General features: G+C 37.7%; 1 protein-coding gene, 3 long non-coding RNA genes and 2 pseudogenes across 8 annotated transcripts; 4 read left to right on the forward strand and 2 right to left on the reverse strand.

Moving 5' to 3' along the window:
- Positions 1-53,237: 53,237 nt before the first annotated feature.
- LOC143674739 (uncharacterized) lies at positions 53,238-91,353 on the reverse strand. Its single transcript, XR_013171193.1, has 3 exons — positions 91,154-91,353; positions 57,335-57,483; positions 53,238-53,430 (listed from the first exon to the last, which is right to left on the reverse strand). It is a non-coding gene; the product is annotated as an uncharacterized LOC143674739 (long non-coding RNA).
- On the forward strand, positions 90,969-306,696 carry ACTR3B (actin related protein 3B). Of its 5 annotated transcripts, none has more exons than XM_077150804.1 (12): positions 90,969-91,185; positions 130,160-130,215; positions 178,454-178,578; positions 203,930-204,040; positions 210,593-210,688; positions 212,786-212,905; positions 216,728-216,871; positions 220,802-220,975; positions 222,574-222,666; positions 302,139-302,264; positions 303,269-303,352; positions 303,958-306,693. In XM_077150804.1, the coding sequence occupies exons 1-12, from the start codon at positions 91,142-91,144 to the stop codon at positions 304,051-304,053; spliced, it is 1,269 nt and encodes a 422-aa protein (XP_077006919.1). In that variant the 5' UTR covers positions 90,969-91,141; the 3' UTR covers positions 304,054-306,693. The 5 variants fall into 5 exon arrangements, with proteins under 5 accessions (XP_077006919.1, XP_077006928.1, XP_077006938.1 ...); XM_077150813.1 differs by having other exon boundaries at positions 212,798-212,905; positions 303,958-306,692; XM_077150843.1 differs by lacking the exon at positions 90,969-91,185 and adding an exon at positions 91,608-91,630.
- Positions 109,588-119,859, forward strand: LOC143679798 (E3 ubiquitin-protein ligase RNF113A-like; annotated as a pseudogene).
- LOC143674742 (uncharacterized) lies at positions 300,402-351,435 on the reverse strand. Its single transcript, XR_013171194.1, has 4 exons — positions 351,350-351,435; positions 348,931-349,007; positions 348,805-348,837; positions 300,402-301,026 (listed from the first exon to the last, which is right to left on the reverse strand). It is a non-coding gene; the product is annotated as an uncharacterized LOC143674742 (long non-coding RNA).
- On the forward strand, positions 317,985-344,728 carry LOC143679804 (macrophage metalloelastase pseudogene; annotated as a pseudogene).
- Positions 351,436-351,464: 29 nt separating the features above from the next.
- Positions 351,465-352,422, forward strand: LOC143687789 (uncharacterized). The gene is made up of 2 exons (XR_013177686.1): positions 351,465-351,589; positions 351,903-352,422. It is a non-coding gene; the product is annotated as an uncharacterized LOC143687789 (long non-coding RNA).
- The last annotated feature ends 125,891 nt before the right edge of the window (positions 352,423-478,313 follow it).

The following is a 478,313-nucleotide window of genomic DNA, read 5'->3' on the forward strand; positions in this document are numbered from 1 at the left end:
TAAAAAAAAACCTCACACCCATTACTCCCCCAAACCCCTGGCAACCAACCCCAAATCCACTTTCCGACTCTATGGATTTATCTATTCAAGACATTTCATATAAATGGAACCCCACAGTATATGATCTTTTGTGACTGGCTTCTTTCACTTAATGTGTTTTCAAGACTCGTCTGTGTTTCACATGAATCAGAACTTCATTCCTTTTCATGGCTGAATAATATCCCATTGCATGGGTGAGCACATTTTGTTTCTTCATTCATAGGCTGATGGACGTTTGGGTTACTTCTACTTTTTGGCTATTATGAATAATGGTCCTGGGAACATTAGTTTTCTGGTTTTTGTGTGGCTATGTGTGTTTTCATTTCTCTTTGGTCAACTCCAGCAGGGAGTGGAATTGGTGGGTCATATGGTAACTCCACATTTAACATTTTAAGGAACGTTTGAAATGTTTTCCAGAGTGAATGCTCCATTTTACATTCCCATCAGCAGTGTGTGAGGGTTTGATGTGCTGTATCCTTGTCAACACTTGTTATTATCTGGCCTTTTAATTTTAGCCATCTAGGTGGGTGTGGGGTGATTCTGATTTGCATTTCCCTGATCATGATAATGTTGAGCTTCTTCTCATGTGCATCTTGGTCATCTGTGCATCTTCCTTGAAGAAACAATTATTCCATTCCTTTGCCCATTTTTTAAAAATTTGGCTACTTATCTTTATATTGTTGAATTGTAAGAGCTCTTTATATATTCTGGCAACAAGTTCATTCTCAACCATGCAAGTACACATACCTCATTCCAATTCTAATGGACTAATCTAATGGTAATAATGATGTTGATGATTTGGGCTAACTGTGATGGGCTGAATTATGTACCCCAGAAAAACATGTTCTTGATCTTAATCCTTTCCTGTGGGCAATAGAAAGCCCTTTTGCAGATGCTATTTTTAGTTAAAGTGTGGCCACTGAATCAGTATAGGTCTTAATCCTATCATTGGAGGCCTTATAGAGAAGGACACAGGGGAGAAGCCACAGAAAAGCAAGAAGCTGGAAGTCAATGGAACCCAGAAGAGAAAGGATGTTAACTGTGGTGATTTAGAACTGTAAATATCCCAGAAAATCATGTTCTTAAAGCTAATCCATTCCTGTGTGTGTAAATCTATTGTAAATAGGACCCTTTGATTAGATTACTTCAGTTAAGGCGTGACCCAGAGTGGGTCTTAATCCTCTTACTGTAGTCCCTTATAAAGGGATGAATACAGAGAGAGAGAGAGAGGGAGAGAGAAAGAGAGAAAGAAAGAAAGCCATGGAAGTAAGAAACTGAAAGCAATGAAGCCCAGAAGAGAAGGGAGAGACTAGCAGATGCCACCATGTGCCTTGCCACATGACAGAAGAGTCCAGGATCGATGGCAGCTGGTTTTCAGGAGGAAGCATTGCTCGATGATGCCTTGATTTGAACATTTTCAGAGCTTCAAATCTGTAAGCTATAAGGTAATAAATTCCCTTAGTTAAAGCCTATGTATTTCATGGTATCTGCTTTGAGCAACTTAGCAAACTAAAACGGTTGTCGTGTGCACTGCCATGTGACAGAAAAGCCAAGGACCCAAGGAATACCAGCAGCCAGCCACAGAACACCAGTCTTCCAGGAGAGAGCATCGCCTTGTTGACACCTCAATTTTGGACTCCTCCTAGCCTCAAAACCATGAACCAATAAATTCCTGTTGTTTAAGTCAACCTATTGTGCAGTATTTGTTTTAGCAGCTGAGAAACAAAGATGGTTATAACCCTTTTTGAACTGGGGTTCTGGATTTCCTATCTTGTAGAAAGGAAAGCAAAATTAGTTTTTTTTTTAATTATAAAAGCAATACTTATTTATATTAAAGATTTAAGCAATGTACAGACTTATAAAGTAGTGTCACCTAATTCTCAATATCTTCTAACTCCCTAGGAGTTTTACTGTCCAGGAGTAACCATTCTTAAAAGATTTGTTGTGTAGCCTGACAGACTTTTATAATGTCTATTTGTGTGTGTGTGTGTGTACACTGACACAGACACACTGGCACATGCAAAAAATTGAGGGTACAATTTATAGGCACATTTTAAACACTGATACATAATTGTTAAATCTTCTTTTGTTGATATTCCTACCAGCAGTGTATTAGTCAAGTGCCCATTTTAATAACTTTCTATTATTCTTCCTTCTTCCCTCCATCCTTCCTTCCTTTCAACATATATTATTCCCTGTTACTTATTAGGTAAACTCAAAATTTCTTAACCTAACAATCAAAGGTCTCTACATTATTGATCAAACTTAGCTTTCAGTATCACCACTTGGTAAATTCTCTCATCCAGCCATAGGTTTTCCTCTATATGGGAATATACTCTTTACCCTTGGAAAGTTCATTCATGTCACCCCCATACAAATGATTCCTTTGAGTCCTTAGTCAAAATGGCATCTCCTTCATAAAGCTTTCCTTGATAATTCTGTTGAAAATAGTCTTTCTCATCTTAACATCCTTCAGAATTTTAGCTAAACCTTAACATGCTGCCTGTTATTAGGAAGACAAAATCATGCGTATATTGGAGATTGAATCATGGCCCCCACAAAAAGCACGTTCCAGTCCCTACCCATGGTCCTGTTGGTATGCACCCATTTATAAGCAAGACCTTTAAAGTTATTAGTTAATGTGTGCCCAAACTGAATGAGGATGGACCTTAATCCAATAAGGCTCAAGTCCTTATAAGCAAAGAAAATTGGACACAGAAGGAGAAGCCATGGGGAGCAATGAAGCTTTAAATGAACAGAACACAGAAGAGAAAGGAGAAGACAACACCATGTACGTGGCCACAGGACAGAAAAGCCAGGGAACCCCAAAGAATGCTGGCCAGCCAGTAGATACCAATCCTGGTGGAAGCAAGCCTTCTAGCCTCTGAAACCATGAGCCAATAAAGTCCTGTAGTTTCAGCCAACCTATTGATGCTGTCTGTTCTGGCAGCCAGGAAACTAAGACAACATATAAAGGTAGCAGTGGCCTTGGACTCAAGTTCAATACTCATTTCTCCATATACAAAATTACAAATAATTATTTCTGTCCTATTTTATAAGGTTCTTGTAAAGATAAAAATGAGAAACCTAGAAAGAGATCAATTTTAAAGGTACACTTTAGATTTTCATGCAAATATAAAATGAACACGTCAAAGATTTTGTTTAATACATCTATGAGGAATGAAGGAACTGATAAAATGTTAAAGTCATTCAAGGAAGAAGTCAAGGACACATTATTTATAGGCAATTAGGAATGCTGAAATGAATTTACAGATAGATGTAAAACTGTTCAACATCCATAAGCATCAATGTATTCCAAAAGATAAAATTTGATTGCATTTCTATACACAAGAATAATTTGCATTGCAATCAGTATTGTACAAATTATAAAAGTAAAATAGCTCACAGACAGTGAAAGGCAGAGATAACTCAGAAGAATGTTCTAGACAGTCATCCAGTAATCTTTTTCGTACATTTCAATGTCTTTCACAACTTTTCCTAACATAACATACAAGAAATCATTTTATAAGCTATAATGCCATAGTAATTTAAGACTATTACAGTTACTTATATTTCTTATATCTTCTAAAGAACTTTCATTTTCTTGAGGGCTGGATTCATGTCTTAGTAATCACTCCACATTCCCCAACCATAAACATAGTAAAATGTATTGTTCTTAAAAATAAATATCTGTAGAATTAATAAAGGGATTGAGTAATATAAGGCCAAATTTGGCATGGGGATACAAAATTAGAAAGTAAATAATTGCTCTAAGTATTGATTACAACCAAAATTGTTCATTTAGTCTAAATGAGTATATAATTTTCTTCCTATCTTTGCCTTATGTTACACAAGTATTAGTAAACTTCAAAGATGCCTGTAAAGTTTAATTAGCACTTGAACAGGTGTCTAGAATCCTTGAGTGATACATATAGTTGCAACAATTGCTTCCTTTTAGGAGGAAATAAAATCTAATTCCAATCTCTTTCTCGGTCTCAAAAGATTTAAAATTATCTCGTAAAATGCCTAGAAAGATAAACTCATCACCAATTTTTCAAGTTACTTTCATGCATTTTTGTCTTTGTTTATAATCAGTTTTCTACTGTTTTTATTTGTGAGTTTTTGCAACAAACATAAAACAACTATATAACAAATGAAAGTTTACTTATAAGAGGCACCTTGGGAAGGAATTAATTTGTTGCAATGATGATGCCTGTTTTACTTTGCAAAAGCTGACGAAATCCAATGTACTAGAAATGGGTTGGCTTTTACAATGGAGATTTCTTAATTTACAAGTTTACAGTTCTCAGGCCATGAAAATGTTTGCTTCTGTGGGATCTCTCTGTTTTGTGTGTCTGTGTGTGTGTCCTTCTTTATCAGCTTCTCTAGCTTTTCTCTCTCAGCTATTTTTTTTTTGTAAAGGAATCCAGTAGAAGGATTAAGACCCACACTGAATGAGGTGGGTCAGATCCTATTTACAATGGGTCCACACCTACAGGAATGGCTTAACTTTAAGATCATGATTTTTTCTGGGGTACATACAGCTTCACACACAATGCTTTTGCACAAAAACTTTAGAATCTTGTTTTTGGGACTTTCTCCAAGAAACTTTCTTTTTACTGCTGTGTAACAAATTATTCCAAATCTGGCAAACATTTAGTATCTCACGGTTTCCATGGGGGCAGTTTCCATTATTATTATAGATAATAAAACATTTATTATCCAGGCTCAACTTAGCCTGTGGTTCTGACTCAGAGTCTCTTACAAGGCTGCACTCAAGGTATCAGGCAGAGCTATGCTCACCTCAAGACTTTACTGGGGGAGGATCCTTTATCCAAAAACTTTTAAATTTCTCCAAAACAATCAGGTCTTTGCTCCACAGCCATACCATATTCTTACTTGTAATTGTATCATACGTTTAAATCCACCACCCAACTCACCAGACTTGACTAATAAAAATTTGACTTTTATAGATGATGTGCCCCTTGTTTGGAGCATACAAATAACCAAGATTGGAGTTCATGGACAACAACAACAAAAAATAAGAGTGGTTAGTGGGAGAAGTGGGCATGGACGTGAGATTGAGGAAACACATATATAAAACCACACACCTAGATCACCCCACCTTCCATTCCACTCAACTTCTGTACAAAGGAAACCTTTCCTCATGTACAAGTAAGTCAATAGTTGAGAAAGAAATGTTCAAAGTTGAATAGTTGCTCTAGCCTAAATGAGTTTCTTAGTCCTCCATCCAGTTTCTAATGAAGATTACATGTCAGCTGAACTAGTTTAGTCCATTAAAGGTAAACCTGTTTGTGTGAGCCATCTTGTGCAGCATGGTTTTGATATTAGTGCAGTTCTAATGCTCTAGAAATACGATTTCTCTTTTAAAAGAATATTTGAGGCACACTCATAAATTCCTGGTAGAAATGCAAACGTACAATGCTTTGGGAGGGGAATTTGGCAATATTTAACAAAAATACAAATTTATTAACTTTTTGACACAGCAATTACATTTTTAGGAATGTACCTTGAAGCCATAGCTCAACAGGATTAAAACATACATGTAAAACCCCCTGCGTATTACAGTACTGTTCGTACATTGAAAACGACCTAAGGAGAGTATCTAAATACAATATGCTACCTCCACAAAATGGAGTACTATGCAGCTATAACATGAGGAAGAACTCTATGAACTTAGAAATTTCATAATATTCTATTATGTAAAAAAAAAGTGAAATGGAAAAAATATAGTTTGTTAGCTTTCACGTAAGAAGGAAGGGGAAATAAGGAAATATAAATATATCTCCTTATTTGGGCAAAAAGAAACACAGGAAAAATAAACCAGAAATTAATAAGACTGGTTACCCACAAGGGATGAGTAGGGAAAAGGTAGATAAGATGGGGAATGAACATAGGTAAAAGGGATGGAGTGACATTTCCTTTTTTTTTTTTAATTCTTACTCTTAAAACCATGTTAATGTTTCACACACTAAAAAAAAAAGGAAAGGTGTGAGAGGCACACAGAGAAAAACAAGTAAGTGTGACAAACTGGAAAGGTGGGTGAGGAGACTAAGCTAAGCAACTTGGGGCACCGTATCTTGTAACATTCTGTAAGGCTAAAGACAAAAACGAGCTATAGACAAACATTATACCTTGGTGGATAGATTTGCTTATCACCATGGTATATGTTAATAATTCTGTAACTACTTTATTTGTATTCTAAAATTAAGCAAAAAATTAAACATGTTATAGATAATGAGAACCAGGTTTCTTACTACCAGAGAAAGAAGTTAAAAATAAATAAGGGGGAAAGGCTAGAATGAACCCATGGTTTTAGATGAGAATTGGAAGGATCAGTACAACTCCTAAAACTCAAAATGATACTTTAGTACTTTTATAAAAATAGTTTTGATCTTGTGGATCCCCTGAAACAATATCTGAAGTTTCCTCCATTTTTGCTTTCCCAAATGCTCCCAACCCCTTCATATACTATTATGTGTATTTCTAAAATCAATATATACATTTCTGACAGAAAGTATGGTTCACCCTTCTTTTAATATTTGTGTTGCTTTGGAACAAATTGTACCCCCTTATTTCCTTATTCATACAAGAGTTCCCTAATGCAAATTTTCAGTGACTTCTATAAGATAAAAGGCTAGAATGGGGTTCCTCAGGGTTATGTAGATCATACTTTGAGACCCACAGGTTTAGTACTAAGTAAAATTACATTGTTCCTGTTAACAAGTCCCTTTGATAATGATTTTATAAGAATCATTACTTAATAATTATATTTCAAAATATTCAAGATGGCTATGATTGTATAAAAAGTTAATAAAGGCTACTAAACATTTGCTTTTGCTCTGTGAAAATATGGTAACCATTTTCATAACAGAGGAAGAATCACTAGCAAAAAAACAAAATCCCTCACAATGATTTGATGGTCTTACCATTGATGACTTCAAATGTAAAGAACATTGCACTTCCACTGAAATCCAAGTACATATTTTTTTTGGTCGGCAAAATTACTGAGAAGCCTAAAAGAAAAACAGAATTTGTTTGTTTGTTTTTTTTTAATGATTTTGAAACATTGGGTGGAAGACTTTCCAATAGTGGGAAAGAGTTTCAGTCCAAGCCATTCAAATACTAACAATATAGGAGCAAAAACAGTGGCAATGTTGGTTCCCAGCAATTCCTGAGACACTACAACCAGGTCTTAAATAATCTACAATATTCTAAATTACAGACACAAGTGATGTGGCAAGTACAGGGCATGGGTACTAAACAAAATGAACTTGGAATACATGGATATGGAAAACTATCTTATAGAAGTCACTGAAAATTTGCAATAGGGAACTCTTGTATGAATAAGGAAATAAGGGGGTACAATTTGTTCCAAAGCAACACAAATATTAAAAGAAGGGTGAACCATACTTTCTGTCAGAAATGTATATATTGATTTTAGAAATACACATAATAGTATATGAAGGGGTGGGGAGCATTTGGGAAAGCAAAAATGGAGGAAACTTCAGATATTGTTGCAAGAATAGACTACAGACTGCCTGAACACATGGAGAAAATGAGAAACGTTCCCTAAAATAAGATGTAAAACCAGCAGAGGAAACAAATAGGGGATTTAACTGTCTGTTCATTTGATAAAAGTCTTACGCTATTTAAAGCAGAGCTTCAGGTAAATAATTTACTTGTTTTGTTGGATATTAAATTATTCAAGGACTTCCGGAGAAGATGGCGGCTTAGTAAGACACGTGGGTCTTAGTTCCTCCTCCAGAAAAGCAACTAAAGAAACAGAAACAATACGAAACAGCTCCCGGAGCCACGACAGAGACCAAAAAGACAGCGTACACCATTCTGGAACAGCTGAACGGGCAGGGAGAATCTGCTGCGGTGAGATACCCGAGGGGCGCGCATTTTCCCGGCCGGGGTGGCTGGCGACTGGGGTCCCCTCCACGCACGTGGCTCCCCAGTCTGACTGGGAAAGTTGGATAGCGGGGCCCTCCCGCCACGCTTGGCATCTCGGGACAGCTGGGCAATTTGGACCGGCACTCCCCCAAGCTGTGGTGGCCGGCGACCCCCCCTCCACGCGCGGTTTCCCGGGCCGACTGCGAGATTCGGATTGGCAAGTTAAAGGAGCCACAGCATCTTTTACTGGTGGGCCCCGCAGACAGACGAGCGCCACGAGCACCACCTACTGGGCAGGAAAAGAAAAACAGAGCCCAGAGATTTCACAGAAAAACCTTTCAACCAGCCGGGTCCCACACCCAGGGAAATCTGATCGAATGCCCAGACACCAGCAGAAAATAATGGATGACGCTCGGAAAATTGAAGATACGGCTCAGTCAAAGGAACAAACCAATAGTTCAAATGAGATACAGGAGCTGAGACAACTAATGCTGAATATACGAACAGAAATGGAAAAACTCTTCAAAAACCAAATCAATAAATTGAGGGAGGACATGAAGAAGACATGGGCTGAACAAAAAGAAGAAATAGAAAATCTGACAAAACAAATCACAGAACTTATGGGAGTGAAGGACAAAGAAGAAAAAATGGAAAAAACAATGGATACCTACAATGGTAGATCTAAAGAGACAGAAGCTACAATTAGTGAACTGGAGGATGGAACATCTGAATTCCAAAAACAAACAGAAACTATACGGAAAAGAATGGAAAAACTTGAGCAGGGGATCAGGGAACTGAATGACAATATGAAGCGCACAAATATACGTGTTGTGGGTGTCCCAGAAGGAGAAGAGAAGGGAAAAGGAGGAGAAAAACTAATGGAAGAAATTATCACTGAAAATTTCCCAACTCTTATGAAAGACCTAAATTTACAGATCCAAGAAGTGCAGTGCACCCCAAAGAGAATAGACCCAAATAGGCATTCTCCAAGACACTTACTAGTTAGAATGTCAGAGGTCAAAGAGAAAGAGAGGATCTTGAAAGCAGCAAGAGAAAAACAATCTGTCACATACAAGGGAAACCCAATAAGACTATGTGTAGATTTCTCAGCAGAAACCATGGAAGCTAGAAGACAGTGGGATGATATATTTAAATTACTAAAAGAGAAAAACTGCCAACCAAGCCTTCTATATCCAGCAAAATTGTCCTTCAAAAATGAAGGAGAAATTAAAACATTTATAGATAAAAAGTCACTGAGAGAATTTGTGACCAAGAGACCAGCTCTGCAAGAAATACTAAAGGGAGCACTAGAGTCAGATATGAAAAGACAGAAGAGAGAGGTATGGAGTAAAGTGTAGAAAGAAGGAAAATCAGATATGATATTCATAATACAAAAGCCAAAATGGTAGAGGAAAATATTATCCAAACAGTAATAACACTAAAAGTTAATGGACTCTCCTCCAGAAAAGCAACTAAAGAAACAGAAACAATACGAAACAGCTCCCGGAGTCACGACAGAGACCAAAAAGACAGCGTACCCCATTCTGGAACAGCTGAACGGGCAGGGAGAATCTGCTGCGGTGAGATACCCGAGGGGCGCGCGTTTTCCCGGCCGGGGCGGCTGGCGACTGGGGTCCGCTCCACGCACGTGGCTCCCCGGTCTGACTGGGAACATTGGATAGCGGGGCCCTCCCGTCACGCTTGGCGTTTCGGGCCAGCTGGGCAATTAGGACCGGCACTCTTCCAAGCCGCGGCGGCCAGCGACCCCCGCCTCCACGCGCGGTTTCCCGGGCCGACTGCCGTGCAGACAGACGAGCACCACCTACTGGGCAGGAAAAGAAAAACAGAGCCCAGAGATTTCACAGAAAAAGCTTTCAACCAGCCGGGTCCCACACCCAGGGAAATCTGATCAAATGCCCAGACACCAGCAGAAAATAATGGATGACGCTCGGAAAATTGAAGATATGGCCCAGTCAAAGGAACAAACCAATAGTTCAAATGAGATATAGGAGCTGAGACAACTAATGCTGAATATACGAACAGAAATGGAAAAACTCTTCAAAAACCAAATCAATAAATTGAGGGAGGACATGAAGAAGACATGGGCTGAACAAAAAGAAGAAATAGAAAATCTGACAAAACAAATCACAGAACTTATGGGAGTGAAGGACAAAGAAGAAAAAATGGAAAAAACAATGGATACCTACAATGGTAGATCTAAAGAGACAGAAGCTGCAATTAGTGAACTGGAGGATGGAACATCTGAATTCCAAAAAGAAACAGAAACTATAGGGAAAAGAATGGAAAAACTTGAGCAGGGGATCAGGGACCTGAATGACAATATGAAGCGCACAAATATACGTGTTGTGGGTGTCCCAGAAGGAGAAGAGAAGGGAAAAGGAGGAGAAAAACTAATGGAAGAAATTATCACTGAAAATTTCCCAACTCTTATGAAAGACCTAAATTTGCAGATCCAAGAAGTGCAGCGCACCCCAAAGAGAATAGACCCAAATAGGCGTTCTCCAAGACACTTACTAGTTAGAATGTCAGAGGTCAAAGAGAAAGAGAGGATCTTGAAAGCAGCAAGAGAAAAACAATCTGTCACATACAAGGGAAACCCAATAAGACTATGTGTAGATTTCTCAGCAGAAACCATGGAAGCTAGAAGACAGTGGGATGATATATTTAAATTACTAAAAGAGAAAAACTGCCAACCAAGACTCCTATATCCAGCAAAATTGTCCTTCAAAAATGAAGGAGAAATTAAAACATTTATAGACAAAAAGTCACTGAGAGAATTTGTGACCAAGAGACCAGCTCTGCAAGAAATACTAAAGGGAGCACTAGAGTCAGATACGAAAAGACAGAAGAGAGAGGTATGGAGTAAAGTGTAGAAAGAAGGAAAATCAGATATGATATTCATAATACAAAAGCCAAAATGGTAGAGGAAAATATTATCCAAACAGTAATAACACCAGAAGTTAATGGACTGAATTTCCCAATCAAAAGACATAGAATGGCAGAATGGATTACGACCCAGCAATACCACTGCTGGGTATCTACTCAAGGGACTTAAGGGCAAAGACACAGACGGACATTTGCACACCAGTGTTTATAGCAGCATTATCTACAATTGCAAAGATATGGAAACAGCCAAAATGTTCATCAACAGACGAGTGGCTAAACAAACTGTGGCGTATACCTACGATGGAATATTATGCAGCTTTAAGACAGACTAAACTTATGAAGCATGTAATAACATGGATGGACCTAGAGAACATTATGCTGAGTGAGTCTAGCCCAAAACTAAAGGACAAATACTGTATGGTCCCACTGATGTGAACCGACATTCAAGAATCAGCTTGGAATATATCATTGGTAACAGAGACCAGCAGGAGTTAGAAACAGGGTAAGATAATGGGTAATTGGAGCTGAAGGGATACAGACTGTGCAACAGAACTAGATACAAAAACTCAAAAATGGACAGCACAATAATACCTAAGTGTAATGTAACTATGTTGGAACACTGAATGAAGCTGCACCTGAAATATGGTTTTTTGTTTGTTTGTTTGTGTGTTTGTATCTTTTGTTTTTGTTTTTTTTCTTTTTCCTTTTTATATATATATATTATTAGTATTATTATTTTAATTCTCTTCTCTATATTAACATTCTATATCTTTTTCTGCTGTTTTGCTAGTTCTTTTCCTAAATCGATGCAAATGTACTAAGAAATGATGATCATACATCTATGTGATGATACTAAGAATTACTGAGTGCATTTGTAGAATGGAATGATTTCTAAATGTTGTGTTAATTTCTTTTCTTTTTTTTGATTAATAAAAAAATTTAAAAGAAAAAAAAAAAAGTTAATGGACTGAATTTCCCAATCAAAAGACATAGACTGGCAGAATGGATTACGACCCAGCAATACCACTGCTTGGTATCTACTCAAAGGACTTAAGGGCAAAGACACAGACAGACATTTGCACACCAGTGTTTATAGCAGCATTATCTACAATTGCAAAGAGATGGAAACAGCCAAAATGTCCATCAACAGAAGAGTGGCTAAACAAACTGTGGCATATACCTACGATGGAATATTATGCAGCTTTAAGACAGACTAAACTTATGAAGCATGTAATAACATGGATGGACCTAGAGAACATTATGCTGAGTGAGTCTAGCCAAAAACTAAAGGACAAATACTGTATGGTCCCACTGATGTGAACCAACATTCGAGAATCAGCATGGAATATATCATTGGTAACAGAGACCAGCAGGAGTTAGAAACAGGGTAAGATAATGGGTAATTGGAGCTGAAGGGATACAGACTGTGCAACAGGACTAGATACAAAAACTCAAAAATGGGCAGCACAATAATACCTAAGTGTAATGTAACTATGTTGGAACACTGAATGAAGCTGCACCTGAAATATAGTTTTTTGTCTGTTTGTTTGTTTATTTGTATCTTTTGTTTTTGTTTTTTTCTTTTTCCTTTTTTTATATATATATATATATTTTTACTAGTATTATTATTTTAATTCTCTTCTCTATATTAACATTCTATACCTTTTTCTGCTGTTTTGCTAGTTCTTTTCCTAAATTGATGCAAATGTACTAAGAAATGATGATCATACATCTATGTGATGATACTAAGAATTACTGAGTGCATGTGTAGAATGGAATGATTTCTAAATGTTGTGTTAATTTCTTTTCTTTTTTTTGATTAATAAAAAAAATCACACACAAAAAAGGAATAGTGGGTACTAAAAACAGAACATAAAAATTTTGAAAATCAACAAGGTTTTTAATAAACCATTACAAAATCAAAAAAAAAATTATTCAAAAGGATGTTAAATTGAGGAACTACTACATAGAATTTAATTCTGACCAAGTGGAAAGTTAGAAATGGAAAATGACCATGTTATCTTAGAGGAAACTTGGGGTGTAGTCAGATATGTACCCAAGGCCTAAGAATAGTATTTCAGAGACGAAAAAAATAGGTATAAACCTGTGGGTTAAATAATTTAAAAATAATAGGACCAAAGGAAGATAAGTCTTTAATAATGAATAAGTCCCCTATATCATGGAATTGTCATCTACATGAAATATTTTTATTAAACCAAGCATTTAACAGAGTCTATGAATAAGATGAAGAAGTAAGAAAGTAAGAGCTGACTGATAAAACAGATTCACTACCATCAAATCTTTATTTCTGGATGATTTGAAAGAGTAGAATCAATATTCTTAGACTCATCAATTCTTCTTTAAGAATCCATCCTTGGGAAATACACATAAAGAAATACATACAGGATGTTTACTGGAGACTCGTTTATAACAGAAAAAAAGTAAAAAATACAAATGTCTGTAATTAGGTGATTTGTTTAATAAATTTTAGTGGTTCCATGTAAAGCACTCAGAAGTAGAAGATAGATCTATATATGGATATGAAAAAGATGTCAACACAACACTGTTCAGTAAAAAAGCAAGAGACAGCAGGATATGCAGTATTATGTATATGTTATATATGTATGTGTACATATACCCATATAAATGTGTGTGTATATGAACTTAAGCTATAATCTTAACATGTTTTATATATATACACATGTAATCTTTTTTTTGGGGGGGGGATTGCTAAGTTTGGGCTGTTCTTTTTTTTTTGCATGGGCAGGCACTGGGAATCGAACCCAGGTCTCCAGCATGGCAGGTGAGAACTCTGCCTGCTGAGCCACTGTGGCCCGCCCTCTTTTTTTTAATTGACAAGCCAAAACAACATACAAACACAAACATTCTTTTTTATCATATAGTAGTATATTCATCATCATGATCATTTTTAAGAATATTTGCATCACTCCAGAAAAAAGAAATAAAAAGAAAAAAGAAAAAACTCATACATACCATACCTCTTTCCCCTCCCTCTCATTGATCACTAGTATTTCCATTATTAGAGAAGTTGTGGGTTTACAGAGCAATCACATATAAAATACAGGATTTCCATATACCACCTCATAACCAACACCTTGCATTTGTGTAGAACATTTGTTACCAATTGCTGATAGCACATTTTTACAATTGTACTACTAATTAAATCTCATGATTTAATTTAGACTTCACTGTTTGTATAGTATAAATGGATTTTTAAAAATTTTCATTATTATATATATACAATCTAATACTTCCCATTTGAATCATATTCAGATTCAGTGCTGTACCTCAGTGCTGTAATTGTGTTCAAAATGTGTGCTACCATCACCACCATCCATTACCAAAATGTTTTCATCATTCCAAATAGGAATCCTGTATATTTTTATTTTTCAGGAATCCTACACAGTTTAAGCTTTAACTTCCCATTCTCTATCCTCACCCTGTCATCTGGTAACCTATATTCTAGATTTTGACTCTGAATTTGCTTATTATAATGTTTCATATTCAGTGAGATCATACAATATTTGTCCTTTCATGTCTGGCTTATTTCACTCAACATAATGCATTCAAGTTTCACACATGTTGTCATATGTATCAGGACTTATTCCTTTTTATAGCATTGTATATACATATATATGTATATATATATATATATATAATATTTTATTTATTCATGGGTTGTTGGACACTTGGGTTGTTTCCTTGCTTTGGCAATTGTGAATGATGTCTTTCATAACGTCAATGTACAAATATCTGTTTGTCTCTGCTTTAAAATTTTTTGGGGTATATACCTAGTAGTGGGATGACCAGGTGATATGGTAGTTCTATACTTAGCTTTCTAAGGAACTACCAAACTGTTTTCCACATGAATCTTGTCTTGAGCATACACATTTGGTCATAGGAATTTGTTTGTTTTATGGATACATATGTCCTCTCTTCCATAGGAAATAGTTTCCTCACAGTCCCAAGCACTGTACTATGTGTCCTGTAGAGAGCAGTCCCTTGACTCAGGCAGCCAGTTGATATTTTCTGATAGCATTCTGTAGGAAAGTTCTCTGAACTGCCTTCTATAAGCAGAGAAAATTCTGGGATAGGGAGTCCCTCAGGACAAGCTTAAGTGTTAATGTGCTCCCTCTGGAAGTGGAACCAAAAATCTGCACTAGGAAAGTGGGCCTATTTCCCATCAAGCTGGTGAGGGTTGAAGGAGGGACCAGCCAGGGCAAAAGATCTTACTGGTATAAAGTGAACTTTTTCTTGAATCAGCACCTGCCCTGTTACTGAATTCTTTAATCATTTTCTGGATCTTTGAAAAATATGTTTCTGTCAATTCTTGCTGGTTGTTTAAAGCTTCTGTGGGGACGCATAGCTTGGAGCATTTCCCATTGGTATTTTGATTGGGTTGGGGCCTCTCAATAACTTTAAATGTGAATGCTATAAATATACCACTTAAAATATTATCAAGGTGGATAAAAATCAAGATGTAACTATATGCTGTTTACAAAAAACTCACTTTAAATATTTAAGAGTATGAAAAACTACAAACACTTCAATAAATTATGGCACCAATAGCAAATACTACAGTAACTCAGCTCAATTCTGACTCTACCTGGAGTTAGGACAACTCCACAGGTTAAGGACAAACCTCTGCAATATTCCCCTTCAAGTACCACTAGCAAGTTTAGGGACTTCTGGACTTCTGACCAATTGGCTACAAATTCAGGTGTTCCCACCTCCCCCCCCCCCCATCAGGTTTGACAGTTTGCTAGAATAACTCAAAGACAAACCTCTGCAATATTCCCCTTCAAGTACCACTAGCAAGTTTAGGGACTTCTGGACTTCTGACCAATTGGCTACAAATTCAGGTGTTCCCACCCCCCCCATCAGGTTTGACAATTTGCTAGAATAACTCACTGAAAGCACTATACTTATGATTATAGCTTTATTATAGTAAAAGTATATAAATAAGAAGGATATAAATGCACCATCCAGCTACAGAGATGTATTTTATCAATCATGGAAACTCACCAGAGCTTCAAGTGTCCTGAGTTTATGTGGCACAACTCAGTCTCCGAGAGATCAGGGAGGTGGGCTGGTGTGGGCTGATAAGGGTTGTTATGGGCTGATATAATGTGGCCTGAGCTCAAATTTCCTAATCATGTGGTTGGTCTTTCTGTCTTTGGCCCACAAATGTAGATCAAAAAATAGTGATCCTATTACCAGAAATTTCAAAGATTCAATGGCTGCCTCCCGAGTAACTGGGGACAAAGGCCAGTCAAATTTTTCATTATACTACAAATTCAAATCCAAATATAGGTTAAAAGTAAAGAGATGGAGAAAGATATGCCATACCAACACTACTCAAAGGAAAGCTGGAGTAGCTATATTGGTTTTAGACAAAGAAGACTTAAGAAAAAAGAAAATTATAGGGGAGAAAGAAGACATTACATAATGCTAAAGAGGTCAATTTTCAAAGAACGTGTAACAATTCTTAACATGTATTTAACTAGAACAGAATCTCAAAATAGGTGAGTCAAAAACCTGATAGAATTGCAAGGAGAAATAGACAAATCAGTAATTGATAGATTAAGCATGAAGAAAATCAGTAACGATATAGTTGACCTGATCAGCACCATCAATCAACTTGATCTAATTGGTATTTATAGAATACTCTATCCCCAAGCAGCAGAATACACACTCCTCTCAGGTTCACATGGAATACTCACCAAGATAGAACAAATTCAGGGCTATAAAACACATATTAACAGATTTAAAAGCATAGAAACCATACAAACTATATTCTCAGATTATAATGAAATTACCCTAGAAATCAATAACAGAGACAACTGGAAAATTCCAAATTATTTGGATAGTAGATGTATTAGTATGCTAAAGCTGCCAGAATGCAATATACCAGAAATGTAGCAGCTTTTAAAAGGGGGCCTTTTTTTTTTTTTAATGTTATGAGGTTTACTATAGGAAGTGTCTCACATAGATTATGGAGATTGGCAAATCCAAATTCTGTAGGGCAGGTCACAAACTGGGGACTCCAATGAAGATTTTGATGAATTTCCCTGGAGAAGATGGCCAACTGAGTAGAGATAGAAGTTCTTTTATCAGCAATTCAGATAGATTGCTGAAATAATCAGTTCTCCCTTTAATGCCTTCACTGTTTGGGTGAGACTTCTCTCATTGCTGAAGGTAATCTCCTGTTTTGATTTTCCATGTAATCAGCAATAAATAAAATGTACTGACTAATGATTTAAGTCCATGAAATATTCTCACAGTGACTATCAGGCCCATGCTTGCTAAAAGGGGATTTATTAAGTTGCAAATTTACAGTTCTAAGTCTATAAAACGTTCAAATTAAGGCATCCAGGAAAAGATACCTTGGCTCAAGAAAGGCCAATGGGTCCGAACACCTCTGTCAGTTGGGAAAGCACATGGTGATGTCTGCTAGCTTACTCTCTAGGCCTCTTATTTCATAAGGCTTCCCCAGGGGCATTTTCCTTCTACATCTCCAAAGGTCTCTGGCAATGTTGGCTCTATCTTTTTCTGAAATAGTTCCCTCTTAAATGGCTCCAGGAAGCAAACCCACCTTGAATGGGTGGAAACCCATCTCCACGGAAATTGCCTAATCAGCAGGTCCCACTCACATTGAGGTGGGTCACATCTCCATGGAAACTTAATCAAAAGGATCCCACCCAGCAATATTGAATAAGGATTAAAAAATATGGCTTTTCTGGGGTACACAACAATTTCAAACCAGATTAGTAGTCATCACAGTCCTAAATAATTTCAAGAAAAATTGAAATAATTGTGAACTAAATGAAAAGAAAATACAGCATATAAAATATGTGGAAGACAGCTAAATCAGTGCTGAAAGGGAATATTTTAGTAATAAAGGCTTATATTACAAAAGAGGAAAGATCTGAGATCAATAATCTGTTTCTACCTTAGGAAACTAGACAAATAGAGCAAGTTAGTCCTAAACCAAACAGAATAAAAAAATAATGCAAATTAAAACAGATATCAATGAAGTTAAAAATACAGAAGCAATAGAAAAAACAATGAAATCAAAGTTGATTCTTTGAAAAGATTGATAAAATTGATAAACTTGTAGTCAGGCTATTTTCTCTACACATAGAAAAGACACAAATTACTAATATCAGAAAGGAAACAAAGGTTACCACTACTGATCCAATGGACATTAAAAGAATAATATAGAAATATTATGAATAACTCTATGCCCCCATATTTGATAACCTAGATTAATGGACTAATTCCTTGAAAGACACAAACTACCAAAACTCACACAAGAGAAATAGACAATCTGAATAGGTCTACATCATTTAAAGAGCTTGAATCAAAAATTAATAACCTTCCAAATAAGAAAGCATGAAGACAAGACTGTTTCACTGGTGAATTCTACCAAATGCTTAAGGAATAAATCATACCAATTCTCTACAAGCTCTTTCAGAAAATGGAAAGAGAGGAAATACTTCCTACCTCATTCTAGGAAACTAGCAATACTCTAATAGCAAAAAAATAAGGTAAACACATTATAAGAAAGGAAAATTATAGACCAATATATTTCATGAACATTGATATGAAAACACTCAATATGATATGAGCAATTTGAATCCAACAATGTTTAAAAGAATTACATGCCACAACCAAGTAGGATTTATTGCAGGTATGCAAGACTGGTTTCATATTTGGAAATCAGTTAATCAGTTAACCATATGAACAGGCTAAAGAAGAAAATTCGTAGTGTTTAAGTTTGCTAAAGCTACCAAAATGCAATATACCAGAAATGGGTTGGTTTTTACAATGGGAAATTATTAGTTTACAAATTTGCAGTTCTCAGGTCATGAAAATGTCCCAGTTAGGGAATCAACAGGAGGATACCTTCTCTGTTGGCTGCTGGCATCCAGGATACCTCTGTTATATGGGAAGGCACATGGCCAGTGTCTGCTGGTCCTTCACTTGGGTTTTATTGCCTTCAGCTCTGGTTCCAGTAGCTTCCTCTGTGGATCATCTCTTAGCTCCCTGTACACTTCTCTGCATGTTTCTTTCTGTGCTCTCAGGGTTTTTTCTGTCTTTTATCCTCTCACAATGGTCTCCAGTAAGAAGAATGAGACCCACCTTGAACAGGCTGGGTCACAACTCAATTGAAATAACCTAACCCAAATATCCTACCCCACAACAGGTCTCAGTCACAGGAATGAATGAAAAGAATGTAGCCTTTCTGTAGGATCAACAATGCCATCCTGACCAAAGGGGAAAAAGGAGTGTAACAAATAAGGTGTCAGTGGTTTAGAGAATTCAAATAGAGTCGAGAGGCTACTCTGGAGGTCACTGTTATGCAAACTCCAGACAGACATGGCTGGCTACAATAACTTGCCAAACCCCAACCAAAACCATTCCAGCCAATCCTAAAGAACACCTAGGGTGTTAAATAAGATTTTACAAAGTTTCCATGCACTAGGGTAACTTTCCAGAAACATACAATCTCCAGACAGGTCACTGGACCAGATAATTCCTGAAATGCAGAGGGTCCAACTTCTTCAGAACATCAACTAGCTCCATCTCCCTATCCCATATTTTTGACAGCCCCTTCCACCATGAAAAAGTTAGAATGGGCATAGCCCAAAAACCCCTAAAGAGTGGGATAGAAAAATCAAAGGTGATGGTGGAATTATATATATAGCTATATACAGAAAATAGAGTTTAACAAATGAGTATGATTACTGAATCATTGTATTAATATTTCCTTTAGTCTAAAGTTATCTTAGAGCAGCTAGAAGTAAAAAACTTAAAATTGTGGATTTATAACTCATACCAAACTCTGAAATCTGTTCTACAACAATTGTTGCTAAATGCTTTAATTTATTGATTTTTGTGTATATATATTATTTTTCACAAAAAAGAAAAAAAAAGTCGATTGTGATGATAAAAAAAAATTTCTTCTAACCTCCAGTGTTCTAGAACAGCTAGAAGGAAAAATCTGAGATAATGATATGGTAGCCTATGACAAACTCTGGAATCTGTCCTACTTTGAAAACTATTGCTTTTTTCTTTCTTTGCTTTGTATACGTGTTATATTGTATATTATTTCTTTATATTATTTTTATACAACATAATATATATATTTTATATTATATATAATATAGATAAATATACAATATATATTATATTATTTCTTTTTTCTTTCTTTGCTTTGTATATATGTTATATTATACAATAAAAAAAGAACATATTAAAAAAAAAGCCTTTTCTGGGGTACATAACAGCTTCAAACCAGCACCCATAGGATCATATAAATTCATACAGAAAAAGTATTTGAAAACCCTAACACTCATTCATGATAAAAATGTTTGGCCAATTAGGAATAGAGGGGATCTTCCTCAACTAGATAAAGAACATCAGCAAAAACCTTATAGCTAACATCATACTTGGTGGTGAGAAACTAGATGCTTTCCACTTACAACTAGAAACAAGATAAAGAAGATATTCTTTCTCACCACTTCTGTTAAACATCAGACTGCAAGTCCTAGCTATTGTGATAAAACAAGGAGAGAAATAATAAGTAAAGAGATTGAGACAAAAGAAATAAAATTTTCTCTGTTTGCAGATGATGTGATTGTCTATGTAGGAACCCCCAAAGAATCAGTAATACAAACATTCCTTGAACTAATAAACAATGATACCAAGATTATACAAGATATGAGATTAATATAAATATGTCCACTTGCTTTCATATCTATGAGCAATATACAATTATATTTTGAAATTAAAAAGACAATACCATTTATAGCAGCACCCCCCCAAAAAAATCCCAGAAATATGTAAGTTTAAATCTAAATCTCAGAATCTGTATGCAGAAAACAACAAAACTCTGATGAAAGAAATCAAAGCATATCTAACTTGCAGGGGTATTCCATGTTCATGGATTGGAAGACAATGTTGTAAAAATGTCAATTCTCCCCAATTTGATCTCCAGATATCACAAATCCTAATTAAAATTTCAGTAAGCTATTTTGTAGATATCAACAAATAAAATACAAAGTTTATAATGAATATCAAAAGACCCAGAAGAGCCAACAGAATACTAAAGAAGGACAAATTAAGAGGACTGACACCACACAACTTCAAGACTTTCTATAAAACTACACTCACCAAGACAGTGAAATATTGGTGAAAGAAAAATAGATCAATGGAACAGAATAGGGAGCCCAGAAATAAAGCCACACAAATATAGACAACTGCTTTTTTGACAAACAACAAATGTGCTTCAATGGGTAAAAGATATGCTTTTCAACAAATTGTGCTGGGGCCATTTGGGTGTCGTGCTGGTTTGAAACTGTTATGTACCCCAGAAAAGCCCTGTTCTTTTAACCCTAATCCAATCTTGTGGGGGTAGACTATTGTTTGGATGGGTTTTTTTTCTGCTTTATTTTTTAACTGATATATAAAATCTTCACATACCATGTAATCATCCAAAATGTACAATCAATGGTTCACAATGTCATCATATAGCTGTGTATTTATCATCACAATTGACTTTTTTTCTGTTTTGTGAAAAATAACATACATACAAAAAAGCAATAAATTTCAAAGCACATTACAATAATTAGTTGTAGAACAGATTTCAGAGTTTCATATGTGTTACAATTCCACAATTTTAGGTTTTTACTTCTAGCTGCTCTAAGATACTGGAGGCAGAAAGAAATCAATTTAATGACTCAGAATCATACTCACTTGTTAAGCCATACCATCTCTGTATAATTCCACCATCACTTTTGGTCTTTCTTCCATACTTTAGGGGTATTTGGACTGTGCTCATTCTAACTTTTCCATGTTGGAGGGGCTATCAATTATATGGGTTAGGGGTATGGAACTAATTGATGTTCTGAGAAGGCTGGCCCCTCTGCATTTCAGGACTTATCTGGTGCAGGGACCCACCTGGAGGTTGTATGTTTCTGGAAAGTTACCCTAGTGCATGGAACCTTTGTAGAATCTTATATAATGTCCTACACATTCTTTAGGATTGGCAGGAATGGTTTTGCTTGGTGTTTGACAAACCATGATAGATAGCAATACCTAATTGAAGTTTGCATAACAGTGACCTCCAGAGTAGCCTCTTGACTTTGTTTCAACTCTCTCAGCCACTGAAACCTTATTTGTTACACTTCATTTCACCTTTTTGGTCAGGATGGCATTGCTGATCCCATGGTGCTTATTATAGGCTTATCGCTGGGATTCATCTCCCACACTGCCTGGATGTCATGTTGGGTGGAGTCTTTTTGATTAAGTTGTTTCCATGGAGATGTGACCCACCCAGTTGTGGGTGGGACCCTTTGATTAGGTGATTTCCATGGAGATGGGATTCCACCCATTCAAGGTGGGTTTTAAGCTGTAGTCCGTTAAGAGGAAATCATTTTGAAAAAAGCTCAAAGCCAACAGGGACAGAGATGTTAGGAGTTGCAGAAAGAAAATACCCCTGGGAAAGCTGTTTGAAACTAGAAGCCGGTAGACATCACCATGTGCTATCCCACTTGACAGAGGAACTCCAAATATCATCAGCCTTTTCTTCAGAGTCAAAGTGTCTTTCCTTGGATGCCTTAGCTTTGACATTTTTATGGCTTTAAAACTGAGAATTGTAACCTTGTAACTTAGCAAATCCCCTTTATAAAAGCTAACTCATTTCTGGTATATTGCATTCTGGCAGTATTAGCAAACTTAAACAGATACCCATATGCAAAAACATGAATCTAGACATCTTACATCTTTCACAAAGACTAACTTAAAATAGATGATAAACCTCAATGTAAAATGCAATAATATAAAATTTCTAGAAGAAAAGACAGGGGAAAATTTATGTGAACAAAAATCTATGTTTGGCAACGGATTTTTCGATACAATATGTAAAACACAACGTATGAAAGAAACCATTATTATTGACTAAAATTTAAAACATTTGCTCTGCAAAAGACACTTAAGAGAATGAAAATACGAGACATACAGGGAGAAAATATTTACAAAACACGTATTTCATAAAAAACTTGTATATAAAATATACAAAGAACTCTTAAAACTTAACAATAAGAAAACAGTTGACACTATTTTAAAAAATGGGCAAAAGATCTGAACAGATGGGTCACTAAAAAAGATACATGGATAGCAAACAAGCAGATGAAAAGATGATCAACGTCTTTTGCAATTCACTAGGGGATTGCAAATTGAAATAACAATGTGATACTACATATATTAGAAATGGCTACAATCTAAAATATGACAATACCAAATGCTAATAAGGTTATAGAACCAAAAAATCTCTCATACATTGCTTGGGGAATAAAAATAAATGGTACAGTCACCTTAGAAGCATTTTGGAAGTTTCTTAAAAAGCGAAACACAATTTGATCATATGATTAACAATTATGTTCCTAGGTATTTACCCAATTGATTTGAAAATCTGTGTCCTTACAAAAATATGCATGCAAATATTTATAGTAGTTTTATTTATAATCACCCCAAATTAGAAGCAACCAATATGTCCTTCAATAATTGATTGGATCAACAAGCAAAGGTACATCCATATAATGGAATACTATTCCACAATGAAAAGAAAAGAGCTAACAAGCTACCAAAAGATTCGGAGGAAACTTAAATGCATACTAAGTTAAAAAGTCAGTCTGAAAACTCTACATACTCTATAATTCCAATTATATATCATTCTGTAAAAGGCTATATTAAGGAGACAATAGAAAGATCATTGCTTACCCAGTATTCAGGGATGGGTGGATGGAAGGTATGAATAGGAGCTGCATATGGAATTTTTAGGGCATTAAAATAATTCTATATGATATTATAATGGTGGATATATGACACTGTGCATTGGCCAGATCCCATAGAACTTCATATCATGAAGAGTTAACTTTAATATATGTAAATTATAAAAAATCATTTGGGTGGCTGGGGGAATCCCAGGAATGAATGCAGACTGTGAAAAGAGAATCTAACTGAATTGTAAATATGAAACAACCTCACTGAAAGGAGTAAAAGGGCAATGAGAGGAGTCTGTGAGACTGTAATAGTCCATAAAATTGTTCCCTGTGAGGGTAGAGGTAAATAATTCTGATACTACTATACTTGCATACTGGAATTGAACAATTAAGTAGATTGAAAAATGGGAGATGATTTTCTTATTGTAGAAGTGAGAATTTACAGATAAGTAAGGGGAGCAGGCTACATTGTTCAATGTAGGAATGGATTAAATTTGGAAAAATAAATAAAAACTCATTATTAGCTAATATTGTTATACATAATTACATATTGAAATATTTATAGTTGTGTGATGCACAGTTAATATGTGCACATATATTTCTTTGCTCTCTCAGCTGAAAGGGTCTAAAGAAGACAGCAATCAGTAGCAATGAGCACACATAGCATCCAGACCTTGTCATTGTTTTTTATTGTGAAAAATAACATATATACAAAAAAGCCATAAATTTCAAAGTACATTGCAACAAGTAGTTGTAGAACAAATTACAAAGTTTGGTATGAGTTACAATTCCACAATTTTAGGTTTTTACTTCTAGATGCACTAAGGTACTGGAGACAAAAAGAAATATCAATATAATGATTCAGTAATCATATTCATTTGTTAAACTTCACCTTTTCTGTATAACTCCACCATCACCTTTGATCTTTGTTCCACCTTTTAGGGATATTTGGGTTATGTCCATTCTGACTTTTTCATGTTGGAAGAGGCTGTTCCCCTATGGAATAAGGGAGTGGAACTAGTTGATGTTCTGAAGATGCTGGCCCCTCTGCATTTCAGGGATTATCTGGTTCAGGGACCCATCTGGAGGTTGTAGGTTTTGGAGGTTTACTCTAGTGCATAGAACCTTTGTAGAATCTTATATAATGCCTTAGGTGTTCTTTCAGATGGCAAAGAATGATTTTGGCTGGAGTTTGGCAAGTTATGATAGGTAGCAATGTCTAACTAAAGCATGCATAAGAGTGACCTCCAGTATAGCCTCTCGACTCTACTTGAGCTCTCTCAGCCACTAATACCTTATTTGTCACACTTCTTTCCCCCCATTTGGTCAAGATAGCATTGTTGATCCCATGGTTCCAGGACCTGACTCATCCTTGGGAGTCATCTCCTGCAGCACCCACCCTGGATGTCATGCCCTATGTAGTGGGAAGGGCAAGGGTTCCACTTGCAGAGTTGGGCTGAGAGAGAGAGAGAGAGAGAGGCCACATCTGAGAAGCAAAAGTGGTCTACCCGAAGTAACTCTTAAGCATACCTACAGGTAGGCTAAGTTTCTCCACTACATACATAACCTTCATAGGAGTAAGCATCAAGATTAAGGACTTAACCTACTGATTTGGGTGTCCCTAATATTTGACATGGTATCTGTGGTTTCCCCACTGGTAAAGTTTAATAGTTCTATATTTTTTCTCCCATCCTTCAAGGGACTTTGCCAATACTTTTTGATTATCTGTTTAATATTCTCTGTGATGTATCCAGGTATAATATTAAGCTATACAAGATCAAAGCTCTCATTCTTATTCTGGGCTCCAGAATAAGCCCAGATTTGGATTATTTAATGTTTGGATGTTTAAATGATCTATCCAGACAGGTTGAGTTAGATTATGTGCTGCAGAAAATTTAGGTTCTGGACAAAATAAACTTTCTTCCTTTGGTTTCAAAGATTAGGTGAAATTCTGAAGTATAGACTATGTATTCCTTACCCCTGCATTCTGAAGTACCTTATTTCCAACTTAGTCAGCTTCATTCTTATCTCTAAATACCAAGTTATACATTTGTAAAATAGCCTCTCAACATTTTTTCCTCCTTTTATTATTTTTGTTATCTCCTGACATTCAGGGAAAGCTCTCATAACACTAACTGGATAGAAGCTTAAGGAACAGATGCTTCAGAGTCTAAATTCCAGCAATAACACATTAAAATATCAAAATGTCCAAGTTTCAACAAAAGATTACAAGACATACAAAGAAACAGAAAGTGATGGCACAGGCAAAAGAGAAAAATAAAGCATTAGCAGCCATTAATGAGGAGGATTTTACCTGGGATCTTCCAGTCAAAGGAATTTTTTAAATGGTCTGAAATAAGGTCAAATAGCTAAAGGAAAGCATGGACAAAGAACTCAAGAAAATCAGGAAAATAAGGTGAACACAAAGAGAATAGCAGTAGAGGGATATGAACTATGAAAAGGAACCAAACAGGGCTGAATATCACAGTGACAAATTAAAAATTCCCTAGAGACATTCAAAAGTAGACTGCAGCTGGCAGAAGAAAGAATCTATGAAATTGAAAATAAGATAATTGGAACCATCTAGTTCAAGAAGCAGAAGGAAGAAAGAATGAGGAATAGTGAACAGAGCTTGAGGAACCTGTGGGGCACCTCAAGCATAACAATGTATACATTGTGGGAATCCCAGAAGGAGAAGAAAGAGAGAAAGGGGCAGAGAGAATTATCAAGGAAATGACTGAAAATTTCCAAAATGTAATGAATGACACGAATGTCACATCGAAGATGCTCAACAAACTCCAAACAGGATAAAACCAAATAGACGCATACCATGTCATGTTATAATCAAACTTGTGGGATGTCAAAGATAAAAGAGGTGATTCTTCAAGTCACAAAAGAAGCAAGGTGTCACTACAAGGGGAACTCAATATGATTAGGTCTCAATTTCTCATCAATACCATGGAAGCAAGAAAGCGGTGTAAAAAGCATATTTACATGCAAAAAATTCTAACCAAGAATTCTATATACAGTAGAATGGCCTTTTAATAATGAAGGAGGAATTAAGGTATTCCCAGACAAACAAAAGCTGAGAGACTTTGTCACCATTAGGTTGGCACTACAAGAAATGCTATAGGAAATTCTACAGGTTGTAGAGAAAGGAAACCAGACAATGACTGAAGCTATATAAAGAAATAAAGATATCTGGTAAAGATAATGACATGTCCTGCATCATAACATCTGAGAGAAGCCTCCCAAGCAAATCTTGTTCTTCACCCATGCTATCTTCTATATTTTTCAATCCCTCTTGAAGAACATTCAGATTTGGAACACCGACATTCACAGCTGTGCTGGTTTGAATCTGTTATGTACCCCAGAAAAGCTTGTGTTATTTTAATCCAATCTTGGGGGGCAGAGCTATTGTTAGGTGGGTCCTTTTGATTAGATTGTTTCCATGGAGATATGACCCCACCCATTCAAGCCCAAACTTTAGCAAATTTCTTAAGATCTGCACTGCCATGAGACAATGTGAAAATGTACTTCCAGAGAGAACAAGTCCTGGAATGCAAGGCCACTCTGGCAAAAACTGGACATAAAATAATGTAAATACATAAGTAAAATTACATTAAACAATTAAGTCATATTGGATTATAACAAAGTATAAATTAAATCCTGACGTAACTGAATGTTTGAATAAATTAATAAATGGAGGAGAAGAGACAAATATCCTATGTGGAAGAACTCCAAATAATATTTGTAGATCCTCTGCCTGCAAGGAAGGGAAGGATAAGTCCCCATTGTTTAAATGAGGACTCCTTCAAATGAGTACAATATGGAACAGTGGTTAAAGCATAACTTTACAGTGGAAAAACCTGACAAATACTACCTCAGCCAGGTAATGAAGGTCAACATCAACAGTCATAAGTCATGTGATGGCTTGATATGATGTAATGAAAATGGTACTTTACCTCTGTGATCTTTTAGTAACCCATAACCCCAAGCCTAATCTTGAGAAAAACATCAGACAAATTCAAGTATAAGAAGCATCCTGTAAAATATGTGATCAGTATCCTTCAAACTGTCAAGATCAATAAAAACAAGGGAAGTTTGAGAAATTGTTACAGATAAGAGAAGCCTAAGGGAACATGACAACTAAATGTAATGTAGTATAATGTAGTATCCTGGATGGGCTCTTGGAACAGAAAAAAGACATTAGGTAGAAACCAGGAAAATCTAAAAACCATAGGACTATCCATTACAAAGGATGAACTCTAATGTAAACTATATACTGGTTAATAGTCAATAGTAAAGTTATAATAATATTATTTCACCAATTGTAACCACTAATGCAATGTGTTAATAGAGGTAGAGGTAAGGGTGGTGTGCAGTCTGAATCTGTTGTGCACCCCAGAAAAGCCATGTCCTTTAATCCTTATTCAGTATTGCTGGGTAGTATCTTTTTTACTGTTTCCACGGAGATGTGACCCACCCAATTGTGGGTGATAACTTTTGATTAGGTGGTTTCCATGGAGATGTGTCTCCACCCATTCAAGGTGGAGTTGCTTACTGGAGCCCTTTGAGAGGGAACTATTTTGGAAAAAGCTTCAGAGCCATGAAAGCCACCAGAACCAATAGAGCCAACAGAATGTATGGAAAAGAGAAAGCTAGCAGATTTTACCACGTGCTTTTCCAGCTGAGAGAGAGAAACGCTGAATGTCATCGGCGTTCTTGAACCAAAGTATCTTTCCTTGGATGCGTATTATTGGAAATTTTATAGCCTTGCTTTAATTTGGACATCTTCAAGGCCTTAGAACTGTAAACTGGCAATTTAATACATTCCCCTTTTTAAAAGCCATTCCATTTCTAGTATATCACATTCCAGCAGCTTGCAGACTAGAATAGGTGGTATATGGGAACTCCATTTTCTGCATGATTTTTCTGTTGACCTATAATTTCTCTAATTAAAAGATATGTAAGTTTTAAAAACAAGGAAATTTGAATAAATTATGGACTTCGGGTAACAAAAATTTATTAATCTTGGTTTATTAAATGTGACAAATGCACAATAGTAATATATGATCTTAATTGGGGAAACTGGATTTGGGGTATGTGGTAGCTCTTTGTGTTTTCTTCTCAATTTTTCTGTAAGTGTAAAACTATTCTAAAAAATAAATTCAACTAAAAAAATGCATGTATACAAGGATGAGAAGTTTATGAATAAAAAGATATTTAAAGTGTTAATCTAGTGTGTATACAGAAATATAAATACATATATTTACACACATATGGTGTATGTGTTTGTATATATACACATATATATATTTTAGAAAGAGAATGTGATATATATATATATATATATATATATATATGTTAGAGAGGTTAGAGATTAGGTTAGAGAGTCCCAATGACTCTCATTTCAAAGATTTAACATTCCATATAAATGATAAATTATTCACAATTTATAAATTTATTTTTAGCTAATGATGGTAAAGGAATATTTTTACCTTGTTTTAGATAAACTATAACTGAATTAGAAAGCCCATTTTTACCCATTTTACTCATTTTAGATTCAAATGTTTTTTGTCTCTGCTAGTCTCTCAAGACTTCCTGTCAGTTGAAATATATATATAACTTTTTTTCAGTTTTGATTTTAGCATTTGTAAGGAATAAATAATTGATTAGCATAGGAATTCTGGGAATATTTCCAGCTTATGCTTAGTACTAAACTATTTTTAAATGTCCTTAGGCATCTACCCAAAATATACATCAAAAGGAAGTCAATTGGAAATTGGGAAGTGAAGTGACAATATGGATTAGAACTATGAAATGTGAAATGCAACAAGAGGGATAGCAGTTGTCAGACTCATGCTAGTGAAACAGTCTACTTTTCTATGCTAAAGCAAGTTATTTAAATATCTCTAATAAGATTATAACATTTTTTAGAGCAGAATCTTCCCCTTTAATTTCAACAAAATCTGATTGAGAGTAGGTACTCCAAAATGAATGGAAGGAAAGGTATAATTTTTTAAAGTTGAATTTCTGTACATTTATGAAAGAGTAATCTCTTTCTGGAAAATTTTCATTTGGAAAATTATTATTTATGTATTCACTGCCCAAGGTCCTATGGCTATAACTAAATTAACACTAGGGCATGTTACTGAAGTAACACTATGATTATCTTAATTAGAATGCACCTTAGCTCCCATATGCTCAAGCAATAACTCAGTCTCTTTTAACAATGCCCATCACCCTCACCCCCAACCCAGGCATATATAAAATCCTTAGAAATGCATCCAATCAGGTTATTCTGCCCCACTTCCTTGTTGAGAGATCTTGCCCTGGACTTCATTACAAGTGTACTCCAATACACAATTTGGCTGGGCCCAGGTCTCTGTAGAGGCCATACTGTGCTTTTAGAGGACCCAAAACCCATACTCTGGAGGGTGGGCCTATCACCAGTTCTGTGTTGAAGTCTGTCATCTGGCCCTCAGAGCAACATAACTCTCAGCCAGAGTTTCACAAAGTCTTTTGGGAACACATCTCCTCTGCTTTGGGGCCTAACTTCTCAGTCAATACAGGCTGGGGAATACTATGACTGATCATTCTCCTTCATTTTCCTCATTTCACCCATTTCTTCCTGGGCATTCATGCACACCTTTCATATACCCCTAACAGCTCCACAAAGCCTTTGTTCATACCAATTCATGCAAATAGGACACCTGGAGGAATCCCCATATGACATTCCCCCATACTCTGAATTCCAATTAGAGCCTAGCTAGAACCTATTATGTATTAAAAAGGAGCAAAGGTTTCAAGAAACTTAACCAAATATTAGACTCCTTTACCTATTTTCCTAATAGCTTTTGGAAAAAGAGAATGTGTTATATCTAAAGCAAAATCTTACCTTCTAGTTCTATTGGAAGAAGGGAGACTATTATAACTCATATCATTGACTTGCACTCATCAACTAATAAGTATATACTTTGCCTACCATCTGCAGGACTTTACTCAAGGCGAGGAGAAGAATATGAAAAGGACTATGTTATTCCTATCCTCTAGAATATACAGTGTGACATAAGTGTAAAGAATAATTGTAGTGTATCAACATATCAAGTGCTATAGAAAAGGCCAAGTTTTGTGAATGTATTCTGATTTGGGAAGTTCGGATGAACGCCCTCCTAGATCATCCTTAGTCTCCTAAATGCGTATCTATCATAACAATTTTCTTATTTATAGTGATTCCCTGCTCTATAGAAGAAAACCATATTCCTTTCTCTGGAAACTGCTTCACCTTGCCATAATTCCTAGGGTTGATCTCCTAGCAATCATGTTTGTATTACATGACCTCACCTTTTGCCCCAAACAAATTAAGCTAGGAGTGAATGTCTGACCCCAGCAGGAATTTTAGAACTGGCACCCGAAAAACTGCCAGTCCTTATGTATGGCTGGACAATAAGCCATACATTTGATAGCTAATAGTGTTCACAGTTGGCTTTGTAACTGTGAAAGGGAAAGCCAGTCTTCAGAAGAATGGATCAGGAATGTAGAGAGAAAAGGGGAAAAGGCAGTTACTTCATGGGTTCCTAATGATTTTCTCAATTCTGTTTTGATCTCTTTCTGTGGCTTACAATAGACGCATTTTTGTACTTGAATTCCTTAATATATGCCTGTGTCATTATAAAAATCCCATGGTTTGGGGAGGTTAATATAAGTAAAGCTGGTTTCTGGTACTTGCAATCAGATAGTTAACATTCATTAAGCAGTTGTTTAATATGTATAGTACTATGCTAAATTTTTTCTGCATATTTGTTTAATTTTCCCCAGCATTGAGGCACAGAGAGTCTAAATAACTTGTCTCAGGATTTTCAGAGATCATACTGTTTACTACTCTGCCTCCCAAATAATATTAAATAACAATCAATGTGCTGTAATTAGTGATTTCTCTTGGCTCTCTCCTGTTGACTCTAAGCTTCTTGAGATCAAGAACCATGACTAATTCATCTTTATACTTATAGCATAATGTTAAATGAATGGGTGAATTAATTTATTATGGCATTTACTATGTTACAGTGCATTTGCTTGCATCTTCTTTCTCAATAGATCATTAATTCTTAAGGGGCATGTCCTTGGTGGTGTTGGTAGAGCAAGTATCAAATCATTTGGGGAATCTTTTTCAAATTATACATGCCTTCAAATTCTAATTTGTGCCTTCTACCCCCACCTGCATTGAAGAGCTCCCTAAGGAAACCACTATTAATGATGGGGATTTCATATAACTCAGGTATATTAAGGCTGTCAAATCAAATGGTTGAGTACCATTATTAAATTTCTTGTTATAAGTACTGTGCCGTTTCATTGCTATCTGCCCATTAGTTAACAGAGTACCTGATACATAACAAATGCACAATAAATACTGGTTGAGTGAATGAATAAAGAATGCTTATTAATGAGTAATTTCTAATTAATTTATTCTAGCATTTCTAAGATATTTCATATCTTCTGAATTCCATTTTTTCTGTTCTATCATTTTTCTCTGACTCTACTTAATATTTTCCTCTTTGTCTCTGGTTTTTGGAAATTTTACTCTGATATATATAAATGGATTTTTCTTTGTATTGATTCTGCCTGAGATGGGTTCATAGAGCTGCTTGTAGCTATAGCTATAGGTCTTTCATCAGTTCTGGAAAGTCCTCATCCATTATCTTTTCAAATACTTTATCATCTCCATTCTTTCTTTCCTCTCCTTTTGGTTACCAGATTATATGTATTTTAATCCTTTACCTCTGTCTCTTATCTTCTCCTCTGTAGTGTACATTATTTTTTGTCTCTCTTTGCTTCATAGTATATTTTTTTCTTGACCTATCTTCTGACATTAATTCTCTCTTCAGTTGTGTCTAGTAAGAGGCTAAACCCATATATTTGAGTTTTAAATTTTGGTTATTATATTTTTTAGTCATATACTTTTCATTTAGTTCTATTTTATAATTTCTCTGCTGAGCTCTTAAGCTTGTCTTAATTTCTAGGAATATATTCAGCAGTTATTTTAAAACCTTTGAAAGAGAAGTCCATTATTTTGATCCCTCAGGTCTATTTCTACTGTCTGCTGTTTCTCTGGGTTTCATCTGACTTGACTCCTCATGAGCCTATTTATTTCTTATTGTATGCAAGACATCATATACGAAGTATTGAAGAAATAATTTGAATCTAGTATAATGCTATATTATATTTGAGAAGATTTACATTTGCTTTTGGAAGGTGGCTAGGGATTCTAATCATTCCAGATCATGTTAAATCCAATACAGGCCTTTACATGATTGGAAAATGAGCTTCATGTCCCCATTATTCTTAGAGTCTAGCCCTTGAGTTTCTCAACCCAAAGCATAGCACATTTTTTTCCAGGATTACTCTTCCTTGGTGGGTCCCCTCAGGAGATTGTCGAAATACCTGCTCAAGAAGAGAAAACTGCGGTGTATACATATGGAATATGGTGTGGCTTCAAAAAGGAATGAAGTCATGAGGGAGGCAGTGAGGGGAATGAACCATGAGGACATTGTGTTGAGCAAAATAAGCCAGAAATAAAAGAATAAATATTGCATGGTCTCTTTTAGAAAATACTATAAGAAAATTGGGGCCTAGATTTTAAGCTCTTACAGAAGTCACATTTATTCTGAACATTAAATGTTATTTCTAAATTCTGAGATGCTGGGCTATATGTATAATTTGGTACTTCCTAGGACTCTGGGTGCCTATGTGAATCCTAAGACTCAGAATTGGAGTTCTGCAGCTCTGAACTCCAGCATGGCTACATACAGCAACTGTTAAGCCAAAAAGGGATAAGACTTTGTGCTGGTTTGAAAGGATTATGTACCTTAGGAAAGTCATGTTCTAATCCTGATCCAATCTTGTGGGAACAGCCATTCTTTTAATCCCTATTCAGCACTACAGGCCTGGAACCTGATTAGATTATCTCCACAGAGATGTGACTCACCCAATTATAGATATTGATCTTGGATTAGAGGGAGATGTGACTTCACCCATTCCAGATGGGTCCTGATTAGTTTACTGGAATCCATTAAAAGAGGAAGCATTTTGGAGAAATCTTGAGATGCAGCAGAGCCCTGAGAATCACAGAGCTCATGCAGCCAGAGACCTTTGGAGATGAAGCAGGAATATGTCCCCAGGGGAGCTTCATGAAACAAGAAGCCTGAAGAGAAAGCTAGCAGATGTTATCATGCTTGCCACATGTCTTTTAGAAACCCTGAACTTCATTGGCCTTTCTTGAATGAAGGTAACCCCTTGTTGGTGCCTTAACTTGGACATTTTTAAAGACTTGATTTAATTGAACATTTTCATGACCTTAGAACTGTAAACTAGCAATTTTATCTGTTTCCAGATATTTCTAGTTGCCAATATCTCATTCTGGCAGCTAGCAAACTAGAACAGGCTTCAATTAGAGATAAGAATGAAGCTGATCTGGTTGGGACTGAGGTAAATCAGAATACAGGGCAAAGGATGATATTGTTATATTTTAGAACTTTATCTAACGTATGAGACCAAAGGAAGAGAGGCTTATTTGGTCCAAAACATAAATTTTCTGTAGAACACAATCTAACTTAACCTGTCTGGCCAATTCAGTTAAATGACTTAAACACATGGAGTCTAGAATTAGGAACAAGGTATTGCAATTCTGTATAGCTTAATGTAATACCCAGATACATTTCAGAGTATGTTGGGTAGATAATTAAACAGTATTGGCGGGTGGGCCACAATGGCTCACTGGTAGAGTTCTTGCCTGCCATTCCAGAAACGTGGGTTCGCTCCCCAGTGCCTGACCATGTTAAAAACAAACCAAAAAAAAAAAAAAAAAAAAAAGGATTGGCAAAGTCTCCGGAGGGATGGGAGAAAAAGTATGGAACTATTTAACTTTCCCACCTGGGAAATTCCTGATATTCTTTCTAACATTAGGGACTCCCAAGTTAATAGGCCATGGCCTCGATCTTGAGGCTAGCTCTTATGAAGCTTATTTCTGTAAGAGAAAAGCTAAGCCTACCTATAATTATGCCTAAAAGTTACTTTTGTTGCTCAGATGTGGCCTTTTTCTCTTTAAGTACAACTCTGCAAGTAAAATAATTACCCTCTCCAGTACATGAGACATGATGTCCAGGAGTATTTGTGTCTCCCTGGCAATGTGGGACATGATTCCTAAGGATGAGTCTGGCCCTGCCACCATGGGATTGACAATGCCTACCTAACCAAAAGGGGGTTAAGAAATGTAACAAAATAAGATATCAGTGGCTAAAAGGATTCAAACAGAATCAAGAGGCTATTCTGGGGACTACTTTATGCAAACTTCAACTAGATATTGCTAATTGCCACAGTTTGCCAACCCCCAACAAAAACCATTCCTGTTAACCCTGAAGAACACCTAGGACTCTATCAGAGATTCTACAAAAGTTTCATGTACTAAGATTACCTTCTAGAAACTTTCAACTTCCAGATGAATCCTGAAACTCAGAGGGGCCAGCCTCTCTAAGAATATCAAATAGTTTCATTCCCCTATCCCATATTGTCAACACTCTTTCCCGACATGAAAAAGTTAGAATGGGCAAAGCCCAAATATCCCAAAGATTGGGAGAAGGATAAAGGAGAAGGAGAAGTATAACATAGAAGATAGGATTTAACAAATGAGTATGACTTCAGAATCATTATACTGATATTCATTTTAGTCTCCAGTGTCTTGGAGCAGCTAGAAGTAAATACCTGAAATTATGGAGCTGTAACCCATACTTTGAAATTTGTTCTATAACTGCATGTTAAAATGTACTTTGAAATAAATTGCTTATTTGTAAATGTTATATTTCACAATAAAAAATGTTAAAAAAAAAATAGTACCTGCTCAATTTCTCAACTTCTCAGTAACTTCATTCGGAATTGGAAGATGTTCTGGAAGAATAGCAACCAAAAGTGGCTCACCATTTTGAGTTTTCTTCTTCTTTGGCTCTCAGTCCTCTAATTCTTTACTGTACTGTTAGTTCCTCAATGCCTTCAAAGAAATTATTCTTATATTTTATGCAGCTTTTCTAATTATCCTCAGTGGAAATGTTGTTTCCCATTATCCAGTCTGCCATTTTCAGAAGATGTTTAATTCAATTCCTATTAAAACAGCATTCTTAATAGATATGCCAGTAATAAATAAAATACACTGTTGTTTTTTAAATCTCCTTTTCTGTTTCTTTACTCATTGGTGAAGATGCTATTAAAGCACTTTCTAAATAACTGAGAAGCAAGGCAGATGGCCAAAAAAGGTAAATGAAAAGATTTGGTTAATCCACAAATTATACTGTTAACTGAACAATGGAGATAAAGAAAACATTCCCTAAATTAGGTTGAGTGGACATTCTTCTTTTTAAAGGGCAATCCCATTTTCAGCATTACATTTTACTTGCTCCATGAAGCAAATTTCTTTTTATGAAAAAGTATAAAATAATCAGGGATTATATCAAGCAGGGCTTGTATTTTATTTCCTGTATAATCTTAGTTGTATAGATCATATGTCAGACCAGCAGTGTAAGCAGCACCAGGTTGAAAGTGCAAGCAAAGCAGGTAACTTATAAGGATTATAGCCAAATCAGAAATCAATATTAAACACACCAGTCTAAGTTAGGGCCAGAGTAAGTCAGTCAAAGTGGACTTAAACTAAGGAAGCAAGAGGCGTTGAAAGTTAAGTTGGTAGCATTAGCCAGGAGGAGGTCATCAGTCCTGGACTAGCTAGGGCAATGACAGCTGGAAGAATTAGGTGAGAAACTGTAACCAGGGCAGTGTGCTTTCATTTCCTTCTTGTCCCAAGCCAGCCTCACTCTGAATGGAACCAGCTCAGAAGAATGCAAGGGAAGGGAATTTCACACTGGTTTCCACGGGCACAAAGGAAAAGGGAATTTTATACCTCTCCTGACAGAGGTAATTGCAGCCTCCAGAAGCAAATATGAGCTATAGTTCCCCCGAGTTGATCCTATTTCTCTCCCCAGGTAGATGACTACTTCAGGACAGGAATAATATTGGTTGATAATATCTACCATTGTGCTGACTTGAAACTAAAAAAAGGATAAAATGTACAAGCAGGAAGCATATGGAAAATTTCAGAGACAGAGTTTCAAGCTTCTCTGCTTATGCCTGGTTACCACTACTAATTCTGCATTATTTATCTGAAAGAATGATGCCCCATTCTCTCCTGGAACCTCTAAGGAAAGAGGGCAGAACAAAACCTCCCCAGTTTTTCTAGCTTTCCTGCCTCATCTATCTCTGACTAACCTATTCATAGCATCTCTAAATTCAAAGGAAACTTAGTGAGCCCTTCATGATCCACTCCTTTTCCAAAGTAAGGTATCCTTTTAGAGCATTCTTATCAACAGGCTGTCAAGACTGTTTAAGTATCAGCACTGTCAAAATTGTTAGAGCATTCCTTTTATGTTCATTTTATTATATGTTAAAATACATAGGTATTTTAAAGAACAAAAGAGTGTGCCAAGCAGAGTAATTCCCTATCCTACTTCAGCCTTTCCTTCCAGTGGCAAACCATTAAGTTTCTATCTATCTTTACAGGAGTGTTAGTATATACATACATTATATATGGCCCCCTTCCTCCAACCAGCACCAAACACATACTTTTTAAAAAAAATACAAATGATGGCATAATTATATATTAAATTACATTTTTGAACAAACTTATTTAGAGAAAGTTTTACTTAAAATTGAACTGTAGGATTTCCAATGGTTAGTCCTTGTTTTAGTTTCTAGACTGTAATAGAATTAATTGAACTCTTCTTATGTAATTATGGTCCTGCAAGAATTTAAAGACAGATATCACTTATCTTCTCTAATCCTCTACCTCTCCCACCACCCCATCCATTTACTAAAGAATTCTTCTCTGGCCAAAATATCTTAACCTTCTTTTATTCTTCTTCCTGTAACATTGTAGAATTAAAATAATTATACTTATTTCTTGCCAAACAAAACCATTTAGAGTTGTAAGCTTGCTTTCAGTTAAATAAAGTGAATTAATCACTTTTGGTCAGGATTTGGTTTCTTTTTGTTTTAGTTTTGTTTTGATGTTGTAGCATAAGAAGTATTTGATTGTGGGTCAGAGACTGTTACATGACTGTATGTATTTTGTATTGCAGATACTTTACATATATCAGATACCTTATGTATCTGAATTTCATGTCTATAAATAATCAGTTACCGTTGTGAATTTTTTCACAGCCAGAAAAATAAACTTTTTAAAAATGTGCAGAATATATCTCCTAGAATGGGGGGAAAAGTTTAAATACATTTTACCCTGTTGAATATTTACAGAATTTTATTAAATTTATTTATTGAAAAGGAAATAAGTGGAATAAATTGAAAAAATTAATCCTCAGCTTTATAAAATTCCTTTTAACTAGAATCAATTAGCAGAATAATGAAGTAATTAGGCATTCCCTCTAAGAGCAATGCAAAAGGACCTACTACAGGATCTTTACTTATGAAAAAAATGTGATTTGACATAAAGATCAAAACACTGAATTGCAGTAGATGTGTTAAGATGAGGATTATAAAGCTGAGGATTAATTTTTTCAATTTATTCCACTTATTTCCTTTTCAATAAATAAATTTAATAAAATTCTGTAAATATTCAACAGAGTAAAATGTATTTAAACTTTTCCCCCCATTCTAGGAGATAGATTCCGCACATTTTTTAAAAGTTTATTTTTCTGGCTGTGAAAAAATTCACAACGGTAACTGATTATTTATAGACATGAAATTCAGATACATAAGGTATCTGATATATGTAAAGTATCTGCAATACAAAATACATACAGTCATGTAACAGTCTCTGACCCACAATCAAACTCCAGAATTCTTAAATATATGTGTAAGAATGAAAAATACGGGATTTGAGTCTAGGAGACTTAGGTTGGTGTCCCAGATTTGCCTCTTGTTAGTTTTGATGTGTTTGAGCCTCAGTTTTGTCACAATGCCATCATCATCATTAATAATAACAATGAAGCATTTATTCTATGCCAGGCACTGTATTAAGTGCCTTACACAGATACTCTGTGTAATCCACAAACAATCCTACAAGGTTTATGATCTCCTTATTCACATTTTACAGAGGAGGAAGAGGGTGAGAAGGGTTAACTAAATTGGGTGACACCATACAAAGTGAGGGTGTTGAAATTCACATGCAAACAGCCTGATCTCCAACCTCAGGCTTCTACCTCTAAGCTTTATTTTAGGATAAAATTCTTAAAGGGCTTTCTTACTTTCACTTTCTTCAATCCATTCTTCCTAACATAGCTTTTCCTACAAAGTACCTCTCAGCGAATTTTTTTCTAAAAATCTTAACTGGAATATGTTAAACTCACATTTTCTAACCTGGCATCCAAGGCCTTTTACAATGTACTCCATCTCATCCTTCTACACATATCTAATGGATGTCTACCCACTGCCCCTTGAACCCAAGTTGTTTTCCTACTGCTGTTCTCTGTTGGTCTGGCTGAAAGGCCTCTCTAAGACACCATCTCTTTTGTGAAGCCAGATTACTACTGTGTGAAGGGATCTCTCTCTACCCTACCTGGAAATACTGTGGCACAGACTGTAAAATTCATACTATTTCCTTAAAAATACTATCACATATAGTTATTTGTATACATGAATTATCACCTTTTTTTGCCTGTATTGAGATAGAGGGCATTAGATATAATATTTATATATAATTGTTACCGGGCAAAGGCTGTGAATTCTTTTGGCCAAAGTGCTAAATAACCAAGTCCTGAGACACCGGGGTTTCAAAGAGAGAAAGGATTTATTGCTAGGAATGCAGTAGGAAAGCAGATGGCCTATCAGCCCAAAATTTGTGTCCCTGCACTGCAGTAATTCTGATAGCTTCATTAGAGAAAAAGATGAGCAGAGTTTAGGATAATGAGCACAATGGCCCCAGCTGATGTAATTAGAGGTGATCTAATTATTGTATATGCACAGGTTGATTTCATGCTTAGTCATAGAACATAAGTAAGAAAATGGCAGAATGAGGTATAGGTGATTTGTAGGTTAAAGTCTAAGCTATTGAGTATGGCAGGTAGGCCCATTTTGCTTAGATCCAGTATCAAGATAATTTGGGATGGGTTCCTTCTGGGCTGACCCAAGACCCTTAATTGATAAACATTATAGGGGCTGTCTTTAGTGATTACAGGACCTTAAAGTTGAAAAACTGGATAACTGGGTACAAATGAAGGTTAGTCGCAAGATTTTTACAATCACAGGGCAGAAGATAAAGACTATACAATCATTATTAGAGATCAAGACAGGTGGATCACAATTTAGAGATTTCGGGTATTTCCCTTGTTCTACTCCAATATACCAGAAAGCAAAAAGAAATAGCTATATAATCATCCCTTAAATCCTAATTTTTCAATTACCCATTTTAGGAACTCAGTGAGTACTTCTGGAAAACAAATGGATTGCTGGCTTTTTCAGGAAGTGGGGCCAGGCAGGAAATGCAGCCTTGTGGGTGTAGAATTGTCACAAAGCTTGTTTTAAACTCCCAAGAATTCCCTTGGATGCTAGACTGTTACTAGCTTCTTTCACAAATCACTTCCCCTTTGTTTTCCCCACAAAGGAAAGCTGTTAAGCCTCAGGCCATATGAATCAAGTAGAAACCTCCCAGACACCTAGTCAAAGCCAATGCCTCAGGCTTCATTGCACTGCAAGTTTACCTGGGGGTGAGGGTGGGGGTGGGGTGGGCTGAGGGAGAGCTCTTAATCAGTTCTAGGTCAGTAATTTACTAGAATCTCTTTCAGCCTGTCTTGAAACCAGAATTTGACCCTGTGGTTTTAGGTTGAATCATTTATCAGTAATGGCTGTCGGCAATCAAAAGTACTTTTTTGCTTTTCTTTAGCAGTACTCCTCATAAAGCTAATACATTTATATTACTCTAGGATAGTCAGTGAAGAATGTTCCTTCCCTTTTTTACTATGAAGGTTTAGTCCTTCCTCAAGTTTCTAGAACTGAGGAAAGAAAATCCCTTGATTTGTGGGCTTAAAAACAGACTAGACAACACTGCCTCCTAGCGTCCATTATAGACACATTTTAACATGAACGTGAAGACTGAATGTGAAGCTTGGTTGAAGAGTGAGGTTTTGGAGTATGTGTGAGCGTGTATTACTGACCAGCATAAATTTATGAATTTAAATTTTAATCACAAAATGGATCCCAAATAAGGGACTTTTGACTTTTCATAACCACAATTTAGATCAAGTCTACAAACCCATTGATCCTCATGAGCCTGGCAGGTAGGATTGGGCATGCCCCTTAGAGAGGCATTCACTTCCATCAAATTTTAAAATATGTGTGAGCTCAAAAACACTTTGGAGGCTCTACGTCATCAGTTTGCATTTACAGGATTAAAATTAGAGAAAAGAGTTTTTCTTTCTTTTGAAGTTTCTTTTTTTATTCTAAGAGGTTGCCAAGGCAAGTAAACTGTGCTTCAGAGTTTGAAAATGCAGGCTACTCATTTTTCCCAATGTGTACTCACAGCACAGTAGGTGATACCGGGGTCTTATAACCAGGATGGGCTTTTGCACATGTGACCTGTACAAATAGGGACCCAAGCTTAGAATGAATGTTGTCACACTTAGTTCACTGATGCTCACTTGAAATACTTAATAATTTTTGAACAAGGGGCTTTACATTTTCATTTTGCACTAGATTCTACAAACTGTAGCTGATCCTGTTTGTAACAGAATTTGCTACCTTTGCCTCTTTCCTCTTCTCCCTATTTCCTGCCCCCACTCCATGCCTTTTAGTGCCATGCTACTGCCCTAAATCTTGCCCAGATAAAAAGAGAAGAGTCTTGGAAATGGTAGTCTGGACCCATCTTTTGCCTTCCAACCCTAGCATCCAAGACTAAGTCATGTGTATTCTTTTTTGAAGTGCCCCTGCTGTGGTCATCAAGTAGTGAAGATGCAATGCCCATGCATTGTTATGGTTTGTTTTATCATCACTTACTGGATCCAGTACAGTTACCATGTTTATTCTTGCTCCTCAGCCATATCTTGAAACAGTCACCTTGCTGTCAAACACAGAAGCAGCTGGGGCTGGCTGTTCTTTGGCTTACGGAACTAATTTGACCCATGTTCATTGACCACAAATTTCTTTGCATGGCTCATCATATCGCTGATAGCCTCTCTTCCTATCCATTTCTAGCAGGTTTTTGCTTTCCTCTATGACTTTCTAACTACCATACCAACCTACCTACCATCTTACCTACCATCCTATTTACTCACTACCAACCTACCTCCCTATACCTCAGCCTATAAAATCTCATGTTAAACACCAACTATGTGTGAGACACTATTAATAGATTCATATGTACCATTTAATCTTCACTAAAAACTATAAGGCCAGTGTTATTTCTTCATTTTCTACTTGGAAGAACTGATGCTCAGAGAAAGCTCAGGTACCTTGGTTGAGCTAGAATTTGACTTCAAATACTTCTGAATTCAAAGCTCATACTTCTGCCTCTGCTTTAGTAGTTCTCAAGATGGTGTCTCCAGACCGGTACCTGGAAACTTGTTAGAAACACTGAATCTGAAATCCAAACAAATCCTCTAAGTGATGCAAGCTAAAGTTTGAAAACAACTGCTCCATACCATGTTGCATCCCATTCCTGTCTTGCCTCCCATCTCTCTACATCCCAGAATTGGCAACCAAGATTTTGGACCCTTTGTTAGTCCCTTGAATGAATCATTCCCTCTTCCATCATGGTCCATCGATGTATGCTCATTGCAAGAGCAATACTGGATACTGTGTCTGGGTTCTTGATTTTTTTTTTTTTTTGTCTTTATTTTCTTACTTATCTACTCATACACTGGGTAAGGGAAGTGTCAGACAAGGTTTTTACAATCACACAATCACAGCATAAAAGATATATAATTATACAGTCCTGTTCAAGAATTAAGGCTAGTGTATTACAGTTCAACAGTTTCTGGTCTTCCTTCTAGCTATCCTAATTTATATTGGAAACTAAAAAGGAATACCTATATAATGCATAAGAAAAATCTCCAGAATGATCTCTCAAATCTATTTGAAATCTCTTAGCCAGTGAAACTTAATTTTGTTTCATTTCTTTTCCCCCTTTTTGTCAAGAATCTTTCTCAATCCCATGATGCCAGGGCTAGGCTTGTCCCTGAGAGTCATGTCCCACATTACCAGGGATACTTAAACCCTTAAACCCCTAGGAGTCATGTATGATGTAGGGGGGAAGGGAGTGAGTTTATTTGCACAGTTGGTTTAGAGAAAGAGGACACATCTGAACAACAAAATAGGTTCTCAAGGGGTGACTCTTAGGCATAATTATAAGTAGGCTTAGTTTCTCCCTTTCAGGAATAAGTTTCGTAAGGGCAAGTCCCAAAATTGAAGGCTTGGATTATTAAATTGGTAGTCCCTAATGATTGTGAGAATATCAGGAATTCACCAGGGGGTAAGGTTTAATATTTCCACATTTTTCCCCAGTCCCTCGAGGAGACTTTGCAAATATTCCATTTCTTAATTTTAGTCTTATTTGACATCTGAAGAGGGAAAAAATTTCTTTCTTGTTTTATACTCCTTCCATCTATTTATCATTCTCCCCTTGTATTTAATGTATAATAAACAAGACAAAACCAGGCATCATTTTCAGAAGTTTATGTGGAAATCTTGTTAGCTATATCACCTAGTTGAATAGGCATATTTTTTCATGCTATGTCATTCCAGGAAACAGTTTTGCCAAAAACATTGCCACTCCCTAACAATACTTGCCTTTCTTAAGAAGGTATTACTCACTTTTCTGCACATTCTCAGTGGTAGCCTCATCAAAAAACATGTGACTTTCCTATTACTTACTCAAAGATACTTTACACTTTCACTCAAAACCTACTCAAAGCCCACTAACTGATTTCAAAGACATTCTCATATTCTTAGCTTTTAATGTTATTATTGTTATTATGGCATCACTCCACTTCTAGATACCAGAAAAACATTACTAGATATAAATCGCCACCTAAAGTATTTTCCTACAACAAAGAAGTTTCAAATGACAAAATTGCATTATCTCATGATTTCTGAGAACCATGAATACAGGAGCAGAACTGATTAATTCCTGTGAATCAATATTTTTCATGCAGTTGCAGTGAAGTTGTCAGCAGAGGCAACAATCTCACTTGAAGTCACAAAAGGGGTAGAGTATGGGATCTGCCTCTGTACTCATTCACATGATTTTTGTCATGTCATAAGACCTTGCAGTGTGGACCTGTGAAAACTGACAAAGTAGCTGTGGATTTTTCTTCATTTGCTGTTTGAATGGAATGAACTCAATGTTCAGAGAATCAAGGAACATTCTTTGGAATGTCTCTCTCAGACCCATCCTGGATGCTTATTATTTATTGCACCAAATCTGTCCCTGGTCATGTGACAGAAAAGTTGAGGATCATTGGTAGCCAGTTTTTATGGAGAAGTTTCCTGAGACCTCCTCTCAGCACTGGATAGTTTAAAGAGTATGCAAGTTCAATTGGAGTGAGTGGCCAACTTGGGGCAGAAGATCAACCAGGACATTTTGCCTGAGGATTAGGACCATGTGAACCAACTGTGAGAAAGTGTGCCCTCTTATTGCCTGCACTGGGACAGATGGCTTCCTCAGCCCCCTTGTGACCCATGAGCCACACAGCTGTTTGGGACACCTTTGGGACATGTCCTGCACTGGTAGCCTTAAGACAGGTGCCTGCTTTGCCTTACACTAGCCATGGGGTCTTGGTTAAAACTTCACCACCAAAAGAGAGTTCCATGAAGATAGTGGAATAGGATAGGTCAAGTTAACCCTTCCTGTAAGGAGCAAGTAGAGAAGGGATGGGAAGATGACTGGGACAGCTATTCCAGGGTGTAAGTGACCTGGGAGGGTCTTCTACACCACATAGGGAAATCCTGGTTGCAAAAGCTGAAGAACTGAGACACAGAGAACTGGAGATGGTCCAGCTAATACAAACAGCCTCATGTACCCCTTTCAAAATGGAAGCTCGGAGCTTTCAGGAGTGCATGGACGGGGAGATAGGGACCCAAGGAAGTAAGCCAAGCCCTCATGCACACTGCCCTGCCCTGCGACCCTTGACTCTCTGCACACCTCAAGCACCTGAACCTGGTCCCCACACCACACTTCAAGTATTCCCCCCCTTCGCCCAAAACCCACCCCCAGATGTCCCTACCCCACTCCCCGCCCCATGTGCATGCCGTGCTTTTTTTTCTCTCTGGTTATTTTACATGCCTCTTCAATACAGTATATCTCAAACCAAAATCATCCTTTTCTCATCACAAACATGCCTCTCCTCCTGCCTCCTTTTTTGGTTGTTTCACTTCTCTCTCTATCCTCAAGCTGAAAAGCAGCTATAACTCTTATTGCTGTTGTTTCTACCTCATGTACGTTATCTCAAAAATATCTCCTTCATTCATCCCTACTCTTCTAGCCATAAAACCACACTTTTCTTCAGATCCTCATTACTTCTAGCTTTCTGTTAGGGGCTGAGTTGTATCCTCTAAAAATATATGTTTAAGTCCTAATCCCCAGTCCCATGAATGTGACCTTATTTAAAAATAGGGTCTTTGAAGATGTGATTAGTTAGGATGAGGCCAAATTGGTGACCTTATAAGAAGAGAAAAGATGGACAAGAAGAGAAGATAGTCATGTAAAGACAGAGGCAGAGATTGGAGTTACACTGCTACAAGCCAAGGAACTCCAAGGATTGCTGGTCACCACCAGAAGCCAGGAAACAAGCATGAACAGATTTTCCCCTAGAAATTATAGAGAGAGCATGGCCCTGCCAATACCTTTTTGTGGTACTTTTGTTATGGCAGCCCTAGAAAACAACCATACCTTCTAACAGATCTACTTCCCTTCTATTTCAGTTTATCTTTCAAATGGCTGTAAGAATCGTCTTTCCAAAGAGCAGTTCCTGAGCTCACCATTCAGATATAGAAAATTTCAGTCCATTGGTCTTTCCCTCCCCCTGCAACCTTTTACACTTTATTGAAATAACATCTTCCTTGTATTATAATAATTTATGTGTGCTTGTCTGACATGATATCACAGTAAGAAAATGAGACTGGTTTCCAGAAGCCATTTGATATAATCAGTTTCATGTTTTTTTAATATGGTTACATCAATTAACTGATTAGACATCTGCCAGTGGAATAGAATTTGAAGAGCATTCCAACATTTTTGCAGACCAATAATGAACATTCCCAATGACCCAGAACAAACTCCCAGTAACCCAGCAGTGACTGAAATAAGAAAAGCCCTACACTTGAAAGCAGAAAGCCTTTTTAATGACCATCGAATCATCTTTGGAAAAGTTGCCTTAGGGCCAACATAAGAAGTAGACAGATTCTCAGAATTAGGGCCTTAATGACACAATTACCACCACTCTCCTTATTTAGTCTGATTCATTAAGCCCTTGGTTTCCATTGACTAAGTCCAGTCCTTTTGTTACTTGTTGAGGTAATAGTGAATGGCACCTTTCTCCAGCACCCATTTGATTAGCTTAAAATGACCTCATACTAATTTTACATATAGCATGACTCAGACTGATGTCATCAAATCCTGTTGAATGATTGTTGATTACCCATGGCAATCAGCACCTTCCCAAAGCTTCAACAGTGAATATTCTTAAAGCCTTTTGTTCTAACTTCTTTTCTTTTCTTTTTTTTTTTTGCATGTTGAACGATAGGCTTCAGCCTTGAGTTAATTAAGTCTCTGTTGACAATTTAAGTCTCCAACTTCAAGTGTCTTGCATGCAAACAACTTGTTGAGAATGATACAGCCGTTCACTTCCAGATTTCGGTAAAGCTTTTCTAATATGAAATTAGAATTAAAAAATTACAGTCAGAAACCAAATTACTCTGGTTAAAGAATATTAGTCAGTGTTTCAATTCATGAATTATTAATAATAACACCTGGCATTTGTATTGTGCTTCTTATTTCATCAAGCACTTTCAAATTTATTTTCTCATTTGAACTTCTAATAATCCTTTGAGACAGGGAAGGTGTTCCAACCCAGCTTTTGGAGGGCTTGGGTTAGAGCAGCTGAAGACCAAAGGACACATCAGGTGTAGAGTTAGACATGGGTTTATTAGGACTTACAGACAGGAGAAGATCTTCCATGGTGGTGACTGGCCATGAAAATGAAGGTTAGTGCTTGCAAAGGGGGCAGGGGAGTCCAAGGGCTTATAAGCATTTAGGACAAGGGTGTGTAAACAGAGTTTTAGCAGTCTTGTGACACAGAGATTTAGAGGTTTATTATCAACAGTGACTAGGAGAGGGGAGTTTCAATGCCTTGTTTACCATACCATCTGTACATTCTTTCCCCCCTGAGGAGGTCTGATGACCTATAATATCTGTCCCCATCCATCATGTCAATGGCTATGTGCAATGACCTGCTCTCAATATGGAGGGGAATCTTGGGTCTTGGAACCCCACAGAAGGCATTATTATCTCCTATTGTTGACATCAGGTAATCAAGTTGATCAAGGTCAATTAGCTAGTTTATTTGCAGAAGTAGAATTCTAGTCTTAGAGTCTACTTAAACTAGGGGTTGATACGAAGAAGTGTTTCTAATTATCAATAAGTAATATCTAAAATTTTAAGAAGTTGACTGGGCATCCTAGGAAACAGGAAATAAGAGAGAGGATGAGGAGGAATAAGGGATGAAGGGAAAAAGAGGAAGAAAAGTTTCTTTAAGCAGACTTCAAATTTCAATTCTCAAAACTCAAAGAGAAATATCATAGCTAGCTTTACAAAATTAATAAGCATATTATTAAGAAATATAAGTAGTTTTAAATTTGCACATTTCTCTTCATAGGAGTTCCTATTTTTACAGGAAAACTTCTAGACTTTTTTATACTACCACACAGAGCAGCTAGAATTTAAATAGTGGTGATACTTAAAAGTTACCTGCTATTAAATAAAAGAGGCAAAAGCACACATGTGGGAGAAGAAAATCTGTGTTCAACAGCTGAGGTCAAACTAACTGAAGAGACAAAATTCTTCCATTCTTTAAGATCCCCTCCATGGGCTTTACAATAGCCCTACCACTTGTCTTTCCTTCTCTATTGGTATTAACCTGCTACCAGATAGTGTGAATTGCTTTCCACCCACTCTTCAGTTGCTGGCTTATTTCTCTCTGATTTAAACATGCTTATCTTGGCCATTACCCAGTAGAATAGATTGCTCTTGTGTTTGACTCTTGTTTAAGAGTATAGACAATGAAAGTATTTAAAAATAAACTGTACTGAATATGTTTCCTTATAGGATTTCCTGAAGTAGTCTGGCTTATTGGCTCACTGGCCAGTAATAATTACTGAAGGATATATTGAGCAGTATTTTGTGTTCTACACTAGAATAGGCATCAATAATTTAAAAAGTTTATATTTTACAAGTGAAATCACTGGTTTCTATGATTTCATAATCATTTTCATAAAGATTGTTGTGTTCATAATCATTGTCACACTTAACTTCACAAAAATCTCTTGAAATAGGTTCATAGCATGCATATTATATGAATACGGGCATATGAAGAAAGAGAGGCACGCAAGTGAAAAGGGATTTGTCTGAAGTCTCCATTTGCTATTAATGACCACTTTTCTTGAATTCTGCTGCCTGGGTACTTTATGAGGAAAATATTTTTTTAAAAATTTGATTACCCCATGGATTCTTTACACCTAAGAGGATGGGACGGGTGTCAGGTAGTACTGTAAACTCTTGATCAAAAGCTTCAATCAATGTGAAAGGTATGACAAATTGTAACAGAACTTTAACTCCATTTGTAGATGAATTTACAGGGTAAATATGAGATGATATTAAAGAAATGCATAAGGATATATTAGCATAGTAACCAAGGATTGGAGGTTATAGGCATTTATACTTAATTTGTATTTTTTATTTATATATTTTTGTTGGAATATAGTATACAAACTCACTTCTCAATAAGTCTTTATATATGTATACATCATAGTAATATCATTCAGATCAAGATATAGACTATTTCCAGCACCCAAGAGTGTTTTCTTATGTCTTTTCCCAGTCATTACCCACCCTCCTCCACCCTGAGCTAAGATCTACTCAGAATTCTACAATCATCTGTTAGTTTTGCCTATTCTCTATTGTCATATAATTGGAACCAGATGGTCCATAGTTTTTGTTGTTTGCTTCTTTTGACATAAACCTTTTAGTCTTTGAAGGCTTCCTTGCTTTCTGATATGTCAAGATATTCCATGTTCATCTTGTACATTTCATCCCTAGACCTGGAATCATCCATTCCTCTAAGATACTTGATTTATTTTAATGGGAAATGGTTTTTCAAGACTATGATCTGAGAATTAGGCATGCTCATTGCTATCAGGCTGTTTCTGAACCTTTACATTGCACAGAACTAAGAAACATGTACCTAAGATAACATAGCTCATGAATTCATATTGAAACTTCCAACTAAAATTTAGGACCATGGGTTTTTTCCTTAACTTTTATATTATATCTGTATCTTCTTTCTTCCACAGCAAGGATTTTGGTTCTCAAGGGAATGGTGGGATTAGTATATCCCATACATACTCATGAAATTAAAGTATCCCATGACTATTCAGCACTATCAAAATAACAAGAAATCTACTACTATCAGTTATGATTGATAAAGAGTAAAAATGATATTTTTTGCATTGTCCCAATTTTCCCCCATACTGTCTCCCTTTTACTTTTATGTTTAGTCTTAGTCCTACAAGGAATTAGGCATTTGATATTTACTATTCACTCCTATATCTTTCAACTCATTTGGTATTTGTAGCATGGTCTCTAGTAGATTTCTCATGAAAGGCTACTGAGAATAATATGATTGATAACAGTTTGTGCCATTTGTACTTGAGGGTCAGTTTTGGTGGGTAGAAAATCCTTGGCTCACAAGAATCTTAAATCTTTCACCCCATTTTCTTCTGTTATGAAGTGTTACTGTTGCAAGTTTGATCATAATCTAATTTTCTTTCTTTTTTGTGTCATATAATTGTTTTACCATGAAGGTCAATGGATTATTTTTTCCTTTAAAGTCCAGTAAATTTCGTAAAATATTTTTTGGTGTTGCTTGTTTTGTGGCAACATCCTTAGGTGTATAGGGTTTTCTCTCAATACGTAGTTTTGTAGTCTTTGTTTAAAGAAAACTTCCTTATTTGTATTTTTAGTATTTGCTTCGATTTTATTCTTCAGGGACTCTTATTATTCATGGTTGGATGGTCTTTGCCTGTCTTAAGTATTATCACTTTCTCTCAATCCTTTTTATCTCTTTCATTCAAAATATTTTCCTCTTCTACTCTTTTAAAGCATTATTTACTTTTGTGGTCCCTTTAGTCTTCATTTCTAAAATGAGTTTTCTTTATCTCTAATTCCTTCTTGAATTCTGTCACCTGATTTCTGGGTTTTTCTAATCCTGATTTTTTTTTTCTTTGTCCTTCCATGTCTTGAATCATTTACTTAATGTCTTTTAGCTGGTTTGAAATAGTATGTCAATTTTTGTTTGTTATACGAGCATGCCTTTCTGGTGTGCTTTCTTTCTGTTCTTTAGTTTGTTATTGCTATAAATCTTTCCAAGGATTTTGGTTTAACTATCTTATTGCTCTGTTGGTTTTAATATGGAGATTTTGAAACATGCAAAAACTGTTGTGACAACTGCCATCAGCTTCCCAGAAAACTCCATCTTTGGAATTTAAGTTCATTTAGCCCTATTTCCACAGCTCTCCAACGCCTTTGAAAGTTTATTTTGTAATTTATCATTTTTTCTAGGTCTCACAGTAGGAGCATTGGCCTGCCCCTATCAAGTGTATTCTGTGTAGAAATGGAAAGCTTGTCCTTTTTATCCCACCTATTTAATATGTTTTCTAGCTGTTTACATAGTAATAGTTTTAGGTTTTGCTTTCTGATGCCATTCTTGAGGGTACATTTGAAGCATATTCTAGCCTCAAAATGTAGGCTAGAGATTAACTTACAGACAGAAGAGGGCAAAGGCTCTGGATTCAGAAATGGTATCCTCCTAAGAGCTAAAAATCTGAAAATATGCATTAATTGCAAAATTTTGCAAAATATTCCCATGGAACTTTAACCAAACTTATTTCCAGAAAATCCTAGGAATTGGTTTGCAGGGTTTATAAATCATTACTTTGTACCAGATTCTTATGAATTGCCGCCACCAAGTTTTTAGCCTTCTCTACTCTTCATTCATTCACTCATTCATTCAACTGTGCTAAACTTTGTAATACAAAGATTGTGGGAAGCTGAAAAATGACCTTCCAATTGATACTCACATCTTAATCTCTGTAACGTGTGTATTTTACCTTATACAGAAAAAAGAAAGAAAGAAAGAAAAGGAGGTGGGGTGGCAGGGTGGGATCTTTTCAGATGTGATTAAGATAAGGATCTTGAGATGGGGAGATAATCCTTGATTATTTGAGCATGCCCTTTTATGATCTCATTTATCCTTACGTGATCCCATGCATCCTTACAAGAGGGAGGCAGAGGGTTCTTTTAAATACAGACACTCAGAGGAGAAGGTAATATGAGAACGGAATAGAGCTTTGAAGATGCTGGCCTTGAAGAAAGGAGTGACGTGGCCATAAGCCAAAGAATATTGTAAGCAACCACCAGCTACTTTCTACAAGCTTCCATTCTTACTGGAAGAGGCAAGAAACAGATTCTTCCCTAGAGTCTATAAAGGGAATGTGGTCCTGCCTACACCTTAATGTCAGCCCAATAATATTGATTTCATACTTCGAGCTTCTAAAATCGTGAAAGAATAAATATCTGTCCTTTTTAATCCACCAGGTTTGTAGTAATTTGTTACAGCAGTCACAGGAAACCAATACAAAGATCAATAAACATGATTCAATAGATTAAATTGCTTGAAAGTGATCTAAGAACTTCATTCTGAACAATAAGCCAACCATCTAGATGTTAAGGACCACACCTTCTTCCAGTGAGAGTCACTGTACCTGAATATGGTTTCCCATAGGGTCAATAGCTGCCTTGTTCTGATAGGACAAAGACCCTTACAGTCCCCAGTGTCTCCAGGTCGCATTCCAAGATAACTCATTTAAGTAGCTGACACCTTGAATTCAGAGTGCCTGATGCCAAGCATCCTGTTTATTCCTCCATTGATCTTCTCTGGCAAATACCAGAATCTGCATTTACTTTCCTAAGCGGTCTTTCCAAAGCCACAGAAGATCTTTCTGCCCAAAGACTTGGAAATCCAAAAATTTGGAAGAATTAACACCATCACCTCCCAGCAGTCTTCCACAAATAACTGACATGACTTGATATTATAAAAACCCAGCTACATTATCCCTAGAGTGGGATAATTTATGAATATCCCTATAAGAACAAACACAATTGTATGCAGGAGTAGCTGGCTTGATAATGCATCTTTTATGTACAACTTCCCTATCCTGGAGTCTTTCTGCCCATTTCCTTATAGGTGTTTCCTGCACTTCCAAAACAGTTAGCCCTTGAATCCTTATTTCTGGATCTGCATCCCCGGGGCGGGAGGAGGGGCAGAGGTGTGCAAAACTAAAACATAAATGGAGATAGAAGGATAAACAACTAAGTGTAGGGAAAAAACTTCCAGGTGTTGTAAAAAATGAATAAAGATATATGAAGGGAATACAATTCCATGTGGGGTAGGGAGATGATTCTCTCTCTCTCTCTCTCTGGCTGTTCTACTCATGGTTATTACAGTAAAAGTATACAGGTTAAAATTAACCAGGGGAAGAGGCACATGAGGCAGCTTGTACGAGAGTTCCAGCAGTAAAGTTCCCAGTTGTCCTTTCCCAGCGGAGTTGTTAATAGTGCTAACTTCTGCCAGCAATAATGCGTGAGAGTATGTATGGAGTACTGCCAACAAGAAAACTCATCCTTCCAAGCCTTTGGTGTCCAGAGTTTTTACTGGGGCTCGGTTATTTATGCCTGGTTGGCCATCTGTGTGGCTGACCTTAGTTTCCACCCCCTCTAGAGATCGAGCTGATACTGTGTGGTCGTAGCTCCCATCATAAATCATATTTTTCACCTAGAGTATCCGGTGTGGCCCAAGGGCCCCCGTATTCTTATCAGCCAGGACATTCCAAGGATTTAGAGATTAGAGATTACCTTGTAGGATTTGAGAACAAAGGCCAAACCTCTCTTTGCATGAAGTTAATCCTTATTTTTTTCTCGTTAAATACAGCAAATAGATAAGCAGTCCTTTCTTCTCAAAATGTTAGTCAATTCTTCCCTTTTTTTATAGTCATTCAACAAGTAGCCCATAGTGTGCGTACTTTATTTCAGGCCCTCTGAGGTACATTGCATAGATGTGGGTCAGCAAAGTAAACATGAGCCTTACCCTCTTGAAACATACATTTCTTGAATAAAAGAATATATAAAGAAGGGAACTGAAATTATTTAATATTTTTATTTTAATGGAATATTAAAATTTTGTGCTTTATATAACACAGCAGCAATTAATTTTAAAAATTAGATGTCTTCTGGGTGTATATTATTGTTCTAGATCTTATAGCATCATAAAGTAATGTGAGTAATTGGTCCCTTGATAGTTATATATCTTGATTTTGAAGATTTTTCAGACTTCTCATTTCTCTTCCTCTTAATAGCCAGTGGGGTGACATTGAAGGTGAGCTGAGAAAATACAATAAAAATAATTGAAGATTAACTTTGTTCATTTTGCTGTATTTTTATATTTCTGAGAATAAATCATTATAAGAAATGGTCAGTTAAAATAAATGCCATCCCAGTGCCTCCCTCCATCCCCCATTCCATGTTGATAATTAAAAGTGAGCTATAAGGTATACACAGGTGTGCTGGTTTGAAAGGATGTATGGACCCTGGAAAAGCCATGTTTTAATCAAAATCCCATTTCATAAAGGCAGAATAATCCCTATTCAATACTGTATGTTTGAAAATGTAATCAGATCATCTCCCTGGAGATGTAATTTAATCAAGAGTGGTTGTTAAACTGGATTAGGTGACAACATGTCTCCATCCATTTGGGTGGGTCTTGATAATTTTCTCGAGTCCTATAAAAGAGGAAACATTTTGGAGAAAAAGAGAGATTCAGAGAGGACAGAGCAGAACAATATAGCCATGAGAAGCAGAGTCCACCAGCCAGTGACTTTTGGAGATGAAAAAGGAACATGTCTCCCGGGGAGCTTCATGAAACAGGAAGCCAGGAGAAGAAGCTAGCAGATGACGCCATGCTCGCCATGTGCCCTTCCAGATGAGAGAGATGAGAGAGGAACCCTGACCGTGTTCACCATGTGCCTTTCCAGATGAGAGAGAAGACTGTGTTCACCATGTGCTCTTCCATTTGAGAGAGGAAACCATGAACTTCATTGGCCTTCTTAAACTAAGGTATCTTTTCCTGAATGCCTTTGATTGGACATTGCTACAGACTTGGTCTAACTGGGACATTTTCTGAGCCTTAGAACTATAAACTAGCAACTTATTAAATTCCCCTTTTTAAGAGCCATTCCGTTTCTGGTATGTTGCATTCCAGCAGCTAGCAAACTAGAACAACAGGTAAACATATTCCTCGTGGAAGGGAACATTTGACCAAAGATGTACAATCCTTTGTTTGCTATTTAAAAGCACTAATGAAATGAGCTTCATTCTTTTTTCATTCTCCCAAAAGAAAACATTGGGAAGTTTTCTTTAAGGAGAAGGGGATAAGATATTTCTGGACAATCTTGTCTAAATTTTCTCCAAGGTTTTTTTTTTTTTTTTTTTTTTTTTTTTTTTTTTTTTTAGCCACAGTAAGATACCCCAATTTCCTGATGATATAATGAATTTTTGGTGGCAGTTCTGCATTAACTACCATGTCAGGAACTTGTAGAATTTAAAAGGTTGAGGGATACAAATTATTAGGAATCCAAAGGGGACGGAGTTGGTACAAACAGATGAATGAATGCATTATCTATTTATAGGAGATTGAATTGTATACCTAATTTAGACATGTTCTTAATTGTAATCCTCATTCCTGTGAACTCTTTGTAAATAGGACTTCTTGAAAATGATATATATATATATATATTTTTTTTTTGAAAATGATATTTTTAGTTAAGGTGTAGCCCAACTGTATGAGAGTGTCTTAATTCATAATACTTGAGGCTTTATAAAGAGAAAAAACTGGAAGCTGGAAGTTGGAGCAGGCCATAGGGGGTCAGTGGAAGCCAAAAGGGCAGATTCAAAGAGAGAGATCTCATGTGATGGAGATGGAGATGCAAGTCAGGGAACCCCAAGGATGGCACGCTGCAAGCCATCACCAGAGAGCCCCAACCTCTGAAGAAAGCAGTCTTGACAATTTCTTGATTTCAGAGTTCCTCCAGCCTCAGAACCATGAACCAATACACTCCAGTTGTTAAGCCCAAACTAGCTTGTGGTATTTGTGATAGCAGCTCTGGCAAACCAAGACTTCTGTCTTTAGAAAATGAAGACAAGGGTATAACTAGAGGTTACAGTCCAGTCCATTTAATTTCAATTCTGACACTATTCAGAAAGCCAATTCCAAAAATCTCAAATGTTGGTTTTGTGTAGAACATTCTTCATCAGACCAACCTAAATTTCTTCTATAATAGAGTGGTGAATTACTAGATAGGCTTGGAACAAGTATAAGACATTTCAATTTTAGTGAATTTTTGCCTTGAAATTCTGAATAACATGGCTATTTAGAAGTTAGAATCAATATTAGGTTGATATATACAGTTAAAAATTATTAACTAGGGGACATACCATGGGTCTATAATTCTTATAGCAATTCTGAAGTCGAATAAAGCTCTGAAAACAGAAAGTTTTGAAACTATGTGGCAAGCTTTTTGGCTGCAAAACTTGACCTGAACCTATGTGAGACTATTTTTAGTCATTATCCTACTTAGTGGGGAAAATCATATGTTTTACTGGGGAAATATTAATCTGATTGATTACAGTGTTGCTCCAGACCTTCCACCTGCTGATGCTACATAATAAGCTTTATATGCATTATTTTTTCTTTTCTAAAATTTGAGCAGTCCTGAATTCTAAAGCATAGCTAGAACCTAAAACTATGGATAAAGGATTGCAGAAAAGTATCAAATATTTCTCTCTCTCTCTCTCTTTTTATAAAGGATTTAAAAGGTGCAAATACAATTTATGAGTGGCACAAAATTTCCAGAGGTAGGTAGCATTAGCCACCTTTTTATTTCCTAGGATTAAGGACTTTTTTTTAGTGGGATCACCTAGTCCAACCCCTTCATTTTACAAATGAAGCACCTAGAATTTAGGGAGGTTATGTGATTTCCTTAAGGTCCCATATTTTGAAACTGATAAAGAATCAGAACCTTCAAAAAGACCGTACTCAGTGACTTTTTATTGCAAGTCTCTGCTTATAAACAGCCCTGTCCAATCCCAGAATTGAATATCTGTAGCCTTTACATTTGTTCCTACCTAATCCCTGAGTTAATGAGAAAGACAAATAAGAAAAGCCAGCACAAAAACCTCTTAGAATTTCTTTATCACCAGTGGGTGTGGTGAGGAATTAGTTTTGTTACATTCAAATCTGAGACCTAGTTTACCTGGGCATGGGCTCCAGGTTTTGGCAAGCCCATTAGCAGCACCTTGATAGGGGAACACTTATACCATATATTTTGCTTGTTTAAATGCCTGATTCTTGGTGTGGAAGGGTCCTTTACAACCTATCTGGTGCTTTTCAGCACTAGACACTCATCTCCAAAGTGGACTATATGTAAGACAATTTACTGAGGTTGCAGGAAAAATATAAAGAAATCCAATTGTATCTGTTTTTTCTATAAACAGAAAGGAAACTTTGCTAATATCTAATATCTTCATGGACCCTGGCGCCCTCCCTTGGTCAGAATGTTAGCTGGCCATGTGTCACTGATAGAAAGTGAAGAGGCATGTGCCCTGAGAGTGGTAAACTCACACCCTCCTAGTTCCCTTGCTTTTAGCATATCACCACTTTAGGCAGTTTACATGTGCTGGGTTAAGTGGTTTTATGTATTGTATTATCTTAATTTGTACAACTTTTACAAAGGGTGGTAGTGAGATGGGAAATGACTCTGAAAATCCTTTTGTACTATACATGGGTTCACTGGTCATTTCACTGCAAAGAACTTCAAAGAATTTTCAAGTTTTAAGATGTCATTTCTTTATCTTTTACTGTGAAGTATCTTTTTCAGCAAAGCTAGCAATTTTCAGCAATGAAAACAAGTATAGGAGTAAAGTGAACTTAATATCTGACTTATAATTGCATCAGAAGTGTAAATAAAAATCTTATGAAATAATGAAGCATAACCAATCACAAAAGTAAAATGTTTTGGTTTCATTAATATATGAAAAAATTGAAAATACTTAAAAATATTATTTATTCCAGTCTTTTATATTTTTATTTTTTGTGTATGATTTAGAATAATCTTAGTACAGTAGCATACATCTACTTAGTAGTAACTATCTATACTATATATGATGTGTGTATATAGAGTAAAAGTTCTAAATAATTTTTATAACGATGTATGATCAAACATTTGGAGACCTAGGACTGATTGGCTGCTGGTACCCTTGGCTGGTTTCCTCAGCTGTTTTCCATGGTTCTGATTCCTTCTTGCCTTGAAATGATGAAACCTGACTTGAAGTTCCCACAGTTAAATTGAAGATTTTGTGTATCAATGCCAAAATACCAATCTGGAAAAAAAAAATGCAAAAATGTTCCTTAAGAAAGATAGCAGTTGTGAGGCATGCAACTAGGTGAATGAAACTTGAGGACAGTATGTTGAATGAAATGTCAGAAACAAAAAGACAAATATTGTCATACTTCACTCATACAGTCTATAACTATAATATACAAACTTGGAGTATTGAACTCAAGAGCATGGATTATCAGGTTGAGGCCTATTGCAAAGCATCCTGGATTATAAGTTCTTAGAGCAGTCAAATATATTCAGGAGTTGTAACTGTTATTTCTAAATTCTGAGATACTGAGCTATTTGCGTATAACCTGGTGATTCCCTGAAACTTTGGGCATTTATGTAACACTTGAGATTCAAGAGTCAGAGCACTGAAGCCATGAAAGTCAGCATTATCCCAATCCAGCAAATGTTTAAAAAGTTGAAAAAGTGATCAGTTTTCAATTAGCGATATGAATGAAGCTGATCTGAATAGGGCTAAGGTAAATCAGAATACTGGGTAAAGGATGATATGGCCCATATTTTCAAACTTCAACCTTTGTGAGAGACCAAAGGGAGTGATATTTATTTGATCCAAAATTTATATTTTGGCTAGCGCATTATCTAATTTAACTTGTATGGTCAGTTTATTTGAAAACCATAATTACATGGAATCTTGAACAGGGTGTAAAATCTTGATGATTTGTACAGGTTAGTGTGATGCCCCAATATATCCCAGAGTAATTTGGGCAGAGAATAAAAAAGCATTTGCAAAGTCCCCTTGGGGGACTTGGGAGACAGGAGGAAATATTAAACTTCTCTACCTGGGGAATTCCTGATATTCTCACAAACAGTGGGTACAACTAATTCAATAGGCCAAGCTCTCAATTTGGGGGTTGCCACCATGAACTTTATTCCTGTAAAGGATAGTCTAAGTCTACTTATAATTATGCCTGAGAGTCACCCCCCAGAGCACCTCTTTTGTTGCTCAGATGTGGCCTCTCTCTCTCTCTAAGACAACTCAGCAGGTGAACTCATTGCCCTTCCCCCTATGCAGGACATGACTCCAAGGGGTATAAATCTCCCTGGCAACGTGGGACAGGACTCCAGGATGGGCCAGGGCCTGGCATCATGGGATTGAGAAAATTTTCTTGGCCAAAAAAAAGGGGAAGAGAGAAATGAGAGGAAAAAAAGTTTCAGCAGCTGAGAGATTTCAAACAGAGGTGAGAGGTTATCCTGGAGGTTATTCTTATGCATTATATAGATATCCCTTCTACATTTATGGTGTATTGGAGCACCTGGAGGGAAGTACTTGAAACTGTTGAGCTGTGTTCCTGTAGCCCTGATTCTTGAAGATGATTGTATAACTAAATAGCTTTTACAATGTGACCGTGTGACTGTGAAAACCTTGTGTCTGATGCTCCTTTTTATCCAAGGTATGGACAGATGAGGAAAAAAATAAGGAAAAAAAAATAATAGAGGGGGATAAGAGGTAAAAAAAATGGGTAGATTGAAATACTAGTGGTCAGTGAGAGGGAGTGGTAAGGGGTATGGGATGTATGATTTTTTTCTGCTTTCTTTTCATTTTTTTTCTGGAGTGATGCAAATGTTCTAAAAATGATCATGGTGATAAATATACAACTATGCAGTGATATTATGAGTTATTTATTATATGCTATGGATGGACTGTATGTGTGTGAAGATTTCTCAATAAAAATATTAAAAAAAGAAAGATAACAGTTTAACCAATTTATATTTGCTAAATGCATTTGCATTAAGAAGTGTGGAATCAAGGGACCTATTCAGATTTCTAATTCTGTTGCTTACCAGCCTTGTGAGCTTGGGAAATTTCTTAACCTCTCTGGGACTTAGTTCCCTCATCTATAAAATGATGACGATAATGTTAATTTCAGAAGGTTTTTAAAGTTCTAGATTCCAACAATGAAGAATTTATCAGGTAAAACTTAAGTGTCTATTGCAAGTTTAATACTCTCATTCTTCTCTACCAATTCCACACCCAAGAAATAGTCATTGTCCTTCCAGATCTTTTTTATGTGTATGCAGTATTCTCTTATATACCTGGAGAAGCAATACATTTGAGAAGAATGACTATTTTCATTGGCTATTGCTTCAATGGAGCACAGCACAGGCTATGTAGGAAAACAGAGAAGGGAGCTATTAGATCTGTCTAGTGATCACTGAACTTTTCCAGTTTTCCTATGTTACAGATGGGAGACTGAAGATAGAGGTTAAGTAACTTGTCCAAGATAGAGCTTGTCAGTGGTAAAATAGGAAACAGATATTTAAGACTTGTATAGGTACTATAGAAATCTTTGGAAAAGATTCTATAGATTCCTCCTAAGAGTTAAAATCAGTTTCTAGAATATTTTGTAGTCCTTTGTGTTTTTCTTATAGTCCATACCTTATATCCTACAAATAGTAAACCAAAGAGAGAGGTTTTTTTGGCTTTTTCCTGAATGCTTGATCTTACCTAATTACCAGTTTAGCTTGAGCACTTGCATAATTGTTCTCCTTTGTCAAATATAAATAATCACAGTGAAGACTGTAAATATAGCTGAATTCCTATGAGGTTTTTTACTGCCATAGGCTGTGTAAAACACTTACGATGATCTGCCTGCTTGTAATACAGCTTGGGGGGAAATTCCATTTAACATCTCATGATAAAATTCCTAAATTCTGAGAGAAGAAATAGAATGTGGTATCTGATTCTACTGTTTGGTGATATCCTTAGCGATATCTTGTTAGATTTTCATATTTCCCAGTCCTCAAACCAGTACTTACATTTTTCCCACCAAAGCAGGAATGAAAAATAAGAGTCACTACCATTTATTGAATGCTGAACAAGTGTCAGGTACACTTTATGTTCACATCTAATCTTCATAACATTTCCATAAGGTAGGCATTAGTTTTCTCTATTTTCCAGATGAATGTAGTAAGTGTTAGAGAGAATGAGACACTTGTCCAAGGTAAGTCAATTTATAAGTGGCAGAATCATAACCTTAACCCATTGACTTAAGGTCCCTACTCTTAATGATACTGCCTCCCAATTGCCTCGCCAACTGACAATCTTTTCTTCTTTTCAAATGAAAATAAGTGACTGTTACTGGAAACAAGTGCTCCTGTGCGGTGGGTTGAACAGTGTACCCCTGTTTGGGTAGGTTCTTGGTGGGTATGGACCTATGGTAAATATGATCTCTTCAGGATTTTGCTTCAGTTATAAGGGGTGGCCCCACTAAATCAGGTTGGACTTTAATCTGGGTTATTGGAAACCTTTATAAGCAGAGTGAAAGTCTGACAAAGAGAGAAGCTGGGAAAGATTGTCATGTGCTTTACCATATGACTGAAAAGCCAGGGACCAGTGATCACCGGCAGCCAGTCCCAGAAAACCAGTCTTTGGGGAGAAAGTATTGCCTTATAGGTGCCTCAATTTTGGACTTCTAGGCTCATAATTGTGAGCCAATAAATCCCATTGTCTAAGCCAATCCATTGTATGATATTTGTTTTAGCAGCTAGGAAATTAAAAGTGTATTACGGACACTAGGAACATGTTGTTTTGGATCCTGATTCCTGCATTTGAATCCTAGATTCACTATTTAGTTTCTAAACCTCAATTTCCCTATCTGTAAAATGAGCATAATAGTAGTACCTCACAGAGCTATTTGAGGATGAAATTAAATGACATATAAAGCATTTAGTTCAGTATTTTAAAAATGTTAGCTATTCTTGTTATTAGACAGTCCCCAATTTAAACATGGATTGTGTTTCAAAGTTCATTATACATTGGGTTGTTTGGAACTCTGAACTTATTTACCCATATAAACAATATTGTATATTATATTTAATTTCTCATAGATATTATTAAAATGTAACTAACAGATTTTTGACATGGATTTGCATCCTAGAAACTGGGGTTACGCAGAATGGGATAGAGAATGAGGCACAATCCCTTATATCCCAGAACTTTTCTCCTTTGGACACTGTAGTCAAAACACTCTCAAGCTGCCTTAAGCTGCCTGTTCCACAAGAGGTTTTCTATTTCAATATTATCCTCTCCCTGCAGTAATAATTAAATATTAAATATCCTCTGGAAGTTTTCCAATCTTAAAAAAAGACAAACTCTCTCTCTCTCTCTGCCCCCTACCCTCACCCTCTGCACCCTGCTTAAAAACTCTCATTTCCTCAGAAAAGTGACTGTTGGAGATTGATTCACATCCTTTATAAAAATAAAGTTTTAACCTGGGTTCCTGTGAATGTGAACAATTTGTAAATAAGATCTCTGAAGAGCTTATTAGTTAAGATGAAGATTCATTTGTGAATAAGACCTTCAAAGATATTATTTAGATAAGATCAAATTGAATCAGGGTGGGCCATAATCCATATGGCTGGAATCCTTATAAGACAGAGGAAGTTCGAAAGCAGTCAGTCAGAGAAAGCGACGAGAGGAGACCAAGGTAAAGAGTTCCTGGTGATAGAGGCAGAAATGTAAGCCAAGGAATCCAAAAGGTTGTGGGAAACCAACCCCAGAATATTACAGACTTTGGGAAGAAGCATAGTCTATTGGGAACTAGATTTTGGACTATACAGAGAACTCCAATATACCCCACTCTCCAGATATCTCAGCTACCCCAATTTTTTTTTATTAGTTTAAAAATTCTTTAAAAAAATATAACAAACGCAAACATTCTTAACTTTTGATCATTCCGTTCTACATACATAATCAGTAATTCACAATATCATCACATAGTTGCATATTCATCATCATGATCATTTCTTAGAACATTTGCATCAATTCAGAAAAAGAAATAAAAAGAAAACAGAAAAAATATTCATAATACCATACTTCATACCCCTCCCTTTCACTGATCACCAGCATTTCAATCTACTAAATGTATTTTAACATTTGTTTCCCCTATTATTTATTTATTTTTAATCCGTATGATTTACTCATTTGTCCATAAGGTAGATAAAAGAAGCATCAGACGTAAGGTTTTCACAATCACAGTCACATTGTGAAAGCTATATCATTATACAATCATCTTCAAGAAACATGGCTACTGGAACACATCTCTACAGTTTCAGGCAGTTCCCTCCAGCCTCTCCATTACATCTTGACTAACAAGGTGAAGATACCCTGATTTTTAACATTTTACCACCAATGCTATATCATTTTATCCATTATCTGTCTCTCTCCATCAATCTATCAGCCTATTTTCTGAACATTTGAGAGTAGGTTGCATATATCATACTCCTTGAATACATAATATTGCCATGAACACATCCTATAAACAAGGATAACTACTTATGTAATCACATTAAGTGCATTTATCAAGTTCAAGAAATTAAACGTTGATATAAAGATTACATTCCATTTTTTCTTGTCTCATTAATGCCCTCTTGAGCCTTTTCTCCCTCATTTTTAGATACCATCCAGTATCATGTATTGCATTTGTCATTAACTCTTTATTTTCTCTTTGTTATTTTAAATTTTTTAATTGTGGAAACATATGTACAACATATATCCATCCCAGTCCCTACCATACCATTCAATGGGATTAGTATCATTCACACTGTTGCAGTACCCTCACTACTATCAATTACTAGAACTTTCTCTTCATCCCAAGTAGAAACCCTATACTCATTTTGCATTAACTCCCCATTGCTCTTGCCTCTCTACCCCCAGTAGCCTCTAAGCTACTTTCTGTCTCAATGAGTTTGTTTATATTCTTTGTGAATACCACAGGGCTTATATTTAACATCCTAATTCAGTAACAATCTTGTTTGCTATGATACCAACTTAACTTCAATAGTATACATAAACAATTTTTCTGTAGTCCTTTGCCTGCCCAACTTTATGTATTTCTTGTCGCAACTTATATATTTATACATTATGAGCCCCAAGCCATTTATTTATCATTACATTTAATGCATTCTGTAGGAAGTAAAAAGAGGCAATACAAACCAAAAATTAAATAGTAAAGGCATTTATATCTACTCATGTCATTATCTTTACTGGAGGTCTTTATTTCTTCATGTGGCTTCAGTAAATTGTCTTGTTTTCTTTCCCTTCAATATGTGAAACATCATTAGCATATCTTGTAGCTCCAGTCTAGTGGTGATTAAGTCCCTCAGTTTTTGTTTATCTGGAATGTCTTCATCCCTCCTTCATTTTTGAAAGAGTGTTTTCTGGATATAGAATTCTTGGTTGGCAATTTTTTTGACTCTCCACACTACCATATGTCTTCCTACTACTTTCTTGCCTTCATGGTTTCCAGTGAGAAATCAACTTAATCTTAGTGAGGCTCCCTTGTACATGACATGTTGCTTCTTTCATGGCTTTCAAAATTCTGTCTCTCATTGGCATTCAGCAGCTTGGTTATAACAAAATATGGTTGGGATATATTTGGGTTTATATTGTTTGAAATTTGTTGAATATATTGGATGTATTTGTTCATATCTTTTGTTAAATTTGGAACATTTTCAGCCATTATTTCTTTGAATGTTGTCTCCATTCATTCCCTTCTTTCTTTTTCCTTCTGGGATTCCCACAGTATGTATATTTGTCCTCTTGATGGTATCCTACAGGTTCTCAGTCTCTGTTTTCTTCATTCTTTTTCCTTTCTGCTCCTCAGACTGGATGATTTCAATAGTCTTATCTTCAAGTTCACTGATTCTTTCTTCTGCCAGCTCCAATCTATTGTTGAAACCCTTTAGGGAATTTTAAATTTCTATTACTGTGGTCTTCAGCTCTGTTTGCTTAATTTTCATAATTTCCACCTTTCAACTGATATTCTTTCTATGTTCATCTATTGTTTTCCTGATTTCCCTTAGCTCTTTCTCCATATTTTTCTATAGCTCTTTGAGCATATTTAAGACCATTGAAAAAATCTTGTGTGATATACCTCAGGTTTGCTCCTCCTTATTGATTATCTCTAATGCTTTAATTTTCTCCTTTGCCTGGGCTATTGTTTTCTGTTTCTTTGGATGTTTTGTAGTGTTTTTTTGAAACCTGAACATTTTGATATTTTAATGATATTACTGGTATTTAGACTCTGATACCTCTCTTAAGCTTGTATCCAGCTAGTGTTATGACAGAGTTTTCCTTGAATGCTAGGAGATAACCAAAAAAAAGGAAGGAAAGAAAGGAAAACACTTTTCAAAACGTTTGCAGATTTACTGGTGCCAGTGATCTTCTCTGGAGTTTATCCACATAAAGAGTTTAAAGAAGAGCTACAGACCAAAGCAAGGGGGCTTTCTTGGTCCTTTCTGTTCATGCATCTTTTCTTGGGAATGCCAGTGTGGCCCTAGAAATTTTTTTGGTTACATAGATACCAATGTACTCTCTTTCATCAGAAATATTTTTTTCATGGTCCCAGGCATTGCACTGTACATCCCATAGACAACAATCCTTTGCCCCAGACAGCACACCAATCTTCCACAGTGTTCTGTTCAGCTGCATTCTATATTTAGGGCAAGGTTTGGTACAGTGAGTCCTCCAGACCACCACCAGACAGATTTGGTCAGACACGCATGGACCCAGTAGGTGCGCAAGCCCTACTCTGCTCCTTCTGAAACTGGGAGCAGGTATCTGTACTGTCAGTGAGGTGAAGAGGGTCCAGGCTGGGCATTAGGGAATCCTACCACTTTTAAGTGGTCTTTTTCTTGATTCAGCACTTGCCCTGTTACTGAAATCATTTAACTGATTTCTGGAGCTTTGAGGAAGAACTTTTTGATAGTTCTTGCTGGTTGTTCAGTGCTTCTGTGGGGGTGATGGAGCCATGAAGCATCTTACTCTGCCATCTTGACTGGATCCAAGTAAAAAATACCTGTTGTTTAAGCCTCCCCATTGTGTGGTATTTGTCACAGCAGCTTGAGCAAACTAAGATCCTAGCTCAGAAAATAAACCATTAATTTATGATGATATACGAATGATGTGCATTCCTTAACTCTCCCATTAAAAGAATAGAATCTAGAATTTTCAGGCAGTGACACACAGAGCAATTTCAAAATTGCAATTCCAGCACTGAGATGTTAATAATTCCCTTCTTACCACATTGCTTTGAGAATGAAGTGCTCAGTATTAACTGCTCTGTTATCTGTTTTCTTACATCACACCTTTACTGCGGAAGATACTTTGAGTTAGACCACTAATCTGGAAATTTGACTGGGGATCATCTTTCTTGAGCTGATCTCTTATTCTTCATCACCTCTTCCCTTCTTTCATTTTTTTTGGATCCAGTCCTCCCCCATAGAAGGCGAGCATTCTACCACTGAACCACCCGAGCACCCTCCTTTCACTTTTTAAAACCAGTTTTTCTAAGAGTCACTGGATTTTTTTGAAATACAATTATAAGGTAGAAGCATTCTGATAAAAACCAGGGGTAAATGGGGACTTTGATGATGAATGTGCTTGTTCAATGACTACACCAGGGATTGAATATATATATTTGTGGTACATTAAAGCTGTGTTTAAACCAGTGACAGAATTAATGGTTTGTAGGAAACTGATGACTAAGGTGCTCATATTTTCCAGGCCAAAAATTGGGACACACAGTCTGACAGGGCAAATAATTTATGGGGACAATGGGACTGAATAATTGAAATTGGGATGCATGCCAAACATGGCAGCTGAAAGAGCAGGGAAGAAAACTTTTAAGAGGATACTTGTGGTGCAGAAGGAAGAGTTTGACATTTCTATATTCCTGTGTCATACAGCAAGACAAACATTAGTAGCCCCACAGCTCACTATGCCCCTTTCAAACATAAGAAGGAATTAGCTAGATCTTTTTTACGTTATTGTAAAAATGAATAATGCATGCCATCTCTGCTTAACTCCAGATCAAAATTTCTGACTGCTTTTTGAGCATCTCTGCAAATCCAATAGAAATGTCTGATCCCACCTTTAATCTCAGTTAATGGCTTCATCATCCATATAGCCTCCTGTTTCAGTTTGCTAATGCTGACAGAATACAACATACCAGAAATGGATTGGTTTTTTATGAAGGGGATTTATTACGTTACAAATTTATAGTTCTAAGGCTATGAAAATGTCCAAATTAAGAGGATACCTTCACTCAAGAAAACCACACCTCTGTCACATGGGAAGGCACATGGTGACGTCTGCTGGTACTTTTCTCCTGCATTGGTTTCCAAAATGGCTGTCTCAGTTCCTGTGGTTCCTTCAGGCTTCTACTTGGTCATTTTCCCTCTCTGAGCATCTGTGGGTCCTCTCTTAGCTTCTCTGGGGCAAACTCTGGATTTCATTTTTCAGTTTAGCATCTCCCAGGGCATTTTCTGTCTCCAAGTGTCTGTGCTTTCTTCCCTCTGTTCTGTGTCAGTTCTAGTTTTCTCTATGTTTTCTGTCTTTTATTCTCTTCATACAGAGCTCCAGTAAAAGGATTAAGACCCATCTTGAATTGGGTGGGTCACATCTCAATGGAAACAATTTAATCAAAGGTCCCACCCAAACTTGTTCTGCCGCTACAAGTTTGAATTAGAAGAACATGGCTTTTCTGGCGTACATAACTGTTTCAGGTCAGTACACCACCCAAGCTAGAAAAATCAATGACCTTTTCTTCCTCTTATTCATTTGCTTTTAATCCAATTGATCACTTAGACTTTTTTTATTAGCACAATTTTATGCATACACTGAACAGTTCATCCAAGTGCACAATCAGTGCCTCCCAGTATAATTACAGAGCTGTGCTCACATCACCATGATCAATTTTAGAACATTTTCATAGCTCCAAAAAGAAAAATCCCATGTCCCTTAGACCCATCCTATTATTTACACTAAGCTTTGGTGTAGTACCTTTGTTACAATTGATAGAACATCAGGATATTATGATTAACTATGGTTCATAGTTTGCATTAGGTGCATTTTTCCCCACATACCACCCTATTATTAACACCTTGTAGTTCTGAAATACATTTATTCTAATTGGTGGAATTAGAATTAAGATTCTTGTATTTGTACTATTAACCAACTTCCTCATCCACAACAGGATTCAATATGCTATATAGTCCCTTGTTTCATCCTTTAGCTTTTCTTCTAGTGATAAACATGACCTTAAAGATTCCATTTTAACCACAATCACAAACATGATTCAGTGCTGTTATTTATATACATGATTGTGTACATCACCTCATTCATTTCTAGACACTTACAATTAATCTTATTAAAAATTATGCACAAAAGTCCCCTTTGGGGAATGGTGAGAAAGGGGGAAAATTCAACTTCCCCAAGTGGAAAATTCTTGATATTATCACAAGCAGTGGGGCCAACCAAAGCAATAGGCTGAGCCCCCAATCTTGGGGTTTCTTCATATGAAACTTAACCCCTCAAAGGATAGGCTAAGCCTACTTAAAATTAGGCCTAAGAGTCACCCCCAAGAGAATTTCTTTTGTTGCTCAGATGTGGCCTCTCTCTCCAGCCAACACAACAAGCAAACTCACCGCCCTCCCCCTGTCTATGTGGGACATGACTCCCAGGGGTGTGGACCTTCCTGGCAACATGGGACAGAAATTCTAGAATAAACTGAGACTCAGCATCAAGGGATTGAGAAAACCTTCTCGACCAAAAGGTGGAAGAGTGAAAAGAGATAAAATAAAGTGTTTTTTTGGATCTCTCTGGCTGAGAGATCCCAAACAGAGTCAGGAGGTTATCCTGGAGGTTATTCTTACGCACTAAACAGATGTCACCTTATTAGTCAAGATGTAATGGAGAGGCTGGAGGGAACTGCCTGAAAATGTAGAGATGTGTTCCAGTAGCCACATTTCTTGAAGATGATTGTATAATGATACAGCTTTCACAAGGTGATGTGTGATTGTGAAAACTTTGTGTCTGATGCTCCTTTTATCTACCTTATCAACAGATGAGTAAAACATATGGGATAAAAATAAATAATAAAGAGAAAAAATGTTAAAATAAATTTAGATTGAAATGCTAGTGATCAATGAAAGGGAGGGGTAAGGGGTATGGTATGTAGGAATCTTTTTATTTCTTTTTTTGAATTGATGCAAATGTTCTAAGAAATGATCATGATGATGAATATGCAACTATGTGATGATATTATGAATTATTGATTATATATGTAGAATGGAATGATCATAAGTTAAGATGTTTGTGTTTGTTGTTATATTTAAAAAAAAATGTGCACAAATTAAACATCAGTTCCCTATAATCTATCCTCATTCTACCTTCTGGTAACCTATATAGTCTATAGGTTATTCTATAGAATCTATATTCTAACTCCATCAATTTCCTCATTATATTTAGTTCATATTGGTGAAATCATACCATATTTTTTCTTTTCTGTCTGGCTTATTTCACTCAACATAATGTCCTCTAGGTTCATCCAAGCTGTTGCATGCATCAGGACTTCAATCCTTCTTACTGCTGAATAATATTCCAATGTACGTATATACCACACTTCATTTATTCATTTTTCAGTTGATGGACAGTTGGGTTGCTTCCATCTTTTGACAATTGCGAATAATGCTACTATGAACATCAGTGTGCAAATGTTTGTTCACATCTCTGCTTTCAGATCTTCTGGGTACATATCTAGTAGTGGGATTGCCAGATCATACAGCACTTCTATACTTAGCTTCCTAAGGAATTGCCAAACTTACTTTCACAGTGGCTGTACCATTGTATATTCCCACAGTAGTGAATAAGTGATTCTGTTTCTATACATCTTCTCCAACACTTAAAGTTTTCTTTTTGTTTAATAGTGGCCATTCTAGTAGCTGTGAAATGATATCTCATTGTGACTTTGATTTGCATTTCCCTATTACTTAGCGGAGTTGAGGACATTTTCATGTGCTTTTTAAGCCATTTGTACATCCTCTTTGGAAAAAGGTCTATTCATGTATTTTGCCCATTTTTAAATTGGGTTTGTCTTTTTGTTGTTGAGTTGTAGGATTTCTTTATATACTCTGGAAAATAAACCCTTATCAGCGATGCGGTTTACAAATGTTTTCCCTGATTGAGTAGGCTGCTTTTTACTTTCTTGTAAAGTCCTTTGAAGTACAGGAGTATTCAATTTTGAGGAGGTCCAATTTATCTATTTTTCCTTTCATTGGGTGTAAGGTCTAGGAAACCACCGACTACCACAAAATCTTCAAGATGTTGCCCTATATTTTCTTCTAGGAATTGTATGGTTCTGGCTTATATATTTAGGTCTTTGATCCATTTTGAGTTAATTTTTGTATAAAGTATGAGATAGGGGTCCTCTTCATTCTTTTGGATATGGATATCCAGTTCTTCCAGCACCATTTGTTGAAGAAAAAGATATGGCAGCTTTGCCAAAAATCAGTTGACCATGGATATGGGGATTTATTTCTGAACTCTCAATTTGATTCCACTGACCAATATGCTGCATTTTTGCCATTACCATGATGTTCTGACCACTGTAGTTCTGTAATAAGCTTTAACATGAGGAAGTAAGAGTCTTTCAATTTCATTGTTCTTTTTAAAAGAAGTTTTTAGCTATTTGGGGCCCCATATCCTTCCCAACAAATTTGATAATTGACTTTTCCATTTATACAAGGTGGGATACTGTAATTTTGATTGGGAGTGTACTGCATTGAATCTGTAAATCAGTTTGGGTAGAATTGACATCTTGACGATATTTACCCTTCCTATCCATGAGCATGTAATGTTTTTCCATTTGTTAAGCTCTTCTTTGATTTCTTTTAGCAATGCTTTGTAGTTTTCTGAATACAGGTCCTTTACATCCTCAGTTAAGTTTATGCCTAGATGTATGATTCTTTTAGTTGCTATTATAAATGGAATTTTTCTTGACTTCTCCTCAGATAATTCATTACTAGTGTATGGAAATGTTACTGAGTTTTGCATGTTGATTTTGTAACCACTTTTTATGAACTCATTTATTAGCTCTAGTAGCTTTGTTGAAGAATTTTCAAGATATTCTAGGTGTAGAATCACATCATCTGCAAATATTGAAAGTTTTACGTCTTCCTTTACAATTTGGATGCCTTTATTTTAAACATTTTTAATTGTTAAACGTAACATATATACAAGGAAAAGAAAGAAAAGGCAATGAGTTTCCAAGTACACTTTAACAAATAGTTACAAAACAGATTTCAGAGTTTGTTTTCAGTTACCATTCCACTATTTCAGATTTTTCCTTCTAACTGCTCCAAAACATAAGGCTAGAAGAAATATTGCTTTTTCTTTTTTTTTTTGTGAAAAATAACATATATACAAAAAAGCCATAAATTTCAAAGCACATCACAACAGTTAGTTGTAGAACAGATTTCAGAGTTTGGTATGGGTTATAAATCCACAATATTGGGTTTTTACTTCTAGCTGCTCTAAGATACTTTAGACTAAAAGAAATATTAATATGATTCAGGAATCATACTCATTTGTTAAACCCTACTGCCTCTGTATAACTCCACTATCACCTTTGATCTTTCTATCCCACTCTTTAGGGTATTCGGGCTGTGACCATGCTAACTTTTTCATGGTGGAAGGGGATGGGAGATGGAACTAGCTGAGGCTCTGGAGAGGTTGGCCCCTCTGCATCTCAGGACTTATCTGGCCCAAGGACCCATCTGGAGGTTGTAGGCTTCTGGAAAGTTACCCTAGTACATGGAAACTTTGTAGAATCCTATCTAACACCTAGGTGTTCTTTAGGATTGGCCAGAATGGTTTTGGTTGAGGTTTGGCAAGTTGTTGTAGCTAACCATGTCTAACTGAAGTTTGTGTAACAGTGATCTCCAGAGTATCCTCTCAACTCTGAACTCTCTAAACCACTGGTACCTTATTTATTACACTTCTTTTCCCTCTTTAGGTCAGGATAACATTGTTGCTTTCATGGTGCCAGGGCCAGACTCATCCCTAGGGTGAGGCCACCCAGGTCACCAGGGAGACTTTCACCCCTGGATGTAAAGTCCCATGTAGTGGGGAGGACAGTGATTTCACTTGCAGAGTTGGGCTTAGAGAGAGAGTAAGGCCACATCTGAGCAACAAAAGAGGTCCTCTGGAAGAAACTCTTAGGCATATCTATAGATAGGCTAAGCTTCTCTGCTATATACACAAGCTTCACAAGAGCAAGTCTCAAGATCAAGGGCTTGGCCTATTGATTTGGGTGTCCCTAATATTTGCACAGTATCAGGGGTGTCCCTGGTAATAGATTTGGTTCCATATTTTTTCTCCCATCCCTCAAGGGACTTTGCCAATGTTTTTGATTATCTGTTTAATATACTCTGGATGTATCCAGGCCTTACATTAAGCTATAGAGGATTAAAGGCCCTCATTCTTATTCTGGGCTCCCTGTGCTTAAATTGTTTAAATGATCTATCCAGATAGGTTGAGTTAGATTGTGTTCTATAGAAAATTTAGGTTTTGGACAAAATAAACCTTTCTTTCTTTGGTCTCAAAGAGTAGATGAGGTTATAAAATACAGAGAATGTCTTCCTTACTCTTGTATTCTGAATTGTTTTAATCGTGACCTGATCACCTTCATTCTTATCTCGAAATACCAGGTTATACATATATAAAACAGCCTATCAAAATCTAGAAAAAACAGTTACCACTCCAGATTAAATGTGACTGCTATAAGAACATGCAACCTAGGCCCCAGTTTTCTTGTAAGTATTTTCTAAGTGAGATCATACAATATTAGCTCTTTTGTTTCTGGCTTAATTTGCCTCACCAAATGTCCTGCATGTTTATTCTCATCATTGCATGCCTCACGACTTTGTTCCTTTTTGTAGCAGCACAACCTTCTTTCATATGTATACACCATCGTTCACCAATCCACTTTTCAGTTAATGCATCCTTCAGCCACCTGCCTTCATCAGGCGTCATGTAGAGGGCCCAAAGTCCATAGTCCATCAACATTCTCAATTTTAGATAATTTCATTGTTCCCAAGAGGAAGAAAACCAATAAAGTCACCCTCGCCAAATAGGAAATCTAAACCTCCTCTTAATACTTGTCCCTCCCCCCATTATTTACCTCTGCTGTTGCTGTGGTAGTGCTGATGTTTTCCTTTTGAGCATAGCCCATAGCATGCAATAGCCGTTTTCCCCTGTACCCTGGACTTAAACACTCTTGGCATATTACATCAATTGGTTTTCTTGTTTTGAACCACCCTTGCATATATGGAATAAAACTCACTTGGTCATGGTGTGTACTTCTTTTAATGTGCTATTGCATTCAATATGAAAGTATTTTATTGAGGATTTTTTTTATCCATATTCATTCAAGAAATTGGTCTACAAATTTCCTTTCTTATAGTATATTTGCCTGGTTTTGGTATTAGGGTGATGTGGCTTCATAGGACAAATTAGGTATTTTGGGAAGAGTTTAAGCAGGATTGGAAATAATTGCTCTTGGGTTGATGGGTGGAATTCACCTGTGAGTCAGTCTGTCCTGGGATTGTTTTTGTTGGGAGGTTTTTGATGACTAATTCAATAACTTTACCTGTGATTGGTTTGTTGAGGTCATCTATTTCTCCTTGAGACAATGTAGGTTGTTGGTGTATTTTTAGGAAATTGTCCATTTTATCTAAGTTGTCTAATTTGTTGGCATATAGTTGTTCATAGTATCCTCTTATGATCCTTTTTATTTCTGTGGGGTCAGTAGTACTACCCCTCCATTATTTATTTTTTTATTTGTTTGTATTTTCTTCTTTTTTTCTTTGTCAGTCTAGCTAAAGTTTTGTCAATTTTATTGATCTTTTCCAATAACCAACTTTTAGTTTTATTGTTTCTCTCTATTGATTTTATTTTGGTCTCAATTTCATTTATCTCTGCTTAAATATTTATTTCTTTCTTTCTGCTCACTTTGAGATTAGTATGCTATTCTTTCTCTAATCCTCCAGGTGTCATTTAGGTCTTTGATTTTAGCTATTTCTTCCTTTTTCATTTCAGCATGTAGAGCTATAAATTTCTCTCTCAGAACTGCCTTTGATGGATCCCATCACTTTTGATTTATTGTGACCTCATTTTCTTTTGTCTTGAGATACTTGCTGATTTCTCTTGTAATTTCTTCTTAAATTTATTAAGACCTGTTTTGGACCCAGGCTCTGGTCTGTTTTGGACAATGATCCATGAGCACTTGAGAAGAATGTATATCCTGCAGTTTTGGGGGCAATATTCTACATAGTTGTTAGCTCTAGTTCATTTTTCATATTATTCAGGTTTATTTCTTTATTGATCCTAGATGTTTAATCTATTGATGAGCATGGTGTATTGAAGTCTCCAACTATTATGGCAGAGACATCTATTACTCTTTTAAATTTTGTCAGTGTTTGCCCCATGTACTTTGGGGGCAGTTTGTTTAGGTACACAGATATTTATGATTGTTATTTCTTCTTGGTGAATTGCGCTTTTACTTATTTTTAAAGAAAAAACATTTTTTATTGTGAAATATAACATATATACAAAAAAAGCAATAAATTTCAAAGTATTATGTAACAAGTAGTTATAGTACAGATTTCAAAGTTTGGTATGGGTTACAATTCCACAATTTTAGGTATTTCCTTCTAGCTGCTTCAAGACACTGGAGACTAAAATGAATATCAATAAAATGATTCAGCAGTCACACTCATTTATTAAATCCTATCTTCTCTATTAAAACTTCTCCTTTTCCTTTGATCCTTCTCCTAATCTTTAGGGGTATTTGGGCTATGTCCATTCTAACTTTTTCATGTTGGAAAGAGGTATCAATAATGTAAGAGAGAACAATAATGTGATTAGTTGTTCCAAATTCTGTATCTTCTCTGACTTTTTTACTTGTCCCTTTGGGTTGGCCATATCTTCCTGTTTCTTAGTATGACTTGTAAATTTTTGCTGACATCTAGATGTAGTTGATGTTCTTGGCGAGGCTGGCACCTCGGCTTCTGTTTATTTGGCTTAGGAACCATCTGGAAGTTGTAGGTTTCTGGAGAGTAAACTTAGTGCTTGAAAGATTTTTATAATCTCAAGATAGAGCCATGGGTGTCTTTAGGGTTGACAGGAATGGTTTTGGTCGGGGTTTGGCAAACCATGGTGATTAGAAATATCTAGCTGAAGCTTGTATAAGAGTAGCCTTTAGATAGCCTCTTAACTCTATTTGAATTATCTTAGCCACTGATACCTTATTTTGTTGCATTTCTTTTTCCCCTTTTGGTTAGGAAGGCATTGTTAATCCTATGGTGCCAGGGCCAGGCTCTATTATTATTATATAATGTTACTCATTGTCTCATAACATTTTTGCATTTAAAGTCTATTTTGTCTGATACTAGGATAGCTACCTCAGCTCTTTCAGTTACTGCTTGCATGGAATATCTTTTTTACAGCTTTTTTTTTGCTCTAAAACGAGTCTCTCGTAACCAGCATGTAGATTGATCATATTTTTTTAATCCATTCTGCAATCCGTGTATTTTATTGGGGAGTTTAATCCATTAACATTCAATGATATTACTTTAAAAGCAGTGCTTCCTTCCACCACTTTATACTTTGGCTTTTATTTGTCATATCTAATTTTTTTCTCTCTTTTTATCCTCTATGTTTGATTGTGTTGTTTGTTTTGGGTTCGTGGCCTGGGAATCGAACCTGGGTCTCCTGCATGGAAGGTGAGCATCTACCACTGAACCCCCTGTGCACCCTCTCTTTTCATCATTTTAGTTACCCTTACTGATAGTCTTGATTTCTACACTCTCCTCCAAGCCTCTTTCTCCTGTCTTTTCTTTTCAGCCTGCAGAACTCACTTTAGTATTTCTTATAGGGCAGATCTCTTGCTAATGAACTCCCTCTGCTTCTGTTTATCTGCAAATATTTAAAACTCTACCTTAGTTTTATTTTTTTTTAGTTTGAAATATTGTTTTATTGAGGTATAATTGGCTTACAACAACCTGCACATATTCAAGGAATATAATTCAGTAAGTTTGACATATGCATGCTCTATACACCTGTGAAATCATCACCACAATCAAGGGAGTGAATATATTCATGACTCTGGAAAATTTACTCATGCCCCTTGGTAATCCATCCCTATGTCTCCCTTCTACCTTAGCCTGCCCAAGCAACTAACTACTCATCTTTGTCTTAGTTTCTGAGTGTTGGAGCTGAGATTAGTTTGCATTTTATGGAACTTTTAAAAAAAAATGGAGTCATAATATTTTCTTTCCTTTCTGCCTGGTTTCTCTCCCTCAACATAATTATTTTCATAGGCATCATGTTGTTGTGTATTTAATAGCTCATTTCTTTGTTGAGAAGTAGTATACTAAAAGAAGATATCATAATTTGTTTATTTATTACCCTGTTACTTGACACTTAGGTTATTTCCAGTTCTTGGCTAAAAAGGATGCTATGAACATTTGTGTACAAGTGTTTGAAGGCGTATACCCTCCATCTAGATTTAATGACTGTTAAGAGTTTGCCACATTTGCTGTAAGAGATGATGCAATATTTAAAGTGGAGCTTTTACTGTTAATCCTTTTAATTAAAACTTAACAATAAATGTCTTAACTACTTCCCAGTATGTTCAGAGAATCAAATGAAGTCACCAATATAAAAGTACTTGATAAATTGTAAATCGGGTTTTATATGAACGAGCTGAAAGAGTAGTAATATCAGGAGATTCGAAAGTTTTATATCTTTCATAGAGGTCTGGCCCACAAGAATGCCATTTCCTTCCTAATAAAGTTTACTTTACAATATTCTGAGTATTTTTTATTAATATAACGTATTTAAAAAAATTTTATTTTTATTTTTAAATACCAAAAAACACAAAACAAAAGCAAACATTCTTAACTTTTGATCATTCTGTTCTACATATATAATCAGTAATTCACAATATCATCACATAGCTGCACACTCATCATCATGATCATTTTCTGGAACACTCACATCTATTCAGAAAAAGAAATAAAAAGAAAACAGAAAAGAATTCATACAGACCATACCCTTACCCCTACCCCCCACCAATCACCAGCATCTCAACCTAAATTTATTTTAACATTTGTTCCACCCATTATCCATTTTTATTCCATATGTTTTACTCATCTGTTGATAAGTCTACCTTAGTTTTGAATGACAGTTTTGCCAGTAAATTATTGGCTGGCAATTTTCTCTTTCAATAGCTCATGTATATCATACCACTGCCTTCTGATGAGAAATCAGAACTTAGTCTTATTTTGCATCCTCTGTATGTGGTCAATCATTTATCTCTTGCTACATTCATAATTCTCCTTTTTTCTTTGGCATTTTACAGTCTGAATAGTATGTGTAATGGAATGACTCTATTAGGATTTATTTCGTTTGGAGTTTGTTTCACTTCTTAAAAATGCACATTTATGTATTCAGCCATTATTTCCTCAAATATTCTTTCTGCCCCTTTTCCCTTCTCTTCTCCTTCTGAGATACCTGCAGTGCATATTTTTGCGTGCTTCATGTTTCCAGTTATATCTTTTAGACCTGTTTAATTTTTTCTATTCTTTTCTTTATCTGTGCTTTTGTCAGTTCGAATTTGGATTGGATGCTTTGTCTTCTAGCTCACTGATCCTTTCTTCTGTCAATTCAAATCAGCTGTTGTATGCCTCTAGTATATTTAAATTTCTTCTATTGTGTCTTTCATTCCCATAAGGTCTGTGATTTTTCTTTACATGCTTTCAAATTCTTTATGCTTACCCAGTGCCTTCTTAATATACTTTATCTCTTTAGCCATCTTCTTGAGTTTATTGTTGGATTTAATTGAACATCATTGATTAGTTGTTCCAAATTCTGTATCTTCTCTGATTTTTTAACTTGTCCCTTTATGTTGGCCATATCTTCCTGTTTCTTAGTATGACTTGTAACTTTTTGCTGATATCTAGGCATCTGCTTATCCTGATGGGATTATTCTGAAGGTGAATTTCCTTCTTGTGCTGGTTTGAAATGATGTATGGACCCTAGAAAAGCCATGTTTTAATCTTAATCCCATTTGGTAAAGGCAGCCATTTCTTCTAATCTCTATTCAGTATTGTATCTTTGAAACTGTAATCAGATCATCTCCCTGGAGGTGTGATTTAATCAAGAGTGGTTGTTAAGCTGGATTAGGTAGAGGCATGTCTCCACTCATTTGGGTGGGTCTTGATTAGTTTCTGAAGTCCTATAAAAGAGGAAACATTTTGGGAGATTCAGAGAGAGATTTGAAGAGAGCAGAGAAGAATGACATAGCCATGAGAAACAGAGAGTCCACTAACCAGCGACCTTTGGAGATAAAGAAGGAAAATGTCTCCCGGGGAGCTTCATGAAACAAGAAGCCAGGAGAGAAAGCTACCAGATGATGCCATGTTCACCATGTGTCCTTCCAGCTAAGAGAGAGAGAAGACCTGACTGTGTTCGCCATGTGCCTTCTCACTTGAAAGAGAAACCCTGAACTTCATCAGCCTTCTTGAACCAAGGTATCTTTCCATGGATGCCTTTGACTGGACATTTCTATAGACTTGCTTTAATTGGGATATTATCTCAGCCTTAGAATTGTAAACTAGCAACTTTTTAAATTCCCTTTTTGAAAAAGTCATTCCATTTCTGGTATATTGCATTCCACCAGCTAGCAAACTAGAACACCTCTCTTCTCAAGGATTTTGTGGTTGATTGTATTTATTTCAAGGCTCTTCTTTGACAGTTGTTTCATCAGTATTTCCAAGCCAATACAGGGCCAGATATCCATGCAGTGGGGTGCAGACTAGATCCAAAGGACTTTGGGGTGAGGGTCAGGAAAGACTCCCAAAAGTCCTTTTTTCCTTCCACTTCCCAAGGCTGCACTTTCCTGGCCTGCCCAGCTGATAGTATTTTTTGGCAACCTATTTCCCTCATCCCTCCAAAAGCAGGCTATTTTTGATCTTTTACCAGTCCACCTCTGACATGGTTAAAACAATAGCTCAGTGGTTCCTGACTGGGATGTGCTAGAATGGCAGAATTCAGCAGGCTAAATTCACCAGCCAATAGCTGGACCAGTACTGGGCCATGTTCCCCTCTATATTTAGGGCAGAGTTTTCTATGATGGTCCCAATCTGCACAGCCCACCAAGCAGGGATTGGACTGCCAATGCTGCTTGCATTGAGGATGGGGGTTGCATGCTAGGAGGCAAAGATGGAATTACTAACAGTCTTTGACCACAGTTTCTCTGCATCTTTGTCCTGCACTTCCTGGATGCGGCACAGAACTCTCCCGGTCTCTGAAGCCCCAAACCATTGATTGAGACTATTTCTGCCTGTCTACTCACTGTTTTTTGGAGAAGAGTGGGCCCTGCAGCTCCCTTCTTATTTCTCCTTTTACCTGGAAGTCTCCAAGTTTCCAAGACCTTTTTTTTGGTGGTGGTGGGGGCAGGGTGCACGGTCTGGGAACCAAACCTGGATCTCCTGCATGGAAGGGAAGTATTCTACCCTTCTGAACCACCCATGCACACCTCCAAGACCTTTTATTTCTGTTTCTGAAATGTCTTTCCTACTCCTATTGCCCTGATGATGTTCTATGTGAAATATCTGAACAGTTCCTTATTTAAGTTCCTTGCATCCAGTCTTGCCCTTTCCATTTCCTCCACCCAGGAAACTAGACAAACACACATGATTTTTCCTTCCTGAAAAATCTGTGGATATTTATTTTTATTTATTATAAAGTACAAATGTTGTAACATAACACCATAGGTTTTCCTCATTGATCTCATATCTTCTTTCTAATCTCATCTCAACCAATGTCCTCTACATCATATCATAGTGGATTAGTAGTCATTTTCTGAAATAAGCTTTTTTACCTTTGCAAATGCTATTCAGTTTTTTCCACTTTTTATTGTTCTGTTTGTCAATGTTTCTTCTTCTGTGAAGGTTTTCCCAATTCTCCTAATCAGAATTAATTGTTCCCTCTTCAGTGCTCCCTAAAATGTCCCTATTCTATGTCAGTATATTTAAGACAGACTTGTCTTATGGTATGTGTGGATATATGTATACTTTCTTGGAGTTCTTTACCTTTAGACCGCTATCACTTAGCCCACTGCCTACCACCTAAAAAGGTCCTTAATAAATATTTATAAAATGTATTCAAAATCTTTTATTTTAGCAGAGGGCAACTGCATCTTGAGGATGTCATCTGTCACACCTCCAACCAGGGAGAGTAATGTCTTCTGACCCTTCCTCTCCATCTATAACTGCCTCAGGATTTAGAACTCCCTTTTGGTCACATGTCCCTCTCCAGTGTCCTCAGGAGCAGTATCTCAACTGCTGCAAGCTCCTTTGGAGTAGAACCTACTCTTTCCACTTCCTCTCATTCTGCTTCTCACTTTTGTGCTACATCTATTTGTTTTAAAAGGTGATTTAATTCATGCTAAATCCTACTAAATTGTTATAGTGGGTAAGAGATTAATGTGTCATCTATCCAAGTTAATTGCGTTTTTTAAATACAGTTTTATTGAGATACACTCACATACCATACAGACCATCTGAAGTATACAATCACTGGCTTGCAGTATCATCATGTACTTGTGCATACATACCCACGATCAATTTTGGAACATTTTCATTACTCCAGAAAGGAAATAAAAGTAAAAAATAAAATCCAAATCCTCCCATACCCCTTATACCTCCCCCTCCACCTACGCTTGACTGATAGTATTGGTATGGTACATTTGTTAACTGTTAATGAAAGAATATTAAAATAGTCCACAGTTTGCAATAGGTAAATTTTCCCCATGTATCCATCTATTATTATTTTTTTAACATTCGTTCCCCATATTACTTATTTATTTTTAATCCATGTGTTTTACTCATTTGTCCATACCCTAGATAAAAGGAGCATCAGACACAAGTTTTTCACAATCACATAGTCACATTGTGAATACTATATCATCATATAATCATCTTCAAGAAACATGGCTACTGGAACACAGCTTTACAGTTTCAGGCACTTCCCTCTAGGCTCTCTAATATACCTTAGACTAAAAAGGGGAAATCTATAGAATGCGTAACAATAACCTCTAGGATAATCTCTTAACTCTGTTTGGAATCTCTCAGCTACTGACACTTTATTTTGTCTCTAGTCTCTCTTTCCCCTTTTGGTTGAGAAGGTTTTCTTTTTTTTTTTAATTTAAAAATTAAAAAAAAAAATACCAAAAACCACCAAACAAATGCAAACATTCTTAACTTTTGATCATTCTGTTCTACATATATAATCAGTAATTCACAATATCATCACATAGTTGCATATTCATCATGATCATTTCTTGGAATATTTGCATCTATTCAGAAAAAGAAATAAAAAGAAAACAGAAAAAAAAATCATACATACCATACCCCCCACCCCTCCCCCTCACTGATCACCAGCATTTCACTCTAAATTTATTTTAACATTTTCCCCCCATTATTCATCTTTATTCCATATGTTTTACTTGTCTGTTGATAAGGTAGATAAAAGGAGCATCAGACACAAGGTTTACACAATAACACAGTCACACTGTGAAATCTATATCATTATACAATCATCTTCAAGAAACATGGCTACTGGAATACAGCTCCACATTTTCAGGCAGTTCCCTCCAGCCTCTCCACTACATCTGGACTAACAAGATGATGTCTATTTAATGTGTAAGAATTACACATTTCAACTCTGTTTGGAATCTCTCAGCCATGGACACTTCATTTTGTCTCATTTCACTCTTCCCCCTTTTGGTCGAGAAGGTTTTCTCAATCCCTTGATACTGAGTCTCAGCTCATTCTAGGGTTTTTCTCAATCCCCTGATACTGAGTCTCAGCTCATTCTAGGGGTTTTGAGAAGGTTTTCTTAATCCCTTGATGCTGAGTCCCAGCTCATTGTAGGGTTTCTGTCCCTCGTTGCCAGGGAGGTTTACACCCCTGGGAGTCATGTTTCATGTAGAGAAGGGAGGGCTGTGAGTTTGCTTGTCGTGTTGGCTGAGAGAGAGATAGGCCACATCTGAGCAACAAAAGAGGTCCTCTGGGGGTGACTCTTAGGCCTAATTTTAAGTAGGCTTAGCCTATCCTTTGTGAGGATAAGTTTCATATGAACAAACTCCAAGATTGAGGGCTCAGCCTATTGATTTGATTGTCTCCACTCAAGCTAAATGCATTTTAATAGCAAGTTCTGAGAAAAAGGGGTTCTTAAACTCAAAGATTGTGGTTGTGATTAACACTATGGCCAGGCTACAGAGCAAGACATTTGGATGTGGGGGAGGAGACAGCAGGGCTGGAGTTGGGATAAGAGAGAGAAATAACAAACAATTATGATCCTCCAGGAGGTTACAGGCAAGTAAATCAGCAATTGCTTAAAAGGGTAAATAGTGCTATATCAGAGTAAGTACAGGAGGCTGTGGAAAGCAGCGGAATTGAAGTTAGGGAGCGGTGAGTGGGGTATGGGTGAGAAGAATAAAATTCAGGAAAGCTTCTGGGAGAGCACCACACTGGAAGCGAGCCTTGAAGGAGGTAATGGGGGAAGGACATTTGAAGTAGAGGACACAATGTGCATGACACAGTGTGAAAGAATGTGTTCTGCCCAGCAGGATATGGTCAGTCAGTATGTTTGATTGTGTGACTGCCTTCAGACCACTAGCTATGATGCTTCACACACTGGCTATTTAAGATAATTTATTAAGGGAGAATCACTCTATACCAAAGAGGAAGTGACTTGAGTTCAAATATATTCTGTGAGATTAGTTTGAATCATTGGTCCCTAGGAGAAGACACATTTTCCTTCTTCATTTTATACAACCAAGTGGACTGAGTAGAAAAGGCCTTTTGCGGGGGGGATGGGGTGATAGATATTCAGCTGAAATTGTACTACAAACATTTATTATCCCTCCTTCTATTCTATTCCATTTCATTCTACTAACTTATTATTATTTTTTTTTAATTACAACCACCTGCCAATCTCTGTGCTGGGTGCTGGGGACTGGTTCACAGATGAATAGGGCAGGATCCCTGTCTTTGTGCCACTGATTAGCCTTCATTTCTCACATGTTGGCCAGGAAAATAATCAAGGTGATGATCCTTGACTTTTACTGCTGGAAGACCAGGCAATAGGGGTAGCAACATAATTTATGGCATATAGTGCAAAATGGAAATGTGGGGCTCCCTGTTAAAATTTTTTTTAAAGAATTTCAAAATGGCTACAACAGATTGTTTTAAACAGAACTTGGAGTCCATCTAAGTGCAGATGCCTTTGCTTCTACACAGTTTACATGCCCATGAAGCTGGCCCTGCCATACACCATAGTCCTGCCCAGTGACTTGGGATTGAAGCGGAATAGGTAAGGCAGGAAAGAGGTCATAGTAAAAGAAGAGGAAGAAGAAGATAACTTCTAGTATAACTATCTGAGGCTCATATTTATATTAATCACCTGTAAGAGGTGCATTGTTTTCATTCGAAAGAATCTGTTTTTAGTCTGATTTCAGACAGTAAGCATTCTGATCCCTTGATTATTTTCAGAATAACTTCTCAGGGCCTTCTGTAGTTCTAGTTATTTATCATTATGTATAGGGGAGGATAATATTTTTTGGTTTCTATAATGCAAAACTGAGTCAGGAGAATAGCTGGAGAGGTGTAAGGAGGAAAAAAAAAAAGAAGTTTTGCTTTGGTGATGTTTGACTAATGATTACACTTTCCAAGACTGGCAAGCGAAAATTTGATTGGCATCAATTCTACTAGTTAACTGAGTTCTGAACAGTTGTATATTGGGCTGTGATAATGGATGTCTTTGCATCAGCAAGAGGGTTCACGTTTATTAAACCTCAGGGTATTGACACCTGTGGTGGGTCCATGGTAACCAGAATCCATCTCTATGAAACTGAAGGCTTAACAATTTAAAAGTATCAAACTGTATCGATGGTAACACCTGAGTGGTAAAGTAACTGTATCATAACAGCATATATTTTATATTTATATATGAATTATGAGATAAAAAATATTTGCAATCTCTTATTTGCCCACTAAAGAGAATTCTGAGAAGCATTTCAACTGAAACAAGTTTGAGTTATAACTGTAAAACTCCATTTCCTTCTTGGGAACAAAACCTACAGATTAGAGGACAGGAGTGGGCAGAAACGAAGAAACTTAAGAGCAGGAAGGATATGGTTTGAAAGGGCAGAGAAATAATTCTCTTACTGATAAGAGAAAAAGACTAGACACTGAAAGTGGAAAGGCATGTATGTGGGATGAATTTGAGTTTTGGGTGGGCAGGCTGAGAACGAGAGATGGTGAAAGGGTTTTTTTTTTGAGGTTTGCTGGATTGCTTACCCCATTCACCCCTCTTTGGTGTTTTCTTGAAATATTGCAGTGATGATATAGAGTACTTTAACTTATTTTAAATGTCTGTCCATTGCTTCTTTGAATGAAACTGGTTTCAACATAAGCACAAATGAGCCCACAGCCTTTTGCTTGTTGCAAGTGCAAAACAATGAACAGCTTACATGGGTACTAATTATTTCTAAATTGAGCTTATTTGTTTTTAAGACAGTAATGAGGTAATCAGCTTGGAATGACTGGAAAATTTTTCAGTGGTATTTTTTCTATATTTCAATGGGTTAAAAATTGAGAACTAATGAGGCCACCCTGGAATATTTGATTCTCATATATTAATAATTATAAAATAATAATGATAACAGAAACAAGAATAATAGCTATTATTTATTGAATATTTGCCATGTGTCAGGCACATAAATGATCTCTTCTTTTTTTTTTACACTAGCCCTATGAAGTAGGCACTATTATTCCTTGTATTCTTCCAAGAAGGAATCTGAGGCACAGAGAGTTTAAGTCACTTGTCCAAGGTCATACACATACCTAAAGATCAGAGCTGAAATTCAAATCTAGGTAGTTTGGCTTGAGAGCCTACATTTTAAAATTTTATCAATTTTGAATATTTAACTGTGAATGATAAAAGCTGTTATTCTGTCACCTTAGCACGATGACAAGTATGTCTCCTTGGTCACAAGGAAGACCTGGTTAGAGTACATGAATGGTTCAATCCAACTCTTCTCCACTAATGGAAAATGTCTTATATCTTACGTAATACTGAGGGCAGGTCTATTTTAACCCTGTTTTATACCTTAGTTATTATCACAGTAGCCAGAATAAAGCTGTGTGATTTTAGCCCACATTTTAGTACACATCTAAAATGAAGAGAATTATTTAGGAAAGCAGCAGCTACACAAACAGGGCAGTAATGATGTTAAACTTCCCATTTTAGAGAGTCTAGTATTTTTATAGACTAATATGAAAACTCAAAAAAAAAACCCTTCTTTACAGACAAAGACACTAAACTCTTTCCTACAGACAAGGAAACTAAAGCTCAGAGATGTTAAATAACTCATCAGAAACATATCTAAGTTTCTGATTGGGGATTTGGATACAAGTCTGAAAGACTCTAAGACATGTGATCTTTGCAAGCCTCCATAAAAAAGTAAAATTAATTTTACTCATTTTTTTCCATATAAATTAACATAGTTAAAAATGTTTGGGGTGGGCCAGGATGACTCAGCAGGCAAAGTTCTCGCCTGCCATGCCGGAGACCCGGGTTCGATTCCCAGTGCCTGGACAGGCCAAAAAAATAAAAAATTGCTTCAAGAAAACAGTACGATTTTCTCTTCAACTGATAGCTTTTTGTTTTTCACTCTTGGAACACAGTGGCTATATGCTTTTCTGCATACTACTTTTGCTTAGAATTCATCTTGCACCTTGATAAGTTAAAGCAAGCATAAGAAATAGTAAAAAAAGACATGGAAACATATCGTAATTTCCCCCCTGATTTTCAAGTACATATTGTTGAAATTGAGTTTCAATTGGATGAAAAGAGAAATTTAGCAGACATGGCCCCATGTATTGCCTTCCTACCTGTTACTGCACACGTATCCATTCTGCTTATTACCACCTCTTTTTCCAAACACATTTGGCTCAAAAAAAAAAAAAAAACCAAATAAATATCTGGTGTAGATAGTCTGCATGTCACAATTTTGCTTCATTCATTCCATTATAACTACACCAGATGCCTGCTGTGCTGCTTCTAAAAATGTTCTAGAATGAAAATTAATAAGGAGAGGAGAGGCCCCTGGGAAGCCAAATCCTTCAAAACCTGTTGCTTGTGTGATTGCACAATGGCAAGAAACATTTGGATTTAGCTTTTGGCAGTATGCTCTGTCCAGATTGCTTGGAGTTCAATTACACTACTCAGCAGTTTCATTTTCTATTGGCAAAAGAATTTGATTTTTTATTGGATACTACTCAGTTGGTAGAATATATAGTGATTGCCTGATGTTAGTTCATGGTTATTTGTTACTGGATTTAGAAAACATTCAAGGTAAAGCGCTGAAAAGTAGAAAAGTATGTTTGAAATTGTGAAAGTCTGAAGGACTGATTACTGAGATCCTTTCTGGCTCTACCATATATTATACCTGTGCTGGTTTGGTATCACTTTAGCATTTTCCTATTTTCTCAAGATCAAATGAATTACAATTAAATTTTAATCTATTCTAATTTGATCTTCAGTTTCTTATTTGATTAGCAGAAGTATGATAATATCTACCTCATGAGATTGTTGTGAAGATTAAATGTGATGATGTACTGAAAATGCTCTGAAAACTAAGTTATACTGTAATTCAAATTCTCCATTTGAACTGGATAGGAATACTGTTTGCTAGAACAGGGGAATTTACTAAAATGCACTCAGTCTATTTTGTTGAATGAATAAATGAAGTGAATTTGAATTGAAATTGGAAGGATGAATGAGTCTTGGAGGATAAAGATGAGGTAGCTGAAGGAGAATGTCGAAGACTGAGAGGACTGCATGATGACCTGACGATGCAGAAGGTTTGAAGAACAGTGTCTGTGGTCTGCTGTGCCCTGATGTGTCAAGGGGCATAATGTGAGATGAAATTAGAAAGGTTAACTTAGGAGCAGATCATAGGGAACCTTAAGACCCACCATAAGAGTTTGGGCCAAATTCCATAAATAATAGGGAGTCATTGAAGGTTTGGGGGAAAGAAGAATGACATGATATATAAACTTTCTATATTTTGTAATGATACCTTTTACAGCAGTGTAATTTGTCCAAAAGGTGTATTGAGTAGGCAAAAGCCTGGAGACAGGGTGGCTGGAGCAGGGGTGTGGGGAGGTTTTGAATAGTTCAGCAAGAACGACAGTAGGCATGAGAAGCAGGGTATGGACACAAGGGAGGTGGTGAGGTTGAATGAACAGGACTTGGAAGCTGACTGGTGTAGGAGAAGAGTGAGAAGGAGGAATTGAGGATGAACTTTCTAGTCTGAGTAATTTTTATTAATGGAGACAGAAACACAGCAGAGTTGATCTGAATATGTTTAGTGTTGACGGGATTTCCTTAACTGTTTTGTGTTTTTTTGGTCTGTTGTCAATTCTTTGATACACTCCAGCCCATCAACTTTAGTTTGGATCATTTTTTTCTCACAGTTGCCAACACATCAGGGAGGTCCATTGAGCTCAGTGACAGGCCCTTCCTCTTAAAGGAGAATGCCAACTACTTGAAAGGAATGGAGTACTAATTTTTTGGTACTCTTTTCTCTTTGAATTTTCATGGCAACAGAGAACACACAGAGTGCTCCTTCTTACAGCTCTGAGATTTAAGACTCACGGAGTTGCTGGGTGGGCACTTTTTAAAGAAAGCCTTTAGTTTTGTGTTCTTTTTTTACTTCTTGGCCCAGCACAACCAGTTAAATGCAGGAAATGAAGATCTCATTGCCTGAGTTTTCATTGACTAAATTCCTTTGGATAGCCAATGTCTAAGCCCTGCTTATTTTGTTTTTAAAATTGTCTTCATATGCATAACCAGCATCAAAAAGTGTTCATTGAAGTTCATTTGAGAATGGTACTGGGATGTTATAGCACCCAGGATTGTAGTCATGAAATAGTTATACCATCTGCCATGGAGGGGATGCTAAATTCTATCCAGGAAGTGTTATGGTATCCATGTTTCTGCCTGTTGGGATGGGGCTGAGTAGGTCACTTTTGGGTAGAAACACAATCAAGAGATTGACTCTCCTGTGAAATAGAGCTGATTAAACCTTCCCTTCTATTACAAGCAGAGCACAGGGAGATAGGCTGAGCCACACAGAGTAAAGAAAAATATTCTGGACTAACAGGCATTTGGTAGCAGGCATTTTGCAGTGTATATTAGAGTGAGCAAACCTCATTTGCAATATAACTAATAAAAATTGTACTTGAAGTATCTCTTGCAGGATGTAAGGTTTATCTCTGTGGGTATTGTACACTAGGCACTATAAAAAGTGATGCAATAGCCTCTGATCTATAGGAGTTCACAATCATTCATTGACTGGTTACAAGGTCCCAGATGATGTCCTGTGAACTAGAAATATAAAAATATATAAAACATAATCCTACTCTAAGGGAGCTCCCTGTCTACTGGGGATTATAGTCCTGCAACAAATTACAATGCCATCAAATAAACACTAAAGTGAAAGTATGTATGATGCTTTCTGTGAGCACAGAGGAGAGGGATTAGATTTATGAAGTAAAGGTGTGCTTCATAGAGATGGTAAAGCTAGAGCTGGGTCAGCAAGGATGAGCAGGTTAAGTAACAATTTCAAGCAAAGGCAAGATTATGTAAAAAAGGCATAGGGAAGTGAGAATATATGGCTTAATTAAGAAAATTATGGGTGATGCAGAAACTATTTCGTTGTCTGCACAATGAACATTTGCCTCTTGCTGACCAAATTCAGCATCAGTCAGGCACCAGCTGCCATATGCTTCAAAGGACAGGACATCCCTCTCCAGCCTAAGGGGTTTGTTTTCAAAAGTTTGCCATTCACAGTACAACAGTATCCCTTGCCAATAACTGTTTTTTTTTTTTGCATAGGCTGGTTGATGAAACAAGCAGGGAAGCTGCCGGGGACTCCTGGAAAAGTCTTTCTTCCCTCTTTGAAAGATAATCAAGATGGGGAATTTCTTTTTCCTTTCTTTGTCTGTTTTAGTGCATGCAGCTGCTGTAGCCATCTTGCAATTGCAAGGGATGGGCCTGAGGACAAAGGCCAACACACAAGAGGTTGGTAGAACAGAATGTATAGGTCCACAATGATGTCATTGAATTGGTGGAGTTCTCTTAGAGTTACTGGATTTCCTATTACATGAGATAATAAAATTTCCTCATTGCTTATGCCACTTTTAACGAGGTTTTCTCTTACTGTGTATGAAAACATCTTAACTGATACCTTGAGGGTTAGTGGTATCTAGAGGAAATCATTGAAGTTAGAGTCTCTGATTTATTTCCTGTCAGCTGCTGACCATGGCCACCATTCCCAATAAATTCTATGCAAAATCCCTGTAAAGGAAAACTTTTTATTACCAGCCAGTTCCAAATTCCCTCAAAGGCGTATTTCCTGGTGAATGGACAATTGTTTGGGTTACCCAGGCTGCTCAAAGCAGATATCATGAAATGGGTTGGCTTTAAACAATGGGAATTTATTGGCTTACAGTTTGAGGCTGTGAGAATGTCTAAATAAAGGTGATGCTTTCTGCCTGAAGACCAATTGCTGGTGATTCTTGACTCCTCTTCCATGTGGCAAGGCACATGGTGGTATCTTCTGGTCTCTCCCTTCCCTTATAGGTTCTTTGCTTCCAGCTTCTTGTTTCCAAGGCTTTTCTCCTCTCTCTCTCTCTCTCTTTCTCTCTCTCTCTCTCTGTATTCATTTCAATTATAACGGACTCCAGTAATAGGATTAAGACCCATCCTGAATTAGGTGATTCACATCTTAACTGAAGAAGCCTCATCAAATGGTCTTATTTATAATGGGTTTACATCCACGGGAATGGATTACATATAAGAACATGTTTTTCTGGGGTACATGTAGCTTCAAACCACCACAAACATACATGAGCCTTGAGGTCCTTCTTGTTTTGTGCAGATTGTTTCCCATCCTAAAACACTCTCTCATTCTCCTCTGTCTAGTTACCCTCTATTCATCCTCTGGGTTTCAGCTTAGATACTATTGCTCTGAGAAGTCCTCACTAGCTGACAAGTCAGAGTTGGGTGCCCCTCTAGTGGCTTTCCAAGCCTTTTGGACTTGCCCTATCTTAGCACTTAATGAACTGTATTGCAATTGCCTCTTAACTGCCATTATCTCCCATAGAAACCGATGTCTTGGGAGCACAGACTGTGAGAATCCTGCTTACTGTTGCAAGCCCAGTGTTTAATATAGTTTCTGCCTTACAGTAAACACTTAATATATATTAAGTGACTGAAAGAAAATAAAAGACATCATGGTGCCAAGCCAACAGTCTGCAGTCCTAGAGTATATCTATGGCATTTTGGCTAGTGCCATGAAAAGTGGGAGCTGGGTAGGCATTGGCAAAACTCAAAGTAAGCAAGTTAGTGTTTTGCCCATATGGATTATACTTGGGATCCTATATTGGTATTCTTCTACACTGCTGCCCTTTCACTTTCCTCACATTTTCTATTTCTCTCTCCAGTTCCCCTGAAAATTTTCTAGGTCTGGGGCTTATTTGACCCTTTTAAGTAATATGGGAACAATAATGATTTATCCAAGAGTGATCAACTAATCTATTACTTCTCTTAGGAAAAAAACACAGTGCTTTAAATACCAGTTAAAACCACATAAAAATTACATGTCTCCAAAAGTTCATAAAAAATTTTCAAGAATTTATGATAGGGTAGAGAGCAGGAAGCAAGTTGGACTTCCAGTATCCTCATAACATAGTAGGCAGGTGTTTGCTTACTCTGATCCATGATTTCAGTAAGAATTTTTGGATGATAATTTTATCTTTGATACCTGAAAATATGGCATAATATTAACTAACCCTAAGATAATCTCTTAAGGCTGGCTATGCATATGCCTTGCAGATTTTTCTTTTCTAGAGGAAATTAGTGTTCTGCTAGGTATAATAACTAACAGTCGTCTCACCTGCCATGCTGGAGACCCGGGTTAGATTCCCGGTGACTGCCCATGCAAAAAAAAAAAGGAAAACTAATAGTAAATTTCTTCAGGGTGAAAATTATTCATTCATTCAACATTTGGGTGCTTCCTATATATGTGCCAGATACCATGCTAAGCACAGGGTAACCTGTGGTGAATAAGACAGACATGAGCCCTGTCCTAGTAGAGCTAACAGATCAGTGGGAGACAGACTACTAATAAGTAGAAAAAGTTTGCTCTAAGTGCATGAATGAAAGCAATTCATTGCTGAGACAGAATCAGGTGTGGGGTGGAAACCTAATTAGGTTCCCTGAGAAGGTGACATTTGAAGTGGAACTTAAAGGATGAGAAGAAGCCAGGTCTCGGAAATGGGGTCACCTTCACCATAAATCAGTCAAATATAAATACCAATCTCTTCGGCCACAAGGGTACCATCCACAACGTATAAGCACAGAAACCTCATACCAGCACTAAAGATGGCGAGAGAGGGGAGGGGGGCATCCTTGCGCCGTGATTGGCTAGGACAGAGGGAGGAGCGTCACGTGGCTCTGCCGCGGAGCATCCGGGCTCCCGAGAGCGGTGCTGCCTCTGGCTACCCGAGCCGCGGGAGAGGCGGCCCCGTGGGCGGGGGCGAGGCAGTGGGACCCACGCGTATAAGGCCGGCCGCCGCGATCGTAGCGGGGGTGTTCCTGGGCCGCTCGTCTAGGCCGAGCGGTGCACGCCGCGCCCGGCCTTCCGAGCATGGCGAGTTACCTGCCTCCTTGCGTGGTGGACTGTGGCACCGGGTAAGAGCCTTGCCATCTCCATCCCCTCAGTCCGCTGGACACCCTCATCCCTGTTCCTCCCGCTTGCTCTGGTCTTCCAGTTCCACAGGCGTTGAGCAGTTCCTTGTGGCCTCCCTCGCGGACCCTGCAGCCTGAGGTATCCCGCCTTCTCCCCTGGAGGTAGAGGTAGCTGAGCCCTGGACTCCCGGCCTCAAGCCGTCTACCCACCTGTGCGGATAAAGGCGGCGGCATCTCCACCCTGCACATCTCCTACCCCTTTCCTTAAATATTTCGCCTTTAGATTTTAAAATTCTCTTTTAACTACCAGTAAAGGTGTATCTTCCGGGGCGCGCAAAAAGGTCACTCACCTTGAGGAAAGGGAAAGAATGGAGAGGGAGTGACGGGCCCCATATAAATCTGTTTTGATTCTCTTCGTGTCCTACATCCTCTTAAGTGCTGGGCCGAGGTGGGTACCCCGAACTTCCAGCCGCAGTATCGCTGAGTAGGACCCTCTTAGCATCTCACCCTTGCCTTGAAAGCCAGTTTATTTAGGTGCTTTCAACCTTCTGTTCCTGCCATCCAGTATTCTTAAGTGGCGCTTATTCAGTGCCCACATCAATTGTGTTTTATTTCTCTTTGCTGATGATTTACCACCTAGTTACGGAGATGTTTATATAGTCCTATCGACTTGATACCCTTTTTACTGCCTTCTTTTCTTTTCCAGTATTAAATGGCTCACTCAGGAGATTAATTCTTGTTAAGTGCTTGCTTTAGTTTGAATAGACATGCCCTTTAGCTTAAAAATGATGTGGGTTAAAAGACTCCATTTTGAAAAACGGAAAGGTTAAATTTGGGGAAGCTTGTTTGTGAATTAGGTTTTTATTTTTTTTTTTTTACCTTTTTTGTGATTGCTTCTTTTACTGTTATTAAGATATACAAAGAAGACCTTAGGTAATTTCTTGTACTTTGAATGGCCCAAGCTTCCCTGATTTTAGAGAGGTGATTGCTGAATCCACAATGCTGGTAGTTTGGAAATTCAAGCTTGCCTGCTTACATTATGGATAAAGTTCTTAATAAAATTGCCTGGAATTAAATTTACTTGCTTGAAGATTTGTCAAGAAGAGATTTTAATAATCGTTGCCACAAAGTATTCCATGGCCTGTTCACCTTAACCTTGATTCTTTTTAGTAGAAAAATACGCTTGATTTTGGTTTCCTTGACAACCTAGTGTGGGTGTCATCTTCAATTTGTTACAGTCCCTCTCCTTGTGATTTTTCTTTCTTTCTTTTTCTTTTGCCATTGAAACTACTGCTAGTGATTATAAGCTGGAGAAACTGCCTCTTTGCTAACGCTAATTCTTCTTTTTGAAATATACATTGTGCCAGACTTTTGGTGGCTCATTATTTCAGAAGTTATTTTACTGCTCAAAACATGAGCTAAAATCAGTATTGATGTTAACCCCAGGGAGAAATTCTTGGCTCCCTTATCCATCTTCTCCTCTCCACCCCAGACTCTCTCCAGTTTCAGCGTTCACCTCACACCCCTACTTTATTTAGGTCTAGTTGTATCAAGACTGAAAGCAACAGGTAAAAATATTTTTTCATTTCCACATTTTCATGTGAGAACTTTTGCTTTCATATGTTTGGGTCTTGTAAAACTAATAGAAATATCAAGCATTTCTTAATGGTAGCAAGTAAAATGATATCCACAGAGTTTGTCATACCTTTACTATGAGTGAGCTGGAGATCTTACTTGTCATTCTTGCTATAAATATGTAAAATGTTGTGTGAATTTTTGACCTTTTGAGGTAAATGCTGAATGTAGCTTTGTGGATTCTGAGATACAACTTTAGTTATCATTGTTTTATGGTCCAAAGTCATGCTGTTGTCTTCAGGCTCCTCAACTTAGAAGTGCTGGCAGGGCTTCCTCTCAAAGGGTTTCACATGGACATATTCTGTCATGGAAACTTCTGTAATTCATCATGAGCTCCCATTGTCCAGAGTATGGCTAGAAGAGTCTAAATTTATCCTCTTAAGCATGTTGGTAATCCTTATATTTTCTAAAGAGCTGAAATTGTTTCACAATTGAGTTTTACCTCAAAATAGGATAAAAATGATAAAACATAGCCAAAAATAACCAGGTTCAAGGAAAAGAATGGGCTTGGGGAGTCATCTTAAACTTAGGCTAGTGCTTCCTGTAATTGGGCCTCTGATTTGGCCTTAGTCTTCATGACAAAGTTATGAGAGTTATGTGAGTTCGTAATTCCTGTTATCAGGAAGGAAGAGAAACACCTGTTTCTCAGGTGAAAACAGTTCTTTCTAGTATGAAATTCTAAAAGAAAAAAATTCACCTTGAACTATACTTAGTGGACACTGATGATTTATGATCCTAACCAGGACCATAGCAAATAGATTGCATTCTGGTGGCCTCACATCCGTTAATAAATCAGGGACCAACTAAGTGAGGAAAAGTGGGCTGTGGACCAAGACGGTAGTATGGACCAGGGGAGATCTGCTTGATCCAAAGTTAAAGCTTCGTCTGTTTAAAGGAATAGAGAAAATATTTCACAAATACCAGTCTCAGTCTCTTAGCTGATTTTTGAAAATGATTTTTTAATTGAGATGTATATTCACATACCATATAATTATCTAAAGTATATAATCAGTGGTTCATAGTATTATCATATAGCTGTGCATTCGTCATCACAATTGATTTTTGAACATTTTCATTACTCCAAAAAAGAAAAAAAGAATAAAAATAAAAGTAAAATGAACACCCAAAACATCTGATCCTTTGATCTAACATTCTCTGTTAGAAGAATGATGGGTTTTGTGTACTTCCTCAGGATGATGAATACTATTATTTCTTTAGCCTTTTGACAAAGGAAGCCTTCCTGAGGAAGAAGGAGTCCTAGGAGGATAAGTGGCCCTATCCAGTGTCTCCCTCTTCCTTTATTTTGACCACCATGCCTCCTCTTTATCCTTTATTTTGACCACCATGCCTCCTCTTTATCCTTTATTTTGACCCCCATGCCTCCTCTTTACCTGTGTCCCTTCAAACTTCTAATGTGAAGCTCCTCTGTTACAGCATAGACGGGATGAGCTATTATAAATGTACATAGGAGAAATAATCCAAAAAAAGAAATGGGAAAAAAATTTGACTAAGTACATCATAAGAGGAAATAGTATAAATGTTAGCCAATTTTTTAATCAAGATTTTTGTACTTTTTAACTTCTTATTTTGAAATAACTTCAAATCTACTTAGAAGTTGTAAGAGTGCTGCCCCCGCCCCCCCAAAATGTGATAACAGGTTTGCTACCTGTTAATAGTTTGCCACATTTGCTTTTTATTCTCTGTGTGTATCTACACATGTTGTTATATTTTTCCAGACCTGTTTGAGAGTAAATTGCAGATGTCATGCCCTTTTACATGGAAATATTTCAGTGTACTCTTTGTGAGAGCAAGGCTATTCTTTTATATAACCACAGAATAAGTATCAAAATCAGAAGATTTGATGTTTATATAGCAGCAACCCCCCCACCCCCCAGCCCCCCAAGCAAGGCCATTTGTGGTGAAATGGCATTTGATTGTCATTGTGTGTTTTAAGTCTCATTTAACCTGGAACATTTCTTAGCCTTGTTGATTTTCAAGACTGACATTTTTGACAGCCAGTTATGGTGAATGTCCCTCAATTTAGTCTTGTCTGATGCTTCTGTATATTTAGATTCAGTTTATGGGTTTCTGTCAGGAAAACCACAGAAATGATGTTTAGTGCATCCCATCAGGAGGTCTGAGATACCCCTTAACTCACTGTTGATGAAGTTGACTTGTATTTTTTGGATAAGGTGATATCCATTAGGTTTCTCTATTGTATAGTTAATGTTTTTCCCTTTATAGTTAACCCATTTGTGGGTGGATATTTTGAAGTTATATAAATTCCCCATCCATCAAACTTTGACCTGTTAGTTTTACTGTCCACTGGTGATTCTTGCTTGAATTGATTGTTACAATGATGACTGCAAACTAGAGATTTTCTAACTCTAGTGTTCTGTGTTTGCATTTATTAGGTAGCATTTTACTATAAGGAAGAGTTTTCTATCTCCTATATTTATTTATTTATTGTTTTTATAGATTGTTATTTTACTCAAAGACTTGTAACCCATTGTGTCATTTTTATTATATGCAATGGATTATTATCTATTATTGCCAGTACTTGTTTTTTTATGCATTTTTGAGATACATTCACATACCATATAATCATCCAGAATGTACATTCAGTAGCGCTCAGTATCATCATATAGTTGTGCATTCATCATCATAGTCGATTTTTGAACATTTTCATTACTCCAAAAGCAATAAAAATAAGAATAAAAATAAAAATAAAAAAGAGCACCCAAAACATCCCATCTCTCCCTATTATTTACTTATTTATTGTCTTTATTTTCATACTCATCTGTCCATACACTGGATAAATGGAGTTTCAGTCACAAGGTTTTCACAATCACATAATCACACAGTAAAAGCTATATAGATACAGTCATCTTCAAGAATCAAGGCTGCTGGAACACAGTTCAACAGTTTCAGGTATTTTCTTCTAGCTGTTCTAATACACCAAAAACTGAAAAGGAACATTTACATAAAGCATAAGAATAACCTCAGAATGACTTCTCTACTCCATTTGAAATCTCTCAGCAACTGAAACTTTATTTTGTTTCATTTTTCTTTCCCCTTTTGGTCAAAAAGTCTTTCTCAATCCCATAATGCCAGGTCCTGGCTCATCCCTGGAGTCATGTCCCATGTTGTCAGGGAGATTTACACCCCTGGGAGTCATGTCCCATGTGGGGAAGGGCAGTGAGCTCACCTGCAGAGTTGGCTAAGAGAGAAGCCACATGTGAGCAACAAAAGAGGTTCTCTGGGGATGAGTCCTAGGTATAATTATAAATAGGCTTAGCTTCTTTGCAGGAATAAGTTTCATAAGGGCAAGCCCCAAGATTGAGGACTTGGCCTATTAAATTGGTGGTCCCCAATGCTTGTAAGAATATCAGGAATTCCCCAGTGGGAAAGTTTAATATTTTCACATTTCTCAAGGGGACTTTGCAAGTACTTTTTTATCTTCTGCCCAGATTACTCTGGGCTGTATCGGTTATCACGCTGACCTGTGCAAACCAACAAAATCTCACTCCCTATTCAAGGTTCCAAGTACTTATGGTGTTTGAATAAATTGACTGTACAAGTTATATTAGATAGTGTGCTAAAGAAAATATAAATTCTGCACCAGGTAAACATCTCTTCTTTTGGTCTTGTAAAGAAGTTGAAGTTTGAAAATACAGTCATTATCATTCTGTATGATGTATTTTGATTTACCTTAGTCGTATCCAGTTTGGCTTCATTCATCTCTCTAATTGAAGTCTCATCTTTTTTCAGCTTTTTAAATAGTTGCTGAATAGGGTAAAGCTGACTTTCCTAGCTGCAGAATGCTAGCTCTGAGACTCAGGTTTCACATACATACTCAAAGTTCCAGGGGATGACTGGTTTATACACAAAAAAACTCAGCATCTCAGAATTTAAAAATAAGTTACAACTCTGGAATAGATATGACTGTGTAAGAGTTTACAGTCTAGGAATCTTTATAATAAGCCTTCCCCTGATAACCTATGCTCTCAAATTCAATTCTCAGGGTCTGCGCATATAGTTTAGTCCTTATTAGTGAGGCATTATAATGTTTGTCTTTTCATTTCTGGCTTATTTCACTCAACATTCTGTTGTCAAGGTTCATTCACCCATTTGCTTGCCTCACAACTTCCTTTCTTCTTGCAGCTGCTCAATATTCCATTGTATGTATACACTATAGTTCACTCTTCCATTCATCATTTGATGTACTCTTACTTAGGCCACCTCCATCCATTGCAAATTGTGAATACTGCCACCATAAGCGCCAATGTGCAGATAATCCATTCGTTTCCCTGCTTTCAGTTCTTCGAAGTATATACCTAATAAAAGGGTTGCAGAATTATATGGCAACCTTATACTTAGCCTCCTATGGAACCACCACATTGCCCTCCAGAGGGGCTGTACCATTCTACTTACCTACCATTAGTGAATAGGTACATCTCCTCCACATTTTCTGTAGCACTTGCATCTTTCTTTTTTTTTTTTTTTCAAACAGTTTTATTCACACACCATGCAGTCCATCCTAAGCAAACAATTAGTGGTTGCTGGTATAATCACATAGTTATACGTTTGCTATATGAGAACATTTCCATTTTTTCTGCAAAGAAAAAGAGGGAAAAAAAAGGATTATGAAAAAAAAAAATGAAAGGAGAAACACCACCACCACCAAGAATCCCATAGCCCTCCCTTAAATCCCCCTTATTGACATTTAGCTTTGGTGTATTGCTTTTGTTATATTTAAGGGGAGCTTATTACGATGTTACTTTTAGCTGTAGGCCCTAGTTTGCACTGATTGTATTTTTTCTGTATACCATCCATTTTCAACACCTTGCACTGTTGTTTGCTCTCTCTTATGTAAAATCATCATTATATTTGTACATTTAATCACCATCATTGTTCACTCTAGGCTTCTCTAAGTTATATGGTCCCAGTCTTTCCTTCTGGTGTCATACATGCCCCTAGTCTTCCTCTTTCAAGCATACTCAAACTCAGCTTTGTTCAGTGTATTTACAGTATTGTGCTAGCATCAGATAGTATTGAACTATCCATTTTTGGATCTTTACAATCAATCCAGTTAAACATTCTATACTCCTCCAACATTAAATGCCCAATCTCTACCTACCTTCTATTTCCTGATAAACTGCATTCTCAATTTTAACTCTCAAAGTTCACTCATTAATGTTATTTCTTGTTAGTGAGACCAAATTGTATTTGTCCTTTTGTTTCTGGCTAATTCACTCAACATAATGTGCTCAGGTTTCACCCACGTTGTTGGATGTGTCAGGAGTTTATTCTGATACATCATATCTTATTTTTTTAGTTCTTTTTACACTTATTGATAGTCTTCATTTCTAAACTCTTTTGAAGACCTCTCTCTCCTTCCTTTTCCTATCAGCCTGTAGTGCTTCCTTTAGTATTTCTTGTACAACAGGTCTCTTGTTCACAAATTCTCTCAATGTCTGTTTGTCTGAAAATATTTTAAACTCTCCCTAATTTTTTTTTTTTTTTGGTGGCAGATATTTGTATTTAAAATTGTTAGTTATGGTTTTCCTACACAAAATCCCCCCTCAACAAGGTGCTACAGCTCCATGACTTGCCGGTTAGAGGTAGTGACTATGTTGTCTTTGTCCCAGTAGCTTTGCTTCTACTGCACATTTTACAAGAGGGTAAGAATTATGGTGTTGAATTTTAATTCACTTGTGTAAGGAAACAATGTAAAACTCTCATATTACGTCTTAAATATTTTTACTTGCTGTTTTTCCTCAGTAACATATATCTCTTCCTTCCCTGCTTTATAAAACATCTATTTAAGAGTTAAAATGATCACATTTAGTTTGGAGGCAAAACTTGACCCAGGAATGAATGCTTCTTTTAATTAGATTTTTTTTTTTTTATAGCTCAGATGCAGCTTCATTCAGTGTTTTTTTTTTTTTTTTTTTAGAAAGAGGGAGGAAAGGAAGGAAAGACAGAGAAGGAAGGAAGGGAGGAAGAAAGGGAAACATTTTTAAACATTTTCTTGTTTTATTATATTTTGTTTGTTTGTTTGTTTGTTACATGGGCTGGGGCCGGGAATCGAACCGGGGTCCTCCGGCACGGCAGGCAAGCACTCTTGCCCGCTGAGCCACCGCGGCCCGCCCTTCATTCAGTGTTTTAACATGATTACTTTACAATTAGGTATTATTGTGTTGTCCATTTTTGAGTTTTTGTATCTAGTCCTGTTGCACAGTCTGTATCCCTTCAGCTCCAATTACCCATTATCTTACCCTGTTTCTAACGCCTGCTGGACTCTGTTACCAATGACATATTCCAAGCTGATTCTCGAATGTCGGTTCACATTAGTGGGACCATACAGTATTTGTCCTTTAGTTTTTGGCTAGACTCACTCAGCATAATGTTCTCTAGGTCCATCCATGTTATTACATGCTTCATAAGTTTATCCTGTCTTAAAGATGCATAATATTCCATCGTATGTATATACCACAGTTTGTTTAGCCACTCGTCTGTTGATGGACATTTTGGCTGTTTCCATCTCTTTGCAATTGCAAATAACGCTGCTATAAACACTGGTGTGCAAATGTCCGTTTGTGTCTTTGCCCTTAAGTCCTTTGAAGAGATTCCCAGCAATGGTATTCCTGGGTCGTATGGCAATTCTATATTCAGCTTTTTGAGGAACCGCCAAACTGCCTTCCACAGTGGGTGCACCATTTGACGTTCCCATCAACAGTGGATAAGTGTGCCTCTTTCTCCGCATCCTCTCCAGCACTTGTCATTTCCTGTTTTGTTGATAATGGCCATTCTGGTGGATGTGAGATGATATCTCATTGTGGTTTTGATTTGCATTTCTCTAATGGCCAGGGACATTGAGCATCTTTTCATGTGCCTTTTGGCCATTTGTATTTCCTCTTCTGATAGGTGTCTGTTCAAGTCTTTTTCCCATTTTGTAATTGGGTTGGCTGTCTTTTTGTTGTTGAGTTGAACGATCTCTTTATAAATTCTGGATACTAGACCTTTATCTGATATGTCATTTCCAAGTATTATCTCCCATTGTGTAGGCTGTCTTTCTACTTTCTTGATGAAGTTCTTTGATGCACAAAAGTGTTTAATTTTGAGGAGTTCCCATTTATTTATTTCCTTCTTCAGTGCTCTTGCTTTAGGTTTAAGGTCCATAGAACCACCTCCAATTGTAAGTTTCATAAGATATCTCCCAATATTTTCCTCTAACTGTTTTATGGTCTTAGACCTGATGTTTAGATCTTTGATCCATTTTGAGTTAACTTTTGTGTAGGGTGTGAGATACGGGTCCTCTTTCATTCTTTTGCATATGGATATCCAGTTCTCTAGGCACCATTTATTGAAGAGACTGTTCTGTCCTAGGTGAGTTGGCTTGACTGCCTTATCAAAGATCAAATGTCCATAGATGAGAGGGTCTATTTCTGAGCACTCTATTCGATTCCATTGGTCGATATATCTATCTTTATGCCAATACCATGCTGTTTTGATCACTGTGGCTTCATAATATGCCTTAAAGTCAGGCAGTGCGAGACCTCCAGCTTCGTTTTTTTTCCTCAAGATGTTTTTAGCAATTTGGGGCACCCTGCCCTTCCAGATAAATTTGCTTATTGGTTTTTCTATTTCTGAAAAATAAGTTGTTGGGATTTTGATTGGTATTGCATTGAATCTGTAAATCAATTTAGGTAGGATTGACATCTTAACTATATTTAGTCTTCCAATCCATGAACACGGTATGCCCTTCCATCTATTTAGGTCTTCTGTGATTTCTTTTAGCAGTTTTTTGTAGTTTTCTTTATATAGGTTTTTTGTCTCTTTAGTTAAATTTATTCCTAGGTATTTTATTCTTTTAGTTGCGATTGTAAATGGGATTCGTTACTTGATTTCCCCCTCAGCTTGTTCATTACTAGTGTATAGAAATGCTACAAATTTTTGAATGTTGATCTTGTAACCTGCTACTTTGCTGTACTCATTTATTAGCTCTAGTAGTTTTGTTGTGGATTTTTCCGGGTTTTCGACGTATAGTATCATATCGTCTGCAAACAGTGATAGTTTTACTTCTTCCTTTCCAATTTTGATGCCTTATATTTCTTTTTCTTGTCTAATTGCTTTGGCTAGAACCTCCAACACAATGTTGAATAATAGTGGTGATAGTGGACATCCTTGTATTGTTCCTGATCTAGGGGGAAAGTTTTCAATTTTTCCCCATTGAGGATGATATTAGCTGTGGGTTTTTCATATATTCCCTCTATCATTTTAAGGAAGTTCCCTTGTATTCCTATCTTTTGAAGTGTTTTCAACAGGAAAGGATGTTGAATCTTGTCAAATGCCTTCTCTGTATCAATTGAGATGATCATGTGATTTTTCTGCTTTTATTTGTTGATATGGTGTATTACATTAATTGATTTTCTTATGTGGAACCATCCTTGCATACCTGGGATGAATCCTACTTGGTCATGATGTATAATTCTTTTAATGTGTTGTTGGATATGATTTGCTAGAATTTTATTGAGGATTTTTGCATCTATATTCATTAGAGAGATTGGTCTGTAGTTTTCTTTTTTTGTAATATCTTTGCCTGGTTTTAGTATGAGGGTGATGTTGGCTTCATAGAATGAATTAGGTAGTTTTCCCTCTACTTCGATTATTTTGAAGAGTTTGAGGAGAGTTGGTACTAATTCTTTCTGGAATGTTTGATAGAATTCACATGTGACACCGTCTGGTCCTGGACTTTTCTTTTTAGGGAGCTTTTGAATGACTAATTCAATTTCTTTACTTGTGATTGGTTTGTTGAGGTCATCTATGTCTTCTTGAGTCAAAGTTGGTTGTTCATGTCTTTCCAGGAACCCGTCCATTTCCTCTAAATTGTTGTATTTATTAGCGTAAAGTTGTTCATAGTATCCTGTTATTACCTCCTTTATTTCTGTGAGGTCAGTAGTTATGTCTCCTCTTCCATTTCTGATATTATTTATTTGCATCCTCTCTCTTCTTCTTTTTGTCAATCTTGCTAAGGGCCCATCAATCTTATTGATTTTCTCATAGAACCAACTTCTGGTCTTATTGATTTTCTCTATTGTTTTCATGTTTTCAATTTCATTTATTTGTGCTCTAATCTTTGTTATTTCTTTCCTTTTGCTTGCTTTGGGGTTAGCTTGCTGTTCTTTCTCCAGTTCTTCCAAATGGATAGTTAATTCCTGAATTTTTGCCTTTTCTTCTTTTCTGATATAGGCATTTAGAGCAATAAATTTCCCTCTTAGCACTGCCTTTGCTGCGTCCCATAAGTTTTGATATGTTGTGTTTTCATTTTCATTCGCCTCGAGGTATTTGCTAATTTCTCTTGCAATTTCTTCTTTGACCCAGTCGTTGTTTAGGAGTGTGTTGTTGAGCCTCCACGTATTTGTGAATTTTCTGACACTCTGCCTATTATTGATTTCCAACATCATTCCTTTATGGTCCGAGAAAGTGTTGTGTAAGATTTCAATCTTTTTAAATTTGTTAAGACTTGCTTTGTGACCCAGCATATGGTCTATCTTTGAGAATGATCCATGAGCACTTGAGAAAAAGGTGTATCCTGCTGTTGTGGGATGTAATGTCCTATAAATGTCTATTAAGTCTAGTTCATTTATAGTAATATTCAGATTCTCTATTTCTTTATTGATCCTCTGTCTAGATGTTCTGTCCCTTGATGAGAGTGGTGAGTTGAAGTCTCCAACTATTATGGTATATGAGTCTATTTCCCTTTTCAGTGTTTGCAGTATATTCCTCACGTATTTTGGGGCATTCTGATTCGGTGCGTAAATATTTATGATTGTTATGTCTTCTTGTTTAATTGTTCCTTTTATTAGTATATAGTGTCCTTCTTTGTCTCTTTTAACTGTTTTACATTTGAAGTCTAATTTGTTGGATATTAGTATAGCCACTCCTGCTCTTTTCTGGTTGTTATTTGCATGAAATATCTTTTCCCAACCTTTCACTTTCAACCTATGTTTATCTTTGGGTCTAAGATGTGTTTCCTGTAGACAGCATATAGAAGGATCCTGTTTTTTAATCCATTCTGCCAATCTATGTCTTTTGATTGGGGAATTCAGTCCATTGACATTTAGTGTTATTACTGTTTGGATAATATTTTCCTCTAACATTTTGCCTTTTGTCTTATATATATCATATCTGATTTTCCTTCTTTCTACACTCTTTTCCATATCTCTCTCTTCTGTCTTTTTGTATCTGACTCTAGTGCTTCCTTTAGTATTTCTTGCAGAGCTGGTCTCTTGGTCACAAATTCTTTCAGTGACTTTTTGTCTGAGAATGTTTTAATTTCTCCCTCATTTTTGAAGGATAATTTTGCTGGATATAGGAGTCTTGGTTGGCAGTTTTTCTCTTTTAGTATTTTAAATATATCATCCCACTGTCTTCTAGCTTCCATGGTTTCTGCTGAGAAATCTACACAAAGTCTTATTGGGTTTCCCTTGTATGTAATGGATTGTTTTTCTCTTGCTGCTTTCAAGATCTTCTCTTTCTCTTTGACCTCTGACATTCTAACTAGTAAGTGTCTTGGAGAACGCCTATTTGGGTCTAATCTCTTTGGGGTGCGCTGCACTTCTTGGATCTGTAATTTTAGGTCTTTAATAAGAGTTGGGAAATTTTCAGTGATAATTTCTTCCATTAGTTTTTCTCCTCCTTTTCCCTTCTCTTCTCCTTCTGGGACACCCACAACACGTATATTTGTGCGGTTCATATTGTCCTTGAGTTCCCTGATACCCTGTTCAAATTTTTCCATTCTTTTCCCTATAGTTTCTGTTTCTTTTTGGAATTCAGATGTTCCATCCTCCAAATCACTAATTCTATTTTCTGTCTCTTTAAATCTATCATTGTAGCTATCCATTATTTTTTCTATGTTTGCTGCTTTATCCTTCACTTCCATAAGTTCTGCGATTTGTTTTTTCAGTTTTTCTATTTCTTCTTTATGTTCAGCCCATGTCCTCTTCATGTCCTCCCTCAATTTATCGATTTCATTTTTGAAGAGGTTTTCCATTTCTGTTCGTATATTCAGCATTAGTTGTCTCAGCTCTTGTGTCTCATTTGAGCTATTGGTTTGTTCCTTTGACTGAGCCATATTCTCAATCTTTTGAGCATGAACAGTTATCTTCTGCTGCTGGCGTCTGGGCATTTATTCAGATTTCTCTTGGTGTTGGACCCAGCAAGGTTGTAATATTTTTCTGTGAAATCTCTGGGTTCTGTTTTTCTTATCCTGCCCAGTAGGTGGCGCTCGTGGCACACGTTTGTCTGCGGGTCCCACCAGTAAAAGGTGCTGTGGGACCTTAAAGTTTGGAAAACTCCCGCCGTCCTGGGGGTTCGCTAGCCGAAGCCGCTTGAGCCGGCCGGGGTCCGAACGCAGGGAGGGTTGCTGGTCGCCGCAGCCAGGGAAAGAGCCCGTCCGAATTTCCTAGTCGGCCCTGGGCAACAAGCGTGGCGGGAGGACGCCAGCGGCAGCAGCCCGCCCGGGAGAGTGCACGTTCCCCGGGAGTCACGGGTTTGGAAGGGGCCTCCCCCACCCGTCACCGTTCTCCGCGGCCTGGGGGTTTCCGATCCAATTCTCTCAGTTGGTCCGGGGGCTGCGCGTGGTGTGGGCGCCAGCCGCCTTGGTTTCAGGGGACCACCTCTCCAATTCTCCCAGCCGGCCCGGGAAGGGGGAAGGGAGTAACTCCGGCCGCTTGCCACCCCGCCCGGTAAGGCCCGCGCGCCTCGGCGATCTCACCCGAGCTGCTTCTCTCAGCCAGCCAGCCGTTCCAGGATGGGGTACGCTGTCTTTTTTATCTCTGTTGTGGCTTTGGGCGCTTTCTGTATCGTTTCTACTCCCCTAGTAGGTGTCCTGGAGAAGAAACTAAGATCGCGCGTCTTACTAAGCCGCCATCTTCCAGGAAGTCCTCTCAGTGATTTTTTGTCTGAAAATGTTTTAATTTCTCCTTCAATTTTGAAGGACAATTTTGCTGGATATAGAATTCCTGGTTTGCAGTTTTTCTCTTTTTGTAATTTAAATATATCATTCCACTGTCTTCTCGCCTCCATGGCTTCTGCTGAGAGATGTATACATAGTCTTATTGGGCTTCCTTTGTATGTGATGGCTTACTTTTCTTGCTGCTTTCAAGATTCTCTCTTTCTTTGACCGCTAACATTCTGATTAGTAAATGTTTTGGAGTACATCTATTTGGATCTGTTCTCTTTGGGGTACGCTGTACTTCTTGGATCTGTAATTTTAAGTCTTTCATAAGAGTTTGGAAACTTGCAGTGATAATTTCCTCCATTAGTTATTCTCCTCCTTTTCCCTTTCTTCTCTTTTTGGGACACCCACAACACGTTTATTCGTGCGCTTCACATTGTCATCAATTCCCTGAGTCCTTGCTCAAATTTTTCCATTTTTTTCCTCCTGTATTTTCTTTTTCTTGTTGGATTTCAGATATTGTGTACTCCAGTTCACTAATCCTATCTTCTGCCTCTTCAAATCTACCCTTGTCGGTTTCCATTGTTTTTTTCATGTCTTCTACTGTGCCTTTCGTTCCCATAAGTTCTGTAATTTGTGTTTTCAGATTGTCAATTTCTTCTTTTTGTTCATTCCTTGCCTTCTTTATATCTTTCCTCCCTCAATTCATTTGGTCTTTGATGAAGTTTTCCATGTCTGTTTGTTTATTCTGAATTAATTTTTTCAGCTCCTTTATCTCATTTGAATTGTGGTTCGTTCCTTTGACTGGGCCATATCTTCAATTTTCCTAGTGTGATCTGTTATTTTTTACTGATGTCTCCACATTTAATTACCTTAATTAGTTTATTCTGGATATTGCTTTCACTTCTTTTACCTAGGATTTTCTTGCTGAATGTATTTGTTGTCTGTCTGTTCTTTGACATTCAGTCCAGCTTTTTCTGGACCTCTAGCTTAGGTTTTGTCTAACAGAGGAGAATTTTTCAGTTCTTGTTTTTTTGTTTCTTGCCCTGCTGATATGATATCTTTCCCCCCACCCTTAGTAGGGTCTACGTAGGTATTATAGACCCCAGCCGGATTTTTCCAGGCCAAACTGGCCTCCTATCAGGAGGAAGGAGTCACCTGTGTCGGTTTTCCCTGAGGGTGAGACCCAGCAGGTTGAAAGACTTTCCTGTGAAGTCTCTGGACTCTGTTTTTCTTATCCTGCCCAGTATGTGGTGCTTGTGTGCCTGCAGGTCCCACCAGCATAAGATGATGTGGTACCTTTAACGTTGGCAGACTCTCCCTGCTGGGGGCATGGTGAAGACTGAGGAGAGGTTGTAGGCTGGTTTTAATGGCTTCAAATTACCAAGCCCTGGTGTCTGAATTCCTTGAGGGAGGGATTCCACCTGAGTTGGGCTTCACCCCTCCCCTGGGGAAGGCACAGGTTCCAGACAAGCCCTCAAAGAAGCTTGTTTCTGCCTATGCCTGGGGCAGTTACAGCCTAATAAGCCCTGCCACTGTATCCAAAGGCATTCAAGGCTTTGTATAAACAGAGCCACAAAAACCTCTGTTTCTTTTCTTTTTTTCTTTTTCCATTAGCCCTGCCCCCTTGATGCCAGGGCAAAAATGAGCGACCTCCACTTTGACCAGGTACACCTGAGCTGGGGGCCTAATTTCAGTAGTCAGAATCTGTTAATTAATTCCACAATTGGCATTTGGTTGGGCTCAGCCCCTGCTGCTGGTAAAGTCTCTTTCATTTCCCCTCTGGGAAGCAGCTTGTGGGGAAGGGGCACCGGTTACCGCAGCTTGGGAAACTCTCAGTTCTGGGGCGGCCTCGCAGCCGGTCCAGCTGGTCCAGACTGGGATATGCTGTGTGTCCCCAGGAGATGTTCTGTCCTGTTTCTGGTTATTTAGTAGTTGTTCTGGAGGATGAACTGAAACGTGCACATTGCTTAGCTGCCAGTTTCGGCGAGTCCGAAACTTTATTTTTGGTCCCATGAATTTTTATGCAGGGTAGTCTGTTAGGATTTTTTTGTTATCTCCTCTTGATGGTTAACCCTCATCACTCAGATTTGTCTGTTTTTGTTTTCTTCCTTTTTTCTTGTTGATTTAGCCAGTGGCCTGTTTATTTTGTGAATTTTTTTTTTTTTCAAGAATGGCTAGCTTTGGAATGTATTTATTCGTTCTATTATTTTTTTTTACTTTTATTTTTGTTCTTTTCCTTATTGATTTCTTCCTACCTTTTTTCTTTTGGGTTGTATGTTAAATTAAAAAAAAATGTTTTTTTTATATTGAAAATGTACTTAAAACCATAAAATTTTGGCTGAAAATATGTTTAAGTGTATGAATCCCTTAGATTTGGACATATTTTTTCATTATTATTTTTGAGAAATTCATGTATTTTTTTTTGTACTATTGTTTTGAATGTCACCCTTGACTCAGTATTCCCCCAGTTGCAGTTAAAATATTTTAAGGTGGAAGGGCCTTTGTGTTTTGAGTTTGCTTTTAATTTCAGATTTTATTCCATTATGGTTAAAGAGTGCTATTTGTATTATTTCTTTTCTTTGGACTTCATTGAAGTTTTATTTGTCATCTTAATTTTGTGAATGGTTTGTGTGCTTGTAATAGTTAGGTTCAGGTGTCAGCTTGACCAGGTGATGGTGCGCAGTTGTCCTGCTGCTTTGGACTTAGATCATCAGCATGTTAATTTCATCTATGGCAGGTTAAATCTTTGGCTGACTAAGGGGATTGCCTTCTACAATGAGTGATGTTTAGTTTAGAAGCTTAAAAGGAGAAGTCGAAAGAGAGAGAAGTAGCTCAGCACAGCTCAGCTTAGTGCTTAGAGCTGACATAGACCCAAACATTTGGAGAGAGAGAGAGAGGAAACACTCTGAGGAAAGTCACTTGAAACCAGAAGCTGGAAGAGAAGGCCAGCAGATGTTGCCATGTGCCATCCCATATAACAGAGGAACTGAATGATGAAAGCAAGCTGCCTTTTCTCCAAAGAACAGTAAATTTATAACTAAATAAATTTCTTTATAAAAGGCAGTCCATTTCTGTTATATTGCATTCTGGCGGCTTTAGCAAACTAAAACAGTGTACTTGAAAAAAAGGTATATTCTCTATTAGTGAATTTAGAGTTCAGTATATATCTGTATGAACTAGATTGTTAATTACGTTATATAGGGCTTCTATACTCTTTCCAATTTTTTGGTCCACTTTATCTATCTTAGACTTGGAATAACATGCATTCATGTCTTTTTACATGTTTTTTTAAAAATTTCTCCTGCATCTCCAGTAGTTTCTTCTGCTTTATGAAAGTTATTGCTACATTATTGGGTACTTACATATTGATAACTTATAATTTCCTGAAAGTTGTTTTAGTGTTGTAAACCATTTTTCTTTTAGTACTTTTAAGTGTGAATCCTATCCTGTCAGATATCAAGTTCTGTGATCCTTGCTTGCTTCTTGTTGTGTTTATCTGGTATATATTTGTCCATCCTTTTGTAATTCTTTGTGAATTGTTTATTTTAGCTGTATCTCTTGTATCCAGCATAGTGTTGGATTTTGATTTGTTAGCCACATAAAAAAAGTTTTCTTTTAATGGGTGAGTTAGGCTCTTTTACATATGTTGATATAATACATATATTTGGTCTCACTAGTGCTACATTGATTACCTTTATACTTACATATATTTAAGTATAGTCTTTTAACATGTAATCCATTTTATTTGGTTAATCTCTTTTTTGGGTGATTTTGAGAAGGATTATATTTTTGTTTTAATGGTTACTTTTAGACCATTTATTTTTGGCTGGTTTTGATGGGCTCTTACTATGAGCAATAATTAAATTAGTTGTAATCTCTTCTTCTACTCCCTTTTCTCTCCTCTAACATCTGATTTGAAGAAAAAAATTCCTCTGCTTTTAATTAATCAGGTAATCAGCAAGCTTATTTTACTTGTTAATATATGCTGCCTATTTTCCTCCATCCCCATTTAAAAAATATTTTTATTGTACACAATAAACAAACATACAAACATTCTTGACATACAGTCATTGTGTACATGGTGTACCATCAGTGGCTCACAATATCATCAAATAGTTGTGTATTTATTGCCATGATTATTTTTTTGGGAACGTTTGCATCTCTCCAGCAAAAGAAAGAAAAAAGAAAAAACTCATACATACCATACTCCTTACCCCTTGCTCTCATTGACCACTAGTATTTCAGTCTACTCAATTTATTTTAACCTCTGTTCATTTTATTATTTGTTTATTTTTATCCATATTTTTTACTCATCTATGCATACTGTAGATAAGAGGAGCATCATACACGAGGTGTTCACAATCACACAGTCACATTACTAAAGCTATATCATTATACAGTAATCTTCAGAAAACATGGCTATTGGAACACAGCTCTGCGTTTTCAGGTACTTTCCTCTAGCCACTCTAATACACCATAAACTAAAGAGGGTTATCTATATAATGCATAAGAATAACCTCCAGGTTAACCTCTCAACTCTGTTTGAAATCTCTCAGCCACTGACACTTTATTTTGTCTCATTTTTTTCTTCCCCCTTTTGGTAGAGAAGGTTTTCTCAATACCTTGGTGCCAAGTCCTAGCTCATCCCAGGTTTCTGTTCCATGTTGCCAGGGAGGTTTACACCTGGGAGTCATGTCCCATGTAGAGAGGGGAGGGCAGTGAGTTCGTTTGCCGTGACGGCTTAGAGAGAGAGAGGCCACATCTGAGCAATAAAAGAGGTTATCTGGGGGTGATTCTTACGCATGATTTTAAGGTGGCTTAGACTGTCCTTTGCAAGGTAAGTTTCATAGAGGTAAACCCCAAGAGTGAGGGCTTGGCCTATTGATTTGGTTGTCTCCTGATTGCAAGAATATGAGGAATTCTGCAGATGAGGAAGTTGAATTTTCCTCCCTTTCTCCCCATTCCTGCAAGGGAACTTTGCAAATACTTCTTTATTCACTGTTCGTATCACTCTGGGATTTATTGGGGCATTGCACTAACCTCCATCCCCATTTTTTGATTGTCATATTGTGTATTTTGTTAGAATATGGAGGCATTAATTACTAGATTTTCTCCCTTATATACACCATAAACACTTCATTTATGAGAAATCCTCCAAAGTGTTTATAGCATTGATCCTTCTGTGTATCCTATATCATTTTCATCTTAAAAGGTTCCTTAATACTTCATTGGACATGTGGTATAAATGTATATTGACTTAACACCCCTTTCTGGAGCCTTCCAAATGTAGCAAAACTAACCCAAAATAGAGAAGATAACAGCTATAGTTCATCCCACATTTATAACAAAGAGTGAACCTACATGCAGCTATATACTGCGATCTGATATTTCTACAAATCTCTGGCTTGTTGCAGGTGTCTAAGAATATGTGAGAAGTTCCTGAAAGGCACTCATATTCTTTGCTGGAGAACTGGGAACTAAGGGACAAATATGTCATTGACAAAAAAGGCATATTCTGGTAGCAGCTCATTTCTAGGCTGCAAAACAGCAGGGCAGAAAGAGAAATCATTTAGTAATAGTATCTTTATTTTCTTTGACCTGGCTTCCTAAAAGTGAGGATGACCAGCTTAGGCCTGAGGGGGAATTGCTGATACCTTTTTTTTTTTTAATTTTGAATATTTCCTTTTTAATTATAGACTAAGTCATGAATCATTTAAAGTTTCAGTGTCACAAATGGGAAATAGCAAATATAACAAAACATGGATTCTTTAAATTCAGAACAAAAAAAAATTTTTTTTTGCAACACCATTCCTGTGTGATATTTTGACTCATAGTTAACTATCTCTTTCTCTGACTTTATAGGCAGCCTAAATTTAGGGATTCTGGTACTAAAAGCCTGAATATCCATCTCTGGTCTGTGGAAATTTATGAAGATATGATTAAAACACAGAAATATTTGTTAAATGAACTTATGAAGGAGTAAATAAATTGTTCTGGATAGATTCCAAATTTACCTATTCTGGGCTCTGAACTCATAATATAAAAAATTTAGGTGAAATGATCTCTGACAATATTTCTCCATATTAACCACTAGAATGACATTTCCTTTCTCTTTATTCTATAAGTTTTATTGTGTAAAATCACATATATACAAAGAAAGCAGTAAATTTCAAAGCACAACACAACAGTTAGTTACAGAACAGATTTGGTATGGGTTACAGTTCTATAATTTTAGGTTTCTTCTTCCAGCTGCTCCAAAACAGTGGAGACTAAAAGAAATATCAATATAATGATTCATCAGTTATACTCATTTGTTAAATCCTGTTGTCTCTGTTAGAACTCCACCTTCTCTTTTGATCTTTCTCCCAGTCTATAGGGACATTTGGGCTGTGCGTGTTCTAACTTTTTTCAAGTTGAAAAGGGCTGTGGATAATACAGGATAGGGAGATGGAATTAGTTGATGTTTTGAAGAGGCTGGCTCTCTGGGTTTTAGGACTTACCTGGCCTAGGAACCCATCTGGAGGTTATTTTCCTGGAAAGTAATCATAGTACACGGAACCTTTGTAGAATGTCAGATAAAACCCTGAAGAGTGTTCTTTAGGGTTGACAAGAATGGTTTTGGTTGGGGTTTAGCAAATCATGATAAACAACAATATCTACCTGAAGCTTGTGTAAGACTAGCCTCCAGAGTAGCCTCTCAGCTCTATTTGAACTCTGTCAGTCACTGATACCTTATTTGTGAAGAAATTACTAATATGTAAGATGCGTCTTCTTCCCTTCAACTCCCTAGCCCCCACACAAGTTTTGGAATTGGATGTGTTCCCAAGACAAAGGATTATTAGAATTAGTGGGAAATTGAGGCCTCTGGCTACCACTGTTCCAGCTAATTATTTTTTCTTTTTCTAATGGCTAGAGGACTGCACAGAAATTGCAAGCCATTGATATTCTATACCTATGTAAGCAGGAAGAAGAGTTTATTTTTGAGCAAATAGCAGGTCCAGAAAGAATTCCCCCATTCATAGTTGAGTGATAAGCAGAAAGGGCCCAACATGGGCCATATGCATAGACAATAAGGAAAGAAATGTGACAAGCAGAAGTAGATTAAAGATATACTTTGGAAGAAGAAATTGCTTCAGGAATCAGACTAGAATTTTAAACAAAAATTTATTTCTCTCAAAAAATTTAAAGGGTAGTCTGGAGAAGATGGCGGCTTAGTAAGACGCGCAGGTCTTAGTTCCTCCTCCAGAACAGCTACTAGGGAAGTAGAAACGGTACAGAACAGCTCCCGGAGCCACGACAGAGACCAAGAAGACAGCGTACCCCATTCTGGAATGGCTGACTGGCTGGGAGAACCCGCTGCGGTGAGATCACTGAGCGGCACGAGCTTCCCCGGGCCGGGGCGGCAGGGGGCCGGAGTCCTTCCCTCCCTCCTTCCCGGGCCGGCTGGGAGAATTGGACAGGCGATCCCCTCAAGCTGTGGCTGCTGGCGCGCCCCCCCAGGCATGGCCCCCTGGACCAGCTGGGAGAATTGAATCGGAGATCCCCCAAGCCACGGAGACCAGCGACCGGGGTCTTTTCCAAACACATGGCTTCCCGGTCTGACTGGGAACGGTGGATTGGCAGTCCCCCAAGCCGCGGCGGCTGGCGCCCCCCGCCACACTTGGCGCCCCAGGCCGGCTGGGAAATTTGGACAGGCGCTCCCCCAAGCCACGGAGGCCGGCGCCCCCCCACCACGCTTGGCACCCCGGGCTGGGTGGGAAATTTGGACAGGCGCTCCCCCAAGCCGCAGAGGCCGGCGACCCTCCCCATGCGCGGATTCCCGGGCTGGCTGGGAGATTCGGATTGGCACTCCCCCAAGCCGCTTTGGCTGGCGACCCTCCCCTACAGTGAGAGTTTTCCAAAGTTAAAGGAGCCACAGCATCTTTTACTGGTGGGACCTGCAGACAGATGAGGGCCACGAGCGCCACCTACTGGGCAGGATAAGAAAAACAGAGCCCAGAGATTTCACAGAAAAACCTTTCAACCTGCTGGGTCCCACACCCAGGGAAATCTGATTAAATGCCCAGACACCAGCAGAAGATAACGGATCACACTCGGAAAATTGAAGATATGGCCCAGTCAAAGGAACAAACCAATAGTTCAAATGAGATACAGGAGCTGAGACAACTAATGCTGTATATACGAACAGAAATGGAAAACCTCTTCAAAAACCAAATCAATAAATTGAGGGAGGACATGAAGAAGGCATGGGATCAACAAAAAGAAGAAATGGAAAAACTGAAAAAACAAATCACAGAACTTATGGGAGTGAAGGACAAAGTAGAAAACCTGGAAAAAACAATGGATACCTACAATGGTAGATTTAAAGAGACAGAAGATAGAATTAGTGAATTGGAGGATGGAACATCTGAATTCCAAAAAGAAACAGAAACTATAGGGAAAAGAATGGAAAAATTTGAACAGGGGATCAGGGAACTGAATAACAATATGAAGCGCACAAATATACGTGTTGTGGGTGTCCCAGAAGGAGAAGAGAAGGGAAAAGGAGGAGAAAAACTAATGGAAGAAATTATCACTGAAAATTACCCAACTCTTATGAAAGACCTAAATTTACAGATCCAAGAAGTGCAGCGTACTCCAAAGAGAGTAGACCCAAATAGGCGTTCTCCAAAACACTTACTAGTTAGAATGTCAGAGGTCAAAGAGAAAGAGAGGATCTTGAAAGCAGCAAGAGAAAAGCAATCCATCACATACAAGGGAAACCCAATAAGACTATGTGTAGATTTCTCAGCAGAAACCATGGAAGCTAGAAGACAGTGGGATGATATATTTAAATTACGAAAAGAGAAAAACTGCCAACCAAGACTCCTATATCCAGCAAAATTGTCCTTCAAAAATGAGGGAGAAATTAAAACATTTATAGACAAAAAGTCACTGAGAGAATTTGTGACCAAGAGCCCAGCTCTGCAAGAAATACTAAAGGGAGCACTAGAGTCAGATACAAAAAGACAGAAGAGAGAGGTATGGAGAAGAGTGTAGAAAGAAGGAAAATCAGATATGATATATATATAATACAAAAGGCAAAATGTTAGAGGAAAATATTATCCAAACAGTAATAACACTAAATGTTAATGGACTGAATTCTCCAATCAAAAGACGTAGACTGGCAGAATGGATTAAAAAACAGGATCCTTCTATATGCTGTCTACAGGAAACACATCTTAGACCCAAAGATAAACATAGGTTGAAAGTGAAAGATTGGGAAAAGATATTTCATGCAAATAACAACCAGAAAAGAGCAGGAGTAGCTATACTAATATCCAACAAATTAGACTTCAAATGTAAAACAGTTAAAAGAGACAAAGAAGGATACTATCTACTAATAAAAGGAACAATTAAACAAGAAGACATAACAATCATAAATATTTATGCACCGAACCAGAATGCCCCAAAATACATGAGGAATACACTGCAAACACTGAAAAGGGCAATAGATACATATACCATAATAATTGGAGACTTCAATTCACCACTCTCATCAATGCACAGAACATCTAGACAGAGGATCAATAAAGAAATAGAGAATTTGAATATTACAATAAATGAGCTAGACTTAACAGACATTTATAGGACATTACACCCCACAACAGCAGATACACCTTTTTCTCAAGTGCTCATGGATCATTCTAAAAGATAGACCATATGCTGGGTCACAAACCAAGTCTTAACAAATTTAGAAAGATTGAAATCATACACAACACTTTCTCGGATCATAAAAGAATGAAGTTGGAAATCAATAATAGGCGGAGTGCCAGAAAATTTACAAATACGTGGAGGCTCAACAACACACTCTTAAACAATGAGTGGGTCAAGGAAGAAATTGCAAGAGAAATTAGCAACTACCTCGAGGCGAATGAAAATGAAAACACAACATATCAAAACCTATGGGACGCAGCAAAGGCAGTGCTAAGAGGGAAATTTATTGCCCTAAATGGCTATATCAGAAAAGAAGAAAAGGCAAAAATTCAGGAATTAACTGTCCTCTTGGAAGAACTGGAGAAAGAACAGCAAACTAACCCCAAAGCAAGCAAAAGGAAAGAAATAACAAAGATTAGAGCACAAATAAATGAAATTGAAAACATGAAAACAATAGAGAAAATCAATAAGACCAGAAGTTGGTTCTATGAGAAAATAAGGTTGATGGGCCCTTAGCAAGATTGACAAAAAGAATAAGAGAGAGGATGCAAATAAATAAGATCAGAAATGGAAGAGGAGACATAACCACTGACCCCACAGAAATAAAGGAGGTAATAACAGGATACTATGAACAACTTTACGCTAATAAATACAACAATGTAGATGAAATGGACGGGTTCCTGGAAAGACATGAACAACCAACTTTGACTCAAGAAGAAATAAATGACCTCAACAAACCAATCACAAGTAAAGAAATTGAATCAGTCATTCAAAAGCTTCCTAAAAAGAAAAGTCCAGGACCAGACAACTTCACATGTGAATTCTACCAAACATTCCAGAAAGAATTAGTACCAGCTCTCCTCAAACTCTTCAAAAAAATTGAAGTGGGGGGAAAGCTACCTAATTCATTCTATGAAGCCAACATCACCCTCATACCAAAACCAGGCAAAGATATTACAAAAAAAGAAAACTACAGACCAATCTCTCTAATGAATACAGATGCAAAAATCCTCAACAAAATTCTAGCAAATCGAATTCAGCAACACATTAAAAGAATTATACATCATGACCAAGTAGGATTCATCCCAGGTATGCAAGGATGGTTCAACATAAGAAAATCAATTAATGTAATACACCATATCAACAAATCAAAGCAGAAAAATCACATGATCATCTCAGTTGATGCAGAGAAGGCATTTGACAAGATTCAGCATCCTTTCCTGTTGAAAACACTTCAAAAGATAGGAATACAAGGGAACTTCCTTAAAATGATAGAGGGAATATATGAAACACCCACAGCTAATATCATCCTCAATGGGGAAAAACTGAAAACTTTCCCCCTAAGATCAGGAACAAGACAAGGATGTCCATTATCACCACTATTATTCAACATTGTGTTGGAGGTTCTAGCCAGAGCAATTAGATAATAAAAAGAAATACAAGGCATCAAAATTGGAAAGGAAGAAGTAAAACTATCACTGTTTGCAGACGATATGATATTATACGTCGAAAACCCGGAAAAATCCACAACAAAACTACTAGAGCTAATAAATGAGTACAGCAAAGTAGCAGGTGACAAGATCAACATTCAAAAATCTGTAGCATTTCTATACACTAGCAATGAACAAGCTGAGGGGGAAATCAAGAAACAAATCCCATTTACAATTGCAACTAAAAGAATAAAATACCTAGGAATAAATTTAACTAAAGAGACAAAAAACCTATATAAAGAAAACTACAAAAAACTGTTAAAAGAAATCACAGAAGACCTAAATAGATGGAAGGGCATACCGTGTTCATGGATTGGAAGACTAAATATAGTTAAGATGTCAATCCTACCTAAATTGATTTACAGATTCAATGCAATACCAATCAAAATCCCAACAACTTATTTTTCAGAAATAGAAAACCCAATAAGCAAATTTATCTGGAAGGGCAGGGTGCCCCGAATTGCTAAAAGTATCTTGAGGAAAAAAACCGAAGCTGGAGGTCTCACACTGCCGGACTTGAAGGCATATTATGAAGCCACAGTGGTCAAAACAGCATGGTATTGGCATAAAGATAGATATATCGACCAATGGAATCGAATAGAGTGCTCAGATATAGACCCTCTCATCTATGGACATTTGATCTTTGATAAGGCAGTCAAGCCAACTCACCTGGGACAGAACAGTCTCTTCAATAAATGGTGCCTAGAGAACTGGATATCCATATGCAAAAGAATGAAAGAGGACCCGTATCTCACACCCTATACAAAAGTTAACTCAAAATGTATCAAAGATCTAAACATTAGGTCTAGGACCATAAAACAGTTAGAGGAAAGTGTAGGGAGATATCTTATGAAACTTACAATTGGAGGTGGTTTTATGGACCTTAAACCTAAAGCAAGAATACTGAAGAAAGAAAGAAATAAATGGGAGCTCCTCAAAATTAAACACTTTTGTGCATCAAAGAACTTCATCAAGAAAGTAGAAAGACAGCCTTCACAATGGGAGACAATATTTGGAAACGACATATCAGATAAAGGTCTAGTATCCAGAATTTATAAAGAGATCGTTCAACTCAACAACAAAAAGACAGCCAACCCAATTACAAAATGGGAAAAAGACTTGAACAGACACCTCTCAGAAGAGGAAATACAAATGGCCAAAAGGCACATGAAGAGATGCTCAACTTCCCTGGCCACTAGAGAAATGCAAATCAAAACCACAATGAGAAATCATCTCACATCCACCAGAATGGCCATTATCAACAAAACAGAAAATGACAAGTGCTGGAGGGGATGCGGAGAAAGAGGCACACTTATCCACTGTTGGTGGGAATGTCAAATGGTGCAACCACTGTGAAAGGCAGTTTGGCGGTTCCTCAAAAAACTGAATATAGAATTGCCATACGACCCAGCAATACCATTGCTGGGTATCTAATCAAAAGACTTAAGGGCAAAGACACAAACGGACATTTGCACACCAATGTTTATAGCAGCGTTATTTGCAATTGCAAAGAGATGGAAACAGCCAAAATGTCCATCAACAGACGAGTGGCTAAACAAACTGCGGTATATACATACGATGGAATATTATGCAGCTTTAAGGCAGGATAAACTTATGAAACATGTAATAACATGGATGGACCTAGAGAACGTTATGCTGAGTGAGTCTAGCCAAAAACTAAAGGACAAATACTGTATGGTCCCACTGATGTGAACCGACATTCGAGAATAAACTTGGAATATGTGATTGGTAACAGAGTCCAGCAGGAGTTAGAAACAGGGTAAGATAATGGGTAATTGGAGCTGAAGGGATACAGACTGTGCAACAGGACTAGATACAAAAACTCAAAAATGTACAGCACAATAATACCTAATTGTAATGTAATTATGTTAAAACACTGAATGAAGATGCATCTGAGCTATAGTTTCTTTTTATTTGTTTGTGTCTTTTTTTATTATTATTTTTATTTTTTTCTCTATATTAACATTCTATATCTTTTTCTGTTGTTTTGCTAGTTCTTTTCCTAAATCTATGCAAATGTACTAAGAAATGATGATCATGTATCTATGTGATGATGTTAAGGATTACTGATTGCATATGTAGAATGGAATGATTTCTAAATGTTGTGTTAATTTCTTTTTTTCTTTAATTAATAAAAAAAAAAATTTAAAGAGAGAAGAGACCCCATGTGACCTAGCCGTGCAGCTGTTTCAGAGCTCAAAACCCCCAAGTGGCAGAACAGCTTTCCCCCTTAAGGAATACAGACCAGGTATGCACCTTCCTCTTCAGAAAACCTGGATGTAAAGGTACAGCAGGCTGCAGAAAGCGCTCGGTCTGTGATTCAGAGCCAGGAGAAAGCAGCAACAGTAGTGAGGAAAGCAGCATTGTGGTTCACCCAGAAAAGAAACCGATGATCAGCAGTCCAATGATACAGAAGATTCTTGGCAGCTGTAAACAGAAGGAGGCTTATACTAGTGAGATGAAGAATGAGCCCAAGAGTCTTGGTGTGGTTCTCTAAGTCCCCCCTCTCTGTGAAACCCCTAGGGCCAGAGGATGTGTAGTGACTGCTGTCTCCGACCTAGACACTGACAAGGGAGCATGATGCACAAGCCATCTTTGGGCATAGCCAGAAGATCCAGAAGGGTCAAAGGGGCAAGGAAGATGACAGAATTTATTGAGGAATCAATAATTATCAGAAATACATGAACTCCAAAGACACATTTATGGGCAATGCCTCCTCCGGAATGGTGAGGGAGGGCCCCATCCAAGCTCCCAAACATCTGTGTGCCACTGTGCTCTGGGATTACCAGTCCGACATCTGTAAGGACTGCAAGGAAACTGGCCTCTGTGTCTTTGGAGACAGCTGCAAGTTCCTGCATGATCGCTCAGATTACAAACATGAGTGGCAGATTGAACGTGAGCTTGATGAGGTCCACTATGGTGTCTATGAGGATGAAAATTATGAAGTGGGATGTGATGATGTGGAAGTACCATTCAAGTGTTTCATCTGTTGACAGATCTTCCAAAACCCAGTTGTCACCAAGTGCAGGCATTATTTCTGAGAGACCTGTGTGTTGTAGTGTTCCTTCACCACCCTGCCTTGCTATGTCTGTGACCAGCAGACCAATGGTGCCTTCAGTCCAGCAAAAGAATTGATTGCCAAACTGGAGAAGCATCATGCTGTGGGAGAGGGTAGTGCTTCTGATTTCCCTGAAGACCCCAATGTAGATCCAATTCCCATTATTTAGATTTCTCCTAATTCTCAAATCTAAAAATAAATATTTTATTGTTGTTGTTTTGGAAATCTTAAAAAAAATTAAAGAGAACATCAGCTCACTAAAATGAGATGAAGTAATTCAAAAAGTTTAAAGGGAGCAAAACAGGAGTATGTGAAAGTGAGCTGAAATCCATAGGAAAAGAAATAGAAGAAAAAGTAATATTACTTGGGAAATGAAAAACATTTTAGAAGCTACATCAGTGCATCTAAAATCTCTGACAGTCATACGGAGGATAAGTTTGTGGGAATTAAACTTATTTAATTTAATTTAATTTAAAGACAGATGTGGAAAAAATAGATATTAGCTATTAGAGATAAGATGAAAACTATGGAAGCCAATCACCAGAGTCCAAGTTTGTGTTTCTGAATAAGAAAGTAGAATAAGTGGGAAAGAAGGAACATGCAGAAATGTAATATGAGTTTTTTCTTGATACGAAAGATCATATAATGATATAGATATAGGGGCTTAATGTGAACTGGAAGAAATTCAAAAGAGTCATTGGAATGAAGACATCTTGGTAACCTTACTAAACCTGAAAGATAATGAAAGAATCATACACATATTTAAGCCAGAAAAAAACAAATAGGCCACCAATAATGGAAAAAATAAAATCAGCTCAGTCTTAGACTTTTTTGGCAATATAATTTGCCAGAAGGTAATGGAGCAATGTTAAGTATGTTGGGGGTGGAGGTGGGGAATGCATGGCAAATTTCAGTATAATTGATCTGGATTACATTACATTAAAAGGCAGTGTACTGACATTTTGAAAATCTAATTGCAGATATAATTCAATCAACTGAAAGGTGAATCGATGTGATTTCACAAATGGAGATGCTGAAAAATGAAAAATACCAGCTATAATAATTGAATAAATACTGACTCAAATTTAAATAATATGAACACAGTGATAATAGACTATAACAAAAATTCTTGGAACAGTCAGCATAATTGGAATTAGAGTTGGAGTTGGGCAGGATGGTGGGGTGGAGGGATAAAATTGTACTAATTGTTTAATAGTTCATAATATGCAGTTTACAAATAACTTTTTTTGAATTTGATAAATTCAGAAAGCTTTTATACTAAAAACAGACTTTGCATGCTTTTGAAATTTACCAGTTGAAAGGAAAGAAAACAGTGAGTAAGAGATAGAAAACAAAGATAGCAATACGAAATAGTATTAAGACCTATAAACGGTAATAAGACCTATAGCAATTGCACATGGGGTGAACTCATTTGGTATTGGGTTTAAAACTAAGCTTGTATACTTAACTAAAATAAGACTTGTTGCTGTATACAAGTAAGTCAAAAGTATCTAGTATATAAAGGTATGGTTAAAAATGTGTCAAATGAAAGGAAAGTAGGGTATTATTTGAATGCACAGTAAAAAGCTTTAAGTAGAACAAGTGGTTTATTTATTTATTGGTTCATTAAGAATTTTAAAATTTTATCCAAATAATGTGCACAATAATTTAAAAACAGTGCTAAAAAGCTTATCACAGTGTGTGAGGTTAGTTCAGTGGTAGAATTCTTGCCTGCCCTCCGGGAGACCTGGGTTCGATTCCTGGCCCATGCACTTCCCAAACAAACAAGCAAATAAACAAATGCGAAACAAAACCAAACAAAAATTCAACAAATGGTGCTGCAATAAGGGGATACTCAACATGGAAAAAGAATGAAATGTGACTTCGCCATATAGCAAACAAAGAAAAAAAAAGCTTATTACAAAACATAGGGTGCTGTTCCCCCCAACTTTTCCCAGTTCTTCCTCAGAAGCAGCTACTTTCAGTTTGTAATTCTGTATTTTATGACATTTATAGATTTCTTTATTTCTAAATATGAAAACTTACAAATCTTTTGTCAATTTTTGACATTATTTACTGACAGTATTGTTAGAAAAGAGTTTAATTCTCTTACACTGCTGTGCCCTCTTCTTTCCCCCCATTCTCCCAATAGAGATTATTAAAATTTTTAGTTAAATCTGTGATCAGTTTACTTTATTCTTGTGAATATAAATTTACCTATTCCTTGAAATGCACCATAGTATTTTTCCTCTTACATGTTTTTGCCTGTTAATAACTACCTTATTTGTTCATTTGCTTTATTTCTTCATACTCATTGCTAATTATCCATATTTTCAAGTAGCTAACCTCTCAGTACAATTTCCTACAAAGTTATTCACTTTAGAGATTCTCTCAAAAGCCCATTTGTTTTTGGAGGCATAACTTCTAAGAATAACCCTGTTCTTCTGTCTTGGCTGGTTGCTTTACAGGTTAGCACATATCCTGGGACTTTTCTTGTGATTTTCTAGGCATTTCCTTTATGTTTCTCCTGGATTGATTCTCTGTTTTCTGAATCTCTTGACTTCCTGTTGCTTGGTTTACACCCTTGTGTTAGTGGTGCACCTCCTCCAGTAAGTAGGTTTGTTAGGTTACAAAAATAATACGAGGCATCTTGGTGATAATCTTTGACATGCCTGACTCCTGAGTGCTCCTGCCTGGACTTGTTGCCTTCTATTCCTGGGGCACATCTGTCACCCTAGGATATCCTTGCACACATCATTCTGGAGGTTAATTAACCTCTCTCCTATGTTTCTTATATTCCATGTTTTCTGTTTTGGTTTACTCTTTTGTTTTGATAGAGGGCATCTTGCAGTACCTTCCTGAGGAAAAGGTGTGTATGAGGTACATTTTTTTTTTTATCCCTTGTGTCTGATAATATGGTCTTTCTACTCTCTCACTTGGTTGATTATATATGTGTGTATAGCATACATATATACTATATTGTGTGTAAGTATATATATTATATATAGGTTTATAGTGTATATATATATATGTATAGCATTCAGATATGGAAATAATTTTCCTTTAGATTTTTGAAGTCATTATTATTATTTTTAAAAAAAATATAACACCAAACAAACACAAACATTCTTAACTTTTGATCATTCTGTTCTACGTATATAATCAGTAGTTCACAATATCATCACATAGTTGTATATTCATCATCATGATCATTTCTTAGAACATTTGCATCAGTTCAGAAAAAGAAATAAAAAGACAACAGAAAAAAATTCATACATACCTACCCCTTACCCCTCCCTTTCATTGATCACTAGCATGTCAATCTAAATTTATTTTAACATTTGTTCCCCCTATTTTTTATTTTTATTCCATATATTTTACTCATCTGTTGGTAAGTTAGATAAAAGGAACATCAGACATAAGGTTTTCACAATTGCACAGTCACATTGTTACACATTATTAATTCTTTGTTTTCTTGCCTCAGGTTTCGCTGCTCAGAAGTCTGAAGCCATTCTGATTCTAGATCCTCTGTGAATGACTTTGACCCTTCCCTCCCTTTTCTGGAAGTGTGTAGGATTTTCTTTTTATTACTGGTTTCTGAAATTTCACAACAGTGTGCCTTGATGTCGGTCTGTTTTCATTCATTGTGCTGGGTGTTTGGTAAGCTCCTGCAATCTGAAAACTCAATATCTTTGTATTTTGGCAATACTTAACATGAATTCTTCCTTTCCAATTGTTGTTTGTTCTCTCTTTTTCTTGGCGCTCTTGTTATTTATGTTTTGGAGTCTTGGGCTGTTTCTCTGATTTTATCTTTCTCTTCTGTTTTCTATCACACTGTCTCTTTTCTTCTAGGGGATTTACATATTTTATCTTCTAACCCTTATTCTTTAATTTTCATTTCTGCTCTGTTTTCAAGGTCTTTTTCTGTTTACTAAATGTTTCTTTTACTAGCATCTTGTTCTTGTTTCATGGACATAATATCTTCTCATAGGATATTGGTAATGGTTTTTTTTTTTTTTTTAGGTTGGGGGAACAAATAGTTTTCTTTTTCCTCCAAGTTGATGTTTGATTTGTGTGTTTTCATCTTTGTATTTCACGGTGGAGGCTTTCCTCCCATGTTTAATGATTTTTCACTGTGTGCTCAAGATTAAAAGTAAAAAATTTAAAAGCTTATTGGACTCTCTGAATGTATAGATTGTGCTTACTGATTTTGAGCTTCACCAGGGCTACTGTGAGTGGGCCAGGTATCAGGGTCATTAGATCTTTCCTCTTGAGCTAGTCAGATTCCCCATAGAAGTATATTCTCTACCTGGAGGATAAAGGTCTGGGTGCTAGTGTTCTGAGAGTAAAGTGGCAAAAAGTATAAGGCAGGGGGGAGAGGGTATCTTAGCTGTCAGTATTTTATTGTGTATCAAGTCACTAATCCCTTTATTTTCAGAAGGTACCCATACTCTTATCCATGCCAGTTAACCTTGAATCCAAAGCCCCTTTGTCTCCAGACAAACTCAGAAGTTAGAAAGGAGCAGTCATTCAACATTATAGGTTCAGGGAGGACATCTAGATATCTAAGTGCTTTTCAGTAACTCACCTAGATCTCTTTTTTTTGGGCCTTCACACTTACTCCTTGGCCCTTCAATTCCATTCCAGAGATAACCTATGTAATGACCAATTTCTGAGCCTTTAAGATCCTGTGTTAATATTGAGTTGGTTCTCAGCTTCTGCCAATGTTAGCTTTCTTATGTCTCCAAAGTAAGTTACCACTAATCCTCAACTTTTTGCTGCCCCAATTTTATTGCTATTGTCTCATCTTTTCTCCCTATCCTCGTGATTTAATATACCTTTAAAAATCATTTTACTTTGGTTTTTGTGGGATTTGGGGAAATAATAAAATTAGGTTATATGTTCAGTCTACCATTTTAATTTGGGAAGTGCAATTTATTTTATAATCAATTTTCACAGAGACTGTAACTTATGATCTTTTATTTACCAAATAACATGGCACTGAAATATATAAATTAAAAAATACTTCAAATAGAAAGAGAAATGGGCAAGTATTTTAATCAATGTAAAATATAAGGGCGGATCAAAACGGACAACGGTAAAAAGGATATTAGATCTAGATAAGATAATTAACAAATTTATATATTGAACTGAGTATCCTTTTTTGTACAACCCTGAGGAATATTTTAAAAATTGATTTATGTTAATTTATAGTAAACAGTTGGAAAGTATGTGTTATTTAAAAACTGTTATCAGTAAGATCTGGAAACAATTTTATCAAAACCATATTCTAAAGCAGTTGTAATCACATTGTTTTTAAAGCCTTGTAAATCTCAGGAGGTTATCGAGTTTACTGGTTGAAGGGTAGAATAGAAGACAGGACTCCTAAGGAATCTCAAAAGAACCTCCCTACAGGAGGTTTGAAAGAAACCACTATTCTAAGATGCAACATTTCTACTTTCAAATATAAATTGAGCTTACATCGTCACCTTCTGCTCAAGACACATGGTTGTAGGAGGAATTTCAATTATATATAAATATGTTGAGTTGACAGTAGTCAGATTGATTCTTCTGACTTTGCAGAATTGAAAAGTCTACATATTACTGCTGTTCAAAGATAGTGACATTTAACAAATAGAGTTGATGAGGCTCTGCGCAAAGCCTGTTTAAAATGTTAGGGGCAAATAAGGATATATTGTTTTTTACGTAAAGATTGAAAGGATGCAACAAAATAGGAGGTGGATGGAAGGCAGAAATGGGGTGGGTGATAGATTATAGAAGTGAAAATGAGAGTTCTTAGTGGATGCCTTTTTTATTGTTTTGGTATTTGAATTCTGAGAACATATTGTTTAAAAATTTGAAGTGTAATTACTGATATTACTTTATGTAGCTATTGATTGTATTTCCATAGCTTTCTTGTATCTTTTCTGACCTAAGACCTTTAGGTCAGGCTGCCATTGAATTTGAGAATCTGGGCTGGCAATTTGTAAGCATGGTTTATGTGTGTTGTGAATGATGCCCGCCTCCACTATTCCGATTGTCCTTTTGAATGGTAATATTAAGGCAAACAGACAAAAACCCATAACTTTTTAACATAAAAGTTAGTGGTATTGATTTCTTACATACTCAAGTTTAGAAAAATTTGATTGATATAGCTCTTCCCACTTGAAGCAAAAAGAATGAACATAAAATGGAGAAAAACAGTATTAAATTTCAGTATGAGAGTAACTTTTAGAGTAGAAACATAATGAAGGAAATTACTCAAGAAAAATAGTTTATCACCCAGACTGTTTGAACAATTACATTTCAGAAAGAGTGTAGTTAAAATAAAACAATAAACTGGGAAGAATTAAGATTACATATAAGTAAGCATTAATATCCTCAGTTTTAAATGAGTTCACACAAACTGGTTAGAAGACACTAAAACTCCAGTTAAAAAATGATCTAAGGACAATTCATGGAAGAAATATGAATTATAAGTATATATCAAATAATGCTCAGTAGTACATAGATAAATAAGCGAAAATTATGGAGCAATGAGATCCTATTTTTATGCCTTAAATTAGGAAATATTTTCCAAATATGGTAATATTCAACACTGAGGTAGGGATTATCATCTCCATTTTACAGATGAAGAAGCTGAGATATGAATTAATTTACTTGCCTAAAATCACACAACTAGGAAATGGTGGTCCTGGGATTTGAACCCAGCATTGTAGCCCCATTAACTTTCTCTCATCATAAATATATACTGTTTTTCAGCTATTTTCAAATTATATTTATGTTATCTGTACATAGCATTAATTACAAATTTGCTATCATCTCTTCCTAAGCATTAGATGTTTTTCTTTTGAGCTTAGAGTTTTTCTAGTAATGGATTGATTTTTTAAAACTATCTTAATACATAAATAGTTTGAATTGAAAAGCATTTCCCACATATTTTTTCATAGAATGCCTTAACACAGCCTTCTAAATAATACAAAATTGGTACATTTTAGTCCTTTATTTTGAACTTCTGATCAGTGTTAAACATTGACATTACAGATGCATTTCACTTGGTAAAGATGGTAGGTGGTAGGTGATTTTGTTAGGATGTGAAAATGAGATAGGAGAGCTTGCATTATATAAAAATTTTAAGGATGATTGCACTGGTGTAGTTTAAGTCAGTGATTATTAAGAACCAAGTTATGTGGGGTGTGGGTGGGATGGGAGGGAGGAGTGGATGTTAAAAATATAGATGCTGCTCAGCCTCCTTCTCTGGAGATACTAATGTCAGTGATTCTGGTATAGACCCAGGGGAATCTGTAGTTTAGAAGCTTCCCAGGTGATCTGATCAGCCAAATGTGGTAGTTTCTTTCTGGAATCCTCTCCAGATCTTAAACCTGCCTCCCATTATCCTACCATAACTGGAAATTTAATTTGAAATCATGTTTCAAATATGTACATAAGCATTTTGAAGAATACTAAGGATTGGGGCCATGTTTTCTTTCGTTTCCTCTCTCAGTATCTTCGGTGACTAATACAGTGCCTTCTACATAGTTCCTAGCTACTAAATTTTGTTAAAAAAATGTTTATTTTCATTTTTAAGAATTGCATTTTACTTTTTTTTTTTTGGTTCTGTTATTCATGTAATTGAGTCACTATAAGAACATCCCTACTGGGGCATGCCAGTCTAGCACTGTGTTCTTCTCCTAGAAAAGAATTACAGGATGAGCACTTATTAGGTCACAATATTATATTATATTTATTATATTTAATATTATATTTAATAATTTAATAGTTTCTCATTGAAGTTTGATATGAGACAGTGTTGACGCAGATTTTATTAGCATTTTAAATTTCAGTGTCTCTTTTTCAAAAATTTTGTTGGATATTCATTATATTGTGATTATTTAAAGTAACAAAAGCTCTCAGATATATATGGTACTACATGAGGAATTGTACAAGAAAATTAAAAAATGTTAAATTATAAAATGATCTGAATAGTTGTACTTTTGCCAGTGTTTTTTTGTTTTTTTTTAATGCTTTCAGTTTTGCTAGGATGGTAAGGGAAGACATCATAATTCATTGTTAATACATGAGAATATTGACCTATCTTAATATTAGTTTGCTTCAGTTCTGGAAATTATTGTTTGCTTAAGTGTTATTGATGGTGAAGGAACCTACGTGACTATGACAGAAGACCTACTTTGAAGGCTGCCTTATCAGAAAAAATGCTCTGATTTCAGAATCTGAAATCCAGTTACTGTTGCCAAGTGGCATGTTAGAAGTTTTTAGTTGAATTTTAGAGCTTATAGGCCTAAAAGTGCTGAAATCTATTTTTGCAGTCTGACCTTTGGTTGCTATAGTTTATGGGTCATAGTTTGTGATATCAAGGTACAAAACTTTGGAATCTAGGTGATATATAGTTGTTGAAAATATTTGATATCTACTAGATTTTCGACTTGCTTTTGCATTTTATTCTCACCACTACAAAAATTAGACTGGTCCCTGCAGGAGGGGGTGGAGTATATAGCAGAAAGAAGGAACTTATGGATACAGGACACTTTTTTTTACATGAGCAGGCACCGAGAAACAAACTGGGATTTCTGGCATGACAGGCAAGAACTCTGTCTGCTGAGCCACCAATGGTCCACCCAATTTTTTTGTTATCTTTTCAAAATTTTAAATTATGAAATATTTTGAACATATAGAAAAATAATATTAGAAGTAATAATAATAATAATTAAAACTTATGTAAGCAGCACTGTCCTGAGTGCTTAAAACCTATTAACTCATTTAATTAACCCTAGAAGATAAGGTCTACTATTAACACCATTTTACAGTAGGGAAACAGAAGTACAGATAGGTGAAGTAACTTGTCTAAAGGTACTCATTTGGTAAATACCAGAGTTGGAATTTGAACTGAGGCAGTCTGGTGCAAAAGTGTAGGATCTTAACCAATACAATATACTTTGTTGCCCTTCAAAAATACAAATAAAAATATAGCAGATGTGAATGATACCTAGCATCTAATTTTAATAAAAATTTGTATTTTACTGTATTTGTTTCAGGTGTTTTCTTTTAAGGGGATAAACGACTATACACAGAAAAGCTATTTTGTACTCCTCATTTGGGGAAATTATATTAGATGATGTCTACATTCTTTTCTAGTTCCATCAGATTCTTTTTCTGTGAGCATCCCCCTTTCAAACATTGGTCCTTTCCCCTACAAGTTTGACAGTGATTACCTTTTCTTATACCTAGTAAGAATTCAGCAGTTATTTATAGAGTGTCTGCCAAGTGCCAGACACTGCGCCAGGTGATGGAGATATAACATTGAAAAAAGATTCCATTCTAGTCATCATGGAACTCTTAATCTAACTACATGGGAAGGCGGGTTTATTTAAATGCAAGGTGCATAATCCTTTTTGAGGTAGGCAATGTGGTATGATAAAAACACAAACTTTTTTCACATTTGGTGATTTTAGTGATTTCTCGCCTGCGTGTTGGATTCTTTAGGCTGTTTTAGCCTTAGATCTGTAATTCAGTATATTAATATTTATTGTCTTTTTACTTCCAGAACTAGGGTGGAATTTATGTGGAATCATACTGAAAAAAGTTCAGTATTATGTTGCCCTTAGTTTGGGAAACGTCCAAGCTGTGGGTTGACTTTGAGACTTCTCCTGTCAGTCTAGTGAAGCCTGGTCCCTTTGGTCTTTGTACTTTGTTCCTAGCTCTGATAATTTATGGAGCTTGGGATGGTCAGGAGGGCCTCAGAAGGATCTTGCCTTTCAGAAACTGATGGATTTCAGGGCCTAGGCTTGTCCTGCCTCCTGTAGAACAAATACCTGAGATCCTGTGTAGATTGTTCAGTAAGGTGTAATTTAAGAGGGGAGCTAAGCTGCTTTTTTGTATCCCCAAACTCTATTCATTGTCTCTGTTCAAAAATAGTAATTACTATATGTTAAAATACATTTTAAATTAATTAATCAATTTATTAGAATTTGGAACATATTACCACATCAAAAAAATTTAGTATCAAACAACTTGAAATAATTATAAAACGATGATTTAATAAAATTATTCAATGCTTCCAGAAAGTATTTTTATTCACTATATGCATTATTATAGAATAATGGCTCCGTAATCTAGACTTTCAGCATTACTATTAACTAAAGTAGTTTTTTTTTTTTAAGATTTTATTTTATTTTATTATTTTTTTATATATGGGCAGGCACTGGGAAACGAACCCGGGTCCTCTGGCATGGCAGGCAAGCATTCTTGTGCTGAGCCACCGTGGCCCAACTAAAGTAGTTTTAATAAGAAAGGAAGAGCCATGAGTCTTTTCAGTTTACTTTTACATTTCAACTTTTCATTTCCAGCAGATGGTTCTGAGTGTTTCTTTTTTCTTTTTTTATATTTAGGAGATTAGCAAATGATTTTTGGAGCAAATAGTAGTATTTTGGCATTTGTTTTAGTTAAGACTTTTGGAATCTATTATACAGAATATCTTGACAGAAAATGGGCTTGTTCTGAAATGAGATGATAAAGATATGCTCCTGTCAGATGCTTCTCAGGAGATGGCAATAGCTGTTTCTAGACATATGCCATGACATTTTAAGAAAATTATATAATCATTTTCTAACCCCAAAGAAAGTTCAGTAAGTTTGAGAAGTAATTACGCTTCCTTGTGAACCAGCATTGGAACTTTGAGCCTGTGTAATTAGATTTGGATCCTTTTTCTGCACCTTTGCACAGCTTAACTAAGTTCTCAGTGCCTCATTTTCTTGTTTGCAAAATAGGGTTGGTATCTATTACTTCTTTCTCAGTGTTTTTGTAAAGATTATAAGAATTTAAAAACACTTTTAAAGTCACTAGGGATATAGGTGTAATTGATCTGTTAATATGTGTGTGTTTTTCCAGTAAAAACATATTTAAAATTTTCTAACTTCTTTCTTTCTTATATGAAATTAGTGTTTGATTCTTAGTGATTACAAGTTTTATTTATTTCAAGGGAGTATTCTGAAGCTTGCTATTTTAGGACTTGGAGAGCTTAAAAAAAATAATCATAGATAATAGAGAGGAGGAGTATTATCTAAACCTGTGTTGATGACTTTGTGCTTTTAGGTATACCAAGCTTGGCTACGCAGGCAACACTGAACCACAGTTCATTATTCCTTCATGTAAGTAAAGTTTAACCCTTTGGTTTGTAAAGGATTATGTTTCTCAAGATTGTTGTAAGCATTCTAATTTTGTTTTTCAAGGCATGTTAATTTATTTACCATCTTCTTTTAGAAGATTGTTCTGGTTACACTGAGGATTTATTTTGACACCTAATTCTTGACTGTTTCTTTGGACTGTTGCTGTGACATAAAAAAACAACTTTCTAATCCTTTGATTACTGTCTGTCATTTAGTCACTGTAACCACCCAAAGTGAAACTCTGCTAAAGCCTTGTTTGGTAAATACAGGTATTCATATCATTAGAAAAGTATATTCAATTCCCAGAGGACCATTAGTTCATCTTATTTCAATTTCTTGCTTGCTGGATAACTGACTGTGAATTTGATTTTCTAGATCTAGACATTTTGATACCAAGAATAGAGTATCCTGGATAATAGGAATGATTAATCTAATATATCCTTATTTTAAATTCATGAGTTGACATTGCATAGGATGAAACAGTCTTTCATGAATTTTATTATTGTGAATACTCCAGAACTTGATCATTCTATGCTGAATTGATAAATTGGACTCTTTAGCTTTTTGAAGCAGAAGATTGAGTTTAAACCTTATTAAATGCAGCAACTCCAAAAGGCTGATCTTGCACCTTTTGCTTTAATGCACTGCTTTTGAAACTGTCAGCAGCATTCACTTGACTGTCCCATTTAACCTGTCATCATTAATAGAGAAGGAATTGAAGTCAGTTATTAGTAGGATTTCATTTACTGTCAAAAAGGAAACTCTTAGATTGGTGCTGTCAGAACCTTAGCAGTAGCAGAAGCTAGAAAGATAATAAAAATGTCAGAAGTGGGAGTAAAAGAACAGTTATATTGTTGGATAAATTTGTTGTAAGAGATAGAGAAGTACCAGGAGGCAAGGTTACAAGATGATTGGATAGAAATGAGGATGTTAAGATAAAGAGAGCGCTGTGATTTTCTTGGACATTTGGCCTACCTTGTTTTAGTCCTGAGATTTTTTTTCTGGCTACAGAGGCCTGTTCACTAGTACAGAATGTATATGTTAAAGTAAGCGTTAAAAAGAGAAAATGTAAAGCTGTGTGTACATGTGGTAAGCACTGGAACAAGTTTTTGTGGTCCTGATAAGTATAGCATTTTCTAAGATCCTAGAGATGAGACCCATTTGTGTGTGAAAAAATACAAGCATATGATAAAAATTGTAGTTTGAATCAGAGAGTGGCAGGAGATATGCTTGGAAATACAGGGGTCCAGGAGATGAAGGACTTCATTATCATATTAAGGAATTTAAATTGTATTTTGCATAACAGAAATTTTCAAGCTGTTGTGAATAGTTAGCTTACTTTGAGGTTGAACTTGCAGGTCCTTGTTTCCACAAGGGCAATTCTGTTTTTATTTGTTTTGTTTGAGCATCTGTGCTTTTGGTTGTTGGGAAATATTGAAAAGTTTTAAGCAGAATAATGTATGGCAACCATATCAGCAGAAAGATTGTAGAAGCCCTGAGAGATAAGGAGAAAGTAATACATTTTAGATATTTAGTTTTAGGTAGAAAGGTCCAATTGAATTGGGTAAAAGGTTCAATGCTAAAAGGCCTAGACTGGAGAGGGAGGTTGAACCCTAAGATTTTTTTATTTTTTATTAAATAGATTTCTTTAAAATTTTTTATTTTAGGAAAAAATGCAAAAGATGCTATAACAAACACTCATACATCCACAATCTGGAATGAACATATGTTAACATTATAGTTATGTCAGACTAACCAATTAACTACATTATAGAGTAAATTCCAGCCCTCTCTTATCTCCTTTCTAGTCTTTTCCCCCTCTTTCTCTTGCTTTCAACTTATTCTGGTGGATGTTTTCTGGTAAGTATTCAGTTTTATCCTTACAGTACATATACGAACATGCATTAACAATATATAGTATCGTTTTGTGAGTTTAAAGGTTTATAGAATGATACCATACTGTAAATAATTGTCACTATTCTTTTTTTTAAAGAAACCCCTCAATGTTATGTTTTTAAGTTGTTTTCAGTGTTGCTATTTGCAGATCAAGATCAGTATTATAACATGTGAATATATAATTAATTTTTTCCATTTGAACATTTTCCAGTTTTCTCTATTATGTAAAATGGAACAGTGAATAGCTCTTTGTGCACATATGCTACTTTCCCAATCAGAAATGTAATTGTTTTATCATAGGGTGTGCACATCTTCAGCCTTATAAGGTAGTGCCAAATTGCTCTGCCAAGAGGTTGAACTGATTTACAATCCCATTGGCAATGTATAAGTTTCTGTTTCTGCATGTCCTTGACCCCACATAGTATTGTCACTTACATTTTTGCTAGTTGAAAGAATGTCAAATGATATCTCATTAAAAAAATTTGTATTTCTTGATTAATAGGTTGAAAAAGGTTGGACACTTTTTCTTGCCTGCTCCTGTCTTTGCCCATTTTTCTATTGTGTTTCTCTCTTTTTCTTATGGCATTATAGAAATTCTTTGTATATTCTGGGTATTAATTTGTTGCAAATATCATCTCATAATCGGGGATTTTCTTACATCATTTATTTATTTATTTATTTTTTACATGGGCAGGCACCGGGAATCGAACCTGGGTCCTTGGGCATGACAGGCAAGCACTCTTACCTGCTGAGCCACCGTGGCCCGCCCACATCATTTTTTTAAATAAGAGAAGTTGTAGGTTTACATAAAGATCATGCAAGAAGTTAGAGCTCATATATATCTGTCCCCACTTTTAATATTTTGTATTAGTATGGTGCCTTTGTTATAACTTATGTGAAAATACTACGATTGTACTGTTAACTATAGTCCATAGTTTACATAAGGGTTCACTATTTGTGTTGTGTAGTACTGTGGTTCTTTTTTGTTTATTTAAAAAAATTGTATCATATTGATGTATGTACAACCCCAAATTTCCCTTTTTAGCCAAATTCAGATATACATTCTTTGTTATATACATTCTTTGTATATACGTTGTTAATTGCATTTACAATGCTGTGTTACCACAACTGCTATACATTACTTAAACTTTTTCATCACCACAAACAGGAACTGCACTAATTAAGTATTAACTCCCCATTCCGTACCTCCACCCCCTGATCCTAGTATCCTGAACTCTAGTTTCTGACTATATGAATTTGCTTATTCTAATTATTTCATATGAATGAGATCATATAATAGATGTCCTTTTGTATCTGGCTTATTCATTCAAGATGTTTTCAGGGTTCATCCATGTTATCATATATGTTGGAATTTTTTTCCTTTTCACTGCTGAATATTTCACTGTATGTACATACCACATTTTATTCATTCATCAGTCATTAGGCCCTGGGTTACTTCCATCTTTTAGCAGTTGTGCTATTACTTGCTATAATCATTACTATGCATGAAATCCCTGCTTTCAGTTCTTTTAGTATATTGCTGTAGTGGGATTGCTGGGTCATATGGTGATTCTATACTTTCTGAAGAAATGCCAAACTGTTTTCCACGATGGCTGCATCATTTTACATTTCTGCCAAAGATGAATGAGTGTTCTTATTTCTCTACTTCCTCTTCAACACTTGATATTTTCTGCTTTTTAAATAGTAGTCATTCTAGTGGGTGTGAAATGATGTCTTATTATAGTTTTGATTTGCATTTCCCTAATTTGAATATATTCTTTGGAGAAATATCTATTCAAGTCTTTTGCCCATTAAACGTTTTTTTAATGTCTGTTTGTTGTTGAGTTGTAGGAGTTCCTTATAAATTCTAGATATTAAATCCTTATCAGATATGTTGTTTCCAAATATTTTCTCCAATTCTTTAGATTGTCTTTTTACTTTCATGATAAAGTCTTACACAAAGGTTTCATTTTTGATGAAGTCCCATTTATCTTATTTCTTCTTTTGTTGCTCATGTGTTTGGTGTAAAGACTAAGAAATCGTTGCCAAACATAAAGTCTTAAAGATGCTTCACTATGTTTTCTTCTTGGGGTTTTATAGTTTTGGTTCTTATATTTAGATCTTTGATCCATATTGAGTTAATTTTTATATATGGTATGAAAGATAGGGATCCATCTACATTCTTTTGCATGTGGACATCTAGTTTTCCCAGCACCTTTTGTTGAAGAGACTGTTCTTAGTCCATTGAGTGGACTTGCCACCCTTGTCAAAAATCAGCTGACTATAGATGTGAGGAACTATTTTTAAAATCTGAATTTAATTCTTTTGGTCTATAAGTCTGTTCTTGTAACAGTACCATTTTTTTTAACTTTTTTTATTGTATAATATAGCATATATACAAAGCAAAGAAATAAAAAAGCAATAGTTTTCAAAGCACACTTCAAAAAGTGGTTACAGGATAGATCCCAGAGTTTGTCATGGGCTACATACGAGCCTCTCATATTTTTCCTTCTAGCTGTTCCAGAATATAGGAGGCTAGAGGACTTAAATACATTTTTATCATCATAATCGACTTTTTTTTCCTTCTTTTTTTGTGAAAAATAATATATATACAAAAAAGCTATAAATTTCAAAGCACAGCACCACAATTAGTTGTAGAACATATTTCAAACTTTGACATGAGTTACAGTTTCACAATTTTAGGTTTTTACTTCTAGCTGCTCTAAAATACTGGAGCCTAAAAGAGCTGTCAATTTAATGATTCAGCATTTGTACTCATTTGTTAAGTCTTGTCTTCTAAGTATAATTCCACCATCACCTTTGATCTTTCCACACCTTCTTTGGGGTAGTTTGGGCTATGGCAGTTCTAAATTTTTGATATTGAAAGGGTCTGTCACTAATATAGTGTAGGAAGATGGATCTATCTGATGTTCTGGAGAGGCTGGGCTGGCTTTCAGGACTTATCTGGACGAGGGACCCATCTGGAGGTTGTAGGTTTCTGGAAAGTTACACTTGTGCCTGGAACCCTTGTGGAATCTTAAATATTGCCCTAGGTGTTCTTTAGGATTGCCTGGAATGGTCCTAATTGGGGTTTGGCAGGTTATGATTGGTAGCAAGGTCTACCTGAAGCTTGCGTAATAGCAGCCTCCAGAGTAGCCTCTCAACTCTATTTGAACTCTCTCTCTGCCACTGATCCTTTATTAATTACACTTCTTTTCCCCCATTTGGTCAGGATGTAATTGTTGATCCCATGGTGCCAGGTCTGGATTCATCCCTGGGAGTCATCTCCCACATCGCCAGGGAGACTTTCACCGTTGGATGTCATGTCCCATGTAGGGTGGAGGGCAATGATTTCACTTGCAGAGTTGGGCTTAGAAAGACTGAGGCCACATCTGAGCAACAACAGAGGTCCTCCAGCAGTAACTCTCAGACATGCCTATTGGTAGTCTAAGCTTCTCTGCTACCTACGTAAGCTTCACAAGAGTAAACCTCAAGTTTGAGGGCATGGCCTATTGATTTGGGTGTCCCTAAAGTTTGACACAGTAGGGGATTCCCTAACGGTAAGGTTTAATAGTTCCATAGTCTTTCTCCCCTCCCTCAGGGGACTTTGCCAATGCTTTTTTTTTTTTATTAATTAACGGAAAAAAAGAAATTAACCCAACATTTAGAAATCATACCATTCTACATATGCAATCAGTAATTCTTAACATCATCAGATAGATGCATGATCATCATTTCTTAGTACATTTGCATTGGTTTAGAAGAACTAGCAACACAACCGAAAAAGATATAGAATGTTAATATAGAGAAAAAAATAAAAGTAATAATAGTAAAAACAAAACAAAACAAAACAAAAACCTATAGCTCGGATGCAGCTTCATTTAGTGTTTTAACATGATTACTTTGCAATTAGATATTATTGTGCTGTCCATTTTTGAGTTTTTGTATCTAGTCCTGTTGCACAGTCTGTATCCCTTCAGCTCCAGTTACCCATTGCCAATGCTTTTTGATTATCTGTTTAATATACTCTAGGATGTTTCCAGGCATTACAATAATCTATACACGATTAAAGGACCTCTTTCGTATTCTGTGCTTCCTGTGTTTCAGTTGTTTAAATGAGCTATACAGATAGGTTGAATTATATTATGCACTACAGAAAATTTCAGTTCCAGATCAAATAAACCTTTCTTCCATTGGTCTCAAAGAGTATGTGTGGTTCTAAATACAGACACTGTCTTCCTTACTCCTATGTTCTGAATTTCTTTGACCCCAATCTGTTCCGGCTTCGTTCTTATGTGTTAAGTGTCAGGCTATACATGTAAAACTGCCTCTCAAAATCCAGAACTAATAATCACCAGTCGGACTTAATGTGTCTGCTGTAAGAGCTTACAATCTAGGCCCCTGTTTTCTTATAAGCATTTTCTAAAGTTTGCCTACCATTGTTTTTTTGTTTCTGGCTTATTTTGTCTCACCAAGTGTCCCTCATGTTCATTCACATTGTTGAATGCTTCACGTTATTGTTCCTTTTTGTAGCAGCACAACCTTCATTCATAAGTATACACCATTGTTCGCCGATCTACTTCTCTATCAGTTCATCCTTCCGCCACCTGCATTCATTGGGCATCATGTAGAGGGCCCAAAGTCCACCAACATTCTCAATTTTAAATAATTTCATTATTCCCAAGAGACAGAAAACCAATAAACATACCCTTACCAAATAGGAAATCTAAACCTCCTCTTAACTCTTGTCCCTCACCCCATTATTCACCTTTGTTGTTGTTGTGGTAGTGCTTATGGTTTCCTTTTGAACATAACTCATAGCATGCAATAGCAGTTTTCCCCCTGTACCCTGGACTTAAACACTCTTTGTACAAGAATCATAACTTTGAAGTAATTCTTAAGAGAACTCATTCATATTTCTAGTGTGAGTCAGTGGGATACATAGGTCTATACAACCCCTTTCAATCTTGTTCATCTTCAATATGGTAGTGTTACTTCTAGACCCACTAGAGAATCACCTTCACTCCTGTCTATTCTCTTACATTGGAGTTCATCCTCATTAGCTAATGATTCACCCATCTCTAACTTTTATGTATCTCTAAGTCCCCTATATTCTGTACTATAAGCCTCTAATTATACCTTTATGCTGGTCATAAAAGTGGAATCATACAGTATCTGTCCTTTTGTGTCTGGCTAATTTCGCCCAGCATTATGCCTCCTCAAGGCTCATGCATCTTGACATGTGCTTCAGGATGTCATTTTCTCTTACTGCTGCACAATATTCCATCGTATGTATATACCACATTTTATTGATCCATCGTCTGTTGATGGGCATTTGTGAATAATGCTACTATGAACATTAGTGTGCAGATGTTTGTTTGTGTCATTGCTTTCAGCTCTTCTGGGTATATACCAAGTAGTGCTATTGCTGGGTCATAGGGCAACTAGATATTTAGTTTCCTAAGGAATGGCCAAACGTTCTTCCATAGTGGCTGCACCATTATACATTCCCACCAGCAGTGCGTAAGTGTCCCAGTTTCCCCACATCCTCTCCAACATTTGTAGTTTCCTGTTTGTATAATAGCGGTCATTCTTATAAGTGTGAGGTGGTATCTCATTGTAGTCTTGATCTGCATTTCCCTTATATCCAGTGAAAATGAGTATCTCTTCATGTGCTTTTTAGCCGTCTGTATTTGCTCTTCAGTAAAATGCCTATTTGTATCTTTAGCCCATTTTGTAATTGGATTGTTTGTTCTTTTGTTGTTGAGTTGTATGATTTCTTTGTATACACAGGAAATCAAACCTTTGTGTGATATGTAATTTCCAAATATTTTCTCCCATTGAGTTGGCTGTCTCTTTACCTCTTTGACAAACAAAGTGTTTTGAGGTGCAGAAGCATTTGATTTTGAGAAGTTTCCATTTATCTATTTTTTCTTTTGTTGCTTGTGCTTTAGGTGTAAAGTTTAGGAAGCTACCTCCTATCACTATATCTTGAAGATGTTTCCCTACATTTTCTTCTAGAAGCTTTATGGTGCTAGTTCTTATATTTAGCTGTTTGATCCACTTTGAGTTAATTTTTGTGTAGGGTGTAAGATAGGGGTCCTCTTTCATTCCCTTGGCTATTGATGCCCAGTTATTTAAAAGACTATTTTGTCCCAGTTCAGATTTTTGGGGGCCTTGTCAAAAATCAGTTGACCATAGATTTGGTGGTCTATTTCTTCACTCTTGATTCAGTTCCATTGGTCAGTGCTTCTGTCCTTGTACCAGTACCATGCTGTTTTGACCACAGTGGCTTTATAATATGTTTTAAAGTCAGGGACTGTTAATCCTCCCACTTTGTTGTTCTTTTTTAGGATGATTTTAGCTATTCGGGGTCTCTTTCCCTTCCATGAATTTGGTAGTTAGCGTTTCCAAATCTTCAAAGTAGGTTGCTGGAATTTTGTTTGGTAATTTGTTGAAACTGTAGATCAGTTTGAGGAGAATTGACATCTTAACTATTTTTAGCCTTCCTGCCCATGAACAGGAAATGTCTTTCCACCTATTTAGATTTCCTTTGATTTCTTTTAGCAATGTTACGTAGTTTTCTGGGTACAAGTCCTTTATGTCCCTAGTTAAGTTCGTTCTTAAGTATTTGATTCTTTCAGTTGCTATTTTGAATGGATTTTTTTCCTTAACTGACTCCTAGCTAGGTCATTGCTGTGTATAGAAATGTTACTGATTTTTGCATATCAATTTTATATCCTGCTGCCTTCCTGAGTTTGTTTATTAGCTCAAATAACTTTGCTGTAATTTCTCAGGATCTTCCAAGTATAATGTCGTATCATCTGCAAATAATCAGAGTTTTACTTCTTCCTTTCCAATTTGGATGCCTTTTTTTCTTTGTTCTGCCTGGTTGCTCTAGCTAGAACTCATATCACAGAGTTGAATAAATAGTGGGGACAGTGGGCTTCCTTGTCTTGGTACGTGATCTTAGGGGGAAGGCTTTCAGTCTATCTCCATTGCGTATGATGCTGGCTATCAGTTTTTCATATATTCTCTTTTTTTATTTTTTAAAATTTTTTATTAATTAAAAAAAATTACAAGAAGCAAAAACATTCCCAATACATACACTCAGCAATTCACAATATCATCACATAGTTGCATATTCATCATCATGATCATTTCCCACACATTTGCATCAATTCAGAAAAAGACATAAAAAGACAACAGAAAAATAAAACAAAAACGAAAATAAAAAAATTTTACATACCATACCCCTTACCCCTCGCTTTCATTGATCACTAGCATTTCTAACTAAATTTATTTTAACATTTGTTCCCCCTTTTATTTATTTTTATTCCAAATATTCTACTCATCTGTTGACAAGGTAGATAAAAGGAGCATCAGACACAAGGTTTTCACAATCACACAATCACATTGTGAAAGCTATATCATTATACAATCATCATCAAGAAACATGGCTACTGGAACACAGCTCTACATTTTCAGGCAGTTCCCTCCAGCCTCTCCATTACATCTTTTTTTTTGTTTTTTTTTTTTTTTTTTTTTTTTGTGTTTTTTTTTTTTTTTTAATTTTTTTATTAATCAAAAAAAAGAAAAGAAATTAACACAACATTTAGAAATCATTCCATTCTACACATGCACTCAGTAATTCTTAGTATCATCACATAGATGTATGATCATCATTTCTTAGTACATTTGCATCGATTTAGGAAAAGAACTAGCAAAACAGCAGAAAAAGATATAGAATGTTAATATAGAGAAGAGAATTAAAATAATAATACTAATAATATATATATATATATAAAAAGGAAAAAGAAAAAACAAAAACAAAAGATACAAACACACAAACAAACAAACAAAAAACCATATTTCAGGTGCAGCTTCATTCAGTGTTCCAACCTAGTTACATTACACTTAGGTATTATTGTGCTGTCCATTTTTGAGTTTTTGTATCTAGTCCTGTTGCACAGTCTGTATCCCTTCAGCTCCAATTACCCATTATCTTACCCTGTTTCTAACTCCTGCTGGTCTCTGTTACCAATGATATAGTCCAAGCTGATTCTCGAATGTCGGTTCACTTCAGTGGGACCATACAGTATTTGTCCTTTAGTTTTGGGCTAGACTCACTCAGCATAATGTTCTCTAGGTCCATCTATGTTATTACATGCTTCATAAGTTTAGTCTGTCTTAAAGCTGCATAATATTCCATCGTAGGTATACGCCATAGTTTGTTTAGCCACTCGTCTGTTGATGGGCATTTTGGCTGTTTCCATCTCTTTGAAGTTGTAGATAATGCTGCTATAAACACTGGTGTGCAAATGTCCGTCTGTGTCTTTGCCCTTAAGTCCTTTGAGTAGATACCTAGCAGTGGTATTGCTGGGTCGTAATCCATTCTGCCATTCTATGTCTTTTGATTGGGAAATTCAGTCCATTAACTTTTAGTGTTATTACTGTTTGGATAATATTTTCCTCTACCATTTTGGCTTTTGTATTATATATATCATATCTGATTTTCCTTCTTTCTACACTTTACTCCATACCTCTCTCTTCTGTCTTTTCGTATCTGACTCTAGTGCTCCCTTTAGTATTTCTTGCAGAGCTGGTCTCTTGGTCACAAATTCTCTCAGTGACTTTTTGTCTATAAATGTTTTAATTTCTCCTTCATTTTTGAAGGACAATTTTGCTGGATATAGGAGTCTTGGTTGGCAGTTTTTCTCTTTTAGTGATTTAAATATATCATCCCACTGTCTTCTAGCTTCCATGGTTTCTGCTGAGAAATCTACACATAGTCTTATTGGGTTTCCCTTGTATGTGACAGATTGTTTTTCTCTTGGTGCTTTCAAGATCCTCTCTTTCTCTTTGACCTCTGACATTCTAACTAGTAAATGTCTTGGAGAACGCCTATTTGGGTCTATTCTCTTTGGGGTGCGCTGCACTTCTTGGATCTGTATATTTAGGTCTTTCATAAGAGTTGGGAAATTTTCAGTGATAATTTCTTCCATTAGTTTTTCTCCTCCTTTTCCCTTCTCTTCTCCTTCTGGGACACCCACAACACGTATATTTGTGCGCTTCATATTGTCATTCAGTTCCCTGATTCCCTGCTCAAGTTTTTCCATTCTTTTCCCTATAGTTTCTGTTTCTTTTTGGAATTCAGTTGTTCCATCCTCCAGTTCACTAATTGTAGCTTCTGTCTCTTTAGATCTACCATTGTAGGTATCCATTGTTTTTTCCATTTTTTCTTCTTTGTCCTTCACTCCCACAAGTTCTGTGATTTGTTTTTTCAGATTTTCTATTTCTTCTTTTTGTTCAGCCCATATCTTCTTCATGTCCTCCCTCAATTTATTGATTTGGTTTTTGAAGAGTTTTTCCATTTCTGTTCGTATATTCAGCATTAGTTGTCTCAGCTCCTGTATCTCATTTGAACTATTGGTTTGTTCCTTTGATTGGGCCATATCTTCAATTTTCCGAGCGTCATCCATTATTTTCTGCTGGTGTCTGGGCATTTGATCAGATCTCCCTGGGTGTGGGACCCAGCTGGTTGAAAGGTTTTTCTGTGGAATCTCTGGGCTCTGTTTTTCTTTTCCTGCCCAGTAGGTGGCGCTCGTGGCGGTCGTTTGTCTGCGGGGCAGTCGGCCCGGGAAACCGCGCGTGGAGGCGGGGGTCGCTGGCTGTGGCTTGGGGGAGTGCCGGTCCAAATTGCCCAGCTGGCCCGAGACGCCAAGCGTGACAGGAGGGCCCCGCTATCCAATGTTCCCAGTCAGACCGGGGAGCCACGTGCGTGGAGGGGACCCCAGACGCCAGCCACCCCAGCCGGGAAAACGTGCACCCCTCGGGTATCTCACAGCAGTGGATTCTCCCTACCCGTTCAGCCGTTCCAGAATGGGGTACGCTGTCTTTTTTGGTCTCTGTCGTGACTCCGGGAGCTGTTTTGTATTGTTTCTGTTTCTTTAGTTGCTTTTCTGGAGGAGGAACTAAGACCCGCGCGTCTTACTAAGCCGCCATCTTCTCCGGAAGTCTCTCCATTACATCTTGAATAACAAGATGATATCTACTTGATGCATAAGAATAACCTCCAGGATAACCTCTCGACTCTGTTTGGAATCTCTCAGCCATTGACACTTTGTCTCATTTCACTCTTCCCCCGTTGGTCGAAAAGGTTCTCTCAATCCCTTGATGCTGGTGCTCAGCTCATTGTAGGGTTTTTCTCAATCCCTTGATGCTGAGTCTCAACTCATTCTAGGATTTCTGTCCCACGTTGCCAGGAAGGTCCACACCCCTGGGAGTCACGTCCCACGTAGACAGGGGGAGGGTGGTGAGTTTGCTTGTTGTGTTGGCTGGAGAGAGAGTCCACATCTGAGCAACAAAAGAGACTCTCTTGGGGATGACTCTTATGCCTAAATTTTAAGTAGGCTTCACCTATCCTTTGTTGGGGTTAAGTTTCATATGAAGAAATCCCAAGACTGGGGGCTCAGCCTATAGCATTGGTTGTCCACACTGCTTGTGAGAATATCAAGAATTCAACTTGGGGAAGTTGAATTTCTCCCCGTTCTCACCACTCCCCGAAAGGGGCATTGCAGATACTTTTCCACTCACATATCGAATCACTCTGGGATTCATCGGGGCATCACTCTGGACAAACCAATAAAATCTCATGTCCTACCTGAGATTCCAAGTACTTGTGGCATTCAATCAAACTATCTACATAAATTATATTAGGAAATGCACTGGTCAAAATATTAATTTTGTAACAGATAAACATTTTTTGCTTTAGTCTCACACAGAGGGTGACATTTTAAAATATTAATTACCATCTATTTTCAGTACCCTGCAATGACGACATTCCTTTGTTCTTCCTCATGCAAAAACATTTTTAAAATTGTACCTTGTACAATTCGCTGTTATTATACACTCTAGGCATTCCTAGATTATACCATCTCAATCTTTAACATCTATCTTTCTGATTTCAGTATGTCCCCAGCCCTCCTCCCTCTATCATTCTCACATGCAGCTTCATTCAGTGTTTTAACATAATTGTATTGCAGTTAGGTAGTATTGTGCTGTCCATTTCTGAGTTTTTGTATGTAGTCCTGTTGCACAGTCTGTATCCCTTCAGCTCCAATTGCCTAATATCTTACCCTATTTCTATCTCCTGATGGTCTCTGTTACGAACAAAATATTCCAAGTTTATTCACTAATGTCAGTTCATATCAATGAGACCATACAGTATTTGTCCTTTAGTTTTTGGCTATTCTCACTCAGCATAATGTTCTCAAGGTCCATCCATGTTGTTACATACTTCATAAGTTTATTCTGTCTTAAAGCTGCGTAATATTCCATCGTATGTATATACCGCAGTTTGTTTAGCCACTCCTCTGTTGATGGACATTTTGGCTGTTTCCATCTCCTTGCAATTGTAAATAATGCTGCTATAAACATTGGTGTGCAAATGTCCGTTTGTGTCTTTGCCCTTATGTCCTTGAGTAGATACCTAGCAATGGTATTGCTGGGTCATATGGCAAGTCTATATATAGCTTTTTGAGGAACCGTCAAACTGCCTTCCACAGCGGTTGCACCCTTTGACATTCCCACCAACAGTGAATAAGTGTGCCTCTTTCTCCACATCCTCTCCAGCACTTGTCATTTTCTGTTTTGTTGATAATGGCCATTCTGGTTGGTGTGAGATGATACCTTATTGTGATTTTGATTTGCATTTCTCTAGTGGCCAGGGACGTTGAGCATCTCTTATGTGTCTTTTGGCCATTTGTATTTCCTCTTCTGAGAAGTGTCTGTTTAAGTCTTTTTCCCATTTTGTAATTGGATTGACTGTCTTTTTGTTGTTGAGTTGAACAATCTCTTTATAAATTCTGGATACTAGACCTTTATCTGATATGTCATTTCCAAATATTGTCTCCCATTGTGTAGGCTGCCTTTTTGTTTTCTTGATGAAGTTCTTTGATGCACAAAAGTGTTTAATTTTGAGGAGTTCCTATTTCTTTCTTTCTTTCTTCAGTGCTCTTGCTTTAGGTGTAAGGTCTGTCTATAAATCCGCCTCCAATTATAAGATTTATAAGATATTTCCCTACGTTTTCCTCTAACTGTTTTATGGTCTTAGACCTGATGTTTAGATCTTTGATCCATTTTGAGTTAACTTTTGTATAGGGTATGAGATACGAATCCTCTTTCATTTTTTTTTTTTTTTTATTAATTAAAAAAAGAATTAACAAAACAATTAGAAATCATTCCAATCTACATGTACAATCAGTAATTCTTAATAACATCACATAGTTGCATATTCATCATTTCTTAGTACATTTGCATCGATTTAGAAAAAGAAATAAAAAGACAACAAAATAAGAATTAAAACAATAATAGAAAGAAAAAAAACAAAAAAAACAAAAACAAAAAACCTATACCTCACATGCAGCTTCATTCAGTGTTTTAACATAATTGCATTACAATTGGGTAGTATTGTGCTGTCCATTTCTGAGTTTTTATATCCAGTCCCGTTGTACAGTCTGTATCCCTTCATCTCCAATTATCCCTTCTCTTTTTTTTTTTTTTTTAATTAACGGAAAAAAAGAAATTAACCCAACATTTAGAGATCATACCATTCTACACATGCAATCATTAATTCTTAACATCATCACATAGATGCATGATCATCATTTCTTAGTACATTTGCATTGGTTTAGAAGAACTAGCAACATAACCGAAAAAGATATAGAATGTTAATATAGAGAAAAAAATAAAAGTAATAATAGTAAAATCAAAACAAAACAACACAAAACAAAACAAAAACCTATAGCTCAGATGCAGCTTCATTCAGTGTTTTAACATGATTACTTTACAATTAGGTATTATTGTGCTGTCCATTTTTGAGTTTTTGTATCTAGTCCTGTTGCACAGTCTGTATCCCTTCAGCTTCAATTACCCATTGTCTTACCCTGTTTCTAACTCCTGCTGAACTCTGTTACCAATGACATATTTCAAGTTTATTCTCGAATGTCCGTTCACATCAGTGGGACCATACAGTATTTGTCCTTTAGTTTTTGGCTGGATTCACTCAGCATAATATTCTCTAGGTCCATCCATGTTATTACATGGTTCATAAGTTTATCTTGTCTTAAAGCTGCATAATATTCCATCGTATGTATATACCACAGTTTGTTTAGCCACTCTTCTGTTGATGGAGATGTTGGCTGTTTCCATCTCTTTGCAATTGTAAATAATGCTGCTATAAACATTGGTGTGCAAATGTCCGTTTGTGTCTTTGCCCTTAAGTCCTTTGAGTAGATACCTAGCAATGGTATTGCTGGGTCGTATGGCAGTTCTATATTCAGCTTTTTGAGGAACCGCCAAACTGCCTTCCACAGTGGTTGCACCCTTTGACATTCCCACCAACAGTGGATAAGTGTGCCTCTTTCTCCGCATCCTCTCCAGCACTTGTCATTTTCTGTTTTGTTGATAATGGCCATTCTGGTGGGTGTGAGATGATATCTCATTGTGGTTTTGATTTGCATTTCTCTAATGGCCAGGGACATTGAGCATCTCTTCATGTGCCTCTTGGCCATTTGTATTTCCTCTTCTGATAGGTGTCTGTTCAAGTCTTTTTCCCATTTTGTAATTGGGTTGGCTGTCTTTTTGTTGTTGAGATGAACAATCTCTTTATAAATTCTGGATACTAGACCTTTATCTGATATGTCATTTCCAAATATTGTCTCCCATTGTGAAGGCTGTCTTTCTACTTTCTTGATGAAGTTCTTTGATGCACAAAAGTGTTTAATTTTGAGGAGTTCCTATTTCTTTCTTTCTTTCTTCAGTGCTCTTGCTTTAGGTGTAAGGTCTGTCTATAAATCCGCCTCCAATTATAAGATTTATAAGATATTTCCCTACATTTTCCTCTAACTGTTTTATGGTCTTAGACCTGATGTTTAGATCTTTGATCCATTTTGAGTTAACTTTTGTATAGGGTATGAGATACGAGTCCTCTTTCATTCTTTTGCGTATGGATATCCAGTTCTCTAGGCACCATTTATTGAAGAGACTGTTCTGTCCCAGGTGAGTTGGCTTGACTGCCTTATCAAAGATCAAATGTCCATAGATGAGAGGGTCTGTATCTGAACACTCTATTCGATTTCATTGGTCAGTATATCTATCTTTATGCCAGTACCATGCTGTTTTGACCATTGTGGCTTCATAATATGCCTTTAAGTCAGGCAGTGTGAGACCTCCAGCTTTGTTTTTTTTCCTCAAAATACTTTTAGCAATTTGGGGCATCCTACCCTTCCAGATAAATTTGCTTATTGGTTATTCTATTTCTGAAAAGTAAGTTGTTGGGATTTTGATTGGTATTGCGTTGAATCTGTAAATCAATTTAGGTAGAATTGACATCTTAACTATATTTAGTCTTCCACTCCATGAACACGGTACGCCCTTCCATCTGTTTAGGTCTTCTGTGATTTCTTTTAACAGTTTCTTGTAGTTTTCTTTGTAAGGTCTTTTGTCTCTTTAGTTAAATTTATTCCTAAGTGTTTTATTCTTTTAGTTGCAGTTGTAAATGGAATTTGTTTCTTGATTTTCCCCTCAGATTGTTCATTACTAGTGTATAGAAACACTACAGATTTTTGAATGTTGATCTTGTACCCTGCCACTTTTCTGTACTTGTTTATTAGCTCTAGTAGTTTTGCTGTGGATTTTTCAGGGTTTTCTACATATAGTATCATATCATCTGCAAACAGTGAGAGTTTTACTTCTTCCTTTCCAATTTTGATGCCTTATATTTCTTTTTCTTGTCTAATTGCCCTGGCTAGAACTTCCAACACAATGTTGAATAACAGTGGTGATAGTGTACATCCTTCTCTTGTTCCTGATCTTAGGGGGGAAGTTTTCAGTTTTTCCCCGTTGAGGACGATATTAGCTGTGGGTTTTTCGTATATTCCCTTTATCATTTTAAGGAAATCCCCTTGTATTCCTATCCTTTGAAGTGTTTTCAACAGGAAAAGATGTTGAATTTTGTCAAATGCCTTCTCTGCATCAATTGAAATGATTGTGTGATTTTTCTGCTTTGATTTGTTGATATGGTGTATTACATTAATTGATTTTCTTATGTTGAACCATCCTTGCATACCTGGGATGAATCCTACTTGGTCATGATGTATAATTCTTTTAATGTGTTGCTGGATTCGATTTGCTAGAATTTTGTTGAAAATTTTTGCATCTGTATTCATTAGAGAGATTGGTCTGTAGTTTTCTTTTTTTGTAGTATCTTTGTCTGGCTTTGGTATGAGGGTGATGTTAGCTTTGTAGAATGAGTTAGGTTGCTTTCCCATCTCTTCAATTGTTCGGAAGAGTTTGAGCAGGTTGGTACTAATTCTTTCTTGAATGTTTGGTAGAATTCACATGTGAAACCATCTGGTCCTGGACTTTTCTTTTTGGGGAGATTCTTAATGACTGACTTGATTTCTTTCCTTGTGATAGGTTTGTTGAGGTCGTCTATTTCTTCTTGAGTCAAAGTTGGTTGTTCATGCCTTTCTAGGAAGTTGTCCATTTCATCTACATTGTTGTATTTATTTGCATAAAGTTGTTCATAGTATCCTGTTATTACCTCCTTTATTTCTGTGGGGTCAGTGGTTATGTCTCCTCTTCCATTTCTAATCTTATTTATTTGTATCATCTCTCTTCTTTTTGACAATCTTGCTAAGGGCCCATCAATCTTATTGATTTTCTCATAGAACCAACTTCTGGTCTTATTGATTTTCTCTATTGTTTTCATGTTTTCAATTTCATTTAATTCTGCTCTAATCTTCATTATTTCTTTCCTTTTGTTTGCTTTGGGGTTAGTTTGCTGTTCTTTCTCCAGTTCTTCCAAGTGGACAGTTAATTCCCGAATTTTTGCCCTTTCTTCTTTTTTGATATAAGCATTTAGGGCAATAAATTTCCCTCTTAGCACTGCCTTTGCTGCATCCCATAAGTTTTGGTATGTTGTGTTTTCATTTTCATTTGCCTCGAGATATTTCCTGGTTTCTCTTGTTAATTTCTTCCTTGACCCACTGGTTGTTTAAGAGTGTGTTGTTGAGCCTCCACATATTTGTGAATTTTCTGGTGCTTTGCCTATTATTGATTTCCAACTTCATTCCTTTATGATCTGAGAAAGTGTTTTGTATGATTTCAATCTTTTTAAATTTGTTGAGACTTGCTTTGTGAACCAGCATATGGTCTATCTTTGAGAATGATCCATGAGCACTTGAGAAAAAGGTGTATCCTCCTGTTGTGGGGTGTAATGTCCTATAAATGTCAGTTAAGTCTAGCTCATTTGTTGTAGTATTCAGATTCTCTGTTTCTTTATTGATCCTCTGTCTAGATGTTCTGTCCATTGATGAGAGTGGTGAATTGAAGTCTCAACTAATATGGTAGATGTGTCTGTTTCCCTTTTCAGTGTTTGCAGTGTTTGCCTCATGTATTTTGGGGCATTCTGGTTTGGTGCATAAATGTTTATGATTGTTATGTCTTCATGTTGAATTGTTCCTTTTATTAGTACATAGTATCCTTCTTTGTCTCTTTTAACTGTTTTACATTTGAAGTCTAGTTTGTTGGATATTAGTATAGCTACTCCTGCTCTTTTCTGGTTGTTATTTGCATGAAATATCTTTTCCCAACCTTTCACTTTCAACCTATGTTTATATTTGGGTCTAAGATGTGTTTACTGTAGACAGCGTATCGAAGGATCCTGTTTTTTAATCCATTCTGCCGGTCTGTGTCTTTTGATTGGGGAGTTCAATCCGTTAACATTTAGTGTTATTACTGTTTGAGTAGTACTTTCCTCTACTATTTTGCCTTTTTTATTTTGTATGTCATATCTAATTTTCCTTCTTTCTACACTCTTCTCCACACCTCTCTCTTCTCTCTTTTCGTATCTGTCTCTAGTGCTCCCTTTAGTATTTCTTGCAGAACTGGTCTCTTGGTCTCAAATTCTCTCAGTGATTTTTTGTCTGAGAATGTTTTAATTTCTCCTTCATTTTTGAAGGACAATTTTTACTGGATATAGGATTCTTGGTTGGCAGTTTTTCTCTTTTAGTAATTTAAATATGTCATCCCACTGTCTGCTCGCCTTCATGGTTTCTGCTGAGTAATCTACACCTAGTATTATTGGGCTTTCCTTGTATGTGATGGATTGCTTTTCTCTTGCTGCTTTCAAGATCCTTTCTTTCTCTTTGACCTCTGACATTCTGACTAGTAAGTGTCTTGAAGAACGTCTATTTGGATCTATTCGCTTTGGGGTACTCTGCACTTCTTGGATCTGTAATTTTAGGTCTCTCATAAGAGTTGGGAAATTTTCAGGGATAATTTCTTCCATTAGTTTTTCTTCTCCTTTTCCCTTCTCTTCTCCTTCCAGGACCCCCACAACACGTATATTTGTTCATATTATCATTCAGTTTCCTGAGTCCCTGCTAATATTTTTCCATTTTTTTCCGTATAGTTTCTGTATCTTTTCGGATTTCAGATGTTTCGTCCTACAGTTCAGTAATCCTAACCTCTGTCTCTAATAAGAGAAGAGTGTAGAAAGAAGGAAAATTTGTACCATTTGTACAATGGTACAAGTACCATTGTAGGTTTCCGTTGTTTTTTTCATCTCTTCTATTGTATCTTTCATCCGCATAAGTTCCGTGATTCGTTTTTTCGGACTTTCCATTTCTTCTTTTTGTTCGTTCTTTGCCTTCTTCATATCCTCCCTCAATTCACTGATTTGGTTTTTGATGAGGTTTTCCATATCTGTTCGTATATTCTGAATAGTTGTTTCAGCTGTCCTGTCTTGTTTGAACTATTGGTTTGTTCCTTTGACTGGGCCATACCTTCAATTTTCCTGATGTGATTTGTTATTTTTTGCTGGCGTCTAGACATTTAATTACCTTAATTAGTTTATTCTGGTGATTGCTTTCACTTCTCTTACCTAGTGTTTTCTTGCTAGATGAATTTGTTGTCTATCTGTTCTTTGACCTTCAGTTCAGCTTTTTCTGGACCTCTAGCTTAGGTTTTGTTTAACAGAGGATAATTTTTCAGTTCTTGTTTTCTTGTTTGTTGCCCTGCTTGTATAGTGCGTTTTCCTCTCCACCCTTAGGAGGGTCTATGTAGGTATTATAGACTCAGCCAGGTTTTCTCGGACTAAATTGGCTTCCTATTAGGGGCAAGGCGTCTCCTGCATCAGTTTTCCCTGAGGGTGAGACCCAACAGGTTAAAAGACTTCTCTGTGATGTCTCTGGGCTCTGTTTTTCTTATGCTGCCCCGTATGTGGTGTGTCTGCCTGCGGGTCGCACCAGCGAAAGATGTTGCTGCACTTTTAACTTTGTAAGACTCTCCCTGCTGGGGGCGTTGTGGAGACGGAGGAGAGGTTGTAGCCTGGTTTTAATGGGTTCAAATTGCCAATCCCTGGGGTCTGAATTCCTTGATGGAGGGATTCCACCTGAGTTGGGCTTCACCCCTCTCATGGGGAAGGCACAGGTGGGAGACAGCCCTGAAAGTAGCCCGTTTCTGCCTATGCCTGGGGCAGTTGCAGCCTGAGAAGTCCCACCGCTAAATCCAGAGGCTGCCAAGTGTCCGTAGAGACACAGCCACTAAAGCCTCCGTTTCCTCCCCTTTCCTCTTTTTCCGTGAGCCCAATGAGTGACCTCTGCCTTGACCAGGTTTAGAGTCTCTTTCCTTTCCCTCTGTGAAGCCGCCTGTTGGGAAGGGGCGCTGGGTGCTGGCCACTGCGGCTTGGGGAACTCACGGTTTTGGGGAGGCTTGCAGCTGGTCCAGCTGGTCCTGACTGGGGTACGCTGTGTGTTCGGTCACTGACGTGGCTCCAGGAGCTGTCCTGTACTGTTTCTGGTTATTTAGTAGTTGTTCTGGAGGACGAACTAAAATGCTCACATTGCTAAACCGCCATCTTGGCCCCTCCTCCATATATTCTCTTTATCATATTGAGGTAGTTACCTTTGATTTCTACCTTTTGGAGTGTTTTTTTTTTAATCAGAAAAGGATGCTGAATTTTGTTGAATGATTTTTCAGCATCAATCGAGATGATCATGTGATTTTTCACTTTTGATTTGTTAATGTGCTATATTACATCAATTGATTTTCTTGTGTTGAACCATCCTTGCATTCCTAGTATAAACCCCACTTGATCATGGTGTATAATTCTTTTAATGTTCTGCTGGATTCAATTTACTAATATTTTATTGAGAATTTTTGCATCTATGTTCATTAGGAAGATTGGCCTGTAGTTTTCCTTTCTTATAGCATCGTTACCTGGTTTGGGTATTAAAATGATATTAGTTTCATTAAATGAGTTAGGTAGAGTTCCTTTTTCCTCATTTTTCCTGAAAAGTTTGAGCAGTATCTTCCTGGAATGTTTGATAAAATTTCCTGTGAAACCATCTGGCCCTGGGCTTTTCTTTGTAGGAAGATTTTTGATGACTGAATCTCTTTACTTGTGATTTGTTTGTTGAGATCTTCTATTTCTTCCTGGGTCAGTGTAGCTTTTTTGTGTGTCTCCAGGAATTTTTCCGTTTCATCTAAGTGGTCTAGTTTGTTGGCTTATAGTTATTGATAATATCCTCTTATGATTGTATTTCTTCAGGGTCTGTGGTAACACACCCCTTCTCATTTCTGATTTTGTTTATTTGCATCCTCTCTCTTTTTTCCTTTGTCAGTCTTGCTACTGGCCTATCAATTTTATTGATTTTCTCAAAGAACCAACTTTTAGTACCATTTGTTTTGACCATTGTAAATTTGTAGTAAATTTTTAATTCAGGAAATGTGAGTCCTCTAACTTTGTTCTTTTTTTTTTGAAGATGTGTTTGGCTTTTCTGGATCCCTTACACTGACACGTTGATTTGATGATAGACTTTTCCCTTTCCACAATGAATCTGTTAGAATTTTAGTTTGAATAATGTTGAATCTGTAAATCACTTTGAGTAGAATAGACATCTTGACAATATTTATTCTTCCACTGTATGAGCATGGAATGTCCTTACATGTGTGTATTTGAGTCTTCTTTGATTTCTTTTAGCCATGTTTTGTAGTTTTCTATATGTAAGTCCCTTCCATATTTGGTTAAATTTATTTCTAGATATTTGATTCTTTTAGTTTTTGTTGTAAATGAAAGTTTTAAATTTTCCTCTTCAGATTGTTCATTGCTAGTCAATAGGAATACTACTGATGAATGTGTGGCGATCTTGTACTGAACAAACTTCAAAATCAAGGGTTTGGCCTATATTCTTGGGGGTCTCTAGTGTTTAAAAGAGAGCCCAGAGAATTCCCAGATGGGAAAATTTAATATTTTCATATTTTTCTGGGCTGCATGTATTTGGGTTGTTTAAACAAGATCTGTAGACAGGTTGATTTGGATTGTGTGCTATAGAAAATTTAATTCTAGATACATTAAACTTCTCTACCTTTGGTCTCATACAATCGGTGACTGCTCTGGAGTACAAACACTATCATCTTTTGTCCTATATTCTTATTTACCTTAGTCCCAACCAGATCTGCTTTGTTTTTATCTCTAACTGAAGCCTGATCTCTTTTTTGAGATTACTTTAACTGTTATTTGTATGTAACACTGTTGTTTTTCAGAGCTGCAGAACTCTAGCTCTGAATCTTAGGTGTAAAAGAAGTACTACAATTTCCAGGGAAATACTAGCTTTTATATATATATATATATATATATATATATATATATATATATATATATATGTATAGCTCAATGTCTCAGAATCTAGAAATAAACTTAAAATTTTAGAGTAAGTATGACTGCTGTAAGAGATTACAGTTTAGTCTCCAATTTACTTAAAAGTATTTTCTGAAAGAGACCATAGCATATTTGTTCTTTTGTTTCAGGTTTATTTTGGACAACACGTTGTCCTCAGGGTATGTTCAGTTCGTTGTGTGCCCCACAATGTTATTTCTTCTCATAAGCTGCACGGTATTCCCTCATATCTATACTTAATTTTAAGTGTTTTTATCAAGGGGTGCTGGGTTTTGTCAGATGCCTTTTTGTGTCAATTGAAATGATCATGTGTTTTTTCCTCTATGTTCTATTAATGTAGTGTATTACATTAATTGATTTTATGTTGAACCATCTTGCATACCTGGGATAAGTCCTACTGGATTATGGTATGTAATTCTCTTACTGTGCTGTTGAATTTGGTTTGCTAGTTTTTTGTTTAGGATTTTTGCATCTATATTTATATGGACTATTGGCTTGTGATATTCTTTTTCTGTAATATCTTTACGTGGCTTTGGTATTAGGGTGATGCTTGCCTCATACAATGAGTTAGAAATTTTTGCCTACTCCTCAGGTTTTTGGAAGAGTTTGAGCAGTTGGTAATTCTTTTTGAATATTTTGTAAAATTCGTCTATAAACCCATCTGCCCCGAGCTTTTCTTTTTTGGGAGGTTTTTATTTTTCTTTAAACATCTTTTATTGTGAAATATATATGCAAAAAAGCAATAAATTTCAAAGTACATTTTAACTAATGATTATAAAACTGATTTCAGAGTTTGGTGTGGGTTACAGTCCACAATTTCAGGTTTTTCCTTCAACCTGCTCCAAGATACTGGCGACTAAAGGAAATATCAGTGTAATGATTTAGCAATCATATTCATTCGTTAAATCCTAACTTCTTTGTTATAACTCCATAACTCCTCTTTCTCCTTTGCTCTTTCTCTCAATTTTTAGGGCTGTGCCCATTCTAACTTTTTCATTTTGGAAATGGGTGTCTGTAATATGGAGTAGGGACTTGGAACTAGTTGATGTTCTTGGAGAGACTGCCGCCTCTGGGTTTCAGGACTTGTCTGGCATAGAAACCATCTGGAGGTTGTAGGTTTCTGGAAAGTCGTTTTAGCATGTGAAACTTTTTTAGAATCTCAGAACCATAGGTGTTCTTTAGGTTTAACAGGAATGGTTTGGTTGGGGTTTGGCAAACTGTGGTAATTAGCAGTATCTGGCTGATGCTCAAGTAAGTTTAGCCTCCACAAAGCCTCTCAAATCTATTTGAACTCTCTTAGCCTTATTTTTTTTTACATTTCTTTTATCCCTTTTGGTTGTTGGGACATTTTTGATTATTGAGTAAATCTTTGTTGTTATTGGTCTGTTGAGATTTTCTATTTCTTCTTGAGTCAGTGTAGATAGTTTTCTGTTCTAGGAATAAATCAGTTTCATCTAGGTTATCTAATGTGGTATACAGTTGTTCATAGTATCTCTACAGGCCTCTGGGTTCCAACAACTTTCCCCGGGGTGTTTTCTTTCTGCATCTCCAAAGGCCTGGGCTGAACTGCGAGTGCTGAGATGAAGTATGCTGAGCTGCTTGGGCTGTGCTATGTTGAGCTCTCTCATTTAAGCACCAGCCAATTAAGTCAAACATCATTCATTGCAGCAGGCACACCTCTCAGCTGACTGCAGATGTAATCAGCAACAGATTGAGGTTCATGTACCATTGGCTCATGTCCACAGCAACAGGACTAGGTGCCTTCACCTGGCCAAGTTGACAGTTGAATCTAACTACCACAGTAAGCATAAATAATGCTGCTCTAAACGTCAGTGTGCACATGTCCATTTCTGTCCTTGCTGACAGTTCCTCTGAATATAAACCTAGTGATAGGATTGCTGGATCATATGTCAGTTCTATACTTAGCTTCCTGAGGAATGGCCAAACTGCCTTGCAGAGCAATTGTAATGTTTTACATTCCCAGCAACAGTGAATAAGTGTGCCTTTTTCTCCACATCCTCTCCAGCGTTTGTCATTTTCTGTTTTTTTGATAATGGCTATTCTAGTGGGTATTAGATGATATCTCATTTTGATTTCGATCTGTATTTCTATAATAGCCAATGAAGTTGAGCATTTTTTCATGTGCCTTTTAGTCATTTGTATTTCCTCTTGTGAGAAGTGTCTGTTCATGACTTTTGCCCATTTTTTAATTGGGTTTTTGTCTTATTGTTGAGTTGAACAGTCTCTTTATGTATTTCTGGATACTAAACCATCATCTGATATGGGATTTCCAAGTATTGTTGCCCATTGAGGAGGCTGCTTTTTGCTTTCCTAACAAAGCTCTTTGGTGCACATAAGTGTTTAATTTTTAGGAGATCCCATTTATTTCTTTTTTCAGTGCTCATGCTTTGGGTGTTAAGTCTAGGAAACCACCTGCTATTACAAGATTCATAAGATATTCACCTCCTCCTTGGGTTTGCCATTCAAGAGGTTGAGTTGGTACATGAATCTGCATATCTATGTGCCCCCGTTTTTGGGTGTTTATCCCTTTTTCAGGATTTTGTGCTCTCCAGCTCAAAAAAGCCTATTATCCCCCTCCCCCATCAGCCCTGTCCCCCTTTCTGCTGGGGCAAAAACTCCTAGTTTTTTAGTGCTTATTCCATGTTTCTGGGCTGGGGGCCTTTTTTCACTGCTCAGCATTTGTTAATAATTCTGCAGTTGGAGCTTGGTTGCACTAAGCCCTTCCTTCTAGTAATGTTTGTTTCTTTTCTCCTTGGGGAACCAGCATGCTGTGTCCAGGGGGCAGGGCCACCAATCTCTGCAGGTTGGGTGACTTACAGTTCTGTGTGGAATCTCAGCTGTTCCACCCATTCCAGCCTGGTATACTCTTGTGTGTCCCTTTCCAGCCTTGTGTGTGCTGTGTGTCCCTATCACTGATGTTCCCCCAGCTGTTTTGTTCTGTACTGTTTCTGGCTATTTACTAGCTTCTCTGAGGGATGAACTAAATTCCACACCTCACTATGCCACCATCTTGCCTCCAGTATCCTCACACGTAACTGTTAATGTCAGGCAATGATCATTTTAACTTCTTTATGTTGAAAAGGGATGTCAGCATTATGGGGCAGGGGACTGCGCTGCTTGGGGAGACTGCTACTTCTGGTTTCAGGACTTCTCTGGCCTAGGAAAAATCTAGAGGTTTTAGGTTTCTGGAAAATAAATTTTGTGAGTGAAACTTTTATAGAGTTTGAGATGGTGCCCTGGGAATTCTTTAGGATTTACAGGAATACTGTTGTTTGGGGCTTGGTATACCAGGTACATGTACTTTAATAAGCCTTACCGCAGTCATTTTCTCTGTTCTTGTACCATCTGAACATCCTGAAAAGGCTGGGCCAAATTTGGCTATCATGTTCAATTTTGAACAAAAGCTAAATCTGAATAGTCTTATCTTTTCCTCCTGTTTCTTTCCATTAGTCCTCTCTCTTTGAACTGGTCTTATTATTTGCATAAATATAATAGTAAATGAATGAATCTGACTTCATAACAACAACCGATTCATTGTTTTATAATCATATAATTGTTATCTCTCCCTATAGTTAGTATAATATTCATGATGAGTGTGATTAGAGTACATTTCATTTTCTTCTTAGGCTTTCTGATGTAGATATGAACATGGAGGATATTTTTGATGTGCACTATGGCTGAGTTTTTTTTCTTTTTTAAATAGATTCTCAGATAGATCTCTGGGTATTCTTTAGGGTTTTCAGGAGTACTATTGGTTGGGATTTGGCATTCCACGGCAATTAGCAGTTTCTAGCTGAAGCTAGCATAAGAGGAACCTCTGGAATAGCCTCTTGACTCTATTTGAAATCTCTTAGCCACTGAAACCTAATTTTATCACATTTCTTTTCCCACTTTTTGTCATAAAGGCATTGTCAATCCCACAATGTCAGGGCCAGGCTTATCCCTGGGAGTCATGTCCCGTGTTGCCAGGGAGACTTTCACACCTGAAAGTCATGTCCTATTAAGGGGGAAGTTAATGAGTTTATTCTCAGAGTTAGGCTTAGAGAGAGGTCACATCTGAGCAATGGAAGTGGTTCTTTGGAAGTGACTCTTAGGCATAATTATAGCTAGGCTTAGCTTCTTCGTTACAGAAGTGAATTTCATAAGAGCAAGCTTCTACTTTGAGGACTTGTTCTGTTAACTTGGGAGTCTGTAATACTTTGGTAATTTCCCAGGTTGGCAAATTTAATAGATCCATGTTTTTTGTCTAATCTCAAGGGACTTTGCAAATAGTTTCTAATTGTCTATCCAACGTACTCTGGAATGTATCAGCATACTACATTAAGCTATACGAAATTCTAAAATCTCATTCCTTATTCTAGGCTCCATGGGTTTATGTTGTTTAAATTTGTTGGCCCAATAGTGCATCTTTATTTTCGAAAGACAGATTTGCCATATATAAAAATCTTTTTTGGCAAGTAGTTTTTCATCATTTTAAGTATTTTATACCACTACCTTCATGCCTCATGGTTTCTGATGAGAAATTGGCAATTAATTTTATTTGTTTTCCCTTGTGCATAACACCTTATTTTTCTCTTGCAGCTTTCAGAATTCTTTCATTTGCATTTTGACAGTTTGACTGCTCTATGTATTTAGGCATATTTCACTTAAAGTTTATCCTATTTGGGATTGTTAGGGTTTCTTGATTGTTGCATATTCTTGTCTTTTTCTAAGTTTTGGAAACTTGCCATTAATTTATTCTGCCCCTTTCTTTCTTCTCCTTCTGGGATTCCTACTGTATGTGTATTGGTATGGTTGATGGTGTCCCACAGGTCTCTCAGGCTGTTTCTCATTTGCTATTTCTAAATCTTTTATTTTTGCTCTTCAGTGTGACATATTTCAATGATCTTATCTTCAGGTTCACTGATTCTTTCTTCTGCCAGTTATAACCTGTTTGAATTTCCTGGGCAGCTTTTCTTTCACTTTTTGTGGTTTTCAGCTCCCATATTTCTGTTTGCTTCCTTTTCAAAATTCTGTCTCTTTATTGAGATTCTCATATATAGTTCAGTCATTATTTTCCTGACATGCTTTATTTCTTTTGCTGTATTTTTCTTTATCTCCTTAAGCATGTTGAGGATCATTTTTTAAAAGCCTTGTGAAGTATTCCCTTAGTCTCATTTTCTTCATTGATGTTCTCTGGGTTTTTATCCTCTTTAGATGGGCCATCATTTCTTGTTTCTTTATTCTTTTGTTGCACACTGTACATTTTAATATTTTAAAGTGTTAACTCTGGGATTTAGTTCCTGAGCTGTGTCTTTCTTGAGTTTGTATCCAGTTTCTGTTATGACAGCTTTTCTTGAGTGCTTGGAGCTAAACCAATGAACCAATGCAAAAAACACCTTTGGTGGGTGCTGTTCTTCGGAGTTCAGCCCTCTTATGAAAAAGATCAGCCTGAGGCAAATGTAAAGTGCAGGATCTTCCCTGTCTTTTATGTTCCTTTGACTTGGTTTGGGCTGGTGGCCTTAGGACTTACGCTGTTTATAGGAATATGATTGCTCCTCTCCTCCCTGTGAAATAGACTTTCTCCTTCTCCAGGATGGTCTGTTGTAGGATTTAAACAGGTAAGCCTTTGTCGTCAGGCTGTTTGACTTAATTCTTTCTTACACTGCTGTTTGACTTAATTCTTTCTTACACTGCTTTGGTTGGTTGTCCTAAGTTGTTTTTGTCTGGAGAACAAATTTGTGGCAGTGGGGCCCAGGTGGAGAGGAATTTCCTAGGTCAGTGTTTCCCTGTGGGAACAAGGCCAGGGACCCGCAGTGGAGCACAGGTGGCTCTACACTGCTGAGACATGGACTGCCAGTGAGGGCATAGGAGCATTTTCTAAGGCTTTTAGAAGCTGTCTCTTCTTGATTCTGCACGTGCCCAGGTATTACAGCCCTTTAACTGTTTTTTGTAGTTTTGAGGAAGGATACTGTCCTTAAGATTTCTTCTACCTTTTTTTCCTGAATCGAGTTGGAACAGTGGCCACATTCAGAGCTGGGACCCCAGTGATTGGAAAAAAACTAATCAAAAGCCATGGTGAGTGTTTGGACCATATTCTCCTTCATCTTGAGGAGCTAAGTCTTCATTTCCCACCCTAACACAGGCAAGTTGTATCACAAGCCAAGAGTGTGGCCCTCAGTTCTGCCTACCATAAGGCTGGGGGATGGGGGATGGTAGCCACTGCATGGTGGGTAGAATTCACTGGTATTGACCACAAATTACCAGCCTCTTTCTCTTCCTCCTGCTTGGTTACTGCAGTATTCAGTTAGACTCTGGAGTTTGAAAATGGGTGATTAACTTTCTGTGCAGACTGAATAATGGTTATTTTGTCTCTTCAAAAGAGACAAATTATTTTTGTCTGTATATCTCATTTCTTTTCTTGTGATGGCTAGAACATCTAAACAGTGACTAGAATTGAAGAGAGTAGATACCTTTGTCTATCTGACTTTAAAGAGAATGATTTTAGTATTTCATTAGTGATTGCTGTAGGGTTTTGGTGACAATGCTTTTTCAGATTAATAAAGTTTCCTTCTATTCTTTTTTTTTGTGTGTGATTTATTTAAATATTTTTATTGTAAAAACTTAACATACAAACAACAAACATTCTTGACATGAAACATTCTATAATACATGGTGTATGATGTGTCTCATAATATTATCACATAGTTGTGTATTCATCACCGTGATCATTTTTTGAACATTTTCATCACTCCAGGAAAAGAAATTTTTTATTAGAAAAAAAAAAACCTCATACATACCATACCTTTTACCCCTCCTCTCATTGACCACTAATATTTCAGTCTACTCAATTAACTTTAAACTTTGTTCTTGTTATCGTTTGTTTATTTTTGTCCATACTTTTTACTCATCTGTCCATACCCTAGATAAAAGGAGCATCAGACACAAGGTTTTCACAATTACACAGTTACATTGTAAAAGCTATATCAGTATACAGTCATCTTCAAGAAATAGCGCTACTGGAACACAGCACTACAGTTTCAGGTACTTTCCTCTAGTTTACACCATAAACTAAAAAGAGGATATGATATCTATGTAATGTGTAAGAATAACCTCCAGGATAACCTCTTGACTCTGTTTGAAATCTCTCAGCCACTGACACTTTATTTTGTCTCATTTCTCTCTTCCCCCTTTTGGTCAAGAAGGTTTTCTCAATCCCTTTATGCTGGGTCCCAGCTCATCCCAGGATTTCTGTCCCATGTTGCCAGGGAGATTTACACCCCTGTGAGTCATGTCACACATAGTGGGGGTGAGAGGGCAGGGCAGTGAGTTCACTTGCCAAGTCAGCTTAGAGAGACAGAGGCCACATCTAAGCAACAAAAGAGGTTCTCTGGGGTGACTCTTAGGCCTTATTTTAAGTAGGCTTTGCCTTTCCTCTGCAGGGATAAATTTCATAGGGGCAAACCCCAAGAGTGAGGGCTTGGCATATTGATTTGGTTGTCCCCACTGCTTGAAAGAATATCAGAAATTCTCCGAATGGGGAAGTTAATATTGTGCCATTTCTTCCCATTCTCCCAAGGATACTTTGCAAATACCTCTTTATTCACTGTCCAGATCACTCTGTGATTTATCGAGTTATCACAGTAACCTAGACGAACCAGCAAAATCTCGTGCCCTATTCAAGATTACATGTACTTACGGTGTTCAGTTAAACTGACCATACAAGTTAGATTAGGAAATGCACTACCCAAAATTTAAATTTTGCACCAAATAAACATCTCTCCCTTTAGTCTCACACAGAAGGCGAAGTTTTAAAATATGGATATATCATCCTTTACCCAGTCTTCTGATATAGCTTAGTCCTGTCCAGATCAACTTCATTCATATCTCTAGGTGACGTCTGATCACTTTTTCAACATTCCTGTATGGGGTACTGCTGACTTTCGTAGCTTCAGAGCTCTAATTCTGAGTCGCAGGTTGTTAGATTAATATCTGAAGTTTTTGGGAAAGACCATGTTATATACAAACAGCTCAGTATCTGAGAATTTATAGTTAACAGTTATACCTCCTGAATATATGTGACTGCTATAAAAGCTTACAATCTAGAACCCTTTACAGTATGCCCCCAACCTAATGTCCCATGCTCTCAACTTTAGTTCACTGAATTTTTAAAGTATAGTTAGTCTACATGATTGAGGTATGATATTTGTCTTGTTGTTCCTGACCTACAGCTCTTATTCAACATACAGCTCTTATGGTTCATTCGTCTAGTTGCATGCTTCACAGCTTCATTCCTTCTTGTTACTGCTCAGTAGTCCATTGTATGTATATACCACAGTTCCCATTCCTCACTTGTACAGTTAGGCCACCTCCGTTGATTGTTGATCCTGAACACTGCTGCCAAAGACACCAGTGTGCAAATGTCTGTTCGTGTCCCTACCCTCAGCTCCTCCAGGTACATACTGAGCAACAGGATTTCAGGGTCATATGGCAAACCCACCCCGAGCCTCCTGTGGGACCACCACATTGCCCTCCAAGGGGCTGTACCTCTCATTTCTCTACCGATAGTGAATAGGGGCATTCTTTCTCCACATTTTCTCTAGCACTTGTTTCTTTCTGTTAATTTTAAAATAATTTTAGTCACACGTCATAGAATCCAGCCTAAGTGCCTTTGCCACCATACTCTTTCTGAAGACATTTCCTTTTCTTCCCCAAAGAATTCATACCCCTTTCTCAATTCCCTGCCTGTTGACATTTAGTTTTGGCATAATGCCTTTGTTACATTCATTGGAAGCATATTACAATGTTACTGTTGACTATAGAGCCATCTTGCATTGATTGTACTTTTTCTCATATACCACGTATTTTCAGTACCCTGCAATACTGACATGCCTTTGTCCTTCCTCATGTAGAAACATGTTTTAATTTGTACATTTAATCACCATCATTGTACACTCTAGGCATTTCTAAATTATACCATCTCCATCTTTGTCCTCTATCTTTCCTTCTGGTTTCATAGGTGTCCACAGACCTTTTTGCTCTCTCATACTCACATTGAATTTCATTGAGTGAACTTATATAATTGTGCTACAATCAGGTAGTATTGTGCTAGCCATTTAAAATTTTTATAATCAGTCCTGTTGCACAGTCTGTATTCCTTTAACATCCAATATCCAATCTTGGCCCTATTTCTGTCTCCTGATAACCTGTGTTTAACTGAAATTCTGCAAGTGCATTTATTAATGTTAGTTCGTATCAGTGAGACCATACAGTATTTGTCTTATGTTTCTGGCTAATTTCACTCAGCATAATGTCCTCAAGATCTGTCCATGTTGTTACATGCTTCATGTCTTTATTCTGTTTTACAGCTGTGTAATATTCCATTGTATGTATATACCAGAGCTTGTTTAGCCACTCATCCATTGATGGACATTTGGATTGTTTCCATCTCTTGGCAATTGTAAATGATGCTGCTAAGAACATTGGTGTACAGATATCCATTTGTGTCCTTGCCTTCATGTCCTCTGAATCAATGCCTAGCAATGAGATTGCTGGAGCATGTGGCAATTCTATATTTAGTTTCCAAATTGCCTTCCACAGCAGTTGAACCATTTTACATTTCCACCAACAGTGCATAAGTATGCCTCTTTATCCACATTCTCTCCAGCACTTAACATTTTCTGTTTTGTTGATATTGGCCATTTTAGTGGATATGAGATGATATCTCATTGTAGTTTTGATTTGCATTTCCCTAATAGCCAGTGAAGTGGAGCATCTTTTCATGTGCCTTTTAGCCATTTGTATGTCTTCTTCTCAGAAGTGTCTGTTCATGTCTTTTGCCCATTACTTTTATTTGGTTCTTTTTTTTGTTGTTGTTGTTGAGTTGAAGATTTTATATATTCTGGAGGCTAAACTCTCATCTGATATGGAGTTTCCAAATATTGTCTCCTTTGCATAGGCTGCTCTTTTACTTTCTTGACAAAATTCTTTGATGCACAAAATGTTTAATTTTGATGAGCTCCCATTTATCTATTTCTTTTTTCAATGCTTGTGCTTTGGGTGTAAGACCTAGGAAACTGCCTCCTATTACAAGTTTTAGAAGATATTTCCCTACATTTTCTTCTGAAAGTTTTATGGTCTTACTCTAATGTTTAGGTCTTTGATCCATTTTGAGTTAAATTTTGTATAAGGTCTGAGATCTGGATCCTCTTTCATTCTTTTGCATATGGCTATCCAGTTCTCCAACCACCATTTATTGAAGAGAGCGCTCTGTCCCAGGTGAGTTGGCTTGACTACCTTATCAAAGATCAGTTGCGCATAGAGGAGAGGGACTATGTATGAACACTCTATTTGATTCAATTGGTTAGTTTATCTATCTGTATGCCAGTACCATGCTGTTTTGACCACTGTAGTTTCATAATATGCTTTAAAGTCAGATAATGTGAGATATTCTAGTTTGAAGGGATTTATGTGCCCTAGAAAAGCCGTGTTTTAATCTTAATCAGTCTTGTGGGAGTAATGGTTTCTTCCAATCCCTATTCGGTACTATAGGTTGGAAACTTGATTAGGTCATCTCCACAGAGATGTGACTCAATCATTTGTGAGTATTAAACTTGATTAGATGGAGGCATGTCTCTACCCATTCTGTGTGGGTCTTAATTAGTTTACTGGATCCTATAAAAAAGGAGACATTTTTGGACAGAATGCCTTTTGAGAATGATGAGAAAGCCACAGCAGAGCAAAGCAGAGCCACGAAGCTGAGAGAACCACAGAGTCCACCAGCCAGTGACCTTTGGAGATTCTGAGAGAGCAGAGAAGGATGACAGGGAGCTGCAGAACCATGAAGCAGAGAGTCCACCAGCTATTGACTTTTGGAGAGGAGGAAGAAAAATGCCTCGCAGGGAGCTTCTGAAAACAAGAGGCCTGGAGAGAAAGCCAGCAGATGCTACAATGTTCACCATGTGCCCTTCCAGCTGAGAGAGTAATCCTGAACTTCTTTGGCCTACTTGAATCAAGGTTTCTTTCACCACTGGATGTCTTAGATTGGACATTTCTATAGACTTGTTTTAATTGGGATGTTTTCATGGCCTTAGAACTGGAAATTTGTAACTTATTAAATTTCCCCTTTTAAAAGCCATTCTGTTTTGGTATATTGCATTCCAGTAGCTAGCAAACTAGAACATGAGACCTCCCACTTAATTTTTATTTCTTAAGATATTTTTAGCAATTTTAGGAACCTGCCCTTCCAAATAAATTTTGTTATTGCTTTTTCTATTTCTACCAAGTAAGTTTTTGGGATTTTAATTGGTATTACATTGAAGCTATAAATCCATCTAGGTAGAACTGACATCTTTCCTATATTTAGTCTTCTAATAAACATGGTATGCCCTTCCATTTATTTAGGTCTTCTGTGATTTCTTTTAGCAATTTCTTGTAGTTTTCTGTGTATAGGTCTTTTGTATACTTAGTTAAATTTATTCCTAAATATTTTATTCTTTTGGTTGCAGTTGTAAATGGAATTTTTTTCTTTATTTCCTCCTCAGATTGCTCATTAGTAGTGTATAGAAACACTACTGATTTTTGGGTGTTGATCTTGTCCCCTGCCATTTTTGCTGCACTCATTTATTAGCTCTAGTAACTTTGCTGTGAATTTTTTGGGGTTTTTGACATATAGTATCATATCATCTACAGATAGTAAGAGTTCCACTTTCCAGTTTGGATGCCTTTTATTTCTTTTCTTGACTAAGCACTCTGGCTAGAACTTCCAGCACAGTGTTCAATAACAGTGGTGTCAGTGATCATCCTTGTTTTGTTCCTGATCTTAGGGGGAAAGCTTTCAGTCTTTCTCCATTGAGGATGATATTACCTGTGGGTTTTTTATATATTCCCTTTATCATGTTGAGGAAGTTCTCTTCTGTTCCTATCCTTTGAAATGGTTTCATCAAGAAAGCATTTTGAATTTTGTCAAATGCTTTTTCTGTGTCACTCGAGATGATCATGTGGTTTTTCTGCTTTGAATTTTTGATAAGATTTATTACATTAATTGATTTTTCTTATGTTGAACCATCCTTGCATACCTGGAATAAATCCCACTTGGTCATGGTGTATAATTATTTTAATGTGCTGCTGGATTCAATTTGCAAGAGTTTTGTTGAGGATTTTTACCTCTATATTCATTAGAGAGATTGGCCTGTATTTTTCTTTTCTTGTAGTATCTTTGTCTGGCTTTGTTAAGAGGGTGACATTGGCTTCATAGAATGAGTTAGGTAGCCTTCCCTTCTCTTCATTTTTGAAAATTTTGAGCAGGATTGGCACTAATTCTTTCTTGAGTACTTGGTAGAATTCATATATGAAGCCATCTGGTCCTGGGCTTTTCTTTGTTGGGAGCTTCTTGATGACTGATTCAATCTCTTTACTTGTGATTGATTTGTTGAGGTCATCTATTTCTTCTCCAGTCAATGTAGGTTGTTTATGCCTTTCTAGGAAGTTGTCCTTTTATCTATGTTGTCTAATTTATTAGCATATAGTTGCTCACAGTATCCTCTCATTACCTCCTTTATTTCTGTAGGGCCAATGGTTATGTCTCCTCTTCCATTTCTCATTTTATTTATTTGCATCTCTCATTTTTTGGTCATCTAGCGAAGAGTCCATTAATTTTATTGATTTTTCTCAAAGAACGAAGTTCTAGTTTTGTTGATTTTCTTGATTGGTTTCATGTTCTCAGTTTCATTCATTTCTGCTCTAATCTTGCTTTTTTCCAAGTGAACAGTTAATTCCTCAGTGTTTGCACTTTCTTTTTTTCTGATGTACATATTTAAGGCAATAAATTTCCCTCCTATTACTGGCTTTGCTGCATCCTATAAATTTTGAAATGTTATGTTTTCATTTATTTACCTTGAGATATTTACTGATTTCTCTTGTAATTTTTCCCTCAACTCACTGGTTGTTTAAGAGTGTGTTGTTTAGCCTCTATATATTTGTGAATTTTCTGGACCTCTGGCTGTTATTGATCTCCAACTTCATTCCTTTTTGATCTGAGAAAGTGTTTTATATTATTTCAGTCTCTTTAAATTTATTGAGACTTGCTTTGTGACCCAGGATATGGTCTATTCTTGAGAATGACCTGGTGTATCCTGCTGTTGTGGGGTGTATCCTTCTTTTGTGGGGTGTAATGTTCTGTAATTGTCTGTTAAGTCTAGTTCATTTATTGTATTATTCAAATTCTGTTTCTTTATTGCTCCTCTGTGTAGATGTTCTGTCTATTGATGAGAGCGGAGAATTGAAATCTCTAACTATTATGGTAGAGATGTCTACTTTTCCCTTCAGTTTTGTCAGTGTTTGCCTCATGTATTTTGGAGCACTCTGGCTCAGTGCATAAATGTTTGATTGTTGTGTGTTCTTGTTGAATTGTTCCTTTTATTAATATGTAGTATCCTTCTTTGTCTCTTTTAATTGTTTTACATTTGAAGTCTAATTTGTTGGATATTAGTATAGCTACTTCTGCTCTTTTCTGATTTTTGTTTGCATGAATTATGTTTTCCTAAACTTTCACCTTCACCCTCTTTTTGTCCTTGTGTCTGATAGGAATCTCCTGTAGATAGTATGTAGATGAGTCCTGTTTTTTTAATCTATTCTGCCAGTCTGTGTCTTTTTTATTTTTATTTTTTTTGCATGGGCAGGCACTGGAAACTGAACCCAGACCTCTGGCATAGCAGGCGAGAAGTCTCCCTGCTGAGCCACTGTGGCCCAGTATGTGTCTTTTGATTGGGGAGTTTAATCCGTTAACATTTAGTGTTATTACTGTAAAGGCACTACTTTCTTCTCCCATTTTGCCTTTTTGATTTCAAAAGTCATGTCAATTTTGTTTTCTCATCTTTACTGGTAGTCTTCATTTCTACACTCTTCTCCACACCTGTCTCTCCTGCCTTTTCCTTTCTGCCTGTAGTGCTCCTTTTAATATTTCTTGCAAGAACCTTTCTCTTGGTCACAGACTCTCAGGATTGTTTGTGCAAAAATGTTTTAATTTCCCCCTCATTTTTTGAAGGACAGTTTTGCTGGATATAGAATTTTTGGTTGACAGCTTTTCTCTTTTAGTATCTTAGATATATCATCCCACGCCTTCTTGCCTCCATGGTTTCTGCTGAGAAATGCACACATAGTCTTATTGGGCTTCCCTTATATGTGATGGATTGTTTTTCTCTTGCTGATTTCAAAGTTTTCTCTTTCTCTTTGTCATCTGACCATCTGTTTGGTAAGTATCTTGGAATATGTCTATTTGAATCTATTCTGTTTGGGTTATGCTGCACTTCCTGGATCTGTAATTTTATGTCTTTCATCATGTCTTTCATAAAATTACCATATAAGAGATGGGAAATTTTCAGTGATTATTTCCTCCATTAGTCTTTCTCTTCCTTTTCCCTTTTCTTCTCCTTCTGGGACACCCACAACATGTATACTCATGTGCTTCATGTTGTCATTCAGTTCCTTGTTGACTCTGCTCACATTTTTCCATTCTTTCCCCTATATTTTCTTTTTTGTGTCAGATTTTAGATGTCCCATCCTCTAGTTCACGAATTCTTTCTTCTTCCACTTCAAATCTATTGTTGTACGTTCCCATTTTTTTTTAAATCTCTTCTACTGTGCCTTTCATTCCCATAGGTCGTATGATTTGTTTTTTCAAACTTTCGATTTCTTCTTTTTGTTCACCTAGTACCTTCTTTATATCCTGTCTCAATTCGTTGATTTGATTTTTGATGAGATTTTCCATGTCTGGTTGAACATTCTGAATTAGTTGTTTCAAGTCCTGTATCTCATTTGAATTGTTTGTGTGTTCCTTTGACTGGGTCATATCTTTGATTTTCCTAGTAGAACTTGTTATTTTTTATTGGCATTTAGGTATTTGATTTCCTTATTTAGTTTATTCTGGAGATTATTTTCTCTTTTTTACGTAGGGTTTTCTTGCTCTATGACTTTGTTCTATATCTATTCTTTGACATTCAGTTCAGCTTATTCTAGACCTCTAGCAAAAGTTTTGTTTAACTGATCGGAATTTTCCAGTTCTTGTTTTTTGGTTTCTTATTTTATGTTTTTTATTTTTTTGAGGAGGGTCTCCTCAGATCTTATAGACCCCAGTCAGATTTTCCCAGACTAGGCTGGCCTCCTCTCAAGTGGAAAGAGTCGCCTGCATCAATTTTCGTTGAGGGTGAGCTCCAGCATGTTGACAAACTTTCCTATGAAGCCTCTAGACTATGACTTTTTCATATACTGCCCATTAGGTGGTGCTTGTCTGCCTGCGGCTTTCCGCCAGTGTAAAGTGATGTGGTGCCTTTAACTTCAGCAGACTCTCTGTGCTGGGAGCATGGTTGAGACACAGGTGAGGTGGTAGGTTGGCATTAATTGCTTCAGTTTTCTAGTCCCTGGGACCCGAATTCTTTAAGGGAGGGATTCCACTTGAGCTGGGCCCCACTTTCTCTTGGGGAAGGTGTAGCTTTTAGGTAGTTAACACATTTCACCTGACCAGTATCTCAGACAAGCTTAATTCTGCCCTTGCCTGGGGCAGTTGGAGTCTGAGAAGGCTTCTAGCTCTGTATAATGAGCTGTTAAGTAGTAGTAGCAAACAAACAAAAAAATCCTTTTCAAAGCAGGACCCCTGTTCCTTGAGTTTGTTAATGAAGAGCTTAAGTTGGTACTTGTGGGAAGTATCTCCAGGCTGTATATGCCCCCCCCCCACCCCTTTTCAAGTCCAGCCCTTTTCAAGTATTTTGTGCTGTCAGACTCAAAAAGCCTCTTTTTCTTTTTTTTTTTTTTTCTCCCATCAGCCTTGCCCCTCTGTGTCATTGCAAAAACTCCTAGTACCTTTAGCTCTTATTCCAGGCTTATCTAAGCTGGGGGCCTATTTTCAGTAGTCAGAATTTGTTAATTAGTTTTACAATTGGAGCTTGGTGGAGCTAAGCCCTTGCTGCTAGTAAAGTCTATTTCCTTTTCCCTTGGTGAACCAGGATGCCATGCACATGGGGGAGGGTCATTGGCCTCCGTTTCCAGGGCTGTGTGGGGTTTTAGTCAGTCCAGCTTGTCCAGACTGGTGTACTCTGTGTGTCTGGTCACTGATGTGGCCCCAGTATTTGTTCTGTACTGTTCCTGGCTGTTCACGAATTCCATTCCATACCTCACTAAGCCACCATCTTGTCCTAACTCTCCTTGTTGTCTTAATTTAACAAAGTTTTTGTGTTGTCAAGAATTTATTTTGACAAAATTTTTGTGTTTTCAAGAATTTATTTTGACATTTAAGAGTTTTTTTGTATCTATTAAGATGAGCATATGGTTTGGGACATTTAATCTGTTCATTTGGTGAACTGCATTAATGCATTTTCAAATATAGAACAATTATTTATATAATTATTGGGGTAAACCCAAGTTGGTCATGAAATGCTTGCTGAATTGTGTTTGCAAATATTTTTTTTATTGGATTTTTACATTAATGTTCTGAAGTACAAGTGATCTATATTTTCCTTTCTTATGCTGGTTTGTTTATCAAGATTGTACTAGCTTTGTAAAATTGATTAGTTAGGTTTCTTTTTCTATTCTCTGGGACATTTGCATGCAATACGGATTATTTATTCCTTGAAGGTTTAGTAAAGATGTATATAATTCTTTTGAAAAATATGTGGGATGTTGTGTCTATTAACTGCTAGAGGAAAAGTTTTTAAGACACGGTTTATTTCTAAATCCTAGATATCCTCTTCCTGATGTTGATTTTGACAGTCTTCCTTATATTGACCTCATACCTCTTTTTAACAATGAAAATTAGCTTATCTCTTACGAGTACCCATATTCTAAACCCAATCACAATTTTCCTTTTAAACTGCAGAATTTTTTAATCCCTTGTCCCCCTATTATTTATTTTTTTTTCTTTTTTGATTTTTAAGTTTTTTATTATATAGTATAACATATACAAAGCAAAGGAAAAAGCAATAGTTTTCAAAGCACTCTTCAACAAGTGGTTACAGGACAGATCCCACAGTTTGTCAGGGGCTACAATATGATCCTCTCATGTTTTTCCTTCTAGTTACTCCAGACTGTAGGAAGCTAGAGGGCTTAAATATTTTTTTATCATCACAATTGACATTTTTTTCCTTCTTTTTTTGTGAAAAAGAACATATATACAAAAAAGCTATAAATTTCAAAGCACAGCACCACAGTTAGTTGTAGAACATTTTTCGGAGTTTGACATGGGTTACATTTCTACAAATTTAGGTTTTTACTTCTGGCTGCTCTAAAATATTGGAGACTAAAAGAGATACCAATTTAATATATAATAATATATAATGTATAACTCCACCATCATCTTTGATCTTTCCATCCCCCTCTTTAGGGGTGTTTGGGCTATGGCAATTCTAAATTTTTCATATTGGAAGGGTCTGTCACTAATATGGGGTTGGGAAATGGAACTGTCTGATGTTCTGGAGACTGGGCAGATTTTAAGACTTATCTGGCCAGGGATCCATCTAGAGGTTGTAGGTTTCTGGAAAGTTACTCTAAGTTTTCCTGTGGAAACGTATATATTGCCCTGTGTTCTTTAGGATTGGCTGGAATGGTTGTGGTTGGGGGTTGGCAAGTTATGATAGGTAGCAAGGTCTAACTGAAGTTTGCATAAGAGCAACATCCAGAGTAGCCTATTTGAACTCTCTCTGACACTGATACTTTAAAACTGCCGAACTTTTATATTGTTCTTTATTAAGTTTTATTTTATTAGTTTTTATTTAAAATATTTTATTTTGAAATAAGTATTATGAGAATGTAGCAAAGGTAACGCAGAGAAGTCTTGTATACCCTTTACATAGTTTCCGTTGAAGATTTTATCTTATATAATTATAATAAATATCAAAATCATGATACTAGTATTGGTAAAGTGGTATAGTTCTGCCATTTTATCCCATGTAGATTCCTGTAACCACCACTGCAAGCAAGAAACACAACTGTTCCACCACCACAGTGATCTTTCCCTTGCTGTTCCTTTAGCATCTACAGTCACCCCTCTTCTCTTCACCATTTCTAACCCCTAGCAACTATTCTCTTTTCCATATTTTTAACATTTCTAGCAAGAATATCATATTAATGGATATATATAATAAATCATGTAATTTTTTGAGATTGCCTTTTCACTTAGCATAATGCCTTTGAGATTCATCCAAGTTTTGCTTGTATCAGTTGATTTTTTCCTTTTCATTCTTGAGTGGTATTCCATGGTATAGGTATAAAACAATTTGATTTTTTTTTTAAGCATTCATTGTATTGAATGATATTTTTGGATGTTTCCCATTTTTTGACTATAACAAGTAAAGTTACTATGAACAATAGTGTGCAGGTTTTTGTGTGGAAATAAGTTTTCATTTCTTTAGGATAAATTTCCAGCAGTGCATCGCTTGGCTATATGCTATATTTGTTTCTGTTTTTTTAAACAACTGCCAACCTATTTTCTAGAGTGGCTGTACATTTTACCTTTCCTCCAGCTGTGTAGGAGATATCTATTTTTATTCTATCCTGCCATAATTTGGTATTTCACTCATTTTTATCTTAGCTGTTTGAATAATTACGTAGTGATGTTTCATTGTTGTTTTTGTTTGCATCTCTCTAATGGCTACTGATGTTGAATATCTTTCATGTGCAAATTTATTTGCTATCTGAATATAACTTGATGAAATGTTTCTTCATGTCTTTTGCCCATTTTCAACTGGATTCTTTATTTTTTTACTGTTGAGTTTTGAGAGTTCTTTATATATTCTAGATATGAGTCCTTTGCCAGTTTGCAAAATTTTAAAATTTTGATGGAAACCAGTTTATCATATTTTTCTTTATGGCTTGTATTTTTGGTGTCTTAAGAACTTTTCAGAGTAGTAGTTCCCAAAGATTTTCTCTTGTGTTATCTTATAAAGGTTTTGTAGTTTTAGGTTTTACATTTATATCTATAAATTTTGGGTTAATGTTTGCATAAGGTTTGAGGTTTAGGTTCATGTTTTGCCTACAGGTATACAATTCCTCTAACACTGTTTGTTGAAAAGACTCTCCTCCCTCCATTTAATTGCTTTTCACCTTTGTCAACAGTCAGTTATTTGTACTTGTAAGGGGCTATTTCTGGATTTTCTATTCTGTTCTGTTAATGTTTGTATCACTTCCAGTGCCACACTGTCTTAATTTTTTAAAATTGTTTTGGTTATTCTACTTCTTTTACCTTTTCTATCCCTTTTTTTTGCTTTTTTCTTTTGGCATGGGCAGGCTCTGAGAATTGAACCTGGGTGTCCGGTATGGCAGGTGAGAATTCTGCCACTTAATCACCATTGTACTGCCCCCTTTCAATACCATTTTTAGAATAATCTTGTCTGTATTTCCAAAAAGTCTTGCTGAAGTTTTGATAGAAATTGTTTTAAACCTGTTTATCAATTTTGGGGTAAGGGGATTGACATATTTACTATGATGAGGCTTCTAATCCATGAAAATAATATGTCTCTCTATGTACTTAGATCTTCTTTGATTTCCTTCATCATTGTTTTTGTAGTTTTTGGTATAAAAATCTTGTGTATGTTTTGTTAAATTAACACTGGAATATTTCATTTTATTTTGAACAATAGTAAATGATTTTGTACTTTTAATTTTTGTTTCTACCTGTTCATTGCTAGTATGTAGAAATGTAATTGATTTTTGATTTTTGGTCTTGAATTCTAGAACCTTACTAAGGTCACTTATTAATTCTATGAGGCTTTTTGGGATTTCACAGGATTTTTTATGTAGACCATCATGTCATTTGGGTCAGTTTTATTTCTTCCTTTCCTATCTCTATAGCCGTCTATTTCTTTTTCTTGCCTCATTGTTCTGAACTTAAGTATGTTCCGTAGAAGTGGTGAGAGCAGGTGTCCTTGCCTTGTTCCTGATCTTAGGGGGAAGCATTCAGTCTTTGATGATTAAATATGATGTTAGCTGTGGTTTTTGTAGATGCTTCTTGTCAGGTTGGTGAAATACCCCTCTACTCCTGGTTTTCTAGAATTTTTATCATGAATGGGTGTAGAATCTTGTCAGATGTCTTTTTTCCACATGAATTGATATGATCGTGTGATTTTTCTTTAGTCTGTTAATATGATGATTTCATTGATTTCGAGTACTGAACTGTCTTTGCATCCCTGGAATATCCCACTTTATATTTCCTTTTTATATTTGCTGAATTCTATCTGTTAATATTTTAAGAAAATCTGCATCTATATTCGTGGGATATATTTGTCTGATTATTTTTTATTTTCTTTGTTTTTGGTATCAGAATAATAATGGCTTCCTAAAAATCTCTCCCATTTCTGAAATAGACTGTGTAGAACTGCATTTAAATCTTCTTTAAGCATTTGAAATAATTTTGCATAAAATCCTCTGGGCCTTGAGATTTCTTTTTTCAGAATTTTAAAATGAAAAATTTACTTAAAGTTTTAGGGCTATTCAGATTACCTAGTTTGTATTGGGTGAGTTGAGATAGTTTCTGATTTTCAAGGAATTTGTCCATTTTATCTAAGATGTCAAGTTTTTGTATATGGAGTTGGTAAAATATTCACTTATTTTCCTTTTGATGTCTTTCAGGGTCAGTAGTGATATCCCTTGCTTAATTTTTGATATTAGTAATTTATTTCTTTTCTTTTTTTCTTTGTTAGACATGCTAGAAGCTTGTCAATTTCCTTGCCCCTTTTAGAGAACCGAATTTTTGTTTCCTTGATTTTTCTCCATTGTTTTTCTATATTCAGTTATCCTTTTAGTTATTTTTGTTTCTTTTGGGTTTATTTTCTTCTTCTTTTTATAGGAAGCTTGGATTTGTTGAGTAATGTAACTTTCTAATGTAAGCATTAGTGCAAAAATTTTCCTTTGAGCAGTGCCTTAGCTGTGAGCACACATTCTGATATGTTCTATTTTCATTTTCATTCAGTTCAGTTAATTTTTAAAAAGTTCTTTAAGACTTGATTAAAAGTATGCTGTTTAGTTTCCAAGTTTTAGGGCAGTTTTTAAATTATATTTATGTTATTTCTGTTGGTTCCATTGTGGTCAAAGAAAATGCTCCGTGTGATTTTAAATTCTTTTAAATTTGTTGAGATTTGTTTAATGGCTCAGAATGTAGCTTATCTTGGTATAAGTTCCATGGCTGCTTGAAAACAATACGTATTCTGCTCTTGTTCACTGCAGGGTTCCATACAGGTTAATTAGATCTTATTGGTTGATGGTTGAGTTCTTCTGTACTTCCTATTTGTTTGTTCTACTAGTTGTTGAGAGAGAGGTATTGAAGTCTCTAACTATAATTATGGATGTTTTTTTCTTTATTAATTTAAAATACTTTCAAATGTAAAGGGAAGTTACAAAAATAATATACACCCCAAACAGAGAACTCTAAGGTACTCCTATTCCCCGTATACCCAGATCCACCAATTTTAATGTACCGTGAAAACCAGGAACGAGGCCACAGGCCTCCAGGAGCATTCCGCAAAGTTAGAACAGGCTGAGACTAAGGATCCCTCATTTTGGGAAGCAGGTTTTATTTTCTATGGCCATAGGGCTCAGCCGAGTAGCCTCTGAAAGTCTGAGCCCCGAACAAAAGGCAACCTTAGCTTTTATAGACTGTATGACATGTTAAAGACAAGGTAAACAATTGGCTGATTTAAGCTGAGAATGGCCCAAAGCTGAACCGTCAAGGAAGGGGGCCCCCATCCCAGGAATGTCTCATCTTGCCTATGTGCAGCTTCACCAGTTCCTGAAGGTTAGGGAAGGGGGTTTCTATCCCAGGTATGTGTCTTATCTCGCTTGTGCAGTTTTACCCCTTCCTGAAGGTCAGGAGCGGGGGTTTTGGGATTTTCTACAGAGAGCACAGCTGAACCATAAAGAGGGAGAGGCCTGCCTGCTACATTAACATTTCCTCAGATGTACTGTATCATTTGGTCTGTCTGTCTGTCCATCCACCCATCCATCTGCTTTTCAGTCCATTTTCTGAACACTTGAGTATAGGTTGTATACATTGTGCTCGTTGAATATGTACATAATGTTCCATGTACATTTTCTAAGAACAAGGATACTCACTTATATAACCACATGAATACAGTTATCAAGTTCAAGGCATTTAATATTGATATAAAGCTTATAATCTATATTCCAATTTTTTCATATATCCCAATAATGTCAAATTTAGCCTTTTTTTCCTCTCTTGCTAGATCCCATCCAGGATCATGTATTGCATTTAATTTTAGTCTCTTTAAGTTGCTCTTTTTTTTTTTTTTTAGTTGTGGGAACATATATACAACAAACTTTTCCATTCCAACCACTCTCAAGCATACCATTCAGTGGTATTGCTCACATTTGCAATGTTGCAGTACTCTGTCACCATATCCATTTAGTAAAAACTGTACCCATTATGTGCTAACTACAGTTTCCCATATCCCGTGCCTCTGGCAGCCTACATTCCATGTTCTGTCCCTATGAACCTGAATATTTTCTGATATTTTCTTTGTAGTTACCTTAGGACTTAAATTTAACATCCTAAATCTATAACAATCTTGTTTGCTTTGGTACCAACTTAACTTCAGTAGTATATACAAACTATGTATCCTAAATCCCTCTGACCCCCCTTTATTAATTCTTATCACAAATTACATGTTTGTACATTGAGTCCCAAGTCCTAATTTCTCACTACATTTATGCATTGTTTTTTTAGTTCCTGTAAGAAGTAAAATATGGAGTTACAAACCAAAAATACAATATTAGTATTTGTATTTACCAATGTCATTACCCTCACTGGAGATCTTTAGTTATTCATAGAAGTGGCCTTGATGAGTTGTCTATTTTCCTTCCCTTTCAGCCTGCAGAATTTGATATTTGTTTGTTTGAGAGAAGGAACTGGACAAAAAAGATGCCTGCACTGTGTCTTTCTCTTGTTACCTCTTCAGCAGATTACTTTAGGATGCCTCTCTGAGGAAAAGGCATTGAATTTACTCTTGTAGTATTGTTATGAGAGTGTTCTTCATTTGTACATAAAAATGTTCATTTGTAATAAACTGAGTGTTCCAGGTAATCTATTTTAAAAGATAATCAGATATGCTTATTAGTTTATTTTGGAGTTATTTTCCAGGTAAATTTACAGCAAACTTAATAATTTCTTATTTGAGAGAATTCTGTAGCCTGCTTTACCTTGACATCTTTTTGTTTGGAGGATGCTCTAAGGGTAAATGAATATGAGAGGTAACAGGGCAAACAGAAGCCTAGTATTTTAAATTTTATTTTGTTTCTGTGGCTTCTGTTTTCATAGTTCAAAATCTAATATATTTAGTATAAGAAAGCAAAAGTCACCTGTAATTCTACCACACAGAAATAACCACTGTTAATCTTTGGGCTAACCGTCTTGTTTTTCTTAATTTATATTAAAAACATGTCACTGTATAAATTTACCAAAGTGGAGTTAGAGTGTACATATTTTCTGAAAGGCTGCTCAGTTTCCATGAATTTGATATAGCTTATTTAAGGAATCCTTTATTTTAGATTCTGTTAACCCCCCCATCCCTGCAATTGGTTATTACAATTAGTTCTATAAAGAGTATCCTTGTATTTGTCTGCATGTGTTTGTGTGTGTGTGTGTGTGTGTATATATGGGTTTACACACATACCTTTATTCTCTGAGTATTTTTTTGGGACTAGTTTCTAGAAGGAGAAGTGCTAGGTAAACGATATGTATTTTCCAGTTGTTCTTCAGAAAAATTATGCTTAGGTATAAAATTATGCCTAGGTACTTTAAGTGTTCATCCAGTTACATTTTTGGTCTTCAATAATATTATTTATTGAGTTATACTCTGTGGCAGGTTCCTGGCTAAGAATTTTGTAAACATTATCCATTGCTAATGTGGTGTGCACAATTTAAAGGTAAGTATACTGAGGTTCAGTAATAACTGTCCTTGGATCAGCTGATGAGAAACTGCTGAATCCAGGATTGAAACCTAGGTGTGTGGAACTTCCAAGTCTCTGCTTTTTCTATTTCCTAAATCACCAGTGTGGAAAAATAAAATTGGATGAGCTATTTTGAGGGAATTAAATCATTCCAGAAGCACTAACTCTCCCCTGAAATTCATTCACTAGGAATTTGATGTTTTAATTTTGAGAAATTTTGCCTACTACATATATTTGTTTCATGCCACAGAGCTGTAGTTTCATCAGAATATATTTAAGGTAGTAATATTCCATTAGTATATTTATGGAATTAGGTTTATGAAAGTACCATTTGAACATTTTAAAACTCCATAATAAATATTTGAATGGAGTAGAATATTAATTTAACAAATATTTCTCTGTAAACATGTCTTCTCTTCATAGCCTACTTTGGTGCAAATCCTGGCTGTGTCTCTTGGAAGTGTGATCTTGATAGTTTCTTAAGCCACTCTCTAAGCTTCCATTTCTGTAACAGAGAAATAATAGTATCTATTTTGATGTCATTGTGAGGATTAAGTGAAGTAATGTACAAAAGAAGTACTTAGCAGAGTGCTCAATAAGTATAAACTATTATTAGTTACTGATATTATGTGCTTGGCTAGAGAAACACAGTAAAAGAATGATGTTATCTAACCTCAAAAATCTAGATTGTAAACCATTACAATTCATTGTGAAAAATATATCAATGGTAGTATATAAGGGCAAATATAAGCATCAACAACATGTCCGAATCTGCTGGGTTCTTAAGCAAGTTATCAAGGGAGGAAATGGTAGTTGAGTGGAAACCTGAAGGATGAATGAATTTGTGGGTGTGCAGAGTATGACCAGGGATTAGGAATTTAAAGAGAAAATTGAATCTTTGAAACTTAAGCATTTTATTAGATGTTAAATTCTGAAGTGAAGTTTTATATGATTATTTACTACATATTCTGTAAGTATATTTCAAAAATATTCAAGGTTAAGACCTTTTAAAATAATGTATCACAAATCCATTAATATTTGCAATTTTTAAAATACGGTTTGATTGTTGTACTTTTCTTTTTGCAACAGTTACTGCCCGCAACCTCTGAGTTTTTCCTTCTAATTGGAAGTTAGTTTTTTTTTTCTGAAACAAGTCTAAAAATATGTTAAAAATTTATCTTATGCAGAGTTTTATTTAAATGACTAACAGCATATAGGTGTTAATTTTCAATTCACTCTCCATTCCTTATTTTATTTTTAGTTTTGTCCCCTTCTATATTGTATTTTAAATTTTGGAACCTACTGATATATAGTAATTTCACTTAGTGTTTTTAGGGAGCTTTCCAGATGAAACTAAGAAATTTAGTAACGAAGCTTCTGTCAGTATTAAAAATAGAGCAGCTAAGTTCCTTTGTACCTTACTAAAAATAATGCTGGAATATAATCACTTGCATCTGTACTATTTTATGTACTCTTTAATAGTGTATTTTCTGTGAACACCCTCCTACCTCAGGTAAAATCCTAACAATGGAAACTAGTACATACAGAGAGATTGTTTTAATCTTTCTTATTATTCAAATAAATGTGGATAATGATGGAAATATTTTTGCTTAAAAAAAATTTTTTTTTAAGGTATAGCCATCCGAGAGTCAGCAAAGGTTGTCGACCAAGCCCAAAGGAGAGTGCTGAGGGGAGTTGATGACCTGGATTTTTTCATAGGGGATGAAGCCATAGACAAGCCAACATATGCTACAAAGGTAAAGAAATTTCTGCAGGAATTTGCTTCTTTTACTATAGCATCCTAGATATAGCAGTAGAATGAATAGTGCAAAATGATCATTTAGAAATTGTTTTTGTGAATTGTAGAATGTATTTTTCCTCTTGTGTTTGAATAGTGGGGTTTTGAGTAGAGGTATTTATTTTTATTATAGAAGTTATAGGTTTACAGAAAAATCATGCAGAAAATACAGAGTTCCCATATACCCCTCTTCATACACACAGTTTTCCTTATTAGTAACACTTTGCTTTAGTGTGGTAGCTGTGTTACAATTGATGAGACAGTATTATTACAATTATGCTATTATCATCATTTATATAAGCATCATTTATATTAGGATTTGTTTTTTGACTTTTCTTATCGTGAAATATAACGTATATACAAAAAAAGCAATAAATTTCTAAGTATATTTTAAAAAGTAGTTGTAAAACAGAATTTAAAGTTTTGTATGGGTTACAGTTCCACGATTTTTTTTTCTAGTTATTCCAAGACTCTGGAGACCAAAAGAAATATCAATATAATGACTCAGCAGTCTTGTTCATTTGTTAAATCCTATCTTCTCTGTTATACTCCTCCTTCTCTCACTCTTTTTCTGTTTTTGTAATAACGTATATACAATATAACATGTATACAAAAACAATAAATTTTAAACTAATTTTGCATTGGTTGTAGAACAGATTTCATATTTTGGTAGGGATTACAATTCCACAAGTTTAGGTTTTTACTTCTAGCTGATCTAAGGTACTGGAGACTAAAAGAAATACCAATATGACTGATTCAGCAAATATACTCATTTGTTAAACCCTATCTTCTCTGTATAGTTCATCACTTTCTCCCATTCTTTAGGGGTATTTGGGCTACAGCCATTCTAATTTTTTCGTGTTGTAAGGGGCTGCCATATAAGGGGATAGGGGGATAGAATTAGTTGATGTTCTGGAGAGGCTGGTCCCTCTGCATTTCAGGACATAATTGGTCCAGGGACCCATATGGAGGTTGTAGGTTTCTGGAAAGTTACCCTAGTGCATAGAACTTTGTAGTATCTTATATAATGCCCTACGTATTCTTTAGGATTGGCAAGAATGGATTTAGTTGGGATTTGTCAAGTTATGGTAGCAGCAGTGTCTAACTGACTCTGTGTAAGAGTGACTTCTGGAGTAGCCTCTAGGCTCTATTTGAACTCTCTCAGCCACAGTGATACCTTATTTGTTATACTTCTTTTCCCCCTTTTGGTCAGGATGGCATTGTTGATCCTATGGTGCCAGGGCCAGACACATCATTGGGAGTCATCGCCCATGCTGCCTGGGAAACTTTCACCCCTGGATGTCATGTCCCATGTAGGGGGGAGGGCAGTGGTTTCTCTTGCAGAGTTGCACGTAGAGAGAGAGAGGTTAAATCTGAGCAACAAAAGATGTCCTCTGAAAGTGACTCTTAGAATATCTTATAGGTAGGCTAAGCTTCTCCAGTACCTACATAAGCTTCACAAGAGCAAGCCTCAAGATTAAGGGCTTGACCTATTGATTTGGGTGTCCCTAATGTTTAGCACAGTATCCAGGGTTTCCCCAGTGGTGAAGTTTAATAGTTCCATGTTGTTTCTCTCATCCCTTGAGGGATTTTGCCAATACTTTTTGATTATCTGTTAAATATACTCTGGATGTATCCAGGCATTACATTAAGCTATGCAGGATTAAAGGCTGTCATTCTTATTCTGGGTTCCCTGTGTTTAGATTGTTTAAATGACCTATCCAGACAGATTGACTTAGATTATGCACTACAGAAGATTTAGGTTCTGGACAAAATAAACCTTTCTTCCTTTGGTCTCAAAGAGAAGGTGAAGTTTTAAAGTTACAATGTCTTCCTTACTCCTGTATTCTGAAATATCTTAATCCCAACCTGATTGGCTTCATTCTTACCTCTAAATACCAGGTTATACATAAATAAAACAGCCTCTCAAAATCTAGAAATAGCAGTTACCACTATGGACTAAATGTGACTGCTCTAAGAGCATACAATCTAGGCCCTAGTATTCTTATAAGTGTTTTCTAAATGAGATCATACAATATTTGTTCTTTTGTTTCTGGCTTATTTTGCCTCACCAAAGGACCCACAAGTTCATTCACATTGTTGCATGCCTCACAACGTTGTTCCTTTTTGTAGCATCACAATGTTCGATCATTAGGTATACACCATTGTTTGCCAATCTGCTTCTCAGTCAGTGCATCTTAAAGCAACGTCCATCTACTGGGCCTCATGTATAACGTCCAAAGTCGATGTCTATCAACACATTCAATTTTAGACAATTTTATTGTTCCCAAGAGAAAGATAATAAACTCACCCTTCCCAAATAGAAAATCCAAACTTCCCCCTAGCTCTTGTCCTTACCCCATTATTTACCCCTGGTGTTGCTGTAGTACTGTTGATGTTTTCCTGTTGAACATAGCCCATAGCATGCAATTGTAGTTTTCCCTCTATGCCCCAAGCTTACACAATTAAATGTATTCAAGTACCATATTTACAACCTAAAATTTCCCCTTTCAACCAGATTCAGATATATAATACATTGATGTTAATTATATTCACAATGCTATGCTACTATCACCACTTTCCTTTACAAAACTTTTCCATCACAACAAACAGAAACAACAAACAGAAACTCTGTACCAATTTAATGTTAGCTCCCGATCCCCGACCCTAGTAACCAGGACTCTAGTTTCTGACTCTGTGAATTTGCTTATTCTAATTATATCATATTAGTGAGATCATACAGAATGCCTTTTTTTTTTTTTTTTTTTTTTTTTTTTAAGGAAAGACAGAGAGAAGGAAGGAAGGATAGAAGGAAGGAAGGAAGGAAGAAAGGGAAACATTTTTAAACATTTTCTTGTTTTTATTGTATTCTGTTTCTCCGTTTTTGTTACATGGGCTGGGGCCGGGAATCGAACCGAGGTCCTCCGGCATAGCAGGCAAGCACTTTGCCCGCTGAGCCACCGCGGCCCGCCCCAGAATGCCTTTTAATGTCTAGCTTATTTTATTCAACATGTCTTCAAGGTTCATCTATAACATGATTCTTTTTTATGGCTGACTAATATTCCATTGTATGTACATACCACATTTTTTGTATCTGTTCTTCCATTGGTGGATACCTAAGTTACTTCTACCTATTGGAAATTGTGAATAATGCACCTATGAACATTGGTTTACAAATATCTGTCTTTGCTTTCAGTTCTTTTGGGTCATATGGTAATTCTGAACTTAACATTCTGAGGTACTGCCAAATGTTTTCCCCAGCAGCTGCACCATTTTACATTTCACCATCAATGAATGCATGTTCCTGTTTCACCACATCTTCTCCAACATTTTTTTATTTTTAATTTTTTTAATAGTACTCATTGCAGTGGGTGTGAAATGGTGCCTCATTATGGTTTTGATTTTCATTTCCCTAATGGGTAATACTGTTGAGCATCTTTCCATGTGAGTATTGGCCATTTGTATATCTTCTTTGGAGAACTGTCTATTCATGTCTTTTGCCCATTTTTAAATTGAGTTATTTGTCTTTTTTGTTGTTGACTTGTAGGTTTTCTTTATATATTTTGGATATTAAACTTTTATCAGATACGTGGTTTCCAGATATTTTTTCCCATTTTATAGGTTGTCATTTTGCTTTTATGATGAAGTCCTTTGATACACAAAAGTTTTTAATTTGATGAAGTCCCATTTATCTAATTTTCTTTTGTTGCTCATTCTTTTGGTGTAAAGTCTAAGAAATATTTGATTGCCTAACAATATCCTGTAGATGTTTTCCTGTGTTTTTTTGTAGGAGTTTTATAGTTTTCCTGTTTTATTTAAGTTTTTATTCCATTTTGAGTTAATTTTTGTTTATGGTATGAGGTGAGGGTTGCCCTTCATTCTTTTTGCATATTTTTTTTACATTTCCCTGCACTTTTTGTTGAAGAGACTATTCTTTTCCCTTTAAATGTCACGCTTGTCTAAACTCAGTTGGCCATTTATGTGAGGGTTTATTTTTGAGCTCCTAATTTGATTCCATTTGTTCATCTGTCTGTCCTTATACCAGTACCATGCTATTTTTTAAAGATACTTTCATTTACAAATCTTCACATAAATGCATTTCATACATGATGTACAATCAGTGGCTCACAATATCATCACATAGTTGTGTATTCATCACCATGACCATTTTTGAACATTTGCGTCATTCCAGAAAAAGACATAAAAAGAAAAAATAAAAAACTTGTGCATCCCATCCCCTTACACCGCTCTTGCATTGACCACTAGTATTTCAATCTACCCAATTTCTTTTCCCCCATTATCCCCACTATTATTTATTTATTTTTTTATCCATATTTTTGCTCATCTGTCCATACCCTGGATAAAAGTTGCATCAGACCCAAGGTTTTCACAATCACACAGTCACATTGCAAAAGCTATATTGTTATTGAATCATGTTCAAGAACCAAGGCTATTGGAACACAGCTCAACAGTTTCAGGTACTTCCCTTTAGCCACTCCAATACACCATAAACTAAAAAGGGATAACTCCAATACACCATAAACTAAAAAGGGATATCTATATAATGCATAAGAAAACCCTCCAGGATAACCTCTCAACTCTGTTTGCAGTTTCTTAGCCACTGAAACATTATTTTACCTCATTTCTCTCTTACCCCTTTTGGTTATGAAGGCTTTCTCAGTCCCATATGCTGGGTCCTGGGAGTTCTGTCCCTTATTGCCAGAGCGATTTACACACCTGGGAATTATGTACCATGTAGGGGTGAGAGCAGTGAGTTCACCAGCTGAGTTGGCACAGAGAAAGAGTCCACATCTGAGCAACAGAAGAGGTTCTCTGGGGATGACTCTTAGGCACAATTATAAGTAGGCTTAGCCTATTCTTTGCAGGAATAAGTTTCATAAGGACAAACCCAAAGATTGATAGCTTATCCTATTGATTTGGTTGTCCCCACTGCTTGTGTGAATATCAGGAATTCTCCAAATGGGGAAGTTGAATATTTCCTCCGTTCTCCCCAATCCCCTAAGGGGAATTTGCAAATACTTCTTTATTCACTGCCCACATTTCTCTGGGATATATTGGGGCATTACATGAACCTGGACAAACTAACAAAATCTTATACCCTATTAAAGATTCCCTGTACTATGGTGTTCAACTAAACTGACCATATAAGTTAAACTAGGTAATGCAGTACCCAAAATATAAATATTGCACCAAATGAACATCTCTCCCTTTGGTCTCACAGAGAAGTTGAAGTGTGAAAATATGGACAATGTCATCCTTTACCCTATATACTGATATACCCTATAGCTCTCCAGATCAGCTTCATTCATATCTCTAGTCAATCTGATCCCTTTTTCAATTTTTAAACAGTTCCTGTATGGGGTAGTGTAGACATTCATAGCTTCAGAGGTCTAACTCTGAGTTTCAGGTGTCACATAAATACCCCAAATTACTGGGAACAGCCAGATTATATACAAACAGCTCAGTATCTCAGAGTTTAGAAATAGCAGTTACAACTCCTGAATATATGTGGCTGCTGTAAGAGTTTACAATCTAGGATGCTTTACAATCAGCCCCAACCTGGTAACTCATGCTCTGGACTTCAGTTTACTCAGTTTTTATATTAGTCCATATGAGTGAGGCATGATAATGCCTCTTTCTGACATTTCGTTCAATAGTCCTTAAGGTTCACCTAGTTGCATGCCTCATAACTTCATTCCTTTTTGAGGGTGCTCAATAGTCCATTGTATGTTCACACCAGAGTTTCCCCTTTCATATCTGCATCATTGTGCCCTTAGGCCAACTCCATCATCTGCCACCATGATTGTGCAAACGTCTATTCATCACCTCACTCTCAGTTCCTCCAGGTATTTCCTGAGCAGTGGGGTTGCAGGGTCATATGGGAACCCCACCCCTAGCATCCTGTGGAAACACTATACTGTCCTCCAAGGGGGTGCACCTTTCAATTTGCCTACCAACAGTGAATAGGTATATCACTTTCTCCGCATTTTCTCTAGCACTTGTTTCTCTCTGTTCATTTATAAGCAGTTTTATTCGCACAGTATACAGTCTAACTTAAGTAAATAGACATGCCTTAACCCACCATAATCTTATATGAAATGACATTTCCTTTTCTTCCACAAAGAATCCATACCCCTCCCCCATGCCCCAGGCCTGTTGACATTTAGTTTTGGCATAATGCCTTTGTAACACTCAGTGGAAGGAAGCATATTACAATGTTACTGCTAACTATAGATCCTAGCTTGCAATGATTATACTTATTCCTGTATACTATCCATTTTCAATGTCTTGCAATGTTGACATTCATTTGTTCTCCTTCATGCAAAAATGTTTTTTAATTTGTATATTTAATCTCTTTTATTGTCTTTTCTAGGCATTCCTAATTTATACTATCTTTATCCTCTCTCTTTCCTTCTGGTTTCATAAGTGACCCCAGCCCTTCTCCCTCAATCATACTCACATTCAGCTTCATTCAGTTTACTTATATTATTGTGCCCCAATGGACTAGTATTGTGCTATCCATTTACAGTCAGTCTGTTGCACAATCTATATTCTTTCAGCATCACATGCCCAATCTCAACCCTGTTTCTATTTTATAACTTGTGTTCTTAACTTCAACTCTCAAAAGTTCACTCATTAATGTCAGTTCATATTAGTGAGCCCATACAGCATTTGTCCTTTTGTTTTTAATTTCACTCAGTATAATGTCCTCAAGGTTCACCCATGCTGTTATGTTTCATGACTTTATTCTGTCTTAACAGCTGTGTAATATTCCATCATATGTATATACTACAGGTTGTTGAGCCACTTGTACATTGAAGGACATTTGGCCTGTTTCCATCTCTTGGCAATTGTAAATAATGCTGCTTTAACATTGGTGTACAACTGTTCATTTGTGTCCTTGCCTTCAGTTCCTCTGAATATATACCTAGTAATGGGATTGCTGGATCATATGGCAGTTCTATTCTTCTCTTCCTGAGGAATCACCAAATTGCCTTCCAGAGCGCTTGTACCATTTGTACATTCCCAGCAACAGTAGATTCGTGTGCCTCTTTCTCCATCTCCTCTCCAGCACTTGTCGATTTCTGTTTATTTTGTTAATGGTCATACTAGTGGTGCCAGATGATATCTCATTGTGGTTTTCATGTACATTTCCCTAATAGCCAGTGAAGTTGACCATCTTTTCATGAGCCTTTTGGTCATTTGTATTCCTCTTCTCAGAAGTATCTGTTCATATCTTTTGCCCATTTTAAAAATTGGGTTGTTTGTTTTTTTTTGTTGAAGAGTTTCTTTATAAACTCTGGATGCTAAACCTTTATCTGATGTGTAGTTTCTGAATATTGCCTCTCAGTATGTAGGCTGCCTTTTTGCTTTCCTGACAGATTTCTTTGGTGCACAGAAATGTTTAATTTTGTGGCATTCCCATTTGTCTGTTTCTTCTTTCAATGCTTGTACATTTGGTGTAAGGTTAAGGAGACCATCTTCTGTTACATGATTTATAAGACATTTCCTCATATTTTATTCTAAAAGCTTTAAGGTCTTAGCTCTAATGTTTGGGCCTTTCATGTATTTTGAGTTAATTTTTCTATGAGGTGTGAAATATGGATCCTCTTTCATTGTTTTACGTATGGATATCCAGTTCTCCAAACACCATTTATTGAAGAGGCTGCTCTGTCCCAGGTGGGCTGGATTGACCTCCTTATCAAAGATCAGCTGTCCATAGACTAGAGGGTCTATTTCTGAATACTCAATTTGATTCTATTAGTCTGTACATCTATCTTCATACCAGTACCATGCTGTTTTGACCACTGTAGCTTCATAGTATGCTTTAAAGTCAGGTTGTATGAGACCTCCCACTTCATTTTTCTTTCTCAAGATAATTTTAGGTATTTGGGACACTCTTGCCCTTCCAAATAAATTTGGTTATTGGTTTTTTTGTTTCTGCAAAGTAAATTGTTGGGATTTTTATTAGTATTGCATTGACTCTATAAGTCAATTTGGGTAGAATTGACATCTTAACTATATTTAGTCTTCCAATCCATGAATGCCATATGACCTCACATTTATTTATGTCTTCCATGATTTCTTTTAGCAATTTCTTTTAGTTTTCTGTGTTTAGGTCTTTTGTATCTTAAATTAAATTTATTCCTAAATATTTTACGGTTTTGGCTGCAATTGTAAATGGATTTTTTTCCTCGAATTCCTCCTCAGATTGCTTATCAGTAGTGAATAGAAACTCTACTGATTTTTTTGGGCATTGATCTTGAACCCTACCACTTTGCTGTGCCCATTTCTTAGCTCTAGTAGCATTGCTGTAGATTTTTCAGGATTTTTGACATCTAGTATCATGTTATATGCAAACAGTGAGTGTTTTACTTCTTCTTTCCAATTCAGATGCCTTTTAATTCCTTTCTTGTCTAATTGCTCTGGGTAGAATACCCAGAATACTTTGATTTCTGTGCATCAAAGAATTTTGTCAGAGCAATTCCCAGCACACTGTTGAATACAAGTGGTGATAGTAGACATCCTTGTCTTATTTCTGATTATATTAGCTTGGGTTCCCTACAGAAACAGAATCAGCAGGAGATAGTCGTAAATATACAATTTATAAAAATGTCTCACGTAACCATGGCATGTAAAGTCCAAAGTCTGTAAACTGTCTCAAGTCTGGAAATTGATTAAGGGGTCGTGAGTCTCTGTTTTGTAATTCAAGTTAGGCTACTGTTCACTTGATCTAGAATTCTTCTGCTTATACAGCTCAAACAAGAATTTAGTAGACTGCCCATCTATTATACTTCTAGGTATCCCATGATCTACTAGCCAATGCCACAAGTCTCTGTGAGTCAGATTCTTTTGACTTCTGCTTTGAGTCTGCTGTCTGTTATGATAGCCACGTCCACTTTGTCTTTGGCGATTAAGTGCTGCCATCTGGTTCCTGCCAACTTGGGATCCTGTCATCCCCATTGTGTTTAAGGATTCCAGCTCAGTGACAGCAGTTCCTACAGTAATGTCTGATCTACAGAGAAGTGCAACCACAGAGCTCTTCAGGGATGATCGTGTTAGTCTCACAAATTTATTTCTCACTGTTCTGGTAAAACGGGCATCCTCCAGACATTCCTGGGGTGTAAGAGCAGGCTTTGCATGATAAATCCATTCTAACAGTCCAATCTCTCTAAGCTCTGGATCCTCTCATCTACATTATGCCAGGGCAGTTCTGGCATTTCAACTTCAGGTAATGTTGGCCACCTTTTGATCCATGTTTCAGCCAACAATCCAAACAAACTATTAATGCCTTTTCTGACCTCCTGAGCTATAACACTGGATGCAAAAATCTCTGCTTAATGAGCCCATATCAATAAATTCAGCCTGATCAAGCCTTATATTCCTCCCACCATTATCCCACACCCTTAAAATCCATTGCCACACATATTCCCCTGATTTATGTCTATATAAATTGGAAAACTCACACAGTTTCTTTGGAGTATAATGTACCTCCTCATGTGTGATACTTTGTACCTCACCTTTAGGGGCCTGTTGGGACTTTAGTTTTGTTATAGGTCTGGAAAAAATGAGGGGTGGTAGAGGTGGGTCATGAAAAGAATTAGAAGCCAGTTGCTACTAGGGCATTCTTTGCAGTTTCATCTGGTGAAATAGGATTAATCCCTTCAGGTAGAGGTTGGGTGGACAACTACCCAGGGCAGGCTAGAGGTAGGGTGTCTGTCCTCAGCACAGACTTAATTATAATATTCTAGATAATATTACAGGATTATCTAGAAAAGACTCAGCATGATGTAGGGTTTGAACCTCTCCACTGCCATGATTATCAATCCGTATTTCACCATCCCATTTTTTAGGATCCTGCACCTTTCTTATCAATGGCCTTACTTTAACGGCAGACACCATGCAAGATTGAAATTTCAGTTTGCATTGTAAAATTGCTACTCTAACTCTGAAAGTCTGATTTTCAGAGGTCTCAAGTGTGTGGCTACATGAAATAAGATTTTCCTTCAGGACACTCATAGAAACATTTTCATCTGCCATACGGTGCATAGGTTTCTCATTTGAAGCCTTCAGCTTATCTCTGTCTGTCCCTTATCAGTGTACACAGCATATCTAATGACAACCAGCCAACATCTCTATACCTCTGAATTCCACAAAACTCCAAGGTACCAAAAACATTATTTCCCAGAGGCTGGCTTCATATAAGTGAAGTATTTGAAGAATCTGATAGTGATATTTTGACTATCTCTTTTGCTAACTCACCTCATGGACTGGCAGTATCATTCTGATTTTGGGAAACAGAGTCCTTAATGCCTTTGAGTCCAGTCAGAAAACCAATTGTAAAAACCCATTTTTAAGATTCTGTTTTCTAAGAACCACTCCCAGTACCACGCTGTATTAGCTAGGGTTCTCTAGAGAAACAGAATTAGCAGGAGATATCTGTGACTGTAAAATTTATAAAAGTGTCTCACGTAACTGTGGGCATGTATATATAGTCCAAGGTCTTGTAGGGCAGGTCACAAATTGGCAGGTCTGGTGAAGGTCCTTGTCATGGTCAGGTTCATGTGTCAACTTGGCCAGGTGATGGTGCTTGTTTGATAGGTTGGGCAAGTTCTGGCCTGTCTGTTGCTATGAGGACATTTCATAGAATCAAATCATGATCACGTGGGTTGCATCCACAGCTGATTACATTTGTAATCAGCCAAGGGGAGTGTCTTCTGCAATGAGTGATGCTTAATCTAATCACTAGAAGTCTTTTAAGGAGGATTCAGAGGAGATAGGCTCTCTTCCTGATTTGGCCAGTGAGCCTGTCCTGTGGAGTTCGTCCAGACCCTCCGTCAGAGTCATCAGCTTCACAGCCTGCCCTATGGATTTTGGACTCTGTATTCCACGTTACGTGAGACACTTTTATAAATTTTATATTTATGGATATTTCCTGTTGATTCTGTTTCTCTAGAGAACCCTAATTAATACAACTTGGTACCAGGAGTGGCTCTTAAGAAATAGAATCTTAAAAATGTGTTTTTGTGATTGGTTTTCTGCTCTGACGAGAGTCAAAGGCACTAAGGACTCTGATTTCTATAATCAGAATGATACTGCCAATCCATGGGGTGAGTTGGCAAAAGAGATAGTCAAAATATCACCATTTGATTCTTCTAATGCTTCACTTGTACAAAGCCAGGCTCTGGAGGATAATGTTTTACCTTTGCGGAGTTTTGTGGAAATAGGAGATATAGAGATGTTGACTGGTTGTTGTTGGATACACTGTATACATCAATGACTGAAGGGATGGGCATAAAGCTTCAAATGAGAAGCTTACCCTCTGACTGACGATGTAAATGCTTCTATGAGTGTCCTGAAGGAAAATCTTATTTCATGTAGCTGTAGGCTTCAGATCTCTGAAAATCAGACTCAGAATCTTATTGTTTAGAGTAGCAACTTTACAACGTAAATTAAAATCTCAGTCTTGCGTGGTGTCTGCTGTAAAAGTGAGGGCATTGATTGGAAAGGAGTGGGACCCTGAAAAATGGGATGGCGACATATGGATGGATAATGATATTGGTGGTGAGGTTGAAATCCTAGGTCATGCTGAGTCTTCTCTAGATAACCCTGTAATAGTCTGCCCTGAGGACATAGCTGCCCCACCTCCACCCTGCCTTGAGGCGTTGGCCACCAAACCTCCACCTGAAAGGACTAGCCCTAGAGTGATTAATCCTGTTTCACCAGATGAAACTGCTAATGAATGCCCTGAAGCATATGGCTTGGAAGAAACTTCTAATTCTTTTCATGACCCACCTTTATCATCCCTCATTTCTCCCAGACCTATAACTAGACTTAAGTCCCAACCCTAAAGGTGAGGTACAAAGTATCACACATGAGGAGGTACATTATACTCCAAAGAAACTGTGTGAGTTTTCCAATTTATATAGACATAAATCAGGGGAATATGTGTGGCAATGGATTTTAAGGGTGTGGGATAATGGTGGGAGGAATATAAGGCTTGATCAGGCTGAATTTATTGATACAGGCCCACTAAGCAGAGATTCTGCATTCAGCGTTATAGCTTGAGGGGTCAGAAAAGACATTAATAGTTTGTTTGGATGGTTGGCTGAAACATGATCAAAAGGTGGCCAACATTACCTGAAGTTGAAATGCCAGACCTGCCCTGGTATAATGTAGATGAGGGGATCCAGAGGCTTAGAGAAATTGGACTGTTAGAATGGAGTTATCATGCAAAACCTGCTCTTATACCCCAGGAATGTCCGGAGGATGCCCCTTTTACCAGAACAGTGAGAAATAAATTTGTGAGACTAGTGCCATCATCCCTGAGGAGCTTTGTAGTTGCGCTTCTCTGTAGATCAGATATTACTGTTGAAACTTAGCTGTTACTGAGCTGGAATCCTTAAATATAATGGGGATGACCAGATCCCGAGTTGGCAGAAGCCAAGTGGCAGCACTTAATCACCAAAGACAGGGTGGATGTGGTTATTATAATAGACAGCAAACTCAAAGCAGTAGTCTAGATAATCTGACTCACAGAGATTTGTATCAGTGGTTAGTAAATTATGGGGTACCTAGAAGTACAATAGATGGGCAATCTACTAAATTCTTGTTTGAGCTGTATAAACAAAAGAGTTCTAGGTCAAGTGAACAGAAGTCTAACTTGAACTATAAAAACACAGAGTCACGGCCCCTTGATCAATTTCCAGACTTAAAACAGTTTACAGACCCAGAGCCCCTTGAATGAAGGGGAGGCCCGGTCCCTTTGGTGAAGAACCCGTTACACTGCCACAAATTTATACTGTTAATCTTCCTCCAGGCCTTCCCCAAGGAGACCAATGGCCTTTTACCGGGGTAACTGTGCATTGGGGAAAAGGAAATGATCAGGTATTTCGGGGATTATTAGACACTGGCTCAGAAGTGACATTAATTCCAGGGGACCCAAAACATCACTGTGGTCCACCAGTGAGAGTAGGGACTTAACGAAGGTCTGGTGATCGATGGAGTTTTAGCTCAGATCCATCTCACAGTGGGTCCACTGGGCTCCTGGACCCATTCTATTGTTATTTCCCAGTTCCAGAATGCATAATTGACATAGACATACTGAGAAACTGGCAGAATCCCCACATTGACTCTCTAAATCGTGGAGTGATGGCTTCTATGCTGGGAAAGGCTAAGTGTAGAACTAGCCTCTGGAACTACCCCTACCTAGCAAAATAGTAAATCAGAAGCAGCATGGTATTCCTGGAGGGATTGCAGAGATTACTGCCACTCTTAAGGACTTGGAAGATGCAGGGGTGGTGCTTCCCACCACATCCCCATTCAACTCTCCTATTTGGCCTGTGAAGAAAACAGATGGGTCTTGGAGGATGGCAGTGGTTTAGCATAAGCTCAACCAGGTGGTAACTCCAATTGCAGCTGCTGTTCCAGATGTGGTATATTATTGCTTGAGCAAATCAGTACATCCCCTGGCATCTGGTATGTAGCTATTGATCTGGTAAATGCTTTTTTCTCAATAGCTGTTAGTAAGGACCACCAGAAACAGTTTGCTTTCAGATGGCAAGGTCAACATTATCCTTTCATTGTCCTACCTCAGGGGTGTATAAACTCTCCAGCCTTATGTCGTAATCTTGTCTGCAGGGACTTTGATCATTTCTCCCTCCCACAGGACGTCACACTGATCCATTTTATTGATGATATCATGTTGATTGGACCTAGTGAGCAAGAAGTAGCAACTACTCTAGACTTATTGGTAAGGCATTTGCAAAGTCAGAGGATGGGAGATAAATCCAACAAACATACAGGGGCCTTCCAACTCAGTGAAATTTCTAAGTGTCTGATGGTGTGGGGCATGCCAAGATATCCCTTCTAAGGTGAACGATAGGTTGCTGCATCTGGCCCCTTCTACGACCAAAAAAGAGGCACAGCGTCTAGTTGGTCTCTGGATTTTGGTGACAGCATATTCCTCATTTGGGTGTGCTTCTCCTGTCCATTTATCAAGTGACCAGAAAAGCTGCTAATTTTGAGTAGGGACCTGAATAAGAGGAGGCTCTGCGACAGGTCCAGACTGCTGTAAAAGCTGCTCTGCCACTTGGGCCGTATGATCCAGCAGATCCAATGGTGCTGGAAGTGTCAGTGGCAAATAGGGATGCTGTTTGGAGCCTTTGGCAGTCCTCTATAGAAGAATCACAGTGCAGACCCTTCGAATTTTGGAGCAGAGCCTTACCATCTGCTGCAGATAACTACTCTTCTTTTGAGAAACAGCTTTTGGCCTGCTACTGGGCCTTAGTAGAGACTGAACACTTTACCATGGATCCCCAAATTACCGTGAAACTTGAGTTGCCTATCATGAACTGGGTGTTGTCTGACCCACCAAGCCATAAAGTTGGATATGCGCAGCAGCACTCCATCATAAAATGGAAATGGTATATACGAGATAGAGCCAGAGCAGGTCCTGAAGGCACAAGTAAGTTACATGAGGAAGTGGCCCAAATACCCATGGTCTCCACTTCTGCCACATTACCTTCTCTTTCCCAGACCAGAACTGTGGCCTCTTGGGGAGTTCCTTACAGTGAATTGACTGAGGAAGAGAAAACCTGGGCCTGGTTTACAGATGGTTCAGCACGATATGCAGGTACCACCTGGACAGGACAGGACAGGACAGCTGCAGCACTACAACTCCTTTATGCGGTGTTTTTGAAGGACAGTGGTGAGGGGTAATCCTCCCATTGGGCAGAACTTTGAGCAGTGCACCTAGTTGTTCATTTTGCTTGGAAGGAAAACTGGCCAGATGTGTGTTTGTATACTGACTTATGGGCTGTTGCTAATGGTTTGGCTGATGGTCATGGACTTGGAAAGACCATAATTGGAAAATTAAGAGGTCTGGGGAAGAGGTATGTGGATAGACCTTTCTGAGTGGGTTAAAAACATGAAGATATTTGTGTCCCATTCAAATGCATGCCAGAGGGTGACTTCAGCAGAGGAAGGTTTTAATAATCAAGTAGATAAGATGACCTGTTTTGGATACCAGTCAGCCTCTTTCCCCAGCAACTCCTGTCATTGCCCAATGGGCTTGTGAACAAAGTGGTCATGGTGGTAGGGATGGAGGTTTTGCATGGGCTCAGCCAACATGGACTTCCACTCACCAAGGCGGATTTGGCTACGGCCAGTGCTGAGTGCCCAATCTGCCAGCAGCAGAGACCCACACACAGTCCCCAATATGGCACCATTCCCCGAGGTGACCAGCTGGCTACATGGTGGCAGGTTGATTACGTTGGCCCACTCCCTTCATGGAAGAGGCAACGGTTTGTTTTAACTGGAATAGATACATACTCTGGATATGGGTTTCTTTCCCTGCACGCAATACTTCTGCCAAAACTACCATCTGGGGCTTACAGAATGCCTTATCCATTATCATGGTATTCTACACAGCATTGCTTTTGATCAAGGAACACCCTTCACAGCAAATGAAGTGAGGAAATGCACACATGCTTGTGGAATTCTCTGGTTTTACAATGTTCCCTATCATCCAGAAGCAGGTGGATTGATAGAATGATGGAATGGCCTTTTGAAATCTCAATTACAGTGCCAACTAGGTGGGAGTACCTTGAAGGGTTCGGGTAGTGTTCTCCAGGAAGCTGTGTATGCTCTCAATCAGCATCCTGTTGGTATGGTGTTGTTTTTCCCATAGCCAGGATCCATGGGTCCAGGAACCAAGGGGTAGAAATGGAAGTGGCACCACTCACTATCATCCCTAGTAATCCAGTAGGAAAATTTTTGCTTCCTGTCCCTGCGACCCTGAGCTCTGCTGATCTACATGTTTTAGTTCCAAAAGGGGGAGTGCTTCCACCAGGTGAAACAGCATTGATTCCATTGAATTGGAAGCTAAGATTGCCACCTGGTCACTTTGGGCTCCTCATGCCCCTGGATCAAACAAGCCAAGAAGGGAATTACATTACTGGCTGGGGTGTTTGACTCTGACTCTCAGGGGGAGATTGGACTGCAACTACACAATGGAGGTAAAGAAGAGTTTTCCTGGATAATAGGAGATCCTCTAGGGCATCTTTTAGTACTACCGTGCCCTGTGGTTAAAATAAAAGGAAAACTGCAACAACCCAATCCAACCAGGACTACCAATGGATCTGAAACTTCAGGAATGAAGGTTTGGGCCACCCCACCAGACAAAGAAGCACGGCCGGCTGAAGTGCTTGCTGAGGGTAAAGGGAACCTGGAATGAGTAGTGGAAGAAGGTAGTGATCAATATGAACTATGACCACATGATCAGTTATAGAAACAAAGACTGTAATACTGTTTTGTTCATGTTATACTATTTAAGTTGTAAGATATCAAGTTTAAGAATGAATATTACCCAAGAAGTTGTACCCCTTTCTGGGGAGATTTAATATGCTTCCTGTTATATGCAGGACAGTTAAATATTGTTAGGTGAGGAAGAAAATGTGTCTTTTATTGTTCTCTATTTAGAAATTAGGTATGGTTTAAGGTGATGAGTATGGCTGCCGAGTTGAGAAGAGTTGGAGTGTCATGATCAGGTTCCTGTATCAACTTGGCCAGATGGTGGTACTTGTTTGGTTGGCAAGTCCTGGCCTATCTCTTGCTATGAGGACATTTCATAGAATTAAATCATGATCACATGGGCTGCATCCACAGCTGATTCCATTTGTAATCAGCCAAGGGGGGTTATCTTCTGCAATCACTGATGCTTAATCTAATCACTGGAACCCTTTTAAAGAGTATTCAGAACAGACAGGCTGTCTTCCTGTTTCAGCCAGTGAACCTCTCCTGTGAAGTTTGTCCAGATACTCCATCGGAGTCATCAGCTCCACAGCCTGCCGTATGAATTTTGGACTCTGTGTTCTCACAGTTATGTGAGACACTTTTATAAATTTTATATTTATGGATATTCCCTGTTGATTCTGTTTCTCTAGAGAACCCTAACTAATACAGTCCTCAACGAACTGTCAGGAGAGGCTGGCTGGGCAACCGTGGGCATGTAGAGTCCAAGGTCTGTAGGGTAGGCCACAAGCTGGCAGCTCCAAAGAAGGTCATCAACAAACTCTCAGGAGAGGATGGCTGACTAAAACAGGAAGAGTGACTGTTTTTCTGAATCCTCCTTAAAAGCCTTCTGGTGATTATATTAAGCATCACTCATTGCAGAAGGCTCCCCTTAACTGACTACAAATACAGTCAGCTGTGGATGCAGCCAATGTGATCATGATTTAAGTCCATAAAATGTCCTCATAGCAACAGACAGGCCGGTACTTGCCCGACCAGGCAGCCAGTCACCATCACCTGGCCAAGTTGACACATGAACCTGACCATGAACGTGACCTTAAGAGGGAAAGCTTTCAATCTTTCCCCCAAGGGAGGATTTTTAGCTGTGTGTTTTTCATACATTCTCTTTGTCATGTTGAGGAAGTTTCCTTCTATTCATGTCCTTTGAAGTGTTTTCATCCAGAACAGAAGTTGAATTTTGTCAGATGCCTTTTCTACATTAATTGAAATGATCTTGTGTTTTTTCTGCTTTGATTTGTTGATATGGTGTATTATATTGATTTTCTTATGGTGAACCAGTATTGCATACCTGGAGTAAATCCCACTTGGTTAGAGTGTGTAATTCTTTTAATATGCTTCTGGATTCAATTTGCATGTATTTTGTTGAAGAATTTTGAATCTGTATTCATTAAAGAGATTGGTCTGTAATGTTTTCTTGTAGTGTCTTTTTCTGGCTTTGGTATTAGGGTGATGTTGACATCATAGAATGAGTTAGTTAGCATTCCCTCCTGTTTGATTTTTCAAAGACTTTGAGCAGGATTGGTATTAATTCTTTGTTGAATGCTTGGAAGAATTTGCATGTGATGCCACCTGGTTCTGGCCTTTTCTTTTTTGGGGAGTTTCTTGATGACTGATTCAGTGTCTTTACTTTTAATTGGTTTGTTGAGGTCATGTATTTCTTCTTGAGTCAGTGTTGGTTGTTTATTCCTTTCTGGGAAGTTGTCCATTTCATCTACGTTGTCTAATTTATTAGCATGTAGTTGCTCACAGTATTCTCTCATTACTTCCTTTATTTATGTGGGGTCAGTGGTTGTGTCTTCTCTTCCATTTCTGATTTTATTTGCATCCTCTCCCTCTCTCTTTTTTTTTGTTAACCAAGCTAAGCATCCATTAATTTTATTGAGGTTCTCAAAGAACCAACTTCTAGTTTTGTTGATTTTCTTGATTGTTTTCATGTTCTCAATTTCATTTATTTTTGCTCTAATCTTCATTATTTCTTTGCTTTTGTTTGCTTTGTGGTTAATTTGCTTTTCTTTCTCTAGTTTTTCCATGTGAACTATTAATTCCTCTAGTTTTGTGCTTATTAATATTATTTTTTTTTACATGGGCAGGGTCTGGGAATCTTGCTGGCATGGCAGATAAGAATTCTGCCACTGAGCCACCATTGCACTGCCATCTCTTTTTTTTTTTTTTTTGCATGGACACTGGGAATCTAACCTGATTCTACAGCATAACAGACAAGAATTCTGCCTGCTGAGTCACTGTGGCCCACCCCATCTTCTTTTTTAATATAGGCCTTTAAGGCAATAAATTTCCCTCTTAGTAGTGCCTTAGCTGCATCCCATAAGTTTTGATATGCTTTGTTTTCATTTATGTGCCTTGAGATATTTACTGATTTCTCTTGAAATTTCTTCCTTGATCCACTGGTTGTTTAAGAGTGTGTTGTTTACCCTCCATATATTTGTGAGTTTTTTGGCCCTCTGCCTGTTATTGATGTCCAGCTTCATTCCAGTATGATCCAAGAAAGTGTTTTGTATGATTTCAATCTTTTAAAATTTATTGAGACTTGCTTTGTGACCCAGCATATGGTCTCTCCTTGAGAATCATCCATGAGTACTTGAGAAAAAGGTGTATCTAGCCATTGTGGGGTTGTTCTGGTTTGAAATGATATATGTACCTGTGCTGGTTTGAAAGGATGTATTGACCCTGGAAAAGCCCTGTTTTAATCAAAATCCCATTTCATAAAGGCAGAATAATCCCTATTCAATACTGTATGTTTGAGACTGTAATCAGATCATTTCCCTGGTGATGTGACTTAATCAAGAGTGGTTGTTAAGCTGGATTAGGTGATGACATGTCTCCACCCATTTGAGTGGGTCTTGATAAGTTTCTGGAGTCCCATAAAAGAGGAAACATTTTGGAGAATGAAAGAGATTCAGAGAGAGCCAGAGAAGAACAACATAGCCACAAGAAGCAGAGAGCCCACTAGTCAGTGACCTTTGGAGAAGAAGAAGGAAAACCTTCCAGGGAGCTTCATGAAACCAGAAGCCAGGAGAGAAAGCTAGTAAATGACACTGTGTTCACCATGTGCCCTTCCAGCTGAGAGAGAAGCTGTAACTGTGTTCACCATGTGCCTTCTCACTTGAGAGAGAAACCCTGAACTTCATCGGCCTTTTTGAAGATATCTTTCCCTGGATGGATGCCTTTGATTGGACATTTCTATAGACTTTTTAAATTGGGATAGTTTCTCAGCCTTAAAACTGTAAACTAGCATCTTATTAAAGTCCCCTTTTTAAAAGCCATTCTGTTTCTTGTATTTTGCATTCTGCCAGCTAGCAAACTAGAACAGGGGGTGTAGTGTTCTGTAAGTGTCTGTTAGGACTAGTTCAATTGTTGTATTATTTAAATACTTTTATTTTGATTGATCTTATGTTTAGATATTTTGTCTGTTGATGAGAGCAGTTGAGGAAGTGAATTCTCCAACTATTATGATAGTGGTGTCTACTTTTCCCTTTAGTTGCCAGTGTTTGCCTAATATATTTTGGAGCACTCTGTCTTGGTGTATAAATATTTATGATTGTTATTTCTTCTTGTTGAAATGTTATTAATACATAGTGTTCTTTTTTGTCTCTTTTAATTGTTTTACATTTGAAGACTAATTTGTTAGATCTTAGTATAGCTCCTCTTACTCTTTTTTGATTATTGTTTGCATGAAATATCTTTTCCTAACTTTCACTTTCAACCTGTTTTTGTCCTTGGGTCTAAAGTGAGTCTCCTGTAGATAGTATTTAGATGAGTTCTGTTTTTTAATCCATCTGTCAGTTTATGACTTTTGATTGGGAGTTTAATCCTTTAGCATTTAATGTTATTAATGTAAAGGCAGTACTTTCTTCTAACATTTTGTCTTTTGGGTTGTATATGTCATATCTAATTTTTTTTCTCATTTTATCTTTACTGATAGTCTTCCTTTCTATACTCTTCTGAAAACCTCTCTCTCCTCCCTTTCCCTATTTGTCTGTGGTACTCCCTTTAGTATTTCTTGTAGCACAGGTCTCTTAGTCACAAATTCTCTCAGTAATTTTCTGAAAATATGTTAAACTCCTCCTCATTTTTTGAAGGTCAGTTTGAGTATAGAATTCTTGGTTGGCATTTTTCCTCTTAGAATCTTAAATATAGAAAACTACAGCTTTCAACCCTCCATAGTTTCTGCTGAGTAATTGTCACATAGTCTTACTGAGCTTCCTTCATATGTGATGGATTGTTCTTCTTTTGCTGCTTACAAAATTCTCTTTGTCTTTGACATTTCACAATCTGATTAATACATGTCCTGGAGTATATCTATTTGGATCTGTTATGTTGGGAGTACACTGCCCTTCTTGGATTTGTAATTTTTTGTCTTTCATAAGAGATGGAAAATTTTTAGTTATTTATTTCCTCCATTAGTTTTTTCCCTCCTTTCCCTTTCTGTTCTCCTTCTGGGACACCCACAACATGTATATTCATGTGCTTCATGTTATCAGTCATTCTCTGAAACCCTGTTCATATTTTTCCATTCTTTCCCCTGTATTTTCTTACGCATGTCAGATTTCAGATGTCCAGTCCTCTTGTTCACTGATCCTCTCTTCTGCCTTTTCAAATCTGTTGTTTTCAATTTCAGTTGTTTTTTTCATCTCTTATATTGTACCTTTCATTCCATAAGTTCTGGTATTTGTTTTCTCAGACTTTCAAGCTCACCTTTATGTTTACCCAGTGTCTTCTTTATATCCTTCCTCAACTTGTTGATTTGCTTTTGTTGAGATTTCCTATGTCTATTTGAACCTCTTGAATTAGTTTTTCAACTCCTCTATCATTTGAAGTGTTGGTTTATTGCTTTGACTGGGCTGTGTCTTTGAATTTTTTAGTATAATTATTTTTGCTGGTGTCTAGGAATTTGATTTCCTTAATTAGTTTATTCTGGAGATTGTTTTCACTCTTTCACCTAAGGTTTTCTTGCTGGATGGCTTTGTTTTCTGTCTGTTCTTTGACATTCTGTGCAACTTATTCTAGACCTCTAGCATAGGTTCTGTTTAACAGATCACAATTTTTTTCTGTTCTTGTTATCTGTTTCTTGCCTTCTCTATATGGAGCCCCCTCTCCCCGTTTTTAGGAGGGATTTCTCAGATATTATAGACCCCAGTTAGATTCTCCCAGACCAGACAGGTCTACATCTTAGGAGGAATGATTTAGTCAATATCAATTTTCCCTGAGGGTGAGACCCAGCAGGTTGTCAGACTTTCCTATGAAGTCTCTAGATCCTGTGCTTTTCCTATCCTGCCCAGTATGTGGTGTTTGTCTGCTTCCCACCAGTTTGAAGTGGTTCAGTGCCTTTAATATCAGCAGCCTCTCTCTGCCAAGGGTGTGTTTGAGACAGAGCTAAGGTAATAGGATGGCTTTGATATCTTCTGCTCTTCCCGCCCTGTCCCCCCCCCCCCCACGCCTGAATTCTTTGAAGGAGGGGTTCTACTTCAGCCCCCTTTTTTTCTTGTCCTTAGAGAGACACCCATTAGGGAAATAACCCCTTTCACCTGAGTGGTTACTTTGTCTTCCAGAGAAGCTTTAATTCAGCCTTTGTCTGGGGCAGTGCTGGAGCTTAAGAGTGCTTGCAGTTTGCTCTAATGAGATATGGAGAAATAAAGGCAAAAATGTCTTTTCAGGGCTGGACCCCTGCTCCTCAGGTTTGTCAATCAGGAATTGAGTTGGTATGTGACTCTGTGTATCTTCAGGCTCTGTGTGCCCGGGGGACTAGCCCTTTTGTTCTTGGGGACTAGCCCTTTTGTCCTTGGGGACAGTATTTTGAGCCGTCTAACTCAAAAAGCCTCTTGTTTGTTTGTTTGTTTGTTTATTTTTTCACATCGACCCTGCCTCCTCTCTGCTGGGGCAAAACCTCCTTGTTCCTTTAGTGCTTATTCCAGGTTTATCTGTTCTGGGGACCTGTTTTCACTAGTCGGAATTTGTTAATTAATTATCCCTTTGGAGCTTGGTTGAGCTAAGACCTTGCAACCAGTAAAGTGTTTCCCTTCCCCTTGGAGAAACAGCAGGCTGTGCCCATGGGAAGGGGCACCAGCCTCGGTTGTTTGGGGGACTTAACAGTTCTGTGTGGGATCTTAGCTATTCTGCCTGGTCCAGACTAGTGTATGCTGTGTGTCAGGTCACTCTGTCCCTCCAAAGCACTTTTTCTATACTGTTCCAGGCTGTTTACTAGCTGCTTTGGAGGATGAACTAAAGTCCACACATCATTATGCTGCCATTTTGCCCCACCTCTCCTCGATGTTGTTTTGATTACAATGGCCTTGTAAGACATTTAATATTGGGAGGTGTGAGTCTTCCTAATTTGTTCTTTTTTGATATGGTTTTGGCTACTTGGGGCTTCTTATTTTTACATATAAACTTGATGATTCTTTCTGCAAAGAAGGCTGTTGGAATTATTATTGGGATCAGTTTGAATCTGTAAATCATTGTGTATATTTGACGTTTAATTAGGATTCTCTAGGGAAAAAGAACTGGCAGAAGATATCTGTCAATATTATGAGATTTTTATATGAATCTGGTATTTAGTCTTCTAGTTCATGAACACAGAATGTTCTTTCATTTATTTAGTTCTTCTATGATTTCTGTGTTGTTTTCTGTGTACAAGTCCTTTACAACTTTGGTTAAATTTATTCCTAGTTATTTGAGTCCTTTATTTGCTGTTGTAAAGGGAATCACACCTTCATTCTTTTTATGATGGAATAATATTCATATATATATTATATATATTCATATATATAATATATATAATACTCATATATATTATATATTCATATATAATATATATAATACTCATATATATTATATATATATAACATTCATATATATATATATATATCACATTTTATTTATTCATTCATTGGTTGATGGGTACTTGGGTTGCTTCCATGTTTTAACAGTTGTGAATAATGACACTGTTAACACCAGTGTGCAAATATCTGTTCAAGTCCTTGCTTTCAATTCTGTTGGGTATACTTAGTAGTAGTGGGATTGTTAGGTCATATGGTAGTGCTATGCTTAGCTTTCTGAGGAAGCACCGAACTGTTTTCTGCAACAGCTGCCCTGTTTTACATTGCTACCAGCAGAGGTTGAGTGTTCTTATTTTTCCACCTCCAGTAGAGGTATATTTTTTATGTTAGGTGTGAATGATCAAACCCCAGCTTGCAAAACTGACTCAGGGAGTGCTTGGTTACATATGGGAGCAAGACCTGCTATTGTGAAAAATCGTAGGTTTAGCAGTTAACCTATCAAATATGGAAAATTACAAGTTGGTTAATTAAAAAGAGACACCAAAAATTATTTAACTAGGTATTAGCTCTTAAAAAAACAGTACCAGTTAGAATTAAGCTTGTAGGAGCCAGTATGCTCTTCACATTTATTTTGTTAGAGCTTTTTCAAGGCTTCTCCCCAGAGATGTTTTTGTCAGATTGCGTACAACTAGTGCTTAAGCTCATCTTAAGTAAAGGCCTTCTTATCATGTTTAATATATGTGGACTTAAGCAGCAAACTTTGCAAACTTAATGGCAGTGATGGATACTTTGGCTCACTCAGCTCTGTCTGCTCACAAACTGCTCTGCCCCAACCTACAAATTTTCTAGTGACAAACACCTATCCACTTTTAAGAACTTTAGTTCAAGAGAATTATCTCCTCTGTGAAGCCTTTCCTCAATTCCCTTTCTGTTCCTAGAAGTTGAATTTCTTTCTTTCTTTTTTTTTTTTGTGTGTCCAGTATGCCCTGTATTTATGCTAGACAATTTTGTTTGTAGGTTAGTTTCCTCTTAAAGATGGTAAGTCTCTTGCATCCAGAAATCTGATCTGTTTTCATATCTCCATGCCTTGTATAAGATTTGACATATAATATTTATTGAATGAATAAATCCAGATACAAACTTATGCATTCTTATATCAAATGGAATTTACATAAGAGCCAAATAAAGTAGAGGCTAGAAAGCAATTTATTTATGTCCATCCCCTCTACTTTAAAATGTTTTCTGTTTTCTCATTATCTAGTTACTGAAATCCATAGTGTCTGAATGTGAAAGTAGAAGAAATAATTCAATGACTAATTAAAACAAATGAATGTTATTTTATAAATTGTTAAATTGTCCATTAAGTTCTCCTATGAGTAAATTCTTTCCTTTGCTATGACTTTTGTCTTACAGTGTCTCATTGTATTTTTCATCCTACCCATCATTTCTGTCTTACTAACATTTGAGTACCCCTTTTACAAAGATGTTTATTTATTTATTTATTTTTACATGGGCAGGCACCAGGAATCGAACCCGGGTCCTCTGGCAATGGCAGGCAAGCATTCTTGCCTGCTGAGCCACTGTGGCCCGCCCACAAAGATATTTATTAAGTGCCTAGATATTAGTACTATTTATATGTACTATTAAATACTATGAAGTTATTTGTATGTTAATCAATTTTCTTATTATAAAAATCCTCATTTTACAGATGATGAAATTGAATCACAGGAAGATTAAGTAATTTGCCAAAGGCCACTCAGTTAGTGGCAGAGCTGTGTTCAAACTCAGGCAGTCTGGCTCCAGAGTCTGTATCCTTTATACCTTCTTCTTGAATCTTTCTCATTGCCAATGTTAAAAGCACATTATTATTCATTGATGGACTGTCACTTTTTCCCATGCCCATCTCCCCAATGTGAATAATATGATAAATTAGCTGTACTTTTTTACCAATTTTTAAGGTAGTTTTCTGGTACTTAAATAATATGACAGAGTAGTATATAAACAATGGTATAACTTAATCTTTGTTTTAAAGTGACCATTGTTTCTTTAGACAATTTAATTTCATGTAAAGAATAAATTTATTTTTTAATAAGATGTGCTTTTTTTTTGCCAGTCCTGTTAAGCTGTTACTTTTACTTTGGTGAACTGACGCTTAACCTGTGTTGGTTTCTCTTGGTTCAGTGGCCAATAAGACATGGTATAATTGAAGACTGGGATCTTATGGAAAGGTTTATGGAACAAGTGATTTTTAAATATCTTCGAGCTGAACCTGAGGATCATTATTTTTTAATGGTGAGTACCTGGGACTAAGAGAAATATATTCCTGTAAATTCCAAATGGCTATAATTTTAAACATTCCTCTTGAAGGAATTTTTCACTCATTATAAAGTATATGTATGAATCTGGGTGCTTTTTTTGCAAGTAACAGAAGTCTCAGCAAAAAAATGGCCTAAACCACAAAGGGTTTACTGTGTTACAAAAAACCAGAGTTAGGTGGTCCCAGGACCAAGTGAAAGAAATTATCTGAAGACTTTACTGAATTGCTGTATCAGAGTTTTTGGCATAAAAAAATCTGAGAGATACAGATTATGGGTCTCAGAGGCTCACAAATTTGTCCTTTCTGACTGTTAAGGCCAGTCATTTGAACATATTGGGCTTGAAATGCAAGGTGGAAATGAGTTCATTACTGATAATTTTTTTAGGGAGATTCAGATTCTCAGATTCATTTGGCATGTGGTTTGCGCAGATGACAAGTAGAACCCATACACTTTTCTCCAATGCTTAATTGCCTGGAGCTCAAAGCACAATCATACATTTAAAAAGAATTCCAGTGCTCTTGAGTGGAAATTGTTATAGTTTCAGAAGAGGTTTTCAAACTTTTGGAATATGCACAGTCATTGCAAGAAAAAGCAAGCAGCATGTGCAAATAACCAACAGTGAGAGAGCTTGGTGACTTATAGGCACTAATTAGTTTAGCATGATTAGAGGGCCAACTGAAAGGTGGGGAGTGGCAAGCAATGAAAATGTTGGATAGCCATTGCATGGTTGTAAGCACTGGAGCAGCATGATTGGATTTGTATTTTAGAGAGAAAAGATAGGACGAGGGCAAGATTGGTTTCAGAGATTCTTTATGATAATCCAATGGAGATACTGAGTGCTTGAAATGAGATTGTGGCGATAATAATGTTGAGAAATATATACAGAAGAGTTTTATCTTAGTTGGGATTGCGTTCTTAAAACTGTGTAAGGTGAACTTTATAGTAAAAATTACCCAAGAAAATCCTTCAGTAAGAGCTCATGTAAGAGACCAGCATAATAGCTCTCAAAAAATGTAAGAAAACTCATTTTCCTCCAGCATGAAGGAACTTTCTTCTGCTTCAACTGAGTAGGGGTACAGTAGAAGCACTTACTTTTACTAGAATTATCCTTAGTCCAGTATATGCTCACACTTTGAGAGTATTTAAAAATTGAGACCTAAGGGAAATCAGTTTCTTGGAACAAATATTCCTTAAGGAAAATGGGGACACAGTTGTTTGCCCTATTTAGTTATTTTCTCTTGCCCTCATATTTGGCTTTTTTGACCTCACTTGTACCCTCACAAGCTTGTATGCTCTCTTATTTTTGGAGGTACATACATAGTTGGTACATATACATAGTTACATGTATATAGCAGAGATAAATAGGAAGTAGAATTGATAGGCCTTAGTGATTAGACTTGGTGGCAGTTAAAAGAGAGGAATCTAGGATGACTCAGATTGTCAGATGGGGCAGTGTACAGAATGTAATATGATTGGGTGAGATGGGAAACATTAGAAGAAATCACTTTTTGAGGGAGAATGAGGAAGGAGAACTTGGTTTTGTACATGCTTAATCTGAGTGTGGCTGTGGGCTCTCTTCTAAAAGTGAAGATGATTAATAGGATATAAAGGCTTACAGTTTAGGAGCAGTTTCAGGTATTGATTTAGGTGTCAGCACTTACATGTTGATAACTGATTGAAAGTTAACTCTGATTACCAAAAATAAAATATACCATCCCAAGTACTTTAGATGTGAATGTATGAATCCAGAATTATCTTGAAATTTCTAAAGTTCAGTTTTTATCTCTTTGAAAGAACTGCTTTATCACGATCCTGGTGAAACTGAAAATTGATAGTCACTTTCTAGAAGTGATATAAATCTTAATCAGAATTACTGTATATCTCACTTACCATTAATAGTTCTCCTTCTGGTTCTTGAGAATAGTTTACACTATTTCTATCTAGTACAGCCACTTACCAGTGTGGAGTTGGATGTCCTTAGTGGGGCTAAGCGGGTTAGTGCATGTCCTTTCTGGTAGTGTTGTCTCTCCTCTTCTCTCTGTCTTTGAGGATTTATATTTTTAAATAGGTTTGTTTACTGCAGTTATAGAGGAATTTGAGGATACAGAAAAATTATGTGTATGCCTTCAGTTTGCTGTCTTTATCCAGAAATATGGATTGATTTTTATGGAACTCATTAATAGTTCCTTTTTGAATCAGTACTAGGTACTATTTAACCATTGTTATGAATAAAAATGTCAGTGTTACTTGCAGTTATGTGAGATGCTAATCATGTACTTCAGTATTAAAAAAAACAAAGCAAAACAAGAAAATTTTGATATCCCCAATTTAGATCTTCTTCTAAATAATGGTTTGGGAAGTTTTATTTAAACTAAAGAAACCATTCCTGGTGGTATCAGTATGTAAGAAATGGAGGCTTGAGAAAGAAATGTTTTTTTGATTGTGCTTCACAGAACCCATGAGGATACAGCCTTAATGATGCTGAATTTGATTCATGACCAGAACCCAATTATATTGTAAATATTCCCTTAAATGCTACTACCTAGATTTCTTTTCTTTTCTTACTACCTAGATTTTAATGAAAATTCTTCAGATATTGTCTCATGTTTGGCAGCAAGTAATAGAGGTCTGAAAAGCAATAGTTTGAACAAATTAGGGGTTTTATTTTTCTTAAATAAAAGCAGTTTGTTGTAGGGTATTCAGTGCTAGTTGTTGTAGGGTCTTCTGTGCTGGTATGGTACCTCCCTCCTGTCATTAGGGAGCTGCTGGGGATGTTCTGTACACACTCAGTGGTAATCTTCCTGCCCTTATCTGCTCCTTTCTTTCCCCCTGTTTCTTATTTGTATGCTGGTGTTTGTTGTGTTTCCATTCTCTTTTGCTTGTGTTCAGGTATTTGGTATTTTTTCTATTTAACAGGAGATTGCAGGCAGTTAGGGGAGCTGTTAAATCTTATTCAGTCCCATCTGCTTGCAGAGAACAGTGTTTTCTTATTGGCAGTGTCCCTTCCCCCTGGAGTGTATAGAACCCAAGCACTTGGGCAGTGCGAGTGCTCTTTATCTTCAAGACTAAGCAGGGTTTGTGAAGCTGCCATCCACCAATGCTGATCTAAGCAGTTGGCCTCCCTGTGGATTGGTCACAGTTGGATCTTTTTCTTTTGGACCTTTGTTCTGTTTAAGTAATAAAGCGGCCATTTACTGAAAGTATCTGTTGTGCCATGAGCCATGAGTGTTTCCATGATGCACTATATAGAACTTGCTCCACAGGATCTTTCTTCTCTTGTATCATTAATATATATGGTCTCCATTCTAAGGATTCCTTATTATCAGAAGTTAGCTGCTGCAGTACCTGTCATCACCTCTGTGTTCCAGAAAAGAAGAAGGGAGTAAAGCAGAGGGTTGAATAGACTTCCAACTTTGTAAATATGGAGAGGATGTACTTTAAGAGATATATTGTAATCAATATTGTTGAAATCTGCAATGATTACTTTAGGGGCTTGCAGTGAAAGGAATCTAAAACAATTACTAATATTTGTGTTGTATGCTGGGCATCTGACAGGTTTTAACAAATTTTATCTTCTCAACCCTTTAGCGGGACATAGTAAAATAAATATTGAGTAACTTTTAGATCCCTTATTTACAATATGCTTTTGCATATGACTTCATTATTTTCTCTTTGAAGTTTTAAGATTTGCCTTCTCTCTCCCAAACAGGGAATATAGTGACTTAAATAAAATGATGAAAATTTACTTGGGCTAGTGTGTTTGAGCTTTCCAGTTGTTACTCAACAGTCTAAACTGAAGCATCAGGCTAGGTGATAGCCACATTTGTTTGTTTGAATAGGTAATACATTGTTTGTTTCCTTTTTGGTAAAGCAGATACCATGCAATGGTTTCATTAAACAGTGGGAATTTATTGGCTTATGGTTTTGAGACTAGGAGAAGTCCAAAATCAAGGTATCAACATGGTGACTGCTGGTGATCATTAGTCCTTGCCTTTTTTGTCACGTGGCAATGTACTATGGCCTCTCCTAGATTCTCTCTTTTCTTAGGGTTCCTTTAGCATTCAGGTTCTGGCTGCTCCCTCATGGCCTTCTCTTTCTGTGACCTTCCCTTTAAGGCCTCAGCAATAGGATTAGCATCCATCCTGACTCAGCAGGGCTACACTTTTAACCAAAGTCACATCATCAAAAGGTCCTGTTTACGAGAGTTCTCACCCATAAGAATGGATGAAATTTAAGAATATGTTTTTCTGGGGTACCTAGCTCCAAAACACCTCATACATAGACATGGCACAAAATTAAAGAGGTTCAAAAGGATTTCCATTGAAAGTATGCCTCCCTCTGACCTCTTTTCCCTGCCTCCCACATCCCGTTCCTAGATGCAGCTACTGTTACCAGTTAATTGTTTATCTTTCCAGAGATTTGGATTATACATAAACTTTTCTTTTACACAAATGGTAACAAAATGAATGAAAAATATTTTTTATTAAATATTAAAAAATAGTTAATTAAAATTTAATGCAGAAGAGTATTTAAGAAGATATACAGTATAGAGACACCTTTCTCTTTTTCATTTAACTGTATCAAAGAGATTGTTTCATAGCAGCACATAGAGATCTGCCTCATCCTTTATATTTTAAAGATGTAGCATGGTTTACTCAGTTGCTTCTGAGTCTTTCATTTATATTTGTTGATAATTTTAATAACTCACTTTTATTAGGCATATAACATGTGCCAGGTACTGTTGTAAACACTTTACTTGCACTTCTTTAATCTTGACAACTCTATGAGGTTGGTACCATTTTATTGATAAGGAACTATAGGCATAGAGTGATAAAAAAATTTCCCAGATTTTGTAAAATGAAAGGGTGGGATTTGACCCCAATTAATTTGATCCCAGAACACTTATTTTTAACCATGTTGGTATGGTATGCTCTTACATGACAGGTACATTTGGTGTTAATTTCACTATTTTATTTTGCTGTGTTCTTTGTTTTACTTTTGCATTAATTTTTTAACTACAGGTTTTTTTTTTTGTTTTTTGCTTTGTTTTGGGTGTGCTTTCGAATAATTTGGAAGGTCTGCTGTTTGTTTCTGCTTATTTTATTGTAGCAGTACTTTTATATATTTGTTCCTGTATTTATTCTGGTGTGATAGATTACTTCATATTGTGATCAGTGATTGAGTTGGTATGCTTCCACATATTCTGGCATCCTTTTACTTCCCTCTACCTGCCCTTGAGTGATTTGTTACTAAATATAATTATTTTAATGTTAACATTTATGACTTTATGTATATTAGTGACTTTATCAGCTTTAAACAGTATCTTTTTGCGATGGTAGAGGATATCATTATCTTTAAACTCTCTCCCTCTCCACTTATACCTCCCAGCTAAATATTGTTTCTACTTTTATAATTCATAAATTTTGCATTCTTGTCTGTAATTTCCACGAAAGAAAACCTTTAGTCCTACATCTCAAATGGACTCATTGCTAACTGTTAAGTCTTTTCACTTACTTTGTTCAGTCTTCTTTTTGGCTAAAGTTTATCTTCTAATAGTTAATTCATGAAGGGTACATGGGAGCAGAATTCTCCAAGTTCTTATATGTGTTAATATTTTGTTGTTATTTAAAAATAGATATTCAAATTCTTGGGAATATCTTTGGTCATGATTTTCATCTGCTTTGGTTTTGTATTTTTCTGAATGTCTTTTTGCCTGCTATTTGTTTTTCCTATTTTTTTCTCCCACCTTCCCCCCTCTCTGTTTTTTCTTCTGTCTATTTTTATATGATCTTTTGGTTGGTTTCTTTGTGCTCTGTACTCACCTTTGAATGAGATGAATTTTTCCTCGATTAGCTATTTATGTGTGAGTTTAGGCAGGGAGTCCCAAGGTAGTGTTTTAGGTAAACCGCCTTCTGCCATGTGTTTTTCTGCCTTGAAACCAAGGTTGCAAAGGTAAACTTGAAACTTGGTTGCAAAGATGTTGGGTCTAAGCTTGCATACTCTACTGCTTTGTAGGTTCACATAGGGTTTAGGGATGCCTCTGCAGCCAGCCTGTGCCAACTGATCTTGTGCCAAGAGAAGATTTATACGCTTGTTTTGTTTTTCATTGAAAACTATGTTATCTGCCTGAGACCCAAAGTCATTGTTTTCTCTTCTGATGTCCTCACTTACCTTGCTTGAATTTTCACTGTGCATGGTAACTTGCTTCAAGTATATTGAGTTTCAGGAAATTAAGTGTTTTGTTATGTTATAGAATATAGAGTTTCCTTATCTTTATTAGTTTTACTTCTTGTTTTGGTCTGGTTAATAAGAACAGAAGTGTTCAGCGACAGCTTTATTTTGCCATCTTGAATCTTTAAACCCTTACTCAGATTTCTTTAACTAATCATTCTGGACATACTCTGTCTGTAAAATGAGAGTAAGTACAATAACCTAGATAACATTCTTCTAGGTTAACCTTTCTATGGTTCTTATTTAATTACATGAAATTTGGGTGAATGCTAAATATAGTGAATGTTTCTTGCAGACAGAACCTCCACTGAATACACCTGAAAATAGAGAATATCTTGCAGAAATCATGTTTGAATCCTTTAATGTACCAGGACTCTATATTGCTGTTCAGGTAAATACAAAGTTATTTTTATGACTCCCAAAGAATTGTAGTTTTCTAATAGTTGAAGGAATGGTAATTCCAAAGGTTCTGACTTAAGAATGTGTTGTGTTCTTCCTTAAACTCCCCTTTTCCACTCCCTCAACACACACACAAATGCGCACATATATACACAGGCATCCTTGGCACACACGTGCATGCACATACACACTCACAAAGTGTATGATCAGTGATTCACAGTGTCATCTTATAATTCTGCATTCATCACCATCATCAATTTTTGAACGTTTTTATAACTTCAAAAAATAAAAATAAAAAAGGACACCCAGAACATCCATACCCTTTATCCACCCTTTTGTTTATTTATTTTTTGTCTTTATTTTCTTACTCAACTATCCATACACTGCATAAAAGTAGTGTCAGTTACAAGATTTTCATAATCACATGATGGGTCACACAGTAAATGCTATATAGTTATATAATCATCTTCAAGAACCAAGACCACTGGATTACAGTTCAACAGTTTCAGGTATTTCCTTCTAGTTATTCTAATACACTAAAAACTAAAAAGGGGTATCTACATAATGCATAAGAATACCCCCAAGAATCACCTCTTTGAAATCTCTTAGCCACTGAAACTGTATTTTGTTTCATTTCTCTTCCCTTTTTTGGTGAAGAAGCCTTTCTCAATCCCATGATGCCAGATCCATGCTCATCTCTGGGAGTCTTGTCCCATGTTGCCAGGGAGATTTACATCCCTGGGAGTCATGTCCCACGTAATGGGGAGGGCAGTGAGTTTACCTGCAGAGTTTGCTTAGAGAGAGAGGCCACATCTGAGCAACAAAAGAGGATTTCTGGGGGGTGACTTTTAGACATAATTATAAGTAGGCTTAGCTTCTCCTTTGCAGGAGTAAGTTTCATAAGATCAAGGCCCAAGTTTGAGGGCTCGGCCTATTAAATTTATAGTCCTCAGTGCTTGCAAGACTATCAATAATTCCCCAAGTGGGGAAGTTTAATATTTCTACATTTTTCCCCAGTCCCTCAAGGGTGCTTTGCACATACCTTCCTATTTTCTGCCCAGATTACTCTGGCATATATTGGGGCATCACACTAACCTATACAAACTGACAAGATCTCACTCCCTGTTCAAAGTTCCATGTACTTATGGTGTTTGAATAAACTGACCATACAGCTTAGATAGTGTGCTATAGAAAAATATGAATTTTGTACCAAATAAACATCTCTTCCTTTGGTAGCACACAGAAGTTGAAGTTTAATATAATCCTTTACCTTTTAGTCTGATTTACTTTAGTCCTAACCAAAACACTTCATTCATAGCTCTAATTAAAGTTTGATTTCTTTTTCTGCTTTTTATACAGTTGCTGTATGGAATAATGCTGACTTTCATAGCTGCAGAACTCTAGCTCTGAGTCTCAGGTGTCACACAGATAACTGAAGTTTCAGGGAACAACTAGGTTATATGCAAAGAACTCAGCATGGAGAGTGTTTTTTAAAAATACAAGTTCTTGTGCTTTATCTTAGATCAGAGCTTTCTAGCCTCATGCTTTGGGCTAGTTATCTCTTTGTTGTGGGAGGCTGTCCTGTACACTATAGGATGTCAGCATCATCTAGCCCCTACCCATTAGAAACTAGTAGCACTTCTCCCAAGTGTGAGAATCAAAAATGTCTCTAGACATTGCCAGGTGTCCCCTGTTTGAGGACCATTGTCCTAGACCTACCAAATTATAATTTCTGAATTTAAAGCCTGATAACTTATTTTTATAAACTTTGCAAGTTATTTTAATGCAACCAGTCTGTGGATCCACATTGGGAACCACAGACTCAAAATTTACCAAAATCTTGTGATACTGTCATAAAATGAGAGAGAGGGGTTTCTGTCTTGTCTTTGTAGAATGTTAGATTGCTTTATTGAAAGTTTGACTTATAGAGTTTAAATACATTAGAAAATGTGTGGTAATTGTCCACATTGGAATTTAAATTTGGAGAGAGGGGGAAAATGGAAAATAGATAAGAAAGAGTTTATGACTGAACCTGAGAACAAGCAGGCAAAATACTTAAAAAAATTTCCCTCTGTGCTAATGGTTTTAGTGTCTTCTCCAGGCAGTGTTGGCCTTAGCAGCATCTTGGACATCTCGACAAGTTGGTGAACGTACATTGACAGGGATAGTCATTGACAGCGGTGATGGAGTTACACATGTTATTCCAGTGGTAGGTGGAATATTTAATATTTAACTCTTTGTTAAGCTTACTCCCTGATTTGAGGTAAGGGAGAAAATTAAAACATCTTTCTGTAGTTAAAATAATATTTTTAAAGTAATAATCGTAATTTAAAAAGATAGCAAGATTTTTAAAAAACTCAGGTATGTGATTGTTTTGGTTTGCTAAAGCTGCTGGAATCCAATATGCCAGAAATGGGTTGACTTTTACAATAGGTATTTTTTAGTTTACGAATTTACAGTTCTAAGGTTGTGAAAATGTGCCAGTTAAGGCATCAATAGGACGATGCCTTCTCTGAAGACCAGTTACCCTGAGTATGGGCTTCTCGGCCAGAAAGAGCCCTTGATGACATCTTTTGGTCCTTTTCTCCTGGGTTTCATTGCTTCAGCTTCTGGCTTCTCTGTCTGTGGCTTTTTCTATTAACGTCTCTGGGTGTTTCTCTGAATTTCATCCTTAGTTTCAGTATGTGCTTTATCTTCTTAATGAAGGACTCCAACAAGGGAATCGAGACCCACCTTGAATGAGGCGGGTCACATCTCAATTGAAATAACCTAATCAGAAGGTCCTCTGCACCCACAGGAATGGATTAAAAGAACATGGCCTTTTCTGGTGTACAAATAGCTTCCAGCTACCACAGTGATAAAGAGAGAAGATGGCCAACATTCATGACATTGGCAATTTCAAATTCATGGTGGCCCATTTCCATAGTCAGCAGTTGTTTGGAATCTCGGGGACTTCCAATTTTTTCCTCTAGGTGCAACATAAAAAGAATAATTTATAAATCTGAACTCTGGAGATAGACATTATTTAGGTTATTGGATTTGTAGGTACAATGCATGGCCATTTGAGGGATTATTTCTGTGTTCTGTGAAAAGATGCAAACAGCTTTAACCACATGCTTTAGAGAAATTCCTTCTTGTTTTTTCAAGAAAGAGAGATCATATGTTTTGATTTGTAGAAGGCTTTGCAATATCACCTTTTGATTTTAAAATGTTAGAGAAGTGATTTCTAATTCAGGCTTCAAGAGACCTGTATTTTTCTTTTGGTCTAATGGACTATTTAAATGAATTATTCAAAATTTGGTTTTTGGCAAATTAATTGAAACTATATGAAGGGCATTTATACAGTAGACAGATTTACTCCCATTCCTTGATCCTCATCCTTCCAGGTGCCTTCTCAGAGAACCACTGCTGCTAGTAATTTATGTATATTACAGGTGTTTTTTGAATAGATAAGTGTGTATACCTCCTTTTAAAAATGCAAATTAGGATTTTTTGAAGCTATGCATTTACTTTAATTGAAAAAAGCACCATTTCATTTTAGATTGAAGGAATGATATACTAATATACTAGTGTTTTAATTCTGTAAGGATCAGATGACATTGCAATGGTAATATTAAAGATCAATATGGTATTAGTCAGGAAGGCAATTAGCCTAGTTTCTCCACATCCCCACATTATCCTTCTACCCTGGCTAGTATGTTCTTTGCATTGGGATAAAGAGAAAGGTGGGGGCGGGAATGACTCCCTGAAAATGTTTTCTATGCTTTAAGCACTCTTTAAGCTAATCTCAAAATACTTCTTTTATATGGATCTTTGAGAAGGCCACTTGATATATAAAACTTACTGGAAAGATAGTTCTTGGTTTCTTTCTAAGGTGTGACTTCAAAAAGCACTACAGGCTCAGATTCACGGTAAGTTGCTGGTGTGGACCTGTGGCTGCTTCATCTTTGTGTCTCTACCTATCCCATATATCTGATTTAGGGAAAGAAAAGAAGATAAATTTCATGGTGTACAGACCCAAAGAAAACATTTTTTTCCTAAACTGTATCTTATCTCATTTTTCCTAATGATAAAAACTACAGTTATTGAAGAGAATTTGAACAAAATAGAGAAGTGTGAAAAAGAAAGTAAAATCACCCATAAACCCCATATGAAAACTACATTGTAATTTAATAACATAACCTTCCAAGTTTTTTTCTTAGGCATACACATTCACATATGCAATTTTGGCACAATTGTCTGGTTTTTGTATTTTAATTATATCATATAGCACTGAAGTTATATTTTGCATACTAATTGAACTTTAATTTTTCTTCTGTGGTTAAAGATTCTGTGAAAAAAATTAATAATATAATAGCATGTCACAGATGTATCTTAATTCACTTGTCTATTTTTTTCTATTACTGAACATTAGGTTGTTTTAATGTTTTTAATCCTGTGATGATGCCGATACTTATTTAACAATGAATTGATTTTAAAATTTATTTAATGCATAGAATATAATTGTGAATAATTTTTGTATTAGAAAGCTAATATTTCTTTTTTGGGTTGGAGTTGATCTTTACTATTATGTGTTTTATACGTACCTTTTATCTATATCTTAAAGCATTTTACAAACAACTTAGATTCTGTAGAAAGGCCAGATCTTCTTTTGCTTCCAGAAATTAGGTACATCAGGAAAAAAAATTAAGAAAGTAAACTTATCCTTGCAACTTAACTGATGGTTATATATGTAGCATATGATTTATTAGAATTAATAGCATTTCACTTCCATTTTTCTCTATCTCACTTGGATATTGTGGCACAGAAGCCAGTGCTGTAATGTCAAACCTGGATGCATGACTCATGTCTTCTTAATCTGATGAAATTGTGGTAGGGGTCCATCTAACTCTGACCACCAGTACCCCCTTCCCTGCCCTGTTCCCCACCCTGCAGAGCAAGCTGGATGTGTGTCTCCAAGACTTTGGCTTCTGTATCAAGTAAATGCCCACACTAAGATTGATGAGATGCCTCGGGTTCAGTGCTGCATTTGTGGCTTCTTACCCATCACTGCTCTGGTGGTGTGAAGTCTTGGAGCTTTTCTGACTTGGTACTGGCCTGTGCTAGTGATCAGCTGTAGATCACAGAGTCCAGGTGTCTGCTGCAGCTCCTTTTCAGGCTCTTCACAGACATGGTCAAAGGCAAGCAGATTAAGGGTATCCCATCTAGTGAGAACTTCACTATCTTCAAAATATTATTCTATGCTGTTCTTAAAAACTAGTAGATTTTACTTGCTAGAATTATTCCTAAGAAATACAAGCTGATTGTACTAAGTCCTTGACATACAATATTTCACTTAAACCATATTATAATCCCCTATGGGGTGTTATTTACCCCATGTTATATATAAAGGCCTAAGGCTGAATGAAACATGTTGATGAACTTGCCCATGGCTGCTCAGCTAACAAATGTGGAGCTAGACTTTGAATTCCCTGTTAGAACCTAAGTCCTGTGTACTTAGCCAAATTATTTGATTTTAAAATAAAAGTAGATTTGTGGTTGGTTTAACAACTTATAAATAACACTTTTTCCTTTTTGTTAGGATAAAACCAGACTATTAATTTTACTGTTCTGAGAGCGTAACTTTTTGGAAATGAACTATGCCTTATAGTTTTTCTTTTCATATTTCTAATGAAAACATCATTTTGATTGCTTACAGAGAGGCTCAGGTTATTGGAATAATTTAGAATTTTAAATATTAATGGAATTGCATATATCGTCATTTTAAAAACTTCCATAACTGAGCTTTGCCTGGAGTGGGAATTCAGTAAATACTTGTTAATAAAATGAATGGGGCAGGAAACATTGAATCGGTGTACTTCTTTTTTTTTTGCCTTTTAACATGGGCAGGCACCAGGAATCGAACCCTGGTCTTCCGGCCTGGCAGGCAAGCATCCTTGCCTGCTGAGCTGCCGTGGCCTGCCCAAGTCGGTGTAGTTCTTAAGCCCAGGAATTACTCACATTTGTTATTCTGGTTCCTCTTTTCCCCTAGGCAGAAGGTTATGTAATTGGAAGCTGCATCAAACACATCCCGATTGCAGGTAGAGATATTACATATTTCATTCAACAGCTCCTAAGGGAGAGGGAGGTGGGAATCCCTCCTGAGCAATCACTGGAGACTGCAAAAGCCATTAAGGTAAAAACAGATGTGAATTGGTTGGTTGGGGGTTAAAATATAAATGGTATTTGGGGCATTTCCTCCTACACTATCATCCCTGCTTTTACCTTCCTACCTCGTTCCCATGATTGTATATCTTGATGATTTATCTCTTGAGTTTAGTAAGCTGAGACTTTAAAGTTTAACCTCTTTAAACATAATTTTCTGTTGAGGTTCCAAAGTTACTATTTAATTGGAAATGAGAACTGCTTGATAACTGGTGTTGAGCACAAGTATATATATAGAACATTATTTAATAGGAGCCTAATTAGATCGAACCTTCAATTAACTGAAAATTTCTTCCATTTTTCCCTCCATTCTTCATTTCTGGATTTAGGAAGTAGACAGCCACAGTGACTGTCAGGAATCTAGTCAGCCAGTATTCAACTAATTTCCTATACCTATTATGTATGGTTCTATATCCTCAGAGTTATGGTTAAGAATAATGCCATGCTAGGATCCAGAATCATTAAATAAAATTCACCTGTATTTTCTAGACTCTAGTTACTATGCTAAAAAAGTTACAGGAAATTTTAGAATTTAGTCTGTAAGATTAGAAGTAAAATGGCTGATTAGTCCTTATTTAAAATATCTGCTTAACTTAATTCAACAGGTTGGTTTTTTTTTTTAAACATTTTTTATCGTGAAATGTATATGCAGAAAAGTGATACATTTCAACGTACAGTTTCACAGGTAGTTTTACAGCAAAGTATAGTATGGTTTACAGTTCCACAATTTTAGGTATTTCCTTTTAGCTGTTCTTAAACAATAGAAACTAAAAAGAAATATCTATATAATGATTCAGTAGTCATAATCATTTATTAAATCCTAACTTCTCTGTTATAACTCCTCCCTCTCATTTGATCATTTTCTCAATCTTCCAGGATTTTGGGGCAATGACCATTATAACTTCTTTATGTTGAAAAGGGGTGTCAACGTTTTTGGGTTAGGGGGGTGCAACTGGTTGATGTTCTAGGAGAGACTGGTACCAGGCCTAGTAACAATCTGGAGGTTTTTGGAAAATGAACTTAATAAGTAAAACTTTTATGTAGTCTTAGATAGAGCCCTGGGCTTTCTTTAGGTTTTTAGGAATACTTAAACAGGTTGATTTTTCTTTTCTTTTCTTTCTTTTTTTTTAAACAGGTTGATTTTTGTATTACACTGTACATGGCAATTGACAGACTCTTTTTAAGAGAATTTTTCTTTTTGATTTGCAAAATTAGGGCAAATTATTTTTAATTAAAATAGAAATCCTTAGTAATTCAAGGAGAAGGATTTTGTTTGTTTTTGGAGAAGAATTTAAATGTAGGGGTGTGATATATGGCACTGAGCATTTCTTTTCTCCAAAAACACAATTTTTTAACTGTATAGGAGTTGTAGTAAAGGGTAGGTCTATTCTTGCCTTTTCCTCACTATTTTCCTCTTGTTCAAACATCTAATAACTGAGGTTGGTCTTAGCCATGATGATGATTTGGTGAATTGCTGCTGGATTAAAAGTGGTGGTTGAAGGAAAGGAATCAACAAACAAGTTTTACACGACATACTTGGTAAAAACAGAGATATTTTAAGGATAGGGTACATTGTTAATAGAGTAAGGCCTCCTGTATTTTGAATGAGAGCTGTTCCTTTTACTTGAGATTGGAGTTTCAGGGTTAGGGGACTTTCAGAGCTATACTGGGTTAAATTGTGTCCCCCCCCCCAAATTCATGTTCATCCAGAATCTGTGAATGTGACCTTATTTGAAAATAGGGTTTTGCACTTATAAACAAGTTGAGATAAGGTCCTACTGGATTAGAGTGATTCCTAATCCAATGACATGTCCTTAGAGAGAAATTTGGACACAAACACACACAAAAGGAAGACAACCATGTGATGATGGAGGCAGAAATTGGAGTGATGCAGCTACAAGCCAAGGAACACCAAGGATTGCTGGCAATCACCAGAAACCAGGAAGAGGCAAGGAAGGATTCTTTCCTAGAACCTTTAGAGTGCCAGGGCCCTGTTGACACCTTGAATTTAGACTACTACACATTAGAACTGCGAGAGAATAAATTTCTGTTTAACTCCACTCAGTCTGTGGTAATTTATTACAGCAATACCAGAAAACTGAGACAGGTGCTGGAATGGGAGAAGTCCTGGGCAAACTGGAAAGTGTTGGTAACTAGAGAGGGTGCAAGTCCTTTCCCTTCTGGGGAAAAGTTTGCACAATATCATAAGGACTTTCTTTTTAGACTAAAATATTTCCCAGTATTTTTCCTCTTTCTTCCCTTGTCTTTCTTCAGTGAAAGAAAAATTTTGATATTTGTACCAAGCTCTCTTGCTACTCCAAAATCTGTTATGGTTGTGAATTGGAATGAAATCTTGCTTTCTTCATTCTCAAGTTGGGTATTTACTTTAGTCACTGGCTCTCTGATTTCCAATTTTGACCCTGAAATCTTAGCTGGGACGTTCAGGTTATGACATTGTATTGCTCAACTGTGCAGGTTGAGGGTAAAATAGACTCCTTTTATACTTTGAAAATTGGCCAAACTGACCCTGTTGCATAAGCTAGTCCTGCTATTATTTCTTACCTCACTTCTTTCTGTAAAGAAAGAGAACTTGGAAAGAGTGGTTTAGGGTTACTCCTGGATCGTATTACTACCATGACTATCTCCTGTGGTTATGAGGTGGTATTAGGTTGTATGTATCTTGATACACACGATCTTTGTAGCATAAATTCAGAACTTTAAGATCAACACTACTACACTTCACTGAACTTCTTTGAAGCATTCATGCCATCTGTTAAGTGAGTTGATAAATCATAATGGATTGATTAGGTATCTGTAGACAACTTAATGTTTTTGTCTCTAGTCCTGGTAGATGAAGTTGTGTTGACTGATCCAGTCTCTCTTTACTATTATCAAGATATAGGGGTGGGTGGGTAATATTTTAGTCTGTCAATTTTATAATTCTGCTAGAGTATATCAAGGATATCTAGAAGGTTACTTTTGAGTATCTTCCAGGAACTGTGGGAAACTTTAAATTTAATACCATAAAAATGCCTTCAGTGGTCCTTGAGAGAGCCATTGGTTTAAAAATATGTTTCTTTTTTTCTATGGCATTTATTACCTCATAACATGCCATGCATGTCCGTTTATTTATTTATAATGGTTATTTATTGTCTGATTCTTAACTAGAGCATAAACTCCATAGGACAGGGATTTGTGTCTGTCTTGTGGATGGCTTTGTTCTTGTGTATCCCAAGTTCCTAGGCACTCGATAGTATTTGTTAATTGAATGACTTAGAATACCAAATCCACAAGATATACTGTCTCTTGGCAGACCAGTAGAACCAGATGACAATGCTGTGTTAGACTGCACACCAGTATAACGATTGATAGTGTTCACTCCCTTAATCTCCAGATACCACACTTGGCTTTTCATATTCTGATACCCAAAGAAGCCATTAGTAGCAGTAAATAAGGCATTAGAATGTAGATGTCTATCACGTTCAAGTAGATTATGCTGCAGCATGGTTTGTTGGGCCAGAAGAGGATGAGAGTGAGGTGTCCTACCATATGGGGAGCCTAAGAGAAAGAGGAAAAAGCTAGTTGGAGACAAAATACTTTATAAACACCTTGGAGCATTATTTCAGATAATGTGGCAGTAAAATTTGATACAAGGCTAAAATTAAATAGCCAAGTTACAAAAAAGGGAAGATTTAGCATGTCTAAAAATCAAAGAATATTCATGTCTAATATAAAGACTGATGAAATATGAGGCTTGGTAGCATATCTACTCATTGGATTACTGTGTGTGGGCAGATTATGATTTCAGGATGTGTTTAATGCATTACTGTGTATTTGTCAGAGTGAAAAGACTGTGGATAGTTGTTAATGTCTGTTGATGTCTTTATATGTGCATATGCAGGAGAAATACTGTTACATTTGCCCTGATATAGTAAAGGAATTTGCCAAATATGATGTGGATCCCCGAAAATGGATCAAACAGTACACAGGTGTCAATGCAATCAACCAGAAGAAGTTCATTATAGATGTTGGTTATGAAAGATTCCTTGGACCTGAAATTTTCTTTCATCCAGAGGTAAGATGTTTCTTTTTTGGGTGTGTTCAAGTGTAGTGTTTATGGAGCAACACTGCCATCTACTGTGCATAAAGAGCAATTTTTATAAAAGTAAAATGATGAACTTGGCAGTCTATCAGTAAGGACTATTTGTTTGCATATTTAAATCTCTCTGCAAACTTTATGGTTCCTTCCCCCTTCCACCCCCCCCCCCCCCCCCCCCCGCTGCCATGTTGTTTGTTTGATTGTTTCTTACTTTTGGTTTGTCTCTTGATAGACTTGATTGTCTGCTTAAATGGTTATGGATTGATTATACAGGATGGTTAGGAAGAAGTTTTAAGAATAGAAGAATATAACTAAAGTAAAGTTAATCTCAAAGAGAGAACACATATTAATATGATAAATAGATGATCTCAAGGATTATAAGAAACTTATAAACTTATTAAGAAATTGCATAAAAGTGGGATAACATATAACTTTCCCATCTTTTCTGAATGTCTGTCATAATCCCAATTTATAACTGAGGACACTTTACTTCTGCCTGTGTTTCCTGCTGCAAATAGGAAACTAGTAGTTACAAAGAGTTAGTACTGCTGCAGAAAGCAGTAATTAAGAGGCAACCTTGTAAGGTTTAAATAAAATACATTTTATTTCTACTTTGGTATTTTCCTGCCTGATATACTTTGTATTCAGTAAATAGGTTGTAAACTTGCTTGTTTTGAGATGCGTATTTAACTGTTTTAGAGAAAGGGTCGAAGTATGTGCCTTACTAGTAACCTTTATATTCATTTCACTCATACTTTTGATGTTATTAATTTAAAATAGTCATAAAACTGACAAATGTCCAGTAAACAGGTAAACTGGGGGTTTAGTTCTCCTTCCCTCTTGCATAGTAAAGCTTTCCTTGATTTTTAAAACATATTTCACATATAATAAAATCGTATACACCTAACTTATTTAACTTATGTTATTGAATCTAAGATTATTTTCTCTGAAACCTGATTATTTTCTCTGAATCTAATCAGCACATGCTCATTGTTTAATTTTTTTTTTTTTTTTTGGCATGGGTTTACACCGGGAAGCAAGTGTTTGTTTAATTTTAAAGCAACCACTATATAATAAAATGCTTCCTCTCCTTTATCATTTAGGCCTGATTAAAAAAACTTTAATCTTTAATTTTTTCCTTTTATCTGGGCTGACTTTTTCATAATATTAATACTTGATAAGTTCTCATTATATCTCATATATATCATACATATGCTTTTATAACTCTTATTAAGAGTAATTCACAGTATTGGCATAATGCAGGGCTGGTCTTTCTGTTATCTATTAGACAGACTATCTATTAGATATTTTTGCTTCATTAAACTCATACATTTTAGGTCTTGAGGGGACATACTATAACGTTGTGCACAGGCAGGTACATGGGACTAATTTGACATATTGTTCAATCCAACATGAAGTTGTTTCTTTTTTTAATTTATAGTAAATTCTATTTGTTAAACATACTTTAAAAAAATTGTATTGTCTAATGTTAGTTATTTTTAGAAAGAATTTTTTTGTAATGTCCAATTTGAGAGAAATGTATAATGCTTCTTTCATATTTGTATAAAATTCAGTTTGCCAACCCAGACTTTATGGAATCAATCTCAGATGTTGTTGATGAAGTAATACAGAACTGTCCCATTGATGTACGTCGTCCGCTGTATAAGGTATAAGCTGCTTGGGTAAGGTACTTTGATTTCATTCCAAAATTAAAGGTCTCTAATTCTTAAAGTTCTTAAAATAGGTTCTTTTTTTTTTTAAATGTTTTTTTGTTCTTGTTGTGAAAAATAAAATATATACAAAGAAGCTATAAATTTCCAACTATATTTTAACAAGTAATTGTACAACACATTTTAAAGTTTGGTATGGGTTACAGTTCCATGATGTTTCATTTTTTCTTTAGTTGCTGGAAGACATAAGATATTGGAGACCAAAAGAAATATCAATATGTTGATTCAGCAGTCATATTCATTTGTTAAATCTTATCTTCTCTATTATACTCTTCTTTCACTTTTTAACAATTTTGTTGTGAAAAATAACATGCATACAAAAAGCAATAAATTTCAAAGTATATTGCAACAATTAGTTGTAGAACAAATTTCAGAGTTTGGTATAGGTTTATAATACCACAATTTTAAGTTTTTATTTCTAGCTGCTCTGAGGTTCTGAAGATTAAAAGAAATATCAATGTACTGATTCAGCACTTATACTTATTTGTTAAATCCAACCATCTCTGTATAACTCCACCCTTTGATCTTTTTCCCACTCTTTAGGGGTATTTGGGCTATGGCCATCCTAAATTTTTCATGTTGGAAGGGGCTGTTGATAATATGGGATGGGGGATGGAACAAATTGATGTTCTGAAAAGACTGGCTTCTCTGCATTTCAAGATTTATCTGGTCCAGTGACCCATTTGAAAATTGGAAAATTACCCTGGTACATGAAACGTTTGTACAGTCTTATGTAATACCCTAGGTACTCTTTAGGATCAGCAGGAATGGTTTTGGTTAGGGTTTGTCAAGTTATGATAGTGACAGTGTCTAGCTGAAGTTTATGTAAGAGTGACCTCCAGTATAGCCTCTCGACTCTATTTGAACTCTTTTAACCACTGGTACCTCATTTGTTATACTTCTTTTCCCCCTTTTCATCAGGATGGCATTGTTGATATCATGGTGTGTCAGGTCCAGACTCATCCCTGGGGTCATCTCCCATGGCACCAGGGAGAATTTCACCCCTGGATGTCGTGTTCCATGTAAGGGCGAAGGCAGTGGTTTCACTTGCAGAGTTGGGCTTAGAAAGAGAGAGGCCACATCTGAGCAACAAAATGTGTCCTGTGAAGCTGCCTCTTAGGCATACCTATAGGTGGCCTGAGCTTCTCTGCTACATACATAAGCTTCACAAGAGAAGCCTCAAGATCAAGTCTTGGCCTATTTATTTGGGTGTCCCTAATTGTTTCTCCCATCCCTCAAGTGACTTTACCAATACTTTTTGATTATCTGCTTCATATATTCTGGGATATATCTAGGCATTACTTCAAGCTATACAGGATTAAAGGCCCTCATTTGTATTCTGGTCTCCTTGTATTTGGATTGTTTAAATGATCTATCTAGACAGGTTGAGCTAGATTATATACTATAGAAAATTTAGGTTCTGGGCAAAATATTTACCTTTCTTCCTTTAGTCTCAAAGAGTAGGCGAAGTTCTAAAATACAGGCAATGTCTTTCTTACCCCTGTATTCTGAATTATCTTACTCCTGACCTGATCAACTTTGTTCTTATCTCTAAATTCCAGGTTATACTTATATAAAACAGCTCCTCAAAATCCAGAAATAACAATTACCATTAAATGTGACTGCTATAAGAGCTTACAGTCTAGGCCCCAATTTTCTTATAAGTATTTTCTAAATGAGATCATACAATATTTGCTCTTTTGTTTGTCTTATTTTGCCTCACCAAATATCTTACATGTTCATTCACATCGTTGCATGCCTCACCACTTGGTTCCTTTTTGTAGCAGCACAATGTTCGATCATATGTATATACCATTGTTCGGCAATCTCCTTCTTTTTAGTCAGTGTGTTTTTCAGCCACCCTCATCTGCTGGGCCTTATGTATAACATCCAAAGTGAACAGTCTATCAATTTTAGATAGTTTCATTGTTCCCAAGAGAAAGAGAACCAATAAACACACCGTCACCAAATAGAAAATCCAAACCTCCCCTTAACTCTTGACCCTCCTCCCCCCGTTATGCACCCTGGTATTGCTGTGATACTCTTGATGTTTTCCTGTTAAACATAGCCCATAGCATGCTATAGCATTTAAGTAGGTTATTAATCCCAAATGCAGACGTTCCTATTTCCCCTTTGGTTTTATAGGAATTATAAAATTTTAAAACTAGTATTTTTGTAAAAGATTTTATTTAAGAATGCTGTTAAGAAGTATTTAATTTAATTATAAAAGTATCTTTTATCTTACCTGGCAAACTATATTTTAAATTGAACAATTTTAGCTGTGTGTATTGGTTGAAAAATGAAAGCGATACTTTCCCTTGTGCTTTCCCTGAATTCTACTGGTGTTCTTTCTGTGCATATTTAGATTCATTGCCAAATGTAGTGTTGCCACATAGAAGGTAGAACCTGAAATGGAGCAATTGAATAGAAAATACTTGTGATATTTTTTCTAAAGTTATTTGATTGCAGGGAATTGTGCAGCTTGAAAGAAAATAATCTAGTCCATGTAATTATTGAATAAGATGACATACTTCTGACAGCCAAATATTCATAAAAGAAGGTGATGGTCAATTAGCCTTTCGTCATCTTTAACTAACCTTTGCTTGAGTGAGGCATATTATCGGCCCTCAGCTTCATAATTTCATCTTACCTTATTCAAACCCAAGTAGATAAATTTTAAAGATGAGAGCTAGGCTCAATAAAGAGGACTCAATAAATTTTGTTGCATCTATACCATAGAATATTATGCAGCCTTTAAAAAGAATAAGGTAAATAAATATAAGTTCAAGTGAAAATATGTTCCAGTATATATTAAGTGGAAAAGCAATTTGTAAAAGTTACATATAGTATTATTTCATTTTATATAAAGATACATAGATTTCATATACATAGGAAAAGATTTTCACTGATGTATATTAGCCTCTTAAAAGTAAAAGCAAACATCTTTGGGATAGGGTGATGGACGACTTTTGTTTTCTACTTTTTTTGGTTATAGAATTGTTTGAAATTTAATAGTTAAAAATGCTTTTATAATTGGAAAAAGTTTTCTTCTATTGACAACTTTTTCACCTCTTGTCGTAAGGTAAATTCCTTAATATCTTTGATTTGAAATACGACTAAATAAGCTAACACAGTGATTGTATTGTTTAGAAAAGAGAAGATGCTATTTTCTCTTTGTTATTGTCCAAGGTCACCTGAAAGAATTGTCTCATCTCATCCCCTGTGTAGAGCATCTTTTCCATCCAGTTTGACTAATAATCTCACTCTGATGACATTTTAAGTATTGAAATTATTAAATAACACTGTGTTGAACATTAAAATGAAACAAAACAGTTTGCACTGATCCTGAATTCAAGGGAGCTTATAAACTAATCAGACAGTGTAACATACAAGAAAAATAGATACTCTGTAGGAACATGCATTCTATAGGAATTATGTGCTCACATATTATTGGTTTTATCATCTGTATAGGGGTGGTATATGAAATGGAGCAGTGGTTTAATGTTGAGTTTGATATCTAAACCTAGGAAGGAATCATTGAAGAGGAAAATTTGGTGGTGGGGTATAATGGAATGTTTGGTGGGTATCACTGCCTCTGCATGGATCCCAAGTAAAGGGATTTCTTTCCAAAACAAGGGACTTGATAAATAAATTGAAGTTTAACATTGAGGCCTAAAAAATGCCAGTTTTTTGTTAATGTGTCAGATAACAGCTGTTACAGTGTGTTTTCTTTCGTGGTAATTTTAGACCAACTTTTTCTGTAAAGGGCCAAATAATAAAAATTTTTGGTTTTGCAGGCCATACAATCTGTATTGTATTTACTTAGTTCTGCCAAAGCAGCCATGGATAATACATAAATGAGTAAGAATGGCTGTGTTGCTGTAAAACTGTATTTACAAAAAGAGGCAGAGAGCCTGGTTTAGACATTTGGACAATTACTTATGAAAACCTAATGTTCATATTTTTTAGATTAAACCTGTGATAATTATCTGCTGACTCTTATTCAAGGTGTGTATGTAAAGGTGTGCCATTCACTAATTTATTAGTGATTCAAGGCTGATTTTGTAGAATTCTTTATGAAAAAGTTATTACTGGCTTCTCTTTACTTCGGGGATTTGTAGCTCCAGCCAACACAGTGCAGGGCAGAGTCACAAACTACCAGTGCTTCTGCTGATTCAGTTTCTGGAAGCTGTTGAGCCTTTCTCCCACACTGACTTGTCCTGTCTGGTATAAGGAACAAGGGTTCCTTTGGAACTAGTATCTTGACAGCAGTGCAGCTTCACTGTTACAGTTCACTTTTGTTCAGTGTATTCCATATTATTTCTTCCTTCCCTTTTTCTAACTGCTTCTACTCCTAAGTTTGGAAGTGAGCTTGCCATGACACAGTCCTTCTATCTTAACTTATTAGTAAAATCCTTCTACCTTAACTATTAGTAAAATGAGCATATACATGAATAGGTTTGTGTGTTTTTAAAAAAAAAAATCCAAAATATTCTTCCAGTTAGGAGACATACTAAGAATACTTGTACAGAACGTGTGATCATTTTTCTCTAGATAGCTAAGTATTTACATGTCTTTAGGTACTAAGTCTTTCCTTTCCAGTTCCATTATTTGTCTTATTGATGTTTCTTCCTATCTGCTGGGTCTGCACTTGCAAGTGGCCCAAACACTACCAGGGACTAAAAAAAAGGTGCTCAGTAGATCAGTAAAGAAGTAGGAAGTATTCTTTCCCCTTAAAGAAAGTTTTTTTTTAAAAAAAGGAATACTTTAAAAAGGCAGAAACTTCAATTGAATTGAGACTATGATAGGTAAGATGCTCTTCTCTGTAGAAGTGCTAGAGAAGTCTGCACCTTGCTGGATTTCTGAAATCTGCCATCCATGCCACTATCCCTCCAGTCAACACAGACTTGGCCAGCTGTGGTTGCTATATTAACCGGGTAGAACCACATAGCTTAGCTGGGGAGAATTTTTGAGTGAGATCCTGGTGTCCTGAAGATCTGTTATTCGTCTTCAAAGGAAATTGTCTTCCCATCCCCTGCCAAAAATTCCTAAAGAGACATATGTCTAGACTAGTAGGGTCAGATCTTTTTATATTTTTCATCCTCATAGCCATGGCAACATTGATGGAGTTTATTATCATGAAACAAATGCGAGGAGGCTTGCTTTAGGCTCTCCTGAAAACATCTGAGAACTCTCCTGGTCAGTGAGTAAACAGCTTACTGCTTATAGCAGTAGAATAATGAGAATAAAAGGTTGCTTTATTATGTAAGAAAATTTAGAATCTTTTAAAAAGCGAAGTAATGTAGTCAGGCTAATGTAGTCAGACTGTCTAATTTTTATTTCATTCTGGCTTGTAGATAGGAGGATATTTGTGTTTTCTTTATCTAGTTAGCCTTTAAATTTGGCAGGGGAAGGATCTGGAAGGGAAAACAGATGTACAAGAGCCATGTCTCAGTAGCCTTGTGATTTCCCCCAAAGACCAAAATAATTACAAGGAACCAGGTGCTGCTTGAAACAAAGAGTTCTCAGCCTTGGCTGCACATTGGCATCACTTGTGAACTTTAAAATATACAGATGTCAGGGTCCCACCCCCAGAGATTCTGATAATAATTTGTCTAGGGGGGCCTGGGCATTGGGATTTTAAATGTTTTCAGGATGATCCTAATGTGCAGCTGAATTGAGAAAGGTTAGCAACTACTCACTCCTGGATTAGTAGGTGTTTAGTGATATGCATGCTTTACTTGAAGGCAAAGCCAATTTTGAGTTGCTTTGTAATGCATCTGGATATTTTTCATTTCTACTAAGCAGATATTTGGGTGCATACTATATATGAGACACTATTGTTATGTTGGGATTTAAGTATGCAAGAGATATGGTTCTTGTCTTCAAGAGCTTATAAAACGGCTAAAATTATACCAAAATAACTCTAATGGGAACAACTACAAGCTAAATGTCATTAAAGTGAATCATGCAAATTATGGTAATTTAGAGAAGGGACAGATTGCATTTAATTAGAGGGGATCAGGAAGGGCTTTGAGATGGTGGTATTTGAGCTGAATTTGAGGGCTTGGCATGCAGAGATGGGATGGGGGAGGCATTCCAGGTGGAGGGGACATAATGAGCACAGAAATGGGAGGGCAAGGGAAATATTTAAGAAATAGCAAGTAAATCATGTTTTGTCTGGAACCTAACATGTGCATAGATGGTAGTGGGAAGCAAATCCTGAAAGGAGGGTTGGGACCAACATTAAAAATATTTTTCAACCTACTTTAGCAGTTGTTTGGTAATTCTTACAAAATTCTTATTCAACAGTTGTGAACACATCATGATATGGCTCAGGGACTGATTTTTCTATAATAAATTGCTTGAATTGGCTATATATGCAAGTAAATTATAATTATGTTAATATCTTATCAGAAAGACATGTTACAAAGTAAATTAGTTATAGATTTTATTTTTTATTCTTTATGTTGAATAAGCTCAAATGTGTTTAATATTTGATAGAAAGTCAGAAAAAAATACATCAATATTATTGGCTTTTCAGCCTCTTCAGAAAAGGCCTTTTTGATGAAATCCTGGGTTGAAGTCTAATATGCAAAAAGACAAAAAGATAACTTTTGAAGTCTAATTTGTGAACACATAAAAAGATAGCTTCTCTGGTTTGGGCAGAGTAGTGGACAGAGAAGATTCCAGAGCACTGCACACACATATTCCCCCATAATTTTTAATTGGTGCTCCTGCTGATACATCAAAAAATGGCAAGAGTTTTTTTCTTTTAATTACTGGGAAGGAAAGAATAATGCTAACAACTTAACATTGACTTGCCAAGATTGAGAGGAAATTGAAGAAGCTTGTTGTGATAACAGAATCATGAGTAGATGATTACCTTCATTGTTTTGAAAACACTGAATAAATGTTCATTGAATACCTGCAGAATGCCAGGCTCTTCTTTGGGTACTGAAATTACAAACAAGCAAAACAGACATTCAAAGAAACTGGGTTAAGTGCTCTGTGGGGCTAAGTGCACTGTGATCTGGGGGTGCAAGGAATGGGCATTTAACTAAGTCTGAGGGATGTGAGGAAAACTTCCTGGGGAAGGTGACGTCTAATCTAGCACTGTCCTAAACAGCTTTCTGCAGTGATGAAAATGATCTATATCTGTGTCGTTCGGTATGATCACCAGTAATCCTACGTGGTCATTGAGCCCTTGAAATGAGGTTAGTGCAACTGAGGAACTGCATTTTAAATTTAAATAAATGTTTTCATTTAAATGCAGTTTTCTTTAAATTATTTAAATTTAGCCACATATAGTTAATTTTTTTTATTTAAGAAAACAATGTGCTTAGGACCACCAAAAAAATGGATATCTTAGTTAGCTTAACCATAGGCATATTTAATAAAGTAGCCATATAATCATTGTAAAGCCTGTGTTTACACAGTAAGTTTCATAAACCAATTTAAAATTAAGGTAACAAGAAAAATGTCACATATAGTTTAATGGCTGCTCTATTGATGGCACAGATCTAATCTGATTCCTGAAGGATGGTATGACTCTTTGATCAGAAGCAGCGCATGCAGTACAGGGAGGAGGAGAATTTTCGGTGGAAATAATCTATTTGCAGGACCAAGAATGAAAGAGAATACAGCGTATTTTGTATACCTGAAAGGAATGTAGCATCCCTGAACCACAACATTTAAAATGGAAATGGTAAGCAAGAAGGCTGATGTGTGTGCATGGACCAGATTATGTAGGGCCTGTAAGGGCCATGACTTCCTATAAGGGGTTCAGAGGGGAGACTAGCCTATCCACTTGGAAGGGAGTGGCTTGCATAGATTTTAGACATTATCTTAAGAGCATTGAAGTTTTAATGTAGGCCAGTGACATGATCTGACTTATATTTTAGAAAAAGTGCTTGGACTGGACCAGGGTAAATGAATTGGAGGTTGGGAAGATTGGAACCAGAAAGAACAGTCAGAAGGCTCTTATGGTCTGGCAGGTGAGTTAGGGTGGTGCCCATACTAGGAAGTGGTTGTAGGTAAGGGTGAATGAGGAGACTTAAAAGAGAGGCTCTGTAGTATTTAATGATATTTTGATAAGGCAGGAAGAAATGTTCATGTTTTTAGCTTGGACATTAAGGTGGATGGGTATGTCATTTATTTAACTAGGAGACACAAGAGAAGAATCCCATTCGAGGAGTCAATAGGTAATAAGTTCTAGTTTGAAAGAGAAATTCAGATGAATATATATATATATATAATGGAAGCTTAGAAAAAAGATCAGGCCTGAGCTTAGAGATTTGAAGATCACTAATAAATGGACAAAAATAAAAGATTTGGGAGTGGGTATCACCGAGGAAGAGTATGCAGGGTGAGAAAAGAAGACTTTGACTGAACCCATAGGAAAATCAGTTTTTAAGGGATGGGCAGAGAAAGGACACCAGAGAGACCAAGAAAGAGTAATTTAAGAAATAAGAGGAAATATCCAGGAGGCCAAGGTAAGAAAAATATGTAATTAGCACTGTGAATTGATGCTGAGAAATCAAATAAGATAATCAAATCAAATCAAATAGGATTGAGAAATGGCTATTGGAGTAGCAATAAGGAGGTGAATAGCCTCCTCGTGAGAGGAGTTTCAGTGGAATAGTTGGGCAGAAGCTAGATCACACAGTTTAGGGTAAAAGAGGGAGTTGAATGAGATAGAGAACACATGTAGATAATTCTAGTAAGATATTTGTCATTAGTTGTTACATTTCCTACAGTCAAGCAGCTGTTTAGAGCCAGCCTTGGAGATTTAATTGGATCTCTTTTAGTACATTATGGGGTATCATACAGCTCTTATTTAGATACAGGTTTGCCCAACCTTGGCTGACATGGCAAACTTTGCAGTCTGTTCAAGAATAAAATGCTCTAACCCTGAAGAAGGAAAACCTTTTAAGAATATAATATAGGATCAGAGTAGCTTTCTTAACCTTTAGTGATCAGGAACATCTAAATAGCAAGAGACAAGGAGACTTCCTTTTGTTTTTACATTGTACTTTCAGTTAGCAATAACTTGGGTAAAATTATACAGAATGGTAGATAGGTGGCACTGTGTGTCTGTGTCAGAAGGCTACAGCCTCAAGAACAAAATACATTTAATGTTATAGGAATGGGCATTTTTGTTATGTTTAATATTATATTAGATATTAATAAAATGAACTGACTAATGATGGTTAATACAGATTTTATTTTAAATCTTTCTGTCTTAAATTTCAGGAGACTAATTGGTTGTATGTCATGTTTGTAGTGGTTCTTTGTAATGGTGCATACTGTATCATTCTTTTACCTGCATAAATATAGAACCTTTCCATTTGCAGAGGTAATTCACAATTGAAATGTTTGCATTGAGTAATACTTTAGTTTCCTAGGATATTTAAGACATTGAAACTTATTTGACATCATGAAATATAAATTCATGCAGCAAAATAAGGTGCTATTTTAATTGTTGAGGGCTACTGAAAAATCAAAGAAATATAGTGAACTTAGTAAAGAAGTAATGCATTCACATCAAGTGAAAGATAGGCTGTACAAACAAAGAATTTGTAGCTATTTGGTGGGATACAAGTGGTAGGAGAACTGTGTCATAAAAGCACAATTTCAATGTAGAAAGCTTAGGCTCTGCAGATGAACAAAGATTATTTCCAATTAAAAATATCTGTTCAATGTCCAAAATTTGAAAATTACCAAAAACTTTAATGAAGAAAACAGAAGCCACTTGTGTTGATTTGAAGCTGTGTGTACTCCAGAAAAACATGTTCTTAAACTTAATCTGTTTCTGTGGGCATGTGAACCCATCCTAAGTAAGACTTTTTGGTGAAGTTACTTCAGTTAGGTATGGCCCACCACAGTCAGGATGGATCTTAATCCTATTACTCAGTCCTTCATAAGCAGAATGAAACTCAGACATATAGAAGGCCACAGGGAGCAGCCCGAAGCAGACATTCAGTGGAACCTATAAAAGAACAAAGAGGTCAGGAGAGGCTGCCAGTGCATTGCCATGTGACTGAAGAGACAAGGATCAAGGAATGCTTGCAGCCAGCCCCAGAATGCCAGTCTTTGGAAAGAAAACATTGCTTTGATGATGCCTTGATTTGGACATTCTTTTTGCCTCAAAACCTTGAGCTAAATTCCCATTGTTTACGCTGACCCATTATATGTTATTTGCTTGAGCAGCCAAAGAAACAGAAATACAACTCTTTTGTAATCGACTCTCACAGTTTATTTAGACTATTTATTGCTTTTAGTTTTTTGAAATATCAGTGTGTAGGTAGACATATGTTATATTTATATTTTGTATCTGGCATATATTAACTTAGCATTAATTTGTGAACATTTCCTTAAGTAATTAAAATTCTTCAAAAACATTATTTTTGTTTGTGGTCTAATGTTCTATGATTGCTTCAATATCTAACTCCTTTCCTACATTTAGTTTTTGGTATTTTTCTAGCTTAGGTTAAAATTTGTTTACCAGGATATGTTTGTTCTTTTAGCATAATGTGACGTACATGGGAGTCTATAAATCAATGAGTTTTTTTGAGTTGGATGATTTTAAGAATTTGCTGACCCGAGGTAAACATGCTTTCTGGCTAAAATACTTGACTGGCTTTACAAGTTTTTGAATAGTTATGGATTTCCAATACAAAATTTTAAGTATACTTGTGGAAGGAATAATATTAGATATTGGGAAAAATATCTTTCTGGAAATTGCTGACTACTAGAACTATAACTCATGAAATTTATTGATTGCTCACATTTTATGTGATAAGGAATCACTTTTAAAAATACTTAATCTGCCTTTAGAATAAATGTCAGTGAAGTTTGACTTCTTGTAAAGGTTTCTCAAGAAGTATTATTTCATATGTATCATAATTGTTAAGAGTGTAGGCTCCAGAGCTAAATTGCTTAGTTTTCTTTCTTTCTTTTTTTTGTATGCTATATGGTGGGGTCATATTTCATTCTTTTTCTATGTAAGTGTCCCATTATTGCAACACCATTTGTTGAATTTTGTTGTTGGTTTCTTTGTTTGTTTGTTTGTTTGGGAAGTGCATGGGCCGAGAATCAAACCCGGGTCTCCTACATGGCAGGTGAGAATTCTACCACTGAACCAACCTGGCACTCCCCCACCATCCTTTTTTTTTTTTTTTTGCATGGGCAGGCACTGGGAATCAAACCCCCCACCATCCGTTTTTAAATGCAAAAGAAAAGCTTGTATTTTTTAATAGTAGCCATTCTAGTGGGTATGGAATGGTATCTCATTGTGGTATTGATTTGTATTTTCCTAATAGTTAGTGATGTTGAGCATCTTTTCATGTACTTTTTAGCCGTTTGTATATCTTTTTTAGAGAAATGTCCATTCATCATGTCTTTTGCCTATTTTTTAAATGGGTTGTTTGTCTTTATTGTTGAGTTGTAGGATTCCTTTATATATTCTGGATATTAAACTCTTATCCGCTATGTGGTTTCCAAATATTTTCTCCCATTGAGTAAGTTGCTCTTAAATTTCATAATAAAGTCCTTTAATGCACAAAAGTGTTAACTTTGACGAGTCCCCATTTATCTATTTTTCTTTTGTTGTTCATGCTTTGGTGGTAGAGTCTAAGAAACCAGTGAGTAACACAAGATCTTGAAGTTGGTTCCCTTTGTTTTCTTCCAGGAGTTTTATAGTTCTGCTTCTTAGATATAAGTGTGATATATTTTGTGTTGATTTTTTTTTTTGTATGATGTGAGATAGGGGTCCACTGTCATTCTTTTGCATGTGAACATCCAGTTCTCCCAGCATCATTTGTTGAAGAGACAATGCTTTCCCTGTTGAATGGACTCCACAGACTTGTTAAAATTTGATTGGCCATTAGTGTGAGAGTCATTTTCTGAACTCTCAGTTTGATTCCATTGGTCTGTATGTCCGTCCTTGTGTACGATGCTGTTTTGATTACCATGGCTTTGTGTTCTAGTTTGCTAGCTGCCAGAATGCAATATACCAGAAATGAAATGGCTTTTAAAAACGGGAATTTAATAAGTTGCTAGTTTATGGTTCTAAGGTTGAGAAAATGTCCCAATTCAAAACAAGTCTATAGAAATGTCCAATTTAAGGCATCCAGGGGAAGATACTTGATTCAAGAAAGCCAATGATGTTCAATATTTCTCTCTCAGCTGAAAGGGCACATGGCGAACATGGTGGCATCTGCTGGCTTTCTCGTAGCTCTGCAAAAGGGCCTCTCTCCAAAATGTTTCCTCTTTTAAAGGATTCCAGTAAGAATTCCACCTTCAATGGGTGGAGACACACCTCCATGGAAATCATCTAATCAGAAGTTACCATCCACAATTGGGTGGGTCACATATACATGGAACAATCAAAATGCTCCCACCCGGCAATATTAAGTGGGGATTAAAGGACATGGCTTTTCTGGGGTCCACCACAGAGTCAAACTGGTACACTTTGTAATAGCTTTTAACGTAGGAAGTGTGAGCCCTTCACTTTGTTTTTTCTTTCTTCAATATGTTTTTGGCTGTTTGTATCCCCTTACCTTTCCATATAAATTTGAAGATTGTTTTTTTTTTTCCATTCTACAAAGAAGGCTATTGGAATTTTGATTGGGATTGTGTTGAATCTTTAAGTTATTTTGGATAGAACTGACATCTGAACAATATTTGGTCTTCGAGTCCATGAACACGGAATGCCTTTCCATTTATTTAGATCTTCTTTGATTTCTTTTAGCATTGTATTGTAGTTTTCTGTATATACATCTTTGGCTATATGTGTTCCTTGGTATTTGATTCTTCTAGTTGCTTTTGTAAATGGAATTTTTTTTTCCTGATTTCTGCCTCAGATTGTTCATCACTAGTGTATAGAAACACTGTTGATTTTGAGTGTTGATCTTGTGCCCTGTCACTTTGCCAAATTAATTTATTTTTTCTAGTAAGTTGGTTGTGGAATTTTGATTTTCTGTATATAGGATCATATTATCTGCAAATAGGGTGAGTTTTACATTTTCCTTTCCAATTTTGATGCCTTTTATTTCTTTTTCTTGCCTGATTGTCCTGGGTAGAACTTCTAGGATAATGCTAAATAACAGTGGCAACATTGGCCATCCTTATCTTGTTCCTGATCTTTGAGGGAAAGCTGTCAGTCTTGAGTATTATGGTAGCTGTGGGTTTTCCACAGATGCCCTTTATCATGTTGACGTTTCCTTCTATTCCTAGTTTACCAAGTGTTCTTATTAAGAAGGGATGCCAAATTTGGTCAAATGCCTTTTCTCCCTCAGTTTTGGTGATCATGTGCTTTTCCCCTTTGTCTGTTAATGTGGTGTTTGAATTAATTGAGATTCTTATATTGAACCACTCTTGCATACCTGGGATAAAACCCACTTGATCATGATGTATATATAATTCATTAGATGTGTTGTTGGATTAGGTTCATTAATATTTTGTTGAGGATTTTTGTGCCTGTCTTTTTAAGGGATATTAGTCTTTTTTAGACTAATTAGTAGTTTTCTTATAGTATCTTTATCTGGCCTTGGTATGAGGGTGATTGTTTCAGTTTGCTAAAGCTGCTGGAATGGAATATACCAGAAATGGGTTGGCTTTTTTCAAAGGGATTTATTAAGTTACAAATTTAAAGTTTTAAGGCCATAAAAATGTCCCTATTAAGGCATCTGTTTTAGTTTGCTTATGCTGCTAGAAAGCAATACACCAGAATTGGACTGGCTTTTATAAAGGGTATTTATTTTGTTACAAATTTACAGTTCTTTGGAGGAAAGACTTTCTTTTGGCTGTCTCTGTCACACGGAAGGCACATGGCGACATCTGCTGGCCTTCTAGCTTCTGGGTTCAAACAGCTTTCCCCTGGGTGATTCCTTTCTGCATCTCCAGATGTCTGGGTCTGTGTCAGCTACTAGCTTTGAGCTGAGTTGCAGTGGGCTAAGCTGAGCTGTACTGACCTGTTTCTCTCTTTTCTAATTGCTTCTTTTAAACCTCACTCTTGCAGAAGGCACTCCCCTTAGCCTACTGCAGATGTAATCAGCCACAGAGGAAATTCACATGCTGATAATTTATGTTGACAGCAATAAAATAACTGGGCACCATCATCTGGCCAAGTTGACACTTGAACCTAACTACTACAACATCAATAGGATGATATCTGGTCTCTGAAGACAGGCTGCCATCATCTAGGACACATTTGTCTGTTGGGAAGGCACATGGCTGGTGTCTGCTGGTCCTTTTTCCTGGTTCTGTTGCTTTCAGCTTCTGATTCCAGTGGCTTTTCTCTCTGTGTCCTCCAGGTCTTCTCGTAGCATATCTGGGGCATTTCTCTCTCTATGTGTCTGTGGGCCCTCTCTTTGCTTCTCTGGGACAAATGCTGGATTTTATCTCTTGGCTTAGCATGTCCTGGGGCATTTTTCTGTCTCCAAGCATGTGTCCTGTCACCAAAATGTCTTCCTCTTAAAGGGCTCCAGTAAGCGGATTAAGACCCACTTTGAATGGGCGTGGTCACATCTCCATGGAAACAACCTAATCAAGAGTTCTTACCCACCAATAGGTCTGCTCCCACAAGATTGAATTAAAAGAACATGGCTTTTCTGGGATACATAACAGCTTCAAACCAGCACAGTGATGTTGGCCTCGTAGTATGAGTTAGAGAGAATTCCCTCCTCTTTAATTTTTTGGAAGACTTTGAGGAGGATAGGTGTTAATTCTTAGAATGTTTGGTAAAATTCCCTCATGACACTATCTGGTCCTGGGCTATTCTTTGTTAGGCTGTGTTCTAGTTTGTTAGCTGCCAGAATGTGATATACCAGGAATGGAACGGCTTTTAAAAGGGGGAATTTAATAAATTGCAAGTTTATAGTTCTACATCCATGAAAATGTCCCAATTAAAGCAAGTCTATTAAAATGTCCAAGTTAAGGCATCAACAAGAGGTTACCTTCACTCAAGAAAGGCCAATAAAGTTCAGGATTTCCTTTTGAACTGGAAAGGAACATGGTGAACATGGCAATGTCTGTTAGCTTTCTCTCCAGGCTTCTTGTTTCATGAAGTGCTTTGGGGACATTTTCCTTCTTCATCTCCAAAGGTCTCTGGCTGCATGGCTCTCAGCTCTTGTGGATCTTGTGTCTCTCTTGTCATAGCTCTCTCCAAAATGCTTCCTCTTTTAAAGAATTCCAGTAAACTAATCAGGACCCACCTGGAATGGGTGGAGTCACATCTCCTTCTAATCAAATGTTAATACCCACAATTGGCACATCACGTCTCCATGGAGATAATCTAATTGAGTTTCCAACCTGCAGTGCTGAATAGGGATTAAAAGAAATGACTGTCTTCAAGAGATGGATCAGGTTTAAAACATGGCTTTTCTAGGGCACATAATCTTTTTTTAAATTTTTTTTATTAATTAACGGAAAAAAAAAGAAATTAACCCAACATTTAGAAATCATACCATTCTACATATGCAATCAGTAATTCTTAACATCATCACATAGATGCATGATCATCGTTTCTTAGTACATTTGCATCGGTTTAGAAGAACTAGCGACACACCAGATAAAGATATAGAATGTTGATATAGATAAAAGAAATAAAAGTAATAATAATAGTAAAAAATAAAAAACAAACAAACAAACAAACAAACAAAAAAACCTATAGTTCAGATGCAGCTTCATTCAGTGTTTTAACATGATTACTTTACAATTAGGTATTATTGTGCTGTCCATTTTTGAGTTTTTGTATCTAGTCCTGTTGCACAGTCTGTATCTCTTCAGCTCCAATTACCCATTATCTTACCCTGTTTCTACCTCCTGCTGGACTCTGTTACCAATGACATATTCCAAGTTTATTCTCTAATGTCGGTTCACATCAGTGGGACCATACAGTATTTGTCCTTTAGTTTTTGGCTAGTCTCACTCAGCATAATGTTCTCTAGGTCCATCCATGTTATTACATGCTTCATAAGTTTATTCTGTCTTAAAGCTGCATAATATTCCATCGTATGTATATACCACAGTTTGTTTAGCCACTCGTCTGTTGATGGACATTTTGGCTGTTTCCATCTCTTTGCAATTGTAAATAATGCTGCTATAAACATTGGAGTGCAAATGTCCGTTTGTGTCTTTGCCCTTAAGTCCTTTGAGTAGATACCTAGCAATGGTATTGCTGGGTCGTATGGCAGTTCTATATTCAGTTTTTTGAGGAACCGCCAAACTGCCTTACACAGTGGTTGCACCATTTGACATTCCCACCAACAGTGGATAAGTGTGCCTCTTTATCCGCATCCTCTCCAGCACTTGTCATTTTCTGTTTTGTTGATAATGGCCATTCTGGTGGGTGTGAGATGATATCTCATTGTGGTTTTGATTTGCATTTCTCTAATGGCCAGGGACATTGAGCATCTCTTCATGTGCCTTTTGGCCATTTGTATTTCCTCTTCTGAGAGGTGTCTGTTGAAGTCTTTTTCCCATTTTGTAATTGGGTTGGCTGTCTTTTTGTTGTTGAGTTGAACGATCTCTTTATAAATTCTGGATACTAGACCTTTATCTGATATGTCATTTCCAAATATTGTCTCCCATTGTGAAGGCTGTCTTTCTACGTTCTTGATGAAGTTCTTTGATGAACAAAAGTGTTTAATTTTGAGGAGCTCCCATTTATTTCTTTCTTTCTTCAGTATTCTTGCTTTAGGTTTAAGGTCCATAAAACCGCCTCCAGTTGTAAGATTCATAAGATATCTCCAACATTTTCCTCTAACTGTTTTATGGTCTTAGACCTAATGTTTAGATCTTTGATCCATTTTGAGTTAACTTTTGTATAGGGTGTGAGATACGGGTCCTCTTTCATTCTTTTGCATATGGATATCCAAGTTCTCTAGGCACCATTTATTGAAGAGACTGTTCTGTCCCAGGTGAATTGGCTTCATTGCCTTATCAAAGATCAAATGTCCATAGATGAGAGGGTCTATATCTGAGCACTCTATTCGATTCCATTGGTCGATATATCTATCTTTATGCCAGTACCATGCTGTTTTGACCACTGTGGCTTCATAATATGCTTAAAGTCTGGCAGCGTGAGACCTCCAGCTTGGTTTTTTTCCTCAAGATACTTTTAGCAATTCGGGGCACCCTGCCCTTCCAGATGAATTTGCTTATTGGTTTTTCTATTTCTGAAAAATAAGTTGTTGGAATTTTAATTGGTATTGCATTGACTCTGTAAATCAATTTAGGTAGGATTGACATCTTAACTATATTTAGTCTTCCAATCCATGAACACGGTATGCCCTTCCATCTATTTAGGTCTTCTGTGATTTCTTTTAACAGTTTTTTGTAGTTTTCTTTGTATAGGTCTTTTGTCTCTTTAGTTAAATTTATTCCTAAGTATTTTATTCTTTTAGTTGCAATTGTAAATGGAATTCGTTTCTTGATTTCTCCCTCAGCTTGTTCGTTGCTAGTGTATAGAAACATTACAGATTTTTGAATGTTGATCTTGTACCCTGCTACTTTGCTGTACTTATTTATTAGCTCTAGCAGTTTTGTTGTGGATTTTTCTGTGTTTTCGACATATAGTATCATATTGTCTGCAAACAGTGATAGTTTTACTTCTTCCTTTCCAATTTTGATGCCTTGTATTTCTTTTTTTTGTCTAATTGCTCTGGCTAGAACCTCCAACACGATGTTGAATAATAGTGGTGATAATGGACATCCTTGTCTTGTTCCTGATCTTAGGGGGGAAGTTTTCAATTTTTCCCCATTGAGGACGATATTAGCTGTGGGTTTTTCATATATTCCCTCTATCATTTTAAGGAAGTTCCCTTGTATTCCTATCTTTTGAAGTGTTTTCAACAGGAAAGGATGTTGAATCTTGTCAAATGCCTTCTCTGCATCAATTGAGATGATCATGTGATTTTTCTGCTTTGATTTGTTGATATTTACATTAATTGATTTTCTTATGTTGAACCATCCTTGCATACCTGGGATGAATCCTACTTGGTCATGATGTATAATTCTTTTAATGTGTTGCTGGATTCTATTTGCTAGAATTTTGTTGAGGATTTTTGCATCTGTATTCATTAGAGAGATTGGTCTGTAGTTTTCTTTTTTTGTAATATCTTTGCCTGGTTTTGCTATGAGGGTGATGTTGGCTTCATAGAATGAATTAGGTAGCTTTCCCTCCACTTCGATTTTTTTGAAGAGTTTGAGCAGAGTTGGTACTAATTCTTTCTGGAATGTTTGGTAGAATTCACATGTGACACCGTCTGGTCCTGGACTTTTCTTTTTGGGAAGCTTTTGAATGACTGATTCAATTTCTTTACTTGTGATTGGTTTGTTGAGGTCGTCTATTTCTTCTTGAGTCAAAGTTGGTTGTTCATGCCTTTCTAGGAACTTGTCCATTTCATCTACATTGTTGTATTTATTAGCGTAAAATTATTCATAGTATCCTGTTATTACCTCCTTTATTTCTGTGAGGTCAGTGGTTATGTCTCCTCTTCCATTTCTGATCTTATTTATTTCCGTCCTCTCTCTTCTTTTTGTCAATCTTGCTAAGGGCCCATCAATCTTACTGATTTTCTCATAGAACCAACTTCTGATCTTATTGATTTTCTCTATTGTTTTCATGTTTTCAATTTCATTTATTTCTGCTCTAATCTTTGTTATTTCTTTCCTTTAGCTTGCTTTGGGGTTAGTTTGCTGTTCTTTCTCCAGTTCTTCCAAGTGGACAGTTAATTCCTGAATTTTTGCCTTTTCTTCTTTTCTGATATAGGCATTTAGGGCAATAAATTTCCCTCTTAGCACTGCCTTTGCTGTGTCCCATAGGTTTTGATATGTTGTGTTTTCATTTTCATTCGCCTCGAGATATTTACTAATTTCTCTTGTAATTTCTTCCTTGACCCACTGGTTGTTTAAGAGTGTGTTGTTGAGCCTCCACGTATTTGTGAATTTTCTGGCACTCTGCTTGTTATTGGTTTCCAACTTCATTCCTTTATGATCCGAGAAAGTGTTGTGTATGATTTCAATCTTTTTAAATTTGTTGAGACTTGCTTTGTGACCCAGCATATGGTCTGTCTTTGAGAATGATCCATGAGCACTTGAGAAAAAGGTGTATCCTGCTGTTGTGGGGTGTAATGTCCTATAAATGTCAGTTAAGTCTAGCTCATTTATTGTAGTATTCAAATTCTCTGTTTCTTTATTGATCCTCTGTCTAGATGTTCTGTCCATTGATGAGAGTGGTGAATTGAAGTCTCCAACTATTATGGTATATGTGTCTATTTCCCTTTTCAGTGTTTGTAGTGTATTCCTCACGTGTTTTGGCGCATTCTGGTTCGGTGCGTAAATATTTATGATTGTTATGTCTTCTTGTTTAATTGTTCCTTCTGTTAGTAGATAGTATCCTTCTTTGTCTCTTTTAACTGCTTTACATTTGAAGTCTAATTTGTTGGATATTAGTATAGCTACTCCTGCTCTTTTCTGGTTGTTATTTGCATGAAATATCTTTTCCCAACCTTTCACTTTCAACCTATGTTCATCTTTGGGTCTAAGATGTGTTTCCTGTAGACAGCATATAGAAGGATCCTGTTTTTTAATCTATTCTGCCAGTCTATGTCTTTTGATTGGGGAAGTCAGTCCATTAACATTTAGTGTTATTACTGTTTGTTATTACTTTCCTCTACCATTTTGCCTTTTGTCTTATATATATCATATCTGATTTTCCTTCTTTCTACACTTTTCTCCATACCTCTCTCTTCTGTCTTTTTGTATCTGACTCTAGTGCTCCCTTTAGTATTTCTTGCAGAGCTGGTCTCTTGGTCACAAATTCTCTCAGTGACTTTTTGTTTGAAGATTTTTAAATTTCTCCCTCATCTTGAAGGACAATTTTGCTGGATATAGAAGTCTTGGTTGGCAGTTTTTCTCTTTTAGTAATTTAAATATATCATCCCACTGTCTTCTAGCTTCCATGGTTTCTGCTGAGAAATCTACACATAGTCTTATTGTGTTTCCCTTGTATGTGATGGATTGTATTTCTCTTGCTGCTTTCAAGATCCTCTCTTCCTCTTTGACCTCTGACATTCTAACTAGTAAGTGTCTTGGAGAACACCTATTTGGATTTATTCTCTTTGGGGTGCGCTGCACTTCTTGGATCTGTAATTTTAGGTCTTTCATAAGAGTTGGGAAATTTTCAGTGATAATTTCTTCCATTAGTTTTTCTCCTCCTTTTCCCTTCTCTTCTCCTTCTGGGACACCCACAACACGTATATTTGTGCGCTTCCTATTATCATTCAATTCCCTGAGCCCCTGCTCAAATTTTTCCATACTTTTCCCTATAGTTTCTGTTTCTTTTTGAATTTCAGATGTTCCATCTTCCAGTTCACTAATTCTAGCCTCTGTCTCTTTAAATCTACCATTGTAGGTTTCCATTGTTTTTTTCATGTCTTCTACTGTGTCTTTCATTCCCATAAGTTCTGTGATTTGTTTTTCCGACTTTCCATTTCTCCTTTTTGTTGATCCCATGCCTTCTTCATGTCCTCCCTCAATTTATGGATTTGGTTTTTGAAGAGGTTTTCCATTTCTGTTCGTATATTCAAAATTAGTTGTCTCAGCTCCTGTATCTCATTTGAGCTATTGGTTTGTTCCTTTGACTGGGCCATATCTTCAATTTTCCTGGTGTGATCCGTTATTTTTTGCTGGCGTCTGGGCATTTAATCAGATTTCCCTGAGTGTGGGTCCCAGCAGGTTGAAAGACTTTCCTGGGAAGTCTCTGGGCTCTGTTTTTCTTATCCTGCCCAGTATGTGGTGCTTGTCTGTCTGTGGGTCCCACCAGCAAAAGTTGTTGTGGCTCCTTTAACTTTGGAAGACTCTCGCTGCTGGTGTGTGGTGGAGACAGAGGAAAGGCTGTAGGTTGGTTTTAATGGCTTCAAATTGTGAAGTCCTGGGATCTGAATTCCTTGAGAGAGGGATTCCACCTGAGTTGCATTTCACCCCTCCTGTGGGGAAGGTTCAGGTAGTAGAGAGCCCTGAAAGCAGCCTGTTTCTGCATTCGGGGCAGTTGCAACCTGTATAATCCCAGCGCTGAGCCCAGAGGCAATGAAGCCTCCGTAGAAACAGCCGCAGAAGGCTCTGTTTCGCCCCATTTCCTCTTTTTCTGTTAGCCCAATAGGCGACTTCTGCCTTGATCAGTTTCACCTGAGCTGAGGGCCTATTTTTAGTAGTCAGAAGTTGTTCCTTAATGCCACTATTGGTGTTAGGTTGGGCTCAGCCTCTACTACTGTTGGAGACTCTTTCTTTTCCCTCCGGGAAATTGTCTGTGGAGGAGGGGCGCTGGCCGCCGCGGCTTGGGTGACCACTGATCCGAGGCTCCCAGCCGGCCCGGGAAGCCGCGTGTGTGGAAGGGGCTCTGGTCGCCGGCCACTGCGGCTTGGGGAACCGCCGCTCCGAGGCTCCCAGCTGGCCTGGGGAGCTGCGTGTGGGGGAGGGGCGCCGACCGCCGTGGCTTGGGGAACCGCCGATCCAAAGCTCCCAGCCGGCCCGGGAAGGAGGGCGAGAGGGACTCCGGCCGCCAGCCACCTCGGCCCGGAGAAGCACGCACCTCTCGGGGACCTCACCGCAGCGGAGTCTCTTAGCTGGTCCAGCCGTTCCATAATGGGGCACACTGTGTGTCTGGTCTCTGTCGTGGCTCCGGGAGCTGTTCTGTAGTGTTTCTAGTTCTTTATTAGTTGTTCTGGAGGAGAAACTAAGACCCGCGCGCTTTACTAAGCCGCCATCTTCTCTGGAAGTCCCTCCTTTTTTAATCGAAGCATTTACCGCTACAGATTTTCCCCTCAGCACTGCTTTTGTTGCATCCTATAAATTTTGGTGTCTTGTGTTTTCATTGTCATTCTTTGGAAGATATTTCCTAATTTCCCTTGTGATTTTTTCTTTGGCCCATACGTTGTGTAGGAGCACATTTTTGAATTTCCACTGTTTGTGAATTTTCCATTTTTCCCTCTGTTATTGACTTCTACCTTCATTCCATTGTGGTTGGAGAATATACATTTTATGATATAAATATTGTAGAATTTATTGAGACTTTTTTGTGACCTAACATATGGTTTGTCCCGAAGAATGATTAGTGTGCACTTAAGAAGAATGTATATTCTGCTGCTGTAGGGTGAAGTATTCTATAAAAGTCTTTTAGGTCTTAACTGGTTTAGAGTATCATTCAAGTCTTCTCTTTCCTTATTGATCTTCTGTCTAGATATTCTATTTATTATTGAAAGTGGTATGTTGAAATCTATTATTAACAAAGAACCGTCTATTTCTCCTTTCCAATCTGTCAATATTTGCTTCCTTTATTTTGGAGCTTCTGCTTTTAGGTGCATATATATTTATAATTGTTGTGTCTTCTTGTTGGATTGGCCCCTTTGTATATAATGACCATCTTTGTCACTTCTAACACTTTTTTTAATCTTTTTTTTTTCTATCATTAACTCCTACCACTTTTTGACTTAAAGTCTATTTTATCTGATATTAGTGTAGCTAGCCCACCTTTCTTCTGGTTACTGCTTGCATGGTATATATTTTTCCATCCTTTCACTTTCAACCTACTTATGCCTTTGATTTTAAGGTGAATCTCTTGTAAACAGTATATAGTTGGGTCATGCTTTTAAATCCATTTTGCCAATCTTTGCCTTTTGATTGAAGTGCTTAATTCATTTACATTCAAAGTAACTACTGATAAAATGGGACTTTCTTTTGCCATTAGCTATTTTGTGTTTGTAAGTCTTACACTTTTTTTTACCCTCAGTTATTCCATGAATGCCTACTTTCATGCTGATTTGGCTTTTTTTTTGTTGTGCCATTTTGAGACCTTTCTCGTTTCTTTCTGAATATATTTTTTGACATTTTTATTGTGAAATATAGCATATATACAAAAAAGTAAATTTCGAAGTACATTTTAACAAGTAGTTATAGGACAGATTTTAAAATTTGATATGCATTATACTTTTCTCTTTTTATTTCTTTTTCTGGAGTGATGGCAGATATTCTAAAAATGATCATGTTAACCAACATACAACTGTGTGATGATATTGTAAGCCATGGATTGTACACCATGTATGGATTGTATGTGTATGAATATTTGTCAATAAAAATTTAAAAAATTAAATTCAGATTTTTTCTTCTAAGTGCTCCAAGACACTGGAGAATAAAAAGAAATATCAATATAATGATTTAGTATTTATAATCATTTGTTAAATCCAAACTTCTCTGTTGTAACTCCTCCTTCTCCTTTGATCCTTCTTCCAATCTTTAGGGATATTTGGGATATTCCCTTTCTAACATTTTAATGCTGAAAAGGGTATCTGCAGTATAGGATGGGAGATTGAATTAGGATAGGAAGGTAGAACTGACTTCTGCCTTCATTCTAATTTGATTGGAAAATATACATTGAAATTGTATGATTTCAATATTGTTCAGTTTATTGAGACTTATTTTATGACCTAACATATTGTCTGTCCTGGAGATGTTCTTGAAGAGGCTGGTTGGTCCCTCTAGGTTTTAGGCCTTATCTGGCCTAGGAACCATCTGGAGGTTATAGGTTTCTGAAAGTAAACTTACTCCACAAAAGTTTCGTGCACTCTCAGTTAGAGCCCTAGGTGTAATTTAAGGGTTAGCAGGAATGATATTGGTTGGGGGTTGGCAAATCATGGCAATTAGCAATATTTAGCTGAAGCTTGCATATGAGTAGTCTCCAGAATAGACTCCAGGTCTATTTGAACTCTTTCAGCCACTGATACCTTATTTTGTTAAATTTATTTTCTCCCTTTCGGTCAGGAAGGCATTGTCGATCCCATGGTGCTTTGATCCACTGTTTGGAGTGCTTTTATTTCATTCTGAGCAACTTCCGTTAGCATTGCTGTAGGACAGATTTTGTAGAGACATTTCCTCAGCTTTGTTTATCTGTAAATGTCTTAATTTTCCCCTCATTTTTGAAAGAAAGTCTTGTCAGATATAAAATTATTCATTGAAAATTATTTTCTTTCAGCACTTTAAATATTTCAGTCAACTGTCTTCTTGCCTCCATAATCCCTGTTGAGAAATGGGCACTTAATCTTATTGGGATTCAGTCAAATATAACTTGTTGCTTTTCTCTAGCATCTTTCAGAACTTTCTCATTGTCCTTGGCATTGGACGGTTTGATTACTATGTGTCTGGGCATGGATATTTTGAACTTTATCTTGTTTGGGGTTTGTTGGGATTCTTGAATGAACATATTTATATCTTTTATTAAATTTGGGAAGATCTCTGCCATTATTTCTTTGAATATTCTCTCTTTCTTCTCCTTTTACAACTCCTGTAATGCATATTTGATACTGTTGTTTGTGTCTCACAGGTCTCTTAGCTTACTCTTTTTTCTTCTTTTATCTTTCTGCTCCTCAGCCTGAATCATTTCAGTGTTGTCCTAGAATTCGCTGATTCTTTCTTCTGTTGCTTCCAGTATGCTGTTGTAACAGTCTAGGGAATATTTCATTTCAGTTACTGTGTTTTTCAACTCCAGTATTACTCTGGAGAGATTTTCATATGGTTCATTCATTGTTTTCCTTGTATCCCTTAGTTCTTTATCTGTGTTTTCCTGTATCTTCTTGAACATACTGAGGATCGTTATTTCACTGATGGATTCTAGATTTTTATCTTTTTCCTTTGGATGGGCAATCATTTCTTGATTTTTTTGATCGTCTGGTAATCTTTTGTTGCACACTTACATTTTAATATTTCAAAGTGTTCTGATATTTAGTCCCTAGGCTGTCTCTTAAGTGTGTATTCAGCTATAGTGATATGACAGAAATTTTCTTGAATGCCAGGACTTAATCGAAAGTAACAGACCAGGGTGGGCCATGGTGGCTCAGCAGACAAGAATGCTTGCCTGCCATGCCAGAGGACCCGGGTTTGATTCCCAGTGCTGCCTGCCCATGCAAAAAAAAAAAAAAGAAAGAAAAAGGAGAAACAGACCAAAGCAAAAGCACTTTTTATTCACTTTGCAAAATTGTCTTCTGTCAATCGATAACCCAGAGTCAAATGGGAAGAACAGTGCCCTGTCTGTCTTATCTGAGTTTCCATGGATTCACAGTGGGGAACTTGCTTCTTTTTCTGGGGCTGTGTTCACTAAAGGTCCCAGGATTCCCTTGTTTACAGTCCATAGGAGTTTGAGTGAATACCCCCTCAGCGCCCTTTGGAACAGGACTTCTCCCCTTTTGGGGTCTCTTTTGAGTGACTTAATGCAGATAGTCCTTTGCCCCAGGCTATTTCAACTTGTTTATCACACTGTCCTGGCTGTCTGCAAGTGGCTTCTCTGCCCTCAGGACAAACTCAGGGAGAGTGAGACTGAGATGTGTTCCCTCTGCTCAGTCTCTTAGGCTTTCTACCTGTAGATTGGCACTGACATATATGCACACAGGGGCCACTCTACTACCTCTGGAATGGGGCTAGGGACCCACAGTGGAGGTACAAGCTGGCTCCACTGTGTTGTGGCGAGGGTTGGAGAGGGTCCAGTAAGGGTGCCAGGAGCATTTCTATGGCCTTTGAAGCTGTTTTCTTAATTGCCTGGTTAATACCACCCATTAACTATTGTCCCTGGTTTTGAAAAGGTTACTGTCTTTAAGATTCCTTTGCTGTCTTTGCCTCAGGGTGGATGGAATAATGACTTCCTTCAGAGCAACACCCCAGTGATCTAAAGTAGCTGATCAGAGGTAGAGATCTGGGACCAGGCCACACATCCTCAGAGTTAAGAGGACTAGTTCTTTATGTCCCAACCTGGCACCAGCAAGCTGAGCCAGGAGTTGCGGTGCCAGTCCTCACTGCTGCCAACCAGGAAGCTGGGGAAAGGGAGATAGAGCTGTTTCAGGGAGGGTGAAATTCACAGATCTTTCTTGCAAATTACCAGCATCTTCCTCCTGCTCCTCTGCGGATACTGCACAGTGTTCCCCTAGACACTGGAATTTCAAAGTAAATTGAAGTAGATAGTTCCTGCCATTTTAATAGCTGTTTTGGTGGAGCAACTGCTTCCTGAGCTTTCTACTCTGCCATCTTCTCACAGTTCCGATTTATTCTTCTTAGTACTGTGCTGTTTTTATGACTGCAACTTTGTAGTAAGTTTTAAAATTGGGAAATGTGAGTCCTCCAACATCCTTTTTCTTTTTCAAGATGGCTTTGGTTATTTGGGGGCCCTTACACTTTCATATAAATTTGATGATTGGCTTTTCCATTTCTGTAAAGAAAGCTGTTGGAGTTTTTGTTAGGATTGTGTTGAATCTGTGAATCATTTTGGGTAATGTTTGAGTTTGCTGAAGTTTCTTGAATGCAATATACCAGAAATAGATTGACTTTTACAATGGGGATTTATTAACCTAAAATTTACAGTTCTAAGACTATGAAAATGTCCCAATTAAGGCATCAACAGGATGATATCTCAGCTCTAAGGATAGGGTGCTGGTATTGGGACACTTCTGGTCACAAGAGAAGGCACTTCGTGATGTCTGATGTTCTTTCTTTCCTAGGTTCTCGTTTCAGTGACTCTTTCAAGGTGTTTCTCTCTGAGCTCTCTTGGGCTTTTCTATCTTTTATTCTCTCATGAAGGCTCCAGTAAAAGATTAAGACCCAACTTGAATTGGTTGGTTCACATCTCAGTTGAAACAATCTAATCAATAGGTCCCACCTACAATAGGCCTGCATGCACTAGAATGAATTAGAAGAACATACATTTTCTGGGGGACATAACAGCTTCAAACCAGCACAGGTAGAATTGGCATTTTAATTATATTTAATTATATTTAGATTTCTGATCCAGGAACATGAAATGTCTTTTGTTTATTTAGGTCTTTGATTTCTTTTAACAGTGTTTTGTAATTTTCTGTATACAAATCCTTTACATCCTTCATAAAATTTATTCCTTGATATTCAATTCTTTTAATTGCTATTGTAAATGGAATTATTTTCTCAGTTTCTTCAGATTTTTCATCTAGTGTTTAAAAAATATGATTTATTCATGTTGATATTGTATGTCTCCCCCACTCGCCAACTGCCACTTTGCTGACTTTATTAGCCCTAGGAGCTTTGTTTTGGATATTTCAGGATTTTCTGAACAGAGGATCACATCATCTGCAAACAGGGCATATTTTACTACTTCTTTTCATTGCCTAATGGCTCTTGTTAGAACTTCCAGTGCAGTATTGAATAACAGGGGTAACAGGGCACTCTTTTCTAGTTCTTCATCTTGGGAAAGCTTTCTTTTACCATTGAGTTTAATGTTGGCTATGTGTTTTTCATTTATGCCCTCTTCTAGTTTTTTCAATGTCTTTTTTTCTTTTTTTTAAATCAAGAAGTGGTCCTGGATTTTGTCAAAGGCCCTTTCTTTATCAATTAAGGTGAAATGGCTTTTTTTCCCCCTTTATTCTATTAATGTAGAGTATTACATTTATTTATCTTCTTACATACCTGGTATAATTCTCTTTGATCATGGTGTATACTTCTTTTAATATGCTATTGAATTTGGTTTGCTAGTATTTTATTGTGGATTTTTTATCTATATTTTCTGTAAATTTTGCAAATTGCCTTTGAGATGGTTGGTGATCTCCTTCGGTGTTTATTTAGCCCTATTATCAAGAAGATGAACCCTAGGTGAATGTTAACTTTTGGGTCCTTTCTTTTCTTTTCTGAGTCTGCTCTTGTTTTAGGCTTTTGCTTGCTCATGGCCTTAGGAATTCTTTAGTTTACATGAGTGTGGATGTTTCTACTCCCTATGAAGTAGACATTCTCCCTCTCCTGGGTACTCTGCTGTGTATGCTAAAGCTGGTATTCCTTTGTCCTAGGCCTTGGCTTAATTGTTTCTTTCCTTTTTCTTTTTTTTTTTTTTAAACCTTTTTTACTGTGAAATATAACATATCTACAAAGCAAATAAAGAAAAAAGCAGTATTTTTCAAAGCACTCTTCAACAAGTAATTACAGGCCAGATCCCAGAGTTTTCATGGCTACCATACCATCATCTCAGATTTTTCCTTCTGTCTGCTCCAGAACATTGGAGGCTAGAAGAAATAAATACTCTCTTATCATCACAATCGACTTTTTTTTCTTTTTTGTGAAAAATGACATATACAAAATAGTAGTAAATTTCAAAGCACACTACAACAGTTATTGTAGAATAGATTTCACAGTTTGATATGGGTTACAATTTCACAATTTTAGGTTTTTACTTCTAGCTGCTCTAAGATACAGGAGACTAAAAGAAATACCAATTTAATGATTCAGCAATCATACTTTTTTGTTAAACCCTACCCTCTCTATATAACTCTACCATGACCTTTGATCTTTCTATTCCACTCTTTAGGAGTATTTGGGCTATGCCCATTCTAACTTTTTCATGTAGAAGGACTGTCATTAATAAGGGGTAGGGCGATGGAACTAGCTGATGTTCTGGAGAGGTTGGCCCCTCTAGGTTTCAGGACTTATCTGGTCCAGGGACCCATCTGGAGGTTGTAGGTTTCTGGAAAGTTACCCAAGTGCATGGAATCTTTGTAGAATCTTATATAATGCCCTAGGTATTCTTTAGGATTGGCTGGAATGGTTTTGGTTGGTATTTGGCAAGTTATGATAGGTAGCAGTGGCTAACTGAAGCTTGTGTAAGAGTGACTTCCAGAGTAGCCTCTCAACTCTATTTAAGCACTCTCTGCCACAGACACTTTAGAAGTTATACTTCTTTTCCCCCTTTTGGTCAGGATGGCATTGTTGATCCCATGATGCCAGGGCCAGACTCATCACTGGATGTCATCTCCTACGCTGCCAGGGACACTTTCACCCCTGGATGTCATGTCCCATGTAGTAGGGAGGGCAATGATTTCACTAGAGTTGGGTTTAGAGAGATTGAGGCCACATCTGTGCAACAAAAGAGGTTCTCCAGAAGTAACTCTTAGGCATACCTATAGGAAAGCTAAGTTTATCCACTACCTGCATAAGCTTCACAAGAGTAACCCTCAAGATCAAGGGCTTGACCTATTGATTTGGGTGTCCCTAATGTTTGACACAATATCAGGAGATTCCCTGATGGTAAAGTTTAATAGTTCCATATTTTTTCTCCCATACCTCGAGGGACTTTGCCAATATTTTTTGATTATCTGCTTAATATATTCTAGGATGTATCCAGACATTAAATTAACTGTGCAGTATTAAAGGCCCTTATTTTTATTCTGGTCTCCTTGTGTTTCAGTTGTTCAAATGAGCTATCCAGACAGATTGATTTAGATTATGTGCTACAGAAATGTAGGTTCTGGCAAAATAAACCTTTCTTCCTTTGGTCTCAAAGAGTAGGTGAGGTTCTAAAACAGAGTCAAAGTCTTTCTTACCCCTGTATTCTGAATTATCTTAATCCCAACCTGATTGCCTTTGTTCCTGTCTCTGAATAACAGGTTATAGATATATAAAATAGCCCTCAAAGTCCAGAAATAATAATTGCCACTCTGAACAAAATGTGACTGCTACAAGAGCTTACAATCTAGGCCCCTGTTTTCTTATAAGTATTTTCTAAAGGAGTCAGTACAATAATTGCCCTTTTGTTTCTGACTTATTTTGCCTCACCAAATGTTCCACAGGTTCATTCACAATGTGGCATTCCTCACAACTTCATTCCTTTCTGTAGCAGCACAGTATTCGATCATATTTATATACCGTCATTTGTCAGTCTACTTCCAGTCAGTGCATCCTTCAGCCACCTGCGTTCAGTAAGTATCATGTGTAATGTCCAAAATCCATAGTCTGTCAACACTCTCAATTTTAGATAATTTCATTGTTCCCAAGAGGAAGATAACCAATAAGCACACCCTCGCCAAATATGTAATCTAAACCTCCCCTTAACTTTGTCTCACCCCCCATTATTTATCCCTGGTGTTGCTAAGGTATGACTGATGTTTTCCTGTTCAACATAGCCCATAGCATGCAAGAGCAGTTTTCCCCCTATATCCTGAACTTAAGCACTCTTTGTACAAGAACCATACCTTTGAAGTGGTTCATGCAAGAACTTATTTATTAAATATTTGTATTGTTAATCAGTCGGACCCATAGGTCTATACACCCCCTTTCAGTCATGTTACCTTCAAGATGATAATATTATTTATAGCCCTACTAGTGAACTGCCTTCACTTCCATCTATTCTCTTATATTTGAGTTCAAGCTCATTAGCTAACTGTTCACCCATCTCTGGTTTCTATATATCTCTAAATCCCCTATATTCTGTGTTATAAGCCTCCAGTTTTACTTTTACCATGATCATAAAAGTGAAGTCACACAGTATCTATCTTTGTGTCTGGCTTATTTCACTCTGCATTATGTCCTCAAGGCTCATCCATCTTTTCGTGTGCCTCAGGACATCATTTTGTCTTGCTGCTGCATAATATTCCATTGTATGTATATACCACATTTTGTTAATCCACTCATCTGTTGATGGACACTTGGATTGTTTCCATCTTTTGGTGATTGTGAATAATGCTGCTTTGAACATTGGTGTGCATATGCCTGTTTGTGTCACTGCGTTCAGCTCTTCTGGGTATATACCGAGTAGTGCTATTGCTAGATCATAGGGCAAGTCCATATTTAGTTTCCTAAGGAACTGCCAAGCTATTTTCCATGGCGGCTGTACCATTAAACATTCCCACCAAGCAGTACATGAAAGTGCCCCAATTTCTCCATATCCTTTCCAACATTTGTAGTTTCCTGTTTGTTTAATAGCCATTTGTATAGGTGTGAGGTAGTCTTGATCTTCTTTTCCTTTTTGTACTATCTTTTCTTATTGTAGTCTTCATCTTCATTTCCTTTATATCTTTAACCCATTTTATAATTAGGTTGTTTGTTATTTTATTGTTGAGTTATGATTTATGTATACAGGATATCAAACCTTTGTCCGATGTGTGATTCTCAAATATTTTCTCCCATTGAGTTGGCTGTCTCTTCATCTTTTTGACAAAGCCTTTTGATGTACAAAAGCGTTCAGTTTTGAGGAGTTCCCATTTATTTATTTTTTCTTTTGTTGCTTGTCTTTGGATGTACAGTTTAGGGAGCTGCACTTTGTTACTAGGCCCTGAATACGTTTCTCTATAGTTTCTTTTAGAAGCTTTATGGCACTAGTTCTTATATTTAGGTGTTTGATCTACTTTGAGTTAATTTTTGTATAGTGTGTGAGGTAAGGGTCTTCTTTCATTCTCTTGGCTATTGATATCCAGTTCACACATGCCCTTTTATTAAAAGAGTATTTTGTCCCAGTTTAGTGAATTTGGGGGCCTTTTCAACAGTCAGTTGACCATAGATTCGGTGGTCTCTTTCTGCATTCTTGATTCAATTCCATTGGTCAATACTTTCTATCTTTGTATCAGTACCATGCTGTTTTGACCACTGTGACTTTATAATAAGTTTTAAAAACAGAAACTGTTAATCCTCCCACTTCATTCTTCTTTTTTAGAATGCTTTTAGCTATTCAGAGTCTCCCTTACAGATGAATTTGATAACTAGCTTTTCCAAGGCTTCAAAGTAGGTTGTTGAAAGTTTGATTGGTGCTGTGTTGAATCTGTAGATCAACTTGGGGGGATTTGACATGTTAACTATATTTAACCTACCTATCCATGAGCAGGGAATGCCTTTCCACCTGTTTAGATCTTCTTTGATTTCTTTTAGCAGTGTTATGTAGTTTACTGTGTACAGGTCCTTTATGTCCCTAGTTAAGTTCATTCCTAGGTACTTGATTCTTTTAGTTGCTATACTGAATGGAATTTTTTCCTTAACTGACTCCTCAGGTCTTTGCTTGGGTGCAGAAAAGTTACTGATTTTTGCACATTCACTTTATATACTGCCACCTTGCTGAATTTGATTATTAGCTCAGATAACTTTGAGGTAGATTTCTCAGGATTTTCCAAGTATAGTATCATGTCATCTACAAATAATGAATGTTTCCAATTTGGATACCTTTTAGTTCTTTGTCCTGCCTGTTGCTCTAGCTAGAACTTCTAGTACAATGTTGAATAATAGTGGTGACAGAGTGTATCCTTGTCTTGTTCACGATCTTGGGGGGGAGTATTCAGTCTATCTCCATTGAGTACGATGCTGGCTATAGGTTTTTTATAAATGCCCTTTATCATATTGAGGAAGTTACCTTTGATTCCTGTCTTTTGAAGTGTTTTTATCAGAAAAGGATGCTGAGTTTTGTTGAATGCTTTTTCAGTATTGCTCAAGATGATGACGTGACTTTTCCCTTTCGATTTGTCAATGTGATGTATTACATTAATTGATTTTCTTGCACTGAACCATTCTTACATTGCTGGTATAAACTCCACTTGGAATTTATAATTCTTTTATAAAGAATTTACTTGGAGTGTATAATTCTTTTAATGTGTTGTTGGATTCGATTTGCTAGTATTTTGTTGAGAATTTTGGCATCTGTGTTCATTAGGGAGATTGGCCTAATCTTTACGTGATTTTGGTATTAAAGTCATGTTAGCTTCATAAAATGAGTTAGTTAGTGTTTCTTTTTCCTCAATTTTTTGGTAAAGTTTGAACAGGATTGGTGTGTGTTCTTTATGGAATGTCTGATAAAATTCCACTGTGAAGCCATGTAGCCCTGGACTTTTCTTTGTAGGAAGATTCTTGATGACTGATTGAATCTCTTTATTCGTGATTGGTTTGTTGAGATCTTCTGTTTTTTCCTGAGTCATTGTAGCTTGTTTGTGTGTTTCCAAGAATTCATGCATTTCATCTAAGTTGTCTAGTTTGTTGGTATATAGTTGTTCATAGAAATCTTATGATTTCTTTTATTTCTTCAGGGTTTGTGGTAACGATCCCCCCTGTCATTTCTGATTTTGTTCATTTGCATCCTTTTTCTTTCTTTTTCAGTCTTGCTTATCAATTTTGTTGATTTTTTTGGAGAATGAACTTTTGGTTTTATTGATTCTTTCTGTTGTTTTTTTGTTCTCCCATTTATTTAACTCTGCTTTAATCTTTGTTGTTTCTCTTTTTCTATTTGCTTTGGGGTTAGTTTGCTGTTCCTTCTCACGTTCCTCCAGGTGAGCAATTAAGTATTCGATTTTTCCTTTTTCCTGTTTTGTTTTTCAGTGCATGGTCTGGGAATTGAACCCGGGTCTCCCGCATGAAAGGCGAGCATTCTACTACTGAACCACCCATGCATGCTTTTTCTTGTTTTTTTAATATAGGCATTTAGGGCAATAAATTTCCTTCTCAGTACAGCCTTTACTATATCCCATAAGTTCTATGTTGTATTCTCGTTTTCATTTGTTTTCAGAGAGCTACTGATTTCTCTAGCAATTTTTTCTTTGATCCACTGATTGTTTAAGAGTGTGTTATTTAATCTCCATATAGTTGTGAAAGTTCTTATTGTTTGGTGGTTATTGATTTCCAGCTTCATTTCATTGTGATTAGAAAAAGTGCTTTGAATAGTTCCAGTCTTTTTAAATTTATAAAGACCTGTTTTGTGCCCTGCATATCATCTGTCCTGGAGAGTGTTCCATGAGCACTAGAGAAGAATGTATATCCTGGTGTTTTGGGTGTAATGACTTATATATGTCCTTTTGATCCTCTGTCTGGTTGTTCTGTCTATAGAGGAGAGTATTGTATTGAAGTCTCCTAGTATTATTGTCAAAACGGCTCTTTTTCCCTTCAATTTTGCCAATGTCTGTCACATGTACTTTGGCACTCCTTGATTGGGAGCATAAACATTTGTAATTGTTATTTCTTCTTGGTGAATTGTCCCTTTTATTAATATATTGTGTCCTTCTTTGTCTTTTATGGTGTCTTTACATTTAAAAAATATATATATTTTTATTGATAATAAATAACATGCAAACACAACATACTTAACATACAAGCATTCCATTCACGGTGTACAATCAATGGCTGAAGATATCATTACATAGTTGTATATTCATCACCATGATCATTTTTTAGAACATTTGCATCACTCCAGAAAAAGAAATATAAAGAAAAAACTCATACATACCATACCCCTTGTCCCTCCCTCTCATTTATGACTAGTATTTCCATCTACCCAGTATATTTTAATCTTTGTACCCCTTATTATTTGTTTATTTTTTATCCATATTTTTTACTCATTTGTCCATACACTAGATAAAGGGAGCATCAGACACAGGGTTTTCACAATCACACAATCATATTGTAAGCATTATATCTTCAGATAGTCATCTTCAAGAAACAAGGCTACTGGAACACGATTCTAGTTTCAGGTACTGTGGCCATTCAAATGCACTGTAAACTGAAAAAGGATATCTGTAATATGTAAGAATAACCTCTGGGAGAACCTCTCAACTTTGTTTGAAATCTCTCAGCCACTGACAGTTTAGTTTTTCTCATTTCTCTCTTTCCCCTTTTGGTCAAGAAGGTTTTCTCAATCCCTTGATGTTGGGTCCCAGCTCATCCCGGGATTTCTGTCCCATGTTGCCAGGGAGATTTATACCCTGATAGCCATGTCCCACGTAGAGGGGGAGGGCAGTAGGTTCACTTGCTATGTCAGCTTAGAGAGAAAGACCAGTGGTTTAGAGAGAGAGAGGCCTGTCTTTATATTTAACATCTATTTTTTTCCAATGTTAGTATAGCTACTCCTGCTTTCTTTTGGTTACAACTTGCATGGAATATCTTTTTCCATCATTTCACTTTCAAGCTATTTGTATCCTTTTGTCTAAGATGAGTCTCTTGTAAACATCATATAGCTGGATGATATTTCTTAATCCATTCTGCCAATCTGTATCTTTTAATTGGTAAATTTAGTCCATTAACATTCAAGTTATTACTGAAAAGGCATTTCTTGAATCCACCATGTTATCCATTGGATTTTGCTTGTCCGATCAATATATTATTTTCCCTCTATCTCTTTTTATCGTTTAAGTTACCCTTTCTGGTACTCTTCAATTCAATTCTGTGCCCTCCTTCAGACTTCCCTCTCCTGTCTTTTTTTTTTTCCAACTGGCAGAACTCCCTTTAGTATTTCTTGTAGGGCTGGTCTCTTGTTGAAAAATTTTCAGGATTTGTTTGTGAAATTTTAATCTCTCCCTCAGTTTTGAAGGACAATTTGGTGGTACAGAATTCTTGGCTAGAAGTCTTTCTCTTTCAGGATCTTAAATATATCATACCACTGCCTTCTTGTCTCCATAGTGTGGCTTCCTTTGTATGTTGTAGATTGGTTTTCTCTTGCTGCTTTCAAGATTTTCTGCTTCTCTTCAACATTTGACAGACTGATAGTATATGTCTTGGTGAAGGCCTATTTGAATTTATTCTATTTGGAGTTCGTTGGGATTCTTTGGTTTGCATAGTTATGTCCTTTATAAGGGTTGGGAAGTTTTTGCCCATTATATTCTCTACTCATCTTCCTAGCCCTTTACTCTTATCTTCTCCTTCTAGGATACCAGTGATTCTTACGTTTGTGCGCTTTGTTTTGTCCATCATTTTTCTGAGATCCAATTAAAATGTTTCCATCTTTTTTGCCATTTGCTGTTTTGAGTGTTTGAAATCAGTTGTCATGTCCTTTAATTCCTTTGTTGTTTCTTCTGCTTCTTCAAATCTGCTGTTTTGTGTCTCTAGTATATATATTTTAATTTTGTCTACAACATCTTTAATCTCTGTGATATCTGCTATTTTTCTATTTATTCTTTCAGATTCCTCTTTATGGTCTTTTAGTATCTTCCTGATCTCCTTTATGTCCTTAGCCATTCCATTTGTTTTATTTTGTAGAATTGTATGAACATCCTTGATTAGTTGTTCCATCCTTGATTAGTTGTCTGTGTCTCCTCTGGTGTGTTAATTTTATTATTAGGCTGGCCTATATCTGTCTGTATCTTGATATGTTTAGTAATCTTCTTTTGTATTTGCAGCATGTAAATATCTTGATATGTTTACTTTGGAAGTTGATTTCCTTCAATAATCTAAAGCTTTGTATTTGCAGTATGAATGTAGAGCAGACTGCAGGGCTTGGTGCAGGGTGTGACAGTGCTCTGATACATGTCTGTACGATATAGGCACAGGTTGGGGAAGTTACACTGGTGCCTGTGAGCATGAGGTACAGGTTGCAGGGTTGTAGAGATGTGGTGCAGAGGCCATGGGTATGTGGTGCAGCTCAAGGAGACCTTGGAGCACACGAGCAGAGTGCAGCATGGGGGACACAGACGTAGAGTGGTGTGGGAGGTAGATGGGGAGGCTGTATGTATGCTGGTATATAGGTAGGTTTTGGGTGAACATGTGAAGTGTGGGGGTCATGAGTATCAGGGTATAGGGTATATAGGGTATGTGGCTGAGAGGTTGGAGTGTGGGAGGGTAGGGCATGGGTGTGTCCTTGCGTGGGGGGTTATCTAGAGGGCCCTGGATGCAGATGTCGGAGTGTGTAGGGCCAGGCACAGGTCACAGGGGTTGAGGGACGTGTGTGTGTGGGGGGGGGGGAGGAGGTGGTGTCAGGTGGGTGGTGCTCTGGAGTGGATGTGTAGGTGTGGAGGGGGTTGGGGTAGGTGTGCAGGCATGAGCAGGGTGGGGCTATGTAGCACAGATGCCCAAAGGAGCATCTGGCTGGTATAGGAGCAAGGCGCTTGTGCTGGGGTGGCGGGTTGTGTGTGTGTGTGACAAGTGTGCATGTTTTTGGGGCAGAGGGTTGGGGTGCAGGGATGAAGAAGGCTCTGCACAAATGCGTGGGCACCCAGTGGTGGGGAGAATGTGGCTGTGCGGGTGCCAGGGTCTGGGAGGCATGGCCCTGGTGTGAGCTAGTGTAGGGGGTGGGGACCCTTGTGTGTGCATGTGCAGGGCTCAGTAGCAGTGGGAGTTGAGCCTGTGGATATGGCCCGGAATCGCAGGTCAGGGCTTGCCCAGATCTTGGGGCTGTGACTGGACACCATGCCCATGTGCAGATCTAAGAGGGCCATAAACTGATGTATATGTGCTCAGACCTCAGGGAGAGCTGGGTGGGATTGTGTGATTGTATGGGCTGTGGTTAGTATAGCCTGGGTATAAAGGTGAGCGCTGCAGCCTTTATGTGCTGGCAACTATCTGCAGGGGGCAGGCAAGGGGAAGTGGGTCTCCGGAGGGGTGCAGGAGAGGTGGGTTAGGCTGGGGCAGGCGTGTGCGCACATGCTTGGGGTGTGGGTGTGGGTTGGGTACGTGCTTGGGGGCTAGGTGGTAGGGTAGGGGCATTTGGGGCATGGGATGTGGGGTGCAGGTGATGGCGTGTGGGTGACAGCATTCAAGTGCCTGGGGGGAGTCTTAGGTCGTGGGCTTGTGCTGGTAAGGGTAGTGACTTCAAGAAATGTGGCTTGGCTTACTTTCTAGTCCCTGCCTCCCTGTCTGTCCTGTACTCCTTAGGGCTCTGGGCTTCCTTTTGGAAAGGGGCACATTAGGCTGTTAGCACCAGCCGCATGGTCTCCGGTTCTCTGTTTTTGTAACTAGGGCCTCCCTGTTTGGTATAGAAAACCCTCCCAGCTTACTTAAACACCCTGGAATCACAGTCTCAGTCACCTTCCCATCCCTTCTCTATCCTTAGAGCAGGGGTAAACTTGACCTATCCAATTCTGCCATCTTCCCAGAACTACTCTCCTTAATTGCTTCTTATACTGCTTTAACTGTCTGCAACTTGCTTCTGCCTGCAGGGGCAAATTCTTGGAGGAATCAAGTTCAGTTTTTCAGTAAGCCTCCTGGTAGACTGACACTAACATACATAAACCCCAGGGTGTGCATAGGTTTACTGTAGTCCCTCTGAAATAGCACCAGGGACCAGTGAGAGCAAAGACTGAGTCCACCCCGTGTCGGAGAAGGGCCAGGAAAGTGCTAGCAAGGGTACCAGGAGGTTCTACCAGTTCTTTTTTTTGCCATGTGCAGTCTCCGATAATCAAATTGGGTCTCCTGTATTGCAGGTGAGAATTCTACCACTGAGCTACTCTTGCACTGACTCTTCCAGTTTTTAAATAAATAAATAAACAAATAGATTTTATTAATTTTTTTATTAGAGAAGTTGTAGATTGACAGAAAAATCATGCAGTACGTACAGAATTCCAGTATTACCTCCCTTGCCATTATTAACATTTTGCATTAGTGTGGTACTTTCTCTTTCTACTGTATATACATACAGCTGTATTTTCTTGATTTGGTATTTGCCCAGTTACTACAACCATGTTAACTGTTTTCTAAAGTATTGAGGAGGCTGCCTCTGCCAATTTTTGGTAGTTCTACAAAAGATTCTATGGGGGAATGGAAGTTTGAAGTGTGTTATGCCATAATCTTGGTCAACTTGGAAGTTGAAATTTAGTTTATGATTTAGTAAATCAGTAATCAGATTTGATTTGACTTTTAGTAGAATAGTGCATTCTGAGTTTTTACTTCTCACTATAAGACCCTAACAAAGACTGTGCATTATGAAAACAGAGGGAAGAGTAGGTCCCCTCAGCCGAAGTCAGTTTATTGAGGGTCCAGTGCCAGAGTAGAGGTTTTAGCTTGGTGGAAGAAACAGTATTTGAGTTAAGGGAAAAGCATGAGCCCAGATACTTAGGAGAGAGCATGACATCTGTTTGGGAATAACAAAGTTCTTAATTCATTTAATTGTTGGACAAATATTTATGGAAAACCTACCATGCTTTGTACTAGGTATTGCTGGATAAGCTGTGACCAAAACAGGAAAAAAAATCCCTGTCATCATTTGAGATAACACCCTTATGGGGGTGGGGGTGGGGTGATAGAAAATTAAGACAAAACAAATGAGTAAAATACATAGTATGAGTGCTATGGAGAAAAAAAATGAAGGAAGAAAATGATAAAGGGAATGCTGAGGTATAAGAATGTGGGAGAAAGTTCTATTTTTTTTAGGTAATGAGGGAAGACTCCCTGAATGGGGGACATTTGAGCAAAAACCTGAGGGAGGTTTGTAGGAAGCCATATAGCTCTCTGGGAGAAGAGCATTCCAGACAGCATTTTAGGCAGAAGACTCAGGAGAAGCTTTTCATGTTCTGGGAAGAGGAAGAAGGCAATTTGGATAGAACAGAGTGACTGAGGTGGAGATAGGAAGGAGATAAAGTTGGAAGGAGGTGGAGATGCAGAAAGAAATCACCCTTGGGAAAGTTGTTGGAACCAAGAGGCCTGGGGAGAAGGCCAGCAGAGATTACTCTGAGCTTTCCCACATAAGAAAGAACCTCAGATGAAAGTTAGCTGCCTTTCCTCTGAAGAACTAATGAAATAAATCCCCTTTTATTAAAAGCCAATCCGTCTCTGGTGTGTTGCATTCTGGCAGCTAGCAAACTAGAACAGCTTACTTTAAAAGCTGCATTTGACAAGGTTGGTTACTCTCTCCTCCTGGAAATAGATTCTGTACTTGGCTAAGAAGACACTTAACTTTCCTGGTTTCTCCGCTTTGCCTTGCTTTAGATTGCTTCTCAATCTCCTGTGCTAGTTCCTCCTCATCTACTTAGCCCCTCTTAATGTTGAATGCCATTGGATTCAGTCCTTGAACTCCACCCCCCCCTTTTTTCCTATGTATATCTCTATTCCCTTATATTACCCAGTCTCATTAAATATATACTATTTATTCCCTCATGACCCCCAAATTTATATCTCTAGCCCAAACTCCAGAGTCATATATCCAACAGTCTTCTTACATCTCAACTTGGATGTCTAATAGACTGTCAGCATAACATATCCTCAGTGGAGCTCTTGAATCTTCCATTACAAACCTATTCCACCTTGAATTGGTGGGAGCTCCATCTTTTCAATTAGTTAGGCCACAAACTTTGGTTATTCTTTTTTTGACTTCTCTTTTCTTTAATTCTGAACTGTCCGCGACTTCTCGCTCAGCGTCAAGCCCCCGGCCGGCGGGTGAGACAATGAGGAGAGACAGAGAGACGCAGACAAATCCGCGCTGGTGAGAAACACAGATCCAAGACACGTAGCAGTTGTAAGCACAGACCTTTACTGGAGTTAAGCTTGCATTCTCTGTTTCAGGTTCCGCGCGGGACAAGATGCCCCGCGGGGGAACAACCTCTATGCGGCCGTCAGGTACGGCTCCCTGCGGGTCGTCTCCACCCACCCTGTCCGGGTAACCTCTTATATACTGTGCCCAAACCCAATAGGTTAGTGCCACGTATACAGAGGTGATTGGAAGATAGGGTTGGTGGGCGCGTACGTCATACGCGGAAACAGGATGCGGGCGCCATCTTGACTCACTCGATGGGCGGGGGGAACTCTAGAGCAGGCTGCAGCGCGACCACTAGGCCTGACCCGGGAGGCGGCTCTCCACATCTCCCCCTTTTTTATTATTTTTGGTCCGTAGACCCTTTCTTAGACCCAGTGTCTCCATTGATGAGTGAGCTCCCGTGAGCTTGATTAGCCCACTACTTGTTTTGGTGCTTTGGGGAGTCTGGACTAGGCTTGCTAGGCACCAACCAGAATGCCTCCTCATATAGAGACCGGAGAGCCCGTGAACTGGAAACCACGTGACTCTCCCTGCAGTGCTTCGCCTCGCAACTGGGCTAAGCGGGGCTCAGGAGAGCGGCAACCAGAGTCGAGAGTGTCACTAGATGTCTCTGTGCAATGGCCGGAGTCTAGTCTGGCCAGGACCGTGACTCTGCCTTAGAGATCATCCTTTAGACAAAAATTATGACTTCTGGTGCCGCCTTTTACACCCGGGACACGGCCATGGGCTTTGCAGCAGATCCTGTTTTCGAGCGCCCCGCCCTGAGTGGCCGGGACGGGTCATACAGTGAGGGGAAGGACTGGGTAGCGGGACGGTCGTTGCCAGGAGCATCAGGGGCGAGTGACATAGCCAACATAGTGGTGACGCGTAGCTGTTGCTGCGTCTGGAACAAGCGTTCTAACAAACATTTAACAATGAGCAGAGTTACTAAGAGTCCCACTGCTAAAAGAATCCAAGTGGTCAACCTGGGCCAAGAGAACCATGAGGTGACTTGGTCCCACAGTAGCTCGTAGTGGGAAAAGTGGGGTTAAAGTTAGTCTCTCTTCTACTCGGTCGGAGGGTCACTTGCACTGTTGTTGTCATCTTTTCGGTCGTCGCCATCATCAGCAGAGTTGGAGACCGGATCTGGTGGCTCTGGTTGGAGGCTTATCAATTTTCTGGGCAACAGTTCCTTGGCGTCCTCGGGCGACGTCACGGTTCTCACCAGTCTTTCCGGAACCCACACAGGTTGACGTCCTGGTTCCTGGGGAAAAACACAAACAGAGCCTCTGGCCCAGCTGAGCACTGGGTCAGGGCCTTGCCATTGTCCTGACAGGACATCCTTCCAACGGACTAGACCTCTATGTGGAGGACTCGGAGTGGTGTGCTGTAGGGCAGGTGTCATTCCTTGTGCATTTTCATTTAAAAAATTATATGTAAATAAGGCTACAGACAGTTGAGCCTTCGGGGACAGGCCGTGGCCTATTCCCCCTTTCTGTTTTTTGAGCAAGTCTTTAAGAGACCTGTGTGCTCTTTCAATGATTCCTTGCCCTTGAGGGTTGTAAGGGATACCATGTTTTAATTGCACTTCCATATTTGCACAAAATCTTTGGAAGGCTTTGCTGGTGTAAGCAGGTCCGTTATCTGTTTTTAATATTTTCGGCTTACCCCAAGCTGCCCAAGCGGCAAGGCAGTGTGCAATTACTTGGTGGACTCTTTCTCCTGATTCGGCAGAGGCAAATAAAACTTGAGAACAAATATCCACTGACACATGCAGGTATTTAACTTTACCATACTCTGAGTGATGGGTGACATCCATTTGCCAAATGTCTCCCGGGATGAGACCTTTAGGGTTAACTCCAACTGAAGGGACTACCCTCTGTTCTGCACAATTATTGCAGGCTCTGACTATATCTCTGGCAGCTGTACGTGGTATGTGAAACCGTCTGGCTAAGGTGCTTGCATTGACATGAAATTTAGTATGAAACTCTTGGGCCTGTTGATACGGTGTCAGCGCAGGGAAGATATGTGGCTGTCGAGTGGCCACATCCACTACGTGATTTCCCTGTGCCATGGGGCCTGGCAGGCCTGTGTGCGCTCTAATGTGAGTTATGTAGAAAGGATGTTGTCTGGCACATATTGTCTCTTGAAGTTTGATAAAGAATGGTCTTACTGAGGAGGAATATTTTATAATGCCCACCGTCTCTAAAATATTTACAGAATTTACGACATAAATCGAATCAGATATAATATTTAGGGGATCGGTAATTTCTTTCAGGACTGTAATAATGACCTGTAATTCTACCCATTGAGGTCTCTGTGGTTGGAAGAACACAGTTTTAGGAGAACCTCCTTCTACGCAATATGCTCCTGAACCGGAGCTGGAACCGTCCGTGTACACGGTGAGGGCGTTCACTAGTGGCTTAGATGAAGTTACCTTAGGAAAGATTACTGGGTGACGGGTGACGAATTGTAAGAGGGGATCTTTTGGGTATTGGTTATCAATTTCTCCCAAAAAGGTACATCGGAGGATGGCCCACTGATCTATACATCCAGTAAGTATCTCAAGTTGCTGAGAAGAGTAAGGTACTCTGAGGTACTTAGGCTGTTGGCCAAAATGCTGTATGGCCTTCTTGATGGCCTCCAATGCCAACTCTGCAATTGCTGTAGGAAAATGCTCTAAACTTTTCTTAGGGGAAATTCCAGGGTGGACCCAGAGTAATGGTCCCTGTTGCCATAGCACTGCCGTGGGCTGTAGTTTTGTTGGCAGTAAGCAGGCTTCGAATGGCTTTTGGGGGTCTATTCTTTTTAAAGCAGCACTACTGAGCGCCTGTTCTACCTGACGTAGTGCTTGCCTCGCCTCTGGGGTGAGACACCGGGGCGAGTGTAGGTCTGAATCTCCTTTTAGCAAATCAAACAAAGGTGTTAATTTGGCATTGGTGATCTTTAAGTACGGACGAACCCAATTGATATCTCCCATAAGTTTTTGCAGATCATTAAGGGTATGTATGTCATCTACTCTGAGAGACACTTTTTGGGGGGAAACATGCTGAGGCATGATTTTTGCCCCCAGGAAGGTGGTAATCTCTGTCATCTGGATTTTTTCAGGGGCCACTTCCAGGTTGGCTTCTCTAAGACTAAGGACTAAATGTGATAAAGCTGTTTTAAGAAGATCTGTGTCTTTATGGGCTAAGAGAATGTCATCCATATAATGGATGATTTTCACTTGGGGGAACTGCTGCCGAGTGCTAGCTAGCTTTGTAGCAACATACAGCTGGCACATGGTAGGACTATTAGTCATGCCCTGGGGCAGGACCGTCCACTCGAAGCGTTGACAGGGCTCCTCTTGGTTAAGAGAGGGCACAGTAAAAGCAAATTTTGGAGTATCTTCAGGGTGAAGTGGGATGGAAAAGAAGCAATCCTTAAGATCTAGGATGATAATGGGCCAGTGTTCTGGCAAAGCTGAGAGGAGGGGTAACCCCATTTGAACAGGTCCTAAAGGCTCCATACAGTTATTGATGGTTCTTAAATCATGTAACAATCTCCATCTGCCTGATTTCTTTTTTATGACGAATACGGGTGTGTTCCAAGGCGATGTGGAGGGAATGATATGGCTCTCTTTTAGCTGTATAGACACTAGAGTATGCAATGCTGACAGCTTTTCTTTTGGTAAGGGCCACTGAGGCACCCACACCGGGGTACTGGTCTTCCACTTTAGTTTTATAGGTGTGGGTGGAAGTCTCCCCTCAGTGGCCCCTAGGAAAAACCCAGGCCTAGTCTATTAAAATTGGAAGCAGTCTGTATGGGCATGGTGTGTCCCTGCAATGAGGCTCCTAAGCCTTTGCCAGGGACATATCCCATTCCTTTTAAGAGATGCTTAGAGGCCGGAGAGCAGTTACTGGTCAATGTAACATCCATCTGGGCTAGAATGTCTCTTCCCCATAAGGACACAGGCAAGGGTAGTACATAAGGTTGAAAACTGCCTTGATGTCCTTCTTCATTTGCCCAGTGGAGGGCAGTGGCACTCAGCATGGGTGCTGAGACCTGGCCTATTCCTCTAATGGTGTCCTCCGCCTTGCACGTCGGCCAGGTGGAGGGCCATTCCTGTTGTCTTATGATCGACCGATCGGCCCCGGTATCTAGCAGGCCCATGAAGGGTCTGCCTTGTACCTTAATAGTTAGCATGGGTCGAGACTCCAGGGACATATGGAGGCCTTCAAAAACTTCTCCAGTAGATCCAAACCCTTTATTTCCTCTCTGTCTGGTTCTACTCGGGAAGGATGCATGTAAGCTGGGCAAGAGCAGGAGCTGTGCCAGCTTATCACCCTCTGCAATGACTAGGGTGCCTTGCTGAGACTGAACCATAACCTGGGCAAAGCCTGTGAAATCCGAATCTACAATGCCTGGTATAACTGTTAGTCCTTTCAGGGCTGTGGATGCTCTCCCTAATATGAGCCCAACAGTCTTCGTTGGTAAGGGCCCTTTAAAGGAGGTCCCCACCAATTGGACTCCCATGGAGGGGGTCAGTACAAGCCTGGAGGTGGCACAGAGGTCCAGTCCTGCTGATCCAGGGGATGCGCGAATTTGGACGGGTGTTGTGTCGCCGGATGGCATGCAGGGGGGTCCACCGAAAGGGTGGACCCCCTCTGCCCGTTTTTTGGGTCCTGTTCAGGGTGGCCAGAAAGGCGCACACCCTGCGCATTGAAGGCTGACCTACAGTCTTCTGCGCGATGGGGTCCCTTGTGGCAACGGCCACATAGCCTGGTTGCCGCATATGGTCTACCAAACTGTTGAGTGGCAGGTGGTTGGCCTTTATTGGGACAGTTTCTCTTAATGTGTCCCAACTGGCCACAATGATAACATCCTCTTGGCTTTGTTCCTAGGTCTTTGGATTTCTTTGCAGCTACTTGTAAGGAGCTGGCTAGCATGGCAGCTAGACCTGCATTAGTTAACGGGCTACCAGCATCCCTGCAGAGCCGAACCCATTCTGTCAAGCTTTTCCCTCTGTTTTGTGCTAGGATAACTTTACATTCCTTGTTGCACTGCTCAAATATCATTTGTTTAACTACAGTCTCTGCCACTCCTGGATCTGAGAAAATTCTCTCAGCCGCAGTTTGCATTTTGGCTACAAAATCCACGAAGGGTTCTGTGGGGCCCTGATGTATGTTGCTGAGTGAGGCTTGAGCCTCTCCCTCACCTGTCAGCTTTTTCCAGGCTCCTACGAAACAACGGAAAATCTGGGCGTAGACTTCTTGAGGGAACCCTGTTTGATTCTGGGAGTGGGCACCTTTCCCCAATAGCATATCTGCATTCCACCCGCCACGTCTCCCCGCTGCGTTTTTTGCGGCTTGTTCCTCAGCTAGCTCCTCAAACCATGCTTTCCAATCTATATACCGGCCCTGTGGTAAACAAGCACGGGCCAGCTGAAAAATATCTGCGGGTGTATGATTCAGGGCGGAGAGGTTTTCAATCATGTTCAGGGTATAAGGGGCATTGGGGCCATACTGATGGACAGCCTGCCTCAATTCCTTTAAAATTTTGTAATCATATGGCTCATGCTGATTGTTACCTTGGGGATTGATAATAACTGGGTACATTTCTGAGGCTGGCTGTGGCTCAAGTGGTTGGTAACCACCCAGCATGCCAAAAGGTCTAAATGTTGAGAAAGGGGTCCACTTCCAGAAATGTCTCCCTCTGTTACCTGATGACGAAGAGTTCTGAGGGCCTGTGTACTCGGGCGGGGGGCACGGCAGTAACTGCCCCTCCCCCGACCAGCCTGTAAGGGGTTCCGGGTCTCGCAAAGGAGGGCCACTGTAATTACCTGATTCGGCCACCAGAGGGAGCCCGTGGTGAGGGTTTTTGGCGAGATCACCAAAACCATTCACCGGAAGCCGCCGCGTCCCTGCAGCAGGCGCTGGCGGGGCGGAAGGCTGTGTGGGTGAGACAGGGGGCCTCCCCCAATCGATCAGCGGAGGCGCGTCTGCACCCTCGGTCTCATCACCATCTGACTCTGAGTCAGAGGTGTCTGAACTAGCGCCAGACTCTGGCGGCTTACAAGTGGGCGGCTCACTTTCACAGGAGCCGTCCGCTAAAAGGGTCTTTAAGGGAGCTAACAAAGGTAAACTTCCGGACTGCCCCATGTTTGCAGTCGGCACTGTACTTTAATCACTCGGAGAGCTCTTCCGAGTCCCCGGGGCTACCTGAAAGCCCGCGGGCCTTAACTCTCACGTAATAAGAAGTACTCACCTTCTCGCGGTGATCAAGCGCGGGAAGTCCGCTGCGAACTCAAGAAGCACGTCCTCACCAGCTCGGGGAAAGGCAGCAGAAGGGTTCCCCGTACGGGCCACCACTTGTCCGCGACTTCTCGCTCAGCGTCAAGCCCCCGGCCGGCGGGTGAGACAATGAGGAGAGACAGAGAGACGCAGACAAATCCGCGCTGGTGAGAAACACAGATCCAAGACACGTAGCAGTTGTAAGCACAGACCTTTACTGGAGTTAAGCTTGCATTCTCTGTTTCAGGTTCCGCGCGGGACAAGATGCCCCGCGGGGGAACAACCTCTATGCGGCCGTCAGGTACGGCTCCCTGCGGGTCGTCTCCACCCACCCTGTCTGGGTAACCTCTTATATACTGTGCCCAAACCCAATAGGTTAGTGCCACGTATACAGAGGTGATTGGAAGATAGGGTTGGTGGGCGCGTACGTCATACGCGGAAACAGGATGCGGGCGCCATCTTGACTCACTCGATGGGCGGGGGGAACTCTAGAGCAGGCTGCAGCGCGACCACTAGGCCTGACCCGGGAGGCGGCTCTCCACACTGAACATAATCCCTGTCAGCAAATTCTTTTGGCTACATTTTCAAAACAAGTCTAGAAACTATTTCTTCCTACCAACTCTCTTACTATCCTGGTTCAAGCTACTATAACTTCTTGCGAGTGTTTTGAAATAATACCCTAACTAGTCTCCTGCTAGATGGAGGAGACTACCTTCCATCTATTCTCAACACAGTGGCCAGAGTGATATTGTTAAAATCTTGTCAGATCATGCCACCCTTCTGATAACCTCCAGATCCTTTAGTTAAAGCCTAAGTCATTATGATGGCCACAAAGTCCTACTTGATCTGATCCCATTACTTCTCTACCTCTCTGCACTCATCACCTACTATTCCTGTCTGCCCTCTTTGATTCCAGCTCCCTCATTTCACTCCTTGCTATTTCTCAGATACATGAAGTATACTTCTACCACAGAGCCATTATATTTGCTCTTCTTTCTGTCTGGAAAATTCTTCCAGATATATACATGACTCACTTCCTTGCTGCTTTCAAATCTTTGCTTGAATGTTATCTTCTAATGAGGCCTTCCTGACTACCCTGTTTAAAATTGCACTTCTGCCCTTACCCCTTATACTCTATATCCCCCTTCCTTGCTTTATTTTTTTTCTCCCTACTATTTATCATCTTCTAATATGCTGTATATTTTGCTTTCTTACATTTATGGTCTGTTTCACTCTGTTAGAAATGGATCTCAAGAGTGCAGCAATTTTGATCTGTTATGTTCAGTGCTGACCAACAGTTTGCCTACAATTGTTCCTGGCACATGATAGGTGCTCAGTAATTGTTTTTGAATGAATGAACAAAAGTCTAGAGTGCTTTGTGAGCCCAGAGGCAGGTGCCTTTACTACTTATAGATAAATCAGGAGAGAAGGTATTCCTAAATCTGAAAGGATGATGAGTAAGGGACGCATCAAGTGGAAATATGCAGAGGTCTAAAAGGACATGGAGGGTTTAGAGAGCAGGAAGATGTGGCTAGAGAGGAGATGGGGAGTGTAGATTGCCTTTGAATGCTATTCTAAGGAAATTGGGCTTTTGATATTAAGATCAAGTCTAGAATCTAGGTGATAGAAAGATTTTAAATATAGACTCAGTAAATATTTATTAAGCTTAAAATAAACAAACATTGAGTTTAGAATCTTATTTTAAGAGGTCATTTGACCTGTGATTTGCAAAAAATGAAATAAAGTGTTATACACTATTTTTTTATTACTTGGTAAAGTATGCCATTAGGTAATAGGGTTCTATACTCGTAGCTCTGTGCCAGGTTCTTTGCTGAGAGGTTTCTCTAGACTGTTACATTATGATAATTTGTCTCATGAATCTGCTTCTTTTTTGTAAATAAAGGGCTTGATTTTGGAATATTAAAATTTTATTATTTCTGAAATCTTATTTAAAGATTTCTAGAAAAATACTCTTCCATGTGGAAATTGATTAAGAATACTCTTAGACTAAAAGTTCATATTTCTCAGATACAGAATCATTGAAATAACACTGTTGCTTTACTTTGAAATGAGAAGAAAAGAATACATTTATTGGTAATTGTGTTTATTTTTTCTCTTCTTTTCTGCTCTGAAACAAAGCGGGTATAGGTAATAATAAACCAAAGCAAATTGTATCTATAGACAAAATTTAAACAGTCAAGTAACTCTTTGAACAATCCCTTGGGTTGGAAAATAATAAGTTCAGGCAACATTTTTTTTTTTTGGTATGGGCAGGCACCGGGAATCGAACTTGGATCTCCAGCATGGCGGGCGAGAAGTCTGCCTATTGAGCCACCAGGGCCCGCCCAAAGCAACATTTTAATGCTCTATAAAAGACTAGATGTGAAGCCAGTCTTATTTTCATGCAAGCAAGCCGGTTAAAGTTAGAGAAGGAATAAAAAAAAATGACTAGGCAAAGTATATTCATTCTCTCTCTCTCTTTAGTCTACTCCTTCAGTTTTTTCTGGGGTGTCTTCTAGTGTTTAATCTTCTCATCAAGAGTCCAACTGAATAAATTTTAGGAATGAAAGACAGACTCTCAGCCATGTCATTTTTGTAGAGAAAATTGGATTATATGTTGGTAATAACAATACCTGCCATACTGAGAAATTGTTGTAGACACTGGCCGAGGGCCTTATAACTGACTTTGTTGTGGTTAGTTATATAGTTTAGTTCTTGTATTCTCAAGGATCGGAAATAGGAAACTGGTAACACAGAGTGGCTAATGGGACTGGAAAGCAAGGGTCTAGATCTCCTCCCTTTTCTTTATATAAAATAACTTTTCCATTTAAATTTTGATTGGGATGAGGAAAGGGTATATTTTTGTAGTTGAGTGTTGACAGGAAAGTTTCTACTTAGTTGCAGTTAGTCTAATATTTAATTTTTGATTTTCTATTTGTCATGTACAACATGGCTAGTGATTGAAAGAATTTGTTCATTCCATTTCCGCTAAGGAGACTTTAAAAATAGTAAATTCCCATTGCTTTGGAGGTAGTGGTTTTTATAGCCACAGATAATTTTTCTTTTTTGCTATAAATACTAAGAGATGGCAAATCATTTTACCCTGATTGGCTTTCAAGGGCAGGATTGCATTTCACCTATTTAGAGTTTACTTATATTATATACCACTGAGACAGTGTGTTGTCTTGATGGAATTATGTCCATTTTGTGGGAGGTGGAACACTTCACTTTATAAGAGGTATGTTGTCAGATTTTGAAATATATCTAGGGGAGGGTTACAAGAATAGTGAGGTGCTTTGAAATTGCCCTGTGAGGAATAGTTAAAGGGAATAGCATTGTTTGACTTGAGAGGAAAAGATTTTTTATGGAACATATAGTAACTGTCTTGGTATATTTGAAGGGCATTTGGGTGGAAAAGGATGAATAACAGTGCCAAATGGCAAACCCAGAGCCAGTGGGGTGGCAGATTTCAGCTCACTATTTAAGGTATCCTTGTTGGTACTGTACAACAATGTGAGGCTTGAAATCTCTGTCACTGGAAGAGAGGCAGTGTAGTCTAGTAGTTGGAGCATGGTAGTTAGAGAATGAACTACCAGTGTTTGCATGCTCTACCACTTATTTAGTTGTGTGACTTTGGCACATAATCTCATTCTCACTATGCCTCAATCTTTTCATCTGTAAAATGGGGATAATAGTAGTACTTGATACGGTTCTTGGAAAGATAAAATGAGTTAGTACATGGAAATACTTATAACAGTGTCAGACAAATAGTAAGCACTATTACTACTATTCAGTTATATTTCTCTCAGTGATATTTTAAAATGGCTTTCTGCATTAGTGCTAGATCAGCATAGTTGTCAGCAACCTCAGTAGCCTCCAGGAGATTGACTTTTCTGTTTTTAAGTTCCCGGGGATTTTGCCTGACTTTCTTTGGAGTAGCAACTACCTTTTGGGATTCTTGTCCATCTAGGATTAGCTACAGAGTAGACCATCATTTCCTCAGCACCCTTCTTCTTCGGGAATTAGCATGAAGAGCTAGATACAGGTGTTAGTCACTAGATCATTCAAGTGCAATTTAATTTTGAATTGGCAGCTTAGAATTTGTCAGTGAGAAGCTGCAGACTGAGCAGTTCTCTTTACTCTGCCCAGTTCTTTCCACAGGAATGTCCACCTTTACAACATGTTCACCTAGTGACCTTTCTAATCTTTAGGCAGTAGTTCTTTTGTAAATGGAGTTTAAGACCTAGGTTAAAAAAAAAAAAGCCAATAATTTCAGGTTAAATCTCAGTATGATAAAAAAGATTATTTTGGGAGCACTAGCATAGAAGCAGTATCTAAGTAGACCCAAAAGATGATATTTGGGTGGCAGCCTGATTGGTTATGGAAATGCAGGAGATATCAATTCTATATTCTTTTTTTAAAACATTTTTTATTGTTAAATATAGCATGCCTATTGGTAGCTACAGTGTTCAGAAGTCCATATAGGAGAGAAACATTTTAATATGTAAATCTGTTATCTAGCCTGTGGTACGAAAGCCTTTCTTTTGGAGTTTCCTCTAATTTGTGTCTATATGTAAGATGTTTGTTAGTGGGAATGATTTTCAATGGAAATGAAAGATGACAGATACATATTCAGAGAGCAAAAGAAACCAGGGTGGGCTACTTTGTGGGTGAGTTGAAACCAAAAATTGTTCTTCTTAAATCCTAAAGAATCAATTGAGTTTACTGGTTTACATTATGATTTCTGAATTTAAAACAAGAATTAGAATTAAAATGAGAGCTGAATATTGTTTTTAGGAAAGGCTTTGATGCATTATTGCACATTGTTTTCCTGTCATCCATAGCACCTTCTAGAGGTTAAATGTTAAAAGTAGATTTGAGCTCTTTAACACTAATCTCTTCGCCCTGGAGTGGGTTGAATAGTATACCTCAAAAATTCATATCTACCTAGAACTTCAGAGTAATATGGCCTTACTTGCAGACATAATTAGTTAAGGATTTTGAGATGAAATCATCCTGAATTTATGGTGGGCTCCAAATTCAGTGACTTCTTATAAAAGGAGAGGAGAGGGCACACAGAAACACGTGGAGAAGAAGGCAGAGATTGGAGTAGTACGTCTACAAACCAAGGAATGCCAAGTATTGTTGGCAACAACCAAAAGTGAGAAGAGAGGCATAGAATGACTTCACCTTCATAGCCAGTCTCCTGACACCTTGATCAAAGCAGTGAGAAAGAAGACAGTGAAATATACATAGTACATCTCTCTCTAGATTCTGATCTACTTTCCAGCCCTCTTCTCAGTAAAACTCTCAAAAGAATTTTCCATAATCTTTACCTCTTCACATCCCCCTATTTTCTCAACCCATGCCAGGACTTTCACCATGCCAGTGTTTGTATTGATAGTTCAGACAGTCTCTTCTGACTCATCTTACTGTTCTCAGTATTGTCTGGTGTACGCTGACCAAACCTCCCTTCTAGAAACACTCTCTTCTCTTGGAAACCATGACATGAATTCTGTTTATTCTTCTCTGTATGTACTATGCATATTTCACTGTCTTCTTTCTCACTGCTTTGCTGCTTAACCTTAAGGCATCGTAGACTTTTAAATTTTTGTTTATTTTTTTAATCTACACTCTTTCTCTCTAGGTGACCTCTTAAAGTCCAGTGCCTTCTGATATCATCTATGTGCCAGTGACTCTCAAGTTCTATCTCTAACACTAATTTCTCCATGATTCCCAGACTCAAATATTTGTCTACCTATTTGACATCTCTCCCTGGATTTATGATAGACATGCTAAACCTAAAATGGCCAAAGCCCATAATTTTCTCACTCTACCCTTCCTGCTAAATTTTTTCCTGCTTGGAATTATTTCTATTTCTGTAACTAACTCTGCCTACTTGCCGGGGCCACAAACGTAGGAGAAATCCTTTATTCCTTCTCGCACCTTTCACTTCCAGTTGATCAGCAAGCCTTGTTGTTTCATTTCACATCTATTCACTTCTCTTTTCTAATTCTGAGCCAACACCAGCTCTCATCTGAACTATCACTAACGTTTCCTATATAATTTGGTGTGATAGATTGTCTCTAAAGATGGCTATCATTGATTCTTTTCCTTCTTGACACTTCCCCATGAAGACATGGAGTTTAATGACCTCTTCTTGATTTGGGGCTGGCCCTCGGATTGCCTTGAACAATAGAATTTAGCAGAAGTAATATTCTAGGACTTCTAAGGCCAGGCTGTAAGAGAATTGGCAGCTTCCATTTCATTCCTTCTGGAACTTTCCTTCTTGGAGCCCTGTCACCACGCTGTAAGGAAGTCCAAGAAGCCATGTGAAGACTTCAAAGATGCTTTCTTAGGGATCTTACACCTTATTTGCCAGAATTGTTACTTGGCCCTCTCTAGTTGGTCAAAATTTTTAGCTCAGTACATTGTTGTCCTAGGGAGAAAAGAGTTTCGTTAGCAAGAAAGAAGGAAAAAGTAGATGTTGGATAGGGCCGGTCACCCTTTGTCCTTTATAACCCATTCTTTGCTGAGCAGAATGATTGTTTTAAAATGTGAATCAGTTCATACCACTTTCCTGTTGAAAATCCTTTAAGGATTATTCACTAAGAATAAAATTTAAGCATCATGGTCAGGAAACCCAATTTATGCTGGTTTATGTATATTTCTGTAACTCAGCAATTAGTTATTAAATACCTACCGTTAAGATACCTCCTATTTATTTAGTATTGTTCTCACCTATTATGACGAGTTAGACTTTCTTTTCTTTTTTCTCATTCCTGCTTCAGGGCCTTTGTATTTGTTTGGCCATCTGCCTAAAACATCCTGCTTCCATATTTTTTTATGTCATTGGCTCCTTCTTTACTTGACTCCTTCTTTAAATCTCAGTTCACTTTTCACCTCATCAGTGAGTCCTTCCCAGACTACTTAATCACTTTTATTATATTGCCTGGTTTTAAAAAATTCAACTTTGAGGTGTAACTTAAATACAGTAAATTGAACCCATTTTAATTATATTTTTTGAGGAACTTTGACAAATTTATATACCTGTGTAATCACCACCACAAGAAAAATACAGAACATGACCACCATTTAGAGACATTCCCCTGTCGTTCTCCGCCCCTTAGTCATTTCCCACACCCAAACTCCCGCCTTAGGAAAGCACTGATCTGTCTTCTGCCACTATATAGGTTAGATTTGATTTTCTAGAGTTTTGTGCAAGTGAAATCACATAGGCTGCTCTTTTTACTTCTGACTTCTTTTCCTTTACTAATGCTTTTGAGGTTTGTCCATATTGTTACGTGTGGTAGTTTGTTCCCCTTTGTTGGTAGCATTCTACTATATGGATAAACCATAAAATTTGTTTTTCTGTTCTTCTGTTGGTGGATTATTTGGGTTATTTCTGGTTTGGGGCTGTTATCAAAAGCTGCAAGGTTTGGGATTTATGTTTTATTTCCTTTGTGTAAATACCTAAAAGTGCAATTGCTTTGTCATATGGTAAGTGCATGTTTAACTTTATAAGAATTACCAAACTTTTTCCAAAGTGGTTGTACCATTTCATATTCCTACCAACAGTGTACAAGAGTCCCAGTTGTTTTGTGTCTTAATCAACATTTGGTGTGCAGTGTATTTAATATTCAATATATCTTTTACAAATGTCAATTATCTTTTCAAGTACTCATTGGTATCTTCTTTTGTAAAATGTCTGAGTTTTTTCCCTAATTTTTTTCTCTGTTTATCTTCTTAAAAATGATTTGTGAGATTTCTTTATGTATTCTGGATACAAATTTTTTGTCAGTTAGGTGTTCTGTAAATAGTTTTTCCCAGTTTGTGGCTTCCTTTTTCAATTTATTAATGGTATCTTTTGAAGTTTTTTTATTTTATGAAGTCCACTTTATCATTTTTTTCCTTTTATGGTTCATGTTTTTTATGTCCTATCTAAGAAATCTTTGGCCTATCCTAAAGTCATGAAGATTTTCTTCTATGTTTTATTGAAGAAGTTCTATAGTTTTAATGCAACCATTTAAGTCTGTGATCCATTTTTAGTTCATTTATTTTTATGAAGTGAGGTAGTATTGAAGGTTCATTTTTCCCCCTGTGAATTCCAGCATTCATGGCTGAAAAAGACTATTTTTACCTAAGCACTTTGTCTAAAATCATTTGACCACATATACATAGCCCTGTTTTTATTGTTGTGTAAATGAATGAAAAATGATTCTTATATTGTGTACCTTTGAAAGTAACTAAGGATCTTGCAGGGCTGTAGAAGCTTCGAAGTTTTTTAAACAATTACTTAGTTTAAAAATCAATTATAGAGATGCAATACCTGACCCTAGAAAGGATCCTGAATTGAGGGGGGAAAATGTTATAAAGAATATTAATAGATTAAGTAACAAAACTTGAACATGGGCAGTAGAGTAAATAAAGTTTTTCATCAATGTAAGTTTATGAAGTTGACAGTTGTACTGTGGTGATATGAGAGAATGTTCCTGCTTTTAGGAAATACACACTACAGTGTTTAAGGGCAAAGAGATATTATGTATATAACTTTACTCTCAAATGCTTCTAAAAAATATGTGTGTGGGTAAAGAGAATATAAATACAAGTGATATAGCAAATGTGGTAAAATGTTATCAGTTGGAAAATCTGAATGAAGAGTTCACAGCTCTTGCTGAGGTTGAAATTATTTCCAAATGAAAAGTCTAAAAAATTCATTACATCAGCTTGTTAGTTAATATTTGCCTTTTCCTTAAAAGAAAACTTTAAATGTATTAAAATAACCATTAACAGTGATAGTTTTAAAGTTAGGTACTGTGCTTATGCTTGTTTGAAATATAAATAGAAATTTACTTGAAAAAAAATTAAGGGCCATTCTATGTAAGTTGTCAATTTTTTTTAATGTTTTCTGATGTCTTATATTGCAAAGTCTCCCTCTGTCTCTGAAATCCAGCCCTGATTTCCATTGGTTATAATTTACTGATGAAAAATTTTATTTCCTCCCAGGATCTTTCTAGATACCTAGTTTGAAAGATATATGTGCTTTAAAATTATACAGAGTCCTATAGATGGAACCTTTGTCTATATTAATATGTCTTACTTGAGAAGACAATTTAATGTGAACCTAACTGAGCTATATCAAGGCCTTTTTTGTATTTGATCTGTATTCTGCCACAACAGAGTCAACATAAATCTGGATGCTGCTGTAACAAATGAGCTGTTTCTAGGGCAGTAATGGGAAAGGTTTTAGGACTAATCTGTATAGCTAGCTCTTGAAGTGGTGTTTAGTTGACCTGATACATGAGAGCCATTTTGTCTACTTACCAGTGGTCAAGTGTACCCATTGCTGTACCATCCCAGCCTTTTAGTATCTGCTCAGGTACTTCTCAGGTACTGCTCAGTGCGTGCTGAATTGTTTGAATTGCATGTGAGATGGTCGTTTGTAAAGTAATGTGTGGTGTCCATATTTTAAGTAACCTGAGAGATTTTCTGTTATTAGTAATATACCGTTAACTTTATTATTTTTATTGTAATTTTATTGATATATTTGCACATTGCACAATCCATCCAAAGTATTCAGTGATTCATCACATAGCGTTTTGTATTCATTACCACAATCAATTTGAGAATATTTTCATTACTCCAAAAAAATAAAAACTGAAACATACCTCTTATCCTCCTCTGTTACTGACCCCTGGTTTGGTACATTTGTTACTGTTGAGGAAAGAAAATTGAAATATTACTGTTAACTGTAGTCCATAGCCTGCAACAGGTGAATTTTCCCCTTTATACCACTCTGCTATCAAATTCCTTATAGTAGTGATGCAAATTTTTTCTAGTTCTTGAAAGAACTTTCTTATATTTGTTTTCATCAGTCAGTCATTGTCTACCACAAGATTTGCTGTTATATGGTCCCATATTTTAACCTCTAGCTTTCCTTCTAGTGACGTATATGACCCTAAACTTTCCTTTCAACCACTACTACACACATAATGCAGTGCTGTTAATTACACTCATCATAATGTGCTCCCATCATCTCTATCCATGTCCAAATATTTAAATTCAACCTAGTTTAAAATTGTGTACATATTAAGCATCCACTCCCTATTCTGTAGCCTCATTCTATCTCCTGATAATCTCATTCTAGACATGAGTTTGCATATTATAATTGGTTCATATTAGTGAGATCATACCATATTTTTAAAAATTTATTTATTAAAAAAATTTAACAAACCAAATAAAACATCAACATATATAATCAGTAATTCATGATATCATCACTTAGTTGCATATTCATCATTTCTTAGAACATTTGCATCAATTCAGAAAAAGAAATAAAAAGACAATAGAAAAAGAAATAAAACAAAAACAGAAAAGAAAAAAAAGATTATACCTACCATACCCCTTACCCCTCACTTTCATTGATCACTAGCATTTCAAACTAAACTTGTTTTAGCATTTGTTCCCCCTATTATTTATTTTTATTCCATATGTTCTACTCATTTGTTGACAAGGTAGATAAAAGGAGCATCAGACACAAGGTTTTCACAATCACAGAGTCACATTGTGAAAACTGTATCATTGTTCAATCATCATCAAGAAACATGCCTACTGGAACACAGCTCTACATTTTCAGGCACTTCCCTCCAGCCTCTCCACTACATCTTGAACAACAAGGTGATATCTACTTAATGAGTAAGAATAACCTCCAGGATAACCTCTCGACTCTGTTTGGACTCTCTCAGCCATTGACACTTTGTCTCATTTCACTCTTCCCCCTTTTGGTGGAGAAGGTTCTCTCAATCCCTTGATGTTAATTCTCAGCTCATTCTAGGGTTTTTCTCAATCCCTTGATGCTGAGTCTCAGCTCATTCCAGGATCTCTGTCCCATGTTGCCAGGAAGGTCCACACTCCTGGGAGTCATGTCCCACATAGAGAGGGGTAGGGTGGTGAGACTGCTCGTCGTGTTGGCTGGAGAGAGAGTCCACATCTGAGCAACAAAAGAGGCTCTCTTGGGGATGACTCTTAGTCCTAGATTTTAAGTAGACTTGACCGATCCTTTGTGGGGTTAAGTTTCATATGAACAAACCCCAAGACTGGGGGCCCTGCCTATAGCTTTGGTTGTCCACACTGCTTGTGAGAATATCAAGAATTCAACTTGGGGAAATTGAATTTCTCCCCATTGTCACCATTCCCCAAAGGGGGTTTTGCAAATACTTTCCCACTCACATATCGAATCACTCTGGGATTCATCGGGGCATCACTCTGGACAAACCAACAAAATCTCATGTCCTACCTGAGATTCCAAGTACTTATGGTGTTCAATCAAACTATCTACATAAGTTATATTAGGAAATGCACTAGTCAAAATATAAATTTTGTACCAAATAAACATTTTTTGCTTTAGTCTCACACATAAGGTGACATTTTAAAATATTAATTACCATCTATTTTCAGCACCCTGCAATACTGACAGGGTGCTGTCTTTATTGTTCTTCCTCATGCAAAAACATTTTTAAAATTTGTACATTGTACATTTCACTATTATTATACACTCTAGGCATTCCTAGATTATACCATCTCAAGCTTTAACATCTATCTTTCTTTCTGATTTCATTTATGTCCCCAGCCCTCCTCCCTCTATCATTCTCACATGCAGCTTCATTCAGTGTTTTAACATAATTGTATCACAGTTAGGTAGTATTGTGCTATCCTTTTCTGAATTTTTGTGTGTAGTGCTGTTGCACAGTCTGTATCCCTTCAGCTCCAATTACCCAATATCTTACCCTGTTTGTATCTCCTGATGGTCTCTGTTATCAATGAAGTATTCCAAGTTTATTCACTAATGTCAGTTCATATCAGTGAGACCATACAGTATTTGTCCTTTAGTTTTTGGCTAGTCTCACTCAACATAATGTTCTCAAGGTCCATCCATGTTGTTACATACTTCATAAGTTTATTCTGTCTTAAAGCTGCATAATATTCCATTGTATGTATATACCACAGTTTGTTTAGCCACTCGTCTGTTGATGGACATTTTGGCTGTTTCCATCCCCTTCGATTGTAAATAATGCTGCTATAAACATTGGTATGAAAATGTCCGTTTGTGTCTTTGCCCTTATGTCCTCAGAGTAGATACCTAGCAATGGTATTGCTGGGTCATATGGCAATTCTATATTCAGCTTTTTGAGGAACTGCCAAACTGCCTTCCACAGCAGTTGCACCATTTGACATTCCCACCAACAGTGAATAAGTGTGCCTCTTTCTCCACATCTTCTCCAGCACTTGTCATTTTCTGTTTTGTTGATAATGGCCATTCTGGTGGGTGTGAGATGCTCATTGTGGTTTTGATTTGCATTTCTCTAATGGCCAGGGACATTGAGCATCTCTTCATGTGCCTTTTGGCCATTTGTATTTCCTCTTCTGAGAAGTGTCTGTTCAAGTCTTTTTCCCATTTTGTAATTGGATTGGCTGTCTTTTTGTTGTTGAGTTGAACAATCTCTTTATAAATTCTGGTACTAGACCTTTATCTGATATGTCATTTCCAAATATTGTCTCCCATTGTGTAGGCTGTCTTTTACTTTCTTGATGAAGTTCTTTGATGCACAAAAATGTTTAATTTTGAGGAGTTCCCATTTCTTTCTTTCTTTCTTCAGTTCTCTTGCTTTGGGTGTAAGGTCTATAAAACCGCCTCCAATTATAAGATTTATAAGACATTTCCCTACATTTTCCTCTAACTGTTTTATGGTCTTAGACCTTATGTTTAGATCCTTGATCCATTTTGAGTTAACTTTTGTATAGGGTATGAGATACGGGTCCTCTCTCATTCTTTTGCGTATGGATATCCAGTTCTTAAGAACCATTTATTGAAGAGACTGTTCTGTCCCAGGTGAGTTGGCTTGACTGCCTTATCAAAGATCAATTGTCCATAGATGAGAGGGTCTATATCTGAACACTCTATTCTATTCCATTGGTCGATATATCTATCTTTATGCCAGTACCATGCTGTTTTGACCACTCTAGCTTCATAATATGCCTTAAAGTCAGGCAGCTTGAGACCTCCAGTTTCGTTTTTTTCCCTCAAGATACTTTTAGCAATTCGGGGCACGCTGCCCTTCCAGATAAATTTGCTTTTTGGTTTTTCTATTTCTAAAAAATAAGTTGTTGGGATTTTGATTGGTATTGCATTGAATCTGTAAATCAATTTAGGTAGAATTGACATCTTAACTATATTTAGTCTTCCAATCCATGAACATGGTACGCCCTTCCATCTGTTTAGGTCTTCTGTGATTTCTTTTAACAGTTTCTTGTAGTTTTCTTTGTAAGGTCTTTTGTCTCTTTAGTTAAATTTATTTGTAAGTATTTTATTCTGTTAGACGCAATTGTAAATGGAATTTGTTTCTTGATTCCCCCTCAGATTGTTCCTTACTAGTGCATAGGAACACTACAGATATTTGAGTGTTGATCTTGTAACCTGCCACTTTTCTGTACTTGTTTATTAGCTCTAGTAGTTTTGCTGTGGATTTTTCAGGGTTTTCGACATATAGTATCATATCATCTGCAAACAGTGAGAGTTTTACTTCTTCCTTTCCAATTTTGATGCCTTGTATTTCTTTTTCTTGTCTAATTGCTCTGGCTAGAACTTCCAACACAATATCGAATGACAGCAGTAATAGTGGACATCCTTGTCTTGTTCCTGATCTTAGGGGGAAAGTTTTCAGTTTTTCCCCATTGAGGATGATATTAGCTGTGGGTTTTTCATATATTCCCTCTATCGTTTTAAGGAAGTTCCCTTGTAGTCCTATCCTTTGAAGTGTTTTCAACAGGAAAGGATGTTGAATCTTGTCAAATGCCTTCTCTGCATCAATTGAGATGATCATGTGATTTTTCTGCTTTGATTTGTTGATATGGTGTATTACATTAGTTGATTTTCTTATGTCGAACCATCCTTGCATACCTGGGATGAATCCTACTTGGTCATGATGTATGATTCTTTTAATGTGTTGCTGAATTCGATTTGCTAGAATTTTGTTGAGGATTTTTGCATCTATATTCATTAAAGAGATTGGTCTGTAGTTTTCTTATTTTTGTAATATCTTTGCCTGGTTTTGGTATGAGGATGATGTTGGCTTCATAGAATGAATTAGGTAGTTTTCCCTCCACTTCAGTTTTTTTGAAGAGTTTGAGCAGAATTGGTTCTAATTCTTTCTGGAATGTTTGGTAGAATTCACATGTGACGCCGTTTGGTCCTGGACTTTTCTTTTTGGGATGCTTTTGAATGACTGATTCAATTTCTTTACTTGTGATTGGTTTGTTGAGGTCATCTATTTCTTCTTGAGTCAAAGTTGGTTGTTCATGCCTTTCCAGGAACCCGTCCATTTCATCTACATTGTTGTATTTATTAGCATAAAGTTGTTCATAGTATCCTGTTATTACCTCCTTTATTTCTGTGAGGTCAGTGGTTATGTCTCCTCTTCCATTTCTGATCTTATTTATTTGCATCTTCTCTCTTCTTCTTTTTGTCAATCTTGATAGGGGCCCATCAATCTTATTGATTTTCTCATAGAACCAGCTTCTGGTTTTATTGATTTTCTCAATTGTTTTCATGTTCTCAATTTCATTTGTTTCTGCTCTAATCTTTGTTATTTCTTTCCTTTTCTTGCTTTGGGGTTAGTTTGCTGTTCTTTCTCCAGTTCTTCCAAGTGGACAGTTAATTCCTGAATTTTTGCCCTTTCTTCTTTTTTGATATAGGCATTTAGGGCAATAAATTTCCCTCTTAGCCCTGCCTTTGCTGCGTCTCATAAGTTTTGATATGTTGTGTTTTCATTTTCATTTGACTTGAGATATTTACTGATTTCTCTTGTAGTTTCTTCTTTGACCCACTGGTTGTTTAAGAGTGCGTTGTTGAGCCTCCACATATTAGTGAATTTTCTGGCTCTCTGCCTATTATTGATTTCCAACTTCATTCCCTTATAATCTGAGAAAGTGTTTTGTACGATTTCAATCTTTTTAAATTTGTTGATACTTGCTTTGTGACCCAGCATATGGTCTATCTTTGAGAATGATCCGTAAGCACTTGAGAAAAGATGTATCCTGCTGTTGTGGGGTGTAATGTCCTATAAATGTCTGTTAAGTCTAGCTCATTTATTGTAGTATTCAAATTCTCTGTTTCTTTATTGATCCTCTGTCTAGATGTTCTGTCCATTGATGAGAGTGGGGAATTGAAGTCCCCAACTATTATGGTAGATTTGTCTATTACCCTTTTCAGTGTTTGTCTCATGTATTTTGGGGCATTCTGTTCCGGTGCATAAATATTTATGATTGTTGTGTGTTCATTTTGAATTGTTCCTTTTATTAGCACATAGTATCCGTCTTTGTCTCTTTTAACTGTTTTACATTTGAAGTCCAATTTGTTGGATATAGTATAGCTATTCTTGCTCTTTTCTGGTTGTTATTTACATGAAATATCTTTTCCCAACCTTTCACTTTCAACCTATGTTTATCTTTGGGTCTAAGATGTGTTTCCTGTAGACAGCATGTAGAAGGATCCTGTTTTTTAATCCATTCTGGCGGTCTATGTCTTTTGATTGAGGAGTTCAATCCATTAACATTTAGTGTTATTACTGTATGGGTAGTACTTTCTTCTACCATTTTGCCTTTTTTATTTTGTATGTCATATCTAATTTTCCTTCTTTCTACACTCTTCTCCACACCTTTTTTTTTGTGTTTTCGTACCTGTCTCCTGTGCTCCCTTTAGTATTTCTTGCAGAGCTGGTCTCTTGGTCACAAATTCTGTCAGTGATTTTTTTGTCTTAAAGTGTTTTAATTTCTCTCTCATATTTGAAGGACAATTTTTCTGAGTATAGAGTTCTTGGTTTGCAGTTTTTCTCTTTTTGTAATTTAAAAATATCATCCCACTGTCTTCTTGCCTCCATGGTTTCGGCTGAGAAATTTACACATAGTCTTATTGAGTTTCCCTTGTATGTGATGGTTTGCTTTTCTCTTGCTGCTTTCAAGATCCTTTCTTTCTCTTTGACCTCTCACATTCTGACTAGTAAGTGTCTTGGAGAACGTCTGTTTGGATCTATTCTGTTTGGGGTATGCTGCACTTCTTGGATCTGTAATTTTAGGTCTTTCATAAGAGTTGGGAAATTCTCAGTGATAATTTATTCCATTAGTTTTTTTCCTCCTTTTCCCTTCTCTTCTCCTTCCGGGACACCCATGGCATGTATATTCGTGCGCTTCATATTATCATTCAATTCCCTGTGTCCCTGCTCATATTTTTCCATTTTTTCCCTATAGTTTCTGTTTCTTGTCAGATTTCAAATGTTCCATCCTCCAGTTCACTAATCCTAACCTCTGCCTCTTGCAATCTACCATTGTAGGTTTTCACTGTTTTTTTCATCTCTTCTGCTGTACCTTTCATTCCCGTAAGTTCTGTTATTTGTTTTTTCAGACTTTCCATTTCTTCTTTTTGTTCGTTCCTTGCCTTCTTCATATCCTCCCTCAATTCATTGATTTGGTTTTTTATGAGGTTTTCCATGTCTGTTTGTATATTCTGAATTAATTGTTTCAGCTCCTGTATCTCATTTGAACTGGGTTTGTTCCTTTGACTGGGCCATATCTTCAATTTCCTGGTGTGATTTGTTATTTTTTGCTGGCGTCTAGACAATTAATTACCTTAATTAGTTTATTCTGGAGATTGCTTTCACTTCTCTTACCTCGTATTTTCTTACTAGATGAATTTGTTGTCTATCTGTTCTTTGAGCTTCAGTTCAGCTTTTTCTGGACCTCTAGCTTAGGTTTTATTTAACAGAGGATAATTTTTCAGTTCTTGTTTTCTTGTTTCTTGCCCTGCTTATATGGTGCCTTTTCCCTCCCTACCCTTAGAAGAATCTACATAGGTATTATAGACTCCAGCCGAGGTTTCCCGGACTAAACTGGCCTCCTATCAGGGAAAGGAGTCACCTGCGTCAGTTTTTCCTGAGGGTGAGACCCAACAGGTTAAAAGACCTTCCTGTGAATTCTCTGGGCTCTGTTTTTCTTATCCTGCCCAGTATGTGGTGCTTGTCTGCCTGTGGGTCCCACCAGCAAAAGATGTTGTAGCACCTTTAACTTTGGCAGACTCTCCCTGTTGGGGGCATGATGGAGACAGAGAACAGGTTGTAGGCTGGTTTTAATGGCTTCAAATTGCCAAGCCCTGGGGTCTGAGTTCCTTGAGGGAGGGATTCCACCTGAGTCGGGCTTCACCCCTCCCCTGGGGAAGGCACAGGTGGGAGACAGCCCTGAAAGCAGCCTGTTTCTGCCTATGCCTGGGGCAGTTGCAGCCTGAGAAGTCCCGCCACTGAATCCAGAGGCAGCCACGCCTCCATAGAAGCAGGCACAAAAACCTCCGTTTCCTCCCCTTTCCTCTTTTTCCGTTAGCCCAATGAGTGACCTCCGCCTTGGCCAGGTTCGCCTGAGCTGGGGGCCTATTTTTAACAGTCAGAATTTGTTAATTAATTCCACAATAGGCGTTTAATTGTGCTCAGTCCCTGCTGCTGGTAAATTTCCTTTCCTTTCTCCTCTGGGAAGCAGCCTGTGGGGGAGAGGCACCAGCCACCGCAGCTTGGGGAACTCACGGTTCTGGGGAGGCTCGCAGCCGGTCCAGCTGGTCCAGACTGGGGTACGCTGTGTGTCCGGTCACTGACATGGCTCCAGGAACTGTTCTGTACTGTTTCTGGTTATTTAGTAGTTGTTTTGGAGGACGAACTAAAACGCGCACATTGCTAAGCCGCCATCTTGGCCACACACCTTATTTCCCATTTTTTCTGGGAGATGTTGGATCCTTCCCTTCTGAAGGTACAATATTTTGTGCATATCAAACATTCCCCACTTTTGCAAAGTGGCCACTGCAAGGACAAATTGTCCTTTGTCAGATCAACCCATGCACGGAGAGAGTTACATGTATTAGGTCTGTAGTGTGACTACATATAACAAGCAAGAGTCTTTTAGAGGAGAGAGTAGAAGAAAGGTAGAGGAGAGGGAAACTCAAAGCAAGAAGAGCCCGTTATGTTATGGTCAGATGAAATATTACTTACCTGCCATGTGTCTTGAGGTCCTGAGCCTTTCAACTCATCCACTCAGAAACTGTTCTGACTTCAACAGAGTCCCTTGTGAAGTGGAAGGACTAGACAGACACCCAGACTGAATTAGCAGCAGCTTTTTGGGCGGAAAAGAAGGCTTTAAAACCAAATGGCTATCTCATGATAGAACCGAAATCAAAGGAATCTGAACCAAAGGATATTGAACTCAATGCAAATTGTGGAGTTCTGATATGATATAGGAGGAGTTTACCTTGGGGGATGCAGAGTCTTGATAATTGAGCAGTAAACACAACAAGGGGTAATTCATGGGCACCTCACCTGGTCGCTTACTAGTGCTCATAGTCCTGGAGTGGCAAATCTTTGACTTACTTGTGCCTCCAAACTTGTTGAAAGACAAATCAGAGTCAAGTTTGCAAATTATAGCATTTTATTCAGGACACCAAAAGTTTTGCTACAGCAAGGAAGCCAGATCACTTGCGAAAACAGAAGCAACTTTGAGCTTCTAAGGATGGCAACCAATTTCTATAGCTATAAAAAGAAAGTTAGCTTCACTTCTATTGATTAGACAGGAGTTTGTTCACATTATAGGGTGTGGGTTTAGTGCAGGAAGGCTTTTTTTGTATTGGGTCAAACATAATGGAGTAGGGCGCTTGGTTGGTCCTGGAGAGGGTACATTCTATTTCCTTCTAAACTCTTTTTCTTCTTCTCCTGGGGGTGGTAAGGGGCTCCACTGTCAGTGTTTCTGGTTGGACTTGAATAAGGAGGGGGCGCAATGGACTTGGAAGCCTCTTCCTTTAAAGGAGGAGGGTCTATGGGGGCCTTATGTCTGGTAGGCTCAGAGTTCGGGCTTGACCTGAATCTTTTTCGGGTTTCAGGTTTTAGGAAATTGGCTAACCATGGGTCATTTACTATATCTACCTCCTTCTCTTGTTGAGATAGAAAGTATTCATCTCTTATTTCCCTTTTAAGATAACACACTTTACAGGCTCCCCTCTTGGCCTTGTCCTGATATAGAGCCATGAAAAGCTGGACATACGGAATTTCAGATAATTTCCCTTCTCTTTTGCAAAAAAATATCTAACTGGAGAACGGAATTAAAGCCAAGAGTGCCATCGTGTGGTCATTCTTCTCCACTTCCTCATTTATATTGAGGCCACGCAACATTATAAGAAAACTTTCTCTTTTTCCGTTTCAGAAAAACAGCCTATTCCAGTTTTTCAGGATGCAGCCAAGGGGGTGTCAGTTGGGATGCTGGACACATTGCCCATATTCTGAAAAGGAGAGAGAGATGGGGGAATACTCATTGAGGTCCAGTTTCCCATGTATCCTGCCACTGAAATAATTCCCCGTAACACCTTCTTGCCCCTGGGTGTCCCCACGGGGGAGAAAACCTGAGACTCAGGAGGTGGGTGGTCTGATTACACTCCTTCCCCTTGTCCCCAAAGCTGGACTCAGAAGGCTAGTGAGCCAGACTTCTCATCCCAGTGGCTCTGAGCCAGTTTTAGAGGGCTAGTGATATAGATTCTTCACCCCAGTGGCTCTGAGCTGAACCTGTGCTCCTTTTCCAACCCTGGTGGCAGGAAGTCTTTTGGTAAGCTTTGTCCATGACCTGATCTAAAAACCATCACAATAGAGAACCTGAAGGATTGGAGGTCCCATTTTGCTTAGGTCCCTGTTTTCTTTTGGAGGAGATGGTCTATGGCTAAAGAATAGTTAAGGGATTTTTATGGGAATGATACATAGACCATTTGTGAAGGAAAAGATAGAAAGAATATCCTGAAGAATTTCCTCTGGGAAAGGAAAGGGAAAAGGAGTAGCAAGACTGAAAATAAACATTGCTCCCAGTGCCTCTAAGGAGGGTCTCCCAGGAAATACACAGCTATTGTACTACAGGAAGTCTCCCTGAGAAAAATCTTAATACAAACCTGACATCAAGTTTGTATGAAGGATGAAGAATAGTGGAGAAGATGAAAGAGCAAATACCTGAACTTAGTAGTCTGCAGCTAAGTCCGGGAGACAGGAGAGAGGGGCAGAAGGAGGAGAGTAAGCATCTGAAATGGGCAAGGAAGGGGAAAGACCTAGGTAAGAAATTCATAGTGAGCAGACTACCCAGACGGAAGGCAGAGGCCAATGAGAGTGAGAAGAATAAGGACAGCAGTGGCCAGGAAAAGGTAGAAAGGAGAAAGGGCCAGGCAAACAGCAAGAAGCAGTATCAAGGAGTGTGACTTAGGAAGTGCAGATCCTGTTCACCAGTGCCTTATGTGGAAGATGTTGCTCTCCTGGCTGGCTTGCCAAAAAAATAAAACCAGAGCCCTGCTAACACTGGAGTTAGCTGAGCCCTGTTTCAAATTTGGGGCCCTTGTTGCAGAAAGAATTCAGAGATGAGAGAGGGCCAATAGGAGTAAATAGTAAAGCTTATTAGAGAGTACATGTTAAATTAACATGGATGTGCTCAGAGTAGAGACATGCCTCAAGTGAAATTGGTTAACTTGTTACATAGGGAGGTCTTTTCAGTGATTTTTCCATCTCAACCATTGAACACCAGGTATCTTCTCTGTTCCAGGAGGAGATAACTATCGGTGCTTGTGGAGCTCTGTTATATAGTCAAAATTTGTCTTTGGGAGGATGTTTAAGAACTTTTATGACCCCATACTTTTTGTCATTTATAAGAGTCACTGTGAGCCCATGATTTTACAAGCTTTTATGGTTTAGAGAGGTTTCGGACTTTAGGCAAAATTTTTGTTTACAGTTGTGGATTAACTCTTAGAAGACCAGAGACCATAGCCTTGGTGCCCTATTCTATCCTGGCTCAAACAGGGAGTTCAAAGATGAAATAGGGCATGGGTGGGGTTTTTTTGACTTACAGGGGTCTCTAGGACTCTTTCGCTATCAAGTTTTATCATTATCATCAGTGTATCATAGCTTTCGCTCACAGTTATCTTCTTTGCATTTATTTGCAATGTCTCTTATATACTCTAAATAAAAATATTCAATTACAGAGTGATTTTTATTTCTTAAACAGGTGTGTAGGAAACAATTCCTTTTTAGAGAAAAATCTAAAACAATTTAAAATACTTCTGGAATACTCATAAAGCATGTAAATGCATTTAACTTGTTAAAATATAAATTACAGGATGAATTTATATTTTAACGTGTTTTTTTAAACTTTCATATTTATAATTTTCTAACTTTTGGGGGGCCATTGACCCTGTCTTAGTTTCTTGACTGCTAAAACAGATACCGTACATTGAGTTGGCTTAAACAATAGGAATTTGTTGGCTCGTAGTTTTGAGACTAGGAGAAATGCAAAATTAAGGCATCAGCAGGGTGATGCTTTCTCCCTGAAGACTGTGGCAATCTGTGACTGGCTACTTGTAATTCATGAGGTTCTTTTGCTTTCTATCACATAACAGTGTACATGGTGGTGTCTTCTTTCTCTTTCCAGTTCCATTGACTTGCATTTTCTGGGTTGTCCTTGTGGCTTCCTCTTTCTTTCCATGTCCAGTTTATTTTGCTTATAAGGATTTCAGCCATATTGGGGTAAGGCTCACTGTCATTCCGTATGGGCACACTTTAACTAATAATGTCTTCAGAGCTCCTGTTTACAAATGGGTTTACACTTACAGGACCAGGAATTGGAACCCTGAATGTGTCTTTGGTGGAGGACATGATTCAGTATATCAAAGGCTCCTTTAAGAATCTTTAGATTCAGGAGATTTAGGCATCATCTTAGAGTGCATTAGTTTACACATTTCTACTATCTAGTGCTCACAGTATTTTTTATTAGTATTTGTAGTTCATTGCCCTTAATACAACAGTAAGTGCTTGATAAGTTGAATTGGATGTTTACTTTTGGTAACAGTGACGTTTAGGCTGTCAGAGTGTGTTTTTCAATGAATGAATAATTAGAGAAATAAATTCAATATTAGGACTATGCATTCTTTTGTAAACTCTAGTCTTATTTAGTTAACTCTTTTTTTGCCTGAAGATAGTTATTTTGTGCTTCAGCTTTCCTATTTGCATACCCTTAGAAATCCTCTGTTTTTCCCTCCATTTTATACTCTCTGCTTCCCTTTCTTCTTAACCTGCCTGCCTGCCTTCTACTGAGCTAAATTTGAGGCAGTTAGGCATGTAGTTATAATATAAGAAGATAAAATAGCTGAAGAAATCTGTGTAAGGAAAAATGAGATTAGCAGAATAATACAGCAATTTAAGAATATGGCAGAGTAATGCGCACCACATAGTCCTATATGACCATCGGAAAAAGGCCCTACATTGTCTTTAAGCTTCACTACGACCAGGGAAATATGGAGACATAATATGTGGTAGAAGTCACGGTGTTTATAGGACATATGACTGATAAAAGAAAAACTTTCCATGCAATTTAGGATCTCACAGCTTTATTGAGCGATCCATGACCTGGGCAGCATCCCATTCAGAAAGTAGATGGGAGCTCCACTGAGACAGTAGACGGAGGGAAGTCTATGATTAGGACAAAACCAGAAGCAAGTGAGGAAAAATTGTGATTGGTTGACATTTCTATTTTAGAAAGGTAAGGAATCTTGCAAACTGGTGAGCAGCAGATTATACATTGATTAGTAGGGTATATTTTTCCATTTTGTTAAGCTGTCTCTACTGGACAAAAACTAGTTGATCATCAGGTGTTGCTTATCAGCAGCCCTGTAGTGTGTGTTCCATTTTCTTGGAAAACCCCTGCAGTTTTTGGGAAAAGCTTTTCCAAGAAGGGGCCTTTTCCTGGCAATACTCATTGCAGGCGATTATTTTATTTTATTTAACATTATCAAACAAGCCAATTGTTCCGTGAATTTCATACTTACCTAACAGAGACTTCAGGAAAGTTTCTTTTCTAGACCCTCACTAAAGGTACTTTCTCCACCCGTCCCTTTAACAGGTAATAAAGTGAGTTTCTAAGTGCTTTGTTTTCAAATTACGCTTTGTGTGAGTTTGGAGCATAGAGTCAGTAGAAACAGTTCTTTGGGTGAATACCAAAAGAGTGCTGACTGCCCAGGTAGTTTTCTGATGGTATATTTTGATACAGTAACAAAAACTTAGAACACTTAGCTACATGAATAGACTATATGTCCTTTAAATTTTCTCCCAAAAGAACAAAAGCCCAGTTTTTAGATAAGGCAGCAGAAAATTCCTGGTGGTGGTATTGGATATTGAGTGTTTCAGTTAAGAGTAGAGCCATCTCTTAAACAGTGATGACTAAGCTTTAGATGTTAACTTGTGAAAATTAAGGAACCTGATCACTATGGCTCTCTCATCTCCAGACTGAGCATGCTGAGGGGCGAGCTCATGAATGGGACCAGAATCTTCCTCATACTAAGTCCTCAAAGTTTCCACACCATAGAGTATGGCTGCAATAATTTTAGCTTAGAAAAGTCTTAGTGAAGAAGTTGTTTGCAGTGAGCTTTAAACAAATAATAATAATTTTAAAAAGTAGTAAACAAAACAAAACAAAGCAAAAACATCCTTAGGATGTTTAATGCATTGTACCATCCTTGTCCCTCCCCCAGCTCCCAATAAATATTCATTAGATTTAAGCCACAGTTTCTCCAGAAAATCATGTATCAGGCATTGGCCAGTAAAGAGGAGGACCAGTTGTTAGTGGAAGCTTATTCTCAGAGATAATGATCAAAATGTCAAGAAAACTTTTTAATAGTAAATAGGCATGTAGTTTATTTAAAAGTGTTAAGGTACCTGACTTGAAGATGGGGATCAAAATACATCCCTTTATTACATTATTTAAAATTCCCATCTGATCTATCAGGAACTTATTCCTACTGATCCTCATCTATAAGCATTAGTAACTGTATTAGTCAGGGTTCTCTAGGGAAACAGAACCAATAGGAGATATCTGTAAATAGAGATTTATAAAGGTATCTCATGCAACCTTGGGAATGGAAGAATCCGAAATCCGTAGGGCAGGCTGTGAAGTTGGCAGCTCTGATGAACTCCATAGGAGAGGCTTGCTGACTGAAGAAATAATCTCTCTTCCTCCTTAATAGTCTTCACCCGATTGTATTATTTTGTTTGGAGAGACACATCTTAGTTAATTGCAGATGTAATCAGCAACAGCTACAATCAACTGACTGATGATTTAATAAACCAGCCTTCTGGCTTATCAGCAGCCACGAAATATCCTTGCAACAACAGTCAGGCTAATGCTTACCTGACCACACGACTGGGCACATCTCCTGGCCAAGTTGACACCAGAACCTAACCATCACAGCCTATACCATGTCAGCTATACACACCACTTTGAAACATGCTAAATTTCCAAATAGAACACAATAGCAAATGTATTTTCCCCTAGCAATACTCAGCTGTCCTGCATACAACAGGAAATGCACTACATTTCTCCAGAATAGGGTACAAGTCAGTCTGAAACTTCATATCCTATAATTTGAATGCTGTAATATGAACAATACAATTTATGTCATGCGATGAAAGGAAAACAAGATATTTGCTTATGTACAAATACAACATACTCATAAAAAAACGGGGAAGAGATCTTCATACCATCACAGTCCTCATTTCTGTAACTGGTCACATGTTCATAGTTCATATTTATCACAGCCTTCTTCTCTCTACCTGTTCCATGTTCCCTTTACCCTCAGCAAGCACTTCAGCTTGCTGTTATTCTTTGCCACGTGGTGACCCAAACTTTCATTCCTGAAGTTTCTGGACCATTAGTAGTCCTGTCTGGATTGGGTTGTTACAGTTTTTCATTGACTTTAATCACAGGGCATAGTAGTACCAAGAGACACCCTAGGGGAACTCCCGTATTCCAGGAAAATTCTACCTGCGTTGTGTAGTTGTAGTCTTATTTCCCCTTGATAGTCAGGATCAGTCATTCCAGACAGAACAGTAATTCCTCTCGTGACTGTTGATTCAATGGCATGAGAAGCCCATAAGTGGCCAGGTGGTAGTCTTAATTTCCTGTTCAATGGAATCATTGTTTTGATTCCTGGTAGGAGCACTCCTCCTTTTGGAACCAAGACCTGTAGACCAACAGAGTTAAGGTTTCAGGGACAGGAAGCAAAAATTTTTCTATTGGATCACTAAGAGTGATAGTGAGTGGTGCCATTGCCATTTCTACCCCTTGATTCCTGGACCCATGAATCCTGGCTATGGGAGAAATAGCATGAAACAGTGAATGCTGATTCATAGCATACACAGCCTCCTGGAGAACATTGCCCCAGCCCTTCAAGGTATTGCTACCTAGTTGGCACTGTAATTGGGTCTTTAAAAGGCTGTTCCACTGTTCTGTCAGCCTAGCTGCCTCTGGATGATGGGGAACATGATAAGACCAGAGGATTCCATGAGCATGGGCTCATTCTCACACTTCATTTGCTGTGAAGTGGTTGGTTTCTTTGATCAGAAGGCAATGCTGTGTGGAATACCATGATGGTGGATAAGGCATTCTATAAGTCCACAGATAGTAGTTTTTGTGGAAGCGTTGTGTACATGGAAGGCAAACCCATATCTGGAGTTTGTGTCTTTTCCAGTTAGAACAATTCTTTGCTCCTTCCATGATGGAAGGCACCAATGTAATCAATCTGTCACCAGGTAGCAGGCTGATCATCTTGAAGATTGGTACCATATTGGGGACTGAGTGTGGCTCTCTGCTGCTGACAGATTGGGCCCTCAGCAGTGACTGTAACCAGGTCAGCCTTGGTGAGTGGAAGTCCATGTTGCTGAGCCCATGCATAACCTCCATCCCTACCACCATGACCACTTTGTTCAGGAGCCCATTGGGCAGTGGCAGGATGGCTGAGGAAAGAGCATGACTTGTATCCAGAGGACAGGTCATTTTGTCCGCTTGATTATTAAAACCTTCCTCTTCTGAAGTCACCCTCTGAGCATTCACATGGGATAAAATATACATGTCCTTTGCCCATTCAAAAAAGGCTATCCACATACCTCTTCGTCACCAGTTTTCCATTCATGGTGCTTCCAAGTCCCTGGCCCTCCAGTCAAAACATTAGCAACAGTCAGTATACAGACACACCTCTGGCCAGTTCTCCTTCCAAGCAAAATGAACAACCAGGTGCACCGCTTGAAGTTCTGTCCACTGGGAGGATTTTTCCTTACCACTATCCTTTAAAGACATCCCAGAAAGGGATGTAGTGCTGCAGCTATCCACTTCTGGGGTGGTCCCTGCATATCATCTGTAAACAAGGCCTGAGTTTACTCTTCCTCAGTCAAATGACTGTAAGGAATTCCCCAAGAAGGCATAGCTCTGGTCTGGGAAAGTGAAGGTAATGTGGCAGGAGTGGTGGCCATTGGCATTTAAGCCATTTCCTCATGTGACTTACTTGTGCCTTCAAGACTTGCTTGAGTCCTGTCTCTTATATACCATTTTTATTTTATGGTGGAGTGCTGCTGTGCACGCCCAACATTATGATTTGGTGGGTCAGACAACACCCAGTTCATAATAGGCAACTCAGGTCTCATAGTAACTTGATGGCCCATGGTTATGCATTCAGTCTCTATTAAGGTCCAGTAGCAGGGCAAAAGCTGTTTCTCAAAAGGAGAATAGTTATCTGCAGTAGGTGGTAGTAAGGCTTTGCTCCAAAATCTTAAGGGTCTGCATTGTGATTCTCCTATAGAGGCCTTTCAAAGGCTCCAGACATCATGCCTATTTGCCACTAATACTTCCAACATCATTGAATCTGCTGCATCACATGGCCCAAGTGGCAGAACTGCTTGCACAGCAGCCTGGACTTGTTGCAGAGCCTACGCTTGTTCTGGTCCCCACTCAAAACCAGCAGCTTTTCTGGTAAATGGGCTGGAGTAGTACTTCCAAATGAGGAACATGTTGTCTCCAAAATCCAAAGGGTCAACTAGGTATTAATCCTCTCTTTTGGTGGAGGGGCCAGATGCAATAGCTTATCCTTCACCTTAAAAGGGATATCTCAGCATGCCCTGTAACACTGGACACGTAGAAATTTCAGTGAGGTGGTAGGGGATTTATCTCCCATTCTGTGACATGCAAATGCCTTCCCAATAATTTTAGAGTAGTTGCTACTTCTTGCTCACTAGCTCCAATCAACATGATATCATCAATATAATGGACCAGAGTGATGTCTTGTGGGAGGAAGAAACCATCAAGATCCCTGTGGACAAGATTATGATGTAGGACTGGAGAGTTTATATACCCCTGAGGCAGGACAGTGAAAGTATACTGCTGGACTTGCTGGCTTGATGCAAACTGTTTCTGGTCGTTCTTACAGACACCTATTGAGAAAAAAGCATTTGCCAGATCAATAGCCACATACCAAGTACCAGGCGGTATGTTGATTTGCTCATGCAATGTTACCACATATGGAATAGCAGCTGCAAGTGGAGTTACCACCTGGTTAAGTTTATGATAGTCTGCTGTCATACTCCAAGACCCATTTGTTTTCTGCACAGGCCAAATAGGAAAGTTGAATGGGCATGTGGTGGGAATCACCACTCCTGCATTCTTCAAGTCCTTAAGAGTGACACTAATCTCTGCAGTCCTTTCCAGAATCCAGAATTGCTTCTCATTCACTAATTCGCTGGGCAGGAGCAGTTCTAGTGGCTTCTACTTGGCTTTTCCTACCATACTAGCCCTCACTCCATGAGTCAGAGAACCAACATGCAGTTTCTCCCTGTTGCTGAGGATGTTGATTCCAATTTTGCATTCTGGAACTGGGGAAATGACCACTGAATGAATGGGTCCTCGCACCCACTGTCAGATGGAACTGAGTTAAAACTCCACCGATCAACTGACCTCCATAAGCCCCTGCTCTTACTGGTGGACTAGAGTGACATTTTAGGCCTCCTGGAATCAGTGCCACTTCTGAACATGTGTCTCATAATCCTAAAATATCTGATCATTTCCTTTTCCCAGTGCACAGTCACCCTGGTAAAAGGCCATAGGTCTCTCCATAGGCTGGGAAGAAGGTTAACAGTATAAATTTTGGGCAGTGTAACAGGGTCTTTCCCAAAGGCTACCTAGCCCTCCCCTCGTTTGAGGGGCTTTGAGTCTGTAAACTATCCCAAGTCTGGAAATTGTTTAAGGGGCCGTGACTCCCTGTTTGTATAATTCAAGTTAGACTTCTGTTCACGTGACCTAGAATTCTGCTTATACAGCTCAAACAAGAATTTAGTAGACTTCCCATCTATTTTGCTTCTAGGTACCCCATGATCTAGTAGCCAATGCCACAAGTCTCTGTGAGTCAGATTATTTTGACTGCTGCTTTGAGCCTACTGTCCATTATGGTAACCATGCCCACCTTGTCTAACTGTCACCACATAGTTTCTCCTAACTCGGGATCTGATCATCCCCATTGTGTTTAAAGATTCCAGCTCAGTGACAGCAGTTCCCACTGTAATATTTGACCTGCAGAGAAGGGTGACGACAGAGGTCTTCAGGAATGATGGAGCTCGTTTCATGAATTTATTTCTCAAGGTTCTGGTGAAAGATGGACATTACTGGGGTGTGTGAACAGTTCTTCCACGAGAAATCCACTTTAACATTCCATTCTCTCTAAGCCTCCTGATCCCCTCATCTACATTATACTAGGGCAACTCTGGCATTTGGACCTCAGGTAGCTTAGGCCACCTTTTGATCTTTGTTTCAGCCAACCATCAAAACAAATTGTTATTGCTCTTTCTAACCCTTCAAGCTACAACATTGAATGCAGAATCTCTGCTTAGTGGACCCATATCAATAAATTCACTTCATCCAACTTTATGTTCCTTTCTCCATTATCCCACACCGTTAATATCCATTTCCACACATATTCCTCTGATTTCTGTCTATATAGATTGGAACACTCATACAGTTATTTTGGAGTGTAGCATATCTTGTCATGGGTCACACTTTGTACCTCATCTTTTGGGGCCTGCTGGGGCTTTAGTGATAGGTCTTGAAGAAAAGCAGAGTTTTGGGGTTGGGTCATGAAAAGAAATAAAAATATCTTTTAAGCCAGTTGCCTCAGGGAATTCCATTGCAGTTTCATCTGGTGAAACAGGATTAGTTATTCCAGACAGGGAATGAGGGCTATTTCCCTAGGTGAGGTGATAATAGGTTTAGCAGGTATTGAAGGGTTAATCTCTTTAGGTGGATTGAGGGCTATTTCCTTAGGTGAGGTGGTAACAGGTTTAGCAGGTATTGAAGGGTTAATTTCTTTAGGTGGATGGTGGATGGCAGACTCCTCTGGGCAAACTGGAGGTTGGGAAGCTTTTCCTCAAGGCAAGCTCTAGGTCAGGACGCTCTTTCTTCAGTGTAGTCCATTATAGATCTATTTAGCAAAGCCTCAGCATATTCCAGGGATTCCATCTCCCCATTGCCATCATTATCAAGCCATGTATTCCCATCCCAAGTGTCAGGATCCCATTCTTTCCCAATAAAAGCCTCTACTTTAACAGCAGACACCCTGCAAAGTTGAGATTTTAGTTTATGTTTTAAATCTGGTATTTACATAATATGGCTCTATGTCTGGTTTTCAGAGATCTTAAGCCTGCGACTCCAGGAAATAAGGTTTTCTTTCCTGGCACACGTGGAAACTTTTACATCTTTCATACAATGCTTAAGTTGCAAATTTGAAGCCTTCAGCTCATCCCTTTTCCTCTACATTCTATCTTAGTGTATCTAACAACAACTAGCCAACATCATTATATTTCTTAATTCCAGAAACTACATAAAGGTTTCAGAAAGATTTTCAGCCTGAGCATTGCCTAATATAAGCATACAATTAGCAGAATCTAACAGTGATAGTTTGTGTCTCTTTTTTTTTTTTTTTTCACATGGGCAGGCACCGGGAATCGAACCCGGGTTCTTGGGCATGGCAGGCAAGCATTCTTACCTGCCAAGCCACCATGGCCTGCCCAGTTTGTGTCTCTTTTGTCAACTCACCCCATGGACTGTCAGTGCCATATTGATTACTGGAAACAGAGTCATTAGTTTAGTGAGTCTATTCAGAGTAGAACACTGTGGTAGTTAGGTTCAGGTGTCAACTTGGCCATGTGATGATATCCCATTTTGTTCTGTTTCTGGCTACGTAAATCATCACATGTGAAATTCATCTATGGCTGATTACATGTGCTAAGGGGATGCCTTCCACGATGAATTAAGCCAATTAGCTGGAGGGTTAAAAGAGAGAGGCCAGAAGAGAACTCAGCAGCTCAGCATACCTCATCTCAGCACTCACAACTCAGCCCAGACATTTGGAGACACAGAAAAGAATTACCCCAGGGAAAGCCGTTGGAACCCAGAAGCCAGGAGAGAAAGCAAGCAGAAGTCATCATGTGCTTTCCCATTGACAGAGAAACTCAGATGGAAGCTAGCTTCCTTTCCTCTGAAGAACTATAAATTTGTAACTAAGTAAATCCCCTTATTAAAAACCGATCCATCTCTGGTGTTTTGCATTCTGGTAGCTTTAGCAAACTAAAATAAACACCAATTGTATAAACCCATTTTTAGGATTCTGTTTTTCAAGAACCACCTCATTCTCAGCACCAAATTTTATTAGTCAGAATTCTCTAGAGAAATATAACCAATAGGAAATATACAAAGGTGTCTCAGGCAACCATGGGACTAGAAGAGCCCAAAATCCATAGGGCAGGCTGTGAAACTGGCAGTTCTTCTGTGGAAGAACTCCACAGGAGAGGTTTATTGGCTGAAGTAGCAGTGAAAAAGTCTCTCTTTTTCCTTAATAGTCTTCACCTGATTGGATTATCATTTGCAGGGTCATGCCCTTAGTTGAGCACAGATATAATTAGCCATAGCTGCAGTCAAGTGACAATTTAATAAGCCAGCCTTCTGGTTTATCAATCAGTCACAAAATATCCTTGCAGCAATGGTCAGGCCAATACTTGCCTGACCAGACAACTGGGCACATCACCTGGCCAAGTTGACACCAGACGTAATCATTACAGTAACTAAAGGTCACCCTGTATTTAATTCATAGATAACTGCAGCTCTGCTTGGTGGTCAGGAATCAACTCATGTTCGTGAGAGATTTCTCTACAAGATGACAGATGACAATAATCATAATCATTATCATTATTATCATAATTCATGCTATTGATCCTGGAATAGGATGTTGGCTTTGAGAAATCTAGGCTAACAATTTCTCAGAAAAAGATAGGTGCCCATCAACCTGATGGTTCTATATATTGGGTGGAGTATTAGTAGAAGGTTGCCTGTGAAGAAATAGAGCAGATAACAACCTAGTTTTCTCAGGTGGGACCATACCAAAGGATTTTTAAGACGGCAAATGAGTTTGTATCCATTGATGCTCACAGCAGAGAACAGACAGTACACAGTTCCAACAGAAGAAAGTCTTTACCAGGTGTGTTGTTTAGTTTATTATTAGAAATCTTGTTTGAGGAAGGGTTACCCAATTAGAGAATCTACAATGTTTACTGTTGTTTTACCTTCAGTAGAAAGCTGAAAAAAGTTGGGGAGACTGCTAAGATGTTATGGCTCTGGGTTTCCAAAGTATTTCTCACCACTGAAAAGAGAGCCATGTAAGATTTATCTCATAACCATCCCTCATTCTTGACCTTAAAGGCCAAGCTCAGATCCTCCTTTAAAAATAATGAACTTGAGATTTTTGAAGGTGATGAAAAAATTGCGATATTATTTGTTGTGACCCTGGGTGGTAACTTGTTAATGGTTTCGCATGGCAATGGTAACCCAGCCAAGGCATTTAAAAAGCTTTTAACTTTTTCTTAAAGTCTCCTCATCTTTTCAACCAAACAGCTAGACCAGTAAGAACCTACTTTTCAAAAATCTGTTGATAAGATATTATAGGTGAAATTTCTCTCTAAAGACAATTAGGGTAGAACTTGAGTAGATCCCCACTTAGAAGTTGAGACTACTAATGGCTTTTCATGGCCTTTTGCTATTTTTCGGTCTTCATCTTTCTTGTCCAATCCTCAGTCCAAATGGGTGCTGGGACAGGTATTCCAGAAGCTAAAATGAAAGGAATGTGATTACTTTTTGTCCAGTGGAGCTCTTTCCCTATAACTAGTAGTAAGCAAGAAAGGACAACTTTAATATTATAAATCTATTATTCTGATCACTAGGGACAGAAAAGTTCATTTTCTTCGTACTAGTTCCTTGTGACTTCTGCTTACATACGCAATTGATGAGGGATTTACTATTCAAATATGTAAAGCTTACTTGGAAGCATGCCTTCAAGAAGTTAGTCCTGTAACTGTTCAACTTATTTTAGGAGAAGTAGGATCAAATCCTTGAAGGTAGGGCTTTTGGCTCCTTGAAGGATTATCTTATTTTCTTTACATACATTTTTTTCAAATGACATTTTCTGTAAGAAAGTTATATCAAGATAAACCTAATTTTACTTTTATTGTCCTAAATAATATCCTGTAACCTTAAAGAATACAATTTTGATCCTTCATCAAACACTGATAGAAAAATCTAATGTGACGTCTCTCTTTCCTCCCCCTTCCAACCAAAAGCTTCTGATCTGGCCATTTAAAAGGATTTTAAATTAATGGAGGAGAAGTGGGAAGAAAATATGGTTCATTTGAAAACATTTCTCTGGGTAATTCAGTTATGCTGCCTTTCTCCCTAAGATCACCCTACTCCAAAATTTCAAGAATTAATTGGAAAACTTCCTTTCCCACCGTGATTACGTAAGCTATAGTGGCCAAAGATTTTAATTTGACCTTAGATTAAAATAAAATTATAAAATGTCGTTTAGTCCATTTATTTGATTTGTTTTGGTTCTTGATCCTTGTAAACATTATGTGTGGACCAAAGGGAACACCTAGAAGCAGAATTGTTCTGTTTTTTTTACTTGTTTTTAATTGAGGGTAAGTACTGAGTGGAAGAATTTGTGATAATTTTGGGCACTGAAAAGAAAGACAATGTAAGCTTTTTGGATAGCAAAAGCAAAGCTTTTGGATACTTTGTTTAAATTAATATCTTTTCATATATGTTGAAGTGTGTTATTCACATGAGTGAATGGATGTGAGAATTTTGTTGTGGGACAGTTTACTGGAAAAATGTAGCTGGGTTATTTCATCCAATGGAAACCCTTTCTGCTTTTTGTCTTTTAGAATGTCGTTCTTTCAGGAGGCTCAACAATGTTCAGGGATTTTGGACGTCGACTACAGAGAGATTTAAAAAGAGTAGTAGATGCCAGATTAAAACTTAGTGAAGAGCTCAGTGGTGGCAGAATAAAGGTAGGAGACCATTGATTGTAAACATGTTAAAGAAATGGAATTTCTGCAATAGAATTGACTTGGCTCTCTCTTCTTTAACATAAAACTTAAGTGGCTTGACTAGATTCTAAAAACAAGTTTGAATCACTGTCTTAGCCACACTATGAAATTACCTTCAGAAGTTTGTTGCCTGAATCCTATCCAAGCATGTAGTTAAGACTGATGAACCTAGTGATGCAGCAGCAACAATTTTATGCCATCACTGTTCCACGTTTGCCAACAATTTTCTTTTGTATCATAAGAGATCAGGCGTGTAGTGTAATGACCAGAATTGTAGAAAGATGGGGTTTATTGATGGTGAGGATCTTTAATATCCTTTAGATATGTTCTCATTAAACTAAAATAACTCATAGTAGTAGGTAGTTTGCATAGTATTCCTTCAAGATAATAATTCTTAACTTGCTGGTGATTTTATTTAGACTTAGTTCTAACTAAGATTGAATTTTGATAGGGTAAATGGGAGCAAACATAATTCTCATGAAGGACAGAAGGCTCACTAGAATGGAATCATACTGTTTTAAAAATGTAGTTTCTTTGAGAATTTTTGGGATAGTAACTATTATTTGGTGTTATCTCTACAATGCTAAAATATCTGATTTTTTGGCTTAAAAAATCAATTAGGTCAGTTGGTTGGATTTTGTACTTTTAAAGAAATGCAGAAAGATAATCTTTACTTGATTTACATGCTTTGTTTCTTTGAATCCACCTAGGGTTGGGACTGAGAGGAGGATTTTGAAGCAGCAGAGTCTGAAAAACATTCTTTTAAGAAGCAGCACTCTAATTGAGTACTAATGTAGGAGGACATGATCATAGTAGGAAAGAGCATTATATCATTAAAATGAGAGGAAGATCCATATGTTTTTTTTTCCTTCAACCAAGAATGAAACTCTTTGTTAGCTGAAAGATTATTAGAATAAAAAATTATGTACACTGCTTGAACTAAATTAAATTACTTTATTTTCTAGCCTAAACCTGTAGAGGTTCAGGTGATAACACATCATATGCAGCGCTATGCTGTTTGGTTTGGAGGCTCCATGCTTGCCTCAACTGTAAGTCTTTTTCTAGATTGTTCTTTATTTTCATTTCTGTGTCCTCTGTTTAATTCATATACGTTATCTTATTAATTTTAAGTAGTCATAATTTCTTATGAATTAGAAAAGACTTTTCTAATAGTGTGTATCTCTAAACAGTCTCACAGTTAATTATGAGATATAAAAACTATTTTAATGATCTTTTAAATTGCATAGCTAATTTGTAAGCATCCTTGCTAATTATGGTTTACAGATGATATGGATAAGTGAAATCTAAAAATAAAACCTTGCATTAATCATTAACTCAAATACGTTTACAACAAATTATTATTTTTTCTCTTAAATTTGGTAATAGCTAACAAATTGTTAAATAGCCTAACATACTACCTGGCACATAGTTGGTCCTAAATAAACGTAGACTGAGTATATATGAAAATTAATGACGTAAATCTCCATTCAGTAGTCTAGTCCATCATAGAATTCAAATTTTTACAACAAGGATCTGAAGAAAGAGAAGTGAAGGTTTTGGCTAAGTAGTTACAAATTTATTTAATAGTTTCTTTAATTTCATTTCCTTCATGAAATATTTATAAATATTCTTTTTAATCTTTGCTTTTTCTTAGCCCGAGTTCTTTCAGGTTTGTCATACCAAGAAAGACTATGAAGAGTATGGCCCTAGCATTTGCCGCCACAATCCTGTGTTTGGAGTCATGTCATAGTGTTTGCCTTGAAATAATCATTCAAGTCATGTCCTGTGAGTGGAAAAGTGTCCTTCAGAAATCAGAGAAGACTGCAGTTCCTGTAAATAATGACATTTGGTATCACTGTCTGCGGAGTGAGCTTGCATCACGTAGTGCATGAGGCACAACTCAGAATCATTTCAATAAAAGCCATGTATGTGCCGCCTGTATTATGTCCATTCCTTCTTCTTTCACACTTTCCCTTTTAATTCCCCTCATTTTCTTTCCTTCTCTCCACCTAAGCTTCTAGCTAACAAATATAATTCTAAGGGAATTCAAATATCACATTAAAAATTATTAGAAAAAAATATTAGAAAGTGGCGCTAAATAGTTTGTCCCTAGGAAAGGTGTAAACCCTTTCCCTCCCAGCCTATTTTTGTAAATAAATGTTATAAACTTGAAATACAAACTGATGTTTATATTTCCTATCATTTTGTATCTTATGGTATTTGGTACAACTGGCTGATCTTAAGCACGAATAGATATTGATGTCATGGAGTGCTGTAATAAAAGTTTCTTACTGTGAGGCATGTTCTGGTATGTTTATAGACAAAATTAAAAAGAGCAAACTGGTTTTGGCCTCATATTTGCTAGAAAATTATTACATTTTATTTGGAGTGACATGAAATTTAAACACTAAACAATGTTCTATGAGAATTATTACAGATAATGTATCTTTCAGTTTTATTGTTTGAATTTTCTGGAACTGTTTTATAGAAGATGATGGTTTGTTGTTGGTGAGTGTTGGATGGAATTCTACCTTGCACCATTGTAATAAAAACTGTTAGAATCTTTATAAATATTTACTACTGTAGTATGGTGGTCTTTGATTTTACTCTTTGAATCTGTGCTTCTTTTAAATAATATGGGTTTTTTTTTTTTCTACACAGTAGAGAATCTGATCATTAATGCCAACTTTATGAAGGGGACTTTCCTCAAATGATGTTAACTGCCTTGTTCTGCATTGGAAATGGTACAGATAACCATCTGTTAAGAGATTTTTAGGGGCAAAGGATAAGGAGGGGGGAGCAGTTTCCTAATGATTTCCAGTATCCCTTTCTAGGAATTCAGAAATTGTGCTTTTAATCTTTCAGTAACTACTCTGACAATTTGCTGAGTAGATGGCTGATTTGAAAGGTTATTTGCTAAATTAATAAATTTAGGTTTATTCCATTCTTCATATAATACTTATATGTTACTTTTTCAATTGTTATTGTATTTCTTCTAAGTCATGAGCTATGTTTTATTCTCTGATAATTTGCCTTCATAAAGAAATACTTGATTTTGTCATTTAAGTTTGAAAATAACCAACCAATTATGTTAAGGAATAAGAATAATAAAAAAATTGTTTAAACTCAGAATGGTAAAGTCTGAGTTTAACGAGTCTCCATTGGCTGATTCCTGTATCAGTGATCCCAGTCCTTCAGTCACTCCTGAAGAGTCTGATATGACTTGGTTCATCCTTCATTCAAGCAGATTATTTCTCTGCATTGCCTGTGGGTTTTGCTCCTTCTCGGAATCTCTAGACTATTTTGGTTCTTCATGATCCTCCAGCCATTCTATAGCAACAAGTTCCTGGTTGGTCTGTTTGCCTTCAGTCACACCCCATGCATCCTATACCTGGTAACAAGAATAATTTTGTAACACCATTTTCCTCTTATTTCTAAACCATTCAGGAACTGATGCCTATCCCAATATCCCACCCAATATTACTACCCTCAGTTTGTGCCTTCCTGTTTGGACCCTTTGCCTCACTGACTTAAATTTGCTTTCACTTCTCAAAGTCAATGTGCTGTTTCTATCACCATGCTCACCATTTTGTTTGTTTAAATTGATCAGGTGCTAAATCAGCATGTACTTTGTTGCATGTTCCCCAAACTCCTAGAATAATGATACACGTATGTCAGTGCTGGTGACTGACTTCAGAGGCATCTTGTTTACTGCTTCTTTGTGCACTTCCTCAAATGACAGTCTTTCAGGAGTCCTATATTGCCAAGCATGGGCTGAACTAGAACTAATATAACCTAATTTTTAAACCACAGAACACCTGAAGCTTCCACTTCCCTTGTTTGGGACAAGATGATCATTGAGATTGTACTTAAGATGATCATCTCAGATGCAAGTGTTCTAAAAAATGATCATGGTAATGTATACACAACTATGTGGTATTATATTGTGAGTCATTGTACACCATGTGTGGAATGTTTGAATGTATGTGTGTGAAGATTTATCAATAAAAATATTTTTTTTAAAAAAGATGATCAACTCATAGGAATTTTGGAAAGGGAATTTTGTTTTAAACATAAAATTTAGTTTAAACATATATTATATTGTGACTGGTAAAGTGGAGTGGTGGTTCTCAACCTGACTGAGACCTATCTCAGATGACTTGAATCAGAATCTGAGGGGGAGGAGTAGGATAAGTGTCTGGGTTTTTCCTTCTTTTGTATTTAAAGCTTCTCAGGTGATCCCAGTCTGTAGCCAGGAACTGGCTGAAAACTCTGGTGAGCAGAAAAAAGGCTTTTGAATCAGAAATATGTATGAATCCTGGTTACTCCTTAAGCAAATGACTTTTTAGCCTCTGTTTCCTTATCTATCCAAGAATTGTAATGGCCATATTGCTGATACATATTATTTTTGTTTATTCAGTGAAAACTGCCAGACACTGTATGTAGAAATGTACTGTGATTTTGCAATGTGCATTGGTTACTTTAAAAGGAGGAAAACTAGTTATAGTTATACTAATACTTTTAAGGAACTCTGCACATATCTTTTATACTGGTTGAGTTAATTAGTGCTATATCATAATATTGTAATGAGTTAAATATTGTAGTGAGTTAATATTGTAGAGTTGATGGGTAAAATCAACCTTCTATGACAAACATGCCTTATAACTCTAAGTGGACAGCTTTCTATAAAATACAGTGTGATGTTGAAGACATAAGTATATTTTATGGTAGTATTAGTCAGTTCATTCTACAACTTTACTAATATGAATAATGAAACTCTTGTGTGACTGAAGTACAGATCGTTTTGTGATTAATTCATTCTTTATGATCCCTCCATTCTATCTCATTTGTAAAAATTATGATTGTGTCAAACAAGCATGTGAGGTTAATCGAGTGCACATCTTATTTAAAACCAAAGTGGGTTCCATTAAGAATATTTATCTGTTAAATAATTCTTTACTTAATTGAAGAATATTTCAGAATGTTTCTTTTTAAAGTAGCTGTCAGGCTTGTTAAATAGAAATATAAATTGATAGACAAAAATAATTGTATGCTGCCCTAATTGGCAATTACATTAATTTCACTTGGTCAGATGGAAATAAATCTTTTTTAAAAGGTGAGAAAGAAACTGCGGCTTGATGTTAGTATCATTATGAAAGGATAGTTCTCATATTAAAATATTAGCTCTTTTTATCAAATTTTGCTTCTCGAAAGTAAGCTGCTGTTTATTCCTTACAGGTTGTCTTCTTAGGATTTATGCTTTCACTTTTTAGCTTCCTACAGAATATTCTGGTTATACATGTCTGTAATTATCTGTATCATTTTTTCTTTTAATAAACTTTTTTTTTTACTTTTAAAACTTCATTTTGAAATAATTTCAAACTTACAGAACAGTTACACAAATAATACAAAACTACACAGAGAACTCCAATATACCCCTATGATTAGACAGATAACCCAGGCCCCCAATTTCTTATTTTGCCAGGTTTCTGTCTGTCTTTCTGTCCTTCTGTCTTCCTTATGTCCTTCCTTTCTCCTTTTCCTTTCATTTCTTTCTATCCTTTCCTTTCCTTCTTTCTTCCTTTTCCTCTCTCCCTCCCCCCTTTGTTTTTCTTCCTTTCCCTCCATCCTTTCCCCCTTTCCTTCCTTCCTTTCTTTGCTCCCTCCACCTTCCCTTCCCTTCCCCTCCCTTCTTCCCTTCCTTCCCTTGCCTTCCCATCATGCTCCTGAATACTTGCTATTTCTGTGTACTTTTCCTAAGAACTAAGGTTTTCACTTATGTAACCACCTTAAGTACAGTTATCAAGTCAAAAAATTTTAAATGGCTGTTGATATTTCAATTTTTTCCATACATCTCATTGTGCTTTTGAGCATTTTCTCCTCCATTATTTGATTAGTCCAGGATTGTATATTGCATTTAGTTGTCACTGTCTTTTTAGTCTCTCTCTCTCTCATTCCCTCCATTTATTTGTTTGAGCAGTTGTAGGTTTACCAAGAAAGAAAGTACAGAATTCCCATGTACCCCTCTCCACGCACACATATACAGAGTTTCCATATAATTAACATTTTGCATTAGTGTGGTACATTTGTTACAGTTGATGAACCAGCATTATTATGATTATATGATTGCATATAGTCCATAGTTTAGTGTTTTTTTTTTTTTTGGTGCATAGGCACGCACTGGAAATTGAACCTGGGCCTCCGGCAGGGCAGACTAAAACTCTGCTACTGTGCCACCTATGCAGCACCCCATAGCTTAATTTTAAGATTCACTCTTCATATTATACAGTTTATTTTTTTTTTAAGTGTATATTCTGGTGACATATTACAACCTAAAATTTCCCGTTTTAACTCTTTTTAGGTAAAGCCATTTGGCTCTAAGCTTTTCTTTGTTGGTGGTTTTTGATTACTGATTCAGTTTCTTTACTCTTTTTCCTTGTTATTGGTCATTTTTGGGTTTTCTGTTTCTTCTTGATTCCCTTTAGGTAAATTTTGTGTTCCTAAGAATTGTCCATATCATCTAGGTTATCTAATTTGTGGCATACAATTGTTCATAGCATTCTCTTATAATCTGTTTTATATCTGTGGGGTTGATAGTTTATGACCTGTTTCATTTTTTATTTTGATTACGTGCATCCACTTTCTTTTTCCTTTGTGAATATTATTGTTGGTCATTTTTATTGTTCTTTTCAGAGAATAATCTTTTCGTTTCATTAATATTCTTCTCTGTCTCTCTGTCTCTCTCTCTTTTATTTATTTCTGCTCAAAACTTTGTTTCCTTATTTCTGTTCATTTTGGGCTTAGTTTGTTCTTCTTTTTCTATTTCTTCCAGATGTGAAATTAGGTCATTGATTTGAGCTCTTCTTTTTTTAATGGAATCATTTAGAGCTATCATTCCCTCTAAGCACTGCCTTTGTTGCATCTCTAAAAGTTTTGGTATGCTTTTTTTTTCTGCATTGTTGTCCTTTGCCTCAAAACATTTCCTAATTCACGTGTGTTTTCTTTTTTGATCCGAAGAGTATATAGTTTAATTTTTTTTTGAACTGAAGAGTATATAGTTTAATTTTCATGTATTTGTGAAGTTTCTACTGCTCCCTCTATTACTGATTTCCAACTTCACTCTATTGTGTTTGGAGAAGTTACATTGTACAATTTCAATTTTTTTTTAATTTATTGAACTTATTTTGTGATCTAACATATGGTCTATCCTGGAGAATCATCCATGTGCACTAGAGAAGAGTGTATATTCTGCTGCTATAGGGTGAAGTGTTTTAATTATGCCTGTTAGGTGTAGTTGTAGGGTATTATTCAGTCTTCTTCTCTTTCCTTATTCGTCTCCTGTCTAGACGTTGTATCCTTAATTAAAAGTGATGTGTTAAAATCTCCTACTATTAGTATAAGACTGTCCATTTCTCTCTTCAAAACTGTCAATATTTGCTTCATTTATTTGGGGACTCTACTCTTAGGTGCATATATATATTTATAATTGCTATGTTTTCTTGTTGATTTGACACCTTTATCAGTATGTAGTCCTGCTTCTTGTCCTTCATAACAGATTTTTGGCTTGAAGTCTATTTTTTCTGCTTTTAGTATAGCTACCCTGCTCTATTTTAGGTACTACTTGCATGGTATATTTTTCCTGTCTTTTCACTTTCAATTTACTTGTGCCTTTGAATTTAAGGTGAGTCTCCTGGTAAACAGCATGTAGTTGCGTAATACTTTTTTTTTCTAACTTTTTAAAATTGTATAATATAACATATATACAAAGCAAAGAAGGAAAAAAGCAATAGTTTTGAAAGCATTTTTCAACAACTAGTTACAGGTCAGATCCCAGAGTTTGCCATGGGCTACCATACCATCATCTCAGATTTTTCCTTCTAGTTGCTCCAGAATATAGGAGGCTAGAAGAAATAAATATATATATATATTTTTAATCATCACAATCTACTTCTTTTTTCTTTTTGGTGAAAAATAGCATATACAAAAAAGGAAAAAATTTCAAAGCCCAGCACAACAATTAGTTGTAGAACAGATTTCATAGTTTGATATGGATTACAGTTCCACAATTTTAAGTGTTTACTTCTAGCTGCTCTAAGATACTGGACTCTTAAAGAAATATCAGTTTAATGGTTCAGAAATCATATTTGTTTGTTAAACCCTACCTTCTCTGTAATAACTCCACCATCACCTTTGATCTTTCTATCTCACTCTTGAGGGGTATTTGGGCTATGGCCATTCTAACTTTTTCATGTTGGAAGGAGCTGTCAGTAATAATGGGGTACAGAGATAGAACTAGTTGATATTCTGGAGAGACTGGCCCCTCTAGGTTTCAGGACTTACCTGGTCCAGGGACCCATCTGGAGGTTGTAGGTTTCTGGAAAGTTACCCAAGTGCATAGAACCTTTGTAGAATTTTATGTAATGCCCTAGGTGTTCTTTAGGATTGGCTGGAATGGTTTTGGTTGGGGTTTGCCAAGTTATGATAGGTAGCAATGTCTAACTGTAGCTGGTGTAAAAGTGACTTCCAGAGTAGCCTCTCTACTCTATTTGAACTCTCTGTTGCTGACACTTGATTAGTTATACTTCTTTTCCCCCTTTTGGTCAGGATGACATTGTTGATCCCATGGTGCCAGGTCTGGATTCATCCCTGGGAGTCGTCTCCTGTGCTGTAGGACAGAAAGGACACTTTCACCCCTGGATGTCATGTCCCATGTAGTGGGGAGGGTAATGATTTCATTTGCAGGGTTGAGCTTAGAGTGAGGCCATGTCTGAGCAACAAGAGGTTCTCCAGAAGTAACTCTTAGGCATACCTATAGGAAAGCTAAGTTTCTTCACTACTTACATAAGCTTCACAAGAGTAAGCCTCAAGATCAAGGGCTTGGCCTATTGATTTGGGTGTTCCTAATGTTTAACACAATATCGGGAGATTCCCTGATGGTAAAGTTTAATAGTTCCTCTCCTATACCTCAAGGGACTTTGCCAATATTTTTTGATTATCTGCTTAATATATTCTAGGATATATCCAAACATTACATTAAGCTATACAGGATTAAAGGCCCACATTTTTATTCTGGTCTCCCTGTGTTTCAGTTCAAATGAGCTATCCAGACAGGTTGAGTTAGGTTATGTGCTCCAGAAAATTTAGGTTCAAAAAGTAGGTGAGGTTCTAAAATATAGACAATGTCTTTCTTACCCCTGCATTCTGAATTACCTTAATCCTCACCTGATTGGCTTCATTCTTATCTCTAAATACCAGGTTCTAAATATAGGAAACATCCTCTCAAAATCCAGAAATAATAATTACCACTCTGGACTACATTGTGTCCGCTATAAGAGCTTACAATCTAGGCCCCTGTTTTCTTGGAAGCATTTTCTAAAGGAGACCATACAATAATTCTTCTTTCATTTCTGGTTTATTTTGACTCACCAAATGTCCCACAGGTTCATTCACGTCTTTGCTTGCCTCATGACTTCATTCCTTTTTGGAGCAGCATTATAACTCAATCATATGTATACATCGTTGTTCGCTAATCTACTTCTCAATCGGTATATCCTTCAGCCACCTGCATTCATTAGGCGTCATGTATAATGCCCAAAGTTCACAGTCCATCAGCATAACTCATTTTTAGATAATTTCATTGTTCCCAAGAGAAAGATAACCAATAAATTCACCCTTACCAAATAGGAAATCTAAACATCCCCTTAACTCTTCTCCTTCCCCCCATTATTTAACCCTGCTGTTGCTGTGGTACTGCTGATGTTTTCCTGTTAAACATAGCCCATAGCATGCAATAACAGTTTTCTTCCTGTACTCTGGACTTAAACACTTTTTGTACACGAATCATACTTTTGAAGTTGTTCTTGCAAGAATTTATTTATATTTCTAGTGTTAAATCAGTGGGACACATAGGTCTATACAACCCCTTTCATCATGTTCACCTTCAATAGGGTAATATTACTTATAGACCCATTAGAGAACCACCTTCACTTTTATCTATTCCCTTACATTTGAGTTCAACCTCTTTAGCTAACCATTCACCCATCTCTGGCTCTTATGCATCTCTAAGTTGTCTACATTTGATATTATAAGCCTCTGATTTTACTTTTACTATGGTCATAAAGGTGAAGTCATATATTATGTACCCTTTTGTGTCTGGCTTATTTCACTCAGTATTATGTCCTCAAGTATCCATCTTGTCATGTGCTTCAGGACGTCATTTTGTCTTACTGCTGCATAATAGTCCATCACATATATATACACCACATTTTTTTAATCCACTCATCTATTGATGGACATTTGGATTGTGTCCATCTTTTGGTGATTGTGAATAATGCTGCTTTGAACATCAATACGCAAATGTCTGTTTGTGTCACTGCTTTCAGTGCTATTGCTGGGTCAGGGGCAACTCGATATTTAGTTTCCTAAGGAACTGCCAAGCTGTCTTCCATAGCAGCTGTACCATTATACATTCCCACCACCAGCAGTGCATAAATGTCCAAATTTCTCTGCATCCTCTCCAACATTTATAGTTCCTGTTTGTTTAATAGCAGCCATTCTTATAGGTGTAAGGTGGTATCTCATTGTAGTCTTGATCTATATTTCCCTTATAGCTAATGAAAATGAGCATCTCTTCATGTGCTTTTGAGCGATCTGTATTTGCTCTTCAGAAAAATGCCTATTCATATCTTTAGGACATTTTATAATTGGGTTATTTGTTCTTTGTTGTTGAGTTGTGTGATTTCTTTATGTATACAGGATATCCAACCTTTGTCCGATGTGTGATTTCCAAATACTTTCTCCCATTGAGTTGGCTGCCTTTTTTACTTTTATAACAAAGTTTTTTGAGGTACAGAAGCATTTGATTTTGAGGAGTTCCCATTTATCAGTTTTTCCTTTTGTTGCTTGTACTTTGGGTGTAAAGTTTAGTAAGCTACCTCTTATTATGAGACTTGAAGATGTTTCCCTACATTTTCTTCTAGAAGCTTTATGGTGCTAGTTCTTATATTTAGGTGTTTGATCCACTTTGAGTTAGTTTCTGTATAGGGTGTAAGGTAAGGGCCCGTTTTCTTTTAGCTGTTGATATCCAGTTCTCCCATGCTCATTTATTGAAAAGACTATTTGGTCGCAGTTTAGTGGATTTGGGGGTCTTGTCAACAATCAGTTGACCATAGATTTCGTGGTCTATTTCTGCACTCTTGATTCGATTCCATTGGTCAATACTTCTGTCTTTGTGCCAGTACCATGCTTTTGACCACTGTGGCTTTATAATAAGTTTTAAAGTCAGGAAGTGTTACTCCCCCCATTCGTTCTTCTTTTTTAGATTGCTTTTAGCTATTTGGGGTCTCTTTCCCTTCCAGATGAATTTGGTAACTAGCTTTTCCAAATCTTCAAATTAGGTTGTTGAAATTTTGATTGGTGCTGTGTTGAATCTGTAGATCAATTTGGGTAGAATTGACATCCTAACTATATTTAACCTTCCTATCTATGAGCAGGGAATGTCTTCCCACTTATTTAGAACTTCTTTGATTTCTTTTAATAATACTATGTAGTTTTCTCTGTACAAGTCATTTACATCCCTAGTTAAGATCATTCCTAAGTACTTCATTCTTTTAGTTGCTATTTTAAATGGAATTTTTTTCTTAACTAACTCCTCAATTGGGTCATTGCTTCTGTATAGAAACATTACTGATATTTGCACATTAATTTTATATCCTGCCACCTTGCTGAATTTGTTTATTAGCTCAAATAACTTTGCTGTAGATTTCTTGGGATCTTCCAAGTATAATATCATGTCATCTTCAAATCAGGAAAATTTTACTTCTTCCTTTCAAATTTGAATGTCTTTTATTTCTTTTTCCTGCCTGATTGCTCTAGCTAGAATTTCTAGTACAATGTTGAATAATCGTGGTGACTGGGGACATCCTTGTCTCATTCCTGATCTTAAGGGGAAAGCTTTCAGTCTCACCATTAAGCACGATGCTGGCTATCAGTTTTTCATATATGCCTTTTATCATATTGAGGAAATTACCTTTGGTTCCTATCTTTTGAAGTGTTTTTATCAAGAAAGGGTGTTGAATTTTGTCCAATGCTTTTTCAGCATCAATTGAGATTTTCATGTGATTTTTCCCTTTCAATTTGTTAATGTGCTGTATTATGTATTATGTTAATTGATTTTCCTGTGTTGAACCATCCCTGCATTCCTGGTATAAACTCCACTTGGTCATCATGTATAATTCTTTTAATGTGTTGTTGAATTTGGTTTGCTATTAGTTTGTTGAGAATTTTTGCATGTATGTTCATTAGGGAGATTGGCCTCTAGTCTTCCTTCTTATAACATCTTTAACTGTTATTAAAATAGTATTAACTTCATAAAATGAGTTAGGTAGTGTTTCTTTTCCCTCAATTTTCTGGAAAAGTAAGAGCAAGATTAGTGTTAGTTCATTTTGAAATGTTTGATAAAATTCCCCTGTGAAGCCATCTGGGCCTGGGCTTTTCTTTGTAGGAAGATTTTTTATTTCATCTAAGTTGTTTCATTTGTTGGCATATAGTTGTTCATAGTATCCTCTTATAATTTCTTTTATTTCTTCAGGGTCTGTGGTAATGTACCCCTTCTTATTTCTGATTTTGTTTATTTGCATCCTCTTTCTTTTTTCTTTGTCAGTCTTGCTAGTGGCCCATTAATTTTATTGATTTTCTCAAAGAAACAACTTTTGGTTTTATTGATTCTTTCTATTGTTCCTTTGTTTTCCTATCCACTTAAATCTGCTTTAATCTTTGTTATTTTGCTTCTTCTCTTTGCTTTGGGGTTAGTTTGCTATTCTTTCTCAAGTTCCTCCAGGTGAGCAGTTAAGTCCTCAATTTTTTGCTCTTTCTTGTTTTTTAATATAGGCATTTACGGCAATAAATTTCCCTCTCAGAACAGCTTTTGCTGCATCCCATAAATTCTGATATGTTGTATTCTCATTTTCATTCATCTCCGGATAGCTACTGATTTCTCTAGCAACTCCTTCTTTGACCCACTGGTTGTTTAAGAGTGTGTTATTTAATCTCCATATATTTGTGAAAGTTCCTGTTCTTTGGTAGTGATTGATATCTAGCTTCATTCCATTGTTATCAGAGAAAGTGCTTTGAATAATTTTGATGTTTTTAAATTTATGAAAACCTGTGTTGTGCCCCAGTATATGATCTATCCTTGAGAATGTTCCATGAGCACTAGAGAAGAATGTATATCCTGGAGTTTTGAGGTGTAATGGCCTATAGATGTCTGTTAGGTCTAATTCATTTATCATGTTGTTTAACTTCTCCATTTCCTTGTTGATCCTCTGTTTGGTTGTTCTGTCTATAGAGGAGAGTGGTATGTTGAAGTGTCTTACTATTATTGTTGAAACAGCTATCACTTCCTTCAGTTTTGCTAATGTGTGTCTCATACTTTGGAGCTTCTTGATTGCGAGCATAAACATTTATGATTTTATTTCTTCTTGATGAATTGTACCTTTTATTTAGTATATAGTGTCCTTCTTTGTCTCTTATGATGCCTTTACATTTAAAATCTATTTTTTCTGATATAGTATAGCTACTCCCGCTTTCTTTTGGTTACAACTGTGTGGAAAATCTTTTTCCATCCTTTCACTTTCAATCTATTTGTATCTTTGGGTCTAAGATGAGTCTCTTGTAAGCAGCATATATCTGTATAATATTTCTTAATCCATTCTGCCAATTTGTATCTTTTAATTGGTAAATTTAGTCTGTTAACTTTCAAAATTATTACTGAACTATTCAAGAAATATTCTTGAATCCACCATCTTACCTTTTAGATTTTATTTGTCAGAGCTATATATTCTTTTCCCTCTTTCTCTTTTTATCCTTTAAGTTACCCTACTGGTTGTGCCAGTTTGAAAGGATTTATGTATCCTAGAAAAGCCATGTTTTAATCCTAATCAGTCTTGTGGGAGCAACTGTTTCTTCTAATCCCTATTCAGTACTATAGATTGGAAGATTGATTAGGTTATCTCCACAGAGATGTGACTCACTGTGACTTAACTTTTGAATAGAGGGAGATGTGACTCCACCCATTCCAGGTAAGTCTTGATTACTTTACTGGAATCCTTTAAAACAGGAAGCATTTTGGAGAAAACTGGAAAATGACAAGAGCAGCAGAGACAAAAGAACTACAGTCCGTCAGCCAGGGTCCTTTGGAAATGAAGAGGGAGAATGCCCCTGGAGGAGCTTCATGAAGCAAGAGGCCTGGAGAGGAAGCTAGAAGACATTGCCATGTTTACCATGTGCCTTTACAGTTGAGAGAGAAACCCTGAACTTCACTGGTCTTTTTGAGTGAAGGTAACTTCTTGTTGGTGCCTTAATTTGGAGATTTTTGTAGACTTGCTTTAATTGGGATATATTCTCAGCCTTAGAACTGTAAACTAACAACATTTAATTCCTCTTTTTAAAAGCCTTTCTGTTTCTATTATATTGCATTCTGGCAGCTAGCAAACTAGAACACTGGTACTCTTCAATTCTGTACCCTCCTCCAGACCTCCCTTTCCTGTCTTTTTTATTTTTCAACTGTAAGAACTCCCTTTTGGATTTCTTGTAGTGCCGGTCTCTTGTTGACAAATTCTTTCAGGATTTGTTTGTCTGTGAACATTTTCATCTCTCCCTCAGTTTTGAAGGACAGTTTGGCTGGGTACAGAGTTCTTAGCTAGAAGTCTTTCTCTTTCAGGATCTTAAATATATCAAACCACTGCCTCCTAAGCTACAGTTGAGTAGTCTGAACTCCATCTTATGTGGTTACCCTTGTATGTAGAACATTGTTTTTCTCTTGCTGCTTTCAGGATTTTCTGCTTCTCTTCAACATTTGAAAGACTGATTAGCATGTGTCTTGGGGAAGGCCTATTTGGATTTATTCTACTTGGAGTTTGTTGAGCATCTTTGACTTGTATGTTTATGTCCTTTATAAGGGTTGGGAAAGTTTTTGCCCATTATATCCTCAACTAATCTTCCTAGCCCTTTACTCTTCTCTTCTCCTTCTGGGACACCAATGATTCTTAAATTGTTGTGCTTTGTTTTGGCCATCATTTTCCTGAGATTCAATTAAAAATTTTTAATTAACATTCAATTAACATTTTTTATCATTTGCTCTTTTGAGTGTTCAAAATCAGTTGTCCTGTCCTCTAGTTCTCTTATTCTTTCTTCTGCCTCTTCAAATCTGCTGTTGTGTGTCTGTAGTATGTTTTTTATTTGGTTTGTAGCATCTTTAATCTCTGTGGTATCTGCTATTTTTCTATTTATTCTTTCAAATTCCTCTTTATGCTCCTCTAGTGTCTTCTTGATCTCCTTTATGTCATTAGTCACCCCATTTATTTTATTTAGTAGAGTTATATGAACATCTCTGATTAGTTGTTGCAATGTCTGTGTCTCCTCTAGTGTTTTAATTTGGTCATTGGGCTGGGCTATAACTTCTGCCTCATGATATGCTTTGTGATCTTTGGCTGTCTTCACGGCATGTAAATATCCTGATTGGCTTAATTTGGAAGTTGATTTCCTTCAGTAGTCCAAAAACTTATATTTGCAGATTGGATGTGGAGCACGATGCAGGGTGCAGGGTGGGGCACAACAGTGCTTTTATATGTTGCAGCATGGATATAGTCACAGGTTGGGGATACTGTCTTGATACCTGTGAGCATGGGCACCCCGCAGCAGGGAGGATGTGGCTGTGCAGGTACACATGTCTGGGACCCTGGTGTGTGCTGGTCTAGGGCATAGGGCCCTTTGTGCACATATGCAGTGCTCAGGGCAGGGAGTCAGCATTGCATCTGTGTGGGCTGGGGGCAGATGTGGCTTGGCTATGCAAGTCAGTGCTTGCCCAAAGCAGCGTGACTGGGGACTGTGTGCATGTGCAGATTTAGGAGGGCTGTAAACTGATGTACACATGCATAGAGCTCAGGGGGTCAGTGTGGGTTCATAACTGCATGGGCTGGGGGTGGGTGTAGACCAGATATAAAGGTAAGTGCCTGCAGCTTTTTTGCGCAGGTGACTGCCTGCGAAGGTCAAGGATGGAGAGGTGGGGCTTCGTAGGGGCAGGGCAAGACTGCACTTTTACAGGAGAGGTGGGTTGGGCTGGAGCAGGTGAGTGCTTGCTTGGGGTGGGGGTATAGAGTGGGTACACACGTGTTGGGCTGGTGATGTGGGGACGCTGGAGTATCGGGAGGGGTTCAGGTGATGGTGTTCAAGTGTGCATGGTATGGGGTGGGTCATGGGTTTTGGGGCTGCATTGCTGAGGGTAGCACATTCCAGGAACACAGCTTGGCTTACTTCCTTGTCCCCATCTCCCTGTCTGTGTACTCCTCAGGGCTCCAGCCTTCTGTGTTAGACTGTTCACACCAGCAGGATGGTCTCCAGTTCTCTGCTTCTCAGTTCCTCAGCTTTTGCAACCACAGCCTCCATATCTGGTGCAGAAGACTCTCCCAGGTCACTCACACCCTGGAATCACCATCTCAGTCACCCTCCCATCCCTTCTCTAGCTGTTCCCTGGAGCAGGGGTGAACTCAATTTATCATATTCTGCTTTCTTCCTGGAATTCCTGAGTCATACTTTTTATCCATCTGCCAGTCTCTTCCTTTTAACAGGTAGTATAACTCACTTGCATTTAGGGTAACCTCATTAGGCAGAACTTAGTTCTGCCATTTTGGTGTTTGGATTTTATAAGTTTTATGTCTCATTTGTTCCTCACTTCTTCCATTTTGATCTTTTATAACGAACCCATTTAGAATCCCTTCTCATTTTCTCCTGTGCATATTTTTCCATTATCTTCTTTCTGGCTACCATAGGGGTTATATTTAACATCTTGAATCTCGTTTGGTTTAATATCAACTTAACTTCTGTAGCATACGCAAACTATGCACCTACTTTAATGTAGTTCTTGGCACAGATTATGTATTTATACGTTATAAGTCTAAAACCATTGATTTATAATTAGTTTTTATGCTTTGCATTTTAGATCCTGTGGGAAGTAAAAATTGGCATTACAAACCAGAAATACAGTACTACTGGGATTTATATTTACCTGTACCATTAACTTTACTGTAGAACTTTATTTCATCATGTGGATTGGTCTATTGTTTAGTACCCTTTATTTTGACCCAAAGAACTCCCTTTAGCATCTGATGAACTCCCTCAGCTTTTGTTTATTTGGGAAAGTCTTCATCTCTCCCTCATTTTTGAAAGATCGTTTAGCTAGATATAGAATTCTTGGTTGGCAGTTTTTGCTCTCAGTACTTTAAATTTGTCATCCCACTGCTTTCTCACCTCCATGGTTTTGTTGAGAAGTTGACACAATATTATTGAGACATCATTGTATGTGACATATTGCTTCTGTCCTGCAGCCTTCAATATTCTTCTTTGGGGTGCGGGTGGGGGTGTCTTTGACATTTGTTAGTTTGGTTGTGATATGTCTTGGTTTGGGTCTTTTGAGTTTATCTCTCTGGAGTCCATTAAACTTCTTAATGAATATATATATATATATATATATATATATATATTCATATATTATTGGAAAGTTTTCAACCATTATTTATTCAAATAGTCTTTCTCCCCTTTCTCTCTTTCTTCTTTTTATAGGACTCCCACATTGCATATATTGGGATGCTAGATAGCATCCCTCAGGTCTCTCAGATTCTGTTTAATTTTCTTCATTCTGAATAATTTCAACTGTCTTATCATATTATTCACTGATTACTTCTTCTGCCAGCTCCAATATCCTAACCCCCTTTAGAGAATTTAAAATTTTTTTACTGTGGTCTTTACCTCTGTTGTTTCCTTTTCATAATTTCTGTCTTTTTATTGATAGTCTCTTTGTGTTCAGTTATTGCTTGTCATATTTAATTTAGTTCTTTGTTCATGTTTTCCTTCAGTGCTTTGAGCATATTTAGGATCATCTTTTACAAATCTTTGTCTGGTATTTCCAAGGTCTAGTCTTCCTCATTGATGGTTTTTAATGCTTTAATTGTGCTCCTTTGCATGAGCCAATTTCTTGTTTCTTTCTGTTTTATCTTTTATTGCAACCTGAACATTTTGGTATTTTAATGTGTTACTGCTTATATTTAGACACTGAGGTGACTATTCCTTAAGCTTGTATCCAGCTTAATATTATGGCACAGATTTCCTTGAATACCAGGAACTGACAGCAAATAACCAAACATTTTCCCCAGTCTTTGAAGTTTAGTCTGTTTGACTGCTTTCCTTTGGAACTTAGTTGTCCTAACACTAAGTTTAAAGATCAGTCCTGGGAAAAATCATAGATAGGATCCTCCCCATTCTTTCTTGCACATGCATCTTGTCCTGGGCATGTTATTTGTAGCCCTAGGAATTTCCTCATTGATACAAATCTGAATGTTAATGTTCCCTTTTCTCAAGGAAATTGTGGTTCTCATGATTCCAGGCACCACACTGTATGTCCATAGCCAGCAATTTCCCACCCCAGGCTGCCACTATTTAAATGTTCTCCCACAGTGCTGTAGGAGAGCTCTATGAACAGCCTCCAAGTTCAGGGTAAGTTCCAGAATGGTGAGCTAATGATGAGTGTCCAGGTTTGATCCTCAGACTGCCATCAAATAGATTGGCACAAACCTATATGCACCCAGTTTTTGCACAAGGGTTACTTTGCTCCCTCTGGAACTGATACCAGGGACCCACACTAGGAGTGCAGACTGCTCTGTGCTAAACTGGTGTGGGAATAAGGAAAGGGTCAGCAAAGGTACCATGAAATCCTACCATTTTTAAGTTGCTTTATTTCTTGATCTGGTACTAGTTCTGTTACTGTAACCCTGTAACTGTTTTCTGAAGCTTTGAAAAAGATGGTTCTGCTAGTTCTTGTTTGTTGTTTAAGGTTTCAGGGTTGGGGGGGGAGGTTGAAGCCCTAGAGCAGCACCTTTTTCCAACATCTAAATCCCACTTATATATTGTTCTTAATAGTACTTAACCACTACAAATTTCAAGTAATGGAATCAATAAGAGGAAGGTTTCTTTTAAAATACAACTTTTAATTATTAAAAAAAAGATCTCCAAAAAAAGTAAAATCAAAATGATTTGTCTATATTTTCAATCTTTAGAGATCACCTCAGATGTAATAATTGATCAGAGCCCTGTTTAATTCACTCTTGGCTACATTATTACTTACAGAAGATAAATTTTGAATAGTTTCCCATCAGACACATGTTGGCCCTGAGAAATCTTTGTTCATGCTTCTGGTTTGTGATTATTGATGGTGACTGTATGATAAAGTATTCTGATGAAGTGTACTTTGTGTTATTTACAGGCATTCCTCAGAGATGTTGCAGGTTCCGTTCCAGACCATGATGATAAAGTGATATTGCAATAAAACAAGTCACATGAATTTTTTGGTCTCCCAGTGTATATAAAAGTGTATATGTTTACATTTACTGTAGTCTATTAAGTGTGCAGTAGTGTTATGTCTAGAAAAACAATGTACATGCCATAATTAAAATGTGACACAGAGACACAAGTGAGCGTATGCTGTTGGAAAAATGGCACTGATAGACTGGTTTGACACAAGGTTTCCCCAGACCTTCAGTTTGTGAAATGCACAGTATATGCGAAGTACAATAGAATGGGGTATACCTATATTCATAAGTTTATCAGAGTATGGGGGCTTAAGCAGAGAAAAGTATGTCTGAGATCCTTAGTTCAAATTCTGGCATTGCTATTGATATCTTCCTAATATCAGTTAATTCCCAACTCTATATTCTTTCCCTCTCTTTATCTAGTAAAATAATGATAATTTGCATCAATCAATTGGATTGATCATAGGATCCTAACTTCTTGAGTAAATCAGAAAATAAGAGTTTTCTAAAAAGATAAAATAGGAGTAACTGAAGAGATTATGATATGAAGTAAGTTGGACAGGAGGATGTAGTATATATGTAATCTGAATCCCTCCAGATTGTGGTCTGCAGAAATGGCACCTCTAGGTTTGTGTAATTGGCCTCAAGTTTAAAAAAAAAACAAGAATATAATTTTTAAAATGCTTCCTCTTTTCTGGGCACTATGCTAAGTCACCATTCAACACATATTTAGTCTGTGAGCCAGACATTGTGCTAGGTTTGAAGATGCAGTGATAGTAGACATGAGGTTTTCATTCTAGTGGAAGAGATAGAAATTAATCAAATAGTGACACTATGTAATTACAAATTGTCAAAAGGATCATGAAAACAAAAATTACGGGGTACAATGAAAACATGTAACAGGGTCTCTGAACTAGTGTGTGGGTGTGTGGAGGAGAGTGGTGATAAAACGTTTGCCTGAGGATGTGATATTTAGCTGAGATTAGAAGAATGAATACAAACTAGCTAGATGGAAAGGAAAAGCAGTCCAGAAAGGGGAAGTTTAAATTGCCATTTCTGTAAGTCTAAAGTAGTAAAATATCAACGATTTAAAATGAATCACTAATAGATGTCTGGAATTAAAGGATCATGGCTGTTAACAGAAATGGAGACAGCTAGATGGCTGGGATGTTCAAGACAAGAGGTAAGGTGCTCCAAGGAGATGGGACTGGGTTAACAATTTGGCTTTACCCTAAGAACAGAATCCTTAGATAAGTAAAAAGATTTTAAACAGAAGAGTTGACCAGATTGGACATTCAAATTAAAAGATTAGAAATTTCCACCAAGAGATAAATGTTTTCTTTAGACTCATTGAGATGGAGAGAGAAAATCAACTAGTTTTGAATGCTGCTTTGAACTTTCTAATGAGCAGCTCCAAAAACATTATAAATACATATGAAATCAGACATAGTTTGCTAGCCAGAAAAGAAATCTTAATGTCACCCTCTGTAAAATAATGGGAGAAGTTAATGAGATGTGCGTATGATGGCGGGTGCATTGGGAAGGGGATTGTGTTAGTTTGCAAGCTGCCAGAATGCAATATACCAGAACGGGAACAGCTTTTAAAAAGGGGAATTTAATAAGTTGCATGTTTATAGTTTTAAGCCTTTAAAATTGTCCAATCTAAGGCATCCAGAGAAAGCTACCTTAATTCAAGGAAGGCCAATGGGTCAGGAACACTTCTGTCAGCTGGGAAGTCACATGACTGGCATCTGCTGGTCCCTTGCTCCTGGGCTCTGTTGCTCTCAGCCTCTGTTCTTGTGGGGTTCCTCACTTTAATTCTCTGGGGCTGGCTTTCATCTTTTGGCTTCCCTTGGCTCTCTCCAGGTTCTGGCTTGTTTAACATGTCATGGTGATGTCTGCTGGGCTCCAAGCATCTTCAGACATCCATGTCTCTGTGAAGCGACTGTTCTTCAAGCATCTACATTTGTGGTCTCTGTTGGCCCTGAGGCTTCTGGCGTTTCTGACTCTTCCCCAAAATGTTGTCTCCTTTAAAGGATTCAAGTAAACTAATCAAGTCCTACCTGGAATGGGGGGAGTCATATCTCCATCTAATCAAAAGTTCACTCCTACAATTGGGCATGCCACATCTCCATGGAGATAATCTAATCAGACATTTCCATCCCACAGTATTGAATCAGGATTAAAAGAAATGGCTGCTTCCACAAGATTAGATTAGGATTAAAACATGGCTTTTCTGGGGTACACATAATACTTTCAAATCAGCGCAGGGATCAAAAATCAGAATGGACAGATACTGTATCTTTAGATGAGAGTAGGAAATGGACTTTGTGATGTCCAGCATAATAAAGTATATAGTTAATGAATACTATATTTATTCATTTTTAAAGTTGAAAGTATGAATAGGATTTGCTGAATTTAGGAGCAGTTGGTCTTTTCCCCCTTAAATAACAATGCTTTATTTTTCTGTAGAGAAAAAAGCTACAATGATTTGTCTATGATCATTGGTATTTGAGAGCTATGAAAGAAGAGCTTATGATACAGCACTGCTAGACATGTAAATAATAATTAGAAATAAACTGTAGAGAAATAAGTTTCTGAGATATAAAAGTACAAATGGGTAAGTGATATTTTTCACTGACATGTGTTCCCCTGAAACAATTTGTCAGTGTTTTTTTGGTTGATGCTTTTCTTAAAAAAAAAAAAAAAAGATAGAAAGTCACAGATGCCTTAATGCAAAGGGATATGCATTCTTGAGCATAGATATTTTATGTTCTTAAACATAGATATTTTTTCTTAAAACTTCAAATTCTACCATTACCATTGATTGCTCTGGAAAGCCTTGGGCTATGAATATATTTCATTTTCTTACTTTGTAGTGATGCTCATGGGTTCTTTGAATAGAAAAGTAAATAGACTTTGATTGGGTTCTTTCTCCAGTATTAGGAATAGATTTGTGAGGATGACAAATTTACAGACTTTTAGACCAACCAAAAGTTCACCTTTCCCCCTTTCTCCATTTTACCGGGTCCTCCTGATGGCATGAGTTGAGAAATGGCTAATGGTGATTAAAATTCCAGTCTGTGTCCATGGGACAGCGTCAAGGTTATTGAATTACGCTGGAATCAAACCAGTGACCTCATTGAGGAGACCAACTAAAATTACTTATTCCTGCTCACAGATGAACTATGGCTTAGTACTAAGCATCTGCTGTGTGTGTGCCTGGTACTGCAGAGGTATGAGAAACAAGTTCCAAGATCAAATATGTTAAGGAAACATTGGGTTAACAGAATGAAACAACTTTTTTTTTTGTAACTGGTACCCTATAGGCAATGGTGCCAGGTGAGCCTTGTTCCAGGTTCCTTAGCCTCAACACTAAAAGAATTTAGTGATGAGAGGGCCAGTAGGAATAAGTATTAATGTTTATTAATGAGAAAGAGAGTACGCATTAATGAGGTTAATGCAGACATGCCCAAGGGAGGGACATGGACTGTGTGGGTTCGGTTTAGCTTGCTTTGTAGGAAATCTTGCAGGTAGCAGGTTTCCGTAGTAACCTTTGATCACCAGGTATCTTCTTTGTGCAGGTTCCCATGGTGGTCTTTAGAAGCCAGGCACACACCTCTAGGAGAGAGTAGAATTCCTGGTTTGCTGTCACATATCTAAGATTTGTCTTTGGACATACAGCAATCTTTATGACCCTATGCTTCCTATCGTTAAGAATTTGTTATGGGTCCAGAATGGTTCTAGAAGGTTTTGGGACTTTAGGGGACACTTTTGTCCCAGGAAGTTTGCAGCTGAAGTTTGCAGTTTGCATTAGTTTCTTTGGAGCAAGGTAAGAAACAAGGGATTGGAGCTGTCTGTTAACTCTTTGAGAGCTGAATAGGAAACCAGGGACTTACAGTTATACTATTTTATCCTGCTTCATTTCTACTCAGAGTTTAGGGGGGCTTTTTAGTAAGCTAAGATGCATTGTAACTTTCCTAGCAGGAATATGTGACAATGTACTATGTAGCCTGTTTTAGTCTGCCAAAGCTGCCAGAATGCAACACACCAGAGATGGATCTGCTTTTAATAAGATTTATTTGGTTACAAATTTATAGTTCTTCAGAGGAAAGGCCGCTTTTCATGTGGGGTTCTCTGTTACATGGGAAGGCACATGGTGATGTCTGTTGGTCTTCTCTCCTGGATTCTGGGTTTCAGCGCTTTCCCAGGGCAATTCCTTTTTGTATCTCCAAATGTCTGGGCTGAGCTGCATGTGCTGAGATATGAGGTATGCTGAGCTGCTGAGATCTCTTCTGACCTCTCTCTTTTAAGTCTCCAGCTAATTAAATTAAACCTTATTCATTGTGGAAGGCACTCACCTTAGCCGACTCAAATGTAATCAGCCATAGATGAATTTTCACCTACTGATGATTAAAGGCAACAGAAACAGAACAGGGCATCATCATCTGGCCAAGTTGATGCCTAAACCTAACTGCAACATAGTAGTAGTTACCAAGTAGCTTCACCCTGAAATGTTTATCTACCATCCTATCCCCCAAATCAGTACCTCTCTCTAGGCACCAGTGGTCCAGAGAACAGTTTGAGCATCTTTAATTTTAATGGGATCACCATTAAAGAGCTACCTTTAGGTGCGGTTGTCAATAGAGGAATGTCTGTATTCTTGCTTTTGATAGACTGTGTTAAAGGAGAGAAATTCAGGTTTCTAAAATGGACTTTTTTTTTTTACTTCGGACTGGAATATTACTTTTATTTTACTATGAACTGAAGAGAAATGATACTGTGCTTTCCATGGTCATTGGTGATACATAATTAAGGAAGATTTAGGTTACAGAGGATACTTTGTTATTTTATGGAAGGATTATAATTAACAAAATGGGCTGTTTGGCTTTTCTTTTTGTAATTTTTCATTTCTTGTGCTCATACTCATCATATAAGATAATGGAAAAAATCAAACTATTACTCTCTTTAGACTGTTACTGGACAAAGGCCATGGATACTTTGGCCCAATGCATTCAATAACCAATTCCTGAGGCACTGTGGTTTCAAAGAAAGAGTTTACTACTAGGTGTGTATTAGGAGAGCAGAAGGCCTTGTGGCCCAAAATCTATCTCTCTGAGTTTAGGGGTTTCAAGATTTTTATGGATTTTAGCATATCAGGATATAACATGGACAGTGAGAACATTGTTAAATTTATAGGAATTTTATATAATCTCTAAATATATGAATAATATTTTACCTATATAATTTAACCAACAAAAGGATAGAAAATCCCTTTTAACTATTATATTTCCCAAACATCATCTATGCAATAGGTCAAATTATTTTAGCACTTTACTTATACAAGGTGAAAGAACAAATTATTTGTAAATGCTTTTCCCTTAACATTGAGAAGACTTGTCTTCTGAAATAAAGGATAAGGCAAACAAAAACATTAACAAGGCTATTATTCTTATGTAAAATCTTTGTTTTCTAGACAGAGTAAAGAAAGACTTTGTAATAAAACTTTACATTAAGAGCAGACAAACAATCCATGTTATTTGAATAGGGATAACAGCAAACTTTAGTTTTGTATCAATACCCAGTTTGACACAAAAGCTTTCTTTTTTTCAAATATATGATAAACAGGCTTATTAAACTTTGGCCAGCACTGACAGACAGAATTCACTTTTATAAACTCTTTTTTACAACTCTGTATTCATTCAGAGCTTATAGTCAATGATGACTATAACAAACAAAATCCATTTTCCTAAACTTTCTATCACCTTCTTTAAACATTCTACCTATAGTTTTATTTATCCAGATTGCACATAATTGGAAATAAATTCGATATTTTACAAGTATGTTCTCTTCTATGAGGACTTCTTAGGTCATTCTTTATCTGCTTTTTATTTTTGAAAAAATTCTGCTTCCAGAATTTTTATTCCTTCATTATTACTGTCTTATATTATGCATATAGTCTAACTAGAATATGAACTCTTTGAAGCTAAGAATTAGGTTTTCCCTTCTTATGATACCATTTACTGACAAAAATATACTGATTGACAGTAACAAAGCCACTACAAACTCAAATTCTTCCACATATTGGTACTTGGTAACAAAAGACCAAGTACCAAAAGCCAGATTCCTTGAAATTCAGGTAATCAAGGTTATTAGAAAAATTATATTTCATACCAAACTTAACTGATTTCTTTAATAGAATATGTTGGAAGCTGTGCTGGTTTGAAAGGGTGTATGCCCCCTAGAAAAGCCATGTTTTAATAAAAATCCCATTTCATAAAGGTAGAATAACCCCTATTCAATACTGTATGTTTGAAACTGTAATCAGACATCTCCCTGGATGGTGTGATTTAGTCAAGAGTGTTTGTTAAACTGGATTAGGTGACAACATATCTCCACCCATTTGGGTGGGTCTTGATTGGTTTACTGGAGTCCTATAAAAGAGGAAACATTTTTGGAGAATAAGAGATTCAGAGAGAGCAGAGCAGAACAAAATAGCCATGTGAAGCAGAGTCCACCAGCCAGCGACCTTTGGAGATGAAGAAGGAAAATGCCTCCCAGGGAGCTTCATGAAACAGGAAGCCAGGAGAATAAGCTAGCAGATGATGCAGTGTTCACCATGTGCCATTCCAAATGAGAGAGAAACTCTGAACTTCATTGGCCTTCTTGAATCAATGTATCTTTCTCTGGACGCCTTAGATTGGACATTTCTATAGACTTGTTTTAGTTGGGACATCTTCTTGGCCTTAGAACTATAAACTAGCAATTTATTAATTTCCCCTTTTAAAAGCCATTCTATTTCTGGTATATTGCATTCCAGCAGCTAGCAAACTAGAACAGAAGCATTAACATATTTTACATTGTATTATGCTTTATATAAGTGTTATTATTACCAGCTACATCGATCAGTTCATATAACCTAACCTGTCTAGTTAGGGTATTTTTAAGAGGAATATTGAGAATGTGCTTATAACATTAGCTTATTTTATTAGCATATGTGTATAAATTTAGAGAGAACATGCCTAAGCAGAATAAAATTGAATTTGTTCAATTCAAAATTTGTCATAAAATTCCTTTTATCTGAGGTTGAAGAAAATCTGTTTGTTTACAAACAATTTTAAAAATACATTGTCAATTTCTGGAAAATATACTGCAGTTGTTTAATTTGTCCCAAGCCTAAATCCAGGAAAACTTTTCCATATCTCTCAAAGATCTTTCATTTTACTTACTGAAATTTGGTAATTGGATTTTATTCAGTTACTCCTATCCCAAGGTTATTTGTATTTAAATAATATCTGATTATTACAGTTACCATTGCAAAGGTGTTATTGGAAAAAAAATATTAACAAACATAACCTATCTGTAGCATTTTTTTTTTTGGCTTTTAAAAAAAGGGGAATTTATTAATTTGCAAGTTTACAGTTCTAAGGCCATGAAAATGTCCCAATTAAAGCAAGTCTATAAAAATGTCCAATATAAGGCATCCAGGGAAAGATACCTTGGTTCAAGAAGATGGATGACATTCAGGGTTTCTCTTTCAGCTGAAAAGGCCCAGGGCGAGATCCTAGCTTTCTCTTTACCGGCTTCTTGGGGGCTCTGCCCGTTCTGTTGGCTTTGTCAGTTTTGGTGGCTCTGAAACTTTTTCCAAAATGGTTCCCTCTTAAAAGGCTCTTGTAAGCAATCCTACCTTGAATGGGTGGAGAAACATCTGTAGCATTTTTTATGCTTATGATTTCTAATCTCCAGGCCCAGTAAAAAAAATAATTCTGTACCACACAATGCCATATCTTTCTGTGCTTAGCACTTCTGCCATAACTGCTTTAGGTGGTTAGGTCTTATGGCAGGGATAGGTTGTACAGACAGAATGAAGCCTGACTGCCAAACGTTCTAGGTAAGGGCTGTGGAATCCTGAGAGCTCTCATGCCCCTCTCCAATTATTTCCAATCATTAGATTTATTCCACCAAAAGCTATGGTCAGGACCATTGGAAAAGGTCCCTGCTTTTTTCCAGAGGCAGCCCTTTGTCAGTTTTCTGTTGCCTCCAGGAAATTCCAGGGCTGGTTTCCCTCCAATGTCTAGGTTTGTTCACAGCAGTTACAAAACTAAAGCTCTGAATCCTACTGTTCAGAGAGCCCTTCCTTTTCTATTTCAGAAGTACCAATTTATATATTTGTATAAAATATCTAATTATTCCCAAACAGTTCAAAAGAGCTCTATAAGAACTTTCTTATTAATTTGCTATTACTATCCAAAGGTATGAGAATATACATTGAATAGGCAGACAGACACAAATAGAAAGTTAGTTACACAAGAAACACAAACAGAAATACTTTTGAGAGGGACAAATAAAAAATAGAAAATACATTATCTCATCCTATTTCTACCTTTTTGCTGAAAAATTTTAACTTTCATTGTAATTGAGGCCAGGATATGTTACGGAAATAAACAAATTTTTTTTTTAGTAGACTCAACTAAAATCTTCTCAATTTTCAATATGACCCAAATGTTCCCTTTTAAAAGAATTTCCATAATCAGTAACCAGTTGGGAACATTTGACCAATACAAATACAGGAACATACCACCCAACATATTTAAACAGACTCTTAACACTTATTATATTTAAGTAACACACCAATTAATAATGAGACCGAACACATCAACTAATGATTACAGAGGCATTAAATGCTTAATGCACCAATTAACAAACAAGCATTAAACTTTTTTTAAAATTTTTGTATTAATAGAACATACAATATGAACACTCTTTTTTTCCCATCACATAGTTATATATTCATCATCATGAACATTTCTTAGAACATTTGCATCAATTCAGAAAAAGAAATATAAAGAAAAGAGAAAAAAATTCATACATTCATACCCCTTACCCCTCCCTTTCATTGATCCTAGCATTTCAATCTACTAAATTTATTTTAACATTTGTTCCCCCTATTATTTATTAATTTTTAATCCATATGTTTTACTCATCTGTCCATAAGGTAGATAAAAGAAGCACAAGGTTTTCACAATCACACCATCACATTGCAAAAGCTTTATCATTATACAATCATCTTCAAGAAACATGACTACTGAAACACAGCTTTACATTTTCAGGCAGTTAAACTCTTAATATACCCAGTAACACGCAGGCTATCCCTTAAACAGGCCTACTTAATTTAATTAAATACCAATTAATTGTTGGATTACTCTTTTCCTAGGAATATACTTAACAGAGAAACTTAAGACAAGACCTCAAACCCCATATAGCATGGTATCCAGAAAACAGAAAGGTGCAGTAAGGATCATTCTGGAAGCGTGACCCAGGCCAAGGTCAAGGGGACTTGAACCACCTATTTACTCCCTGACCCACTTATTTACCCTGATGACCCAGTCACCCAGTCAGATGCTGGGCATGGAACTGAAAACCTTTTCTCTCTTTGAAGCTTTTTAAGGCATACAAAGTCTCTGGAGTGCCGGTGGAACATAGAAACCCTGATTGTCAAGCCTCTGGACTAAACTCAGTTAGTCCGGTCGCCACAAAAGGCTCTGTTACCTGGCTTAAACTGTTCTGCTGGGCAGAGCCTCGGGCATTCATCCCGGAGGATTGCCATATTGTTACGGATCAAGGCCATGAATTCTTCTGCCCAACACACTCAGTAACCAATTTCTGAGACATGGTGCTTTCAAAGACAGAAAGATTTATTACCAGGCATGTAGTAGGAAAGCAGATGACTTAGTGGCCCGGAATTTGTCTCCTGGAGTTTAGGGGGTTCAAGGTTTTTATGTGTTTTAATAAAAGGAGATGAGGTCATTTTGAATAGCAAGTTCAAAGCAGAAAGGGAGACAGTGTTATCATTGTCATTCCAATAGGAGAACATAAGCGAAAAGGAAGGGAGACAGAGCTATCATTTAAATACGAAAGGTGTAAGCTAAAAGGAAGGAGATAAGTTATCTTTCAAGAGCAGAGTCTAGCCAATATGATTTACAAATGTCCAGTACTGAAATGAGTTAATGGCTGACTTCAAATTCTTCATTAACATTTGGACCTTTTCCCTACAAGAAAATGACCAGATGAAGGGAGTAACAGGTCTTACAGTAAAAAAACACACAAGATAAGTGCTTTTATAGTCATTTCAGATATCAGGGCAGCTGAATTATTGTTTAGGGATTTCAGATATTCCCTTCTGCTATTCTAATATACCAGAAAGCAAAAAGCATATCTATATGATTCAGCAATCAAAATCATCCCTTAAATCCTGATTTCTCAGTTGCATTTTAAGCAGTGTTTTTTTCTTTTCAGGATATAGTTTCCATCTATTGGATTTCTATTTCAAATATAAACAAAATGCTCCAAAGGAGAAAAGACTTAGAGAAGCTAGCAATTTCTATTGAAATAATTTTTATAGTGTGGTAATTGCTGTGACATCAAATTTATGTTTTAGGGAAAAAGATCCTTTCATGAGTATGATAAAAATGCAAATGATGTGATGCTATACTGAATCATCTTTTGTTCTTGGGTGGTAACCTCCAGTTTTCTATATTTTGATCTCCAGCCAGAGCTGAGTTTTATGAATATTCTAAAAGTGGAAAATAAATTCTGATCATTTTGGTAATTTTAATGGGCATCATACTTGGGTTCAGCATAAAGACATTCTAAATGTCACTGACTTGTAGATATTTTCTTGTATAAGAACTTTAAAGATTGTATTCAGTTCTCAATCATTTAAACTCTTTCAGTTATCAAAGTGGTACATTGATTGTCTTGCTGCTTGTCTGCTGGCTATTTTATTTCCTGGCATCACCTCTTCTGGAGAATGCAAAGGGGATTAAAGATTAAAACTGCTTTAAATTCTCAGTTTTGGGAAAAACGATTTGTAGGAAAGGTCAAACTTTGTTAGAAAAAGTTAAAGTTTTGATGTGTGGTTAGTCCTGTACTTTTCTATGACCAAAAATACAAAGTTGACTATCCTAATCCTGAATCCATGCTGCAATATTGCTATTACTTTCTTCTACTTTATTTAAATAAAATCTTGAAGATGTTTCTACTACATAACACATGTTTCATCAAAAGAATTTAGGTTTTAGTTTTGGCCTTGTGAGATTGTGAAAAGAGCCTCAGATTAAATTGTGATGTTTGAGTTCTAATCCTGACTCTGTCCAAGCATGTTCCATGATTTAGGTGAGTCATTTCACTTTCATGGGCCTAAAACCACTTTAAAATGGGGAGGATGAGGTCCATTTCCATTATTCTCTCTGAAATATTGTGATGACATAATGAAAACTGTGAAAACAGATAAACTCTTGAATACAAATTATTATTATCAACCATACAAGCATCTTTGGGTTCCTCAGAAGTGTTAAAATAAAATATTAGACAAGATTATTTATGGGAGTTGGTTTGACCAGTTTATGCTTTATGAGTTGAGCAGCATTCAAATTGCATATGGAAAGGAGCTCTGCTGAACAAGTAGAAAGGGGAAACTTACAGAAGAAAGTTAGGAAATGATTTGGTTGGCTGATGTTAAGTTTCCATTTTTTCATAGGGGGTTTTAAAAAGTGGGAAGCAGACATACATTGATTTGTATGGTATGCTTGGCCATTCTGTTTGGGTAGTACTTTCCTCTACCATTTTGCCTTTTGTATTTTGTATGTCATATCTAATTTTCCTTCTTTCTACACTCTTCACACCTCTCTCTTCTGTCTTTTCGTATCTGTGCTTGGCCATTCTGATGAACAATTTCTACTGGACCCAAACTAGTATTGCTTATCTGCAGTTGTATATGGGGCATTCTATCCTTTTACTTTCTCAGAAAGTCCCTGCAGGTCAATTGCTTTTAGTCTTCTGGAAAATCCTTTCTCAGAAAGGGGTCCCTCTCAACAATGCCTGATGCAGGCAGCCATTTTATTTTACTTAACAGAAGTGATGGATACCCTAAAAGTGCTCTTGGTTTAGACTCAAAACTTCAGGTGGGTAACTTTGGGCAAGCTACCTGTGATGATTAGGTTCTGGTGTCTTGGCCAAGTGATTATGCAAGCACTGGCCTGACCATTGCTGTAAGGATATTTCATGGCTGGTTGATAAACAAGAAAGCTGGTTTATTAAATTATCGGTTGATTGCATCTGTGGCTGATACGGCTGTGATCGATAAAGCATGTGATCAATATCCCACCAAGATAATCCAGTCAGTTGAAGACTTTTAAGGAAAAAAGACTCCTTCACTGCTTCTTCAGCTATCAAGGCTCTCCTGTGGTGTTCTTCCAGAACTTTCATTGGAGCTGCCAGCTTCACAGCCTGCCCTGTGGATTTTGGACTCATTCATTCCCACGGTTGCATGAGACATCTTTACAAATCTCATATTTATAGATATCTCCTGTTGGCTCTGTTTCTCTAGAGAACCCTGATTAAAAACACTACCTAGTCTCTCTAAATTTCTGTTTCATTATCTGTAAAATAAGGATAATGATACATACTTCATAAGGGCTTACTTAGCACAGTTCCTTAACATAATAAATCTAATTACTACTATTATTAGTTATTAGAAACTTGACCAGAACCTTAGCAGTCTTCAGGGCTGTTGTAATATAGCAGCAAGCATTTCTTTTATTAAAGGTTTTGGGTATCTTTGTTCAGGGAGAATTGTAACTGAGAAATTAGGATTTAAGGGATGACTTTTATTACTGAATCATTATATAGATATTCCTTTTTGCTTTCTGGCATATTAGAGTAGACAGAGTTCTAGAAATACTTGAAATCTAAATTGTAATCCTTGATCTCTGATAATAACTGTATATCTTGTGTCCCTGTGATTGTAAAAACCTTGTGACAAACCTTCATTTGTAGCCACTTACCCAATTTTTCAACTTTAGAGTCTTGTAATCACTAAAAACAACCCCTAATATTTATTGATGAAGGGTCTTGGGTCAGCCCAGAACTAATTCAACTCAAGTCCAAAGTTATCTTGATAACCAAGACTGGATCATATGAAACTTGACATGTGCAGTGGCTTAGACTTTAACCTACAAGTTACCTATACCTCATTATAATACTAAAAATCACATCCATCATCATGTTAAGGATGCTATTTTCTTAAGTGCATTCTTTAACTAAGAATGTAATCAGTCTGCGGGTGCTCAATAACTACATCTCCTCCTATTATATCATCCTGGGCCACTGTGCTCATTATCCTAAAACCTGCCCTTTTTTTCTATAAAACTATTAGAATTACTGCAGTTTGGGGAGAGATTTTGGGCTGAGAGGTCATCTGACCTCACTCTACATGCCTAATAATAAACTTTTTCTCTCTTTGAAACCCCCGTATCTCAGGAATTGGTTATTTGAGCACTTTGTGCAAAAGAATCCACCACCTAGTCCCTTAAGAGCACAGCATGCTTTCTTCTCCTTCATTGGTCTGCGTGGAGGGCCCAACACATTCTTCTCAACCTCTTTGAATTTTACAAATGTGTGAGACATAGTTCAGGTCTCAACTTCTCCAGTATTTCCAGACTCTTGCTGAATGCCAATTTTGTTTTGTAATATTCATCTATTTCATCCAGCACATATACCTACTATAGTTTACTTTTTGTGCCTTTGCCATTCTCTCCCTGGATAATTCACTGCCTGGAGGGCAGGGTCCTTGGTTATGTGAATCTTCTTTTTACAATGAACACAGGTCCTTTCAGTAAGTATTTGTTAACTGTTTGGAAAATGGCTACATAGTTTGCAGGACCCTGTGTCCCTTGTTAAAAAATTATTAAGAATTTCAAGACTCAGTTAGACCTTGTTACCTATCATAACCTGCCCACCCCCAACCAGGATAATTCCAGCCAATCCTAAAAATACCAAGGGTGATATATAAGATTCCACAAGGGTTCCATGCAGTAGAGTAACTTTCCAGAAACCTTCAACCTCCAGGTGGGTCCCTGGTCCAGATAAGTCCTGAAACCTAGCCTAGCCTCTCCAGAACATCAAATAGTTCCATCTTCCTACCCCATATTAGTGACAGACCCTTCCAATATAAAAAATTTAGAATTGCCATAGCCCAAACACCCCTAAAGTGAGGTATGGAAAGATCAAAGATGATGGTGGAGTTATACATAGAAGATAGGATTTAACAAGTGACCATGAATGCTGACTCATTAAATTGATATCTCTTTTAGTCTCTAGTATTTTAGAGCAGCTAGAAGTAAAAACCTAAAGTTGTAGAATTGTAACCTATGTCAAACTCTGAAATATGTTCTTCAACTAATTGTGGTGCTGTGCTTTGAAATTTGTTGCTCTTTTGTATATATGTTATTTTTCACAAAAAATGAAGGAAAAATGTTGACTGTGGTGATAAAAAAATATTTAAGCTTTCTAGCCTCCTATATTCTGGAGCAGCTAGAGGGAAAAATCTGAGAGGATGGTGTGGTAGCCCATGACAAACTCTGAGATCTGTCCTATAACTACTTGTTGAAGAGTGTTTTGAAAACTATTACTTTCTTATTTCTTTGCTTTGTATATGTGTTATACCATTCAATAAAAAAGTTAAAAAAAAAAAAAAAGAAAAGAAACTGTCAGGACACACACACACAAATAAAAAAAACAACCCAGAGTTTTAAGAAAACAAAACCTCAACCTATAGGAGAATGAGGATAAGAATTATATTGGACTTCTCTTCAGAAGCCATGCAAACAAAAATAGAGAGTGGACTAAGATATTTAAAGTGTTGAAAGAAAAGCTTTACCAACCTAGAATTCTGTATCCAGTGAAATTATCCTTCAAAAGTGAAGGAGAAATAAAGATGTTCTCAGAAAACAGAAATTGAGGGAATTTGTTGTCATTAAACTTGCTTTGCAAGAAATGTTAGTTTTGGAGAGAAAGAAATGATACTGGTCAGAAACTAAGATCCATATATAAAAATGAAAATTGCCAGAAAAGGAATAAATAAAGGTATAACAAAATCTTTCATTTTTCTTATTCTTAACTGATCTAATAGATTACAGTTTCTTCAAAATAATAGCAACAATGTATTCCATGATTATAGCTTATAGAGAAATGAAATGAATGAGAGCAATATTATAATAGGTAGGGCAAAGGAGTTGGCAATACTGTGTTATAAGGTTAACTGCACTACTTATAAGTGATAAAGCATTATTTGAAAGTGCACTAAGATTAGTTAAATATGTGTAATACAACTACTAAAAATTTTCAAAGAGAAGTATAATTGATACACTGAGAGAGGAGAAAATGGAATCATATAAAATGCTCCATTAAAACCAGAAAAGGAAAGAAAAAAAAAGAACAATTAATAGAAAACAGTCACAAATATGGTAGATATGAAACCAACTGTATCAATAGTCACTTTATATGTAAATGGTCTAAATACATCAATTAAAAACAGACTATTAGAGTAGCTTACAAGAACAAAAACTATAGGTTGTCTGTAAGAAACCTACTTTAAAAATAATAGCACAGAGAGTAAACTGTATTAAGCCATTTGGGAGAAATTAGACTGAAGTTTCTTCTATTGATTCTTTTTTTTTATTAATTAAAAAAATTAACAAACACAACATTTAGAAATCATTCCATTCTACATATGCAATCAGTAATTCTTAATATCATCACATAGATGTATGATCATCATTTCTTAGTACATTTGCATTGATTTAGAAAAAGAAATAGCAAGACAACAGAAAAAGAAATAAAATGATAATATAGAGAAAAAAATAAAAATAAAAAATACAAAAAATATGTAAAAAACAAACAAAAAAACTATAGCTCAGATGCAGCTTCATTCAGTGTTTTAACATATTTACATTACAATTAGGTAGTATTGTGCTGTCCATTTTTGACTTTTTGTATCTAGTCCTGTTGCACAGTCTGTATCCCTTCAGCTCCAATTACCCATTATCTTACCCTGTTTCTAACTCCTGATGGTCTCTGTTACCAATGACAAATTCCAAGTTTATTCTCTAATGTCAGTTCACATGAGTGGGACCATACAGTATTTGTCCTTTAGTTTTTGGCTAGTCTCACTCAGCATAATGTTCTCTAGGTCCATCCATGTTATTACATGCTTCATAAGTTTATTCTGTCTTAAAGCTGCATAATATTCCATCGTATGTATATACCACAGTTTGTTTAGCCACTCGTCTGTTGATGGACATTTTGGCTGTTTCCATCTCTTTGCAATTGTAAATAACGCTGCTATAAACATTGGTGTGCAAATGTCCGTTTGTGTCTTTGCCCTTAAGTCCTTTGAGTAGATACCTAGCAATGGTATTGCTGGGTTGTATGGCAGTTCTATATTCAGTTTTTTGAGGAACCGCCAAACTGCCTTCCACAGTGGTTGCACCATTTGACATTCCCACCAACAGTGGATGAGTGTGCCTCTTTCTCCGCATCCTCTCCAGCAATTATCATTTTCTGTTTTGTTGATAATGGCCATTCTGGTGGGTGTGAGATGATATCTCATTGTGGTTTTGATTTGCATTTCTCTAATGGCCAGGGACATTGAGCATCTCTTCATGTGCCTTTTGGCCATTTGTATTTCCTCTTCTGAGAAGTGTCTGTTCAAGTCTTTTTCCCATTTTGTAATTGGGTTGGCTGTCTTTTTGTTGTTGAGTTGAACAATCTCTTTATAAATTCTGGATACTAGACCTTTATCTGATATGTTGTTTCCAAATATTGTCTCCCGTTGTGTAGGCTGTCTTTCTACATTCTTGATGAAGTTCTTTGATGCACAAAAGTGTTTAATTTTGAGGAGCTCCCATTTATTTCTTTCTTTCTTCAGTGCTCTTGCTTTAGGTTTAAGGTCCACAAAACCACCTCCAATTGTAAGTTTCATAAGATATCTCCCTACATTTTCCTCTAACTGTTTTATGGTCTTAGACCTAATGTTTAGATCTTTGATCCATTTTGAGTTAACTTTGGTATAGGGTGTGAGATACGGGTCCTCTTTCATTCTTTTGCATATGGATATCCAGTTCTCTAGGCACCATTTATTGAAGAGACTGTTCTGTCCCAGGTGAATTGGCTTGACTGCCTTATCAAAGATCAAATGTCCATAGATGAGAGGGTCTATATCTGAGCACTCTGTTCGATTCCATTGGTCGATATATCTATCTTTATGCCAGTACCATGCTGTTTTGACCACTGTGGCTTCATAATATGCCTTAAGTCCAGCAGCTTGAGATCTCCAGCTTCTTTTTTTTTCCTCAAGATACTTTTAGCAATTCGGGGCACCCTGCCCTTCCAGATAAATTTTCTTATTGGTTTTTCTATTTCTGAAAAATAAGTTGTTGGGATTTTAATTGGTATTGCATTGAATCTGTAAATCAATTTAGGTAGGATTGACATCTTAACTATATGAACACGGTATGCCCTTCCATCTATTTAGGTCTTCTGTGATTTCTTTTAACAGTTTTTTGTAGTTTTCTTTGTATGGGTCTTTTGTCTCTTTAGTTAAATTTATTCCTAAGTACTTTATTCTTTTAGTTGCAATTGTAAATGGAATTCGTTTCTTGATTTCCCCCTCAGCTTGTTCATTACCAGTGTATAGAAATGCTACAGATTTTTGAATGTTGATCTTGTAACCTGCTACTTTGCTGTACACATTTATTAGCTCTAGTAGTTTTGTTGTGGATTTTTCCGGGTTTTCGATGTATAGTATCATATCGTCTGCAAACAGTGATAGTTTTACTTCTTCCTTTCCAATTTTGATGCCTTATATTTCTTTTTCTTGTCTAATTGCTCTGGCTAGAACCTCCAACACGATGTTGAATAATAGTGGTGATAATGGACATCCTTGTCTTGTTCCTGATCTTAGGGGGAAAGTTTTCAATTTTTCCCCATTGAGGGTGATATTAGCTGTGGGTTTTTCATATATTCCCTCTATCATTTTAAGGAAGTTCCCTTATATTCCTATCCTTTGAAGTGTTTTCAACAGGAAAGGATGTTGAATCTTGTCAAATGCCTTCTCTGCATCAATTGAGATGATCATGTGATTTTTCTGCTTTGATTTGTTGATATGGTGTATTACATTAATTGATTTTCTTATGTTGAACTGTCCTTGCATACCTGGGATGAATCCTACTTGGTCATGATGTATAATTCTTTTAATGTGTTGCTGGATTCGATTTGCTAGAATTTTGTTGAGGATTTTTGCATCTATATTCATTAGAGAGATTGGTCTGTAGTTTACTTTTTTTGTAATATCTTTGCCTGATTTTAGCATGAGGGTGATGTTGGCTTCATAGAATGAATTAGGTAGCTTTCCCTCCACTTCGATTTTTTTGAAGAGTTTGAGCAGAGTTGGTACTAATTCTTTCTGGAATGTTTGGTATAATTCACATGTGAAGCCCTCTGGTCCTGGACTTTTCTTTTTGGGAAGCTTTTGAATGACTGATTCAATTTCTTTACTTGTGATTGGTTTGTTGAGGTCATCTATTTCTTCTTGAGTCAAAGTTGGTTGTTCATGCCTTTCTAGGAACTTGTCCATTTCATCTACATTGTTGTATTTATTAGCGTAAAGTTGTTCATAGTATCCTGTTATTACCTCTGTTATTTCTGTAAGGTCAGTGGTTATGTCTTCTCTTCCATTTCTGATCTTATTTATTTGCATCCTCTCTCTTATTCTTTTTGTCAATCTTGCTAAGGGCCCATCAATCTTATTGATTTTCTCATAGAACCAACTTCTGGTCTTATTGATTTTCTCTATTGTTTTCATGTTTTCAATTTCATTTATTTCTGCTCTAATCTTTGTTATTTCTTTCCTTTTGCTTGCTTTGGGGTCAGTTTGCTGTTCTTTCTCCAGTTCTTCCAAGTGGACAGTTAATTCCTGAATTTTTGCCTTTTCTTCTTTTCTGATATAGGCATTTAGGGCAATAAATTTCCCTCTTAGCACTGCCTTTGCTGCGTCCCATAGGTTTTGATATGTTGTGTTTTCATTTTCATTTGCCTCAAGATATTTACTAATTTCTCTTGTAATTTCTTCCTTGACCCATTGGTTGTTTAAGAGTGTGTTGTTGAGCCTCCACATATTTGTGAATTTCCTGGCACTCTGCTTGTTATTGATTTCCAACATCATTCCTTTATGATCCGAGAAAGTGTTGTGTATTATTTCAATCTTTTTAAATTTGTTGAGACTTGCTTTGTGACCCAGCATATGGTCTATCTTTGAGAATGATCCATGAGCACTTGAGAAAAAGGTGTATCCTGCTGTTGTGGGGTGTAATGTCCTATAAATGTCAGTCAAGTCTAGCTCATTTATTGTAGTATTCAAATTCTCAGTTTCTTTATTGATCCTCTGTCTCGATGTTCTGTCCATTGATGAGAGTGGCGAATTGAAGTCTCCAACTATTATGGTAGATGTGTCTATTTCCCTTTTCAGTGATTGCAGTGTATTCCTCATGTATTTTGGGGCATTTTGATTCTGTGCATAAATATTTATGATTGTTATGTCTTCTTGTTTAATTGTTCCTTTTATTAGTAGATAGTATCCTTCTTTGTCTCTTTTAACTGTTTTACATTTGAAGTCTAATTTGTTGGATATTAGTATAGCTACTCCTGCTATTTTCTGGTTGTTATTGGCATTAAATATCTTTTTCCAACCTTTCATTTTCAACCTATGTTTATCTTTGGGTCTAAGATGTGTTTCCTGTAGACAGCATATAGAAGAATCCTGTTTTTTAATCCATTCTGCCAGTCTATGTCTTTTGATTGGGGAATTCAGTCCATTCACATTTAATGTTATTACTGTTTGGGTAATCCTTTCCTCTACCATTTTGCCTTTTGTATTATATATATCATATCTGATTTTCCTTCTTTCTACACTTTTCTCCATACCTCTTTCTTCTGTCTTTTCGTATCTGACTCTAGTGTTCCCTTTACTATTTCTTGCAGAGCTGGTCTCTTGGTCACGAATTCTCTCAGTGACTTTTTGTCTGAAAATATTTTAATTTCTCCCTCATCTTGAAGGACGATTTTGCTGGATATAGAAGTCTTGGTTGGCAGTTTTTCTCTTTTAGTAATTTAAATATATCATCCCCCTGTCTTCTAGCTTCCATGGTTTCTGCTGAGAAATCTACACATAGTCTTATTGGGTTTCCCTTGTATGTGATGGATTGTTTTTCTCTTGCTGCTTTCAAGGTCCTCTCTTTCTCTTTGACTTCTGACGTTCTAACTAGTAAGTGTCTTGGAGAATGCCTATTTCGGTCTATTCTCTTTGGGGTGTGCTGCACTTCTTGGATCTGTAATTTTAGGTCTTTCATAAGAGTTGGGAAATTTTCAGTGATAATTTCTTCCATTAGTTTTTCTCCTCCTTTTCCCTTCTCTTCTCCTTCTGGGACACCCACAACACGTATATTTGTGCGCTTCCTATTGTCATTCAATTCCCTGATCCCCTGCTCAAATTTTTCCATTCTTTTCCCTATAGTTTCTGTTTCTTTTTGGAATTCAGATGTTCCATCCTCCAGTTCACTAATTCTAGCCTCTGTCTCTTTAAATGTACCATTATAGGTTTCCATTGTTTTTTTCATCTCTTCTACTGTGTTTTTCAATCCCATAAGTTCTGTGATTTGTTTTTTCAGACTTTCCATTTCTTCTTTTCATTGATCCCATGCCTTCTTCATGTCCTCCCTCAATTTATTGATTTGGTTTTTGAAGAGGTTTTCCATTTCTGTTCGTATATTCAGAATTAGTTGTCTCAGCTCCTGTATCTCATTTGAGCTATTGGTTTGTTCCTTTGACTGGGCCATATCTTCAATTTTCCTGGTGTGATCCATTATTTTTTGCTGGCATCTGGGCATTTAATCAGATTTCCCTGAGTGTGGGTCCCAGCAGGTTGAAAGGCTTTCCTGGGAAGTCTCTGGGCTCTGTTTTTCTTATCCTGCCCAGTATGTGCTGCTTGTCTGTCTACGGGTCCCACCAGCAAAAGATGTTGTGGCTCCTTTAACTTTGGAAGACTCTCGCTGCTGGGTGTGTGGTGGAGACAGAGGAAAGGTTGTAGGTTGGTTTTAATGGCTTCAAATTGTGAAGTCCTGGGATTTGAATTCCTTGAGAGAGGGATTCCACCTGAGTTGCGTTTCACCACTCCTTTGGGGAAGGTTCAAGTGGTAGAGAGCCCTAGAAGCAGTCTGTTTCTGCATTCGGGGCAGTTGTAACCTATGTAATCCCAGCGCTGAGCCCAGAGGCGATGAAGCCTCCATAGAAACAGCTGCAGAAGGCTCTGTTTCACCCCCTTTCCTCTTTTTCAGTTAGCCCAATCGGCGACTTCCACCTTGATCAGTTTTGCCTGAGCTGAGGGCCTATTTTTAGTAGTCAGAAGTTGTTCCTTAATGCCACTATTGGTGTTAGGTTGGGCTCAGTCTCTACTACTGTTGGAGACTCTTTCCTTTCCGTCCAGGAAGTTGCCTGTGGGGGAGGGTCGCCAGCCGCCGCGGCTTGGGGAACTGCTGTTCCGATGCTCCCAGCCTGCCCGGGACAATGTGTGTGTGGAAGGGGCTGCGGTCGCCGGCCACCGTGGCTTGGGGGGCTGCTGTTCCAAGGCTACCAGCCGGCCTGGGAAGCCGCGCGTGGGGGAGGGTCACCCGCCGCCACGGCTTGGGGAACCGCCCATCCAAGGTTCCCAGCTGGCCCGGGAAGCCGCGTGTGTGGAAGGGGCTCAGGTCGCTGCTGCTTGGGGAACCCGATCCAAAGCTCCCAGCCAACCCGGGAAGGAGGGAGGGAGGGGCTCCGGCCGCCAGCCGCCACGGCCCTGGGAAGTGCGTGCCTCTTGGGGACCTCACCGCAGCGGAGTCTCTTAGCCAGTCCAGCTGGTCCAGAATGGGGTACGCTGTGTGTCTGGTCTCTGTCATGGCTCTGGGAGCTGTTCTGTAGTGTTTCTAGTTCTTTAGTAGTTGTTCTGGAGGAGGAACTAAGACCCGCGCGCCTTACTAAGCCACCATCTTCTCCGGATGTCCGAACTGATCTATTCTATTGATTCTTATCCTGCAAGTTCTACTTCTGGATCTGTTTCCCTGACCAGATACAAACACAGGAGGAAATGAAGTGATGTTTGCCAAAAGGTACTTGGGAGACTTTTATGATCTTGACATGGAAAGAGTTCCAATAACAACAAAAGCCAATGGGAATCTAGTGAAAAATTAAATTCTGGTAATGCAGCAGTTCTTGGGGTTAAAAGTGACTGGGCAACTGGCCACATCTACTCTGGTAGTGAAGCACACCCCTTGATGTGGAATGCCAGATATTCATCATTTCAAGACAATTAGAGGGGGCCCCACATGGCAAAAACATTGTATCACCTACAGAATCAACAATTACATTCCTGACCTGGCACATGCAAGTGTTGACTATGTCATCCAGAAAGCTTTTCAAATTATGGAGTGATGTGACCCCCCTGAAATTCAGAAAGATTAATGCAGACAAGTCTGACATTATGATCTCTTTTTAACATGGAGTTCATGGAGACATCTACCCTTTTGATGGAAAAAGTAGAGGTTTAGCCCATGCTTTTGCACCTGGTGGTGGTATTGGAGGAGACAGACATTTTGATGAGGATAAACCTGGACAAAAACAACAGAGGCGTAAACTTGTTTCTTGTTGCAGCTCATGAGATTGGCCATTCTTTCAGTCTTGACCATTCCATGACCCAAGGGTCATAACGTTTCCCACGTATAGTTATGTTGCCTCTAACATATTTAGCCTTTCTAATGATGACATATGTGGCATTTAGTTTCTCTATGGAGCATGAACCAATGCTAGATCTGGGATTGTGTGACCCTAATTTGAAGTTTGATGCTGTTAGTGCAATCAGAAATAAAATATTTTTCTTTAAAGAGAGGTTTTTCTGGTGGAAGCATACTGAGACACCTAAGAGGAGAGTTAGTTTAATTTCTAAATTATGACTAACTTTGCCATCTGGTATTCAAGCTGCTTGTGAAATTGGAGCCAGAAATGAAGTTTTTCTTTTTAAAGAATTGGTTGATCAGCAATTTAAGAACACAGTCAAGCTATCCTAAGAGCATACACACTTTGGGTTTCCCTGACTCTATGAAAAAAAAAATGATGCAGCTATTTTTGTTTTGTTTTTAAAAGTATTTGTATTGAGATATCTTCATGTAACATACAGTCCATCCAAAGTATACAGTCAGTGGCTCACAATATCATCACATAGCTGTGTATTCATTGTCATGATCATTTTTAGAACATTTACACCACATCAGAAAAAGAAATAAAAAGACAAAAGAAAAAAAATACATCCCATGCCCCTTATGCCTCCCTCTCACTGACCACAGGTATTACAATCTACCCAACATTTTTTTATTCCTTATCCCCCATTATTTATTTATTTTATCATTATTCTTTTACTTATCTGTCCATATCCTGCATAAAGGAAGCATCAGATACAAGGTTTTCACAACTACATGGTCACATTGTAAATGCTATATAGTTATTCTATCTGGATATAGTTCAACAGTTTCAGGTACTTCCCTTTATCCACTCCAATATACCATAAGCTAAAAAGGAATATCTATATAATACATAAGAATAACTTCTAGGATAACCTCTTGACTCTGAAATCTCTCAGCCACTGAAACTTTATTTGGTCTGAATTCTGTCCTCCCCTGTGTTGGTTTGACTGTTACGTATCCAAGAAAAGCCACGTCTTTGAGACTCTTTGATTAAATTATTTCCACAGAGATGTGACGCACTCAGTTGTGGGTATGACCTTTTGGCAAGATGGAGATGGGACTATGCCCATTCAAGGTGGGTCTTGATTAGTTTACTGGAGTCCTTTAAAGGGGGAAATGTTTTGAAGAAACCCCAGATGCAGATACTTGGAGAATAGTTGCTTCAGAGCTGACAGATACGTGGATGTTTGGAGATTCTTGGAGTCCTGCAGAGAGAGCATATGCCTAAATATGGGTGTAGATCCCAGAAGATGTTGTGATTTTCCCATGAGATGCTAAAGCAAGCCAGAACCTGGAGAGAGCCAAGAGAAGCCAGGGAATGAAATTCTCCCCCAAAGAAGCAAAGTAAGGGACTCCCATAGGAACAGAGGCTGAAAGCAATGAAGCCTAGAGCTAGGGACCTGCAGAAGCCAGACATGTGCCTTCCCAGCTGACAGATGTGTTTCAGAGAGCATCAGCCTTTCTTGAGTGAAAGGCTCAACCTCTTGTTGGCTTTAATTTGGACATTTTCTCAGCCTTAGAACTGTAGATTTGTAGCTTATTAAATTTCCTTTGTAAAAGCTGTCCCATTTCTAGTTTATTGCATTCCAGTAGTTTAACAAGTGAATACAACCCCCTTTGGTCAAGAAGTGTTTCTCAATCCCATGGTGAGACTACTCGAATGAAGTATTTGGGGACAGGGGAGGACATTTCAAGATCCAAATCCGTGAAGGATAAAGAGTCCGAGAAAATCTGGACAGAAATTATGTTTTCAGCCCTGAGTCCCATCTGTGAGGAAAATAGTAGCAGGAGGCCTGATCTTTGCCTGGGGGAGGCGGCAGACTGGGGCAACTGGAAGAATCACATTGAGCCAGATTTTGAGGGGCAAAATGAGGGCATAGGAACCACACAGCTGCAGCCCCGCTTGGTCAGTTGCTACCAGGGCTCCATGAGATAATTCAACCCTACCCTATCAGAGGCACTCAGGGCTCAGAGGTAATTCAGCCTGGCCAGGTCAGATACAGCTGGGAGTTAGAGGTAGTTTAACCCCACCTGGTCAAACATTGCCTCAGCTCTGAGTCAAAAGTTTCTGAGGCCAATTAAGTCACTGAACAGCACCACCTGCCGAGTAAGGCAGAAAATGCAGGGGAGTTACAAGACTTACCAGAGATCTCCAGGCCCTATCCCAGGCTCAATATGAGCTGGTGTACACACCAAACACTGGTACCTGGCTCTATTTTGGCTGAAAAACATGGACAACCCAACTGTCAAGGCGGTGCCCTTTAATATAAACCCAGGTTTTGCAGGACAGTGAGAAAACAGATCACCCCTGGGCTGACTGTTAGCTGATAAAGTAGAAATTCTCAGTCCCACAATCCAAGGCCTTTCCGCATGGGAACCTGGGAAACACCAGAAACATTGTGTTCACAGGCAGGGTCTCAGTCAAGGTTACAATGTCTACTCTCTACCCTCAGTGGGAGGTAACAGCACTCATAGAAAAGCAACAGCCTTGGCTGGATTTTAGCCTGGTTGGGTCCTGGCCCAGTGCTCTGTCACAGTTGGGGAGAGACAGGGTTATAGGAAAGAAACGGCCCAAATATACAAACTGCTGAGAAGACAGAGAAAATGTACTCTGGCAGACTACTTTTCTAAACCTCAATGCAAACTCAAGCAAATATAAAATCTTAGGCTAACAAGCGCAATCAACTTTCAAAATAATATTATCAAGATAGTCAACTGCCTAGACAGCAGCAGAAAATCATAAAGCACATGAAGATGCAAGAAGAGATGGCCAAACCAAATGACCAAATTAAAAAGCCAGAGGAGATGCAGACCTTGGAACATCTAATCAAAGAAGAACATGCAAATTTCCAAAATGACTTCAATGAGTTATCCTTTTGGAGGATAGCTTTGCTGGATAAAGAATGATTGGCTAAAAAATTTTTCTCTTTCAGAATCTTAAAAATGTAATACCACTGCCTTCTTACCTCCATGATGGCCATTGGATAGTGAGTATTTAGTCTTATGTGACTTCCCTTGTATGTGGTGAATTGCTTTTCTCTTGCTGCTTTCAGGACTGTCTTCTCTTCAGTATTTAACAATCTAAGTAGTTAATGTCTTGGAGGGAGTCTTTTTGGATTCATTCTTTTGGAGTTCATTGGGCTTCTTTAATTTGCATACTTACATCTTTTATAAGGGTTGGGAAGTTTTCTCCAATTATCTCTTCCAATAACTTCCTAGCCCCTTACTCTTCTCCCTCTGGGACACCAGTGATTCTTATATTTGTGCATTTCATGTTGTCCATCTATTTCACTGAGATCCAATTCAAATTTTTTCTTTTCCTCATTTGGTTTTTTTTTTTGTTTTTTTTTTTGTATTCAATTACCCTGTCCCCTAGTTTGCTTATTCTTTTTTCTGCTCCTTTAAATCTGCTATTATGTGACTCCTGGATAGTGTTAATTTGATCTACAGTATCTTCATTTCCATACAATTTGCTGTTTTTCTATTTATTCTTTCAAATTATTTTTTTCTCCTAGTGTCTTTTGATACCCTTTATGTCTTTCAAAGAATCAAAAAGCAAAGCCCCTGGAACTAATAAGTGATTACAGTGAAGTTTCAAGATACAAGGTTAATATACAAAAGTCAATTGCTTTCCTATATATCAGTGATGAACAGTTGAAACACGAAATAGAAAACATAACACCAATTACATTACTTCCAAAAAATGGAATTCTTAAGTATAAATCTAACAAAATATTTTCAAGATTTATATGAGAAAAACTGCAAATTCTGATGAAAGAAATCAAAGATCTAAATAAATAAAAAGAGATATAGTCCATATTTGTGCATAGGAAGAATCAATATTATTAAGTTGTCAATTCTTCCCCATTTTATGGATTTATCCCAACCAAAATCCCAGCAAGTTATTTTTGGATATTGTGACAGTTTAGGTTCCGGTGTCAATTTGGCTAGGTGATAATGCCCAGTTGTCTGGTAGGCAACACTGGCCTGACTGTTGTTGGAAGGATATTTCATGGCTGGTTGATAAACCAGAAGGCTGGTTTATTAAATCATCAGTCAGTTGATTGCACTGTGGCTGATTACATCTGTGATCAACTAATTGCATATCTCCTGCAAACAAGATACTCCAATCAGTTGAAGGATATCAAGGAAGAAGAGAAACTTTTTCACTGCTTCTTCAGCCAGCAAACCTCTCCTGTGGAGTTTGTCAAGACCCTTCGTTGAACCTGTCAGCTTCACAGCCTGCCCGATGGATTGTGGAGTCTTTCATACCCATGGTTGTATGAGACACCTTTATAAATCTCATATTTACAGTTATCTCCTGTTGGTTCTGTTTCTCTAGAGAAATCTGACTAATACAGATATTGACAAAATGATTTTAAAGTTTATATGGGAGCTTTAAAGACTCAGAAATCTAACACAATATTGAAGAAGAACAAAGTCAGGGGATGGATAGTACCTGACTTCAAGACTTACCATAAAGCTACATTAATCAAGACAATATGGTATCTGTAAAAGAAAAACAGATCAGTGGAATAGAACAGATCAATAGAACAAAATACAGAGCCTAGAAATAGTTCTACACAAATATAGTTAACTGACCTTTTACAAAGAAGTAAAGGCAATTCAGTGGATAAAGAATTATCTTTTCAGCAAATGGTGCTGGATCAACTGGACGTCTATATGCAAAAAAAATGAATTTAGACACAGACTTTATAATTTTCACAAAATTAACTCAAAATGGATTGTAGACCTAAATATAAAATGCAAAACTATGAAACATATAGAAGAAAACATAGGAGAAAATCAAGAAGACCCTGGGTTTGGTGATGACTTTTTTTTTTTTTTTTTTTTTTTTTTTTTTTTTAAAGGAAAGACAGAGAGAAGGAAGGAAGGATAGAAGGAAGGAAGGAAGGAAGAAAGGGAAACATTTTTTAAACATTTTCTTGTTTTATTGTATTCTGTTTCTCCGTTTTTGTTACATGGGCTGGGGCCGGGAATCGAACCGAGGTCCTCCGGCATAGCAGGCAAGCACTTTGCCCGCTGAGCCACCGCGGCCCGCCCTGGTGATGACTTTTTAAATACAACACCAAAAGCATGACCCATGAAAGAAAACAAGTGAAAAATTGGCCTTCATTCAAACTAAAAACTTCTGCTTTGTGAAAGACACTGCTGAAAGAATGAAAAGACAAACCACAAACTTGGAAAAAATATTTGCAAAACACATATCTGATAAAGAGCTTGTATCCAAGGTATACAAAGAGCTCTTAAAACTCAACAATAGGGAAACAAACAACCCAATTAAAAATGGGCAAAAGATCTGAACAGACACTTCAACAAAAAAAGATGTACAGATTGAAAATAAGCAGATGAAAAGATACTCAACATATGTCATTAGGGAATTGCAAATTAAAACAATGAGATACCACTATGTACATATTGTAATGGCTACAATCCAAAAAATGGAGACTACCAAATGCTAGCAAGGACATGTAGCAACAGAACTCTCATTCATTGCTGTCAGGATGCAAAATGATATAGCACTTTGTAAGACACTCTCACAGTTTCTTATAAAACTAAATATAGACTTAAATATATACTAGGTTGAACAGTGTCTTCCCAAAATTCATGTTTACCTAGAACCTGTGGGTGTGACTTTATTTGAAAATGGGTGAGATTAGGGTGGGCCCTAAATCCAATATCACTGGTGTCCTTATAAGAAGATGGAAATTGGAACACACACACAGACACAGAATGAAAAACACTGTGTGAAAATGGAGTCAGAGATTGGAGTGATAGCTATGAGCTAAGGAATGCTGAATTATCTACAGTCACCAGAAGCTAGGAGAAGATATATGAAATGGTTCTTCCCTAGAAACTTCAGAGGTAGCATGGCTCTGCAATCTCCTTGAGTTCAGATGACCTTCAACATGTGAATAGACAAACAAACTATTCATACAATGGAATATTATTCAGCAATAAAAAGATATGAGCTATCAAGCTATGAAAATACATGGGGGAAACTGAAATGTACATTGCTATGAGAAAGAAGCCATTCTGAAAGGCTGCATACTGTATGTTTCCAACTATATGACACTCTTGAAAATGCCAGACTATAGAGACAGTGAAAAGATCAGTGGTTACCAGGGGTTTGGGGTGGGGGAAGGAAGGAAGAATAAATAGGTATAGCATAGAAGATTTTTAGGACAGTGAAATTGTACTATAGGGTACTATAATAGTGGATACATGACAGCATGTATTTGTCAAAATACAGCAGTATGGCACAAAGAGTGAGTTTTAATGCAAACTATGGGCTTTAGTTATTGTGCAATAGTGATTCATCAATTGTAACAAATATGCTACACTAATAGAAGATATTAATATAGGAAAAACTGGGAGTGGGTATGGGGGGATATATATATAGGAACTCTGTATTTCTGTTCAGTTTTTCTGTAAGCCTCAAACTGTTCTGAAAAATCAAGTCTATTAAAAAAGACTTGTACATGAATATTCATAATATCTTTATTCATAACCCCAAACTTAAAGCAACTCAAATGTCCACCAAGAGGAGTATTTGTAGCATTTTGGAAAATATTCATACATTGTCAACTTAGCCTTAAAAACAGTGTACTGGATCCACAGAGCAATGTGGATGAATTCTAAAACATTATTTTGAGCAGAAGATGCAGACACCAAAGAATGCATTCTGATATGTTTCATTTTTATGAATTCCATGATGATAAAAATCACAACAGAGGCTGTAGATGTGGGGAAATAGGTATTGATTGAATGGGTACAGTGGTTATTTTGGGGGTTGATGGACATGATTCACATCTTAATAGGATTGTTGGATACTGTGGGTATATATAAGTTCAAAAAAACTTAAGTCAGTCATTTATTTAAGACTGGCCCATTACAATGTATTTTGATTTACATTGATCAAAAAATAAGGGAGGAAAAAGAATGATTTTACAAAGTAATGGAGATAAGCACATTTAATTTTCTGAATCTAACTCCATACCATATCACTAATGATCTGTCCAGACTACTGGTTGGTGGTTCGGTTCCAGGCAGAATGCTGGGGGTTTCTCTGTGCTATGATGTGGCTGGTGCTTCCATGGTTACTGGAAGAACCCTGCAACTCTTAATGGAGCTGGACTTTGAGCTGATCCATGGAAAGCTGCAAGAGGTGGTGGCAGAGTTGCTGCCCCATGACTTGAGTCCAGGCCTCCCATTCTACGGTCTCCAGTGGGAGACTGTGGTATGTCCACCTGTCATTGGCATTTTGCTGGGTCTCTTAATTTTGTTCAGACTTGTGCAGTCTGTTAGAAGCTGGATTTATATAAGGCATGAAAAACAGCTTGCGAGCATACTGGCTGTACTGATCAAAGAGAAATGTCAGCTATTTGGCAAGCTCAGTGCTGCTCAAAAGAAATATGCAGAGATGGAGTCAGTTTTAGAGAACACCAGGCTAGACAAAGAGTCTTTAAATATAAGTAGCCTTGTTGACAGCTACAGAAAGGAAAAGGGAGTGAAAGCGATGCTGATGCAGGAATTAATCTCCCTGATTTTAGAACTGAAGGAAGAGATCCAAATTCTCAAAACAAGAAGCGATGATAGGAGAGATGCTACAAACAGTGGAGTCCCTAGAAGAGGTCACGAGAATCACCACATCAGAAAAAGCATTTCCTAACTCAGTGTGTTGCCCGGATCCAACCGCTGATTGTCCCTCTCCCAGGAGTGGGTCTTCATCTTAAAGCAGCACTATTCCCTCCCTTCACCCAGGCCTCCCCATCCTCCAGGCTGAGTTCACCCACCTTGACTTCCATCCGAGGATCACTGAGACCAGTGGATTCAAGAGAACGCCATGCAAGGGCTGGAGTTCTTCCACCTTCATATCCATGGAACAGAAGGAGGTCCTCCAAGATCAGTTTCTCCTTTTGTATTTCCAGGAACACACCCAGGAATGTGGGACTCTCTCTTCACTGAAAGTTTCAATTATCACTCATTAGCAGTGAAAGAAACTGCTGCTACTTAGGAGACTTTATTTTACTCAAATTAAAACAATTAAACTATATTTCTCAAGACTATTCATTAATTTTGTAAGTGAATTCTTTTTATTTTATTCTCTATATGTTACATATGATATAATTGAAAAATAATGTGCAGTTTAGCAATAAGAAGTTTTAAAAAGTGAACAACAATATTAATTTGCCGGAATGTATTCCCAGCAGTCATGAGTCACAAGTAAAGGTAACTGTTTATACTGAGTATGTATGTGTTAGTTAACAAATAAAGTAGATTTCTTTTGGGATGAAGTTAAACACTATGCTTACAGAGAAATTTATGTAGTTTAATACTATATTCTAAATTAATAAAGGTTAACAAATAAAACAGAAGTGATGAATTCACATGGGGAAAATATTATCAGTATCCCAGGATGCAGAAGTGCTTATGAAGGAAAGAAAACACGAGCTTGGTGTTAACCTGCCTAGACGTCTTTCCACAGCAAACTTAAAGTCACCAACGGTAAGAGAATCCCTCCCCAGAGGGAGATAACTTTTCTGTAACTCCCCTAATTTCCTTACAGTTCTTTCTTAATGATACCTATTATTAAAATGTCATGTTCCTCACAGAGGAGCAAACGGTAAGACAAATGGCTTAGGGATAAATATACCACAGGGCATCTGGGCCGAGGGATTTATTGATTCTTAAATCTTCTTGTAAAGCAGAGGAGAAAAGAAACAATTATGTGCAGAAAAGCATGTTTTAATTTTTTAAATAGTTCCATCACATTTTATACTTGAATAATAGAGCAGACCCAGGGATGCCTCGAAGAGCTTTTTGTTTTTCCTGCCTGCATTCCTTAGGTATCCTCAAGTCCAGAGGTAAAGTATTCTGTTGCACCCACCTTCAAATACATTTAGCACGTATAATTGCATACTTACCTATCACTTATACAGAGAACGAGCTTCCTTCCTCCAGTTCTAACACAGTGCCACACATGAAAGAGCCCTATAAATGTTTGATGGAGAAAGGAATGAATGAAAATCATTTTTGAAGCAAAAGCCTGGGAGAAGGGTAAGTGAATCTGGGAAATTCTCTTTGCTGCGTGAAGAAGGAAAATGCACTCTTCCTGTGTTCCAGGGAAAGCCAGGCTCTGTCTGGCTTTTTATGATGAAGAGCAGTTATATTACACATCCTGAGATATGAGTGCATTAGTTTTCTTCCAGCCCCTTCATCCCAGCCTTACCTTCCAACTCTTACCCTGATTTCTCCAAGCTAATGTGCAGCTACTCTTGGGCAGTGAAGACATGGGTTAAAAAAAATCGTCTTATAAGTGGAGGTTCTTACAGATCTGATAAGAAAAACAATGAGCTTCTTGTGTTGGGTGATGTTATGTCTGCTTTATGGGGTACTTGGGTGTTATTCTACCACACGTCAGGCTCACATCTGACCAATACCTCCATCCTTAGTAAGAAATGCTGTATGTTCAGGCCTGTTGGTGAGAGCCCAGAATAGACCAACTTCAAAATCTTCTTTCCTGCTGCTGCCGCTTCTGACCCTTGATGGATGAGGAGAACAACTGTGCTGGTTTGAAAGGAAGTATGCCCTCTAGAAAAGCCATGTTTTAATCAAGATCCCATTTCATAAAGGTAGAATAATCCCTATTCAATACTGTATGTTTGAAATTGTGATCAGATCATCTCCCTGGATGATGTGATTTAACCGAGTGGTTGTTAAACTGGATTAGGTGACGACATGTCTCCACCCATTTGGGTGTGTTCTTGATTGGTTTATTGGAGTCCTATAAAAGAGGAAACGTTTTGGAGAATAAGATTCAGAGACAGCAGAAAATGCTGCAGCACCACGAAGCAGAGAGTCCACCAGCCAGTGACCTTGGGAGATGAAGAAGGGAAACGCCTCCCAGGGAGCTTCATGAAACCAGAAGCCAGGAGAGAAAGCTAGCAGATGATGCCATGTTTGCCATGTGCCCTTCCAGCTAAGAGAGAAGCCCTGACTGTGTTCACCATGTGCCTTCTCACTTGAGAGAGAAACCTGAACTTCTTCGGCTTTCTTGAACCAAGATATCTTTCCCTGGATGATGCCTCAGATTGGACATTTCTATAGACTTGTTTTAATTGGGACATTTTCTCGGCCTTAGAACTGTAAACTAGCAGCTCATTAAATTCCCCCTTTTAAGAGCCATTCCATTTCTGGTATATTGCATTCCGGCAGCTAGCATACTAGAACAACGACCATCAGCCTTTCAAGCCTAGGTTGACTGAGGTTCTCTGGACTCTGCTTTTTTCCCAGATGTTGGCTCATCCTTGGGCTGGGCTTTGTTGTGGCAGCAAAGTAGCTGCTGCTGTTCCAGGCACCACATCTACCTTTTGTGCCATTTGGAAAGAGAGAGCATCTTTCTGGCTAGTGTCAAAGTGTAGTAGTGAAGCTTCTTACCCCAAGGCCCCAGAAATCGCCTTTTTGCATCTCATACAACCCATTACGAACAGATCTGTAGACCCAGGGGTTTAAGCCTATCAGGCTCCATTCTTACAGCTGAGGGTAGCATTCCATTTTCTCTGCTTTCCATGAGTTGCTTGAGGGAGAATGGGTATCTGAAAATCAGGGCACAATTACCAAGAAGAGGAGGGGATGAATATTGGGCAGCTCAAATAAATGCTGGACAGTCTAAAGCAGCAAGGCCTTATTATAAGCACTCAATTTTGACCAAACTATTAGTTCAAACTTGCAGGAATTACCAATAATCTGTTTGACCCAGGCATTACAGGTTGATGCTCAGTCTAGGTCAACTGAGACTTGGGTTTGTGAATGTATGTGGTCATGTTGTTACCTGCTACCTGCTCTGTTGGGGCTGTGGGTAAGCCTGGAATCCACAGAAAGTAGAACCTGGGGCAGAATCATTAGTACTTCATTGTGGAATATGTTACCAGGAGATGAGGGCCAGGCAAATGAAGCAGGAAATGTTAAAGTCAATATGAGAATGGGTTATTTACTGTCGAGCAAAAGTGGTGATTGGTTGCACTCTATTCCTTAGGCCAGCCTAAGAAGCTGTATGGGTGCCTCAGAAACATGATTCCAAACTGAGGTGGAGATTATATTGGAGGGCAGACTGTGGTCTATGATTCTGCCATTAGTGTCAAACTATGACTATATGCAGCACAATGGGACAAAAGCTGTGGCTCAGGAACAGGGAAACTCCTATAGATGAACCCAGTTTGATTCTCCACTTAATTTCATTTTCCTTCTAGTCAATTGAATGCAAATAAGTAATCCATTTCAAATTTGTGGTTTGTGTCAGACAAATAAGGAGTGAGTGATTTAAAACTTTGTGAAAATATATCAAGTAGACAAGATGACTTTATTTGCAATGTACCAAATGGTCATAAAATGTAGTTATTATTTACAAATGCAGACTCTTTTTATATAAAAGAAAGTAAGGACCTTGAGAACAGCTGTTTTCACAGACTTTAGGTAAGAATCTTTTTTAAAGATATTGATACTGTTTTAGTTTCCTAGACTCCTGAAAGCAGTTACCATGAAATGCATTGGCTTTAACAATGGGAATTTATTAGCTTACAGGCTTACAATTTTGAGGCTGCAAAAAATGTCCAAATAAAGGCGTCATCAAGGCAATGTTGTCTTCCCCAAAACTGGCTGCTGGTGATCCTTGGCTCCTCTGGCACATGGTAATGTCTGCTGGTTTCTCCCTTCTTGTCTGGGTTTTGTTGGTTTCACCTTCTTGCTTCCATAGTTTTCTCTGTCTTTGTCTGAATTTCATTCTCTTATTAAGGACTCCATTATGAGAATTAAGACCCATGCTGGGCCACATCTTAACTGAAGTAAGCTCATCAAAATATCATACTGACAATGGATCCACACCCACGGGAATGAATTAACTTTAAGAAAATGCTTTTCTGGAGTCTATATAGTTTCAAAGCACCACAGATACATTCAAACAAAATTTATCTATGTTTTACTTTTGAAAGATTGTTTTTTACCCCCCAAAAGAGTCTTCTGTTAGTAAATGTTAGAGTTTTGCCACAAGGTTCTGACAAACATTGAGTTTGTCCTTCAGAATTTATTTTCATTTTTCATTACAAAGTATATTGGTTGTTTATATATAGTATACCCAAATACATCAAATTAATTAAACAGAGATAGCTTGTAAGGCAATTTTAAGTAATGCCTGCACTGCAGCTTGCTTCTACTTTGAAACTTTAAAATTTAAATAAAATCCAATTCCAGAAATCTTGAAGAATAATATAAATATTTAGTATAGAATTTCTGAAATAATGGAACAGGAGTTTTCATAGAGAAATCTATATCTTAGCATTCCCCTTTCCCCTTATATCAGAGTTTTAGTTACAGAAAACAGTTAGCTTTTAAAAAAGAGTGGCCTCAGAATATCCTGTAGGGCCAGGAACATAGGATATGTAGTAGATTGAATTATGTATTCCATCAAAAAACATTCTCTTTAAAAATTCTTTATGTATTTTTTTTTTACCATACCATCCATCCAAAGTTTACAATCATTAGTTCACAATATTATCACATAATTTTGCATTCTTCACCATGATCAATCCTAAAACATTTGCATTACTCCAGAAAAAGAAATAAAAAGAAAAAAGAAAACCCTAAACATACCCCTTATCCCTCCCTTATTAACCCTTAGAATTGCATTCTACCCAATTTAAAGACACGCAATAAAGGTAAGTTAACTAAGACGGTGTAGTATTGTTAGAGATGGATATATGGATCAGTGGAATGGAATAAAACATCTAGAAGTAGATCCATACAACCATGGTAACCAACTTTTTTTTTTCTGTATAGCTAGCTATACAATCATTATCAAAGATCGGGGCTACTAGATTACAACTCAGTAATTTCTGGTATTTCCTTCCTGCTGTTCTAATACATTAGAAACTAGAAGGAAATATCCATATGATTTTCTCTGTTACACCTTCTCCTTCTCATTTAATCATTCTCTTAATCCTCAGGGATATCTGGGCAATGAGCATTTTAACTTCTTTGTGCAGGAAAGGGGTGTTGACCTTATGGGATAGAAGTATGAAATTGGTTGATTTTCTTAGAGATACCGATACCTGTGTTTCAGGGCTTATCTGGCATAGTAGCAATTTGGGGGTCTTAAGTTTCTGAAAAAAGATAAATTTTCTAGATAAAACATTTGTAGAGTCTTACAGAGCCCAGGGTTTTCTTTAGGATTTTCAGGAATACTGTTAGCTGGGACTAGGTATACTATGGCAATTTGCAATATCTGGCTGAAGCTTGCGTACGAGTAGCCTCCAGGGTCCCAAGTTACTTGGGAGACTTACATTCTTGTGAGTCATTTTTCACAAAATGGAAGGTAGTGATTTTATTTGCAGATATAATAAAAAAGAGAGAGAGAGGGGCCACATCTAAGCAACAAAAGAATTCTCTGGGGATGACACAGGCCTAGCTCTAAGTAAGCTTAACTTCACCATTGTAGAAATAAGTTTCATAAGGGCAAGCCTTAAGATTTAGGACTTGGCTTATTAAATTGAGAGACCCTAATGCTTGAGAGAATATCAAGAATTCCTCAGGTGGGGAAGATTAATAGTTCCACATTTCCCCCCAGTACCTCAAGGGGACTTTATGAATACTTTTTCATTTCAAAGACATTCTTAATCTCAATCTATATTCCTGTGGGAATGAATCCATTATAAATAGAACCCTTTGAAGATATATTAGCTGTTAAGGTTTGGACTCATTGAGGATCTGGTGTGGCTAACTGAGTCATGATTGTTCTTAACCTGTATTACTATAGAACTTATAAAGAGAGGCCAGAAAAAGCTGCAGGGAATAGCCAAGAAGTCAGAAAAAGCCACAGGGAGTCACCAGAAGCCAGATGTCAGCATAAATGAGAAGAACATGCATAGCCGTTGACATGTGATGCGAAGTAGAGATACAAATCAAGGAACTGTAAAGATTGTGGCAAGCCAGCACCAAAAATGTGATAGACTTTGGGGTAAAAACATGGCCTCGCTGACTTTTTGATTTTGCACTTCTAGCAGTCCAAATCATAAGCCAATAAATTCCAGTTGTTAAACCAATCCATTGTGTAGTATTTGTCATAGCAGCTCTGGCAAACTAAGACAGCATATGTACAAACAAGTCAGGAGCAAAACAGGAGAAATGTCTAATCAAATGCAGACCTCCACCCACTGTTGCTGTTACCCATCACCCAGAACCTCTGCTGCCAGAGATTGGACACTAAAACCTTTTCCCTGGTTGCCCAAAAAGAACAGAAAGCCTCTGCCACTGTGCCTGTGGAAGATCTTATCTCCAGGTATGGGGCTGTCTCCTCCTGCTGCTGAGTTCAGGCTTGGCAGATTTTGGGTCACATATGGAACCCTAGCTCCAAAACTATCAGGGAAATTTAACTTTTAGGTTTTCTGTCCCTACTGCACAGAAACACTTAGTGGGATGTGGTTGTACTGGGTGTTGAGAGGCCCAATATGCAATTATTTTCATAAGCATAGCTCAAAAGTCTCTCTTTCTGTCTCCCATACTTCCCCCTTATTCCCATAGTTCCTTTGCCACCTCCTTCTTCTCACCTTCCTTTCCTGCCTCTACACATGTTTTAGTTTGCCAGGGCTGCTATAACAAAATGTCACAGACTAGTTAGCTTAAACAACAGGAATGTATTGTCTAACAGTTTTGGAGAAGTCCAAAATCAGGGAATGGACAAAATCATACTTTCTTTGAAGTCTGTAGCATTTGGGTAGTGACTTGTCAGCAATCCATAATTCAGTTTCTACCTCTGTCATACGGCCATCTGTTTCCTTCTGTCTCTTCCTCACACCTACTCAACCACGTCCAAATTTCCTCTGTTTATGACTCCAGTCATTTTGGATTAAGGCCCACTCTGAATCAGTTTGGCCACAACTTAACTAATAGGTTTTTTGAAGAGCCTTTATAAATGCGTTCACAGCTACAAGACTGTGGATAAGTACTTGAACATGTCTTTTGGGGGGATATGATTCAATCTATAATGAATTGCCATTACACACCCCCACATACAACTTCTGTCTTAGACAAATGACCCTCCCTGCTGCTGTGCACAACCCCGAGAAGTGTAATCTCACTCCCACACTGTTTTTCTCTTGTGGGGAGAAGCTGCCTGGAATTCCAGTGAATAAAATCTTTAATCTAATTACATCTGCATTATTGCCAAAAAGTATCTGGTTGCAGCATGGCAATGACACTTCTGTGTCAGCCAAAGGTTAAAAAGTGTGTCAGTAAAGAGCTTCCCTCCACCTGCTTTCTTGGATATATTGCTCGAGGTACTGCCTCTTGGAGGAGGTAGTTGAAATGCCCAATTTACTTTAGGCTGCCTTAGATCCTAGCTCTTTTTCCACCTTCATTTAGGATCACCACTCTGATCCTAAATAAGTTATTTAATTTCCTGTCTTGGAACATCTGAATTCTGTCTTTAAAGTAGTTAAAAGCAAATTGGTTCCTACCAGGGAAGCAGCATATGTACTGAAAGAGACTGAAATCAAGAATAGTGTGAGTAATTTGTACAGAGACAAAAGAACTGAAAGGAAAAGAAAAATGACTGCATGGGAAAGAAATAACGGGACCCACCTGTCCCCTTTGTATGGAGATAAATGGAGATACAAACCATAGTTCCAAATTTAAACTGTTATTTCTTATAGAATCAAATTTTTGTATTAATTCTAGGAATCAAAATGTTATCTACTTATAGCAGATTGCAGACAAAACTATGTGGGCCAGTGATTAACAACTAGGAGCTGAAACTTCCCTGATTAGCTGAAGATGGTGGTTCAGTTCTACTATTAGATTGAAAAATAAGACATACCAAAGGATTGTAGCAGAAAAAAAAAGAAATAATTTAAACCATTCTTGTTATAGGAGTTCTATAACCTCTCCTTCAGGGTGAGTAATTATTTTTGTCAGGCAAGTAAAAAAAAATTCCCATTCATGAATCTAATTACCTACAAATAAGTTTTCCAGGGTAGATGGATTTGGCTAAAAATACTGGGTGTACATTTTTATTGGACTGATGTAAGAGTGAAATTTTTGTTTGTAAATAGGACTATGTATTTTGACCTTCTTCCTAACCATATTAGCAACTTAATTGATTTCAAGAAGTAATGTGCATTGAATTGTGTACCCCAGTGTGCCAGTTTGAATGGATTTATGTACCCTAGAAAAGCCATGTTTTAATCCTGATCCAATCTTGTGGGAGCAACCCTTTCTTTTAATCCTTATGCAATTATATAGGATGGAAAGTTGATTAGATCATCTCGGCAGAAATGTGATGTGCCCAACTGTGGATACTAACCTTGGATTAGAGGGAGATGTGACTCCACCCATTCCAGGTAGATCTTGATTAGTTTACTGGAATCCTTTAAAGAGGAAGCATTTTGGAAAAAGTTTGAGAATGAGATAGCCATGAGAACTACAAGAGCCCACGCAGCCAGAGACCTTAAGAGATGAAGAAGGAAAACCCCCAGGGAAGCTTCATGAAACATGAAGCCTGGACAAAAAGCTAGCAGACTTTGCCGTGAACACCGCATGCCTTTCCAGTTAAGAGAGAAACCCTGAATTTCATCAGCCTTTCTTGAGTGAAGGTAATCTCTTGTTGGTGCCTTAATTTGGACTTTTTTATAGTCTTGGTTTAATTGGGACACTTTCTCAGCCTTAGAACTGTAAACTTGTAGCTTATTAAATTTGTCTTTTAAAAAAGCCATTCCAGAAGTTCTGGAAGTTGAGAAAGAGGAAGAGAATACTGAAAATGATGAAGATGGGTGGGAAAGTGCCAGTCTCAACAAGGAGGAGGAGGATGCCAATGGTGAATGGATGGAAGTGCACCACTCTTCTGATGAACAGAAATTTCCAAGAAGCTGAACAGTATGCCCATGGAAGAGTGGAAAGTCAAAGCTGCAGCCAACAACACTAGTTGGGTTTTAACTCAGGAAGACTTCCCCAAAAATCTGCATGGCCCAAATGAGGAAAGAACTCAGTGCTACCCCTGAGAAATCCAAAAAGAGGAAATATGTTGAAATAGATATGATGAGGAGCCCAAAGGCAAGTTACTTTCACTTTGGGACATTGAGCATCTTTATAAAAAGCCAAAATCTGAAAGGAGGAAAGACTAGCAACTGCAGTGGCTGAAAAGACAGACCAGAAACATTTTGTGAGGAAGAAAACCAAAATGAATTCATTTTCCAGTTCTACGAATAAAGAGAAGAAAAAACAGAAGAACTTTATGATGATGTGGTATAGCCAGAATGTCCAGTCAAAAAATAAACATTCCTTTAGAGAAAAACAGATGGCATTGTGAGGTACACTTTTTTTTTTTGGCATGGGCAGGCTCCGGAAATTGAACCCACGTCTCCGACATGGCAGGCTAGAACTCTTACCACTGAGCCACTGTTGCCTGCCCTAGGTATACTTTTAAAACAGAGAAAAAAGAATGAAGTAACTACCAAGCAAGTTTTCCATTCCCAGGAAAATGCTGTATTTGTCTAACTACTCTGAAAATTAATAAATCAAGAATGTTTGTTTACATTAAAAAAAATAAAATAAAAAAGCCATTCCATTTCTGGTATTTCACATTCTGGCAGCTAGCAAACTAGAACACTCAGTTTGGACATGTTCCTGGTCTTGCACTGCATTCTGGTGGTGAAAACTCATTGTACATAAAATTTCTTCAAGATGTTACTTCAGTTAAGGTATGGCCCAACTGAATCAGCTTGAGCTTTAATCTGGATTACTTGAGTCCTTTATAAGCAGGGCAAAAGACAGACAGAGAAACCACGGGAAACAGTCAGAAACTGGAAGTCACAGGACCTGGAAGAGAAATGAAAAGATGCCACCATTTGCATTGCCATTGTGACCAGGAAAGCTTAGGAACCCCAAGGATTTCCAGCAGCCAACCCAGAATGCTAGTCATTAAAGAGAAACATTGTTTTGCTGATACCTTGATTTTGGACTTCTAGCTTCAAAAATGTGAACCAATAAATTCCTGTTGTTTAAACAGATACCTGTTTCTGGTATTTGTTTTAGCAGCTGGGAAACTAAAACAGGAAGTTACTATGAAGTTGTCATCCTCTACACATGGTTGAAACAATGCAGGGATAGGGGTGAGGGATTGGATGTGGAAGAAAGGAAGAAGGAATGGGGAGCCCTCTAGCCATGAACTGTCTTTCTAATCAGGTCAGAGTATAATTCTCCACTGCATAGGTCATGCTGTTCTCTTCCTTTGGGTCTTTGCTCCCACTTTATTTCCTTCTTTATCTATCTAAATGTTTCTAGGTCCAACTTGAATCTCAATCCACCTATGAACTTTTCTCTGAATATGTCTATCTCTATTTGCCTTTTCCCCTAAGTTCTGTTAGTAATTTTACCCTAGTCTCTGATACTTTATACTGTTTGTTTCCCATGTTAAACTTACATTCCCAGTTAGAGTGTAACATCCATTTCTTTTACTCCCTCTAGCAGGCTTCTTAGCTAATATTTGTAACCTTAATTCTCAAGGTTTCATTGGTGGAGGGTTGGACTTAAAATTATCTCTGAAAACAATGGCAAGCACTGTTTTTCATTACACTTAATACATGTGTTTCAGTTTGCTAAAGCTGACAAAATGTAATATACCAGAAATGGGTTGGCTTTTTCATTTGGGATTTATTAGTTTACAAATTTACAGTTCTAAGGCCATGAAAATGTCCAAATTAAGACATCAACAGGAGGATAGGATACCTTCTCTGAAGAAAGGAAGTTGGCATCTGGGACACCTCTGTCACATGGGAAGTCACATGGCTGGTGTCTGCTTTTCCATCTCTCCTGGATTTCGTTGCTTTTAGCTCCTGGCTTCAGTGGCTCTCTTAGCTCCTTCAGGGACTTTTCTCTAAGCTTCTCTTCTGCTCTCTCCAAATTTCTCTGCCTTTTATCCTCTCATGAAGGACTCCAGTAAAGGATTAAATCCACTTTGAATTGGGTGGGTCACATCTCAATTGAACCAACCTAATCATAAAGTCCTGCCCACAATAGTTCTGCACCCACAGGAATGGATTAAAAGAACGTGGACTTTTCGGGGGGGGGGGGTACATAACAGCTTCAAACCATCACAATTTCTCAGCCCCATTCTAAGTAATTTAAATGCACTTGCACATGTATCAGTTTACATAATACAGTAATTACTAGTATTATTTGCATTTCACATTTGGGAAAGCTGAGGGATGGAGATATTAAGGCAGTTTGGCTTAATGTTCCACATGCTTTTCTACTGCATTAGGCTTTTGCCTCTAAATGCTCTCATACTTACTCAGAAGAAAAGAGCATGATGTCATAAGTCTATAACTTGGGCTGTATCTTCACAACCATGATTTATTAAGTGTCAATTATGTGCCAAGCAGGTACAAAGCAATCTGCATAAATAACTTCTAATTCTCATAATTACCATGTTCCCATTTTACAGCTGAAGGAACTGAAGCTCAGAGCAGTTAATGTCTGCCCAAGGTCACACAAGCAGCAGGTGAGAGAGCAGGGATTTGTGTTGTGAATCCTTGCCCCTGCCTAGTATGCGAGGGGCCATAAAAGCATACTAGGCAGGAAAGCCCTGGAATTCTACCCCTTCAGAGCATGTGTTCAATCTTTACGATAACTTCCTCTCCACTTCTTTAGGTTTTTCTTGTCAATGTTTTCTTTTTTTTCTCCTTTATCAGGGTGGCCTCTCCAGTATTTCCTAGGAAGAATCTGTCTTAGACACTGATGTATTAGGATTTTGCTGCACTTGACAGAACACCCACATCAACAGTAGGTTAACTACATAACTTTCTATTGTTGGTGGGTTGCCCAGGAATGGCACCCAATTTCCATGAGGACCACGGGAGCTGAGCTCCTATAACTTCTGCTTATCATGACTAGATCATGGTCCTAGTTTTCATAGCCCAAGATGGTGGCTGGAACACCAGCTAACACATCCGCTTTCTAGCCAGCAGGATGAAGGAAGTAGCAACAAAGTGTGTGCCTCCTTCCTTTCCAGGATACTTCACAGAAGCACTATTCAACATTTTCTAGAATTTAGTCACATGGCAATGACTAACTGCAAAGGAGTATGGTAAATATTGTCATTTAACTGGGTGGCAATGGGCCTAGCTCAAAGTTAGCACTTGATGACTGAAGAAGAGAATGAATATTGGCAATAACAAGTAGTCTCTGTCACAGCTGAGTTGAAGGATCAATTTTTATAGATTTGTTATTTTTTTTTATGTATGAGCTTCAAGGATATATGCACAATAGAGCTGGATTTTCTCTCCTGGCCCATGGGATTCAGTACTATCACTGCACTGCCATTTTACATGCATCTGCAATAAACTCCATTTACTAGAAGTCAGTCCAGTTAGCTTCAGAGTGGGAATTCATCTACCTCTCTGACAGGTTTCCATACTTCATTTCTTTGAATTAAAGGAAATAGCATATTTTCCTGTGTAATGATCACCACTAGCTTTTAATTCCTTGTGGAATGCAGCCAATTCTATTTTATTCAACCACTGAGAGTAGAAATGAGGCGTTAGAGATAATTGTAAGAATTCTTCATTTAATGTCATAGTTCCTATCTCCTTCCTTTCTTATCCTTTCCTTGTGACTACTATATTTGTTATTTTAATGCAATATTATTGGTATATATATTATATATTCACATGCCATGTAATCATCCAAAGTGTACAATCAGTGATTCACAGTATTACCATATAGTTGTGTATTCAGCATCACAATTGACATTTTTTTCTTTTCTGTGAAAAATAGCATAAATACAAAAAAGCAAGAAATTTCAAAGCACACAACCACAGCAAGTAGATTTCAGAGTTTGATATGGGTTACGTCGTAGTTAGGTTCAGGTGTCAACTTGGCCAGGTGATGATGCCCTGTTGTGTTGTGGCTGTGGACTTAAATCATCAGCATGTGAAATTCATCTACGGCTGATTACATCTGCAATTGGATAAGGGGAGTGTCTTCCTCAATGAGTGACATTTAATTTAATTAGCTGGAGGAGTAAAAGAGAGAGGTCAGAAGAGAGCTCAGCATACCTCATCTCAGCACTCATAGCTCAGCCCAGATGTTTGGCGATGCAGAAAGGAATCACCCCAGGAAAAGCCATTGGAACCCAGAAACCAGGAGGAAAACCCAGTAGATGTTCACCATGTGCCTTCCCATGTAACAGAAATAGAGGAAAGCCAGCTGCCTTTCCTCTGAAGAACTATAAATTGTTACTACATAAATCCGCTTATAAAAAAGTCACTCCATCTCTACTGTGTCGCATTCTGGTAGCTTTAGCAAACTAAAACAGATTTTTGTACCAGAAGTGGGTGCTACTGCAGTTTGCAAATACCAAACCTGCCAGAATGGTTTTTTAAATGAATAAAGGGAAGATTTTGGAAGAATTATGAAGACCTTGATAGAGAAGGCCTAGAGTGCTTTGGAGAGACTGTTGAAAGAAATGCAACTTTTAGGAATACTTCTGATTGGGTTTTAGACAGAAATGATGAATGTGTCATTGAGAGCTGGAGGGAAGGCATTCTTTGTGGATGGAGGGCAGAATTTAGAGTGGTATTTAGTAGAGAAAATTTCCAAACTAAATGTGGAGGTTGCAGTCTGACATCTCCTTGAAGCTTTTAGTGAAATGTGACAGGAAAGAGATAAATTGAAAACCGAACTCTTGCATATAAAGAAACCAGAAATTAAATGGTCTGGAAAATGCTAGGCTTCCAGAAAGGGAGACCCTGAGAATAGTGCCCCATATGAGGATTTAACCAAACATGGAAGCTGTCAGCCATTACAGGACAAGCAAGGTTTTGAAATAGAGTTGTCCAGATATGATTTGCCTGGTGGGCAAATCCTTTTGGTGGGGAAAGTCCTTTTGTCTGATGGGCAGGATCCCAGCATACTGCATAGATAACCAACAGGAATGTTGTGGGGTCTGTATAAATGGAACCACTGCCAATCTGGACTAAAGGGAACAGAAAAGGGGAAAATTGAAGGAAAAATAACTTTGGAGGCAGAGCCATGGAAGTTAAGGCCTGAAACCAAGAAAACTCAGGCCACGAGAGCAGACCCATCCATATGTGTGGAGAGGGTGAGTTTGCCCCCAGAAGCAGTGGGTGGACCTTCTGCTTCATTGCTCAGGAAGAGTTGTGCCAACCCAGGCATTGAAGAGGGTGGAGCACAATCCTTAGGGATTGGGGAGAGCCTGGCAGCCACCACATTATTTGGAGTGAGGGGTTGAGTGTATGCCCCAGAGATGGCAGAAAACCCAGGTGTGGACCTGATGGTTAGAGAGGGTGGAGCCAAGAAAAAGGTGGTCTCCCCAATGTCCTCCAAGGCTGCATTTAGATAGAGCCAGGCCACTGTGCGGGCCCTTGGAAAGGGTGGGACTGCCGTTTTCTAAAGCCCTGATGATGAATGACTCTCAGACTTTGAAATCTAATGGAGTTTGCCTGGTAGGTTTTCAGAATCGTTTAGATCCAGTGTGCCCTGTGTTTCTTCCAATTTATCCCTATGGCAATGGGATCATTTATTCTATGACTGTTCCTTCTTTGTATATTGCAAGCAGATAACTTACTTTAAGTTCATAGCTCCACAGCCAGAGGAGAATTTTGTTTTAAGACCGACCATGCCTGTAAATGATTTTGATGAGATTTTGTACTATTTTTGAGTTCGTACTGTATTTGTATTGTTACTGAAATGATTTAAGGCTTTTTTGATATTGTGATGAGACAAATGTATTTTGTATATGGAAAGACTGAATGCAGGACAGATGATCATTGTTAGGCAAAGAAATGTTTGCTATTGTTTTCTATTTAGAGATTAAGTATGGTTTAAGGTGGTGTGTATAGTTGTCAAGTTGACAAGAGGTAGACACGTGGTAGTTAGGTTCAGGTGTCAACTTGGCTAGGTGATGATGCCCCATTGTTCTGTTGCTGTGGACTTAAATCACCAGCATGTGAAATTCATCTATGACTGATTACATCTGCAGTCGCTAAGGGGAGTGCCTTCCGCAGTGAATGACATTTAATTTAATTAGCTGGAGGCTTAAAAGAGAGAGGTCAGAAGAGAGCTCAGAAGTTCAGCATACCTCATATCTCACACTTGCAGCTCAGCCCAGATATTTGGAGATGCAGAAATGAATCACCCAGGGAAAGCCATTTGAACCCAGAAGCCCATAGGGAAGCCCAATAGATATCTACCACATACCTTCCCATGTGACAGAGATAGCCAGAGAAAAGCTGGCTGCCTTTCCTCTGAAGAATCATAAATTTTTAACTAAGTAAATCCCCTTATTAAAAGTCATTCCATCTCTGATGTGTTGCGTTCTAGCAGATTTAGCAAACTAAAACATGTTACAATTTAATTTTAAGTTTTTACTACTAATGCTCCAAGACGCTGGAGACTGAAATAAATATCAATATAATGTTTCAGCAATCATACTCATTTGTTAAATACTACCTTCTCTTTATAACTCTACCATCTCTTTTGATATTTCTCCCACTCTTTAAAGGTGCTCGGGCTATGCCCATTGTAACTTTTTTCATGTTGGAAGGGGCGGCCAATAATATGGGATAGGGGGATGGTACTAGTTGATGCTCTGGAGAGGCTGGCTTCTCTGATTTTCTGGACTTATCTGGCCTTGGAGCCCATCTGGAGGTTGTAAGGTTTCTGGAAAATAATCTTAGTGCATGGAACCTTTGTAGGTTCCTTTATTGTGTAAAGCCCTAGTTGTTCTTTAGGATTGGCAGGAATGGTTTTGTTTTGGTTGGGGTTTGGCAAACTAAAATAGGTAGCAATGTCTAGCTGAAGCTTGCATAAGAGTAGCCTCCAAAGTAGCCTCTTGACGCTATTTGAACTCTCTCAGCCACTGATACCTTATTTGTTACAATTCTTTCCCCGCTCTTGGCAGGTTGGCTTTGTCAATCCCATGGTGCAGGGGCCAGGCTCATCCCTGGGAGTCATCTCCCATGTTGCCAGGGAGACTTTCACCCCTGGATGTCATGTCCCATGTAGGGGGGGGGGGGCAATGATTTCACTTGCAGAGTTGAGCTGAGAGAGAGAGAGAGAGAGAAGCCATGTCTGAACAACAAAAGAGGTCTTCTGAAAGTAACTCTTAGGCATAACTATAAGTAGGCTAAGCTTCTCTGCTACATGCATAAGCTTCACAAGAGCAAGCCTTGAGACCAAAGGCTTGGCCTATTGACTTGGGAATCTCTAATGTTTAACACAGTATCAGGGTTTTCCCCTGTGGTAAAATTTAATAGTTCCATATTTATTCTCCCATCCCTCAAGGAACTTTGCCAATAGCTTTTTTGGGGGGGTGGGGGTGGGGGTGGGTTGCATGGTCTAGGAATTGAACCTGGGTCTCCCACATGAAAGGTGAGCATTCTACCACTGAACCACTTGTGTACCCCTGCCAATAATTTTTGATTACCTGCTTAGCATACTCTGGGATGTATCCAGGCATTGCATTAAGCTATGCAGTATTACAGACCCTCATTCCCATTCTATGCTCCCTGTGTTTGGGTTGTTTTAAATGATATATCTAAACAAATTGAGTTAGATTATGTGCTCCAGAAAATTTAGGTTCTGGACAAAATAAACCTTTCTTCCTTTGGTCTCATAGAGTAGGTGAAGTTCTAAAAAGTTCAGCCAATGTCTTCCTTACCCCTATATTCTGAATTACCTTATTCCTGACCTGATCAACTTCACTCTTATATCTAAATACCAGGTTATACATATTTAGCACAGCCTCTCAAAATCTAGAAATAAAAACTATCATTCCATACTAAATGTGACTCCTACAAGAGCTTACAATCTAAGCCCCAATTTTCTTATAAATATTAAAAAAATGAGACTATACATATTTGCTCTTTTGTTTCTAACTTATTTTGCCTCACAAAATGCCCCACAGGTTCTTTCACAATGTTGCATGCCTCACAACTTCGTTCCTTTCTGCAGCAGCACAATATTTGATCATATGTATATACCACTGTTTGCCATTCTACTTCTCAGTCAGTATGTCCTTCAGCTACCTCCATCCACTGGGCATCATGTATAAAGTCCAAAGTCAATAGTCCATCAACACTCTCAATTTTAGACAATTTCATTATTCCCCAAAGCAAAATAACCAATAAACACACCCTCATAAAATAGAATATCCAAGCCTACCCTTAACTCTTGTCCTTCCCCCCATTATTTACCCCTGGTATTGCTGTGGTATTTTTTATGTTTTCCTGTTAAACATAGCCCATAGCATGCAATAGTAGTTTTCCCCCTATAGCCCAATATTATACCCTCTTCATACAAGATTCATACCTTTAAAGTAGTTCATACAAAAACTTATTCATATTTGTAGTGTTAATCAATGGGACATATGGGTCTGTAAAACCCCTTTCAATCGTGTTCACCTTCAATATGGCAATATTACTTATAGGTCTGCGAATGAATTGCCTTCACTTTTATCTATTCCCTTACATTTCATTTCAACTTCACTAGCCAACCATTCACCTATCTCTAGCTTCCACATATCTCTAGGTCCCCTATATTCTGTATTATAAGCCTCCGAGTTTACTCTTACCATGGTCATAATAGTGAAATCGTACAGTATCTATCTTTTTGTGTGTGGCTTATTTCACTGAGGATTATGTCCTCAAGGTTCATCCATCTTGCCTTGTGCTTCTGAACATCATTCATCTTACTGCTGCATAAGATTCCATTGTATGTAAATCTAAATTTTGTTAATCCACTCGTCTGTTGATGGGCACTTGAATTGTTTCCATCTTTTGGTGATTGTGAATAATCCTGCTATGAACATTGGTGTGCAAATGTCTGTTTGTGTCACTGCTTTCAGCTTTTCTGGGTATATACCAAGTAGTGGTATTCCCAGGGGTGATGATCACATTCATGTGTCAACTTGACCAGGTGGTGATGTCCAGTTGTCTGGTTGGGCAAGCACTGGCCTGTTTGTTGCTGTGAGGACATTTCATGGACTTAAATCATGACCATGTTGGCTGCATTCACAGCTGATTGCAAATGCAAACAGCTAAAGGGAGTGTCTTCTGCAATGAGTGATGCTTAATCTAATCACTGGAAGGCTTTTAAGGAGGATTCAGAAGAGACAATAACTCTTTCTTCTTTAGCCAGCTAGCCTCTCCTGAAAGTTCTTTGAGGACCTTCATTGGAGATGCTAGCTCATGGCCTACCCTACAGATTTTTGACTCTTGCATCCCCATAGTTGCATGAGATACTTTTATAAATTTTATATTTACATATATCTCCTGTTGATTCTGTTTCTCTAGAGAACCCTAGCTAATACACTGGGTCATAGGGTAACTTGATATTTAGTTTTCTGAGGAACCTCCAGAGTATCTTCCATAGAAACTGTACCATTATACATTCCCACCAGTAGTACATAAATGTCCCAATTCCTCCACATCCTTTTCAACATTTGTAGTTTCCTGTTTGTTTAATAGCATCCATTCTTATAAGTGTGAGGTGGTATCTCATTGTAGTCTTGATCTGCATTTCCCTCATAGCTAATGAAAATGAACATTTCTTCATGTACTTTTTAGCCATCTGCATTTGCTTTTTGGAAAAATGCCTATTCATATCTTTAGCCCATTTTATAATTGAATTGTTTATTCTTTTGTGGTTGAATTGTGTGATTTCTTTATGTATAATCAAACCTTTATCCAAGATATGATTTCCAAATATTTTTTCCCATCTATTTGGTTGCTTCTTCATCTTTTTGACAAAGTCTTTTGAGGCACAAAAGCATTTGATTTTGAGGAGTTTCCATTTATCTATTTTTTCTTTCATTGCTTGTGCTTTGGGTGTAAAGTTTAGGAAGCAAGTTCTTATTACAAGGTGGTTTTATGGTAACATCTTGAAGATGTTTCCCTACTTTTCCCCCTAGGAGTTTTATGGTATTTGTTCTTATATTTAGGTGTTCGATTCACCTTGAGTTACTTTTTAAAAATTAGCTACTTTTTATTGATATATATTATATATTCACATACTGTGTAATCATCCAAAGTGTACAATCAATGGTTCATAATCTCATCATATAGCAGTATATTTATCATCACAATCAATTTTTTTCTTTTTTGTGAAAAATAACATATATACACAAAAAGCCATAAAGTTCAAAGCACATCACAACAACTAGTTGTAGAACAGATTTCAGAGTTTAGTAGGGGTTACAGTTCCACAATTTCAGGTTTTTACTTCTAGCTGCTGTAACATACTGGAGACTAAAAGAAATATCAAAATGATTCATCAAGCATACTCATTTGTTAAACCCTTCTCTGTATAACCCCACCATTTCCTTTTATCTTTCTCCCACTCTTTAAGAGTATTTGGGCTATGCTGATTCTAACTTTTTCAAGTTGGAAGGGACTGTCAATAATATGGGATGGGGGATGGAACTAGTTGATATTCTGGACAGGCTGGTCCCTCTGCATTTCAGGACTTATCCGATCCAGGGACCCATCTGGAGGATGTAGGTTTCTGGAAAATCACCATAGTGTATGGAACTATTGTAGAATCTTATATTACAACCTAGGTGTTCTTTAGGATTGGCAGGAATGGTTTTGGTTGGGGTTTGGCAAGCTAAGATAGCTAGCAATATCTAACTGAAATGTGCATAAGAATGACCTCCAGAGTAGCTCTCAACTCTATTTGAACTGTCACAGCCACTGACACCTTATTTATTACAATTCTTTTTCCCCTTTGGCATTGTTGATCCCAGTGCCAGGGCCAGACTCATCCCTGGGAGTCATTGTCCATGCTGTCAGGGAGAATTTTACTCCTGTATGTCATGTCCCATGTTGGGGGGAGGACAATGATTTCACTTGCAGAGTTCAGTTTAGAGAGAGAGAGAGTCCACATCTGAGCAGCAAAAGAAGTTCTCCAGAAGTAACTCTTAGGCATACCTATACGTAGGCTAAGGTTCTTTGCTACATACATAAGCTTCACAAGAGTAACCCTCAAGATCAAGGGCTTGACCTATTCATTTGGTGTCCCTAATGTTTGACACAGTATCAGGGGTTTCCCCAGTAGTAAAGTTTAGTAGTTCCATAATTTTTCTCCTATCCCTCATGTGTCTTTGCCAATAGTTTTTGGTGATCTGCTTAATATACCCTGGAATGTATCCAGGCATTACCTTAAAGAATACAGCACTAAAGGCCCTCATTCTTATTCTGGGCTCCCCACTTTGAGTTAATTTTTTGTGTACCGTGTAAGATAAGGGTTCCCCTTTCATTTTTTTTGGCTATTGATATCCAGTTCTCCCTTGCCCATTTATTTAAAAGACTATTTTGTCCCGGTTCAGTGGATTTGGGGGCTTTGTTGAGGATTAGTTGGCCATAAATTTGGTGGTCTATTTCTGTGCTGTTTATTTGATTCCATTGGTCAACCCTTCTGTCTTTGTGCCAGTACCATGCTGTTTTGACCACTGTGGCTTTATAATAATCTTTGAAATCAGGAAATGTTAATTCTCCCACTTTGTTCTTTTTTTAGGATTTTTTTTTTTTTTGGCTACTTGGGGTCTCTTTCCCTTCCAAATGAATTTGGTAACTAGATTTTCCAGGTCTTCAAAGTAGGTTGTTGGAATTTTGATTGATACTGCATTGAATCTGTCGATCAATTTGGGTAGAATTGACATCTTAACTACATTTAGCCATCTTATCCATGAACAGGGAGTGTCTTTCCACCTATTTAGATCTTCTTTGATTTCTTTTAGGAATGTTATGTAGTCTGTGTACAGATCCTTTACATTCCTAGTTAAGTGCATTCCTAGATACTTGATTCTTTTAGTTGCTATTTTGAGTGGAATGTTTTTCTTAATTGACTCCTCAGTTAGGTCACTACTTGTGTATAGAAATGTTACTGATTTTTGCACATTAATTTCATATCCCACCACCTTGCTGAATTTGTTTATTATCCTAAGTAACTCTATGGTAGATTTCTCAGGATTTCCCAAGTATAGTATCATGTCATCTGCAAAGAATGCAGGTTTTACTTCTTACTTTCTAATATGGATGCCTTTTATTTCTTTTTCCTGCCTGATTGCCCTAACTAGAACTCCTAGTACAATGTTGTGTAATAGTGGTGACAGGGGCATCCTTGTCATGTTCCTGATCTTAGGGGAAGGCTTTCAATCTCTCATCATTGAGTATGATGCTGGCTATGGGTTGTTCATATATGTCCTTTTTCTTATTGAGGAAGTCACCTTTGATTCCTACCTTTTGAAGTGTTTTTATCAGAAAAGGATGTTGAATTTTGTCAATATCTTTTTTTTAGCATCTATTAAGATAATTATGTACTATATTACATTAATTGATTTTCTTGTGTTGAACCACCCTTGCATTCCTGGTATAAACTCTACTTGTCATGGTGTATAATTCTTCTAATGTTTCATTGGATTCAATTTCCTGGCATCTTGTAGAGAATTTTTGCATCTGTGTTCATTAGAATAGAAAACTACAAATTGGCCTGTAGTTTTCTTTTCTTATAGCATCTTTATCCAATTTTGGTATTAGAGAGATGTTAGCTTCATAAAATGAGTTAGGTAGCATCCCTTTTTCCTCAATTTTTTTGAAAAGTTTGAGCAGAATTGGTGTTCATTCTTTTTAGAATGTTTGGAAAAATTCCCCTGTTAAACCATCTGGCCCTGGGCTTTTCTTTGTAGGAAGATTTTTGATGGTTGAATATCTTTACTGTAATTGGTTTGTTGAGATATTCTGTTTCTTCTTGAGTCAGTGTAGCTTATTCTTGTGTTTCTAGGAATTTGTCCATTTCATCTATGTTTCTAGTTTATTGGTGAATAGTTGTTCATAGTATCCTCTTATGATTTAAAAAAAATTTCATCAGGGTCTTTGGCAATGACCCCCCTCTCACTTTTGATTTTTTTAATTTGCATTCTGTCTCTTTTTATTGCCAGCCTTGCTAGTGGCCCATCAATTTTATCGATTTTTCTCAAAGAACCAACTTTTGATTTTATTGATTCTTTCTATTGTTCTTTTGTTCTCCCATTCATTTAACTCTGCTTTAATCTTTGTTGTTTCTCTTCTATTTGCTTTGGGGTTAATTTACTGTTCTTTCTTTAGTTTCTTCAGGTGAGTAGTTATGTCCTCAATTTTTGCTCTTTCTTCTTTTTTTAATATATGCATTTAGAGCAATAAACTTCCCTCTCAGCACTGCCTTTGCTTCACCCATAAGTTCTGATATGTTGTATTTTCATTTTCATTCATCTCCAGATAGTTACTGATTTTTCTAGCAATTTCTCCTTTGGCCTACTGGTTGTTTAAGAGTGTATTATTTAATCCACATATTTGTGGAAATTCTGGTTGCTTATGAAAGTTTTATTCCATTGTGATCAGAGAAAGTGCTTTGAATAATTTCAATCTTTTTAAATTTATAAAAACCTGTTTTGTGCCCCAGCATATGATATATCCTGAGGAACATTCCATGAGAACTGGAGAAGAATGTATATCTTGGTGTTTTGGGGTGTAACAACCTATATATGTCTGTTAAGTCTAATTCATTTATCAAAATGTTTAGTTTCTCCATCTCCTTGTTGATCCTTTGTGTGGTTTTTCTATCTACAGAAGAGATTGGTGTATTGAACTCTCCTACTATTATTGTTGACACATCTATCACTCCCTTCTGTTTGCCAATATTTACCTCAAGTACTTTGGAGCTCCTTGATTTGGAGCATAAACATTTATGATTGTTACTTCTTGGTGAATTATCCCTTTTATTAATATGTAATGTCCTTCTTTGTCTTTGATGATGTCTTTACATTTAAAGTGTGTTTTGTCTAGTATTAGTGTAGCTACTCCTGCTTTCTTTTGGTACAACTTGCATGGAATATCTTTTTCCATCCTTTCACTTTCAATCTGTTTGTATCCTTGGGTTACCATGAGTCTCTTGTAAGCAGCATATAGCTGGATGATATTTCCTAACCCATTCTGCCAATCTGTGTATTTTAATTGGTAAGTTTAGTCTGTTAACATTCAAAGTTATTACTGTAAAGGCATTTCTTGAATCCACCATCTTATCCTTCGGATTTTACTTGTCATATCTATATATTCTCTACCCTCTTCCTCTTTTATTCCTTAAGTTACCTGGTCTAATTTGCTAGCTGCCGGAATGCAACACACCTGAGACAGATTGGTTTTTAATAAAAAGGGATTTATTTTGTTAGTTCTTCAGAGGAAAGGCAGCTAACTTTCCACTGAGGTTCTTTCTTATGTGGGAAGGCACAGGATGGTCTCTGCTAGACTTCTCTTCAGACCCCTGGGTTCCAACAAGTTTCCCCGGGGTGACTTCTTTCTGCATCTCCAAAGGCCTGGGCTGAGCTGCAAGTGCTGAGATGAGGAAAGCCGAGCTGCTTAGGCTGTACTTAGGCTGCTTAGGTTGTGCTCTCTCATTTAAGCACCAGCCAATTAAGTCAAACCTCATTCATTGCAGCAGGCACACCTTCTAGCCAACTGCAGATGTAATTAGCAACAGATGAGGTTCACATACCACTGGCTCAAGTTCACAACAACAGAACTAGGTACCTTCACCTGGCCAAGTTGACAAGTGACTCTAACTACCACATTACCCTTACTGGTACTCTTCAATTCTGTGCCTTCCTCCTCACCTCCCTCCCATCTTTTTTTCTTTTTTCAGTTGGCAGAACTTCTTTTTTGTATTTCTTTTAGGGTCAATCTCTTGTTGACAAATTCTCTCAGCATTTATTTGACTGTGAAAATTTTAATCTCTCTCTCAATTTTGAAGGGCAATTTGGCTGGGTACAGAATTCTTGGCTATGAGTCTTTCTCTTTCAGGATCTTAAATATATTATACTACTGCTTTCTCACCTCCATAGTGCCTATAGTGTAGTCCAAACTCAGAGTTTTAGTTTGCAAGCTACCAGAATGCAATATATCTGAAACAGTATGGCATTTTAAAAAACAGGAGTGGTTAAGTTGCAAGTTTACAGTTCTAAGGCTATGAAAATGTCCAAATTAAGGCAAGCCTATAAAAATGTCCAAAGGGATCCAGGAAAAGATATCTTGGTTCTGTAGGCCTATGATATTTGGGGTTTCTCTCTCAACTGGAAAAATACATGGTGACGTCTGCTAGCTTTCTATCCAGACTTCTTCAACGGCATCCCCAGTATTCTGTCCATTATGTTGGCTCTGTTGGTTCTGATAGCTCTAAAGCTTTTTCCAAAATAGTTCCCATTAAGCAACCCCACCTTGAATGGGTGGAGATACATCTCCATGGACACTAATAAAAAGTTACCATCACAATTTTTGTGTCATATCTCCATGGAAACAACAAAAAAGATTGCACCTGGCAATATTGAATGAGGATTACAGGATATGACTTTTCTGGGGTACATATAACTTCAAACTGGCATGCTCAGTCTTAGATGGTTTCCCTGGTATGTAGTGGATCATTTTTCTCTTGCTGCTTTCAGGATTTTCTGCTTTCTTCAACATTTAACAGACGATTAATATGTGTCTTGGAGTAGATTTATTTGGATTTATTCTATTTGGGGTTCATTGGGCTCCTTTGATTTGGATATTTATGCCTTTAATAAAGGTTGAGAAGTTTTCCCCTATTTTGTCCTTAACTAATCTTCCTCATCCTTTACTCTTCTCTTTTCCTTCTGAGACACTGATGATTCTTGTATTTGTGCATTTTGTCCATCATTTCCCTGATAGCCAATTCAAAAATTTCCATCTTTTTTTGTCATTTGCTCTTTGGGATGTTAGGAATCAATTGTCCTGTCCTCTAGTGTGCTTATTCTTTCTTTCTTCTGCTTCTTCAAATCTGCTGTTATAAGACAAGCAAACTCACTGCCCTCCCCCTCTCTACATGGCACATGACTCCCAGGGGTATAAACCTTCCTGGCAACATGGGACAGAAATCCTGAATGAGCTGAGACTCAGAATCAAGGGATTGAGAAAACTTTCTCGACCAAAAGGGGGAAGAAGAAATGAGACAAAATAAAGTGTCAATGGATGAGAGATTTCATAGAGAGTCAAGAGACTCAAGACAAGAGCCAATGTGGAGGTTATTCTTACACATTATATAGATATTACCTTTTTAGTTAAGGTATATTGGAGAGGCTGGATGTAAGTGCCTGAATATGTAGAGCTGTGTTCCAGTATCCATGTTTCTTGAAGATGATTGTATAATAATATAGTTTTCACAATGTAACTCTGTGATTGTGAAAACCTTGTGTCTGATACTCCTTTTATCTATGGCAGGGGCAGATGAGTAAAACATATGGATTAAAAATAAATAAATAATATGAAGAACAAACGTTAAAATAAATTTAGTAGATTGAAATGCTAGTGATCAATGAAAGGGAGTGGTAAGGGGTATAGGAAAAAATAGGGGAAACAAAGGTTAAAATATATTGGGTAGATGGAAATATGAGCAGTCAATGAGAGGGAGGGGTAAGGGGTAAGGTATGTTTTTTTCTTTTTTCCTTCTATTTTTTTTCTGAATTGATGCAAATGTTCTAAGAAATGACTATGTGATGATATTGTGAGTTATAGATTATATACCAAGAATGGAATGATCATATGGTAAGAATGTTTGTTTGTTGTTATGTTTAAAAAAAATCTGCTGTTGTGTCTCTACTATATTTTTTATTTGGTCTGCAGCATCTTTAAATCTCTGTGATATTTGCTGTTTTTCTATGTCTACTTGTCCTCCTTTATGTCATTAGCCAGTCCAATGATTTTTTTTAGTAGAGTTATGTGAACATCTTTGATTAATTGTTCCAAAATCTGTGTCTCCTCCAGTGCTTTCATTTGGTCATCAGGCTGGGCTATATCTGTCTGCATCCTCATATGCTTTGTGATTTTCTGTTGTCTTTGAGGCATGTAATTATCTTGATAAAGTTGCAGTGGAATTTGATTTCCTTCAGCAATCTAAAGTTTTGTATTTGCAGGATGGGTGTAGGGTATGACATTGAGCATGGGGCAGGGCACAGCGGTGTGGTGATGGGTTGCGGTGCAAGGATAGGCACAGGTTTGGGGCTCTATGCTGATGCCCGGGAGCGTGGGAGAGGGGCGCATTGTTGCAGGGTAGCGGTGCGGGGGTCATAGGGGCAGGATGCAGCTCTGGCAGGCCTTGGAGCATAGGATCAGGGTATGGTGGAGAGGACACAGAGCCAGGGTTTGGCAGAAAGCAGATTGGTGGGGACTGTGCAGATGTGTGGGGGTGGGTGCATGGGCATGTCATGGGTGGGTTCGTGGAGTATGGAGGTCATGGATACTAGGATGTGGAGTTTGGGGTGCAAAGGTCTGGGTGCAGGGTGGGGGTCGGTTGGTGCATGCTTGTGTACAAGTCCAGTGGGACTGGGATGTGGGTGCATGCATGCACTAGGGATGGGGTGTAGGTCGTGGGGTTTGCAGGGTATAGGTTAGGGGCGGGGTGTGTGTGTGCATGTCATGGGGTGGGTGGTCCCTAGTGTAGGTGTGCAAGTGCAGGGGGATGTGGCACAGGTATGCGTGTGTGTGACACCTTGAGGAGGCAGGGTAGGGATGCATGCATGCGCAGGGTGGGCTGTGTGGAATGATGCAGAGATATGCACCTGCTGGATGGGTGTGCTGATGCACTTGTGCCAGGGGAATGGGACAAGGGTATGTGCGTGCATGGGGCATGGGGGGGCTGAAGCAGGGGTCCACCCATCAGCAGAGCTGGGGGCATGAGACAGGGGTTCACATGTGTGTGGGGCAGGGAGGGCAAGGTGCAGGGCTTGAGGGGTCAGGGCACAGATGTGTGGGTGCTGGGGTGGGCAGGATGGGGGTGTGAATATGTGTGGGTCTGGGGACATAGGGCATTGGTGTGTTTCTGCGCAGAGCTCAGGGTGGGTAGGTTGGGATTGCGCAGCTGCATGGGCTGGGGGAGGATGTGGCCCTGATGTACAGGTGAGCACTTGTGCTGAGCTTGGCGGGTGGGGTGGGAGTGCACGTGAGCACAGAGCAGTGGGGTGTGGAATGCAAGGGTTGAGGGGTTGGAGCATGGATGCATGGTTGCTGGGATGGGCAGGATGTGTGTGTGTGCATATGCAGGTCTGGGGGTATGGGGCCCTGGTGTGCATATGAGTGGATCTTGTGGGTACAGGGCAAGGCTGTGTGACTGTGTAGGCTCGGGGCATGTGTGGCATGGATGCATGGGTGAGCACCTGCAGGGGGTGGGGAAGGGGAGGTGGAGGGCAAGTGGCTGGGTGCAGTTCCTGGAGGGGTGGGGTGGGACGATAGTGTGTGCTTGTGTGGGAAAGGTGGGTGGGACTAGGATGCACATGTGCAGGGCAGGAAGGTGGAGCAGGGATGTGTGGTGGGGGTGTTCAGGGTGGGGATGCTTGGAGTGCTGGGGACCAGGGCTTGGGTGCGTGGGGTGGTGGTGGTGGGGTGTCATGCTTTGCCGTGGGGGTGTTGCACAAGTGGGCTTATTGTGTTCAAGAATGCAGCTTGGCGTACTTCCTAGTCCCCATTTCCCTGTCTGTGCACTCCTGAGAGCTCTGGCCAGGCCTCCGTTTGGGAAGGGGTGTGTGTCATGGTTAGGGACAGGTGTCAACTTGGCCAAGTTGTGGTACCTGTTCATATGATTGGGCAAGCGCTGGCCTGTCTGTTGCAATGAGGACATTTCATAGGATTAGGTCATGATCACGTCAGCTACATCCACAGCTGATTCCATTTGTAATCAGTCAAAGGGGAGTGTCTTCTGCAATTAGTGATGCTAAATGCAATCATGGGAAGCCTTTTAAGGAGGACTCAGAGGAGACAGGTTTCATTCCTGCTTTGGCTGGTGAGCCTCTCCTGTGGAGTTCATCCAGGCCATCCACTGGAGTCATCGGCTTCGCAGCCTGCCCTGTGGATTTTGGACTCTGCATTCCTATGGTCACGTGAGACACTTTCATAAATTTTATATTTGCAAGTGTTCCCTGTTGATTCTGTTTCTCTAGAGAACCCTAACTAATACAGTGTGTTAAGCTGTTTGCACTAGGTGTATGGTCTTTGGTTCTCAGCATCTCAGTTCCTCAGCTTTTGCAACCTGGGCCTCCCTGGTGTAGAAGAACCTCTTAGGTCACTTACACCTTGGAATCACTGTCCTGGTCATTTTTCTATCACTTCTCTGGCTGCTCCTTGGGGCAGGGTTGAACTCAACCTATTTTATTCTGCCATTTTCCCAGAAGTCAATGCTACTGTTTAAAACAAAATAAAATAAACAAAGACCCAAGGGCACAAGTTTGTGCTTGAGGCTGGTGTTCAGCTGTCCTTCACCAAGTTATGGACAGCATCTGTTCTGATCAGTCAGTGTGTATATTGTACTGGTGGTAAGTAGTTTACTGGTGTTAATACATTGTTGCTGTATGTGCTTTATCTTTTAAATTTTCTAACGGTCTCAGTAGAGGGATCTTAAGAGATGAGGAAAAGAATTATGAAAGACCTAAATTTTCTCAAAGTTCTTGGATATGAGGTGGAGAATGAAAGAATTGACATAGCTGTCCATAAAAGACTAGATCTTTGCTATTCAGTGTGTGTCTGTGGATGAGTGGCATCAACATCTTCTGGGAACTTGTGAGAAATTTAGAATCTCAGGCTCCATCTCAGACCTACTGAATCAGAACCCGTATTTTAAAAAGTTCCCAGGTGATTTGTGTCCATATTAAAGTTTGAGAAACATTGAACTAGAGGACTAGGGAGAGGAGAACCCAATCTCTTTGGTTGGATACTAAAATGTTTTGACAATTTGAGCAAAATATGATCTCTGATTAAATCTAGGAAATCTGTCAGCTAATGATTTAGATGCTTGCATTGAGAACAGACCAGAAGAAAGGCTGAACTACGGCAGGAAGGAATGAGGGACAGAACAGCATGCTCCGATTTGTCTGACCTTAGGTGGTCATTGGAAGAGATGCATAGAGAGATTGAAGTCGCTGGTGGCATCTTCATCCCTGAAATGCATTTCCAGCATTGGGAACAATGTGTGTGCATAGTATGGGTCAGGAGAGAGCCAGGGAAGTAAAATGAAAGTCCAAGAGGGTTGCTGAGCAGCAGCCATGCCCAATTACTTGACCCTGCCATTCTCTATACTTACTTCTACAAGCTAACACCCACCCCCACCCCCACCGCAGAAAAAAATTTCAGTACCTACATTTTTTTTTTTTACATGAGCAGTCACCAGGAACCGAACCTGGGTCTCTGGCATGGCAGGTGAGAACTCTGCCACTGAGCCACCATTACCCCCAGTACCCACTTTTTAAAGACTGAATTTTTAATAGAAGGCTTTCATTTTACAAGGAGAAATAACTTACTTAAAATGCAAATGTCTGGTTGACGCAATTAGCTCATTGGAATATTGGACTAAAAGTAATCAGTCAAGGACAAATATCCTTTCTCTGTAAGGCTAATGACAAGAGAGGGAGAAGACACTCAGTTCCTGAAGGGAGAGGTAGGTAGAGAGAGGAGAGACTGAAGAAGCCAAAGGCACATTTTGGCTAACCTCTGGTTACTTTCAATTCTACAAAATGTAATAGAAGCTGCAAGTTTGGGAGTTTTTATTCTGACCATCTTCTCCCTTCTCTCTCACATACACTCAGAGCTTTAAGGGAACTTTGAGTCCTTACCAGTTCATGTGAAAGAACACAAGTTCGGATTCTGAGAGTTTGGTTTTGGGAGGTTACAACTACATGACAAGACCACTGTGGGCATTTGCAATCCATGCAACCCAAGGTATGATACGCAGTTTCCCATTCACAAAATGAGAAATTGAGTAACTTAACTTTACAAAGATGTTGGGAGATCAAACAATGTAATAACATGTAAAAGTGTATGAAAAATTACTATTGTTAGGACTATTTTAAAAATTTGGCAGATGTTTTTATAAAAAAGCATTATTCTTGGAGTATTTGTTGACCAAAATAATAGTATATATGATTAGACTATTATTCTCAAAATTTGCAGTTCTATTCCAGAGACAAGAAATCCATAATGACATGCTGATTAATACATGGTAGTATATAAGTACTGAATAATGTTATGGATAAGGGGCTCCAAGAGTCAAAATAATATGAGATCTTGTGGATTCTAGTGGTTGTGGAAAGTTTTATGGAGGGAATGAAACTTAAGGCAACTTTAGTAAGTTGGAGAGATAAAGCTAAGCAAATGTATATTTTCACTTTCTGGCTCTCAACTATTAACCTGGTGAACAATCTGTGGATATCTATAAGACTGAACTAATGATACATATTTAATGGAAGGGTGTATTCTGGGACTGACTAGAGAGACTAGGTACACAAATTAGATCAAGAAGATTAGAAAATGCTGAGGAAGTGAGTAATCTGTTTTTACAATGCTGTGCTCAGAAATTCTAATTAGCGATAGCAATTGGGTTTTGTAATTTTTTTTCTTTTGTGCAGTCCCAGCAAAACCAATGAACTCCTATTGCATCTGTGTATACAAGCCATAAACAAAAGAAGGCATATTTAGTTTAACTGTTGCCTTTTGGCTTTAATGGAAAATCAATTTACTTCAGCTTATTAAACTATTAGTACATATTGGATATTAACTTCCGCTTTTATTTTTAATCCTTCTCCCACTTCCCTTTTCTCAGTTGTTGGGGAGGAGAGTCTTTTTCTTTCTTTTATTAGAGAATTTTTAGGTTTACAGAAAAATTGTTCCTAAAATACTGAGTTCCCATATTTCACCCTAGTATTAATACCTTGCCACAGTATGGTTACAATTCATAAAAGAATATTTTTATAATTGTATTATTAAGTATAGTCCACATGATAGGTTCAAGGTTTGTATTGTAGAAGCCTATGTTTTTGAAAAATTTAATTCTAATAACGTGTATGCAATCTAAAATCCTCCCTTTTATTTTTCTTTGTATGCTGTATGGCAGGGGACCACATTTCATTCTTTTTCCACCTGAGTATCCCCTTTATTGCAGCATTATTTGTTGAGTTTTTGTTTTTGTTTGTTTGTTTGTTTTCTTGTTTGTTTGTTTTTAGGGAATGCATGGGCTGAGAATTGAACCCAGGACTTCTGCATGGCACGCAGGAAATCTACCACTGAACTACCCTTGCACCCCCTTTCCCAATTTTTTAAAACCACATTCAAATATATAATTCAGTGCTGTTAATTACATTTACTCATTCTACCATCACCACCATTCAGTTCCAAACCTTTACAATGAACTCAAATAGAAATTTTGTACAACTTAAACGTTAACTAGGGGGAGGAAACTGTTGACCTTGAAAATGGTAAATGTGAGGCTTCTCAGAAAGCAGAGGAATAAATTAGATGCTCACTGGAAGTTTCTTGCCTTTAAGGAAATTCTGTTTGAATTATGAAGTTCTTCAAAGTTCCTAAAGTCTTTGCTCAGTCATCAATGTTATTAATTCCACCTTATGTTAAGGGTAGCATCATTGAAAACCATTAAATGGATGGCATAAGCATTGTTCTAGGAGCCATGGCAAATTAGATAGAGCAGCACTTTATAAACAGAGAAGAAAAATTCAGGGCACCTGAATTACCAACCCCCTCTCTCAGTTCCAGGGCAATTCTAAGTAATTGACAATTGATAGTCTTCCCTCCTGAGTCCAAATGGGACTTCAGAATCATTTGTAAGAGGCAGTGACTGCAATTGTTTGGAGTCACTATTTGAGAGGAAGCCTCCTCACTGTTCTAATTGTAGAGGATATTCCCTGTGGATGTTGGCTAATAAAACAAATTGTTTTTCTCATATGCAGTACAATTTAATTAATTTCCCAACAAATATTTGTGGGTTTCTGATGTTCAAGTTATTGTGTTTGGCATTATAGGGGATAAAGATGAATAAGATATAGAGTAGCAACGGATCTGGGCTGTGTATTTCTTTCCTGCATGCCTGACTGTAAGCTCATTGGAGACAGAGTTGAAGTAAGCTAAGCAGGGTCTGTGTCTTTATTAGTCTCTCAATCATTAACTAAATTTGATAGACATAGCAATAGGAAGGAAGCAAGGATAACATTCATTGGTGGGATAGTTAGAAGTGGATGATACAGGTACTTGTGAATTTGGTATCAGAGCAACTTTGACATGGGAAAAGATGACACCCCTATTCCCACCATTTTATAATACTAATGTTCAAAAAGTGATCTCTTTCAGTGAACTAGAATTTACAGTGGCCACTGACGGATGGAAAATCGAGTTTTTAACCAGAAAGGAGAGAGAGCAGAGGAAGACCTTGAATTAATGATGGTGTATGTGTGGATGTGTGTGCATGCTCATGTGGGGCAATCTGGAGGACGTGGGGGGTATGATGGAATAACAAATGATGCCATTAATAAGTGAGGAGGAGATTTTAAATTAACAGCAGCCGAAGATTGGAGATTAATTTTTTAAATGATTCCTAACAAGAAAAATGAAGCAAATAAATTTCGACAATTAGGAACTAATGAAGACCTTGCAAGAATAGCTTTTTGCCAAAGGCAGAAAAGGGAATTCTTGGTAGGTCTGAAGCAAATGTAAATCAGGAGACTCAGATACATGCATCTTCAGGCATTGAGGGAATTGGCTTGCTCACTTTTTGAACCCAAGTAGTCATTTTTGAAATATCTTAGAGAATGTACAGAGAATGGCAATTCAGCAGTGATCTGCATCCCTAGCAGCCAAGGAAAGCACTGACACGCTGGATTCCTGTGCCCTCCCACTCTGCCATCCATTCCTTCCCACCCCTCTTCTGCCTGCTTCTGATGGCATGTTGTGATGAGTCGGTTCTGCATCGATCTGAAGCTTTGTGGACATATCCAATCTCATGGTGACTGGCTGGTGATCTTTGTAAGTATGAGTGGGGCCATTGCAAACTTTGCAGGGAGCAAAAGACTTAGGAACCCCAGAAACAATGTTGGGGTTTCTGGAATTGGCTTAGGAACCCTGGAAACAATGTTGGGATTTCTGGAATTGGAAACAGTAACAATGGTTCTTTAGATGTAGTAGACTTCACAAATAAGGAAATTTTCTGATTGTTGGCTACTGCTGCTTCTGATTTTTTTGAAACATAGACCCATGAAAATTTCCCCCTTTATTTCAATTTGCTCAAGTATGCCATTTATAACTGACCATGGTCTCTAGCTTCCTGAGTTCTTCATATCCTTTCTCTTCAATTATACTCAACTCAAACCCTGTATCTTCTGAACATATCATCTTATGCTGCTTTATGTCATCTGATTATTTAATCCTGGTTTACCTTTTCATATGTTTATTGCTTGATTCTCCAGCTATATAGTAAATTCCTTGATAGTTGCAATTATGTTATATTTGCACTTTGTAAAAACCAATGACAATAGTAGTAATAATAATAGCTAATATTTACATAGCATTTATAGTGTACAAGGTAATACATAAATTCATTTAATTTTTGTTACAAACCTGTGAGGTAGGGAGTAACAGCCCATCTGACCTATTTGACATGGAAAAGAGGGATGAAGCACAGAGACATTAAGTGATATATCCAAGGTCACACAGCATGGATGGGGCTGTCTCCAATGAAGAGTTCATTCTATTAAAACTGCTATTCTGCCTCATGTACATGGTGAATTGCTATTTACCAAAATGATCAGTGAATCAATATAGAATACATGGATTAAAAGTATGCCTCAGGTGTTTGAATCAGAAACAATATATGTATTTTTTAACATGGGCAGGCACCGGGAATCGGACCTGGGTCTAGAAACAATATATTTTTGTTTTGTGTGCTGGTTCCCACAATTTCCACATATTTTTCCTCTCTCTCTTTTTTTTTACTAGAGGCAGAGACCCTCCAGACTGTGAGTTCCTTGCCAGTGAGTTCTCTTTCATTTATTATTATAGTCTCAGCTCCTAGGTCTGTGCTTGCTGACATGCTCAATAAATGCTTGTTGAATGAATGAAGAGGCAGCACAGAATGATTTGGAAATCAATAATAATGATAATAAATAAGAACAGCATAAGTCTGATATGACTCATTGCTTTTTGGTTCTAGTTGCCCACTTACGTAGTAGCTATTTTACCTGAAGTCATATATGGACCTAATTTAAGTACTCTTAGAATAGGATGGCAAAACTTTTCTTTTCTATTTTATCTCCTTTATTGGCCTTTTAGCTATTGATCCTTTATTAAGAAAAAAATTATTACAGCAGTTGTAGGTTACAGAAATAGCATTCAGTACCGAGTTCCCATGTACTTCCCTGCCTCTCACCTACAGTTTTACCTATTATTAACACTCTGCATTAGTGTGGTACCTTTGTTACAACTGATGAACCTATATTATAATAAGTATTAACAATAGTCTGTAATTTATGTTAGGCTTCAACCTTTGTGTTGTGTTGTACAATTTTATGGGTTTTTAAATAATTTTTATTCTGGTAACATATACACAACCTAAACTATATCCTTTTAGCCACTTGTAAGCACACAAGTCAGCAGTGTTGATGACATTCACAATGGCGCGCTATCATTACCACCACCCATTACAAAGCTTTTTTTTATCATCCCAGTCAGAAACTCTGTATAATTAAGCATTGACTCTCCATTCCCCATCCCCACCCCTAGTAACCTATATTCTCATTTATGATTCTAGGAATTTTCATATTCTGATTATTTCATTTTAGTGAGAGCATGCTGTATTTGTCCTTTTGTGTCTGGCTTATTTAGCTCAATGTGATATCTTCAAGGTTCATCCATGTCATTGCGTATTCACTCCATTTTATGGCTGAAAAATATTCCATTGTGAGTATATACCACATTTTGCTTATTCATTCTTCCATTGATGGAACCTTGGGTTGGTTCCACCTTTTGGCAATTGCGAATAATATGGAAAAACTCTTATATCTCCCTTCCCAGGGTTTCTCAACACTGGCTGCACATTAGAATCACCCGGGAAGTTTTACAATCTAAGGATGCCTGTCCCACTCCCCTCAATAGTTTGCTTTAATTGGAAAGTCTGAGAGTGGCACCCAGGGTAGGGATACAAGGGTGGGGTCTGGCATCACACTTTTAAAACGGTCTTCCCAAGTGATTCTAATGTGCACCACAGTCAAGTTAGGGAAACAGCATCATAAAGATGGAATCTTATCTGTTCATCACTGTTGGGGGCAGAAGTGCAACTCCTCCAAGATGGCAAAGAGGTCAGGTCTTGCATTTGTTGCACGTTTATTGTGTGCCAGACACACAGAGGTTTGGTCACATAATCCTTAAATCCACCTGTGGATTTAGTATTCTAATTATCATTTTATAGATGAGGTAATAGAGGTTATTTGCCTCTTATAAAACAACAAGTAAGTGGAAGATGCAGGATTTAAATATACTCAGGTCCATTTGAATCGAGAGCAGTAGCTTCCCTTTACAACTGCACTGCCTATTGTCAGGGGCTGCAAACTCAGACATTAGAGGAGTTAGGGAGGTGATGTGTGAGGGGTGGCAGTCTGGACAGAAGAGGAGGTTGGGACTGTGGTGAGCTGAGAATACATGCTCTGTCAAAGGTATTCAAATTTAAAATCTTCAAAAATGCTGGTGTGTGTCAAGCCAAACCAAAATGGTCTGCAGGTTGATTTCTGCCACAGCAACCTGTGGTCTATAATATTTCAAATGATAGGAATCTCATAAAATAATCACATGAATGTTCACCCTAAATTAACCAGGAGTCTTACTGAATAGAGGCATGTGACATTTACCTGTCTAGCTTGGAAAAGAGGAGTGAGAAGGTGTGCAATGTTTTCAAGATGTCCTAGAATTTTGCTTAAACAAAGAACAAATATTTCCCACAGGATGTCATTGGGGCCTTTTAAATAATAATAGCGATGCTGGCTGATTTGAACACTTAACTATGCCAGGCACTGTACTAAATGTTTTACATGTATCCATCCTTTATTTCTCACAAAAACTCTCAATTATTATTATTAACCTTTGTTTTTATAGATGAAGAAACTGAGGTATGGTTAAGTATATTCATAGACTTAATAAATAATGTTGACTTTATTTCTTATCTGAAAGGCCCTACGTTTTCCAGCCTTTTTGGATAAGCTTTAATTTTTTTTATTGTAAAAAGTGGTATTTCTCATCTTCAGTCTGACATCTTACTGATATTTTGATGATTTATTGGATGTAGGAAGATATATGTTTACATTCTTCCATGCATGAAAATTGAAAAGTCTTACTTTTTCTAAAATTGGGGATGGTGGTGGAAAGGAAGTTGGAGCAAATCAATTAAGAGCATGGCAAAAGCTTGTTCAAGTAATCTGTCATATTCTTTATATTCTTCAATTTTATGCAACAGTTAAGATACCTCTAGTTAATGAGATATTGTTCAAAGTTGGGTTAAGGGATGAGCTGGTTAGGAAGCTACCTGAGGCACCAATAATCTACAGTAAGTATTTAGACAGTATTTGAATAACTCAGAAACCAGTGCCAGTTAACTCTGGTTTCCCCCGTAATCTTCCATAATGAATAAAACATAAATCAGCCCCATTCATTCTAGAGTAAAAAAATTCACCACTAGCAATTCTAAATAGGTTAAAATGTTATGTTCAAGGAATTTAATGAATGTCTTATTTTGAAAATAAAGAGGTATAAAACATTTATTAATGGAAAAGCCATTTATTTCCATTACTGCTAAATATCTCCAGGTCAAATATTTACAAATTGTTATTTTGAAGGGTCACCATGTGGCTGATTCTCTTGGAGTAACCTCACTTCTCTGTCTAGTTCTGTATTACATATGAACCTGGCTGCCTTTAGGTATGTGTCTGTTTATGTTCTCTCTTATCACTCGTCTGCCTCCCCTACATATGCAATGTTTTCTTTTGGTTCAATTCACTCATCCCTTCCAAACTCTCTCCTCCTTTTATTAGTTTTATAACGTTGTTTAAAAGCGCTGGCCTGAGAATCTGGAGACCAGGATCTTAATCCTGGGTCAATCATTTATTAATTGTGTGAACATCATTATATTTCTTAAGCTCCCTGAACTTCGGTTTCCTGGGGTTCAAAACAGAGACTGTAAATTGATATCTCAAGGTTGACCTAAGGGGTAAAGGCGTAAGGTCCGGCAAAGTGGGTACTAGGCAGCAAGAGACTGTCACCTTTTTCCCTTTGCCAGTTCCTCGCTCGCTGTCTCTCCTCCCTTTGCTTTCTGACCCTTTAGGGTTTGCAATGAGGGGAACGGTTACCTTTCAAAATGCGCGGACGTGATTCACCTGATCACGGGCTGTTTGCCGGTGCGGGGTTTCTGTCCCTTGCAAGCGGGGTTTCCAGGCCTCACTGCAACACGAGGACGCTAGAGGGCGCCCCATCACTGTCTACTGCTTCAGGTTCAAGGATGGGCTCAAAGCTCTTTTCCTTGCTCTGGGCTGACAGCTTCGTGTGGAGACACTTCGTGATCTGAAAGTGCTGAGCTAATTGTTAATTCTCAGAGGCCAGTTCTGAGTTGAAATATGAAGGAAGGGAGGAAAAATTACCTGCATAACCCTTTTTTAGGGTTATTGCATAGAGTAGTAGTGAACCAAATGGGATTTGGGTAATAGAAAACAAACTATTTTGCCATTTTACCCTGAGAGTGAATGTGCCTAGAAAAACCTTTTAGCTCTTTGGAAATCCAGAATTAAGAGCCAAATACAGGTGGTTCAAGTGGTAGAATGCTCGCCTTTCATGCGGGAGACCTGGGTTTGATTCCCAGACAGTGCACCCCCCTCCCCCCAAAAAGAGTCAAATACAAATCCTGGGTACAGTGATGCTATATTTAGCTGTTGTCATATATTCAGCAATCTCAGCTGTTTGGAATATGGCTGAGAAAAGGCCAAAAATGCTTCTGAACCAACAGGGCTGACATAAAGCTACTTGCTTAAACTCACGTGGTGTTTTTTTTTCTTCGACAGTTGTCCTCCCTCAGAGCCAATTATCTAATTCTTACACATACTCCCATCAACTCATCCAACTTCTTACTTCTTAGCACATTAAAAATAGCAAATTAGAAGGGGGGATGGAAATGACCTCACCCCAACTAGAAATGACTCTTGATAATGGGAGAGAAATCAGAAACAGGTCTTTATTACAGCCCAGCACAATAATTAGTATTCACAATGATGACTGAATGATGAAGAAGAATTATGACCGGTACTCACTGTTTAAGAAGGCATGAAAGTGTGTAATAAATTTAAGAAAGCTTTTAAGTTAAAGTGTTTAAAATAAGGTTTTGTGAATGAGTAAGTGGAACTAATTTAGTCATGTGGAAATTTACTTAAGGTAATATCTTATTTATTGATGATGCCCTGACAAATGAGAAATGTTGATTTGTAATAGGGTTCTTACTAGAATTTTCTATGCCTTGCAGTAGTTCATACTTTGAAGGTGTTACAAAGATGAAAGATTTTACAGTTTTTACGCCTTTTGATTATTGATGAGGTGTGTGTGTGTGTGTGTGTGTGTATGTGTGTGTGTGTGTTTTGGGACTGAGAGATGGCATTGATGGTGAAAGTGGAGAAGGTTATTATGGTGGTGACCACCTACGCTTCTAAACAGAGGGTGGTGCAGGTGTCTTTCCCAGCTGTTGTTAGCACCTCTTCACACTGAAATTTCCCAGCAGGAGGTAGAGGAATGGGCCAGCAGGCTTAGGGACTGAAAGGTACAAATTGTTCAGGACCACCTACAAAGCCTCTTGTTGAGGAACTGCCCGTTTGGTGTGACCCTTGAGGATGGATGGTTTTTGCTGTGCCTGACATGCTGCCTTTGGTAGGTTGGTCCAGGCAGCTGAGGGAAGAGTTTGACAGCGAGGTATGATTTGTCCATTGGATGTTGAACGTAAATTTTCTTAGTTGTTTTCTCTGGGATTCTCTTTTCTTTCTATAGCTCTGTGGTGTACCTCTAGTGAGTTCTCTAGATTGCAGGAGACGGGCTTCCCTCAGTACAGAAAGCAGAAGGACGGGAGGGAACCGATGTTGGCCTTGGGGTGGGGAGAGGAAAGAGCATGGACCTTCCAGAGCCTAGACTGTTTACTCTGCGGCCTCTGTGCTGTGCTCATTATGTCCCTCTAGTGATTTCCCTCTCCTCGGTTCTTGCTTCTCTGAACTTCCCTCCCTGTCTTTTAGGGTTGATCCACTCCGATCCTCCTTCTCTGAAGGCTCAACTGTAGCAATGTTTCCTTTTTCCACTCCTTTCTCAGTTACTGCTCCTCCATTCATTTCAGGATTTCTAACATTTGCTTTGCATTATAATGCAAAGCTTGGATTTTAGAAACCCTGCTCTTTATTTGGTGTCACCTAAGGTGCTTATGGCTTAGGACTACATCTGCATTACTATCTCCTGTCTACTGATAATGCACTAAAGCCTGGCCACCCAGTTTGTTGAATATCTATATGCCCAGCCTGTGTGCTCAGCACCCTGGGAGATTGAAGAAAAATATTAGAGACATCCGCTTTGCCTTGAGTATTTTGTAATATTATTGAGGCAAAGGAAACTATAGAAGTTAATCTATAATCAAGGTTAAGGGTTCTGATCTGTCTATAAATGCTGTAGGGTTTCAGAGAAGGAATGAGGCAAAATAAAAAAGTGATATTTGACTGGGCTTTGGTTATCCAGTCGACATTTTTGGAGGGAAGCCCTGGTTTAAACCTGACATTATTCCAGTTCGAGGGATTGTGGGGAAGTGGTGGTTTATCTCACTAATATGTAAGGAAACTACATTCTTTTACGTAAGGCACTTACTTTTCATCTAGAGAAAACAAACAGACATCCTCCTTATAGAGAATAAACAAAATATATGTGCCAGATGTTCATACATGCATATGGACATACATGTTTTACACTAGAACAGAGATTTGAGTGGCAGAGTGATTGTCAGCTCTCTGGACAGCAGGGTCCTGCTGCACTGGTGCTGCAGGTTACGTGAAAGGCACAGCGTGCTGGAAACAAAGGTTTGCCCATGTAATAACAGAAGCATCCTAATGATGTGCTCCTCCTCAGTGCTGGGTTTCCCCAGTACACCACCATCCTGGACCCATCTTATTACTCTATGAAGGCTCTGTTTTTTCAACTTCAGGATTATTCCATTTATCCTTTGTAGATTACTGATGACAAAGTATTGGACATGACATCAGACATAAGTTTTTTATTTTGCATTCATAGGAGTCTAAAGCTGACCAGCAGATTTAACTGAAGTTCTTTTCAAAAATCGTAATATCTATACCAGGTTTTAAAACCAAAACCCCCCAAATTTGGGGATATGTTCTTTTTGTTTTTCTATCATGTAACACATTTTCAGCTCTGGAGCTCTTGCTTTTTGAAATCTGTGCAGTACTGCCTGACTTATGACTTGGTTTTTGCAGTCTTTTCCTTGGAGATCTGAGAAATTTGTATGTCCTTCATCACCAATGGGCTTTATAGCCAGAGGCAGCAGGCAGCAGGCAGCATATTAAACCTTGTAGTCCCAAATAGCTCAGGACTGGAGGTAAGAAGTTTGTAGAGGTGATCCCTTGGTCCCAGGGAACACCTAAAATAGCAGAGGAAAGTTCTATTTTCATAAAGGTGATAGGAGAAGAAGAAATCCCTTAGTTGTAGGAATATCAATTTAAGGCAACAAAAATTTGTTATATGCCATTTTAAAAGGTATTATGCCTAAGTAATGGAAATTTAAAGATGAATACAAATTGGGCTCTACCCTTAGGGAGTGTGGTGGATGCTGCCATGAGCCACCTGGATTCCCTCCCCCTCCCCCTGGATATAAGGATTTATTACACCTTTTGCCTTCACAAGGTCACACTGCCCTCCTGGCTCCCCTTCACCTGTACCTCCAATGACAAATTCAAATTGAGATATGAAGGTGTACCGCCCTCTTGCCTCAACCTGGAACAACTCTAAATGGTCACCCCTGCATAGAGCTCTCTTGTAGAGTTGGCTGAGGCCTCCATTGTAACTTCATCATGACTCAACTCCCTCTGCCCGCTCCTGTTTCCTTCCTTTCTTTTGCATGTGCGAATCCCAGGGACTTCCCTAGTAACCCTCCTGTGTGCTAATCTCTATTTCAAAATCTGTTCCCTGGCGATCCATCTGATGAAGGAGCTTACAGTTTAGCAGAGGAGACAGCTGTAAGAAAGTGAATGCAATGAAGAGGCCTACTTGATGGGAGCACAGGAAAAACAGCTGAACTCCCCGAGGGGCATCAAAGGCTCTACTCAGGAGATAACATGGAAGCCAAACCTTTGAGGACTAATGATTTAGGAATTTCCCAGATGGCTTTGTATGAAGAGGGCAATGATAAGATTTGTGTGCCAGAGGAAGTGGTGGGTAACTGAGAGTAGCCAGAGAATAGGAGATGGCATGGGATAAGGAAATGAGAGGAGAGAGATAAGGTGGAAAACAGTTTGGGACAGATTGTCAAGAGCCTTATTTGCTGTACTAATGCTATAGTCAATGGGAAGCAAGGAAGAAACATGAATACCATGCTTTGATTTCTTTTAATGACAATAAAAATTTTTTTTAAGACACCAAGATATGGAAACCGGTTAACGTGTTTTGAATGCCTTTTATTTTCTATCAAGTGCAATGCTCAATTTCTGACTCAGTTTGCTTTTTACTCCTTCTTCAAGGTGGTAATCTATATTTGTCTGGGAATCCTCTGCCCCAGAGGGGTTGGAGCTCAGAGACCAGGGATAGAGAAGACAACGGAAGGCAAAGGAAAACTTGGGCCATCTTTCCAGCAGCAGCAAGATGGGGTTCTTTCCATTTCTATTTTATTTCAGACAAGTATACGCTTGAGGTGAAATCCAATTACAAACTCTTTTTGCCTTATTTGGAGTACAGAGGGTGCATTTCTCTCTAATCTATCTATTACTTTTCTTGGGACAGAATTTGTAGACCTTTGGATAAATCCAATTACAGCTTTCTCTTAGATACAAAGGACAAGTTTCTCTCTTATCTATACATATCAAAAAGAACAAGCAATCAGGGTTTCTCACAAAGTGGACTGTAATCAGGAGATATGCAGATGTTACTTATTTTTCCTTTGTGCAATATAGGGCCTCTCTTTCAGGAAAATGCTTGGCAACTGGGGTAGGAAATTGCTTAAGAACAGTAGTCACCTCAGACTGAATTGTTCCTGGAAGAAGGAAATCTTATCCCACAGAAGGGCCAGGGGTTCAATTCTCTTTGGGAGTTTTCCCACATAGTTCCCATTAAATAATCAATTTATTCTTCAGATGTTTATTAAGGACCTATTATATCCCAGCCCTGACAGTCTCAGCTGATCACCCAGAGCTGAGAAGCTTGTTGCAATTCTGACCAACTGGCATGGGCTGGTGTCCTCCCTTTCCTTTTGACTCTTTGTGTGTGTGTGTGTGTGTGTGTGTGTGTGTGTGTGTGTGTGTAGTCAATCCTCTTTATTCATGGGTTCTATATTTGCAGATTTACTTACTCCCTAAAATTTGTAGCCCCTGAATCAATACTCAGTATTATGAAACAACATGCACGGGGAAAAAATGGGAGCAGAGTGTTGACCAGAACTGTAGCAATGAGACTGATTTTGTGTGTACGGCTCTGACCTACAGACACATACCCACTTCAGCCTTGTTACCTCCGGAGAGTTTTCTGCATAAGAAACTCTGTTCTCTGGACCTTCCTTTCTCTCAGAAGCTGGAAGTGCCGGACTTAATGGCACTGCTCCAAGTCTTTAATTATAGCTCAAGGTCTTTTCCTAAACAATAAAAAAAAATGTTCTCAGTAAAGCCTAGAGTTAATAACTTCCTTTCTGCTTGCAAAAAGTAAAATACATCTGATAATTTGCAGTTGTAACCTGTGGTAAATGAAATAGAGTAAGTGCTGGTTTCCTCTCCAAAGTGTATGTTTTGTGGCTGGACACACAGCAGATAGTCACTGAGGACTTGGTACCTTCTTGGTCATTTTCATTCCCCCCATGGAAGTGGGACTCCTGGTATAAAAGGAAAAGGGATCAGGCAGCTTTAGAAATATGTTTGTAAATTTTCTTTTTTTTAGGTTTGGAAACTGGCAGTATGATTTGGACTGTTTTTAAAAAATTAAATTACTTATCCTAACTTTGGAGTTGCACACGGTGTGTTTTGGTTTCAAGGTGTTTTTCAGGATGATTTATCTAGAACTGGTAATGGATCTGTAAGATCCAGCCATGGAGCACCTGTAGCTGTGTTTACTTGGCTGTGGCTGTATCTTCCATGTATTATGCCCCTGCTCCTGGGGCCTCTGGAGTCCCTTGCATCATCAGAGGAGCTCAGATTATTTGATTTTCTGACTCAAGTGTGAATCTGTTTGGCTAGTTCCCAAACAAGATAACTTTGTGGCTCCCTCATAGAATTTTGTGCTTAAGAGTTTTCTATTGAAAATCACTGAAGAACTTCTAAGCATTAACAGTTTACTAGTCCAAAGGATTCTCATCAGTCTGTTCTTCCCCTTTCTCACCATGAAGTATGTTGAGAATAAAATTAATAATGACGATTATTAAAGCATTATTATTTCATTGGGAGTATCTCCTTGTCAATGCTCAAAAGATCTACCCAGTTGACTTCAGAAATGTGCCAAAGCCACCATGCAATATATTCTCCATTGCCCCCCTTTTCTGTGTTTGCCATTTTATTCTTGTTCCTAAAAATGAGCACTAGGTTCTCTAAGTCTCAATTACTATTCATTTCCACTCATGGGGAGGGCTAGAGTGAGGGGCAGATGTGTGATTGAAGAAGCAGATGGTGGTGGGGATGAGAGCAAAGGGACCATCTATCCTGTTGGACCTGGACAGTGAGAAGAGCAGGATGGATAAGGTGTCACTTGGCTTCTTGTGGACAAAGAGGTTATGGAGGTCATATGAGGGAGGCTCTTAGGCAGCCAGGAGAATGTCAGGGTTGGGTAAGGGATGAGGAAATGAGCAAGGAAGGGGAGAGGAAGTATGGGTTGAGAAGAGCAAATAGTTCAGAGCACATGGGGTGTGAAGTCCTGATGTGGTCTCGGAGGACTGAGTAGAGCTGCGCTAGGCCATTGGTAGAATGTCACATTGACACTTTTTTTTGTCCTTCCTACCCCCAATTACTTACTGTTAGTGTTGCTGTGGTACTGGTGATGTCCTCCTGTTAAATATAGGCCATAGCATGCAATAGTAGTTTTCCCTTTATACCCTAATATTATTGACTCTTTGTACAAGATTCATACTTTTAAAGTGATTTATACAAAAACTTATTTATATTTTTAGTGTTAATCAGTGAGATACAGGTCCCTATATAATCCCTTTCAATAATATTCACCTTCAGTATGGCAGTATTACTTATAAACCCACTAATGAACTACCATCACTTCTATCCTTTCCCATACATTTAAGTTCAACCTCATTAGTGAACTGTTCACCTATCTCTAGCTTCTGTGTATCTCTAGGTCCTTTATATTCTACATTATATGACTCTGAGTTTACTTTTACCAGGGTCATATTAGCAAAATCATATAGTAGCTATCTTTTTTTGTCTGGCTTATTTCACTCAGCATTATGTCTTCAAATTTTATCCATGTTATCATATGCTTCAGGACTTTATTTTGTCTTACTGCTGCATAGTATTCCATCATATGTATATAACACATTTTGTTTATCCACTCATCTGTTGATGGACATTTGGATTTTGAATCTTTTGGCAATTGTGAATTATGCTGCTATGAATGTTGGTGTGCAAATGTCTGTTTGTGTCACCACTTTCAGCTCTTCTGAGTATAATACCAAATAGTGGTATTGCTGGTCATAGAGCCACTCGATATTTAGTTTTCTGAGGAACTTCCAAACCATCATCCACAGTGACTGTACCATTATACATTCCCACCAGCAGTGAATAAGTGTTCCAATTTCTCTACATCCTCTACAACATTTGTAGTTTCCTGTTTGTTTAATAGTATCCATTTTTGTAGGTGTGAGATGATATATCATTGAAGTTTTAATTTGCATTTCCCTTATAGCCAATGAAGTTGAATATCTCTTCATGTTTTTTTATTTTTTGGGGGGGGGGTTGTGTATGGTCCAGGAATTGAACCCAGGTCTCCTGCATAGAAGGCAAGGATTCTACCGCTGAACCACCCATGCACCACCTCTTCATGTGTTTTTTTAGCCATTTTATTTGGTCTTCAGAAAAATGTCTATTCATACTTTTTGCCCATTTTATAATTGGGTTGTTTGTTCTTTTGTTGTTGAGTTGTATTTCTTTACATATACTGGATATCAAAACATTATCTGATATATGGTTTCCAAGGATTTTCTCCCATTGTGTTGGTTACCTCTTCACCTTTTTGACAAAGTCCTTTGAGGCACAGACACATTTGATTTTGTGGAGTTCCCATTTATCAGTTTTTTGTTGTTGCTTGGGCTTTGGGTATAAAGTTTAAGAAACTACTTCCTATTACTATGTCTTAGACATGTTTCTTCAAGGAGTTTTTCTATATTTTCTTCTAGGAGTTATGTGGTACTGGCTCTTATATTTAGGTCTTTGATCCACTTTGAGTTAATTTTTGTATAGGGTGTAAGATAGGGGGTCCTTTTTCTTTTTTTTGGCTATTGTTATCTAGTTCTTCCAAGCCCATTTATTGAAAAGACTATTCTTTCCTACTTCAGTGGATTTGAGGGTCTAGTTGAAGATCAATTGGCCACAGATTTGGTGTTCTTTTTCCATGCTCTTAATTCAATTCCATTGATCTATATGTCTATCTTTGTGCAAGTACCATTCTGTTTTGACCACTGTGGCTTTATAATAAGCTTTAAAACTAGGAAGTGTTAGTTCTCCCAGTTCGTTTTTCTTTTTCTAAGAATATTTTTGGCTATTTGAGGTCTCTTTCCCTTCCAAATAAAATTTTTTCCAAATAAATTTGGTATCTACCTTTTCCAAGTCTTCAAAGTAGGTTGTTGGAATTTTGATTGTTAATGTGTTGAATCTGTGGATGAATTTGGGTAGGATTGACTTCTTAACTGAATTTAACCTTCCAGTTCATGAGCATGGAATGTTTTTCCATCTGTTCAGGTCTTATTTGGGTTCTTTTAGCAATGTTTTATAGTTTTCTGTGTACAAGTCCTAGACATCCCTGGTTAAGTTTTTCCTAAATACTTGATTTAGTTGCTATTTTGAATGGATTTTTTTCTGCAATTGACTCCTCAGTTGGGTCATTACCAATGTGTAGAAACATTACTGATTTTTGCAAATTAATCTTGTATCTGTAACTTTGCTGAATTTGTTTATTGGCTCAAGTAGCTTTGTCATAGATTTCTCAGGATTTTCCAGGAATAAGTCCACGTCATTTGCAAATAATGAAAGTTTTACTACTTCCTTTCTGATTTGGGTGCTGTATTAGTTCACTAAAGCTGCCAGAATGCAATATACCAGAAATGGAACAGCTTTTTATGAAGGGAATTTATAGCATTTAAAGTTTCTAGTTCTAAGGCCATGGAAATGTCCAAATTAAGGTACCAAAAAGAAGTTACCTTCGTTCAGGAAAGGCTGATACCTTCTAGACCACCTCTGTCAGTTGGGAATGCATGTGGTTGGGATCTGCTTGTCCTTATTCCTGGTTCCATTGCTTCCAACTTCTGATGCCAGGGTGTTTCTCTCTAAGCATCTGTGGGCCTTCATTTAGTTCTTCCAGGACACAACTGTGGATTTTTGCTTGCTTAGTATCATATGGAAAGGCACATGGTGACGTCTCCTGGGCTCTCTGCTGGTGTCTAGGCATCTGCTCTCTCTGTCAGCTCTCTTAGCGTCTCCAAAGATCCATATCTCTGTCAGCCCTAAAGCAACTGTTCTTTAGTCATCTGTATCAGAGGTTTCTCCAAATGTTTCCCCTTTTAATGGACTCCTAGTAAACTAATCAATACCCACTATAATGGGTGGAGTCACATTTCCATCTAATCAAAAGGTCACATCCACAACCAGGTGTGCCATCTCCATGGAGATAGTCTAATAAAAAGTTTCTGCCTTACAATATTGAATCAGGATTAAAAGAAATGGCTGCCCCCACAAGATTGGATCAAAATTAAAACATGGCTTTTCTGGGGTACATAATAGTTTCAAACCAGCACAGATGCTTTTTATTTCTTTTTTCTTGCCTGATTGCTCTAGTTAGAACTTCTAACACAAGTTTGAATAATAGTGGTGACAGTGGGCATCCTTGTCTCATTCCTGATCTTAGGGGGAATGCTTACAGTCTCTCACCATTAATTATGATGCTGCCTGTGGGTTTTTCATATATGACCTTTATCATATTGAGGAAATTCCCTTTGATTCCTACCTTTTGAAGTATTTTTTCAGAAAAGGATGTTGAATTTTGTCAAGTGCTTTTACAGCATCAATTGAAATAATCATGTGATTTTTCCTTTTCGAGTTGTTAATATGTTGTATTACATTGATTGATTTTCTTATGTTGAACAACCCTTGCATGCCTGGTAGGAGCCCCACTTGTTCATGGTTATAATTCTTATAACATGTCATTGGATTCAATATGCAAGTATTTTGCTGAGAATTTTTGCATCTGTATTCATTGAGAGATTGGCCTATGGTTTTCCTTTCTTTTAGCATCTTTATTTGATTTTGGTATTAGAGTAATTTTAGTTTCATAAAAGGAGTTAGGTAGTGTTTCATTTTTCTCAGTTTTTTGAAAGAGTTTGGTAAAATTCCCCTGTGAAGGCATCTGGCCCTGGGCTTTTTTGTGTAGTAAGATTTTTGATGACTGATTGGATCTCTTTACTTTTGGTTGGTTATTTGGAGTCTTCTACTTCCTCTTAAGTCACATTGAAACTTTTGCAAGGGCAAAATAGACTGTGGAGAATTTTCAGCAGTAGAGACAAAGGGAATGGAAAAATGGGGTTTAGGAATTTGGGGAAAGGCTATTGTGAAGGAAGTCATGAGGAAAGGTAGAGAATTTTCCCTAGCTTTGCCCTTGCCAAAGCTTCTGGGCCATCCTCTGTGTGGCCAGGCAATGACCCTTCGTGGTTCCTCAGCTCTGGGTTAGCTATGGTATGGGTTATTCTGTTTCATTATGTGGCAATGTGGCCTGCCATCAGGCCACATTGCATTTCAGCATAGAATCAGAGGCATGGGCATCCTTTCCAAAAGTGTAGTCCACGAGTCTCATCAATGTTGTGGGCTGTAATCATACCCCCAAACTATGAGTTTCTGGCACGTTGTAAATGACATAAAATATATTTGTGAGCCTCATACTGAACCTTGAGTGCTTAACAATCTAGACATTTCTATTTCAGGGCCCCATGCAGGCCTGCCTTTGAGCATTATCCCATCCTCTGAACTTTGTCTTTCCATTGTATGTTCTTCAAAACCTACCTATGCAGTATCTCTTCACCCTGGGACATTGTTAGGTGGGTGGTTAGCCGCTCGGACAAACCAAAGCCAGCACTGAATTTATGAGGTTAGCAAAATGGCAAACTGGACTTGTAACCTTTGTAAATCAACCCTGATTTAAAGCTTAGCTTTTGTTACTCTTTATTTCAGTTACTTTGTGCTATGTCAGTGAACATATGGTTATTCTGCTGTTTCCAGGTTGCCTATTACCTATTGCTGCAGCAAGAAAACTGAGTTCACACAGACCACTGGCTAGCTCTGACCTGAGGTTGGCACTGGGACTAAAGATGCAATATAGGGAAATTATTGCTGTATAAGGCAGATATGTTCTTGGAAATGTGCATATGTCAGAGCAAATTTTCACACACAAAATAATGGCACATGAGGAAGTTATAGATGTGTTCCTCTATATTTCCCTACTATCTATCAACATAATATCTTAAACAATTATACACAATAACAATATACATTAAAATGAAGGTGAAAATAGATAACATACAGTGTAGGGGTAGGTTAGGGTTCCAGAGCCAGACTGGCATCAAATCCCAGCTTTGTTTCTTACCAACCATTAAAATGGACAATAATAATAACATCTACCTTAAAAGAGTGTTGTGAGAATTCAATGTAAGGCATGTTAAAGGGCCTGCCCAATTTCTCCATTTTCCCCTTGCTCATGAATTCAATGTCAAGGATAAAACTCTTTGTGGTTTATTGGCATCAAAGCTTCTTGAAGATTTTCTGACCTGTTGTTAGGCAAACAGCATAGTAGGAGAGGAGTTAGTTTCACTGTGCTGTGCAGGAGATCCAACAGAATCCTGGAGACCACAGAACAGGAAAGACATCTTAGGGGATTTGTGTGCACACCAAGTGCCCATAACCATTGCAGCTCACTGTACTGTGCTGTGGGCCAGCCCACATGTGTGGATTTCAGAGTAAATAAAAACCACTCAATGTAAGGAAGCTCTGACATTACCATCTGCTCAAGGAACTTTTACTGGGAGCCTATTTGCAAGAAGAATCTATGAAAGAATGAGATTTCACATTGCTTTTGGAAATGAATACCAAAACCTCCATTTTAACTTTGCTTGTATATTTGATAAGACGAAAGAGCTAGACTATAATCTGAGATATTTTGTAAATTAGCAAGAGAATGTATTTTGTAAATTAGCAAGAGAATGTATTCAGTTCACATATTGGTAATTTTGATCATAACAAGACTGGTTAGGTCAAAGTAACTGGGTTAATTATGACAAAGTAGTTCAATTCAATTTTCTATGGCAAACATTGTTCAGCTCTAAAAGATCAGACATAATTGTCTGCAAGAAACATTTTCTAACATGTTCAATTTCTTATAACAAATATTTAAAGGAACCTTGAAGTTAATACAGACTTAAGATTGTAGGCAGGTAATGAGCACAAATTCGCTGAAGATAGAGGCTTCATATTATAGAGTATGCTTATCACACATAGAGCATGCAAAATTTAATTTTAAAGAAATCTTTGGCTGAGAGTATATTTTGTTTGACCACAATGCCTGTTTCTATAACATGAATTAATCACGTGTGAGTGCAAATAGGAAAATGTTTTATGCCTAATGCTAAAGTCACATTTTCATAGATGATTTTTTCTTAGTAGGCAAAAGTTTTGCACTGTCAAATAGCAGCTGAATAGCAAGTACAGTAACAGTGGGACTGAAAAAGAGTATAGGCAATGATTACTGTATAAGGCAGATATGTTCTTGGAAATTAGGAAGAACATAGCGTTATAAACGATGTCCATTAACCCCATGTGCTTCCTCTTGGTTCAATTTGGCCACATCTTCAGTTTTGGGAGTGTTTATTATGTGGTTCTTCCTGGTCCTTGTGCAAAAAGAATCAAGTAGTCATAACCACCCTTCACTGGCATTGCTGCATTTCATGGCAAGGCCTGAAAATGCTTCTCCAGCTGAAACATATGATGTCCCTGTGTCCTCACTTTCATAATTCAGAGCCTCAACCCTTCCTTATTCCCTTTTCCATCATACCTTTTGTATGAAAGTGGTCAAGTCCTATGTTTACTGAAGATTTCCTTCCTTCCTTATATATTTTTACCAAAAGTTTAGCATATCTCTTTAAATATGCTAGTATTTTTTTAGAATTGCTGTTGCTTGTTAATGCTCTGCTTATAGATTTGCATGAGTTTTGAGAGAGCCCATAAACTGTTACTTTTAGCGTGCAGCTAGTCAGAAGGCAAAGTTTTCCAGGAATGTGCATATAATATTAGAGCAAAAATACCTGTTCTTTGTCCAGTGTATCTTCAGGACACCTGTGGTAGTTACCCCAGAAAATCATGTTTTTAAAGCTAATCCATTCCTGTGAGTGTAAACCTATAGTAAGTAGGTTTTCATGTAGTTACTTCAGTTAAGGCATGGCCCAACCTGGATCTTAATCCTTTTACTGGAGTCTCATGTAAGAGAATATAATTCAGACAAAGAGAGAGAAAGCCACTGAACCAAGAAGCTGAAGGCAAGGAAACCCAGAAGAGAAGGAAGAGACCAGCAGATGCCACCACGTGCTTTGCTGTGAGACAGAGGAGTCCAGGATCACTGGCAGTCTTCAGTAAGAAAGCATCATCTTGATGATGTCTTGATTTGGGCATTATCACAGCCTCAAAACTGTAAGCTTGTAAACTAACAAATTCCCATTATTAAAGCCAACACATTTTGTGGTATCTGCTTTCAGCAGCCTAGCAAACTAAATAATGCCCAAAGTAAATAAGGCTCATTCTTAATCTTTTTCTTCTCAGTGAAGTCCTCTGAAGAACCTTTAAGGGAGGGAAAGGCATGTAGGAGGGCTTGTCAGGGGTGGCATTGTGTAGGAAAGAAAAGGAGAGTGATGCAGCCATAGTATAGGGAAATGGTTGTTGGTAGAGATTTTGAACTCTGTTGGATCAGGGGTCATAATCTAGCTCATCCATTTATTGTTTCAGAAATCATGGGACAGTCATTAAAATTCTCTATGGTTTGAATTTGCTTCAGGTCAAGATGGAGTAGCAGGGACTATGTTCACTCTATTGCCTTGATAAAAACCACAAAAACCTGACAAAATACACATAGCAGCAGTTTTCAGGCAATGTAAAACAGGCAACAAAAGATAGCCATTGCTGAAAGAAGGGAAACAAATAAGTTAGCCTACGATTGCTCTAGCTTACTGCCTGAAGGGAGTTTCCAGGACATATGGCAGAGAAGGCAATTCTAAATATAACCTTGCAGTCTTCTGAGTTGAGGCAGAATTGAGAATACAAAAAAGCTAGAATTCACAGGAAAGGTTACTGGAGAGAAAAGAACTACACAGTAAAAGACCTCCAGATATCTGAAGAGAGTTCTTCTTGAGTTTTCAGTGGAGTACTAATCAACACATGTATGTGAAGAAACTACCTGAGGCAGGGAAAAGAACCACCAGAACAATCCTCAGAATTTACACAGGGCTGGGAATAGTTCCTATTTTCATCAGCCAGAGTGGGCAAAATCTCATTATATAAGGGGTGTTAGCTGGAGTACTCAGAGCATTGCCTTAGAACCAGGCTAAAGGTGCTCTGGTTTGGCTTAATACAGCTTAAAAGCGAGCCTCAAAAGGATAAAACTGCTTCTAAGAAGGAAATATAGATCTATCCAAAGGAATGAAAGCACTGAAAATGGTAAAGATAATAGAATCAAAAGACAGTGTCAACCAACCTGACTTAATTGACATTTATTGAATACTCCACCACCAACAGTGCAATATTCTTTTAAAGTATACATGAAATATTTACCAAGATAAACTATATTCTAGGACATCGAATACATCTCTATAAATTAAGATTGATTCAAGCCACCACACAAGGTGTGCTTTCTTACCATAATGGAATTAAATGAGAAATCAGTAACCAAAAGATCTCTGGAAAACCCCATGGGGATTTGGAAATTAAATAATACAGTTCTAAATAGCCCATGGCCAAAGAAGAAATCAAAAGGGAAATTAGAAAATGTTATGAACTAGATGCAATTATAAACAATATATTAATATCTATAGGATTCAACTAATGCCATTGCTAGAGGAAAATTTAGAGTACCAAACATAAACATTAGAAAAGAAGAAAGTTCTCAGATAAATGACCTCTGTTTCTACCTCAAGAAACTAAAAAAATAAGAGCAAGTTAAACTCAAATTAAGCAGAGGAAAGGAGAAAATAAAGGCAAAAAGCAGAAATCGATGAAGTAGATAATAGAAAAATAGTAGAGAAAATTAAGAAAACCAAAAGTTGATTCTTTGAGCAGATTAAAAAAATTGATAAATATATAGAAAGATTGATCAGGAAAAAATAGAAGTAAAACTCAAATTGCCCAATGCAGAAAAAAGAGAGGGAATGCCAATAGATTCCACAATTTAGACAAAACGGCGAAGCAATTCTTTCAAGTAGTTACTTGAAAGAAACAAACCAGCAAAACTTAATCAAGAAGAAATAAATATACTGAATATGTCTAAAAAATGAATTTGCAGTTAAAAACATTCACATAAAGAACATGATAGACGTAGATAACTTCAGTAGTGAATTTTACTAAAAATTTAAGGAAGAAATAATACCAATTCTTTTCACAAACTCTTTCAGAAAACTTAAGGCGTGAGACCACTTTCTAGCTCATTCTATAAAGCTACCATTACATTAATGCCAACTCCAAGAAAAGACATTACAAAAAGATAAAACTTCAGGCCAATATTTATTATGAACTTATATGCAAAAATTCTTAACAAAATTGTAGCAACTTGAATTCAACAATATATAAAAACTATAATATATTGTAACCAAGTGGGGTTTATCCCAGGACTGCTAGATTGGTTTAACATTCAAAAATGGATCGGTATGGGTAGTTCGCTGGTAGAATTCTCACCTGCCACGCGAGAGACCCGGGTTTGATTCTCAGCCCACGCACTTCACAAACAAACAAACAAAAACACTCCAACCAGGGCAGTGTGATGGTGGCTCAGTGGCAGAATTCTTGCCTGCCATGTTGGAGACCCAGGTTCGATTCCTGGTGCCTGCCCATGTAAAAAGAAAAAAAACCCGAACAAACAAAAGTTCAACAAATGGTGAAGCAATAAAGGGATAATTTCATGGAAAAAGAATGAAATGTGACCCCCACCGTACAGCATACAAAAAAAAAAAAATCAATCAGTATAATTTGCCAAACTAACAAATTTAAAAATAAAAACCATCCGATCATCTCAATAAATATGGAAGGAACATTTGATTAATATCTACTTCTGATAAAAACTCTCAGCAAACTATTCACAGAAATGAATTCCCTATACCTGATAAAAAGGATTTACAAAATATCCATAGCTAAAATCTTGCTTAAGGGTGAAAGAAACTTGATGCCAATGAACTTGAAAATGTATATGAAATATAAAAGTTTCTACAAAAAAATATAACCTCAAAACTGAAAAGAAGAAATAGAAAACAATAAATAATGACTAGTAAGGAAACTAAGATAATTAAAAACTTTCTACAAAGACAACTCTAGACCCAAATGAAATACATTTCACTAATGAATTCCACCAAACATTTATTGTGGAAATAACTCCAATCTAACCAAACTCATCCAGAAGAAGGAACTTTCCCAAGCTTGAGGTCAAAATAACCTTGATATCAGACTCGTCAAAACATTTTGAGAAAGGAAATGATTATCACTCTTAAATATAATTGCAAAAAGTCTAAATAAGAATTTAGTAAGAATCTGCTAAGAATCGCTAAGAATCTGCTTTTTTTGTAAGCAGAATAGGAATATAGTAATAGCTGGATTTTTCCAGAAAGACAAGTTTGGTTAAATTATTTTAAAAATCAACATAATTCATAATATTAACAGAATAAAAAGTAAGAATCATCTGGTCATTTCAATGGATTCAGAGAAATCCATTGTTTGGATTTTTTATACAATTCAGTATTTATTTATGACGAAGCTCTTTGAAAACTAAGAAGACAAGGGGAATATTGGCACTGTGCTCACTATGTCAAATTGTCAGTCAGAAAGAGAAATACCTATTACACCTTCTAGGGAGGGTCTCACTGCATGCACCGCATGGAGGATAGCCAGAGCATAACAATACCTGCTACCAGGAATAGCAGTCCCTGGGCCCCAATCCACTGCAAAGTTTTCAGGGGTTGCCAACAAAAGCATGACCCACGCAGACACTGGATGAAACAATGTTTACTTACAGAGAAGAGACAGAGCAAGGTCAGTTTAACTAATGGGCATTGGTCCCCAGTACTCCCCAAAATAGATACAGGGAAAGGACAAGATAATTTTTTTTTCTTATAGACGTCCAATCATCTACGCCATTTATTGAAAATTCTGTACTTTCCCTGTTGCTCTATAATGCCAACTTTGTCATAAATCAAGTTTCAATACATACCTGTATGTATTACAGGAAGGGGTCAACAGTTAAATTCTTTTCACTTCTTCCCCTGATGAATGGTTCCATCTGATCTCCTCCGTGACATCCCTTATGCTTGAACAGCTAGCTGTCACCTCTGAAGATGTGGTCAACTTGGTAAAGTCATTCCCTGAACATTCTCTTTTTTCCTTTCACTCTTGCATTTTTTCAGGATCACACTTGCAATCAGGCATCTGCACATAATCATTTGCTTTAGGTTCTTTTATTGGGGAATCTTGGCGTAAGCATATACTGTGATAATCAGATTGATAATATGAATTTGTGATAAATGGAATTTTGCAAAAACATTTGCTTCTGTTGAAGGAAGGGACTATCCTATCAGAATCATCATAGAAATGGTCTAGTGTCGGTAGAGTTGATTATCCGGGTTTAGCATTTTTCAATTATTTTGGATATGAAAACCCCCTATGACTACATAATAACAGATACATTTAGCATCCGTACTAAATATCTTTCTTTTGCCCTTCCATATGCATTCTCTATCCTTCCCCATCTGCTCTGAACCCTTGGTGGTTGACTGTTTTGACTTATCAACAAACTCCTGAGCCGTCTGGCTTCCCATTGGCATTTAGGGAAGGTGGGAAGAGAGTGAAATCAAGGTATTATTTCCTGTGGCTCCACCTACTGCTAAGCACAGATCGGCTATAGCTCCTGCCGAGTGGTTCACTCCTGCTATGTCTACTCTCTCTGGCTTCTGTAACTGCTCTCTCCACTTGCCTCTTCTGATTTAGAAATAGTAAGGTGATGTTAGTTCTGGGAAGCATCACCATCTTTTCTTGATTTTCCTTGATTTAACCCTGCCCACACCTTAATTAATAGTCCCTTCCTTAAATGCTCTTTAGTCACCCCTTCTGGGATCCTGATTGATATAGTCTATCATGGGAAAATTCATAAAATAAAAAATGTGCTGTACTTTAGGAATCTATGTTTTATAAATCACAATAGAATCACCTATCTTTTAAAACCTGTTTGAACAAGCAAATTATATATTTTATCAATGCTTGATATAAAAACTGATTTAAGAACAGACCATTTGTAATTATTTCTGAGATTCTCAAAAAGGATTCAAAGCCCATAGCTTGCAAACCACTGCCATAGATCATACATTGGAGGTCAGTGGGCATCAGTTATCATTGCTCTGAAAATTACTTGTGTCATGGTCCACAAATCTGGCTGGTTCCTTGTTATAATGCTGATTTCTAGGCTTGTCCCATACTTTCAGAATTCCACTGCAGGGAACTCTGATAATTAACAAGTTGGAGGTCAGTCACTGAGAAACCCTTGCATGGAACAGGAGGTTTGATTCATAAAAGATTGGCTTTTGAAAATAAAGATCAGAAATGGGGAATGAACAATTCATTTATGGTAAAGCCAATATGTGTTAAACACTATAGGGCACACAGTATTTTTTTTTTTACATGGGCAGGCACCGAGAATTGAACCTGGGTCCTCTGGCATGGCAGGAAAGCATTCTTGCCTGCTGAGCCACCGTGGCCCACCCTGGGCATGTGGTATTTGCAGTCCTTTTTCATGTTCTGGATACATGGGAGACTTTGTTTCCCAAACCTATTGTTGTGACTAATTCTAGTTAATGGAATGGGAACAGTAGTGGAAGCAGTTAAAAGCTGGTATGTGTTTCTCCATATTCTCTCCCATGCTACAATGATTATGAAAATGCACACTCATATGGAGGGTGCTACCAGATCATTAATGCTAAAGCATTAATGATCAGTGAGCCAGCACAGGGAGTAAAGCTCTCTTGTAGAGTCTTTGGACCACAGTGGACTTTGAGGGAGCATATACTATACCTTTTTGTGATAACCTACTGACACTTTGGAATTGATTGTTATTACAGCAAAACCCAGCTTAACCTAATTAATTTGCCATCACTAAAATATTTCTCAACTATTATAAATTTAATTATAAACCCCCTATAGTATACATTTAAGCATGGTTGTAATAAAATTTTAAGAAATAAATCAGGCTACTAAATTGCATGTAGCTGATTTATGGTTTTATAAAAATATACATGCACATGAGCCAAGCTGGTAAGGAATATATATCAAAATACTTGTGTTAAGCAGATGGGATTTATTAGTTATTAAAAATAAAAATTATTTTGACTTTGAAAGGTCTTTCAAATTTTTGAGATGATTATAGTAATTTCTTCCTCTTTCTTTTTCTTCTTCTTATCTATCTCTTCTTCCTTCTTCTTATTTTTGTTTTTGGAAGAACTAGGGAGTGGGCATTTCATTATGGTAAAGACAAGAGGATCATGGAAAAGGCTGCCGCATTTGAAGAGATGGAGCAGGGAGGGAACGAGTGCCAGTGAATCTGTGCTAGCCAGAAGCCAATTGGTCTTGGAACAAGGGTGTTTGGACATCATGAAATTATTTGAGGATTTGGCTTGGATTCCTAGGATGTAAACCTGGACATTTAGATGGATTATTTTATGCTGTTCATATTTTCCATAATTATTTTAATCATTTTTGTTTTTCGTCAGTTTTTAGTTATGTTCCATTTGAAAATATTAGCCTCCAGCAGTGGTTCTCAACTAGGAACAACAGTTTTTTTCCCAGGGGACATTTGGCAATGTCTGGAGATATTTTTGGTTTTCATGACTTGGGGGTAGGATGTGGTACTGGCGTCTAGCTGGTAAAGGCAAGAAATGCTGCTAAACATGTTACAATGCTTAGGACACGCCCCACAACACAGAATTATCTGGCTCAAAAAGTCAGGACTGCTGCTGTTTAGGAACTTTGATCTGCAACAAAAGAAGATTTTCTTTTTTTAATTCCTCTTCCTGCTTTGTAGCTTTACAGGAGGAACAAACAGTATGTTTCAGGGAGCTGAAGACTTAGGAACATGGAAATGAGAGAAGTATAAGGAAATGATGAAGGTTTGGGTAACTACCTCTTGTGTCCTAGCTCCCAATATCACCTGGATGTCTTCCCATCTGCTTGGCAGGATTGTGCTGGTTTTATAGAAGCTTCTCTTCATTCCTTCTAATGATCACATCTTTCTTTTATGACAGGCAGGGTCAGGAATAGCCTATGAATGGTGAGCTCCTTGAGCAGCAGAGGGAGAAGAAGCACAGAAACGGAAAATAGGGGTGCTTAAAACCTACTTCATTGACTTCACAGGTTTGCTTGACCCTGACCTAAATCTTACTCACTAGTAGAGTATTTATAGCATCCTTTTTGCAAATTGAAGGCCAAATGAAGCAGGAATTGCTGGAAAACTTCCTGGCAAGAACCTCATTAGAATTGGTAATAGTGGTGTATATTTTGAATATTTTATAGGGGGGATGTGGAGAGGTACCACTCAGAACCCCCTTCAAGGAAGGACTTACCTCCCTTTATGCTGGGAGTGCTGTCATCCTTTGCCACCCTTCCCCCCATCAGCTCCTTACTCCCTATCTGGACCACCCACATCCAACAACTAATTGTAGCAGGAATACAAAACTCTGGCTGTTTCAGCCCACAGAAGGACAACTCTGAAGGGTTGCACGTACACTAGGGCTTTATGTGGAGCTGACCCAGGCTTTGTGGAGCCTGCATCTGAGTTTTATTTCTCCCTATGCCCAATCTTGCTTCCCCTTTCTCTCCCACAAGGTTCATCCTTTGAAATACCCCTCACTTAACTCTCCATCTCAGCCTCTGCTCCTGGAGAACCCAGCCAGTGAGAGGGGCATGGAGCACTCTTAAGGCTCAACACTTACACATACCGGGTTCAAGAAGGATCTGGAATGCAAGACTTAGCTGATGGAAAGAAGCCACTAAGGAACGAAAATGTCAAAGCCATTTTGACGCAAAGCTACTGGAAACTGCTGACATGGCATGTTTGATTAGGGCTTCTTCCTGTGGCAATTATTCATATCAGGCCATATATTTTCCTGACTATGCTATCTCTGACAAGATTGAGTGCATTCCTGACATACAGAATTTTCCTATAAAGATTTCATTGTCTCGTTTCCCTGTAAGAAGTGATAAGTGAACTTGATATTTCTCTGTTCAACCTTCATCAATAAAAAATTTTTCTGGTTGGGTTGTTCCTGTTGATTCTTAATGAAGTGGCATTTTATGAGATGTCATTGAGTTCTAAACTTCAGAAAGAGTCAGGGATATACAGTACGTTAAAGTGGATGCATTAAATGTTGAAATGTGTATTAATGACTGTGTGCCTACATAACATGGTGAAATAAATACACAGTTATCAGGGAATTAATATACCTTATCCAGAAGAGGATATATCATGCATTAAAACATAATTACTGGCTGGAAATAGAAATAGATCACCTGTTAAACCAGATTCATCAACCTGACTCAAATACATCACCCACTGAACCTGATATAGTACCTATTGAGTCGGACAGATCACTACCTCACACAGACACACTGCAACTGATTTAGATCCATAGCACTCATAAACTAAATCGGTGACCACCCCTTAACTGAAATATATTGTCAGCTAGTGAAAAATATCTTTTTGAAGGAGCACATTGACAACACTCAATTTACCGTACAGTCTATTAAGTTCAGATCAGGTTATCTGGAATAGGCAGATTGTTGTGTGACTGTCCTGGTTCTCTGGGACCTTGGGGACCACTGATGCTCTAAGAGGCTGATTGGAATAAGGGGAGAGGTGGCTCCTCAGTTTGGAAGTCAGTCAACAGTAATGAGCTGGGACAAGCTAAGTGAGTAAAATTCCCTGCAGATCTGTCTACAGATGATGACTAAGGGCACCTCAGACCTGAATTGAGTGTGATTTCCTCTGCTGGCCTCAGGCCAGGGAGGCTGAATCTCAGGAGGTTCACAGTGTATGTTGAATGTAAATTCAACCTATATTCCCCCTTTTCTTTAGTCCCCAGTGCATTTTGTATAGGGGATGGGGAGGAGTAGAAAACTATCTTTCTATGGTGCTCCCTAGGATTGCGCTTTTATGATCTTCTCTCCTTCCAGTCCATTCATGTTGTTTACTTTAACCAAATTTAACTCCCAGTAGGATGCTTGTGTATATGTGTATCTTGTTTGTGTGTGGGGTGGTTGTGGTAGTGCATGTGTGTGTGTGTACGGGTGAAGGGTGATGGTGGTGGTATATATATAGGAACCTGTGTTTGTGAATGTGGGATGGGGTGTGTACTAAATGTGTGTGTGTGTGTGTTTTGTACACCAGGTGGGATTTGCTGCAAGGTTATAGATTGAGGTAGAGTGTTGAAACTGAGTGAGGAGTAGATGAGTTTGGAGATCATGGAACCAGATTAGAGTTAGAAGGAATCATAAAGAACAGTTGCCAGTGCTGTTTATTTTACAAATGACAGAACTGTTCTAAAGAGGGCAGTGACTTGTCTATAGTCCCAGCAGTGTGTGGAGAACTCAGATCTCCTGATTCTCAGGCCAACAGAGAGTCCACATTTCCACATAATATCGACATAATCTTCAGGACATATGCAGTGGGGTACAGTAGATGACTAAATGTGGTGTCACCTGTTTTCTGAAACACTGGAAGCCTCAAAGCTACATTTATTCTCAGGCTCTGTTAGCACTGAGAAGTACAGAAGGGACTATCTTTTGAGACTTGATTGATCAAAGGAGTAAAATACAGAACATAAAGTTAGTTTTAACGAGGACTTCCCCCCAACTCTGCTGTCTGCCTTTACCATTAGGTTCTGAAGAGGGGGTTGGGGGTGGTGAGTTGCAATTTCTGGTCCTTTCTGTACCCATTTCCACCACAAGATTTGAGCATCCAAACCCAGTCACTCTATCTTTGCTTCCTCCAAATTGGTTGGAACAAGGTGAGGGAAGGCAGCACTTATGGGCCGTTGGGAACAAATCAGATGGTCACTTCTGCATTGTGGGCTTGAGGAAATAAATATAATGATCTTGCTTCCAGTCCTGGTTATGTCATAGTCTAAAGTCTCTCACAGCCAAATAAGATAGAGGAGATGAAAATGCTGATGATTGGATTGGGAACATCCAAAGAAGGTGGGTGGTAGAGAAGATGAAAAAGAGTCACGAGTTGCTGCCAGAGAAAATTCAAAACCAGGAGTGAACAAATAAAAGGAAATGAGATTGCCCCAAATTGAGAGAGAGCTATGAGGGAAGTCATGCCCTATAATAACAAAGAAGGCAGAGATACAGGAGAATTAAAGGTGGAGACATCCCCTGGCTTTTATTCTTCTCACTGATTAGCAGCAGTAAAATTTTACCACTCACACCAGCACCAGCACCATGTTCACATGTAAAGAATGTTGATGTTCACAGAGTAGTTTTACAGCAGTAATGTAATTCAATTTGCACAATTTTATGAGGCATTATTTATTATTCTCATGTTATAGATCTGGTGGCAGGTGGGTCTGTGGAACCCCAGTGGGCACGGAATGAACTGAGTATGTTGCAGGCAACTTTGGAAGGGCACAGTCACAACCCACTGTGGTCACGAGATCTGATTGGGGTTGGAGAGACCATGATAAGCTGATTCTCTAATCTCAGAAAGATGAAAAGAAGACAAGAAAATGATAAAGAAAGGGATGAAGAGGACTTCATGAACGCAATAGAAGTCCTATGCAAACTTTAATTGCTTTTGAAATAAAAGGAAGTGAAGGGAAGATCATGGTTGCTATGAATAGAGATGCTTTACCCTAGAATTTTTCCATTTGGACAATTTCCCAGGGTCGTAAAATGGAGATAGTAATAATATCTGCCTTATAAGGTTGTTGAGAAGATAAATAAAATAATGAATGTATAAAACTTAGAACAATGGCTGGCACTTGGTTAAAGCCCAGTAAATAGCAGATGCTATTTTTAGCATTTTTAGTTATTATTACCCTTCCTCCTCCTTTTTTTTTTTTTTATCTTTTACTTTTTTGGTGTGGTTCCTCTTGGTCTTTGGCTGGGCAGGAGGGTTGTCTGTTGCTGTTGGTGACAGGATGGGACTCAAGGCAGTGAGCTACAGAAGACCAGCTTGTCCTCCCATAAATAACCAAAGGCATTTCCCCTTCCCATCTCCCCTCATGGCCTGGGGCTCTATGGCCCTGTTAGTGACCACTGGTCAGAAAGGCAGAGAGGGCTTTGCTTCAGGCCCAGGATCTCCACATGCGGAGGGGCTCCTCAGCCAATTCTGCCTTTGGTAGTAATTGAAATATGAGGTGGTAGTCAAGTCTTGGTGATGCCCCCTACTCCCCTCTCCCCTCTCTTGGATAAATATAAATATGAAAATTAGGGAACTACCTATGTATGCTTTATTAGTAGAAAACTATGGCATAACAGTGTTTTCAAAGTCTGTGCCACGGGCTTGTGAGCCAAATTGCTTTTTTGAAGGTTGGTTCAGCTTCTTCAGCTGCTTGAAGCCCAAGTATCACAGATCCATTTGGTGATACTTATTTTCCTGCCCAATCTTTCCACAGTGGAACAGTTATGACATGCATTGTCTTAGTCTGAATTCTAGCACTCGGGGATGAAAGAATTATTTTCCTTTAATGGGGAAAGGGACAGCCCAAAGACAGATTAAATAATATAGATGAAGTCTCTCTTTCTAATCCTTTCATCTCTTTTTAGAAACCCTATCCCACCTCCCAGCCCATTTTTCTCCTGTCCCATATAGTACTGGGACCCTTGGAATACCTTATGTACCTGCCTCACTGCACAGTGGCTCTCCACCTGAACTGGCTATCCTGAGAAGTGTTCTGTGTTCCTAGATAGCTTCTTTGAAAATATTCTTTCTTTACTAATATAGGTTTACAGAAAAATCATGCAGAAAGTAAACAGTCCTCATATACTGCCACTCCCCCACCAATTTTTCTATTATTAACATTTGCATTAGTGTGGTTACTTCATTTCAACTGATGAAGTAATATTATTATAATTATATTATTAACAATAGTCCATAGTTTACGTGGGTGTTCACTCTTTATGCTGTACAGTTATATGGTAACTAAATTTCCTATTTTAACCCCTTTCAAGTATACAATTCAGTGGTGTTAGATACATTTAAAATGTACTGCCATCATCTCCACCTATTATCCAAACTTTCCATCACCCTAAATAGAAACTCTGTACCAATGAAACTTTATCTCCTAATGCTGTAGCCCGGCCCAGGCCCCTCTTAACCTGTGTTACAGTTTCTGACTCTGTGCGTTTGCATACTTTAATTATTTCATATCAGCGACATCATACAATAATTGTCCTGTTGTGTCTGGCTTCTTTCACTCAATGTGATGTCTTCAAAGATCAGCCATGTTTTATCATGTATCAGAAGTTCATTCTTCCTTTTTATGGCTGAATAACATTGCATTGTGTGTATATATATATATCACATTTTTTTAATACATTCATCTGTTGATGGACACTTGGGTTGCTTCCATCTTTTGGTAAATGTGAATTATGCTGCTATGAGCGTTGGTGTGCAAATATTTGTTAGGGTCCCTGCTTTCAATTGTTTTGGGTATATACCTTGAAGTGAATTGCTGGGTCATATAGTAATTCTATACTTAACTTTCAAAGAAGAATCATGCTATTTTCCACAGAGGCTGCACCATTACACATTTGTACCATTTCACATTCCCACCAATAATATATGAGGATTTCTATTTCTCCATGTCCTCTCAAGGACTTACTTTCCTTTTTTAAAATATTAGCCATTTTTATAGGTGTGAAATAGTATCTCATTCTAAGCATGCATTTGTTTTATTCACCTTAATCAACACTGTAAATAACATTAACAAAAAGAAATAAAGGATGCAAAAAAAAAAAAACCCAGAAAAAAAAAACCATTCTTTTAAAGAGATTAATCTGAACCACAATGTTCTTTGTGCTTATGTTAAAACAGCAATTCAAGCCAAAACCAAATATTTTGTTATTTAAAACTGACAACCCACGCCAACTAAGACAGCTTATAAATCATCTTTTGTCTGATTTGCTAACATATAATGAATACACTGGCGCTTACTACTGGTTGAGTAAACAAATTTTTTATTACAAACAAGTTATTTTGAATTATAGAGCTCCTTGAGATGATTATATTATCGTTTTAAAAAAATGACTGCTGTAAATGCCTAGAATATCTATCCTTAGTATTGGACACTTAAAATGACACAATGAACTCCTTACCCACCACAGTATTTTAGTAAAACTGTTAAGTTGGCAAATTAACTGAAAAGGTTTTTTTGTGTGTGTGTGTGTGTGTGCATGCTACAGGGATTGAACCCAGATCTCCCACATGGAAGGCGAGCATTCTACCACTGAACCACCCTGCACCCTCAAAATATATTTTATACATAGTTTTACAGTGTGTTTCTAATGCAATTTTATTGTTATACATTATATATTCACATACCATATAATCATCCAAAGCGTACAATCAGCAGTTCACAGTATCATATAGCTGTGCATTCATCATTACAGCTGCTTTTTTGTGAAAAATAGCATATATGCAAAAAAGCTATAAATTTCAAAGCACACCACAACAATTAGTTGTAGAACAAATTTCAGAGTTTGGTATGGCTTATATTTCCACAATTTCAGGTTTTTACTTCTAGCTGCTCCAAGACACTGGAGGCTAAAGGAAATATCAAAATTCAATTCAGCAATCATACTTATTTGTTAAACTCTAACTTCTCTGTATAACACCATCTTCTTTGATCTTTCTCCCATCCTTTAGGGTTATTTGTTCTATGCCCATCCTAACTTTCTTGTGTTGGAAGGAGCTGTCAATAATATGGGATGGGGATGGAACTAATTGATGTTCTGGAGAGGCTGGACCCCTGCATTTCAGAACTTATTTGGCCTAGGAACCCATCTGGAGAGTATAAGTTTCTGGGAAGTAGTCCTAGTGCATGGAACCTTTGTAGAATATCATATAAAGCCCTAGGTGTTCTTTAGGGTTGGCAGGAATGGTTTTGGTTGGGGTTTGGAAAACTATGATAGGTAAAAATATCTAGCTGAAGCTTGTATAAAAGTAGTCTCCAGAGTAGCCTCTCAATGCTATTTGACTCTCTTAGCCACAGATATCTTATTTGTTCCACTTCTTTTCTGCCTTTTGATCAGAATGGCATTGTCAATTCCATGGTGCCAGGGTCAGGTTCATCCCTGGGAGTCATATCCACATTACCAGGAAGAATTTCACCCCTGGATGTTATGTCCCACTGGGGAAAGGGTAATAATTTTACTTGCAGAGTTGGGTTTAGAGAGAGAGGCCACATTTGAGCAACACAAGAGGTCCTTGACAGTAAATCTTAGGCATTACTATATGTAGGCTAAGCTTCTCTACTACATACATAAGCTTCATAAGAGCAAGCCTCAAGACCAAGGCCTTGGCCTATTGACTTGGGAGTCTTTAATGTTTGAGACAGAATCACGGATTTCTCCTCTGTAAAGTTTAATAGTTCCATATTTTCCATTCATCCATCCTCATTGTTGTTTTGATTTGCATTTCCCTAGTGGATAATGACATTGAGCATCTTTTTATGTATTTTTTTTTGCCATTTGTATATATATATTCTTCAGATAACTGTCTATTCAAGTCCTTTACCCATATTTTAATTGGGTTGTTTGTCTTTTTGTTTTTGAGTTGTAGCAGTTCTTAATATATATTCTGGATATTAAACACTTATCTGACATACGGTTTCCAAATATTTTCTCCTATTCTGTATGTTGTATTTTCACTTCTTTGATAACATCTTTGTTTTTCTGAAGGAGGGTTATCTTTTTTAATGCAATTTTATTGAGATATATTCACATACCAAAGATAGTGTGCCACTGAAAATAAAAATTTTGCACCAAATAAACTTCTCTTCCTCTGGTCTCACAGAGAAGTTGAAGTTTTAAAACACACTCAGTATCATCCTTTACCCCTTAGTCTAATATATCTTATTCCTAACCAGATCTTCTTCATTTGTATCTTGAATTGAAATCTCATCTCCTTTTCAGCTTTTTAAACAGTTGCTGTATGGGGTAATGCTAACTTTCATCACTGCAGAACTCTAGCTCTGCATCTCAGGTGTCACACAGATACCCGAAGTTCCAGGGAATGAACTGATTATACACAAAGAATTCAGCATCTCAGAATTTAGAAATAACCATTACAATTCAGGAATGTGGCTGCTGTAAGAGCTTACAATCTAATAACCTTTATAATAAGCCTTTCTCTGATAACCTATGCTCTTGAATTCCATTCTCAGAGTTTATACATTATAGTTACTTCATATTTGTGAGGTATTATAATATTCGTCTTTTTGTTTCTGGCTTATTTCACTCAACATGCTTTCCTCAAAGTCCATTCATCTAGTTGCATGCCTCACAACTTCACTCCTTCTTTCAGCTACTCAATATTCCATTGTATGTGTACTTCACAGTTCACCCTTCCATTCATGAGTTGATGTAATCCATCCATTGCAAATTGTGAATACTCCCACCATAAACACCAGTGTGCAAATGTTCATTCATGTCTTTGTATTCAGTTGATAACTTTTGATGCACGAAAGTTTTTAATTTTGTTGAAGTCCCATTTATATATTTTTAATTTTGTTCTTCATGTTTTCATGGTAAAGTCTAAGAAACCATTGTCTAATACAAGTTCCTGAAGATGCTTCTCTATATTTTCTTCTTGAAGTTTTATAGTTCTTATATTTAGGTCTTTGATCTAATTAGAGTTAATTTTTGTATTGGTATGAAATCAGGGTCCAATTTATTTTTTTGTATGTGGATATCCAGTATACCCAGCACCATTTGTTGAAACTCAGATAGCTTCTTCCAGTTACCCAAACCCCCATTCCATACACGTAGTTATTTCAGAAGGTGTTGAAAGAAAGTTCCCCAATTTTTCTGATTCACGAAAATATGTGATTGAATGATAACCCATGAATTTCCTAGATACTAGCATTCTTAAAATACCTGTCTTTATTTTGCTAACTGAATTTTTCAGGTAAAGACACAAATTAATTTAAAACCAACCCCAGATCTCTTAATGTTTCCACACTGTAAGATAATTTTACCCATCTATCTAAATATGGGGTGCACAGGTGGTTCAGTGGTAGAATGCTTGCCTTCCATGCCGGAGACCGGGGTTTGATTCCTGGACCATGCATCCCAAAACAACAACAACAACAACTACTACTATCTAAATATGAATTTCTGAAGCTCTATCTAATGAAAATGATTATAAAAAAGAAAATAATTGAATAAAAGTAGAGTTTTGACAGTAATTGAGGTCGTGGGTATCTACCTGTAGTCTGGCTGGCAGTGCCTACAGTTGTACTTGGCTTGACCTATCTAAACTGCTTCTACTTTTCATTTTCTCCCATTTTTCACCTCTAAAACTACAGAGTATTTAAAACCTCCCTCCTAGTTTTATTTTCAAACCCATAGATCTCCTCTGGTAGCAGTGTAAGGGCATTAGGATGTCTATAATTAGGAGGGGGGCTGGTAGGGGCAAGTACAGCTACTGTGTCTGTGTGGTTGCTAATTGGGGGCTTATAAAGCATCCTTTGATAAATCAGTCCCTCATATAAAGAGTTCCACTGCTCTGAGAACAAGTGATTGAGTGATCCCAGCTTTGCTGCCAACATGCCGAGTAACTCTCAAAATCGATTGTGCAGTATAGTCACCTGGAGTGGAGGTGGGAGGAGGTGGAGTGCTAAGGTTTCAGATTTGTGGGTCCCTCCCCTAAAGCCTCTGATTCAGTAGGTCTAGGATGGGGGTCCAAGAATTTATATTCTTAATGAACACCACAGGTGATTCTGAAGCAAAGTAATTTTATAGAAAAATGATTAAATAATATGCTAAGGTTTCATAAATAGTTATTTTGTCAGAATTGATTTTTTTTTAGTCTTTTGGATACCATAGCCTGGGTGCTTTCCACAGTTGATAGTTATTTTTTTTGGAATCAATATCTGAACCTTGGTCTATTGGATTCTGTTGCCTGGGTTCTTCCCACTGAATCATTCTGCCTCTTTGTTTGGATTTGCCTTTATAACAGCTGAATAATGGAAGTAAAAGAACACACATTGTGTTTATAAGTGCCTAGCACTGGGCTGGGGTTTTGCATATATTATCTCATGTCATCCTCACATCATTCTTCAAGGTTGCTTTTGTGGTATGTGCTTTACCCTTTTTTTTTTTTTTTTACAGATGAATACACTGAGGATGAAAGAGGGAAACTTACTGGCTGATGCCACAAAGCTAGAAAATGGTGGCAGGATACTTGGGATCTGAGATGCATTTCCTCTTTCTATCAGACTAGGGGTTAGTTATCACTGGCATTAGTGCCTCCCCAGGTATCTTTTTGAGTCTTTGTTAGCGGTACCTCTCCTGTGACTTCCTTGGCTGTGTCTTTGTCTCTAGTGCTTGTGGTAGCATCCTGGAGAACAGCTGGGGACAAAAGCAGCTTGTCTTTTCTGAAGCTTTGAGGGTCATCTGTAAGGTGACATCCCAGAATTTACTGGGTCCCTTTCATCTTTCTTCTCATTTCCTGCTGGCTTTTGGAGGTCAGAGGGTGGCCTCTATCCAAGGCCATGAACCTGATGATATTTTACAAAGGCTGCTCCTATCTACTTCAGTGCTTGTTATATTATTCTTTTACCTTAAGGTGGAAAGCCCATTCCGGGAAGGTACATATATTTTTTTCCAATTGATTTCTTGTCAGTTCTAACAAGATCAATCAAATCATATGGCCAATAAAACTGATTTAGCACTCATAAAGTCCTATGACATCCCGTATGTGCTATGAATGAATGACAAAGATGCAAATCTGCTCTGTAGATCTTCATCCTCCTGGTCACAAGAGAACATCGTATCCATGTGCTCACATAATCAGGCTCCTTTCCCACCCAGCAGCCAAATTCAGGGCACACAGGCCCCTTGACATGTTTATAGGAAGCAAAGCTAACAAAAGTATCAGCAGTACAGGTTTTATCCATGAGCAAGCAGGAAGAAGAGGGCAGCATCTACAGCATCGATGGAGGAAGTATCAGAAATGTTCAGGAGAAAGCATAATTTGGAAAATTAATGCTTTCCATTTTGATCTTGTCCTGGACAAGTTTTGTTGCTTACTTCTTACGTATTGTTTAATAACAAAGTGCATTAGACAGCTGTGATTGGCCGTTGCTGACTGGTCAAGGGGTGGGCACCTGATCCAAGATGGGCCAACAGAATCCCCTTTTTGGAATCTGGAATTTGACATTTAGAGGCTGAATTAATAGTATAGGAACAGAAAAGAAGTCAACACTTAAGGTGTGCTAGTCTTATTAGTGGTTAGGCAATACTCTGAAGAGTCACAAAATTATTTTTCTAAGGTCCCTGTAGATGACATTCTTCAGCTCTTCTTGGAATTTCTGAAACCTATATCCTACAATTAATTCCCCTTTTCTAGAGATAGTTTGTGTGGATTTATATTCTGTACAACCAAATATACCCAGATTAAAATATATTTCTCTGGGGAGTGATCTGAGCTTATTCACATAGCATTGGAATTGAAGTTCTATATAAAATGGACAATAGAGATCATCTAGTCCTAGGACTGTTGATTTGTAGCCCGCAGACTGAATTCTGGCCTCAAGAGTGCTTATTATTTTATTTATTAATTATTATTTGTTTATTTATTAGGCAAGCCATGGGCTTGCAAAACAACCAGGCATAAAATACAAATTCCCATATACCATCCTATTAACATTTGCACTGGTGTGGTACATTTGTTACAATTGACGAAAGCACAGTTTTATAATTGTACTATTAACCATGGTCCATGGTTTAACTTAGGGTTCACAGTTGTGTTGTGCAGTTCCATGGATTTCTTTAAAATTTTTATTCTAGTAACATATATATAAGTACTAAATTTCCCCTTTTAACTGTAGTCAAATATATGATTCAGATTGGGAAAAAGACAAGGATGTCCACTGTCACCATCGCTATTCAATATTCTACCAGAAGATCTAGCCAGAGCATTTAAGCGAGAAAAAGTAATAAAAGGCATCCAAATTGTAAAGGAAGAACTAAAACTTTTCCTAATTGCAGATGGCATGATCCCATATATAAAATTTCCTGAAAAACCTACAGCAAAATTAGTGCTAATAAATTGGCCATAGATGTGAGGGTTTATTTCTGAACTCTCAATCTGATTCCATTGGTCTATATATCTATCTTGTAAAATAGATACGCTATTTTACAATACTGTTGAATAAATGAATTCAACAGTATCAGGTTACAAGATCAACATGCAAAAATCAGTAGTGTTTCTATACAGTATTAATGTGTGATCTGAGGGTGAAATCAAGGAAAAATTCCATTTATAAAAGCAACTAAAAGAATCGAATATTTAAGAATAAATTTAATCAATAAGTAGAGAATTTATACATGTAAAACTATAAAACTTTGCTAAAAGAAATCAAAGATCTAAATAAGTGGAAGGACATTCCATACTCATGGATTGTATTAAATACTGTTAATATGTCAATTATACCAAAAATATATATACAGATTCAACAGAGAATATATACAGATTTTGATTGGTGTCAAAATTTTGATTGGTATCAAAATTCTAACAGTCTACTTTGCAGAAATGGAAAAGCCAGCTGTCAGACGATTTATTTGGAAGGTTAAAGAACCCTGAATACCTGAAAACATCTTGAAAAAGATGAACAAAGGAAGACTCACACTTCCTGAACTTAAAGCTTATTACAAAGCTACAATGGTCAAAATAGCGTATCTATTTTACAAGATAGATATATAGACCAATGGAATCAGATTGAGAGTTCAGAAATAAACCCTCACATCTATGGCCAATTTATTAGCACTAATTTTGCTGTAGGTTTTTCAGGAAATTTTATATATGGGATCATGCCATCTGCAATTAGGAAAAGTTTTAGTTCTTCCTTTACAATTTGGATGCCTTTTATTACTTTTTCTCGCTTAAATGCTCTGGCTAGATCTTCTGGTAGAATATTGAATAGCAATGGTGACAGTGGACATCCTTGTCTTTTTCCCAATCTTTGAGGGAATGTTTTCAGCCTTTCACCATTGAGTATGATGTTACCTATGGGTTTTTCATATACATGCTTTATCATGTTGAAGATGTTGTCTTCTATTACTATTTTTCTAAGTGTTTTTATCAAGAAAGGATGCTAGATTTTGTCAAATGCTTTCTCCCTGTCAATTGAGCTGATCATGTGCTTTTTAACCCTTCATTTTGCTAATGTGGTGTTTTGCATTAAATGATTTTCTTATGTTGATTCACATTTGTATACCTGGGATAAAATCCACTTGACCATGATATGTGATTTTCTTATGTTGATTCACATTTGTATACCTGGGATAAAATCCACTTGACCATGATATGTAATTCTTTTAATGTTATTTTGGATTCAATTTGTTTGTATTTTTTGAGAATTTTTGCATCCGTATTCAAAAGATAAATTGGTCTGTAGTTTTCTTTTTTTTAGTATCATTATCTGGCTTTGGAATTAGGGTGATGTTGGCTTCGTAGAATGAGTTAGATAGTGCTCCCTGCTGTTCAGGTTTTTGGAAAAGCTTGAACAGGATTTGTATTTAATTCTTCTTTGAATGCCTGGTAGAATTACCCTGTGAAGGCTCTGGTTCTAGGCTTTTCTTTGTTGGGAGGTTTTTTTTTTTTGCATGGTCAGGCACTGGGAATTGAACCCATGTCTCTGGTAAGTTGGGAGGTTTTGATGTCTGATTCAGTCTCTTTGCTTTGTTTCTTACACTGCTTTCCTTGTCACACTACTTTTACCTAGAGGGCAAATTATGGGATGAGGGAGTGTTTTAATTTGTTAAGCTTCTGGAAAGCAATACGCCAGAAATGGAACAGCTTTTAAAAAAGGAATTTATTAAGTTGTAAGTTCACAGTTCTAAGGTCATGAAAATTTCCTAATTAAGGCACCAATAAGAGATTACCTTCACTCAAGAAAGGCTGATACCATCCGTAACACCTCTGTCAGCTGGGAAGCCATGTGGTGACATCTGTTAGTTTACTCTCCTCATTTCATAAGTCTTCCCCTGGGGCATTTTCTTTCTGCATCTCCAAAGATCTCTGGCTGTGTGTGCTCTGTCAGCACTGAAGCTTTTCCCAAAATGATTCCTTCTTAATTGACTCCAGTAAGTAACCCCACCTTGAATGGGTGAAGATACAACTCCATGGAAACCAACTAATCAAAAGTTACCACTCAAAATATTCAATGAGGATTAAAGAACATGGCTTTTCTGGGGTACAAGCCTGTTTCAGACTAGTACAGGGGGGTATGCCAGAGAGTTTCCAAAGTCAGTTTTTCCAAGCCAGAATAAGGCCAGGGACCCATAAGGGATTGCTTGTCAGCTCCAAATGGCCTTGGAGAGGGAATGAGGGAGGAGCCAGGAAGTTACCAGGAGCTTCTGTGCTTTCTTAACTCGCCCAGAAAAAACAGCCCTTCAGCAGTTCTCCACAGCTCTGAGGAAGGGTACTGCCTTCAAATCTCCTTTGCTGCCATTGTCTGGGGTGGGTTGGAACAATGTTCACCCTCACAGTCAGGTCTCAAGTGATCTGATGTAGCTAATCAAAAGCCGTGATCAGTGATTGGCCTGGGCCAAAGCAAGAAATTGGGCAAGTGGATTTCTTTTTTTTTTTTTTTATCTCTTTCTGGTACTAGCAAGCTTTGCCTGCTGCTGCCTGCTGTGAGAATGGGTACAGGCTGACTGTAAGTGTAACACAGTGAGGGAAATTTACTATAATTTGCTAGTCCTTTCCTCTCACTCTTTTCTGGATGCTGCATAGTGTTCTTCTGGATGCCCGAGTTTTGAAATATTTGATTCAGACAGTTCTAGCTTGTTTAAAAGTTGTTTGGGTGGAGGGACTGATTCCTATTCCACCGTCTTCCCACTATCTTTCATGATGATGTAAGAGTATTTATTGTATGCTATATATATGAATTGAATATGTATGGTCTCCTTCAGTCCCTACCACTCCCTATTGCTTTATACCTTACTTCACACAGTAATGTTCCTTTTGGGCTTCTGAGGATGCTTGTGTCTCCTAATGCAGCTCAACCCTCTAATTTTACAGAGAGGTGACATAACTTGTCCAAGGCCACAGTTAGGCAGTATCACAGTTGGGGCCAGAATTAAGTTTTTCGGACTTCCAGGAAAAAGTGAGAGTAGAATGTTAGCACTGTGAGAAAATCTATGATACACATTGTTCTAGTTTGCTAGCTGCTGGAATGCAACACACCAGAGACGGATTGGCTTTTAATACAAGGGGATTTATTTTGTTGGTTCTTCAGAGGAAAGGCAGCTAACTTTCCACTGAGGTTCTTTCTTATGTGGAAGGTACAAGATGGTCTCTGCTGGTCTTCTCTCCAGGTCCCTGGGTTCCAACACCTTTCCCCGGGGTGACTTCTTTCTGCATCTCCAAAGGCCTGGGCTGAGCTGCTAGTGCTGAGATGAGGAATGCCGAGCTGCTTAGGCTGTGCTACTTGGCGCTTTCTCATTTAAGCACCAGCCAATTAAATCAAACGTCACTCATTGCAGCAGACACGCCTTCTAACTGACCGCAGATGTAATTGGTAACAGATGAGGTTCACATGCCGTTGGCTTATGTCTGCAGCAACAAGACTAGGTATGCTCACCTGGCCAAGTTGACAACTGAATCTAACACACACATTCTGTAGCCAAGTGTATGTTTATTGAACCTCTAAGTATGTACTGTTAGGTAGTAGATAAATAACAGTAAATTAGAGAAAGTTCTTGCTCTGGTACATTTTAGTAGATCATATACATAGCCAGGCAATAGTAAATTTTATGAAGAAAAATAAAACATGGTAAGGAGAGAGTGAGAGCGGTTATGCTACTCTGTAAGCACAGTCCTGTGAGAAGTGAGGATAGAGCTGTGTGGATACATTGGGGGAAAATCATTCCAGGTTGAGTGGTCAGTAGCTGCAAAGGACCTGATGGAGGACTCAGTTCAGGGTGTTAGAGAATCAGAAAGGAGATAAATGAGGCTAGAGTCAAGTGAATGAGAGGGAGAGGAGGAGGAGGCAAGGTCAGAGAGGAAAGGGGGATCAGAACTTGTAGTGTGGTTTAGGCCAAGGAAAAGATTTATCTCCATTTTCAAGTGACTTGGGGAACTACCCGAGGGTTTTGAACAGAAGTGCTAAATCATCATCCTTACAGTGTAAAAGTGTCACTGGCTAGGATAGCAGCAGGGAGATCAGTAAGGAGGCTACTGCAAAGGTCCAGGTGAGAGATGGTGGTGGCCTAGATGACAGCAGTAGTCACAGTGGTGATCATTGGTGTTGCTTATTAATGCCCTTCTTGGAGCTTCATTAGCATTTAAAAAAACTCCTGAGAATCTCAAAGGAACAATGATAACAACCACTGCAACAGCCCTGCTTGGTATGGTTTAACGCAGCGTTTCCCAAATCCTGAAACTCTTTCTTTTCCCATATCACTTGCAATGATATTCTGTAAAATCAGTTTTCTGGAAGGCACAATTTGGAAAACCCTGCCCTTTATTACATCAGGCAATTTAGAATAATAAGGTCAACAAGGGGAGGGTAGTGGTTGAAAGGTCTTTTATGATGCTTCTTGAACAAGCTCTAATCCCATCTATCCAGTAGATATAAATTAGAGCCATTTGTCACACATAGTGGGTTCTGCTTTATCATTTAAATATCATCTTCATCTATCTGCAGATAACACAATATCTTCTCTGGAGATGTTTTGTACTCTGTCTTGAGAGAAACGATTTTTATTCATCAAAGAATCCATGTATGATTTAGTGTAAATCAGTTTTATTTTATTGTGGTAATGGCTTGCAAAATATTCTATTATTTATCAGTTAATTTTGACTTCAGGTTGTTTTCCTCTTACTGCACCATGTCTTGGTACTCCTGAGGCTGCAGATGAATAAAAGGGCTGTGATGTTTAGAAAAGTCCCACAAGGCAGACACCTTCCTATTTCCTCTCCCTCCAAATTGTTGGATCATAAATTACCTTGGAGTAAACCCTAAGCTAACCTCCAAATTTTATGATTGTTTCCTGGCATCTGAGAAGGTTAGAAATTGAAGTGTTGTACTGGGTAATGTTAGAGATTCTAGTTTTAATGCTTTGGGAGCAATAAAGCCTGAAGAGACAGCTACTAGTAACTTAGTGTTGTGAGAACATGAAAAATTGTTGTGAGTTTTTAACATGGTGTGGAGACAAAAGTCAGCTTGAGGTTTACCAGAGAGTTCATTATGCACCAACACTTAGGGATAAAATGGCATGGAGTCTTTACTGGTGTCTCTGAAATCATATGGCACATGTATTTCATGAATAATTAGGGTCATGTCTGCACATTTGTGGATATTGAGAACTGGAGTCTGACAAGGCATTCTAGAAAGCCAATCCTCTAACTTGTTCTTCCATTATACTTTGTGATCATTGGCAAGAATATAACCTTTCTGAGCCTCAATTCCTCATCTGTCAAGAGAGTAGGCTATCTAAAGGTCATCCCTATCCATATTCAGTGCTTCATTGTTGACCTTCATGACCTTGAGTGCCTGGTTTATTTTGAATTTCCACCTATTTCCAGTAGTAGGCATTCTGGGGATGATGAATTATATCTTTTGGTCATCTGCCATCTCTCCTTTGACCAATTGCTGGGAGCTTCTAATGGGAGTGGTGTGAGTTAGTGATCAATCCTAGCAACTCATCAACAGAATGCCACATCAGGATGATGTGTGTAAGCCATTCCCAGAGGTTCTTGACATTGTCAGAACTAGTGTGTTTTGACCAAACACAGTAGTATTTGGCCTGTGGGTGGATTTGTGTGTGCATGTTTGTGTGTTTTTTTTTCTGTGTACGTTTTCAACTCCTCTTCACCAAAGGCCTAGTCACAGATTCAGAGGCAGTCAGGGAAAAATAATGCCTTAGACCAGAATGACCAAATTCTAAATATGTAAAAATGGGAAATATTCCAGAAATCTGAAAGCTTCCTACATTGAAAAATGAGACCAGTTCACATTGGCCAATTATTCTGATTGATAAACAACCTGTAAGAGTTTTTGAAGACCAATAGCAGCAAAATATATATTGCAACAACTCCCAAGCACTTCAACCTAACAAATAGCTATAGTTTGTGGTATCAACAAAGTGATAATTCTGTGATTTCAACACCAGGCTCAGGGTCTATGACCTCATTTAATTCTTTTCAGGCAGCAGCTGTTTCCTGGACATCTTCAGATGCCAGGGACATCTTAGAGTTTCAAACCTTGGGATGGTTGAATTCCCCATAAAAGGGCTCTGCCTTTGTATCTTGATTCTATCTAGGAAAGAGCCAGAAGCTTTTCACTTGCAAGTAGTACTGGGCAGGGGTAAATATGCAGTGAGTTCAATTTGAGGATTTGGAGTTGACCCCCCCCAAAAAAAGATTTTACCACTACATGGTATAGCACACAATCTATTTATTGGGGCCAACAGTTAAACAGGTTTGCATGAGGGGTGAAGTCTCTCACAGCAGAAAACTTTCTAGAGGACAGTCATTTGAGGGAGCCATGAGAAGGGAAATGGGGCACACTCCTGGGGGAGAGAAGAAAGAAAGGTAGGGTGTTGACATGTCTAGACAAGGCACAGGGTCAGATGGAAAGGAGCCTCTGAACTGGAGAGCTCCAAGGGGCTGAACTGATGTAGCACCTTATAAGTCCAGGCTCTTATCAATTTAGAGATGGCACTGGACAAAGTTTTGTGGGGTTTGCAAGGAAGGTTAACTCTTAATAGCTAAAGTCACTTTTTTGAGCTGTTTTTAAAATAACATAAATGTAAGAATTTGAATTTGGTGCCAGTGGGCTTTTCTAACGCAAAGGCTGCTGTGAAAAAGTAAACAACACATAGGGCCACTATTTAGAGGCCATCTTTAGCTTATTTATATAACGAAGTAGAACCTGAGGAAAATGATAGTATCTACCTAAATGCATGTGGTATTACCAGACTAACCAAATTAAAATAGAACCCAGAGGAATCTGGACCCCGGGACTAAGTGAGGGAGTTTACACATACACACTTCATGTAACTTAGATGCTGAGGTTCTTTGTCTTTTCAGGTTAAAGATATGTCACATGTGAAGGACTGCTGAAAATTTAAAGTTTCATTTCCCAGATGGTTAGAGATGAGATTAAATTAAATGTGAGTATTTTCCCAGAGTAAGAAGCCAAAGTGGCTGGGATTCCTACCATGAGATGGGAGCAGTTTAGAGTACAAGGAAATAGAAGAGTTACATCCCACAACCATAGAACTGTGTGTCTTACCAGGTGGGACTGGAGTGTGTGTGGGGGGTGGTGGCAACTAAACTGTGGGGGCAGTTCCTTCTCAAAGAGTGTATACCCTGATGAACTGCGTCAATCCTTTTGGCCCGTGATGATCTTAATCCCCTTTACTTATTGGGAGGTGTGAGTGCCCCATGGTCAAATGTCATTCTAGAGCTTGCAGACACATTTGGCCTATCTGTAAACAGCAATTCATCTACTTCATCTGGTTCTCAGGAAAATTCATTGTCCTTGTGCTGGTTTGAAAGAATGTATGGACCCTATACATTCTTTAATCAAAATCTTTTAATCAAAATCCCATTTCGTAATGGCAGAATAACCCCTATTCAGTACTGTATGTTTGAATCTGTAATTAGATCATCTCCCTGGAGATGTAACCCAATTGAGAGTGGTTGTTAAACTGGATTAGGGGATGACATGTCTCTGTGCATTTCGGGTGGGTCTTGATTAGTTTCTGAAGTCCTATAAAAGAGGAAACATTTTGGAGACTGGAGATTCAGACAGAGCAGAGAATGTGCAGCACCATGAAGCAGACAGTCCACAGCCAGAGACCCTTGGATGATGAAGAAGGAAAATGCCTCCGGGGAGCTTCATGAAACAGGAAGCCAGGAGAGAAAGCTAGTAGATGACACTGTGCTGGCCATATGCCCTTCCAACTGACAGAGAAATGGTGACTGTGTTTGCTATGTGCCTTCTCATTTGAGAGAGAAACCCTGAACTTCATCGGCCTTCTTGAACCAGGGAATCTTTTTCTGGATGCCTTTGATTGGACACTTCTATAGACTTGTTTTAATTGGGACATTTTCTCGGCCTTAGAACTGTGAACTAGCAACTTATTAAATTCCCCTTTTTAAAAGCCATTCTGTTTCTGGCATATTGCATTCCAGCAGCTAGCAAACTAGAACAGTCCTGTTTCACAGAAGGGGAAAAGGGGCTAGGTTGCATTTAGGGGGAGATGATACATTGATGTCGAATATAGTGCCACTTTAAGAGATTTTAAAGAGTAGTTCGACAATTGGTTTTGCAGGTTTGAAATTATTATGTACTCCAGAAAAACTGTTTTAATCCTGATCCAATCTTGTGGGGACAGCTGTTTCTTTTAACCTTGATTCAACATTGAAGGGTGGAATCTTTTGATTAGATTATCTCCACGGAGATGTGGCACACCCGGTTGTGGGTGTGACCTTTTGACTGGATGGAGATGAGACTCCACCCATTCAAAGTGGGTCTTGATTAGTTTGCTGGAGTCCTTAAAAAGGGGAAAATTTTTGGAGAAACCTCAGGTGCAGGCGCTTAGAGAACAGTTGCTCAGAGCTGACAGAGACATGGATGTTTGGAAATACTTGGAGTGTCAACAGAGAGAGTAGATGCCTAGACACAGGCAGAGAGTCCAGCATACTTCGCTATGTGCCTTCCCATGAGATGTTAAACCTTCCCATGAAATGCTAAGCAAGCCAGACCTGGAGAGAGTCAAGGGAAGCCAAGAGATGAAACTCAGACCCAGAGAAGCAAAATGAGAAACACCCACAGGAACAGAGGCTGAAGCAATGGAGCCCAGGAGCAAGAACCCTTCAGAAGTCAGCCACATGCCTTCCCAGTTGACAGAGGTGTTTCAGACAGCATCAGCCTTTCTTGAGTGAGGATAACCTCTTCTTGGTGCCTTAATTAGGACCTTAGAACTATAAACTTGTAACTTATAAATTCCCCTTTAAAAAGCCGTCCCATTTCTGGTATATTGCATTCTGGCAGCTTAACAAACTAAAACTGTGGTTTTCATATAATATGTTGGCTTTAGAAGCCAAATTTTGATGAACTACATCTCCACTTTTATTCAAGCTCCAAGGTTCTCAGATTTCCAACTCCCCTCCCACTTTTCATTATGTAGATATTTTTGGCTGAATGTACCTCACTACATTGTTTTCTACTTCTCTGGGCAGATAAAGTCATATTTCTGCAAGGTTTATTTTGGGTGTGGGTGTAGTGAGGTGGGGGCATGCTTCTGTGGGAAAGGAGAGAATAGTGGAGAGGAGCTAGGGCAGGGCTCCCCCACCTCCTGCCTGGATGCCAAATTTTTCTTAATGAAGTGAGATATGATGCGTCACAAGCATGCCCCCAGGCAGAAGGAATAAGGTAGCTTCTGATCTGAAAAGAAAATTAGATATTTGCTGGTTTTGCTAAGAGGAAGATAGGGCAGAGGATATCATGACAGCACTAAGCATCCTGGGGGAGCAAGGTGGGTGTGGGGAGGGGCGGAAACAGTGCTGGGTCAAAGCCAGAAGCTGACAACTCTGAGCGCGTGTCTTTGGAATATGAGGCAGGCTGGTTCTAGCTCTGTATATGCAGAGTAGAAGCTTAATAAACATTGCTGGTCTGCCTGAATAATTTCGTTGATTTCTGGCCCCCTTGGAAAAACTCCTGTTAAGTGTTATGAAATGAGGCAAAGAGGGGAGAAGTTTGAGCCAAGTAAAGAAATCTGTATGCCTCTGATAGTAAAAGTGATAGGCGAGATTAATTGGTAAAATGACAGAGCTTAGAGATGTAAAGTGCAGGCAAGAGTAGATAAGAGCAAGTTGATGGATGAGGAATAAAAATAAAATATAGGGATGAATGTAATTTCAGTGGAACACGAAGTTTTATGAGGAGTTATTGCTCAGAGCCAAAGATTCAGAAGCAGTCAAGGGGAAAAAATACACACACCCCAGTAAACCTGCAAAAGAGCAGTTTATTATTTTGAGAGGTTCAAGTTAAAGAGCAATATCTTTAGTGTTGGAAGGGGGACAGTTTTTTCTTTCTTAGCTGGGTTGTCTGAAGATCCCCTAGACAATAAGCAATTCAAGGATAGGGACTAAATTAAAAAAAAAATTGTATCCCCTCTTGCTCCAACACTATTCTCCCAGCAGCCCTCATAATTGGTGATTTTTTACTCAATTACTAGAAATCCATAAACATTAAGGAACAGTGCATTGGTACCTCTTCAGCCAGAAGACTCACTACCCACTTCCTTCTGAGGGCCGAGTGTCTGAATTGCTCATCTGGCCAGCCTTGTCTGCAAGCCCGTCTGTGTGGCTAAACCACTGACTGACTTTCAGCAAATACCCAGCTGTCAGACAAGGAGCTGTGTTTGCAAAGTTGCATCAATAACCCTGGCCAGGATGTGTGGGGAAGACAGGATAAGATTTTGATGCTGCTCCCCCACTTAAGAAGGGTGTTACTGTAACAGATCTTCTTATCCTCAGCATAGTGTCAAATCAACCTTCCAGCTTTATTTATTTGTATATAACACTTATATTGTGCCAGAAAAGTCAAAGCTACATTTTGCATTTAATTTTCATAGATTTCCTAGGCCTAGATTTTTTGATAAAACTATTTCACTCTTCCTGCTTCATTGAGTAGATTTGTCTTTCACTCTTATTTATTTATTTATTTTTAGATTGTAATCATTTCTTTTATTAAAAGGCACCACAAATTTTTTTTTTTTTTTTTTTGGCGGGGAGGTATAGGTACTATTACCTACATTAACTCCCTATCTAGCCAAATTGGTCCATTTATTATTACTTCAAATATGTCTTTTTTACCTTGGCCCTTCTCCCATATAGTGTTTTCCCTACTCTTTTCTCAAATACTTCATCCTATGGTTTTCCCTTCTATAGTGGATAGGAGTTACTGGTCCTGACTATGAAAACTAAAGCACCCACTGTCTAATCTCATTTGATGCATATATATATATATATATTTCCTAGGCCTAGGAAATCTATGAAAATGAAATGCAAAATGTAGCTTTGAGTTTTCTGGCACAATATAAGTGCTATATATAAATAAATAAAACTGGAAAGTTGATTTGACACCATGCTAAGGATAAGAAACTCTGTTACGGTAACACCCTTCTTATGTTTATATATATATGCATATATATTTGATGCATATATGTATGTATCTGTTTGGTTTTCTTGAACTAACACAGGCTTTGATAGTGTTTTCAACTTTTCCTAAGTGTATGGAGGTCTGAGCTTAATTATAAGTTCTCTGAGGAGATGGTCCTTGATATCTTTTACAAAGATGGTGCTTATAAATAGATGTATATGTAAATATAGTTAAGACTCATTATTCAGACTAATTTGGGTAAGGCCAGAGGGAAGTCTGAGCTACAGAATTCATTTCAGTTTACGAAAACACTAGTTAGATTAGCAAAATATTGTCTATTCATCATGCAGACGCCAAGGCTCTGTTTTAATGAATGAATTGATGATTTGTATTTGGTTTTCCTTTATTTGATGTTAACAGGCCCTTCTAAGACTTCTGATGCATATGACAACATAGATGAACTTGGAAGACATCACATCGAGTGTATTAACGCAGGCACAAAATGACAAATATTGTATGATCACACTGACTTGAAATAATTAGAATAAGCGAACTCATAGAATTAAAATCTAGAATATAGATTACCAGGGGACAGAGTGGGAATAGGGAATGGGAAGTGAAAGCTTAAAATGTACAGGGTTCCTATTTGAAATGATGGAAATGTTTTGGTAATGGATGGTAGTGATGGTAGCACAACACTGTGAATGTCATTAACAGCACTGAAATATATATTTGATTGTGTTTAAAAGGGGAAATGTTAGGTTGTAGATATTGTAGCAGAATTTAAAAAAACATGGAACTATACTCCACAAATAAGTGTATCCTAAGTTAAACCATTGACTATATAGTTAATAGTACAATTATAAAAATGTGCTATCATTTATTGTAACGAATGTTCCACTCCCAATGCAAGGTGTTAATAATAGGCATATGGGAATCCTGTATTTGTGTGTGTGTGTAGAAAATAATTTATTCACAATCTTGCAAGAATGGGCGCCCAACAGAAAAAAAATGATGGCTGGTGCGTCAAGCAACCGAAAGCAGTAGTATTTATTCCCTAAGCCTAGCATGCAGGTCCCTCCCTGTTTCTCCACTGATTGGATACTCCAGAGGTTACAGCCTATCTGATAGTCTCTAATTTAAATTTTCCACCAAAGGTTCCTGATTAGGCTTTACATTTCAGTGACACTGGCTGTTACTTATTTAAACTTGTTTTAACGTATATAAGGATTAGGCACCAATTCTAGGCTTGCATCAGAGGCTTTCTCCTTTCCCTACCTGTGAGATCAGTTTGAGCTTTCTTGCAGCCCTTTGTTTAGTTAGACTCTGACCAGGGTCACTATTAACTATGTTAGAATAAAATATAGGATCCAATACCAAATCCAAAAACCCCTTGTAACTTCCCAACTATTGTCTCTTTAATGTAATTTTTAAAGAGTCTGAAGTTGGAGTTATTTCCCAAGAATCAGACTGCGTTGCTGGGTACTTATTCTCTGGCTCAGGTACTGGTCTTTTCACTAGGGTGTAGTGAGTCCAGCTTTTTTCTGCCATCCAGGTGGCCATGTCAATTGTCAACAGAACTTGACAAGGTCCTTCCCAGGCCGATTGGAGTTTGGACTCTTTCCATGATTTGATGAGGATTTGATGAGGACTGCCAAGTTGGTGTGTATGGACCACAAATTCAAGAGGTGGGGTCTGGGCCAGCAAGCCAAGGTGCCATGTTCATGCACAGAGCTGGTTGGTCACTGTGAGGCAGATTTTCTCTTCCTCCTTTTCTCGTTCACAATCAGCAGACCCAAGTGTCTGGTCTTGGGTCCTTCTGGCTGTTGAAATTGGGCCCACAAAAGTGGAGTCTGAGACTGCTCAATCAGAGGGAAACACCTTCCCTTCATCCTCCCTGTGGGTCCTCCTCTGAGGCCTCAGGTCCCCCAGACGAGCCCCCAAAGTTGTTAGATAGAAAGCCATACCTGAAGGAGAACAAATGCTCATCCTATTGTGGAGAAGAAAAGAATTTACTCACGATCTTGCAAGAACGGGTGCCCAACTGAAAAAAAAAAAAGATTACTGGTGCTGGGAATCCTGTATTTTATGCATGATTGTTCTGTAAACCCATGAATTCTCTAAAAAAAAAGGCAAGAAACCCCCACAATAGGTCCTTCTTAGTAACAGAAAATAGAGTGATCTCTTAAATTAGGCTAAATGTGCATCTTGCAATCTTGTTCACAATATTCCTTAGCAAAATTATTTATTTTGTATTTTATACTACATTTATAACTTCCAGAAAACTCAGTTGTTCGCCATTTAATTTTAAAATAAATATTCATATTTTAACAACTCAGAACTTATCTCAATGGACCCAAATTCTGAATGAGTAGGGTCTAATGAATAAGTGCTTAATTTTCCAGCTTTGGTTCTAGGAAAAGGGGCTCAGGGTTGGATGTCGAGACTTTGGGTTCTAGTGGTAGTCCTGCCATCGTTGAGTTGGGTGTTTTTTGCCTTTCTACTATGAACAAGTTTGATAATTGCTGGTCTTCTTTCCAGGTTGTAGTGGCTTGGAGTTATGTACCCCTGAAAAACATGTTCTTAAATTTAGAACATTTCTGAGGATGTAAACCCATTGAAAATAGGATCTTTTGATAAGGTTACTGCTGTTAAGCTGTAGCCCAACTGAATCAGGATGGGCTTTATCCTAATATTGGAGTCCTTTATAAGCCGAATGAAATTCAGATACACAGAGAGAAAGCCACAGGAGGAAGCCAGAAGTTAAATGAAACTCAGAGAAGCCAGGAATGGGCACCATGTGCCTTGCCATGTGACAGAAAAGCCAAGGACCGAGGATAGCCAACAGCCAGTCCCACAATGTCACAGTCTTCTGGGAGAAAGCTTCACCTTGATGACACCTTGATTTTAGACTTCACGTAGCCTCATAACCATGAGCCAATACATTCCTGTTATTAAAGCCAACCCATTGCGTAAGGCTGTATTTGTTTTAGCAGCCAGGCAACTAAAATGCAGGTCAATGATTGAATCCATGTGGGAATAGATCATAAGGGATGTTCCAGGAAGCAAATAACTAAACAACTTAAGCCCAGTTGAAGGTTTATTTCTGGGCTTGTTGTAGCCAAATGATTTTGCATGTTGCCTATTGTCCCCTGAGGAAATCATGGTCTTGATGAAATACCTTTGTCTCAGTCTCCTTGTCTGCTCAAGTGTGCTGGAGGAAAAACAAAATTACTGAAGCTGTTGTGTAGCTTAACAAAAATAATTAGTGTCTGCTACTAGAATTCATGCCTGCATAATATATCTGTCATGTGGCCAAAGTGACTTCCATAGAAGCAGGGGTGGGGAGAAAATTATCCAACAAAATAATACACCTGGCCAAATCATTTCCAAATTGCATTCTGGACAATGGGAGTAGCGGTTGCCTCCCCCCTTCTGAAAGGGAAAGACTCTTCTGTGGTTAAAATGAAATAGAAGCAATTAAACAATAAACATGAATTACTGGCTTTTTAGGAGCTCCCAGGGTATTGATTCAAGTCCTACAAGAATAAATTGTCATCCTCTTTGACTTATCAGGAATTATATTTCACCACTAATTAAAGTTCACCCAAGGAGTGTTCCCCTGCATATAAAGAGCTCTTACATTCTCTGATAGATCCAAAAAATAGTTGCCTTTGCTGAAAGTGATAGAGGACCTTACAGCTGAAGCTTTCTGATACTGCAAGACACTTGTGCATTGTATATCATAAGCACTGTTCTCAAAATTGCATGTTGCTGCTTTATTTAGAATGCCAAAAAAGTTTGACTTAATAAAATGGACGCGGTGTCCTTAGAGCAAAGGGAATTTTCTTATCCCGACACTGCCTGAGGTTAACTTCATTGTTGATAGAAAGCCAACTGCTTCTGAATGTTATTTTCATTAATGGTGTTACAATCATATCTAAATGGTAAATACAATAAAGGCAGCTATAATTTGTGTTGACCACAGACTGTCTCATTATTTTGAGGACAGATTGCTTCAAAGAGCTGGGCTGAGATTACATTGCCCCTCGGTTTTGTGATATTAGGGATTCATGCCTTGATGAATTTTAATACCATTTGGTTTAAATGCAAATGCTAAAATAAATAATTGCCTTGCTGCAGGCTGCAGTTGAGCAGGATGAGAATCTCTTACTATTAAAACGAATGTTTTAAAGGAAAAACTTGACATGTTATCAATTATTTCATGTAAAAGAATTAACAGTAAAATGCTTGTTCTAACAATTTCCTCTTCTGCAGTCATACACTGAGACCATTGTTAATCTGACTTGCAAAGCATTATGACTTCTCAAAATAGACTGTATTAACAGTGTTCTCACATTTAATTCAATTTCTTAGGCAAAATACTACTCCTTAGCTAGATATGTATTAGGGGGTGTGCAAAGATATTACCTTATGTGAAATGTGTGTGTGTGTGTGCGTGTCTATCTGCCTAAAGCTTCTCTTTTTCACCCCACATTACTGCCTCTTCTAGGTGAATTTAATTTGTTTTCCATAATTTGGCCCTCAGACCCTGCCCATCAAGGTCTTCCCTCTGGATGGTAGAAATAAGCCAAACACTCCCAAAAGGGAGACAGTAGCAGAATCTTGTACTCTCAAGACTCAGTACTGGACAAGATTCAGTATGTCTCCATTCTTATGCTTTGTTCAGTTTTGCTGCTCTATATCCTGGCACTCTTTCTTTAAAGCTTCCCATTTGCTTTGTCAATATCCAGATTTAGAGCCTTGTTTCATTTGTCTCTTTCTTGGATTGTAAAAATTATCAAACTCTGTTGTATTGGACACATCCTGTGCACCACCTCCCATCCTCCAGACATCTGATTCCTACCATGGCTATGCCAAATGGTTATAGCAAATGTTTTTTTCTGCTTCACTCTGACAGTACCTCACCTTAAGTGTCAGCTCTGTCCCTGGTTCTTGCCCAGGGGAGTCTCTGCTATTATGGTGCAGGAAACACTCACACTTGTCGACTTGGAAAGCTGGGAAGCTAGTGCCCCATGGGACAATCCTTAACCCCTGGAAAATAAAATCACATGGGCAAATGCTTCTCCCTTTTACCCTCAGGTGGACAACACTGTGCACATTCTGAACTGCTTCTCAGAGGGTTCTGGCAGAATGGAGCACCAGTAAGCCACAGGGTTGGTCAACTCTGTAATGTACCCTAGTATTGGCTCTACTTCCTTCTCCCTGATTCTTTACTCCTGTACCTTGAGACCACTTCCTATACAAACTAACTGCATAAAAGTTTTTGCCTTAGAGTGTCTTTTGGCGGAATCCAGGCTAAGAAACTTGGAAAATCAGAGATGGGGAGTTAACCTTTGAAAAAATATTATCATGTCGATAACTTGGCTTTTGGCCCAATTGCTTTCAGGAGATTGTTTTTTGACCATGCATGCACACACATACATATACATACACCCACACCCAAGCACACTTGTAGGCATACCAGTGTATACATATAGCTGTGCACACACATGTACATGAGCATATGCCCACTGACACTCACACACTTGTGCACATGTACACCCATGCAAACACATACTTCCTGGCTTCTGACTCCCCTCCTCAGATATGCTGGGCTCAGACTGTTTTGATCTGTCTGACTTGGTACTAGGACTCTCTTGAACCGCCCCACAGGCAGTCTGATGAGAGCATCTTGATATTCTCATGACTCTCTCTCATTTCTACTGTATGGAGTCAAAGCTTGGTGTCTGACAGTAAAATAGGAATGGATAACTCTAGGGCTGGAGAAAGAGATTGGCTCTGGAGAGAGACAGATTGACTTCTAGGATTGTTGTGGATACAGCATACTCTTGGCATCTGTATGTGCAAGAATTAGCAGAGTCTCACCTATGGTTTAAATGTTAGCTGTTGTTATTAACATTAATATATATTCATATGACATTATCTTTACTTTCTGCCCAGATGCTCTCACCTGCTCCTTTGTCTTTCATGGTCATATCTCTTTCCTTTTACTTGCAGTTAACCCCATTTTGGAAAGTGGAGAAATGGAGGGTGAGTCCCATTTTGGAAGAGAGACTGAAACTGATTATGAATGGATAAGTCCGTGGAAAGTTTTTAGAGTAAGGTGGAACTTGAGATGGGTCCTGGAGGATGAGGTGAATTTAGATGCGGAAAGAACATTTTAGGCCCAGGCTGGGAGTCATATGATAAGCAAAAGTACAGAGAAACAGTCATAGGAAAAGGGTGAGAAAAGAAAAAAAAGTTGCTCAAATTCAGAAACAGAATAAAAATCAGTACAAGTTGCAATTTAAGTGTCTCCCGGAACGAAGCACTCATATCTTGAGCATTTGCCTGAGACACTTATGTAGGAATCCACATTTGCGCAGCACCTCCCTAGTAAATAATAATCTCACCCCACCCAACATGAAATGGTATCAAAATTGCAGAGAAAAAAGTCAAGGAAGAAAGAGATCTTGGAAAAGAAAATCGCTGGCCTCAAAAACCTTTCTCATTAGACTAGCTATGCAAGCAAGTACAAGATAAGTGAAAAGTCCTAGCTAGAGAGAGCAAAAGTAGAGAGCAAAAGTGTTCCTATTAAGATTTAATCCAAAAGGGATAGTGGCTACTTGGTGACACCAAATTGTAGCTGGAATAAAGATTCATTTGGATCTTTTGGCTACATATCCATCTCCTGGTTGATTTGTACTGGCTGTGCAGGCTCTCTCAGGCATTTCATTAAATGAGCATTTTAGTATAAATACATGGATTTTCTAGACTCTATTTATGTAGCAAGGTACTGAATTTAGCCATTTCTGATTTTTTCTCCCTTATTAACTGTGTAAGGAAGATTTCAGGGTTAAGCACAGTGAGAGGCTGGTTACTGAGACTGATACACCTCCAATGAGGAGGTAATGCTGTGGGAGATTTCTCTTAAGAATAATAAGCATCAAATCATTTTAGCTTTAATCTGAAACTGAAGTCAAAGATTCAACTCACAGAGTCACTAAATGGCTCTCCAACAAAATCATTAAATTTTTTTCTGAGTTTCAATGGTCATTTTTGCTGTCATATATATACAGCCTATTTAAAATAAATCTTCTTTCTCTGGGTGTAATAGCCTCTTAGCATCCTATTAAATATATACCCTTTCACTTCAAAAAATACTTCCCAATGGAGCTTGAAATTAAGCCTAGCATTTTTTTTCTTTTGTCTTCTCAGTCTATCAGTATTACTGGGACTGTCAGGCATACTTGCTGAATGGAGTTCATTAGGAAATAGGGAGGTAGGAAGCCCAGACAAGTTTGCATTGGCTCCAATAATTTATACTTTTTCATTTCCTTAGGATGAAAATAAATATGCATTTAAAACACAAATGCTTGTAGCTGATAATAATATATTCTGAAAATGTTGTCTCTTTAAAGCAAACATGATATTTTTAAATACCTGTTTAGGTGGCAGTTCCCTACACAATGAAATAGACAGGTGTTTTGTTTTATGGAATATTTCTGGTTTTCTGACCCTTCTTTTCTGGTTTAAATTTGGAAAGCAAGGATGTAAAATGAATGGGGAAATGTAAAGGTAGGACATTACAGGAAATCATAAAAATAACAGTATTTATAGAATATTAGCTATTATTCAGGGTTTTGTTTGAACCTCACAAATGAACTTTTGTCTTTTTTTTGTGTGTGTGCGGGCAGGCATCAGGAATCGAATACGGGTCTCTGGCATGGCAGGCAAGAATTCTACCTGCTGAGCCACCGTAGCATCACCCGCAAATGAACTTTTTAGTAGGAGATGCTTGTTTGAAATAAAATCTGGTTAGTTGAGTAGAGATAATTCTTGGTATAAGGTTTCATCCAGTGATATATTTTGTTTGGCACATGCAATGTTTAAAACAAAACGAAACAAAAATTAGTTGCCAACATTTAAATTTTATGGGACTGCCACCCAAAATATTGGATTTCTGGCTTCTTGAAAGTCAGACAGTGTGACTTTCTAAATCTTCATTCCCGTATAGTAGCAACCAGCTGAATCAGATGGGCTGAGCCTGGCCTGGGGCGAGAAATGATGGGGAAGTCTCTATGGATGTTTAGGTTTCTCAATATTTCCTAAAATGTTCATTAGTTCATTCATTCATTCATGGAATATCTAGTGAACATGTACTATGAACAGGAAGTCTGCTTATGAGCTGGCACCAATCTGTTCTCCATATCTAAAGTCTGTCATTTTTAGAATGTTATATAAATGGAATCATACAGTATATCGTCTTTTGAGATTGACCTTTATTCCTAAACACAATGCTTTTGAAATCCATCCAGGTTGCTAGATATATCAATAGTTTGTTCTTCTTTTTTTGATTGCTGAGTAGTATTCCATTATATAGATGTATCAAGCTTGATGTACCAGTTTGAAAGGATTATGTACCCTAGAAAAGCCATGTTTTAATCCTGATCCATCTTGTGGAGACAGTCATTTCTTATAATCCTATTCAGCACTGTAGTTTGGAAACTTGATTAGATTATCTCCACAGACACATGACACGCTGAATTGTGGGTATTAACCTTTGATTAGAGGGAGATGTGACTCCACCCATTTCAGGTGCATCTTGATTAGTTTACTGGAATCCTTTAAAAGAGGAAACATTTCGGAAAGAGCCACAAGAACCACAAGAGTCCACGCAGCCAGAGACCTTTGGAGATAAAGAAGGAAAACACCCCCATCGGAGCTTCATGAAACAAGAAGCCTGGAGAGAAAGCTAGCAGATGTCGCCATGTTCATCATGTGCCTTTCCAGTTGAAAGAGAAACTCTAAATGTCATCGGCTTTCTTGAACCAAGATATCTTTCACTGGATGCCTTGGATTGGACATTTCTATAGCCTTGCTTTAATTTGGACATTTTCATGGCCATAGAATTGTAAATTTGCAACTTAATAAATTCCCCTTTTTAAAAACCCATTCTGGGGTGGTGTGACAGTGGCTAAGTTGCAAAATTCTTGCCTGCCATGCCAGAGACCTGGGTTTGATTCCTCATCCCTCTCCATGCCCCCCCCAAAAAAAGCCATTCTGTTTCTGATGTATTGCATTCTGGCAGCTAGCAAACTAGAACACTTGGTTAACCATTTACCCTGCCCATTGAAGGGCATTTTGGCTATTTCTAGTTTTTTCTCTCTTATAAATAAAAATGTTATGAATATTTTTATAAAAGCTTTTTTTTCCCTGCTTCTGTGATCATAAGATTTCATCTTCCTGGGATAAATAAATGCCCAGTAGTGTTATTGCTTGTTCAAATGATAGTTGCAAGTTTAGACTTTAAATTTTAAATGCAATTTTATTGGTATATATTATATTTTCACATATCATTTGTTAATCCAAATTGTACAATCAGTGGCTCACAGTATCATATAGCTGTGCAATCATCATCACAATTGAGGTTTGAATGTTTTCATTACTCCAAAAGAAAATAAAACTAAGGATAAAAGTAAAAATAAAAATGAAAAAGAACACCTGAAACATCCCATACCTCCCTTCCCTCTATTATTTATTTATTTTTGGTCTTTTTTTTTTCTTATTCATCTGTCAGGCACAGAATAAAAGGAGTGCCAATCGCAAAGTTTTCACAATCATATGGTCACACCTTAAAAGTTATATAGTTATTCATCATCTTCAAGGCTATTGGATTTCAGTTCAACAGTTTCAGCAATTTCCCTCTAATTACTCAAATACACCAAAATTGAAAAGGAATATCTCTATACTGCATAAGAATAACCTCCAGAATGACTTCTCAGTTCTATTTAAAATCTCTCATCCACTGAAACTTTATTTTGTTTCATTTTTCTGCCTCCTTTTGGTCAAAAAGACTTTCTCATTTCCATGGTGCCAGGGCCAGGCTCATCCACTGGAGTCATGTCCCTCATGGGGGAAGGGCAGTGAGTTCACCTTCAGAGTTGGCTTAGAGAGAAAGGCACATCTGAGCAACAAAAGAGGTTCTCTGAGGGTGACTCTTAGGCATAATCATAAGCAGGTTTAGCTTCTCCTCTGCAGGAATAAGTTTCATAAAGGCAAACCCCAAGACTGAAAGCCTGACCATCAGATTGGCAGTCCCCAATGATTGTGAGAGTATCAGGTCTCCCCCTGTGGGTTTGTTAATATTTTCACATTTTTCCCCAGTCCCTCAAGGGAACTTTGCAAATAGTTTTTAATCTTCTGCCCAGATTACTCTGGCATCCCACCAATCTGTATAAACCAACAGATCTCACTCCTTACAAGGTAAGTATGGTGTTTGAATAAGCTGACTGTGCAAGTTAGATTAAACAGTGTGTTACCAAAAATATAAATTTTGCACCACATAAACTTCTCTTCCTTTGGCCTTTCACACAGAAGTTAAAGTTTTAAAACACAGTTAATATCATCCGTTACCTGTTAGTCTGCTTTGCCTTAGTCCTATCTGGATCAGCTTCATTCATATCTCTCATTGAAGTCTGCCACTTTTTCTGTGTTTTCAGTGGTTGCTATATGGGGTTTTGCTGACTTTCATTGCTGCCAAACTCTAGCTCTAAGTCTCAAGTGCCACACAAATACCCGAAATTCCAGAGAACGACCTGGTTATACACAAAGAACTCAGCATCTCAGAATTTAGAAATAACCATTATAGCTCCAGAATCAATGTGACTGCTGTAAGAGCTTATAGTCTAGGAACGTTTACAATAGGCCTTTGCCTGATAACCTATGCTCTCAAATTCAATTTTCAGAGTTTGCCCATTATAGTTAGTCCATATTACTGAAGCATGATGTTTGTCTTTTCCTTTCTGGTTTATTTCACTCAAAATCCTGTCTTCAAGGTTCATTCACCTAGTTGCATGCCTCACAACTTCACTCCTTCATGCATCTACTCAATTTTCCATAGTATGTATGCTCCACATCTTCCCCTTCCATTCTTCAGTCAATATACCATTAAGTCACCTCTATCCATTGAAAATTGGGAACACTGCCTCCCTGCGTACCAGTGTGCAAATGTTCATCTGTGTCCTCACTCTCAGTTCCTCCAAGTATATACCTAACTACTGGGTTGCAGGATCATATGGCAACTCCAGTCCTAGCCTCCTGTGGAGCCACCACACTGCCTCCAGAAGGGCTGCACCTCTCTACTTCCCTACCAAAAGTGTCTAAGTGCAGCTTTCTCTTTACATTTTATCCAGCATTTATATCTTTCTATTCATTTTAAATAGTTTTATTCACACATCATATAATCTAAACTAAGTAAAAAAAATCACCACCACAATCTATATGAGGACATTTCCATTTTTCCACAAAGAATCCCATACACTCTCCCATATACCCAGCTTATTAATGTTTAGCTTTGGCATACTGCCTTTGTTACATTTAATGGAAGCATATTACAATGATACTGTTAATTATAGACCTTAATCTGCATTGATTATATTTTTTCCTGTATACCATTCCATTTTCAATACCTTTCAATGTCGACATCCATTTGTTCTCCCTCAAGCAAAAAATTCTTATATTTGTACACTTAATAACCATCATTGTTCAATTCAGGCAACGCTAAGTTATAGCAGCTCAGTCCTTATCTTCTGTCTTTCCTTCTGGTGTTATGCCCCCATCCCTCCTCCCTCAACCATCCTAACACTCAGTTCATTGTTCTTACAGTATTGCTCTACTATTTCTGGATCTTTACAATCAGTACAGTATATTCTGTACTTCTTCAGCATCAAATGCCCAATCTCTACCCCCTTTCTATCTCCTGATAACCTGTATTCTCAACTTTAACTCTCAAAGTTCACTCATTAATATTAGTTCATATTAGTGGGACCATACAGTATTTGTCCTTTTGTTTCTGGCCAATTTCACTCAGCATAATGTCCTGAAGGTTCATCCATGTTGTTACGTGCTTCATGACTTTATTCTGTCTTACAACTGTGTAATATTCTATTATATGTATATACCACAGTTTGTTTAGCCACTCACCCATTGATGGACATTTGGGCTGTTTCCATCTCTTGGCAGTCGTGAATAGTGCCACTATAAATATTCATATGCAAATGTCCATTTGTGTCCTTGCCTTCAATTCCTCGGAGTATATACCTAGCAATGGGATTGCTGGATCATATGGCAATTCTATACTTAGCTTTCTGAGGAAACACCAACTGCCTTCCAGAGATGTTGTACCATTTTACATTCCCACCAACAGTGGATAAGTGTGCCTCTGTCTCTACATCCTCTCCAGCACTTAGCATTTTCAGTTTTTTTTTTTATAATGGCCATTTTAGTGGGTGTGGGATGATATCTCACTGTGATTTTGATTTTCATTTCCCTAATAGCCAGTGAAGTTGAGCATCTTTCCGTATGTTTTTGAGCCATTTGTTTTAACTCTTCAAGAATTGTCTGTCCATGTCTTTTGGTATGTGGTTTTCAAATATTGTCCCCAATTGTATAGACTGTCTTTTTACTTTCCTGACAAAATTCTTTGATGGACGAAAGTATTCAGTTTAGAAGAGATCCCATTTATTTAGATCTTCTCTCATAGCTTGTGCTTTGAGTTCAAGATCTGGGAAACAATGTATCACAGGATCCTCAAAATATTTTCCTACATTTTCTTCTAAACATTTAATGGTATTAGCTCTAATGTTTGGGTTCTTGATCCAATTTTGAGTTAATTTTTATACAGTATGTGAGATAGGTGTCCTCTTTCATTTTTTGGATATGGATATCTGGTTCTCCAAGTACTGCTTGTTTAAGAGGCTGCTCTGTCCAGTTGAGTTAACTTGATTGCTTTATCAAAGATGATTTGGCCATGGATGTAAGGGTCCACTTCTGAACACTGAATTCTATTCTGCTGGTCACTACACCTACTTTATGCCAGTACCAAACTATTTTGATCACTGTAGCTTTGTAATAAGCTTTAAAGTCAGATAGTGCAAGTTCTCCAACTTCATTTTTCTTTCTCAAGATATTTTTAGTTTGGGGCACCTGATTCTTCCAAATAAATTTGATTTATATTGGTTTTTCTATTTCTGTCAAATAAGTTGTTGGGATTTTAATTGATATTGCATTGAATCTATAAATTGGGCAGAGTTGGCATCTTAACTATATTTAATCTTCCAATCCATGAACATAGTATGTCCTTTCCTTTGTTTTGGTCTTCCTTGATTTCTTTCAGCAAAGTTTTGTAGTTCTCTGTGTATAGGTCTTTTATGTCCTTGGTTAAATTTATTCCTGTAATGGTCAGGTTCATGTGTCAACTTGGCCACATTGTGGTACCTGTTTGTGTGGTTGGGCAAGTGCTGGCCTGTCTATTGCAATGAAGACATTTCATAGAATTAGATCATGATCACGTCAGCTGCATCCATAGTTGATTCCATTTGTAATCAGCCAAAGGGGAGTGTCTTCTGCAATGAGTGATGCTTAATCTGATCATGGAAGCCTTTTAAGGAGGATTCAGAAGAGACAGGTCCTATTCCTCCTTCGGCTGGTGAGCCTCTCCTGTGGAGTTCGTCCAGACCCTCCATTGGAATCCTTGACTTCACAACCAGCCCTGTGGATTTTGGACTCTGCATTCCGATGGTCATGTGAGACACTTCTATAAATTTTATATTTGTGAGTGTTCCCTATTGATTCTGTTTCCCCAGAGAACCCTAACTAGTACAATTCCTAAATATTTAATTCTTTTGATTGCTATATAAATGGAAGTTTTTTTTTCTGATTTCCTCCACAGATTGCTCATTGCTCATTTATAGAAACACAACTGATTTTTGCATGTTGATCTTATATCCTGCCACTTTGCTTTATTTATTAGCTATAGTAGCTTTACTGTAGATTTTTCAGAATTTTCTACATACAGGATCACGTTATCTGCAAACAGCAAATGTTTTACTTCTTCCTTTCCAATTTGGATGAATTTTGTTTCTTCTTCTTTTTCTTCTTCTTTTTTGCCTAATTGCTCTATTTAGGCAAATATTGAATAACAGCACAATATTGAATAACAGTAGGGACAAAGGGCATTCTTATCTTCTTCCTGATCTTAGAGGGAAAGCTTTCAGTCTTTCCCCATTGAGTATGTTAGCTGTGGGTTTTTCATGTATTCCTTTTGTCTCGTTGAGGAAGCTCCCTTCTATTCTTACCCTTTGATGTGTTTTCATCAAGAAAGGAGCTGAATTTTGTCAAATTCATTTTCTTCATCAATTGAAATGATCATGTGTTTTTTCCTCATTAATTTATTGATGTGGCGTATTACATTAATTGATTTTCTTGTGTTGAACTAGCTTCGGATTCCTGGGACAAAGCCCAGTTGGTCATGGTGTATAATTATTTTAATGTGCTGCTGGATTCAATCTGCAAGTATTTTATTGAGAACTTTTGCATTTATATTCATTAAAGAGATTATTCTGTGATTTTCTTTTCTTGTAGGTTTTGGCATTAGGGTGATGTTGGCTTCATAGAATGAGTTAGGTAGCTTTTCCTCCTCTTCAACTTTCTTGAAGAGTTTGAGCAGGATTGGGACTAATTCTTTCTTGAATATTTGGTAGAATTCACATGTGAAGCCATCTGGTCCTGGACTCTTCATTTTTAGGAGTTTTTTTTGATAACTGACTCAATCTCTTTATTTGTGATTTGGCTTATTGAGGTCTTCTAATGTCAATGATGCTTGTTCATACTTTTCTAAGAAGTTGTCAGTTCATTAAAGAGATTATTCTGTGATTTTCTTTTCTTGTAGGTTTTGGCATTAGGGTGATGTTGGCTTCATAGAATGAGTTAGGTAGCTTTTCCTCCTCTTCAACTTTCTTGAAGAGTTTGAGCAGGATTGGGACTAATTCTTTCTTGAATATTTGGTAGAATTCACATGTGAAGCCATCTGGTCCTGGACTCTTCATTTTTAGGAGTTTTTTTTGATAACTGACTCAATCTCTTTATTTGTGATTTGGCTTATTGAGGTCTTCTAATGTCAATGATGTCTGAGTTGTCTAGTTTGTTAGTATATAGTTGTTCATAATACCCTCTCATTATCTCCTTTATTTCTGTGGGGTCAGTTGTTATGTCCCCTCCCATTTCTGATTTTATGTATTTGCAACCTCTCTCTTTTTTTCTTTGTCAGCCTAGCTAAAGATCCATCTGTTTTGTTGACTTTCTCAAAAAACCAACTCCTGATTTAATTGATTCTCTTTATTGTTTTCATATTCTCAATTCATTTATCTCTGCTCTAATCTTTGTTATTTCTTTCTTTCTGTTTGCATTGGGTTTAGTTTGCTGTCTTTCTCTAGTTCCTCCAGTTCAGCAGTTAATTCCTTGATTTTTGCTCTTTCTTCTTTTTTAATATAGGTGGTTAGGGCAATAAATTTATGTCTCAGCACTGGCTGTGCTGCAACTTATAAGTTTGATATGCTGTCTTCTCATTTTCATTTGCTTCGAGATATTTACTAATTTCTCTTGTAATTTCCTCCTTGACCAACTGGTTGTTTAGTAGTGTGTTTAACCTCCATGTATTTGTGAATTTTCCAGCTTCTGTCTGTTATTGATTTTTGACTTCATTCCATTATGATCTGAGAAAGTGTTTTGTATAATTTCTATATTCTTTAATTTACTGAGACCTGCTTTGTACTCCAAAATGTAGTATATTCTGGAGAATGATCTGTGAATACTTGAAAAAATGTATCCTGCTGTTTTGGGGTGCAGTGTTCTGTAAATATCTAATTTATACATTGTATTATTCAAGATCTATGTTTTCTTATTGATTCTCTGTCTAGATGTTCTACTTATTGATGAGAGTGGCATATTGAAGTCTCCTACTACTATTGTAGAAGTCTACTTCTCCCATCAGTGTTTGCCTCACGTATTTTGAGGCACTCTGGCTTGGTATATAGATACATATGATTCTTATGTCTTCCTGATGAATTGTTCCTTTTATTAGTAGTGTCCTTCTCTTTTTCTTTTAATTTTTTTACATCTGAAGTTAAATTTGTCTGATAATAGTATAGCTACCCCTGCTTTTTTCTGGTTGTTGTTTGCATGGTGTATTAGCCACGATTCTCTAGAGAAACAGAGAGATATCTGTAAATATGAGTTTGATAAAGTTGTCTCACACAGCTGTGGGAATAGAAGAGTCCAAAATCCACAAGGTAAGATGTGAAGCTGGAAGTTCTGATGAAGGGTCTGAATGAACTCCACAGAAGAGGCTCACTGGCAAAAAAAAAAAAAAAAAATCTGTGAATAAGTCTCTCTTCCTCCTTAAAAGCTTTCAACTGATTGGATTATCTCATTGCTGGAGACACAACTTAGTTGATCATAGATGTAATCAGCCAAGGATGCAATCAACTGACTGATGATTTAATACATCATCCTTCCAGTTTATCAACCAGTCACAAAATCTCCCTGCAGCAATGGTCAGGCCAGTGCTTGCCTGACCAGACAACTGGACATCATCACTTGGCCAAGTTGACACCAGAACCTAACCCTTACAGTCCACCCCTTGTCAACTTGGCAGCTATACATATCACCTTGAAACATGCTAATTTCCAAATAGAGCACACTAAATGAAATATGTTTCACCTAAATAATATTCAATGGTCTTGCATACAACTAGAAACACACTAAATCTCTCCAAAACAGGTTGTGGGTTTTTAGGTAACATTCACTGTTAAACTTCATATCCTATGACTTAAATACCATAACATGAACAATACAACTTATATCACATGATAAGAGGAAAACAAGATATTTTGTTATGTACAAATGCAAATATACTCATGGCAAAACGGGGAAGAGATATTCATACAATCACAGCCCTTGTTTCTGTAACAGGTCACATGGTCATAGTTAATATATATCACTACCTTCTTCTACAACCCATTCCATGTTTCTTTACCCTCAGCAAGCACTTCAGCTGGCTGTGGTTCTTTGCAATGTGGGGGTGACCAAAACCTTCATTCCTAAAGTTTCTGGAGCATTGATAGTCCTGCCTGGATTGTGTTGTTACAGTTTTCCATTGACTTTGATTATTACAACTGTATTCTGTTGAAGCCACACTTCACATGGGACACAAATATCTTCAAGTTCTTTGCCCACTCAGAAAGGTCTATCCACATACTTCTTCCTCAGATCTCTTTGTCATCAATTTTCCAATCATGCTCCTTCCAAGTCCCTGATCATCCAGCCAAACCATTAGCAACAGCCCATGAGTCAGTATACAAATGCACCTCTGACCAGTTCTCCTTTCAAGCAAAATGAGCAACCAAGTGCACCATTTGAAGTTCAGCCCACTGGGAGGATTTCCCCTCACCACTGTCCTTTAAGGACATCCTAGAAAGGGGCTGTGGTGCTGCAGCTGTCCATTTCCATGTGGTTCCTGCATACCATGCAGAACCATCTGTCCAGGCCTGAGGTTACTCTTTCTCAGTCCCCTGACAGTAAGGAACTCCCTAAAAGACCATAGCTCTGGTCTGGGGAAGAGAAGGTAATGTGGCAGGAGTGGGAGCCATAGGCATTTGGACCACTTCTTCACATATCTTACTTGTGTCTTTAGGACCTGCTTGAGCCCTATCTTTAATATACCATTTCCATTTTATGATGGAGTGCTGCTGTGCATGCCCCACTTTATGGCTGGAAGGGCCAGACAATACCGAGGTCATTATAGGCAACTCAGGTCTTATGGTAATTTGGTGATCCATGGTTAGGCATTCAGTCTCTACTAATGCCTGGTAACAAGCTAGAAGTGGTTTCTCAAAAGGTAGTTATCTTCAGTGGACGGTAAAGCTTTGCTCTGAAATCTTATTGGTCTGCATTGTGATTCTCCCATAGTGTTCTTGCAAAGGCTTCAGACAGCATCCCTATTTGGCACTGACACTTCCAGCACCATTGGATTTGTTGGATCATATGGCCCAAGTGGCAGAGCAGGTTGCACAGCAGCCTGGACATGTTGCACAACTTCCTATTGTTCCTGCCCCCACTCAAATCTAGCAGCTTTTCTGATCACTCAGTAAATGGGCTGGAGTAGTACATCCAAATGAGGAATATGTTGTCTCTAAAAGCCAAAGAGGCAAGCTTGGTATTGTGCCTCTTTTTTGGTTGTAGGAGGGCCCAGAAGAAATAGCTTATCCTTCACCTTAGAAGGGACTTCTCAATATACCCCACATCACTACACCTAAAAATTTCACTGAGGTAGAAGACCCCTGTAGTTTTGATGGATTTATTTCCCATTCCCTGACACAGAAATGCCTTACCAATAAATCTAGTAGTTGCTGCTTCTTGCCCACTAGGTCCAATCAGCATATTATCAATATAATGGACTAGTGTGATATCTTGTGGGAAGGAGAAATGATCAATGTCTCTACGTACAAGATTGTGACATGGGGCTGGAGAGTTGATATACCCCTGAGGCAGGACACTGAAGGTATACTGCTGGCCTTGTCAGTGAATGCAAACTGTTTCTCGTGTTCCTTAATGACGGATATTGAAAAAAGAAGTATTTGCCGGATCAATAGCTGTATACCAGGTACTGGGTGATGTGCTGATTTGCTCAAGCAGTGATACCACACCTGGAACAGCAGTTGCAATTGGAGTCACAACCTAGTTAAGTTTACAATAATCAACCATGATCCCCCAAGATCCATCTGTTTTCTTCAAAGGCCAAATAGGAGAGTTGAATGAGCATGTGGTGGGAATCACCATCTCTGCATCCTTCAAATTGTTAAGAGTGGCACTAATCTCTGCAGTCCCTCCAAGAATATATTATTGCTCCTGATTCACTATTTTGCTAGGTAGGGGTAGTTCTAGTGGTTCCCACTTGGTCTTTCCTACCATGAGTCAGAGAACAATGTGGAGGTTCTCCCAGTTGCTGAGTATGTCAATTCCAGTTATGCATTCTGGAACTGGGAAAATGACCACAGTGAGATGGAGCTGAGCTAAAATGCCATTGATCACCTGACCTCCATTGTCCCTACTCTGACTGGGGGACCAAAGTGATGCTTTGGGTGTTCTGGGATTAGTATCTCTTCTGAGCCAGTGTCTAATAACCCCCCAAATATCTGATCATTTCCTTTTCCCAAGTGCCCAGTAACCCTGGTAAAAGGCCATAGGTCTCCTTGGGGAAGGCTGGGAGCAAGGTTAACAGTGTAAATTTTGGGCAGTGTAAAATGGTCCTTCTCCAAGGGTACCTGGCCTTCCCCTCATTCAAGGGGCTCTGGGTCTGTAAACTGTCTCACGTCTGGGAATTGATTAAGGGACTGTTATTCTGTTTTTGTAATTCAAGTTAGACTTTTGTTCACTTAACCTAAAAATTGCTTATACAGCTCAAACTAGAAATTAGGAGACTGCCCATCTATTTTACTTCTAGGTACCCCATGATCTACTAGCCAACACAACAAGTCTCTGTGGGTCAGATTATTTCAACTGCTGCTTTGAGTCTGCTGCTCATTATAGTGGCCATGCCCACTTTTTCCATGGAAATTAACTGTCACCTACATGGCTTCTGCCAACTTGGGATCCAATCAATCCCAATTTTGTGTAAGGATTCCAGCTCAGTGACAGCAGTTCCCACAGTAATATCTGATCTACAGAAGAGGGCAACTACAGAGCTCTTCAGGGATGATGGAGCTAGTCTCAGGAATGTATTTCTCAAAGTTCTGTTGAAATATGTGTCATCTGGACATTCCTGGCATGTGTGAGCAGGTCTTCCACGATAAATCCACACCAACATTCCAATCTCTCTAAGCCTCTGGATCCACTCATCTACATTATACCAGGGCGGTTCTGGCATTTTGACCTCAGATAATGTCAGCCACCTTTTGATCCACGCTCCAGTCACCCATCCAAACAAATTGTTAATGCCATTTCTAACACCTTGAGCTACAACGTTGAATGCAGAATCTCTTCTTAGTGGGCCCATATCAATCAGTTGATCCAACTTTATATTTCTTTCACCATTATCCCACACCCTTAATATCCATTCCCACACATATTTTCCTGATTTATGTGCATATAGATTGGAAAACTCATGCAGATCTTTAGGACCATAGCACATGTCTTCATTTGTCAAACTTTGCACCTAACCTTTTGGGGCCTGTTGGGACTTTAGTCTAGTTGTAGGTCTTGAAAAAAGAGAGGTAGTGGGAGTGGGTCATGAAAATTGATAGACATGTATTTCAAGCTACTTACCCCAGGGCTTTCCATTGCAATTTCATCTGGTGACACAGGATTAGTCGCTCTTGATAGAGAAGTGAGAGTTGTTTCCCCAAGGCTGGTGATTACAGGCTTAGCAGGGACTGAAGGGTTAATCTCATGAGGTGGAGGTTGGATGGCAGACTCCTCTGGAGTGCCTGGAGGATGGGAAACTGTTTCCTTAAAGCAGGCTTGAGGTCCAGAAGCTCTTTCCTCAAGGCTGTCCATTAAATAGATCTACCTAGCAAAGGCTCAGCAGATTCCAGGGATCCCATCTCCCCATCACCATAATTTTCAAGCCATATATCCCCACCTCAAGTTTCAGGATCCCATTAATTTCCAATTAAAGCTCTTAATTTAATAGCAGACACCATACAACTTTGAGATGTTAGTTTTCATTTTAAATCTGCTAGTTGCACAATGAGGTTCTGAGTCTGGTTTTCAGAGATCTCAAATCTGCTATTACAGGACATAAAACTTTCTTTCAGGGCACACATGGAAACTTTTACATCATTCATGCAGTGCTTAAGGTGCAAATTTGAAGCCTTCAGCTCATCCCTTTCCCTCATCACTGTATCCAGCATACCTAACAACAACTAGCCCACATCGTTATACCTCTTACTTCCACAAAACTCCATTAAGGTGTCAAAAACACTCTCAGCCAGAACCTTGCCTCATATAAGCATATAATTAGTAGAATATAATGGTGATATTTTGAGTATATCTCTTGCCAAGTCACAACATGGACTGCCAGTGCCGTATTGATTATTGGAAACAGAGTCATTAGTGCTTCTGAGTCTAATCTGGGCAGAAAACCAATGGTAGAAACCCATTTTTTAGATTCTGTTTCTCAAAAACCATTCCTGGTACCAAGGTGTATTAGTCAGGGTTCTCTAGAGGAAGAGAACCAACAGGAGAGATTTGTAAATATGAGATTTATAAAGGTGTATAACACAATTGTGGGAATAAGAGAGTCAAAATCCATAGGGTAGGCTGTGAAGCTGGCAGCTCTGATGAAGGGTCTGGACCAACTCCACAGGAGATGCTCACTGGCTGAAGAACCTGTAACCAAGTCTCTCTTCTTCCTTAAAAGCCTTCAACTGACTGGGTTATCTCATTGGTGGGAGACATGGCTAGTTTATCACAGATGAAATCAGCCACAGATGCAATCAACTGACTGATGATTTAAATCACCAACCTTCTAGTTTATCAACTAGCCATGAAATATCCTTGCAACAATGGTCAGTCAGTGCTTGCCTGACCAGACAACTGCGCATCATCACTTGGCCAAGTTGACGCCAGAACCTAACCATCACACATGAAATATCTTTTTCCAACTTTTCATTTTCAACCTATTTTTGTCCTTGAATCTTAAGTGAGTCTCTTGTAGACAGCATATAGATGGATCCTATTGTTGTTGTTTTTAATCTATTTAGCCAATCTGTCTTTTGATTGGGGAGTTTAATCCATTAACATTTAATGTTATTACTGTAAAGGCTGTACTTTCTTTAACCATTTTTTGTTTTAGATTTTATCCATCATATCATAAATTTTTTTCTCTCTTCCTGCTACTCTTCATTTCTACACTCTTCTCCAAATCTCTCTCTCTTGTCTTTCCCTATCTGCCTGTGGTGCTCCCTGTAGTATTTCTTATAGAGCAGGTCTCTTGTTCATGAACTCTCTCAGTGTATGTTTATCTGTAAATATTTTAAACTCTACCTCATTTTTGAAGGACAGTTTTGCTGGATATATATGCTGGTTTGAAAAGGTTTATGTACCCTGGAAAAGCCATGCTTTAATCCTAATCAGCCTTGTGGGAGCAGCTGTTTCTTCTAATTCCTATTCAGTGCTGTATGTTTGAAACTTTAATTAGATCATTTCCGTAGAGATATGACTCAATCAAGAGTGATTGTTAAGATAGATTGAGTGGAGATAGGTCCCCATCCATTCCAGGTGGGTCTTGATTAGTTTACTGGAATCCTATAAGAGAGGAAATATTTTGGAAAATGGAGGAGATTCAGAGAGCAGAGAAGAATGACAGAGCCATGAGAAAGCACAACAGAGAATCCTGCAGAACTATGAAGCATTGAGTCCACCAGCCAGTGACTTTTGGAAATGAAGAAGGAAAATGCCTCCCAGGCAGCTGGAGAAGAAGCTAGCAGATGATGCCATGCTCACCATGTGCCCTTTCAAACAAGAGAGAAACCCTGACTGTGTTTGCTGTGTATTTTTCCACTTGAGAGAGAAACCTTGAACTTCATTGGCCTTCTTGAATCAAGGCATATTTCCCTGGATGCCTGAGATTGGACATTTCTATAGCCTTGCTTAATTGGAACATTTTCTTGGCCTTAGAACTGTAAACTAGAAATGTATTAAATTCCCTTTTTAAAAAGTCATTCCATTTCTGGTATACTGTAATCTCGCAGCCAGCAAACTAGAACAATATAGATTTCTTGGTGATGGTTTCTTTCTTTCAGTATCCTAAATACATCATCTCCCTACCTTCTCACTTCCATGGCTTCTGCTGAGAGATCTGCACTTAAGTCTTATCAAGTTTTCTTTGTATGTGATGCATTGCTTTTCTCTTGCTGGTGTCAAATTCTGTATTTGTCTTTTACATTTGACGTTCTGATTAATAAATGTCTTGGAATAGGTCTATCTGGACATATTCTATTTGGGGTACAGTGCACTTCTTGGACCTGTGGTTTTATGACTTTCATAAGAGTTGGGAAATTTCCACTGACTATGTCCTTTATTATTCTTTCTACCCCTTTTTCCTTCTTTTCTCCTTTTGGGACATCCATAACATGTATGTTCATGCACCTCATGTTGTCATTCAGTACCCTGAGACCCCATTCAAATTTCTCCATATTTATTCTTTTGTGGGCAGAATTTCAGATGTCTTGTCTCCTAGTTCACAGATCCTTCCTTCTGCCTCTTCAAATCTGCTCTTGTATGACTCCATTTTGTGTTTCATCATCTCTATTGTGCCTTTCATTCCCATAATTCCCACTTGTTATTTTCAAGATTTCATGTTCTTCTGTTTGGACATCTTGTGTTTTCTTTATATCCTTCATATCTCTCTATATTTTTTAATAGAAATATTTTTTATTCATGTTTTCACTGAACCAGTATTTGGGGATGGGAGTATAGAATGTGAGAGGGCTCAACAATTTTATCAAAGTAAAAATATTCTTAAGAATACAATTATTGAATATTTATATAGCACAAATCAAAGACTTTGTTTTACAGAAAACCATTATAATGCTTTAAATGTAATTATTAAGATACACCAATGATCAGCAACTTATATACAGTGATCAAAATATTTAACTCTTCTCCTTTTTTAAACATTTTTTTATTGTGAAAAATAACATATAGAAAAAAAACCCAATAAATTTCCAAGTACCTTTTAGCAAGTAGCTATAGAACAGATTTTAAAGTTTGGTACAGGTTACAGTTCCACAATTTTTCTTTTTTTCTTCTAGCTGCTCCAAGACACTGGAGACCAAAAGAAATATCAATATATTGATTCAGCAGTCATATTCATGTGTTAAATCCTATATTCTCTATTATACTCTTCTTTCTGTTTTTTTTCCTTTTCTGTGAAAAATAACATACATATGAAAGATATAAATTTCAAAGTACATTGTAACAATTAGTTGTAGAACAAATTTCAGAGTTTGATACGGGTTACAATTTCACAATTTTAGGTTTTTATTTCTAGCTGCTCTAGATTATTGGAAAACAAAAAGCAATATAAATATATTGATTCAGCACTCATACTCATTTGTGAAACCCTACCTTCTCTGTATAACTCCACCATCACCTTTGATCTTTCTCCCATTTTTAAAGGGTATTTGGGCTATCACCATTCTAACTTTTTCATGTTAGAAGGGGCTGTTGATAATATGGGATGGGGGATGGAACTAGCTGATGTTCTGGAGATGCTCGCCCCTTTGCAGTTCAAGACTTATCTGGTTCAGGAATCCATCTGGAGGTTGTAGGTTTCTGGAAAGTTACCCTAGTGCATAGAACTTTTGTAGAATCTTATATAATGCCCTATGGAATCTTTAAAATGTTTTTTAAAAAAATTTTTTAAAAATACAAGAAAATGCAAACATTCTTAACTTATGATCATTCTGTTCTACATATATAATCAGTAATTCACACTATCATCACATAGTTGCATATTCATCATCATGATCATTTCTTAGAACATTTGCATCAATTCAGAAAAAGAAACAAAAAGACAACAGAAAAAAATTCATACACACCATATCCCTTACCCTTCCCTTTCATTGATCACTAACATTTTGATCTAAATTTATTTTAACATTTGTTTCCCCATTATTTATTTTTATTCCATATTTGCTCATCTGTTGATAAAGTAGATAAAAGGAGCACCAGAGACAGTTTTCACAATCACACAGTCACATTGTGAAAGCTGTATCATTATACAATCATCTTCAAGAAACATGGCTACTGGAACACAGTTGTACATTTTCAGACAGTTCCCTCCAGCCTCTCCATTCCATCTTGAATAACAAGGTGATATCTATTTAATGCACAGGAATAACCTCCAGGATAACCTCTCGATTCTGTTCAGAATCTCTCAGCCACTGACACTTTATTTTGCCTCATTTTGCTCTTCCCCCTTTTGGTTGAGAGCATTTTCTCAATCCCTTGATGCTGAGTCGCAGCTCATTCTAGGAGTTTTCTCAATCCCTTGATGCTGAGTCTCAGCTCATTCTAGGATTTCTGTCCCACATTTCCAGGAAGGTCCACACCCCCGGGAGTCATGTCCTACATAGACGGGGGAGGGCAGTGAGTTTTCTTGTTGTATTGGCTGGAGAGAGAGGCCATATCTGAGCAACAAAAGAGGTTCTCTTGGGAGTGACTCTTAGGCCTAATTGTAAGTAGGCTTGATCTATCCTTTGTGGGGTTGTTTCATCTGAACAACCCCCAAGATTGGGGGCTCAGCCTATTGCTTTGGTTGTCCACACTGTTTGTGAGAATATCAAGAATTCAACTTGGGGAAGTTGAATTTTCCCCCTTTCTCACCATTCCCTGAAGGGGACTTTGCAAATACTTTTTTATTCACTATTCAAATGACTCTGGGATTTATTGGGGCATCACTCTGGACAAACCAACAAAATCTCATGCCCTAGTCAGGGTTACACGTACTTACGGTGTTCAATTAAGCTGTCTACATAAGTTATATTAAAAAATGCACTAGTCAAAATATAAATTTTTTACCAAATAAACAGTTTTTGTTTTAGTCTCACACATAAGTTAAAATTCTTAAATATTAATTACCATCTATTTTCAACACTCTTTGTTCTTCCTCATGCAAAAACATTTTTAAAATTTATACATTTATCACTATCATTACACACTCTAGACATTCCTAGATCAAACCATCTCAGTCTTTATTGTCTATCTTTCTGATTGCATTTGTGCCCCCAGCCCTCCTCCCTCTATCATTCTCACATTCAGCTTCATTCAGTGTTTTAACATAATTGTATTACAGTTAGGTAGTATTGTGCTATCCACTTCTGAGATTCTACAATCAGTCCTGTTGCACAATCTGTATCCCTTCAGCTCCAATTACCCAATATCTTACCCTATTTCTATCTCTGATGGTCTCTGTTACCAATGAAATTCTGCGAATTTATTCAGTAACATCAGTTCATATCAGTGAGACCATACAGTATTTGTCCTTTTGTTTCTGGCTAATCTCACTTAGCATAATGTCCTTAAGGTCCGTCCATGTTGTTACATACTTCATAACTTTATTCTGTCTTACAGCTGCATAATATTCCATCATATGTATATACCGCAGTTTGTTTAGCCACTCATCTGTTGATGGACATTTTAGCTGTTTCCATCTCTTCACAGTTGTAAATAATGCCTGTATAAACATTGGTGTGCAAATGTCCATTTGTGTACTTGCCCTCATGTCCTCTGAGTAGATAACTAACAATGGTATTGCCAGGTCATATGGCAATTCTATATTTAGCTTCCTGAGGAACTGCCAAACTGCCTTCCACAGTGGTTGTACCATTTGGCATTCCCACCAACAGTGGGTAAGTGTGCCTCTTTCTCCACATCCTCTCCAGCACTTGTCATTTTCTGTTTTATTGAAAATGACCATTCTGGTGAGTGTGAGATATCTCATTGTGGTTTTGATTTGCATTTCCCTAATAACCAGAAAAGTTGAGCATCTTTTCATATGCCTTTTGGCCATTTGTATTTCCTTTTCTGAGAAGTATCTGTTCAAGTCTTTTGCCCATTTTGTAATTGGGTTGTCTGTCTTTTTGTTGTTGAGTTGAACAATCTCTTCATATATTCTGGATACTAGACCTTTATCTGATATATCATTTCCAAATATTACCTCCCATTGTGTAGACTGTCTTTTTACTTTCTTGACGAAGTTCTTTGATGCACAAAAGTGTTTAATTTTGAGGAGTTCCCATTTCTTTCTTTCTTTCTTCAATGCTCTTGGTTTGGGTGTAAGGTCTAGGAAACTGCCTCCTAGTATAAGATTTATAAGCTATTTCCCTACCTTTTCTTCTAACAGTTTTGTGGTCTTAGATCTAATGTTTAGGTCTCTGATCCATTCTGAGTTAATTTTTCTATAGGGTGTGAGATATGGATCCTCTTTCATTCTTTTGCATATGGATATTCAGTTCCCTAGGCACCATTTATTGAAGAGACTGTTCTGTCCTAGGTGAGTTGGCTTAACTGCCTTATCAAAGATCAATTGTCCATAGATGAGAGGGTCTATATTTGAGCACTCTATTCTATTCCATTGGTCAGTATATCTATCTTTATGCCAGTACCATGCTGTTTTGACCACTGTAGCTTCATAATATGACTTAAAGTCAGATAGTGTGAGACCTCCAACTTCATTTTTTTCCCTCAGGATACTTTTAGCTATTAGGAGCAACCTGCCCTTCCAGATAAATTTGGTTATTGGTTTTTCTATTTCTGAAAAGTGAGTTTTTGGGATTTTAATTGGTATTGCATTGAATCTGTAAATCAATTTAGGTAGAATTGACATCTTAACTATGTTTAGTCTTCCAATCCATGAACATGGTATACCCGTCTATCTATTTAGGTCTTCTGTGATTTCTTTTAACAATTTCTTGTAGTTTTCTTTGTATAGGTCTTTTGTCTCTTTAGTTAAATTTATTCCTAAATATTTTATTCTTTGGAATAAATATATACAATATATACAATATTTGTAATAAAATATTGTAATGTTGCAATTGTAAATTGTAAATTGTAATGTTGCACTTGTAAATGGAATTTTTTTCTTGATTTCCCCCTCAGATTGTTCATTACTAGTGTATAGAAACACTACAGATTTTTAAGTGTTGATGTTGTAACCTGCCACTTTGCTGTACTCATTTATTAGGTCTAGTAGTTTTGCTGTGGATTTTTTGGGGTTTTTGACATGTGGCATCGTATCTGCAAACAGTGAGAGTTTTATTTCTTCCTTTCCAATTTGGATGCCTTTTATTTCTTTTTCTTGTCTAATTGCTCTGGCTAGAACTTCCAACACAATGTTGAATGATAGTGGTGATAGTGGACAACTGGGGAAAGTTTTCAGTTTTTCCCATTGAGGATAATGTTAGCTGTGGGTTTTTTACATATTCCCTTTATCATTTTGAGTAAATTCCCCTGTATTCCTATCCTTTGAAGTGTTTTGAACAGAAAAGGATGTTGAATTTTGTCAAATGCTGTCATGGTTGGGGACAGGTGTCAACTTGGCCAAGTTGTGGTACCTGTTCATCTGATTGGGCAAGCGCTGGCCTGTCTGTTGCTGGCCTGTCTGTTGACATTTCATAGGATTAGGTCATGATCTCGTCAGCTACATCCACAGCTGATTCCATTTGTAATCAGCCAAAGGGGAGTGTCTTCTGCAATTAGTGATGCTAAATCCAATCATGGGAAGCCTTTTAAGGAGGACTCAGAGGAGACAGGTCCCATTCCTGCTTTGGCTGGTGAGCCTCTCCTGTGGAGTTCGTCCAGGCCATCCATTGGAGTCATCGGCCTCGCAGCCTGCCCTGTGGATTTTGGACTCTGCGTTCCTACGGTCACGTGAGACACTTTCATAAATTTTATATTTGCAAGTGTTCCCTGTTGGTTCTGTTTCTCTAGAGAACCCTAACTAATACAAATGCCTTCTCTGCATCAATTGAGATGATCATGTAGTTTTTCTGCTTTGATTTGCTTATATGGTGTATTACATTAATTGATTTTCTTATGTTGAACCATCCTTGCATACCTGGGATGAATCCTACTTGGTCATGATGTATGATTCTTTTAATGTGTTGCTGGATTTGATTTGCTAGAATTTTGTTGAGGATTTTTGCATCTATATTCATTAGAGAGATTGGTCTGTAGTTTTCTTTTTTTGTAATATCTTTGTCTGGCTTTGGTATAAGGTGATGTTGGCTTCATGAAACAAGTTAGGTAGCTTTCCCTCCTCTTCAATTTTTTAGAAGAGTTTGAGCAGGATTGGTATTAATTCTTTCTGGAATGTTTGGTAGAATTCACATGTGAAGACATCTGGTCTGGGACTTTTCTTTTGGGGGAGCTTCTTAACGACTGATTCAATTTCTTTACTTGTGACTGGTTTGTTGAGGTCATCTATTTCTTCTCGAGTCAAAGTTGGTTGTTCATGCCTTTCTAGAAAGTTGTCCATTTCATCTACATTGTTGTGTTTATTAGCATAAAGTTGTTCATAATATCCTGTCATTAGTTCCTTTATTTCTGTGGGGTCAGTGGTTATGTCTCCTCTTCCATTTCTGATCTTATTTATTTGCATCCTTTCTCTTCTTCTTTTTGTCAATCTTGCTAAGGGTCCATCAGTCTTATTGATTTTCTCATAGAACCAACTTCTGGTTTTGTTGATTTTCTCTATTGTTTTCATGTTCTCAATTTCATTTATTTCTGCTCGAATCTTCATTATTTCTTTCCTTTTGCTTGCTTTGGGGTTAGTTTGCTGTTCTTTCTCTAGTTCTTCCAAGTGGACAGTTAATTCCTCAATTTTTGCCCTTTCTTCTTTTTTTGATATAGGCATTTAGGGCAATAAATTTCCCTCTTTGCACTGCCTTTGCTGCATCCCATAAGTTTTGGTATGTTGTGTTTTCATTTTCATATGCCTTTAGATATTTACTGATTTCTCTTGCAATTTCTTCCTTGACCCCTTGGTTGTTTAAGAGTGTTTTGTTGAGCCTCCACATATTTGTGAATTTTCTGGCACTCTGCCTATGATTGATTTCCAACTTCATTCCTTTATGATGTGAGAAAGTGTTTTGTATGATTTCAATCTTTTTAAATTTATTGAGTCTTGCTTTGTGACCCAGAACATGGTCTGTCCTTGAGAATAATCCATGAACACTTGAGAAAAAGGTGTGTCCTGATGTTGTGGGGTGTAATGTTCTATAAATATCTGTTAAGTCTAGCTCGTTTATTGCCTTATTCAAATTCTCTGTTTCTTTATTGATCCTCTGTCTAGATGTTCTGCCCATTGATGAGAGTGTGGAACTGAAGTCTCCAACTATTATAGTAGATGTGTCTATTTCTCTTTTCAGTGTTTGCCTTATGTATTTTGGAGAATTCTGGCTCAGAGCATAAATATTTATGACTGTTATGTCTTCTTGTTGAATTGTTCCTTTTATTAATACATAGTGTCCTTCTTTGTCTCTTTTAGCTGTTTTACATTTTAGTGTAATTTGTTAGATATTAGTATAGCTTCTCCTGCTCTTTCCTGATTGTTATTTGCATGAAATAACTTTTCCCAACCTTTCACTTTCAACCTATGTTTATCCTTGGGTCTAAGATGTGTTTACTGTAGACAGCATATAGATGGGTCCTGTTTTTTAGTCCATTCTGCCACTCTATGTCTTTTGATTGGGGAGTTTAATCCATTAAAATTCAGTGTTATTACTGCATGGGTAGTACTTTCTACTACTATTTTGCCTTTTGGATTAAAAAAATTTTTTTTTTTAATTTTGTGTGCGTGGTCCGGGAATCGAACTTGGGTCTCCCGCATGGAAGTCTAGCACTCTAACCGCTGAACTACCCGTGCACCCCGCCTTTTGCATTTTACATGTCATATCTATTTTTCCTTCTTTTTACCTTTGCTCATGATCTTCCTTTCTACCCTCTTCTCCACACCTCTCTCTTCTGTCTTCGTATCTGTCTCTAGCGTTCCCTTTAGTATTTCTTGCAGAGCTGGTCTCTTCATCACAAATTCTCTCAGTGATTTTTTGGTCTGAAAATGTTTTAATTTCTCCCTCATTTTTGAAGGACAATTTTGCTGGATATAGAATTGTTGGTTGGCAGCTTTTCTCTTTTAGTAATTTAAATATATTATCCCACTGTCTTCTTGCCTCCATGGTTTCTGCTGAGAAATCTACACATAGTCTTATTGGGCTTCCCTTGTATGTGATGGATTGCTTTTCTCTCACTGCTTTCAAGATTCTCTCTTTCTCTTTGATCTCTGACATTCTGATTATTAAATGCCTTGGAGTATGTCTATTTGGATCTATTCTCTTTGGGGTATGCTGCACTTCTTGGATCTGTAATTTTAAGTCTTTCATAAGAGTTGGGAAATTTTCAGTGATAATTTCTTCCATTAGTTTTTCTCCTCCTTTTCCCTTCTCTTCTCCTTCTGGGACACCCATAACAGGTATATTCATGCACTTCCTATTGTTAATCAATTCCCTGAGTCCCTACTCATATTTTTTCCATTCTTTTCCCTATATCTTCTTTTTCCTGTTGGATTTCAGATGTTCCGTCCTCCAGTTCACTAATCTTATTTTCTGCCTCTTGAAATATAACATTGTAGGTTTCCATTGTTTTTTCATCTCTTCTGCTGTGACTTTCATTCCCATAAGTTTTGTGATTTGTTTTTTCAGACTTCCAGTTTCTTCTTTTTGTTTATTCCTTGCCTTCTTTGTAACCTCCCTCAATTCATTGATTTGGTATTTGATGATGTTTTCTATGTCTGTTCGTATATTCTGAATTAATTGTTTTAGCTCCTGTATGTCATTTGAATTGTTGGCTTGTTCCTTTGACTGGGCCATATCTTCAATTTTCTTGGTGTGATTTGTTATTTTTTGCTGGCGTCTAGGCATTTAATTACCTTAATTAGTTTATTCTGGAGATTGCTTTCACTTCTATTACCTAGGGTTTTCTTGCTGGATGAATTTGTGTCTATCTGTTCTTTGATATTCAGTTCAGTTTTTCTGGACCACTAGCTTAGGTTTTGCTTAACAGAGCAGAATTTTTCAGTTCTTGTTTTCTTGTTTCTTTCCCTGCTTGTATGGTGCCCTCCCCCCCTCCAACACTTAGAAGAGTCTACTTAGGTATTATAGACCCCCACCAGATTTTCCCAGACCAAACTGGTCTCCTTTAAGGAAGAAAGAGTCACCTGTGTTAGTTTTCCCTGAGGGTGGGACCCAGCAAGTTGAAAGACTTTCCTGTGAAGTCTCTGGGCTCTGTGATTTTCTTACCCTGCCCAGTATGTGGTGCTTGTCTGCCTGCAGGTCCCACCAGCATAAGATGATGCTACACCTTTAATTTTGGCAGACTCTCCCTGCTGAGGGCATGATTGAGACAGAGGAGAAGTTGTAGGCTGGTTTTAATGGCTTCACATTTCCAAGGCCTGGGGTCTGAATTCCTTGAGGGAGGGAATCCACCTGAGCTGGGCCTCTCCCCTGGGGAAGGCACAGGCTCTAGCAAGTTCTCAAAAAAGCTTGTTTCTGGCTATGCCTGGGGCAATTGTAGCCTGAGAAGCCCCGCCACTCTATTCAAAGGCAGTCAAGCCATAGAAACAAGTCACAAAAGAAGAAAGAAAAAAATCCTTCTGAGAGTAGGACCCCCATTCTTCAGGTTTGCCAATCAAGAGCATAATTTGGTATGTTGCTTTGTGTACCTTCAGATCCTATGTGCCCCCTCCTTTCCTTGAGATCCCAGACCCTTTCAAGTATTATGTGCTATCTGATCCAAAAAAACCTCTGTTTCTTTTTTTTTTCTTTTTCCATCAGCTCTGCCCCCTGGCACCAGGGCAAAAATCAACAACCTCCACTTTGACCAGATTTACCTGAACTGGGTGCCTATTTTTAGTAGTCAGAATTTGTGAATTAATTCCACACTTGAAGCTTAGTTGTGCTCTGCCCCTGCTGCTGGTAAAGTTCCTTTCCTTTCCCCTCTGGGAAGCAGCCTGTGGGGAGGGGTGCCAGCCACCCGTGGCTTGGAGAACTCATGGTTCTGGGGGGGCTCACAGCCTGTCCAGCTGGCCCAGACTGGGGTATGCTGTGTGTCTGGTCACTGGCATGGTACCAGCAGTTGTTCTGTACTGTTTCTGGCTATTTATAACTGTTCTGGAGGACGAACTGAATCCCACACCTTGCTAAGCCACCATCTTGGCACCAATCTCAGCAGGAATGGTTTTGATTGGGGTTTGGCAAGTTATGATAGTAGCAGTGTCTAGCTGAAGCTTATGTAAGAGTGATCTCCAGAGCTGCTTCTCGACAGAGTTGGTTGAACTCTCTCAGTCACTGATACCGTATTTGTTACACTTTTTTCCCACCAGTTTTGTCAGGATGGTATTGTTGATCCCATGGTGCCAGAGCCAGACTCATCCCTGGGGGTCCTCTTTCATGCCACCAGGGAGACTTTCATCTCTAGATGTCATGTCCAATGTAGAGGGGAAGGAAATTGTTTCACTTGCATAATTGGGCTTAGAGAGAGAGAGAGAGTGAGGCTGCATCTGAGGAACAAAAGAGGTCCTCAAGAAGTGACTCTTAGGCATAAGCTTCTCCACTACATACATAAGCTTCATGACAGCAAGCTTCAAGATCAGGGGCTTGGCCTATTGATTTGGTTGTCCCTAATGTCTGATACAGCATCGGGGATTTACCCAATGGTAAAGTTTAACAGTTCCATATCGTTTCTTCCATACCTTAAGGGACTTTGTCAATACCTTTTGATTATCTGCTTAATATATTCTTGGATGTATCCAGGCATTACACTAAGCTATACAGGAAAAAGGCTCCCATTCTTATTCTGGGCTCCCTGTGTTTGGATTGTTTAAATGATCTATTGAGAATGATTATTAGATTATGTGCTACTGAAAATTTAGGTTCTGGGCAAAATAAAACTTTCTTCCTTTGGTCTCAAAGAGTAGGTGAAGTTCTAAAATACAAGCAATGTCTTCATTACCCCTGGATTCTGAATTACCTTAATCCTGACCTGATCAGAGTTTTTCTTATCACTAAATATCAGGTTATACATATATAAAACAGCCACCCAGAATCTGGAAATAACAATTACCTCTCCAGACTAAATGTGACTGCTATAAGAGCTTACAGTCTAGGCCCAGTTTTCTTATAAGTATTTTCTTATAAGTATATTTAATGAGATCATACAGTATTTGCTCTTTTGTTTCTCACTGATTTTGCCTCACCAAATGTCCCATATGTTCAATTCACATAGTTGCATGCCTCACAACTTTGTTCCTTTTTGTAGCAGCACAGTGTATGATCATATGTATGCACCACTGTTCACTAATCTACTTCTTAGTCAGTGTGTCTTTCAGCCACCTCCATCTGATGGGCCTCTTGTATAACATCCAAAGTTAAAAGTCCATCAATTTTATGTAATTTCATTGCTTCCAGGAGAAAGATAGCCAGTAATCCCCCCCAATAGAAAATCCAAACCTCCCCTGGTATTGCTGCAGTATTGTTGAACTTTTCCTGTTACACATAGCCCATCGCATGCAAGAGCATTTTCCCCCTTTCCCCGCAAATTATACACTCTTTGTACAAGATTCATACCTCTGTGGTAGTTTATGCAATAACATTTATATTTGTAGTGGTAATCACTGGGATACATGAATCTACACAACACAATCCCTTTCAATCATGTTCACCTTCAATATGGTAATGTTACTTATAGACTCACTAATGAACTGCCTTCATTTTTATGTATTCACTTACAATTAAGTTCAACCTCATTAGCTAATTGTTCACCCATCTCAAGCATCTGTGTATCTCTAGGTTCCTTATATTCTGTATTATTAGACTCTGTTTTAACCTTTACCATGGTCATAAAAGTGGAATCTTACAGTGTATATTCTTTTGTGTTTGGCTTATTTCACTCAGCATTATGTCCTTATGGCTCATCCAGCTTGTCATGTGGTTCAGGATGCCATTTTGTCTTACTGATGCATAATATCCCATTGAATGTATATACCACATTTTGTTAATCCATTCATCTGCTGATGGGCACTTGGATTGTGAGTAATGCAGCTATGAACATTGGTGTTCAAATGTATGTTTGTGTCACTGTTTTCAGCTCTTCTGGGTATATACCAAGTAGTGGTATTGCTGGTTCATAGGCAACTCGATATTTAGTTTTCTGAAGAATGAACAGACTGTCTTCTGTAGTGACTGTACCATTATATATTCCCACCATTAGTGCATGTGTAGCAATTTCTTCACATCCTAACATTTGTAGTTTCCTGTTTGTTTAATAGCAGCCATTCTTACAGGTGCGAGGTGGCATCTCATTGTAGTCTTTATCTGCATTTCCCTTTCAGCTAATGAGAATGAGCATTTCTTCATGTGCTTTTTAGCCATCTGTGTTTGTTCTTCAGGAAAATGTCTATTCATATCTTTATCTCACTTTAAAATTGGGTTGCTTGTTTTTTTATTGTTGAGTTGTATGATTTCTTTGTGTATACAGGATAGCAAACATTTATCCAAAATGTGATTTCCTAATATTTTCTCCTATTTAGTTGGCTGTCTCTTCACCTTTTTCACAAAGTCTTTTGAGGTACAAAAGCATTTGATTTTGAGGAGCTCCCATTTATCTATTTATTTGATTTTGTTTTGTTACTTGCGCTTCGGGTGTAAAGTTTAGGAAGCTACTTCCTATTACTAGGTCTTGAAGATATTTCCTTACATTTTCTTCTAGGGGCTTTATGATACTGTTTCTTATATCTAGGTATTTGATCCACTTTGAGTTAATTTTTGTATAGAGTATAAGGTAAGGGTCCTCTTTCATTCTTTTGGCTATTGATATCAAGTTCTCCCATGCCATTTTACTGAAAAGACTGTTTTGTCCCAGTTCAGTGGATTTGGGGTTATTGTTGAAGATCAGTTGACCATAAATTTGGTGGTCTATTTCTGCATTCTCAATTCAATTCCATTGGTCAATACTTCTATCTCTGTGCCAGTATCATGCTGTTTTGACCACTGTGGCTTTATAATAAATTTTAAAATCAGGAAATGTTAATCCTTGTTCCAGTTTGCTGGCCACTGGAACACAATATACCAGAAACAGAACAGCTTTTAGAAGGGGGACTTTATTATGTTGCAAGTCCACAGTTCTAAGGCTATGAAAAGGTCCCAACTAAAGCAAGGCTATAAAAATGTCCAATCTATGGCATCCAGGGAGAGATACCTTGGTTCAAGAAGGCTGATGACGTTCAGGGTTTCTCTTTCAACTGGAAAAGCACATAGTGAACATGGTGGCATCTGCTAGCTTTCTCTCCTGGCTTCTCGTTTCATGAAGCTCCCCCAGGGGCATTTTCCTTCTTCATCTCCAAAGGTCTCTGGCTGTGTGGTTCCTTCTTAAAGGGCTCCGGTGAGCAACCCCACCTTGAATGGGTGGAGACACACCTCTATGGCAATCATCTAATCAAAAGTTACCACCCACAATTGAGTGGGTCACATCTCCATGGAAATAATAAAAAATGTCCCACCCAGCAATATTGAATGAGGATGAAAGAACATGGCTTTCCTGGAGTCCATCACAGATTCAAACCAACATGATCCTCCCATTCTGTTCTGCTTTTTTAGGATGCTTTTAGCTATTTGGGGTCCCTTTCTCTTCCAGATGAATTTGGTAACTAGCTTTTCCAAGTCTTCAAAGTAGGTTATTGGAATTTTGATTGGTATTGTGTTGGATCTGCAGCCCAGTTTGGGTAGAATGGACATCTTATCTATATTTAAGCTTCCTATCCATGAGCAGGGAATGTCTTTCCACCTATTTAGATCTTTGATTTCCTTTAGAATGTTATGTAATTTTCTGTGTAAAGTCCTTTTTCTCCCTAGTTAAGATCATTCCTAGATATTTGATTTTTTTAGTTACTATTTTGAATGGAATTTTTTCCTTAGTTGACTCCTCAGTTAGGTCATTGCTTGTGTATAGAAACATTACTGATTTTTGTACATTAATTTTGTATCCCACCACCTTGCTGAATTTGTTTATTAGCTCAAGTAACTTTGTTGTAGATTTCTCAGGATTTTCAAAGTATGTTATGATGTCATTTGCAATTAGGGAAAGTTTTACTTCTTCCTTTCCAATTTGAATGCCTTTTATTTCTTCTTCCTGCCTGATTGCTCTAGCTAGAACTTCCAGTACAATGTTGAATAATGTGATGACAGAGGACATCCCTGTCTCATTCCTGATCTTAGGGGGAAAGCTTTCAGTCTCTCTCCATTGGAATTTGCCCATTTTGTCTAACTTGTCTAATTTGTTGACATACAGTTGTTCATATTATCCCCTTATGATATTTTTTTATTTCTCCATGGTCTGTGGTAATGACCCTCTCTCATTTCTGATTTTGTTTATTCGCATCCTATCCGTCTTTTTGTTTATCAGCTTTGCTAGTGGTCCATCAATTTGATTGACTTTCTCAAAGAACCAACTTTTGGTTTTGTTGAGTCTTTTTTTTTTTTTTTTTTTTTTGCATGGACAGGCACCAGGAATCGAACCTGGGTCTCCAGCATGGCAGGCGAGAATCCTGTCACTGAGCCACCATTGCACCATCCTTTTAACTTTTTTTTTATTGTATAATATAACATATATACAAAGCAAAGAAAGAAAAAAGCAATAGTTTCAAAGCACTTGTGAACAAGTAGTTACAGGACAGATCCCAGAGTTTGTCATGGGCTACCATACCATCCTTTCAGATTTTTCCTTCTAGTTGCTCCAGAATATAGGAGGCTAGAAAGAATAATTTTTTAAATCATCACAATCATCTTTTTTCCTCTTTTTTTTTGTTAAAAATAGCATATACACACACAAAAAAAACCCCAATAAATTTCAAAGCACCGCACAACAATTAGTTATAGCACAGATTTAAGAGTTTGGTATCAGTTACAATTCCAAAATTTTAGATTTTTCCTTCTAGCTGCTCTAAGGTACTGGGGACTAAAAGAAACATCCACTTAATGATTCAGCAATCATATTCATTTGTTAAATCCTACCTTCTCTGTATAATTCCACCATCACCTTTAATCTTTCTATCCCACTCTTAGGGGTATTTGAGCTATGACCTTTTTATTGATTCTTCGTATTGTTCTTTTGTTCTCCTATTCATTTAACTCTGCTTTAATCTTTGTTATTTCTCTTCTTTTATTTGCTTTGGGATTAATTAGCTGTTTTTTTTCCTCTGGTTCCTCCAGGTGAGCAGTTATGTCCTCAATGTTTGCTCTTTCTTCTTCTTTTTTAATATAAGCATTTATGGCAATTAATTTCCTTCTCAGAACAGCCTTTGTTGCATCCCATAAGTTCTGATATATTGTATTCTTGTTTTCATTTGTCTCCAGATAGCTACTGATTTCTCTAGTAATTTCTTCTTTCACCTACTGGTTGTTTAAGAGTGTGTTATTTAGTCTCCATATATTTGTGAAAGTTCTCATTCTTTGGTGGTTATTGATTTCCAGCTTTACTCCATCATGATTAGAGAAAGTGCTTTGAATACTTTCAATCTTTCAAAATTTTATAAAGACCTGTTTTGTATCCCAGCATATGATCTATCCTGGAGAATGTTCTGCATGCACTAGAGAAGAATATATATCCTGGTGTATTGGGGTGTAATGACCTATATATATGTGTTAGGTCTAATTCACTTATCAAATTGTTTAAGTTCTCTATTTCCTTGCTGAGCCTCTGTCTAGTTGTTCTATCTATAGAGGAGAGTGGTGTATTGAAATCTCCTAAATTATAGTTGAAATATCTGTTGTTCCCATCAGGTTTGCAAATGTTTGTCTCATGTACTTTGGAGCTCTTGATAGGGAGCATAAACATTCATGATATTTCTTCTTGGTGAATTTCCCCTTTTATTGATATATAATGTCTTTCTTTATCTCTTATGATGTCTTTACATTTAAAGTCTATTTTGTCTGATATTAGTATAGCTACTCCTAATTTCTTTTGGCTACAGCTTGCATGGAACACCTTTTTCTATCCTTTCACTTTCAATCTATTTGTATCCTTGTGTCTAAGATGAGTCTCTTGTAAGCAGAATATAGCTGGCTTGTATTTCTTTTTTTTTTCACGGGCAGGCACCGGGAATCGAACCCGGGTCCTCTGGCATCGCAGGCAAGCTTTCCTGCCTGCTGAGCCACCGTGGCCTGCCCTGGCTTGTATTTCTTAATCCATTCTGCCAATCTGTGTCCTTTAAGTGGTAAGTTTAGTCCATTAACATTCAAAGTTATTGCTGTAAAAGCATTTCTTGAATCCACCATTTCATCATTTGGATTTTATTTGCCAGATGTATATATTCTTTTCCCCTCTTACTCTTTTTATTCTTTAACTTTCCCTTACCAGTACTCTTCAATTCTGTTCCCTCCTCCAGACCTCCCTTTCCTGTTTTTTCTTTTTCAGCTGATAGCACTTCCTTTAGTATTTCTTTTAGGGCCAGTCTCTTACTTACAAATTCTTTCAGTTTTTGTTTGTCTGTAAAAATTTTAATCTCTTCCTCCATTTTGAAGGGCCATTTGGCTAGATACAGAACTCTTGGCTGGAAGTCTTTTTCTTTCAGGATCTTAAATATATCATACCACTGCCTTCTCATCTTCATCATGCCAGTAGAGTCATCTGAACTCAGTCTTACGTGGTTTCCCTTTTTTGTAGTAGATTGTTTTTCTCTTGCCATGTTCAGGATTTTCTGCTTCTCTTCAACATTTGGCAGACTGATTAGCACGTGTCTTGAGGAAGGCCTATTTGTATTTATCCTACTTTGAGTTTGTTGTATTTCTTTGATTTGCCTATTTATGATCTTTATAAGGGTTGGGAAGTTTTGGCCCATTATAGCCTGAATTATTCTTCCTAGCCCTTTACTATTCTCTTCTCCTTCTTTGTGTGCTTTGCTTTGTTCATCATTTCCCTGTGATCCAGTTAAAAATTTTCTGTCTTTTTTGCCATTTTCTGTTTTGTGCATTTGAAATCAGTTGCCCTGTCCTCTAGTTCACTTATTCTTTCTTCTGCCTCTTCAAATCTGCTGTTATGTGTCTTTAGTTTATTTTTGATTTGTTCTACTGTATTTTTAATCACTGTGATATCTGCTATTTTTCCATTTATTCTTCCAAATTCCTTTTTATGCTCTTCTAGTGCCTTTTGGAGCTCCTTTCTGTCATTAGCCATCCCATTGATTTTATTTAGCATAGTTGTATGAGCATCTTTGATTAGTGGTTCTAAAGTCTGTGTACCCTCTGGTGTTTTAATTTGGTCATTAGGCTGGGCTGTATCTACTTGCATCATGATATGCTTAGTGATCTTCTCTTGCCTTTGAGACATGTAAATGTCTTGATAGGGTTACTTTGGAAGTGATTTCCTTCAGTAGTCTAAAGTGGAATGGATGTGAAGCTGGATGTGGGGCACAACAGTGCTGTGACAGGTTGCAGCGCAAGTATAGGCATGGGTCAGGGGCACTATGCTGGTGCCTGTGAGCCCGGGGTGTGGGGCATGGGGTTGTAGAGGTCTGGTGCAGGGGCTTTGGGGGCAGGGTGCAGCTTAGGCAGGCCCTGCAGCACAGAAACAGGGCATGGTGTGAGGGACACAGAGGGAGGAAGAAACGGAAGGCAGATGGGAGTGCTGAGTGAATCCACTGGGGTTGATGTGCAGGTAGGTAGGATGTGAGTGGGTGCCTGTAGCATGGGGGTCATTGGTATCAGGGTGTGGGGTAGGTGGTACAGAGGTTAGGGCACAGGAAAGGCAGGGTGCAGATGTGTCCTTGTGCAGGTAGAGGGGTTCAGGGGGCCTGGGATGTGCATGTGTGAATGTGTAGGGGCAGGGCACAGGTTGTGGGGTTTGCTGGACATGGGGCAGGAGATGTCAGGTGGGTGGGGTCCTACAGTAGGTATTCTGGTGGTGGTGGGGTGGGGATTTGGGGTAGGGTGCAGGAGTTTGCAGAGGGGCTATGTAGCACAGCTGCACATGTGAGTTCCTGCCAGATGTGGGAGCAGCGTACTTGTGCTGGGGGTGGAGCAATGGTGTACCCGTGTGTGGGGTAGGGGTTTGGAATGCAGGGATCAAGAAGTCAGTGCACGGATGCATGGGCACCCAGTGGGGGTGATGTGGCAGTGAGCTTGTGTGGGTCTAGGGGGCAGAGCCTTTGTGTGTACATGCTCAGAGATCAGGGGCAGTGGGTAGGGATTGTGCTTGCTTGGGCTGGGGGTGGGTGTGGTCTAGATGGGCAAGTCAGTGCTTATGTAGAGCTGGAGGGCCTGGCGTGGGCAGGCTCAGGGGGTAGGATGGGGTTGTGTGACTGTATGGGTTGGGGGCCAGTGTGGCTCATGTATGAAGGTGGGCAGCCAAGGCCTGGATGTGCAGGAGAAAGCCTGCATGAGGCAGGGGTGGGGGGTGGCGGGGATGGTGGGGAGGTGGGAGCTGAGGAGTTGTGTGCAGGTGTATGGGTCTTGGGAGGGCCCAGGTGAGACTGTGAGCTTGAGTGGAAGAAGTGGATTGGGCTGGGGCAGGTATGCACATGCATAAGGCAGGGATGCATGTGTTGGGGGGGCCAGGGCGGAAGTGCTAAGAGTGCGGTAGAGGGGGCAAGTGATTAGGGTTCAGGTGCGTGGGATGTGGGGGTAGTTGTAGGTAATGGGGTGGGGGGCAGCATGCATGAGGTAGTAGGTTGAAGGAACATGGCTTGGCTTACTTCCCTGTCCCCATCTCCCTGTCTGTGCACATCTAAGGGCTCCAAGCTTCCTTTTGGAAAGGGGCGCGTTAGGCTGTTTGTGCTAGCTGTATGGTCTCTGGTTCTCTGTGTCTCAGTTCTTCACTTTTTGCCATTCAGGGCTTCCCTATGTGGTATAGAAGATCTTCCAGGTCACGTACACCCAGGAATCACCAGTCGCCTTCCTGTCCCTTCTCTAGCTATTCTTTTGGAGCAGAGGTGAACTTGATCTATCCTGTTCTGCCATTTTCCTATCCTTCATATATTTTTCTGTATTTTCCTTCAACTTGTTGAATTGATTTAGAAGATCTGTTTTAACATAATTAGTTATTTCAATTCCTGCATCTCAGTTGAGGTGTTACTTTTTTCCTTTGGTTGGGTCATACCTTTGTTCTTCCTGATATGAGTCATGATTTTTTGCTAGTGTCAAGGCATCTGATTTTCTTGCTTAGTTTTTCTAGAGGTAGTTTTATCTCATCTACTTACGTTTTTTTCTGTTGGTTGGAGTTGTTCTCTGTCTGTTCTCTCTCACTGGTCAGTTGTATTTGTCCTGCCCCCCAGTTTCCTCCAAATACCAGGCACCTGCAGTGGCCTACCTTAGGGATGGGCTAGGCACTGGGCATCACAGCAACGACTCTGCTTGTGGGTTAGAACAAGTCTGTTGTCTCCCAGTGGTGTTGATTTTCACTGTTCTGCAGGCACTGGGTTTCTATTAAGGCACTGCTTTAACAGTTGGGTCATCCATGTTTCTCAGCCCAAACAGGGGCAGGTTATTGTGTAGGGTGTCTAGACCCACTGTAGTTGGCCTGAAATAATTTTCTGGATAGTTCCTGAAAAAGCTCTTCAATCCTCTTGCACATTCTGTTCTGCGCAGCAGGGGGCACTGTTTGATAACATAATTGTCCTCAAAGCCGTGCCTTTGGAGCACAGGCTGTGCCTCACCAGGTCAGGCTGACTGCAAGATTCCTGTTCCCTCTCTTTGCTGGCCAAAATCTGGCTCGTTATGGGTTTGTACCCCCTATTTTATTTGTGGCAGAGTACACTCCCAGGTCGCCCAGTATTTAGGTTTCTTCCAGGCAAGGATAGGGTCTCTCATTGCTGTACTCATGGGGGTGGGGGAAGGACTTTGGGATGCAGAGTTGGAAAAACAACTTCTATCCACGTTTTCTCAAACTCTGTCTCTCACTGACCTGTGCCTTGAAATACTCTCCCCTGTTCCCCAGGTCTCCAAAAGGTGAGGGTCTGTCCCATTACTATGAGAGAATGAGTATTCTGTGTTCCCATTGGGAGGGGTCCCTGCTGCTATTTCTCTGCCCCTCATGCACTGTGAGACTGAGTGACGGGGAGGAGAGAAGACTGGCTGGACCTGGATGGAAATATCCTACCTGATATTCTTCTACTTCTTCCATTCCTCCATATACTTCTCCGGATTCCTGAACAGTTCAGAAATTTTATTTTTTAATGCTGAATCTCTGAGGAGAGATTTTCAGTAAACAGTTACGTAAACAGTCACCATGTTGATGCTGCTATCCCATATATTTAGTTTTGAAAGAAACTGCCAAACTATTTTCCATAGTGGTTGTACCATTTCACATTCCTACTAGTAATGAATGAGCTATACAGTTTCTTTGAATCTTCACCTCCATTCAGATTGATGTGGGTCCTTTTGGTCTTATAGGGTGAAAAATACTTTCCTCTCACAAAAGTTCTGGAGACAGAGTCTAGATAAAAAGGAATAGAAAGCTGATATGCAAATATGCAGTTTTAAAAAATGTCAACAAGTTGAAATGAGCATCTGTGTACATATTCTTCTCTGCTGTTTTGTTAAATCATGATAGTGATGGTGGTTGGGGTGGCCTACAAAACTTCTGAATGAGTCATGCTTCTTATCTTATCTACAGACTCTATTCCCAGCTGTGGTTTGGTGCCTGATTATGGGCTTATCCTAACTTTGACAGATAGTGGAAGAATTTCAGGGGAGCTACTACTATCTCCCCTCCCCATGGCTGCAGCTACTGCTGCTACCATGGCTATCATCACCACTAGTAGTACTAGCACTGCTATGATTACTAGTACTACTACTACCACCACTATTATCAACACAATCACCATGACCACCACTACCATTATGACCACCACCACCAGGATCAATACCATCACTACCACCGCCATGACCACCATTACTATCATGACCACCACTGTAATCAATACCATCACTGTCACCACTGACCCACTACCTCCACTACCTCCACTACCACTACTATCACCACCACTACTATCACTACCATCACTACTGTGAGTGATACTGCTACCATTGCTACCACCAAAACTACTATCACGACCACCGCTATGATCAATACCATCATTACCACCACTACCACCACCATGAGCACCATTACCATTACCCCACCACCACTAACATTACTACAATCAATACCATCACTACCGCCACGACCACCACCATGACCACCAGTACTATCACGACCACCACTACAATCAATACCATCACTACCACCATTACCACCACCACCACTAACATCACTGCAATCAATACCATCCCTACCGCCGTGACCACCACCATGACCACCACTACTATCACGACCACCACTGCAATCAATACCATCACTACTGCCATGACCACCGCCATGACCACCACTACTATCACGACCACCACTACAATCAATACCATCACTACCACCATTACCACCACCACCACTAACATCACTACAATCAATACCATCACTACCGCCGCGACCACCACCATGACCACCACTACCATCACCACCACCACTACAATCACTATCCCACTACCATCACTACTGCCATTACCACTGCTACCACTACCACTACCACTACCAATGTTACCAACACTACCACCATTACCATCACTAGCGTCACCACTACCAATACCAGTACTATCACTATTGCCACCACTACTACTACTGCTTTTACCACTAGTATGACTTCTACAGCCACTACTCCTACCACTGCTATCGCTATTTTTGCCATGGCTTCCATTACTGCCATCACAGCTACTGCTGCTGTTACCACGATTACTCCTACCATCACAAACACTACCAGCCTTTGCTATGAGTCAGACACTCTGTCAAATATTTGAAATATACAATCTCATTTAATCCTTACTAAAACTCTGTGATAATTGTTATCTCCATATTAAAGATGAGGAAACTGAACTTTCACAATTTGCTCCTGGGCTAAGAATCAAATCAGCTTTAGTGCTGGCTCTATCTGACTTTGAAACCCAGTGGCTGACTCCTTGTTTTTCTTCTTACCAATTTCTTTCATTCTTTGTATACTCATTTCTTCATCCATCTGTTCTCCCACACATTGTCCAAGATTAATAGTGCATCTACAATGTCCCAGGCTCTGTGTCAGCTCTCAAGCAGCCTCATTCTGTGGGAAAGTCTAATGGGAATAACAAATCAGCACAATGGCCATAGAGTATGACAAATGATGACAGACTATGCACAAGGTTCTGACTGCCTGTCTTGCCTTGTACTCTATTCTTTTGGGGAAACCTATCTTGCTCAGTGACTGAGTTTTCGATTACATTTGGGATTTCTGAATCCTCAGTGACTTTCTAAACTCATTTCTGCCATTGTCTTGTTGATTGTCCATCTCCTAGTCCCATACCTAGAATATAGTGGGTAATAACAAATGTAATTTTTATGAATGAATGAAATTCTGCTTTCTATACTTTCCAGCCTGATTTGTATAGAATCCCCAGAAATCGTGTTTGGGG

Source organism: Tamandua tetradactyla, chromosome 1 (assembly GCF_023851605.1).
Source record: "Tamandua tetradactyla isolate mTamTet1 chromosome 1, mTamTet1.pri, whole genome shotgun sequence".
Classification (NCBI taxonomy): domain Eukaryota; kingdom Metazoa; phylum Chordata; class Mammalia; order Pilosa; family Myrmecophagidae; genus Tamandua; species Tamandua tetradactyla.

What these genes read in the sequence shown, in the direction of transcription:
- ACTR3B (XM_077150804.1), top strand. Translation starts at nt 91,142, where the DNA reads ATGGCGAGTTACCTGCCTCCTTGCGTGGTGGACTGTGGCACCGG. An exon ending in AGCCAACATATGCTACAAAG is followed by an intron (nt 178,579 to 203,929) that starts GTAAAGAAATTT and finishes CTCTTGGTTCAG; the next exon opens with TGGCCAATAAGACATGGTAT. An exon ending in AAATTTTCTTTCATCCAGAG is followed by an intron (nt 220,976 to 222,573) that starts GTAAGATGTTTC and finishes TATAAAATTCAG; the next exon opens with TTTGCCAACCCAGACTTTAT.